We start from the raw sequence: 533,031 nt of genomic DNA, 5'->3' as shown, positions 1-533,031 counted from the left end.
AGTAGATGGAATCATCCTCCAGATGTTTGTTGGGAGTGAGATTAGTAACGGTATAGGTCTAAGAACAGTATCTAGAAATAAAACTTTTGTCCTTTTTTTTGGGCCAAATTGGGATGATTCCAGGCACTGGACATTTGGACAAGACTTGTGGGAACATAGGCTTAAATATATAACCCTAAGCTTAAGGTGCTTGCACTACCTGCAAGGTCACACAGTGAACACTGAGGAAGACCCAGAGCCTTCATCGGAAACAAGACCCCCGAAAGCATGAGAGACCCCCAACCACTGGTGAAGCATGCACAATGCAACATAGTGACATAAATTTTAGGAATAGAAACTAGGAGGTGCTTTCTAGAAGATTCTGTATTAATATGTATCAGTAAACAGTATTTAAGTGAGATTTTTAGCTTGACTGATTTGGTACAGTGTGAGAGGAATGGCCCTACCCGTACCCCCAGTTGCTGTGACCACCGGTCGGTTTTGCTTATGCTTTATTTGAACCAAACCTCAATTATACTAAATTTACTTACTGGTAAATTTTCTATTTACTTAATTTTATTTAACTAATATACCTTGATTATATTCATTTATATACAATTGCTGTTACTAATAAATTGCTGCTAAATTTAACATTGTTGTTTTGATTAATTGGACAAATCGAAAATATCAATTTATAGCATGATGGAACTTCCTCAATCTCCACGTGCTATGGGCTCACCCAGGATATGGCTGTTTCAGAGACTGTTCAGGACCTTCACCAGTGTGGGAGGTGCCCTGTGCAGGAGGGAGGCTGTGTTTGTGGCCACACTGGTAACAGGGACACTTGGAGAAGAGTGATCCTATTGTAGAGATGATGGATGGCCAAAGAAGATTCAGTCCTGGAACTGCAGGTAAGGCCTTCCTTTCTGTGCTCCTGTCAAAGGAGTTGGGGAAAGACAGGGCTGGGATGGATCCTTGTAGCTGTTTTGAGGTTGGATTCTTTCCAACCCCGGGATACTACCAGAGTCCAAATAGCTCAGAACTCTCGTGGCAGAGCCACAGCTACACGCTAGTGGAGAATGAAGGCTTGAAATCGTGCTGCAAAGATTCCGGAGATGTCTTTATTTCTTCGAAGGGTTTTGCTAACAACGGTCTGCTTACATAATATAACAAAGGGTTTTTATAGCTTTCTAGAGGATTGAACTTCTAAACAATAAAAACTACAAATTACAAACTAACCATTTACCTTAAAATTCTAAGTAAGAAAAAGACCGATTACCTTACAACTTTAAGAACCACAGAAATCCTAAAAGCTAACAGAAATTTTGATAAGGAGAAAGGGGCCCTGCTTCAAGGAATTTCTTTGTTTAAGGAACCAGATCCCAGGGGCCCAATTTGGGGGAAGTAACATCTTCTACAATTCCTCTTTCTGTATTTACAAAGAGAGCATCTTTAACAGTTTTCTTGAAACATTGAATCAAACATGAAAACATAGCTAGCACAATAAGAATAACAATAAAAATCCACACAATTCCCTTGACCAAGGAAGAAGCCAATCCCGTCAGTTTCCATTACCTAAAGAGGTTGTTGACCCAGTCTGAGGTGGTTTCAGTCTTCAAGTCTTTCACAAGGTTTTTCAGCTTCTGGATGTTTTCGTGGATGGATGTGGAGCTGGAAGAAAGGTTGAAGCAGCACATTCCTTCAAAGTCTTCACAGCCGTGTCCGTGAGAGAGCAGCAGGAAATCAATTGCTGCCCGATTTTGCAGGGTTGCATGTCTTGTGGTTTCTTCATCCTTTAAAAGGTCACTCAGAGCAGCAGATGTAGCGTTGGCCTGCTTACTAAGCCAGCACCCTAAATGATCTGTTTCACCAAGGGCCTTTGCTGCTACTACCCATGGATAGAACAGGGAGACAGCAATTCTTTTGGGTTTGTTCCAAATGTATACTCTGGGGTCACAATTTTCGTCAAATTCAGTGTAAGATCTTTTTTCACATTTTGATTTGCTTTCTTTTTTCTAATTATGTAACAAGGCAATGTTGGGGGAGAGGGTAGAAAGCTTGCCAAGGCTACAAGGTCCTCCCTGGAGACAAGAGGGGATTCTGGCCCAAACTCGATCACCACAGATGAGAAACATTCCCCCGGGCAGTTTCTTGGGATGAAGAGAGGACTCAGAAATTATGGGAGAAGTGTAATTACACCAATCTGGATAGTTGTATGCTTTATTGATGGGTGATATGTCTTTCCTGTATGTGTTTTTGTGCAAATGCAATTCATGTATGTTTTGCCTTGGGTGTTTAAAGTAAAATTTGACACAGTATGTTGCTTTGGAGGACCCCAGCAAATCTAATTCTTGAGGTTCCTCAAGGGCATTTGGCAAAATTTTTGTCCAATCATCCCAAGTGTCCACAGGGTTGGGCCTCTTACCTGTGGTGCGGAGGAGTCCTGAGTTTGGAACGGACCATTCATCTGCTGCAAATGGAATTCCCATTAAACATGTGGAAAGTGGGTTGTCAAGGCTGCCCAGGGATAAACACATGTTATCTTGCTTTAATGTCTTTGCTAAGGTCACCCACACATTGTAGTTGGGTTGTGGGCTTATCCAGCCAGAGGCATGTGGCATGTTGAAGGACATCCAGGCAGCACTGAAAACAACACTGACGGAGATAATTTTCATCTTTGAACAAGGATGAGGCTTCTGATAGGGAATACAAGCAAAATTTGTTATTTTGGAAAGACGAGGGATAGGGTTTTTGTCCTTTCCTCCCCCCCTCCCCACCACCCCCAACCCTTTTTAACACTAAAGTAAAAGGAATTGGGTATAGGGTTAAGGGTTTTAACAAAGGTAATAAAAAGAAACAGAAAAAGGGGTTTTCTTAGCAAAGGTTAATAACTTTTAAACTAAAACTCCTTTAAAAAAATTCAGTTAAGGCTTATCTGAGGCAGCTAAGTGCTGTTTGGTTTTTTGTTTAGTCTGCTGTCTAGTGACAGGACGATCTTTCCTTTGGTATGTGGGTGCTCTGCGATGCCTGCGTCTCCATGCAGAGCTGGTTTGGTTTTGCGGAGGTTTTGTGTTGGACTCAGGAGGATTTTTGCTGATAATTGGAAGGGTGGGTTTTGCAGTGCCCAGGAATGGTTTTATGTTTTCTCCTGGGTACCATCTCGGACCAGATGGCAGATACACGCAAGCGTATCCCCTTCCCCAGGTGATCAATTGAAAGGGCCCAGAAATTTGGTGTGTTTCTGGGTCTTTCACCAGCACTGGTGGTTTCTCAGTAAGCTTGGTTTGGGTGGAGTTTGAAAAGTGATGAAGAATTGGGGGATCAGGTTCTGATGCTGTACAATTCAGGAAATTGATGACATAGAGAGCTTTGCAGAGTCTTTCAACTGGAGATAAAATTTTTGTGGGTCTTTGTTGCTGGTTGAGAACTCTTTTGAGGGTTTGATGAGTTCTTTCTATGATGGATTGTCCTGTGGGGTTTGCATCAATGCCAGTGGTGTGTTCAATTCCCCATTCACTGAGAAACTTGTTTAAATCTCAAGATTTGTAAGCGGACCCATTGTTGGTTTTGATTTTTTGTAGAACTCCTAGAGTGGCAAAAGCCAGGAGAAAATGCTTGATAGCATGAGTGGCTTTTTCTCCTGCATGGGCTGATGCAAAAACTGCTCCAGAAAAAGTGTCAACTGTCTTGGACTTCCCAAAAGATGGGAAGTGGGTCATGTCAGTCTGCCACAGCTGGCAGCTGTTCAGGCCTCTGGGGTTGACTCCTTTACCCATAGAGAGTATTTGGTAAGTTTGACAGCTTGGGCACATTGCCACGATGACTTTTGCTTGGTCTTTTGAAAGTTTAAACATTCGCATGAGAGCAGGCACATTTTGATGAAAAAATGCATGTGACAGCTCTGCCTGAGCAAAGATGTCAGGAACATTTGCAGTTTCTATAGACATGGCTAGAGCATCTGCCCTTCTGTTTCCTTCTGTGATAAAACCTGGGAGATCAGTGTGTGACCTCACATGAACAATGTCGTAGAGCTGTTTTCTATGAGAAATTGAATGTGTCAATGTAGAAATTAATTGGTGTAACTTTGGGTTGGGAACATCTTTTAAAAAAGTGTGTTCTGCCCTCATAGCTATACCGGCTACATAAGCTGAGTCTGTGACCAGATTAAAGGGTTTATCTTTGAATTTTTCAAAGGCTCTAACAATGGCTGCTGGCTATTCAATTTGTGGAGGTCCCTCCACTATCTGAATATCTGATTCCAAATTTTGGGTTTTGAGGTTTTTCCAAGTCATGACTGACTTGTGAGAGGAGCCTGAGCCATCAGTGAAGACTATTAGAGCTTTGAGGGGAGACCAGCTTTGGACTAATTTTGGAACTAAATGAAAAACTGCATCTTTATTGAAAAGCTTGTGCTTTGGTAATTGAATTGAAATTTGACCAGTATAGCTATCTAGAGCAATTTGGAGGCTTTCATTGGTCTGGAGCAAATGCTCCAGATTTCCAGTGGTCAGTGGCAGGTATATGCATGTGAACTCACACCCTGCAAGGGAGCAGAGGCGAGTTCCGGCTTTCCCTTATGAGATGTGCCATAATTTCTTGAAATGTGGTGATTGTTTTTGTGGGTTGATTGCTTGTTAAGACCCATTCAAGGATCAACAAAGGGTCCAAGAGTTGAGAGTCCCATTGGAAAATCAGTCCATGAAAGTGAGGGGCCTTTACCAAAATGACAATCTGGAAAGGCAGGTCAGGTTCAAACCAATGAGCTTGGTGTGAGGAAAGGGCTTCTTGGACTTTGATGATGGCGTGTTGGGCTTCTGGTGTAATGGTGCATGGGGAGTCGAGGTCTTCTTTTCCACAGAGAAGGCTGAACAGCAGGGCGAGGTTTTTTGTTGTAATTCCCGGGAGGGGACGTGTCCAGTTGCTGGATCCGCAAAGGCTGTGTAAGTCTCTTAGGGTTTTTGGATTGTCTTTGATGGAAAGCTGCTGGGGTGCGATTGTTCTTTCCCGAATTTGCCGTCCAAGGTAGTTCCACGGGCTGGTGTACTGTACTTTGTCTTCACAGATTCCAAATCCTGCTTTTTCAACGGTTTCAATGGTGGCTTTCACTGCTTTGTCCAAGTAAGTCTTTTCTGAGGCACAAACTAAAATGTCGTCCATGTAGTGGTAGATGATTGCAACTAGGAATGAGCTCCGAACAGGGGAGAGAACATGAGCCACATACCATTGGCATATGGTGGGAGAGTTTTTGAGTCTTTGGGGAAGAAAAAGCCAGTGGTATCTTTTGAGGGGAGCCTCTCTGTTTAGAGAGGGGACGGAGAAAGTAAACCGTGGGGTGTCTTGGGGGTACAGTGGGATGCTGAAGAAGCAGTCTTTGATGTCAATGACTGCAAGTGTCCAGTTTCGAGGCAGCATTGATGGAGAAGGCAAACCAGGCTGAAGGGGTCCCATATCTTCAATGACGTGGTTGATTTTGCAAAGGTCTTGGAGAAGCCTCCAACTGTTTGTTCCAGGTTTTTGCAGGACGAAGACAGGAGTGTTCCAGGGGCTTGTGGTTTCAACAATGTGGCCTTTGGTGAGTTGCTCTCCCACCATGGACATGCAATGCACGCAGTTTGACTTTTGAAAAGGGCCACTGCTTGACCCAGACCGGGTTGTCACTTTTCCAGGTGAGCTGAGGGGTCGGTGGGAGAGCGCGCTCTTCAGTGGCCCAAATTAGGGAGCGGGGCGCCGCCTGGCTGTCAACTCGGCTGTGGCGGCTGTTTTGGGGAGAAGGGCGCAGGGGAGGGGGAAACAAAGGGCTGCGTTTGTGAGGTGGGGGAGGGCCTCGGGGAAGGGCAGTTTGCGATTGGGCTGAGGAGGGGAATGGGCTAAAGTCTACTCGCGAATTTCAGGAAAAGGGGAAACTGGAGCGGCAGGCTCTTATAATTTCTTGAAATAAAGGAATGAAACACGTGGCTTTAAAATCTTCTTGCGTTTGTATCGAATAATTGTGGGTGCCCACACTATGCCAAAAATCTCCCGATGCCACAGATTGAGAATTAGTATTAGGGAAATTAAGAAAAATCCATTTAACAAAGGATTTTAAGGTAGACTTAGAAAAAGATTTTTTATAAAACTTGAAATTGTTAGTAGACAAAAGTGTTAGTATTTAGGAGTAAAAGCCTTTTTCCGTGGGAGTTAGAGCAGATTTGGTGAACAAATTCCCCGTGGAAACTCCGTGGCAAACCAGCAGAAAAAATGAAAAAAAAAAAAAAACCAACAAAAACTAAAAATCACAATTCGACCCTATGATAGAGAAGCGCGCTAGAATCAGGCTAAGTGCTCACCAAATCTCAGCTGAAGGGTCAGACTGCTGCTGGCTGCTTGCTAGCGGTGTCCAGTCTTGGTCCGGTGTCCGAGGATGCTGGGCAGCCTTGGTTTTAGCAGCTCTTTATAGAAAAAGAACTGCCGAACCAGGCAATTTAGCACTCCGAAGGTGGAACAAAGAGATGCCGCTCACAGTCACCTGAGAGGGTCCAAGGAACAGTTCGGGATGCCAAATGTAGCTGTTTTGAGGTTGGATTCTTTCCAATCTCGGGATGCTACCAGAGTCCAAATAGCTCAGAACTCTCGTGGCAGAGCCACAGCTACACGCTAGTGGAGAAGAAAGGATTAAGACCATACTACAGAGATTCCGAAGATGGTTTATTTCTTCGAAGGGTTCTACTAACAAGAGTCCAATTACATCATATAACAAAGGGTTTTTATAGCTTTCTAGAGGATTGAACTTCTAAACAATACAAACTACAAATTACAATCTAACCAATTGCCTTAAAATTCTAAGTAAGAAAAAGACCAATTACCTTACAACTTTAAGGACCAATAGAAATCGTAAAAGATGACAGAAGTTTTGATAAGGAGAAAGGGGCCCTGATTTAAGGACTTTCTTTGTTTAAGGAACTAGGTCCCAAGGGACGTAACATCTTCTACAGCAACCAACACTGGGAATGTCTGTTATGTCTGACTGCCACACTTTTCAGCTCCCAAGGCCTTGGGGGTTAACACCAATACCCAGCGATGGCATGGCCTGGAGCTGGAAGCTGGGACAGGCTCGAGCCTGGCTCCGTGTTAGTTGGAACTGCGGATCAGACCTGGCACATTCTGATGGTATTGCTGGTGGCTCAGCTTTGCCTATTGGAAGACGTCTAGGAGGTGTGCCCTTTCAGCTGGGGCAGCAAAGGAGTCTGCTTTATGATTCCCTTCCGTGATTTCACCTGGCAAATTGGTTTGTGATCTTACATGCATCACATAGAATTGATGCTCTCGATGTGAAACTAAATAAATTAGTTTTGAGAGCAACCTGATGAGATGCTCGTTCTCAATGTCTCTGAGAACTGCCTGTTCCGCCCTGGACACTACCCCCACCAGGTAGGCTGAGTCAGTTACTAAATTGATTGTTTCCGAGAATTTCTCCAAGGCTCTCACGACTGTGGCCAGTTCGGCCACTTGGGGCAACCCCTCCATGGACTCAACATCAGCTTCCCAATGCTGAGTTTGGGGATTTCTCCAAGTCATCACCAACTTGTGGGATGACCCGGATGTGTCCGTGAACACTGCGAGAGATTTGAGCAGCCTATGGCTCCTCTTCTCACGAGGAATGAGCTGGAATTCGTCATTAAAAAATTTGTGTGATGGGTCATGGACTGGTATTTGTCCACTGTAGCTGTCCAGAGATAACTGGAAGTTGGCATTGCCCTGGAGCAGGTGCTTGAACATCTCTTTGGTCAACCTCTCAGGAGAGTTCTTTCCCTCTTCAGAAAGTTTGACTGGGAGGTGAATACATACAAAGTCACAGCCAACCAGCTCACACAGCCTTCTCCTGGCTTTCTGGATCAGCTGAGCCATCAGCTCTTGTGGCTTGGTGATAGTCTTGGATCGTTTATGGAAGACCCACTCTATGATTAAGAGGGAATCTTTCTGCCCTTTGATCCATTGGAATATCAAACCATGCAAGTGTGCATCTTTCTCAGGACAATGAATTTGATAGGTGGCTTAGGCTGATAATGATGAGCCTGCCTCTGGGTCAAAGCCTTCTGTGCTTTTTTGATTGTGGCTTTTGCATCTGGGCTCAGTTCCCTGGGAGAAACCAGCTCTCTCTTCCCCTTCAATAAATTGAGTGGGGGGGGGATCTAGGTCCTCATTGGTGAGGCCTAACCAGGGCCTGACCCAGTTCAAAGACCCACACAAAGAATGGAGATCTGCTAGGATTTTGGGATCACTATTGATTTCCAATTTCTGTGGAGTAACAGTCCGCACAGTGATCTCCAAGCCCAGGTATTTCCAAGGTGGCATCCTTTGGACTTTGTCTTCCTGAAGTTGAAATCCAGCAGAGGTTAAAACTAACTAATAGGCCAAGTGTGTGTTGGAGTATAGAGTCATTGGGGCGCACAGCAGCACATCATCCATGTAGTGGAGGCTGATGGCCTCCCTTTTTTGGGCGCACACTGGGGACAGCAATGAGGCCACATACCACTGGCAGATGGAAGGACTTCATGCCCGGCAGTAATACTTTCCAGTGGTAGCACTTCATTGGGGCTTTTTGACTGATTTTAGGAACTGAGAAGGCAAACCATGGGGCATCTTCTGATGTCATGAAGGAGCTGCCACTAATCCTTCCCTGGCTTCTTTATTGTAAAGACAGGGGAATTCCAAGGGCTTGTTTTCTCTTCTATGTGGCCGTTGGCCAATTGCTCCTCTACGAGCTCCTGAAAAGCCTTAAGCTTTTCCTTACTTAATGGCCACTGTCCTACCCAAATTGGAGTGTCATCCAGCCATGTTAACTTCGGGGTAGGGCGCTCTACAATGGCTGCCTCTAAAAATCCTGGATGGTCTTAGGGATAACTAATTTGACCCCCCACTGGGGCATGGTATCTCTCCCTCATGGGGGGCACTTGTAGTTGGTGAAAGACCAACACTGGCCAATTTTCCTTCTGGCCCTTCAATTTGTATGATGCTTTTTGAGATCTCTTCCAATTTGATCCCTCCTGCACCTTGGATTTTGCAGCCATGGGCTTCAAGTCCCAGTGTGACAGCCACATCCTCTCAGGTATGATTGTCACTTCTGCACCTGTGTCAAGCAACACTTCCACATGGAGATGGTCTGATCCATGGGTTAGTTTGCATGCCATAGAAGGTTTGTCCTTGCCAATCACTTCTGCCCAGTAGATGGCAGGTGCTTTTTCACCTACTGAGACCTCCGCTGGAATGGGAATGGCCTGGGCGGCGGAGGGCAGCACACCAGGAGAATGAGGTGAGTTATGTCTCCTTGATGGTCATGGGAGCCACCTCAATCTCCAGGGGTGTGTGTGTGGTGTCCCCAGTAAGAAAATACTGTCTAGTGACATTTATTGTCCCATTTATGTCGTTTATTATCATGTCCTGTGAGCTCGCATCATCCCTTTAAAGATACAACTGTCTCAGCCAACTCTCCTTTTACAAATTTCTTTTTTATTTTGGTACGAGAAAGGCTAATAGCTTCTATTTCCATTTCTTCTACCAGAATATATGACAGGAGCAGCTGAGGGTATGGCTCCCTCTTCCTGGTTCTGACCCCTGGGTTCCTGATCACCAGGGTCCCCCCGTGCCTCCCCGCCACTGTGAGAAGCGAAAGGTGGGCAAACTCCCTCCCCCCGCAGGAACTCGGAGGGGGGACACCCCCTCCAAGGAGGAACCAGGAGGGGGGACACCCCCCCGCCCCCACCTTCATGGGGATCGAAAGGGAGGCAGCTCCCCTGCTCTGCCTCCACCCCCATGGGAACCAGGAGACAGAGCACCCAGAGGGGAGCCACCTCCCCCCCACCCCCACAGGAATCCAGAAGGGGGACATCTCTCACCCCATGGGAACTGGGAAGGCGTTCATTCTCCCCCTCCCACAGGAATCGAAGAGGGGGACATCCCCTCCCCCGTTCTTACACCCGTTACAACCTGGAGGGGAGCCACCTTTCTCCCTGCCCCTGCAGCACTATGGACCCCCTGTCCCTGTCCCTGTGGCAACCCGGATGCAGGGCATAGGAAAGAGGAACCAGGGAGGGGTAGGAGCCGCCCAGGTGGCAGGGGCAACTGTGGGAACTCGAATCGCAACATATTTGGGGGGGGTTGCAGGATGATGTCCTGCAGGGCAAGAACATGGAGGAGAAAGAGGTGTATGAGGGGAGGAAAGGATTGAGAGATGGGAAAGGAGATTGTGGAAAGGGGAAGGGTAGGATGGAGGCCCCACCTCGTGGCCAACACCATTTTGGGTCCCCTTCACGTGACCAACGGCCCCGTGGAGTCAGCCACGTGGCTGATGCCATCTTGGATTTCAGCCATGCGGTCGGCACTTTGTAAATGGGGGGTTCATCTTTAAATCTAACAGAACGCCGAATTCGGGGTGAAACAGCTGGAATATCCGGGTGCAGGGAAGGTTCTCTGTCAGTCTGCGCACAACTGCCAGAGCCAGGGTACTGATTGGAGCAGGCGTGGCCAGGAGAACTATGGCTATGCCAGGTACCCTTCACTTTTCATTATGCCCTGCATGTTGCCTGCAGTCCAGGGGCAGAGGGGGTAGGAGAAAGGATAGGGGAGGTCAGGAAATGTATTTCAACTGTCCCTTCAATTCCATCTTAATGAAGACTTTGCAAATTAGCAGGAATAACAGGAAGAACTGAGATACTCTTTCATCTCCCTCTTCCATGTTAATAGATCTCTCATTTTGTCCCAAGAACAATCTACATTCTGCAGGCTAAACTGAGAGAACTGGAGAGACAGCCAGCAAACAAACTTCTTTAACCCTTTCTTGAAAGTCCTAACATTACGAGAACCTAGGGGTTCTCAAAGTCGGGAATCTATGCTCCTTTGTTGCATAGAAAGCCGAGAGCCCATCCTGATGTTAAAAGCAAACTATGCAAACCGATCTACCGTTCTTTGCAGTAAAAGCACAACTACATGCAGCCGTTTTTTCCCTTCCCCCAACCCCGGATTGGAAGGAGTGCCCATGAGTCAGTGAACTGCACTGCTTTTTAATGTGCAGCTGTTTGCTAGTGCTGGTGCTGCGTGACACCACCGCCACTCAGCCGCTCCTCTAGCACCCCGGCCCGCCCTGCTGGTCGCAGCGCTCAGTGCTGCCAGTCTATGTGCTGTTAGCCACATACGGCACGCCATTGCTCAGGGACCGCACTAGCCAGGGCTGCCACCGGTCAGGGTCATGGCCCACCCCTGCACCACTCGCTGTGTGCCACTGCTTCCTCGCATGAGCTGCCCTCAGCCGCTGTCCCCCAGCTTGGTGCTGTGAGACTGCGCGCAGCCCACCCCACTCCACGGCTCTCGCTGCGGCCGGTTGCTGCTGACGCCGCTGAAAGTGCACTGTGCACACACCTGTCCCCTCTGCAGGAGACTGCCTCCCCACTAACCGAGGGCTACTACGGGTTCCCTGTAAACTGTGAGGGGCACTCACCCCTGCAGGTCCTCTTCTGGGAACTCAGCTGTCTGAATGTTGCTGCAAAGAAACTCCTTGGTCAGAACCAACACTTCTTGGGCTCAGGTGGGTTGCCGGTGTGTCTTTGTAGGCGGTTGCTGCGCAAAAAGCAGCCCCTGCCACCGAAGGAGCTGAACTGTTCAAGAGGCTCATAATCCATGCATGGAATTCCAGACGTTCCGTGGGGTCTCGGAACTCCAGGAGGCCCTTCACCTTTGGATGCCAGCTCTGGGGTTTTCTCCCTTCTCTGGTCCCTCTGGCTAGCTCTGGACCAGAGGAGGATGAAGAGCCCAAGTGGACAAAGGCAAAAGATAAGGAGTTTCCCTTTTCAGGGGACGAGGTCCAGCAGGCTGGCATCCCACTGTGACCTTTTCCAGCTGTGCTCTACAGTGGACACAGGGGAGTAACAAGCCTGTCTCTATCCCAGGTTCTCGAGAAAAGGAGGATCTCTTGAGAAAAGGACAATGAAATCATGGGCTGAAAAAACTCTCCACAACTGAAATGTTGTCTCAGCAGATAGGAAACATCATCGAATTTGTGAAGTTGCAGCAGTAACTGTGTGATGGAAATACCCCTGTCCTGAGCAAAGCTGGGAGCTGAGCAGTGAGCTGGGAGCAGCGCTGGCTGTGCTGGGAGGGGTGGGGAGCCCTGACATGTCTTCACTTTGTGGGAGGGGACCATGTGTGTGAGGAAGTGAAATGAGTTTGTCCAGCATCCCCAGTGCATGGGGTGGCTCAGGGAACACAGGAAGGCTCAGGCCCATTGAAGCAAGTCCTGTATTGTTGTGTCCTCTTCTCTCTGAGAGTGTCCAGGAGCCTCTGAATGAAAAGAGATGGACTTCTCTAGGAAGAAGACACAGGAATGGAAGACAGATATCCAGAGATTCAATGTCCTTAGTCTCCTTGAGCAGAGGCGTTTGCTGTTTGTTCAGTAATAGAGAGAATGTCCTCTAGCTGTCCTGGCTTTGCTGAAGAAATTCTCAAATCTTAGACAATACAAAATATAACATCAGACCAATGAAATAACGTTCTATGCCGTGTACCTGTATCTCTTTTTCCCCAAATATCTAAGATGGGTAGGTATAGTCCTAGAAGCATGGAATGGTTTGGGTTGTATTGAACCTTTAAGGATCATGTTTTCAACCTCTATGTCTTGAGCCAGGACCCCTTTCACTATCCCAGGTTGCCCAATGCCCCATCTTGCCTGGCCTTGAACACTTCTAGGTACAGGCTAAGCACAGCTTCTCTGGGCAACCTGTACCAATGCCTCACAACCCTTACAGAAAAGAATTTCTTCCTAATACCTACTCTAAACCTGCCCTCTTCCAGTTTAAAGCCATTCTCCTCTGCCTTAGCACTACATGCCCATGTAAAAAGTCCCTCTCCAACCTTCTTGGAATCCTCCTGGGAGGCTGCTATAAGACCAACTTGGAATCTCCTCTTTCCAATGCTGAACAATCTCAGTTCTTTTAGCTTAAACTCCAACCTTCAGTCTCTATCCTCATTGCCTTCATATTTGTGGCTCTCCCTTTGCACTTGCTGCCATGGGAGAAACAATCCCCACTGGGCCTTCAGAGCCACCTGGAGGAAAAAGCCCTCTTCCTCACTCACAGGTGATCCCAGGCTCACCTGAGGCAGCAGCATTCCTGCAAAGACAAATCCTCAGTGGTGCCTGTAATGCCATGTCTGCCCAGGCCAGATCATGCTGCAGAAGAGGCTGAAGAGACAGGGCTCCTGTTTACATGACTTTCCATGCAGAACATCTCTGCCTATTTAATTGCCTTCATGTTCTGCTCTAGACCATTGGACACCATGGATCTTCCTTGATCCACTTCTTCTCGCTTCCTGCCTCCTGTGTCCTCACTTCTCTTTCCTCAGCAAACACCGAATGCCTAAGGCACCCTGACTCAACAGTGCCAGCTCCCCACAGGAAATGCAACTTGGTGTACAATTTCTATCTGTGCACCTCTGTCCTTCCTATGAAAGTGAATCCTCTCCCTGTGTCCCAGAGAGAGAGAGGAATTTGTACTGGAGCCAAGGTGCCCAGGAGATTTGGCTTCCTAATGCAGTGGGAGCAGTTGTATGAACAGCAGTGTGTGCTGGCTGCAGGTCCACATGCTCAGCTCGAGGCAGCAGTGTGACACAGCATGTAGGGACAGTGTGTAGATATCCAGGGACATAGTGAAGAAAGAGGATGTGTACATGCAAAAACCCACACAAATCAGCACAGGCAGAAAGCACTGACCCCAACTCAAACACCTGCCTGCTCCTGTTCCATTCCCTGGCTGTAGCAGGACGAATGTAACAACTGTGTGAATTGAGTAGCTGCAACTATTTGAGGGGACATTTGCTGGAAACCACAGCTGTTAAAGAAGAACATGACCACCAGCCTAACAGTAACCAGAGAATTAGGGAATGATTTCTGAGACACACAAGAAACAGCATGAACACAAAGTTTAGAAGAAGCAAGAACATTGTAAGAGAGAAGAGAGACAGATATGGGAAGGAAAGAAGGAAGTGGCCATGGAGCTTAGGGTGCTCTGCAACTTGTCCACCTCTGCTTGTAAGAAGCTCCCTGGCAGCTCAGTGCTCTGGGTGACCTTGCTCATGGCACTGAGGGGTGCAGCAGGCAAAGACCCACAGCTCTGCCGTGTGACAACGTGAGCCTGTGCTTTCACCTCTGCTCCACAGGCTGCTGGAAGACGTGTGGATACTCCTGAAACCTGCACGTCCGGCGGGAAGTGTGTGGAGCCAGGGGAAGCCCTGCTTCCACAAAGGGGATGTGTTCTTGAAGCTGCACTTCCTGGGGGGCTGGTGAGAGATTGGAGGTCATGTGAATGTGTTTTTATGTGAGGAGAGAGCTCGTGAATATTGGCTACATAAAGATGTTTAGAAATGGAGGGTCTGACTGTGCCTGCAGCCTATTGTGCAGAAAAGAACAGAATCAGAGGATGTCTTCTACAGAGAACTCAGGCTTGTCCTCACTTGTAAGCAGTTCTGGGCCCTGAACTTCTGGTGCTTCATCTGAAATGCCTGTGCTATTGCTATGAGCTCTCCTATTCCTGTGTCTTTGCACCCATGATTTCCTCTCCACAGGGAGAAACCGTATGACAGAACATGAGCAAAGGCTGTATTCCCCTCTCAGTACATACAGTGGACATTGGGGTCCTGTAGTGATACTTCATCCTTAAGGACATCCTCAGAAATATGAAGCTGAAGGAGCTTAATTCAGATCTCCTTGAGAACTGCCAGAAAAACCATATATGGCTGCAGATTTTGTAGTAGTAAGCAAGGCAAACTGTCTGATTTATCATGCAAAGGGAGTCTGGCATCATTCAGTGATTCTTTCTGGCATCCAGGTGGAAAAAGGGCATATTGCCCTGCCTCTGCCCAACTCTCCATCCTCTCTTCCAGTGGAATTCAATCAAAAAAATGTTAGCAAGTTATTTGTTGTGCTCTGGATTTCTGGGCTCAGGGTGCAAAGGGCACTGCCCAGACTGAGTCACAGATTGCCTTCCTGTGAATTTGGTTCTCTTCTGCAGGCTGTGCCTTTGCCCTTGTACGTATTTTCAGACACATGGACTCTCAGCAGGAAAGAGCAGGCAGCAGAGTGGGAAGGCTGTGGATGAGCTGTGAAAGTGCCTGGGGCTGTGCAAAGGAAGATTGTGTGAGCTGCAGTGATGCTCCCCTTCATTTGTTTTCCTTTGCCTCAATGAGTTTGTGTAGCAGTGAATATTGTGTGAAATGTCCTGAGAAGATAATGATGGAAGTTCCTCAATCTGCTCATGCTGTGGGATGCACGCAGGATATGGCTTTTTCAGTACATCAGATTAGAGTCTCTGAAGGCCCCTCACCATTGTGGGAGGTGCTCTGTGCAGGAGGGAGGCTGTGTTTGTGACAACTCTGGTAACAGTGACCCCTGGAGAAGAGTGATCCTCTTGTAGAGATGATGAATGGCCAAGGGAGAGTCAGTCCTGGAACTCCAGGTGAGCCCCAAACCTTCCTTCCTTTCTGTCCTCCTGTCAAAGTAGTTGGGCAAAGACAGGGCTGGGATGGATCCTGGGCATGGTGTGGTGGACAGCCTTCTCCCAGGAGATGGGGCTTAGGACAAGAGCAAGGCTACAAATGAGGGAACTGGGCAGTGCCCAGGCTGGCAGGATGACCTTTTTCCTGGAACCAGGAGGAGTGGAATTCTAGGCACACCATGCCCTGCTATTCCCTTCAGTGGGTTGTCTCTAAACAATGGGGATGAAGGGTGTTATCTTCCTGTGATTCCCCTGGTAAAGCTCTCTGCGTCACACAGAGCACAAGTACCAGCTTCCATCTCTGGTGTCTCACAGCACAACCCAGCCAGGGCTCTCCCAAGAGCTGCCAAGTGCCTTTTCCCCTGTGGAAACAATCCCTTCTCTGTGTGTCTGGCTGTGCACAGCCTGAGCTGGGCAGTCACTGCTTTGGGGGACTGGACCATTGCAGAAGGGGGCTCATAGTAGAGAGGCAAAATCCAGGTACTGAGAGAAAGAAGCTCTAAAGAGAGAGGAAGAGGAGGGAGATGCAGCAAGAGTGTTCAGTGACAGACAGAGATAATGGAAGGCAACAAAGAAGATGTGTTGAGGAGAAAGGAGGTTTGGACAAGAGAGAGAGGAGTGAGGTTTGGGCAGAATACAGGAAGGTCTTGTGATGAAGAGGGAAATAAAAAAGCAGCTTCAGGGCTGCCTCGGTGTTATTGTACTTTGTGACTCTGAGGCACTGCTAGTGACAGGCAGCAGGACCTGCTTCCAGCACCTGTGGGGCTCCACAGTCCTTGGAACAAAGGACCAGCAGGGTGTTGGGTTATCCTGTCCCCAACTATGGGCAGGGACATGCTCACTCTTGCTTTGTGTTTTTCAAGCACAGCAGAAGTGAGAAGCTTCTCCTCACTGAACATCTGGGTCTTCCTTATGTTTGCTCTCGCAATCAAAGCTGCCTTTGTGACCATCTGCCTTGGTGAGTTCCAGGGTCTCTTAATTTCCTCGGGATCAAGGGCTCAGGTGGCTGCCTGTGGTCAGGTAGAAAACTCATACCCTAGTCCCTCTGCCAGCAGAAAAATGGCATTCACCAAAGCACAGGTCAGAGATCTCTTTTCATGCAGCCTTGACCTCTGTGAGAAAATAGCTGTGGATTTAATACATCATTTGAACCTCTGGGCATAAAGCAGAATACTTGGACAAGCTGGCTATGTAAGAACTGCCTGTGGTGGCAGCTAGGCTGTCTGAGCAGTTTGCTCTCAGTCTCCCAATCTGCATGAGCTGAGAGCTTGGACAACACTTGTCTGATGAAAGGGTTTCCAGAGGACTGGGAGCCAACGATTTCCTATCCTGCTTCCTCTGGAAGGCCAAAGCAGTACCAGTGTCTCTGAGCAAACAGAGCTTTCATGGCTAACCGAGGAAGACTCTGACCCTATTGGATCCCCACAGGGATGAGCAGTGCCACAGTAGGTCAAATCCCTCATCTGAACTAAGCCAAACGTCATCACTCTTCTCATCCTTTATCTTTGTGTAGGCATAAGGTCATCTTTATTGGAAATGGGGGTGGTGTGTAAGGCATCGCCCTTGCCCATTTCCTCTGAGCCTTATTCCATTGCAGCAATGCACTCATCAGGCACTGAAGCCACTAGGATTGTTTTGCTCATCAGTAAATATATTTCTAAATTAAATGATTGCTAAAAATAGGCATCTGGATTGTTAAGCACACCCTGAGCAGCTCCTAATCCACACTCCTGACTGCCTGATTTCCTAGTAAGTCCTTGGTATTGTGGCTGTGGCCTTTCACCAACAGTGCATTATTCCCCACAAACTGGAGGCAGCAAGTCCTAGGGGTTTGTGCTCCCCCCTGGTTTCAGCAGCTCCAGCTGGATGGGATTACCTGCACCTGGACTGTGTGTTGCTGGTGGAACAGGCCCAGCTGATGGGAGATTTCTCCAAATACCTGTTGATGTGTAGTTTAGGAAGAGGCAGTGTGGCAGTGAGAGGCTGCTTTGTAGACTGGCAGCTGGGCTGTAGGAATGTGCATGGCAGAGTGGCTGTGGTTGGGTGGGATCCATCCTGCCCTGTGTGTGGTGTGTCCACAGTGGGATGTGATTCCAGGCATCCTTCTGCTGTCTGACTTGGAAGAGGGTCTCTTTCTGGCGGGGATGGCAGCTGTGCTACTGGTTTAAACCAGGAGAGGTGACATTTGGGAGAATGCTTGGTGGGGAAATGGTGGAAAGAAAGTCAAGAGGCCAGAGATGCTGTGTGAGGAGCTGGCAGGAAGGGGTAATCCTGCTGCCTTTCCTCTCCCTTTGCAGTTTTTCTCTTCTGGCACAGCAGTGACCAGCCCAGAGCCCTGCAGCAGCAGTTCTCGGAGTGGAAGTGCGACTCAGCAGAGCCACAAGGCACAGGTCAGTGCTTCCAATGTCCATTCTTCCCTGGGGCTATAGGCCTTAAGGAGGCTGTGCCAAGACAAGTCAAACCACATCATCTAAAGAACTTTCTTTAGGCAGCTGAGACTCCCTTACAAGTATTATCATGTGTCACGGTGTGACTTGGATTTTGCCAATTTTAATATATTTAATTTCTTTTGGAGATAGGATTTGGGGTGTAGAGACAAGGCAGGCTCAAAATTTAAAAAGGTACAAGAAGAAATTTATTGATGACAAAAAAAATAAAATTTAGAATAAGATTTGTAGATTATTCCCTCCTCCCTTCATTGCACATTCCTCAACAACAGCATACAGAAAACACTTCAGTCAATTATCCGCCCAAATAATAATTTCAGTTCACTTAGGAGAAAAAAGTCCCTTTTTTTAGTTATGGCTTAGGAGGTGTCTTCACCTTCACAATCTACATTCGCCCGGGAAAAATTGCAGATTATGACTCTCCTCCCATTTTTTCAGTCCTTCCAGAGCTTTGCTATGGGTTATGTTACACAATTGGGGTACCACTTCTAAAGGCAGGCTGCTGAAAAAACAAAATTCTCTTTATTTCCTTCTCTATCAAATGTCTCTGTTCATATTCCAGTCCCAGAACAGAGAGAGCTCCATTTCCCCGAGGCAAAAAGTCCTCTATTCAAGCATTCAAACCTCCCCAAGTATATTTCACAGTTTAAAGGAATTTTAGTTTAGTCACAATCCCCTTGGCCCACAAAAAAGGTTTTCAGCTACTTATCAGTTGCATCTTTTCAATCTCTTCCCACCAGGATCTTTATCTTCATTCCACTGACCTCTGTAGTCTCCATGCTTCATTTCTTCTCATTCAGGGCAGCTCAGGAGAGCAAGAATCTTATCCAGGCATTAAGAATTTAAAATTGTATCCAGATCATGGAGAAGCCACATGGGCAGCTGGAGCCGATCCAAGCCAGCAGGACGGGGTCATGTGCCCGGTGCCGAAGCCATGCGCCCGGTGCCAGGGGCCACCAAGCCAGTGCCAAGGCTTCCCAGAGCCATGCAGTCGGGGGGGCCAGGGGCTGGGACCATGAGGCCAGGCTGGGCCGGGCCAGGCTCCCACACCAAACTGGGCCAGGGTGCTGGGCTGGGCTCCCCCGTCGAGCCCAGAGCCGGGCTGGGGCCAGTGCCCCGGCCAGAGCCACCTCACCTCCCCGGGGGCCGGAAGCCGAAAGAGCAAGTTAACTTAATCCACAGTGATTTGTGAAAGCAAAATAACTTTTCATTGGTTTCCTGAGCTGTCCATCACCAAATCAGCTCTCTGATTGGTTCCAGCAGCTCGCAGGGGAAGACCTCAGATACGGGACAACCATTCCCCTCCATTCCCCGGCCTTGTGGTGCTTTCCCTGAAGCGAATCCATCCCTCCTTCGTTTCCTGTGCAACCAGGACACCATGGCTTTGGGCAGACAAAGCTCAATGGTAGTGCCAAAAACAATGGGAAGAAATGTCTGTACTGTGCCTGTTTTTCCTGCACTTTCTGTCAGGCAAAGGCTGTAAGGAGGGCAGGAGGGCTGTCCCGAGAAAAATGGGATCTTTTGCAATTATTATCTCTTGTTAGTAGCCTTCATCTCTCTGTCCTCTTCCTGCACAGACCGAGGCTGGATGTGCTGCCCAGAGGGCTGGAGAAGGTTTCAAAGAAGCTGCTATTTCCTGTCTCTTGATACAATGAACTGTGCTGAGAGTGAGCAGAACTGCACTGGGATGGGCTCCCAGCTGGTGGTGATCAACAGCAAGGCAGAGCAGGTGGGTGCACAGGGCTGAGAGAGGGAGCCAGCAGGCAGAGACACAGTGCTGGGACCTGGAGGGGACTCAGAGCCCCTCCTTGTCCTGCAGGGGAGGGGGAATGTCCTGTCTGCACCTCTGCAACACCAGTCCCCCTCTGCCAGCAGCCCCACCCCATAGGGACTCTTCATGGCATTCCGTGCTGTGTTTTGGCCTTTATGGACTAAGGAAGTTCCCTTTCCTCTCTCTGGTCCCTTAAGGTAACTCTGAATCAGAGATGGAAAAAAGAATCCTAATGGACAAAGGTAAAAAGCCAAAGGAGTCTCTTTCCCCCACAATTATGTCCAACAGTTTATTCTCCACCCATGTCCAGGCAGAGAGAGCAACACAAAGGATGGCAGGGATTTTTAAACCTAGGATGAGGGAAAGTGGGAAACCAAGTTGCTGCCAATGCGGTTGCGCCGGTGGGGAGAGGCTAAGGGAGGGCTAAACCAACTTCACAAAATTCCAGGGGGATTCAGTGCAAACCATTTTCTCTGTACAATATAGAACCATAACATTACAATATAACGTCTCCCCCTTTTTATGTTAATAAATTTAAAAGAAAGGCATTGCGTTTATTCTGATTCAGAATATGGACTTGCCCACCACTTACAATGTTTGGGCAAGTTTGACCGCTTTTTCTTTGTAGACTCTGTGTAGTTGACTTCTGTGGTAGTAGGAATGAGACCACTAGTGGCTTTGAAAATTAAGCAATGTAGAATTCTGAATGCCAACACTATGAAGAAAAGAACAACACAAAACAACAGAATTGTCTTGAGTATTGAAGTCCACAACCCCGTGAGACCCCAGCCTTTGAACAGTCCATTGAACCAATCCTCAGATTCTTGCTTCATTTGTCCAATCAAGCTTTTCATTTCCCTGAGGGCTGTGTGGATGTTGGGAGCTTTGGAGGTTAGATTAATGCAACAATGTTCTTCAAATTCCTGGCATTTGTGTCCATGCAGTAGCAGGAGGAAGTCTAGGGCTACACAATTTTGGAGTGTGGCCTGCCAGGTAATTTCCTCATCTTCTAGGAGGGAGCTTATGGTGGTGGATGTTAAGTTTGCCTGTTTAACCACCCAACACTCTAGATGGCACAATTCACCTACACCTTTGGCTGCTACAAACCATGGAAGGAATAGGGACACAGCAACTCTTTTTGACTTGGCCCAATGAAAAACTTCGGAATTACAGTTTGGGTCCAAATCATCAGCACTTCTCTTTTGAATTTTGTTGGCTGAATTGTTTTTATGAGTCCATTTGCCAAGTCAGGGTTGGTTGGGTGCCAACACAGACAACTGCTCGAAGGTACAGGACCCTCCTAATAGCTGAGAAGGGATCCCTGCCCATGCCTGATCTCCATAAATTAAGAACAGAGCCCTAGGGAGGCTTTTGGAACTTGAATGGTAGGGATTGTCTGCTGTAACATGGCTTAGAATATTACACCACCTTTTGGCAGTGAACTCCTCCTGATATTGCAGTATGTTGTGAAAGGCTTTAGTGCTAGATAATGGGCTGAAGGTAAAGTGAAAGCAATATGGTGCCAGAGAGGAATCCAATAGCTCTAATTCTTGGGGTTCCTGAAATGCTTTGGGCAAATTTGGCAGCCACTCCTCTATAGAGTTCTTAATAATTACAGCTCACCGATGACAATTTTGGCGTGGTCAGATGCTCTGTGACTCGGGACCTGGGTTGGGCATAGGTGTGTCAAAGTTGGCTGGATATTCTTCAGCCTGCAATGGAATCCTGTCCTGGTTTGGAGGACAGGTGTCTGCCAATAAAGGCTGAAGCTTCTCTTTGAAATAGAGAATTTAATTCTACTCCCTCCAAGTATTATAATTGATTGAATCAAGGACTCTAAGACAGAGATAAGGGGATAGGAGTAACAGTTCTTTTACTAATATATATATATATATGGATAACCTGAGAAATACTGTCCATGGTTGGATCCAACCCTTCAGTCTCGTGCCCACTTATAGGTGGCGTCTCTGCCCTGGTGACCTGAGGCATCGTGGGCCCATCGAGCCAGGAAATATTCTCCCTTGTGTTCCCAATCTAAGTCTATCTTTGACACCTCTATATGTGCAGCCTGATCTACCTGCTTGTCACGTCAGTTTTCTTCATTAGCCCGACTCTTGCGAACATGGGCATCCATATGACGAACTTTCACACGTTGCTTCTCTACTCAAGTGGCAATGTCTTTCCACTCATCAGCAGTCCAGACTGGTTTTCTTCTACATTGCCAGTCAGCCTTTTTCCACCTTTCCAGCCAACCCCACAGAGCATTGGCTACCATCCAGGAGTCAGTGTAAAGGTAGAACTTTGGCCATTACTCTCTCTCAGCAATGTCCAAGGTCAGCTGAACAGCTTTGAGTTCTGCAAGTTTACTTGATCCACTTTCTCCTTCAGTAGCTTGTGCAACCTGTTGTGTGGGGCTCCATATGGCTGCTTTCCATTTCTGGTTCATTCCCATGATACGACAGGAACCGTTGGTGAAAAGGGCATAGAATGTTTCATCTACTGGCAGTTGGTTGTACGGTGGAGCATCTTCAGCCTGGGTCACTTGCTTCTGCTCCTCTTCATTAACAAGACAAAAAACTTCACCTTCTGGCCTGTTCGTAATTATCTCCAAAATCCCAGAGCAATTCGGGTTGCCAATACGGGCGTGCTGCGTGATGAGGGCAATCCACTTCCTCCATGTGGTGTTGGTGGCATGGTGGGTACAGGGCACCTTTCCTTTGAAAATCCACCCCAGCACTAGCAGTTGGGGTGCCACGAGAAGTTGTGCTTCCATGCCAATTACCACTGAGGCACCTTGAACTCTTTCATAGGCAGCCAAGATTTCCTTCTCTGTGGGAGTATAATTGGCTTCAGACCCTTTGTAACTTCTGCTCCAGGGTCCCAGAGGTCTGCATCTGGTCTCACCAGGCACGTTCTGCCAAAGGCTCCAGGACAGACCATGGAGACAGGTTCCTTCCCCACATGTTCTGGTGGTACTAGGGTGTATTGTGAACCAGTATCAACTAACACTCTATGTTTCTGTGGCTCTCATGTGCCAGGCTTTACGACCTACACCGTCCTATACTCTCTGTCATCTTATGCCTCTCCCTGGCTAGATGCAGGGCCCCTTCTAGCCCTGATTGTTATTTTCTTCCTGAGCATATATAGTAGAGGTTATTTCAAGTGGGTCTGACAGATTATCTTCCCTTCTGTAATATCCTGCACCTTGCTTATGGGAGGTCGAGGCTATCTTCATTTTAGTAGAAATCCCTTGGTTAGTTCTTCCCTCCCTGAGTTGACGCACCCGTGCCGCCAGGAAAGAAGTGAGTTTCCCATCCCATTTTCTCATGTCTTCTCCATGGTCACACAGAAAGAACTACAGATCAGCTCATGGGGTGTATCCTCTCTCCCTAGCTGGAGGGTGTTGGGTGTAACTTTCGGGCCTGTGACTTGCACTGGTGCTGCACTGATCTTCCTCACCTCCTCCCTCACCTCTCTCATCTCTTCTTGGATGTCCTTGACTACAGCAGAGACATGAGCCTGAATTAGGCCATTCATTATACTCTCAAAATTTCTGAGTTTGTTGGCAACAGAACCCACTGTCTCTTGGTGGTTATCAGCATTAATCATTGCAATGAAGGTGGTATATTGGCCCCAGGTTTGCCAGATTCCACAGCATCTGCCCTGTGCATCTGACCTTGTCCAGAGTCATCAAAAGATCCTGGGTGTAACCCAGCTGGCTCCATTAGCATGATAACGGGAAAAAATCTTTAAACTGGAACAAAATAAACCCAACCCTCAACAAAACACTACCAGGCAGGTGGACATAGGGTCTCTTGCTGCTGCAGTGGACAGGCATATATTTTCTTGGTGGAGCGTCTGTGCCAGCGTCACCCAGATGTTTCGACGTGTCTGGGTGATGATCCACACAGTTGTCAGGCTGCTCAGTGTGAACAGGATGACAACTTGGATAGGGCTCATCATGAGCTTGAGTGGGAAGTAGGATCTTTGTCTACAAAGAAAAACATTTTTAAAACATATTAAAAGTTCAGTGAGACTGCCTAAAAGTAGACAGATCTTAGGAAGGTTTTATCTCCTCTTTCCAGTGGCATCTTGTTTTTGAAACAACAGCTACTTGCTTCTCATTCCCTTCTGCTGGAGCTGGATTTTTGGGGACAAAAGGTTTTACCCACTTTTGGGGTATCCATCAAGGGCCTGAGGGGGTGGATATGAATGCATAGCCAACCCCCAGGTAATGAGTTCATAAGGGCCCTTGGTCTTGCAAGCTTCTGGGTCATTAAATAGGACTGGTGGATTCTATGACAACTTAAACTAATGACTGCTGTTAAAGTGACATATCACCAGAAGACTCACATTCTCAAATGAACAATTTAGAAAATTAATTGTAAACATGGCTTTGCAGAGCTTTTGTTGTGGCGACATCAACCCTGTTGAACTGCTCTGTCTAGCCAGGACTTGCTTGAGCGTCTGATGGGCACATTCAATCACAGCTTGGCCTGTGAGGGGGTGGGGGAGGCCAGTTTTATGTTCCACTCCCCACTACTGGATACAATCTAGGAATTCCTTGCATGTATATGCTGGGCCATTATTGGTCTTGATTTCCCCAGGGATTCCCAGCACTGAAAAAGCTTACACTAGGTGGTTTTTGGCATGCACAGCCTTTTCTCCTGCATGGGTAGAGGCATAGACCGCACCTGAATATGTGTCAATGCTTGTGTGCATATGCAAATGTTCATATTTGAGATGACTAAAACTTAGAACGTATGTTATATCTGTCTGCCACGCTTCACAGCTCCCAAGGCCTGGAGGGTTGACTCCCATGCCGAGTGATGGCGTGGCCTGGAGCTGACAACTGGGACAGGTAGCCACAATGTGGCTCGAGCCTGACTCTGTGTTTGTTGTAACTGATGGATCAGACCTGGCACATTCTGATGGTATTGCTGGTGGCTCAGCTTCACCAGCTGGAAGATATCAGGGAGGCGTGCTTTCTCAGCTGGGGCAGCAAGGGAATCTGATTTACAATTCCCTTCTGCGATCTCACCTGGCAAATCAGTATGTGACCTTACGTGCATCACATAGAATGGAAGCTCTTGATGTGAAAATAAATAAATCAGTTTAGAGAGCAACCTGAAGAGATGTTCATTCTCAATGTCTTTGAGAACTGCCTGCCCCGCCCTGGACATTACTCCTGCCTTGTAGACTGAGTCGGTTACCAAATTAATTGGCTCCAAACACTTCTCCAAGGCTCTCACGTCTGTGGTCAGTTCGGCTACGTGGGGCAACCCCTCCAGAAATTCACCTTCAGCTTCCCAGTGCTGACTCTGGGGATTTCTCCAAGTCATCACCGACTTGTGGGACACCCCAGATGCATCCATGAACACTGTGAGAGCGTTGAGTGGCCGATGGCTCCTTTTCTCATGAGGAATGTGGTGGAATTCCTCATTAAACAATTTGTGTGATGGGGCATGTATGGATATTTGTTCACTGTAGCTGTCCAGAGATAACTGGAAGTTGGCATTGCCCTGAAGCAGGTGCTTGAACATCTCTTTGGTCAACCTCTCAGGAGAGTTCCTTCCCGCCTCAGGAAGTTTGCCTGGGAGGTGAATACACATAAAGTCACAACTAGCCAGCTCACGCAGCCTTATCCTGGCTTTCCAAACCAGCTGAGCCATCAGCTCTTGTGGCTTGGTGATAGTCTTGGATCGTTTGTGGAAGACCCAATCTATGATTAAGAGTGGATCTTTCTGCCCTTTGATCCATTGGAATATCAAACCATGCAAGTGTGGCAGTTTCCCCAGGACAATGAATTTGAAAGGTGGCTTAGGCTGATAATGATGAGCCTGCCTCTGGGCCTAAGCCTTCTGTGCTTTTTCGATTGTGGCCTTTGCCTCTGGGGTCAGTTCCTTAATTGTAACAAGCTCTCTCGCACCCTTCAATAAATTGAGGAAGGGGTTGAGTTCCTTTTCTTTATTGTAAAGACAGGGGAATTCCAAGGGCTTGTTGTCTCTTCTATGTGGCCTTTAGCCAATTGCTCCTCCACAAGCTCCTTGAGCACTTTAAGCTTTTCCTTACTTAGTGGCCACTGTCCTACCCAAATTGAGGTGTCATCCAGCCATGTTAATTTGTGGGTAGGGCGCTCTACAGTGGCTGTCTATAAAACTCCTGGGGCGCCTTAGGGATAACTAATTTGACCCCCCAGCTGGTTAAAAGCCTGTTCTGCAACACTACAGTTCTTAAAGAAACACTACAGATCTAAAACAAACTTGGTTGACACCCAAATTTGGTTCTCGGGGCTAGCACAGTCCCCTTCACTGCATAAATGTTCAAAAGCGATATCATTCCCATCAGCAGCTTTCTCTCCTTGGGAGCTTTGCTGAAGTGCCCATTGGAGTCCCTTCAGAGCTCATTTCCACATGCATTCCCACAGATCAAATTCTGAGGGGGTTAAGAGACACCAGAAAAGATCTTGGAGATGGGCTGGGACCAACTCATGTGAGGTCACAATAGCCCTAATCATCCCTTTAAAGATCTCACTGTCTTGGTCAAACTCCCTTTGGGTTTTACAGATTTCCTTTTTATTTTGGTATCAAAAAGGCTGATAACTTCTATTTCCATTTCTCCTACTGGAATATATGACAGTAGCAACTGAGGGTATGGCTTCCTGTTCCTAGTTCTGACCCCTGGGTTCCTTATTCCCAGGGTTCCCCCCTCTGCTGCCCTCCCCCCCACCATAGGAACTGGAAGGCGGGCCAGTCCCTCCCCACTTCCCTCCAACCCCCACTCTGGTGGGGCCCAGGAGGGTGGACACCTCTCCCCCTGCAGGAACCAGTAGGGTAGCCACTGCCCCACCTTTGGGAATTGGGAACGGGTTCACCCTCTCCCCCACCTAGGCACAGGAGCCAGGGGGGGTGGATATCCTCTCCCCTGTCCCCACACCAGCTGCAACTTGGAGGGGAGCAATCCCCCCCTCCATCTGTGCCCCTGCAGCATCTCAGAGGGGAGGCACTTCCCCTCCCTCCCAAGCAGGGTCTGAACGGTAGGTCACCCTCCCATCCACCCCCACACCTATGAGGGCCAGGGGGCAGGGCATCGCTCCTTCCACCTCCATCCCCATTGCAGCCCAGGGGCGGGGGGTGGGAAACAGTAACTGGAGAAGGGGCAGGGCTCCTCGCGTGGGAGGGGCAATCGTGGGACCAGGATTGCAACACATGGGGGCAGAATTCCAGGATGACATTATGCATGGAGGGAACATGGAGGAGGGAGGGGGAGGGGACTGTGAGGGGAGGAAAGGGTTGAGGAATGGGAAAGGATTTGGGGCGGGGATAAGTCAGTAAAAGGGATTGTGGGAAAAAGAAGGGTAGGACGGCGCCTTTCCTGTGAGGTTGGCGCCATCTTGAGTCCCAGCCACGAGGCGGACAGCCCCCTGGGGGTTAGCCATGTGGCTGGCATCATCTTGGATTTCAGCCATGCGGTCGACACTGGGTGGGTGTTGGAGGTCATCTTTAAAGCTAGCAGAATGCCAAATTTGGGGTAAAACAGCTAGTATATTGGGGTCCAGGGAAGATTGTCTGTTAGCCTGCGCACAGCTGTCAGAGCCAGGGTACTCGGGGGGGCATGCAAGCCCAGGGAGACTGTGGCTCTGCCGGGTACCCTGCGTTTCCCAGGATGTCCTGCATGCCCCCTCCAGTTAAGGGGCAGAGGGAGTAGGAGAAGGGGTAGGGGTGGCTGGGGGAATCTGATTCAGCTTCAGTTCCCTATGAACCAGTTCTTTGCAAATTAACAAGAACACAGGGAAGAAGTGAGACACAGCTTCATCTCCCTCTTCCATTTTTGAATGTCAATAGGTTTCCAGTTTTGTCCCAAGAAGGGCTAAAATTTCCATTGTTCAAGTTAAATTGGGGAAACTGTAGGGACAGCAAGCAAACAAAATGTTTTAACCGCTTCTTAGAAGTTTTAACATTTCCACCACCTAATATTCCCCAAATTTGGGAATATATGCTCCTTTGTTGCTAGAGAGGCGAGAGCCCATATTGATGTTAAAAGCCACATATGCAAACTGATTTACCTTTCTTTGCAGGGAGTGCAACTGCAGGCAGTTTCTCCCTCAACCCTGGGTTGAAAGGAAAGCCCCGCACTAGCCATGCTGTGCAACTCCCTGGTGCCCCGGGGCCGCACACTGCTGGTGCCAGTGCCACCACCGCCCACTGGTACCACAGCCACCACCTGCCCCAGAGCCGGTTGCCACTGCTTGCACGGAGTGCTGCTTGGCTGCTGCTCCGGGGCCACATGCTGTTGGGCTGTGTCACCATGACCACGATTCTGGGCCACGTGCTGCTGGCGACAGGTCTTGCAGCCACAGCCGTGATATGCCATGGTGCCGCCACCACATGAATTGACCACCATGCACAACCTCCCCCGCTACGTGTGGTCCACCGCCCGTCCCTGTCCCCCATGCGGGAACCTGTTCCCACACTAACCAAGGGCCACTATGGGTTCTCCACTAACTCTGAGGGCTACTTACCCCTTTCCTGGGGATCTCAGCACTGCAGACAAGAGAATCCTTGTCCAGGTCTGGTCCGCCTTGGGCTCAGGAGGGTTGTCAATCCTTGCAAGTCAGTTGGTGCTGCACAAAAGGCATATCCTTGCCACCAAGGTAGCTGTACAATCCAAAAGCCTTATAATTCCAGCTGTGGGGACTCTACCTCTCAGGAGGTCTGCGTGTTGGCGAGCCAGCTGAGGCAGTTCCCTTTCCTCTCTTAAGTCCCCTAACCAGAGATGGAAAGAGAATCCACATGGACAAAGGTAAAAAACACAAAAGAGGCTCTTTCAACCAGGATAATGTTCAGCACTTTATTATTGAACCATGTCCAGGGAGAGAGATGGGGACACAAAGATCGGTGGGGATTTTTAAACCTACGACAAGGGGAGAGGGGGAAACCGAGTTGCTGCCAATGGGATTGAGCTGGAGGGCGGGCCTATGGGAGGGCTAAACCAATTTCAAAAAACTCCAGGGGGATACAGTGCAAACCATTTTCTCAGTGCAATATAGAACCATAGCATTAAAATAAAACTATGGACATTGGACTCTTTCTCTCTGATTGCCAGGAATTCCTCTCCGAGCAGATAAAACAATCTCCACCAAGACAGAATTTCTACATTGGTCTGATTGAGGAGAAGGAGGGTGAGTGGCACTGGGTGGACAAGACTCCATATGATGTGACAGCAGCGTGAGTATCTCTCGATGAAGAGTGTTTGGGGTGACTTCTGGTAGTTAAAGAAATAGGACAGATGTGAGGGGGTCTGCTGGTGCATGAGAGGGGGTTGTCACCACACTTTCTTGTGAGAGATCAAAGATACAGCAGGACTGGGCTGTGCAGGAATACCAGGTTCCCATGGTCCATCTGTGCTGGAATTGGGAATTGGGAATGAATTAACTTACCATGACATGGAAGTCAATGCTGGAGGCATAGAAAAATTTTCAACTTGCTGGCAGCAAGAACACTTCAGAAGCCTGGTGACCAGCCCAGCCTGACCTACGTCCACTGCACGTGGATGCACAAAATGGTCTGTGCTGAAATGCAGGGAAAGAGATGGGGCACAGGGAGAGAGCACCAGGACTGTCCTTGCTGTGTCTTGCCCTGGAGGCTGACAGGGGCCTCTGCTGGCTGTGAGGTACATGGGATGAGTGGTGGTGATCAGTTTCCCCCAGCAGGATGGAGCAGGGCCCTGTTGTGCTGGAAGGCTGTAGGAAGGAGGCAGGTTTCCATGTGACACTGGTGCCAGTGGGATATGGAGTGGGAGCAAAGGCACTGGGAATTTCCATCCCTTCCCTTCAAGTCTTGCATCCCACTGTGGCCTTTTCCAGCAGTGCTTTACAGTGGACACAGGGGAGTAATAAGCCTGTCTCTGTCTCAGGTTCTGGCGAGAAGGAGAACCAAATAATAAAAATGGTGAAAACTGCACTGTAATTCATGTACCTACACAATCTCCCAACAACTGGAATGACATCAGTGCATACTCAGTGTATCATCGAATTTGTGAAGCTGCAGCAGTAATGGTGTGATGGAAATACCCCTGCTCATGAGCAAAGCTGGGAGCTGAGCAGTGAGCTGGGAACAGCACTGGCTGTGCTGGGAGGGGTGGGGAAGCCCTGACACATCTTCACTGTGTGGGAGGGGACCATGTGTGTATGGAAGTGAAATGAGCTTTTTCCATCATCCCCAGTGCATTGAGTGGCTCAGGGAACACAGGAAGGCTCAGGCTCATTGGAGTAGGTCCTGTGTTCTTGTGTCTTCTTCTCTCTGGGAGGGTCCAGAAGCCTCTGGCCGAAAAGAGATGGACTTCTCCAGGAGGAAGACACAAGAATGGAAGACAGATATCTAGAGATTCAATTTCCTTGTTCTCCTTCACCAGAGATGTTTGCTTTGAGTCACACAAAGAATGTCCTCTAGCTGTCCTAGTTTTGCTGAATAGATTCTGAAAATTTACACAAGACAAAATAAAATATTATACCAATGAAGAAAGACTCTGTTCTCTGTGCGTATCTCTTTTTCCTTTTCCATCTGTAAACTGTGGTGGTAGAATCCATAAATCATGGAATGCTTTGGGTTGGAAAGTTCTTTTAATGATAGTCTAGTTTCAAGATCCCTAGGTCATGAGAAAGGACTCCTTCCACTAGACCAGGTTACTCCTATTCCCATCCAGCCAGGCCTTGAACATTTCAGGGATGAGACATCCACAGCTCCTTTGGGCAGCTGTTTCCAGTGCCTCACTATCTCACAGAAATATATCTCTTCCTAATATTTAATCAAAACCTGCACTCTGTCAGTTTAAAGTCATACCCCCTTGTCCTATCACTACATTCTTGTGCAAGAAATTCCTCTCAACAAATCTACTTCCACTGCTGTAGTACTGATTCTTGTAGGGATTTGACTGCATTCCACAGGATATAGTCAATAACACAAGCAGATGTGAAGAAGTGTCACAGGTTGCTCTGAGAAAGCAGTCGTCAGCAGAGACTTGTGGTATCACGGAACTGAGGAATTGCAGTGCTGCAAATATCCTGCCTTCCCTCTCTTGTGTCCTGGTCCTCTCCACATTCACAGAGCAGATGTGTATCTCATGCAGAACTAACTCCTTCGCCAATTCCACTTTATTTCCTGTGGTGGGAACATGACCACCATGCTCCTGCCAATCTCTTTGGGCCTTAGATGCCTCTCTGACACACTGGCCAGAGCCTGCACCGACAGGGTCACATCCTGGGAGCAGGTGGCTTGATGTGTGGCTAGAGCAATTACTCTACAGCATTTTTTGACTGTCAGTCTGTGCTCTGAGGAGGCAAGGAGGAGACAGAGGTCTTTTGCACAGGATAAAAGAGGATTTTATATACTCTTAGGAATTTGGGAACAAAAGACAGAAAATGCAAGTGTGCAGCAGCTGAACTATGGGGGAGGTTCAAGGTACAATTCTGGGGAGGGGTAAAATGCAGGGTACACAAAAGCATTGTCCAATGAGTGAGGTAGAGGGGGAAGTTTGGTCATAGGGACTAATGAGACATGGAGTTTTAGGGTGTTTCCAAATGGGAATCCCACGTAGGGACTTGGCACAAGGTAGGATTGACAGGGAATTCAAGATAGATTGACAAGGTGGATGGGAGGGTATAGTTTGGACCAAACCATTAACCTGGGCAATAACAGAACACACCATTAACAAGAAACACATTGCAACATTCTTCCCTCTTCCATTGCCTTTTTTTCCCCTGTTCCAAACCTCATCTTTCCTCACAACTCCTACTTAACCTGTTTCTTTACACCTATTTCTTTCTCTTTGCCTCAGCCTCCTGCCATTCCCTGCTGCCTCTGCCAAAGCCCAGTGCTCTGGCTGTGAGCACAACTGCACCATTTCTTTTTGTCCCCCTAAGTCACATATCTAGACTCTGGAGTCCCCTGGAGACCTACTTCTGGACAAGTCTTCTCTTTTGGGAGTTTTATGGGGGTCAAGCTTGTCCCTGAAAAGCAGCATTTTAACCACTTCCCTCAGAGTTTATTTTCATGATGACTTTCTTCTCCACTGTGTGTTGTGGTTAGGGTTTGTGTTACCCCATCTTTCAGTTTCATAATCCAGGTAATGGTTGCTTCTGATATTGGTTGCTTCCAAAGCCCTCCCTATGTTGTTCCAAGTTGGTTTCTCCCTAAATTGTATCCGCCCCGATGTTAAATACTCCCCTTTCTCCTCCCCTTTGCTCTCATTCGAACTGGCTCTGTAAACCACTCCCCTCACTCCTCCCCTAAGGTTATCCCATTGGCTGGCTGTTTGTACCTGCACACCATTTTTGGCCTGTGTATAAGCAACCGCAGCACTCCTCTTTCGCTCCTGAATATCTTAAAGACTTTAAAGATAAAGATAAAGGTAAGGTAAAGGTAAAGGTAAAGGTAAAGGTAAAGGTAAAGGTAAAGGTAAAGATAGATAAAGATAAAGATAAAGATGATAAAGATAAAGATAAAGATAAAGATAGATAAAGATAAAGATAAAGATAAAGATAAAGATAAAGATAAAGATAAAGATAAAGATAAAGATAAGATAAAGATAAAGATAGATAAAGATAAAGATACCTTTTTGAATATCAGGCAGAGAGCATCCATCGACTCTTTTACTTTTTTCCTTGACACTGGTAAAGCTAATCCCACTGTAGAGCCACAGCTCCGAAGTTCAGCTCCTGCTGAATTTATCCTTGAGTTGTTCCACACACCTTGGCTTGGCTGCTGGTGTTCCAAAAGTGGTCACATCAACTGTGCATTTGCATGCATCTGCCTTCCAAAGATTGAATCTTCTCTGGTTTTGAGATAATTTCTCTAGTTCCCAGATCACTGTCATCCCAGCTTGTCTCCTGGCCTCTTGGCTTGTCCCTTCTCAAGTTTTCATGGCAGTTTCTGCTCTTTGACTTGTTGTTAACTTTTCCTCCCCATAAGGCTCTGACTTTGCATTAGTGGAATGAAATAGTCCATGCCTCCTTCTGAACACAGCCTGAAAAACAGGATAGGGAGCAAAAGAAACAAAGGTTATGGAGAGGTGTTCCACCTTGGTGATCTGATTGTGTCCTCTCACTTCATAGACAGCTCTCCATCTTAAGATGGAGTTAAGAATTCTTCCTGCACAGTAGCCCTAGGCTGAGACCTTCTTCCTCAAACGTGCAGGAGATGAACCCTCATGGAGCCAGTTCCTGCCTGGCCTACCAGGCTGTCCTTTCAAGAATGGGTAGCAGTGACAGCCCAACCTCCTGGCCCTGCGAGTGAGGGCTTCTCCATCCTGACCTAGAAACCAGGCTCTGCATTCACAGCTTCTCCCAACACCAGCCTGGGCTGCTGGTATGGCCCTGGCTGCAAAGGCCTGCCTTATCTGGGGTCTTCACCACCATTCCCATGCCTTTCTGTCTTTTTCCATGCAGGAATCCCCTTCAGGCCTCCCATCTGCAAAAACTCTTAGCACACAAGCAGGACAGGGAGCAGATTTCCTGTCTTCCCTCCTCCAGCCCAGAGCCATGCCAGCACAGGAGGGTCAGGCCTGCTGTGGTGAAGCCAGCTGAAGGTGCTCAGCCCCTGAAGGACAGAGCTGACCATCAGGTCCCTCTGCTGGGTGTCCAATCCTGGGGTCAGGCTGCAGTCAGCAGCAGCCCCTGCTGGGTCTGGACATGAAAGAAGGAAGGAAGGCAGGATTCCATGTAGGAATGGAGCAGGAGGAGAACAAGGGTGATTCATCCTGGGAGTTTGGGATGAATCAGGATCTGGAAGAATCTGTCTCCATGTCCCTCTGAGCTGTGAGACCCCATGTAGTGGAGCTCATCCTTCCCTGCAAGGATTGACAAGGCTGTGTTGGAGGCTAACACATCTCCACTTCTGGAGCCCTAGGGAGCTGACTAATGCAATAGATGGAGCCTGTATTGTAATCCTCCAGAAGGCAGGAACAATCTCCCACAGCAATGAGAGCAATTGGCTCCAAATATCTGAAGCTAAAGCATAAAATGCCTGGTGGAGGAGACCTCATCTTGAGGACAAGGGGGAGACAGCAGTTACACACAGAGGGTTTTTGAAATGGGTTTTGTGCTGGTTTTGCATGAAAAGTCACCTGAGAGGAGGAGCACAAAGCACAAAAACACACAGAGGCAGTTTATTATAACCCTCTGTGAACTGCAAGGACCAATCGGAAAGCTGATTTAATAACTGACAGCCTGGGTAACCAATTAAAAATTCTTTTCACTTTCATGAATCACACTGGTAAAGTTCATCTCCCTCTTTTAACTTCCGGTCTCTGAAGAAAAGGCCAGCCAGCCCGGCTCAGCCCAGCCTAGCCCCCCTTATCATGCGGCCTGGCCAGGCAGGGGTGGGGGAGCCACCAAGGCTTTCCCCCTATCAGTTTTTAGCTAAGGGCCCTGATGGCCAAGGGAAAGGGAAACCTTTGCTAAGATCCTAGTTTCCCCCCAGAGTGGCCACAGCTCAACCGGGGCCCTGCCGCCATCTTGCAAGCAGCGAGATGGGGGAGGGGAAGCCCCCCAGCTGCCCATGCAGCTTGGGGAAGTGCAGCTGGGCTCTGTTCCAGCCGAGTCTCCCTCCAATATTTGCTTGCTGGGCTCTGCAGTTTCATCCAGCCTCCTCCACACAGCCCGTGCAGCCCAAAAGCCCTGGCACGTTTTCTAGCATGGCCTGGCCCAGCTCCCTTCACCCTCTGTGTACAATTTTAACTCTTCTAATGCTTGGATAAGACTGCAGATAAAAAACTGAGATTTTGAAGAGCAAGTTATCCGTCTTTCCACTGGATTCCAGAGGAACACTGAACCTTTCTACATCATCGTTGGAACTTTGGAGGAAAACTGCACTTTTTTCTACAGGACCACTGCTTCAGCTGAACCACATCTACCACTGCAGGAAGACTGTAGCCACCATTTAATTAGACTGCTATCAACATCCTGACTGACAAGGTGTCAGGTTGTATTCTGACTCTGTCAGGATTGGGATTGTTCTTTGCAATACTGTATGTCTATTTTAATTTTCCTAGTAAAAAATTGTTATTCCTAATTCCCCTGTCTTTGCCTGAAAGCCCCTTAATTTCAAAATTATAATAATAATTTTGAAGAGGGGGGTTTACATTCTCCATTTTCCAAAAGAAGCTTCTGCCTTTATTGGCAGACACCTTCAAACCAAGATAGATTTTGGCGCCCAACGTGCGGCACGAGGGCATCGAGAGATAAAAGGAATAACAATTCCTGAATAAACTAATTTTTGTGTGTGCTGGATATAGAAACCTCACTGATTGGCATCATGTGGTCTAGCTTACCCTGGTTCGAGTGGCAGGTGATCGTGGCTATATTTCTTCCATTTGCAGGCCCTTATCTAAACATAGGCCCTATAACTAAGGCTACTGTGTCTGTTATCCAGTTTGCTTTATGGGTTAATAAGGTGAGGAATTAATTTAATTTCCTTTTGAAGGCAGGCACATGGATTCAAGGCTATCACACTTTAACTGTATGTTTTTGGGGTTACTTTAACAATGGCACCTACTGTGAAGAAATGACAACAGGGCAAATTTTCTCTCAACCCTTCACGCAGTTTTTTGAGTCCACCTCACCAGTTTTGGAAGGGTTCAGATCTCCTCTGAATGCTAATAATATCATACAGTGGCTAGTGTTGCTGATAGGCCTGTTCTGTTTAGCATTCAGAGACAAGGGAACATAAGCTTGGATAACAACTCTGATACCTACTCCAAGAAATAGAGGTGCTGCCCCAGAGCCTGATGCTGCCCCACAGCCCACTGCAGAAAGGAACCATCTGGAGTGGGTGGGGGTTCTAGTGAAGGAAATAGGCCAGATGTTAAAGGAGCACTTTTCCCCAACTGGTGAGAAACCCTTCCCCTACCCTAGAGAGGGAGAGTCTGATGGTGCTGCAGTGGAACAGTAGATGTTACACCTGTCCAGGTTCCAGCTGAACTGAACGGGCAGTCACAGCCAGCAGCAGTCACCCCTGTGGAAACTAGAAAATCCAAGATTAAAACAAAGCACCTAGATAATAAAGATCAGCAAAGAGACCATCGCAAGCAGCAGGGGAGCCAGAGGTTGAGATTGTCACTGAGTCCCTCTTGTACGAAAGTCTCCGTAACCTGCGTAAAGACATTGTATGACAGGGCTGTGAGGCTTTTACAACTTAGCTACTCTGGGTCTGGGACCTTATGGGAACAGGTGTACAACTGCATGGAACTGAGGCCAGGAATTTGGGATCCTTGGCCCAGGACTCAGGTGTGGATCAGGTATTTGTAAGGGAGCAAGGCCTCCTTTCCCTCTGGGACCGGCTTTTAATGAGTGTGAGAGAGAAGTTTGTCCACAGAGAGAAAATGCACGAGCGCCACAGTAGAATGCGCTGGAAGACCCTTGAGGAAGGGATCCAGCAGCAGAGAGAAGTGGCAGTATTGGAGGTAGTCTTTGGGAGGGATGAACAGCGTGACAATGACCCTGACAAGGTCAGATGCACAGGGCAGATGTTGTGGAATCTGGCAACCCTGGGGCCATCTCAATATACCACCTTCATTGCAATGATTAATGCTGATAACCACCAAGAGACAGTGGGTTCTGTTGCCAACAGATTCAGAAATTTTGAGAGTATAATGAATGGCCTAATTGAGGCTCATGTCTCTGCTGTAGTCAAGAGCCTCCAAGAAGAGATGAGAGAGGAGAGGGAGGAGGTGAGGAAGATCAGTGCAGCACCAGTGCAAGTCACAGGCCCCAAAGTTACACCCAACACCCTCCAGCTAGGGAGAGAGGATACACCCCACGAGCTGATCTGTAGTTCTTTCTGTGTGACAATGGACAAGACATGAGAAAACGGGATGGGAAACCCACTTCTGTCCTGGCAGCACGGGTGCGTCAACTCAGGGAGGGAAGAACTAACCAAGGGAGTTCTACTAAAGTGAAGGTAGCCTTGACCTCCCATAAGCAAGGTGCAGGATATTACAGAACGGAAGATAATCTGTCAGACCCACTTGAAAGAACCTCTACTATATATGCTCAGGAAGAAAATAATAACCAGGGCTACAAGGGGCCCTGCATCTAGCCAGGGAGAGGCATAAGATGACAGAGAGTATAGGACGGTGTAGGTCCTAAAGCCTGGCACATCACACCAAAGAAACATAGAGTGTTAGTTGATACTGATTCACAATACACCCTAGTACCACCAGAACATGTGGGGAAGGAACCTGTCTCCATTGTTGAGGTAACAGGGAGATCACAGGAATTGACTCGGCTGGAAGCTGAGGTTAGCCTGACAGGGGAGGAGTGGCAGAAACATCTTATTGTAACTGACCCAGGGACACCACGTATTCTAGGCATAGACTTCCTCAGGAACAACTACTACAAAGAGCCAAAGGGGTTCACGTGGGCTTTTGGAATAGAGAGCCTTAAGCTGTTGCATACCTTGCCTGGACTGTCAGAAAACCCATTTGAAGTGGAACTCCTGAGAGTGACAGAGCAACAAGTACCAATTGCCACCATGACAGTGCACTGCCAGCAGTATCAGATGAATAGAGATGCTGTGATCCCCATCCACAAGATGATCCGTGAGCTGGAGAGCCAAGGGGTGGTCAGCAAAACCCACTCACCCTTCAACAGCCCCATCTGGCCTGTGCACAAATCTGATGGAGAATGGAGATTGACTGTGGACTATCGTGCCTTGAATGAAGTGACTCCACCGCTGAGCACTGCCGTGCCAGACAGGCTGGAACTCCAGTATGAGCTGGAGTCTAAGGCAGCAAGGTGGTATTGCCACCACTGACATTGCCAATGCATTTTTCTCCATTCCTTTGCAGGAGAGTGCAGGCCTCAGTTTGCTTTCACCTGGAAGGGTGTGCAGTACACCTGGAACCGACTGCCCTAGGGGTGGAAACGCAGGCCCACCATCTGCCGTGGACTGATCCAGACCACACCGGAAAAGGGTGAGGATCCAGAACACCTGCAATACATTCATTACATCATTGTATGGGGGAACACGGCAGCAGAAGTATTTGAGAAAGGAGAGAAAATCATCCAGATTCTCCTGGAAGCTGGTTTCACCATCAAGAAGAGCAAAGTTAAGGGACCAGTTCATGAGATCCAGTTCCTGGGAGTGAAGCGGAAAGACAAATGGCATCAGATTCCCACTGAGATCATCAACATCACAGCAATGTCTCCACCAACAAGCAAGAAGGAAACACGAGCTTTCCTAGGTGCTATAGGCTTTTGGAGAATGCACATTCCTGAGTACAGCCAGATTGTGAGCCCTCTCTACCAGGTCACTCGCAAGAAGAACGATTTCCACTGGGGCCCTGAACAACAAGCAAGCCTTTGCCCAGATCAAGCAGGAGATCACTCATGTGGTAGCCCTTGGCCCAGTCAGGACAGGACCAGAGGTAAAGAATGTGCTCTACTCTGCAGCCGGGAGCCATGGTCTGTCCTGGAGCCTTTGGCAGAAGGTGCCTGGTGAGACTCAAGGCCAGCCATTGCGATTTTGGAGTGGAAGCTGCAGAGGCTCTGAAACCAGCTACACCCCAACAGAGAATGAAATTTAGCAGCCTATGAAGGAGTCCAAGCCACCTCGGAGGTGATTGGTATGGAAGCACAACTCCACCTGGCACCCCGACTGCCAGTGCTGGGATGGATGTTTAACGCAAAGCTTCCCTCTACCCACCACGCCAGCGACACCACATGGAGCCAAGTGGATTTCCCTCATCACACAGAGTGCCCTTATTGGAAATCCAAATCACCATTTTGGAGATAATTACAAACTGACTAGAAGGTGAAGATTTTGGTCTCTCTGATGAAGAGGAGCAGAAACAAGTGACCCAGGTTGAATTAGCTCCAGTGTACGACCGTGGGCAGACGAAGAACAATACGCCCTTTTCACTGATTCCTGCCGCATCGCGGGGATGAACCAGAAGTGGAAAGCAGCCATATGGAGCCTCACACGACAGGTTGCACAAGCCACCGAAAGGGAAGGTGGATCAATTCAACTTGCTGAACTCAAGCTTTTCAGCTGTCCTTGGACATTGCTGAGAGAGAGAAATGGCCAAAGTTCTACCTTTACACTGATTCATGGATGGTAGCCAATGCTCTGTGGGTTGGCCTGAAATTGGCAACGTAGAGGGAAACCAATCTGGGCTGCTGATGAGTAGAAAGACATTGCCACTCGAGTAGAAAAAGTCTGTTATGTAGATGCCCATGTCCGCAAGAGTCAGGCTAATGATGAGCAGCAAAATAATAAGCGGGTAGATAAGGCTGCAAAGACAGAAGTGTCAAAGATAGATTTAGATTGGCAATACAAGGGAGAATTGTTCCTGGCTCAATGGGCCCATGATGCCTCAGGTCACCAGGGCAGAGATGCTGCCTATAAGTGGGCACTAGACCTAGGGATAGATATAACCATGGACCGTATTTCTCAGGTTATCCAAGACTGTGAGACATGTGCTGCCATCAAGCAAGCCAAATGGGTGAAGCCCCTCTGGTATGGTGAAAGATGGTCCAAATATAAGTATGGAGAGGCCTGGCAGATTGACTACATCACACTGCCTCAGACCCGCCAAGGCAAGCGCTACGTACTGACCATGGTGGAAGCCACAACCGGATGGTTGGAGACCTACCCTGTGCCCCACACCACTGCTCAGAACACTATTTTGGGCCTTGAGAAACAAGTCCTTTGGAGGCATGGTACCCCTGAGAGAATTGAGTCAGACAATGGGACACATTTCAAGAATAGCCTCATCAACACCTGGGCTAGGGAACACAGCATTGAGTGGGCGTACTGTATCCCCTACCATGCACCAGATGTAGGCAAAGTGGAGAGGTACAATGGACTGCTAAAAACCACTTTGAAAGCATTAGGAGAGGGATCTTTCAAGAATTGGGAGTAGCATCTAGCAAAGGCCACCTGGTTAGTTAACACCTGAGATTCCACCAACTGATCAGGCCCTGTCCAATCTGAACCCCTGCATATAGTAGATGGAGACAAAGTCCCAGTGGTGCATGTCAGAGGTTTGTACCGGGCTGTCTTTGCTCAAGGACCAGTTTGTACATGGGAGATAATGCAGAAAGATGGAACAGCATGATGTGTACCTCAGGGAAATCTGATTATAGGGGGAGCACCATATGCAAATATCACTGCTGAATGTTACTGCTATTGACTGTACATACCTGTATATCATATATATGTGTGTTCATAAGATATGTGTGTGCAGAGTTAGAATATTTATATTAGTTTTAGTAGTGAGATGATGATGTGGGGATAAGGGGTGGAATGTCCTGGGGTGATTTTGTGATGTTGAATTTTATCCCCATTCGTCATTTTAGCCCAGAAATAGTTTTGTACATTTAAGTCTTGATTTGAGAGTGAAGGGATTAAGGAGAAGCAGTGGAATGTCTGAGGTGGTTGTTTTCAAAACACAGATACAGGAATTTCATCACTTTGTCTCCTGGACTGTGTCAGTATGGTGGACGATGGGAGAGAGCTCTCCTTTGCTTTTAGTTACTTTTTGACTATCTGAAGCAGAGAAGTTCCCTAGACAATTTTTTTTCCTTTATTCCTGGAATTATTTGAACCTGCTCTGGACTGGGAACCTAACAGGGAGCACTGGGAGCCTGCACCTGTGGCACAGCAGGGCCTGGCCTGGACATCAGCATTTTCCAGCACCAGAGGGACTGATAACAGACTGAGCCGAGCTATCACCCAAAGGAGAGAGACTTTCTGAATTTGTCACCTCTTCAGAGCAGCAAGAGGTTTTGTTGTTCGGTATTGTGCATTTTTTTATACTGGGCAGTGCTTTGCCTGTTGAATAAACGGGTTTTTTCAACCTCTTTCCGAGGAAATTTCTTCTGGAACCGGCTGGTGTAGGGGCCTCTTGGGTTTTCTTCCTGGGAGGAGGGGCCCTTTGGAGGTTTTCTCCCAAATTTGCCCTAAACCAGGACAGAAGTCCATCCCAAATATGCTTCATTTGCTTTGTCAAGGCCTAGCAACCTTCTCTCAGTTACTCCTGCCTGGCAAAGACTGGTTTTGCAATGAGCTTTGCTATTTTTTGTTGCTTATGAGGACACATGGTCAGTGATATGGTCAGCTGCCTGAGGAACAACCTCCAGAGAACAATCCAGCATTGTCCCCATGCCATATTCCCTCTCTGTCTTGGGCACATTCACTTTGTGTCCTGCAGTTGCTGCCCAGGTGACACTGAAGGTGCTGCACAATGGTCTAGAGAGCTCTCTAAATTGTTGCTCCCACATATTGGCTGAACAGATGTCTTGGAAAATGAGGACACAGGCTCCCACAGGGTAGTGAGCAATGCAGAAATACATCATGTAAGTGGGAGTCTTCCCAAGGGAGACTTGCAAATATCCAAATTGTCTAGTATTTGCCCTCCTGAAGCCCCTGGTAGTGATCCTGGCTTTTTCCCTGCTGCCTTCTCACGTGATCCTGAATCCCAATATCTCAGAATCACCGCAGACAAGCTGGCACCCAGTCTCCAAAAGTTCAACCTAATTGCGGAGAGTGAGAGCCAGCAGAGTCTATCCTCATCCTTGGGATCTCCATAACCTCGCTCAGGAACCTCCAGGAGGACCCTCCAGTGTCCTCCTGGATTTATTTCATCACTAATGATTAAAACAAAGTTCAGAAAGGGCAGCACAAGTTCCAGAGCCTGAAAGCTGCCTCTGTGAACTACTGTCACACACTGCTGGGACTCAGGGCTGTGGGGCTGATTGTCAGGTTTTTGTGAAACAGCAAAGCAATCAGGTACAACTTTCTCTGGCATTAATTCTCTCTGTCTGTACTGTACTGTACTGCTCCCAGCACTTCTCCTGTGCTTTCTGCCATTGGCTTTGATAGCATTTCTTCCAGGCTGCTTGACCTTATGTCATTGTTGCAGGTAAGTCTTTCCCTACAAATCATTTGGAATTCAAAAGTGGGAAGCAGGACTGCTCAGAGGATTCAGGCTGATGGAGAAACTGCCATCAACCAGTGAGGGAGAACATCCTCTAGCAAGTTTGTTTCTGAACACGAGGACACATGCTGTTCTTTGTACTTGGAACCATCTCCAGCCTTACCCATCCCACTTCATGTAGGTCTGATGGTTTAGACAGCAGCAAGTGATAAAGTAGGAGTGTGACTGCAACCAGCTGTGTGAATTGAATAGCTGCAACTATTTGAGGGAGCATTTGCTGGAAACCACAGCTGGTAAAGAAGAACAGGACCACCAGCCTAACAGTAACCAGGGCATTAGGGAAAGGCTTCTGAGGCACACAAGAACGAGAGCAGAGAGAAAAAAAAAGGAAGGAAGAGGAGAGGAGAGGAGAGGAGAGGAGAGGAGAGGAGAGGAGAGGAGAGGAGAGGAGAGGAGAGGAGAGGAGAGGAGAGGAGAGGAGAGGAGAGGAGAGGAGAGGAGAGGAGAGGAGAGGAGAGGAGAGGAGAGGAGAGGAGAGGAGAGGAGAGGAGAGGAGAGGAGAGGAGAGGAGAGGAGAGGAGAGGAGAGGAGAGGAGAGGAGAGGAGAGGAGAGGAGAGGAGAGGAGAGGAGAGGAGAGGAGAGGAGAGGAGAGGAGAGGAGAGGAGAGGAGAGGAAAATTGTCTAGAGGGGAGGAGAGAAGCCGAACCAGAAGCAATGGGATCACTCTGGCGGGGAGGCGCAAAGGGAGGACTCAACCAAATCCACAAACTTTGGGAGATACAGAAAAAACCATTCAGTGCAGTATAGAAACCCACAACTTCGTGCAACACAACATCTCCCCCTTTTTTGTTAAATAAAGTTAAAAGAAAAGCATCAAGCATATTCTGATTTAGGATATGGATTTGCCCACCACTTATGATTTGCGGTAAAGTTAGACTGCTTTTGGTTTGCCAATTCAATGTCGTTGACTTCTGAGGTAGTAGGTATTAGACTGTTAATGGCTTTGAAAATTAAGCAATGTAGAATTCTTAATGCCAGCACTATAAGAAGAATATAAAACAACAGAATTGCTTTAACTATCGAAGTCCACAACCCTGTGAGTCTTCAGCTTTTGAACAGTCCACTGAACCAATCCTTGGATTCCTGCTTCACTTGTCGGATCAAGCTTTTCATTTCTCAGAGGTCTGTGTGGATGTTGAGAGCTTTGGAGGTTAGGTTCATGCAACAATGTCCTTCAAATTCCTGGCACTCGTGTCCGTGCAGCAGCAGGAGGAAGTCTATGACTGCACAATTTTGGAGTGTGGCCTATCAGGTAATTTCCTCATCTTCTAGGAGGGAGCTGATGGCGGTAGATGTAAAGTTTGCCTATTTGACTACCCCGCACTCTAGGTGGCACAATTCACCTACAGCTTTGCCTGCTGTGACCCATGGAAGGAACAGGAACACAGCAACCCTTTTTGACTTGGCCCAATGAAAAACTTCGGAATTACAATTTGGGTCCAAATCGTCAGCACTTCTCTTTTGACTTTTGTTGTCTGAATTGGTTTTATGAGTCCATTAACCAATTAAGGGTTGATTGATTGCTAGCAGGACAACCGCCCAAAGGTACATGGCCCTCCTAATAGCAGAGAAGGGATTCCTGCCCACACAAGATCTCCACAAATTAAGAACAGAGCCCTAGGGAGGCTTTTGGAACTTGGATGGTAGGGATTGTCTGCTGCAACATGGCTTAGAATATTACACCACCTTTTGGCGGTGAACTCCTTTCAATATTGCAGTATGTTTTGAAAGGCTTTAGTGCTAGATAATGGGCTGAAGGTAAAGGGAATGCAGTATGGTGCCAGGGACGAATGCAGGAGCTCTAATTCTTGGGGTTCCTGAGCTGCTTTGGGCAAATTTGGCAGCCACTCCTTTTACAGGATTCTTAATCATTATAGCTTGGCGATGACAATTTTGGCGTGGTCAGATGCTGTGTGACTTGGGACCTGGGTTGGGCATAGGTGCGTCCAAGCTGGCTGGATATTCTCCAGCCTGCAATGGAATCTCTACCAGGCAGGTGGACATAGGGTCTCTTACTGCTGCAGTGGACAGGCATATATTTTCTTGTTGGAGCGTCTGTGCCAGGGTCACCCAGATGTTTTGGCGTGACTGAGGGACAATCCACACAGCTGTCAGACTGCTCAGCGTGAACAGGATGAAAACTTGGATGGAGCTCACTACAAGGTTGAGTGGGAGGTAGGTTTTAAAAAAAAAAAAACAAAAAAACAAATATTTTTAAATCATATTAAAATTCAGTGAATCTGCCGGAAGGTAGCCAGATCTTAGAAAGGTTTTCTCTCCTTTTTCCAGCGGCATCTTCTTTTTGAAGCAATAGCTACTTGCTTCTCATCACTTTCTGCTGGAGCTGGATTTTTGGGGACAAAAGGTTTTACCCACTTTTGGGGTATCCATCGCGGGCCTGATGGGGGTGCCTACGCATGCGTAGCCACGCCCCAGGTAACGAGTTCATATGCGTCCTTGGTCTCCCAAGTTTCTGGGTCCTTAACTGGGACTGCTGGACACTGGGACAACTTAAACTGATTACTGCTGTTAAAGTGACGTACCACCAGAGGATTCATGTTCTCAAATGAACAATTCAGAAAACTAATCATAAACATGTCTTTGCAGATCTTTTGTTGTGGTGACATCCATACTGTTGATCTGCTCTAGTCAGGACTTGCTTGAATGTCTGATGGGAATGCTTAATCACAGCTTGGACTGTGGAGGAGTGGAGGATGCCCGTTTTATGTTCCACTCCTCATTCTGGACAAACCCTAGGAATTCCTTGGATGCATATGCTGGGCAATTACCAGTCTTGATTTCCCTAGGAATCCCCAGAACGGAAAAAACGCACTGTCTTGTCTGGGGACTTTAACCTCATTTCAATGCCCTTTCTGGCTTTTGCCATGCTGGACTCCCTGTAGGGCTCCCCTCTGCAATAGCTCTTAGCACACAAGCAGGACAAGGAGCAGATTTCCTGTCTTCCCTCCTCCAGCCCAGAGCCATGCCAGCACAGGAGGGTCAGGCCTGCTGTGGTGAAGCCAGCTGAAGGTGCTCAGCCCCTGAAGAACTGAGCTGACCAGCAGGTCCCTCTGCTGGGTGTCCACTCCTGGGGTCAGCCTGGGGTGAACAGCAGCCCCTGCTGGGTCTGGACACGGCCCCCTCACCTTGGTTGTAGGAAGAAGGCAGGATTCTATGTAGGACTGATGCCATTGGTAACAGAGCAGGAGGAGAACAAGAGTGATTTGTAACATGGATTGTGCCATTTCCAAGAGAGAGACACTGCGCTCTGTAATCCATGTGACAAAAAGCCCTTTTTTTTTCTCAACTGGACCTTAAATACCTTTCTTAAGGTTCCTCGGCAAGCATTTGTGATTGGTTCAAAATTCAGGCTGCCCAGCTCTTTAACCAATACCTTGTGCAGCCCAGGCAGGAACTCATTGGGTCAAATTGGTTCTGGTTCCAAATCTCGTCCTTTCACTGTTCCCTAGAGACCTGTCTATCAGGCCAGGCTGCTTCTCCCATATATGGCGAATCAATTGCCCAGTAAAAGCCAGGTTTTACTGTGACAAATCCCTGTTCCTTTTTTATAATTTGAAGAAAAATTTCAAAATGCAAATACGCAGCTTGTTCTCTGTTATTTTACCTGCACATGCCCTTTTGCATGCAAGATGACATTGACAACATAAATTCAATTTGAATGGGTCTTTTACCTAGCTTAATAAATTTGGCTTTCTTAGATGGTGATGAGTTCCACGTACCTGAAGCTGCAGTGTTTATGTTCAGGAGTGGTTGGGTAAATTTGCTACCTTCTGGTTTCACATATCACAATTCAACTGTTTAACAATAGAATTATAACTTAACTCTATAACCATAAAACTTTAAACCTCTTCTTTTAAAAATATAGCTTAATAAAACATTCAGCTTTAGAACAGTGCAAAATTACAACTTAGCAAAACAATTTGTAAACAGGAAAATATTCTGTAAACAAAAAGCTCTGTTATTTCAATGTCCTATAACTCTGTGAGGTAGGTACAATTTCAGTTATTCATGTTACAGGCTCAATTGCTTACTAATTATTACGTTACAATTCAACATTAAACAAGAACTGTTCAGTTCAAAACCATTAACATTTTAGAAACAAGAAACCATTTAACTTAAAACCATTTCAAAGAAGAACATACATATTTCCTTTATTCCTTACTTGTTGGGAGAAATCTTGTCCGGACAGCGGGAGGTCTTAGCCAAGTATTCACGTAGTCCTCATGGAAATATGAGTGAATCTGTAACAACCAACATCTGACTCTATTGCATCAAAGCATACATATTTTATAGGGTTTGTTATAATGATCACATGAATCTAGCAAGCATACAATTGGTTATTATGCATTGTCCATATATTACTTGTTACTTATTGATTGGTTTCACGCGCTTTTATGGCATCATCCCCACTCCTTGGCTCAAGCAGTATAGCAGCCTAGTCTAGTCATGTCCTTTTTACCTATTTGATACTTTGCTATACTTTCCCTGTACGTCTATTTACTTATTTGCTACTTTAATGTACCTTCCCATTCGCTTACTGTTGCTATTTTATGGTTATTTCCCATATGTCTCATTCAGGGATAGCTCAATGTCACCCTTCTCCCAGCCATATACAGGGTTGTGCATTTTAGTCTCAATGAGGATATTATGTCCCTGTTTGGCCATAATTTCCTCTACACTTACTCCACTTTCTTTGTTTTATTTAAAAACAATTAACCATTTAACTTAAAACTGTTTCAATTAAGAACACATATATTTCCATCTCTCCTTTCTCCCCCTTTCTTTGTTTTTAGAAATTATGACAGGAACAAAATATGCACTTTTGAATTACCTTAATTTGGTGAGAATTATAATTGTTGATATGTTACAATCCAATTTTAGTGTTTAATACTGTTGAGCAGTTTTCCTTTAAATGATAACTTAGGAGAATCTTCTCCAGATAAGATTCTTCATGTTTAGCCCAATGGAAAAGATTTTAGCTTTGCAAAGCTAAATCAGCTCATTTTTAACTCAGAAATATCTGGATTTTATAATTGTCTCTCGTCAGTCAAATTTCAATCTGGCCACAGTTGAAAAAGACTGAGAAGGCTTTGATGGTAAACATTTCCCTTTTCTTAGTCAAAATCTCAACCTGGCCAGGGCTGAGACTTTAGACTAGGCAAAATTTTCTATAATATTAGAGTAAGCAAGATCTTCACATTTTTCAGGATGGCTGATTGAGTACGATGCTAGTGCAATGTATGTATATAAAGTCAACAAACATTCTATTGTGAACTTCCACATAAACTTAAAATTTGTAAACTTTATTTTCAACATTGATAAAACATTGTTAATGTCTCTATGAAGCTTTACTGTACCTGAGGTGAAAACATCCAGGCTGATTCCCTTGTCCATGTTTTGAGCTGGTCACACAGGCTTGTACCAGGGGTTGAGGAAGCACTTCTGCCTTCATGAATTCTTCCATTGCGCTCAGCTTCTGGTTTCCCTGATCCTTAAGGAGTTGACCATTAATATGATAATCAGATTTGCATACCTTGGTTTCATGCCTGGGTTTTCCACATCGATCACAGGGTAAATTGAGGTTACCCTGTCCTTGAGCCTTCTTCTGTGAGGCAGATTTCTTGGCACAGTTCCCCTTCATGTGGCCTTGCTGTACACAATAGAAGCAATGTACTCTCAGCCTTACTGCAGCTGCAAAAGAATTGGCTAACAAATCCATGTTACATGATGCAGTCCCAACCTTAGCACGCTGCATTAATCATTTTGTCTAAGGATGGATCTTCTTTGGGCAATGCATTCATAATTCTTTTACAGTCCTCATTTGCATTATCTCGTGCCAGTTGTAGCAATACATGATTCCGTGCATCATCATTAGCTATCTGTTTTTCCATGGCATCATGCAATCGCTCTATGAACTGCATGTATACTTCACTAGGACTTTGTATTATGTTTGTGTATCTATGGGTTGGTACAGACATGTTTGTGACCTTATTTAGGGCTCACATTCCTAATTCTTTTGTTTGGTGTAATATTGCCGAATTTAAACGTGCTTGGGTTTGTGGGTCTTCCATGGGACGCACTCCCATTAACTGTGGGACCCCTGCCCCAAATCACGGATCTTGCTGTGAGAGTCTCAAGCTTTTTAACTCTTGTTCCTCTGCATATGTTCTCCAGGCTGATTCCAACATCATATACTGCACTGGAACACAGATTAATTTTGCAATCTGTTTTATATCATAGGATGTCAGCTCATTAGCAGTCACGAATCTAAGCATATTTGTTACTGCAGGAGATCCTAACCCGTGTTCAGCAGCTAGCTGGCATATTCTGTGAGTATTTGCAAATTAAACGGTACGTGTTTATCCGGGGCAATTCCATTTCCTCTTGTTACTGGGAATGCCATTATTGTTTCCCCTCCTTTCTGCCAGTCCTCTTCTGTTGTCGAAGACATAGGCACAGTATTAGTTCAGTCCTCTCCAAATCACCCGATTCTAAAGCTTTTTGCTTTACCTTCATCCAGAAGACAGCTGGGTCCCAGGAGGAGATGACCTCTGATCGGAACATCGATGGGGCTGCAGCAGGGTGGCTTGTGTTCCCTTCCTGGGTGTCTTGCGTATTCATCTGTGCTGTGGCTTCCTGCGGCTGTTCCACTCTCAGCTTCTGATACAAAAAAGCTGTGGGTGCTGTGGTTGCAGCAGGATCGGGGCTGATGCCCGGAGCAGGAATGGGTTCAGAGCGTTGGTGTTGATATCTCTTGATTCTGATGTACTTATGGGTTTGCTACCTGTTGATACTAGTATGATGTCATCATGGCGCACCCTTTCTCAGCAGTTGGCAGGGGCTTCCATGGCGACTCGGGGCAGAGGCACGCCCTCTTGCCGGTGCAAAGACACATCCTCCAGAGGCTGGACTGGGGCTGGGACCCCTCCCCCAAGAGGCAAGACAGGGGCTGGGGTTACCACCCACCAAGGCTGAGTCAAAGGAGGGGGTACCACAACCAGAACATAGTCAGAGTTGGAACCATGCACCACGAGGGAAGCTGGGTTTCTTTTATCCCACAGTTGGCCATGCGTTCGCCACCATATTTTGGGCTTTCTTTACTCTTTTTTCTCCCCCTCCCCTCTCTCTGGGATGGCACAGGCCTCCACTGGCTCTTTATTTCCAGCTGCTGAGGGTTTACTGGTTTGTGGAGTTGCTCAAATGACGGCATGTTGTTTACCAGTTGCCGGGGTTGTCTCCAATGTTCTGCAGCCCTCTGGAGTCGTCTTGCATTGAAAAGGTATTTTTTTCTCCGTGCTGCTGCCATTAGGGGAACGGCTGTATTTTCTTTGTCTACCACCCTCCTTGTTACTCTGCACTTTGGATTTTGCCTGTTTTATCAATTTTAGAATGATCCTCCAAGGTTTTACCACCTTAACTGCCTCAGGATCATTTTTTAAGGCTCCATCTCGGATTTCTTCTCCAATTTTATTCAAATATTCCATATCTAATGCAGTTTCTCTAATTGGTTCTACCCTTTTTCTTTTTATCCATAATATTAAATCAAAAAGCTATTCCTCTTCATAATCTATCGCCCACTCTAACAGAAATTGAACTCATACCTCAATTATTGGGTGTCTTCCTGTGGAGAAGGTTCCTCCCATGTTTTTCCTGACTTGTGGTCGAAGTTTTCTTTTGTCTCTTGGACAAATCTGGCTCTGGGCCAGTTGTTTCCTGCCTCCTTTTCTGGGCGATTCTCCCCTAGCTCATGGCTAGGACTTCCACCCGACTATTTCCCTGGATGGATTTTGTCTCTGTCCTGGTTTGAAGGACAGGTGTCTGCCAATAAGGGCAGAAGCTTCTCTTTGAAATGGAGAATGTAAACTCCCTCCCTCCAAATTATTATAATTTAGAAATTAAGGGGCTCTCAGGCAAAGACAGAGGAATTAGGAATAACAGCTCTTTACTAGGAAAATTAAAATAAAAATACAGTAATATAAAGAACAATCCCAAAACACTGACAGAGTCAGAAGACAACCTGACACCCTGTCAGTCAGGGTGCTGGTATCAGTCCCATTAAATGGTGGCTACAGTCCTCCAGCAGTGGCAGATGTGGTTCAGCTGGAGCAGTGGTCCTGTAGAAAGGTGCAGTTTTCCTCTGAAGGTCCAGAGATGATGTGGAAAGGTCCGGCTTCTCCTCTGGAATCCAGTGGAAAGAAGGTAACTTGCTGTCCAAAATCTCAGTTTTCATCTAGGTAGGAAAGGTTTGGCTCCTCCCCCTGACTGGATCATCTCCCAATGGGATGATGTAATTTTATCAGTCATACAGTGGGACTTAATGGGCCACAGCAGATGATACAATCCTGGAGGGAGGATGGGTTGTGGAAAAGATAAAGATGATTGCCCCACCTTATCTTAAAGATGGCCCATTAGCAGATGGTATGCGCCACGGAGATAAGGATCACTGCCCCACCCGGCTTCAACAGTTGGTGGTAGAATACACATTTCTAGCCACATCCTATATTACAACCCAAGACAGTCTCCCCATGATTTCGCAGATTATGGCTAAATGTCGAAATCATGTCACGGCCACCAATTGTAATGTGGAAGGGGCCGGGGCCGGGTCCGAGACAGAGACACGGCTCTCTGTGATCCATGTGACGAAAAGCACTGCATTGTTCTCAACTGCACCTTAAATACCTTTCTTAATGTTCCTCGGCAAGCACTTGTAATTGGTTCAAAGTTCAGGCTGCCCAGCTCTCTGACCAACAGCTTGTGCAGCCCAGGCAGGAGCCTATTAGATCGAATCTCTGTGTGGTTCCGAATCTTATCCAATCGCTGTTCCCTGGTGGCCTGTCTATCAGGCCAGGCTGCTTCCCCCATATATGGCAAATCAATTGCCCAGTACAAGACAGCTTCTACTGTGACAGTGATTCATCCTGGGAGTTTGGGATGAATCAGGATCTGCAAGAGTCTGTCTCCATGTCCCTCTAAGCCCTGAGACCCTGTGTCCTGGAGCTCATCATGCCCTGGAAGAATCGACAGCATCCTGAATCCCAGCATGTCAGAATCAGTGCAGACAAAGTAGACCTCAGCCTTTACATTCCCAGCAGTTCAGCCTCATTGCAAACAGCGAGAGCCAGCGGAGCCCATTTCATCCTTGGGTCTTCCATACATGTCTCACAAAGGAACCTCCAGTGTCATCCTGGATTTTTTGTACTTTACAGCTGGAAAAAAAGCTCAGAAAGTGCAGCAGAAGTTGCAGAGCCTGAAAGCTGCCACTGTGAGCTGCCCTCACACACTGCTGGGGCTCAGGGCTGTGGGGCTGGTTTTCAGGCTGTGAGGGGGCAAAGTAACCAGGTACAGTGAGTACACCTTCCTCTGGCATTAATGTCCTCTTCCTGGATTGTCCCTGCTGCCAGCACTTATCTTGTGCTTTCTGCCATGGCTTTGATAGTATTTCTTCCAGGCTGTTTGCCCTTATGTCATTGTTGCAGGTAAGTCTTTCCCTCCAAATCATCTGGAATTCAAGAAAACTGGGCAGCAGGACATCTCAAGCAATTCTGATGAAGAAACTGACATCAACAAGTGAGAAAGAGAAAACATCCTCCACCGAGTTCAACTCTGAACACGAACACACTTCTTGTTTTTTTGTACTTGGAACACTCTGCAGTCATACCCATCCCACTTAAACTTGGTGACATGGCCTGGACAGCAGCAAGTGATAAAGTAGGAGTGTGAATGCAAACAACTGTGTGAATTGAATAGCTGCAACTATTTGAGGGGACATTTGCTGGAAACCACAGCTGTTAAAGAAGAACATGACCACCAGCCTAATAGTAACCAGAGCATTAGGGAAAGATTTCTGAGGCACATAAGAAACAGCGTGAACACAAAGTTTAGAAGAAGCAAGAACACGGTAAGAGAGAGGGGAGAGAGAAATGGGAAGGAAGGAAGGAAGTGGCCATTGAGCTCAGGATGCTCTGCAACTTGGCCACCTCTGTGTGTAAGAAGCTCCCTGGCAGCTCAGTGCTCTGGGTGACCTTGCTCATGGCACTGAGGGGTGCAGCAGGCACAGACCCACAGCTCTGCAGTGTGACAACGTGAGCCTGTGCTTTCACCTGTGCTCCACAGGCTGCTGGAAGAGGTGTAGATGCTCACGAAACCTACATGGGCAGCAGGAAGTGTGTGGGAGCAGGGGAAGCCCTGCTTCCACAAAGGGGATGTGTTCTTGCAGCAGCTCTTCCTGGGGGGCTGATGAGGGACTGGACGTCATGTGAATGTGTTTTTATGTGAGGAGAGAGCTTGTGAACATTGGCTACATAAAGATGTTTAGAAATGGGGGGTCTGACTGTGCCTGCAGCCTATTGTGCAGAAAAGAACAGAATCAGAGGATGTCTTCTACAGAGAGCTCAGGCTTATCCTCACTTGCCAGCAGTTCTGGGCCCTGAACTTCTGGTGCTTCACCTGAAATGCCTGTGCTATTGCTATGAGCTGTCCTATTCCTGTGTCTCTGCACCCATGACTTCCTCTCCATAGGAAGAAACTGTGTGATGGCACAGGAGCAGAGCCTGTGTTCCTCTCTCAGTCCATACAGAGGACATTGGGGTCCTGTAGGGATACCTCATCCTTAAGGACATCCTCAGCAATATGAAGCTGAAGGAGCTTAATTCAGATCTCCTTGAGAACTGCCAGAAATACCATATATGGCTGCAGATTTTGTAGTAGTAAGCAAGGCAAACTTTCTGATCTATCAAGCAAAGGGATTCTAGCACCATTCAGTTATTCTTTCTGGCATCCAGATGGAAAAAAACAGGGCATATTGAACTCCTCTACCCAACTCTCCATCCTTTCTTCCAGTGGAATTAAATTAAAAAAATGTTAGCAAGTTATTTGTTGTGCTCTGGATTTCTGGGCTCAGGGTGCAATGGGCACTGCCTAGATTGAGTCACAGATTGCTTTCCTGTGAATTTGGTTCTCTTCTGCAGGCTGTGCCTTTGCCCATGAATGTATTTTCACACACATGGACCCTCAGTAGGAAAGAGCAGACAGCAGAGTGGGAAGGCCATGAATGAGCTGTGAAAGTGCCTGAGGCTGTGCAAAGGGAGATTGTGTGAGCTGCAGTGATGCTCCCCTGCATTTGTTTTCCTTTGCCTCAATGAGTTTGTGTTGCAATGAGCATCTTGTGAAATGTCCTGGCAAGCTAATGATGGAAGTTCCTAAATCTGGTCATGCTGTGGGGTACACCCAGGATATGACTTTTTCAGCACATCAGATTAGAGTCTCTGAAGGCCCCTCACCATTGTGGGAAGTGCCCTGTGCAGGAGGGAGGCTGTGTTTGTGGCCACACTGGTAACAGGGACCCCTGGAGAAGAGAGATCCTTTTCTAGAGATGATGAATGGCCAAGGGAGAGTCAGTCCTGGAACTGTAGGTAAGCCCCAAACCTTCCTTCCTTTCGGTCCTCCTGTCAAAGCAGTTGGGAAAAGACAGGACTGGGATGGATCCTGGGCATGTATGGTGGCCAGCCTCCTCCCAGGAGATGGGGCTTAGGACAAGAGCAAGGCAACAGATGAGGGAACTGGGCAGTGCCCAGGCTGGCAGGATGACCTTTTTCCTAGAGCCAGGGGCAGTGGGAGTCCATGCAGACCATGCCCTGCTATTCCCTTCAGTGGGTTGTCGGTAAACAACGGGGATGAAGGGTGCTATCCTTCTGTGATTCTCCTGGAGAAGCTCTCTGCATCACACTGAGCACAAGTCCCTGCTCCCATCTCTGGTGTCTCACAGCACAACCCAGCCAGGGCTCTCCCAAGAGCTGCCAAGTGCCTTTTCTCCCCTGTGGGAAACAATCCCTTCTCTGTGTGTCTGGCTGTGCACACCCTGAGCTGGGCAGTCACTGCTTTGGGGGACTGGACCATTGCAGAAAGGGGCTCATGGTACAGAGACAAAATCCAGGTACTGAGAGAAAGAAGCTCTAAAGAGAGAGGAAGAGGAGGGAGATGCAGCAAGAGTGTTCAGTGTCAGACAGAGATAATGGAAGGCAACAAAGAAGATGTGTTGAGAAGAAAGGAGGTTTGGACAAGAGAGAGAGGAGTGAGGTTTGGCCAGAATACAGGCAGGTTTTGTGATGAAGAGGAAAATTAAAAAGCAGTTTCAGGGCTGCCTCTGTGTTATTGTACTCTGTGACTCTGAGGCACTGCTAGTGACAGGCAGCAGGACCTGCTTCCAGCACCTTCCACAGTTCTTGGAACAAGGGACCAGCAGGGTGTTGGGCTACAAAGCCACCTGGGTTATCCTGTCACCAAATATGGGCATGGACATGCTCACTCTTGCTTTGTGTTTTTCAAGCACAGCAGAAATTAGAAGCTTCTCCTCACTGAACATCTGGGTCTTCCTTATTTTTGCTCTCGCAATCAAAGCTGCCCTTGTGACCATCTGCCTTGGTGAGTTCCAGGGTCTCTTAATTTCCTCGGGATCAAGGGCTCAGGTGGCTGTCTGCCAGCAGAAAAATGGCATTCACCAAAGCACAGGTCAGAGAACCCTTCTCATGCAGCCTTGACCTCTGTGAGAAAATAGCTGTGGATTTAATACATCTTTTGAACCTCTGGGCATAAGGCAGAACTCCTGGATAAACTGGCTGTGTAAGAACTGCCTGTGGTGGCAGCAAGGCTGTCAGAACAGTTTTCTCTGAGTCTCTCAGTCTGCATGAGCTGAGAGCTTGGACAACACTTGTCTGATGGAAGGGTTTCCAGACATCCGTGAGCCAACGATTTCCTATTCTGCTTCCTAAGGAAGGCTGAGGCAGTACCAGTGTCTCTGAGCAAACAGAGCTTTCATGGCTAACTGTAGAAGACTCTGACCTATTTGGATCTCCACAGGGATGAGCAGTTGCTCAGCAGGTTAAATCCCTCAGCTGAGCTAAACCAAACGTCATCTCTGTTCTCATCCTTTATCTTTGTGTAGGGGTAATGTCACCTTTATTGGCAATGGGCGTGGTCTGCCAGACATCACCCTTGCCCCTTTCCTCTGAGCCTTCTTCCATTGTTCACCAGGAACTGAAGCCACTAGGATTTCACTGCTGATAACTAAAATATTTCTAAATTAGTTGATTGCTAAAAATAGGCATCTGGATTGTTAAGCACACCTGACCAGTTCCTAATACATACTCCCAAGTGACTGAGCTCCTAGTAAGTCCTTGGGACTGTGGCTTTGGCCTGTCACCAACAGTGCATTATTCCCCACAAACTAGATGTAGCAAGTCATAGGAGTTTGTGCTCCCCCCTGGTTTCTGCAGGTCCAGCTGGTTGGAATTATCTGCACCTGGACTGTGTGTTGCTGGTGGAACAGGCCCAGCTGATGGGAGATTTCTCCAAATGCCTTTTGATGTGTGTAGTTTAGGAAGAGACAAAGTGTGACAGTGAGAGGCTGCTTTGTACACTGGCAGCTGGGCTGTAGGAATGTGCATGGCAGAGTGGCTGCTTGAGTGGGATCAATCCTGCCCTGTGTGTGGTATGTCCTCTGTGGGATGTGCTTCCAGGGATCCTTCTGCTGTCTGACTTGGAACACGATCCCTTTCTGGCTGGGATGGCAGCTGTGCCATCAGGATCCTCTTTGGATCCGGAGAGGTGACAGCTGGGACAATGCTTGGTGGGGAAATGGTGGCAGGAGAGTCAAGGGGCCAGAGATGCTGTGTGAGGAGCTGGCAGGAAGGAGTAATCCTGCTGCCTTTCCTCTCCCTTTGCAGTGGTTCCCTTCTGGCATAGCAGTGACCAGCCCAGAGCCCTGCAGCAGCAGTTCTCGGAGTGGAAGTGCGACTCAGCAGAGCCACAAGGCACAGGTGAGTGCTCACAATGTCCCCTCTTCCTTGGGGCTAAAGGCCTCAAGGAGGCTGTGCTAGGAGAGCTCAAACGACATCACCTAAAGAAATTTCTTTAGACAGCTGAGACCCCCTTACAAGGATTACCATGGCTTTGGGTAGACAAAGATCACTGGTCCTTCCAAAAACAATGGGAAGAAATGTCTGTACTGTGCCTGCTTTTTCCTGCACTTTCTGTCAGGCAAAGGCTGTAAGGAGGGCAGGAGGACTGTCCCTGGAAAACTGAGATCTTTGCAATCACCACCTCTTGTTAGTAGCCTTCATCTCTCTCTCCTCTCTGCATAGACCGAGGCTGGATGTGCTGCCCAGAGGGCTGGAGAAGGTTTCAAAGAAGCTGCTATTTCCTGTCTCTTGATACAATGAACTGTGCTGAGAGTGAGCAGAACTGCACTGGGATGGGCTCCCAGCTGGTGGTGATCAACAGCAAGGCAGAGCAGGTGGGTGCACAGGGCTGAGAGAGGGAGCCAGCAGGCAGAGACACAGTGCTGGACCCTGGAGGGGACTCAGAGCCCCTCCTTGTCCTGCAGGGGAGGGGGAATGTTCTGTCTGCACCTCTGCAGCACCAGCTCCCTCTGCCACCAGCCCCACCCCATAGGGAGTCTTCATGGCATTCCATGCTTTGTTTTGGCCTTCATGGACTGAGGCAGTTCCCCTTCCTCTCTCTGGTCCCCTAAGATAGCTCCGGACCAGAGACGGAAAACAGAATCCGAATGGACAAAGGTAAAAAGCCAGAGGAGTCTCTTTCCCCCACAATTATGTCCAACAGTTTATTCTCCACCCATGTCCAGGCAGAGAGAGCAACACAAAGGATGGCGGGGATTTTTAAACCTAGAACAAGGGAAAGTGGGAAACCGAGTTGCTGCCAATGCGGTTGTGCCGGTGGGGAGGGGCTAAGGGAGGGCTAAACCAACTTTACAAAATTCCAGGGGGATTCAATGCAAACCATTTTCTCTGTACAATATAGAACCATAAGAATACAATATAACGTCTCCCCCTTTTTATTTTAATAAATTTAAAAGAAAGGCATTGCATTTATTCTGATTCAGAATATGGACTTGCCCACCACTTACAATGTTTGGGCAAGTTTGCTTTTACTTTGTAAACTCTGTGTAGTTGACTTCTGTGGTAGTAGGAATGAGACCATTAGTGGCTTTGAAAATTAAGCAACGTTGAATTATGAATGCCAACACGATGAGGAAAAGAGCAACACAAAACAACAGAATTGTCTTGAGTATTGAAGTCTACCATCCCGTACAGTCCACTGAACCAATCCTCAGATTCCTGCTTCACTTGTTCGATCAAATTTTTTGTTTCTCTAAGGGCTGTGTGAATGGTGGGAGTTTTGGAGGTTAGGTTCATGCAACAATGTCCTTCAAATTCTTGGCATTTGTGTCCATGCAGCAGCAGGAGGAAGGCTATGACTGCACAGTTTGGGAGTGTGACCTATCTGGTAATTACCTCATCTTGTAGGAGGAAGCTGATGGTGGTGGATGTAAAGTTTGCCTGTTTGACTACCCCGCACTCTAAGTGGCCCAATTCACCTGGAGCTTTGACTGCTGTGACCCATGGAAGGAACAGGGACACAGCAACTCTTTCTGACTTGGCCCAATGAAAAACTTCGGAATTACAGTTTGGGTCCAAATCGTTAGCACTTGTCATTTGAATTTTGTTGACTGAATTCTTTTTATGAGTCCATTTGCCAAGTCAGGTTTGGTTGGGTGCCAACAGGGACAGCCGTGCGAAGGTACAGGACCCTCCTAATAGCTGAGAAGGGATCCCTGCCCATGCCTGATCTCCATAAATTAAGAACAGAGCCCTAGGGAGGTTTTGGGAACTTGAATGGTAGGGATTGTCTGCTGCAACATGGCTTAGAATATTACACCACCTTTTGGCAGTGAACTCCTCCTGATATTGCAGTATGTTTTGAAAGGCTTTAGTGCTAGATAATGGGCTGAAGATAAACTGAACGCAGTTCTGGTGTTGGGGAAGAACCCAATAGCTCTAATTCTTGGGGTTCCTGAACTGCTTTGGGCAAATTAGGCAGCCACTCCTCTACAGGGTTCTTAATAATTACAGCTCACCGATGACAATTTTGGTGTGGTCAGATGCTCTGTGACTAAGGACTTGGGTTGGACATAGGTGTGTCAAAGCTGGCTGGATACTCTTCAGCCTTCAATAGAATCCTGTCCTGGTTTGAAGGACAGGTGTCTGCCAATAAAGGCAGAAGCTTCTCTTTGAAATAGAGAATTTAATTCCACTCCCTCCAAGTATTATAATTGTTTGAATCAAGGACTTTAAGACAGAGATAAGGGGATAGGAGTAACAGCTCTTTTACTAACATATATTTAACTGTACAAGCAGAAACAACAGCAGTTATTAAAATTACCAACAAAACAGAACAGTTAACTCAGTTCCAGTACTTTCTTTAGACGCAGGCACACTCTCTCTGCACTCGGTCCTGGTGGTGCAGACAGGCAAAGCCCGCACAGCTGCGGAGAGCAGGCGGGAGCGGGAGGGGCGAGGGCAGCAGTGGCTGTACTGTGTCTCAGGTGGGAGCAGGCTGGGAGCAGGCTTCTCGCTCACCATTTGTGTCCCAGTGATTTGTTGTGTCCTCAGAGATAGGAGGCTGGAGTGGGGCAGATGCAGGGCAGTTGATTGCAGAGGGTCTGGCTCTCCTGTGTTCTCTCCACGTGTGCTGTAGACAGGGGGTCCTCTTCTGTGGATGATGTTATTCTTCCTCCAAGCTCGCTGGAAACACGAGTAGACCCTCCCAGAAGCCTGCCCCCACCTACCCTTTTGTCCAGAGTCATCAAATGATCCTGGGTATAACCCAGCAGGCTCCATTAGCATGATAATGGGGAAAATTCTTTAAACTGGAACAAAATAAACCCAACCCCCAACAAATCACTACCAGGCAGGTGGACCCTCACAAGGGATGGAGATCTGCTAAGATTTTGCGATTGCTATCAATTTCAAATTTCTGTTGAACAACGGTCCACACAATGATCTCCAAGCCCAGGTATTTCCAAGGTTGCATCCTTTGGACTTTGTCCTCCTGCAGTTGCAATCCAGCAGAGGTTAAAACTTTAACCACTAGGTCAAGTGTGTGTTGGAGTATAGAGTCATCGGGGAGCACACCAGTACATCATCCATGTAGTGGAGGATGACGGCTTCCCTTTTTGGGGCGCGCACCAGCAACAGCAATGAGACTACGTAGCACAGGCAGATGGAAGGCCTTCATGCCCTGCAGTAATACTTTCCAGTGGTAGTGCTTCATTGGGTCTTCTCGACTGATAGTAGGAACCAAGAAGGCAAGCCATGGGGCATCTTCTGGGTGTAGGGGAATTTGGAAGAAACAGTCCTTGACGTCCAGGACAACCAATTGCCAATTTCAGGGGCGCATCTTTGGGGAAGGCATTCCAGGTTAGATTGACCCCATGTCCTCAATTACTTTGTTTATTTCCTAGAGGTTATGGAGGAGTTACCACTTTTCTTTCCCCGGGTTCTTTATTCCAAAGACAGGGGAATTCCAAGGGCTTGTTTTCTCTTCTGTGTGACCTTTGGCCAATTGCTCCTCCACGAGCTCCTTCAGCACTTTAAGCTTTTCCTTACTTAGTGGCCACTGTCCTATCCAAATTGAGGTGTCATCCAGCCATGTTAACTTGTGGTTAGGGCGCTTTACAGTGGCCGCCTCTAAAACTCCTGTGAGGTCTTAAGGATAACTAATTTGACCCCTCAGCTGGTTAAAAGCCTTTTCTGCAACACTACAAATCTTAAAGAAACACTACAGATCAAAAACAAACTTGGTTGACACCCAAATTTGGTTCTCGGGGCTAGCACAGTCCCCTTCACTGCATAAATGTTCAAAAGCGATATCATTCCCATCAGCAGCTTTCTCTCCTTGGGAGCTTTGCTGAAGCTCCCATTGGAGTCCCTTCAGAGCTCATTTCCACATGCATTCCCACAGATCAAATTCTGAGGAGGTTAAGAGACACCAGAAAAGATCTTGGAGATGGGCTGGGACCAACTCATGTGAGGTCACAATAGCCCTAATCATCCCTTTAAAGATCTCACTATCTTGGCCAAACTCCCTTTGGGTTTTACAGATTTCCTTTTTATTTTGATATCAAAAAGGCTGATAACTTCTATTTCCATTTCTCCTACCGGAATATATGACAGTAGCAACTGAGGGTATGACTTCCTGTTCCTAGTTTTGACCCCTGGGTTCCTTATTCCCAGGGTTCCCCCCTCTGACACCCCCCCACCATAGGAACTGGAAGGCGTGCCAGTCCCTCCGCACTTCCCTCCAACCCCCACTCTGGTGGGGCCCAGGAGGATGGACACCTCTCCCCCTGCAGGAACCAGAAGGGTAGCCACTGCCCCAGCCTTGGGAACTGGGAACGGATTCACCCTCCCCCCTCCACCTCCGCACGGCAGCCGGGGGGGCGAACACTCTCTCCCCTGTCCCCACACCAGCTGCAACTTGGAGGGGAGCAATCCCCCCCTCCATCTGTGCCCCTGCAGCATCTCAGAGGGGGAGGCACTTCCCCTCCCTCCCAAGCAGGGTCTGAACGGTAGGTCACCCTCCCATCCACCCCCACCCCTATGAGGGCCAGGGGGGCAGGGCATCGCTCCTTCCACCTCCATCCCCATTGCAGCCCAGGGGCGGGGGGTGGGAAACAGTAACTGGAGAAGGGGCAGGACTCCTCGGGTGGGAGGGGCAACCGTGGGACCAGGATTGCAACACATGGGGGCAGAATTCCAGGATGACATTATGCATGGAGGCAACATGGAGGAGGGAGGGGGAGGGGACTGTGAGGGGAGGAAAGGGTTGAGGAATGGGAAAGGATTTGGGGCGTGGATAAGTCAGTAAAAGGGATTGTGGGAAAAAGAAGGGTAGGACGGCGCCTTTCCTGTGAGGTTGGCGCCATCTTGAGTCCCAGCCACGAGGCGGACAGCCCCCTGGGGGTTAGCCATGTGGCTGGCATCATCTTGGATTTCAGCCATGCGGTCGACACTGAGTGGGTGGTGGAGGTCATCTTTAAAGCTAGCAGAATGCCAAATTTGGGGTAAAACAGCTAGTATATTGGGGTCCAGGGAAGATTGTCTGTTAGCCTGCGCACAGCTGTCAGAGCCAGGGTACTCGGGGGGGCATGCGAGCCCAGGGAGACTGTGGCTCTGCCGGGTGCTCTACGTTTCTCAGGATGTCCTGCATGCCCCCTCCAGTTAAGGGGCAGAGGGAGTAGGAGAAGGGGTAGGGGAGGCTGGGGGAATCTGATTCAGCTTCAGTTCCCTATGAACCAGTTCTTTGCAAATTAACAAGAACACAGGGAAGAAGTGAGACACAGCTTCATCTCCCTCTTCCATTTTTGAATGTCAATAGGTTTCCAGTTTTGTCCCAAGAAGGGCTAAAATTTCCATTCTTCAAGTTAAATTGGGGAAACTGTAGGGACAGCAAGCAAACAAAATGTTTTAACCGCTTCTTAGAAGTTTTAACATTTCCACCACCTAATATTCCCCAAATTTGGGAATATATGCTCCTTTGTTGCTAGAGAGGCGAGAGCCCATACTGATGTTAAAAGCCACATATGCAAACTGATTTACCTTTCTTTGCAGGGAGTGCAACTGCAGGCAGTTTCTCCCCCAACCCTGGGTTGAAAGGAAAGCCCCGCACTATCCATGCTGTGCCACTCCCCAGTGCCCCAGGGCCGCACACTGCTGGTGCCGGTGTCTCCACCGTCCTCTGGTACCACCGCCATTACCTGCCCCAGAGCCGCTTGCCACTGCTTGCACGGAGCGCTGCTTGGCTGCTGCTCCGGGGCCACATGCTGTTGGGCTGTGTCACCACGACTATGATTCTGGGGCCCCATGCTGCTGGCTACAGGCCATGCAGCCACGGCCATGATATGCCATGGTGCCACCGCCACGCGAATCTATGACCATGCGAAGCCTCCCCCGCTCTGAGGCGCCGCTATGTGTGGTCCACTGTCCGCGCCTGTCCCCCGTGTGGGAACCTGTTCCCCCGCTAACTGAGGGACACTATGGTGTCTCCGCTAAATCTGAGGGCTACTTAGCCCTCTCCTGGGGACCTCAGCACTGCAGGGTCATTGCAAAGAGAGTCCTTGTCCAGGTCTGGTCCACCTTAGGCTCAGGAGGGTTGTCAATCCTTGAGTGTCAGCCAGCGCTGCACAAAAAGCAGCTCCTTGCCACCAAGGCAACTACAATCCAAAAGGCCCTTCTGTGGGTTCTCTACCTCTCAGGAGGCCTACACGTTGGCGAGCCAGCTGAGGCTGTTCCCTTTCCTCGCTTGAGTACCCTAAGCTAGCTCGAGACCAGAAATGGAAAGAGAATCCACATGGACAAAGGAAAAAAATGAAAGGAGGCTCTTTCACCACAATAATGTCCAGAACTTTATTCTTGAACATTGTCCAGGGAGAGACAGACTAAAGGATGGTGAGGATTTTGAAACCTACGACGAGGGGAGGGGGGAAACCAAGTTGATTCGAATGGAGTTGCACCAGTGGGGAGGGGCTAAGGGAGGGATAAACAAACTTCACAATACTCCGGGGGGGATACCGTGCAAAGAATTTCCTCAGTGCAATATAGAACCATAACATTAAAATACAGCAATGGACATTGCACTCTCTCTCTGATTGCCAGGATTTCCTCTCCGAGCAGATAAAACAATCTCCACCAAGACAGAATTTCTACATTGGTCTGATTGAGGAGAAGGAGGGCGAGTGGCACTGGGTGGATAAGACTCCATATGATGTGACAGCTGCGTGAGTATCTCTTGATGAAGAGTATTTGGGGTGACTCCTGGTAGGGCAAGAAATTAGGACAGATGTGAAGGGGTCTGCTGGTGAATAAGAGGTGGTTGTCCCCATGCTTCTTTGTGAGAAATCAAAGATACAGCAGGACAGGCTGTGAAGGACACCAGGTTCCCATGGCCCATCTGTGCTGGATATTGGTTATGAATTGATTACCTATGACATGGAAGTCAGTGCTGGAGGCATAGGAAAAGCTTCAACTTGCTGACAGCAAGAACCCTTCAGAACGATGACCAGCCCAGCCTGACCTCCATTCACTGCACTTGGATGCACAAAATGGCCTGTGCTGAAATGCAGGGAAAGAGATGGGGCACAGGGAGAGAGCACCAGGACTGTCCTTGCTGTGTCTTGCCCTGGAGGCTGACAGGGGCCTCTGCTGGGTGTGAGGTGCATGGGATGAGTGGTGGTGACCAGTTCCCCCCAGCAGGATGGAGCAGGGCCCTGTTGTGCTGGAAGGCTGTAGGAAGGAGGCAGGTTTCCATGTGACACTGGTGCCAGTGGGATATGGAGTGGGAGCAAGGGCACTGCTTCTGCTCATAAATCCACTCTGGGAATTTCTGTCTCTTCCCTTCAAGCCTTGCATCCCGCTGTGGCCTTTTCCAACAGTGCTTCACAGTGAACACAGGAAAGTAACAAGCCTGTCTCTGTCTCAGGTTCTGGCGAGAAGGAGAACCAAATAATAAAAACAATGAAAATTGCACTGTAATTCATGTGCCTACACAACCTCCCAATAACTGGAATGATGTCAGAGCATATTTGGAGTATCATCGAATTTGTGAAGCTGCAGCAGTAATTGTGTGATGGAAATACCCCTGCCCTGAGCAAAGCTGGGAGCTGAGCAGTGAGCTGGGAATAGCGCTGGCTGTGCTGGGAGGGGTGGGGAGCCCTGACACATCTTCACTGTGTGTGGGAGGGGACCATGTGTGTGTGGAAGTGAAATGAGCTTTGTCCAGCATCCCCAGTGCATGAGGTGTCTCAGGGAACACAGGAAGGCTCAGGCTTCTCAAACAAGTCCTGTGTTCTTGTTTCCTCATCTCTCTGAGAGGATCCAGGAGCCTCTGTCTGAAAAGAGATGGACTTTCCAGGAGGAAGACACAGGAAAGGAAGACACATATCCAGAGATTCAATATCCTTGGTCTCCTTGATCTTGAGATGCTTTTTTTTTTTTTTTTTTGAGACACACACAAAATGTTTTCTAGTTCTCCTGATTTTGCTGAACAAATTCTGAAACCTTAGACCAGACAAAATACAATACCAGATCAATGAAAAAAGGCTCTGTGCTCTCTGTGAAAATCTCTCTTTCCTGTTCCATCTCTGTCTTGCCAGGGGTATGTTCTGAAAATCAAGAAATGGTTTGGTTTGGAAAGGACTTGTAAGGATAGTCTAGTTTCAAGACTGCTGAGTCAAGGGCAAAGACACCTTCCACTGGACCTAGTTACTCATATCCCCATCCAGCCAGGCCTTGAAAGTTTCAGGGTTGGGATATCCACATCTCCTATAGGCAGCTGATTCCAGCATCTCACCACCACACAGTCATATAATAAAAACCAGTCCTCTGTTATTTTAAAACCATTTCCCCTTGTCCTATCACTACATTCTTGTGCAAGAAGTCCCTCTCAGCAAGGCTATTTTCACTGCTATAGTATTGACATTTGTAGGGATTTGACTTAATTCCACAGGATTCAGCCAATTACACAAGCAGATGTGAAGAAGTGTCACAGGTAGCTGTGAGAAAGCAGCTGTCAGCAGAGACTGGTGGTGGTATCAGAGAACTGGAGATGCATGGTTCTGCAAAAGTCCACCCTTCTCTTTCCCTGTGCTCTAGTGCTCACCACATTCACAAAGCAGATGTGTATCTCATGCTGAACTAACCCCTTCACTAACTGCTCCTCTGATGCCACTTGAATGTTATGTGGTTGGAAGATGACCACGGTGCTCTTCCCAGCCTCTTTGGGCATGAGATACTTCTGCCCTCTTCCAGTGGCTTGGACAGCAGCAAGTGTTGAAGTAGGAGTGTGAATGCAAACAGCTGTGTGAATTGAGTAGCTGCAATTATTTGAGGGGGCATCTGCCCCAAACCACTGCTGTTAAAGAAGAGCATGACCACCAGCTGAACAGTAACCAGGGCATTAGAGAAAGGCTTCTGAGGCACACAGAAAACAGTGTAAAACAAAGTTTATATGAAGCAAGAACATTGCAAGAGAGGGGAGAGAGAAGTGGGAAGGAAGGAAATGGCCATTGATCTCAGGGTGCTCTGCAACTTGGCCACCTCTGTCTGTAAAAAGCTCCCTGGCAGCTCAGTGCTCTGGGTGACCTTGCTCATGGCACTGAGGGGTGCAGCAGGTACAGACCCACAGTTCTGCAGGGTGACAACATGATCCTGTGCTTTCACCTGTGCTTCACAGGCTGCTGGAAGAGGTGTGGATGCTCACAAACCCTACATGTCCAGTGGGAGCTGTGTGGGACCAGGGGAAGCCCTGCTTCCACAAAGGGGATGTGTTCTTGCAGCTGCACTTCCTGAGGGGTTGGTGGGAGACTGGAGGTTGCAAAAGCCATATGAATGTGTTTTTATATGGGGAGAGAGATTGTGAACATTAGTTACACAAAGATGTTTAGAAATGGGGGGTCTGACTGTGCCTGCAGCCTATTGTGCAGAAAAGAACAGAATCAGAGGATGTCTTCTACAGAGAGCTCAGGCTCGTCCTCACTTGTAAGCAATTCTGTGCCCTGATCTTCTGATCTTTCAGCTGAAATGCCTGTGCTATTGCTATAACCAGGGCATCATAGAAGTCTGTTCAGAGGACTAAGAGATCAAGTGGGATTCTTTAACCTTACGTATCCTTAGACACACTATCCAGCAGGAGATTCATTTAAGATGACCTGTAATGTGCTAAAACCATCAAATAAAAAAGCAGCGCCTTTTTTATGCCAGGCCAAGGAAAACTTCATGATCTGTCATGAAGAGAGACTCTGGCACCATCCAGTGACCTTTTCTGGCCTTCAGTCCCGAAAACACAGGGCATAGTGGAGACCTATGTTCAAAGCACCATCCTCTCTTTCAGTAGAATTTGAATGTTGTGCTCTGGATTTCTGGGCTCAGGTTGCACATGGGCACTGCCCGGACTGAGTCATAGATACAGTCTCCTGTCATTTTTGGTTCCCTTTTGCAGGCTGTGCTCAGTGGGTTTAGCCCTTTGATAGCAAATGCCAAATATTCCTGCCCATGTATGTATTTTCACACACATGGACCCTCAGCAGGAAAGGACAGGCAGCAGAGAAGGAAGGCCATGGATGAGCTGTGAAACTGCCTGAGGATGTGCAAAGGGAGGTTGTGTGAGCTGCAGTGATGCTCCCCTGCATTTGTTTTCATTTGCCTCAATGAGTTTGTGTTGCAGTGAATATTGTGTGAAATGTCCTGGCAAGCTAATGATGGAAGTTTTTCAATCTGCTCATGCTGTGGGATGCACCCAGGATATGGCTTTTTCAGTACATCAGATTAGAGCCTGTGCAGGCCCCTCACCAGTGTGGGAGGGAGGCTGTGTTTGTGGCCACTCTGGTAACAGGACCCTTGGAGAAGAGTGATCCTCTTGTAGAGATGATGAATGGCCAAGGGAGAGTCAATCCTGGAACTCCAGGTAAGCCCCAAACCTTCCTTCCTTTCTGTTCTCCTGCCAAAGGAGTTGGGGAAAGACAGGCTGGGATGGATCCTGGGCATGGTACGGTGGCTGCCCTCCTTCCAGGAGATGGGGCTTAGGACAAGAGCAAGGCAACAGATGAAGGAACTGGGCAGTGCCCAGGCTGCCAAGATGACCTCTTTCCTAGAGCCAGGGGCAGTGGAAGTCCATGCAGACCATGCCCTGCTATTCCCTTCAGTGGGTTGTCTGTAAACAATGGGGCTGAAAAGTGCTATCCTTTTGTGATTCCCCCTGGAAAAGTTCTCTGCATCACACTGAGCACAAGTCCCAGCTCCCATCTCTGGTGTCTCACAGCACAACCCAGCCAGGGCTCTCCCAAGAGCTGCCAAGTGCCTTTTCTCCCTGTGGAAACAATCCCTTCTGTGTGTCTGGTTGTGTAGAGCCTGAGCTGGGCAGTCACTTCTTTGGGGGTCTGTGCCATTGCAGAAAGGGGCTCATGGTACAGAGGCAAAATCCAGGTGGTGAGAGAAAGAAGCTCTAAAGAAAGAGGAAGAAGAGGGAGATCCAACAAGAGCATTCAGTGACAGGCATAATGGAAGTCAACAAGGAAGATGTGTTGAGGACAAAATGTTTGGACAGGAGAGAAGGGGAATGAGGTTTGTGCAGCATGCAGGCAGGTCTTGTGATAAAGAGGGAAATAAAAAAGCAGCCTCAGGGCAGCCCCTGTGTTACTGTACTCTGTGGCACTGAGGCACTGCTAGTGACAGGCAGCAGGACCTGCTTCCAGCACCTGTGAGGCTCCCCAGTCCTTGGAATCAGGGACCAGCAGGGTGTTGGGGTACAGAGCCACCTGGGTTATCCTGCTCCCAGCTCTGGGCAGGGACATGCTCACTCTTTCTTTGTATTTTTCAGCCCCAACAGAAGAGAGAAGCTGCTCCTGGCTGAACATCTGGGTCTTCCTGATGTTTGCTCTTCCAATCAAAGCTGCCTTTGTAACCATCTGCCTTGGTGGGTCCCAGGGTCTCTTAATTCCCTTCAGATGAAGGGCTCAGGTGGAAAACCCATATCATAAAGCCCTCTGCCAGAAGGCAAGTGGCCTACACCAAAGCACAGGTCAGAGATCCCTTCTCATGCAGCCACAAAGTTTATGAGAACATATCTGTAGCTTTTAATCCATCATTTGAACATCTGGGCATAAGACAGATCTCTTGGATAAGCTGGCTGTTTAAGACCTGCCTATAATGGCTGCAAGGCTTTCAGAGCAGTTTGCTCTGAGTCATTCAGTCTGCATGAGCTGAGAGCTTGGACAACTTATCTGATGGAAGGGTTTCCAGAGATCCGTGAGCCAATGATTTCCAATCCTGCTTCCTCAAGAAGACTAAAGCAGTACCAGTGTCTCTGAGTAAACAGAGTTTTCATGGCTAACTGAGGAAGACTCTGACCCTTTTGGATCCCACAGGGATGAGCAGTTCCAGAGCAGGTCAAATCCCTCATTTGAACTAATCCAAAAGTCATCTCTCTTAAGATCCTTTATCTCTGTGTAGGGATAAGCTGACCATTATTGGCAATAGAGGTAGTCTGTCAGGCATTGCCCTTGCCCATCTCCTCTGAGCCTTCTTCCATTGCAGCAATGGACTCATCAGGCACTGAAGCCACTAGGAATGTTCTACTCAAAAGTCAAAATATTTCTATAATAGATAATTGCTAAAAATAGACATCTAGACTGTAAGCACACCCTGATCAGTTTCTAATCCATATTTCTGAGTGTCTGAGCTCCTAGTAAGTTCTTGGTGCTGTCGCCTTTCACCAACAATGCATTATACCCCACAAATTGGAGGTAGCAAGTCCTAGGAGTTTGTGCTCCCCCCTGGTTTCTGCAGCTCCAGCTGGATGTGATGACCTGCACCTGGACTGTGTGCTGCTTGTGGAACAGGCCCAGCTGATGGGAGATTTCTCCAAATGCATGTTGATGTGTAGTTTTGGAAGAGACAAAGTGTGACAATGAGAGGCTGCTTTGTAGACTGGCAGCTGGGCTGTAGGAATGTGCATGGCAGAGTGGCTGTGGTTGGGTGGGATCAATCCTGCCCTGTGTGTGGCATGTCCTCAGTGGGATGTGCTTCCAGGCATCCTTCTGCTGTCTGACTTGGGTCTCTTTCTGACTGGGATGGCAGCTGTGCCACTCTTTGGGCCAGGAGAGGTGACATCTGGGACAATGCTTGGTGGGGAAATGGTGGAAGGAGAGTGAAGGGGCCAGAGATGCTGTGTGAGGAGCTGGCAGGAAGGGGTAATCCTGCTGCCTTTCCTCTCCCTTTGCAGTTTTTCTCTTCTGGCACAGCAGTGTCCAGCCCAGAGCCCTGCAGCAGCAGTTCTCGGAGTGGAAGTGCGACTCAGCAGAGCCACAAGGCACAGGTCAGTGCTCACAATGTCCCCTCTTCCTTGGGGCTAAAGGCCTGAAGGAGGCTGTGCTAGGACAAGTCAAACCACATCAACAAAAGAACTTTGTCGAGATCTGAGACCCCCTTGCAAGGATTACCATGGCTTTGGGTACACAAAGATCACTGGTGATACCCCAAAGCAATAAGAAGAAATGTCTGTACTATCCCTGTTTCTTCAAGTACTTGCTGTCAGGAAATGTCACTAAGGAGGGCAGGAGGACTGTCCCTGGAAAACTGAGATCTTTGCAATCCCCATCTCTTGTTAGTAGCCTTCATCTCTCTGTCCTCTCCCTGCACAGACCAAGGCTGGACGTGCTGCCCAGAGGGCTGGAGAAGGTTTCAAAGAAGCTGCTATTTCCTGTCCCTTAATAGGATGAACTGTGCTGAGAGTGAGCAGAACTGCACTGGGATGGGCTCCCAGCTGGTGGTGATCAACAGCAAGGCAGAGCAGGTGGGTGCACAGGGCTGAGAGAGGGAGCCAGCAGGCAGAGACACAGTGCTGGGCCCTGGAGGGGACTCAGAGCCCCTCCTTGTCCTGCAGGGGAGGAGGAATGTCCTGTCTGCACCTCTGCAGCACCAGCCCCACCAAACAGGGACTCCTGATGCCTCCCTCTGCTCAGTCCTGCACCTCATGGACATTGCACTCTCTCTCCAATTGCCAGGAAATTCCTCTCCAAGCAGATAAAACAATCTCCATATAGAGAGAATTTCTACATTTGAGCTCAAGAAGGGCCAGTGGCAGTGGGTGGACAAGACTCCATATAATGTGACAGCAGCATGAGTATCTCTGGGTGAAGAGTGTTTGGTGTGATTTCTGGTAGAGCAAGAAATTAGGACAGATGTCAGGGGATCTGCTGGTGCATGAGAGGGAGTTGTCCCCACACTTTCTTGTGAGAGATTAAAGATACAGCAGGACAGGGCTGTGTAGGACACCAGGTTCCCATGGCCCATATGTGCTGGATATTTGTTATGAATTAACTACCTATGACATGGAAGTCAGTGCTGGATGCATAGGAAAACTTCACCTTGCTGGCAGCAATAACCCTTCAGAACCCTGATGACCAGCCCAGCCTGACCTCCATTCACTGCACGTGGATGCACAAAATGGCCTGTGCTGAAATGCAGGGAAAGAGATGGGGCACAGGGAGAGAGCACCAGGACTGTCCTTGCTGTGTCTTGCCCTGGAGGCTGACAGGGGCCTCTGCTGGGTGTGAGGTGCATGGGATGAGTGGTGGTGATCAGTTCCCCCCAGCAGGATGGAGCAGGGCCCTGTTGTGCTGGAAGGCTGTAGGAAGGAGGCAGGTTTCCATGTGACACTGGTGCCAGTGGGATATGAAGTGGAAGCAAGGGCACTGGTTCTGCCCAAAAATCAGCACTGGGAATTTCTGTCTCTTCCCTTCAAGTCTGGCATCCCACTGTGGCCTTTTCCAGCAGTGCTTTGCAGTGGACGCATGGCAGTAACAAGCCTGTCTCTGTCCCAGGTTCTGGCAAGAAGGAGAACCAAGTGGTGCTGTTTGTGAGAACTGCACTGTAATCCACAGTTTTGAAAAAACTCTCAACAACTGGAATGATGTCGCATCAGTTTGGAACTATTATCGAATTTGTGAAGCTGCAGCAGTAACTGTATGATGGAAATATCCCTGTCCTGAGCAAAGCTGGGAGCTGAGCAGTGAGCTGGGAACAGCGCTGGCTGTGATGGGAGGGGTGGGGAGCCTTGACACATCTTCACTGTCTGTGGGAGGGGACCATGTGTGTGTGGAAGTGAAATGAGCTTTGTCCAGCATCCCCAGTGCATGTGCCTGATCAGGGAACACAGGAAGGCCTGGGCTCATTAATGCATGTCCTGTGTTCTTGTGTCCTCTTCTCTCTGAGAGGGTCCAGCAGCTTCTGGCTGAAAAGAGATGGAGTTCTCCAGGAGGAAGACACTGGAACGGAAGACAGATGTCCAGGGATTCAATGTCCTTGGTTTCCTTGAGCAGAGGTGTTTGCTTTGTTTTTAGTCATACACAGAATGCCCTCTAGCTGTCCTGGTTTTGCTGAACAAATTCTAAAAATTTAGACAAGACAAAATACACTATCACACCAATGAAAAAGGCTCTGTGCTCTCTGTGCATATCTCTGTTTTATTTTTCATCTCTATACTGCCGGTGTATAATCCACAAATCATGGAATGGGTTGGGTTGGAGGGGACTTGTAAGGATAGTCTTGTTTCAAGCCCCCTAGGTCTTGGGCAAGGACTCCTTCCACTAGATCACTCATATCACTCATAGTCCTGTCCAGCCACACCTTGAACATTTCAGGGATGGGACATACACAGCTTCTATGGGCAGCTGGTTCCAGTGTCTCACCACCTCACAGACATGTATTCCTTCCTAATATTTAATCAAAATCTTTCCTATGTCAATTTAAAGCCATTTCCCATTTTCCTATCACTACATTCTTGTGCAAAAAGTCCCTCCAGCAAGGCTATTTCCACTGCTGTAATACTGAAACTTGCAGGGATTTGACTTAATTCCACAGAATAGAGTCAATTCCACAAGCAGATATGAAGAAGTGTCACAGGTAGCTGTGAGAAAGCAGCTGTCAGCAGAGACTGGTGGTGGTATCAGGGAACTGGAGAAGTGCAGTGCTGCAAATGTCCTCCCTTCCCATTCCTGGTGTCCTGGTCCTCTCCACATTCACAGTTCAGATATGTATCTCATGCTGAATTAACTCCTTCTCTGCTGCCACTTGAGAGTCCTGTGGTGAGAACATGACCACTGTGCTCTTCCCAGCTTCTTTGGGCCTGAGATGGCTCTGCACTCTTCCAGTGGTCTGGACAGCAGCAAGTGTTGAAGTAGGAGTGTGAATGCAAACAGCTGTGTGAATTGAATAGCTGCAAGTGTTTGAGGGGGCATCTGCCCCAAACCACAGCTGTTAAAGAAGAACATGACCACCAGCTGAACAGTAACCAGGGCATTAGGGGAAGGCTTCTGAGGCACACAGGAAACAGTGTGAAAACAAAGTTTAGATGAAGTAATAAATTTAATTCTAAGAGAAAGAGGAAGGAAGGAAGGAAGGAAGGAAGGAAGGAAGGAAGGAAGGAAGGAAGGAAGGAAGGAAGGAAGGAAGGAAGGAAGGAAGGAAGGAAGGAAGGAAGGAAGGAAGGAAGGAAGGAAGGAAGGAAGGAAGGTAGGAAGGAAGGAAATGGTCATGGAGCTCAGGGGACTCTGCAGCTTGGCCACCTCTGTCTGTAAGAAGCCCCCTGGCAGCTCAGTGCTCTGGGTGACCTTGCTCATGGCACTGAGGGGTGCAGCAGGCACAGACCCACAGCTCTGCAGTGTGATAACGTGAGCCTGTGCTTTCACCTCTGCTCCACAGGCTGCTGGAAGACGTGTGGATACTCACGAACCCTACATGTGCAGCAGGAAGTGTGTGGGACCAGGGGAAGCCCTGCTTCCACAAAGGGGATGTTTTCTTGGAGCTCCACTTTACTGGGGGGGCTGGTGGGAGACTGAAGATTACATAAGTCGTGTGAATGTGTCTTTATGTGGGGAGAAAGAGATGGTGAACATTAGTTATACACAGATGTTTACAAATATAGGTTGTTACCATGCCTGCCACCTGTTGTGCAGAAAAGAACAGAATCAGAGGATGTTTTCTACAGAGACGTCAGGCTTGTCCTCACTTGTAAGCAGTTCTATGTCCTGATCTTCTGATGCTTCAGCTGAAATTCCTGTGCTATTGCTACGATCAGCGTGTCATATCAATCTATTCAGAGGACAAAGATATCCAGTTGGAATTTTTCATCGTCACGGGTATCCTTAGGCACAGTACCAGGCAGGAATTTCATCTGAGTTGCCTTGAGAATTGCTAGAACCACTAAATTAAAAAGCCATGTTTTTTTAGGCCAGGCCAAGGAAAAATTCATGACCAGTCATGCAGGGAGAATCTGGCACCATCCAGTGACCTTTTCTGACCTCCAACCCCACAATGCCAGGGCATATTGGAGACTTATGTCCAAAGCTCTATCCTCTCTTCCAGTGGAATTTGATCAAAACAGTGTTGGCAAGTTCTCTGTTGTGCTCTGGATTTCTGGGCTCAGGGTGCATATGGGCACTGCCCAGACTGAGTCACAGATATGCTTTCCTGTCATTTTTGGTTCCCTTTTGCAGGCTGTGCTCTGTGGGTTTAGCCCTTGGCTAGCAAATGCCAAATATACCTGCCCATGTATGTACTTTCACACACATGGACCCTCAGCAGGAAAGAGCAGGCAGCAGAGAAGGAAGGCCATGGATGAGCTGTGAAACCACCTGAGGCTGTGCAAAGGGAGATTGTGTGAGCTGCAGTGATGCTCCCCTGCATTTGTTTTCATTTGCCTCAATGAGTTTGTGTTGCAATGAGCATCTTGTGAAATGTCCTGGCCGGGAAATGATGAAAATTCCCCAATTTCCACGTGCTGTGGGATGCACCCAGAATATTGCTTTTTCAGTACATCAGATTAGAGCCTGTGCAGGCCCCTCACCAGTGTGGGAGGTGCCCTGTGCAGGAGGGAGGCTGTTTGTGGCCACACTGGTAACAGGGACCCTGGGAGAAGAGTGATCCTCTTGTAGAGATGATGAATGGCCAAGGGAGAGTCAATCCTGGAACTCCAGGTAAGCCCCAAACCTTCTTTCCTTTCTGTCCTCCTGTCAAAGCAGTTGGGGAAAGACAGGACTGGGATGGATCCTGGGCATGGTACAGTGGCTGCCCTCCTCCCAGGAGATGGGGCTTAGGACAAGAGCAAGGCAACAGATGAAGGAACTCGGCAGTGCCCAGGCTGCCAGGATGACCTTTTTTCCTAGAGCCAGGGGAGTGGAAGTCCATGCAGACAATGCCCTGCTATTCCCTTCAGTGGGTTGTCTCTAAACAATGGGGCTGAAGGGTGCTATCCTTCTGTGATTCCCCCTGGTAAAGCTCTCTGCATCACACTGAGCACAAGTCCCTGCTCCCATCCCTGGTGTCTCACAGTACAACCCAGCCAGGTTCTCCCAAGAGCTGCCAAGTGCCTTTTCTCCCTGTGGAAACAATCCCTTCTCTGTGTGTCTGGCTGTGCACAGCCAGAGCTGGGCAGTCACTCCTTTGGGGGTCTGTGCCATTGCAGAAAGGGGCTCATGGTACAGAGGCAAAATCCAGGTAGTGAGAGAAAGAAGCTCTAAAGAGAGAGGAAGAGGAGGGAGATCCAGAAGAGTGTTCATTGACAGACAGGGGTCATGGAAGGCAACAAGAAAGATGTGTTGAGGACAAAGAAGGTTTGGCGAGGACAAAGGGGGAGTGAGATTTGGGCAGAATGCAGGAAGGTCTTGTGATAAAGAGGGAAATAAAAAAGCAGCCTCAGGGCAGCCCCTGTGTTACTGTACTCTGTGGCTTTGAGGCACTGCTAGTGACAGGCAGCAGGACCTGCTTCCAGCACCTGTGAGAACCAGGTTCCCCAGTCCTTGGAACCAGGGACCAGCAGGGTGTTGGGGTACAGAGCCCCCTGGGTTATCCTGCCCCCAGCTCTGGGCAGAGACATGCTCACTCTTGCTTTGTGTTTTTCAGCCCCAGCAGAAGAGAGAAGCTGCTCCTGGCTGAACATCTGGGTCTTTCTCATTTTTGCTCTTGCAATCAAAACTGCCTTTGTGACCAGCTGCCTTGGTGGGTTCCAGGATCTCTCAATCCCCTTGGGAAGAAGGGCTCAGGTGACTGCCTTTGGTCCGGTGGAAAACCCATATCCTAATCCCTCTGCCAGCAGGCAAATGGCCTTCACCAAAACAGGCCTCTCCTCTGCTATTTGCTTGTCATATGACTTCTTTGTCCCTTTCCTTGCCCCATCTCAGATGATTTCTAATCCAGGTTTGTCGGCTGGGAAATGAGTCTCTCATCCAGCAGAGGTGAGAGAAGCTCTTCCGAGGGAAGGAGTGACTGGTAGTGGGACAAGTGGCCTGCTGCTCTCCTCTCCTGCTGTTCTCCCCTCCTTGCTCAATCCAGATTTCATAGCAGGTTAACACAATGTTGGGGCTTCAAAGCAGAAGGTGGAGGATAGCACAGGTTGCTCATTGATGAGGTGGAAAGGATAACAATAGCATTTTCCTTTGCTTTCCTCTCTTCTCAGTGGCTTTACTTGATGGAAGCCATGGCCAGTACAAGACTGTACTCCAGAACTCTACAGAGTGGTACTGTGTCCCCAGCAGTTCTGCAGAAAAAAGTGAGTGATGTTGAGATCCTCATAAGCAACACAAAGGACTTCACCAAAATTTAGACTGGTTTCCCCTAAGCCTTTGAGGTGGGGAATATCACTGTCAGTCACAAGTGGATTGTTTTAAGGAAGGAATCTGGGTAGTTGTGGGAAGAAGACACAGTATTGTACATTTTTACTTAGGACGCTATGAAAACATGCTCCAGGCTAGTAAAAGGGAGTGGGTCATTCCATACCTGCATTTTACCAACCTTTCTACTCTTCCCCTCATGCAACCCCTCTAATGCAAGGCTGGTCTACTGATCTTGATGAAAGTGCTTTTACACTGTCTGGTTCAATCCAGCTCCGCTCTCTGTGCTGGCTCACTGCCTGTTCACACAAGCATGATGGTCAGTGTGAGGGACAGAGGAAAGATGATGTTTAGCCTGGAATTGCTGGGGAGTTGTGCTGCAGTCACACATGAAGTGATGGTAATGTGGAGTGCTGGAATGCTGGTAGTTCAAGTTCCCAAACCCAGGTCAGAGATCCCTTCTCATGCAGCCTCATGTTTTGTGAGAATATAACTGCAGTTTTTAATCCATCATTTCAATCTCTGGGCATAAGGCAGATCTCTTGGATAACCTGGCTGTGTAAGAACTGCCTGTGGTGGCAGCAAGGTTGTCAGAGCAGTTTGCTCTCAGTCTCTCAGTCTGCATGAGCTGAGATCTTGGGCAACACTTACATGATGTAAAGGTTTTTAGAAAAGTGCAAGCCAGCTACATCCCATCTTGCTTCCTCAAGAAGCATAAAGCAGAAACCATGTCACTCACTAAAAGAGGTTTCACGGACATGGCAGGACAGACAAAGAATAGGAAGAGGAGCCTTCAGGCAGGAGTCTTGTGACAGGAGCCTGCCAGGCTTTTCTCCATTACTTGTGGAGAGCAGAAAAAAACATTTATCTCTATCCAGACTAAAGGGTTCAAACCCCAATCCTAACACTTGGGACCCTACACTGAACTCATAGTGATGAAGGACAGCACATCTTGTTCAAAAGCAGGACTTTTTCCCCCCACAGTGGATGGCTGGATGTGCTGCCCAAAGGGCTGGAGATTCTTTCAAGCAAGCTGCTATTACCTGTCCCCTGACACGATGTCATGGGCTGAGAGTGAGCAGAACTGCACTGGGATGGGCTCCCAGCTGGTGGTGATCAACAGCAAGGCAGAGCAGGTTGGTGCACAGGGCTGAGAGAGGGAGCCAGCAGGCAGAGACACAGTGCTGGGCCCTAGATGGGACTCAGAGCCCCTCCTTGTCCTGCAGGGGAGGGGGAATGTCCTGTCTGCACCTCTGCAGCACCAGCTCCCCCTCTGCCACCAGCCCCACCCCACAGGGACTCCTGATGCCTTCCTGTGCTCAGTCCTGCACCTCATGGACATTGTGCTTTTTTCCAGGAGTTCCTCTTCAACTTGACAAAAGAAAAGGTTACTAACATCTATGAAACAAAATACTACATAGGCTTAGCTGCTTATGAAAATGGGCAGTGGCAGTGGGTGGATCAGACTCCATATGAAAATACACCCATGTGAGTATCCTGGTGGAGTGAAATCAGCCCTGTAATTCATACCCTTAGTCCAAGTGACCAATACATTGTGTAAGGCAGGTATTTGTCAGAGGGGGATTTCTATCTTCAGCTGCTCTGCAAGTCAGAAAACATAAATAATTTTCTAGTCAAAACTATGGCTGCTGATTTCTGTTGCAGTGCCTTTCCTTTTCCACAACTGTTTGAGGTGACTCCACATACACTGTCATGCATGCCAGTGCATTTCCAATAGAGGAACTTTCTTTTACAGGTTCTGGAAGCCTGGGGAGCCCAATTTACTGTTTGCAGAAAAATGTGCTGCAATTCATGTCAAAGGAAACACAGACCCCAACACTTACAGTAACTGGAATAATGTCCTTTGCTTCACAAGTTGCTATCGAATTTGTGAGCAGGCAGTCAAACTTCTCTGAGGAAGGACATAAAATCCAAGCTTCAAAGTTCCCAGCCTGTGCCCCTGCATCCCTCTACAAGATGGAGATCGGTTCTGGATGAAACAGCTCAGGCTGATGTGAAGGACCTACTGTGAACCTTGCCACTCTCCTTCAGAAACAAGGGTCCTAATTCTCCATCACTTCCCTTGGCTCCTGGTCCAGCCAATATCTCAATGATGTGGAAAAGGCCATCACTCTTTCATGAAAGGATACTTGTCCTTCAAATCACTGGAGCAGAATTTGAAAGAAGAGCATTCAGTGGAGACACCTAGTCCCTCCTCTGAAGGGAAAAATTATTCATGGCTGTAGTGTTTCCTTCTCCTTCAGCACACTGCATGTTGATTTGTTTTTTTAAAAAAATCTAATAAATGTAATTCTGCTCTTTGCATGTGGATGTCTTCTGAGTGACCTGTCCCAGACTCCCATAATCCACTCTCCCAACACAGAGATTTTAACTTTTCAGTGTGTTTGGCATCTGTAGATGAGAATATTGCTGAGTGTGCTGGACTGGCCAGGAGCAGGAACAAAGTAATGTTCATCTGTAGAGCATGTGAGGAAAGTCCTGAACACTTTGGAGAATCATTTGTGAAGACAGAAACAGAGCAGGCTGTGTAGTGTTCAGTGCCAGCCACAGTTTGCCCAGGATGTAGCAGAAAAAAGATGGATTTTGGAGATTCTGCTGAGATGTGGAGGATGAGGCATGGCAATGAAGAGGAGAGAAATCAATTACATGTAACAAGAAGGATAAAAGCCAGAGCCCCTCAAGGAGAAATTTCTAATGTGAAAGAAATTTCACACCCCTATCAGAGGCATCACTGCAAATCAGACACACAGAAGTCTTGAGCAATGTTCCACTTCCCTAAAATTTCCCAAATTCCAATTTGTATGTTCCTCCCTTTCGTCAGTGATATCCATACTCTTTGAGGAGCTGGGAGTTTCCAATTGGGAATTAAAAATACAATCTGAAAACTCAGTTCTGGGTGATTTTTTTTCCATCAGAAATCTGAGTACAAATATTTGTAATTTCTGCCTGAAGAAGTGTATTTTCCAGGTTTCTGGTTTAGCCACTGGACTAAAAGTTTGGCTGTTGCAAAGTGTTTGCCTCTTAGTTTCTGAAGTTGCTGGGTACTTTCACAATGGGGAAAACTACATTTTATCCAACATGACCGCAAACCCAAACATTGCAAAGGACTTCTCTTTTTTATTTCCCCCAGTTCAGTTCTGGAACTTACAGCAACAGGGTTTTGAGGAAGAAAAAGAGGCAGATAAGGTGCACGGAGAGTTCTATAAGCAGTTTTAGGGGTGCTGCAGTTCTGGCTCCTGGGAGGTTGATGGTGCAGAGCAAAACTCATACCAAGAGATTGGCTTGCAACAAAATGCAAGCAACTTGCTAGAAACAGTCTCCCTGCCCCAAATTTGGAAAACAAAGCTTTTCTTGAGATGTCATGACAAAAGAGGGATCCTGGGAGATGATGCTGGGTTTGCCTACAGAATTGCTGAAGGGAGGTTCCTGATCCCTTCTTCAATATGGATTTGGCTGATGGAAGTGCCTGTCTCCAACAGATAAGATTCAGTTTTTACCTCTCAAGTCTGTCTTGACTCAGGAGGCAGCAGATGCAATAGCAAGAGACAGGTTAAGATAGACAGTGAGGTACAGCACTTTCAGAAAGCTTCAGAAGGACATTCCTGCATGTGGGAGTCCAGAGTATTCCTCTGGCTTCCCTGGAAGGTTTAAGACCCCCCTGGCAGGGTCCCCAAAGACCCTCGAATGAGACCCAGGTGTCTCAGGGGCTGGATTTAGCTCCTTGGAACAATTTACCAACATTGAGAGAAGAAATGCAAGCCACAAAAATAAATAGAGTGTAAATTAGACTGTTAGAATGTAGAATTAGCAGATTTCTAGAATGTTTGTGATAAGGGACACGTGGCCAAGATGGAGAATTGGGGGTGTGGATACCTGTTCCTCCTTCTTCTCCGTGTCATCCATGCTGGGTGACATGCTGGCACTTTTAGATTGGATGAGAACAGAGCTGGACCATGTAACAAGATTGTATTGTATTGGGGGTCATTTGTAAATACCTACTACGTAGTTTAGACTACAAAAGGTAAGTCCTGCCTCTGCCAGGCAGATTCTGCCTTGGACGTCTGGCGAGCAAACCGCTGTTCGCTGGACAAAGCATTCCTGAGATAAGGAAGAATAAACAACCATGAAAACCTCTAAGAACAGCCTCCTGCAGTCTCTCATTGATGGGCATTGGAAAGAGCTGAGTTCCAGACCACCTGCATGTCCACCTAAGGTGATCTCAGGTCTAAGGAGACACCTTGGGATGTGACATCTGGCGTCCCTGGGTGGGTGTCTGGACTTCTGAACCCAGGGGTTGGGTGGGAAGGAGAAAAAGTTTATCAGAATAGCATTCTTCATGATGACACCTGCTGTCCTTGTTTTCAGGTGGACACATCCCAGCTGCCTCTCAGAACAAGACCTGGATGCTCACCAGGAACATTAACTTTTGCTTTGGAAAGGAACTCTGGTCTGAGGAAAGGAGCCACAGTGACATTCACTTGTGAGAATACACACATCATTGAGTGCAGGTACTCTGACTGCTGCAGCAAAACTCTCTTTGGTTCAAACCTGAGCTAGCTTCTAGTTTTCCTTCAGAAAGCTCATGATGCCATCTTTGAGATGCTGTCTTCAGCTGGAAAAACGTAATTAGAGCCATGTTGGAAGGACATCCAGCATTGATTATTATGGTCAGACTTACTAATTACATCTGTACACTAAGCATGCTGCTCTCTATATGTTTAGCTCTGACAGCTCTCTTCCTTTATAGGATATGCCTGACTTTCTCTAATAAATGATGATCCTTGCCAAGCCAAGTGATGAAATAAAGTGAAATGTGTGTGTTTTTCATGGCAGACACTATTTTTTATAAGGGTTTACATTTTCCTCCAACAGTCAAGGGTGTCTATTCAGTTTTTAGACAAAGCAGAGAATTACACCTCTACTCCTGCTCTTTTTCTGTTTTATCCCACCTCAGATTCTTTCATGTCCCCTTACAACATTTATTTCTCCACTTCTTTATTTTCTTTGCACTCCTGCTATCTCTCATACTTTTCCCACCTTTACTCCTTTTTTTTTCCCCTTTTAAATTTTGTTTCCTTTTACCTTTACTTGCTAGACCACATATGAAGAGCATAGAATGCTGCTTGGGAGAAATAAAAGAAAGAAATGGCATTTAAAGAAGTTCTAGCACTGGACACACATCTGTTCTGTCTTTTAAAATTCAGCATTTCTGAAATGATTTCTCAAGCAGTCTTGTGTAAGATATTAGTACTAACCCAAGTACTGTTGCAAGATTGAACCTTGCAAGATTCTTGTTATCCAAGATATCCACAACCCCCACTTCAGTTGTCCAGTTCATTATCCATTGTTTATCTCTTGCTGTCTAAGACAAATCCTAGGGTTTTAGCCTTTATGTCTTTACCTGGTTGCAAGGAAATAAAGACATTTTTTTAAATTTTATATGGAATCACTTTACATACCTGAGAAAGCTTTTTCACATCCTGCTGCTTAATTATAAATCATTTATCTTGACAGGCTTTTGGACAATCTGCTGGTTTCCTGGAAATGCCTCAGCTAATCATGAGGTCTGGCACTTCAGCACCATCTCTTGCTCACAGCAAATTGCCTGCACTCTGATCCACATTCATATGAGCAGGAGGAGATGCAGAGAGCCTCTGACTCTGTCACTGCAGTCCCTTGTGGTGCATCAGTGGCCTTACAGCAAGGTAAGAATTCTGGAACATTCACTAGAAAAAGAAAACACAGCCATAAGGCAAGGAATTGCTTCACTCAGGATCTCAAAATGCACCATAAAATTGGCTTGTGCTATAGTCCATGTTTTAACATAGGGGAAATTCAGTGTAGCATTTAAGAACAGCACATGGATCTGGTTGTTTCAATTGGAGATCAAAACAGACCACTGTAAACACACTCCAATGTTGTGCTCCTGCCATGACGTTCAATCCTGCTAGGAGAGGCACCTGCTGTCTTAGACCCTCACGCAGACTGAGTTGCCACAATTTTACATGCACGAGGTGTCTGCAAATTTATTTGAGCTAAGTTCACTACCTGAACACTCTTTTGCTTCTGGCATGAGCTAAAGTAGCTGTTGCCAATTCTAAAACCAGAGCATGAAGGCAACCTCTTTCAGAACAATTAAACACAGGCCTTTCCTGTGCTGTCCATCAAAGTTTTCCTTTAAATGATCATCCTCATTTCTCATTGCTGTAGCCGTAATTCCACCTGAGTTCTTACATTTATTTCCAGCTTTATTATCTCCTAACATGTCTCTGTTTTTAAAGTGACATTTTCCTCCTGTTCCAACTCTTCTCATAATGAGAATAATTAACAACCTTTGCATACCTGAAATTGGAGTAAGTTTGGAACAGAGAACATTTTGGAGACAGGAAACAGAGAAAGCAAAAAATGAGAAGGGGTTGGTTGGTTTCATTGGTAATAAGAGAGCCAATGTTTCCTCTTCTGTGGTCAAAATTACTCCTGTTGGGAAAGGAAGTAGTGGGACCCACACAGAAAAAGGCAGATTTGAGAGGAAGCCAAGAACGAACTCTTCTGTCACATGTACAATGCAGAAGCACTTCTCAGATTCATTAGAACACCACAGCCTTCTGACACCATTTAAAACTACTGCAGAGCACTGGCTTTATGACAGACAATCACATTTTCATGAGTCAAAGCCTGCTTAGGAGATATATTGCTTCCTGGGATCATCTGACCAGATGGGGAAAGAACCAGCCTGCTGCTGGGAAGGGTTTGCCCAGAGTGGATATCCCCAGGCCTTGTGGAAAGGAGTCAAATTCCTCCTGACCAGTTATGAAAAGATTCATTTTTGAGTCATCATCATCATCTGGGAGCTCAGTCATATTTTGGTGTTCAGAAAATATCTCGGTGAAGAGATATTCTTCCTATCCAAAGGCCTCTTATGAATCACAAGTGACACAGTACAAAATACATGTATGGAAGTTTAGAATTATTCTACCTGCATCCTTAGCAAAATCTTGTATTAAATTCAGTTATTGATCTTTTCACAGGGCATTTTCCTTTTTTTTTTTTTTTTTTTTTTAAGTGTAGCTATCCCAAAAATTCTAAATGCCTACTGAAGGACCAAAGCAGCCCTATAACACCATCAGATTATTCAACAAATTCATATTTCTAATATTCACCCAAAACCAAAAATCAAGTACTTATATAAGTGCTCCTTATCCTGAAGGGCAGAGCTATGCTCACAGGCTTGATTCCTACTTTTTCTTTTCCAGCTGTTACAAGTGTTCAAAACAAGACTGATATAAAATATCAATCCACCTCTCCATGCTTATAAGTATGCATATTTATAATATCTCTTCATACTTACAATACATAAGACTCTCTTCTTGCAGCACAAAATGCAGGGTCCCTTCCTAGAGACTCTGCACAGTTGATATCTGTGCTGTCAATTAACCCTGGTTGCTACTGAATGAAGTATTGCACCACAACACTGAAAAACTGGCTTGAATGTAGTATTAGGGAAAAGAAAAAGAAAAAGAAAAAGAAAAAGAAAAAGAAAAAGAAAAAGAAAAAGAAAAAGAAAAAGAAAAAGAAAAAGAAAAAGAAAAAGAAAAAGAAAAAGAAAAAGAAAAAGAAAAAGAAAAAGAAAAAGAAAAGAAAAAGAAAAAGAAAAATTTTCAGTGATCAGAAGTCATCTTTGGTACTGCCCAAAGGCTGTGTGCATTTCAAACTGGTGCATTCCACAGACCAATGAGCCTTGCACTGTGCTGAGATGACAAATGACTCAAAACAAGAACATTTCCCGAGGCCTGATTCAAAAACTTTTCCCTGAAGCTGTGGTTCTCCTACTGAAGTCTGCTACTTGGGAGACAGATCAGGACTGATTCATGTTCATTTGTGGAATCCTGTGAGCTCCCACATGTGCACTGTGCTGGAGACTAAGGGTCAACAGATGAGATGATCTGGGGTAGAGATCGAATGGTTGCAGGAAGTGAGGAAAGAAGCTTCCCTGGATTAAAATAATAAATTTTTACACATGTTGCAAGCTTAATTTGCCTGCAGATCCATGATCTGATTTCCTCACTTGATTTCAGATGTGCTTCATCACAATGGGCCTGGCTGGCAGATACTGGAATATGTCTGACCTTGGTCATCATCACTGGACCCAACAGTGACCTGAGGACTGATATCCATGCTTGACCTCAGACCTTCCTCATCCCTAAAGACCTGCCTAGCAACCTGGACCCTGGATGTTGTGCCAGGTGTGCCCTGCTTGCCTCACTCAGGTGTTGTGGCTGGTCCCAGCTGTCCTGCTGGCTGTGTTACTGCAGCTGGCTCCTGGCCACTGACCCTTGGGGAGCAGCTGTCTCCACCATGCCCTGACAGTGTCTTTGTACCACGAAGCAAACAGTGAACTGGAATTTATTTTATTTTGTTGGGTTTTTTTGGGAAGGCAGATTCTTATCAGTTTGTTTTAGTGAACTAGCTCTTTACCACTGAGGATTATTATCACTTCAGCTTTGAGTAGAATTTGCTGCTGATGGTCACCATTACTTATTCACTGTATTTGTCATTGCTGTGGTTCCAATTTTGCTGTTTTACCTGTTGTTTGTAAAAAGCCTCTTTTCTCAGAAAAGGGAAACGTATTGTACTCCTTAACATCTTCCATGAGCTCCTCAGTATTGCTGACAATCATAACCAGCTTTAAAAGTAATGTTCCAGTAGCTCTTCATAGGATTTCAATATCTTTGGTTCTTTTTCCTTCAGGGGCAATTCAACAGGCTGAACTGGCTCCTTATAGCTCCAAAGGAGTGCAGGGGGGATACAGAGCCATTCACATTTTTGAAATGGTGCTATACTCCTCTTGCTTTAGCAGGTCTGAGAGAAGCAGGAAGAGTTTATATATTGAGTTCCACCAGCGTGGCCTCTGGTGGACAGCGGTGCTTGGATCTTCAGTGTCTGTGCAAAGGGCTGCTCATCTTATGAGAAAGAGCCACATAAATCAATGTGGAAATAACTAATATGTAATCTTGACACAATTGTTGCAGAGCCACTGACAGATTACAACTTCACTGTTGGATTCAGAGCTGTACGAGGCCAGATGTAATGAGTGATTAACAAAATCTTTTTGACAAAAAGACATGCTTGGAGGAGCAAATGCAGTATGGAAACACAACACCCACTTTTCATTGAATCATGGAATAGTTTGGATTGAAAGGGACCTTCAGTGTCACCTAGTTCAACTCCCCTGCATTGAGCAAGAACATCTTCATCAGATCAGGTTGCTCAGAGTCCCATCCAACCTGATCTTGAATGTTTCCAGGGATGGGGTATCAACCACCTCTGGCTCTGGGCTACCTGTGCCAGTGTTTGCACTTGGGCCAGCCTCTCTTGAATCAGTTCTATTTGACTGACAGCAGATACACCACATGAGTCAAGCTGCTAGAGCTATGAATTATTGAGTGGTCGCCTGGGCAGCTGACAAATTTATCAATTCAAGTGGTAGAAAACGCCTCTAGTGCTGCAGTCAAGTAAAGCTGAAAGAACCTGCCAATCCTACAGAGAAAAGTGCAATACTTGAACAAAGATTAATTGAAAATAATGCTGAGACTTGGCCTTTAGGAGCCTCCTCATCACACATAACAAACTTCAGTTCTAATGGCCTAGCGAATTGTCTTTAAACAGCAGATTTCTTAAATGACAGACAGCAAAATGCTGCTTACCAACAACTCTTCCCCCTACCACTGCCCTCTCTTCTGATGGAAGCAATCCTATGTGTGCTAACATCAGGGTCTTATTACACAGTAGGCTGTGTGTCTGTTGCATGCCTTAATTCAAGCTTCAAAATCTCCTTTGTCCTGCCTAAACCAGTTACCTGTGTTTCCCTTCTTCCTACTGCAATTAGCAAAATTCCCTCCCACAGCAACAAGATCGACATGACACAGTACACACGTCATTTGGTGGCCAGCTGCCCTTCACTGGGTTTTACAGTGTCAAATTCAGCAGCAGAGTATGTTACTTTTGCATGCAAGCTCTTGACATTCACAGAAGATTCTTACTTTCTCCAGCAGTCTTCTTGAATATGATGCTGATTTGAGCATCTGCGTGGTCTCGTGATAGCATCACTACCTTGCATGTTTCCCTTACAAATATCCATCCCAGATACAGACAAAATGTCCTAGTTATTATACTTGCCATGAGATATCTGGGCATCTGCCACCCATCCTTTCCGGCCTTGGAAAAGTTGCTGGGATGGCTGCTGGGCTGGCAATTGCATTCATCATCTTGATGCAGAAGGGAAGCAGACTCTCTGGGTTGCCCATGTGGTGTTCAGCAGCAGCTGGTACTCTCAGGATGACGTTCTAGTGGCCAGCTCAGCCTAGGGGGCCAGTACTGACAGATGGTTCAGCACCAGGCAGAGATGTCAGCTCCCCCTAATCCAGCATTCAGGTGAAAAAAGGCAGCCAATTTAAAAAGAACTTTCAATGTGGAGAAAGAGGAGAATCTCCTCAGGTAAACCCTTTTGCATCAGTGCCTCAGAAACAATAAATTAATCTGGATGTAACTGTGATTTACTGAATCACAGGGAGATCCTGGGATGCTGGCAAGGGCTCTGGTCATCTTTGGTGACCCCATGTCTCCTGCTGCTGCAAGTTGATGATATTCAGTTTTTAAGATCAAGCCACTTTAACAGTGTCTCAGACATGTTTAGACTGAGAACATGGAAAGAGATCAATTCCTAATTGAAGGTCTTATCAATATACTTTCTGGGCTAAGAAATGCAAAGCTAAATGTAAAGACTTCCCTGGGACATTACATATTTTGACATTTTCTACACGCATGACAAGAAAAAGAAATCCCCCAGAAAATCAGGAAAATATGGGTAAGCTATAAATGTAGAAATGCCTCTTTATTCCCCTGCTAAAATTAGGTTTTGGGACCACTTACCAAGCCTGAAGAATGGAGGCTGCATAGTCTCTTTGATTGTGATTGATATCTGGCCTAATGTGCTCTCCTTTGGCACTTTGATATGTATGAGGTCACACCACAGACTAGAGAATTCTGTGGTGGTATTTTTCAACTTTGAACAACTTTACCACCAAGGCCACTTCTATTTAGGTCATTTCTATTTAGGCCTTTTTTTACTGAGCATGGAGACACGAAAATAGGATCACATACAAAAACTGTGAATCTACAGTTATTTTTTTATTTTTTACTGATACATAAGGAATAGGCTGGGACTAGTGAGCTCTTAGGCTAAGAATTAATATGCTTTCCAGAAGCCATAATAGCTAAGCAATTATAAAAGAGCTGGGAGTAACATGAATTTTTGCTGGTCCTCTGTCTTGATGAACTGTTGTCTTCCTTCTCTCTGCTCCCTCAGGCTGTCAGGTCAATGCCTGTATTTTAACCTTTGGTGAGTCCACGAGTTAAACCATTACTGACTACAATCAAGTCACCTCCCTGTTTCCACTTTCTCATTTTCATTGGCATGTATCTTGCTGTCAGGCTATGGTTGAAGGACAGCTACAACTTATAATTGACTTGTTCACATAAAGATGGATGCTGAGTTACAAAGTCATAGAATGCAGGAAGAAATCAACAACATTTCAGTATCAACTATGCTTTATATAGCCTGTATATAAGCATGATAAGGCCACTTTCACAACGGGTATGGAAGTCCTGCATTATTAGAGGAATTAAAAATTAGGGATTTTAGGGTAACGAAAACAATTGTGAAAATCTCATACTGAGATTTTCTGAGATTATAACTTAAGAATATAACATTGTGGAGGCTCCTATTTACTCTAAAGATTTCTATTCCATGGTAATGTCCTTGAAACTGGTGCAGGGACTGCTCCACCCAGAAAATTTCCATTTCATCTGAGAAAGGTTCTGTACTAAATAACTCAGAATTACATTCTTCATGAGGTGAAGAACCTGGAACCAAGCTCATTGATTATTTAACACTTCAGAAGACAGCTTAGGGGTTGCTGATCTGCTAATCCCTGTTGAATTTCTGTTAGGGTTGGCCTCCACAGGCAGCAAGAAGCTGAAGAATCCAACAAAAATCCAAGCACATAGTAAGCTATCATGTAGCACACAGGGAGAAAAAATGAGCCATAGCTAGTATGAGAACCAAGACTTAGACATTTTTCCCTTATGGTCTATAGGATCTCATTGGATCCTGTTCCCAGCTGGGCAGAGAGGACAGTTTCACAGACAGCTCTTTCTTGATAGGCCATCCCCAGGCTGTAAAGAATGGAGCCAGATTCTTATTCACCTGCTGAGAAAACTTCTGTGCCCACAAGTTCATCTTAGAAGCGTTGTCTTTTGGGATGGTGGACATTTTCTGGTAGTCAGAGAAGAGCTGGGTGAAGGGGTCCCAACCAAACCCTTCCTGCAGCTGATCAAAAAGAATACAGTGTACAAACAATTCAGTTATCATTTCACTGGCATAATTCCTGTGTTACACACAACAGAATTTCCACTGGTCTCTGCAGTGTCTTTGAGAATGAATGTAAATTTAGATGTAAGCATACAGATTTCAGGCTTCCGAGCATAACTAACAGCACTAAAGTACAGAAAAATACATCCCCATTACACTGATCTCCCAAACAGAGAGAGATCAAAGACACATTGGAGTAGCCAAAAGTGTCAGCAACCTATTATATAAGCTGCTGCTTTGGAGACAGTGAAAACAGTATCAGAGAGGACACTGACAGAATAGCTAGAAAAAAAGAGCACAGGAGAACAAGGCATATTGAGAAAGTGGGAAGGAGAGATTATGAACAGGGCATGCTTTGCCTAAGAATAAGAACAAAAGGAATTCATACATAAAAACTGCTGCTGCAGAATTAGAGCTGTTTTTTCATGCCACATTTATTCCAGCAGTCCTTTCAGTAACCAGTCAGAAGATGAGACATCCCAGCCTACAAGCATGGGTAAGGCAGTGGCCAAACTGGTAAGGTATTGTGGGAAAATTTCTCCTCTTAAAACTGTTCCACTCTGTATAAATATTTTGTTATTCATTGCACCAAGAAACCCCAGAGGATGACTCTTCAGCTTGACGATTCAGATGCTTTCTAAGTTTCTAAGTTAATTTCTAAGTTTCTAAGATAGTTTCTAAGAGGATTAAGGGAAAGGGGGAAATCTCTCTTTCATGTTTCCTGAGAGAATGCACCTTAATCTAGGACAGGGTTTGTGTTTTAGAGTCTCAGCCATAGTAAGAGATCCAGTTCTGTGTGCAGGGGGATAGGCTGAGCCCATCCTCTTGCCACATGATGGACACTGGCTCCACTCAGTGCACAGGGTGATATGAACACCCTCCTCTCTATAAGTTTTTTAAAAGGCCATGTAGCACACCAGGAGACTGTTCAAAGCCTGGCCCTTCTAGACACTTTACATTGCCAAAGTCTTTTTGACAACTAGCCCACTGTCCCACAGGAAATCAGCTGTGGAGTAAAGAGTTGTGCCCGAGTTTGATCCTCCTTTTCCTTTGTTGTATAATGCAGCAGTTCCTGTTTCTCTTCCAGGGAGAAAGATTAGGACATTGCACTGAGCTATCTCCCTGAGTGGCTAAGCCCAAGTCTGGCAAAGGAACGTTTTCAGGAGACATCAACTTTAGGCATTCTGCCTGTTTACCTCCCAGGTGCTTTCTGGCCCTAAGATAAACCCTGACAGTAATCCAACACTCAGGAGGCTTCACAGCTGCAGTCACCAGGCTGCAGACATCCCTCTGACATAGGTTTCAGTGACTGCACTAAGAACACACACACACTTTTCCCTGTTACCTGCAGGTATGTCTCCAGAGCAGTCCACATGTTCCAGTCCTTTAGCTGAGCACCCTTCTTCAGATAGTCTTTCATCCTTTCCTCCCGGCACTGTGGCTTGAGTGCCTGATGGGCCTGATGCCTGGGAATGCCCAGCACCTCCTCATGAACATAGACAGACCAGAGGTTGCATGTGGCCTCTGTGGTGTGAGGGGGAAACTCCCATGCCTGCTGCTGTTGATTGTGTCCCAGCTCGTGGATGGGACCCCAAAGACCAGTGGTTTGCATGTGCTGCACGTCTAACATCTCCTTCACTGAATCCAGGTGGCCCATGATGGGGTAGCCAGAATGCATCCAGCCTGCAGGAGAGCCAGGTAACAGCACACATCAATAAGTGCTCACCTCAGTGCTTCTCAGAGGTAAATGATTAGTCTGTTTTTTTCATTTCTCTAGTGCCTTTCCTCCATCTCACAAATAACACTTTTTAATTACCATGAATGACAAATAGTTCCCAGTGTGACATATGGAAATACATGAAGTTTCACTCTAACAGATTGTCACCCTTACAACAGTCAAACAAGTAAGGGTAGGACTAAACCATCACTTAAGTGCAGTTTTGCCTGCTTTCCCTTTTTATTTGTAAAAGTACACTCATGGTTGGACTGAGGCTGAGGTTTTAGGATGAGGAGAAAAGCCTGACCATTGCCCAGAACACACCTGAACTCTCACAGTCTGGGCACAGTCAGCACCAACACAACCATGCAATAATATGATTCAGCACCATGGCACGCCTTGAGTGCTCCTGTGCAAAGTGTGGACACTGCAGGCCTGCACTCCAGTGGTCACTGGTGTGGATGAGACACATGGAAAACACAGTTTGTCACGTTTAAGGGCTACAAAGCCTGGCATACTTAAGCCTTTTCTTAACCTTGCAGGATAGTTATTCCATAAACAGCTTTCCAGCAGGTTGCTAGACAAGAAACATGCACTGCAAGGAATATTACTAATGCCTCCTTGGTGTCTTCTTCCCTAATTGGTCCTCCTTGAAGATTCCTAAAACTTCATGCAAGAGCAATGCCCCCAGATTCACACACCTGTTGTAGCAGGGGATAAGCAGCCCTTTACACAGAGGGAGCCTGGTGAGTGAACAGGATTGGCAATGTCCTTCCTGAAGAACTAGTGAACATGAACATGAAGGGCCTGGAATCAGTTTCTTCAGGAAGTAGTGAAGATCTTAAGCTTCCTCATTTTTTAATAAGAGGGATATATGCAATTAGCAATCACTAGCATCCAAAAAGTTCAGATCCAGAAATGTGAGTGAAACCATTTAGTCCACTCAAGCCAAAAGAAATTTGCTATGATATTTTTAACTGGCATTTGCTCAGCAGAACCTAACACTCCCAAGATGTGCCACAAATTCTTTCCATTGTAGCTTAGCAAAAGTTTAGGGCATCAGGGTTCATGCCAAGCCCTTGTTTCACTGTGGGATGATGAATTTAACCAGTTTATTTCTAAGAAGAACTGAGCACAGTTTTATTGCAAAGTTCCATGTTTACTATATAATTTGATTCTTGATTGAAGGCACTCAGTTCATAACTGGAAAAGCTGGAGTGGGGGAACATTAGTGGCAAAAATACACACTCCTGAGCTTTGACAGCAATACTGGATCTGCTTCCACACTGCCATCATCTCGGGCACACATCTTTTTGGGCTAAGCTTTGCCCACAATAACCTTTGTAGGGCCCATCTCCAGCAAGTAGGCATACAGAGGTTTAAAAGTTGTCACTGAACATAATGAGAACAGTCCTGTGGCTGAGCCAGAGAGAAAACAGAAACCAGGCCACTGCTTCCCAGCTGTACTGGCTCTGCAGTGCATTCAGGAAAGAGAATGAATAACTACATATGAGCTAAAGCCACTGCAGACAGCAGCTCTGCCCCTTAACATACCCCAACAGGAGAACAGCTGAGGAGACAACACCAGTTCTGAGAGCAGGGAGGCATCTGGAAAGATCAGGATGTTTTTCAAGCCCTGCCTTACCACATTTCCACACTGAAGGAGCAGCTCACAATTATGCAAGGGTCACAGTCATTTAACACCTCACATATGTTCCCAGTCTGGTTTTAGCAAAATAACCTTGAAGGAACAGACACTGCTGCTAGAGGCCACTTGCCTCAGCCCTGGAGAAGGCCATATGGCAATGTACCTACCACATGAGATCTGGACATCTGTTACAATCCTCTCTGGCCTTGGGAATTTTGCTGGTATGGCTGCCAGCTTGCTTATCGCCACCATGATCTCGTTCCACAGGGTCAGCAGCGGGCGGGGGTCCTCCATGTGGCGGATGCTGTCAGAAGGCACCGTCAGGATGAGATTCTCCACAGCCAGCTCTGCCCAAGGAGCAGGGTAGTGCCGGATACAGGCCTCCCACTGCCTCTCACAGGTCTCCCCTACAGCAGCAACGCAGAAAATCAGCTAAGCACAATTCTTTTGAGCATGCTCACAGAGGTCAGGCTCAAAGAAAGAGACCAGGTCATGAAAATTTCTTGGAAAACAGTATGTGGTAGTTGCATGACTGTGGGTGGTGGCTGTTAAATAGCCAGTCCTCAATCTGTCCTTGGGAAGCCTCCTCAGGCTCTTTAATAGATAGGAAAAGGACTGGCATATAACAGAGTGGCATAGCAAGAACAGATCCCTGTTTCCTATCAGAGAACAAGAAGCATCAAGTTTCTCCAGTGTCTCGTTTCTTTTTGTCCAACAGAGTTGCTGTTTCACATGACAATGCTGGTTCTGTTCAGTTTGACAGAGAGGAGGAGAGGGGAGGAGAGGGGAGGAGAGGAGAGGAGAGGAGAGGGGAGGGGAGGGGAGGGGAGGGGAGGGGAGGGGAGGGGAGGGGAGGGGAGGGGAGGGGAGGGGAGGGGAGGGGAGGGGAGGGGAGGGGAGGGGAGGGGAGGGGAGGGGAGGGGAGGGGAGGGGAGGGGAGGGGAGAGGAGGGGAGGGGAGAGGAGGGGAGGGGAGAGGAGAGGAGGGGAGGGGAGAGGAGAGGAGGGGAGAGGAACTGCGAGGAGAGGAGAGGAGAGGAGAGGAGAGGAGAGGAGAGGAGAGGAGAGGAGAGGAGAGGAGAGGAGAGGAGAGGAGAGGAGAGGAGAGGAGAGGAGAGGAGAGGAGAGGAGAGGAGAGGAGAGGAGAGGAGAGGAGAGGAGAGGAGAGGAGAGGAGAGGAGAGGAGAGGAGAGGAGAGGAGAGGAGAGAGGAGAGAAACTGCTGAAAACACGGGAAATTCAGCAGAGATGTCTTGTAGGATCTACTGATGGCCATATGAGGGCACAGTAAAGCAGGCAGAGCACACAGAGCATGCTTGGCCATGGCAGAGATCAGTCTGCCTCTCCCCTGCACAACAGTTTCCATAAGAAATAACAACTCCAGTCTCCAAGAAATGTTGGTGTGGACAAACCCTGTCCATTTTGTGAACGCTCTTTCACCTACTCCCAGCCATGTAGCAGGCTCAGAGTGACTAGGAGATTCATAGAAATGTACAATAGTTTCAATAGAAGGGATCTTAAAGGTCATCTGTTTCAACCCTCTTGCTATGAGCAGGGGGTACATCTTCAACTGGATCAGGTTGCTCAGAGCCTTGCCCAATTTGACCTTGAATGTTTCCAGGAATTAAGCATCCATCACCTCTTTGGGAAAGTTGTTTCAGTGTTCCACCATCCTCATTGTAAAAAACTTCTTCCTTATACATAGTCTGAATTGATCCTCTTTTAGTTTAAAACCATTGCCCTTGTCCTACTGCAACAGGTCCTGCTAAAGGATTTGTCCCCATCCTTCTTGGACTCGCCCCTGGTGAAGCTGTTCTGGCTGTTCCAAACCACCTCCCTGTCCTCCATGCACCTTAGCATAGCATCTAGGAGGGTTTATTCCATGATCTTCCCAGGCACAGAGCTGAGGCTGACAGGTTGGTGATTCCCGGGAGCCTCTCTTCCACCCTTCTTAAAAATTAGTAGAAAAATGGGAATCCCAGAGGACAACATAGTAAGGAAATTTAATCTGGGTATTCCTAAATCCAAGCATTTCTAAGACCTTCCTAAGCGCAGGACCATCTTTCCTTTCAGTCACTGGGAAAACATCTGTGAGCAGCCCTCAGGCAAAAAGCACCAAGGTAAACAAACCTACCAAGCTTGAAGAAAGGAGCTCGGACTGCCCCTTCCACCGTGATGGGCACGTTCCCCAGGACACTCTTTGCTGGTACTACGATGTAAATGAGGCCACCCCAGAGGCAGGAAATGGATTGTTTCTGGCAGGCAACATCACAGGTGCGTATTACCACTGGTGCCCGTTTCAGCTCCTTGGCTTTAGAGAGGTCATCCGTGTGACACCCAACCTGCACCTGGCAAGCAGAAGGGTGGGAACAGCTGGTCAAAGGTGAGCCAGTGTGACCTGGCAGACTGCCCTCAGCACCCACTGAGCTCTCCATGCAGCACTGTCACTGCAGAGCACGCACACAGAAGCAGCCTTCTGACTCTAGCCTACTTCAAGTTTTCAGCCTGTGGTGACTGGAGGCAGTAAATACAGTTAAAAATATAAAGTTCATGCTGTCCCTATCTCAGTCTTACAGATCTACTCCCAGTATTCCTGGCTCAACTGCATCCTTCACCAGCAGGTCATAGTACTGCAGTGACTTCTTCCACTGCACTGCACTTGCATTGATCATTCCTCCACCCTTCCCCAGCATCAGAGTCACTTCCTATATGATTTGGATATATGATTTGGAGAGGTGTGGTCATGACTGGCTTCTTCTATTGTGCCTCTTCCTTTGAGCTCTTATAATAAAACAGACAGCATGTGGCTGCAGAATCAGAAGAACCTGAGTTAATTCTGCATTTCAGCTGCAAGGAGGTCACTGCAAAAAATACCCAAGTAGGTAAACATTTGCTTCTGTTGTATTTTGCAGAGAACAGGATCCCAAGTAACAGTGCCTATCTCATCTGGATACATCTACATGAGCAGGAGTGACAGCACTGTCAAAGGAATTTATGAGAGATCTGGGGAGATGAAATCAAGTTTGGTTCATAGAAGGGCCCAAGTACTTATCCTGGACCTGAAAATCACCTTGATTGATGCACCATAACAGAACAAAAACCAACAGCCCTCAAGCAGCAGCCACACTTCATTACCCCACCAGCACACAGAATGGGAGGAACGCAAAAGAAACGAGGGAGGACACAAGGCGAAGAAATGATGACGAAGTGCCACAGGGTGGCAGCAGTAGGAAAGGGCGGGAACGGCAGAAAAAGCCATTAAAGAGAAAACCCTTCCCCGTGCTGTTTTTGAGCGCTCACCCGACAAACACACTGGTGTAAACCAACGCCAAGCAGAGAGAATTTACCTTCAGACCAGCACCGACCACCAGACAAGGGCACGTTATTACTGCTGTGTGCCCTTCGGGGAGGTAGAGCCCTGTGCTCCTCCAGGCTGTATTTCCTAAAACAGAAGAGAACACAGTCCTGAAGAGTCAAGCACTTCTTTGTTCAGACCATTACAGATCCTGGAGATTTCAAGTTGCAGCAGGAGAATAATCTTCCATCCTTTCCTTTCCCCTTGCTCTACAATCACAGAATAATTTACTCAACTTGTTAGAAATACAGTTTCAAAAAAATGAACAAAATCATCACAGCATTAGCAAGCAAGCCCATCCAGATTTGCACTTCTGGAAATGCCAAGCTTAAACGTGCTTTGTAATATCTTCTAAAAATGAAAAGGAAAAAAAAAAAAAAAAAAAAAGAAAAGAAAAGAAACCAAAACCCCAACACCTCCTACACTCAGATGCACTTATTCTAAAAACCTCCTAAGAGGTGCCAGCTATGGTAGGATTGCACAATTGAAGTTGTAATGATCCTAAAACATTTCCCAAATAACAGACTGACAGTGGTATTGAATTTTTCCTTAGTGACTGGTCCAGCATAAACTGGAGCCCAAAGGAATTGTCATTTCTAGCTGACCAAAGCGATGCAAAAGCCTCAAAAGACCATTTTGCTAGGTGTACCTGTAAGAAGGGTTACCAGTACAATTCAGCATGTTTCTAGACAGTCTTCCCATGGAAATGCAAGTCTCCTCAGCATAAATCTCTCTAAACACTTGCAATTTACAATATTTACAGTGCAAAAGTGATCCATCTCTACTGTAGTGATCAGGCAGATTCCACTCCCTAGTTCTGACATAAAGTTTACTTAGTCATATTTCAATTTAAAGTCCTAAAAAGAGCTGAACTGCCATTAAGCACCCAACTTACAACCTCTCCTGCCATTCAAGAAAGCAGAACCAGTTTTGGCAAGTGAAACCTAATCCAAGGGAAAATGCAAATTAGACTATATCAGTGTGTTACCAGTTCATCTCAGGTTTGCTGAATTTGCACCAAAGACACTTCTGAAACAGTGCTCAGGGTTTGCCAGCTTTTCTTTCTCATTTATGTGAAATGACACAAATTCTGAGTATTTCCTACTTTTGTCCTGGTGTTAAAACCAGTGAGAAGCTATTCTACAACCTTTCTCTCTGCACAGCCACTGCACTCAGACATTGCCATTCCAGAACAGCCTCCTTAATCTCATTAGAACAATTTGGAATCAATTCCTCCAAATCATATTCTAATACAAAAAAAAAAAAAAATCTGTAAAGGGGATAAAAGTTACTAGTGGAACTTAACTCAGAATTTAAATATATCACTTGTGAGCAGGAATCTCAGCAAGATGGTACAGACATAAGGCCTAAGCTTAGACAAATCATTCATGTGTAATGACTCGATACTTTGGCCTCAGTGATGCTGTCAGCCCAAGAAATTCCCAGCATACTTCCTCTTTTTTCACCCCCAAAACCAGATCTTCCCTCCAGTGTGCTGACACACCGAGCTGTGGAACTGTGCTATAACTCAGACCAAAATTATCTAGATTAAAAATAAACCTTTTGTTTCTAACTCCACCTCTTTGCAGGATGGCTCCACAGATGGCTCTATCAGCACAACTACAGGAACAGCAACCTGCAGTGCAGAGTCCAGGGTTTCTCAGAGAAGCTTTCTTGCCAAAACCATTGCACCATGTGAGTGCCCTGTGGTATCACTCGTTGGGGGATCTTCTCCTGCCAGTGCATGTGCACCAATAGGAAGGAAGCAGGACTTCCATGGGGTGTTTCAGGTGCTGAGATCAGGGCTGGCCACAAAAGGAGCCTGTCTGCCACTGCACTGAGCTCAGCCTCCTCTCAAGCCCATGGTGAAACTGCACATCAGTGCCCATGTTCAGGCATACACAGACACAGGCACACTGAGGGCAGGCACCCCACTGATCCCAACAACAGGATGCCTTCAGAGGCAGAGAGGTAACTCCTTACCTGGGTTTGTGCCATCGATTTCCACAGTGACAGGGAGGGAACAGACCCCAGCAGCAGGTTTCTGCACCAGGGCTGAGCTGTCTGTCATGGTGAAGGACAGCTCGGTGGCCATGCAGAGAAGCACTGCCTCTTTGGAGTTGCTCTTGACCGGGCAGTGCCTGCTGACCTGCGGGATCCCAGTCCTCTTGAGCACTTTGGCCAGGATGCGGTGGAGCGAGGCATATGCCGGGCAGTCGTGGGCTGGGATGTGCAGGAAGGCAGCGCAGTCCTGTGCCAGCGGCTGCAGCCAGCCCTTCAGGGGCTCTGTGGGCTCCTGATGCTCCTGCAGCTGGGTGCTGAAGAGCAGGAGAGCCCTGCGGAAGTGGTAGTGCTCCCCTGGCCCCACGGGCGCGTACTTGGCTGCCTGGCCGCTCTGCCCCAGGATGCTCAGCCCAAAGCGGTTCAGGATCCTGTTGCCAGGATATTTTGCCACAGCGGCTGTGCCACAGTGCTGGGAAGCCCAGTACCAGGCCTGGCCCCCCACCAGCAGGCCACCTCCCTCTGCCACGAAAGCGTGGATCCTCTCAGCATCCCTGTCACCGTAAGAAGTGCAGCAGTACACGCTGATGTCACCCGCCAGCTGTGACAGCTGCGACTTCACCTCTGCCTGAGACAGGAGGCTGCACAGCTTCTTCAGTCTGGGATCCACCGCCACCAGCCCCTTCCTCCCGGCATCCAGCCAGGACACAGCGTTGAGCAGGAATCTGGCCAGCTTTGGGGAGGACAGCTGGCTCTCATGGGTCGCCACCACCACGCGGCCGCGGCCGTAGCGTGCGGCGGCCAAGAGGCAGCACTGGGAGCGGTCCAGGCACAGCGGGAAGGACAGGGCTCCGTGCACCAGCAAGGTGGAGGGGATGCCCCCCGTCACCAAATCCAGCTCCGACACCCCGTGCAGGAGAAACTCAGCATCAAGGCTCAGGTTGGCGTGGTGCCTGCGGAGCCAAGAGAGGTCCAGGTTAGCCCCCAGCCCAGAATTCTTGGCACAAAATGACTGGTGCCATAGCTGAAACTTACGGAGTTCTTTTCTTGGTTTCACAGGATATTCTGAGTTGGAGGGATCACTGAGGCCAACTCTCAAGCGAGTGGTCCACACAGGGATCAAACCCACTCCTTGACACTATTAGCAGCACCATGCCCCAACCAACTGACTTATTCTCAGTGGCCATCCTTGCCCCTTCTTTTTCCTTCATGCCAGGACATCATGCTGTCAATTCTTCCATTAAAAAAAAAAAAATCCATCAATTCCTCATTTTTCTCCTTTAAAAGCCTCAGTTGTTACAGCCAAGCAAATCTGTAGGAATCGCAGCCCTCATTTAGAGAATGGAATGAACAGGTCAAAAGGAAGCTTCTAGACCTCCGTCCTTGAAGAGCCACTTGAAAATCTAAATACCTTGCAGAAACTCAAAATCAGACCCTTCACAGTTTTTTGAATTGCACATAATGTGGGAATTGGCATATCTCCTTTAAGACAAACTTTCTCTATTTTCCCCACCTTAGCCTTTATGAACTAGATGAGCCCAGAAGATTTCTGTGCCTTTTCCAAAGCTCTGCCACTGTTGAGAAATGAAGAAAGGAGTGCTGGGACAGATGGGCTACATGGACAGGCAGACACACAGCTAGTGAGTGACTGGAAGTTGAATTAAAGCCTTAACACATACACCTCACACTACCTCACACTGTTGGTCTCCACAATAAAAAGAGATCAGGCTGTGCAAGGCTCTCTTATCTCTGTTATTTCCATATAACTCCTATATGTCACTGTGGAGAAAGGCATGCTGAATTACTCTCATTTGCTTTGTGTACACCTTCCCCTGATTCTGCCAAACAGCTTTCCCCCAACACCTGTGAAGGACCTGTTGTTACATGGCCATTGCTGCCAACTCAGTGAGAGTAAATGATGCTGCCCTTCTTCATGCCCATAGGACAGGAATTAAATCTGCATCTCTTCTTTGGTTATTGATTTACTGAGATCCTTTGTCACATAGAGCATATGCCCAGGCATATGGCACAGCCCCTGTCTCAGACTGAAGCCTGATTCTCTGCACACAAATCTGGCAGGAAGACCCAGATGTACAGAGCTGTTGTGTTACACAGAAATTGGAGATCTGAATTTCTCTGTAGCTCTGGATTCAAACAAAATCCCCACAAAAACAACCTACACAAGGTGTAATACACCCTTACTTACCATTTGAAGTCTTGTGAATTGTGATGTAATTTTTTCTTCTGAATTCCCCTCCCCTCTCCCTCTTCCATTCCCTGTGCATGAAGCAATGGGAACATGCCTGTGCAGTGCAGGTGGTAATAAGAAGCAACCAGCAAATTTTAATTAAGCAACCTGATTTGTGTGCCCTAAGCACTGAATTAAACAGCAGAGCTTTCTATTACCTTCACTGGAAAACAACAAAAATTATCAAATTCCATTAATTGTTTGAAAATATTAGAAATTTAGGATTCTATATCCACAAGCAAAAGGCTGCAAAGGAAAGACATGCAGGGAGTTTGACCGTAATTGCTGTGGCTGTCACCACAGTGAAACGAAGTTGCCACACAGGGGAAGTGCAGCAGCACTAATGCTCCTTGGAGAACCTGCTGTTCCTTATGTAACTTAGCAGAAAGAGGCAGGAGAAAGAGCCTGGCATAGCCACTGGCAAGGGAAGGAAGACAGCAGGGCAGCATCGAGGACTCCAATATCTGGTCAGTTGTGCAATATGAGTCATAACAGCCCTGAGTTTTACACCTGATAATTCAGAACCCAAAGAGCCAGGCTGGAATCCCAAACAAACTGGGAACACTGAGATTTCTTGCCCACAGCCTGTGTCAGAAGCTGAGAAGGGAGGAGGCACCCAGCCTCAGCTCTGGCCAGCTCCAGGGGCTTACCTGCAGAAGTAATTCCTGCAAGGAACAGGGTAAACAGGTTTAGCAGCTGTCAGACAGAGCCTGGCCCAGAGGGCTGACCTGCTGCTTCATCTCCAGCCTGGTTTTCAGCTATGGGAAAATTGCCCTGAATGTAGAGATGTGTGGGAAGAGGGAGAGGAGCTCTTCATCCTGTCCCTGTTTTGCTGCATTTCACTCAGGTACACTTGATCAGGCAGGCTGCTCTAAGAGATGCCTCCTCTCATTTCCTTCTCTTAGAATGGATTCCCTGGGCCTGGTCCTGCTGCCCAGGAAGCAGTTGAAGACAACATTCTTTCCAATTGCAAAGAATGGGAAGATCCCCTTTAAATTGGAAGGCAACAACTCCATCCTGGTTATTAATGAACCAGCATTCACCATCATTCTCACCTCCCAAATCTTCTACAAACAACTCACCCACATGACCTGCTTGGTGTTTTAAAGAGAGAGCAATTCAAGTACTCACGGGACAACTAATGGGATCTTGGGAATCTTCTTGGCAACTTTGAAGACACCTTTTTCCACAGCATTTCCTGTGAAGTACACACCAGCCACGCTGGTCACCTGGTTGCCAGGGAATTCGAACAGCACCTTCTCCTTGCCATGTTGACTCGCCCAGTACCAGGCTTGGCCTCCAATAAGTAGCCCTCCACCTGCTTTGACAAAGTCCACGATGCCTTTGGCCTGGGAGCTGTCATAGGCTTCCATGCAGAACACCCCCATGGATGGGCTGGGCTCTGCCCCCACCTGCACTCGAGTGCCAGCCCCGAGCAGCACCTGGGACAGGGAATCCAACCGAGGATGAACCCCAACCAGGGCATCCGGGAAAGGCTTGAGCCACTCCATGGCATTTCTGAGGAACTGGGAGAACTTGGGGTCCTTCAGGATTCCTTCATGGGAAACAACCACCATCCGGCCCTTCCCATACTGTGAAACAGCAATCAGGACCTGCTTCTTGGCACTCAGGAGCACAGGGTAGGCATCCTCTCCAACAAGGAGCAGCTCACAGGGAACAAAACCTCCAGTGAAGTCCCATGGCCCAACGCCATCCACTAACAGCTCGTAGGTGGCACAGGGTTTCATCTCCAGGACACTCCTGTCTGGTGGAGAGAAGAACAACCTCCGTTACAGTAAAGTTCAGCAATAAGGAATAGCTGTAACAACCCCATGGAGCCTTTTTTCTGTTGTTGTTGTCCAGAAGGAACTCCAAACCAAGAGTCGTCAGATTTGTAGATATAATTTTTTTGGGGATTTAGTCTGTTGTTTTGTTTGTTTAGCTTTGTTATACACCATTTACACATTTAAATAGAAGTGACAAGTATACCATGATTATGGAGACAGAGTGTTTCAACAAATTCAGCTATGCACCATGAAGGAAAACAGGGAAACAAACATATTCACTTTCCCATTAACAATTTATTTGAAGAGGGAGAGTTCCAGAGGCTCCAGGATGTTTACTAGGAACTTGTATGGTAGAGGTGGTTTACACAGGAAGAGCCAGAAAATTAAAAGACTGTATCAACACAATGCACAATGTAATTCAAACATGCAGTTCACATTTTAGCTCCTAATTAGATACATACAGAGCTACATGCTGTTGCTGAAACATGGTATTCCAAAATTGTACTTTTCTACCTCCATTTAGGCACTACAAGCCCAGGCTTAGTATAAGGAGTCAGCAAATGGAGATGACCAGCTTCCCTGCAATAACTGTCAGTTTAAAGCACACAGTACACAGGAGAGCATGTATGGGCACAGGAGATTCATGCCCTAGTTCCCTGATCCAACCATTTTACAGTCTCAATAAAATATTTTCCCTTTCCCATAGCTTTGTTTTGTCTGTTTTCCCACCTGTAAAGTAAGTAGTAAGTACTGACCTTGATTGCCAAGCCCTTTGAGGTCTGTGAGCGACATGTGCCCTGTTAAGGCTCCCCTAGTTTGAAAGTTTGGCTCAGCTTTTCCCCGAAGCTCTCTTCTGCTGAGCTGGGGCAGCTGTGGCTGTGCAAACAGGAAGGCTTTGAGGTATGAGAGTCTGACCCAGTCCCACCCAGTTTGTGTCATTCAGGATTCAGAAGAGTGACTTTGAGTACAGCACCCACAGCAAGGGAAGGAGCTGCTCTGAAGGGGCGTGGACCTTTCCCTGGCAGCATCTCGTGCCAACACCAGGCTTCAAACACACTTCATAGCTGGCTACCCTAAAAGCAAACCCTTGTCATCCAAACACAGCAAAATGGCAAATCCTGGAGAAGCTGCATCCTTGGTCTGGATTTGTCACAAGCCCCAGGGTGCTTAGAAACAGCAACCTGATTTAGAATGACAGTATTGCTTATCCTCTCTGGTCATGCCTGGAAGCTCTGTTTTTCACCAAAACTATCATGGGACTCCACTACTGTTTTGCATATGATTCATGAGAGAAAGCTGCTGATTAACATAGGATAAAAGCTACGCTGCCCAGTAACCTAGTGCTTGATTGCTGGCTTAGTCTGAATCCCAGCTTTGTGTCCCTGGGCTTAAAGAAGGACTACATGTAAAGGCAAATACGAAATCTAAGTGCTTTAGGGTGTTTTACTACAAACAATGCAGCAAAGTAGTAACGCAGCCTTTGAAAATACTGATTTTTTTTTTTTTTTGGTGGTTTCTGTGGATTTGATACTAATGTACCTATACTGACACACTGACCATGTTGCAGGGGAAGGAAAATCAGGTGGATAGTTTCAGCAACTCATATTAAATGACAGAATCACAGAACTACTGAATGGTTTTAGTTGGAAGGGACTTTAAAGAACATATAGTTTCAAACCTTTTGCCATGGGCAAGGACACCTGCCAATAGACCAGGTGCTCAAAGCCCACTCAACCTGGCCTTAAACTCTCCCAGGGATGGGGCATCCACAGCTTCTCTAGGCAATCTGTGCCAGTGTCTCACCATCCTTTGCAGAGATTTTCTTCCTAACATCTAATCTAAACCTGCTCCCTTTCAAGCCATTTCTCTCTTGTCCTGTCACTACACGCCCTCACAAAAAGTCCCTCTCCAGCTCTCTTGTAGCCCCCTTTTATGTACTGGAAGAGGCTCTAAGATGCCCCTGGAACCTTCTCCAGGCTGAACAATCCCAACTCTCTCAGCCTGTCTCCACAGAGAGATGCTCCAGCCCTCTGATCATCTTGGTGGCCTCCTCTGGACTTGTTTCAAGAGGCCTGTGTTTTCCTAGGAACTAGGAACCCCAGAGCTGGATGCATCACCCCAGGTGAAGGGAGTCTCACAAGAGCAGAGGGGCAGAATCCCCACCCTTGCCCACCTGTTCATGCTGCTTTGAATGCAGCCCAGGGCCAATTGGTTTTCTAGGCTGTGAATGTATATTGCCAGGTCATGTCGAACTTCTGGTCAAACCAACACACTCAAGTCCTCCTTAGCAGGGCTGCTCTCAATTAATTCCCCGCCCAGACTGTATTTGTGCTTGGGATTGTTCCTCAGTTATTCTACATGGAGACAAACCACAGGACTAGGTTTGATATAAGATCAGCAAGCTTCTTAGCACCCACCATTCTTCTTATCACAGGATCTGAAAACTAACATCCTATGCTCTTGACTTAGGAACACACCTTGGCATTTATCCAGAAAAAGGTGTGGCTTTTTTGAAAAAGATTTTAAGTCTCTTGACTGAAAGCTATTGTGACCATGTAACAGAATTCCCAATTCCTATGTAATCACAATTTTTCCATTTCAGTTGTATTAAGCATTTCATCACATTAGACCCTGAGCAGACACAACTACAGATGATCTCCTCTTTCTAGAGAGAGAAGGGAGAAAACTCAGCAGGAACAGAGAACATACATGTCTAACAAGAATTGAAGGAAGCTGCAGAAGACTGAGCTGGTTATCTCTCACATCAATTACGAGGAAATAACCACTAGACCTGGGCCCACACAGAAGAAAGAGGAAGATCTTGGCTCCTAGCTGCCTCCCCTCTTAACATGGAAGTAAAAATTCTCCATGACAGTGTCTCAAGACAAAAGATTTTGAATTCCTCGTTCTCCCTCTCACCCCTTCCACCTTTCACCTCCAGAGCTCCTACTCCCTGCAGAGCTGAGAATACTGTGAGAGTAGGTATTGGAGCAAACATTTCTAAACCTTGCCAGATGACTAAATCTATCCTAGTCTTTCTTCTGTCTCTGGAAAAAAGAAAAAATGTCATGAGAAGGTAACTAGGTTTCATTAAATGCAGACTTAAGATTCCATCATCTGCTGTTCAAAAGCCATCACACACAAAAAAGATATGATGCAAAGGAAGGAAAACTCCTTGGTCCACTCAGGAAGAATATCTGTGAGACAGAGGACCTGGGTGAACTCTGAGGGTGAATATGGGAATAAATTTTGTGTGTTAAGTGGTCAGTCACTTTCAGGTGAGTCTTTAAGGTCCCTACAAAACATGGGAGGACCTCCATGAGTAAAGATTATGGGATTGTGCAGCATCTGTGAAGTATAGGGAAAGAGGCAAGACAGGCACTGAGATGTCTCACCTGTTAAGAACAGAGGCAGCCTAAGTGAATGAGACTCTTTGCTCTCCTTCAGATCTGCAATCTAGCTATTTGCACAGTAATCAAGAATCAAGAATGCTGCAAAGTCTGTAAGCAGTAAGGAACTGGTGAACTCTTGCTTCTTGCTATGTTTATCAACAAATTGAGCAAAGAGAGGAATATGATGTTTGGCATTTGCTGAAGAGACAAAAATAATTATTTTCACTCGGTTCATCAGCAACAAGGTTTTGAACTGAAAGAGGGTAGCTTTGGATTTCATAAATTTGGTGATAAGGAAGAAATTTTTTATGTTAATGGCAGTGGGACACTGTAATGGTCCTAACATCCAACCTGACCTTCCTCTGACACAGCCAGAGAAAAGGGATGGAGAAGTGGGAGGATGCCAAGCAAGAAAGCTTGCATGGGTAACACAAAATTAGGGAAAAAATACATTAAGAAAACCACTCCAGAGTTACATAATAAAAGTTTAAAAAAACAAAGTTAAATACTTCTAAGAGAAAAAGAGCCAAATAAAAAGTAGATTAGATTGCAAATTATTGAGAACTCTAAAATTAGATCAAGATAGAAATTATCAAAGGAAGCTACTGCAGGTATTTAGTTATTTTTATCAATGACAGTCCTAAGAGTTATTAGGAAACAGACTGAAAGTTGATAAAGCCTAAAAAACCCATGTTTTTTTAGCAAATGTGCAGCAGTATCAATCAGGCAATTACCATGTGTAATTACTGTTATTGGCATCATTTTCATGTGGCGCTTCACAGCAATAGATTATAAAACATTACAATTTCCAAGCCTAGTAAAATGTTGCAGTGGTTTAAGGAAAAAACAACATTAATTGCCCATGCTTTCTGTTGGTGTTACCATGCACACATTGGGGTACACTCATTGGCTAATGGGATGCAAAGAAATAGAAAATCTGAATGTCTAAACATATATTTGTCCAGTAATCTTAATTGCTTTCAAGGCAAGGAAAGAACAAAATGAAAGCAACTGATGAAACATGCACTTCCATAAACTGAGCACTGCTTCCTCCTTTAACACCATTGTTTTTTATAATACAGCAAGAAATAATTAAAGCTGTTTCTGATCTATTAAGTCACATTCTTTTCCAGCTTAGTGTGTGACACATCAACAGATAAGCATCTGGGATTTCCTTGGGATTTCCACAGTAACCCAACAATTCCTCAGAAGAAGTGTGTGCCAAGGAAGAAAAAACCCAGTTTACTTAACCCATTGTTACAATTGATCAAGTTTTAAAGCCTTATTTTAAATAACATGGGTGAAAAAATTATCACTGTTGTCCATGGTGTATGAGGTATCTTTTTGGTATTAGCTTCCCCAGTAAGGTCTTCACCACACTCAAGCCATGCTGAGCTGGATTTTGTGTTCCCTGGCAGCTGCATCAGGGCATCCCTGCAGATGTCTAGTTGGCTGTACACCTGCCAGCTGCTGACCAGTGCCAGTCAACACAAGGAGTGTGGCTTCTGCCTTTATTCCTTTCTTATACCCTGTGCTCAGTCCTTTCAAGCCAATCAAGCATGAACCCAGTGCTCTTGATGAGTGTGGTTTCAGTTGCTGTTCCAATCACAAATGAATAATCAAGGTCATTCCTTTTTTGGTTACTCTGTTTGCTGTTATCTCGAAATGTCATCTTTGAGCTTGTTCAGACATGCATTCCCCACTTCTTTTCCCAGTTCCCAGGAGTCTGTGTTGCCAGCATGATTAACACAGCTGGGCAAGTGAACTTCCAGGCCACAGCATGTCACAGCGGGGCTTTGGTCCACCCACACAGTGCAGTGACTCCAGCCATGGCACACCTGGGAAGCCAACCCTTTGACAGCATCCCAAAGGTCCTCCCTTCCTGATGGGCTTTAGGCCACCCAAGTCCTGCCTTCGCCTGTGTAGGACCTGTTGTTAAAGATATGTTTGAGCTGTGTTGCCCTATGCCATCTTTCATGTTTTAAATCCAAGCCTTATTATCTTTAGCAAGTCTTTACATAAACCTGTTCCTAAATCTAGACTGTTGCGGACCAGCTTTAGGTTGGCTTCATGTCCTGGGAGGCTGTTCCAGACTCTTGTTGGAATTTATTGTTTTTTCAGGACATTTTACTGCTCGGAATGTTCTCTGCTGTCTGAGGCAATCACCTCACTTGTATTCCACTCTGCCTGAAAGCTATTGCCAAAATTTTAATTTTCTCTTCAAGCATACCCGTCAAGTTCTGAAATCTTTCCTTTATGTGTGCAGTGTATCTTCTGAGAACAGGCCTGACACGAGGCACCTTTACAATGCTGTGGTACTATATGCAGGCCTTGGAAGAGGCTGAAAAAAGAGACTGTTCCAACCTGCCTTCCCTCCATCCATACTCTACTGAAAGCATTATGGCATTGACATCACCCAAGACACTGTTGCTTTGCTGCTGTCTCTGTCCCCTTTTCCATAAAGCCCTGCACACACAGCCCTTCAGGGAGGCCCTCAAACAGTATCTAAACAGTCTTTGAAAAGATTCGTTTAAATTACTTATGTAAGGGCTTGCACTGCTATGTTGAAAACTAGGGGATGGCTGGAAATATGAGCTGCATAACATCTGTAAATGATCTCCACTAAAAGATCTCCTTTCCTTTCCTTATCACTTTATTAAACTTGGTTCTAGCATGTTTGGCAGTTGTAGATAATTTGGCATCAATTACACATACTGCAATTTTTAAATGCTGGATTATGAAGCAGAAAACACGCAGCTGAAAAAGTCCCAAACAGAAACTTCACTGCCAAAGACAGAATGACCTGCAAAGATTTGTTTTAAACCAACATATAGTTGGTTTATTATTAGAAAATTTAGATGAAAAAAAGGTGTCAGATGAATTGAGAGCGTAGGAGAATTAGTGTGCTAATGCTGACTGGAGATGGTAAATTTAGAACCCAACAGACTCATTAGATGAAGAATTATCTCCTGTGTTTTTGCTGTGCCTCCCCCAACAACACCAGCTAGACCTGATAAACCTGAACCAGCTCAGATGCTTCTCTCCGTGTTCCTCAGTGTATCAAGGTCCAGAGTCTATACACAAAACCAGCTTTGTACTTCCTACAGATCTAATCTGCAATCAAATAACTCATCCATGTTAAATTGCAAATCGAGAGCAGCTAGAAGCTTCTAGACCAAATGCACGCAGAAACCACAACCCTTTCCTTCCCTGCCTTGTCTGTTCTTACTCAATTTGAAAGTAAACTAAAGTGTACATTTGCGTGGGGTTGAAAAGCATGTTCTTTCTCAGGGGAAACCCGTAGATTTTGCAGTTTATACCCAGCTGCCAGAGCAACTACAGGTTCCTTTAGTCTCTTCTGCCACTCCTTTGCTTTGTCACCAGCAGAGCCCACCTCAGGCTGCTAGAGTCGGTGTGCAGCAGGCACAGACGCAGCTTTTCGCTGACACAGAGCAGCTCCGGTCGGGTCAGATGCAGCCCGTACCCTCGCAGAGCAAGCGCCCACTCCAGGGATTTGCATAGGAAGCGCCGCGAGACGGCAATGCGGCTCGGAAAGGCAGCTCCGGGACACAGCGCGCCCGCCTGCGAGCCTCCTCTCGCCGTCAGTCACGGCTTTTGTTACTGAGGGCTCCAGCATCACCTGGGCAGCAAGCACCAAGCGCGGCGGGCGGCCCCGCACGCACCCCGCGCCCGGAGCGCGGCCCCGGCGCTGCCCGGGAGCCGCCGGCGCGGAGCGGAGCGGCGGGCGGAGCCGCGCCGAGCCAGCCCAGCACCCAGCACCCCCCGGGAATGCCGAGGGAGCGGGCGGGGAGGAAGGTTCAAGAATAGCCGGGAAAGGTGCCGCCCTAAGCGAGGAGTGGGCAAAGCTGCGTGGCGGGGGGCGGGCGTTCAAGGCTTGCAGAGGAAGGTTGGGTCCATGTAAAGCTTTTGCTTTTCGTATTTATGGCGAAGGTGATGGATATGGTTCTAGCCCGATTTTACATTATTGGATTTTGCAAATGATTTAGCCAAATGTACTGTACCATGCGTGAGGCACGTACAGATGCTGAGTAGCCCAGAATTAGAGTGGTCTGCTAATTCCTGCGTATTTGTACTAATGTTCTTCATATTAAGAGAAAGCACCTATTTCTATTTATGCATCCCCAAATACTCCAGCCGCAGGTTGATGCACAAATTGGTGCTACATTATCCGGATGGATACAGACAAGCAAGCTATAGAGCTTGCACTCTGTGCCCTAAGCATGTCTTTACCTTTCCTGCTCCTGGGTAACAAATGGTTTTCAAGCACACGGCTCCTAATGGAACACCAACCAAGGGATGCCCGAGCTTCCCGGGCTGCAAGCTCGCTGTCGGCACGCTGCTTCTGCGCCCACCTCTACTACCTTTTCCGGGACCACCCAGTACTGCGTGGTGGGCAAAAAGGAAATAAGCCATGCATCTGCACAGGGTGTCTAAAACTGAGGGGTCAGACAGTTCCTTTTATTACAAGCGCAGCTTACAGTAAAGCTTCCCCAGGGCAGGACGCAGCAGCTCCTCCTCGCTGGACCGGGTTCCCCTGCATCACCAGCGAGAGGTGCGCGCACCTGCCCTGCAAGCTCGGCGCCGCAAAAGCGCGCCCTCCCTCCTGTCATAAATAAGCTTCTCTTCTTCCTCCTCCTCTTCTTCTTCTCCTTTGCCCCCACCGACCCGGAGTGTAACGCGGCCAGGCGGCTGCCTTACCCTCGCCGTCCTCTCCGCCCCCGGGGACAACACACACTTTCACTCCGGCCCTTGGCACGGCCGGGCGCTTTGCGGCAGCTCGGCGGCCGCTCTAGAAACTTCTCGGTCCCTCCCTCTCCCCTCCCCTTCCTCCTCCTCACCGACCAGGGGCCGGCGCTGCGGCGAGAGCAGCAGGGAAGGAGGCGTGCGGCGCCCGCCCCCAGCGCGCTGCCCGGAGCCGGAGGCGCAGCCAGGTGCTGTTCCCGGGCGCTATCCCAGCCTCATCCCGGCGCTCGCCGCAGCACCGAGCCCGCGAGGCGGCCCTTCCCTGCGCAGAGGTGGCAGCAGCAGGCGACATGACGGCGGAGGAGATGAAAGCGGACGGGGCTCCCCTGGAAGGGGTGGACATCACTCCCAAGCAGGATGAGGGCGTCCTCAAGGTACCGGGCGGCTGTTCCCCCATCCTCACTCTCCGCGCTAGCTCGGAGGGGTCCCCGCGCCGCCGGGGAACGGGGGCGGAAAGATCGGGTGCATTCCTCTTGGCCTGCGAGCGGGTGCTCCCCGGGCGCTCTGGCCCCACCGGGCCCATTGTGTGCCCCGCGGGGAAGGGGACGAGGCGGTCCCCGGGCATGCAGGCAGGGCTGGCGCAGCGCGGGCTATTAAACAACAGCGGCGGAGGGCGGGAGCGCGCCCCGGCTGCGCAAGCGCTGCCCGGCCGCCCGCGGCGGCTCCCCGCTCCTCCCGGCGGCTCCCCGCTCCTGCTGGGGCGAGCCGCAGCCCGGGCTGCCCGCCGGGAGAGCTCAGGGTTGCGGGGGGGCTGCGCAGGGAACGGCGTTTCTCGCTGCGTTCGGGCTATCCCCCGCGGTTTAGCGAAGATGCGGGAGCCGGGGGGCGGGCCGCGCTCTCCGTCCGTCCGGCTCGCAGCGCGGGTTGTGGTGGTCTGGGTGAATTCCCGCCCCCCCCCCAGCACGTGTCGGGGGCTGGGAATTAAAGATGGAGCCCCGGCGGGGCACGTGTGGTGCTCCGTCGGTGCCCGGCCCCGCCGCGCCTCCCTCAGGCCGCGGGCCCCGGGCCGCAGGAGCGCGGTGCCGCGGCCGTAGCGGCCTGGCCGCCCCTCGGTGCCGCCGGGCCGGTCCCCGGCGCGGCCCGGGCCGAGCGGCTGCTCTCCTTTGTACTGGGGAGGCAGGCGGTAAGGGCAGCAGGATTTATACCGTGAGGGGGTGTTGCGCGAACTTCCTCTGACAGACGTTGCCTATTTCCATATCTCTAGAAACTTCCTTAGGCTGTGCTGTAAACTTCAGCGATTATTTAGAAGCGTTATTCAACCGCAGTAAAATTTCGGAGTTAGGGTGTTCAGAAGGAGAAAAGGGCACCACAGCAAGGGCAAAATTCTGGGTTTAATCTTTAGAGCCTTCTAAATTCTGGGTTCATTATGGAGGCGCTGTCTCCTGTTCAGGAGGGTATCAGGGAGCAGCATGAAGATGTTGGCTTCTACATTTCTGCTTGTCCACGTTTCCTGCTAGCATGCTTAGGGGAGAATTTTTGGGTTTTGCACATAGTATGGTATCAGGTCAGAGTTCTCTGCATGGCTGCTCAGATCCCTTGAGCGTGGTAGAAGGCAGTGAGGATCTGCCTGATTCATGCAGTACCTACTTCTTGATGATGGAGAAATAGCAGGTATTTTCTGGGTTTTTTTTTGTTGGTTTTTTTTTGTTTTGTTTTTTTTACTTAATTTTTTTGGAGGAGGGGAGTAGTAAACGCTAGCAAATGAAGTGAGGTTGTGAAAATCACAAAAATTGAGATTGTGACATGATAACTAAAATACCATAGAGGTCATGAAGTCCAGCCTGTGTGGATTTTATTTTTCTTGTAATTGCTGGAGTGCAAAATGCACCTTTTGAAATCAAGCATCTAGCTCTGAACTAGCCTACACCAATTTTGCACTGGTATTGCTGCAGTGATTCCAGGAGTGTATTTCTTTGCTCATTAGCTTTATGTCAGAATAGTATCCACAGTTTTTTACCTGATACTACTGAATATGCCTGTACAATTCCTAGAATAAGTAATTAAGTTTGGAAAGAAACAATTTGAAATGCCATGTGAACTGAAAAATCCTGTTTCTCCATTTGGAAAGCAATTGTAAACCTTACAGAAAATAAGATTGCCATATTCAGGAGTGAAACTTCAGTCTCTTCAAAATGGAATAAATGCAAAAGAATAAACTGTATAAATAATGCAAATGAGATACTTGTTATTCTAGAATACCTTGCTATGACATTGCAAGAATATGGCATTTGGTAAAGTTTAGTGAATTTCTATGAAGTGCAGTTAGTTTTGCAAAATTATATCAGACTGGCTGCTTTAAAGTACAAGTTTGCAATTGCTTCATATAGATCTATGCCAAAGCATGATATAGGTTAGGTTGCTTACCTGATGCATGTGTTTTTCTCATAACTTCTCTGCTTACCTGATGCATGTGTTTTTCTCGTAACTTCTCTGTTTCCTTATCTGTGTGAGAATGGTTGCTTGAACTTTTGCCTTCCTTGGGGAGACATCAGTAGATTAGTTTTGTAATGCTAATAACTGCTGTGGTGCTAGTGCAGGGTAAAGGGATGGTGTGCTGTGTGAGGTCGAGCATCCTTTCCTTAGAAAACAGCAGGCAGGATTTTTTCTGGGTTTTGCTTGTGGGATTTTGGGTGTTTTTGTTTTATGCTTTCAGTGAGGTGCTTTCAGCTTGTTAGTCTGACCAAAGCTGTTGATGGTAAAGCTTTGGTTTTGGATGGAGGGTCTTGGCATTTCAGTTGTATAGTCAGTCACAGGGATGGTGGGAGGCCAGGTGGGAGATTGACGGTGGGTTGCCAGAAACTGAAATTTGTGAAGCAGACTCCCAAAGGTCTGTGTCCTTCAGTGAAAAACATGATTGATATAGAAACATGACATTTAAAGAAGGGATGCCTTGTAACTGCCCTTGAATAGGTGTTTATCTTCTATAATAGAATGTTTTCCAAATCTATGTGATGCAAGCAAATAGGGGGGACCTCCATTGGTCCCCTTTTGCCTGGCTAAGATAATGCAGAACTTTGGCTTGGGGCTAGATGGTTTCAGTTTGTATTGGAAAAAATTCAAATCTGAACTTTAAGAATCTGTTATGGGCAAGGCCTCATACCCTTGCCTGTGAGATATGTCATTATTGTTCTCTAATTTTATATAAACTTCAAATGAACACCAGAGAGATTGTCCCCACTTTCTGAATAGTGTAGATTTATTTAATACTTGATTTGCTGGGCAGGCTGGGGAACCCCCTGAGAAGAAATCAAATCCTTGTAGCTGTGTATGAGATGAGGACGCTGGCCATCCATGTCAGAATTGTGGGGAGACAGAATTACTGTGATAAATAACTTTCAAGTGTTACTCTGTAGGATGGTAGAGCTAACCTGCTTGGGGTAAGACACCACTAACCTTCGTTAAACTGTTCGAATAATTTCAGATTACATGTTGAAATAGACTTTACATGGAAAGAATCACCTCGTTCTCTTGTTTAAGTGCTTTGCCTAGAACACTGAACTCAGGCGTGAATGATAGAGAGGTGATGAGGCAAATACTTGAATAAAGAAGGGAAAACCCTGCCTAATGCAGAGATCTGTAAGCTGGTGCCAACTGTTGCCTGTTAAATTCTTGTATCACAGCACAGCCATCTTGAGGTTCTGCATTTGCAGCACTGCTAATCTGCAGAAAGAACAGCCAGTCCATTTCCAGGTGACTGAGGGGAACCTGCAAATCCTTTGTCTACTAAAAATGATAACACATGGATCTAGGTATTTGTGATTCATGTCCAGTGGGCAGGCAGACTTGATTTCCATGATGTTAATGCTGATTGCTGTTTTCCTCAGGTTGTCAAGAGAGAAGGCAGTGGGACAGAGTCTCCGATGATAGGTGATAAGGTGACCGTCCATTACACAGGGTGGCTTCTCGATGGCACAAAATTTGACTCCAGTCTGGACAGAAAAGACAAATTCTCATTTGACTTGGGGAAAGGTAATGTTTTGTGTTTGGTGTTGATCAGTTTTGGTAATAACTGAGATCGGATTTTCTTATGGGACTCCTTTGCTTTTCAAAATTGCTACTCGTTTTCAGAGTTTATTCTCTTAGAATGGCCCTGTCAGAATGTCTTTGAGATTTTTCTGAATGAGAGAACTGTGTAGCCTCTTGAGAGGCCTGCTGAAAAATTCACAGGCCTCATACAAAGCACTCCAGGGGAGCAAATCTGTCCTGAAATATAGAGATAAAGGGTAGTTAAATAGCCAGAATATGCATTTTGTTGGTCGGGTTCTTTTGGAGGGCAGATGTCAGTTCAGGAGTGCTGAATTGTGACCAGATGCTGGGACAGGGTACACAGAGGCAGCTGGCAGCTGTCTCATGATCAAACATACATACTGTCTTTTCCACAAAGTTCTCGAGTTAACCCAAATATGAATCTTTGAGCAGTGCATTTCTTCATTATCAAAATCTTGTATTTTTTGAAAATCTAAGCATCATTGTTCCATCAAATCTTAGTCTTATATTCTTCCCTGGAAGTTCCTTACCTTTTCTTCTTAAAAAATATATACCTCATTTTTTAAAAAAGAGGTAAATTAATTGTACTGCAATTGATGTACTGCAGATGATATTAAGTGTACATATTAATACAAGACTAATAGAAAAAGGAGCAACAGTGAGGAGATCTTGAGTAAGAGAGGAGATTTTGTTACAGCTTTTCTTCCCCTTGGAAGGAATGCTACTACTTTCCTCCTCCTTTCTGTTACAAATTTGTAACTTTTAGTTACCACTGGTGCTGTTCTTTGCCAGCTGATAAAGTACAAACAGAAAAGGCTGTTGGTTTGGATTGTTTTCAAAACAGGAGCAGACAGTCTCTCACCCTAAGGCCTTCCTCTCGGAATACTTTATTGTTACTTCCTCACACTTGGGACTGTGCCAAGCACTTCAGCTGGTGTCTGTGTTCTCTTAGTCTATGAAAAGAGTTGTTGCACCTAGAAGGAAGAAATGTTTGGGCCAAATTTGGGTCCCTGGGAAACTTTAGAATTTGATTTGGCTTAAAACTTGATGAAGTGGCACCCAGTGGTATCTTCTCAAGGAAAACTGATGTACATAAGTGAGAGTGAGCACAAGTTCTTAAGTACTTCTGCTGCCTTAGCTTTTGTATACCAAAAGTGATGATGCTCAGTTTGCCCTGACCATGCTTTTCATGTGTGATTGACTTGTACAGGTGAGGTGATCAAAGCATGGGACATTGCTGTGGCTACTATGAAGATTGGTGAAATCTGTCGGATTACATGTAAACCAGAATATGCCTATGGCTCAGCTGGCAGCCCCCCAAAGATACCTCCCAATGCTACACTGATTTTTGAGGTAAGTGAGAGATGGTCACTAAAACTGTGCTTGAAAAAATGTGTGATGCAATATCCTTTCAAAACAGTATTGTTGCATTTTCTAAGCAAAATAATATGATCAGTTTTGAGTAGTGTGGACAGAATTTTAGTCTAACTGCCACTGTTCTGTAATGGCTCTGTAGTGCATTCCCTTCTCTGAGTTTTTAAAACACTTGAATGATCTTCAGTGTTCAGTTGTAATTTTGCGGTTACGGGGTGATTTGTAGCAGTAAAGTGAAGGCTGGGAGGGCAGATTATTCAGTGATAGACTGAAGTAGTTAAGAAAATTAAATCTTTAATCCACTTCATAACACTCAGAGTAATGATGTATTAAATGTTGTGAGGTTTTCAGCAACAGGAAGAGCAATTAATGCCCTCAGTAATACATTTTTTATACTTATTTGTGTTTTCTTTACACATTAACATTATCTCTTATTCACTATTTAAGGGAGAAAAGTAGTAATTGCCCCATGTAAACTGCTGGAATACAATATTTGAACAGCCCTACAATTATGAACTCTTTTCTGTAGAGCTGAATGTAGCCTTAAAGTACCATAAAACCAGTTTGGATTCAGGTTGCCGTTTCATTACTAAAGTCTCTCTGTGCATCCAGGCTACACTGATAAATCTTGCCACCATAGGTGAAGTCCTGTGCACTCAGTCCCTGTGACAGACTCAGCAGTCTTGAGTTTGGCAGCTGGGTAACCCATTTTGACAGCCCACATAGTCAGCTGCTCTCCTGGAGATGAGCTGCATGTCTTGGTGAGCATGGAGCCAGTTAACCTTAGTGTCTCTCAGCCTCATAAGGAGAGGAGAGATTTTATTTCCTACTGATCTTAAAAGTCATTTCCCCCCACATCTTCTCCCTCCTTCCCAAAGGGGGTGGAAATAGCAGCTGTCTCTTGTGTGTTATTTCAGAAGTGAGAATGGTTGCTCAGAATGCTGAGACTTGTGTTTGATTTTTCCATGTAGGATGACATTAAAGCTGTTTCTGGAGCATACCCTGACAGTCTCAACAGGATTTGGAGAGGATGTATGTGTCTTACTGTTGAAACAATTCAATTTGCCAACAATTGCTTCCAAACAAATTCTGCCTGAGAGAAGGCAGACTCTTTTTTTAAAGTGTGATTTTTAAAATTACTTTGCTCTAAAGGACTTAATCAATAAAATGGAATCCTACAGCTGGGGACATAAGGAAAGTTTTAAAACTGATGATTGCTTTGAGAAAGGTGAAAAAAGCTCATGGAGTAAAGACTGAAAGTCTGCTTAGATTCTATTGGAAACAAGAAGCATCTGTTAAGGATAAATTATGCATAGAATCATTTAGGTTGGAAAAAATCTTCAAGACCATCATCATAAATCTGATACTACCAAGTCTATCGCTAAACCATTAACCCAGTGCCACATCTACACCTAAATACCTCCAGGGAGGGTGACTCAACCACTTCCCTGGGCAGCCTGTTCTAATGCTAATATCCGTTCTAAACCTCCCCTGGCCCACCTTGAGGCCATTTCTTCTTGTTCTGTGGCTTGTTACTTGGAAGAAGGGACTGACCCCATCTGGCAACAGCCTCCTTTCAGGAAGTTGTAGAAAGTGAGAAGGTTATCCCCAAGACCACCTTTTTCTCCAGGCTGAACACCCCCAGCTCCTCATAGGACTTGTACTCCAGAACCTTCCCAGCTCTTTTGCCCTTCTCTGGACGTGCTCCAATCCCTCTATGTCCTTCCTGAACTGAAAGGCCCAAAACTGAACACAGCATTTGAGGTGTGGCCTCACCAGTGCTCAGTATGGGGCTACAATCCCTGCCCTGGTCCTGCTGGCCACACCATTGGTGATATAGGCCAGGTGCCATTGGCCTTCACATAATTTGATATTGAATTTGCTTTACATTTGGATTTTTTTTTCCTCCATGGACTTCTGAGTAATACAATTAAAGGTATATTCTATATAAAAGGATTTAAAAAGTATTGCTAGCAGGTAATGTTCCACTAAGGGATGACAGCTTACTCACTTTGAGTTTGTCAAAATTAATACCATTATTTCTGAAAGATAGTATCATGTAGAGCTGTTCATAAACAGCATTTTCTTACATAGATATCTGAAGTTACTCATGTCTTAGTTGTATTGGATCAAACCATACATGTTGGAGTGCAGTTAGCTTCTATGCTATCTATGCAAGTGATACCAGGTGTAATCAGGGCTGAGCTGATGATTGAAGTGCATGCTAAAAGCTTAAGGCCTTCTACCTTGGCAGCACTGTGGGGCATTTGGAAGGGCTTAGCACTGCTACAGAGGGAGCATGTGGACAGCAGCAAGCAGAGAGGCTTTCATTGTCCTTTAACAAAAGGTAATACCTAACAATGGGATAAATAAAAGCATGAACCACAAGGTGGGATTTGTTCCATCAGACTACTACTGATGCAGTCACCCAGGTTATTCATTTTCCAGTGGACTTTTCTTAATGCTGCCAGTCTGGCCCCTCCATTTTCTGGGTCTGCTTTTAGATAAAAGTAGTGTTTCATTCATGAGTCTTGATATCTCCTAATGCCTGCCCGAGCAGTTGTTCTGAAGGGAAGAGGGGAGAAAGAAAAGCACCAAAGCTGCCTGTGATGATTTTGTGCTTCCCTAGAATAGCCTGGGGCGCACTGGCTGGAACTTAGATCCAGAAAATTTTCCCAAGTTTTATTAAGTAAAGTAGTTTCCGGCTAGTATAACTCTCAAGCAGCTAAAGTCTCTTAAGTTTTCGCTTTTTTAGTTTTACCTAGGTTTACTTTTTATTACTTAATACAATATCATCAGGATTCTTTCTCAAGTGCCTATCTCCATACCAAACTTTTGTACGAGTTGCTTTACAAAATATCCGCTAAAACTTACATTAAGAGATCTTGTAGCTGTGTCATCACACCAGCATTTCTTTATGACATGAAATAATGCATGTCCTATGACTTGGAAGTTTTGTTGGTTTTTTGGTTTTTGTTTTGATCTGCTGATGGTTTTGTTTATTCTTCCTCTTGGTTGCTTTTGCTGAGCAAAATAGGTAGATTATTGCATAGAATAGTATTGTTCAGGCTGGGCAAAAAAAAAAAGGGTAGGTACCCACCTGTATGGTCATCAGTAGAATGTTCAGGACTGACTTTTTTCAGACTGACTGAAGAGAAAGACCAGAATATTATTTTAAACTAGGTATCAATTAAAATAAAAAGTGGAAGTACTGGTGGATATTCAGTTCCTTTTTCATTCCAGTTATCATAAGTCCAGTGTCAGGAACCTCCACAGCATTAGCTCTGAACTTTTTTTTTTTTTTAATGAGGTAGTCTAAACAATGCTGATTATAATGGTTTGCTTTTTTTGTGCTTAAGAATAGTTTTCACTATTGTTTTACTCAAACATAGGATATGGCTTTTTTTTTCTTCATATCAGCAATGACAAATATCTTTTGTAACTAGATTATTTTTCTATGTCATCGTGGTACTCCCAGTTGAAACTGTGATTTACATTTGCTTGGGAGGGCATGTGAAGATTCAGAGATTCAGACTGGATACCTCTCTCCTGCATTAGCACTAGCTCTTAAAAATCCTAAACAATTTGTTGCAGCAGCAAGTTTCAAAGATCTCTGGAGAACAAATCCTGTGAGTTACTAAATTGGTCTAATGAGAATAAATGCAAGGCTTTTCTTCCCTCCACAGATAGAACTTTTTGAGTTCAAGGGGGAGGACCTCACTGATGAAGAAGATGGTGGCATCATCCGAAGAATCCGTAAAAAAGGGGAGGGCTACTCCAGGCCCAATGAGGATGCACTTGTAGAGAGTAAGTGTGTTGTTACACAATTAGTGAATGGATTTGCTGTGTTGGATGGCAGAACCTTTTCACAATTTACAGCTTCATGTCCTGGGGGAGAGGAGGAAGTGGCTTCTCTTTCCTGTACCAAGTAACTTAACAACCTAGAGTAAGCTTTCCTTCTCCTGTTTCTAGCAGGGTTTACATTTTCCAGCAGCAGCTGTGTTTTCTGGTGATAGTGAATCTGTTGAAGTGCTTATCTGATCACAAAAGGTGATTGAGTCTCATAAAGTATTTCCATGTGCTGAGGAACAAGAGGGGAAGTCATTCTGGCACTTGTCATCAGAGTGGAAAAAAACAAACACAAATGAACAAGAAAGAAGAGGTTGTTAAATTGAACAGCAGAAATTCGGTTTGCTGCCAGTAGCTGCCATGCCATAGGTAGCTGCTAAAAGAGAAAATACTGTTTAGAAGGAGGCTTTGGCACTTTGTGTGTGCTGTCTGCCTGTATAAAACTCCCTGTGCACTCCCTGCCCACTGCATACACAGATACCTTCTGATTTCTCTCTCTGTTGTTCTGGTTTTTGTTAACAGTCCAGTTTGAAGGCCGACATGGAGATCGTGTTTTTGACAAGCGGGAATTGCGGTTTGAGATTGGAGAAGGCGAAAACTTCGACATTCCTCATGGTCTGGAGAAAGCAATTCAAAAAATGGAGAAATTGGAGGAATCTGTGTTCTATCTCAAACCCAGGTATGCTGTTTCTGTGTTTGATACTGGAAGGGCTTATACTGATCATCTGGCAAGAAAGAAATGTTTCATTATAGTGCCTTTCAGCTTTTTTTCAGTTCTATGGTAAAAACTTGGATTGGCCCCAAAAAGTGATATATGAGAAGTATCTTGCTAAGATTGCTTTGCCACTTCATAGTGAAGCAGTAGTAGTCCAGAAAAACATTTACATAAGTCTCTGTAGTGTTGACCTCTGAATATTTTTTAAAAATGTTGTCGCTCTCTAACTTATATTTTTGTGATCCATCTTCATGGCTTACTGTAAAACAGTGCATATGTAGACTTGGATATAGGCAGAATTAACTCTTTACAGTGAGAACACATCTGAAATAAGTGGAGTTGCACATACTGTTTTCATCAGACTTTAATTTATTTCAGCTTTTATTGATTTTTTTTTTTAACTGTAACTGAGTCTGATGGGAGCAGAAAAGGAAAGCAATCTAATCTAGAGAGTTTTCCTGCTAATATGCAGCTTCTTACTGGAGTAGCATTGCAGTACCTTTCTGTAAGCATTTTCTGTTTATCATCTGGTTAGTAGTGTGTTAAGTGTACAACTTAATCTTGGTATTGTCTTTGTTTTTCTAAGAATATAACTAAAATACAGGTACTCTGAAGGCGACACTCAGTTTTAGACCATGAATATTAAATATTATAGGTGTAACTTGAAAGTTGGTTGTTTTGGTTTGGCTTCTTTTTTTGATGAAGGGATTACTTGCTTTTCCTTAAAGTAAACTAATAAAATTATAGGAACTGCTAAAAGATAAATGAAGTCAACACTAGGTTTCTCCTACTTTCTTCTACCTTGTATGCTAATTTTAGAATTGTACCTAGAATTCTTCAAGCCTTTGTCTTGTAATAATAGTTTATGCACATCCCAAATTTGCATGAGTTTTCTGCATCTTCCTATGTAGCAGATATAGCTGGATGGATAGTTTTGAACTCTCTTCTTTATAATTTTTGTTTCTCCCTCCCCACCCTCATTTTATAGCTATGGTTTTGGAAGTGCTGGGAATGAGAAATTTAAGATCCCTCCAGATGCAGAGCTGCAGTATGAAGTGAAACTCAAAAGCTTTGAAAAGGTGAGAACAGGAGATGAAATCCCAAAGAGATCTGGGGGTAGGGGAAAAAGTGGGAGTGCAGCTTTAATGATGACAATGGAATCCTTGAATGGTGATGTGAAACAGGGAGGCCACTGTTGCTAGAGATGATGGTGCCATGCTGGGAGTTCTTGGCTGAAATGATCCTTATTCTTCTGTATCCCTGTCTGTTGCCATCTCTTGTGCTCTAGGCTGGTTTTCATTAGCAGTGCAAAGCTCTGCTTTGCCAAACTTATCTCAACCATACTTTTAGTGGGAAACAAAATAGCTACTTGGTTTCCATAGGAGTTGTATTGAAGTTGACTGGAACTGTTCCTATTTGGGTAGGCTAAGGAGTCCTGGGAAATGAACACTGATGAGAAATTGGAACAGAGCGGAATTGTGAAGGAGAGAGGCACTCAGTACTTCAAGGTAAGTTACAGTCCTCAAGTAATAATAGCATTTCTTAGTCCATATCATGAGTTGATAATGATGTTTACAGGTTGTGTCATTTCTGAGTGGTGTTCATGATATTCTGTGAGATTTTACAGGGAGAACTGGAGGGGAATGTGTCAAAAAACGAAACTCAGTTGGATTATCCAAAGAGCTAACTCTGCAGGGAGCTCTCTGTTAGAGCTGTGTGCTGTATCTGCAGATAACACTATGGGGAGCACTGTGGGTTGTGTAGTTCTGCTGTGGGACAGTGCTATGAATGAATAACATTCATTTGGGTAGAGATGTGTGGGGAAGCTGTTGAAGGCAATTTGACCAGCTAAAGGAAGAGTTTCCTGTCATCTTTGTATTGCATTTTGAGAACGCCCCATCTTCCCTTACTTTTGTATCAAAACTTGAATACAAAGGTAGATGTTCAAGGAAGCATCAATGCTGGCATATACCTCTAGCTCTAGCGGGGAACTATTTAAGTATTCCTAAAGATTTTCTGAGTCTGTGCAGGAATGCCTCTCAGAAGTAGTGTGTTTTTGATGATACAAGTTACTTTTTGATCAAATGGGGTTTTTAGACCTATTGCTCAAGGCAGGTGCAAGGGATGAGAGGAAGATAAAAGTTACTGTGATAAGCTGTGTGATTATTGAACTGCCTTGTTTACAGGAGGGGAAATACAAGCGGGCAGCATTACAGTATAAGAAGATTGTGTCATGGCTGGAGCACGAGTCAGGACTCTCTGAGGAGGAGGAATCAAAAGCCAAAAGCCTGAGGCTTGCTGCCCACCTTAACTTAGCCATGTGCCATCTCAAGCTAAAGGAATACTCCCAGGCTTTGGAGAACTGCAACAAGGTAGTAGGAGTTTATTTATTCTTAAGCTGCACAAGTAGTCTGACAGTTTATCTCTTGTTTTAAACATTTTAGGGACAACAGGCCATGTGGTGTTAGGTCTTTCTTACCAGCTAGCATTTGGGTAGTACAGAATTTTTAGTACACTAAAAATATCCAACAGATTATTTTCATAATTAGTGCCCTTTGAACATCTTTTACTAGCTTGCTGCTACACTGAGAATATTCAAGTATATAGAAATAAGAAACACTTGAGGTCATGTTGGCAGAGGTCTTTCAAAGAGCAGGATTAGTCCCTGACTAAATCTTAGACTTGCTTGTTCTCTTGTCAAACAGCCCTTCTGTATTCATTCCTCTCTGTACTTACTTCTACTGTATTCTACTCACTTTGTTAGTAAGCCCTGACAAGACTCCTAAGTCTACATCAGAAGGTACAGTTCCTAGCAGTTGCTGGTGTTCTGACTGCATATAATATTTATAAAAGAAAAATAATTACTGTTTGTGGTTTGGTTTTGGTTTTTTTAAATGCAGGCACTTGAATTGGATAGCAACAATGAAAAAGGCCTCTTCCGGCGTGGAGAAGCTCACTTGGCTGTCAATGACTTTGAGCTGGCCCGAGCAGATTTCCAGAAAGTGATACAACTGTATCCAAGTAACAAAGCTGCCAAAGTGCAACTGGTGACTTGTCAGCAAAAAATACGGGAGCAGCATGAGAAGGAGAAAAAGATGTATGCCAACATGTTCCAAAGGCTCGCAGACAAAGACTTAAAGGTAAGTAACACTACTCCGAAGATTACAGGAGGTGGTGTCATGTGTTAGACAAGGAGCAGTGGTTTAGGTACTCAGCTTGCATTACAGGTAATTATAGCAGGAGGACACTCCAGTAGTCTTCTTTGGGGAACATGTATGGAACTCAAAATGCCAACAGTCAAAATTACTAGGCCAACTTGTTTGAACAGGAAAACGAGCAGTACCAACCATTGCACAGAAAGCTTTTACCTATTTTGAGAGTGAATTTGCAACAAACACGGGTTAATCAGAAAGCAGGTGAAGTGGTGAGATGCAAACATGACAATGTTCAAGAACTGAAAACAGCACCTATTCCTCTAGAACCTGTTGCAAAGAGCAGGCTGTTCTGGTGCCCAGGATGCCCATCTTGTGAGAACTTGTGTCTGTCGTACAGAGGGTGCTGAGCACCATCTTGCTTCTCATAGAGACATTAGGGTGTGATTGATGGTCTCCATTACACATGTCAAATGATTATGAAGTGTCAGAAGATTCATTATTCTGCTGTATGGATAGTTTTCCTAATAAACTTTCACTAGAATTTTAGCAAAAAAATAGTTCAGTTAATCAAGGCAGTATGTAAATACAGGCTATAACAAGATTGTATCAAGCTAGAAAGAAATATTTCAGGTTACTGGTGCAAATCATATATCCTAAGAAAACATTCTGCTTCTTTTATTTAAATCTGATGGTCTAGAAGGAAAAGACAGACCTGTAACTTCTCAGATAAATCTGGGATTTATATTGGACTCAAATTTCCTCAATAACACTGAGGAGTACAGAAGCTTTTATCTTGTGGGGTTATTTTCACCTTTCCAGAATATGCATGGAGAATATGAAAAATTGTCAGATATTGGTACAGTAATTTGCTTTGGTTAACTGTGTCATTGAGTCTTTTCAGAGGCATGATGTCCTCAGATGAGGGTATCCTGACAGTTCAGCCATTTCAGATTGTCAGCTGACAATTTCCTTCATGAAATGCTTTACTCTGCCTCTTCTCTTTTTGGCTAAAGCAGCCCGATGTCAACAGTCCTTGTGTATTGGAGCTTAAAAGAAAGTATTCTGTCCTTCTAGATATAGTAATGTAAAGTCACACAGTATTTTAATTCTGGTAGGCTTTAATTTAAAATCTCAGAAAGATAAAGATACAGCAACTAAACTAGAATTATTTCACTGTTGGGCATCTTCACTTTTGAAATGGCAGGATTTCATTGCCAGCTGTCAGGCTCTGTTGTAAAGGTTCCTTTCAGCTAGCACAGCTGCTGGGAATCTGGCTTCCTCCACTAGGTGTGGGACACAGTGAGATCTATTGAGATGGGAAGAGTGGATTGCTGAAACAAGCTATACTCACTAAAAGTAAAAAAAGCCTTCAAGCTTTTTTCAGCTCCTAAGACAGATAATTGGTCGAGTAATATTCTTGGCAAAAGGCAGATTTGTAGTCTTTGCCCTGCAGACTGTTTGGGATATTGGAAGAACGTGGCACTCAGTCCCAATTTCTATCTGCTGTCTGGGATAGCAGATCTGCTTGGGATAGAATCTGTTTAAAGTTGGATTCCAACCAAATGTAAATTAAAGGTCACCGGACACAGGATTTGAGGTGTAGCCTCACCATTGCCAAGTACAGGAAGACAATCCCTGCCCTGATTCTGCTGGACGCACTGTTGCTGATACTGGCTTGGTGAATTCTTCCCAGATCTTGGGAATGTGCAGTGTGCTGGGCTTCTTTTCTCCGAGCCATCTGGCCTGCCTTAAACAGATGTGGTTTTATATGAAATGGGATTAATGGAACTATAAACTGTAAAGGATCCCTGGGCCAGTCTTGAGGTAGTTCTCTTGCAAGAAAAGCTTGTTTCCCTGTTACTGCATTTATATCTCCAGCAGTGCTGCTTTAGCTCCAACAGTGTCTATTAGTGGTGGTGTAGTAGAAGTTCAAAGTTCAGGAGAAGAGAGTTTGTTTACTAAAGGTCTTCTGATTGCTAAGAAGATAGTTTGGACTGCAGTTCTGATAGTCCTGACATAGTCTGTTAAATTCAACAGCCCCTCTTGCATCAGTAGTTCATTCATAGTTTGGAAAGTTCACATATGTGAAGTGTGAATTTTTGGAAGGACAGCATGTTGATCATCTTATCTTAAGCCCGGGATTGTTAGCCAACAGATTTTCTGTGGAGAGAAGACTTAGCTCTTGTGTGCTTTATGAAATGCTTCTAAGGATGAAAAATTGACCTTTGATGCATGAATGTTTTTTAAATGTGATTTAACGTTGCAGCCAAATTGGTGTAAGATTTTAAGGATTCTACCCCTTTTCCCCCCCTATTCCCCTCTCCCAGCATTGCATGCTTAAGACTTTGGTTGTTTTTGCCTGGTTCTCATCTAAGATCATCATGAAACAAATGGCTCAAGATGCTGGGCTGACGGGTGGAATAGAAATTTCATTGCACTAAGTTTTGAGATGAACAAGCCAAGGCATTTTTACCTCCCCTTACTGTGCTTGAAAATTATTGCAAGGTCAGGATGTGCTGGTTTTGTCATACTGTAAAAGCTGACTTGGAGCCCTACCTCATGACTCTGCCTTCCACACCTTTTTATGAGGAAGATGCACAAGGAGAGGGCTTTAGAGCAGCCACATTGTCAGATCATATTTTCTTCCAGTTAAGCTCTTGCACAGGACATTCAAATCACTGTTGTTGAGTTTGAAGTGTCTTTTCACAAAACTAGTTGTTCAAAGATACATCTTATGCCAAGTGTAATGTGCCTTGTACAAGTTGGGTCTGGGTAGGCCATGAAAATTAATGACATTGATGTTGAAGCAGGGCAAAAACAGTTCCTGAAGAGGCTTCGTAAATGAATTTCAGTTAAAAGATTCTAAGAAATTGTTGTGTGGCAAGTAGGTGCATGCCACATTAAGAATCTTAGCCACTTAATACCAGTATTATATTTTGGCCTCCTCTACACTGCTTCTGGATTCTTAGATGCATGAACATTTTTGGCTTCTCTTGGCTGAAGATCCTAACATCTTAATTCAGTCTGGCAGTGTAGACAAGCTTTCCAAGTAATAAGAATCAAACAATGTTTGTGCTAGCAGTTTTGTACAACATATTAATATATTTTCTTTGTCTCTCTATTTAGTCATCTGCTACTCTTCAGACAAGCCACACTGAAGATGCAGAAATGAAAGATGCGCAGAATGGAGTTGAAGATAAATCAGAAGTTGAAGCAGAAGCATAAAAAAATCCCTATTCCATTAGTTTTGTAAATGAATGAATTTCCAGTGAATTAGACCTTTATTTTTCTACCTGGTTGGATAGTGGCTTCAAGGGAGCAGAGGCTGAAGCCACCATGCCACAGTCAGTTACAGCTTTATGTGGCTGTTCAAGAAGCTGAGTGGCAGCTTAAATCTGGTTTAATCCTAGTGACTTTATTTATTCATTCAGCCTCTGTTAATGTTTGGGTTCTGTCTGGATTTACTCTGCTTGGTTTATTTGCATTTTCATAGAATCATAGAATGGCTTGCGTTGGAAGGGACCTCAGAGATCTAGTTCCAAATGCCCTGCTATGGACAGGGACACCCTTCACTAGATCAGGTTGCTCAGAGCTCCATCCAGCCTGGACTTCCAGGGAGCATCTACAGCTTCTCTGGGCAGCCTGTTCTAGTGCCTCACCACCCTCAGAGTAAAGAATTTGATCCTAATACCTAATCTTAATCTGCTCTCTTTCAGTTTGAAGCCATCCCCCTTTTGCTGTCACTATTTGCCCTTGTAAATAGTTTCTCTCCATGTTTCTTGAGGGCTCCCTTTAAGGTACTGGAACGCCACAGTTTGGTCACCCCAAAGCCTTCTTTTTTCCAGGCTGAACAATCCCAGTTCTTTCAGCCTTGTCTCATAAGGAGAGGTGCTTCATCCCTCTGATCATCTTGGTGGGCCTTCTCTGGTCTTGGTCCAAAAGGTCGATGTCCTTCCTGTGCTGGGGTCCCCAGAGGTGGATGCAGTGTTCCAGGTGGAGTCTCACCAGAGTAGAGGGGTCAAAATCCCCTCCCTCCCTTCCTTCCCTGCTGCCCATGCTGCTTTGGATGCAGCCCAGGTTACAATTGGCCTTCTGGGCTGTGAGTGCACATTGCCAGCTCATGTCCAGCCTCTCATCCAGAAGCACCCCCAAATCCTTGGCAGGGCTGCTCTGGATGTGTTCGTCCTCCAGCCTTTATTGATACCAGGGGTTGCCCCAACCCAGGTGCAGCACCTTGCACTTGGCCTTATTAAAGCCTCATGAATTTCACATGGGCTCACTTCTCAGGCTTGTTCAGGTGTGTCAAGGGGACTGCTCAGCGTGGCATCACCTGCAAATTTGCTAAGGGTGCACTCTACCCCTTCATTCATGTCAGTAATGAAGATGACAGTAATTCTGGTCCCAGTAGGGACCCCTGAGGGACACCACCTGTCACTGGTGTCCTTTGGGATGCTGAGCTGTTGACCATTAGCCTGTAGATATGACCATCCAACCAATTTCTTATCCATCCAACAGTCCACCCATTGAATCCATCTCTCTCCAGTTTAGAGATGTTGTGGGGAGCTACGTCTAAGGTAGAAAATTACAGAAATGGAGGTAAATTACACCTGTAGCCCTTCTCTTGTCCACTGGTGGAGTCACTCCATCATTGAAGGCCACTAGGCTGCTCAGATGGGACCTGCCCTTGGTGAAGCTGTGCTGGCTGTCTCCAGTCACCTCCCTGTCCTCCATGTGCCTTAGCATAGCATCTAGGAGGATCCCTGATCTTCCCAGGCACAGAGCTGGGGCTGGCAGGTCCGTAGTCCCTGTTTTGTCATCGCTGTTTGTTTCTATCTGGTTCCAGCTTAGTTTAATCCCAGGTTCTGCTTTCTAAATTTATTTCCTTAATTTGCTTCAAGTAATCAGCTTTTTCCAGGAGTCCTCACACGAGATTGGCCCTCCCAGTTCTTCTGCCTTGGGATTGCCCTCTTTCCCCCTGTTCAGTAAGGAGTCCCTTCCACTGAGTATTGTAACCTTTCTTGTATGCCTCCTCTTTGCAAATTGCTGAAGGTGAAGACTGTGAAGTCACAGCTTAAGTAATAAATAATAAAGCTCCAATTAAACTCAAGAAAACTTAACTTTTCGTGGGTTTTTATTGGAATTTGCCTAGAATTGAGGGAATTTACTGTCTTGATCATTCAGTGTTTTTGTGTCCACAAAGCCAGTGTCCTGATTATTTTTCTTTGTTGTTTGTTTGTTACCATAGAAAATTCCCACAATATTTGCTACAGTATTTACCCATATATTTGCAAAAGGGAGAAATTACTGGAAACTGCAAAAAGCAAGTCTATAACCTATGCATAGAGCTTGTTCTATGTTCATATTGCTACCTTCCTCTTCACATTGAAAAACTGGACCAGAGGACAAAAATACATGTATACCTGAAAGTGACTAGCTTTGAAGTGAAAGTTAAGTGATAATGGCTTACATATTGCAAATATTTCTAATGAACTGCAAACACCTGAATTATTCTAATGTCTGCTTACCCAGATCTCACAAGAAAGCTATTACTCGGTATTCTGCTTCTTTCTGCAGTTCGTGTGTCTTGTTTGGGGGTGGGTGTACTTTTGAATTTTGTGGGGGCTTTTGGTTGGGGTGGGCTTTTTTGTTTGTCTGAAGGCATGGAACATAGTACTCAACTGTTGTTTATCCTATCACGTGGTGTTAAATTCAGCATCTCCAGTCCTGTTCTGAGACAGGGGCAGAAGAGGCATTTTTTTTGCCTTCTCTGCAAAAGAAAGGTAGAAAAATCTGTTCCTCTCAGATTAAAATAAATGGGCTTTTTTATGGTGAGAAAGATGTCTTTGCATGGCATGCCATGGGCTGGAATTTGTGTGTATATTGCAGAGAGTATCCCTGTTTTAACATGTAATACACTGTGAATTTCTGGTCTCCTTTGCTGAAACAGAAGTACTGTGTAAGCACTTAACTCTAGGGGGCTGGGGGAGTGCAGGTTGCCTGTCCTGCAGCAGTGCCAGCCCTGCTTGGGCCCTGGAACTGTCACCAAAGCGGTGCAAGGGCTGCTTGGAGTGCTGCCCTGCCCCTGGGCCCCAGACACCAAATTCAGTGCCTGCTGCTGGCTTGGAGCTTGGTTAGAGGGCTGCAGCTGCAGTGCTCTGAACCTCATGGGGTGGATAGGACAGAGGCAGGAGAGGTGCTTGGGAGGTCACCTCGCTTGAGGAAATGCTGATTTCATTTGTCTAATAAAGCCTTAGGGTTGCCAGCTAATGGGGGGTGATTTTCATGAGCCCCGTGTATGTGAAAAACTTGTACCAAAGCACTACCCCCTCTTGTGGGAAACAAAACTGTGAATGTCAGCTGGGGTTAGAAGAAGGGATTTATGATTTGGAAAAACAGTTCAGGGGGACAGGAATGCCAAGCCAGAGTACTTACTCTTCAGCAAGTAAATACCTTGATTTGTTGCTAATTATTCCTAGAAATACAAGCCTCTGTGGTTGAAACTGTTTTGCTGCTGAAGTATAGGGCCATGTCCTAATGATTAATTTCTAATTGTTGAACAGCAGTTTTCAAAAATCTCCCACAGGCATGATAGTTGTACATGTTAATGAAAGCAAAAAAGTGATGATTTCTGTGGCACATCTAAAAAAATCTAGTCAATGGTGCATCTGTTGTTAAGTGTGAACAGTCTTGAAAGTACCACTGTGCCCTTGTTGTTACTACAAAACTATGAAATGTTTGAGAATGTAAATCTATTAAGGACACTAAACATGCCCTGTTCAGGCAGCGTGGTCCGTGCTGTCTGTAAAAGTGAGTCTGGCTGCCGGCAGAAGTTGGCATACTGGTGTTTGTAAGTGAGGTCATGCATGTAAACTTCAACTATAAACTTATGTATGTCCTTATAGAGAAAAAAAACAATGCTTAAAATAAACAGTAACAGTACTGACTTTGTAAACCACAGCCGTCTGTCTCTGCGTGTATAAATCCCTGAGGGCGCGCGGTGCTTCCCGCAGCTCCGGCCCGGCCCGGGGGCCCCGCCCCGCGCTCCCGCCATTCCCGGCGCGCATGCGCCGTGCGCCCCGCGGAGCTCCCTGCGCGCCGGCCGGGATGCGCTCCGTCAGCTACGTGCAGTGCGTGGCGCTGGACTTCGCCGGCAGCCTCTTCCCGCACGCCATCTGCCTGGGGGACGCCGACAACGACACGGTCCGAGCCCGGAGCCCGGGCTGGGGCGGGCGGGGCCGGGCCGGGGCTGAGGGGGAGCTCCGAGCGGCTGGGGCGGCCCCAGGGCCGGTGCAGCCAGGAGGAGCTGGCGGGCCTTCCACCTCTGGGGACACACACGGAGCTTGGCCCCGCCAAGCTGTGAGCGCTGAGGGACGCGGGGCTTTGGTCAGAACCGCCCGGGAGTTTCCCCGCAAAGGGAGTGTTTGGTGCGCTGCCCTCGTCATTAGGCGTGCCGGTCACCCGTGGTGTGGCCTGGGCGTACAGAGCCAGAGGGGAGCTTAACTTCTGCTCAGTCGACACTCTGTCACAGTGGTGGGGATGTGTGGTGCTTTGCTGGGCACAGCAGGTCACAAACAGGGTAGAGCCACGTCTCTTGGCCCGTATGATGGGTGCATGTGCATTGGGAGTGTTGCTGTCAGCCCCTGAAATGGTTGGATTTTATTTGTCTGTAACTAGGAAGAGGTTAGCTTAACCAGCTGCATGTCAACTGTTTCTTCTCAACAGTTTTTACAGCCTTATCCTGGAGAGTGTCATGGCTAGCAATGCAGTAGATGATTAAAGGGATTTCCCCATAAAAAGTTGTTCTTATGGTAAGGTGTGCGGGGAATTAAGGAATGCACACCATTTAAGTGCACAAAGGCATGATGCAGGAGATGGGATAATGGGAGTAGGCTCATCCTCATGGGTGGTGGGTGATTTTTAGAAATCTTCCTTAAAGAAATAATCACCATTCTGAAATCTCTTTACTCCTTCAGCAGTGAGACAGAGCATCCTGTGTAAAACAGTTGTAAGTGTTCTTGCACTCTCTTCCCTGGATGGTTATATTTTTTATCATTGCCATCATCTTCCTTAGGTGATTCAAGTCAATCTAGATTGAAGGAAGGAAGATGGAATAATGATGATTGTTTTAACATCCAAGCAGGATGTTAAAACAGTCACTGTCACAACTCTGAAACAATGAGTAGAGAAGCAATGGGTAATAGGATGTTGCTCTGAGGAGCTGTTCTCCATCTCTTTTATCTGCAAGAATAAAATTAGGGCTTTTATATTTTCCCAGACCTTCCATTTTAATTCAAGATTATCTCTTTAACTTGTTTTGCGCTTCTTCACACAGAGTGATTTTTAGATAAAAATTCTGAAATTTTTGCTATTGAAGGAATACTGTTTACAATGTAATTGTGGATTTCTTCCTACTAACCCAGTTTTCTTTACAGCTGAATGAACTTGTGGTGGGAGACACCAATGGAAAGCTCTATGTTTACAAGAATGATGATAGCAAGCCCTGGGCTGTACGATCTTGCCAAGGAATGGTCAGTTCTTGACAAAATTTCCAAATGGTTGGGTCTTTAGGTGTGTGTGCAGCCAGCTATCCTTGTCCTTTGCCTAGGAATATGTAGGCTGGAGAGGAGTGGCAGCCAAAACTGATTCTGATGTCTTTAATGTGATTATTCAAGACCCTTTTGCCTACATGCCTACAGCCTTCCATGGGCTGGAAGCAATGAGCAAATTAATGGACAAACACAGAAACTGGGCTTCTGTCCCACCTTCACCCTACTCTGTGCACTGTGGATTTTGCCCCAGGGCTCTGGCTGTTGTGTTTCTTTGTCCCTTGACTCTGCTTTTTTTGTCCTTTTAAAGGCTGTTAGGAGTTTAAGAGATTCATTATGGGAGAGGAGGGGGTAGGGCAGAGGTTTATCCCAGGGTGCAGGGTTGGGCTGCCTTTTCTCATGGATGGCCTTGTTTTCTTTTGCAGCTCACATGTGTCCGTGTGGGAGATGTGTGCAATAAAGGAAAGGTGAGAGGAGCCCAGCCCTTCCCAGCTGTGTCTGTAGGGCATGTGGGAGGTGTTCAGAAGGTTAGGGTTATGTCATGTGCTGAGTGTGGAGGAGGACAGATTGTAGGTGCTGTCTCTCCGGGATCTGCCTTTGCTCATAGAGTTTTAGAACTACTGTTTTTAAACTGTTCCTCTGTTTATATGAAACTAGCATTTTTCTGTGAGCCTTTTGTGGGTTTTAGAGAGCAAGGAAATCCATCCTGTCTTCAGAGAGCACTTTTGGTTTCCATGTGCCCTTGTGAGAGCACCACAAGGCTTTGATGCTTTGAGGGCAGCTCCTTTTACTCAGTGGCTTTTGCCTTTCTTGGGCCGATGTCTGCTGTGGTCCTTCTGGCACTTGGCTGTGTGCATTTAAGTTCATCTAAACAACACTAAGACATGGAATAGTCTGGACTCCCAAGCAAATTCCACTGGGTCTGCTATGACTTCTTTTGTTGGATTGCAGTTTCTGGAGGTTAAGCCAGGACCAATGAGTCCAAAGGTCCCAGTTCAGGCACGCTGCCTGAAATACTTTAGCTCTTTCCTCTAGTGAGGAGCAGAGCTGATGTGGGCACTGAGAAAGCCACACATTGTTTGAGGATTGCACATACCAGCTTGATGCTGTAGTCTGACAAAGATGAAACAAGAAGTTTTTAGACCCTGCCAGAAGTTTGTGTGCTGGCCAAAATCCTCCTGTTCCGTCTGTAGCCGTTATTGATCTTGATCAATCTACTCCTTTGCCCTGCTGTGGGACAGCTTCTGCACTTTCTAACAGAGGAAGAATCAAAAAGTTTTTCTCTTCTCTCACAGAATTTCGTGGTGGCAGTGAGTGCAGAAGGCTGGTTTCATCTTTTTGACCTGACTTCTCTGAACTCAAAACACCCAGATGCTTCAGGCCACCATGAGTTGGCAGGGGCAGAAGAGCAGAAGCCAGTGTTCAAGCAGCACATTCCTGCCAACACCAAGGTCATGCTCATCAATGACATTGGTGAGACACAGAGCTAATGTGGGAATGCAGAGTGAAGAAGTTTGTTTGTGAGGCAGTGGGGAGAGAAGGGTGGGGCTACAGAAGGAAATTACTGTCTTGCTGAAACAGACACTCCAACAAACCACTGCCAAGTCATGGAAGGCAAAAAAAAAAAGAACTTCAGGAATTTTTAGGGAGTGCAAGCTTTCATTACATGGTTGGGGTCCTCAGGGATGCTAACTATAGAAACCAGCAGAATGCTTTCTGCATGTTTGGGCTCCTGTCTTTCTCTCTTCCCTGCAGATGGAGATGGGAAGTGTGAGTTGGTTGTGGGTTACACTGACAGGGTGGTCCGTGCCTTCCGCTGGGAGGACTCGTCGGAGAATTCAGACCATGTCTCTGGGCAGTTGATCCTGTTGAAGAAATGGCTTCTAGAAGGTCAGGTAAGGAAAAAGGATGTTGAGAGCAGTATTTGTCATACAGTCTTCAAGTGGTGGCTTTTTCAAGAGAAGAAGCGCAGAATCTCAGTCTTACAAACAAAACAATTGTCATGTTGATGGCTTGAGAGAAGATTTGCCCAGTGATTTTTCTGTACAGCTGATGGTCTGAGAAGCAGTTGCTCTTGTCCGATGGGAGAGCATTAGTGGGAAGTACTAGTGTTATTTTAAAGTGCCTTTTGTTAGGGAACTAACCTTTTACTGAACTTGGACATTTTGCTTCCAGCTGAATTTGTTCAGCTGCTGCTCAGCTCTATCAGATTTGCCATATTCAAATTTAGGTGCAGGGAGCACCGTAAGCATTTTGCATTTCTTGACTCTGTCCATGTTTCTCCTTTGCCACTGTAGGTGGACAGCCTGTCTGTGAACCCAGGCCCTGATGGCTCACCAGAGCTGATGGTGTCACAGCCAGGCTGTGGCTATGCCATCCTGTTGTGCACCTGGGACACGGAGCAGCGGGACGCCGCTGCGGGAAGGGACGGAGCTGGCCCGAGCAGGTGAGGGTGTTTGTGCAGGGGTACATAAGTACATGCCACTTTACTGCTGCTTTCCTTGTATCCCACTCTCTTCTGAAATTGGGCAAGGAGAGTGGCAAAATCACCTCCCTGAGGGTTCCTCACTACTGGGAGCTAAGGTAGAGAAATGAGTGACCTAGATTTCCAGAGAAAGGTCATCAGATTACAGGGTAACAGCTGAGAGACTGAGCCAAACCAAATACATCTGAAGCCCAGGATAAAACTGGGCTCATTCACTTGTTTTCTGCAGGTGAGGCAATTAGAAGTTTTCCTAACGAGGCCCCTGGCTTATTACAGCCAGTGCTGTAAATCACAACCACAGCAACCAGGATGAGCTGTGAGGTGCTTGTTATTGTCTTGGTGCTGGGAGGACCCTGGTGGGGAATTTGAGTGCTTCTGTGATGTTCTGTGAGACTTCAAGGCAGACATGAAAAGGTACAACAGGAGGGACCTAAGCAAGTATCCTTGATTGGTTAGAGAGCTCAGTGGAATGGTACCCTGTTAGCCAGAAGCCAGGTCCAGGTGTGGTCTCTCACCAACCTGTTCAGTCTGGGCAGATACTTTGTGAGAGAAAAGCAGCTAGGCTTATGTAAAGTAATAATAAAAATTATCCTTTAATTCCTTCATTGGAGTACAGACCTTACTGATTTTTTTTTTTTTTGAGCGCCTTTTTTATTTTTTTTTTTTTGAGGCATCTAATTGTTCTGAGTTTGTGTTTTTAAAAATTGGTGCATTTCTTTAATACCTGGTGCGGCATGTGTTTTCTTCCTTTACCACTTAATGGTTCAGCCTGTTCACAAACTCTCTCACTGTCTGGACTTGTAAAGCTTTGGAATACACTGCTTCTTAAATGTTCTGTGACAGTCCCAGGTGTGCTTCCCTAACTTTTCCCTGTTGTCTTTCCCTTTTTCCTAGTGAGGCCCCTGTTCGAGATGTGATTCTACACCAAACATCTGGACGGATTCACAACAAGAATGTGTCCACTCATCTGATTGGTAGCATTGCCCGAGGTGAGAGATCAGCAGCTTGGGGTCTCCAGCCCAGCAGTTGCCTCTGGTGGTTTTTCAGTACATCAGTCCAGACTGAAATCAGATTTTCTGTGGTAGAAGAATAACTGAGAGGCAGCTGCAAGAACACAGCTTCTCTTAGCCAGCTCCCAAAGACAGACAGTTGGATATTGCATGTGAGCTTTTTATAGCCTTTGTCCTTCCCTAGGTAGCCCTTATCCTTCACACAGCACAAGAATTTTTCTGCAGCTTCTGCTGACCCACATTTAGTCAGTTTGAATGGCTGCCATGCCATGCTTCTACAGATGTCCTTGATCCTTTCTTCTGCAAGCCTGTAGCTTATGCCTCCATCTTATTCCCTAGATGCATCTCTTCCTTCCCACAGCCTCGTCTTTGTTCTTGCTTTTCAGCATTTGAATCTCAATTCCTGGCGGCTCTATGCTGCTCCTCCTTCTCCTGTGCAGCTCCAGCTCTCCAGAGCTGCTTCCATATTTCATCTATGTCACTGTCCTCTGTCTTCTTCCACTGGGTTGTGTTCAGGTCTTGTATCTAAAATCTGCACAGCTGCCAGCTTCTCACAGCCCTGACACACTGCTCTTGTGTCCAGACTTTCCTTGCTGCTGCTGCTTCCCTCCTGTAACTCCTTGTGCTCTGACCTGTGCCTGGTGCACCCGCTCAAGCCTCCTTTGGTACCTATGGAGAATAAGCTTTCACTCCCCCTTGGAGTATGTAGGCATAACAGAAGGCAGAAAACTCCACGTAGAGATCACTTTCTCTTGTATTTGCTCTGCCCAAGTATTGCCTCCTGCAGTGCTGTCTGAGAATGATTCAGCCTGTCCAATGTAATTAGAGTTTGTGAACAAGAGCAATCCGCTGAGCCCTGCCCTCTTCCCATTCCTTAGAGGACCTTTCCTGCCCAGTTCCTAAGCTTCTCATGTTTTCAGCATTTCTGTTGCTGCTGTGAGCAACATGATCAACAGAGCATGAAATCAATTATTTCACTGCATATGAAGCCTTGTATCTATTGAGAGATGTCTGTGAAAAATGAAGGCGCACAGAATAAGAGATGAAGAGCAGGCTGTAAAAAAGCCCATTAATGCTGCACTGTCAATAAAGAAACAGCTGAAGAGTACCATGCTGACCAGTTTCCGTGGGGGAGACAGCAGATCTCTTGGATCAGAACCTGTCTGGGTGCATGTCACTAGGGGCAGTTAAGCACCCAACTGTCTGACTTTGCTTTAGGCTGATCTGCAGAAATGGTGCGGGTTGCAGCCTGGGATTGTGCAGGATTGAAGCCGTCTGTGGGCACTGGAGGTAGGCTTGTGTTGTTAGCCTACTCTGGGCAAAAACTGCCTGCTTGGTTTTAGCTCCGCTGGCTTGCCCCTGACTGCCAGGTTTCCTGGGTTCCTCCTCAGGGAGCAGTGCCTCTCCTACGTTATCACTGAAAGAATTAAATGCAGCTTTAGTTGAATGCAATTCCAGTCCTCTCTCTGAGAGTGTCATATTTTTAAAACTTGACCTTGCATGTCTTTTCTTTTTTTAGTAGCTAGGTAGAGAGTTTACTGAAGGGCTGAAGCAGCCGGGTGTCAGGGGACTCTCCTCTTCAGATTTAATTAGTGACATTTGTCAGTGCTGTCCTGCACACAACTGGACAAGGAAAGGAGGCAACATGGATCAGCTTGGCTTGGATCTTTTTTATTGTTTTCAGGAGAGGGAGGGGACAATGTTTACAAAATGGCATCAACTCCCAATAATTTTCTTTTGCACTTACAGGCTCTGGTGAGAATAGTGGCTCAGGTCTCTTTGCCCTCTGTACCCTGGATGGTAAGTCCTGCCACTGTCCTGAAAGAAGACCTGTGGGCCAGCCAAGGCCTGTCACTAATTCGAAGCAGGGAACCAGGGGCTCAGTGCTTTTGATTTTTAAAAGAAAGGGAAGCTGGGCTTCAGAAACCCTTCAAGGGTCAGGCAAGGGAATTTGATTCAAAGACTCCCTCTTCTGATTCATATTTTATATGAAGGCAGGCACTGTGAGGATAGATGCTTGTTTAATGTTTTGCTTTCTCATGGCTAGTGCCCCCTGCCCAGTACAACCACAGTATATCTGGATTATAGGAGCATGGTAGTGGGGTCAAGTGTCCAGTATGAATTTAGCAGCCAAAACCATGCCTGTGTTATTAGCAGCTAACTCTTAGCAACCCTGAGTGTTGAAGGAGTAGAGCCGAGCATTAGCAAACCTTTTGCTCTCTTTTCCTGTTTTCAAGGCAGTTTTTTGATTTTTTTTTTTTTCTTTCTTTCTTCAGGAACACTGAAACTGATGGAGGGAGCAGACAAGCTACTCTGGTCTGTTCAGGTTGATCACCAGCTCTTTGCTCTGGAAAAACTGGATGTTACAGTGAGTATCTGAGTACGGTTGGGAGAGATGAAGACAAAAACACATGGCTTTGTGTATATGAACTTAGGAAGGGCAGAAGGAGTATGCCTCAGCTGGAAAAGACTGGAATTATCTCAGGATGGCACAGAGTGTTCTGACTGTAGCAGTACATTCTGCTCTCAGGTCAGTCTGCCCAGCTGCAAGAGGCTGAGCTGTGTCTGCCTGTTAGACTCAGCGTCAAATTTACCCATTTGTAAACTTTTGTTCCCCATCTGTTCTTCAATTGTAGTACAAAGCTGAATGGTTTTGCTCACTGCTGATACCCTGATTGTCTAAAAGCTCTTCCAGTACATAAGTATTGCCATATAGAAGAAAGATGAGCTCCAAGTTCAAAATATCTGGATGAGATGTCCGGAAGTGACATCTATACATTGGTGCTGTGTCTCTGAACCAGCAACAAAGATTCTTGGCTGTCCCTGGGAGTAGGTGATACCTGTATAATATTTAGTCCTCTGGTTCCTGCAGGGCAATGGGCACGAGGAGGTGATTGCCTGTGCTTGGGATGGTCAGACGTACATCATCGACCACAATCGGACTGTGGCCAGATTCCAAGCAGATGAGAATGTCAGTGCCTTCTGTGCAGGTGGGAAGCCTGACTGCAAAGGCAGCCTTCACAGCATTTTCCCCTCAAAGCTACTATTCCCATCTAGGAGATCCAGAATCCTTTGTCTTCCTGCAGTGGGTATTAATTTCCCTGTGTGCATATTGCAGAAGGCCCAGCTAGTCTTTCTCTGGTGGCATCTGGGAAAAGCAAGGGTGTGAGAGAAGGTGATGCTGAGGCTTGCATATGGTAGCTTGGGGTCTTTTTCTTTTTGGAGGTACTACAGTGGTCTCTGGTCCTCCACACTGCTTTTTTAATTTGCAGACTTCTCAGCCATTTTTAAGTGGAGATAAGGAGCCCATGAAAGCAGCCTGAGTTTTGTCTCTGTTCAGTCCCTTCTCTCAGACCCACAGGAAACAGCTTGCAAACCCCTAAGCTTCATGCAGTTCAGAGACAGCTTCTTGGATTGTCTCAAAGGGACTTTGTATGCCCAGGCCTGTATGTCTGCCCTATCAGGTGCTTGTTGTTTTCTGCTAACTGCTTTGGTACCTCATCATGAAATGCCAATTATTTGCTTTCTCTTTCATTTTGGAAGTAGTTAGATCTCTACACTTCCACTTTCTGCAGGCCTCTATGCATGCAAAGAAGGGAGCAACAGTCCCTGCCTTGTTTATGTCAGCTTCAGCCAGAAGATCTACATTTACTGGGATGTGCAACTGGAGAGAATGGAGTCCACCAACCTGTTGAAAATCCTGGACTGTGACCCAGAGTTTGGAAGTCTCCTGCAGGAGCTGGGTATAGGTGAGTGCAGAAAGAGCAGGGGATGTACAGAAAGAAGGAGAGAAAGGGCTGCTGGCAGAATATGTATAGTAACAACCAGTTTTCTCTCTTTTCCTTAGACAGAAGCGATGTTTCTGCTGTCAAAAACCTGATTCACAAAACACTCTATTTTCCTGAGAAATACCATCTCAGCAGCCCCTCGCAGGATCCTGCGGGAGCAGATTCTTCTGCCCACTGCAGTGGCATCCAGGATCCCTTTTAACAAGAAGGCTCACATCTTTAATGCCAGCACAAGCTCTTCTGCAGCTGGAATGGGGCATCTGATGAAGATGACTGTTCTTTCCCTATCTTCTCAAAACTTCCGAACAGGAAAGGGTCTACACACTGTTAAGGGATGTTCTTGGCTATAGGCTTGCCTGTATGTGGTGGGTTGGTTTGCCTTTAGCTGAGCAGCTGCAAGAAAAGAAAGGGCCAAGTATCCTGCACATAGGCTTTCTGTTGCCAGTTTCCATATTCCTCACTAAATAAGGTGCTCCACTAGTCACTGTGAAGGAGCAATAAGGTTACACATGGAGAGAACAGTTGAGCCAAGTCTTCATTTTGACCTATTCTTACAAGTACTTCAGTGAATACTTGTGAGTTCTTAGCAGGATCACAGTGCAGGAATTGGAGATGGAGGAACTGAGTTAGGGTGCAAGCAAGGGCCTTCTCTCCCATTTAGGTGTATTTAAAGTAGAGCCACACATTGTTTGTTTTTGCTGCTGCTCTTCTGTGGCAGTTTCTCACAAATCACCTGTTCTGAGTAGCTGGAGACATGCACAACTTGCACTAATACAGTGTGGAGAGATAGCAGCTCCAGCAAAACCAGTTCTAGTCAAGAGTCATTGCTTGTCTCCATCTTCTTGGGCGGGGTCATCCCAGAGAAGGCTGTGACTTAACAAAACAGCTGTGAAGTGGTCAGTAATACCAGTCTGACTTAACTGTGGGTCTGTGGTGCTATGAGAGCTTGGCCATCCCACAATAAACAGTGGAAATGCCACTCCTGCCTCTTGTTGTGGAGAGCGTCGTGCTTTGAGTCCTGCACAACGGAAGGAGGTGGGGCTGGAAGTGATGTTCCACTGGCTGGCATGAGGAGTCTGGTAAAGGGGAGCTCATTTGCAAAAGCCCAGGCACGAACCTTTCCATATGCTGTTGTCACTGTGCTTTTCCTTCTCTTAGCTTGTCTCTTGCCTAACTCAGCTTGTTAGGAAAGGGACAGCAGGTTTATCTGCTAGATGGCATCGATTATCCCCTCTCACTTGTGTGATGTTTTATTGGACATGTATGATGGATGGAGCTGTCCCTTTGCCCTTACAGCAGCCTGAGTCATAGCAAATACAATTCAGTGATCTGGAGGAAGTGGCAGTATTTAAAGATCCTGCAGGCAGTTGAAAACCTGCTGTGCTTTACTCTGCCAAATATCCAAGGGCAGTCCTAACTGGGAGACAATGCTTTGTATGGCGAAAAGGAGTATCCTGCCCTTGGGTCAAAGTGACTGTTGTTGAAGCAGCCCTGTGTGGTAGAAGGGCAGGATCTTTACGTAATAAGTCTTAGCTATTCTTTGCAGTTTCCCTCTGTAGATTTATATAAGCTTTTCAGAGGACAGTGCTGTCCTTTGCATTTGGTAGCAGTGGAAGTTAGAGCATGGAGCAGTGAAATGGTGTGACCTGCTCTGTACCTGCTATCTTGCTTCTCAGACCACTGTATCTTCTGATTCTCTAACTGCAGTAGATATATCTCTCCATTTTAATGGCCTTGCTGAGAAGCATTTTTAAATGTTCCTGTCATACTAAATGCTTGTGTAAAACTGGACTCTTCGGGCAGGACCTTTCAAGTAATAATAGGCCTTATTAGCAGTGGTGTTTAGAGCAGCAAGGCTTGAGTCTGTGAACTGTGGAGAACTGATACCTCAGGGACCGTCTACTCATGGGCTAAAGTGAGGAGTTTGTCTTGTCAGACCTAGACTGCAACCTCAACAAATTGTCAGCTCTTGTGACAGAGATGTGCAGCCACCCATCCCAACAGTAATCATCATCATTGCTTCTGGCAAATAGGGCCTGGCAGGGAAAGAGGATGGCCTACACTTGTAACAGAACAACTCAGTGCTCTCTGTCCATGCCCAATATAAACTTTTATTAGCAACACCAAATATAAACCTTTATTAGCAACACAAGCGCAAGGGGTGTACAAATGGGTGCGTATGGCTGGAACTGTTTTATCCTAAACAAATTGTACTGTACAGGTCGAATGATTTCCAAGAAAGGAAGTCAAACTGATCCACTGTTAGACTATTCATTGTTAAGAAAGAATGGGAAAGTTACTGAGGGAGAGATGACATTTTTCTAAGAACCATCTTTAAAAGAAAATGGGGCAAAAGTATTGTAAATGTTGGGCAGGGCCATTTGTGCACCCCAACCCTCTTTTGCTGGCCTGAGGATAACATTGCTGTGTGCTGTGCAAGCCCAGGCAATGCATACTATGAAAAGCAGAGGTGAGAAAATACAGACACTACAAAAACATCTGTTCCCCAAAACTTTTCAGCTCTTAAAAACCATTGGAGAGGAAAAATACTAACATTTGAGGGCTTCCCCTCACAGTTTTCTATTGCGTGCAGCACATAATAACTTGCAGATGCATTTTGCTCCTGTGCTCTTTGTGCACAAAGAGAAAATGAAGAGTGGCTACAGAAGAATTAACTGAACCTCTTTACCATTCCTTGGATAAAAAATGGCTTTTCTTATTTTTTCCTGCCTTGAACTCCTAGGTGCCAAATACTTTTTTTAGTCTGTTACTCAGGCTACTTCGACTGGCAACAATTTTTCTGTGAAGTGGGCATCTTCTCAGGAAAGGAGCCACTTAAGGCTCTCTCTCTGAAGTGATGGAGTTACACTGTACTTTCTTTGTAACTAATTGTCTGTTTGTCCTTGCCAGCCGACGCAAGCCACAGAGTTGGAATTAGAAGTGCTTCCTTCCCACACAGCAGAAACTGTTGTTTGCTGTATCCTACTCTAGCAGATTGGCATAATCTGCTGGTGCTGGGAAACTTTTCAGCAGGGCAGCATTTGCAGGACACCTTTGTATGTCCCAGTGCCAGCACACAGCAAGTGAGGAGTCTGACAGTATTCACAGGCACTGGGGGTATTTGCAGATAAATGATTCATGGCTTTGGTTCTGATGCTCAATTTACTAGCAAAAAAATAAAGGGAGAGGGTTGCCTTATTTTCCTGAGACGTCATAAACCTGCTCTCCATCCCTGCCCTCATTTTTATGATCTTTCTGCTATAATTGAGTTATTTCTATAACTCTTCAGGTGTATCCTGGCATATGCCAGTGGAGTCTCTTGAAAGGAGGATTGAATGCAGACATAGGTGTGTGTCTCAATGGTCTTCAATGCCATAGCTCACCTGCTGCTAGTGAAAGAAGGACCAGTCCTCTGGGAATATGGATGGCTGCAGCTCCCATTCTGTTCAAAACCAAGTGACCCCAAGCTGCTGGAAGTGGTTCTTGTTATGGCTTTGGCAGAGTGCATGTTCTCAGGAAGGACAGAAGTCCTTTTCCCCATCCCCAGGTGTATTGCACACTGTTCCAGAGATTTGCCATGGCAGGTATTTTCCTTCGGACTTTTCCACAGCTGCTGTACCCACTCTATCAGAAAGCAGCCCTGAAAAGCAACTCTGATAGGAACTGACCACCAAGGTGGTTCAAAGAGATTATCCCTAAAATAATAACATTAAATTTTTTATATTGAAGGGACAGGCCTCATCATGAGGAAGCTAGTGTTGGACACATGGACATGCTTATGTCCTACTCTGAGTTGGCAGTTTGTACTGAACTTCTGCTTTCTGTATGAAAGTGTTAACATTCTTTGATCTTCAATGAAAAAGACCTTTAGATACTTACTTTGTTCTCTTTATCCCCCAAAAGCAATAGAGATGACTGGAATTGGGAGTAGGAAAGTGTATCTGTAAAACAGGCTTTTCCAAGAGAAATTACAATTAAGACAGTCTTCAGGCTTGTCAGCCCACTCAAAAATTACTGTGCTCCCCAGTGTTGGAAGTCTTAAAAATTACCATGTTTGTAGATGGGGGTTGAGTTGGCTTCTTTGAGATATTTTAAGTTCTATTTTACAATCACATTTTAAAGCCAAGTCTTCTTTCTTTCACAATGGAGGCTATGCTTCGGATGTATTGGCATACAAATGCTTTGGAGAAAGAAAAATATATTTGGGCTAGAATTCAGAATACAGGTGTCTAGTACAGTAACAGTGTGTCATTGTATGCCAAGTAACTTGGGGAGATAAAAGCCCACCAGGACCTATGTTGGTGAGGAAAGCATTTCTGACCCTGTAGGGTTTGACAACTGTGATTTAGTGAATGGGTTGAAGTGAGGTGTCTGCCATAGCATTATGACCTGCAGTTCTCATTTAGTCATATAAGTGGTTTTTTTTCTGGAAGCTCTGCCTGCAGCAAAGCTTGATGAAGAGGTTCAAAGACAGCTGTTGTCAACAGATTCCTCAATGTCAGGACATAAGAGACTTCTACTGAGTGGATCTGTGTGTTCAAACTGACATGGACAGGAGGAAGGTGAGGAGCATGTCTTCTGCTCTGGAACTGATTTCAGAGCTGAGAAAAGAACTCACACTAATTTACTGCTTTCTTGGAAACATCTTCTCTGTGACTGAGAATTTATGCATGCAGTTGTTTACAACAAAGAGGAAAGGCTATCAAGATTGTGGCACAATGTGTGAGTATTAGCAGCTAGGGTTACAAGGCAAGTGTTAAAAGGATTCTCTAGAAACAAAAGAATTCCTTTTTGAAGGAAATTTTTTACTCACCAGCCTGAGGGATGAAAGGAGGATGCAAAGAAGGAGTCATTAAGCAGAGAAGAGAGGAACAGATAGGGCTGGGGATTTTCACCAGCTGTAGCACATTAGTTCACAGAGGAGCCCAGACTGCTTGTGGTTTAGGATATGAGGCATGTGAACCACAGAAGGGCTTCAGAAAGGCTGGGGGATGTTCTGAATGTGAGCAAAAGCAGTTATTCCAAGACAGATGTGTAGGAACAGCACATGGTGAATTCCAGCAGTAGCTAGTGTACTAGTATCTGCAGGGCTGCAAGCGACAGGCAGTAGTCAGAATTGTCAACTCAAAGTCATGGCAGTTTTCTATAGGATCCCATCCAACACCTTTTGCATGACTGGAAAGATTCCTGTTGGCTTCAGTCTGAAGGCTCCTATTCACCTACACCCTTGCCCTAGCTAGGGCTCAGCTGCAAAACTGACACCAGGCACTGCTCTCACAAGGAAGTGGCCAGGAGTTAGAGCTATTGGTGGCCCTCCCCTTCCCCTGCACTTGTGGGCACCAGCAAAGCCCAACAAAAGCCCTGTGTTGCTCCACATATGGGCCTTGCAAAGCCTGGCAGAAGCCCTGGAAAACTCTGGAGGGCAGCAGGACCCCTTGCAGGGGAAAGCAAAACTGAGCAAAAGCCCCAGCCCCACTCTGGAGGGAAGCAGGGCCCCTTGTGGGAATGATAAAAGCCATCAGGCAGGGTTAGGTGGTTGTGGTTAGCTGTAGGGTTAGGGACATACTTGGAGTTGGGATTAGGGGTTAGGTTTTGGTATGTGCTTTAGAGTTAAGGGTTAGGTTTAGGCCTTGGTGTTTAGGTTTAGGGGCTGGGGTTAGCTTAATGTTTAGAGTTTAGGGTTGGGGATTATGGTTAGGTTTTGAGATTAGTTAATGTTTTTATGATTAGGTTTCTGGTTTGAGTTTAAAGTCAGGTGGTAAGTGTTTGGGTTACAGTGTCAAATCTAGGGGGTTATGTTTAATGTTAAGTTTTGTAGTTAGGGGGTGGTGATTTGATTTAGGTGTTAGAATTAACATTTTTAGAGTGTTTTAGGGGTTAAATTTAGGATTAGGATGTAGTGCCCTACATCTTATATTTAGGGTTAGGGTTTATTGTTTGGGTTAGGGCTAAAGTCAGCTTTTGGGTTGTGTTTTAGAGGGGCTTTTTTTAATGAGTTGTAGAAATTTACAAGTAATAAGATTTGTAACGGACATGGTATTTGTATGTATAGATTATTTGCCCTTGTTCTACAGGCTGTTTTTAGAGGGCAATTAGAGTTGGAAACTGGGTGAGTTGATGCATATAGAGGCAGATGTTTTGTCTGTCACAAGCAAGATTTTGTCAGCAGAATTGAATTAGGTACCACATAGACTGCAGCTAGAATACAAGATGGTTTAGTACAAGCATGAGCTGTCTAGACCCCTGGGTTTGAGAAGCCAGTCAGGCATGCAAGTGATACAAATCCAGGAGAAGATACTGCTACTTTGGAAGACAGGCTCATGGAGCAGGCATGTTTTCCTGACTAAATGAGAGAACCATTGGTGTCACTCGAGAGATTCATGGAAAGCAGTTCATGCAGCCAGAAATAGAAGCATAAGTAGAAGAGTGATAAAGAAGTCAAGGAACATATCAGAAGCTGCAAGATATGATGACTAACAGTAAAAATCCTTGTAGGAGCAGGAGATGCCAGTCATGCCAACTATCTCTGTAAGTGAATCCCAAATCATATCAGCCAGACTTTACTCTTATGTCCTTAACATGTGTTAAACTACAGCGTACAGCTGCAGAGGAAAGAACTAACAAAAGGAAAAAATGCATACACACATTTTTTGAGAAACACAACAGTGGCAATGACCAGCTTGATAAAAAAGGAGGAGAGTCAGTGGTGTTTAATACAGGAAAATAAGCAAAATGGGGTTGTCGTTTTGGGGTACCCAAATACCTTTTTAAGGGTAGCTAGAGGTACATTTTGCAGTTTGGGTAGTGAATCAGTAGTCATGAGGCATGGAACAAGCCCTGATCTAGTGCATTTTTCCTAGACCTAGTTAAGAATAGATTATGTATTTTTAATACAACTATGCTTTAGGATGGAAATTTAAAAGAAAAAGAAATTAAATAAACCAAATTGTTAGGTGACTTAATAATCACCTTTAACGTTCCAGATGAGTTTGCAGTTCTCTAACCTGAGCTGATACTACAAGTTCTCATTTTGTGCAAGAGAAGCAAAGTTGATGGGCTGTGTGATGCCAGGACTCGAGGCTGATGATGTGTCTGTGTTTAATCACTGTAGTTCAAGTTGAAAGAAAGGAGCTGACAGAGCAGAAGACTCAGTGCTGTAATTCATCGTGGCATTTAAACTGAGTGGCAGGATCTCTGATGAAGCAGCAGAGGGAACAGAGGTGCAGCTCTAGCAGCTGGAGTGCAGAGAGGAGTGGCCTGACCAGAAGAACAGGGTGTGCAAGTCTGGTTACAGGGTGTAACACCAAGAGATGGTAAGCATTGCTATTCATATAATATAGCTTAGTGCCCAGGGATGCAATGGCAAAGCCCAAGCCCCTGTCAGTGCTTTAGGTGTCTGCACTCAACATTTCTGCAAAAGTTTCTTAGAACTGAGAACTCTAAAGCTTGTCTTTGCCACAAAGTTTTCCCAAGAAAATACTTCTGTTCTGCTCTGAGCCAGAAAAAAGCAGCAAAATCCAGCTTCCCAGAGTACAGGCAAAGGGAACAGAGCCCTTCCAACAAAGAAACAGGACTGGTGTACGCTGGCATTGAGGCAACAAGAAGGGAAACATTTGTGGTGGTCTTTGGAGGAAACACTGTTCTCTTACCAATAGAACAACTGGAGATTGTTCACAGAGACTCTCGTGTGAACAGAGTATATTGTAAAGTCATTAAACGGGTAGCATAAATTTATTACAGAACCAGAAATTGGAGTGATTAGGGCCAAATAGCAGAGCAAGAACAAAATGCCCACTCGGCACATCAGGACAAGCAAGAGGGTCCACTGAAAGGAGGGATAACTCAAGTTGAGGCACTCCCAGTGACAGCTTCCAGCACCCACTTGCCTTTTTCTCTCTCCCCATTGAATACCTCAGCCTAGAACTCAGCAAGGTTAGGGGCATGGGAGCCTCACCCTCATCTCACTCTCTTGGCAGCAAGTCTCCAGACATGGGGAATGCAGCCAGTCACTGACCAGGCTCTTCAGAGGCATGTAGAAAAGGTAGCTCCTGACTCAGTGCTTTAAATCTCAGGACTCCTTCGTCCAAGTCGATGCAACACTAAAGAAGGAGAGAGACAGTTACTTGCTGGACATTTCAGACAGTAAACCTTATGATATCTATGACTGGGGAGAGCCTGTAACACCTCTCTGAGTTTGTAGAGACCTTACAGATTTCCTTCCCTATCCCACATTCTGCCTCCTTGCTCCAGTTCTCTGTAATGGGATTAATCTCCAAACCCTACACAGGGCCATTTCCATCCCTTCTTCCTATTACCCTCTCTGAGTTGGTGTCCTCACATCACTCAGCCATTCAACCCATTGTTTTTCCTGTTTTATGAGCCTAGCATGTGGCCACAAATGTGCGACAGGCAGGAGCCAGCTTGCTGCAGCCATATCCTGAGCTACCCAGCAGCCAGGCTCAGCAGAGCACTGATCCTGAGCCAAGCTGACAAATGGAGAGGACTCTTTCCACTCATGGCCAGCGAGTGTTGGATACTGAATATGTTCATTCAGCTTCATTTGGCTTAAAGCAAGGGCAGAGCTTGTTCTAATCCACCTTCAAAGGGCAACACGGGTCTAACTCATGCCTTTTCTTGTCTCCTCTTCAGTTTCCTCTTGCTGCTTGCATCTTGTATGGTCAAGAATACAGAGAATGGGAGATGTGATAGTATCCTACTGAGTGCTTTCTTTCTTAAAACCTTTAAGAAGGACTGGAAAGGAATGAGTGACTCAGAGCATACTGCACCCAGTCAGGCAGCTGTGCAGCAAGCATTGCCCTGGGAGATCTGTACATTAGGTAATTCTAATGCTTGCAACGACCAGATCTAGGAGAGCTTCCTGAGAGGAGGCCTGCAATAATCAAGGAGCTGTTCCTTACCTTGAGAGACAACAGAGTCTGGAGGCCAATACAAAACTCCAGCATTTCATCATCTGAGAAGAGAGAAGAGACTGATCAGGCTTTTGATTATGTAATAGTGCCTCATTAAAGAAAGTGTGTCTCTCCTGTAAAGGGATATGAAATACAAGAACATCTGATTCATAAATTTTTATGGTTATAGTCTCCAATAGAAAGCAGATAAAAAATAACAAGGAAAAGGATGAGTTAAACACACCAGCATTAACAAGCAGATGGTAACAGTGACAATAATAAATCTCTCTCTTCTGTTGCTCACTGACGAGCCTTTAAAGGAGCTTTTTAGTCCTGAAGATGGTCAAAATGAACTTTGCAGCTGATAAGAGAAAGAAACCATTATTATCATGAAGTAAATTTGAGGCGGTTTGTGTGATTGTTTGAAACTTAATATGAGATATCAGAAGGGGCTTGTAAGAGCCTATTAAACTTACTATGGGCTGTGTAAGGGAAGAACAAAAGTCAGAAGGCAAGCAGCAGGTGAATCAGGGGAGAACAAGCATGGCAAAATGGAGAGGAGAGAAGTCACATGCAGGCAGGCTATTGGTTCGGTTGTCTGACCAAAGCCTGCACCTAATGGCTGTAATCTATCTGATCTTATTAAGTAGTTTTATTAAGGGGTTTTTTTTCTGTATAACTTGTCTGTCCTAGTTGTAACTGCTGCAAGTCTTCTGTTTTAGCAAACATTGAAGATGCCAGGATTTAAAGTGCTAAGGAGGAATTCCTGGAGTCTGCAGGAATCAGCAGCCGCTTGTAATGTCATTAACACTTCCCTTCTCCTGGAGGCCTGTTTGCCCTGTAACCAGTGGCTGTAATTTGTAATTTATTTATAATCACATAAGTGAGAGCACTGTGTGCACAGGGAGATGTAAGATGCAGGTGTAGCAATTCTCCTTCCAGATAGCCATTTCCATTTCCCAGCAAAATGGGTAGTAGGTAGTAGCTGTAGGGTAAATTCACCTGTGCTGGTGCTGATACAGATTCCCCATAAAGGGCAAGAACAAGCAGAGTGGAAACCAGGAAAGAAAAGCAAGCTGGGGTGTATAAGAAGAGGAAGCTCTTTCTAGATAACTTAGAAGAATGTGCATGAAAAGAGGGAGCAGGGGAGGCCTTGGAAGATGAACGGGTCACGTCGAAGTTGGGGACACATTACAGCAAGAAGATAAAGCTGGAAGACTAATAGGGAGAAAGAATGGGGGGAAAAAAAGACAATCACGTTGTTTTCAGCATATGCACAGCTTGATGTAAATGCAGAACATGCAGCCTTTGTGCTGTTTTCTGGGTCTGCCTCAGTGGCCTGACCTTGTCTCCTATGGCTCCTTCCTTCAAAGGGTCCTGCTTCAGGACACTGAAGGACACTCAGCACTCTGGGGCTTTCCAGGATGCTCCATGCAGCAGAGGAGCATACAGAGAAGCATCCTAGGAAATTAACTGTACCCTCTGTTTCTTTCTCTGATGACTTCCAGCCAGCCAGAGATACGAGTGCCCATTGCATAGGAGAACATAAGGCACTAGAGGATTAATCAAGCCATTTGCAGAATTTTACGAAAGGTCCATTTTAGAATCAAAATGAGAATTTTTCACATCTTTAGTTAAGGCTGAAAAACCATCTACTTTCTCCCCAGTTTCAGTGTCTTCTGTCTTCTCTATACCCTTCCTATGCCCTTTGTCTTTGGTTAGATTGAGGGTATTCACTGCGTATGGTGATGTTGGCCTGCAGTGGAGGCGGCCGCGTCACCAACCTTCCACCATGTTATGCTTTTGCAAAGGTCTTTTAAATGCCCTTGGCAGAGCAAGAGGGACACAGGAGAAACAAGGGAGAGGAGGGGCTGGCACTCTCACCTACAACCAGTGCTGAACACAGCACTGTCTCCTGGCCAAATTGCAATTCCATATGTTCTACTCGGCCAACAACGCTGGGGATGGGAGGAGAGAGGTCTCCACAGTCCATGGCAGACACTTCTTCCAGCCTGTGGGACACAAGAGGTGTTATTGCCTCAAGCAGAGGAAGTGGAGGACAACCAGGACTTCTCACTGATGGCAGTTGTTCTAGGTCTCACTGGGAACACGCCCACAAGAGGGAGAATCTTTCATACAGTATATCTGGAGGCAGATTCAAAAAGCAAAACTTCACCACCAGCCACCAGCTGGGCAGCTTTGCCTTGCAGTACATGCAGACAGAATTGCACAGCTCTGCCTTAGAGTCTGTGGTCTGCACACAACTTTGCCAGTGCTCTTATGCCTTTCCCTGTAGCCCACCCTCTCCATGCTCTCCTAAACAGCTGTGTGCATGTGCAAAACTGCCAGTAATTATCACTGGGGCTGGGAATCCAGGGTGCCTGGGTTCTTGCCATAGTTTTTCCTTGAGCCATTCCTCCTTTTACGCTATGCAAAGACTTACCCTAGCTGGTTGAAACATCTTTTGGAGATGAGGTTTGGTAGACACCCAGTGTTAACAGTCGCTTTCAATAGCTGACCTTGACACTAGAAAAAACAACAACAGATAATTAGTGTAGGCTCAAAATTGGCTAACAGCATTGGAGACTTGGACTTTCTGAGCAACATAGCCAAGATGAGGAGTTTTAGGCAGTAATCAGAAGGCAGGAGATTCATCCAAGACAATGGTGGTTTCTCCAGTGCTTTGCAAATCACTCTCAAACGCTTCTTTTTGAATTTGTCGTCCTTCATTTGTATTTGATTAATCAGACACTTATCTTAGTGACTTTGACTTAACAGTATTCCACTAAAGAGAGGCACAGTTAGAAAATTTGTTCATCAGACCCACATGGACTTCGTTAGCAGAGCAGTATGCAAAAATTTCTAAAGGAATGCAAGCATGTGCTAGTTTTTCTGGGTTTCATCTCTCCATTACTTCTGGTGTTGCAGGGAACAATGTCCCAGAGCTAGACATTTGTTCTCAGTAGAAAAGCTGCCAGAGAGAGAAGTCTGAAGGCAAAGCAGGAGCACCCAGGACAAACACACCTGAAAGGAGCTTGAATTTAAGGCAGTTCCTAAGATAACTGGGAAAGCTATGTGACTCCTGAATCTAAGACACAACCTAATCAAGAGATTGCTATTTTGTGTAGGGCTTACATTATGTTCCTGTATAACTCTTTAAGGGTGTAAGACATGCTATTACAATAGTCACAGCTGGTGTCATTTAGCAAAGGGGGAGAATGTGTCCTGCACCCAAATGACCTGTGCATGATTTTATTGGAATAGTTCCCAGTGCCTTGCTCATTTCATTTCTTTACCCCTTTGAACATGAAAGGGAAAAGGAGATGTGGTTGCCATCTATTTTCTGTCCCCTCTGCAGAGAGGTCTTTAATGGCAGTCTTGAGGTGATGAAGTAACAGCAGGTTACATTTATTTTAGGGGGCTGAAAACGTAGGGTCATCAAGGACATCAATAAGAATTAGGTTCAGAAAAAAAAAAAAAAAAAGGAGGAACAGGACTTAGTAAAGGACTGGAAAAGATGGAGTGACTATCATCTACAAAATACATCTTCACCTACAGTGACTAATCATATCTGTTCTTGATGGCCTAGTTCTTCAAGGGTCTGTCTTTCACCACTGCCCCAAAAAAAATCCACCAAAGAAAAACCCCACCCTCAAAATTTTCCTTTTGGGAGGCCCATTGTATTCCTGTTATCATCTGTGGTTTTCCTGTGATTCCTTCTCTTCCATCCACTATGTCACTCTGTGACATGAATCACTCAGAAGCAGCAACAGACTTGCCACTTCTTCTCTACTCTTGTGCTCAGTCCCAACAAGTTTAAATGCTTGATCACCTTAAGCAGATCAGCACAGCTATGAGGGACTTGTTGCAGCACAGCAGGGTCAAAGAAAATGTCTCAATTTCCTGATTTCTTATCTAAGCCTGTTTATGATTATTAATCATCACAGAGAGCTATATCCAGTATTTCCAAGATTTCATTTTCAAAAATGTGCTATCTGTGAGTAGTTATAAAGAGAAAGAAGAAAACAACTCCTGTGAGAAATACTGGAATGTTACAAACAGACAGTACCAACAGTGTCCCTTTCAGTCCAAACCTTTCTGTGATTCTGTGGCAAAATGTCTCCCTTCTGATTTTTAGAGCTCTGCAATGTCTGTGCTGCCTGGTCCTCCCTGACACATCAGCCCTGCCTGAAAAGGCTGTGGCCAGACAAAGCAGAGAGGCAAGATAAAGCACAGAGTGCAGGTGCATGCCAAATATTTGCCTCCACATCCTCTCTACTAAGAAACAAGACCTGGAGCATGAATAGCAATTACTAAGGAATCACTTGGGTATAGCAGACTTGAGATGCATGAGCTGCTGTTGTTAAATAAGCTTAAGCTGTATCACTAGGCAGATTATTGAGTTTTGTTTCAGGGCAGGCTGGGAAATCTGCATGTTAGAGACTTGATAGGATATAACAGGACAGTGATTATTCTGTAGAAAACAACGTTTAATCTCATTGAGTGTAAACAGCTCTTCACCACTAACCATTTCCCTAGAGAACTCACCAGGAGCCTAAGGAAAGTCCTTGGTCCAGCATACGACAAATACAATGCAGGCAGCTCATAAGTACTGCAGGGCTTCTTGGACTAGGAGGACTTTTCATCACTTTACCCACTCTCATCCCTACTCCAGAATTTTCAGTCTGTTACTACCAGTAATCTTTATTTTTTATCTAAATGTCCATTATGGGAATTTCCAAGAAAGAGGGGAAGGGAGATCAGTAAGGATCACTATGAAGAGCTGGGATTTCTGAAATGATGTCAGTTCTGAAGTCAAGAAGCTGCTTTAGCAAACAAAAGGCTGATCAATCCCAGGTTGCTTTGGCATAGAGGAAAATTGGCCTTCTACAGCAGTGAAATCTTTCAGCATCTATTTCCAAGTCAACAAGAGACAAGCCCCACCACAAGAAATAATAGCTTGATTTTATGTTGCAGATGCCAGTCGTGACTAGCTTTCCAAAGTGTTTTTCAAAAACTGTCACAAAAAGGGGCAATTCTGCTAAAGTACCATCTGGGCAACCCACTAAGCAAATAGGAGGGTGAGTGACTGCAGTATATTAATTATATTATATTATATTATATTATATTATATTATATTATATTATATTAGTCTGTCTTTGATCTCTGGGACTTAAAAGCCCTTAGACATAAGGCAACTAAAACCTGTTGGAGTGAAAACACTTACTGCCTGAATCTCCATTCAGGATCAGTATAATTGAAGTGTACATATATTTGGGTTTATTCCCTAGTCAAGTTCAGTTACAGGTCAGGTGATGCATTTGTTACCACTTTGAGATTTTCAGCACACTTGTGTGTGTAAATGACAGATTATCTTTTCTCAGGAGTCAGGGGGAAAAAGGACTTCTCTGGGGCTGTGCTCCATTTCTAATAAAAACTGCACTATAATCAAGCAGATATCCAAAAGGTATCAGCTCACCTCTCTGGTTCGAATGAGCTGGCAGCCTGAGTCCTATTTCCTGCCACAGCTCTGTTACTGACAGGAGAGCCTTTTTGAAGTTCAGAAACGTGAACATCAAAAGCAGCAAGACAAAAAGAAGGGGAGGAGAGCTTGCCTTCCTTCAGTGTAAGATCAAGTGTGACAAACAGTGACTGGCTCCTAAGAAGGGCAGAAAAAGAGAGAAACGCCTGTGCAGAATTCAGGGAGTGCAGCATTAGACCTAGTTCCTTGTTTGTGATGCTCATTAACCTTCCTCTGTGAGGGAAAATAAAATGTGGGTGACAGCTGGGGTTTAGTCCATTAGAAACACAAAAGGGAATGACTGGTGGACTGTAACACTGACTTAGTTACTGCTTCTGGGATACAATACTTGTACATGTCTGTCCTTGTTCAGTGTGCATGCCTGGCAAAAACCCCACCCTTTATCACCACATTTCCTCTTGCAGAACAATAAGGAGAGGCTATTAAAGACAAAGAAACACCTTTATTTGCTCAAAAGCAGGCTCCAAGTAATTAGAGAAATTACACTGAGATCCATTCATCCTACTAGTCTGTCCCCAAGTGTGATTATGTTAACCCAGCTATATTAAAGTCTAAAATGAAGGATAAGCATGCCTAACTGCAGCAGTAAAGGCTGCAAAACAAACCAGACAGTGGCTTTGCTTGGTACTGAGATAAGATCCTGATCTAAGCCTTTCAGAAATTTGCTACCAGGCTATGTTCCTATCATAATTTATTGTGCCAAATGAATTTTCAAACATATAATTAATGTTTTTATTGGAAGTGTAGCCTTTAGACTCAGACATGGGAGAATGTTCTTTAGGACAGGTAGCTGAACTAAAAGCAGCTTTAAAATGGGTTTTGTACAACAGGTCTGTGCATTGGTTAGTCTCATATCTGCATGTTACTGTGCAGTTCTAACCATCCAGCCCTCTTTCATGGGCCACAGCTTTTGGATGTGCTTTCTTTAACTGCAGGGGCCAGGGAGTAGTGCGCTGTGCTGCATAGGAGGATTTAAGAAGAAAAGGGAGCTAAAAATACTGTTTCCATCAAGAGACACAACTGTGCTAATTTGAAGCACAGTTAGCCACTTTCTGAGGAGGTCCTTACACCTAAGAGAATCAGACTAGACTGGAACTGAATAAATGTAAATCAGCTTGGGCAACCTGTCTTCAAGTGATAAGGAGACATTCCTTGCTTCTATGTGCAGCAATAAAATACCTCGTATCATGGGAAGGCTGACCTTCAAAGGAAGGAGATGTGATTTAGGCAATTTTTCTTCAAATATGGGCAACCTGAAGGCATGTAGCAGAAAGGCTTTCCTCTGGCTTTTGAAAAACCTGCATCCAGACTCTAGGAGAGGCCATGCATGAATTCTCTTCTCTTTGGCTGCATCTGGCTTTGCAGTTTATAACTCAGCATGGCCCTAGGGAGGGGGGCAGCTGGAACTCTGAGAATTTGCCATCACTGTGAAATCAGCAGCACTGTGTTGTTGCCTTACCTGGCAATGTATTAGCAGGGGTGAAGTCTCTTTTCTCCTGTCCTCTTCCTTTTCCATCTTTTCATCCTGGTCCTTTGCCAGCGGAGATTGAACCCATGCAGACTGACCCCTGGCCTCGCCCCGCAGCTTGTTCAGGTTGCCTTCCAAGAGGCGCCGCTGGACCACACTATGAGGCTGCTGTCTCCATCACAAAGAAAGAGAAATCCCAGCTAAGTATGGAGCTAAGGACAAGGGCATTTACTAGCTCAGGGATGCAGGTTGCAAATGCTTGACCCAACTGATTGCCTTAATGAAAGACATGCTTAACCGAAAAAACTTGCTTTAAATCACAATTTTTTTTTTCTGTAGCCGTGAATTTGGTGCTAAAGTTTGAGATGTCTGTGACAGGCAGGTCTCTGGGATGCAATTATTGGAGTAGAAGAATATGCCTGATGCATGCTCTCCCCACACATATCTGTCCCTTCAGCTAACCATGCACTGGAGAGTCTCATTCCTGTTCAGCGTAATGCAATGCACTGCCTGCTGGGTGTGTGCTGACATCCCACCAGGCACATTCACACCTTTCAGTGTGGGAGGGCACGAGGAATGCAGCATGTGTGTGATGTACATGTGGGCAAGAAAGCAGGACTGCAGATATTTTAGGTGAAGCAGGAAGCTCCCTGAGAAGGAAAGTTTTAATGTTCCTTGGAGTCCATCTCTTCTGCCTGCCATCAATAGCTCTAGATTTTGCCCAGTATTGATCTGTCCAGTCCCTGCACAGTTACTGAATCAACAATGGGCAACACCAATGAAACAGGTGCCTGTTGGAGGTAGCTTTGTCCATTCTCCATGTACTCAGCCCCATGGCCCTTCTGCAGGAGAGTAGCTGCTCTGAGCTGGCCATGGCATATCCAGTAGCGACTGCCTATTTGAAGAAAGGCAAACAATCTAAAGCAGTTAATGTGCTACATCTGAAACTGTTGCTTTTATCTTTCTAAAGAAAATGAAAAAATTAAGTTAGCTCCCAGGTGGTGCAGCAGTTTGCTGCAGGATCTTGTCAATGGGCAGGCCAAACACCTGAACTAGACCAGACCTGCCAATGAGCTGGGCTTCATTAACCCCACAGGTTACTTGGGTTTTGGACTAGCTTCATGCCTGACCTGAGAGTTGAGGCCAGACAGCTGTGCAAACTGCAATTTGAAGCACACTGACTTGTCAGATTTGCCCAGTGGTTGGTGCAGGATGGCTGTCACCGGCTTTTTGGTCATACTCAGCATTGCTTTTTGCAAGATGCCAAGTCTCTCATGCCTCTGTTTCCCTGCCACTCAAGAGGTGAGAGTCAGATTTTTCACATGCTGCATAAGAAACACTGCAGCCATTTAAAAAGTGGGGTAAAAATTTCCCTCTGTTCCTGTTTTTTTCCAGCCTACTGTGCCGGCCCACTGCACAGCTGGCTGTTGTGCTTAGCTCCCTAAATACTCTGAGCACAGTGCCAGTTTGGCTGCCAGCTAACATCTGGGCCATGGGAAAAGGGCAGGGAACAAACAGCAGGTCTCCAAATTCCCATCCTCCCTTCTACCTCTCACAATCTGGCATGCAAAGGACCTTTCCCTCTTCCTGTAACCTTTCCCACAGAACGAGCAAGCCCTCTGCAGCTGCCACCTCTGTCCCCTTCTTGTCACTCAGGCTGGGAAGAGGCCAAGTCCTGGTGGGGATTAGCTGAGCTTTGGGATTTTGGAGGCATCTGAGTCAAGAGCAGACTCCCAGGGCCCTGCCTATCTTCTGCCTCACCACTGATACGGAGAATTGGAGAAACTGTGGTAGCTCTTGGACTGGTCAGAAACAACTAGATTTAGAGGATGGTAAGAGAGGATATTGTGAGTGTTGTGGCCAGGAGCTGGAAAGGAAGCCCTCCCAGGCCACTTGGAGGGATCAAAGAAGATTCCCAGTGTAACTTAGGGAAGGTTCAGTTTCTTCAAAGTGAAACCTCCAGGCCTTGCTATGATTAGTGACATTGTATGAGCTGGGGATCTTGATTTTTGGGAGGTGAGAAGCCAGATCTTCAGACATTCTTGGTACTTCCAGATTATTTTAGCTCTTGTAGCTACTTATTTTTTATTTTGCCATTAAAAAAACAAACCAAAACTGATCACACTCTTTGTTGCAAAGCTGGAAACATGAGATCTCCACAGAAATACATAATTACTCATTATTGTAGGCATGACGGGCCCATCAAATCACAGGCACTGCTGGATACATCACATAAGCTGAGTGCACACCCAGAATACACAGAAAAGAATGACAAAAAGTAACAGCCTGTGACTGCAAAAGAAAGCAGGTATTTTATTTTAAATTACATGAGGCCTTGCTCTAATTTTAGGGCATGGAGCTGCCACAGCTGGGGTCTCTGGCAGACAATGGAGACCTGTTTTGGGGAGTTAATTAAACTTTCCTCCCAGCGCAAGTGTTATAGGAGTCAGGGGTGTTTTACTCTCTCTCTCCAAATCAAACTCTCCAGCACTTCCTGCTGCTGCTTCATTTTCATTACATTGCTTTTTTGTATTCCTGCCTCCACAAGGGAGCCAGATGAATTTAGGAAAAAGATGGGGTTTTCATAGTGCTAGAGAAATGCCTAGAGAAATAAGCCAAAAGCATGTTTTGGACTCTGATTTGCAGTGCCCAGAACATCGCAGCACTACCACAGTGTCCCATCAAGTTGCAGGAACTGCTGCAACTCTTGGAAATCTAAGACCTGGTTCTTCTTTTGCTCCAAGTTAAAGCAGAAACAAAGGTACCACATTGAACCCAGATATGGCACTATGTTTACGAACTTGGCACAGCAGCTGCACTTTATTTTGTGCCCTCTAACACCAGAGCAAAATGTCCATGTAAGAAAAAAACATGTCATGCTTTATTCACTGTTCCCTAGGTCCGTGGTGAAGATGTTTCAGCTATTCTGTTATGGATCAAACTTGAAGTTTGCAGTGGGTTGCAGTAACCAAATGCTGTTGGCATACAGCAAATTCTCCTGCCTGGAATGGTTAATTCCAGCAGGACAGCTGCTTGTGGCAAGTGATTTAGACAGGGCCTGTCTCGCTCAAGGAACCCCTTGGGGCTTCAGTGTGCCAGTTGTCACTTTGAGGCATAGTGACAGGAGTCAAACCCAAAGCAAAATTGATAAATGTGTTCCTGCCTGCCTTTGTGGCTGGGGTCAGCAAAGACACACTAGAAGACTCAGAAGTGGCTCTTCTCCATACCCTGCCCAGGGACAGGCCCAGGTCATACCCAGCTGTGCTCCTGAGGGAATGTTTGAGCTGCAATGCCACAGGCTGTCTGGGCTCCAGTGTGGCCAGAGCTCCTTCCCCCGGATGGAGAGTCCCTGCTCCTTGCTAAGCCAGCACTGATGTGACAGCGCATGCACTCCTGCCATGACTGTGTGCAGAGCTGGAGGGACAGTCCACACCAGTCCCTGCTGGCAGCCGAGGCAGCTGCCGGAGCTGCGGGTAGGGTGGCGGGAGCAGCAGGATGTGCCAGCACAGGAACGTGGCGCTGACCCCTTGTCTGCAAGCCGCTGCACCCCAAGGTTTCAGCAGGGAGGATTAGCTCCCATCCAGTGCCAGGGACCTGCCAGTCCCACACATGTGTGGCTCTGTGTTGCTGAGTGCCTTGGGAGCTGGGAAATGACTGGAGAAACACACGAGAGCATCTGTGGTGTTGCTGCGATTGTCTGAGGGAAGCACAGACTGCAGGGAGGGGCCAGGTCTTTTATAACACCCATTGCCACAGATGAGCGAGTGATTGTGCCCCCATCACAACCAGACATGAGCCCTCTTTTGGGAAAATGGATTAGACCTCCACATCCTTGAGCAGTTTAACTCTATAGTGGAGAGAAGTTGGACAGCAAAACTGTCAGAGCAAGAATATGTGTGCAGTTGTGCCAGTAACAGATCCTGTGGGAATCTGCTTCCAGCCTTGGGGAAGCCTTTCCAGACCACAGGCTGCCAAGGCTCCTGGAACAGACGTCCCTCCCTGATGCTCCCTGATCCACGTCACCACAGGGAGATGCCCACAAGCCTCACATCGGTGCCTCCTCCCCAAAGGAGTCATCCAGAGTGCCAGGCACTTCATCTGCCTGTGTGCCTGGTTTGCAGTCCTGCCCTTTACTTGCCCCTCTGTAAATCCAGAGAGTGCAGGGGAGAGAGAGAAATGCAAAAAAGGTGACAAGGACAAACATAAGTCTCTCAGAGTTTTGTGAATTGTATTTCCCTTCCTGCCGAGTCCAGGAAGCATTCTGCTTTTGAGCTGGATCATGCAGGAATACATGGGGGCTGTCAGAGATATCCCACATGGAAATATACATGTCACATGAACATATATAGGTACTGGCTTAATGGAAATTCGGATTCTGGAGAGCCCTTCCAGTCCATGTCTGCCTGAGCAATTTGATTCCTGCAGGGAAGCACAAGAAGATGGATGCAAGGAAATGAGTGTTTAATTCTTTCCCCTCATCCTGACCTGCTCCTAGATGATCCTGAAGGGAAGTTTCATTTTTGATGAACCTACGATCCTTTCACAAAGCCTGACAGCAGCTCCCACCTGGAATGAAGGCTATTAGGAGGACTCCCTCCCAAAGGGGATCCCAGTGGACTCACCAGATCCTTGGAGGTGCCAAGTCTTGTCAAGCCATCCAGGGGCAGCAGATCAGCAGAGTCCTTGTGCACAAACTGGGTGGCCTGTTTGAGACGCCTCTTTTGTTGCAGAATAGCTTTGTTCCTCAGCTCCATCTCACACTCCTGTCGCTCCAGGTCAGGAGTACCCTCGCTCTGCTTTTCCTCCTGGTCTCCTTGCCCCAGTGGCAGGGGGCAGCTCTTCCTTGTGCTCATGTTGAAGATTCAGACGGAGCAGGTCCTTCTTGGTATGCTGTGGTGTTCCCTGAACTCGTCTCCCGGTGTTTGCCCTCTGGAAGCTGACTCAGTCTCTTATCTCCTTTCCCCTTCCCCACGGCTCTCCTTTTCTTCCTTTCTCTGCCTTTCCTCCTGCTCCCTTAGTTATAACTCACCCATCTCTGAAGAGTCTCGGTGCCTATTTCTCCCTCTGTCCTCTCCACTCCTCTGTGTCTTCCCGCCTCTTCCTTTCCCTCACTTCTCCTGCCCTGACTGCAGCTTTGCCTCCTCCAGTCCGTGGGTCCCTGTCGTAATAGAAAAAGCCCCGCGTCAGAAACCGCTCTCCATAAATCACGGCGGAGCCGGCAGGATGCTCCGGCTGGAAAAATCCAGCAGCAGCAGCAGCAGCAGCAGGATGGCCCCGCTGCTGGGGGCTGGCCTTACCTCGGCGGGCGGCGCGCACGCAGCGCGCGTGTCCGTGTCCGTGTGTCCGTGTCCGTGTGTCCGTGTGTGTGCGCCCGCCTGTCCCCGGCTCTGCGGGGACACGCTGAACCTCTGCCAGCGGGCTTTGGCGCATCTCTGTGCCTCTGTAAATACTGGCAGCGACTCGGGTCAGCCTGGAAGGTGATGCAGTGCCTTGGTAAATGGGAGAGAGCATCCTCCTGAAGGCTCCTGGCAGGCATGCCCAGTCTCATTCCTGCAGAGTGCCATGCCTTTGCGATAGGCTGCGCTGAAGGATTTTTCTGTGTGGCTTGAATGAAATGCTGAAGGTCTGGTTTCTGCTTCCAGCCGAGGCAAATGTATTGTGCCCGACTCTGCCCTCATTTTCACCACACTCTACCGAGAGCAATCCCCTCCGATGTTGCAGAAGCCCGAAATCACTGGCTTGTTGATACCAGCGGACTTGGCTCTCTGTTTATACCAAAAGGGTGCTGACACTGCTGCAGTGTGGGATGTCTGGACCAGAGCAGACATCCCTTCTCTCAGGGGAGGCAAGACATGATAGAGCTCTCTTTTTCAGTGTTCTGTCTCCATATTGCTCTGCTTGAAACTATGAATTTTTACTTGAACTGATGCTGTTTTGTTTTGATCTCTTTTCTCTGGTTAATGCACTACCCTGCTTGAGCGCCAGTTCTGATATCATGTACAGAGGATGAACAAAAACTTTATTCACTTGTGAAGCTAAAAGCAGTATTACATTTCCAGGAAAGCCAGCAAAGGGTGAAACAGCTTTCATGTGCAACATAGAAGGAATAGCAACAACTGACTACAAAAGTTACAGCAAAAGGACACTTTCTGTCGCTCCTTTTGTTTCAGTTTCTATCTTAGTAGTATGTAACGTTCCAGTATTACTGATACCAATTATTTCTGTGTTCTAGATTGTGTATAAAAAAGTGAGTATGCAATATTAAGAAGCAAATCCAATACAAGGTACTATGGTTTCCACCAAATCACAGCACTAGATTTGTCAGGAATGGGAGTAGAAATACTTTCTAACTGCTTTGTTCTCCAAGGCCAAACTTCAATACCATAAAGCAGGCGGAGTCCCCAAAAGAGCTCAGAGGTGTTTTAAGCTGTCCTTATCTATCTGTGAGTCAAATTAAGAAGAGAATTTAAGCAATGGATATTTCCAGGGAATCTGTGTTTCCACAGTCTAGCTTTCTTGCCTGTGGGTTGCTCTGATTCCTGATTTACATACTCTTTTGACCTCCTGTGGCCCCACTGAGTATCCTTTGAGTCTCTCATCAAATCCTTTACCCATCCATGTAAACCAGTACTGAATCATGCACCTCTGCTCTCACACAGGGCCAGGGGGTGCTTCCCCTCCTGCTGACTGTGACTAGCTCAGCAGGCCAGCCACGACAAGGCAGATGATGGTAGCAAGGGCATTGCCAATTTTCTTAAGGCCTCAGAATGGACCCTAAGGCTGTAAAGTGCTACAGAACATCTAAGGACTGGATCATCTGCATTTCCTGCCTTGAAGCCTATGGGCAGAGTTACACAATTTTTGATAAATCACCTCCCACCCTGGATGCGTATGTGGGAATGAAGAGGAGGGAGCTCTCCTAGTTCCCAGTCCCAGCACCTCCTTGCATCTGGCCACGCTTTATTAGTTTATTTTGCATGGCTTTCTGGAAAAGCCTAATCAGAATTGGCTTGCCTTGCAGCTGGGCTGGAACCATTGCTTGAGCAGTTTTGCCTTTGGGTCTCACCAGTTAGTCCTGGTCCCTAATTCATCAAGTGTTTCTCTCTTTGTTCCTCAAAGGGGAGAAATCTTCAAATCTTGTTTAAATCTTTCTCCCCTCCTTCATCCCTTCTGCTTCTAAGTGCAGGTGACTTAACTCTTTATATCCTGTGATATGTTAGTTCCTAGATCTGGCAGAAAAACCCGGCATTTTTTAGGGGTGAAATCAGCTAAGGTACTATCTTCTCCCTTCAAAGGCATGCTAGGTTCTAGGTCACTGATTTTTTTCTAATCAGCTATTTTTCCATTATGTTTTTCTTAAACAGATCTGATTTACTAAGTAGGTTAGGTGATTTCTGATTTTGGGTTTGTTTTTTGGTTTTTTGGTTGGTTTTTTTTTTCAGAATGAACACTCCTAAAGGTTTTCTAATGAGAGATCAGACCACAGTGCAGTAAATTTAAGGGGATTTTACAGCAGTTATATATTTACCAGTCATCTTTTTTAGGCCCTGAAAAATAATATATGACTCACTAGTAACCTGTTCTAGAAAACTAAAGCTGATTTTTATGAAAATATTAATACATAATACCATACACACCAATAAACTATCTTCCTTTTCTGATGCAGTCACATAAAATAATTGTAGCCCATTATACCTCAGTATTCTGCACCCTTCATACAGAAATCTTTACAGGGTAACAGTGCTGTTTAGACAATAGAAGAAACACTCTGCTTCCACAGAATATAAAAGCCCTTCTCCCTGCTCCTGCTACCAGCTTGGCCTTCCAGCTCAAGCAGTCACAGGTCAATGAGAGCTCTGGGGCAAAAGGTTCCAGGTTGTAAGCACTTTAGCTGTGTTTGTGGGTGTTGGTCCCTGGACCTGATCACCTCCATGCCTGAGAAACCCTGAAGAAATCAGAAGTAGTGCCCATACTTCTAAGAAAAGTCACTGAAGAGCAGCATTTCCCATCAGCCAGTTTGCCCAGCCAAGAAGCAAGAGAGGATCAATATATTCCAGTCAGCTACTCCCCTGTTGGAAGGAATTCATTAGTAGTACCTGGAGTAGTTAAGGGGAGAAATGGACTCCTTTCCTGAAGGAAGCAACTGGCAGATTAAGGAATGAGAGACAAAGGTTTGACTTCCCTCTGCCAGGAGCATTAGGGAATATTCTAGCTGGCTTGGCTTTAAATTTTACAGACTGAGGTCCTTCTCAGAGATTTTCCCTCTATCTCATTTCTGGGAAACTTTACCTAGCCTAATAATTCCTCTTTAAAATATTCTCCTGCTACTTTTGCAACTTCTAATGGTTGCTTCTCTTTCTTAGAGATTTCTTTTCATGTTTGAATTTTTCTCTTTCAACAGTTTGGAAACTATTATTTTGTCCTCCTGAGATTTGACACAGTGCAGGTGGGAGGGTGGATTGTAGATGGAGAGCTTTACATTTCTGTTGTGACAAGTTGGATGCTTACAGAACTCAGCAATAGCCCCCACATAATGAAACTAGCACAGAGGTTGATTTTACAGTACACCAGTTTCCAGTGCACCGTCTCAGTAGTAGTGTAAGCTTCAAGTGGGTGCAAAAATGACCCTGGGTGTAGCAGCTATGTCAAAGCCAGGAGATTCCTTGTGGTGGATACTGCAGGATAACAATGAGGCAACTTTCTGCTCATTCTCCTTCACTCTCACAGCCTGCGCAGTCTGTGGATGCACAGATGGTGCAGAGGAGGAATGAGAGGACAAACCTTACTCAGGCAAACAGAGCATGCTTCTCTCTCCCTCTCTCTCTGAAAAAGATTCTTTGAAAAAGAAAAGGCTCCTCTGCTTTGAATTCCCTCCAGTTTGTCTATTTGTATAATAAAATACCTTTTTATTCTTGAAACAATAAGTAAAAGGTTGCAGTATTTTTATCTGTGAGTCTGTCTGGCAAGTTTCCTTGAGATAAATGTCACCTCAGATGTACATAATGTTTAGCTCGCCTGCTGGACAGCAAAGTGTGTCCTGCCAGCAAGGTCAGTCAGAAAGTAGAATAGTTAGGTAATTTAGGGTCAAGTCTCTGTAGTCTTCTGCCCTATGGGATAGATTTATGGTTGCACCATGGCAAACTTGGAACAGTGTTTCCAATATGAACTTCCCCTGCTGTATAAATATTTCTTGATCATTGTAAATATAATTATTAATATAATATCATTATAAATATAATTATTTGTGTCCTCTCTGTGTTGATTTTCTTGTTTGGGCTAAACTGCGTTAAAAAGGGTTAAAAAGAGTTTTCTGTTTGGTTGGAATAATTACCATTGCTGCAGAACAGTTGCTGATTGTGCAGCAGGCAATATAAAATTTCCCCTTCCATTACACAGCTACAAAAATCCCACTAGAAGACTTTGGCTTTGTTTTCAGGAGGGGAAGGAATCTCCAGTGGTGTGCATCTCCACTGATGCACATAGCAATGGCAACTGTATTACTCATGCTAGAGCTTCTCTGTGCTCAGCATGAGGTTTAAAGTAGAGAATAATTCCTGGTAGGAATATGCTTACCCATAAAAGTGTGCAAGAGCCTGAGATGAAGGCTAGTTATTCATTTAGGGTCGATAGCACAGTATTTGGAAATGTGTAGTCTCAAAGATGTGTCTTCTCTGTGTGTCTCTGAGTAGTTGTTTTGTTTCGCTGTCCCTCCACTTCCCACCTGTAGGGACAACAGTATTTCCATTATCCACTTAGCTTAAGGCTAAGAATGCACTTGACCACTAACACAGGCAATTTTCTCTAAGTCTCTACATAATGCCATGAAAACAGTAATGAAAACGTTACACCATTAAGGCTCCTTCCAGAGGATGTCCCTAAAGTTAAATACTTGAACAGTAAAAGCCAGCACAGTTAGATTTGCCTGGTAAAGCCTAATTTGGTATGCACATGTGTGGGCTTATTACTAAAACCACCTACAGAGTCTTGGCAAGGTGCTTTGAGTGGTTGTTTATGGGGTTCTATAACAACTTTTTTTTTTTTTTTTTTTTTTTTTTTTAATGTAAAAGAACAAGAGGAAAGAAAAAAAGACAATGACATACACTTTTTGCCTGTGCCCAGCTAACAGTAGAGTCAGAGCAGATCTCATCTTGCTCACAATGAAGCCTAGATACAGTCCTTGGAAGGTAAGAATCTCTCTGATGGCTGTTTTTGCCTCTAGTGTCATTTCCTCTGGGGACAGGTTTTACTTTTAGAGTCCCCCATCAGATGCTGTGGAAAACATCCCTATCAGCAGTTGCCAGGTGTACTGTGATGTTTCCTGTTTTATTTGTTTGTGAAGGGCTTCTTTTGCACCTTAAAGCAGTTGAGATCAGTCAAGTTCTTAATCAGTCAGCAATATAATTTACTGAAATTAACTTTACCAGTGGGGGAGTCATCCACTCTAAAGGGTGTTGCAGCCCACCTCCTGTTCTCTTGTTCAGGCAGACTTTTATTTAGAAATGCAGAAATTCAAACATCAGTGTTCAGAGAGTAAATCTTTAAAGTCATGCTCCTGTTGTGGATGGCTTTTCAGGGACAATACCTCAGAGTTGCTTAGTGAATTGGCACCTTTTTCCCAGTGTATTTTCTCCTCGCTGATATGTGCAAGGCACTAGGTCCATCCCTTGTAAAAGAGTCAAACCCAAGACCAGAAATAAGTATTTCCCATCTCTAATGTTTTTCTGTTGTACCTGATAATTTTGCCCCAGTCTTGAACCTCAGGACTATTGAATCTGTGGTCCTTATCCAACTTTTGACTCTTTTTTTATGCTCTCAAAAAACCTCAAGTTGTGCCAATGGAGGTTTGAAATTAATATCAGGAAAAATTTATTCACTGAAAGGCTTATCAAGCACTGGAAAAAGGTTTTCTGGGGAAGTGGTTGAGTCACCATCCCTGGAGATATTTGAAGTGTGTAGATTGTGACACTTAGGGACATGGTTTAGTTGTAGGCTTGGCTGTGTCAGGTTTGGCTTGATGATTTTCCAACCTAGATGATTCTATGATTCTTTGTCTTCTGAATCCTGTCTCCATTTGACTCTTTGAGACATCTTCATCTTACCAAGATCTTTCTTTGTGTCACCCACTCCCTATGGCCAGCAGAAGTCCCTTGGACACAAGAGAGCTCATGTTGCCATGCTCAGCTGCTGGAAGTCTCAAAGAACAAGTTCAGGAAGAAATCTCCCTACACTCCAGCAGGTCTGTGCCGGGGCACACTCTGTACTGAATAAATCTCTTCACAGATTTTAATTGCCAGCTGACTACACTAAAGTTGTGAAATAGATTTTTTAGAAGAATGTTTAAAACAGCCAAAACCAGGAAAATTTTCACTCAGCTCATAAAAAGGGAAACATCAAAGCCATGAAGGACACCCTGACAAAAACCCCTACAAAGCAGGGAGGCACTAGGTCTTTTCAAGAAAAGGTTTGCTACAAAGGGTTTTTTAATCTGAACAAAATATTCTTGTGCTTTCATCTATAGAAGCAATTGCACTGCTTGAAATGCATTCCCTGTGTTCTCCCCCGCTTCTCTCCCCAGCAGAAAAACTCTACCTGAGGCTGATACTCAGTATGGCTATTTTCTGCTCAGACAATTCAGGATTTTTTGATGGAATCACCAGCACTTGTAGTGCAGAAGCACCTCTGTGTACACAATGCATATACAGTGTCAGAGGGATGTGTTATCACCCCAAGGATTTGATGGATAACAATGCTGCTGTAACAATGTAATTTTATTTTTTATTTTAAATACTGGACTTCTTGGACTCCTTTGGTTTCCTAGCCTTTGGGCTGCATTTGTATGTGCACCAGCTGTTTGTTACATTCTTGATGGCTAGGCCTTGGCATGATTTAAATGGCAACTGAGATTATCTCATGGTCTCTGGCTTCAAGATTTTAATAAAAACAGCAAATAAATAAAACCTAAGAGTCAGCCATGGGAAACAGCAAAACAGCTCTTATCACTGTAGCATGCCAGTCCCATGGGTACGCATAGCAGAGTGCAGACTGTCAGGAGCTAATTAGCTGCAGTGTGGAGCTCTTTAGATCAGACTATTCTGTCATTGGCATCATTACTTGCAAATACTTGGAAAACCATATTGATGCTGAAGGCGTCTTCAGTCATCCTGCCAGTTCCAAGGGATGTGCTTTATGGTGTCAGCTCTGCTGCATTCCTGACCTTTCTTCCCCTCAGGGATGGATTGGATTGGATTGGATACTAAATATATCAAATTATCTGAAACTTTAAGGCTAACATGAGAGCAGGCAAAACTGCTTCAAACAGAAGCTTTCCTGAAGTGAAGCTTGAAGTGGAAAATACATTTTGGTAACTCAGGACAGATTAGACTAGCAGGCTCATATAAACACTCCTAAATCAAGTATTTCAGGGCTTTGCAATATACATGCATTATTGACAACAGAAATTTCAGTTGAGACATAGTTCCACAATCCAAAATAGCTTTGTGCATAGACAAACATGTAATCTCAGAATTCAGAAAAAAAACCAACCCAAAATACATAAGTAATCTAAAAACGTTACTTTATGAGAAAAGTATAAAGTTGAGATGGAATGGTCTGGCCTGTTGCATAATGATATTATCTAAAACTTTGTCTTTATGAAAATTTACAGAAAAATACATCAAATGTGAAAGAATACAGTGCACCAAGAAAAGATACTATACATTAGTAGTGAATGGTAGTGAAAAACATTATTCTATAGAAAATATCAATAATATTTTCTATATTGTTCAATTATTTCAACAATAAAAGATTCTTCTGAAGTCCAGTGAAGATGAGGAGGTTTTTTTTGTCCTGTTGGAAAATTGGTCCATCCATTAAACAGTCAGGGTTCTAATGAGACAGTTTCTTGTTTATAAGCACAGATGAGTACAAAAAACCTACCTTCTAGAATTACACAACTAAATAAACAGAGGCCCTATTGGCAGCAACCTCCTATACATCCATGAGAAGGTAATAGGGAACAACAGGAGGCATTGGAGCATAAATCCATGCCTGACTGTAGTTCAATAATAAATAATAATTTGTACCAGCTGTTTTCCTTGACTTTCTTAAATAACATTATTAGATGGTTCTGGTTTTAAACTTGGTGCACCAAAAAAAAAAAAAAAAAAAAGAAAGCAGATGTGGAGGATAAATAATTCTGATTGTATATTTGTATGCAAACAGTTCATCAGTGTGCTCTATATAATGACTTCCGACAGATTTTGAAATGTGGAAGAGAATCTGCTTTGCATAATCTTTTGCCTGTATTGCCTGTAAACTGTAACTGGTGTTTATTATATTTATTTTTCCATGAAATGTTGTAACTGAAACACAAGGGCAAATGTGTCATTTGACCTGCATCAGCAGTTCAGATTCATGGTCTTGACATTCTAAAATTCTGTTTCAAAGCAAGAAGCCAATCTGAGATGAATAGTGAAGCAGGACATTTTCTTCTTAATCTCAGGCAGCTAATATTTTGTTATGCCCTGAATATCTTTTTATACAGTTGTAGTTCACCTCTTCTAGAAAAAAGGGAATGGTGAGGGAAGCTATTTATTTCCAGGAACCAACTCACATTTTTCAAGCCTATGATTTTGATCTAAGCCTATCGTGCATTTTAAAGAGGAAGTCAGGTATTCTAATAAAAAAGAAATTTCCACCTTTGTTAAGAGCTAGACTACCCTCTGGGAGAAATGAAGGCCTGACATCCTCATAAAAAGATTTCTGTAGTGTAGAATAGGGTCTCTTTTCTTCCACATGAGGAAGTGATCAAGTTCTTCCTCTGCCAGCCAAGTTGCAGAGGTAAAAAAGTGGCAGTAATCCTTGCTTACCTCAAGGCAAGCATCCAGTCCTTTTCAGCTGACAAAAGAGCCCCACTCAACCAATGAAAGGGAATTACCTTCTCTTTTGGTCTTTCACAGCCAGGTATTGAGCAGAGTTGTCAGAGGAGCATCCACAGCACTTGCTAGCTCCCTGTAGATTTGCATGTCCCAGATCCCTTAAATTTTTGTCTTAAATTTAAGTTTGCTTTTACAGGCTAGAAGGTGTTAAACAGCTTTGTCTATTATCAGAACTCAAGGACAGTCCTGGGGTGCTCATTAGTCAGAGAAGCCCTGGGAGTGTTATGCAAAGGCTGTGAAGAATTGTGCCTTCCTGCTCATGAGAAGACACAAAGTATGGCTCTGCTCTTACTGCAGGAGGGTGGAGAGAGGCATCCACTGTCTGACAAGATCACAGCTCTACACTACACCCCTAATACTGAGCCTGCAGAGGGACAGGTGATAACTGCCTTTCCTTAAGGAAAGAATCCAGGCAGAGTATCAGGCAAACATAAATGGAGAGAAATAGTCATATTTTGTAATTAAGTCCTCACCAGCTGGTAAACTAGTTTGGCCTGGGACACTGGGACATCTCTTCCAGAAGAAAGAGGTAGAATTGCTTAATGGAATTTTTTCTGTTGTTCCCCCCACCTTTTTTAATATAACTGCCCTTGAGCAGTGCTTTCACTGGAATAGGTAACAAGAAGGGGAACAAAACTATTCAAAATAAAATGTGAGGTGGCCATCAAAGCACCTCAGCTGTCAGGAACAGCAGAAAAGCACCTGCCTGGAAGTGACATCAAGGACAAGGTATTTGCTAGAGACATGACCTGAGTTAGCTGGCTCCCAGGTACCAGTTGTGTGCACACATCCTCTCAGGAGCAAGAAGTGAGATGAAAGGGAGAGAGGTTGCTTGAGAAAGCCAAATAGTGGTAGCAGCTGTGTTAGAAGTACTAGTAGAAAGTGTGCAAAACCAGGCCCTTTCTGCAGCCTTGTAACCCCCCAAAAGACTGAAAAAAACCCATTAAACAAAAGTTTGGAAACATTTTATAAGGGCAAATAATCTCTAACAAGTACACAGGAAAACTGTAGTTCTGAAAACCACGCACATCTAAAACTGGTTTTATGGTTATAGGGGAAGGTAGAAATAGTTTCAAGCAATATTTGTTTTGCATTTAGAAGATGCTGATATAGTGTTGTGATGTTTGTATGCTTCTGACTTATATAATTAGGATTTACCCATAAGCAGCAGGAAACAGCTATAGGAAGCAGTGGGTTGAGTAACTAAATATAATGTGGTTTGGCCAACAAGGCCTGAAAAATGTCCTAATGGTCACTCACTCAGCGATCACAAGGCACACACACGAGATCAGAAGGGGTTGCTTGTGCTATGGGCCAGCCCTGGCAGGCTGCTAGCAGGGGTACACATGCAGATAACACTCAGCTCTGTTCCCACAGAAGCTTTATTGAGTATTTGGGTACAAGAGTCACCACTTCTCTGCAAGCAGAAGGATCAGATCTTTGCCATGGCAATTTCTTCTATGACATAAGTTCTAGAGAACTGGTTCTATTGCACAAAGAGATACATATCTTGTGTTTCCAGAGGTCAATTTTCAGTGGAAATACCAGCATTCCCTTTATAGGTTTTTTGATTTTTTTTACATTTTCAACTGCTGACTGTAAAGAGGGCAGCTTTAACCATTCAACAGAGGTCCATCTTACTCCAACAGTCTCTCTACCTAGTCCTCTAGGTACATAATAGACCCCTGGAATCAGAAGAGCTATTTGGCTTAAAGCAAGCTTTTCTCCAGCCTTCTTTCCAGCCTGGGAAAAGTAAGCCAAACCAAGATTTTATGCTGCAATCCAGATAATCTGTTTCAGTTTGACTTGGGTAACAAAGAGACCATTTTCAGGTCTTTGCCCCAGCAATCCTTAGAACAACATAGATCAATGTGATTTTGAAGTAAAAAAAAAAAATTAAAAAAAAAAATTGGGCTTTCAACTAGGGTAGAAGAATACAAGAGATGTGAACATACAGACAACACACTCTAGGTCAAACCCTTACCAGGCCAAATATTCCCATGACCCTACAATAATAAAATTATTATTATAATTAAGGGCTAATTTAAGGAATGTACAGTATTTACAGCCATTAAAACTAGACAGAAGATACTAAGTAATAGGGGAACAAAGTAAAGGGAGATTAGGACACAACTAGGAGGATGTTCCCAGGCTCTTTCCTATTGTACTGAGAAGCATGTTCGTTTCCTCTGATATCTTGAATAGCAAATGCTATTCAGGGCCTGCCTAGATATTCTCATGATAAGAAGCCTCTCTCCAGGGATATCTCTAGCACAGGGCTAGAGAAGTTCTATCAATCTTGTTCCACTCAAAGTGTACAGCATCTTATAAAGGAAGCCCATAGCAGCTGATGGTCCTGTCTCCCAGCTTAGCAGGAGTCAATAATGCTCTCTGTTCCTATGAATGTGGGAAATTAGTCAAAAGTAGTTGTCTTAGATTGCAGGAATGAATCTCAGAAGAGTGGAGTGCTTTCTGTAACATCAGAACAAGTCAAATTGAGTCCCTGGGCCAGTTCACTTCAGTTCAGGTATGAGCTGAGACCAACTAATGTCTGTTCCTAAATTTTCATCCTCAAGACCAGGAAAGCTGATATCTAGAAGGATTTTGCTGAGACTGTCATTCATGGTGTCCAGGATAAGGCCCTCCATGAGTGACCGGTTTTCAGTAAAGCCAGAGGCTGTCAGTTCCACAGAGGATTGCCTGGAAGTGTCACGAATAAACGCTGGAGAGCTCGTGAGGGGCACATGGACCATGTCACTGGATTCTGTATTGAGCAGTTCGCGAGGAGAATCAAAGAGAGGATTTTTAAGGGGTGTGCTGTTAAAACCCAGCAAGTCCTGGTTGTCCTGGAGGGGTGTGAATGGCAACTGAAGGGTTTTCACTGGACTGAAGTCCAGCTCATGACTTCCCTTGGCTAAGGAAGCAGACTTCCAGGGGTCAAGGACCTCTAGTGAAGGGGTAGTAGTGGCTGAGACTTTGCTGGGAGTGGAAGAAACGGGCAATTTGCTGAAGATGTCCTTGACTGGTGTTTTAAAGGCCCCCTCTTCTCCCCGTGAGCAGCTGAGCTGTGATAGGTTCTCAAGGGGCTGGTTTTCCTGGGGGAAGGGATGGTCAGCCCCTAACCGGAAAGGGTCAAAGCTGCTGCTTTCTGGCAAAACAAGGACAGGCTCTTCTGAGCAAGGCAGTGCTAGGCGTTGTTTCCTTCTGGATCTGCCCACTTCTCTCCTTTCCCTCCTCTTTATAACTAAAGAGTCAGAAACTGCCTTAGATGGGGACTTCAGTGTGGTGAACTGTTTCCTCTCCTTTGGGGATGAGTCTGGAAGGAACAAGCTTGGCTCTTCCTTGACTGTTACGGTTGAGGAAAATGGGGACAGCCAGTGATCCAGCTGAGAGCTTTCTTCCTCCTTTATACAGGCACCCTCAGGGAAAGAAGACAATTCCTCACCAGGCTGGGAGCTGTTCTCCTGTATGGAATGAGTTGGGGGAAATAAACCTTCATCACATTGACCCTCCTCCTTGACAGCAGCCGTGGATAAACAGGGTGACTCTTCTGCAGACAGTGACATCTACAATGAAACACGGGTCACATGCAGATCTAAGCAACCCAAAAATCCAAATAATAGTGGAAAGAAAAGAAAGACTGGCATTTAAGGTCAGCAGAAAGGGTAAGAGGAAGATATTCAGGAAGCAGTAATTATAACAGACTGAGATTGATCTCTGTGAAATTGATAGAAAGAAGACTAAGGATCACATGGGAAGGATTCTAACTAAGTGACTGAAAGTCACCCTTCAGAGCACTCCTGCTCTGAGGAACTTCTGGGAATACAGGCAGAAGGAGAGCTGAATATTTCTGAAAAAAATATAACTCCTTTGATTTTTTTTCTTACATAATTTAAATGGGAGTAACAAAATGAATGAGGACAGCTTTCCCAGAAACCAGGAAAAAGGAAGAGAAAAAAAAAGAGGTTATCAAAAGAAAAGCACAGGAGAAAGAATATAAAGCAGCAGGCATACAAAGGAAAATAGGATTATGGTTAGACAGGATGGAAGAAGCTAAAGCTTTACAATGCCTAAGCATACAAGAGCAGTCAGTGAGATGCCAAGAAAAAGATCTGTTTAATAGCTGTTTTTCTTGAGCCCAGAATAACTGTGAACTTCATAGAATTAGCAAACAGCAGATACGGAAATCCTCTGGGAAGAGACTACATGAAATATATTCTCTTCCAGAAGTTCCTTGTCGTTACTTGTCTATAGAGCTATCAAAATTATGAATGTTTTAGGATCAGAACAAAGTCATTCCTCCCATTCTTCTTTCTTCACATCCCAGCAGTAAAGAAAAATTGTCCTGACCAAACCATACAGTCCCTTCCTCTAGTGAATTATAGAAACATCCTTAGAGCAAATACACTAGCTGTTAGTGGCCAGCCTAGAGACAGTAAAGGATACCAAAAATTTTCACTGGTTAGTTCCTTGATAGGAGCTTGGAGTTTTAGAGCACCTAATAAAGATGCACAAAGGAACCATATGAAGAAAAGGTTCATTGAAGGCAAGAGATATAGAAAAAAAAGTAAACAAAAAATCCAAACAAACACACCCCTCCTTAAAAAAAAAATCCCCACACCCTCCCTTGCCCACTCCTTGCCCCCCCTTAAAATAAAAAGAAAAAAGGAAAAAAAAGGGAACCACACTAATTCCCTCAAAACTCCTCAGAAAACAAGAAACTAACCTTTGTAGCAATGCGCACACGTTTATTGCTCTGCAAAGTCTCTGAGCTGTTAAGGGATGCTCCCTGTGCCATGGACAGAGGAATCTTCATGGAAGGCTGCAAGACAAGAGGCTGACTCAAAGGAAACTGGATTGGAACCAGGTAGGAGTTGACACGAGGAAGCAAAGGCTTCATCTTTCGTCCTGGAAGGGAAAAGAAGGGACTCACTTTTGCCTGTTCTCCACTGAAACCCAGGCACCTTACAGAAAGTCATCCTAGACATCCCAAAAGAAACATTTGATCAGATCACTTGCCTTCTTTGCTAATTTTAAGGACACAAATACCAAGCCAGAAGGCCCATGAACAAGAAAATAACCTTTCATGCAGATCCTACCCCTCAAGTTGGGGCTCTCATTCCATTTGAATGCCCAATGCCCACTATCTCACCATCACATCCTCTCCGACACAATACTGTTTCCATTTCAAACCTGACAATAAGGAGCATAAAAGCTGGCAAATCAGGATAACATACTCCACTTGTATTCCTAAAGAAATCTGGGAGAGTTCCCCAGATTTATTGGACTGATTCTCTTTGGCCTAGACTGATGTGGACACTTACGTGAATTCTGGGGTTCAGTTTTGCTTCCCATGTTCTTCAGAGGATCTGGAAGACGACTCTTTTGTTGCTGCAGTCATTGTGAAATAAGTAAGAGGAGAAGAGAGATTAAAAGAAAATCCACATTTATTCTGCTGCCTCACTGAGAGCTGTGAAACCAAAGGTCTGTGCTGCACTAATGCAGATAGAGCAGCTGTTAGTACCCAGCACTCAGATTGGCTCTAGGTCTGTGCCACTTGCTGGTTTGCACCCATGCCATCCCAAAGCCAGCTGCCCACCAAAAGCTGTGTAGGAAAAGAGACAACATGACAGAGCTGCTCCAGCTGGAGACTCTACAGCAGAAGTGAGATTGTTTCAGTGCCTGAGGAACAATGAATAGGATGGCTTTACTGTATATTGGATACCTATACAAACCACAGACCAGATAGGTGTTCAAATGGCATAGCAGAGGCAACAATGGGATCAGAATTCTGAGCTGATGGAAAGAAGGCCAAGGTTGTAGCTGTGACAGAAAAGTGTTTGACTGGATGCTTGCAAATCCATCACTGTTAAAACTGCTAAATGCAACAGCGAACAGGTTCATTCTTCCAAGAGTCACAATGCAGTGGGTTCCAAAATGAAAAAGGAGCACAGACAGATCCTATTCTCTCTGTATCTGAGCCCCAGAACATATTTGAACTGTTGTCATGGAGATGATTTTACCAGAAGTCTGGGCTTGTTCTCTGAAGCCTACTGGTGTCCATTGCAGCCTACTTCAGCAGTAGACTTCCAAGTTGCTCAAAGCTGTCCAGCTTTACCAGCCAGAGAGAGACTGTACCATCTGAAGGCAGTCAACCTTTGGCTAGATCCCTCTCCCCTCAAAGGGTAGACATGGAGCTATATGAGTAGATGCAGCAGTGACTCAATCCCCCTCCCCAAGCCTGTTGTCCTTTCCTTCTGTGACTGGCAAGAAGAGAATGGAAGATCAAGCCCCAAGCCACACGGCAGTTCTTACTGATTCAGAGTACTCAGGCGATGTTGGTGACCCCGAATCCAGCGGCTGGTGGCAGAAGGCATTGAGCAGGGAAAAAAAATTAAGATAAGTTATCAACCAAAGAGGGAGACAAAATGGGACATTTTAAACTTGTACAATCTGAGCAAACAAAAGTTAATTCTACCCATCCACTGCAGAAAACACAAGCGTCTAAACACACCTATATCAGACTCCCAAGCTCTATTTCCTTGATGAAATCTTCCAAAAATACCTAGTTGGGCTTGGACAATTCCATTCTATGACTGACTTATCAAACAGCATAGGAACACCTGGTTGGCCTCCCTGGAAAGCTCCTTATTAGGAATTTGAATCAGGCCCATGGAAAGGCTGATGTTAAAGCAGCTTGACCTTACAGTTAAAATAAGGTGCATCAGGCTAGTGTGGCATTTAGAAACTGGATAGCCTATCCTATTTTCTCTTCACAAGGCAACTCACCTTAAATACCTGGTCCAATGTTAGGCAACGGTTTGCATCAGGGTGAATAGTCCAGAAGGAGATTTTACCGTTGGCAGACGTCTCACGGACAAACATATCATGAAGGGACAGGTTGTGCCGAATGGAGTTCTGGGGAGAAAGGAGAGAGGGGGAGGTTGAAAAGCAGCAGTTTTGTTATCAGCAAAGCAAGGCCTACCTCACACATGGCTGCCCTAGCAGAGGGATTGCATTCCAAAGTGTAGGCAACACTGAACTTTCATATTCACAGCCTACCCAGCCAACCCTGTCATCAGTCTCTTATTCTCTGTATTCCTGAGATCCCTATTCTCACTCCAGTAATCAAACATCCCATCACCTTGTTTAAGTAGGATGAGGCAAGGGATACAAGAAGTGGTACAGTAAACATTTAGAGTGAAAGTGTATTTGGGGTGGAATGTTTAAATGAGCTTCCATCTCGCTTTGCAGGTTGGGAAACAACTTTTCATTTTGATCCAGAAGGCATGTAACATCACCCACAGCAACTTGAGGGCCTGCTTGTTACCTTCCAACCTGGCTTAGCTACATGTTTAAAATAAGGGAAATGATCCTCAATCCAGGTATAGATGTCTTTCAGGGTCATGCGCTTCTTCTCTGTGCTGTTGATGGCAAACTGGATCATGGCCATGTAGGAGTAAGGAGGTCGTTCTGACACTGAGTCCTGCCATGAGGAGGACACAGCAGCAGCAGCAGCTTCCTCTTCAGTCTGAAAGACAGAAGGGGGGATACATGAATGTTCATGAAGCTGACAAGAAGGCATGGAACATCCCTGGATCCTCTGGGTTTTGTATTCATATCAATAAAGGTCAAACTCAGGTTACCTAGAGATAGTGATGCCTAATTCTTGCAAGTCTTCTGATCCACGTAGATTACTTCCACATCAAGTTTCAGCACATGCTCTTGTATTCTCCTACTTACCTTGACTCTTTCCTGCAGAGGCACCTGATTTTCTTTCTCTGTGTCTTCCTTCACTGAAGAGGGATTTAGCCCATCAGATCTCATCTTCCCCAGCCACTGGATGTTGGTGAGACTGTTGTCCAACACAGAGCTCATTGTCTCACCACTGCCTGTTGAGATAACAGGCCCACATAATAATCACAGAATCATTTAGGTTAAAACAGTCCTCTGAGACCATTGAGTCCAATCTTTCACCAAACACCACCTTATCAACGAGACCATGGCTGCAGCATCCAGTTGTTTCTTGAACACTTCTAGGGATGGTGACTCCAAACCTCCCTGGGCAGTCTGTTCCAATGCTTGACAACTCTTTTAGGGAAGAAATTCTTCATGATGTCCAATCTGAACTGTCCCTGGCACAGCTTGAGGCTCTGCCCTTTTGTCCTGTCATTTGTTGCCTAGGAGAAGGCAGCAACCCCCACTGCTCTACAGCCTCCTTTCAGGCAGTTGTAGGAAGTTAAGGTCCCTCTGAGCCTCCTTTTCTCCAGGCTGAACACCCCCAGCTCCCTCAGCTCTTCCTCATCAGACCTGTGCTCCAGACCTTTCAGCAGCTCCATTGTCCTTCTCTGGACTCACTCCAGCACCTCAATGTCTTTCCTGTCATAAGTGACCCAAAACTGAAAACAGAACTCAAGATGTGGCTTCATCAGTGCTGAGTACAGGCAGACAATCCCTGCCCTGGTCCTGCTGCCCACACTTGCTGATACAGGCCAGGATGACATTGGCCTTTCTTGGCCACCTGGACACAGCTGGCTCATGTTTAGCTGCTGTTGACCAGTACTCCCAGGCCCTTTTCCTCTGGGCAGCTTTCCAACCACTCTGCCCCCAGCCTGTGGTGCTGCCTGGGGTTGTTGCAATGCAACCTGGCCTTGCTGAATGGTACCTGGTCTTACTGAACTTCATGCAATTGGCCTTAGATCCAGCTGGTCCAGATCCCTCTACAGAGCCCTCCTGCCCTCCAGCAGATCCACACTCCCACCCAACTTAATGTCATCTGTGACCTTACTGAGGATCACCTCAATCCCTTCATCCAGATCATTGATAGATACAGTAAACAGGACTGGCCCCAACCCTGAGCCCTGGGGAATCATGCCAGTGACTGGCTGCCAGCTGGATGAAGCACTGTTCAGCACCACTCTCTGAGCCATCCAGCCAGTTTTAACCCAATGAAGAGTGAACCTGGCCAAGCCATGGGCTTCCAGCTTTCTCAGAAAAATTCTGTGGAAGACAGTGTCAAAGGCTTTACTGGAGCCCAGGTAGGCTACAGACACAGACTTCCCCTTGTCAAAACGCTGCTTTCTCATAAGTAACCTACTGCTCTTTCATATCAGCTGTCAAAAGGAAGGCACCAGTCATACTTCTAAAAGATGGTATTGCAACACTAATACTGTGAAAGGAATTAACCTTGAATTCCTGATTTCATGTGTTGTTACCCAATTTCTGAAAAGAACTGCAGCCTTAAAAACAAACACTCAAACCAGACTAGTGCTGTCAACCAAAACAGGAAATGTTGATCTAGTACTTCAAGAAATAGAAAGACTTAGCACAAAATTTAAGTCAGAAGCTCAGATGTCTTCCACCAAAAAAACATGTCCAATATAATCCTTCAGATTTCAATACATATGCAAAGCTATGTAAATTATTAGAATCAAATCCATAGGTATTTTGTTATTAACAAAATATTAATAATTACTGTATACCAAGATGCAGGTGCTGCACTCCTTGGCCCATTTCACATCACTTTGTCTGTCAGGACCAAAAAACCCAACTAAAAACCAGATAAAGGCTACATACTGTTGGTCTCCTGTTCCTGTCCAACCACAGGATCAGCTCCTGAATGCCAGAGGGCTGTACTGCCTGCAAGACCAGGTGTCTGTGGAACATTCTTCTCTCTTTCTTGACTATCTGCAGCCTTGATGGCTGCACTGGCTTTCTTCTCTGATGGGAGATGCTGTGATGGTGCTGGATCTGCTGAACGGGATGTGCCCCCACTGCTAATGAGGATGAACTTGTTGGGGCCATTGTTGCCACACTCTTTTCCTTTTGCTGTCAATGCCTCGATGATGCTCTGGATATCAGCGTTTGTAGGGATGGCCACCACCTGTGTGTTGGGCATTGTAGGATGGTCAATTATCTTTATTCCCGCTGGGAATTTCTGCAGGCCACAGTCCCTTTTGTCTCTGGATTGTCTGTTGTGTTGGTCTTCCTGCCTATGCTCCTGCTTAGGAGCCTTTTCATCCTGACCTCTCTTCTCCTCTCTTGCTGCAGTACTGGAGTCATCATTCTGTGGGAGGGTCAGTTTCCGTCTTTTGAGAATTAAGGGCCTGCGAGGGCTGGTCCTCATTATTGATCTATACTGTCACTCTCCATTGAAAGGGAGAGGAACAAATCCTGCAAAACAAAAGGTACAACATAAAGGGTGCAGCAAATCATCTCAAGACCTCCCACAGAACACACATTCTCAGCAGTTGCTACAAAGCTAGAAACACAAAAGGAAAATAAAATTGAAAGAATTTAATAATACTGACAAAGCTAGTGAAAAATCATACTGTACCTCCTTAACCCACACCTTGTGTAAGCAGGATGGAAGAGAGATTTGCAGAGGAGATAACTTACATTATAAAGTACATAATAATGAGTAAAGTGTGTATGTGCTTTACAGAAAGGCTTAGCTATAATGTGACTTGATCAGCATCAGCCAGCAAGCTGGAGGGAAGGTAGAATATAGAATTAGCAGTGCTGATTCTTATAGGCTATTGCTCTAAGCAGTAGATTACACAACCTGCATGAAAAGGGAATTTACAGGTGGTTTAAGGCCTGGGAAGCAGAGATTATCCTGAACGTTACAAAGGCACACAATAAATGCAGCAGAAGTAAGGTGCTTTAACGAGACCAAGTAAATTGCTGCTAATTTCTTTTGAAGATTTGTCAAGAACCAGATAAATTCATCATTGGATAGCATACAATTTAGATGTCAAACTTTTGGACAACAGGTGGTTTAGACTATAAAGCTGGAAGCAGAGGAAATAAAATCCAGAGATACTGACTGCTTCCAGAATAAGATGCTGTCAGAATACTGCTAATAATGCCATCAGAAATTCAGTGGAGCCTGTGCCTTTCTGCAAACTATACCAGAACCATATGCAAATTATACGTATTGTTCATCATTAGAGATGGCAAGAATAGAAACAAATACCAAAAAAAGAGGCCTTTTTCATTGCTAGATTTGGCGGGGTCAGCAAGTAAATGAGAAAGTTCTCAGTAAGAATCCCCTACGCTGATATAAAGCAAAGTCCAGCAGATAACAAGCTGAGCTGATGCTCTAAGTGCAGGGAGCAGACAGCCCTGCGATCATTCCACGCGGGTCCTGGCACCCGGCACGGCAAGCATGGCCCTTCGCGATCTGCTCCACCCCCTTCAGGGGAGATCCCGGTAAGACAGCGCCGCAAGCAGAACCCTGAGCCAGCCTCCCGCAGCCTGCCTTCCTTACAGGAGCGCGTCACTTCCCAAGGAGGCCTCGACCTGCAGTTCCCGTACAGGGCCGGGGCACTGCCGCGGACGGGCGGTCCGAGGGGCCAAGGAGAGCAGCGCCAACTCGCTCCCAGCTCCTCCTTCAGCCCCTCCAGCCCTGCGCTGCCGCCCTCGCCAGCAAGTTCACCTGCTCCCGCGGAGCCCTCCGCCCCGCGCCGGGCCTAGGCGCTGCCCTCTCCCGGCCGCCCGGTGGCCTTAGCGCGGCTCTCCAGGGGTGCTGACCCTTGCCTGGGGCCGGGAGGGCCGTGGCGGGCACAGGTCGCGACTCACCAGCTGCCGGGCCGGGGCAGGGCCGATGCAGGGCGGCAGCGGCGGCGGCCCCGGCGCTCCCGGTTTGAATTTGGCGCCCGGCGCAGTGCTGACCCGATCACGTGCCGGCCTGCGCCAGTGAGCGACGGAGGGGGCGGGGCCGGGCGGGACGAGCCAATGGGCGCTCAGGGGGCGGGGCCGCGGCGGGCCGGGCCAATCGGCGGCGGCCGCGGGGGATACGGATGCTCGGGCGGAGCGGAGCCCGGGGCAGAGGCCGCGCCGCTCCCGGATTGCCTTGTCCCGCCCGCCTGTCCCTGTTTCGGGACAGCCGCTCCCCCCGCGGCTGGGGCAGTGCCGGCAGCTTTCTTCAGTTATGCTGCTCGCGGCTGGGAGCTCTGCCGTGCTCCTGGGCCGCCAGCATTGCGCTGGCTCCTGGTGAAGGGCTGCGGAGTTTTACCGTTTAACGTGTGTGCTACGGCTGCACCGGGCTAGCGGGGCCCGCAGGACACCTGAGCACGCTGTCACTTAGGTAAGCTGTCAGACTGTTCCAGTCTCGTACATTGCTCATGAAGCGTTATCAAATTCTCTTGTCTGTGCTGATCTATGATAAGTCAGGTTGGGAGAATATGAGCCAAGTGTGCTCAGGTGGCCAAGAAGGCCAATGGCACCTCGTATCAGCAACAGTGTGATCAGCAGGATCAGGACAGGGATTGTCCCGTTGTGTTCAGCACTGGTGAGGCCACACCTTGAGTGTTGTGTCCAGTTCCAAGCCCCTCATTTCAGGAAGGACATTGAAGTGCTGGAGTGAGCCCAGAGAAAGGCAGCAGAGCTGGTCTGGAGCACAAGTCCTATGAGGAGTGGCTGAGGGAGCCGGGGGTGTTCAGCCTGGAGAAAAGGAGGGTCGGGGGAGACCTTACTGCCCTCTACAACTGCTTGAAAGGAGGGTATAGCCAGGTGGGGATTGGCCTTTTCTCTCAGGCACCTAGTGATGGAACAAGGGGATATTGTCTTAAGCTGCACCAGGGGAGATTTAGATTGGGCATTTGGAAGAATTTCTTCACAGGAAGGGTGATTAGATATTGGAATGGGCTACCCAGGGAGTACTGGAGTCACTGTCTCTGAAGGTATTTAAGGAAAGACTGGATGCAGTATTTAGTGCCATGGTCTAGCTGCCATGGTGGTGTTTGGACATAGATTGGATTTGATGATCTCAGAGGTCTTCCAACCTTATTGATTCTTTGAGTTGCTTTCCAACAGAAAAGTAAATACAATGTTACTTCAGTTCAGACTTATTCTTTAGGTAAAACAAACAAATCATGCAAGATCTGTAGAGTATAGGAGGGAGATGTCAATTCTGTTCTGTAAAAAAGAAAAGGACAAACTTAAAATCTCTTAAAATTAAAACATACATGTAGTTAGCAACTAGAAAGGGAAAGAGAACTGATTATCTTGGCCATATAATATCTTATTGGCATTACAAACCAGATTGAAATGAAAAAAAGAAAATAAGTTTTTTGATTGTTTTTTCCTTTTGATAGCTGTCTTGATATAGCTGGATCAGTAGGTCAATGGCTCCCATTCCTGCATTGCATTTCTAAATCTACCTGAAAATTGAAGAAAGGTTCAAGAGCTACTGTTGGGGAAAAAGTCTGCCTTGAGATATATACACTGTGCTGCTGCATAAATGTTATGCTTTTGTTAAAAACTACATCTGAGGTTTCCAAACAAGCCTGTCTTCAAATCCATTTATTTGCCTTCTAGAGATTCAAGAGCACTTTAGCATCTCCTCGGGGTGCTTCCTTCTTTCTTCAATTAGCTCCAACAAGCATCATGAGGTTTCTAAGTAGTTGTGCCACACCTTTTGATGCCTCCGAAGAAGAAGTGTACCCACAAGGCCAGGAAGGCAGAGCTGGTTTTTCTTGAGAGGCCACAGGCAGGACCCATCCATTGTTATGAAACTCCCCTGCGTTCGGCTGAGAATCCCAGACGTGTGCCTACAAAACCTGTGGACCGGAGCACCTCTGCTGTCTGGGTTGGTATAAATGATCTTTCCTCCCACATCAGTTTTCAAGTTTCTCCTGTATATCTTAACAGAAAGTTGTCTGTTCTGGATATGGAAAATTAGTAGCCCAGACCTGAATTCCCTCTATCAGTCTAAAGCATAAATAAGTGCTTGAGTTGCATCACATTCTAAGAATAAGCACACTAAGGTTTTGGTTTCTTGAAGATATAAACTGTGTGCAGTCTGTACTGACTAATGACTATTTGTCTTCTAGAAAAATAATTCCCATCAAGAAAATCACTGTTTTCCTTGGCAACCAAAAACCCTGCATGAAATAAACATTAGGGGAGATTTTTCTTATTGGCTTGCTGTTTGAAATAACTGCTGAACTCTAAATGTTACCTGTTAAAGTATTGGGTGCATTGTTTAAATCTGACACTGCTAAATTTAGAGAACGTAGGTTTTTACTTCAGAATTACTTGTTCTAAACTATCCTCTTTTCCATTTCTGTGTTTTGAATAGTTTCTTTCCATACCAATCTTCTGATGGGTTCATTTTCTTGGGACTGTTTGCCATGTCCTAAAGTACTCCTTATATTGTGTAATGTAAAGATTTATTTTTTTTAAGCAAACAGCTGCAGCAAAGACAGACCGTTCCTGTACAACAGTAGTCATCACCTAGGGGAGCTCTGTTTAAACATTACTGCTGCTTGACTCTGCTCTTCACAAAGCAAGCTCAGGAAGTGTGGTTTCAAACCTGCTTGAAACATTCCTTTGTTCCTGTTGACCTGCAGGTATTTTTGTGATGCCTTAACCTTGAAGTAGAATTTCTTCAATTTTTTCCTCTTTAATTTTTTTTTTTTTTTTGTATCTGCTTGAGGCACTTAGCTCTACAGTTTCTGAATCAGTAAGTAAAATAACTGCTGAGAATAAGCATTAATTTTGCTTAGAAGAGGTGGAAACATCCACTCTGGTAGCTCTTTGATTCCAAAAATACAATTATTCTAAAGTTTGTTTGAAGCTATCAGCACTGAAACTGCTATGTATTTCTCAGTTTGGAAAACTGGTAGGTTTGTAACTTCTGGAGACATCATCTGCAGAGTATCTATAAACTTGTTTCAATGGAAACTGGTTTTCTACTCCTTTATTTTTGGCATTATCTAAGTTTTTCATACCTTTTTTATTGCTAGGTTCCTACATAGGTAAAACCTACCCTACATGTTCTCTGAAGCTGGGAAGCCATATCCTTGAAATCAGAGGCTATGTGCTGGGATCACAATTATTACGGAATCACTTCTCTTTTCTTCCACAAAGACTTTGCATTCAAACAGTTCAGCTGTACATCAGACAATTGCCATCCTTAGTTAAATTGCACTCAGTGTTCTGAGGAAATGTATAGTAATTTCAGAATGCTGAAGGAGATCTGTAGTTGTAGCATAGCAAGAACTCGGTTTGGTGTGCTCTTGGGAAAAGCAAACTGGAATCTGAAACAGAGTCTGACTCTTTTGTTGATAAAGAACACTGTAATAAAAGGATTTCCAGGATTTGAGTCCAGAATCATTCAAAGAAATACAGACTGTTGCGCTTGGACCGTCTCTTCTATAGAAAGCTGATTGTAGAAGTGGATTTTGGGTGATCTGTTACTCCACAATGTTTTGAAACAAAGATGTTTTGGGGGAAGATTTTGAACACCATATTAACACAATCTAAGGGGACTGAGCTAACTGGGCATTCTTTAATCATTTTGTGTTGCTCTCCCAGTTCAGCATCTACTGCTTTGGGGAGGGTGAGGATCTATTTGAGTCATGCCAAGACACAGAAAGAAAAAGGATCCATTCTGAACTTTTTAAAATCTGCACAGGTTACAGGAGTAGACACCACTTAATTTCCTTTAAAGCTCAAATCTTAAGTTCTTTGTGAGTTGCCAGAGAACAGCTCACTTGGACCCCAGTGACTTTCCAGAGAAGAATGGCAGAATGTGATGTTGACATTGAGAGCTATTTCATGCATAGCAGCTTTGTTAGTGACTCATGTACTTTGCTGCACAAGAGAATACTCAGTGAACACAGAAAAAAGGTGGGGAAGTAGAATCGGGTAGGTATTAGTTGCCTGGAGAAAAGGATTGGTTTTTTTTATTTTATTATTATGTCTTTTCCTTCAGGTGTGCCCACAATTTGACACAACTAAGTCAGTGGTATTGAAAGCATGCCAGAAGAAGCGTCGTGGTCCTCACAAGCCCTATAATCAGAATGCCAACCACAGTTCATTTCATGCAGGAGGAGCTTGCAGATTTCCTCCTTTAACTTTTGAGAATCCAGAAGGACATGAGTTCCCTGCATTGGATGATCCAAATCACTCGAGAAAGAATGCACAATGCTCCCACAATCAGCCTAAGAAAGGGACAGCAGCAAACCCTGACTTCCAGGTGAAGAGTCCAGAGAACTGTGGAGAGCCTGCTCCCCCGCCTGTGGAGCAAGAAGTCCTTTGTCCACCAGATGCAGAGGCTACACAGGTTCCTTCTCCAAGGAATGTAGGATGCAGCGACACTCCACCACAAAGCAGTCGTGCCTGGCATCCAGAGAATGAGCTGGCATTTGGTATTGATCCCTGTGGGAGAGGGGAGGCGGCAGCAGTGCTGGTTACGGACACTCCCGAGCACGAGTATGGAGTAAAGGTCACCTGGAGAAGGCGGCCTCACATAATGAAGTACCTGCGGGAGCAAGGGAAGCTGAGCGCTGCGGACATCTTGGTGAAGGCAAACATGGAGCTCTGGAGGGGACAGGCCGACTCCTGACCGGGCGGGAGCTGCTGCGTGCAAGAACACGCCCGAACAGACGATGTCAGCTCGGGGGCTGAACAGGGGACGTGATTTCAGCCAGGCCCTCCTACTGCGCCTCTGCGCCTGGCAGAGCCTCCGAGGAACGCCGGGGCGGGCACTGGGGAGGGTCCTGGCGACAGGGGGGGTGTCTTTTGGGGCGGTGTTCCCGGGGGAAGTGCGTACGGAAAGGGCTTTGTGCCACACGCGGTTCCCGCCGGGGCCGTTCCCCGCTCCCGGCGGAGGCGGCGGGCGGCTCCCGCGGCGAGGGACCGGGGGCCTTGTGCTGCACTGCGCGTGCGCGGCAAGGCGGCCAATCGGCGGGCGGCGTGCTCGCGGCCCCGGCCAATGGCGGTGCGCCTCAGTGCCGCGCGCCGTTGCTAAGGGCAGCGGCGGGCGGGGGCCCATAGCAACGGCGGGGCCGCGATGGACGGAGCGGGGGAACCGGGCGGTCCCGCCGGCCGCAGGTGAGCGGGGCTTGGGGCGGCGGCGGCCGCGTCCCCGGGACCGAACAGGCCTGGGCAGGGGCTGCCTCGTGCGGCCGCAGCGGGGCCCGGGCGGGCGGAGCCCCACGGCAGCGGCCACGCGGATCGGCGCTGCCGCGGTAACACCCGCGTCCCGCAGGCGGGCGACAGCCGTACTGCTGTTTTATGTGCGGGTGTTTTTAAGTGCTTCATTCTTTAACGTTGGTGTGCATCGTCTGAATACTTGTGGATTAAACCGGTTTTGAGGTGCCTCAGTCCACTCTTGCTTTCTAGGCGCTACTGTGAAGCGTTTTCGCGGTGTTATTTAGCCCCTGTGTTCCTCCTAATGAAGCTCGCTGGGTATTTGCAAATATCACTCACGGTGTGCCTTTGCAAGACAAAAAAAGGAGGAATGACTGTAATGAACTCAACTGATGCAATAGGAAAAACAGCTGTGAACTATGGAGAAGCGGTTTTGGAAAGACTTTATGCTTGTGGCACTTAAGTAGCTCAGAATCGAAATTATTTGAAATTAAATGTGATTATACCGGCCAGCAGAGAAAACGAGTTTTGGCAGAATTGGCGTGATTGCAAAAAACCCAGGAAAATCTCTTTGTGCCTCCGTTTGGATAGGAAGAAGTAAAGCAAGTAAAGAGAGAAACCTAAATTTTGGGTAGTTAAATGAAGATGAAAGCAGTGTAGAAGATAAACAGTATTTTTTATTACATACATTGTTGCCTTTTGCAATTTAAGAAGGATGAAAAGCAACAGTAGAGTTAGAAAGGGCTCTGTAATTGCTTGGGTCCACCAAAAACTCTATTGAACATTAGATTACTTGTTTATACAGACTTGAAAGCCTCGGGTTGTCTAGCAGTTCTGGAAACAATTTTTAAGGAAATTATGTCCAGATACATGTAAATTTCCCTGCACAGTAGACCTTTAAGTTTGACAGAGTTAATGCTACGGGAAATAAAACAGTTCTAATGGCATCATTTCTTTCTGCTAAGAAACCAGTCTTATGTACTTTTATGGGTGCCCCACAGAAACAGGCTAAAGATAATGGCAGTTCTTGGGATAGCTCCCAAGAACTATCCCTCCCATCCCAGTTTATTAAAGAATTGCCAATTTCTTTAGCTTTCTTAGTCCCCATGGTTAAGATAAGAAAACTAGAATACGTGAACCTAAAGAAAAGTACATAGTTTTAAAATAGATCTGTAAAGCTTGTTATTTTCAGGGATCTGACTGAAGTTGGAGTGTTCATCAGCATTGTAATAAATGTCTATATTCTTAGGAAGGTTCTTTTCTTGAGACAAAAATAGTAATATTATGCAGATGTCACTAATCTGGCTACTAGAACTCTTGTTTGGTAAAATAATTGTTGGTTGTCCAAACAGTGGGTTTTATAGAAAAGGTAAATGTGATACATAATAACTGGCACTTCATGGCAATGAAGATACTACAGGTAAAGTTTAACAAAGTTGTACCTGAGAACTGCTTGTCAGCACTTTTTTTTTTTTTTTCTTTCTTTTTTTGCTGTCTTTTCCCCCAGGGGTGGAATGCCTTTACTATTGAGCAATGTGAAAAATATTCATAAAGATATTGAAAGTATTTTATTTCTGATGGACAGAGTCAAATATTGCTAGTCGAAAATTAATGCATATTGTTTTCTAAGTATGCTGTGGAATACATGATGATGGACAGACACCAGAGATCTTGGATTTAGGCCATCTACAGGCTGTCACTTGCAAATACTGTGTTGCATTAGACTTTCCCACTGGAGCTGGCTGCAACTGGAATTGCTCAATTGCGTTTTAAAGTTTGGCTTTCAGGTAGACATGACACAACTCTCTTAATGCTTTAGAAAGTGATAAGCTTGATATTGCTGCTTCAAGGTTTTGATAAGTGCTAGACCTTCTCTCTTCTTTGGGAAAGTCCATTTGGAGACTTACCATGAAGTTATTAGTGTAGAAACATTAAGGTAAAAGTAATTCTAAATCATTGTAAGCTTTTGAAATATTGTGAAGGAAATTTTGTTTCTTATGGTAGTATGTATTTTAGAACAATGAGACTTTGCCCTTTTGCACATTAATCACACAGTATACAGCAATACTTAAAGCTTCCCATATGCTGCATTCCAAATATGCTTCAGCTTCTGACTTGCAGATGACATGTAAGAGGAACATAATTTTCAAGGAGCAATAACCTTGTCTGAGTCTACAGAGACTGCAAAACTGGATGCCAGCTGCAGTGGTCCTGCCCTCATTTGGATGCTTCCTTGGGGTCCAGACATGCATCAGTTAGTGGCTTTCAGTTTGAAAACTCTGGAACAATGGGATACTTCCTCAGTGTCTCCCAAAGTTAATGAAGAAAATCAGCCTGTTGCCAATTAGCTCAATTTTCAAAATATTAAGACCCCACAGATTAAGAGAAGTTGAAGACTTCAAAAGTAGTACTATTGTTCAGCTAAAAACCCTTTCCATGTTTTAAAAACCTGAGTGTAGTTGAGATTGTCAGGACTCTCTGTGCCTGCAGGGCTTGAGTATTTTGTATAAATACGCTGTAATTATGATTTTGAGGAGAAAAAAAAAGACAGAATTCTTTGCTAATTGTTTTAGCTATACTTGTAAACCAGAGAGGACAGAGAAGTTTAAAATTCCTTTAAAAAGCCTCTCAGCATCTCTGTTAGTCCTTGAGTATTTTTATTTAGCCACTAGTGACCTTCTTAGAATTAACAAGCGATGTTTAAATTCCAGGACTTACAATTCTGCAAATCTTATCCTTAGATGAATGAGAATTGGCTTAATATCCTGTTTGCTTCACCCTATTCAGCTCTAAATATTATAATGAAAAAATCTGTCCAAAGTGACATAAACCTGTAAATATTTTGTAAGTGTGGTTGATATATACTCCTTGGAGTACAGATTCAACTGAAAATGAAACCTTTTGAAATTTGATGCAGCCTCTGTTAATGTGAATGAAGAAGTCACCTCACTTCCTGTGATGTAGGCAGCAGTGGCAAGAGGGAAAAGGCAACCAATAATGTGCAACTAAAATTTCCAAATACAATTTGAGATTCACTGGGTAACAGCAATTGCAAAGAGGTATTCTAAAGTTGAACCTTGTTTGAATTATCTTTTCAGTTTCTAGTTAGTTATTTTCCCATATCACCTAGAATTTAGGTTACTGGTGACCTATTTTCTATAGAGAGACATTACTTTTCTCTTCTGCTTTTTTTTTTTAAATCACTGTTGGTGTGGCATTTGTAGGAGAGACAAATGTGCTGACTTAACATAATTATGGCTTTGTATGTGTGAAAACTTTCTGCAACCCAACTTGCACTGGGATAGGTCCAGACTCTTGTTTTGTTGCTGAGGCACAGCTGAGTGATCTCCAAAATAAAACTGTTGTAATTGGGTCATGGGATGAATTCTCCTCTAAGTGGATTTGCTGATATGCCTGGAGATGTTGCCTTAGACTATTGCAAGAACATTTACGCCAACTCTTAGTGCTCTTTAAAACACACTCTGTGGGATGTTTGAGCCTTTAACTGCCTGTGTTCTTGCTATAGGAGTCTGGGTGATTCTACATTCCTTTCTGACTTTGCATTCTTATGTGATATCTGAGGCAAAAAAAGAACAAGGACTAAAATCTACCAGTGATATCTTGCTGAGTCACCTAGTTTGAGATTCAAATAACATTTTGCTGTTTGTGTCTCTTTAATGGCTTTCTCTTTTAGTTTTTGTAAAATAAAAAAAAAAGATCTGCACTGGGAATAAATGTTTGAATTTTTAGTTTGAAATACTATTAGACAAGTGCAATTTGTCATGTCAAGTGTGATGTTCTTGCTTTCAGGGAACTTTGAGTTTTGTTACCTGGTCTGGGTTAAGCATAGCATGTGCTATTTAACAGCTGCCTTTGTTGCTAAGAGAGAACAATGGCTGCTCTACATTTCACTGGCTCCCTGTTGTAATGAGGTACAACGTCCACAAAAGTGACAGGCAAGGTTTAATTATACACAAATAGAAGATCACAGGAGACAGAATTCCAGCCCCCTGGGGATCCTGCTTTCCTCTTTCCTTGGGCGAAGGTGTTTCTGTAACTGAAATGACCATGGTGACTTGAAGCATATAGTTGCAAGGACATTAAATAGAAAGGTGAAGTTCTGCTTGTGGAATAAATTTCTTTTCGTTAGCAGAAACCTAAATTTCATTATGTTCAACTGAATAAACCTGAAGCATAGTGCTCTTCAGTTGTAGTGGTGGTTAGGAGATGAATCATGGAGTCTCTGACTGAACTTTTGAAGGAATATGCCTGACTGGAGATTCCTTGCCTCCCTTTTCTTGAAAGAATTACAATAAAAACTCAGTTGAAACCCTCTGTTTGGCTATACACTTATAATATAAGTTTATATATAAGTGCATATTTTTATGATTGTGTTCCTCTGTGCCACTCTCCCAGTATTGATGATGGCTTTGATGGTTAATGGCTTATGTGGATTTCTGACTTCTCTTGGCTTTAATTCCAGAAAAAGAATACTCCTTTTGCTTTAGGTTTGCAGAAATGAATTTATTTGAGACTTCTGGCCAAGGAAAACAAGAATCTCCTTTCTGTTCTCCAGTGCAGTACAGCACAGAATGACACAGGCTTTTGTTTGCACTCTTCTTTTTAGTCCAAGTAAAAGTCATACTAGCTTCTGTCCAGAGAGAGCTGATTCTTTTTCCTTGCTCTGTTTCCTTGTTCCAAGTAAGAGGAGCTAATCTTTGGTACTTCATAAGTCACTTTTTGAATGGTATGTAAAACACTAAGCAATACATTAGTCAAAATAGTTTTGAGCTTTGGTTCTGTAACCTTTTCATTATCCTTTTATTTCTGTTGCATTTTCTTGCAACAGCCTGTATTTTTTAGTGTTCTCTAGTTTGTGCTCTCACACTTGGGATCTAAACTTTTGATATCTAGAACCCAACCAGACAGAATCACAGAGCCTGGAAGGGGCTTCTTGAGAGGATCTGGAGCAGCCCTGCTGCTTAAGCAGGATTGGCTGGAGCAGATTGCACAGAATGATGTCCAGTTGGGTTTTGCATATCTCCGAAGATGGAGACTACAATCTTGCTGAGCAAGCTGTTCCAGTATTTGACCATTTTCTCTGGAAATTCTTTTCTTGATGTCGGGTAGAATTTCATGTGATTTGGTTTGTGCCCATCACCTGTTGTCCTGTCAGTTGGCACTGCTAGCTTTATTTGCTTTACAGCCTTCCATCAGGTATTTGTACACGTGGATAAATTGCCTCCTGAGTCTTCACTTCTCCAGGCCCAGTTCTCTCAGCCTCACTTCATGTTAAAGATACTCTGGTCCCACAGCACCTTTGTAGCCCTTTGCTGGTTTTGCTCCAATAAGTTCTTCTCTTTCTTGCTCCCAGAAGCCCAGGGCTGGACGCAGCACCTTGTGTGTGGCTTCACCAGCAGAGGGGTGGTGTCACTCCCTCAACCTGCTGGCAGTGCTTTCCCTAATGCAGCCCAGGATGCTGTTGGCCACCTTTGCCCCGAGGCCGTGAATTGATGGCTTGTGATAAACTTGTCCACCAAAACAATATGGATCGATTTCTGAAAAACTAATCTCAACAAACAGCATATGCTTCATTTTTTTGTTTAATCATAATTCAGCTTTTCTCCTGTTTCTCCTGACCTTTCATTTCTCGATATTCTGTTACTTTACTAGCAGGTTCTTTTTACATTAATTCTTTCTTATTGGGGGTGTGTTTGTGTTGGTGTGTAATAGTGCAGAGAGTATCCCACTGCACTTGAGATACCTGCCTTCACTTTCAAAATGGTGTGATCTTTGAGTGGTCATTTTACTTTGCCTGCACAGTTTCATTTTACCTTACAAAATCACTGGAACAAGTACTGTAAAGAAAATAGAAGCTTGTGTCTCTTGTACTGATAAATCCTTTTTTCTGCAATGACTTGGCTGTGGTCAGTCAGTACTAAACTGCATCATTATTTACCTAGTTACATTTGACAAGTGAACAGTCACCCCAAAATATATGCAAGCACGGAAAATGTAGTGCTGCAGGGATAGGCTTGCATTAAATTCACTCCTTTCGTGGGTTTAGCCAACAAAAATAATTATTAACTTGTTAATGTTTTACAACAAATAATGTTTGTAGCATGTGCTGCTCAGATGACTTTTTGCTTGAATTTCTTTCTTCAGCACAGTATTCCTGTTGCTATGAGTTGTTGGGGCAGCTGTTTTTCAACAATAAGGTGAAACATATCCATATACATATAGATGCACACAAAAGAATATACATAATATGCATAAATTCTTCAGAGCTCCAGCCTTTTCAGGGTTGGTTATTTTTGTGTTGTTTTGTTTTTTGAGGAGAGTGGGTGGCAGAGAAGGGCAGATGTTGGGTGTTTTGATTTGGATAATTTTGACATGCTTCTGATCTGTGTGGCTTTCAAGAAAAACACCTGATATTTTCACATTAAAATTCAAGTTTTAAGCCTGCAGATAGGTATAAGCAGAAGTTATAAAGGACTAGCTTGCCATTTTGTTTCTTTAGGATCTTTTTTATGTTGTAAATTCATCTTTAAGTTGTAAATTGTTCAGATAGTTGGTCCAAATTATTGGCAGGAATATGTAGTGGATTCAGGTATATTTTGAAATGAAGTAGGACATGTAGATCTTGCTGCTTGTCTCTGGTTGCTTTCTCAAGCCACCCTAGTCTGGCAGTTGAGTTTATTCTTACTGGTTCATTTTATACTTATTTTCAAATATTCTGAGATAAATGTTATTTAAGCTGTGTTATGTGGGACATAATTTCTATACTAAAACTAACAAGACAGTCTTTTATTCACTCATTCAGGATTGCTTCCAAAACTAGGTGTTCACTCTTTCTATGTCATTATTCTCATAATATGTTCAGTAGGTGGAAAGCTTTCCACATTAATTTTGTGAACCCTTTCACAAAACAGTATACTATTAGCATTAGCATTTTTGGGGTGCAGAGGGATCAAAGGTCAAACTGATTTCACTGATTTCTGTAAAAAAGGCAGACACACTAAAACTTGCCCGTGTTGAAGTACCACCTGCTTAAAAATAATTTAATGAAATGTTGATGCAACTTCAGCCATGTCACTTAGAAATAGGTGTGGGATTTTATGGCTCTCTACCAGCAGATCCGTTTACTTTGGAAGACTTACTGCTAATTAATTATGAAGAAAAGAATATCCTGTGTTTCCAAAAAAACCCCACTCTTCTGCCTTGGGGAAGGCAGAAAATTTGGTAACCTTCAGTCCTATGGGTGGTATGCTACGCGTTTTCCCAAAAATGTGCAATTACAGCTGTGTCAGGACTGCACCCTTTTGTGGATTGGAAGGTGCATTACAGGTAAATTTTGTTCCTCAACCAGTTTCCAGAGACAGTATTGCAATTTTTTTAAAAATATATCTTTTGAAAGGTAAGAATCCTTCTTCAACTGATGTTTTTTCTACAACTTCTATTTTCTTTCAAAGCTGTAGTTCAGGTGAGAATAATCCCCTGGAAAGTTTATTGGAGGGTTAAGAGCAGAAACACTTCTACACCAACTGACTCAACATTTCTTACTGAAGTTGCTTTTGCTTCAACTTCCACAGCTAAAAATAAAATCTAGTGGATGAAGATGTGGGCCACAAGCCACCTTCTCATCCCCTGATGATTTTTAAGCTCTGGGAGTATTGCTCAGAGACCTAACTGCTGCTACCGTGTTAATAAACTGTCTTGAAAGAAAAAGGAAAGTATATGAGCTTTGTAAGACACCTGATAGCAGCAGTCCTCTGTAGACTGAGAAATGGAATATAAGATATTGGGAAAGTGGGAAGGTTTGTGGACCAAAGGTATTATTGTGCCTTGGAGCTCCTTTACAAGAAGTAGAACAATGGAAACAACTGAAAGTTTAAGGATCTTGATAATTAATATACAGGTTCATGTTCCCATTAATATCTAAATATTGTGTTTATTAAAAGGATTTCTATGTCAGACTGATACGAAAATATCAAGCTTGTTTGTAACAAGGCACAGTAAACTCAGGATCCAGTACACTTTAAAAAGATGTGGAAGTTTCTGCTGGACACTTTGCTTGAATCTCTCTGCCAGACTATGGACTATCTGAAACTTTAATACCTTCCCTAGAGCTGTGCACAAATAGGTAATAATTCCTCAGTTTTTCTCACCAAGAATTGAGTGCATATACAGTGCTGATATGTGCTATAAAGATACATAGAACAGTTCAAAGGCAAAACAAGCTGTCTTTCCTGCTCTTGGATCAGATTTTCATTTAAGGTTGGAGTGGGGTCTGCTTCTGTCAGCTAGTCTGACACTCCTAAAAGAGGCAGTCAAGCTTACTTTTTCTTTACCAAACCTTTAACTACTTGAATTGCAGGATAGATTTAGCTAACTTGGAAAACTTTTAAATCTGCAAGGCTTTGCTGCGTTGTTTGTTTAGGAGGAGAAACTGAGTACAGTATTTCTTTAGTGGAATATAAGGAATGTACATTTTGTTGAATGGTGTTGAAACACCATAATGGTGTTTTCCTTTGTTTAACATAATTTAAATCTGTCTTCCCAGTAAGTTTTCAGTCATGTAGAACATTTTGTCTCTACAGGCTGCTCGTTCCTGATGCTTTTCTTACTTTCTCTGTTACTGCTTCTCATTTACAACTGCAGCCAGTCAATTTCTTTCAAAACTAGTCCATGATAAAGACCTTTTTTCCTTTTTTAAATTTTTTTTCCCCTCCTTTTAGCTTCAACAGTCAGCATATAAAGGGGATTTAATTGAAATAACTTGAAAGAAGAATGCTTAGCTCTCCAATTTGGGTTAACCACACCTGAAATAGGAAGTAAACCATAGCCTTAGTCTACAACAGCAACTTTTAACATAATAATACTCAAGCTTGATTAAGACCTGTTGTTTTCTGTTGAAAATCCTCAGCTCCATGAGTTATCCTAATGGTTAATTAGTCACAGTGTTAAATTCAAAATATATTTGCAGTCTGGATTAGTTTAGCTTCAGTTATTTATGTCTGGATTTTTTTGTTCTCTCTCATCAATGTCGCGTGTAGCCTCAAATCCATGGAATACAGTGGAATGTATTGATTTTATCTTGAATAAACAGTAGGATCTTGCGAAGAGGTGCATTTTCCAGTCCTTGGTCAAATTGGTCAATTTGTTCAGCTTTCTGCTGTACTCTCTACAGTTCTTCAGTCCTTTCTCTTGTGTGGACCTTGAATGGAATGAACATTTTCAGGCTGGTGGATTGCTTTTATTTTCTACATTCTACTTTAATATCAGGGTTTTTTGTTGTTCTCAAAGTTGGATTACACTGTGAGTTTGTGTTTGGTTGATTCAATGGTAATTACTGCCAAGTGCTTAGAACATAAGTATTTTGGTTGTTTTATTTTTTCCTCCAAGTACAGCATACTCAGGAACATAGACAAGCTGCAATGAAAACAAGAGTGTTAGCTCTGCCTATTCACAGTTTGTAATTTCAGTGTTATTGAAAAATACGTCCATTCTGAAAGATCTGTCAATAGATGTAGTGTGTCTTTTTTACAGAAAGGGAAATAAACAACACAAAAAGGAAGCTTCAGTTGCATGTGTGAATATCTGAATAAATAATCTGTGAGTTATGTCTTCATTGTGGTTGTTTGCTGTTCTGAAAATGGTTAGGAAAAACCAAACACATTTGTAAGTTTGTTGCATATTCCCATTGCAGCACTTTAATTTCTGATTATGAAATGAAAAGCAGGCTGATTCTGATTTCAGTAGGAATTTGATATGCTACCAGTTAAAAATAAAACTTCTTGCCCCATGTTAATCTGTGTCAAATCTTTGTGTCTTGCCATCTTCTTCCATGTTTTATTAAATATTATTTAAGTTACTTTCCCACTCTTATTTTTATTCTGTATCCTGCACTATCATTATTTTTTCCTTGTAAATTCTGTTCTGGGTAATCTTTCCTTTCTCTGTGGCACGAGTCTCTTACCTGTCATGCAGCATCTGTAGGATTGCAGGTGGATTCTGGTACAGGTAGCAGTGGTGTCTGTGGGCAGGATCTTGTTATATAGGCTGCTGTGCTGCAGTGGTTGGGGAGAGGACATTAATACAGGTTTCTTGAAAATTTTCAGTTCTTATTTATCAAGGGTTAATAGGCAACTGGTTTGGTGTTTGGGATTTTTTTTTTCCTCCTGTTTTTAACTGTGATGTGGTAGCTATGGAAATTCTGCTTATTTTTCCTTTTCCTGATGGATATTTATTTAATTATTCTTATTGCCCATAAACCCTTCAAACAGAAAAGCAAAGCAAAGAGCACAGTGGTTTGTTGTGGGCATGTCCAAAGAGCACTGACCTGTGTTGTCAGTCCAGCTGAAGGAGGATTCCTGTCTGAAGCCCGCAGCTGGATTAGAACACCGCTTACATTCCTTAGTGGTGAGCTGTGGGAGTGACTCTGGCACAGTGTTTTCTGTTAAAGTTTGTAATAACATCAACACTGCTATGGGGGGGTAGAAAAAGGTTTGAAGTGTGGGAACCTCTTTTTTGACTGGTTATGATGTTATGCTTTCATAATGATGAGTTCTGGAAGAAAGGTTGCAGGAGCAGTAAATAAAATAGTGTGAAAGGGGTGTTCTAAAGCTAATATTTATAGTGCTGCATTGCTTATGATTTTAGTTTTTTATTTTACTGCTTGTGTGAATCCTTGCACTTTAAAATGGAAAGCACTGATGGTGGCTTTCATTTTGTTCTGCCTGCTACTAAGAAATTTTGGTCTGTGTTTAAAAGTAAATTGTAAGAGAGAACACTTTGTTATCTTTTCACTTTCTAACACGTCATAGAGCTTGATAATCTTTATGTTCAAGCATCAGTTAAGTGGCCAGAACTGAGGCACTATGTAGTCTGTGTTACGGTCCTGCTACATAATGTAACTTTTTTTCAGTCTGGATAGAAAATAATTTAACATACCAAGGAAATAATTTTCACTGAAGATTTCCACAAGGCATGTATGTGAGTCCTACTCTTTCAGCACTATGTCATCTTCCATTTAGAAGGGAAGCCTTGTTAACTTATTTCCTACAGTGGTAGTGTTTATTTCTTCTGATTTTCTAAAGAAGAGACTCACTGTTTGGGGATACATTTTCTGCTAGGAAAAACAACAAAACCACAAGTAGCAGCTTGTATCTACACAGGACACCTTTGTGTTCATCAGAACACGTCTGTAAGTCTGCTGTTGGTCACAGGTATGTAGATTGCTTTGTAACAAACTCTTGATTGCAGTTAACAAATGTCATCAATTTCTTAAGTCAGTAGGTGTATGAGAAGAAAAGGACTATTCCCTCTTCTTTTTGTGGTTTTGTCTTGTTTTTTGTTATGAATATTTTAAGTGGAACTTTCAGTTGTTTTTCAGACTTTGCTAAGGATGGTCTTTTCCATCACCTCTGCTATAAATAATAAGCATGTCACTTTTTATGCTGAAGTTTTGTGTGACAACTGTTGTATGTCGTGCTGCACTCAGTAGATGTGCTTCTGCTTGTTCCTTTCTTAAGTTGTGTCTGTTTTCAAGTGAAGATGATTGTACTACTGTATTTATTGCTTTGGGGATGCACAGAAGGTCTCCATTCCTATTCAAGAAAGTGATTTTTCCCGGCCCTCCATTCCTTTAGAATCCAAGACACTGTGTATTGGAGGTCCATGTGAGGAGTAACGTTAGTTTTTAGAAACAGGATGTTTTCAAATTCTTAGACCTGTTGTGTGATACTTTAAATGCATTAGGAAAAAAAAGTATAGAAATAAGGAAACTGTGGAGTAAAAAAGCAATGGCAGTCTTAACTTGCTTTAAAATACTACTAGTTGGACAATTAATTCTAGAGTATAAAAGTTGTTATATATAATGTGTGTATTGAACTTTTTTGTGCATATTTCAACATTCCAGAGCAGTGTCTATGTTTACTGGGGTAATTTGTCTTTAAGGACCTCTGATCTGTCATCTGCTTGACTGAAGTTGAATCAAATGTGGGCTTGCTAGGAGCTAAGGGGACTCTGAGGTTTCTCTTCTCTCCTTAGCTCTGTGTGCTGTAATCCAATTTCCATGGCATGTGCTTTGCAGAAACCCCAGCTCTGCTCTCTCTGTCTCTCTCCATCTCTGTTTTTCCTTGTTAGGGTTATATTCAGCACTGCCTGCCAGCTCGTGACTTCACATCATTGGACATTTATGGATACCTAGACCAGACGGAGAATTTCCTGTTTAAATTGAAATTGTGGCTTGCCCTGCTTTTCTGCATGTTATTAATAAAATATACAATGTTTATCTGTTTCCCAATTAAGTATCTTCTTCCTGATGCTTTCTCACTTCCAGAGAGGTCTTTGTCAAAGCTGTGTTGAAGGAAAGAGCACAACTGTGGTTGGCAGAACATGTGCTTAATAGTTAATTAGCATTTTCCCTTTGTGGGCTAAACTGCTCTAAATTGCATTTTATGGAATGATTCAGTATCATACGAAAGGAAATGGGAAATCTATATGGAACAAAACTTGGACCAAAAAATTAGAGTTCTTTTGAAAGTTATCTATTAAATACTGAAATAGGGATTTTTTTTTTTTAATTTTTTTTTTTACCTTTAGGAATTAATGTCAGATGTTGCAAACACAGATTCTCTCAGGTAGTAACAGTTCTGGAACGTCTAGCAGGGAGAGAAAATGATGTAGGTTTGACTCTGAGACAAAACTGAGCTAATTTGGAATCGGGTATCCTATGAAGGAGCAGGGACTTTACTGAATTGATGTGAACTGTGCTAAGCCTTCAGATGTAAACTGTCTCCTATCCCCACCTCAACAGAGGTTTGTAATCCATCCACCAGAAATGAAACCTTTGGTGATTTCAAAATCTTTTCATAATGGTTTAGGAACTAAATCAGAGTTCAGTCTTAATTTTGAAAGAATATGATGTTTTATTTTTAATACCTTGTGTTGTGGTCTCCATGTGAAATGGAAGTAATGTCTAACAGTCATTTTTAAGTCTTGATTATGAAGTTGTTGTCTGAGAATATCCTATGCTTTTGTAATGCAAACTCTTTAGTAGCAATAATTAATTAATTTGTTTCTTTTGCTTTTGCAGCATCTTTGAGGATGAAAGCATGAAACTGCGACAGCTGAAACTACAGAATCAGGTAAATTATAGTGCTGAAGCTGGTAAATGTGAGTATAGGAAATCAAACAGCCCTCTAGAGACTTGAGAAATGGGGGGTGAAGTGCTAAAAATGGTTGGTCTAATGGACTTTAAAGATTTGAATGGTTTTCATTAGTTCAAGTCAACCTTGCCATGGCTTGTATGCTTGGTGTGTTTGATAAATTTATTTTTCATATGCTTTCTTACTTCATTGAGATTGAGTTGCTAGATAGCAGGAATAAATCAAAATATGGGGAGACTGCAGGGAATTATCCCAAAGGAGGTAGTTCAATGATATATTCTCTTTAACATTGCTGTTGAGAAGGATTTCCAGCCTCTTCTGAACTTTTCTTGTTTCCTGTAGTGAAAAGATTTACATCCAAGCATGGGACAATGATTAGGCTATAGATCTCAGTTGTTTAAGTGCTGTTTGCTAGATGCTTCTATTACCATATTCTTCGAAGCAATGAAGTATCCATCTTTAACATTCTTTCTGTGAAACTTCAAATGCTTATAAATAGAAGATAGGAGATTCTTATGATTCTCTAGTTGGCCATTTAATATGAACCACAGATCACTGTCTTGCACTAAACTCATCTTGTTCAAATTAAAGTGTGCTTTTTAGGAAGGCGCTTTCTCAGCTGAGGATCTTTAAGTCCAGAAACAGCAGTCTTCAGGGAACTCTTGCAGTGGGTAATAATCCTCTTTATCAGAACCTGGTCATTATTTGTAGTCTGAGTTTGCTAGGCCTTGAATTCAGGCACTGAATTTATTACCGACTTTATCTGGGTCTATATAGGCATTTATTTAAAACATTTCAGAGTGAAGAGATAAAGTTTATCTTTAGTTATATTTGTGGAAGATACAGTAGTTCTTTATCTGTAGACTATCAAGTGACACTTGTTTAAAAAGAAACAAACAATTTATTTAAAAATGGAATTAATTCAAATAATCTATAAAAGAGCATTTAGTGTCAAATGCCATTTGGTAAGAAGTTCCAAAACTCATGGTAATAATCACTGTCTTCTAGTGCTAAGTACTGTGATCAGTGTTTGCTTAGTGTCATGGGAATGCATGGCTATTCCTTCAAAATAAAACTGCTGGGCTGGGTGGAATTCCCTTGGAGCAGCTGTCAGTTGCATCATGAAAAGGTCAGTTTAAATAATTTATTCCCTTTCACAGATTTGTTTCCATCTTTCTTGGATTTGGTTGAGATCACAATCATCTGCCAAGGAAAAAAGCTAGGAAATTTAATTAAACATATTTTAAACCCCTGCCCTTTGCAAATGAGGGTTATTGAGAAGCACTAACAGTCTCTAATTTAGGATTTTAGAATTAAGTTTGAATAGTAAAGTCTACTTTTACATGAATGGAAATCTGAAGAAACAAAAGTCAATAGGAGATCATTACCAAATATGATGGACTTGCTGCTGGTTATAGCTGATGCCTTGCTTGATTAATTTGCCATAAACAATTATAGGAATTGGAATTTTAAAAATGTAAAATGTTTTAATCCAGCGGGATCATATATAGAATCTCTGGTCATACAGAGAATCTGGAATAAGCCACAGAAGAGACATGCCTGTCCATTCATCCTTATGATGGGTTTGAAACCCTGTAATTGAAGTAAAAAATTAGTTATAATAGGGCATGACATCAAGTTCCATCTGCAGTCCAGCTCTGCCTGCCAGGATGCTTTTTTTCTCCTGGACTACTGCCTTTTCTTTGAGGCAAGAGCGTGTGGTTGCTCAGGCAGTGCTTATTTCCTCATTAGTAGATTTTTGAGTCTTCTGAGGCGTCTGCAGCTCTGAGTGCAATGCTGCCATCTCCCTGTGCAGGGGGACACAAAGCCTGGCATGTTTCTGAATGCACCTGGTGTGGTGCATTACTCTTGACATGGAGCTTTGCTGATGCCACCATCACTGCCATTGTCACTGCTGCCCCAGTGTAAGCTACAGGGCAGCTGGAAGAGGAGAGGATGACCCTCACTAGGATCCACCCTGCATGGCCTGCTAGGTTAGCACTGTACCATTTAATAAGCAGTACAGGATTGCATCTTCAAGGCTGGAGTGGTTGGAACTTCCCTGTATATCAACTTCCTGCCATCACAGCTGGAGAAAGAGAATACTAAACTGTTGTCTTAATAGTACACTAGGTATTCTCATGTGACTTCTTGAAAGCTCATTTGAACAGGAGTTGGTGTTTGTGATCCTCTAGTCATCCTATATTCTGATGTTATGTTTTTCTGAGGTTCTTCTGGAAGTATTTAATGCACATAGTACGCAAAATCCCAAACAAATAATGGTAATTACTATCTGTTATTTATTTAATGGGTTGTGCGTTCTGGTGTCTTGTTCGTGAACTATCTACATTTTATGTACTAGTAATGTATGAATTTTTACTGTAACAAAGAGCTGGAGGAAAAACCTAATTAGTAGACAAAATGAAACAAAATACCTGTTTCCTTTTTCTACTTCCTTAGGGGAATAGAGCTGAGAGTACATGGTACTGAAGGGCAGGCTGCTCTGCCACCGTATGGAGAGAAAATGAACTACTGTTTGCTCTCCTGACAGTGGGCTTGCACTTATTTTTTCCAACTCAGTGCATAAAGTAGTAAAGAGAAGTCTTTAAAAAAATTAAAGTTACTATCAAGTTTTGTCACTTTGATTGTCCTGTGGTTCTTGCAAGAAAGGAAGATCAGTCATATCTACCAGCAGTAAGCGGTGTTTCAATATAAGCTGATCCTATTGGTTTGGTGAGTCCTAGAAACCCTTTGATGTAACAGTGCATAAGAATAATAATCAAAATTTAGACTGGTGACCAGTGAAATGTTTAAAAAAGCTTATCTAATAGAATAATCCACTAAATAACTCTTGAAATTACTATGTCCCCCTGTTGATACCAAATTCCATTTTGCATTCTAACAGTAGCTGAATATTTTCTTATTTTCTTACTGACTTTAAGTTGTGTCTGTTTTGCTGGTGGTTTTGGGTTTTTTTTTTTCTTGCCTATTTGTCAGATAGAGAAGCCTTGATGACAATTTTTTGCAAATCCTTCTTCTGAGTATAATGTTTTGATTCTTGTTTTTCCTCTCTCCTTTGGAGAATTATAAACTATCATGACGTTTTTTACTTTTCCTCAGCTTTGATTTAGAAAAGGAAAAAACAACACAAACTGATGTAAATTCTTCTGAAAGGTCTGACTAGCTTCCTAGAAAACACATCTGTAATTAGCAATTTCTAAGAATTTTACTTTACTGCTTAGTTTTCTTTTCTTATTCTAGACCAAAGTGATAATTAATCTCTTTGGAAGTCTGTGTAATTTTGGCTCTCCAGGCTAATCCTTGCCAATAATTCTGCTGTAGCAAACACTACCTGTTATTGCAGTCCAGTCTTGATAGGGTAATTCAGACTTTAAATAAAAAAAATAATTTTGTTTCAAGGTGTTTGATTTTGTTTTGTTTGTTTGTTTCTTGAGGGTTTGTATGTTTGGTTTTGTTTGGATTTTGAATGGTTGGATTTTGGATTTTTTTTTTTTTTTTTTTTTTTTTTTAAAGATAAGTGAAAAAAACCAGGCAGAATAAAGAATCAGGGGCTGAGTTGTGTGGGGAATTCCTCAGAGAGAGGTTGCCTGAGGAACTAATCTCACTTGAGATAAAAAGACTAATAGGAGAGGAAAAAACGAACAAGAGGAAAGGAGTAACAGGAGGGGAAAGGGCTCAAAAAATGTCTGTCTCAAGTGGATTGAATTGTTGGTACTGATTAGTTGTTTATCTGGTGGCTGCATTGAGAGTGAAAATAATTTGATAGGGAAATGGTTTCTGTCATAAAAATCAATTTTCAGGGGTGTTTAGGTACCTAAGAGACAGCCACGGATAAACTGCGTCTACTGTAAGGAGTTTACACGTTGTTTGCATAACAGCACAGAATATTAGAATATGACTTTTCCTTCTTCATGCATAACCTTTGTTTTTAATGGCTAAGCATGTCTGTCTTTAAAATGGCACCATGTCCTTTTTTGACTTGATTTCAGTCTAGAAGTTGTTTCTCTTCTTGCTGAGTAGGAAATCTTAAGTATCAAATGTGTATATATCTTAGAGAATAATGTTTAATTTTTAGCAGTTGGACTTACCAGTCTTTCCTTTCAGTCCTGAATTATATGGAAAAATTTTGCAAGGTAGATCAAATTTCCTTTTAGTGGATCATTCCTATTTTAATTACTGTTATTTATTTACTTGTCTCCCCACTTTGTCTTATCTCTCAGCATTGGTTTCTGGGAACTATTTGCTCTAAGTTCTCTCTATAAGGTAATAGATTTGAGATAAAAACCTTTTCCTTTGCAAGTCTTGACTGTTTAATACTGGATTATGGATGACTGCTGAATTTGTCTATTTGTGTTAAGGATTGCTGTAGTTGAGGCTGGGTGACAGGATTTAACTGGTAGTCTCAAGACAGGTCAGAAAATAAGCATGTGTCCATGTCAACCTTTCATGGAGAATCAAAGTCAGTATCTCACCCCAAAACCATGGTGATATCGGTGTGCAGATTTTTCTAAGAGCTTGCAAGAATATTTCAGGTTTATTTGAGATTCTGATCAGGGACGTGTCATTGCCAGTGGCTGAGGCATGGATTCTGCCTCTCTAGATGTGGTTACTCATGTCTGTTTCCTGCTTTTCTTTATTCCACAGAGAGCACTTCTAGAGAAGAAGCAGAGGAAGAAACGTCTCGATCCATTGATGGTACAGCCAAATCCTGAGGCCAAGCAGCGCAGGTCTAAGCCCAAAGGGTGTGAGGAGCAGACTCCTTTGGTAGAAACTCCTACTCCTGTCCACAGTGATGTTGTTTTACATGGTAAATAATCCACCTAATTGCAATGGGGTTCCTTAGAATCCTGGTGCATGCATTATGTCACAGATGGGTGCTTACATTGCTGTGGTAGGGGTCAAGTGATAAGATTGTTTACATACTTTCCTATATACAAAAGTTGAATTGTTGTACAGTATGGTTGAGCAATACTAAACCATGAAGACAAACAAAAACCTCACCTTGATTTTTGTGACAGCTGTAAATCTTCATGTGCCCTTGAATATTCTCTCCCTTGGGTTAGGCTAGAAGAACTGTACAAATGGGCTTGCAACTTCTGTAAATGTAGGGACGTAGAAATCCAAAGTAAAAAAATCTTCTAAGCAGTAGTGACTGCTTGTATGGTGTTTCCTTATAGTGTCATGGCACGCTCCACCTCAAGATTGTATGTGACTGAATGATAAAGTGGAGAAAGCAAACAGAAAGTGCCAACACTGTTAGGCTCTTGGTGGCTTTTACTTCATCTGTTGTTTTCTGTGGACTTCATTGAGAAAACTGAAATGTGACAGGTTATAGTGGTCCACAAAGTCACAAGCATGAAGTGCTATCACGGCCAAGGCAATAACTTAGTGGCCTCAAAACATTGCAGTAAAATAGTGACCATTATTTTAGGACTGGAAAGAAATGCAGTAGTGAGAGCCTTAAGACTCCCATGTCACAAAGAGATAAAAAGAGCAGCAATGAAATCCTTACATTCTAGAGGAAGTGTCACAAAGTTGTTTATGAGAGCCAGGATCCTATCAGCCCATCAACAAAGTAATGGGAAACATTCTAAAGCTTTGAGATGTGTGCTATTGCAGGGTGTTCTAATATAAGCATTGTATTGATAGCAAATTAATATGCACAGTAGAATTTTAAACCTCCAAATAAGGGACGTTACCTGGTTTGAAGATCAGATAGTTGGAACTATGTTATCCCTTCTCTCTTGAATATTTTTCTTGTTCTCCAGATGCCTTTCAGGATCATAGGGTAGGAAGGAAAGTGGTGATGTTTATGGTAGCATTTATGTATTTAAAATCAGGTGTAAGAAAGCTTCTGTTAAAAGACACAAGTCAAGAAGAGAATTAAGAAATAAGATGGGTATAAATTTTAAGGTAGGAATTTTCAGTAAGACTGAAATGAAAACTTAACTGCTCATTCACTGCCTTTCATAGTTCTGAGGCCTCCTCAGTGCAAACAAATCCTGTTAAGAAGTGATAACAGCATGTTGGAAATAAATGCCTAGATAAAGCAGTAAAGTTTTATGAAGGAAAACAGTGGGGAAACAAGAAATCCAAAGCTGGAACTACACTTACATATTGTGTGCTACATATTAGGTGTTATGCCAGATCCTGACATCAAGATGCCTCCACCAATTGGGAAGTGTAGTGCACAGCTCTGTTGTATGGTTTAAACATGGAAATTTCATCCTAACAAAAAGATAGTGTTTTTTTCTGTCTATGGCTGTAGATGCTTTTATCAAATTGATTTATGTGTTCACTATAGAGTACTCACTGGCACAGGAGCAAAGAAACAACGTGAAGGAAAAGAAAATAAGGGAGATGTCTGTAAATAAATTGAAAACTATCAATGTGCATGACAAATACAACTTGTTTTAATTTCTTAAGCCCTTGTAAAAAGGTAGATAAAATCACTATAATTAAATAGGGAGAAACTGATAACTGATATGTTTGTAGTAATAGGCAGTCTGTACAGAGTCAGGTCCAAGCCTTCTGAAAAAAATTGAACAAGTATATTTCAATACTTTAAGGAGATGCTAGGGGAGGGGAAGATGAGCCACCATCCTGGGATGGCCATAAAAAAATTAGACTTTGGATTTCTGTTTCATTTTGGCCTGCAGGCATTGATGGACCAGCTGCTTTCCTGAAATCAGAAGTGCAGGATTTGGGGACCAAGCTCCAAACTCTGTCTGTTGGATCTGCCAAACCAGAAGACAGTGCAGATAAGGAAAATGATGGAGAGGCTGTGACAGACACAGCAAGCAAGCCAGATTTGCAAGAAATATTACAGAAACGAGGTAAGAGTTCATAATGGGTAAATGTCTTTTTTGGTGCTCTTCTACTTTTATAACTTTATTTCAGTTGCATTAAAAATGAGGAACCATGAAACAAATGTCTGTAGGATATCACTTCTAAAAGAGCTACTAGATTCTACAGCATGTGGAAATGCAGTCCTGCAGTTCCTTTTCCTGATATTATTTGTATCATACTAGTTACATTTTAAGGGTTTCTCAATGTGCTGTATAATTTCTGGTCTTTCCAAGGAAATTGCTGACAAAATGCTATACCACATTTTGCTAACTTTTGGGGTGTTTTTATTCCAGATATGTTATGTCTTGTTAAGATGCTTGAATACTTCCACAACAACAGGACCCTTCATTAAATGCCATGATTTAACTCTTTAGGAGACTAACAGGAAAGGTGTTTTTTTCTGAGTCAGAGGCTGTTACAGTCAGTGGTTTTAGAGTTATATATTCAATAATTATATCCCATTGAGTAATTTCCTAGTGGAGTGTCAAGATCTGTCTGCCAAGTATCTTAAGTCGCTGCCAGTACTACAGGAAACCTTTTTTGTTGCATGCAGCCTAAGTACTTTGCAGTAAAATAATGCTTTAGTGTTTAATTTAGTATACAGCTTGTTTTTATTTTACAGAGCTTATCTCCCAGAATGTTTCCAGTACACTGCATGTATTGAGGTACTATCACATTCAGAAGAATTCTCATCCAGTTGTCAGATGGCACAGCTGCTTACCTACAGATAGCAACATTACACAAGATTTAGAAAAGGAAAGAGGAGAGAATATCCAGTAACTTCAGGGGAAATTAGTGGAGGTAGACTATAAACAGTGAATTTTGAAATTGGCTGGAGTACCAGGGTCAACGCCTTTCCTCTTCCAAGTGTCCTTTGGGAAGTTTACTGACAGGTTGTTAAGACTGGATTTTTCTGTTTTATCTGAGACTTCCAGCAGTGCCCCTTCTCTGCAGTGCCATGAAAGAGCCATTGTTAAAATATGTTCTCAGAAAATAATGCAGTTAAGCAGGCTGTGTTCACTGTCTGTAATGCTTTAGATACATTTCCTTTCTACAGCCAGATTAAAGAAAAGAATCACAGAACAAAACCTTGGATACAGAGAATCAGTTTGATTGGAAAAGACCTTTGAGATCACTGGGTCCAACCTATGACCTAACCCCACCTTGTCACCTAGATGATGTCACTAAGTGCCACATCCAGTCTTTCCTTAAACACCTCTAGGGACAGTGACTCCACCACCTTCCTGGGTAGCCCATTTCAACTCCCAGTCATCCTTTCTGTGAAGAACTTTTATTGACCAATTGATGATGTAGTTCCAAGTGAAAGGACACACCAAATAGTGATGTGTACAGAACCTCTTTATAAATGTCTTTATGCAGTTATTTTAGTTATATACCCACAGTCATCTCTACATGACTGTGCTCAGGTTAAGATTAAATAAGTCCTGAAACTTCTCAGTCTGTGCTTCAGTTTCAGAAATCAAATCATTATTAGTATTTATGGACCTGAGTTTTTTGGTACTGATGTAAGAACAGGAGAGGCTCTTACTAAAAAATTGACATACACTGTTTCAGTGTGTGTAGGACTGAGGGAAAATGGTAAAGGATGTAAACTGTACAGAGCCAAATTTATGGGATAGGTGTCAGCATATTGATCTGGATTTCCTCTTATTGTTGTTCTTAAGACATGAAGGACATTTTGCATGAAAATATGCAAAATTAATTAAATGGCAATATAAACAAAGCAATATGTTATGTCATGGAATATCAAGTAAGTTCCACATTAATAAAGGCCTGACACCTGCTTAATCATCTGCACAGTGACTGCTGCAAAATATCAGAAGGAATTTGAATTACAAGCTCAGGAAGAGATAGAGCACATGAAGAAAATTAGGAGTTGAAACACAAATTAAGAATCAGCAATTGAAAAAACAGAAATTAAGAGTGTGAATAGGTATTCAAGAATCTTATATTAATTAGTGATTCCATGACCCTTCTTTCAGAGATTACATGTTTAATTGTGTATTCTGACAGGAATTTCAGGCAGTTTGAATTTTGATGAGGAGGACACTGAAGAGGAAGAAGCTAGTAAGAGACCAGTATCTCATTCTCCATGCCCTGAATCTGAGAGACCTAGTTCTGCATCCAGTGAGAAGTCTTTTGCAGTAAGTGTCAGAAATCCATTTCTGATAAGTAGTGGGCACATGCCTGATTTTAGTGCTAACCCCTGGAGTACTGGGTTAAAATACAGTAGCTGCAAGTACAGTAGCCAGCAATATTATTCCCTGAAAGCAAAGGAAGGTCAAGATTGCCAGGTTATCTGACTGAAGTGACACAGAGTTAAACATAAAGACTTAGCAATGATAAAAGGAACAATTGTGGGTGGAGGATCCCAGGGAGCCTAATCTGTGAATATGGGAACACAGTGAGTCAACACTATTACCCTTATAGGGGACAGACTGGGCCATTGTCTCTGCAAAATTCACCAAAATGACTCTGAGAAGCTCTGAAACACTATGCAAACATAGGAGGGATTTCTTCCTGAAGGTTTGTAGCATTTACTGCAGGGTGCAAAGGGAAACAGAATTTTGGAATGGAACAGAGAATGCTGGGATTGGGTAAATATCATATGGGATGTTTGGGAGAAGGAACTTACGAGGAAAAAGAAGGGTATATCAGGGTGGATCAGGAAGTAATAAGCATGGGAAGGCCATGATTAAAGGGGGTAAAAGGCATCAGATATATGTAAATAATGGCAAAACAGTATGATTGTCTCCCCAAGCCTTGTGCCTTGATTACTTCAGCATGTCCCACTCTCTTCTGAAACTCCACTTCTATTTCTCATGTGAATGTGTTGGTGTGTATGAGATACACACGTATGTTGACAAATTAGGTGCTGGACAAGCCAGTGAATTGGAAGAGACCAGCATCAGGAAGATACAGAGTCTGAGCTATCTCTGACCAGATAAAGACCATGAGGTTTGAGCATGGATGCAGGACACCCTTAAAGGCCCATGCTGTGGGAGACCCAGCTGAGTGTATTTGTGAGCTGACTGTGTGTATGTTGCCCTGCACTAGTAGGGGAGTAGTGCAAGATGTCTGGGCATCAGCTTCTTGGGAGACTGGGCTGTGGGCGCAAAGTGCTGGAGATAGAGGGTGGTGGATGCTGGAGGTGGGGAAGGGGTGAGACCCTCTAGTAAATTTCAAATCTATGTATGTGTGTCTGTGCTATTCACTCAGGTTTCCTACTGTCTGTAGCTGGGAATGGGAATAAACCTGCAACTTCATCTTGAAGGCCCAGTCAAAGAGGAATCTCTTGGGTGCTATAATTCACAGGATTCAGCAATCTCTAAGAAAAAATTACTTTAATGACCTGTACCAGATTTCCATTAGAATTCCAATTCTTTTGATTACTCTGTGCATCCTGACTATATACATTGTTCTAAGGCTCTTCCAACATTTAGTTGATATAGTTCCACAAGCACTTACTCCATTTCTGCTTCTGTTCTGAACCAACACAATCTCAGCACTCATTTCAGTCACAAAATCCCAGCCTGTCTTACTGCAGCATCCATCAGTCTTGCTTTATTATACTTTATTTTCCACAGCGCTTGAAGTTCTAAAAGCAAAGAGTTCTTTGCTTAGAATATTTATAGCATCTCATACTATCTCCCCCTTCTAGCAAATCACTCATGGAGACCTAGTCTTTCCTCAGAGTAAAACCTTCAGCTGCTTTCCTCTGAAGAAACACAGTTGGTATCTTGTTTAACCTTCCTTTCCCTAGTATCTTCTGGGGATATGATATCTTATGTTTCAACAAATCACTATTTTCTTGTGGAATACCAGAGTCTCTGGTCTGATATTAATTTGCTAATATGATGCCTCTTCCCATAGGAAACAGGTGCTTCCTGCAGTCCATCCCCTCAGGCAGATGCACAGCTGGGAGAAGTAGACAACTTGGAGGATTTTGCATTGCGCCCTGCACCCCGTGGAATTAGTGTCAAGTGTCGAATCACTAGAGATAAAAAGGGAATGGACCGGGGGCTCTTCCCTACCTACTACATGCATCTGGAAAGGGATGATAACAAAAAGGTATTGGAAACAGCACACATTATCTTGGCTATCCTACTCCTATCACAGAATATTTTTGGTGCAAGGGAGAGCTTTTGGTAAGAAAGCAGTAGCTGAGGAGAGCCATCACACAGATGAGAACAGCTTATATTTGGCTGAGATACTAAGGAGGGAATTAGCATGTAATTAGGATTGTAATGTTGTTTAAAAGCCATAATACAGTGAAAGATGAAATTGAGAAAGTATAAAAATGTTAAGTGTTAAATAAGAGCAGGAAGACTGAGTTGCTCCAGAAGAAAAGGAGAAAAGACTAGAAAGGACAATTGCACCGTTGCATTAAATCTAGACTGCCAAGTAAGCAGGGATAGGATTCCAGGCTGGGCACTTCGGAAGAGAACAAAATTGTGGAGACAGTAATATTAGTGCAGAACAAAAAAAGAAATGCATGTGGGAAATGGGGAGATAACAGTTTGGATAGCAATGCCTCTGCATTCTTACAAAGCACCAGTCTTGATCAAAGTTTTGTTTTTCCAGACATTCCTTCTTGCGGGGAGAAAAAGAAAGAAGAGCAAAACATCCAATTACCTCATATCAGTTGACCCAACTGATTTATCTCGGAAAGGGGAAAGTTTCATTGGAAAACTCAGGTGAGAACCACACATGAAAACTATAGACAGTTGAGACAGGATTTTAACTTTGAGTTGTGGTTATGACTGGCAATCTGCTTATAAATTCAAAGAGAATGAACTTGCATTGTTTTGCTCAATGAAATCTGTATTCACTTGGGTTGGCAGCCTTCTTTAGCATTACCATTCACTGAGGCAACTCAGGAAAGAAATTGTCTAGATGCTTTTCCAGGATAGATTACAGGATCACATGGGCATGTCATGGAAGCTCCTCGCTGAGCTGGCAGCAGGAAGATTCAGATGGCAGGAGATGTGTGTTTTTGCTGTGCTGTACAAATACTTTCAGCAGATGACAAAACTTTCTACTGATGCCTCTCTGCGTTTTTCCATAACCTGACATTAGGTCAAACCTCATGGGAACCAAATTTACAGTCTACGATCATGGTGTTAACCCAGTCAAGGCACAAAGTCTAGTGGAAAAGGCTCATACAAGACAGGAGCTCGCAGCTATTTGTTATGTAAGTACTGCCTCTCCCTTTTTGCCCCTTTCTTTGTGCTTGGTTACCAAGGAAACACAGCTTGCAAAATGGTGCTGCTGCCAGCCTCCTCCACTTTGGAACCAAGTGACCAGTTGCAACCAGATACAACAAGAAGCAGAGGCCTCACAGATAAATTCTTACAAGTTTAATGAAAAAAAAGAAGATAAATCAATGTCAGGAGTGGGAGAAACACCCAAGCTAACATCCTTATGACCTTCTTATCTGGCCTATTCAGTGTGTGGCCAGTCAGCACATACTTTACATGGAGCCAGCCACAGCATGAACTGCCTCTGGCCCAGCTGGTGTCTAGTAGACCTAGACCCTGAGAAGAAACTGGGAGTACCCTGTGAAGCAGAATTAGTTTTTCCAGAACCAAAGGCATTTTGAGGGATAGGAGGGTGTGCTGGTATTATTTCAGCACCAACTTTTTGGTGGTAAGGACATGGTTCTAGGGTAAATTGTGTTTCGCTAGCTCTGTCTTAGAGATGTTCTTCTGCTCTTGTGAATCACCTCAGTATAGGACTCAGAGTAAGGAGGCACTTGTGTACACTACAGAATTGCATGAGAGTTCTCATGTCATGTTGTTTCATATTCCAGTCCTAAAGTTTTGAGTAAAATTTGAGGTTCTCTGCAAAACAATTGCTGTCAAGTGGAAGGATTTTTATTTTTCTCACAGAAGCTTAAAGATGCATTAGCCTACCAGAGGAGCATCTTCATATTTTGCTTTTGCTCTTCATTTTACTGGCACTTAAGAAATGGGAAAAAAGTTATAATTCCAGTATTAGCCTGTTCACAGAAGTATCACTAGATATTTTCCTTATATATATTATTCTTCAGGTTCCTACCTAGTAGGACACAGCAAGGTTTTAGAATGAGCACAGACAGTTAATATAGTCAGCTTTTCAGAATTCTCAACTTTTATCTACAAGGAGTTTAAATATGAGTAAAATCAGTACCCTCATTCTTATACATGCCCCTAGATTTCTTGAAGTGAAGTAATAGAGGCTGCAGCTCCAAAGACCTTTGTCTGTGTCTGCAAAGTGGATTAATGTGTTAGCAGAAACTATCACTTCTGTCAATCAATTCAATACTTCTAAAAGATTCTGACTTTTAATTGGTCTTTGAGAATTTTAAAGATTATCACTGACATTGTTACAGAACACTTTAAATGGACCCTTGGATTTTGTCTGATACTGTTAAATGAATGGTTTGAGAATACCAGGACATTTTTTCTTTGCTTTTTGTGCTCAATCCACTTGGAGTAGTCTCCTTCAGTACTCTGGAAAAATCTGCTTAAGATTGAAGCTTGGATAGTTGCTGAATACTTCCCTTCCTGGGTCTGTTCTTAAACATTTATAAAACAGTATGATTTGAGAGAAAATTGTAGGTGTGTTCTTAAATACAAATAAAAGCACCTGAAGAAAAATGTCATTCATTGTTCAGAAACATTTTAGACTAACTGGTATTATACAGACAACACAGAGTCATTTTATCACAGTGCCTTTTATGATACTTAAGGCTTGTTCACTAGCAAGATTTCAACACATTACTGCCTGAGGTGAAAAAACTTTTGCCTGAAAATTGCACTTGTTTAGTTTTGTTTTAAATGTTTCAGTCGGCTAAGAAATGCTCTCCAAATTAGTTAATACCATGCATATCTCCTAACACTGTTCTCTGAATGAGAAAGGGAAAGAAAGCAGTTCTCTGTGATTAAAAACAGTTGCACTTAGATAACTGCTGCTACAGTTGTAGCCAGCAAAATTCTAATAACTAGTACAAATGGTGATAGAAGTTCAGTTTTGCTGTCTTTCCTTCTCTGAGGTGAAGTATGTCATTTACTGAAAATAACAGCTTTCCTTGCCTTTCAGGAAACAAATATCTTAGGATTTAAGGGCCCCAGAAAAATGTCTGTGATCATTCCGGGAATGAACATGAATCATAAGCGAATTCCAATCCGTCCACGAAATGTGAGTTATGAGGTTTGGTCATGTTTCAGATTGAAGGAAGAGGTTAAAACTTCCCTATAGAGGCCTGGGTGTTATTGACAATCAGGTTTTTAGGAACCAGGGATTTAGCAAGTGTCCTGGAGAGTAAATATAATGTCACCTAAAAGTGTGATTAATTTCTTCTTGCCTTCTACCTAATCTGTAGCTTTCTGAATAGTGTCTGTATCCTTACGGGTCCTTTGGTCAGCCTAAATATGATTTCCTTATCTCTACATTGTTGCTGTTGCACCTACAAGCTGCCCTCATGGTGGGACCCTGTTGTGCTGAGGGCTGGATGAACACAGGACACACTTGCTTCTTCCAGGAGCTTACATTCTTAGCCAGAAAAAGAGGATTCTTGAAGGAGAAGGAGGGATGAGGAGAAGGACAGAGTTTTGTTGTGTCTATTTAGTGAGGATTTCTCACAGATATGAGAAGCATTATAGCTAAAAGCTTACAGAACAGTATCTGAAAGTATGGTAAGGTGTGTGATGAAAATTGTTGGATTCCCTTAACATGAGTTTTATGTTTGGTGACAGAACACCAAAAGGCAGAAAGAAGAGGTACCAACTGAAATGCATGGTCAATGTTTTAAGCTAGAAAATGGTATTTGCAGCCATGTTGTGAGTAGATATGAGTATGACAAGAGTGTATTTCCTGGAGTCAGAGAAAAAAAATCTTCAGGAACGGAAATTGAGAGTGATGAGAGCCCAGAAAAGAGATTTATTTCCTGTGAATGGTCAAAAAAATTGTATTTGGAATGGTCATTTAGTCACTGTCTTTCTGTTGGTGTTGCCATCTCTCCCATTAGTACAGTAAAGGTTCCATGACCCTGCCTTTTTCTCCCCTAAATGTAAATGCACTTAATTGGTGCCAGTTCTCAGGGGTTTGTTTTGCATCTTTAAAAAGTAAATGGAGATAAAATTGAAAAGTAACTAAACCGAACAGGAAGTTTTATTTAGGTTATCTTCAAAAATCTGCTATGGTATCTTTGTACTATGATCAGTATCATACTATGTATGATACTGAAGCACATACTATACTGTATCAGCCAGACCTCCACAACAGGTTGCTTTCTGAGCATTTTTTCCTATTAGTGGCTTAAGCTTAGACTCTTTTTCTTCAGCGTTTTAGCATATATAGTTTGGATTTTATTTGTGGCAGAACTTTTAAAATTAAATCATATGTCATATTTCACTGCAACCTGAATCTCCTTGTAATTGTTTGTCAAATTTAATGCGCTGTTTTACTTCATCATTGTATCTATCTCTTGGTTTTATTTTTCTCTGGTTTTCTTACTGTGCATCACTCATTAGACCCAATAGGATTAACCTTACATTCTACTGCAGCCTTTGGACTTTCTACTGAAGCACCTCAGGGCCTGGCACTGTGCAGTTAATTGTAGATTATTTTCTTATATTTCAAAGTTTAGAATGTTAGAAATGGAAACTGGATGCAACAGGATCAGAGAAAGATTATGAGACTCAGAAGGGATTCATGCCAGCAGGATGACAATTGTCTGTGGACTCTGAATTGCTCCCTTTCCTGTACACACACTTCCTTCCCTAACACTCTTTTTACTGTATTGAGTGAAGAGGAGTGCTTGGACTGGGAATCTATGAAGTATCTTCCTGGTATTTGCAGAAAGTATTCAGTAGGACTGAGTTTAAGTGATGTCATTGTGTTTCATTAAACAGGGAATGAAGTGACAGAGTATGCACACAAGAGAGGTGGTACTCAGAGACAGAGCCTTTCCAAATCTGATAAATATATTTCTTTCCTTCTGAACAGGAGCATGAGGGTCTGCTGTCAAAATGGCAAAACAAAAATTTAGAGAACCTCATTGAGTTGCACAACAAAGCTCCAGTCTGGAATGATGATACTCAATCCTATGTTTTGAACTTCCATGGGAGGGTCACTCAGGCCTCAGTGAAGAACTTTCAGATTGTCCATGACAATGACCGTAAGTGTCTGGTGGAGAGTGTGTGGGACTTATTGAAAGAGGAAGAACCTAATTTATTTCATGAGAGTTGGGAGGAATAGGGCACCCTTCCTAGAGGAGGGAAATTGGGTAAAGGATTACTGGGGACTTCTAAGCTGTCAGGAAAATTACATAAGGCCTCCTTTTTTTCTGGGGTGGATGCAGACTCTGCTGTCCATAACTACAGCAAAAGAGAAGGAAAATGAAAGTTTCCTAAAGTGAAAGAAAAGGTTTAATGCAGCACATTCAGGCTAGCAAAAGAATGGTTTGAGCTTTGGTTCTGAGAAGAAAAATAATCTCTAGAATGACAGTCACTCCAGAGGACAGATCTCAAGGCCATTCTGGTAGGAAAGGATGGATACACCAACCACATATATTTGGGACTGGCAGATGGGGGTGGGGGGAGGGGGCACTTTGTGGTTGGGTTTTGTTTGTTTTGTTTTTGGGGTCTTTTGTTTATTTCTTTTTTTCTTTTGCTTCACTGTGAAATTGTTCATCTCTGAATGTCTTTTCTTCCTAGCTGACTACATCGTGATGCAGTTTGGTCGTGTAGCAGAAGATGTGTTCACTCTGGACTATAATTACCCTCTCTGTGCTCTTCAGGCCTTTGCTATTGGACTCTCCAGCTTTGATAGTAAATTGGTCTGTGAGTGAGGGACAACAGACATGAAACATAGAACTCACTCCCACCCCTACATCTTGTAAGAGTTCCAGGTATAGCTGTGAAGAGCATATTGGAAGGGAAATGGAGGACAGACTTCTACAGGCTTATTAGGAAACTGATTCCAGCCTTCAGAGCATTGTGGAGTTGACAGCAGACCACCTTGGGAACAGCCTCTGTATGGATTCTGGAAGAACAAGAAATCTAGGTGATGTTGCTGTTACTTGTGTTGATTCTGCTTTTAGAATCCTTGTTTACAGATGCTGCATGAGAATGGGCTAAGCCAAATTACTGGAACTCCTTGCAGCTAGAATTAGAAAAATAGTGGCTAAATGTTCATTTCCTTGAAGCTTCCACAAAGCCTGAGAGGTGATGCTACTCAAGAGCTCCTAATCAGATTAATTCAGAAAAAAGAACAGCTGGAATAAGACATTGGCTCTAATACAACACTTTTGCTCTGTGGAATGTTTGTCTGCTAAGATTGATACTCCATTTCCCTTGCAGTATTCTAATTTCTTCTATCCCTTGACAGTCTTTTCACCAAATGAAGAACAGTCAAATCTCAAACACTCCCTTTTCAGTGGGTGATATATTCATTGCTACTCCTGTTACTTCTAATCATGTGAAAAATGAGACTGAATAGATGATAGAATCTGGCTGAATTTGGCAGAAGATAGTATTGTAACAATATACAGTACTGCTTCTGAAAAGCAGTGTTCTGATTGGTTGAATCTAGGCTGTAAACTGATAATAAATATTTTTTAATTTCACCATTGTTCATGAAATTTGCTACATTTTTAGGTATAAGTTTGTGACCAATTTTATTTTTTTTTTAACGTGAGATTATCTCAAGGCATGATATATTAAAGTAGATTTTGTATAAATAATTTTAACCTGAAAATAAGGAGGAGTTACCTCAAAAAGAGATTACAGATATTTTCAAAGGCATCAGTGAGTTTAATGTAATTCTACTACACAGCTTTACAATGTGTCCTTCCAATGTTCCATTTTTATTACTGGATGTACAGTATGGAGACTGTCACAGCATGGAGCATTTGATTCATGTGGCCTTAACTCACCAGAGTGGATTGCAGCACGGTGTGGCCTGGAGGCCTCAGTGCACACATCTGTGTACGGAAACAGAGAACAGTTACTGTCTTGCCTGCTTCTTGCCTATTACACATATTCATGATGGTTTGGAGAACTGTCCCCCGACTGAGACAAGAATTAGGTGTTCTTCAGCTTTGGATATTGTCCTTGTCAGCAGACTAACTCTGTTTCAACCTGCAAAGAGCAGATATATTGCCTTTGGTCTCGGGAGTCTTTGCAGCGGTAGATATCACTTGCCTTTCAAATTAATAAAACTTTGTGAAGACGTTTTCTGATATTGCCAGAAAGAATAAAGGTCATAATCACAAAGCAAATGCTGTATTTAACTGTAAAATATGAATTGAGGATGAGAAGTCCAGCTATAGTATCTTTCAGATGATCATTTTTCAGTAGCAGCTGAGATGTTTTCTTGAGATGATCTTACCAGAAAAGCAGTCTGTGAAGAGAACTTGAATGCTGATGGATCTGCTTGGTGCCTTCCTACTCAGGCTGAGGATGATATCTGGCAGTGGTTTCCAACTGTGCTCTTCTGAAGATGAACTGATTCAGTGGTCTTTATCAGATACTGTTTTACATTAATTGTATTTATAACTTTTATATCTAAATGAAAATAAACTAATTTATATATTGAAAAGTCTTTAATTCTAAATTTATTTTCTTTAAGTTTTGCTGTCACTTGTGGGTGTACTTTGTTCCTTCTCTATGGCATTACCTCAGTTTCTTCCTACCTTCCTCTCTCTTTTCCTTTGTAATTCTCACGTTTTCTTTCTTTTCCCATACACTTAGAAATTTGGGAGTAAATGTAAGGGCAGTCTCTCTAATACTTTTACCCCTCCTCCCCACCCCCCATAGGTCTTACCTTATAGTTCATGGTTTCTACTTGATTATTTAAGCTAGTTCCATTTCTCTGCCCCATGTTTTTAATGTTTTTCCCAGCATGCAGCTAGGGCATTTGAGATGGTTCTTACTGCATTTTCCTACCTTCCATCTGAACCCATTCAACTGTTGAAGTTTTTTCTGAATCAGGTACTGAAGTCATACAAGGCTAGGAAGAACATCAAGTTGAAGTGGTTATGTTTTCCTGTTTCCACTGAGAGATGGATGAACCGCAATAAGAGGAGATATGATGGATCTGATAATCAGAAACTGGCACAGCTTTCAACATGCAAGCTCTATTCTTCAAGCACCTCTGTTTTTTCCAGTATTTTCATCTGAACCAAATTAGTCATAGAGGGGAGACAAAATTAAGTGGGAAACACTGCTGGGCATTTGTTATTAACACAGTTAATATTAGTTATTATTAGTTGCATACATGCAAATGTAACATGCTTGAAATCCCAAAGAGATCTTAAAGAAGCATGTTAAATGGAGGCATTCAATTGGACTCCTAGAGGCAGACCTAGCAGATGGAAACAGCTCCTATGCTGCTATAGGCTCTTGGGCTTGCAAACATAAAAGTGAATGATTTCTTGCTCTTTTAGGGCTGAGTCTCTCTCATTGAAGTTTGCTGCTGAATTTGGTCAGTAGGACAGGAGGTTTTGTTGCTGTTAGCATAATTATTGTATTTCACTTAGTGTTCTCCTCTATTTGCTGGGATTAACAGCTCTGTAAATCTCTCAGTTGACACTGAATTAGGTTTCCTGTTCCTGGTACAGAGGACAAGCAAGACCCTTCCTTGTGATTTATAAGGTGAGTTAAGAGTTTGTCTGTAGTCCTGTGAAATGGAGTTTTGGACAGATTCCTTCTTTCGCAGTGTCAGGAATCTCATCTTCGCCACAGGATCAAACTGTTGTACCTAACTGCAGTTTGGAACTAGTTCAGAACTAAGAAAGTCCCTTAAGTAATGTAGGGCCAAGAGATTTGGCCCAGTGTACAGTTATTGAAGAGTAGAAAAGCAACACTGATGTTACTATCAGGGAAAACAGCTGGCTCCCACTATGAGGTGGCAACAATTGAAAGCCCTGCCAGGAAAGAAGGCAGAGATGGAGATCCTGTACCAGTGTTAACTCTTGTATCTTTTGAACTATACACTCTATAGTTTCTGTTTTCTCATTGCATCCCTTAAGGTGTTCTATATCGAGTTATTGTTTCCTCATTGGAAGCTGGAGGTCACTTCTTTTGTTTCAAAATGGGAGAAAAATTCAGAAGCAAACTAACAACATGCTTTTAAGGTAAAGGCTAAGGTAACCATAACCTGCTCTGGTAATTTAACATTCAATTTAGAGAATACATAAATGGGTGAATACATTCCAGAGGCTGGAATTTTTGATCACTTAATTTGATTAAATTAAAATCTCCATACAAGGCGATCCATGCCACTGTCTGCAACAAAACAGTTGAAAATTTTAATGAAAACAAAGAATTTTTCTTTCAAGCTTAATTGAATGGAGCCCATTATTTATTATAGGGAAAGTAATACTAATTTACTATGGGGGGGAAAGGGTTTTATTTTTAAAATTGCATAAGAAAATTATTTCTGATAGAGTACAAATAGGATTGGGGAATTAATCTGGTAGTTTGCCTGACTGTCTCAGCTTTCTGTTCTAAGCAGAATCGTTTGGTTCTGCATTGGCTCCATTAAAAATCCCAAACAACTCACCAGTAAAAAACCTGTATTCTCCTGAGCGAGTTTCCATCTGCAACTGACTGAAGTCCTGCAAACAATTTGTGTGATGATTCACAGGAAGGAATAGGTTTCAATTCCTTCTCTTTGAGCTGTGTTGGTTTGGCAAGGAAATGGGAGCAAAACAATGTTAGTCACATAATTATGAGACCTGTTCTGGAATTCACACTGAATATATGTGATGAGAAGTGAACTACCTTTCATATACATGTTTGTTTTTTTTTAAAGCACATATATCTTAATAGAAACAGTGACTAAATTAATTAATGACAGGGCTTTATATAACAAAACAACAAAACACCCCCCCCAAATCGTTTCACAGAATTTTGTGACATCCTCTTATTTATATTGTATATACTCTTCATTCCTACAGTACTATCAGAAAACCTTATTTTAATTAAGTTGATAGTTTTTGCCATCTGGTTTCTGAGGCCTTAGGACAAACACATTTAGGACCTGTTTCCAGGTCCGTGCAATTTGAAAGAGTTAGGAACATTTTTAGCTTTGGGCTCTTATAAAAACCCTCAGTTTCTTGAATATACTGAAGTTCTAAAGAAAGTAAACCATGTTCTAACTCTTCACAGGTAGTTCTGTACACACGAGCCATCTGTGACAAAACCACCTGCTGGAGCCGCGGAAAAGTTTGGTTTGCTGGTGTAGCTGCATTCCCCGAGCTCCTAGGATGTAGTCATATTTACTAAACTTGCTGGTCTCCTACTGCTTTTGTTTGGGGATGTGGCTTTCCAACCCTACTGCGACTCCCCGTCTCATATCAGCATTTTCTAGCGCAGCACGCTGGCATTCCTAGATGACCAGGTACGAAAGGAGCAGCTCCGACATGAGACTGAGAAAAGCCACGGGGAGACACCGCTTATCGGGTGCGTGGGCGAGCACTGTGCTGCCCTCGGGAGAAGCCCGCTGCCGTGCCGGGCCGTGCTTGTTTCGCAGCGGCTCCGCGGCGCCGGGTGGAAATCACGGCCGGTGCTGGGTGGAAATCACGGCCGGTGTGGGTGGAAATCACGGCCGGTGCTGGGTGGAAATCACGGCCGGTGTGGGTGGAAATCACGGCCGGTGTGGGTGGAAATCACGGCCGGTGCTGGGTGGAAATCACGGCCGGTGCTGGGTGGAAATCACGGCCGGTGTGGGTGGAAATCACGGCCGGTGCTGGGTGGAAATCACGGCCGGTGCTGGGTGGAAATCACGGCCGGTGCCTGAGGCGCTCGGCAGCCGCCTGGCGCGCAGGGGGAGCCCGGGAGCCGCGTCCCTGCCCGGGCGGCGCGGGGGTGTCCCCTCACGGAGCCCCCTCACGGCAGCTTGGCCCACCGCCTCAGGGAAAGCACCAGGCAAGCGGCGGCGTTCCCGGGGACGCGAGGCCGACCCGTCCGGGCCGCGCACTCCCAAGTTCTGCCGCGCCGGGCGCCGTGCCTCCTCCCGATCCCTGGAGCCGGCCGCGTCCCGCCCGCTCCCAGCGCTGCCGAGCCGCCCCCTTCCCCCGCTCCCGGCCGCCCGCCCGGAGTTTCCTTCCCCCGCCCCCGCGGGTCCCTCTTCCGGCCATTGCCCGCGTTCCCTCCGCCCCGGTCACACACGGCCCCCGGCCGGGGAGCGCCCGGCCCCGCTGGGTTTTGTTCCCAACTCCGCCTCGGCGCTTCTCCCGCTGCCCCCCGCCCCCCGCCAGTCCCCTCCCAGCCCCGTCCCAGCCCCAGCCCCAGCCGGCAGTCCCTCCCTCCCTCGGCCGCCTTCATTTCATACCAACTCTCATTCCTCGCATTCCTCACTTCCTCCTTTCAAACTCCAGGGGAAATAAAAACCCTCCCTTTTCCTCCCAAACTCCTGCCCGGCCGCCCCCCCGCCCGCCGCCGCCCGGGCTCGCCGTCCCGCCGGCCGCGCCGCGCTGCTCAGGTGAGTGTGCGCTTTGTGCCTCCGCTCCCGCCGGCCCGGCTGCCCCCCCGCTCCATCCCGTCCCATTCCATCCCATCCCGTTCCATCCCCTCCCGGCCACCCGCCCGGCCCGCATTGTTCGCCTCTCCCCGCCGCCGCGGGACCGGCCAGGGGCAGCCCCGCGGGCCCACCCCGCAGCCGCTCCTCGCCAACTTTTTCCTTCGCGACTTGGCGGCGGCGACGATGCTGAGCGGGAGGCTGACCCGGCCGCTCCCCCCGTCCCAGCCCCCGCTCCCACCCCTGCGGGCTCGGAGGTGGGATCGGGCGGCAGCGAGGGGCAGGCGCGCACTAACAGCGCTCGGTGCTCTCTTGGCAGAAAGTCCTGGAGCTGAAGGAGGATTTGAAGCCGGTCCCCGCTGGCCCTGCGGAGCAGCAGCCGCTCTTGCCTCGCTCAGGTCGGGACGCGCTGTTCCACGATGGCTCGGGCGCGGGACGGGCTGGAAGGGAGGGTGCGGAGCCGCTCGTGTGCGACAGGCGAGGCACGGGCGTACAAAGGAAGCGATGGGAACATCCTCAATGGAGCCTCCGGCGGCTTCCCCCGCCGGGAAGGGGCTGCCGGCGCTGCCGCTTCGGGAACTCGGGCGCTGAAAACTGCAGCGCTAATGGGGAGGGGGAGAAAATAGAGATTTCGGTACGGTTCGTACAGATGCGCTTGGGGAGGGTGGAAAGGAGAGGCAATACTTAAAAGTAGTAAATTTTAATGTAAGTTATGGGGGGAAAACAGAACAAAAAAATCATAAGGAAGCCTAAATGTTAGAAGGTACGCAGGTTGTAGGGCATTTACCAAAAGATGAGGGAATGTGTTCCCAGTTCAGTTATTCTGAAGTTAGGGTTGAGTTTTGGTGGCATGCCACAGGAAAGGATTAAAGAAACCCCAAACAAACCAAGCACACACACAAAACAAACAAACAAAAAGCTTTCCGGAGTAATCTTTTATCTTAAGCAGATAATTCCGTTTAAACTATTTCTAGCATGGGATGCTAAAACTGGGATGTTTTTTTTTTTTTTTTTTTTTTTTTGCAGAGGAGGGAAGAAGTGTAACTCTACATGTTTTAAGGACTTCTGTTAAGTATTTTATAGTAAACGGTCACACATGTTAAAAAAAAAAAAAAAAACCGTAACAAAAACAAACGAAAACTCAGAACTAACCACAAGTAATTATCAACTTTGTTTTTGTTTAACCTGGAGTTACACTCATGTTACTTTCTAACCTTAAGAGTTGGGTTCTGCAACTCCTCTACACATAAACAACTCAGAATCCTTTTCAAGTGCAGGGGGCTGAGTAGGAGGAAAGGAGATTTAGGGATTGGATTTATTTTTCTCTTTTCCTGTTACTGGGGACAGGTCGGCTTTCCCAGGACGTGATTGCGGTGTCTGTGTGCAGAGTGAGCAGCGCGTTCGTTCACCTGTCTGTCCATCTGTCTGCGTAGATGTGAGAGGTTTTATTGTTCTCCCGCAGAAGGAAGTGGGCAGCAGGACAGGGCAGAGAGTAACGGGGAGGAGCGAGAGGAGCAGAGCGAGGGGGAAAGCAGCGAGGGCTGGGGCTGGGCTGATGCTGCTGTACAGTCACCTGTGCAATTAAAGCCTTTTGGTTTCGATAGCTCTTTCTCATGACAGACAAGAGCCTGGGATCCTCCTGTCGTGAATACAGAGGGACTCCTTTATTAGGGCTGCTGGATGCTGAGGGACTCTGTGGTTTTCTTTAGAACTTGGGTGGTAGAGTGAAGGACAGCCAGTCACCTTTTCAGGTTTTTTTTGCAGTGAGTGTAGTCACCTTTCCAGGCGTTCGTAAATCCCAGTGGGAATGGCTCCCTCAAACTTGAGCATGCAACTGTTTTATCGATCTCTAAACTGGGCTATCAGCTCATAGTTTGTGTCCTTTTGGAGGTGATCCTGGAAGCAAATAAATGTGCATGAGAATAGTTGCCAGGTATTTCTCCACTGTCTTGGATCCTGCCACTTCTTTTGAATTTTTAAATGAATACTACCGATGGTTTTGAAGTATTTTAGGCTGTTATTGTGATAAGCATTTCGATGTTGCTGTTTTAAAGAACATCTGTGGAAAAATGATATGAAAATATACTACCAAGCTTTAAAGAGAAAAAGGGCTCCATGGCACCCTGTCTTGTCTGTGGCTCACATAAAATCACAGTAGCTGTTGGTTTTCTTACTTATGGTATTAGTTTCACAGAATTCAAGTAGTGTAATTAGAGTTTTGAGAGGGTTGTTGAAAAGTGCTGTTTCCATGAGATGCAGATGTCATCTCTGTTTGCATGCTCATTCACAGCTCTCCTTCCTTGGTATTACGTGTCCTTTTCTGTATCTTTCAGCTCTTGTTTCCATCCCAGTGTAAGCCCAGGGGTGGGTCCACAAAGAGTTGAGAACCCGGAGCCTCAAAGTGCCCATTTCCTTACTTGTCACATCTCTGTGCTTTGTCACTGGCAGCGACACTGGCACTGCTCTTCACTGCCCGGGGCTGATCCAGAGGAAAAGTAACACTCGCTTTTAGCCAGTTGGTTTTCAGACACATCTGTTCGTTCTCCAGTCAAGTTAATCGTACGGTCACGTGCTGGTGCGTCTGGAGAAGGGGGTGCAATGACTAGGAGGTGAAGGGTGGGAGAAGAATGGGGACATTTTCTAAACAACATTGCCATTTTTCTCTAGCTTAAGTAGCTCCTCGGACCGTGTCTACAGTAGCTCATGTGAGATTTTCTGTTTTATCTGACCATGACTATATGTTAAGAATGTGAAAATTTAGCATTATCTTAAAAAAAAAATATATTATGCATTCCCTATAGCTCACGTTTGTCTTTTGTTCATTTGTTAGCTTTGGGGTTTGGTTTGATTCTTTCCTCCCACTCCTCCATGCCATGCAAAAGTTTACTTGGGCAAGTTTTTCATCACCCAATGTACATCTGAAAAGTTTTCTTACTCTACTCCAGTAGTTTTTGCCTTGGTGTGTATTTCCCTGAAATAATTGTTAATTATTTTTCTCTGCATTTGCATCTTCTAATTTCTTATAAGCTACTAATGAGAGTATAATAGTATTTTTCAATTTTTTAGGTCTAATTTTTGGAGGTTTTTTATACTCTTCATTTTCTTCAGTTTATCTGTGTTTCTTTGTCAGAATGAGATCCAATATTCCACGAGTTGGAGTGATTCATCTCTCTTCGTTGCATGAAGTGATATCTGAGCCCAGGCAGATTAAAGTCACATTGGTCATTTTGCAGAAGCATTTGCTTTACAGACAACTCTCTCATTTGTTCAGCATTCTCACTCTTGTCTTTAGCTCCTGCTTCTGGCAGGGCTTTTTACTTGATTTTATCTCTGGGTTTTCTTTGCATTACCATAGTCCTATTTGTCTCTCTTGCTTCTTTAGTTTTCTTGTAAAACCCTTTAAGTTGTTTCTACCACTAGTGTTGGTAAACTTCATTCTATCACCCACAAGTTTCATTAATATTACCTGGAGTCAGTCTCAGATCTTTAATTAAGATGTTAAAGACAACTCTACTAGCAAAGATCTCTGCCACAATCCAGTAGATACCCTCTGCATCTGATGGTTCTGTTTGTGTCTCATATATCATATATATCATTATGCAGAGTTTTGAAGCCATTTGTTAATTTTCTAATAATATGACCAGTGCTCTCCAAAGCCAATCTGAAGTAATTTTTAGCTGTGATTTCTGTAGAGAGTAACAAATGCTATTTTAAATCTGAACTTATTTCATTGTGTACTGTGTTCTTTTAATTCTCCACCTTCACAGCATTTCTATCCTCCTTTGAGGAGGAAACAAGTTTATTAGGATTTACAGTAACGGATGCTCCTCTCTCTCCAACTTCTGCCAGCAACCAGGCTAAATAAATGCCCAGCATGTTCCTTTGTAGAGCCTTGTAAAAAAGCCATGAGTTGGCATGCATGGAGCTCATTACAAGATCTGAGACCAGATTATTAGAAAGAGTTTTTTAAGGGTAGGAGGTGGTGTCTTGAGTTCTTGGGGTTTTTTGGGGATGGGGGGAGGGTTTGGTAGCTTTTTGGTTTTATTGTTCCTGCCCCTTGGGTCCTCCTTTTTCTGGAGATGATGCAGTCACTCCCCTTTGTTTTTAACACCATATGAATTAGACGTTTTCCTGCTAGGGAGGGGCAGGTTTTCCAGTTCCTGGTGCTACTGGCTGAGTCACTGGCTCTGTTTTTCTGTTCTCTTCTACATTTATAATTACCTTGTTCTTACCTTAGAATGTGATTGCCAGAGGGTAGGTGTTTTACACTCCTGTATTTCTGAGACATGAGTGCCAGTGGCTTTCAGAGCCTCGGTGCAAGCCTTCTTAACATCTGCTTTGCTATTGCCAAAGAGAAAATAAATCAGTATAGCCCTCAAAGCCTTCCTTCCAACAGTGTGGTAACCATTAATGACAGATGTCCAGGCAAAGTGTAATCTCTTTTAACCTGGACTGCTTGAACTAAGGAGGAAATGTCAAGCGAACATAGAGCAAGTGTATACTGAAATGGAAAGAGAGGATTTTTTAATGTATCTTAAGTTCATTTTACCTGATCATACATCTCCATAGCTCATTGAAATAAAGCTCATTTGTACCAGACTAGCAGGACTTAGGCAGATCTTTTGGTTTGAAAATCTTGTTAGCTTAGGGGGAAAAAAAAGGTGTACAAGAGAGGTTTGTGTAAGAATATTAAATCCAAGCACACTCACTGCTCTTTGAATTAACTTAAAAAAAATAAAATAATAAAAATTCTACTTATTCTCTGCCCCCCCTTATTTCTGAAGGATCTATGTGATCAGAAGAAATAACTGTGCAGGTGGAACGTGTAAATCTCTGCTTTTATCCGTTCAGTATGTCAATTGAAAAACAATAGAGTAGCAGCATCTTTTTCCACTGCTTTTGGTCACCGGTTTTATTTGTAAGAACATTCTTTAAAAACTGGAGCAGAGTGGTTGACTGTGTCCCTTTAAGAATCTAGTTTTGCTTGGCTAGCTGCCCTTGTTCTCCTGTAGATTAATCCAGCAGAAGGTATATAACCTGTTGACCTTCCTGGTGAGAAGGGTCTGGAAGGGCAAAGAGATAAATCAGAAGGCTCATGCTTTCCTGTAATATCTGGGGACAAGTTTGTTTTTCAGTTTGACATTTCTTTTTTTTTCTTTTTTTTTTTTTTTTTTTTTTTTAAACACTGATTCTTCTTTGAGGGTTGGGGTTGTAATTACAAATTATCATGATTTTCATTTGCTTTCTGTGAAATCGCTCTGGGTTTCAATAGGTTGGAGATGATGGCATGTTTATGCCACATTAAAGAGAGGACAGAGTTCTGAACTCAAAATTACATGGTTTTGAGTTGAGGGTGGCTTTACTGTGTCATGTATCAAATTGGTAGGAGCACTGGAATCTGGCACAAGTGTCTGGTGTGTGTTTGCCTGGAAATTTCACACTGTTTTACAGAAAGGTTGACTTTCCCCAGTGTCAGCCGTGAGAACTGAATGTGTAAGCAGTGAATGTTGACCTGCTCCTTGATCCAGATGGAGTGTGTACTCCAAAACTGAGGTGGGGTGGTGTCTGAGTACCCCAGGAGAGTGCACCTGGGTTGGTAGCCATGGGTAGGGTTCATCCATGTGATGCAGGTGTTTCATTGTGGCTGTTCTCTACTTAGGCATTGCATTATGAAAAGCATCAAACCCCTTTAAACTCATGCCTGACTACTGCTATAATCAAAGGACATGTGGAATTGGTTGATTGAAGAAGGAAAAGTCAAAAGAGCACTGAGCACTGGACCCATTTTATATACCTGTTCTATATGTTAGTGATTTGCATTTGTCTTGAGCCTTTAGGGCTTAGTCCTGACCAGACAGGTCATGCTCATAACACAGACCCCCTGCCAGCACCACAGAGGGGGCAAATTGGCTGCATTCATGAGTTGTGTGATCACTGTCTGTCTATTCTCTTGTAAGTATCTCAGCCCAGGTTCAGCTATTTCTTTTCTTGGAGACTATAGTTTTGGAGCTAAACATTTTCACTGCACTGGATGAGATTTGCAAGCATCTGTGTCTTGTCTGAGCTCATGTTCAGTTCTGCCATTAGTGTCATGGTAAGCTAAGTATGTCACAGTTGTGAAGCTTTGCTGGAACATCTATCTTTGAGTCCTAGACAAGAGACTGAAAGATGTCATGAGCAGGAGGCAGGATTAGGAAATAAGAATTTGATTTTGCTATCACAAAGTGGGTATTATGAATCTCAGCTTAGTGTTACTTGTCAGCAAACCCTTAAAAGATGCTCTGTTTCCAGACAGTGTCAAACATGAGCCCCTCTGAAGTTACCACTTTTAATTGCAAATCACTTTTAAAGTTAACCTTTTCTTGCCTTGAATTTCTTGTCTAGATTTTAACCTTATTCTGATTTTTCCATTGAGTGATTCACTTACATCTTCATGCTCTATTTTTTTCCATAGGTACAATAGGGGCTTTTGAGCCCATTGGTGAGATTTTCAGGACAACTGAGTTTCTGCAAGTTTAGGAGCTGTTGAAGGTTCCCTATCCTTTAATAATTAAGTGAATAATACTCTTTGGGAAAATGCTCAGCTTGATTTATTTCAGTTTGGTAATTCTGAAGTCATTTTAGTCAGTCAATATCTACACTTGTCTGTAAAGGGAGAGTTACCATTTTCCTGTGTTAGCTGACATTACCAATGCTTCTGTGATAGAAGAGGGGCGTGATTATTTGACTCCCTCCTGGTTCCTTGCTTTCTAACCAGCTCCAGGGAGAATGATTCCTGGTGACTGCTGCTGCTAGCATGAGGGTGACTAACCATTTTCACCCTGCCACAACCTTCATCTGCTTGGGAAGCTGTGAAATACATGCCACATGTCTTGGAAAGTCAGGGAGAATGGGAGCTCTGGGAACAGTTCCCACATGGGAGATAACAGTGACTCCCCAGGAATTCCACTGTTCCTTTGAGAGCTGGGGCCAGCCCAGTGCGTGGCTCAATCCCAGCACAACCTGGCAGTGTCAATCTCTGCTGCCCTTGCTGGCTCGTTTTTCTCTCCCAGCTGAGACATAAATCACCCAGTAGTCATTTTGTCAGTCCCAGGCTGGTGGCCTTGTGATGTGGCCCGTACGTGGCAGCTGGGCACGAGCTGCCCAGGGCTCAGGATCGATCCCCAAGCTGGCCACCCCTAGACTAGGGGGTCAGAGCTGGCCTTTGGGCTTTGTTGTTGGGTTGTGGGGTTTTTTGTTCCCGTCCTTAAGGCAGCAAGGCTCTGTGCTCTGTTTCCTTTATCTCGAATGTAACTGATTGGATGGTGTGCAAGGCCACACACAGCCTTATCTCATCACATCCTGTTTGACTGCATTATCCAGGGCTGCACTGATACAAGTTCTCCTCTCTCCTTGCTTTGATTTATATCACTCTGCTGGACACTACATCCTCTCTCTGTTTCAGCCAGAGCTAGCTACTGCAATAATTTAAGAGTTGTTTTGCTTTGCTCGGGAAGTCAGGTGCCTTCTGAACAGCAGCTGCTGCAGGCGGTTTCGGTGTAGCAAACAAACCAAGCTTGATTTTGTGTTAGGCAGTGTGACAAGCATTCAGCTGGAGCCCAGCCTCCTGTTGGATATGATCTGAGGCTAGTAGTGCTTGTTCCTTTGTAAACCAGCCTTTTTCAGTGTTGAGACAGAGACAAAAATCTCATCATGCAGCCTGTAGATGTGATGAGTGTATTACCTTGCCCAATACAGAGAGGCAAATCTCAATTCTTTCTTCCTTGCCTGGCACTTCTGGTAGTTAAGAGCTTTTACATCCTGTACAGCCAGTAGCACTTACCTTAACTGGTTTTATTCATGGCTTATGCAGCATTACTCTTGTCCTGGGTGGACAGGGCTATTCACAGGGAATAGCCAGCATTACTCAGGATTGCAGGAGGCCTGGGGCAAAAAGTGAGAGGACAGCCAGGCTCAGCCCCTGGCTAAGCTGTTGTGGAGTGTTTGAGCAAAGCCCTCTCAAGAGGCCTAGTGAACAGCCTCTCCTACCCATCTGCACTGTCTCCAGGCTGCTTTAATGATGGAAGTGCAGTTCCTAAGGAGCCTGAGGAGCTGGGTGCTCTCTGGTGCTGCAAAAGTGCTCTTACCTTCCTAGATACAGCTCATTGCCAGTTACAGGTCTTGCTTCAGTTGCATCTTTATTTTTTTCTGTAGAGACCCTATAAACATGTCCATGATTTTTGTCCTCTTTTTGTCAAATCTTATTTATCATTGAATACCTGCTTTCCCACCTTCTCCCCTTCTGGTGTGTTTTTCCTGCAGTCTTTTGAGTTGCACAGTCTGGGAGCTACTCATCTACTGATTGCACTAATTTTTCTCTTTCAGAGGAACTAAGCTATTCTTGTAGTGTCCCATAGAATTTCCCAGTCTTCTTCCTCTGGTAAGTTCGAATCCTATCTTCCATCTTGTACCTTGAGCAATAGGTTTCTTAGTATTCCAGACTTTTTAGGGAAACTTTGCTTCCCTAAATCCAAATCTCCTTGTATCACTGTATTGTGTAAATTCATTTGCTAGGTGTTCTAGATGGGATTAAGTGGCTGGTTGCTCCTGTTTCCAGATTTTCTTATTGTTTTATGTATATAATAAACTCTATAGCTTGAGCAGCAGGATATCATCTCTTGTGGCTGAACTGATTTTCTTTTAAATTCTCTGACTGCTGATCAGATATGAAAATGTTGTGGGTTCGAATCCTCTGTAGTAGCAGTAGTTGGCTCATGTTACCAAGGCAGTGAATACCGGAATTGCTTGGGTTTGTTTGCATTTCAATGACACCAAGGAGTACCTGTAAGGTGAAGCAATCCCTGCCAGCACAGCCTGCAGTTCCAGTGGATGAGGCCGAGGGTGAAGGGATGTTCTTGGTGAAGCACGGTGACTTTCCCATGGCGCAGCCAGCTCCGGAGCAGGAGTGGAGCCGGCTGCCAGACTCCACACGGCTGTGCTGGCAAGTGCCCCTGCCTGGGAGGGGTGAGTGAATGGGGACCTCTCTGCTGCTGTGCTGAGCTCCATTCCAGCAGGGAAAGGGGGTGGCCAGGGAATGGGGGGAGTCTCTCGGACAGAGCAGCTCTGAGAAAACTGAACAACTGGAGGCAGCTGGCTGCAATTTTTCAGATCCTCAGGAAAATATGATTTTGTGTTGAGCAGCTGCCACAGGCACTTAAGAGGGAGCTGTTACCAACAGTAATGACTGAGGGATTAATATTGGAAAGCAGATGTGTCAGACTATGGACTCTGTTTAAAGATGTGCTCCCTGTCAGTGAGACCTTGCTGAAGGGCTCTTGGCAGCTGTCTATTCCTGCAGGATCCCTGAATCTCAATGAGATACCATGTGTGAAAGAAAAGAGTTAGTGTTGAAATTATTAGAATTGGAACACTTAAACCAAAGCTGCTGGAGCTGAAAGATTTTTGTGTTTTCTCTGTGGTTTTGCTTTGTGAGCGACTCACTAAGAAATGACGATGGCAGAAAGAAAAACAGGGAGCAAGAGTAGGAAACAGTATTGGGACAGAGGGAGACATTAGGAAGGAGTGTAGAGATACGGTGGTGAGGAGGTGGATGTGCTCTGAGGGGCCTTGTGGCTTTGAACCAGGGAGAGAACCCATGGCTGGACCCTACAAAAAAAGATAATTAATCATCTCTCAGTAAAATAAGAGTGAGATCAGAATAAAGAAAACTGTACAATCACAGAAGTACAAAAGCCAAGGAGCAGGGCATAAGTTCAGGCTGAGGGAATCCCAGGAGAAAAAACACCAAGTCCTGTGACCTCTGGCAAAACTTGCTATTGTGAATATGGGACAACATCCTCTGACTAGTCTGTTCCTAAGAACTGTGCCTGTGAGGGAATTCAGGTGGGAAAGGAATTGTCTGAGCATGTCTGGGATGTCTGTTTAGTGTTTTCAGAATCAAATTCAGAAGAAAATCAGAAGAAAGCTTTGCAATTACAAACTCTTCCACAGGCAGAACTTAAAAAAAAATTAACAAGTACTAAACTATTTAGTAATATTAAAACATTTAGTAATAGAAATCACCATTTAATTTACCAGGCTGTATGCATGTAGCTAATATTGAATGAAAGACAGAAGCAAATGGAAAGTAGGTGCTAGCTGAAACAATTGTATTTTGTTAAAGAAGTTACTAGTGAATATTATTGCAACTTTTCTTATGAGTAAGAAAGTATTCAACATTCTCATGCTTCTGAAAAATCCTCTGTTTTTCACCTGATTGTTCATTCAGTGGGAAGCAATTCCACTGCCAGGTTTCCAATTTGCCATCCTAATAAAGTCACTTTCCACCCTTGACCACAGGGTTTAGCCCCCAGCTTCTTTTTAGTTTGCTTTGGTTAGTTTAATGAGAGGTCATCTTGGCCACCACTGAGTTCACATCAACAGTGCAGGAAACAGAAGGCTTGAAAGTGTTCAGCCAAAGCAGAGACCAACAGATCAGATAGCACTCAACCAGGACTCCCTGAATTGCTGTCTGTTGCTTCTGGCACAGACTATTGCCTGGGACTGCCCATGGAGCTTACTCGTTAAGCAACATTATTTAAGAAAACTTTGCAGGCCTTTTAAGCCTTGGGCATCTTAGTGAGCTAGAGGCATGGAGTTATAAGGATTTCCATGGCCATTTCAGTCTATGGAATTTCTTCAGAAATTAGCAAATAGAAGTAAAATTTTTGCTAGTGTGCTCTGCAGTCTGAGTAATTACAGAGGTTTTAGCTGGAGATGGCCAAACATCCTTGATTTTATCATTTGTATCGTTCCCCATTTTTCATCATCCATCTGGAATAGCTTTAGTACCAAGAAAGGAAAGCAGAATCAGGACCCAAGGTGTAGAGGAGTTGAGATTGACCACAATAGCACATTTTGGTTCTTGCTGACCTAGCTGTAGCTTGAGGTAAAACTAACATTGCTGGCAAGGCATGAAAAGTAAGAAGCATTAAAAAAAAAACATGTGTCTGGTCACTTCAAGAGTTATTCTTCAATTTCTTCTGTCACTGCTATTATGTTCCACATCTCCCTTAATTTACACCAACACAAGAGAAAGTTCACATGTTCTGTCTCTTACTTTGTGGACTTCTCTTAATGTGCAAATGACCTCTGCTCAAGTCGGTGCCACTTTTCTTTAAGGTTTGGAGAACAGAATCTGAAGAGTTGACACTGCACTGAATAGGGCGTGTTTTCTTCTCCAGTTATTCTGGAGTTTGGATTAGAATGGACCCAGACTTTCCTGTGTCACCAAAAGCACTTAGTGCAGATGCCAAGTCTTGTAAAATATGAAATTATCCAGCAGCAGCTCCCAGGGTGTGAGTGTGGTGGGGGGAGGAGAGTTATGCTTCAGATATATTTATTTAGTTTCAACTTGAGTGTGCCATGATGAAATCATCTGCTAGGTATTCCCCTGTGTCAGCATGGACTCTAAAGAGATGAAAATAACTGGATTCAAAGTGGATGCTTTTTATGGTCATGATGGTCCTTCATTCCCTAGGAGATGACTTTGTCTGTGTGCATTGCTTGGGGATTTGGCTTGACAGCAGAGCTGTACCTTCCACTGACTGTGGCTTTGGGAGTTCAGACAGTTGGAGATGTTTCCACTTGGTGTGAAGCCTGCTGGCTTGTGAGAGATTTGCAGCCTCCAGTGCAGGTGATATGATGAATACACTTGCAGCCCCACCTTGGGTTTCATTCTGAACCCTCCATTTTTCAGCCTGTCATCACAAGTTAAAATCAGTCTGGGCCTTGTGTTTGTGGATATTTTAATTATTTTAATGTGTGTTAACTATTGAGGGACTGCAGAGCCTCCAGGGACCCGAGGTGCTTGGGGAAATATGAAAGGAAGATTTGGAACAGATAACTTCTCCTTCCCTGTCAGTGTCTCCCTGTGGAAAGCTTAGTCCTCTACACTGATTCCCCAGCAGGACAATCTCTTAAATGAAATTTTTTATTAGCATCTGTCAGTGAAAGGGGGAATGCTTGGTGAGGGAATCCACTGTTACCCTTCATTTCAGGGTCTCTTAAAGTCACACAGTGTGTGTGGGGTGTCTGTCCCAGTGGTAAAAAGCCAAGAGTGAATTCCCCTTTCTGCCCCTCTCCCCTCCCATTTTATCATTTCTTTCCATGTTCATAAAAGCTTTGAAACTGTATGCAATGGATCAAAGGGGTTGGAATAATCTCATGTAGGTGCTGAAATGGATGGATGAGCAGTGGTAGGCCATTCCAGTGATTTGTGTGTTTCAAATACTCTCACAAGAAATTAGTCATATACTGGGTTTTCTAAATGTCTTTGTGAACCATTTGTTAAAATGCTGCACAGTACACTGTGTCTAATAATTTGTCTGATTTATATTGTCTGTATTGAAATTAGTCAAAGGCACAGCATTGTCTTACATGTTTCCTTAGCTTTTGGTGGGTTTTGGAGATGTAAAATATGTATCTGCTGCCGTCTAAAGTAACCAAGGAGCAGCGAAACCTTCTGACAGCCAGTGTTGTCAAATCTTCAGAATTTCAGGTTTGGAAATGTGTAAGTTTATAAAGGATTGCAGCTTTTATTAAAAAAAAAAAATCTGGTCCTTTTGGTCTTGGAGAAGATTTTAAAAATACAAAATCCAAAGACATAAGAAACTGAAGAAAGACTTGAAAAAAGTTTGTCAGAAAAGCTTCTGGAGCTATGGGCCCTGAATTTTTGAAGTTTTGAGGTTGAATGAATGGACTGCTTTCCCTCTATATCAACTAGGGCATGGCATAACTGCATGTATTAATTTTATAACTAGTTTTTGACAAATACCACTCCCAAATTTCTCTTCTGTTCCCCTTTACATTTTCACTGTGATATTTCTGAGCTAGAGAGTTGTCATGTCAGACCTCTCCTTACTCATGTTCAGTGCAGGTTTAGTGATTCTGTTGCTCTTGAGAAAAACGTCCTTATTCTGATTTTCTTGCTACCCAGCTCTATGTGGTGATAGAGAGGGAAGTTTTGAGCTCTGGCTGGATTCTCAAATGCTGGCTTGTGAACATTCTTCTAGCCCAGATAACAAAGCTATTAAAATGATAAACAAACAGCTTTGGGATTAAGGCAGGAGAATGATCTGTGTCTTTTGAAGCCATTTGTCTCCTGCCTGGTTGACTGGAAATGCCTGTGTGGTCTGAAGTCAATTTCTCAATGAGTGTTTCAGCAGCTCCACTCAAAGGATTCAGCCTCTCCTGTAGGCATTCATAAGTAGTCTATAATTTATTGTAGTTTTCAAGAGCTAGCAGCTGCCTGCTTAAATTCAATGAGAAACCAATTTCTCCTCCTGCCCAGTGGCAAATCCAATGGCCTGAGGCTAGTAAGTGATGAGGGAGCAGAGAGGCAGAGGAAACTGAAGCAATTTGCCCAAAGTTGCTCTGAGGATGAGCAGTAACAACTAAGCACCTTGGTTCTTGACCTGCAACCTGGTGCTGTCGTCCCTATACTCATGGTGCCTTCTGCTCCTGCCAGGATATGGTGCTGGGATCTGGAAGACACTGCATTAAACTATCTGGCTCCGGGAATGGCTTTTTAAAAGCACAGCTGATCCTTGAGAAGAAATGTCAGTGTTAGAAGTGACACCAGCTACTGACTGATCTAGTGAAACAGTACCTAACAAAATTTCAATCCCAGTGCTCAGTGATGACTGGATAATCCATCACTGCTTTATTTTGCATAGTCTTTCACACAGTCTGAATCCCTCTATGCGTGCTTCAGAAAGTTAAATAACAGTTTCATGGATAATGACAGTGCTGGAAGAAAAAAATAAATGAGATAAAGACACGAGAAGACTCCTGAGAAGAACTGAGAATGACAGAGTTAATGAACTGAAGAGAGATTGGAGCAGGCTTTTTAGCAGAAGGATTTGTAGAAAATATTTTCATCTCAACATAAATAAAAACCCAACATGTGGTTGAGTTATCGTTTAAGATAAACTTGAATTAAAACCCCTCCTAACTGAGATTTTTCTTTTAAACTTTCTTTGCTTTAGTATCTCCTGTTTGCTAGCAAGGAGGGTTTCTAACTGCCCGGTGGGATGTGCTTGCCATTGCAGGTTCTGAGTCTGCTCCTCCGCGTGGCACCTTGGAGTTTCTAGCTGGCACCATTACCTCCAACGAGTGGAGTTCTCCCACCTCCCCTGAGGGGAGCAACGACTCGGGGGGCAGCGAGGCCTTGGACAAACCCATCGACAATGACGCCGAGGGCGTGTGGAGCCCGGACATCGAGCAGAGCTTCCAGGAAGCGCTAGCCATCTACCCGCCATGCGGCCGCCGCAAGATTATCTTGTCAGACGAGGGCAAGATGTACGGTAAGGACAGACAGACTGCACGATGCTCCAGGCAGCCTGCCCTGTGCCCCAAGTGGTGCTCTGAGTGAATTCCCTTCTCTCGGGTGTTCCAGGCTGCTGCTGTTGGTTGCCTCGAGTTGTATTCAGGAGAATAAATAAAAGTGTGAAGGTTTTGTCATTCACAGGGCAGAAGGAGTTACAGGTACCTTTTTCAGGGGATTAGCCATAAGGTAGATTGCAGAGTTGAGCAAGCTACTGAGCTAACCTTTATATAAATCTAATGGCTTCATGGTATGAAAAAGCCTGCATTTTATGGTGTCTCTTGCTGCTGTCTTCACTGCTTTTCCTGGAGGTAAGAACAGTCTGCATTCTGGTGCTACAGGATGGAAGTTCAGCTCCTGAGCCCCCAAATGGCTCTGCTGCTCTGCAAACACCTACACTTTGTTAACCAGCTACACTTTTCAGATCTTAAAGGCAGAAAGTTCTGTGTACTCCTTTTCATTGTAGTTTGCCTTCTCATAGCCCTGGCACAAGTATCTTGCACCTGTGGGTTCTTCTCATCTAGCTAACTAGATACCCAGCCCTGAATACAGTGAGGCTCTGGCTTGCAGCTGCACCATAAGTCAAGTTTATACATGGCAGACATGCTTTTGCATTGGGTTTTTGACCTTTTCCACAGTTAAAATTTATTTTGGTTTTGTTAACAAAAGCTGGTCTGGCTTGGATTCTCTAGCTGAGTATTGCAAGAAGCCACCTGGTACTTCTGTGGCTAAAATGCAAAGCAAAGGCTGAGTACCCAGTATTAAGTTTTAAGCCCCAAGGTGGACAGTTTCTCGAAACACTAGCAAGGATCTTAGGGAAAACAGCCCTCTTTCTACCCAGTCAGTGCTTGCTTTTCCCTCTCCCCCATACATTGGAATCTGCATGTCTTTATGGGCCCCATCATAAGATGCTCCATGCATGCCCTGGAGCTTCCTGCAGAGCACTTCACAAGTCATTCTGCAGGTTTCTGTCCACCCATCAGGCCATTGTTCCCTGAGCAGGGGAATGGATTGCTCTGACTCTGGGGGCGTGGGTGGGGTCTTGTTTACATGGCTTTATCTACAGTGGATGGTTTTACTGGGTACACCATCATTGTACCTGGGACCAGCAATATAGGTTGGGTAAGGCTGATCACCCTGAGGCTAATCCAGGGCCAGTATTCTTAGGCAGACATCAGTTCCTGCTCTGTGCTAGTGCAGACGTTTTTGTGATTGTGCTATGGAACCAACCAGAGAACTGATCCAAGGTACAACTAACAGGGTCAGAAAGGAGAAAAGAAGTGAATTTCCATTTGGATACTGCCCAGCTGCTTGTTGCTGGTTATTTAGGGAAAGGATGGTGAGGTTGGGAATGAGCAGCCACGACTGAGGTTAAAGTAAGACCGCTTCTTTAGGGGACTGATGCTTGCTTAAAATGTTACTCAGACTAAAATATTACTTAAGAATCTACCCCATGGTTATTTAACACGAACTATGACATGCCTCTTGTTGTTCTATGTCTGCACTACTTTTCAGGATGGATGACTTTTAAAATTGCTACTGAAAAATTACAGTTGTGTTTTAAGACTGTATTAATTTACTGAACATTTTGCACGGCCCCTGAAGTATTTCAGCTTTGGATTGAATGTGTCAGAGCAGAGGATAAAAGAGAAGAAAAAGAAAATAAATGAGAACAAAAGTGAAGCACAAAGAGGTACAGAAACCAATGAGACTTAGCTGGGCCTGACTTAGCATGGATTGGTGTTAAGTGGAACACACCTAGTTGACAGGACTGGTGAACTGCAGAAGGTAAATAACCCTCTTGCAGGGTGAAGAGTTTAGGGTAGGCTCAGGGAGAAGAAATGAAGAGCTTTTCTGCAAGCCCTCCCCCACTACTCCAAATGGGAAAGTGTCCCTGCTTGCCTTCAGTGCACCTGTTCCTAGTGTGGATGGTTGGTTCAGTGTGCTCCTGACAGAACCCAGGCACTGATTTATGCTCTCCTTTGCTTGCTCGTCTCCAGGATCCAGGCCAAGGAAGTGGGGCCCTGTCTGGGATCTATAGAAAGATATGACCGGGCAGGGAGAATAAATATAGTCCCTGATTTCATCTTCAGTGCTCACAAGCCAGCTTGTGGAGCAGGGCAGGCTCAATGTGGAGGTGGCCCTGCCTCTGAAGGGATGGTTATTTATCCACCCTGTGACCGACTCACTCAGAGCTCTCTGAACCAAGGGGTGAGGTGTTACAGAGAGCTGTATGTGCCCCTTTCCCCTGACAAAACTGGGACCATTTTCCTGTTTCTCAGTGAGGAGTGGAGTGGCTCGTGTGGTACTAGTGTAATAGGAAAGATGTTCCAGGTCTCAGAATTCCATTCAAAGTGCAATTTATATGCTTCTCATCTTTTGTGAGGCAACCTGTTGTCAGTTCAAAGTTGGCAGCTTCTAGCTGAAGTGTACTGAGGCAATATGAAGAATTTGTGGTGTTTTGATTAAATGCATTTGAAATTGTACAGAAAAGTGTTTCAGCCTCTACACAGGCCTCGTGCTCATATTTCCATGCCTCTTCAAAGTCGGCTTGTTTACAGCTCTTTAGGCAACACTCAGCTGATTGCTGAGTGAGTGCATCTTCACACTGAAGTCAACCAAGCTCTTCTCTGTACATTGATAATCTGTGTCTCGATTCCTTTGCTGCCTTTCCTTTCATTATCTTTTTCCTTACTAGACTGTTCCATTTCTGCATGGAGGCAGCATCCTGACTGAGTAAGCTCATGCCACAGCCTGCTCTGGGTGCAAGCCCTCAGCGGCCTTTCCAGCAGGCTTTGCTGACCACCTGCTGAGGGAACAAGCAGCTGTCTTGTGTGATATGGAATGCTGTCCTTTCTCCTAATCATTGTGTTGACAGCATTGAGTCTGGGGCACTTTCTGCTCTAGTGACTTCTGGTACCACTAAGGTCTTTCAGAATAATTTTATGAGTGTTGCCTGCTAGAACACTGTGGGAGTACAAAATTACAAATCTGTAGTTTATGTTTTCCAGCACTGTTTTCCCTGGGAGCAATCATATCTGTAGCATTTGTTCTAAATAAACTGTCACAGAATTAGGTGTTGCATATCTCCTGGCATCTTCAGGATTGATGTAGAGAAAGGAGAAGGAAAAAGCTTAGTACCTTTTTGAGATTTTTATGGAGATGCTAAGTAGACCTGAGAGCAGAGAATTACTGAGAGCAGAGAAATAAGATATAGCAACTTGCAAAATGATACTTTTTTGATACTACAAGAGAGACAATAAGATCTTTGAAAAAAAAACTACCTTAGCAATGTTCCCTTCCAGTGCAGGAGCACCTGGCTTGGAGCACCTTTTTGCAAGAGGGGCTAGAATTGGTGGCAGTTTGTTAGATAGCTGTTCTGAAGGAGTCAGAAGTTTAGCAGCTGCTTTTTGAACAGCTCAGTCATTTCTGTGCTGAGCAGGGAGGGGCAGACAGCTGGGGGCAGTCATCCATCTCCCAGCCTGGTGCCATCTGTTTGTGAATTGCTGATAGGAAATACTTAAAGATGTCCAAAGCTTAGAGGCTGAATGATAGAAGAAGGACAGTCAACCTTATTACTAGTTAAAACTAGCAGGCAGTGGACCACAAAGTCTTGCTTTTACAACATGACTTAGATGGGATGAAAGGTCAGTCTGATGTGAAAAGCTACTAGGTCACAGGTGGTCCCTCCCACCCATTCTGAAATGATTAGGTAAATTTGCAAAATAATGCCTTTATCTCAAAGGGATAAGTTATCATTTCATGTTTTCCCCTACCTCAAATAGAACTGCAGAACTGTAGAACTGCAAGCAAATGCATAAATCCGAAGAAGTATAAAACATACACTGCCTGTCCCAGTTCATAAACACTTCTTCTTGAGGAGAGGGAGGAGCATGGTTGCTGTTTAAAATATGGAAACCTTCAAGGTCAAATGCTTTCCTCTTTATTGCAGTTTAGCATCTTACCTGATGTTGTCAGTCAAATCTATTGAAACATGCTGAGAACGTGCTCAGTTGACACTGAACTGAAGGTTCCAGGTAATTGCAAAATTTGTATTTCTGCTGTGATAACCCTCAGAGATACTTCTGAAGTTCCTATCCCTTCCATTATTATAACCCAGTGTACTCTAGAACAGCCCTTTATCCCATGATTTTGGGAATAAAATTAATGTCGTATTTTAAACACTAGAAGACAGACAAAACTTAGATTCGTGGACAATTGGTCAGGATGCAGACTTTGCCCTCCCCTCTGGTGGTAGGTGTAATGTTTTTGGAGTTGCTTAATAATGAGGTTTTGTTTCACTCAGTCATCTTTCAGCTATGCTTTTGTGTGGCTCTGGTTCTTTGTTGTCCACTAGACAAAGCCAGACTTCTGGAGACATTAGTAGTGGGTTGAACTTCTGCTGGAGTTTGTCATAGTTTTTCTTCTATCTTGCTTTGTAAGCCAAATTTATGGTTCTTTGTGTTAAGCTGTTTGTCAGTGTAACTGTTGTTTTCTTCATGCAAGGGTAAAAAGAAATATTTTTGTATTAATTCCAATAATTTCCTCAATATTGAGAAATTTGCCACTTTTGAAACACCACCCCACCAGGAAACTTCTTGCAATTAATAGTACTGGCTGTGGCATCTTTCCTTAACATCTTATTACTGTGCTTAGTACTGCACATAAATATAGTAGCAACTTTATTGTGTACTACAGGTTATCAAAATTATTGTGACTCTTTTTGTGGGGGCTTCATTCTGTTAGTTCAAAAAAGGGCACATATTTTTCCTGTCCCTTTTCATTTTTAGCAGCTTTGTAGTCCCATATTTATCTGCCAGGCTTAAAACCAAGTGAGCTGTGTAGTACCATGTTTTTCCCATTGTATGTCTGCAGCCATAGAGTTTTCATCGTGTGTGACTTCCTTCATTGGCACCATTGCATTGCCCTTATGGCTCTTCCTCTGACTTTTCCATTTTTAAATTTCAAATTTTTAGTAATTCTCCAAAATAGAGTTGATTTGTAGTGGTATATTGTCAGAAAGGCACTTGGTTTGACTTTTTTTTTTTTTTTTTTTTGTTAGCACATCCAATTTAATTGATTTCTAATTTAGTAGGCCAGCTTTATGTTTGTAGGTGTATCCACTCACCCTCCTTTTAACTGAGAGACTGTTTATATTTCATTTTTCAGCCTTTTGCCTTGTTGCATGTTATTGTTCTGTTTCTGCTCTTCTGGATAACTTTACACATTTCCAGTGGTTTTCTGAAAAGTTTAGTTTTAAAAAGCCTTAGTGTTCTTTTACGTTTTAAAAACCACTTCCTTCATTCACAATTGGGTTCAATACTATCAGTTGCTAATTTAATCTTACAAATAACAAATGTTCATTATTACTTAAAAATGAAGTCTGGGAACAAAAACCAGATATGGAAAACGAAATTTGATAGTGCCCAGTGACTTGGGTTTCTTCTCTCTTTAAAACAAGTGCATGTAAAGCTATCTTCTGGACAGGTTTCTGCAAACAGAAAGATCTCAAAAACATGGAGTGAGTTCTGAGAAGAGCAGGCATACCAGACTTAACATTGAGCTCTGGGAGTTGAAGGGACTGATTTAGGAGGAAAGATTAAAGTAGCTAAATATACATAGCTTGGCTAAGTGATGACTGAAAGGTGGAGGGTGGGGGGGACACATAATAACAGTCTAAAAATATTTGAAGGGTGTTAGCATTTAGAAGGGAGAGGGATTTTATGTGGAACATGTGAGCATGACTAGGATTAATGGGGGAGAAAGAGAGAATATAGGATGGATATCAGCAAAGGCTTCAGGACAACATGGTGCTCAGGGCTGAGGGATCTCTCCTCTCTAAAGAGCTACAAAGGACGTGCTGTGGTTGTGGACTTTTAGAATTGTATCAGACAAAATATAAGGACTGTATTTGTAAAACTAGTCCCAAAGAATGGTGTGTGTGCATGTGCACATGTGTATCTCTGTTTTACATGAATAAGAGGAGGATTCCAGATGGGAAGCTTACACAGGAGACAAGAGAACAGTGGGCATTAGGTAGCTTTACACTGTAAATGTCTGCATTTTTTTGTAAATTGTTAGTATTGTGATTCATACTACCTGTGGTTTTGTGACATGAGCCTGTTTATTTAACAGGAGCCCTTCCTTAGGTCTGAAACAAAAAGAGCAGACTTCTAGGTAAATTCCAGGAGTGCTTTCTCAGAGTTTGTCTTCTGTCAATTAGCCAGACATTGAGTAGAGAGGGATGACAGCATTTCTCAAGAAAGGGTGTGCATAGAGGTAGCTGATAACGTCAGTATGCAGACTGTGTGGAGACCTGGCCTAGGAAAAAAGGAACTCCCTTACTTCTCCAGTGCAAGTAAGAAAAACCTATAACATGAAATTTCTTTTAAATCTCTTTCAAAAGCATTCCTTACTCCTTAAGCAAAACCAGTGTGAGGCAACATAACCTTCCCATTTTCTAGTGCCCAACCTAAAGGGAAACTGCTTGTTCAGAAAAAGCCAGGATTACAGCTAAAAGAACAAGCAGTATTCTAATTCATGTAGGATCCAGATAATGAGCACAGGAGAACTAGGGCTGTCTATTGGTTTAAACAGTTGCTCATTAGCTAATCCATAACAAACCCTGTATTGTCTGTGTGTGGTGAAGATCTGGGCAGCAGAACTGGGAAGGCTGTGTGCAGTTTGTGCCCAGACAGATGGTCTTGTAAATCTGTTGGTCACTGGCAGAGCTGAGTGAAACCTCTGGGGCCTGGGTACACCTGCTGCTGAAGGGTGCACAGCCAGCAGCTGTTGCTCATTGCTGTCACCTTGAACTTGTGACCCATCTTCTGGGTATTTAGAATCACTCTTCTTCCCTCTTGGGCTTCATGTGTGCAGTAGTTGCAAATGCCTTTCCAGGAGCTTTGGTTGGAGTCTGTGGGCAGGAGTGTAACCAGTGCTTGGTGAGGTCACCCAGTAGCAGTGCCCAAGTTGTTTGAGAGCAGGTACTGCAGACACAAGCCTGTTTCTATGCATGGCAGTGTTGTAGGGAAACACCAGCACGTGTGGCATTCAGCTCAGTGTTGCTTTCAGCCCTGACTGGGGATTATGAGCATTCCTGCATATAAACACAGCATCATTGGCTATGGTTATAGAATCATAAAAAATGATGCTGGGAAACACCTTCAACAATCATCTCATCTGCTCCTGGGCCCAGAGGCAAAGCCAGCTGTACTTGAGGTGTTCATTTTTAGTCTGATCTTTAGTGGCTAAAGTTGTGGGAAAATGATTTTACAGATCTAGATATAGAAGCTTTCATATAAAAGGTAGCTGACACCTAGTTATGTGCAAATTTCCTTCTGGATCCATGTGCATTTTTAGGTATTTCTGTGGCTTAAATAGTTTTGTCACCCTCCTGTTCCCACTTTCGTGTCTGAATCATGGTTGCCCAGTTATCAGACTTACACTGTAAACTCAGTCAGGAAACAGGTACTTAAAGAATCTGGAACAGAATTGTGCCTGTATTAGAAGAGAGCAGGGTGGGAAGGAACAGGGAATATCACAAGCTCCTGTAAGGACTTTTCATGATCTTGGCAGAATTCAGCTGTTACCCAGACCAGTCCCTGGGTGTCTATGAAATTATTTAATCTGTGTTTCTGCTAGGTTTTTCTATTTCGTTGTTATTCTCTTTCACCTGTTACAGAGTATGACATCTTTAACACCTATTCTTGGTAATGTTGGGATGATGTGGAACTGTTGTGTTGAGACCAAGAGTGTATTTCCTTCAGAAATGATGAGATGACCTAAGAGTTCACAGCAGAAGAAAAGAGGGAGTTGCCATTCCCATTTCCTTGCTCCCTTGCTCTGCTTCCAGTTTTGTGCTCCTGTTCTTTAGGCAAACTTTGGTTTTTAGCAGACTCCATGTGAATACATGCTAGATTGCTAAACTGATAGCAAACTATGCTGGCAAAATGAGCTGGACAGATTTCTACCAGATTAGAGTTGAACTGACCCATGGAACAGTCCGGTGAGAGGAAAGGAAGGGGAAAGGCAACCACGTTTTTCAGGAGTGTCCAGGTATTTGTTTAGGCTGAGTCTATAACTTAATGACTTAAAGTGATCACAAGCAATGACTGCACAGTAAATCATGATGCCATGAACTGAAGTTGAGTGGTGGCAGTCATTCCACTTAAAAAAATCAGTATTCATTTGTTCATATAATACAGGAGCAGTCTGCGTTCTTTTGCTGTCCATGAGGCTGCTGTGTAGTTCTCAGTCGTTTGGCTGGGACTGGGTGTTGTCTCATGGTGTTGTCTTAGGTGCTCAGTGAAGCAGTCATGACCCTGACAGGACTGAGCCAGACCAGAGCAGCTGCCCTGAGAACTGCATGGTCTGTGCTGGTCATGCAGCAAGTGGCTGCACAGGTCTCACAGACCCCTTTATCTCTAATTTCTGTTGCCGCTGAAGCTTTGAGTGCCTGGTCAGCCTGCCAGCTGGGCACATGCACAAGATTACAACTTGGGGCAGAAATCTGCCAGAAACTCTAATGTTGGTGCTGGCAGGGGCAGCTGACCACAGCATCAGTAGAAAGGCTGAAGTTTTTGCTCACTCTTAAGACAAGGCCACTGAGAATAGCTTTCAGATGCCCCACAGATATAAGAAGATACTGAAATGAGCAGACGTTTATTGATCTAAGGAAGAATTTAGCAAATGCCCAAGTCTGTAATATAGAACCTGGACTGATGGTAACTGGAAAATGCTGCTGCAGTTAAACATTGGTTTCAGTGCTACCTTTAATAGTACAGTTTCTCTGAGCCTGGGCCTTGGTGAGTAAAGTCTTTATGGCTCAATAAGGTTGTTCTCAGGTGTCCCAAGAGACTGAAAGCTGTTAGTTTGACATGCCTTTCCATGTAGGATTGTTATTGGCTCTTTCAGGTGTTACTGATACACTCGGCATATGAAGGACTCGTTTTACTATGTGCAGCTGCATTGGTATCCCAGCCAAACTGAACCTAAACATTTTCTGTAGGATTCTTACCAGTCTTAACCCTGGGAAGTACCAGAACAAGTCCCAGCTCTGCTCCTTTTGCAGCCCTTAACGTGTACATGGAAGAGTACTTATTGGATGGATTAACTTACATTTCTGTGGCCTGAGGCGATAATGTGGGAAAACACAGCTGATGAGGACATTCAATTTATGCACTGAAAAGCACTATTAAAGACTGAGGTGTGGTGAAGAGCTGCATAGCCTGGAGCTTCCTATTAGCCTGATGGGGAAGGACTGCTGCCTGCATACTTTGTTGTACCTTAGAAAATGCTCATCTTTGCAAGGAATAACTCCATATGCCCTTGGGGCAGTAATTAGAAGGCAGTTTAACGCTGTTTAGCCTTGAGACAAATGATGCAAGCACAGGAAGTGCCTTGCCCATTTTCTTACCAGCCTGTTTGTGTGTGAGGGTTAGGTGGAGTACAGTTCCAGGCTACAGTTTCTCTGGTGGCAAAACTGGTTTAAGAAGTTCTGCACGATTATTCCTCCGTTTTCTTTGCTGTGCCATTGCCGTGGTTAATGTGACCACAAAATGAACTAGTTCACCAGCCAGTTAAAAATAGGCTGGTGGTGGGGGGGGAGCACAGAACAAAACCAACAACAAAATCCAAATGGGGACAGGGAGTTTTATTTTTTAATTATTGGTAATTAGAGTGGTGCATGTCAGTCTCTTCCTCCCCTATCCCTCCTCCCCTTTACCCATCAGTTTAGTTGGTACAGCTGCACACAGGAGTTGATGGAATATTGCAGGAGGAGGAATGACCAGTTAAGGAGTGGGGAACTTCTTCAGATTGTTCTAACTACACCATGGTGCCTGACTTTTCATTTATCTCCAGTACTTGTTTGGAACCAGTAAGAGGCTTCCCCAAATCTGCAGGGTCTGTAATTATTATCCCCCAGCCATATACCTTGTGTGAAGCACCTTAAACCAACCACCAAGAAAAAGCAGTTTCTAAATGGTGGTAACGCTGTGTTTCTGGCTGAATTTAGGCTGTGCAGTGGCAAAGGAGAGGAGTAAACACCTTTCCAGCAAAAGACAAGAGAGGGTTTCAGTGTTTAGACCAGTTAGTAAATGAGATGACTTGAGTTTTTTGAACATCAGACAAATGAATCACCTGACTGTCATGTGAGGGGCTTGACTGGTGCATTCTGCCCAGCAAATAAAGCTTTGAATTTGTCATTTCAGAAGAGGGAGGAACTCAGAGCTTGTGCAGTCAAATTAAGAAAACAGGTATTTTGGGGAAGAGCTGTTTCTGATGGTGTTAATCCCTTCAATGTTGTGTTTCCATTGTTGACTGTTTTGATATTTTTCAGAAGTACTGGCTTATCCTTCTTTGATTCTTTATCTCAAAATCCCCTTACTGTAGGGACTGCATGAGCTCAGAATCTTCATGTGGAAGGTTAATCCTGAGAAAATTCAAGCAGGGAATAAATGATCAGAGTGAGGAAATTTTCTTCTTGCAGCTGAATATAAAATTCATCGATGTGTGTAAGTCTGCTATGGAAACTCAAACCTGACTATTAAGCACTGAAGTTCTGCACTGGTGGGGTCAAAGATGTCTTCAAAGGACAGGTCAGTGCCATAAAATGCAAATGCCAAAAATAATCACAGTATGATAGTCATAGTGGTGTGTTAAGTTCCATTATTGTCTCCTGAGCAGAGGAACCAAACAAAATAATCTCACCAAGGCTTTGGTGAGAAAACATGGTTTGTGATGAAAAGAAGATCTTAATAAAGGTAGCATTAAAACTAGATTATATTAGTAGAAGTTGGATGTCTGTGCACCTTGATAACCATCAAAAAGACAAAAATGTGTTTTCTGACACATGTAACCCTATTTCTGGAACAGACGACATTTAGGATAGTAGGGAGGAGGAAGCAGTGAAATGAGAGTTGGGAAATAAGGCTGTGCAGGGAGCTATGGATGGGGCAGACCCCAGTGGCAGTTAGTCCCATATGGACATGCAACCACACACTGCTTTTGTCTAAAAAGTGTCTTTCTGGTAAGACTTGGTTGGCAGTTCGGTTTTTTTTTGTATGCATAGAGAAACACTGACATTTGGTGGACAGATGAGGTGTCCTTACCTTCCCTCTTTTGTCTAGATTTATTTGTCTGATGCATACAGTTCATTATGTTAATGCTGATCGTAACCAACAGCTAATTAAATAAGTTCAAGGAGATAGTCATGTCCCAGGAGATACCATTAAGTGACACAAAGAGATTGAAATAAGAGTTGAGATGGCTTTCTTGACCCCCTCCTTTGATAAACCTTTCAGCTGGATAGTTGCTTCTCTTATAGAACTGCTTATAGGTAGTTGTAAATTTTTGACCTGGGTACAGAAAGATACAGAATCTGCCAAGAAATAGACATTTCCCACTGAAAGGATTTTGCAGAAGTGACTGAATTTTTGATCTCACTTTCTTTGGCAACAGGTGTGTGAGGAGTATTAAGTCTTAAAGAGATACTGATTACAAGAGGCAGAAAAATTAGTATGCCTTTACTAACAGAAAGTCAGCATGAATCTTTGAGGTAGGACTGGAAAATGCATCCTGTGGTGATGGGAATTCTCTTCAATTTTCCCTCTTCCTTATAGGAAGACACTTCTCTGCAGTTATATTCGAAGGTGCACAGGTGTAGAATGGAGAACCCTTATTCACTTCTCTTAGCAATTCCTTCTGCATAACTAGTGAATGCAAAATTTTGCAATTTAGTGTAAGACTGACTGGTAGCTGAATTGCTTCCCTTGGAAATTTATCTGATAAAAATGAGAAGTAAAAACATAAAAGAGTATCCCTTGGCTGCTTTTTTTTTTTCATGCCATGCTTCCAAGGGGCAGGCTCCATGGAGGATAAAGGTGCTGTGCCACAGTTGGAATGTTGGCTGGAGCTCCGTGAAACCCGACGCGCGGTTTCGACAGAGGAGTCACAACTGTTGGCAGGTTCTGGTGACCATGGCAGACCTCAGCAGGAGTTATTCTAAGAACACAACATATGATCAGATTACTGAGGGGCACTTTACATGGCTCTAAAAAATGAACCATCTGACGGTTTATGACAGCTCTGCCTGTTCCAGCCAAATGAGCAGTGCTGGTCTTTGCTGACCCTGCAGCCAGGATTGTGGAACAAAGAAGGTGCCTTCCAGAGCCTGTGAGCCTACAGACTTCTAACCACATAGTACCTGCTTACATCTAACTACTGATAAGAAACACAAAAGACATTTAGGACTTGCTTCTCTTGCAGTTTTGATTCATGGTGATTTAATACTGCCTTGCTGCGGTTTACTGGGCTTGGCAATTTACATAGTTCTATATTTAGTAATCCCTGTGATGAATGTCTTTGTAGAGTGATCTGTTTGTTTGTTGTTGGTTTTTTTGTTTTTGTTTTTTGGTTTTTCTTTTCTTTTTTTTTGTGCTACCAGTATCTTTATTAGTTTAGTATAACCTGCCACTTTTCTATTTTAACCTGACTCTGAGGACACTCTTCTGGAATAGGAAGACTGTATGTGAGATATTGGTAAGTGGGGAGTGAATTCTCACAATTAAATGGTCTCTGTGTAGTTTCTTTCTACACAATTTCTGTACTGGCATCTAATATCTGCAATCTGTACAACAGTTTTCCCCCCTCACTAGTCTTTTTTGGTGAAGTAGGTGGCCTGAGAGAATTTTGCAATTTTTGCTGCTGCTGTTGTCAAAGACAAACAGTTAAATGCACACTTATGGAAATACCTCCCAGTTTCCCAGGCTTGACTACAGTGTATTGTCTCTCCTCCCTGCTTCCTACTCTGCTTCCCTTCTTTTGTTCTCTCTAACACTCAGTCCCTCTTAATTCCTTTGATGAGGTGCTGGGTGACGCAGGAGATTGGCACCACTGTGTAAAGGTCTCTTTCTGCCAGTTCCTGCTTTTTTTGTTTTGTTTTATTTCCCCTCTGATGCTCCTTGTTTCTAGCTGCTTCTCATCTCTACATGGGTTTTCAATGGGCTGCAGTCCTTTCAGGGTTGTCTCTGCTCTGGTGTGGGTGCTGCAGTTGCCTAAAAGTGTTCTGTCATGGAGCAACATTTTCCAAGATTACTTTTCCAGCCACACCCCCAGCAATGTCTCCTACCACGTCTCTTTTTCTCTATATTCATCCTTTTACATATCTTGTATTTCTCCATTGCATTCTCATGTGTCTCCTTGTGTCTTCTGTCCCTACTGGCTCTTGCCCTTTCCAAAATACATTTGAGTGAAGGTAGCTCGTGCTCCTCTCACTGGTTGAGGATTTGATGGCTTGATTGTTATTTTAATCCAGTTTGGTGGTGGCTAGAATTGGCTGTGACTAGCACAGAGCTGTTCATGGCACCCTCTCATGCCCATCACCCCTGCAGCCCCTTACTGCTAAAGCAGAATAGTGTTCTGTCAGACTGTTCAGCCTCTGTAATTTCTTTACTTAATTTGACACTCTGTATATATGAATTTTCTCCATAAAATTTATTGTATCTGGTTGAGAATCCATTGAAATTAGTTTTGCAAGGATGACCCATAATTGAGCCAGTGTTGGGAGAGTTCCCATGTGTTCAAATTTTCAGTATAGCCTGATATGTGCCCTTTAAAAGTTTGCCTGAAATTCTTCCACATCCACTTCTTCTCAAGGCTAGTTTTTCCTCTCTTTTCCTTTAACTCATTCCCCTTGCCTGTCAAAGGGTCCTCTCATTGAAACAAAAATTTCCCTTTCTTTATAGATAATAGAGTTTAAGTGCCTTGTTTTTCAGCACATTTCCCATTTCTGTTGTGTGTCAAACAGTCCTTCCGAAATTTTTTGTATGTCGGCATCTGTCTGAGAAGAATCACTTTAGTTGTTTGTTACCTTTCAGCTTGGATCCATGTCTAAACAGATGGAAGCTTTGAGAAGCCATAAATATTATTGTTGGCACTAGAGGAAGGCGGTGTGGGTATGTGTTGCTAGTAATTGGTCTCGGCTTTGTGAAAATGGTTTACACGGGTTGGAAGAGCAGCCAGGTGGAAGGTGGCAGAACAGCATCTGCTCCCACCAAACTCACTGTGCTAAAGCAGAAACTGTGGGAACTGAAGCGGTCTGTGCTTACATGGCAGGGCATTGTTTCTGACACAGACACGGTTCCTAATTTGTGTTTACAGGAGCTGGAGCTGGTTTCTCAGCTACAGACCTGTTTCTTCTCCCAGGGGAATAAGAGGAGCTGCTACAATGACACCATTAAGGGAAGATTAAGATCTGTACATGTAAAATGCTTTCCCATCCCTGTGTGTGCATTGGTTGTGTTTCATGAACAACTGCAGTCATGGACATTTGCATTGTTCTGTTTCAGAAACAGATGGAATTAAGGGCTTTGCCAGTCCTTCCCTAAAGGGTTGAGTGGTCAGTTTCAGCAGTCTTTCCTTGTATACACTTTATTTCAGAGTTGAGTGAAATAAGAGTTTGAAATAAAAACAAGTTACAGCTTTTTCATGGAATATTGAACTACTGGAATAATTAATACTGATAGTTTAATACTGATTTCACTGCTTGCCTTTTGATGTCTGTGATGTCCTAATACACAAGTCCTTTGCCCACAAACTTTCCACAGACAATACTGGGGTTTTATAATTTTGTTATAAATAAACTCCGCAAGAGCTGTGGCTTTGTTTCCCAGTTCATTCCTGCTTCATTTTGCAAACACTTGCAGCCATATCAAGATGTCTCACAGCCTTGCAGCTCCTACTCCCAACTTTTTATTGCAGTACTATCTTGATACTCCTGTGGTCACCACAAATGTATTTTTTTGAAAAGCCTGCTCTTTTTCTTTTGTGTTTTCTGCTTTGAACCAGCCTAGAGTTCAGATGTGTAACTGCTGCTCTTCTATTTCTGCTCCTAATTTCTCCACCTCCAGAAAGACAATAAAATCTGTGTGACTTAGATTTGATACATGGAAGCCAATGTAATAAAGCTGGATAGCCTGCCTGCAGGAGCCTGAAAGCACTTGTAATTCACTGTATCATATCACACTGATAAATTCTGTGTAGCTGTTTCCATGTGCTTCCCCGTTGTTGTTTATTTTTTTGGACTTAGTTACACAGAATGACAGGCTCCTTTTGGTTTGAAGGGATCTCTTCAGATTAGTCTGGCCCTGCTGCTCAAGCAGTGTCCAGTGGGTTGTGACTGTTCTCCAGGGATGGAAACTGCAGCCTCTCTGGGCAGCCTGTGCCAATGTTTCACCACCCTTAGAGTAAAAAAAGGTTGGGTGTTTCTTTTTTTTTTTTTTTTTCTCCCCCAATTGTTTTTAGACAGAATTTCATATGTGTTAATTTGTGTCGATTGTTAGTTGTTCTATCACCGGGCACTATTGAGAGGAGGGTGGCTATCTTTTTCCCTTCATTGCCTCAGATAATTTATTTTATTATTATTGATGAAAAACTGCTCCTGAGTCCTCCAGGCTGAACAGACCCAGTTCTCTCAGCTTCTTTTCATAGCACAGATGTTCTAGTCTCTTAATAATTTTTGCTGACTTCTTGCTGGACTTGCTCTGGTGTGTTCACATCTTTCTCATGCTGAGGCCGCCAGAGCTGGACTCCATACTCCACATGTTGCCTCAGCTGTGCTGAGTGGAGCTGAAGGATCACTTCCCTTGAACTTTTGGCAGCTGGGATTTGCCATAAGGAGGGTGCATTGCTGCCTCACTGTCAGCTCATTGTCAACTGGGACCCCATCCTTTCATTCAGCCAATTTTCATCAAGCCCCTTGTTCAATTATCTGGCCCAAACATTGTCAGTTTGCCTATGGGGATGTTATAGGAGACTGCTCCTAAAACTCAGACTTCTACCATGTGCTCTAATAATTTCTTTTCTAAGAAAGGAGTGTGACAGAATCAACCTGCTGCTGATTTCTGTAGCTACACAATGGAATTACCTATCGTTTTTTGCTGGGCTCATTGCTTTCTGAACTTGCATTTTCATTATTTCTCTGTTCCAGGCCGAAATGAGTTGATTGCCCGCTATATTAAGCTGAGAACAGGGAAAACACGCACAAGGAAACAGGTAAGTGTCCAGTTTTCCCTGTAAGGATTAGTTTCTTTGGACCTTTAGAGACTGAGGGCTAATGAGAGCAAATTTCTTGCTGCTCAGTTGTTAGTAGTTTCTGAGTTCGCTGGAAGGAGGTTGTGCTGAGCTGGTTAATAAGAATGGCAGGAAGAGTCAGCTCAGGCATTTTGCAGGAGATTTATAATGCTCATGTCTGCCAATCATATCATGACCCACAAATTTTTCCATTGTTAAATAGCATGATTTTATTTGCTTGGCCTACTTACTGATGAGTGTTTCAGGGAACAACAGTGGTTCTTTGCATGAAGATTCCTTGTTTAGCCCAAGCAGACAGGACAGCAGTGATGATTTTGAAAATACCTGGCTCACAAGACGAAAAAGGAGTCTTTGTAATTTGGGAATGAATATCCAGGCTATGGTGGAAAAAGCACTGAGCAGACTAGACCTGCCTTAGATGGCCCATCTTTGCTACCCCTCCACCCTATTTCATGGCACTGGAAAAAGAAAAGCATCTCATTATTAGCCCAAATCCATCCTACCCCCAAACCTAAATAACTGCCTAAAGTATGTTTAGTGCTACAAGAGGCTACCAAGTATTCCTCTGGAATGAACATGGAGTTTTCTTTCAATGCAGGTATCTAGCCACATCCAGGTCCTGGCAAGGCGGAAAGCTAGAGAGATCCAAGCCAAGCTCAAGGTATGGTGGATATCCCTTAGCATATCACACAAGCCCCTCCAAGTCAGCTATTCCCTCTTTGAGTAGCCTTAAAAAAGCCTGAGATTAGTCACTGAACTGTAGTAAGCTGGAGAGGAAAAGGTTCTTCCCAGGAAATGTTGTGCAAACATTCATTATTGTTGAAGCTCTGTGACGTCTGGAGCAATTCTATTTAAAGAATAAAGAAACAATAACTTTTTAAATTTCATGTGTCTTATTTCTACCTCTGGTTTATGCTGTTGTCATTCAAATCTGAACGACCCTTAGACTTAGGAGTGTGCAGAGAGTGTTTACCTGAGGAGAAAGGTTTTATGGTTCCAATGCTGACCAGTAAGCAGTTGCTGATGTTTTGGTGGCCTTACAGCTACTAGAGCACCAGCTCCACCTCTGCTAGAGGTAGTAATGTGGGGTTGTCCACTGAGAGGAAGCAAAAAAGCCAGCTGGCATCTTCTCAGGTAAAATGGTGCCAACTGAATAGACTTTACTCCTTGATTAATGCAGACCTGATTTGAAGAGGCCGGAGCTAATGAGAAAGAGAAAATGGTTGAATACTTGCTTGAGCAAAGCTGTGTTTTCCTTTCCATAGGAAAAGCTGCAAGATCACCCTAATGAACCTCTTGACATTTATTTCCACTCAGATTTGATGCGGGAAAATGGTTTATGTGCTCAGACTGAATTGCCAGAAATGTTGAGAAGGTCAAGTTTGTATATGACAATTGCAGAAGAGGGTGTCTGTCCCCTGTTAGAATGTGAGCTATCCAGAAAGGGCTTTCTGAGCAGGATGTGAGGTCTGAGCCTTGTTATGTTTCACTGAGACAGCCAGAGAAGGAAGGTGAATGCTGACCTTTCTGTTTGGTATGGCCATAAGTAATCTGGAAGGGAGAGAGTTTGCTTTCCTGATTTTCCATGCTTCAGGTGACAATAACTGACAGCCCAGTCCGTCCCTGGCTGCTGAGGGATGGCTGTTAGCATGTGCTTCCTCTTGGCTGCCTGGGCAGCTCCTCACTGGGCACCAGGGCAAGTGGACTGTCCTGTGTGTGAGCTGTTGGCACTCAGTGTTGCCCAGTGCTGACGTGCATGCAGCTCTGTTGCAAGCAGGGGCTGTGTCTAAGCCATGACAGCCCCCCCCACTCGACATCCCAGCCCCATTTTAGAAAGCTGTGCTGTGTCTTTTATTAGCCTGTTGTGTTTCCAGCTGCTCTGATAAAGAGAAGGAGGCACAAATTACAACTATCTAATTCAGTACACCCAGGTAGGGCTGCCTAAGCTTGAAACCTGTGGTGCTGTTAAGTGGTCAATTCAGGTGGAGGCCTGCTGGAGAGGCAGGTTAGAGCGAGCAGGAAACAACAACTGCCCGGGGTGTTAAAAGCCTTACTGCTGCTTCCATCTGTAACCTTGATTCTGTTCCTTGTGTGTCACAGCTCTGGGGTTGGGCATGATTGAAAAGCCAGTCAGCCGAGCCTGTTTCCACTTAGCTCACAGGAGCTGGCCGGTTTTGTTCTCAGGGAACGAAGGTGTCTTGGGGAGCCCCATGGAGCCATTGGCTGCTGTCCTTTTACACCACCCAGGCCATGCTGTGAGCTCTGCCCAGCTGCCTGCAGAGAACCCTTCCCCAGGACCAGGCTGTTCCTTTCCGCCTGCAGTGGCAAGTCGGGAGCACTGATTCAACTCATTTACTTCTTTGCTTTCGCTGGCCATTTCCATAGAGCAAGGAAATGAAATCACAGAAACTGCTGCCCCTCTTCCAAAATCCTGCTGACAGCTGTGTATTCTCCTATCACTGTTCATTTTCCAAAGCAAGTGCACATTTTTGTTTTTATATCCTAGCAATCAGAGCAGCTACATGATGAGTTTTCAGAGTAGTGACTGCAATGTTTCCATCTCCACACAAACTGGGGTGTCCTTTTAAAAAGTATCTGTAAAAGACAGAGCTGGGAAATAGGGAAAAACTTGAAGAAAACTCTGTTCCCAAAAGCCAGTAGTTTTCCACGCCCTGGGTGGCTAATAGATATCATCTGCACTAAGGAAGAAGGTGGGAAATCGTGGTAGTATTATCATCATCATAATCACCATCATCATTATTATGTGTTTTAAGAATAATAGAAGAAAATACAAACTTTGCAAATGTTTGGTAACAGTTTTTATCCCTCCTTTTTTTTTTCCTTTTTTTTTTCATCTTTTTTCTTTTTATACTGGAAAACACTTAACTGTTTTTAACAGAACTGTTAGCTGAAACAGAAAGGAGATGTCTTTTCTAAAAATGTGCTCTTCCAGCAGTCTGTCAAGCATTTAAATAAAAAAACACAGAGGGTAATAGGCAAAATACTTTCCTTCCCTAATTATTTTACATTTTCTTTTAACTTTTAATACCTCCACAAGTAAATGCATCTTCCCCATAAACTTATATATAAACTCAGGTAGACAAATACAGTTTTTCCAGTGAGAAAATAAGGGAAGGAAAAAAATCCTTTTCTGTAATGGCACATGGGAAATAGTCCTTAAATAAGAAAAAAACAGAAAATAATGATTTCCCATAAAAATGTAGGTAATCCTTCAGTTACTCCCTAAGGCATAATTTAAACTGGAATTCTGAAGAGGTTTCTCACAGCTTTGGAGAATATTAGGAACTTGCTCAGCGTTTAAAATGTTTCCCTTCCATTCACTTGAATGGTACTAACAAGAGTCACAAATGGTCTAAAAAAGAAGAGGTGTAAGTCTTGCCCATTTCTACTGATCATTCTGCTTGAACATGAACATTTATGATTGAGATTTTTTTGTTGTACCTCTTTCAGCAGTTCCTTCAAGCTATGAATTAATCTGTGTTTTCCATGGTAATTATAATGACACAGATAAATGTGGAATGTTTGAAGGATGAAGATTAATTGTAGGGGATGTAAGAGGAAAGGCAGTATGTGGGGAAGTGCTTCTGTTTGCCTATCTATTCCTTGAAAGAAGAAATGAAGAATGCTGTTTGTTTTATACATATCTCAGACCCACTAATTGTGGCACTGTCATTGCCTGTAAGAATGTATGTAAATCTACAGTCCAGTTAAAATACAAGAAGGAATCTCCCTGCACATGTGCCCTGGAGATGAGGAAGGTTTCAAGTTTCCCTGAAGATGGGGATAAAATGATGAACTACCTGAGACTAATGCAGTCTCAAATTGAGGTAGACGTTTTTGCAATGATAATGATGATCTCTTTTTGTGACCTTTTCCTCTGAGGGTTTTTTTTTTGTAATCAAGAATCTTTCCCATTGAATATTCTTACCAATTATTAAAACATAAGAGTCAATGAGAGGTGTACTTTCCACAACAAAACTTTTCAGCTGTGTGGTTGAAAACACTCAGACAGAAAGGATAAATGCTTAACATTCTTTAAAGCAGCATTTCAGAAAGCATGATTATTCACATCTGAAGCTGTAGTAAGAGTGACAGCATTACAGCTTTAAAGAGTTCTGAGGACAGTTATTGGTGAATTTGCTGCCTAGGATTTCAGAGATGCTTTCTCCCAACAGAGAAGCTGATGAGAATTCTGGTTATAGAGCATTAGAGCTGGCAACTTGGGTAATCATTTTAATAGTCCTGATTTTTTTTCTGTTTCTACTCTTGCTTATAGGATCAGGCAGCTAAAGATAAAGCCATGCAGAGTATGGCTACAATGTCATCTGCCCAGATTATCTCTGCAACTGCCTTCCATAGTAAAATGGCCTTGCCTGGTCTCCCACGACCAGCCTACCCTGCTGTTTCTGGGGTGAGTGGATCAGTGACTTGGTGGAGTTTTGAGAATACTCTAGTATTTAAAAGGATGTTGGGACCTGCTCAGAAAAATCCTGAGAACTGAGACAGAATGGGCCAAAAGGCATTATCTCTGTAGAATAAATGTGTCACGTGGCTACAACAGTTTTGTCCACTTCTTTCCTCACACTGATAGAGTGATAGAGTTTTACGACATAATTTTTTAATGATACAAGGGAGAGAACAACCAGTTCTTTTAGATTTTCATCTGTCTGAAATGTTTTTGAGTATCTGTATTGCTTTCTTAGTCCAGCATCTTTTTAGAATAAATCTGTTTGGGCCATCCTGACCCTTTCTCAAGTTTATGTTTCCCAATCTTATTCTCGGAACTTTGATCAGATGGCTCTTACATAAAATCCTTAATAGAAAAGGTCTGTCAGCATCCCTGTACCTATGAGTTGGGCCGAGTGAGCATTTGCTGAGCATTGATTTCTGCCAAAGTAACTCCAATGGAACTTTCCTGGAGAAAATGGTCCTTCCATGACAGCAAGTGTTATAAATGCTTTGGAGACTGAAGCAGAAGGTGCATGCATAATATTTAACGTTAAAGATCACTTTTGGGTCAGTTTCTAGTAGTGTATAGAATGAAAAAAAAAAAAAGACCAGTTAGCATCTCCACAAGAATAAAATTAGGAATGTAGAAAGAGGAGAGAACTCATTCACATCTTTAAAGGTCTGGGAGCTTACAGTTTGTTTCCTCAGAAAAGAGCAAGCCTTTTCATCTTTGTCCTAAGAGTTGTGACTTTTGCCTATGTGTTGTTCTCTTGCAGTTTTGGCAAGGACCATTGCCAGGCCAAGCTGGATCTTCCCAGGAGTAAGTATTCCTTCATGTGAGCATCCAAAGCAGGTGCTTCTGCTGCCTGATGAACACCATTAGCATTACAAGATCTATGGAATGCTAAGACCTTCATTTTTCTTACAGTAGTGTTAAAATGGAGCTGAGCTCTCCTGAAAGCTGTGTTTACTTGTGGATGTTGAATGTTTCTGAATTTGGGCCTAAAAGTCTAAGAGATATCCAGCCCAGACCTATATCCACTTGCATAGATATAAAACTACTTGTAGTTGAAAGGATAAATAAATGGGCACCAGTGTATTAAGAGGCTGATAGGGAACTCAGAAAAACAAGTCTGGAGGGAGGGCTTGCTGAACACCTGCAGAGAAGTCTTAATCTGTTCAGTCCTGGCCCCTTACTGCTTTCTGAGTCTTTGCCCATGACCCTCTCTTGCCCATACAGAAAGATAATTTCCAAAAGACATTTATGCCACTTTCTCCCTGAGGAGAAATTACTTGATCTTATCTGTGGAAACAGTTGATGAAGAATATTTTTTCATTTGGTTGGGTTTTTATTAACCACCTCTCTTTGTGTACTTCTGTAGCGTGAAACCTTTTGCTCAACAACCTTATGCTGTACAGCCTCCGCTTCCAATACCAGGTAGGTAAGGAAATGTAGTTCCTTCCTTTCAAATTGTGTTACAACTTCAAAAACTGCCAGCAGTCTAAAAAATCTTGAAAGTTAATTTAAACAAAACAAAACCAATTGAAATATTTCAGTGAGCCAAAACCAATTTTTATATGATTTCCTCTTATTACCTGTTGCTATCCATTTACTGGGAGGGCTGAAGCTTTTAAATTTTGTTTTATTTTACAAAACTTTTCTTCCTGTTTTATATTGGTTGTGTAGGGGATTTTTTCCTCCTGGCTCTGCAGAAAATAAAAGTTTACGTATCTCTACGGGTCTTCCACCATGTTTCATGCTCTAGAGCACTGTTCTCTGTCACAACGTGATTGCATTCATAATGTCTCATTAAGTGGAGTAAGAAATGTCTTTTCCTTCTCAGCTTCCCCATTTTGAGAGATTAATGATGACATCTCATTCTGATACTAAACAGTTTATTTCACTGCTCCTTTAGGGCTCTGTCTAAGTCCTCTTAAAGTTGCTGAACATGTTTTCTCTGGTGCCAAACACAGGTAGTTTGTCTTTAACATCATGACTCCTAGCAGTGCTGCCTTAGCAGAGGGTGACTGACAAGCCATTTAGAGCACAGGTAGACTGAGGACCTTGTGAGTGATATTTTTGCATGATGAATGAAGCCATAAGAAAAGTATGAGTCAGCTGTGTCAGTAGGTGCTCTAATGGAAAGCTATTGCCATTTTTTTCTAAACTATTGTTAAATTAATCCTGTGTGCTTAGGGTTTGAGTCTCCTACTGGCCTCTCACCTTCCCCATCAGCACCAGCTTGGCAAGGACGAAGGGTTGCTAGCTCCAAACTTTGGATGTTAGAATTCTCTGCATTCTTGGAACAACAACAAGACCAAGACACAGTAAGAAACACACCTTGCTTCCACTCGTCATTAATTTAGCATCTTCGGACAGCTCCTGTTCATCATGGATGTGTTCTACTACTCTATGTGTATGGAAATACTTGCTTATTTGCTCTTCAGAGAATAGAAAGGCATCCTTGGGAAACAGAAGATATCCTCCTCTTAGAGGATAAGTAGTAATAGAACCAGATCTGTAGATGGGTCATGGGCATTCATACACCAGAGCCCAAGGCTCTGAGGTCATAAGCCCCTGCCAGGCTATTCTGGCTGTCCTGTCCAGCCTCGTAAGTTAGACTCCAATACAGAACCCAAAATCAGAAGTTGTTATGATGACATAAAGCAATATGTTTTTCTGGTGTGCTGAGAACTTAAAATTGGTGGCAACTGGGATGAATTTGCATCAATGTGTTTCCATGGTGTCACCTATGAAATGGAAGTATTAAGATTTCTCTCTCTCACTAAACATTTTGATTCTCCATCTTGAGGTGTGCTCTGGTGATGGGCTGAGATAGAAAAGTTCAGAAAATATAGTATTATTTGTCTGGGATTTATTTTCTGTGGGATTTCAGGCTCTTCATAGGACAGGAGCATTGATGTTTGACTGAGTGACCTGTCACAGGTAACACTGTGTGTCTCAGGTTATTTCAGACTATATGGCAGCAGCTTGAGACAATGATTTAGGAGTGAATAGTGGAAGCAAAAACACAACAAAGTGTTTCAAAGAAGCATGAATATATTGATGGGAAGGAAAGAACAGCATGAACTGGTATTAGCAGAGATAGTTCTATTGATTTCTTCTGCTCTTTTAGAAAATGCTATCAAATCTTCCTTGACATCCAGTAGTCTTCTGTGAAGGACAATGGATGTTCAGTGTGTGCTGAATGGTACTGAGCAATTTTCTAATTCTATGTTTTCCTTCTTCTTGCAGTATAACAAACACCTGTTTGTGCACATTGGGCAGTCAAGCCCCAGCTACAATGACCCCTACCTCGAGGCAGTGGATATCCGGCAGATCTATGACAAGTTCCCCGAGAAGAAAGGAGGCCTGAAGGAGCTCTTTGAAAGGGGGCCAGCTAATGCCTTCTTCCTTGTCAAATTCTGGGTAAGAGAAGGGCCCTTTGTAGGGTACCCATTTGCTATGAAGTTTCTCACTTTAAAAGCTGTGACCTTGCTGGCTGTTAGAAAATTGCTGCCTCCCAACAAATTTTTCGCTGTGTAGGCAACTTAATACAGCCACAGCTGTCACTTTCCTTGACCCCACAAGATCTTTCCTTGACCCCACAAGGTACACTTTCTGGCCTGCAGCAAGATGTGTCTTTCACATTGTCCATTGTAGAGTCATTCTTGACTACTGTCTGCAGATTTGCTAATGGTGACTTGGACCCTCTAGAATTTTTATCTATGTGTAAGTAAAGAATTCAGAAGAAAATGTTCTCTGCACTCTTATGCATTCACTTCTCTCAGTGTTCTCTAACTCTTCAGTCAGAAACAGTACTTTTCCATCTCTTCTCCTGTCTCTGTAGCTGCATTTTGTATTATCCAAGTACTAATAATTTACAGATGCATACTTTCTGCTGGCAGAGCAAAAGATAAAAGAAACATATAATGAAATTGGATTATGCTGATAATATGTTACTGGAATGACTTCTGGTAAATTGGCAGAAATCAGACTGGCAAAAGCTTACTCACTCAATTTGGATTTTTGTGATTTTACTGAAAATTTGCAAAAACTGTGCCATTGTGCTTCAAGGTACAAACAAAATAGCTTTGGTGATCGATATTATCATAAGAATTACGAAATTAAAAATAATAGTAGCTCAGGGCAGTTGTACAGTAGATGGCTGAGGGAATGTGTAATGGGATTTGGAGCCTTTCACCTTGAGTTTACCACATTATTCAACCTCAGGTCAGAGTGAGATGATGAAAAATGAGCTTTTATCTCTCATTCCCTTCGTACAAAGTGGTGCTAGAAAGCCTCCTGACTTTGGTGCTTTCAGAAGAGTTAAGTGCCTTGAGATGCAACTTCCCAGCTGTCCCAAGCCTAGCCTTTCCAGCAATGAGTTGGAGAATGTTGGCTGGCAGTCTTCTTCTCAAGTGCCTGTGCCTAGAGCATTGGTTGCTGATGATTTTTGAGGATACATTATTTTATTATCTGTAGACTCTGTGCTATTGAGCTGGGCCCTTCATGGGATTAGCTCCTGCAAAGTACCACAAAGCCTGCCTGGGGTGCTGAAACAAAAGGTGAAAGATCAGCTCTGCTCTCGATGGGAGAGAAGACAGCACCTTGCTGTGAAGCTTATCCTTTGATAGGGCACCCTTTGAAAGGTGTTGATTGCCTTTTGTGCTTTGGAAGTCTCAAGAACCAAAAAGAAGAGCTTAGAGGGAGATGTTAGATGATGTTAGAGAGAATTAAACACTTGGAACTCCTTGACTTGATGAGAGAGAAATCGTGAAATTGTGATCTGGTGCAACTGTGATTTTATTTGTCAAAATTGACAGTGTGCTTTTCTGCTTTTGTGGTTCAGTTTGGGGATTGTGATAACTTGGTTTTTAATATCAGAAGTCTAAGTGTAGCCTATGCACCATGTCAGACCAACCTTTATCAGAGTTTTGAAAGATTTACATGGTGGCATGTCATCAAGTTGGGCTGTTTCTTTCCCACGTGAGGTGTCCAGTGTTCAGAGGGTATCAGCTCACTGGAATTTGGCTTGATTAAAGAGATGTGACATAGGACTTGAAACATCTTTACTCCAATGTGTGCACGATGTGATGGGGCTCTGCAATTCTATACTTACAAGGACAGAAATATTCCTGGGCTTGGTTTAATATTTTGACTGTCTGGTTCTTTTTTTGGTACCCTTGCATTGCTGAATCCTATCTGGAGTTAACATCAGGTTTTATTGGTTGCAACATTACAGCTTGTGAATAGACAATAGTCAAAGTTAGAAAAAGGTAAAGTTTGCAAGTCAAGTTAAATGAAAACTTCTAAGACTTTAAAGAAGCAAACAAAGAAACAAACACTTTTCACAGATAAGGCAATATGATTAAAAACAAAAAAGGAAGAAAATTGGATTTCAGCAGAAATTTTTATATCCCTCTGCATTTTCATACTTTTGTAGCAGTATGTGCTAGGGTGCTTTTTAATTTTGATGCCTGATAGCTCTGGACAAATATACAAATGTACTGTTGATGTTCAAAGATGTATAAAGCAATTACTACACTGTTGAATTTATAACATCATTTTAGGATAAAATGGTGAGTAGAACTAAATACTTGTAGGGATGTTTTGAGACATGAAGATATGATTGATTTTTCAGAGGTTCTGAGTTGAAGTTGTGGTTACAGGTGACAAAGACTTTTGAAAAACCGAGGAATGAGTAAGTTGGGGTTGTGTATCTGCAGTTTTAGACTTGAAGAATCTGAGGCATGAACCTGCCATTGCTGCAGTAACCACTGAATATACCAGATGATCTGTTGTGTACTAGAGGCCTAATTCTAGACACCAGGTTTGAGGTTTCTTGACCTCAATGTGGTAGTACTAAGGATCTAGTATGACTGAGAAAGAGATGTTCATGTTTGGTCAGAAGTGCTTTAAATTATCTATACAATAGCTAAGAGTTAACAGCTGATGAGTTTGAAACATAAGCAGTGTTTGTAATTCTTCCTTGATTTTGGCACTGGGAGTTTGGTACAATGGACTGATTTTTGGACTTGGGTTGGCAAGTCGTGTATGACATCTGTGTGACATTTCTCTGTGCTCCAAGTGCATTCTAGCACACGACAATGAATGTGAGACATCAGCCTCCCAACACATGGGCAGTGGCAGCCCTGCTCTTTTCCAGGCTAATATTATCTCTGCCACCTGTTCCTTGCTTCTCCCCGTGAACTCCTCCTATATGGATCGTTATTAATAGTTTGGGGAAGAGGCGTTCTCAGGGCTTTGCACGCTAGTAGAATGGAGCTCTTGCATCTTGGGGCTTTCAGAAGTTGTGACATTCTGCATGAAAGACAGAAGGAAAGTGACAAACCAGGAATTCAGGTAGTACTTTGCACAGAGCAGCCATCTGCAGAGACATGAATCAGGGCAATTTCTTAGGATCTCTGTCCTGCATGTGCAGAATGTATGTAGTAATTTCTTTTTGGTGATAGGCAGTCAAATCACTGAGTGTCTTCTTTCAGCTAAATGGAATACACTTTTGTGGGAAAGTGCTGAAAGGGTGGGCTGGAAACTGCTGTCCTGCACTTGGGTTCTCTCCTGTCACAAGCAAATCCAGTCAAAACAGCAGCAAGTGCAAATTGCTCTCAGCACCCTTCTTTGCCCACTGGATGCTTTCAATCGTGAAACTGCCTGGAGAGCAAGGAATGGCAATTTGGTATCCATGTCCGTTCTGTTCTTGGTACTCCTGAGGCAGCAAACAAGACAGCAGCTAGAAACAGGGAATTTTATGATTTTTGCATGCATTAGTTTAACCTGCCATGACCAGCACCACTTCCAGTTGCTGCCCTATATAAGGGGATTCTGCCAATGGCTCTTTTTCCACCAAAGTTGTCCCCCACAGTGTTCAGCAGTGTAGAGATAATTGGCAGAGAAAGGTAGATTGAAAGACTGAACTGCTGAGGAATTTTCAAAGAGTCTTATCGAGAGATAGAGGGGAGAGAGCAGCAGATTAACTTGTGGAGGGCTATTATGCTCTTCCCGGAACAAAACTCTTCTTTTCCATCTAGAAATCTTGTCTTCTAGGTAATTAAACATTCTGCTTACTTCTCTGGAAAGGAGGAAATCTCAGATGTTTCCCCCCAAGCAGGCAGATTCCCTCTTGCAAACAGTATGTGAGTATCTGAGATGTGCTGTATCACAGATATCTCAATGATTGTTGTTTCAGCATATTTGGAAGTCATCAGGCAAGCTATGGATAAGTGTGTCATCTGTGCTGAGCTTACACAGCAAGTTGAACACATCTCACACATCGGATTTCTGCTATGCCAGAGTGTGCACAGCTTTTTACATCTGGAACTTCTTGGACAGAAAGCAAGAATCCTGACTTTGCCAGATAAAGTAGCATGGTCCAGTTGGTGGCTCATAACTCAGATTTAGCTTGTAATATGCCTCGTTTATTTGATCTTCTACCTTTGCTGTAAGAGAGACTGAGAACAGCTGTTGAATGCTGGACACCACCCAACAGCCTGAATGCTGCTGCTGCCCCCGCAGTCCCACCCTGTTCTAGCAGTGGCAAGTGGGAGCCTGGGGGGCAGGCAGCTCAGCCCCTGCAGTGAGACTTTTCTAAATCGTGCCTGTGTCTCCTTTGGCTGCCTAGGTTGGGGTAAGAAATGTGTTTAAGACTCATCTCATTTGTTGTTGGACATACTAGAGCATTTTCCAGAGAGGAGTTGAGCACCTGGGTTCTAGTCACATCCAGTTACATATTAAAAAATTCTATGCATTCCCAGACTATAAAGTGAAGATTAGGTCTCCTGCTTGATGGAGTTCTGGGAAGATTAATTTCCTTTGATTCGTAGTCACTATTATTCCCTTTCATCTTTTCAGGGTGGAATGTACTTGACACAGTAAGTCAGACTTGTCTCTGCTCACCTTGGGTGCTCACTCTAGCACTGGATGTGCTTTGACACAGGTTTTCTTTAGAGAAGCAATGTAGTCCTGAGGATCTAGGTGTTGTGAAGAGCTCACAGGAATCTAGGCATAGGAATCTAGCCATAGTGTTTTTAGATGTTAAGCTAAATGTGGTAGCTCTTCTGGTTATTATGATCTTGTCCTCATGCAATCTTGAGAAGTTTGACTGCATCCTTTCATGAATTACCCCAGTGTCCAGTTCACATTTAGAAGTTAATTTGGCTGTGGCAGATTACAGTGTTCTTCCTCAATCTTCTGCCTTGTCTTCCTTCAGGAGGTAATCATCTCCACAGCAGAGAAAGCTAAGAGATTGGAGTTCCACTCCAATTGTATTCATGTACACCATTGCCATTTTCAGCTCACATATATAAACCAGGCTGCAAATAGTTAAAGGGCAGATATGTTAGTGCTAAATAATCTCTGGTACAGGGACAGTGCCTTGAGAAGATGGGAACCAGCAGCTGTAAATAAGTGAAAAATCTGTGACTGTAAGGCCAGCATTGTCTGGTGTGCTCCAGCTCCATTCTCCTGCAAACACGAAGTCCCCAGCAAACTGCTACTGTCATTCCCTGGAGTTAGTGCAATTCCACATATGTATGTTTATGAGACCTGCAAAGGTGACAGGAGGTGGGTACGTAGCTCTTGGTGGCTGATCACTCCATGTCTGACTGTCCTAGCCCATAATATGGGACAAGCTTTGGAATTAAAAGTGCAGTGTAAATGTGAGGAGCTCCAACATGATCCCACTGCTCCACTGCAACAGAGCTTCCAGGAATCTGATTGTACATATATCAGTGAATGGTGATGACTCCTTAATTAAAACAGTATTACCATAGTTTTACCATTAATGTTGATTAATTGGATGGTAATTGGCTGTGAAATTCTAGTCTGGCCTTCTAATAGGAGGCTTGTCAAACTGTGGATGCATATAGAGTGGCTTCTTAGGGCTAGTGAAGCTTTTCTCATGAGGTGGAACCAGCACCTTTCTGCTTTGCCTCATATTGAGTGCATTTATTTTTTAATTTTACCAGTGAGTCTTTTGGAGAATGTAACCTTAACTTTACTAGTGAGACCCTGAAAATGTTTGTCTGGTGCTGCAGTGAGAACCTCTGCTATGTTTATGTAGCAGTGGCCTGGCCAAGCCTCTGTAGCCTTGACCCTTTGTTCCTTTTGACTCAGTGGGGCAATTTCTTTAGAAGAGCAGAATTGAGTCCATACATCGTGTTTATAACTCCCAGGGGAAATAGCTAAAAAATATTGTGAAGGGCTCCTAGTCTAGTTCCTCTTTGGACAAGGAAATAAATTAATCTTTATTCAGACAGTTGGAGTGTGGGTGAAATAAGCAACACAGTTAGTAGTACTGCTGTTCTCTAATGCAGGTACTTTTTGTGGCTACAGTTATTTAATACCGAGGTCTTCAGCATGGCTGTAATAATTCACTAGAATAAGCTGTCCTGTCTTCTGCTATCCCTGTTGCCACCCATCCTCCCAACACACATTCTTTGTTTGAGCACACCCAAGTGTTTCTGAATCAGACCAGGGAACTGATCCCACTGAGAACTAACTGAGCAATTCCTCAGTGAGCCTTGTAATGCAGCTACAGAAATGTGTGTCAGTACAGCAGGAAAGGGGAAGCACAAACTGTTCTCTCTTGGGGTCAGGACAAGCCTGGCATCATCAAAGTACAACTCTGAGGTGCAGTTTCTCAGGAGACTCAAGCCAACTCGAGTATGTGTTGCTATGAAAATAGGCAATCTTTGTGCCCTCATCTTTTGTTGTGCCACAAAGGCAGCAGCAAACTTACGTGTCTACACAGGGGGAGAAAACTTGACTGTCACTCCTAGACTGACCTGAGCTTTTTGTGAAGTTGCTCCTTAAGACAACTAAACTAACTGAATCTACTATCTCATGGCAGAGAAGAGACAGGTATTTTGCATGGCAAAGAAAGAGGGGCATTCATTATTGTGGTGGTCTAGTTCTACCACATTGCTTGTCCTTAGTGCTGCTCTAGATCTCAAATACAAAAGTCTTCACTTACATTGGTTAAGAAAACACTGCTAGAATGGCATCTAATGCTGTCCTAGTCGCATTGTGTTCACTGTAGCAGGCAGACTCTTCAGTTTCCTCTTCCCTTGGCTCAGCTGGAAGAATAAAATGCTCTGGAGCAGCCTGTGGGAACTGATCTTGCACCTGGGCTTAGGGAGCACAGAGAAGCTCTGTACTTTCAGTTTTGAAGGGGAGGAAGCTGAACTAGGCATTCCCTCACACCCACAGTGTTTCTAGAGCTTAAGGGAACCGCCACTTATTTCAAAACTGTGGTTGGAATGACCCCTGGTGGAAGCTTCAGACAGCCAGGATTTTTAGGAGTTGTGTGCCAACAGAAGGCTTCAGTTGGCCAGCCTTAGGCACCCACATTTGAAAACTATCTGCTACTGGAGATGGGTTTGAACTCAGGTGAAACTGGGCTGGATCCATCAGTAACCTACATTCCTTCTGTTGTATCCTGTCTATTTACATTCTTTATAGCATAGTACCTGAGCCTGATGTGTGTGTGTGTGTGTACTCACACATTCCTGTTCCCTGCTGTATCTTTTCCCTTGCCTATGCTCCTAGGCTGGAAAAACTTTATTACTATTGCTTTACCATTATTTTCCTTCCTTGGTGAGTCAGCCCAGTCTAGCCCATCTCTTGCACTGCTCGGTCTCTGCAGTCTGCTCTCCACATGCTTTGTGAGTACCTCCAAGCTATGTCATATGTTTTTAATGTTAGGAGGATATTCCACCAGAGTTCCCCAATGTGTATGCAAATCCACACCATTTTCTGAAGTGCAAATAGGATTTTATTCAATACTTTTCAGATTTTTCCCACTTGCTCAATGCACAGTGGTCTGCTTAAGGAGCTGGGGATACTCCCAGTACTTTACTATCTTCGCTGTGCAAGTTAATGGTGAGAAAATGCTGCAACCATTATTGATAACCATCCAAATTATTTTTGTTTTTTTTTTTTTTGGCAGGCTGATTTGAATACCAATATTGAAGATGAATCCAGATCTTTCTATGGTGTTTCCAGCCAGTATGAGAGCCCAGAAAACATGGTCATTACATGTTCCACCAAAGTGTGTTCCTTTGGAAAGCAGGTGGTAGAGAAAGTAGAGGTAAGGAGCAGACACCTGGGTGCAAGGTTCCCTCTGGCTGCTGTTTTATCACTTCAAGTATTTGCATCCTGCCTTTGTATCTCAAGGCAAAATATATCTCATGCTTCTTGTCAGGGAGATTGATGCCGTAGATATAAGATCACTCAGCCTGCAAAATAGCCTTGTCATAAGATTTCAGTGAAGATCTGCTACTGTTTGCTACTTTTCCCTTAAATCTCAGTTTCTGAGGAAATGTAAATACATACGACTCTTAGCTCTGTCGATTCTCTGGGGTTTTTTGGGAAGCAAAGGAAAGCTAGGTAACATAGATGTGTTTTGTAGTCAAGAAATGTGAAAACACATAAGCAACACCTCACGCTCATCAGTGTTTTTAAACAGATCATTTATAGACTATAGTTATTAACTTGACTGTAATAATTTACAGACTATAGTCTTTTGGTTTTATTAGACCTAGAAATTATACACTTACAGCTTGAGCAACATGGGAGCTGCAAGTAACTGGATTATGCATGTAACTGGCATTGAAGAAATTCTTTTTGATGCCACATTCAGCTGCCAAGAGAGCTACTTTGACATGCCTCCTGCTGCCCTGTTTCTCAAGGAACCAGAAGCATCTATGTGCAGAACACAGCTGTTCTCATGTCAGGAGTCAGTTCAAGGTGCATCCTTCCTTACAAGCCATCTAGAGTCACATGATAGACATGCCTGAAGTTGGGTTAAGTATTTGCAGATGGGATAGAGAGGCTAAAAGAAGGTATCTTGGTGCACATGGAAGAAGACCAAGCTTCTTGGGTGAAGAAAGGTTACAGGCATTTAAGGGTCTGCTGTGAAATCATAAAATGTGGCCTCAGTTTCTCTTCAAAGGGAGATAAAATGTACAGGAGCTAAGGTGTGAATGTGAGCAAAAAATCCCTCTGTGTATCATTGGCCAGACCCTTTCCTACGTGGGGGGCAGAAATTCTATGTTCTCTCACACAGGTACCAGAAAGCTTTAGTCTTTTTTAGCTATCAAGCATCCTGAGCAAAATATTACTATCATTACTTCCTGTCTTGCTAAAACAGTAGTTACTAACTTTTTCAGTTTATTCACACCTAATATTTGTCCAGTAGAGATGCAGACTGTAGCATAGGTGTCAATTGGTCTGTTCCTCTGAGCTACCTTTCACAGTGCCTTGAGGGTTTGCTGCTCAGAAGCTGGAACACACCATTCTAAAGAAAACAAGAAATCAAGCCAAAGAAATTAGAGAAGTCAAGGGGACTGACCTGGGTGCAAAGTACTGTGTTCACTCTTCATAAAATTATTTAAAAGTGCTGCTGTTTCTGTTTTGAGTGTTTCTGTTCTGAGTCCCTTTTTGTGATGGTGTCACTGGTGTGCCAGCGCAGCCCCATGTTCCCCTTTGTGTTCTGCCTTGCAGACAGAGTATGCACGTTATGAAAATGGACACTATTCCTACCGCATCCACCGCTCCCCTCTCTGCGAATACATGATCAATTTCATCCATAAACTCAAGCACCTTCCCGAGAAGTACATGATGAACAGTGTGCTGGAGAACTTCACTATCTTACAGGTGGGAATCTCAGGTGTTTTCCTTTCAACTTGGCAGCATGTAAGCACCATGCAGGAGTTCACTGTTGAGAGTCAAAGCAGATTTCCTTTTATAGCTCAGCATCTAATTGAACTTAGTGTCTTTCATGTGTATTGCACTTCAAGACCATTTATGGAGCTCTAGAGATAGTAACTCATGCAGAGGAGTGGCAAAAGAATTTGAGAGACCTGGGTAAGAAAGAGATGAAACAAAAAATAAAGGGAGAGTTCATGAGGCAGAGAGACAAAGGAAAGGGAATGATTAAAAAGTCAGTGAAGGAAATGCTCATTCCACTATTTTACAAATATTGAGGTCCTTTCTGTGCCCTGGCCCTTTTTACAAGGTAAAAAAACCCACAAGGGCACTGTTAAGTGGCTATAAAATTCTTCTGTGGAAAGAGTTCTTCACTGACCAAAGAGGGGAAAGAAAGCAGTTTCTTCAGGACCATCTGGGACCTGTACAGAATATAGAGATGTGCAAAGGAAGGGGGATTTAGTGGGGAAGCTCTGTGACACCTTCTGAATCACTGCAACCTTTAGATAGGTCAGGATTACAAGGCTACAGCAATTAGACTTGTGTTATTGTTTTATTATACCAGGAGCCTTTCCAGGCTCAGCTGTAACCTAAATTTGGGAAGAGGGCAGACAGCTTAAAAGGTGGATTTTTCTAATGGACTGAATTCTGTGTTCATCTCTATAAGAGGCATCACAGAACTTTGCCCAGAGAACATGAGTCTGGGTAAGTAGAAGAGATGCTGGTGGTTGTATGAAAGACTAGAAATCAAAGTGGTTTTCATTCTATTCTCTGAATATCTTGAGTAACTGCAGGCAACTCATTTCACTGCTCTGTGGCTCAGACACATCAGCTATAAAACACAAGGTTAATGATATACGTCATGGGGCATTAAGAAGTTTACTCTTTCATGTTTGTATCTTAAACATCTGGAAGAAATAAGGAGTATAAATGCTGAGTTCTATTAGATGAGCAAAAGCATGAGAGGGGCTGAGACAGGGAGATGGAAGATCTGTGTGCTGTAGTCCATACTGGGGAACATTGTAGCTGCCTCTTCTGCATATTTCATTCTTCAGTCAGGCCAGCATTTCCTATAAATTTTAAGAAAAAAGCTGTCACATAGTTATACTTCCTCAGGGGCTTTGTGTTTTGAGAAATCTCATGTCCTTCCCTTATCTTCTGGCACTGAAGGCATGTCCCATGTGGGTGCTAGCACACACTACCTTGCAGTCCTGTGCAAGATGAAAATGCTGCTCCCTGAGCAGCAGCCTGAGCATTTTCCACTCCCCACCAGGGAGCTGAAAAATGCATAATGTGCTGGTAGTCCTCAGTCCCCACTACCACCTTTGAGGCAAGTCTAATTATATTTTTTTCTGGACCTTTTTATGAGCTTAGATACTCCTAATCTCAGAAACATAATTTGTATTGCTTTGCACATTTTTCTGGATCTAAAACTCCCAAGATTTCAGAGCTCATTTTTCAGTAAAGGGCTTGGTGCCTTAGCACACCTGCATGTGTATAACTCACCACATCTTACAGAAGAATGGACTTTAACTGCAAATCCAATCATGAAGTAAGAAAAGAAAACAGAATAGACCAAAATCAGACTCCTAAAATTAATAAGCAAGTTTGGAAACAGCTATTTTCTTCCTGTTTTCTCAAGAACAATTGGGCTTTGGTACAGTACAAGCCTCCAGCTGGAATGGTTTTCTTCTGCTGTTGAGTTTGTGTTATTGCTGATAAAAATCTGTCTCTTCCAGCAGGAGAGAACTTTAGCTATGGCACAAACCCAGGTGACAAGAATGTGCAAAGTTTTGCAGTGACAGAGAGAGGGAAGCTGAGCTAGGAGTTCTGAGAGCAATATTTCTCTTGTCTCTGCCATGTAGTGCATGCTGCAGAAACTAGGACAACACTGCTTCTTCACAATGCTGCTGATAGAGTCATGTTGTAGAGACAGTAAGGGTCTTGAGGGACCACAGAAAAAAAAAAGGGAAAAAATGAGCTTCTGTAAGAATGCATGAGTGTAGCAGTCCTTCTCCCAACATCTACAGTGGATGGAATGGGAGGTGTAATGGAGTCAAATCTATAAGTCTCCTGTAAAAGGAGTTATACTTTAACCTTCATGTTCTGTGTCTACCGCTGACAAGCAGGAGCAGATGAAGGAAAACAACAGTCTGTGTTTGTGATATATCAGTATATCTGTGAACAGGTGTGGATGTGCCACAGGAGGGGGCCTCCCTCTCTATGCCTAACAAACAGAGCAAAAAGAGCTTTTTTTTGTGAAACACTTTCCCTCTGCAACACCGGTGGTGGGAAGTAGAGAACCTGGTGGACCTGCTTCCGCTGATGTGATCACTGCTTGGTCACAGTGGTCTTTCCTCACAGTGGTCTCTGCTCACTTCCCTGTCTCTTCACTGCATTGTAGTTCTGAGGCTGCAAAAGTGCTTTGGTGTGTGGCCAAGCTGTGTATCGATCCTGCATTTCTCTGCTCTTTGTCTATTGTCTATTACTGACCTTCTGTTTTATGTTAAATGTGTTGGAATATGTAAGCAGAGAAATAGCAGTTTCCATTTCAACTTCTTCTCCTTTTCTGTTTAGGTTGTGACAAACAGGGACACACAGGAGACCTTGCTGTGCATAGCATATGTTTTTGAAGTATCAACTAGTGACCACGGTGCCCAACATCACATCTACCGGCTGGTGAAGGACTAGAGACTCTCTGCCCTGAGTTGTCCATGGAATGCATGTCTAAGAAAAAAGTCTGTGCTTGAACAACCCCTGTTCCCCCCCCATACCAAACTGAAAAATAAACTGCGGATATTGTGTATTTTCAGAAAAGTACCTCTGAGCTGGTTTGTGATTGATAGAGTGAAGTTTCCATCTCCAGGTTTGTGCAAATAGAAAAAAGACTTGGAGTCAAGGAAAAAGGCAAATGACTGCTTTAGGGTCTCACCACCATCAGCATCCTGTTAAAAGCATTTCCCACAGTGCACACTCAGAGTGTGATCACACACATAAAAGGAGCACATGCATCTGAGCATACAGGTGGGGCAGTGGCAATGGCAGCAGCTTCCAGAACTCTGATCACAAATGAACAGGTTGAAAATGTTCGTGCTACACCTGGTCTGAGTGTGTGCACTCATAAAAAGTCAACACATGCATAGGTGTGGTTACCATACATTTGTAGACATACATAGTCATGTGCCTGTGTATAGAGGTTGCACATGTATCCTGCACAGCTGCCTGTCCACATCAGCAGTTGTGCAGCCACAGGCTGATTCAGCCTTGCTCTGTTAGGGGCTTGTTTCTTTTTCCCTCTCTTCCATGCACGATAGTGAGAGGCCAATCTTTCTTCTGCGTTTTAAATGAAGTTATGCTTAGAAAATTGGGTATGTTAAATCATGTTGTCATGCCCAGCAGATTTCCTCTATGTATCAAGTCTGATGACTTGACAGACTAAAATAATTGCTGCTCTTGCTTCTGTTCTCCCTGCACAGCTACGAATGCTCAGTGAGCCAGTCTGTGCTCTTGTGCACCAGCAAAATAATTGTTTACAGAGGTCATATTATTCCACCTGTTAGCTACAGACAGTGAGCTGCACAAGTATTGCACAGGATGTCATTTGATGAGCAAACTGGAGGAAAAGAAAGAGAGAAGAGCAAAAACAGCTTAGCTTTCTGTGTTTCCAAGGCAATCAAACACTGCCTCTCTACTTTACTTGTAAACTGAGGTTGTCTATTCAGGAGTCACTGAGAGGCAATAATCTTGGTCCCCACAATGCAGCTCCTGTGGAGGAAAGATGCAGCCATTCATGTTGCTCTGAGGGAAGAGGTGGTTTGCATGATGCTCTGGCAGCTGTTGAACAGGAAATTTATTGGGTCGCCAGGCGGAGTCGCGTGGCCTGAACAATCAATTTAATGTGGAAGGGGGAATAATTTACTTGCTTCCTCATTAAGCAACTGCATGCCACTTGATCTGTTGTAACTGTAAAAGTGGATTTCCATTTGCATGTAGGAGGTCCCTGATAGGGATGAGTCTTCACCAGGCATACCCTGTGCTTTGAAACACGGGAAAGAAAGGAAAAGGGTAAGGGGGATAGCAAAGATGATGCCATGAAGTCTGAGCTGGAGAAGGATGGTTTGTTTCTTATTATGGGAAAAGTGCTCCACATATTTTTTCCTCCCAATCTTGCAGACCCTGCATTCTCAGAGGCTACTTTTAAGGACCTTGCAGTGCTACTGCTGTTAACCTTCTCTGTGCAGGAGCCAAAAGTGGATGGTCAAGAGCTGAATATTTGCTTGCATCTATTAAACAAAATCTACACCAAGTTCCTGCTCTGCATGCTCTCTCCAAGACAAAGAAATAACTTCAAGAGTGGACTTACAAACAGTAATGCAGACACACAGATGCCAACAACTTTCCTTAATATCTGCATGGCTGGTAACCAGAATCAGTCAAGCTTGGAGAAAGATGAGCCAAGTACTTTAAACACTAGGAAACAAAGCATCTTGAAATACCTGCTGTTCTGTGCTACACATGAAAAATCCATGCAAGCACAGGCTTCCCTCACCCATCCATGGGTTGTTATTGCTAGTCCCAGCCAGGTGACCAAGCCACCCAGGACTGAATTAACTACATCTCTGCAAACCAGGTAGCCCCTCCAGCTGGCCATGTAGGTATGAATGGCACCAACTGCCTACAGCCCGTTGCTGATGCATGAACCTGCCTGTTTCAGCCCTGTGCAATTTCCTTCCTGATCTCTGAACCATGTGTGGAACAGGCAAATCAAATAAAACCTCGCAAAAAATAAAAAAAAACCTCGCAGAAAATAGACTGACCCTTGGGAAAAGTATTTTTGGCCAATGCAGACAACAATGTTTTAAAATGAAGCCTGTACAGAGAAAGGGCAGAGAAAATCCCCAGCAATGGAAAATTCCTTATGATGTGTATTAGTACTCTTCTGCAAACATGGGCTTGGTGCCTTGCCTGCGTTCACTGCAGGGTTACACCACAGCAGCAAACCCTATGGAAGTCAGTCCCTGAAGAAGATGTGCCCAACAAGTCCACTTAGTCCATTATCTGATCATGAATAAAGCCACATTAAGCAAAGTTTTAAGATTTTATCAAGGCAGTAAACACAAACCAACAGGCTGAGGAACAGATGAAATCTTTGCACAGTTGATTTTGGGACACTTATGCAGGGGTATTTTTTCAACATAATAGCAGTGCAAGATTCTTCTCTGGCACTATTCCTTTCTGTGCTTGCTCTTGGAGTTCAGAGCTCCCTGGTGTCAGTAACTAGGGTCAGCAGGAGACACCTACCTGACTTTGAAACTCAGTGGAGAAAGGAAAAAAAATATGTGTATGGGAGAGCTCACTTTTTTGTAGGCCAAGAGATAAAGAAGATTTAGTAAAGCTAAGATGCAAAAGAAGCCCTGGAAATTTTGATTTGGACTAAAAGTCTTCTGTCCCCTTGCAGAATGGATCGATGCAAGAACTGAAAAGACTGTCTGTCCCCAAGGCTTCCTTTCTTGGAATTTCACCAGAAGAAACCACAGTGCATCAAACTAAGAGCCAGCTGCAATTTTGCTAAAAATAAAGCAAAGCAAACACAAAATAGCAGCATATGTAAAAAAAGAGATAGCCTAGTTTCAAATGGAAAGGCTAAATTGAACTCTAAAGAACCAACAACAAATAAGGATATCAGAGTGTCTTACAAGTTTAATTTCTGTTGGGGCAGAAATACCAGAATTATTAACTTAACCTGTAAGAACTTGCTGTAAAATCAAAGGATGAAACATTAAAAGCTGATTCCCCTGGTCACTTCACAGGCACAACACCGAGACCTTAGAAGGTAAAGTGACAAAACTGAGATCTAAATATCCATGTTTTCTTTATAACAAAGCACTTAAAAGGTTTCCATTTAACTGATTCTTTTTTTTTTTGTAATGTACATGCTTCAGTTTATCAGGCCTAATTTGTGCAGCTACATCTGCTTGTGGAATCATGTAAAACTGAATTACTGAAATGATTCCACTTAGTGATAGTCTTCTGAGATAAGACAGACTATGGGTCTGAGCAACACAGAACTAGGCAAGACAGGAACCCTCCCTTCATCTTAACTTCAAAGCTAAAAGGAACAAACACTTCAGGTAAGACAAGTTCATTTGAATTCATTCATGTATCTGTGGTGAGGGGGTGGGAACTTCTTAAAACTGACATTGCCAATAAAGAAAACATGTGGGTAGGCCTAGAGGCAAAGGTAGGGATTTAATTTAAATCTCTTTCTAGTTCATTATCTAGACCCAAGGATCATTTCCTTGAGTATTACAGACATGCTTTAGCCTTTGGTGCAATGATTTCCCAGTGACCTTTTTCTTCCTCATTACCCAGCTCATTTTTGTCTTGCTTCTTTGACATCTTGGACCAGATGAAGGTGTTGAAAATCTTGTGTGGTTACAGCAAAGAATAAGAACTAATTAAGACAGGTGAGAACACCCTCAAACTTGCTCTAGAGGTGTAGAAAGGGCAGGAAGAACACATGCTGAGCCTTAAAGAAGCTGCCAAGGGGTCATACCAATTTACCAATCCTGCAAGCAGAGTCTACATCAAAACCAAGAAGGAAGGCAGCAGACAACTTGCATGCTTGTAAGGAAACATCAAGATCAGGGCTACTCTCTACGAGGGAAGACTAGCCAGAAGCTTAGGTTGAACACAGCACTGTCTGTAACCTCACAGACTGTAGTGCAGTCCCAATCCCCTTGGACACCAGATCCGGATCTGCTATACTGGAAGTCATGTTTGCCTGCATTTAACATGCTGGTTCAGCAATAAGTCAAGACTCCATATCTGTGATTCATACAATTTTGGCCTCTTAAATGAGCCACAAAAGTGCTGGTGCTCATTCTGAGGAAAACTAATAGAGCATCTTTAGAGAAAAGCACGCCCCTCATCTCCTTCAGGTGCAAAATACAGCAATAATGATGGAAAGAACCTGAATATAAGCAAAATTAGAAAGTCTAGATGGATGATCTCTTTCTGTTAAAAAGAGAAGCAAAGACTTTGATTTTCAACCTCCTTAATTTCCCCACAGCACTCAGCCCTGATGCCATGTTATGATTTCATCTGAAATTGCGGCAAGTGCCACATCCATTTTTTTTTAGACATCTCCAGGGATGGTGACTCCATCACCTCCCTGGGCAGCCCGTTCCAATGCTGAACCATTCTTTCTGTAAAAAACATTTTTCTAATGCCTAGCTTAAACTTCCCCTGGTGCAGCTTAAGACTATGGCCTCTTGTCCTGTTGCTGGTTACCTGGGAGAAGATGCTGATGAGGTGCAACTCCTTCTGTTCCTCACTGTATGGACAACATCAGTGTGTCCCTGTGTTAGATTTGGTTGCATGTGGAAGATAGCTAGTTGAAGCTGAAACACAAGTCTAACAAGATTACTTTTCTAAACTTACTGGCATAATTGAGAAGAGACCTGCAGATAAATGCAGCTTTCTTGGTACAAAGTGTATCTACAGTATCAGCCACTCCAGTCCGCAGTTTAACAGCAAGCCTCAAGCTCTTCCTTTAATGATCAGGTTCATACAGAGCTCCCATATATGTTTTATTTGTTTCCTGTGCACATTTTACCTTTTTTCCGAGGCAGACACCAAATGATGACTTGATTTCACATACTGATTTTTTACTTTGACTTGAACTATAGAAATCTCATATACCTGGGTATAAAGCTGCTTTGTTTATGCAACAGGTAAATAACACAACATCATGCTGTTTCTTTTAGAGGGAACAACCAACGAATAATAACACCACCACCAAAAGTGTCAAATGTGTTCTCACGGTCTGCTGACTTCCTGTGCCACTTGTCTTTGAGGAAGTGGTTGTTTATTTCCAAAGTTATTTAAAGATTGGCATAAATTCTGGAATGAAGATCCTTCAGCCCTGAGGTACAAGGAGATTTGCTGCATTAGAGCTACAATATCCAGGAGATGGACCCTTCTTGGAGCCTGGAACCAAAGAACCAAAAGAAATTCTCTCTACAGATCTCTTTATCTCTTGGAGCAATGCAAGACATATTTTCTTCATTGCTTGCTTTAAGGTAAACACAGCAATGTTTGTGTACTTCTGCACATAAATAAATGACTAACAGTTGCTGCACATGCTTCTCTTCTGGGAGGGAGAGAAACAAACATGCAGCAAATGAGAGTCGCGCTGCTGGCAGCACTGCCACCAGGATGCTTCAAGTCTTTTGAACCAAGCAGTTTATGAAGATCCACTTAGGACACAATGGAAGGTATAAGATAATATATTTGATGTGGACATCCCCTTGAACTGAGAAGTGTGACAGCAGCAGCAGTACCAGAGAAGGAAATAAGAATACACAGGGGACCTAGGAATGTGAAACAGATCTTCCTTCTGCAAAAACATTTATGGTAAAGCCTTGAGTTTCTCTTCATTAACTGTAAAATACAGTTCCTCTCAGGAGGCCCATGTCCATAACTGCACTGCTTACTTCTGTAGGCATCTCTGCCCCAGTTCTAGGTTGTTTCCCCAGCACATAACACTTCACTTAGTGGTTCATGCGAGAACCTTCTCCAGCTCTGTTAAGACAACTCGAGAGAGCCTTCTGCTAGAGACAGTGTTTAAAGTTGACTTCATTAAGTTTTTGTTGCACTTCCACTGACACCCAGAGGAAGGCTGGTGGGGACTTTCTATATGATGTCAGAAGATCCCCCTTATGGCGCTTTCTTTGATAGCATCACAGATAAGAATAATTAAGACTGGTAAAGACCTCCAAGAGTCCTGCAATAAACCCAGGACTGCTGTGTCCGCTGCTAAAATAAGTCTCTAAGCACCATATTTACTCAATTTCTGAATACTTCCATGAATGGTGACTCCACCACTTCTTTGATCAACCTGTTTCAATGTTGGAACACCCTTCCAGTGAAGAAAGATTTTCTGATATCCAATCTAAACCTCACCAGGCACAGTTTGATGCTGTGTCCTCTCGTCCCATCACTTGTTACCCGGGAGAAGAGGCCGACCCACCCCTGTCTACAACTCCCGCTGCGACCGCAGAAAGCTCAGAGGAGCACTCAGACGCGCTTTCCCCCTGTGCCAGAAGCCGTAGCAGCACAGGCAGTCGTGGTGGCTTCGGACCGCCGAGCATCTCAGCCCGGGTTTGGCAGCAGCGGTCGGGGCTGCGCTCCGGGCCGCCTGCGGGCACGGCCCTGCCGCTGCCTCCCTGCGCCCGGAGGGGACTCGGTCCGGCCGCGGCTCCCTCGGGCACGGGCAGCTGAGCGGGAGGTTCGTGTCCCCCGCCCGGCGCATCCCGCCAGCTCCGGGGGTTGCTCCCGGCGCCCACTCCAGGGGCTGCCCGGAGGGTGCCGCGGGCGGCAGGGAGCGGGGCGGGCTGCGGGCACAGCTTTGCCCAAGGGGCTCCGGCGGGCGCGGAATGGAGCGGGCCGGCTGCGCTGCCTCCCTCCCTCCATCCCTCCCTTCCCTCCTCCGCGGGGCTGGAGCCTCCCCTGGGCAGCGCCCCCAGCTCCTCCCCGCTCGGTAACGCCGGGCGAGCCCCTCCTCCCGTTTCCGCTGGCTGGAGCTGGGGCCGTGTCCTGCCCTACCTCAGCCGCTCCCCCAGCGCTCGGCCCCATCAGGCCCGGCCCAGGGACGCGCGGGTGAGACCCGGCGCCGCGGGGGGCGAGGGGCGGCGGGGCCGTGCGGCGATTCCCGGCCCTGGGAGAGGGAAGGTGGCCGGAGCGGGGCGGCCCGGGGCGGCGGTGCGGGGGGCTGCCCGGCGCGGGGGGCGCGGGATGCCGGCCCGGCTCTGGAGATGCTGGGGAGCCGCGGGGTCCCGGCGGGATGGCGGTGCGGGAGGGGTGCGGGTGGCCCGTAGGGGTGAGGAGCGTTTGCTGGAAACAATAACCCTCCCACCCCCTCCGGTGCCTGTGTGATTTTTGCGGAAACAGGAAAGTTAGTTCAGAGGGATGAGACGAGCCCAGCGGCGTCTGCGTGCGCGGTGCTGCTCTCAGCCGGACAGCCCGCGGTGCCCATCCCTCACGGGACCGGGTGGCTTCGGCTGGGGATGGGTTTGTCCCCGCCGCCGAGGAGAGCAGCCCTGGGATAGCGCTGCTGGCAGGCGGGAGCTGCCTGTGCCGTGGCCTTGGCAGCCGTGAGGGGCCGGGGCCGTGAGGGGCCGGGGCCGTGAGGGGCCGGGGGCGTGAGGGGAGGCTGCGGCCCGGCCGGTGGCAGCGAGCCCGCCCTGGGCTGACAGCTCCGCTCCGCAGCCGCCCGCGGATGTGGAGCCGGCGGGTCCTGCCTTCCCCCTTCTTATGTAAAACTTGACTCCAGCGTGGCCTTTTCCTGTGCGAGCTTTTGGAAACTTTTCTTGCTGAATCTTGGGATATCCGCCTGTCACCGTGCTCCTGGTGGGAGGTGGGAGCTCTGTTAGGTCTGTCTCTAGGGAAGGCCTTCAGCTCCAGGGATTTCTGATGGGCACAGGGGAGGACCTGTGGATTGGGAATGCTGTGTTAAGGAAAAAAATTAGTCTAGTTGCGTAGTCGTACAAGGGTGAGCTGCATTTCTCTACTTAATCCTTTTATCAACTGTTTTGTTCTGTGCTTTTGCTCTGTGTAGTTCTGTGGTTTGAACCACAGAATGGGGGCACCTGATTTTCCTACCTGACTGCACTGATCTTACTTTAAGACTTGGGCATAAGTAACCTGGGATATGTCTGAGTAAAAGTTAAATATTCTCTAGAACAGCCATGAGAGTCAGATCACACAGTTTGTTTGGGCTCTTGGCCCATTCCTAGATGGGCTTAAACGTTGCCTGTGGAAGCCAAAATTTAACATGTTCCTGTAGCAAAGTTGTTAGTAACAGGTGCCACAAATTGTTTTAATGGTTTGTTTGTTAAGCTGGTAGTGGAGTCCTTTGTAGCCAGAGTGTATAATTGCAAAGGATAGCAGCCACTGAAGTGTGCATTCATATGAGTTGTGTTGCCATGGAATGTGGGGCCAAAGCACTCAATAACTTTTAGAATGTCAAAAGATAAATTATCAATGTTGAGAACACCAAGGAAAAAGATCAGTCCTTGCAGTTTTATGTCCTTTGCTCCCATTTTGCATTTTTCCTGAGCTCCAAGTATGAAAATTGATGGAGCTAATATAGCTTCTGCCTCCAGATCTCTCCCTTTCATATTTTTAAACCTGTGATGATCAAATTGCAAATCCCACAGAAAAAGCCTTTTCTATAATGGGGCTGTAAGCCTTGTGGCAAACTTGTTTTTGGATACCTGCACTTTCTTTGAACCTAATTCTCATTAATAAAGCTGCATAAGAAGACCCTGGGGTCAGAACAGAACAAATGCAATGTCGTTTGCATTATTCAGGCAAAGCTCTGAGGTTAGAATGGCCCTGTTCATCTCTGTTGAGCACGATAGAGGGTTAACTGTGAATGTCAGTGTTATCTTAGCTATTTTGGTTATTTTAGCAGAAAGTAGCTATTAGAGATGCATATCCCACAGTCTTTGCTTTCTGTGCTATTTTAAGTTATTTTCTTCCAAAGCATGCCAAACCTCAGCCTGTCCATGAGGGTATTTCCATCACAACTGTGTATTTTTAGTGTTTAACCCCTGTCTCCCCAAACAAACTAACTAAAAAACTGCAACAGAAAAGTGAAACACAGGAAGGGCACAGATTAAAATAGCAAACCAGCACTGAGGCGGCAGCACTGATTGGAGGAGTTACTTTCACATTTCTGTCACAAGTGAAACTAGCAACTTTGCACTAGAGAATCCAAGACTTTGTCACTGCTATATAAGTGACTACTTATTTTAGAAGTATGTTGATATTCCCGAGGTACTTGGGTTTTACAATTGAAAACCCATCTCAGTTTTCCCTTTTCATTTGTTTCAGGATTATGCTGTTTGCAAGTGACTGATGCCCCGTTAGTTTTCTTTGTTGAATGTCACTAGATTTATTGATGCACGACAAAAAGAGATGAGAATGCATTAAAGAAGCTGAGCATGAGCCAGTGTTGTGTCCTGGAAGTGAAGGCAGCTGACAATACTCAGGACTATTTTAATAAGATTGCAGCCAGTACCCAAGGAAGTGATTATCTCAGGTCAGGGTCTGCATCAGCGGGGTCCAGAACCAGGATTTACACACGTGGCTGGATGCAGGGCACAGCTACAGCACAAGTTGGGCAGGCACTGAAGGCCACAGGCAGAGCTAGAATGGGGTCCCTGGTGCCATGAGCAGAGAACAGGGGTGGATGGGAGGCTTAGAGAGCATTTAAAGCCCTTTCAGTACTCTCAGATCCTTGGTACAGCGTGAGGATCATATGCTGAGGGAACAAAGCATGTTCAGCCTGGAAAAAACTTTGATGGGACCTGTAGAGACCTTCAGGTGCTTTAGAGGAAGTTCTTAAGAAGACAGAGCTTCACTCTGGTATATGGTGACTGCATGAGTAACAGCAAAGGAAAATTGAAATGAGGTTCAAGATAGATGTAATTTCCAGCAATGAGGACAGTCAGATGCTGGAACCAGCTGCCCAGAGGGGTTGTGCAATGTCTGGCCTCACAAGTTTTCAAGGCCAAAGCAGATAAAGTCTTACTGGGACCTCATAGCTGGCCCTAGGCAAGGTTGGGCATGATGGAACCCCCACAGGCCTGCTCCAACCTGAATTCTCTAATCCTGAGATCAAGCAGCCAGTTGGTATGAGAAGGCAGGAGGTGTGTAAAACAATGGTAATACTTGTAAATATCCCAGATGAAGAAGTGAAGGAAGGTTTTAGGATATTGATGTGTTGCTAAGATGCTAAAAGAAATTAAATTAAAAACTTCCCTCATTATGCTCGCAGCTTATGCTGGGAAGGTGTGTTTGTGGGTAGGGGAATAGTTTGTAATTGTAAATTCACTTTCCCTTAGTGATTCTCAAAGCACAAAGTGCCTTTTTGGTGTAACATCACAACTCACTTCAAAATGTGTTCTGGAATAGATTAAACCATGTTCTTTCAAATTTAATGTAGAAAATGTGATGGCAATAAAGTATGGTGCTGAGTTTGGGGAAAGACAGTGTATGACCAGAGGGCTGTCTTCTTTGACTCTAGAAAATAGAATAAACAGGAATAGAATAAACAGGACCAGCAGATCATTACCCCATTTGTGCTGTGGTTGTTAACAGATCTTAGGATTGAGTCAATCCTGCTGAGGCCATCTTAGCAATACCCAGAGAATGTGAGTGGATCAGAAACAGATATTTGTCTTTTCCTCTCCCCAAGAAAGTAGGGATGTGCTCAGGAAGTGCTATCTCTTTGCTCAGTGCAATACATGTTAGAATTTAATTTTGAGGGGAAGTACTTGTTGGGAAGATACAAACTTTTGTATATTTTAGTCAGAGGTTAACAAGATACATTCTTGGAGACTACAGGTATCACTAGCGCACTCTGCACTTCATCTCTCCTGGTCTAAAACTGGCTTCCAGAGGCTGTTCTTGCTGCTCCTTGTAGCCTCCCTCAATGAAACATACATTGCTGAATGTCAGTGCTGTGTTTAGTGGGAAAAAAAAACATCAAATCTGTCCTCTGGGTCACTTTCTGTGGTTCAGTGACGTGTTTTCTGTGGTGTGTTTGTCATGAGGCTGGACTCTGTTCTCCAATGAAAGGTGCTGGATGCTTTCCTCTTTGGACAGGTGTTTCTGGGAAGGAGATGTCTCTGTGAGTTGTGTTAATACATCTGGACAGCACTGTGCTTAAATGTCTTTCAAGCCCTACCTTACCTTTCCCTCTGTTTTCTGATGATATTCCGGACAATTTCATTTATTGCTGTCAAAAAATAAACCTTGAGGGCTAGAGTTTGTAGAATGAGACATGATCCTTGGGCTAAGCCCAGCTGCTGCAAGGTGTTGATGTCTGCAAGCCTAGTAAAAAAGGAGGCATCTGACTGTGTTTCACATGGAAGAAGGAACAGATAGGAAATATGGGATCCTGAGTAAGTAATAAGCTGTGTTTTGATGCCTGTGAGATGTATTAGTCTGCCTGTTGAGTAGGGGTGAAAAAATTCTATTGTTGAAAAAGTTTTAAAATCAAGAGTCTAAGGTAGGCATGTTGTAGGGATTGCTCCAGGCAGATGGGGCAGACTAAATCTTAAGCATATGCTCCAATAAGCATTTAAGTGGAAAAAGGTATTAATTAAACTTAGCATTTCTTTACAGTGGTGTGAATATGATGTTGTAATATTATAACATTGAAGTAGTAACATACATTTAAAAGATTTGAAGTTTGCATTAATCTTTGTTTCAAAAGGTATAACAGGAAAACTTATTAAAGATTTTTTGAAAACTCTTTTCCCTTTTGCTGTCAGAGTTCTCCTTTCTAATGCAAACGCTGTCATGCTGTTCTAATGCCTGATATTTCTGAAGGTGGAAGTGACTAATAGCTGGGTGTTTATTTCCATGATCCCTGTTACAAGTGCAAAAGGGGAAACAAACTGCATTAACTAGTGAAAAGCTGATGATATTTTTGAGGCTGAGTTACTGTATGTCTGCCTCTAGAATCAGCTGGACTGTGTTAACTGGGGTTTAGTTTCTACTCTGATATTGCTCAAGTAGAGCTGCCCTCACCCTGGGCCATCCTCACAGATTTACAAGTGCCTGGATTTGTCTGTTTAAGCTCACAGTGAGGGTATGATGGAATATATCAACCTCATGCAGGCATGGGACCACAGGAGCTGCATTATCCATGTGTGGCATGTCTGGGCAGGAGGCATGGCCAGACATGAGTGGGTGGGAAGGCAGGAGCCTTGAGAAGGCACTCGGCTGAGGGAGAGGAAGTCTGCAGCCCTCCCCTGGGAGGAAGGGCTGAAAAGGAAGGATGAGGTGGTACACTGAACAGAGAGCTGAAATGTCACACCCTGTCAGCAGATTTGAAGGAAACTTAGCTCAAAATTTCGAGACTCTGTGCTAGGGTACAGGGGTCAGTACAAATCTTAGAGAACAGAGGGCTCTGTGAACTCTCCTGTATTTAATTTCTGTTCTTTAATTTCACTCTTAATTAAATTCGTTTGACCTGAAGGATTGAAGGAGGCAAAGCTTAAAGTTGGAGGAATCCTGGGTTTAGACCACTGGTGGGAAGACCCCAGGAGACTTGTCTTGTGCAGCTGGGTAGTCAGTGCTGTCTCCTCAAGTGCCTTATGGCAGTATACTGACAATCACATTTATGGTGATTGCATCTGTACTCCAAGCTCATGTTGAAAACAGGCAAGGAGGCTTTCTGTTTTCATTTGCACATTTCTAGAGGTTAAATAATTCAAGAGTGCTTTTGGAAGCGTACTTTGCTTTCTGTTTCTCTACTGCTGTTTTTTTACCCACAACTCTGCATACAGTTCAGTGTAAGGTGGTTCTGCCCAGTATGTTCATCTACCCTTATTTTAAACAGTTCCTTGATTTTGTAAATATATACTTATCCCAAAATCAGCTTTGCATTCCGTTTTATTTTACAACTGTAACCATATGTGAATGAAGATTGTTACCTGACTTTGTTTGAAGAAAGTGCAGCTGAAGTTGTGAAGGATTGGAAGCAATGTTCTGAGAATGTCTAGTGTGTTGTTTCTGCTGGAGGACAGTCTGCACAGTATTGTTTATATGTATTTATATACATGTGGATAAAATACCATTAGGGGAATGGGATAATGGTTCTGGCAGTAGAAGAGACCTGTACTAACATGCAGATGGGAGCATGTCTCCTTGTAAAATAAAAACCTAAATGGCTGGCCTAAAAGCCTGTAAAGGAAACCTTCCAAGTATAAATTAAGTGATTTTCTTTCATACATCAGAGCATTTGGATCTCTCCAGTGCTGCTGTGCTTTCTCACAAAGTTTTGCCAAGCAACAGTGGCTCTGAGTTGTAGAAGAGCTCTTGCTGATCTATTTCCCAGCAGTGGAGAAAGCAGCAGGTCTGGCAAGACTTTGCGTTCATAGCACCTGGGATACTGTGAACAGCAGCAGGGGCATCTATAGGGAGGATATAAATAGCTAATTTCTCACCTAATGCTGAGGTTATTGTGTACCATCAAAGATGAAGAGCAAGGGGGAAGAACTGCAACTCTGGAAAAATTCCCAGTATATTCCCCTCACACCTACTGGATGAAATGATGGAAGATCCTACACACTGAAACTTCTCCTGTTTCCTGTGGGGGAAGACTCAGGACAGGTGAATATGGTCAGAGATTAGGATATGAAGGCCGTGGTAAAAGTAATTGCTGGGACCAGTGATCTGTGGAGCGATTTGACTATCTGTGGAGGAAGAGACTGCATTGAGAACAGGAGCTTTTTGGATGTGTGCTCTATTCTAGTTATATAGAAAAAGGACCATGAGGTAGAGAAGGGGTTTCCTAGGGAGAACCAGGAGGAGGAAATGAGAACAGAGTCTTAAATTCCCACACAAATGTAAATTCATCTGGATGGTTTCCAGTTTTCCAAGTTCCATGTTGGTGCACCATTTTCCTGGTGAATGGCCACCACAAAGTACCTCCCAAGACTTATACAAGAAACTCTATCTTTTTCATTCTGTTTTTCTTAAAATAATTTCTTAATACATCTTTCTTAAAACAGTAAGTTTGCCCTGAAAAATCCACCTTCAGTTTCCTACTCTCCTGGGACTCCCAAGCAATCTCTATTGCATCTTGCTTTCTTTTATGAAAACAAAAAGTTTTGCTTGTGTTTCATCGTAGCTGGGTTTTCACAGCTATTTGGTCTTTGTCTTCAGTTATTCCTTCTTATTCTGTTCTTCATCAGTTCCTCTTTGAAGAGCAGAGGAAGTTCATTCTGTGGTAAGAACAGAACAGTTTTCCTATCTTTAGTCCATTTCTTCCTTGCTGTTTCTACATTAAACCAAACGAAGGAAACAAAGCTTGTCCAAGTCAATTAGATATGTCGCTGTTTTTTTCTGAACTACTTTTTAAAGAGCTCTTTGAAGAGAAATGTTGCTTCATTTAGGAATCTCTCTCTTTCTCCCTGCTATGGCAAGTACTATTTAGTTCCTCTGTTTTTAAAATTTGAAAGTAATTAATCAAAATTTTCTTAAGCCTCTTGTTTGTTTTGAAGATGCTAAGTCATCCCCCTCCATTACTTTCAAGAGATACTGAGAAGTGATGTTCATTGCCCCATTTCTTAAGCCTTTAGTAAAAGATCATTACCAGACTATTTCTGCTTGTATCACTGGACAGCCCAGTTTTTGTTTCAAAGATCTGTAAGCAGTGAGAGCTGTAGGTTTTAATTCTATTAATAAAATGCACTCATACTTCAGGTCAAAAACATCCCCATGGCAAGCTTGAAACTGTCAAGGAGAACCAAAGTAGGTACTTACCTGTGATGATGACATTGGTCCAAGGCATCCATTTACAAAAGCAAACAGACTTTGCTTGCCCTTGGGACATGGTTTGAAGAACTGAAAGACAAGTATGCTTTAGTCTGGAGGATGAGGTGTGGTGATGTACCTGATGTTTACCAGGAGATAAGGGCATAACAGTCACTGAGCTTTCTAGAAGAGAAAAGATCCGCATTTTCTTCTTCTATATTTTGTTGGCCCTCATGTTATAGGACTTCTGCTTTGGAAGGCAGACTTGGCTCCTTGCCTTATTCTGCTGTAAACTGTGGATTGAACTGGTTGTCTGGCTGCTGAGTACAGTTCCCAACTCTTGTAGAAAACATAGTGAAAGATTCAAGTTTCTGAAGGATGTGTGGAGTGGCTGTTCCTTGCATCATAGTTTTTGCAACAGTCTTGTACCTACCCAAGCCATGTAGTGGATCTGTGGGGGGCATGAACTGATCTCTTCAGTTGCATCTGCCCATGAGATTTCATCTCACCAGTTCTGGTCTGTCAGATGAGTCTTGTTTCTTTGAGTTTATTATTAATGTTTACCTTGGCCAACAACAAGACCTCTTCAACAGATTTCTTCCAAGCTTCCTTTCTTAGTTTTGCTGTGTAGAGCTTTTGTCAGCCAGTGGGTGCACCTCTGACATGGCTGGGACTATTACCTGTTTTACAGGATTACATGACTTGAAGTGCTTCTCTCAGACTATTTATGCCTTTGCTACATAACTGGTTACATCAGTGGTAAGGAAAGTTCATCTGTAAGTATAGCTGGCAGTGTATTGTGTATGACAGCAGTTTGACTAACCAGCCCACAACTACACATGCCACTAGTGGAACTGTGGGAATCTTGGCTAATTTAACTTTTGATTTTTTAAAAATATTTATTTATGTAGTTATTTATTAGTTATTGCTTAGCTATCCTTGACTTCAATATGAGTTCTTCAGTGGATGAAACTGTTGTCACCTGTGTCACTGGGGACCTAGTTAGGCTGGGTGGATGCCTGCAGGTGCTTGCCATAGTGTGTGACATCAGTGATGAGTTCATATAGTATTTTGTTCACTTTAAGGAAGGTTTGTAGAAGTGATGTGTGTGATCTCTTGAGGTGTCCATGTGCTGAAATAGGTGAGTAAACAGACTGTGTGAAATCAATAGCAATGTTTCATTGTCTTACTTGATGCAGTGAAGAAGGCAAAGGGAAAACATTAATTTAAAAATCAGCAACAGTGGAATGATGGAAGCATTTCCATTGTCCAATTTTGGTGAATAATCACAATAAAAAAAATAAAATTAGTCTGTACTTCTTTTTTTTGTTTGCAGCTGCACTACTAAAGCCCAGCAATAACACTGATGGGCTTTTAAACAGTGGAGATGGCACTGTACCATGTCTTTCCTCCATGTGGTTGAAGAAAATCCTAGTCTCACTTTGCTAACTTCTAATATTGAGGTGGTGCTGTTACAGGCTTGAAAACTCCAGTATGAATTGGAGAATATGGGGTGCTTTCTGTTGCATGGTTTTGTGTAGTTTTGACTTCAGCAGTTGTCCTAGAAGCAAAGGACTCTTTGTTGTACTAGAAGTAAAGGTGACACCAGTCAGAAAGCAAGGCCTACTGGAGGAGAGTTCGTCAGGAAGGGTCTTGCTTAATTTCTAGTTTGGCTGCTGAAAGCAGGCCATTAGGAGTCATGGTGACAATGGGGGACCTAAATGCCAAGTGATAGAAGCACTGGAATTTTCTGACTAGTATAGACACACAGCTTTTTCTTTTCCCTGTCATCTCTGTTTTCCCTTTAGTTTCTGTAAGTCTATTTTAATTATTTAAATTTGAGTCCAGATCAAATCAGTATATTATGCCCTGGAGACCAGTGTTAAGACTTATTCCTTTTGTTCAGAAGCAGGTAGAATTTGATATACCTTTTCCTGTTTGGTTTTTTAAATCTCCCAAAATCTCTCTTTTCTGTCCTCCTAAGCTAATTTTGTTTGTGGTGGGAAGTGAGTCCAAAAGACAAAAAAATTCATTTTGTCCTTCTTCTTTCCAGGTTTGGTCTGTGACTTTTTCCGTGGTGTACATCCAGTTACCTCAGTAAGTAAGATCTCTGTGAAGGATTCTTGGAGTCATTAAGCCTTATCTCTAATACTGCTCACATTGACATTAAGGGAAGACAAGTTTGTCCTACACTGAGCCCTTACAAAATCTTTTTGTAATCTGTTGTTTTCTTGCCACAAATGCTGAGAGAGTCCAGAGTAACGTGGTTGTTGTTGGGATTGTCTACAAGTGCTGCCATAAGTACTGAAGGAAATGTAACAGAGGAGGATAATAATCCTCTTCATTATATGCAATACTATTCCTCTTCCTCTGTTTTCTTACCTGTCTGTGACAGTTGTAGGGAAAGGAAACAGGGAAGAATGAAAACAAGGTTCCTACTGAGAGCAGTTTCGTTAACCCACATAAGTTTTTTCCTTTTGTGCAAGGGTTGTTCTATAAACAGGCTTAGAAAAATAGACTCATCTTGGAGGAACCCAGGGCTACCCCAGGTTTAGGTGTCTTAGTACAGCTGCAGGCCCATTGCTTTGTATTTTTACATTCATGGTGTTCTTCAGGAATTTGCCTAGGAGTGAGAGGAAGATGTGGCACTGCTTGCCTTTCATTAAGTTTCTGACACAACAGAAGAAGCAACTTGTGCTCCTTTAGGGAAAGCAAAGTGATCCACCTTTCTGCAGAATGCCATGTGTTCTGCCAAAGGCTGCAAGGAGTGCAGTTTGATAAATCCAAGCAGCAAGAGCAGCAGAGTGCTAATAGTCCACTCTTGTACTTGGCTTGCCAAGAACTGTTTCATACTTCTGTGCTGCTGTGTGAAACTTGTCATGACAGCTGCAGGCAAAGAATATCTACTGTTGTACATTTTGGGATGGGTGATGAGAGATTGTGGTCTGTGAAGGGAAAGAATCTCCTTGCAACTGGGAAAAGCTAAGAACATATTAGGTGAGGCTACAAAAAAAGGAATGCTGGAGCTTTCATTTACTCTTGTGTAAGTCATCATTAGAGGTGATGCTGCTGCAAAGATACATTGACTTAGGGATACTGTTTATTTAAGAGAGAACTGGGAAACATCCTGAGAGGGATTTCAATGTCAGTAGTTCTGTTGTCTAACTGCTGTGGAAAATTTCACTTTTAGGACTTGTGTATTTCCAAGAGAAAAATCAGTAATAGATTTACAACTAGGTTAAAATTTGTACATTTGATATTGGACATGGTTGTGGTTTAACCCCAGTCAACAGCCAAGCCCCACACAGCTGGTTGCTTACTCCCCTATCAATGAGATTGGAGAGAGAACTGGAAGATGAAAAACTGATGGGTAAAGCCACAAGGACAAACAAAGCAAGGAATTAAATCACTGCTTCCCGTGGGCAGGCAGGTGTTCTGCCATCTCCAGGAGAGCAGGGCCCATCACATGTAATGGTGACTTGGGAAGACAAAAGCCATCTCTGCAATCTTCCTCCCTCTCTCCTTCCTTCTCTTGATAAGCTGAGCTTGATGTTACATGATGTGAAAGATCCCTTTGGTCGGTTGGGGTCAGCTGTCCCAGCTGTGTCTCTTCCCAATTTCCCATACACTTCCAATTTCCTCGCCATGGCAATACAAGAAGCAGAAAAGGTCTTGGCTCTGTGTGAGCCCTGCTAACCCACACCAAAATCATCTCTATGTGATCAACCCTCTGTTCAGCACAAATCCAAAACACAGCCCCATACCAGCCACTGTGAAGAAAACTAACCCCAAAACCCCAAACCACCACAGATGTGAGTAGCTTCCTGCTATTTCTGTTGCAAGACAAATAATGAAAATTTGGGTGGGGGTGTTAGGCATTGGCACAAGTAACATCTGTATTTGTAGTAGATGAGACACAATGTTACAGTATGTAAGATAAAGAACCTATGAAATTTCATGCTGTGGAATTTAAGATTGTTATAAAGAGTCTTGACTTGGTCATAAAATGTTTCTCTGTAAGCTGCTGTATATTTACATCTTGCACTGATTTTTCTGATTACCTTTTGCATGTGTGCCACGCTCTGAATCACATGGAAAGGTGGTTTGTTGATTACTGCATCCTAGGAGAGCTGGGTGATGGAGTACATTGGGGAAAAGATAGCTGGGGAAGATTGAAATGGTTGTCATTTGTTCCAGGAGCTTTCTTTCTGTTCATTCTTGTGCCACTTGAAATGATTGCTGTGTTATGAGCTCTTTCATCTTGTTTCCACACCTTTAAAATTTGATACTGCAGAAATTAATGTAACATCATCTATAATGTTTAAGCTGCCTCATGTTGTGAAAGTGAGAATTCCCACAGCAACCTTAACTCTGGCCCCAGAAGAGAAAGCAAATTAAGTGAGTGTCTTAAGTTACACCATTGTGTTGCACTGGGCACCAGGATGTGCAGTTTTGCAAATATTTACATTTCAGATCTGGTCCAAGTCCATGGCAGTAACGAAATATCATGTGTTAATTATGCTAAATGATCATATTACACTGGTAAATGGGAATAGGCCTGATTCCCAGAATGCTGATCTGTGATTCACATCATCAAGGAGTACAAAAGAATCCACATGCCTTAGAGAGGGAAGATAAATAGGATATTTCAAACATTTTTCTTGCATGGTAATATGCATTTTTCCTGTTTTCCATTATGTTTCTGAAATCTGTTTCACAGCAAATTGAAAAATTAGTATCCCATCTCTAATGGAGGTTTTAGAAATTACCCCACTTTCTTTACCTTGCTTATCAGTGTTAGATACTGGATCTCAGATACTACTGGATCTCAGATACCCTTTTGTATTAATTCAAAGATTTTCTTTTCAAAGTGGTCCTTTAGTACAAAGAAGATAGGACTTGAACGTGCTGAGCAGAATGGGAGACGTGCTTTTTGCTTTCTATGAAATGTATTCATGCATATTAAAAAGCTTGCCAGACTTGAATTTCTAGAATCTGAACAACAAATTGTTGTTAAAATAAAGTGATTGAATGCCTTGCTGGTATGTGGTATTGAAGCTGAGTGAAATGCTGCTACTCATCACTCAAAATTAAATACAGTGTATTACAAAAGCTATTGTAGGAAACTGCTCAGAAGAGAACTCAGACCCAGACTGCGCAGTGAAGACAACCTTCAGCTGTATTTTAAAACATGCTCATCCTGTGGGCTTTTTAAATGTCTGGAAAGCACTGTTGTGTAATGAAATCAAAAAGGATATATGAGATGCTTTGTGATGGTTTGTTTTTGGCAGGCAGCCATCCTAGATAAGATGGACATTTTAACATATAGGATGTACTGAATAATGAGTTTGAAATGTTTAAGGTGCTGTTGTATGGGAACAAGTTGTCACTGTTCCCTACCCATGTGGTGGATGTGGGGTCTTTTAGGGTGACCCTGGATGCCTCATTGGGGCAGGGCTGTTCTTCGTTTGTGCAGTTTGTTTTGGACTGTGAGCAGGGTCATTGATCTCAAGTTCTTCATACTCTGCCCAGCAGTGAGGCACAGAGGGGAGGACCTGGGACCTACTGAACAAATGCAGGCTGTAAAATTTGATCCAAAATGAGATCAGGCAAGCAAGGCAAGAAAGAGAAGTATGAGAAGAGGTTTTGTTAACTTATATTGGCTGTCTTGCGGTCATAGAAATAACTTGATGACCCCGTTGTGCCAAAGGCACATATTTGTAAAATGTGTGAAATGTGCTCAGATATTCCACGGTTGGGCCAACACATTGTTCATGTCTGATTTGAATGACTGCTTGGCATCAGTCTCTGTTCTTTGTCATAAGAAGAGCTTGTCCAATTAAATGGATAATGCTAGACCGCATCTTCAGGAACATTGTTACAAGTTCTGCTAAGGTGGCATGAGGAAAAGAAAGTTGCTGTGGGCAGTGGCCTTGGGATTTTCAGTTGGCCAGGTCAGAGTAATTTTGTTTTCAGAATCTCTATTTTAAACTGGATTCTGAGGCCTTGAGGCAAAATTGTAAATGATCCTGTCCTATAAGTTACTAAGTAACATGATACAGCTAAACTTTAATGTGCCATAAAGTTAAATCTCCATGTATGAGAGCACCCCACTGGCAAAAGATAAATTAGTTACAGGGAAAGGAAAACTATTTGTCCCAGAGATACTGTTGAGTTAATCACTGGTTCTTCTCAGGTTGCTTGAACCTGGAATATTTGTCCCCATTATTAATTAACATGTTTTATTAATACTCCTACTCCCTTGGAATAACAGATTTGTGGCACTTTCCCATGGGTGTATTTTTCTTTAAGTTTTTTAATATGGTGAAAGATTTTAGCTTGAGTATTTAGTCACACATATAACCAAATCTCCTTATGAATGATAGAGTGAGGCTGTCTCTTACTTGTTAATCATGTGACTGCTCTTCCTTAGCTTGTTGTCCCTATTGCCTCTCACCAGGCTCCCACAGAGCTGTGACCCACAGCTGCCTTCCACAGAGCAGTAATTGGGCGTGGCAGCCCCTGAAAGAAGCATGGAGTCCATCTCTGGGCTGAGCTGGTTCATGGTACCTGTTTTGTTGCATGAAGCATATTGTCTGCTTCTCTGTGATGGAATAAAAAAAATAAAATTAAATAGTGTTATGTACATGTTCCTGTGGTAGCCTATTGGACAGCTGTGAACAAAACTAAATTTCTTAAAGCAGTAGTTTTCATTTTTACTATTATCAGACCTTAAGCATTTTCTGGAGAGTCTCTGTATGCTCAATCCAAATCCACTTTGATATCTGATTTATTGGCTGCTATATTTAAATTGTTGACCCAACTGTTCATTTCTGCTTGGTGTGTGTCATACTCATGCAGCTGAGTTTCTTCAGAGGGGCTGTGAATGATTAGGTGTACTTGTCTTAAGGAACCAAGAAACTGATCTTACTGGCTTACAAAAGCTTGGATTGTCAGTGGATTCTTTCTTGCTTTTTCTTTTTTTGTGTAAAATTATTGCTCTTGTAATCCCTGAACTGTTTATTTCAGCGTAGGAAAGAAATCTGTGGCTTCATGTGGGCATAGGTGGGAATTCCAGGAGCTGCATTACTTCCCTTGCTAGTAGCCCTGGAATCCACCCCATCATTTGCAAAGGGATACTGCTGTCACTCAGCAGAAGCATTTGTAGTATCATAGAGGTTAGAGATGCTGGTGAGGAAAAAACATTACACTTTTCAGCCAGCCCTCTGCAGAGCCAATATCAAATTTCTCCCTACTAATGTGTTTCTTGGCACTTTGGTTCAGTTGCTGTGTATTTTCCAGCAGCTGAGTGCCCCCTCAGGCAGGTAGGTTTCTCCCCAGCAGAGGCACAGAAGTGTATTCCTAATATACTTGATACTTCTTTTGCAGTGTATCATTATCGATTGTAGAAGTCATTGCCAAGGTTTTTTCCAAGCTCATTTTCCAAGCCAAGTTCAGTGTTTTTGAAAAAAAAAATAAAAAAATTTGGGAATCCATGTAGCTATCCACAATAGCTGTTAATCCTGTTTTTTCCCTCTTTGTCAAGCTAAGTAATCACTCTCCTGCTTTGTGTTCCTGCCATGGCAGTACTGGGAGCTCGTGCTCAGCCCTGTGCTGTTCCTGGCTGAACTGTGCTGCGCAGCTGCTTTAGCTTTGCCATCCTGCCAGTTCCTTCTCTGCCTGCCTCTGTATTGCCCTCAGGCTGACGTGGAGATTAATTGACCTAGTATTGTAGGAGGTTTCCTCTTTTAAAGTCCTCTCTGCAGCAATGTTTAAGAAGGAAAAAGGGGGAGTTTGGAAACAAATAGTTGGCTAGCGAGGATTTGGTGTGCGACATCTGAGGACAGCTAACACAAAGCAGCATTAATGAGAAAACTATGGCATAAACACAGTATTGCTATACAGAGCACAAGATGAGAGATGGAAAGCCTATTGTATTTCGTCAGTTTGCCCTGAGTAGTGGGTTTCAGAGGCTCATACACAGATCTCCTGAAGTTACTCATAAGGAATCTTCTTTTTCTAAAGGGTCTGCATCAAGCAAATCCCAGAACCTTACCTGATTCAATTATTTGATTGAATTGAGAGTTGATAAAACCTATTTGGGGCTTGATAAGGTATTCAGTAACAAAGCCAGGCAATAAAGTCAGATGGAAATTGAAAGACACAGATAGTCAAGAGCCTGTCACATGGACCAGGAGGAAGTGAAGCTGCAAACATTTTGAAGTGGCCTATTTGATGCTATGCAAGACAGGTAAAATTTGAACCCAGGTTTGCTAGCACTTGGCCCATCTTTGTGTGTTTATTTTTGCCTTCTGTTCCAGGGGAGCACATTAGGTCAGGCTTGACTGTACATTGCTAGCAGTGCTGAGTGTGACGGGAGATGCTGTGGGCATGGAGAGTGAGCCATGCGTGACTAAGAACAGGGATGGAATTCAGTGCCTGTGACTCTGAGCAGCACAGATAACACAAATTTGTGTGGAGCAGTTGCAATGCACAGATTTCCTTACAGAAAAATTACAAGAGAAATTATTTGAGTTTCGGAAGAAAGTAAGCTTAAAGCACAGTCAGGCTTTGCAAAGAACTCTGAAATGAACACTCAGAGTTCACAGGCACTGTAGATATTTTGGATTGTTCTCAGCCTAAACAAGCTGAAAGGTGATGGATTTATCACATAAAACTGCTGTAGGCAGTTGATACCAATTAGTCAGCAGAACTTGTATCATAATGAGTATCTTTTTGTCAAAATAATATTTGTAATCTTTTGAAAGCATTCATGCAATTTAAGGTGAAAACAGTAAATTAGGTAGTTTTGGATGCCATGGTTTGATTTTAAAATGTGTTTTCTCTTTTAAAAGCAAATTTTAAAAAATGTATTGTCTACAATTAATTTATATTATCTCCAGTGATTTATTCTTAGCCTAAATAGTGTTTATGTATCTAATTTATGTTTAGGTTTTGTATGTTTCTTTGACAGCATTGCCTGCTTGTTTCTTACATGCTTTGTGCATATCAAAAAGAATATAGAAACAGTCAGAAAGAAGTTAGTGAAGGCTGCATTTTGTTCACTGTGTCAGGAAGATCCACAAACACCAGAGGTTGATGTCTAAAAAAGAGACAGAAGAGTCCTTCAGCTTTATTTGAATAAAGGGAGAGAGTCCCCTCGAGACAGGTTTTCTGTCTCGAGGTTTCAGAGGGCGCAGCCTCCTTTGATCCTAAACTCCCAGCCTCATGCTGCCTCTTCCTGTCCCCACTGCTGAGGCACTGGGAAGGCACAGCCTTCCCGAGCTGCCTGCCACATATTCCCCCTTGAACCTGCTGTTTTACCCCAAAGCTCAGAAGTTCAGGCTGTGCAGACACTTCCTTGTCTGTTTCAGGAGCCAGGGTGTCAGGGCTCTGCAACCTGCCAAAGTCACTAGAGACACTGAGACCCGTTTCAAAGACATTAACACCCACGCTTTCACCCATCAAACTGTTTGTAAAGACATTAACTTTCCTCTCAACTGTTTTATTGTTAAAATTTTTAATGGTTGCTATGCAATTTCAACTTGCAGCCTTGTGAACAGTGCTGCTTGACATATTTGTATTTAAGCCTGTTTGTTTTTCTCTTGTGGCTTTGTTTTTGTCTTGGAGATTTTAAGTTCTGTTCACCTACTGGAAAGTAAAGATTTGCAAAGAGCTGATTTTTGTCTGGGAGCCTCACACAGGAAGTGTCAAGTGTGCTTTTTGTCCAGGCACACCTTGGTGCTGTTTGGGTCATTCCAGAGACATGCGACTCCAGGAGTGAACTGAAAATTAATAATTTGCAGTTTTGTGTAAGTAAATCAGCATGCTATTAAAGCTGGTATTCTTCCTTGTTAATTTTTATTATAAGCTTGGTACATAATTTAAAAAAAAATAGTAAAGATAATCTGGAAAGCCAGTGAGTATGTATAAGAGTACTAATTTTTAGCTTTTGCATTTACTGACATTTGTATATATCTGGCTTTCAACGCTGACAGCTGAAATAAAAATGTCTCGGGGACAACATTGACCTTTGTTAAGATTTTTTTCTTGTCACAATTGTTTAGTGCTGTAGTTTTCAGTCTGCTTGGGCTTTTTTCTTTCTTTTTCTTTTCTTTAATTATTTTTTTGGAGTAGAGGGTGACTGTTTGTTTAGTTTGGGTTTTGTTTTGGTTTTTTTTGTCATTTGTTTTTCCTTTAAAGCTGTTCACAGTGCACCTTTTATTTATTGGTGTGATACAGTACACGGTGGAGACTGAAGCTGGCAAGGAGCTGGTGTCATGGAATGTACTTTTTTTACTGTTTCCTGCTTTTGTACTTTCATGCAAGTGCTTCCTTTGATAGTTGCCCAGAACAATACATAGCCTAAACTCTAATTCTTTTATTTTAACAATTGCTACTTGTTCAGGAACAGTGCTTTACAGTTGGCTAGTACCAGTCATCCACAACTGGTGGATGAGGGTACAGTTGAGGGAATCCAGCCAAGCTCAGACAAATTCTTGTTTGTTATAGCATCCTGAGCTACCCAACTTGAAATATATTAAATTAGACTGATGGACCTTTGAATGAGAAGATGTTGCAGAATGTGGAAAGAAATAAAGTAGTTTGAGCATGGAAATTTTTTCTATTTTAAGAGAGGGTGTCTAGACTTTTTCAGAGAAAAAGTCTAATCTTCAGTGCTTGTATAGGTTAAAATACTGTAGTGACTTTGTTCATTTTTTTGTTCTCGACACACAGTTTAAATGAAGCTTCAGATCTGTTTGTGTTCCTTTGTTTCAAAATAACATCTGCTAATTCACCTTAGACTCTTCTATTTACATTATCATAATTCCATGAATATCTAAATGGAACAAATATATGAAATACTGGAAATTGAAAATATATAGTATTATTATGTGTGCCATCCTATCTTTTGATTTAGTAGTCTCCCAAGATTCTTAAAAGAAAGAAGAGGAGATTCACTGAAATGCAAAGACAAGAAAATTGTATAGTTCTTTTCATTTATCATATCCTTATTATAAATGTTAAAAGTCATCATCAGGGTTGATGGTGGGGTTATGAGTTTAGTGCATTTAAAACAGTTTGGGGTTATAGTTAGGTAGTGGATACCAAATATAATACACAAGAATTCCTGATTGATATGGGATATTAAAACTTGGTTTCAGCACTTAAGGCTATTTTCCACCTATTAAGTTCAATTATGGATTTTCAAGTATGAAACATTTTTCTTTTTACCGGTGATGGCTGGGAGGTTCTTGTCCTGTTTGAAGACATCACTTGGCATTTCAAGGAAGCACATGATATAATACTTTCTTCAGTGCAGCACCCCCAGACTGTGTGTTGTGGTGCATCTGCTCTGATCTGACCATGGTGCCCATGAACAGGAAATTTGTGGGCACCGGTGAACTTCTGGTACTGTAGGAGCACAGCTGTGTCACCATGTCATGGGAAGGTGGTCACATCTGATTGGAGGAATGCTTATTAGTCAGTAAAAGTGGAGGCATTTCCCTCCTGTTTAAGTACCTTCTGTCGTGAAGCCAGTGTGTATTTTATGGGAGAGTCAGGAAAGAAAGAGAAAAGAAACAGGCTGCAGGACCCCAGGGAATTTCTCTGCCCACAGCTGTGGGACAGTTAACAAAGATGATGGGAAATTGGGTTAGATGAGTTGTTTTGCAAAAGTGGATGGATGCCAGACTAGATGCTGTATTAACTCAGAGATTCCCAAAGGATGGCACATGTGCTAGTTGTGGTATCTGAGCATGCCCATGCAGCAGAATTGTATTACCGTGCTGAGAATGTGTGTACAGCAGCAGCACTGCCATAAAAGTATATAGCTGACCAAAGTGATTTTGAAACTTCTGTACTTGATGAGATCTGGTCAACTTTACAGATCTTGACATTCCTATCAAATATTTATAAACATCATTCTATGTTTTAAAACTGTATTTGTCTTTGTCTTCTTAGAGATCTAACTGGGCTTCAGAGATCCAGTGTGCTTACTGTGATGTAATGCTGTCTGCTGATATTGGTGTGAACAGCACTGAATTTTTTGACAGATTTCACAAAACTGATGAACAAAAGTAGCTGTGTAATGTGGGTGACTGTATCTGTATGTGTAACTGAGAGTCATGGGAGCAACTTGAAGCCAAGTATTACATCAGATTCTGCATTCCAGGCAGTGATTTGGTTTGGCCCTGCTGGATTATTGCTGCTCTCAGAGTTTGTGTCAGCAAGTTTACTCATGATTGACATGATTTTTTAGCCCAGATTAATGGTATTAAATGTAGGCCCCATCATTGACTACTGTGATCAGATACTTGGCACTACTCTAAAGTTGGCAGCCTTTGTGCCAGTGGTGGGTCTTGTGGAGCAGACATAAGGACAATGGCACTACAGATGTGATGTACAGGCAGGGGTCACCATCTGTGTCATAGAAACTTTCCAAGGGCTTGCTTCCAGCCTGATTAAAAGCCTGTAGGTCTATATGGCCATGTGCATCTTGGTACCCTTATCAACATATTTGTACTGAGAGAGGCATATGGAGGGAGTGGGGACACTCTTAAATTTTCTTGAAACAAATGCTGCTTAACTAAGCAGATAAGTTGTGAGTGGAGCAGCTCAAACATTCCTCAATGCTGCAAACATATGCCAGCGCACCTTGTACATTGTATGGTGCAGGAAGCCCTGGGACAGGCATGTGTCAGATATTAAAGCCATTTCAAATATCATTTTATAAAGCTTAATTTATAAATTCAGTAGCTTCAGAGTAGTGAGCACCCAGCAATAAACAAACAAACAAATATTGGAGCTTGTCATGTCGCTTTCAGATGGGGCATTGAATCTATGATACCCCGGACTCCTGTGTGCTTAGGTTTATAAGGTGATGTTACTTACAGACTCATTCAGGTTGGAAGGGACCTCCAGGGGTCATCTAACCCAGCTCCTACTCAAAGCAAGATCAATGCTGACATCAGACCAGGTTGATCAGATGTTGTCCATATGGTTCTTGAACATCTACATGGATGTAGATTCCACACTCTCTCAGATGCCTGTTCCAGTACTTCAGAGCAGTGATTTTTCTAATGGCCTGTGGCAACTTCAGTTGTCTCCTGTTCTCCTACTACATACTTTCATAAAAAGCCTGGCTCGTGTTCTTGGTAACCCTCTCTTGGGAATTGAAAGTCTGCTCTTTTTCCATACCTGTCATAAGTGAAGCAAGCCCATTTTTATCAGCCTTTCCTCACAGGCCCAGAGCTCTAATTCCCTGAGAAACTTGGTGACCTTTGGCAGGATTGCTCTGGTTTCACATGGAATAGTTTGGGTTGGAAGAGACCTTTTAAAGGCCACCTAATCCAGCCCCCTGCAATGAGCAAGGATATCTTCAACCAGACCAGAACTCCATTCAACCTGGCTTGAATATTTCCAGAGATGGGGCATCTATCACTTCTCTGGGCAACCTGTGCCAGTGTTTTATCACCCTCATTATAAAAAACTTCTTGTATCTAACCTAAGTTGGTTCTCCTTTAGTTTGAAACCTTCCCTCTTTGTCCTATCAGTGCATGCCCTTGTGAAATGTCCCTCTGCAGCTTTCAGGCCCCCTTTAGGTATTGGAGTGTGCTATAAGGTCTCCTTGGAGCCTTCTCCAGGCAGAACAACCCCAACTTTTAGTGCATCTTCATCAGAGACGTGCTCCAGCCCTCTGATCATCTTCATGTGCCTCCTCTGGCCTCACTCCAACAGTTCCACAGCCTTGATCAACACTTTCTTTTACTGGAGGCTCAGAACTGGTTTTAGTTCAGTGTTGAGTAAAGGAAAACAATCACTTCTATTATCTACTGTGTATTGTCTTGTGGATACAGTACAGTAAGCTTTTAGCCTTCATTGCAATTCTGAGTCCCATTTAGCCCAGTCTCCACTGGTACCCACAAATGCTTTTCAGCAGAGGTCCTTTCCTGGCAGCCTGTTTCTCTGGCCTATCTGGGTTCCTCAGAATGGGAGCTCTGCCCTGGAGCTTATTATCTGCATCTCTAGTTTGCTGTCATCTGCAAGCCTGATGAGAGTGGACTGTGCCACCTTCTCCAGGTCACTGATAAAGGTGTTAAACAGGACAAGCCTCCAGACAGACCCATGCAATACTCCTCATTGCTGGCCCCCAGCATAGATAATGGCACTTCAACCACTGTTCTTTCAGCCCAACCTTCCAAGCAGTTTTTTACCTGTCTAGGTGCCCACCAATCTGAACTGTTAAAAGGCTTGCTGAAGTAAATCACATCCACTGCTCTGCCATTGTCCACAAACCCAGTTGGTCAGGCATTATTTGTCACTGGCTAACTTGTGTTGACTGGTCCCATTCATCCACAGCATGTGCACATGCCCAGGAATATGTTCCAAGAATACCTGGTTCATGCTCCAGTTCATGCTGACCCTCTGGTTGATGTCTGGTTGATGGCAAGCTGACAATGAGCCAGCAGTACACAGCTTAATACTTAGCTTATCTATTGAAGCATTTCTCCTTCTTCTGTCAGTACCTAATATTTTTAGGTGTTTCACTTTTTGCCATATGAACTTTGTTTTGTTGTTGGTGCTCAAGATTTCATTGAATTTGCTGGTTAGGAACCCTCCAGAGAAGGTTTCCCTCTGAGCTTTCCTTTTTCTGCATGCTAATTAAACTCGAGTTAAAATTTATATGTGGAGCCTGAGGAAGAAAAGGAGAATTTTACAGCCATGCTTATATATAAACAGTTTGTTTTAAGTAGAGTGCATTATAAAAGCCAATATTTCTTTAATTTTAATATTTGCTTATCTTAAAACTTGTGTTATGGAAATAGATGATTGATTCTTTTCTCTTTTAAAATTCCAATAATTTCGTTTCTTTAGCATCAAGCAGAACTTTTCCTTAGGCTGAAATATAGGGCTGAAGCTGAGTAAAAGATCTCCCATAATTTCATGTAGGTAGTTGCTGTGGGTCAGAATTGTACATTACAGGAAAGGTCTCAATACCTTAATTTTAAAGATGAAATTGGCCCAGTGGTATTTTAAAATTTACTTCTTAGTTTTTAGTTTTACAGTGGTTAAAAAGAAAGCATAATAATTAATTTCTTAACTCAGGCATCTTTTCAGCCTCACACTTGGCTTACCTGTGCATTAATTTTAACACTAGAGGGCGGCTGAAACATTTCAGATCTTTCAGAAAACCAGCTTTGGGAGAACAGCTTTCATTCTTCGTTATCCAAAGAAAGGAGTTTTGTTAGCTGCCTATGATGTGGTGTTTATTTTAGCAGTTAATTTGCTTGAATTCTTTCAGTTTTTTTAAATCTTTAAACTCTTGCTTCTAACATTCTAGCTTTCTTTGTGCTACTATAGCTGCAATTAAACTGATCAGCAGTTGAAGAGGGTGAACAGTTTCACATTTTAGTTGCTGTGAACACATACTACTTGTGCTTCCTGTGTGATGGGTATTTTGAACACTTTGTTTCAGAAACAAAGAGAGAGATGCCAGAGATGGGAAAGTTAAAGATCTCCTCTTAAATTTTCTCAGGAAAGTAGAAGTTTGTCTTATAGCACAATTTATTTAATAATAAATTAAATACAATTTATTTAATAGTTTTTGTTGGTATGTAATTTTAAATTAGTTTCCAAAACACTTGAGTTGTTGATGTTTTCTTATTCTCTGCTTTGCTTTAAAGCCATCTTTTTTTTTTTTTGTAGCAGAGCTTCAAAATGGCTACTTCTGTCCCTTCAGATATTATTCTATCTTCTCAGCAATCAGTAAACTATCCAATATAAAGACTTTAGAAAGGAAAGGTCACACCAATTAAAAACTACTATTTTCACAGCTATGTGAAGATTGCCAAAGAAGTTCTTCACTTAACCTGAAATTGGAAACATAACTTATTTTTATTTAAAACATATGGTGAAATACATGGTGAAACATGTAAGTTGTTCTAAGGGTGTTTTGTCAGAGATGGGATATTTATCTGTTCTGGCTCTAAAGTAAGAATATATTCTGCCTTGTGAGTTGGTTGTTTTTGTATCTTTTTGGGTTTAATTTCCACTCTTCCTGTTTTGAATCCATTACACTTACCGCAGTGTTGAACAATACTTTTCAGCAGCTAAGTGATCAAATGTTTATTTGCACTAAAACTTTAAATGGTATCTGGAACAGTAATAAAATAGTATCATTAAGCTTTTGAGAAAGGAGCTCTGTCTCTTAAGAGTTTAATCTCTTACACTTAAGAGTGTTAGAGATTAAAGCTGATTTTTCTGACTTGGGATCAGATATTTTTTCTGTATTTATAGATTATGTAGTCTGAAAATTAACCTGTGCCTCTCTTATGGAAATTTTGCATCTTTGCAACTTTTCAAACACTGTAAGGAAATAGTGTTTTCTCTTTCAAGCTAAGCTTCTGAAACTGTGAAGTTACAAGGAAATCTTGTCTGTTTTTGTCAAAAGCTGTTTTTTCACTTCAGAGGTGGAGAGAAGAATTACAATACTAAAGCAGTAGGCTCAAGCAATAAGATTTAAAAAAATATATAATTTATTATTTGAAGAAAAAAATTATTTATTTCAGACAGTGGACTTTGTGGTTTGGCTTGTGATGCTGATTCTGATGCCAGATTATGGATTGCACTTCTCCAAGGTGTGAGGAGAAAAAGGCCTGAGCTGGGAACAAAACGGCTTTATCTCTTTTTGTTGTGATATCCTGAAAGTGCTGCAGGTTTTGTGACTTTGCTTGGATTCTGCCATGATTTCTTTCTTATGTTGCAGAGTGTATCTGTTATCTCTGACACTTCTTTGGCAATTTTAGACATAACACAAATATTCTCACCAGCCTGTACTGACTGATAGGGCAGATTTTGAAAATGATTGATGCTTGCTTAGTTTTTTCATACGGAGTTCTGCAAAGTGCAAGGCTGCTTGGCTTTTGGACAGTGCCAGACAACTGCTGTAGCAAAAGCTGGATTTGCATAGAAGAGATTAAAACCAATGCAGCAGTAAAACATTTTCCTTTCTGTTATTGGTTCTGGATTCATAAGAAGTAGCATTTTCATTTTGTCCCTATCTGCCAGTCCTGCAAATTGAGAGATTATAAGTAGGCTTCACTTATAAAAGAAAACTGAAGAGAAGTTACCGAGGGCTGTATTTCTCCCTATGAGGCTTAGTTGTGGAGTTGTGTGTGGTTATGCCCCAATCTTTCACTGTGCAATCTCAGTGTTTGGAGGTGTAGAGAAATTAAACCAGCTGTAAATTGTTTTGATGATTTACACTCAAGAGTAAATGTCTGCTCCCTCTCTCTGAACTGCATTGCCTTCGCGGGACAAAAAGGACCAATAAACCTTCCTTGGCTATTTTTATCAATATATTTAATAGATGAAACCGTGGCTGCGTGTTAGGAAATTGACCTGGTGGAAAGACACTGCTCTTCTGATGACATTTGAGAGCAGATTCTATTTGAGCTTGACTGCTTAATAGGCCATCCTTCTTTGGATGTGGTTCTCATAAAAGAAATTGCTTTGTAGTAGGCACTCTATATTTTAATATTAAGGTTTCATATTTAAAAGTCCTAGTAGATAACTAAGCTTTGCTTTGGTATTTTTTCCATTTCTGCTTTCCTATTTTAGATATGAGTGATTGGAAGACTAGCCTTTTTCAGTAGCTTGCTTCATTTTATGCCTGGTTATGCAATGTCCTGGCAGCAGTTATTTTATGCTCTCAGGAGAAAATTTCTTACAGAAGTTTAGATTTTGCTAGTCCATTACAGCTTCCTCCAGTGTGTGAGAATTTAAAGGGAACAGTCCTTTTACAAAAACATAAAGGTTTGATAAAATTATGCTTCCATTCATTACCACTTACCTCTCCTGCACCATCAGCTTTCATTTAGATCTTGTCTGAGCTGTGCTGATCAGCACACTGCAGACAGAGTGAAACAAATCAAGGTGGTGAAAAAATCACGTGGTAGGACATAAGTCTTGTTCTCTTCCCCCTCAAATCTCTTCTCTGTGCAGTGTGAGGAAGGTGTTGGATATCTTACTGTTATCTGCTGCAGTCTGTGTGGGTGGGATGAGGACAGTGGAGTGTTTTTTCCTCTTTTATGCAGTGTGGTGTTGCTCTGTATGAGGAAGTCACAGGAGAAAAAGAGAACTTTTCCTGCATAATCCCACTGCCTCTGGAAGATCAGTTGAGAAATACTCTCCCAGTGGAAGACCTGCAGCAGCTAGCAGGTATTGCTTATTACCTGTGCTTCTTTCAGTATAAAATTGGGCTGCTCTCTGCAAGAGCATCACTGCATTGGTTTGACTGGTGGTCTAAATTCTTTGGCTGGAACTTAAATTCTTCTTTTAAGTTTGTTAAGTCTGTGAGGCACTAATGTAATGGTCTCTTCCTCCCTGAGGGTGGAAAGATCCTGAGAACAAACACAGAAGCATTAGCAATAACAAAAGCCTCTTCTATCTTGCTCCAGTTTCTTTTTAGTTTTCTGATGAAGAAGCATCTGGTGCGGCCTTTAGCTGTCCCTTTATAGGCCATAAGTCCCGATACATTGCCAAGTGGCATAATATTATGTTTCAGTTTTATAGAGGATTTTGCAGGGCAGGGGGAACAGCGCACAAAAAGTTTATTTGTTGCACAGTAAGGTCATTCTTTAAGAATGAGGCAAAACTACAAGTGTTTTATTTTTGATCAGCTTTGACTTGTGATTAGTTACAGCTTCCCGCAACCAATGCTGTCATAGCAGTTTTTATTGTGGGTCATAAACAGTGATTGTAAACCGTATTAAAATAAAAACAACCAGCAAAAAAAAAACCCTAAGAAGGAATGTGTTTGCAAGAAGATTTATTTCTGTCATGAGTCATACAGTTCATGAACTTCCCACAGATGAGCTCATCATAATCATAAGGAAATCTTCAGTAGAAATGCTGGTATCTAAGTCACTCAGATATTACCTGCCTCTCAGTGACATAAGGTGCTGTGGATCAGCACATCTGCACTATGCAACTGTGTTCCTAAAGTAGTCCTATAGCTTCTTCCTTCTGTTTGAAGCTAAACCTGCTTGAAAAGTATTATTCAGTTGCTTAAAGTCTGACTTGCATGTCTTCTTAGTTGTAGGAGGTATCTTAGACTTCAAGAAATATCTGGGATAGGTTTTAGTTCAGTTTTTTTTAATAATGGAGGTTGTTTTCAGTGGTTCCTAAAAAGATAGTATTAGAAGCTTTGAGTGTAGAAACATTCAAAGATTTATCAAGAGGTAGGTTATTGCATTGTGGTAATAAATACAAATTGCATGTTTTTAGAGGAACAGAACAGGATTGGTAGTGGCACCTCTTTGTTTCTTTCTGGCTATGTAAATTATATATTGATTTGAAGGAGGTCACTATGTTCTTACATATAAACCAAGAAATGAATATGTGACAGGGATGGGCAGTGTGTGATTTATGTCCTAATGATTCCTTCTGTAATTTCATGAATTTCTAGTGAGAACATTGGTTCAAAATGGATTTGAACATTCTTAACTGGAAGTAACTAAAGCAAAATTGAAAAGACTTTGCAAAACACATTTCCAAGAAAAAGGAACTACAAATGATGGCTGTTCAAAGAGAAACTGCTAAGTGAAATCTTGTGCTCTCAGTTACTTTAGTGGTCAAGTGAGATGTCCAGAATATCTGCACAGTAATGGGATTTTTTAGAAAAGTTTGCTTGAGAGGTATTTTTTATTTTTTGAGGTTTTAGGGTCGTTTTTGTTGGTTGGTTGATTTTGTTATTAACAGCAATGTGTTTACTGAATATCTGTAAGAGCATATTTTATGGTATAGTTCCTTTATCTGAAAGGAAATGAAATGTGACTGTTTGTAAGTCAGTCACCCCTTATCTCCAACCCTTCCTTTTGCAACAGTTTGGGTAAGGTTGGGATGAATAAGAAAGCATGCAAAATGAATTTGAATTGTGCTGAACTCTCAGTGGACATGAACAAACCAAATCTAGAACCTGTCTTTGAGAATCTCCTCTTAGGTAGTTTAGTTTATCTCCAGTGCCAAATTGTTAGAGCAGCAGTTGTCAGCAGGGTTTGGTTTCTTGGATAATTCTCTCTCATGTAGTTTGGCTGTAATTATTAAAGTAAGAACCTTGAATTTTTAATCTTACAAGTACAGACCATTGAAACATGAGTCCAATCTGCTGAAGTAGCACCATGTCTCCTCATAAATGAGCCTCAGCATTCTGTGCCAGCTGCAGGGCCTGTGCAGCATCACTCCATGTAGGTCACAGCAGTCCAATTTTGAGGTGACAAGTTCATGCATCACTGTGGCAAGCTGTGATGGGGGCCAGCAATGACAGGCAGTGCAGTACAATGCGATGAAAATGAAAAATAATTCTGTTCACTGTAGCCTCTAGTTGACACATGTTCCAGACAAATTCTTACTTTGGTTTTGCTTAAGTGCCCAATATATTGTTCTAATAGCATTCTTACAGAACTGGTTGATCTGAAAATTACTTTGGAGCTGATGGCTTATAAGGAGTTCTAGCTAATGGTGTGGCAAGGATCTAAAATGGGGATAGTACATCTTTATGCTGTATTAATTATAACTGGACAGGGATGTAGGATTTCAGGAGTCTTGGAAGTAATGAGGAAGACAAAAGTTAAAAAAGGAATAGAATAGAATAGAATAGAATAGAATAGAATAGAATAGAATAGAATAGAATAGAATAGAATAGAATAGAATAGAATGGGAGTATTTCAGTTGTAAGGGACCTAAAACTATGACCTAGCCCGACTGTCTAACAGCTTGAGGGCTGACCAAAAGTTAAAACATGTTAATAAGGGCATTTCCCAAATGCTACTTAAACAGACAGGGATGGGGCATTGATCACTTATTCAGGAAGTCTTGGGGGTTCCAGTGCCTGACCCCCTATCAGTAAAGATGTGCTTGCCGTTGTCAAGTCTGAGCCTTCCCTTGTGCAGCTTTGAACCATTCTCGGTTTTGTTGCCCTCCTCTGGATGTGTTCCTCCTCCTTCCCATCCCACTTACATTGTGGTGCCCAGAAGTGCTGCCAGCACTCTGGTGAGGCTGCACCAGCGCTGAGCACAGCAGATGATCCCCCCTCTGCCCGGCTGTGCTGCCGTGTTTGAGGCCCCCCAGGACAAGGTTTGTGCTCTCTGGGCTGCCTAGGCACACCCTGCTGACTCACTGAGCTGCTGCCCACGAGCACCCCAGGGCCTTCCCTGAAGGGTGCTCTCCAGACTCCTCTCCCAGTTTGTATCTGTGCCTGCAGTTACTCATCCCAGGTGCAGGATCTGGCACTTGTTAAATTTCATGCCAGGGATGATTGCCCAATGCTCTATGCAGACTCCTCTTCAAGGCCTCTTGTCCCTGCAGAGAATCAACAGCACCTCCTGGGTTAGCATCAACAGCAGACTTGCTGATAGTGCACTCAGCTCCTGCATCCAGATCATCAATAAACACATTGCACAGAACTGTCCCTATAACTGAGCCCTGCAAAACACCACTGGTGACCAGTCACCAGTCACCAGCCAGATATAGCCCTCCCATTCACTGCACCCCTTTGAACTCTGCCCTTCAGCCAGTTCCTCACCCAGCACAGTGTGAACCTGCTCAGATCACAGCTGGGACAACTGGTCCAGGAAGATGCTGTGAGGGATGGTATTCAAAACCTTATCAAAATCCTGAAAGACGTAACACATCAAAGATTGGATTAACACCCTACAGTGTTCATGTAGAAGCTATTCAAACTGAACTGTGCTGAGATCTAGACAGTCTCTTGACAAGCTTCACATACTTCTTTTTCTTTCTATCTTTGTATACAGATCATAGATTTTCTTAGTCACTCAGCAGTGTGGCCCCTGGATAGGAATGGGAAAAAAAATGAGAGTGGAAAAAAAAGAAAGGACACAAAAGAAAAACTTAGCTTTTTATAAGTACAACAGACACAGTTTTGTGTGGGTTTTCCCCCCTTCCTTCCTGTAGTATTGACCACCTACTTAAAATTAAGATGTAGGACATGCCAGATTGATGGGCATTTAATCAAATCTATGTCATCTCTTATCAGTCTGTACGTCTGAGGCAATCAAAAAGAAATCAAAACAGCTAAATTACCACAATTTTAAAGTTCCTGTTTTTTAAAATTTATTTTAACCAGAAATTAGGCTAAATGAATGACTGACTCAACAAGCAGTAAATACTTAAGTGTTCAGACTGTCTCCAGGGTCATGGATAACTCAGCCATAGCTAGGAAAACTCAGAGTATTTGTAAAGTTTTAAGTCTGGTTCTGACATTTTCTTCTCTTGTTTACTTTTTTTAGTCCCATTCATTTATCCCTGCAGCACTCTATGACTGCTGCCTTTCTGTAAACATCCATAGGTCAGAGGTATTCAATTTGGCATAAGTAGCATGGCAGTTTGCCAGGAACTCATAGACTTCACCTAAATTGCACATTGGTGGGAATAATCTCATTCTCAGCTGCTGTTATCTTTTGTTTGTTTCTTGCTTAGACCTCCATCTGATTTTTTTACTGGGTCAAGACAAGTAGCAGTAATTGGTGGTATCTGTAATTCTAATAGTTTGCAGCTTCATAGCATATTTGGAAGCAGGTACAGAACAGAGATACTGGAACTAATAGAAGAAATTTCCACCCAGTTCCCACATTTTTTATAGTCCCTACTGGGAGAGAGTGTGTACTGGCTGTCAGAGCATAGTAGAGCATCCACAGCTTCAGCTGTAATTTGTTAACAGTCTGATTTCAGCTCATTAAGAAATCTAGTGCAGCTTCCAGCCACAATAATTCTAATGCCCTGGGACATACAGTCTCATCAGTGTGTTCCCTGACCGTCCTATGAGGCTGCATGTATTTGAGATATAGGTTGGAAGGGTTGGTCTGGAAATAGGTTTTGTCTGGACAGTTCAAACTCATTTTATATTACTCTTCAACTTATCATCTAGAGAATAGATTTTCTCACATAAAACATGTCTTTGCTTGGCAGGTGAAAATGGTTTTTTAATACTCTCTGCTACTTATTTTTTAAAGCATAAGTCATCCCTTCCTGATGTGATGGAACAACTTAAAATTAGTGTTTCTTTTTGTTTCTGCAGTGAGATCACTGGGGTTTATTTTCTGTTGGAGTTTGAGCTCACAGGGAGGGCTTTGAAACAATAATGTCTTGATTCTGGAGAATTTTACAAAACCTATCTGAACCTATGCCATGGCAGGAATGCATGAGCTGAGCCTTGAGGAGAAATCGTGGTGTTTCAGTGCAGTCATGAAAACTGACAGTATAGAAATTCCTCAAATCCCAAATAGTTACTCTCTATTCATAGATACATTTACTGAAAACTAAACTTATGTCTTAACAAAAAGGCATGTTGTTGGCAGCAGGATGATTTTGACTTTTGATGAGAAAAAGACTGATTATCTAAGTGGGATTTTACAAAATATTTTTTGTGCCCAATTATAGAGAATAAACAGCATACAAAGGAATAGCTGATTCAGTGTAGACAGTGTAGACACTTTTCCCTCTGCTTTCCAGTGATCTCTGCATTATTCACCTTGAGTGCATACCTTGCTTTGTCACACCTCTTTCCTCTCCCTGACTGCTGGGAATCTTTTTCTTAAACTGTGTACATACACAGAACTGTAGCACCCTGATTTGTATAGATTGTTTACCGCCCCAAAATCAGAAGGAGAGAATTCAGAAGTCTTGTGCTTCAAATCAGATAGATAGCTCACTGAGGATTCTTGTACCTAGCTAGGCAAGCCCTAAAAGCTTGAGAACCATTATAGAGAGGAGGTAAACTTCAAGATAAAGTGCAACAGCTTTGTGGAAGTCTTGACTTTCTGGCTGAAAATCTGGGGAAAGCAGATTAGGGAAAATTCTGTTATTTGCTTTCCATTTTTAGAGATTTAAGATGGACGTGTTTCCTGTTTTAAAGCCCTGCATTTAGTGACTGTGGCTGATATGCTCCTCAGGGCCTGCAGTAACACAGACATCTGCATGAGAAATGTTAAACCTGCAGCTACTGTGTTTTGTGAGCTTCCCAAATGATAAGAAGGTGCCTGCCTTTACTACTGGTATTTGGTTGATGTCTTGAGGTTTCCTGGAGAAAGCCCATAAATTGTGTCCTTTTATTTCCTACCTGTTGATCTATCAGGACCCTTTCTAATTGCATCATAACGCAGTATGCAAGAAAAGGGTTTATTTGTCAATATTCAGGGCTGTAGCAGCTTGTCTAAATAGGAAGGCTGTGAAAGCTTGCAGTCTTTTAGGTGTAACAGAAGAGTAAAGGAAATGCTCAGCAGATAAAAGCATCTCTGAGTCACAGAATACAGACTCTGTTGGATTTGAGAGCAAACACAAGAACCAGGACCAGTTTGTGGGAAGAAGACACCTCAGGAAAAATTAATTTAATCAGCCAGCAGGTAGTGTAGGAGTTGCTGCTTCACAGTATTAATGACATTAGTGTTATTAATATAAAACAGAGTTGCCCCAGAGCAAGCAGGTGGATTTGAAGGTGGACCAGTGAGCTGCAGCTGATACTTCTAAATTCTGCCAGATACACGGGAAAAGCAGAATGCCTGGGGACATGTTTAACCCTTTTAACTGAAAATTCCTTACTTCTGCTGGGAAGGTTTGATTTTCACCTGCTGGCCCTGCTGATGGCCAGCTGTCGTATCCAGTGCTGGTTTATTTTGCCAGTGGTTTTATTTAGAGTGGCTCTGCACTGACTGAACATCAGCTCTTTTAGTATCAAATTGAAAACCATTAACTAAACTTCTTAATACTGCCATGTCTAGGTCAGGGAAAAGGAGTGGCTGAGTGTTAGCAAGATTTTCTGTGGATTGCCCAGATCTAATTACAGATGTTACGTGTCACTAATAGTAGTTTCTTTGGATTTTCTTCACAATTAGGTTGCAGTCTTGCCATTCTTCACCATTTGCTTTCTTGAATGTTCAAAGGTCACATTTTTAAAGTTCACAGAGTAGATAAAATAACTTTAAAGCGATAAGTAACACTCAAGGTTGTGTAGATGATAAAAGAAGATGGGGAATGCTAATGGTTCAGCTGTGTAAGGCAGCCTGGGAGAAAATTCAAAGTGAGAACTTCTCAGGAAAGATGAGATTGTAAAAAAAGAAATTTCTTTGTGGTAGAAACCCTTGACATTTCCACATCATGGAAACATGAAAAACAGGAGGCTTGTGCAGACTTCAAATAAGTAATTTGTTGGAATGTCAGTAAGCTACTTCAGTGTAACTGTGTCAACCGAGTCAATTACATTCAGGAGCTGCTTTGCAAAAAGCAAACTCGGGAATAGGAGCCATTCAGGATCATGGAAAACAGGTTGGAACTGTAAGAGTTGGGGGGAAAAAAACCATAATGCTGAAAGTGTATTGTGGATATGCAGTAACAGCCATACAGGAGCTCAGTATTGCAGCTTATTTATTATACTGTAAGCCTTTTTATTTGTAGAGGCATATCAGTAAGTTTCCTGTTGGAGCTGCAGTTTAAATCAGTTCTTTAAGTGGAAAGATACACAGTGGCAAGCTGAATTTTGCTGATGTGATGATACAGTAAAATTTTGCAGTCTGTGCCAATTTCAGTGTGGAATTGAGGCAGACAGCATGTCTGCATTGGCAAAACTGATGTGTAGACAAATGAGCCCAAGTCTTCATTGGCCTATTGATGGCAGTACTTCCCTAAGTAGTGCTTTGTGGTCAGTGTGCTCTGCCCATGCAGTCACTAGTGCTCATTAGAACTCTAGCCTTGCTTTTAGCTTCTTGGATTTCTTTCTGTAAGCATTGTTGAAGGGCATTGCAGGCAAAGGCTGTGGCTTGGAAACTGTTGGTATGTGTGAGGCTGGATTTGTGCTGCAGAATACAGCTCTAAGTGGAGATCCTTGAAGCAGTAGTAGAGGCTGCACCTTCAGACTGTGTGACATGGTGTGGCTTGGTGCAGTCATTTGCTTTGACTTGTGTCAGGTACAGTCCAGCATTGCAATCCTGTGTCAAATGGAGAACGTCAGGAGATACCTTTACACCCTTGTGAGATTTTCATCATTGAAAAAAAAGCAAAAAACAAAAATAATTAAATTGTTGACACCAAGGTCTTCAACATACACATCATAAATGAATTTTCTTCTCAATTGTAACCCAAATTGAACTTGGGCTCTGTTGAGATGAAATAACTTAAGGAGTAGCTCCAGAAATGGAAAAAGTCTTTAGTTAGAATAGTCTCCAGCATTCAGCTGGGGAAATTGTTGAGCTTTTGATTGAAACTGTAGTGTTTCTCTTTCGTGTGTAAATCCTGCCTCTGGCCAAAGGGATCGTTTCCATAGTCACAATGTGTCTGGATCTCCACCATGCAGTGTACATGGACATTGCACTTTTCATCAGCTCAAAACTTCCCAATGTGTGTCTGAAACAAAGATGCTGCATCAGCTTCTTGCTTACTACAGTTGAGCAGGGAACTGCCAAAACATTCTTGAAAATAAAAACCAAAAGGCCAATGCAAATGTGGTGGTTGAGCAGCTAAGAATGAAAAAACCACCTAAACCTTTCTTTCCCCTTTGCTGCCTCATTTTCTTCTTTCTTTTTTCACTTTTTCCTATAAACTACCTGAGCTTTAATTCATAGATGCAGCAAGGACAGCAGCTTTGCTGGTATGTAGAACTGAAGTGTGTGATAAAAAAGGATATTTATTACCATTCCCTGTCTAGATGTGGGATCCCAAAGCGTTGGTAGCACTGAGTGACCTGAGTAGGTGCCTGTGAAGGAAGTCCCTGTTACAACAGAGAAGCCAAAAATCTCCTGCAGCCAATATGCCATGGTTTTTGACTTGACCTGTGAAATCACAAACCTTCATTTGAAGGTATAACTTCTAATTAAAAACAAATTTGCTATTTACCTTGCTACTCTTGTCTTCCTGGGGTTTTTTTGTAGTCTCGTTTTTAATTACCTGGGTTATTGCAGCTTCTCCCAAGACTTTTACTAATGTGTAGGTGCTAAACAACACCTCTTTGATTTGAAAGATGAGGCAGCAAGGAGTTCTGGTTCAGGGTTGTTTCTTTATAGTCAACATGCTGCACTGCATTTATATGTCTGCTATGGAATGTCATCACATACTCCATAACTCGGTGTTGCTTGCATCAGAGAGCTGCAGTGCAGGCTGGGATGTTTTATCTGTTGGCTACATCTCTGTAAGACTAGAGACTAATGCTCCATCTCCGATTGAGGTAGGAGGGCAGTGAGAGCAAGATGAAGTGCTGCAGCAGTCCTCATGCTTAATCCAGTTCCCAGAAATGACAAAAGGCAATATGCCATCTGATACATTTCATGCACAGTGGTCCCAACCACCAAGGCCTGGCTGCTTGCCAGTGAGGACCTGAGCAGGGCAGAGTTTCAGAATGTGCTTGGGGTGGTCATGAATGTCAAGTTTCTGATGCCTCTCTGAAATGAGATGTAGTAACAGCTGTGCATTCCTATCCTACTGCAGAACAGGAGTGGGATTCATGTTCTGATTCATACTCATTTGCTTGAGGGAGCTTCTGATTGCCTTCCAGATGGTGGTCAACTGAGTCTTGCTTAGGTGTCTTGAGAAGTGTCTGTTACATCAGGAAACTTCAGGGACTGGGAGTGAAGGAAGAGGGAAAGAAATCGTCAGCAGTCTTCAAAAAACATTTTACCAGGAGGAGTGTGTTGGCTGTCTAAGGCAGCAGTTAATACAAAAGGTTATATTCAGGGGTGGGGAAGTCTGTTCTAGTTTTTGAACTGCTTGGTGAGGGTGGTACAGTAGTTATATCAGCCTCTGCCTCAGTATTTCCATCTGCCAGATGGGGTGCTGCTTGTGAGACATATGCAACTCAACAAAATGAAGTGCCTCTCATGCAGCCAGTTACTTGGGATTGTATTTTTTATTATAACTTTGTGTAGCCTGTACGCAGAAAAAGGATGTTGGCATGAAAAATGGAGTAGAAGATAGTAATCTCAAGATTTTGTGTGTTTGCTTCACATAATACATCATCATCACTATTTGTTTAAAAGCTTTTGAATAAGTTTTTGTCTCTACAAGTCAGATGCTGTCATTCTTGTGAGAGTTACTCTATTTCCCCTACCTTTAAAACTTGTAACAACCTGCTGATTCAGAAATGAGTGTGTCCCTTGGCATTGTGTTCTTTCATGGCTCTATCCTTTCCCTTCCTCAGGTCCTCAATCTAATTACTGTCAGTGCAACAGCTGCTGCCTCTGTGAAATCTGTGTCTGTTCGTTCCAAAGAGTTCCCTCTCATTTCCAGGCTCAGCTGAGAGGTACCCTCTGCTTGTGCCTCCTGCTTTTGTCTCCTCCTAACAAATGACATAAAGCATTTTGGTGTACAATTTGCATTAATAGGACGAAAACAAAAATTGCCCCACAAAAACACAAACAAGCACTGAAAAAAACTGTGTTGTGTGAGACAGTAGCTCCTTTGGAGCCTTGTTTTGATAACAAGATTGGGAAAAAAATCCTACTGTGCATCTTCATGTCTCACTGAACTCTTTTTTCAGTGAGTTAAGATCAGCTCCCTTTCCCGCCAGCTCATTGTTTGATCAGGAGCGTGCAAGTGCCCAAGATTTAGGGCAACACAAAGAGATGTTGTGTCTGTTCATGTAGCATAAGTATATATATAGGACAAGGCAGCAGAGTCTGAAAATGTAATTAAATGTAATAAAAAAAAAAAGGAGTGGCGGTGAAAAACATGCATGCATTATTCTAATCCTGCTCCCTTCAGAACAAAGAACAAATGTGCTGCTGCTACTCTAGTTGCAGCCTGTTCTTCTTAGCCTATAAGCATGCATGAGAAGAATCAATTCAATAGAAAGTAAATGTAAGACCACAAAATAATTACTAGTAATGTGTTTAAGGATGGCCTCCTCTAAGCTTGCTTTTTTAGCTTTTTTTTTCTTTGTCTGCTCCAAAGCTCACATAAAAAGTATAATGTGAATATAAAGGATGGAGAAAAAAACCCAAGCCAGTCTCTTTTTTGCTTTTGAGCCATGTGAAGGATGCCTTTAAAGGTTCTGGGTTTTTTAAATATATATATATGTTGTTTACTTAGATTATTTGTTCTTCTGTGCTACAAATTTAGATGCACCAGCAGTATGGTGGAAGAAAGATTGGTGTTTATTTGAAATGAGGGAAACAGGAAATAAGGGATATGGGCCCAGTAAAGCTTTGTCCTTTTTCTCTGCCACTCATCCTTTTTGATTTTAAAGCTATTTTGCCTTTGTTTTATTTCCCATTAAAGTTCAGTCTTTCATGCTGATTTTTCACAGCCCTGGAGACCAGAATCACAATCTCCACTCCCTTCCCATCCCTCTAAGTTTACCAGTACAAACTAGATTAAAAAAACCCTGTAATTTCAGAATGTACAGCCAAACTGAAGTTGCCAACACTGGGTGTGTGTACTGGTTCATCTAAGGAATTGAGGTAATTTCACTGATGCTACTTGGTATTGAACACTTGATTGTATGGAAGTAGCCTTGGAGTTAACTCCTCCATCTTCTACCCATTCCTACTCTTCTGTCACTAGATGATGGTTTCCTCTGTTCATACTTAAGTAAGTTGTCAAACTGATATAGTAGGAACATGCTGGAATTTGTAGGTGGCATGACCATTTAAATTGTCTCCTTGTCAAGGTAAGAGCTGTTTTTTTGTTTCCATTGTCCTGAGGCAGAAAAGGAGAAAATTGCCATTTGCCTGGGATTTCTCAATGACCTGGACATACGAGTCCCCAGGGCTGCAGCCCCACTCCTGTTTCTGGTAGAGACCCCGTCACTCCCAGACAAGCACAGACAGCCACACCCCCACTCCTGCATCCTCTGCATTGTGGATCCTCCAGTTGTTAGCCTTGGATGTAGAGTCCATCCACTAGCATGTCCTCCAGGTGACTTCCAGATTTGAGTCTCTCCAAAAGGTGGCCAGGACTACCTTGATCTCTCTAAATCCAGTTTCACTAGTTGCCTGACTCCCATAGACACATGCATATCTGTCTGCCAACCACCTAGCTTAGCTACCTGTTTAGCCAGCAAGTATCTGCTGGCTGGCTGCTGGCTTTATAGTTCCTAGCAATTGCATACCCACTGCAGTTGCTAACACCACACATATGTGGACTTTAAGACCTGTAGTCCCACTCCAAAATCATCACCATCTGCAGAAAGATGAGTAAGTAGGCTTACTGACATTTGGATACCAGTCATTCCCAGTGGAAAAAATTATTTTTCCCCTCATTTATCTTCTTTTTTAATGACTCTTATTCAATAATTTTAAACTATTAGGTAGCTGCAAAGCCTCTTTGTGTAGGTTATGACAGTGATGGATGCTTGGCTTTCTGGTCATCTTTGCATTTATTTTTCTGTTAAGGTGTTTTCTGTAGTGCTTATCATCAGCGTATTTGTGTGCTTGTATAAAGAAGATTCATGATGTGATGAATGATCACCTGACAGGGTTGATGATAACAATTTTGATTAGTTTATTTATGAGCTACTACTTTTTTTGCTGTAACTGGTAAAATATAAGAGGGATGAAAAGGATGTGGGAAGTCCAAAAATACCTCTCTCTTAGGCTGTTTTTACCCAGCTGTTAGTTTAGCTCCAGTCCTTCGATTTCCCTCCACCTCTATTCACTTTCTTTCCCCCCCCCCTCCACCCTTCAATCTGCTGCAGCTGTTAGAATTTCATCATTGTCTCCAAATACCACGTTTCCCATTAGCAGCACAGCCCTTTCTGTGCTAAGGGGAATGTCATTTGTGTGCTTTGCATGTGTATTATTGTTAGATGGTCTGCAGCCAAAGCAGTACTTACACCTTTGATTGCAGCAAGGGTCAATTCCTTGGTAAGAGGCACACCTCGGTAAGATGCATAAATATTGAAGGATGAGGTTTGCAGACTTGCTGGCAGAAAGTGGTTAAGCCTTTTTGTTCTCATGGTGTGCTTTTCAGATGCTTTTGCACTATAGTTAGCCTTATCAGCATTTGATTTAACACTGGATGCCAGGATATTTATTCCTTTTGGCAGTTTTAGTGCCATGTCACTCACTGACTGTCACAATTGTATCATATATTAGATGGCTTATCCTAAAAAACGATTTCAGGTATGAAACCACTGCTCATTCTAATATATTTTATCTATATATCTGCTGGGGGGAAGGGGTCAGCTGATTTTTAGGTTCATGTGCATTTTGAATCAGTGGATTTTGTGAATTTCTTTCTGCTCACTATCTTAATTTCTGCCTGATAGCCATTTTGCATTTACTTTAGCTTCACAAAAAAACTCTGGTAGCGCTCTTGCTCTTTCCTTACAGTCCTCCATGATTAGTGTCTCTGATGGACTCCTGCAGGGCATCTTAATTTGGATTTGGGGGTCAGCTTGGAGTTGTACCTTACTCATAGCGTGGTTCTATCTTGCTCCCACAAAATGGCCTAAAATAGATGTTAATTACAGTGTTTCTTTGCTACCCTCTGTTTCTCTTTAAGAGAGGTCTTAACTCTCCTCAGGCTACAATGCCTGTAAATTTAACTTACTGGATCACTGGGAGGAGAAACTTATTACAGGGAACAGAATAGACCTTCAAGTCCAAATTAATTTGTACCTGCACATGTAGTCCACATGTATGTATCTATATGCCAAAATAAACCATGTGACCTTGGATGTATAGGTTGAAGTAATGGGCCATCTGTCCTCATGGATGCAAAGCTTCTATTTGCACACCTGAGCACTGAAAGCATCATGCCATTGTACATTGCCTTGTTTCTACATTGGATGCATATTGTGGATTCTGCTGTGCAAATACAACCTTATTTTGTACAGACTAAGACAGTTTAAAGCAAAGTACTTCTGACTGGACTTGTCATCTTCTATTCTTCCCTCTCAAAAAATGTCAAGGGCATTTGTACAACACTTTGACAATTCTAGATATTTTTCTTTTCTTCTGTCGTGTTTGTTTCATTAAATCCTTTGTAAAGAGGTAGTGGATGTAACTCCTTCTGCACTGTTAGTTCTCTGTATAATGCATGGGCTTAGAACACTTTCTAGTCCATTTGCCCCCAGCACATCCTGATGCATGGAGTTATTCCCCTTCAGGTGCAAGACTTTGCATTTTCTTTTGTCACTTTTCATGAGGTTCCTGTGAACCCATATCTCCAGCCTATGGATGGTGGCATAACCATCTGGCATAACAGCCAAGCTTCTTGGTTTTGTATCATCCGCAAATTTGCCAAGGGGAGACAGTGACAGTGGCAAATAAACTTCACAAAAGTCTTTGGTGGCTCAGAGTGAAAGCAGGATCTTGCAGGTGGCCTATGGAGAGAGAGTGCTTGCTGGATGCTACATTGTGTAAAGCTTAAAAAAGTTTTCCTCCACCTCAGGGCTATTTCTCTGCTGATGAGGACTGTATGTGACCTTTTTATATTTTAATTATTCAGGAAGGACATCCTCCACTAGTGAGTGCCTGCTAATAAAAAGTCTGAAATAAGTGCTTCAAATGACTACTTTTGATGTGTTCTTTAGATCCTGTAAGTCAAGGAGTTCCTAGTTGGAAATCCTTATGAGACTCTAGGAAGCCCTGAGGGCTGCAGGTGTTATCTTCCAGTACATAAGTAATGCTCAGCACATTTTGAGTTAAAGGAAATGTGATTTTTTTGTAAATAAATATAGATTCATGACTATCTTGGATGGACCTTTCTGTTTCTTACTTTTACTAGTCAGGAGGGACCTGCTCTCTTCAGCGACTTGTTGGCTTTGATATGCTCCGTGCAGGACAGAATGCCCAGCTCTCCTCCTCCTCCTGGTGTTGAATGCTGCTGCTTGAAAATCGCATCTGCTATGGCTAATGCTCACAGTAAGCAGTTCTGAAAGTGCATTTTTACCTTGTGTTTATTGACCTAGAGGTTCTAGGGAGATCACTTTAAACAACATGTTTAAACTCTTCAAGCCCTGGTCTGAAAACAGGTGTTGAAAACTGATTGCCAACTTGCTTTGGGGATGTGGACTTAATTGGTTCATTCTGCTAACAATGTTTTTAATAGACTTATCTCTTACAAGTCTCATCAAGTCCTCTCTGCTTTCTTCTGCCAAATAAATATTCCCTAATAATCCCCAAATCTCTTCCTTCATCTTCATTATTTATTTGCTTGTTTAATAAATAATTTTTTTTCTCCCAGAAGCCTAAACTGACTTACATGTGAACTGCTTCTTGGCTGAACCATGTAGCAGTTCCTCTGTGGCGTGCTGTATTTGTCAGTGTTCTCTGAAAAACTGCTGGTACTCCAGAAAATCAGGGCTACATAGTGATGTTCTGAGGCATGTGGAAGTGGCTTGGAAGAATAATAATGGAACAGGTCTTGCACATCTCTGCTATGCTAAAGCAGCAGGGAAGCAGTTAGTTCTGGGCTCCCTGTGTTGTACTGAGCTTCTCCTATCCTTAAATATTCTCAATGAATTCAGTAAATGCTTCAATTACATTAAAAAAACCCCAAAAGATGGGGATCTTCTTGGGTATTTGCAGGATTATGGGCTGCATCTCCTGTAGAACCCCACACTGCAAGTGCCTTCCTACTTGAGAGTAAGACACTAGCAACTAGTGCTAGTTTTCATTTAAACTGTTACCTAAGCATTCTGCATAATTGCATCATAAACAATCTGAATAAACATTTTGAGTGATGTTATTTTAAAATTCAGTTGATCTAAATTATTTTCCATGAGTGTATCTTTAGAATAGGCTAGACTATTTCAGTTGGAAATTTATTTCAGATAAACTTCTGTTCTGTCAGCATCCTAATAGGGGAATTGCACACATGATCTGCAGCATCTTTCCCAAGGACAGGAAAGGAAGGAAATGCAGATTTGCAGATTTTGTCCATGTCACTCACTTACAAATAGGTCCCTGCAGAATTATAAAGAGCTTCAGTGTCATTGACTTTTTATTTTTTTTTAGTTAATAATCACAGGCTTCGCATAGTATAAGGTCCCTCTATCTGGGTACCATTTTAGGAGAGCTCTATATTATATTACATGTTTCTAGCTGCTGGTTCAAATTTCTAAAGTAGGATTTTTCTGATTACAAGCTAAAGTTTGAATTTCCAGCCCCACTGAATCCCCCACCAAATCTGCTGACTCCGCTAGGCAGACTGATGTTTTAGTGGATTTGTTAATGTTCAAGCTACATTCTTACCATTCTTTTCTCACAGGAAAATATCTGTAAATAACTCTGTCTAAAATTTCTTACTCTGCTGGGTTTCCTGTCACTCTCAGGAACTTTAGTGCCTTCTTTATTTTGAGTGTTAGTATATCTCCAAGAATAACCAGCTGAGGGTATGATGATGGATCAGTGCCATTTGGGTAAAGAAGCATATGTTGAAATGTGCTATTCCTACCTTGTTTTAAAGGTACATAGTATCACTTTATCCCTGCATGTATTAAGGGAGATTTTTATTTCTATATTTTAATCTTAAAGCAGGATTATTTTAACACTAGTTTCTTCCTTTGTTTCCTGCATGAGTCATTGGTTCTATTAAGGTTTAGTGATTGAATCACACCCAAAAGACTTTCTCCCCTCGCCCCCAATTCTAATTTTTCAACCACAAAAGCCAGTATCAAAAATTACATTTGTTGTATCAGGAACAAGGAGTCCAGTTTAACTAGGAAAAAAAAAATGCAGAGCTGTTGCTGAGCATAAAAGCTAGTTGTAACCTTGAAATTGACTTTAAAGTTTTCTTTCCCTTCTAGACAATTGCACAAATTTATTTAATCTAATTTATAGTCTTTTGTCTCATCTCCTAAACCACTCTTTGTAGTTTCTTTTGATTCAAAATAGATGCACTAATGAACTCTATCAATAGAGCTACATTTAGGCCAACATTTTTGAACTTTTGCACTTGCAAAATAAAGACTTGAATACGTTTCACTTTTTTATATTAAAAGATTTTTTTAACAAGATTGTGGATAATTGACAGTTTTGCAAATTAAACTTAAGTGTGAATTTCAGAACTCTAAAGCAGTCAAATTTCAAAAGTTAGTCAGTATTCTCTGTTTGGACCACTGCCAATCCTTGTTTTACTTGGGAGGTGAGGTTTCTATGTTTTTCTGAAGAGTTCTTTTGACACTTTCTCTCAAAAAGCCCCAAATCATCTATTTGTTATCCAGTTTTCAAAAACTTGATAGAACATCTGAGAAGTGCTAGGTAGTTCATGTTCTGCAGGGTTATTATCTTAAATACCTGCTTTTTGTGACTTTTCAATCCTTTTAAGGATTGCTGTGGGAATCAGTCAGAAAACTGGTGAGGACCTTCTACAGCACAGTGCTGGGATGAGGACAAAATGGGTTTTACAGGGTTAAGCAATGCCTTGGCTTGAGAGAGTTGTGTTGCTCCAGGTTTTAGCTGCAGTGTGGCAGCGTTCTGGCTTGTATCAGGAGTGTGGTTGGAGCATGAGTGTAGGAAGCTGTGCATTATCTGTGCTCTGAGCATGTGAGGAGTCTCCTCTTTCCCCACAGCTGAGTGCCTGAGCTGGATGAAAGCTTTACCAAATTCCTCAGCTCTTGAGAGTGGAACTTTCTGCGTTGAAAGGGTGGGATACCTGTAGCTGATGGAAGCCCCAAGCCATGGTCTTCTTACAAACACCACCTTGGGAATTTCAGGATCTTTAGGTTTTCTGCTCTCAGTTGACAAGGCTGAAGGTTAGTCTGCTCTATGATGAGGGGAATGTGTTGCAATTGTACACTATCCTATAGCAGGGAGACAATTATGTGCAAGAACGACACAGTAATAAGGACTACAAGCACGAGATGTTCTAAGGTAAGATCTTTTTGCTCTGGTTGGCTGGCAGTTTGGACTTAATTAGAACTTATTTTATTATTCTGAAAATTTATATTGAATTTAAAGGCTTTGTGCTGGCTGATAGAAGTATATTAAATGTAGCAAATCTTCTGCTGGGTAGTCTCTAATACAAGGCATTTTCAAAAGCTGGCAGGCTTTGTACAGGCCAAATTATCATGCAAAATGTCTGAGAGCATATGATTTATGCCAAAGGTGCTGTAAGATTGCATAAATTTAAGACTTTTATTCTCAACTATTGCATTCATACACTAAAATAATTATAGGGTGCTGACGATGCAGCGCCATTTAAGAAAATGAATGACTTAATTTTACTTAAGTCTATTGTTAAAGATAAAACCATGCTACTGTATTAAAAAAAAAGAGAAGAAAAACCATGCACAAGATGATGAAGTGCTGTCAAGTCATAGATCATAACACTGCAGCTGGGAGTTGCTCTATGTAGAGGAATTGTATTGGTTTTACATCCTTTATTTTAAAGTATTCTTACATTATCAAACAGTTCATACAAATGTTAAAATTTGATGAGACTTCTCGTGGCTGTTAGCCTTTCATATTGACTGTTTAAGAGCCTGGCCAGCAGTTGGATCTGAACTGACTCACTGCTAAACCTGCTATAATTATTTATAATCATTGTCTGTGAGTGGTGGTGGAGATATTATTATTCACAAAGATTCTCAGAAGTGGAAAATTACTAGGTCTTGTGTGTACACAGAGTACCACAGTGGTACCACCTAATGGTTGGCACTTGGGTGTGAGCATCAAGCTGAACCCAAGACTGTTTGCTTGACTATGTCCTATTTGGAAACCAGCTTCCTGTGTGGGGGGGCATTGTTTGTGCTGTAGGAATCCTGACTGTCTTCTGGTTGACTGTAGGAGAGCTTGTCCATCCACTGAGGCATGGGTTTTGTGAGGCCTGCAGGGGAAGGAAGAACTTGGCAGGCTGTTGGTACAGAAACAGTCACTTCCCTTGTCCTCACCCTTACAAACAGGTTGGCTTTTCCAGCAAAGTACTTGGCTTTCCTTATGTGACAGACCAGATGAAAAATGTGAGTAAACTATGGAAAAGACTTAAGGAAAAAAAAGATTAAGAATTCCCCACCAAATTACATCTGCTGTTAAGAACAGGCTAAAGAGCTAACTGAACCAAAGAGCTTGGATAGGCAGTGACAGGACAAAGAAATGATGCTGAGAGATGGCCCATGTCAAGTCCAGATGTGACAAACTGAGAAGTAGCAGCCATCACTCAGCAGTGCTGTGGCTTGCCAGGCCCTAATCCTCATTAGTTACCTATTAGTAGCCTACAGCTGTGTGGCACCTTGATACAAGGCTGGGTTTGGTGTCCTGAGTGGAAGCAATGGAGCTGGAGATGAGGAAGTATAGGGCAGGGGGGATGCACAGATGTTTTGTTGTACCATTTCTTGACCCCCTGTATAACTCCCTTCCATAAGGACCCTGAGAGCAAATTCATTGTTAACAAGACAAGTCTACAGTGCATCACAAGTAGTTGCCCCTTCAGCTGCTTCTTAGTTGCCATCAATATTGAAATGGGAAATGGGAAAAGTTGCAGTGGGAGAGGAATAATAAATAGCTGATGCTATTTGCTAGCAGTTCTTTCCAGATCAGTGTGACACTGACAATTCAAGTCCCAGTTGTGCTAGAAAGTTTTGATAAGAGCTCAGATATTTAATATTTGAGGTGACCTTCCCAGTTTAAGTTGTGATATGTGTATCTTAACAATTTTTTTTTTTTTTTGTTTCACATCAATCTCCTGGTTTTATTTATCATATCTCCAATTCTGAGCATTCTATTTTTTTTTCTTTTAAGTAAACCTAAAGTATTTATCTGTAGCAGTATTTATCTGCCAGAACAGAGTGGTGTTGATATAAACTGATACACTGGTGCTCTGTTTTCCGAGCCCTCCAGAAGATTGCTGGTCAGCAATTCCTACTGTGAAATATACAGTCTTCAGGTGATGTAAGTGAGGTGTGTGGACTTAAAGGCTTTTGTGGAACTGTGCTGGATTTTCCCAAGATAAATTTAATTCCAACTCTGATAAAACAAGTGAAAGAATTGCAAAAAGCTTGGCAGTTGCAAGAATGACCTTTTGGTAGAGTGACCTCTAAAGAAGGAAGAATCAGCAACTTCACTTTCTTTTATCTCATCTGTGCTGCTTAAAGAAGGCTTGGAAGATTATTTCCATGTTTTTGCCACTTATAACAATAGAAGCTCAGATCTGGCTAAACATCAAAAGATGTTTTGAGTAATTGGAGAGTAGTGGCATCACAGCTTTCAAATTAATTTTGAAATAAATTATTACTTGAAGATCCATATCTTTTTTTTTTTAATGCAATTCAAGCACTTTCTGAATTCATTATGAATTTTTTAGTATGTAAGAACCACAAGTCCACAGCAGAATTGCCTATTTTCAGAGTACAGTGAAAAGCAAACTTCATCATTCTGCTGTATTAAACACATCCAAAAGTCCAAAACCTGTTGAGAAAAATGTTCTGCTTTTTTTTTTTTTTTTTTTTTTTTGGTAGTATGGTTTTAATTCCCAATTTTAAAATGGAACTTATCTGGATTAATTTTTTTTCTCCATCATTAATTTAGTTGTTATTCTCTGGGGGAAAAATAGATTTGGTCTTAGCTTTGGTGTTAGTTTGGCTGGGAGAATGGGAAATAGCAAAATGGTTTTACTGCTTCTCATCATGTAACAAATGGTCCATAGATTAAGAATTTCCTTGTGTTTTGCATTATGTTAAAGCCTCAAAAACTACTTATTAGCTGGTGTAATATTTAATTTAGGATTATGTAAAATTGGATGTCATTTGAAATCTGGAAATAAATTAAAACTGTAAAAATTTGTTGTATGGTTATATAAGGCTACATTAATTGTGCTGGAGGCTTAAAGAATAATGTTTCTAAAAACATGTTTTGCATTTAAAATTAGCATTAGGGCAAAGAATCTATTATATATTGAAGTTTATTTGTTAGTCACTGTGTTGAAGTATAAAAATGGAACTTATTACTGTGTTTCAAGGTCTGGGGTATTTTTAGTTGGGAAGAAACCAAGCTATTTTTTCTTTCTTTTTTTTTTTTTTTTCTTTGTTAGTCTACAACTTCATGTGAGGTTGTGTTGGGGTTTGGCCCCAACCATCAACTAAGTCCCACGCAGCAGCTTCCTCCCTGTGGGATGGTGAAGAGAACGGGAAGTGTAAATGACAGAAAACTCATGGGTTGAGATAAAGACAGTTTAATAAGGAAAGCAAAATCTGAGCACTCAAGCAAAGCAAAACAAGGAATCATTCACCACTTCCCATGGGCAGGCCATCACAGGTAACGGTAACCTGGGAAGACAAATGCCATCACTCTGAATATTCCTGTCTTCTTTCATGTTCCCTGAGCTCTACATACTAAGCAGGACATCATATGGTCTGGGAGATCCCTTAGGTCAGTTGGGGTCAGCTGTCCTGGCTGTGTCCCCTCCCAGCTTCTTGTGTACCCACAGCCTCCTTGCTGGTGGGGTGGGGTGAGGAGCAGAAAAAGCCTTAATGCTGTGCAAGCACCGCTTAGCAATTAAAACCAACAAAAAACTCTGTGTTATCAGCACTGTTTCCAGCTCAAATCCCATACCAGCCCCACACCAGCTACTGTGAAGAAAATTAACTGTACCCCAGCCAAAAGCAGCACAGGTGGTGATGAAACAGAACTAGTTGTTTAAGCTGCAGTGAGAACAGTAGCTTCTCAGATAATACTGCTGCTGTCAAAGGTGATATCACCAGTTCTGTTCTACATTTTGTTTAACAGCAAACCTTGAATACTTGAATATGTCTGTCTAATTAAAAATATTTTAATAGCATGGCAATTTTTAGATCTTGGAAGTTGTCATAACTTGGAATTTTTAATAATTTCATTTGAGGTGAAAATATGCCTTAAACTTGCAGATGTATCTGGTTATCTCATTTACTCCAAGCACTGAGAGACAAGGTAGTCATTGCTCATAACCAGCATGGGTTCACATGGGAAAAGTCCTGCTTAACCAACTTAACTTCCTTTTATGACAAGGTCACCCACCTAGTTGACCAAAGGAAACTTTTTTTTTTTGTAATTTTATCAAAGGTTTAGGTACTGTCTCTCACAGTGTTTCTGAATAAACTGTTCATCACACATCTAGACAAGTTCATAGGGCATGGAGTGAGCCAAGGGCTGCTGGGTGGGGCCCAAGGGGTTATAGTGAATGGGGTTACATCAGCCTGGTGGTCAGTCACCAGTAGAGTTCCCCATGACTCAGTTTTAGGGCCAGTGCTCTTTAATGTCTTCATAAATTATCTGGACACTGGAACCAAATGTACCTTAAGAAAGTTTGCTGATGAGGAGGAGCTGTGGGCACCTTCAAGGGCAGAGAATCCTTACAGAGAGAGATCTGGATAGCCTGGACAGCTGTGCAGTCAGCAACCATATGAAATTTAGCAAGGGAAAGTGCCACATTCTTCACATAGTATGGGACAATCCTGGTTGTCTTTTGGTCACTAGTGACAGGACACATGAAATGAAATGAAATGAAATGAAATGAAATGAAATGAAATGAAATGAAATGAAGCTACATCAGGGAAGTTCAGCTTGGACATTAGGTTCTTCACTGAGAAAGTGGTCAGTCACAGCAACAGGCTCCCCAAGGAAGTGGTCAGAGCATCAGACCTGTCAGAGTTAAGGAGCTTCTGGCCAAGGCTCTTAGTTGTAGGTCTAGTTTTAGGCAGTCTGTGAAGAGCAGGGTGTTACACTTGCTGATCCTTATAAGTCTCTTCCAACTTGAGAAATTCTGTGATTCTGTGAATCATTCCTTCACCTACTATGTGGAAAATGGCATGGCTCTTGTTCGAAATGCTGCAACCACCTGCCAAGTTGTTCACAGAATTTTAAAGAATTCATTTGCCTTTCATTACTGTGCACACCTTTGCTTTTTTCGGGTTTGATTTTAAAATGTGGCTGTCTGCATTCAGCCTTTTGCATTTGAAAGATGAACAAAGATTCAGGATAATGTTAATTCCTGCAAGGTCTGGTGTAAAAGTGCTAAAATATACTTTTTAGCTGCTCTGTGAGCCTTTTGGAGAGGCTGGTTTCCCATTAGGGTTTCAGTTTCAGAATGGAAAAGACACGTGTAGCAGGCAGTCTCTGCATTGCCATGCTGCAGCAGAATCCCATAACATGAAGTATCTGCCTGTAATTCAAAACTTCAAGAGGGATCCAGCTGAAGCAACAAAGGTCCCACTTTTGGCATTTGTGCAGCAGCTGCCTGGGCATTGTGCCATTCATCAGAGGCAATACACATTCCCTCTCAATCCTGCTGTGATTCCCTTCCTCCCTCCTGTTTCAAATGCTTTCATAGAGCTGAGCAGTATGAACTTTCATCAGAGGAGGTGAAAGTGGTGTTGCTCATTCTGAACATGCTGGAATTGTTTTCCCAAGTTCAAGTCCCACTCAAGGTTTATTCCTGTTTTTCTCCTCATATTTACTCCCTTTTAGCCCTACAGTTGACTTGCTCTTTGGTGTAATTACATGAAAAATGCTGAGAGCCTTTTCCAGGCAAAGAAAATTAATGTCCTTCTACACTGAGCTGTACTGCATTCCCAGTAATCCGGTTATGTTCGGTCCTTTGCAAATGAAGACCATAAAAGACAAGCAGCTTTGATCCATCTCAGTTTCAATTGCCATGATATCCCATCCTTGGAGTCAACGTGGGGTTCTTTCAGCAACAGTCAGAACTTAATTTTCATTGTTACATGATATAAATGATGGTTGGGAAGGTTTTGATTACATCATTTTGTAAGAAGCTGTAGCTAAAAACATAAATATCATTTATCTGTCTTCTGGAAAAAAAAATTGAAATAAACCCAAAACTTTGTCATCATGAAATAAACCTAAGGAACCTCTGCATAAGAGCAGCTGTGAAAGGGAATACTGGATGGGTGGTCTCTCCATCAGGGAATCTCTCTCTCAGTCTCTCCCTCCTCTCCTCACTGCTTGCTCATGCAAGCAGTCTGGTGAGCATTTAGATAAGGTCCTACAGGATAAACCAACTTTCTATTTTAATAAATTTTGTGGTATGATTGTTGTATTTAAAGCTTGCTTCAGCTGTATCTCATGTGATCTTGTTGGCCATGTACTGAAGTAAGAGACTGCTGTGATAAAATAGATGTGGAAGTAATGCTGAGTATGAGCAATGCTAAGTCATGGTGGTTGAAAGAGTTCTTTTGAGTCATCCCTTCCCAAGAGAAGGTTCCACACATAGAACCTTAAAGATAGTGCTCTGATAGTGCTCTTGTAAACCCTTCAAGTTGTAGAGCAATTCAGCTTGCCTTTTGACCTTCCCCTTAAACCCATCCTTCTGCAGTGTTCAAGGGAAAAAATTCCAGGAGGACAGATGACATATATGTAATAATCTATAACAGGTTTTCCATGTCCATATTGCTGTTTGCACCCAGCTGAGGTGGTAAGGTCTGAAAGCTGTTGCTGATAACTTTCTGGTGGGCTGTGAGAAATGAGCTCCCAACCAGGACTTAGAGACTAGAGACTCACTGTGGAGAAAAAGTGCAGTTTTGCTGCCTAGTACCTATTTGCAGTGTCAGCAGAGGTGCTGATGCAGAAAGAGACCCAGGAGACTGAATTCCTTTGGACTTACGTGGCTCAAAAATAACCATGTGTGTTTCAGAGAGGACTGTAATGGATTACAAATAGACTTTGTACAAACACTACAATTTTGTTTTCACGTAACAAGGTGTTAAAAGCAAATATAGTAATAAGAATAAACTATACTGAGTTTACATACTAAGTAGGAAAGAAAGAGTAATGCTGAGGCTGCCAATTTTAGCACTGACAAGAAGCTGAAAGCAAAGGTAGCTTATGGTAGCTGCTGTGACACCAGGGAAAAGACAACCTTGGCACAGGCTGCCTGAGAAAGGTGCAGAGCCTCCAGAACATGTATTGTGCAAAATACTTAGATGGAGAGCACAGCACTGGACAGTGAGTAGGTATTTTGCAATTATTGTGAGGTCTGGCAGATATGAAATGTTTCCCACAGAACTGTGAGAGGTATTCTTTTTTTTTCCCTCTGCTGGTCTCTTGGGAAGCAGTTACAGGCCATCTCTTCTGTTTCCCAGCTGTGGCTGTGGCATGAAGCATCTGGCAGAGCTGGAACTGGGATACAGCTTCCTGCTGAGCAGATGTTTGTATATGTTGATAGTGCTTTTGGAGGGATGGGTATACTAAATGAGTTGTTGAGCTTTGCTTGGCTGTGAGTCTGATTCTGTGAAAGCTAAGGGAACAATGGGATTAAGGTGCATGACTGGTTGATTGCTTATGTGGATTTAGTGTGAAGCCACTTTTCCAGTTCCCTAACATGCCATCCCATTGTCTTCAAGGGGAGTGTGCTGCACCATCCAGCCAAGAAGCACCTATTTTGCTTTGTCCTCATTATTCAGTTGCAATTAATGTGTGCTGTTCAAACAGTGCTGTGAAGACAGCTTACACTGACATTACTGGGATGATATAGGAGTGCTTCATAAAATTTTAGGACTTAATTTTTCAGAGGTTGAGGGAAAGTGAACGGTTGCCATTTTTCCCCTATAATGCATGGGAGTTGGACACAGTGAAGTTCAGAAAGCTTTTAATTTCTGGCTGCCCAGTTTTAGACTCTGTATTTTTATAGGACACTTTTTGTTAAATTACAGCCTGTATTTATGGTGCAGGTCCCACTGTAATTTTAAGTGCATGGCCGTTCTGCCTGCAGAGCAACCTTGGTCTGAAGAAGAACAACTAAGATCCCAGGAATGTGATTAGTAGGAACATGACTATGTGAGGAATTTTGCTATGCATTGCAAAAAATCTCTGTGGTAAATGCAAGGATCATGTTGGATTTCAGGAACAGGAGTTGAGTGGCTTTGACATTCAGAGCATTGTTCCTGGCCTTCTCCCTTGCAGGACCTGTATCCTCAAATGTTACATGATTAGGTCCTGCCATAAGGGAAGGAACCTCTAACTGCGAATTATTTCCTTAAATACTTCCCATTTTTCTTGGTGGTGTTCACCTGGACTTGTGTTCTTGCACACACATGACCAAGAGTATATGGAGAAAGTGCAAGTTATTCATTAATGTTCTAACATCTTATTCTTATCAGAGCTGAGCTCTCTGAGCTTCAGATGTGAAAGATCATATCAGATTATGAGAACAACAGGTCCTTACATGGGCAGCATGGTTCCCATTTTCTGCAAATGGAAATGGAAAGCTGCAATTCTGTTGTCAGTAGAGTGGGAGAGCTGGGAAGATATGTCAGTGTTCCTATGATGCATGAACAGCCTGAATGCTCGTAACTCATTCAAGGATGTGACCTTCAAAACAGTTTTGCACTTGACTATGCAAGGTTTCTTTTGCTTTGCTTTAGATTTGCAGGAGGGCTACATATAGGAATAGGTTTTTAAAAATGTGATCATCTCAAAATCTCTAATTCCTGTCAATGTGTATTGAGATAAGTTCTCTTTGTGAAAGAGCTGTAGAGTGCTGATTGCCTTTGCATACTGAAAGTAAGGCTGTTCAGCTCTGAGATCTCTTAAGAATCTGAGACTAAACCAGGAGCTTTAGTGCTATTTGCTCTTCTATCTTGAAGAATTAATGGTCATTTTTCACTGTAGCTATTTTTTAAAAATCAGTTTTCTCTGTGACCTTTTTTCCTGATATTTTATATGCTGTATCTTTCACTCTAAGGCCATGAGGTGCCTTCCAGACTGCCTTATAAAATTTCAGGACCTGCCTTAGTGTTTCCTTTCCTCTTTTAGACTAAAGTGCTTGTTCATTCTGTCCCCTTCCTCCCCACCCCCACTGCCCCGGTTTCCCACTGCTGTCTCAGGATGCAGTGCTCCTGGTGCTTTGATATGCTTGGGCTTACACTTTCTATTTGAGCTGAGCTCCCTGTCATGGGATAGTTACAGGCCGCATTCCTGTGCTGGAAATAGATACTTTTTGCATAACCTGCTTCCTTATACCCTTTAGCATCTAAGGCCTCTGGTGAAGCACTGTCTCCACTACCATAGATGGAGCAGCACAGGAATCATCAGAAGCTGAGAAAGGTGACGGGGAGAATGGAAAAGCTGTTAGGGTTCTAAGAGGTAGAAGTTCAGAGTGTCTGCTGGTTGTGAGATAACATCACTGTATTATTACTTTAATTTAAACTAAATAATAGAACCCATCTTTTTCTTATTAGATACAGATATAGAAAAACCCCAAATACCTTATGAGAGTGACTTAATGCACAAGCACTTACAGCCACTTTATTCTCCTCCATGCCCTTAATAGGAAATTATTCAGCAAGTTCTGCTTCTGATTTTGCCAAAAGATGTCTTCTCAAGGCCTGAGCAGCAAAATTGAAATATTGCTCAGAATGTGTTCTAATAATCATCAGTTGTCTGTTGAACTGTTGTTTTCTTCCTTATTAAAAAAAAAAAAAAAGGAACTTCAAGGAACTTCAAGGGTTAATTTTTTTGATTAAAGGTGGCTCTCAATTTCAGGATTCTATATATTAAGCAAGGACTGCCTTGTAAACACAAATTTCTGTAATTCTGAATTAATTTTTGCCGGTGGTTCTGTCAACAGCTACAGCTGACTTTGGGAAAATCGCTTTTCTCATATGGGTATCTGCTTCCAGTCTTTAAAATAGCACTTCCTTTGTCTCTTAGCATTCCAGCTCTTTGCTGCAGGGACAGCTTCAAGTGACAGGGTCCAGTTGTTGGATGAGACTCTCCTTGAATCATGACAAACCTAAATTCAGCTTCCTGCTCCTGCCAAAGTTTCCTGTGAGAGCTCTGGCAATTTACTTTACATCTCTTTGCTACCCATGAAATGGGAGGGATAATAGGCAGTGTCATGCTGCCCAAAAATATCCAGGAGGTGTATCTTCCAGAATGGACACATTTAGGTTGTGGTTGCACAGCTTTTGAAACTGACCCCAGATTGGGATTGCTGTGATCCAGCCCTTTTCCCCTGAGCATGCTTTCTTTCCTCTGTGCGCTAGTACCTTCTGGAGCTGCCCTAGTGTTTTTTATCACAGGATTTGTGATCAACTCAGTTTCTTGAAGGGTCTCTTTGAATAGGTACCCTGAGAAGGGTAGGATGCTACAGGGAGTGAGGAGACCAGAGGAACTTAACTTACAATGGCATTAAGTTGCTAAAATACTGCAACCTAGAAAGAGACTGCAGATGTAAGATGTTGAATAAATAGCTATGGACAGGACAGGACAGAGATACCTTATTCTCCACAGGATTGGTGTGTGGGCCCTATTTGCTTGAAAGCTGGTACAGAGTGGTATCTTAAAATAAGATTCTAGAGTTTTCTCCAGTCTACCCTGATTATGTTGAGAAATGCTCATCCTCCACCCACAATCTATACTTCTCCCAGTGTTTTTTTTCTTGAATGTATCTCTCTGTGCTAAGTCTCCTCTGGTTGCTCTGCTCTGCAGTTCACAGTGTTTGTTGCTGAAATTCAGACTGGTTCTTCCTTTGCCTTAGGCTTTGCTCTTGCAGGGCAAACCCAATTCTCTTTCATGTTGTTCTTAATACGTAGGAGGTCACTTCCCTCTCTCTCTTTTCCAATGTACTGCAGGAGGGTAGGTATAGATTAGATATAAAGACGATATTCTTTACTGTGAGGATGATGAGACACTGGTGCAGGTTGCCCAGGGGAGCCATGAATGTTCATCCCAGGAATTGTTCAAGGCCAGGTTGGATAGGTCTTTGAGGAACCTGGTCTGCTGCAAGGTATCCCTGCCCATGACAGGGGGGTGAAACTAGATAATCTTTAATGTCCCTTCCAACCCAAACCATTTTGTGATTATGTGAAGTGCAACCCCCATCACCAAACAAAAGAACCCAATGGAAAGGGAGGAATTGGAAATACTTGATTTGACTTGGTCTTTGAAATTTTGTAGCAAGTCCTTCTAAAAGCATGGGAAATTGTGTTGATAAGCCAGTGCCTCACTGAAGAGTACATAGTTCCAAAATATATCTCATAAGGAACAAATCACTGGAAAAATAACTCTGAGGTTGCACATTTATTTCTTTAGTGTCCCTGCAGGCAGCAGACAGCAAAATACTTCCATTCATATCTAACATTACTCATTTATATGTAATATATGTGTGTATATATATACACACACCATAACTTCAGTGTAGGACAGGATATGAATTTTTACGAGCAAGTTCTAAATTTTAAAGTCTGCGTTTAACAAAAGACTTAGATTGTTTTATCAAAAGTTGCAGGATGTTTATAATAACCTGTATACCCTGCCCCATTTCCCTTGATTGATTCTGTGGGAGAAATAAGTGCAGTGGTTAAGCACAGTGCAGCCTTGGATTCATTCATGCCAAATTTCAGAGGATACTGTTAGGTTATGTGATAAAAGGGTCATAAACATAAAGGCGCAGAAGGTGAGAGAACCCAACCAACCTGAAGTACTGCAGAGGGAACACCCTGACCTGCCTTCTCCCCAGACTGTCACAGGAGAGGGGTCAGCCTATGGTGTGGGTGTAAAGCCTGTCAACATGAGTCAACGTGAGGGGCTGGTCAGTTCATTTGCAATCATCTCTGGCATGAAATTTAACAATAACAAGTGCCAGATCCTGCACCTGGGATGAGTAACTGCAGGCACAGATACAAACTGGGAGAGGAGTCTGGAGAGCACCCTGCAGAGAAGGCCCTGGGGTGCTGGTGGGCAGCAGCTCAGTGAGTCAGCAGGGTGTGCCCAGGCAGCCCAGAGAGCACAAACCCTGTCCTGGGGGGCATCAAACACGGCAGCACAGCCGGGCAGAGGGGGGATCATCTGCTGTGCTCAGCGCTGGTGCAGCCTCACCAGAGTGCTGGCAGCACTTCTGGGCATCACCACTTCAGAGGGGTGGGAAAGTCTTTGAATGTGTGCAGAGGAGGGAAACAAAGCTGGTGGAGGGGCTGGAAGGTGTGTCCTGGGAGGAGTGGCTGAGGGCTCTGGGTTGGTCCAGTTTGGAGAAAAGAGAGGCTGTGAAGTGACTTCCATGTCTCTGCAGCTCCCCAAGGAGGGGGAATGGAGAGGGAAGTGCTGATCCCTTCTCCCTGGCATCCTGTGATAATGCAAGAGAAAATGTTTCAAAGCTGCATTAGGGGAGATTTAGACTTGACGTCAGGAAGCATTTCTTCCCCAAAAGAGTGGTCAGACACTGGAACAGGCTTCCTAGAGAGGGGGTTGATGTCCTAAGCCTCTCAGTGTTCACAGGGCATTTGGACCATGAGATTGATAACCTGCTTTAACTTTCAGTCAGCTCTGAAGAGGTCAGGCAGTTGGATTAGGTGATTGCCAAACGGCCCTTCTGACTGAAATGATTATATATTCTATTCTATTCTATTCTATTCTATTCTATTCTATTCTATTCTATTCTATTCTATTCTATTCTATTCTATTCTATTCTATTCTATTCTATTCTATTCTATTCTATTCTATTCTATTCTATTCTATTCCATTCCATTCCATTCCATTCCATTCCATTCCATTCCATTCCATTCCATTCCATTCCATTCCATTCCATTCCATTCCATTCCATTCCATTCCATTCCATTCACCTCACCTCACCTCACCTCACCTCACCTCACCTCACCTCACCTCACCTCACCTCACCTCACCTCACCTCACTCCTTTCTCTGGCCATGCCCTGTGTCTAATCACTGCAGTTCATCTTATATTCTTATTCTTTTTCTGACTGTGGGTGAGGTGCTGCCTTTTCTCTGTGGATGCATTGAGTCTAAGTTGCAGCAAGTAGAGCCATGGCCAGGGATCACAGGACAAACCACAGGAGGGGTTATGCAGGCCTCATGGATTATCACCTGTGTCAGCAAGAGTGGAGACCAGGGCCCTGATGCTGCACAGAGCAAGCATCTGAGGCCAGCAGTTGGAGGGATTCATGTTGTGTATGTGCACAAATAGTACAAATTTCACTCTGATGAGCTTTCTTCCTGATCAGCCATCAAGCAGCACAAGATCAAGCCTACTGTCTATATCTATGTGAAGTTGCACCTGATGGGGTCTAGAATGGTTTTCAGGAAAAATTTCTTCACTGAAAGGATTGTCAAGCATGGGAACATGTTGCCCAGGAAAGTGGTTGAGTCGCCATTCCTGAGAGTAACTAAAAGATGTGTAGATGTGGCACTTAGGGACATGGTTTAGTGGTGAACTTGGCAGTGACAGGTTAATGGTTGAACTTGATCTTCAGGGTCTTTTTCAACCTCAACAATTCTGTGATTCTGTGATATTCCATGTAAGTATGTGTGTGCATTTGGAATATGTGCATGCCTTGCTACTGGCTGGATGTTGAGATGTGAACCTGCATTGCCTTGCCTTAATGGGGCTATCAGATTTGGCAGCTCTTAGCAGGTTCTAGTTACTCTTTCTAGCTGAATAGCTCAAAATCTGAAATTTAAATATTGTTGATGGGAGGAGGGGTCAAAATTAGGTTGCTTTGGTGTGTATGGGTTTTTTCTTGCTGTTGGACATTTGAGAACAAAGAACTTCACAAATAATTTGGTATCTTTTACACAGATGATTAACACAATATTCTTAGAGGTTTTCCAGTGCTAGCAACTAGGACTAGGCTTGCACTTACATGTCTTAGGCTTCTTTTGGCACTTCTCATTGGCCTTTCTCCATCTCTGACATCTTGCTGTTGAATAAGAGCTTTGGTCTGTCCCCACTAAACTTTTCCAGGACACAGGATGCCTGAACTCTAGGATGGATGCCTGATAAATGATCCTAATAAAATAGCTTGGCTAATCTAATTATGAATGCAGGCTGCAGAGAAGTACACAGCTGGTTCTGCTGACCATGCAGAATGCCTTTACAAATGCTGAAAAGTGATAAAAGTGTATTTATTTGAAAATAGCTTCTGGTGGATTTTATGTCATCCACTTACATTGCGACTCACCTGGTGATCCTGAACTGTGAAACTGGAATGTAAAACAATGGATGATACACCATGTGAAGTTCAGCACAGAAACATTCCTTGCACAGTTTTTCCAAAATAAAAAATCAGTGTATCGCTGACAATGGAAGTGCACTTTTGTGTTGTGTAACTATGCTGAAATGTTTTTGAAGTATTTGCAGATGTCCCTTAGTGCCTGAGCCCTTTTCCTTTTCCAAGAACTTTGAAAGTACCGGAAGTGAAGAAAATCAAAACTATATTAGGTTATAATTTTTTTATGAGATAGTGACAGGGCTAGATACCATTTTCTTTGCTTCTTGGTCTCAAAGAACTCTCCTCTCAGCTGTCAGACTCTGTATTTCTGTTTCTGCTAGAGCCAGAACTGGCATTCTGTTCTAACCAGCTGGCCTCTTGCAAGAGAGGAACTTCTTTAACTTGTAATATGTGTAGTATATAGACCTTTGTTTCATAATAGCCCTCAGATGTTTGCAAAGAGACATTGTTTTGAGCTATCCTATTTTCTTACTGTTTGTTTTTCCAGCTTCTCTATTAAGCCACTAGATGAATGCAATAAATATCCTGAGAGTAAAATTATTCCATGTTACTCCTAAACTATAACAGAACTATTCTGTGTTCATAAGAACATCACTATTAAAGCAGAATGGAAAGCAGAGGCTGATAGATACATCTTAAGACAAATCTCTGAACTGAAATTGAAAAGCAAAAGATCTGTACAATGCATGTCCCTTTATGGTCTTCTGGCCAGCACTGCCCCTTTATTTATTATTTCTTTTTTGCCACTGGAGCCATTGGTCTGTGCTGTGTATCAGGACAGCATTAACCTGTTTTTTCTTGGTTTGTGAAAGAGCATAAAAAGCCAGTAAAAAACAGACCATCTTCACTCATTTGTCTTCTCTACCTTCTATGGTCCTTGTGATATGGCCAGTATTGAGAAATCTCTTTCCCAATCTAGTATGAACAGCAGCACAGAAAATGTTTAAAAGTTCAGCCAAGGTAAAGCTTGATCTTGCTGGGCTTTAAGGATACATATGAGAAGATCTTCCAGTTTTGTGTGTTTTTACCACTTCCTGGCTTAGTAAAATATGAACCTTCTGAACTGACTGAACTGCTACAGCTGCGTGCTGCTGTCTGCCCTGCCATTTTCTCCCTCTTGTCCTGCTTAACAATGGTTAAGGCAAGCATGACAATGCTGTTTGCACCTTACACTATTGTTTTTTGTCCTGTTGCAGGTATTTGCATTTCTAGGAAATTGCAGGTCTGAATTCCTATCTGTCTTCTCTTACCTGGCCTGTTTGTTGCAGCCCTTCTCTCTGTCACTTTGCTTGGCAGCTGTTTCCACCTTTGAGACTTGCAAGTCAGCTTTTCCTCACTGGATGCTGATGATCCTGTCTGCAACTGCCCTGCCTTTGCTTCTCTAACACTGGGGTACAAACACAAGGCTTTGGTCAAGAGTCTTCCTCTCCATGTGTTACCCACTTTATCAAGCTGCTTTTCACCCTGCTGAGTTGCTGCTTGGTTGATGGCAGAAAACTGGTTAAAAGCATACACAGGCTTGTAGAAATCAAGTGCAAATTCTGTAAATAATTTGGTTTATTAAACACCAGCTTTACTGAATGCATCAATTCAAAGGTTGGATTTTCAGTGCGGTTAGAAATCCTCTACATAGAGTGCAAGGACAGTCAATATTAAAAGTTACCACTATGCAAAAACCTGGAAAACTGAGATTGAGAAAATGCAGTCAAATGCCTTGCAGTAGCAATGGGGAAGAGATTTTCTCTGTTTCCTGATGCTCAGTGCTGATGAGGCCACACCAGACTGTACCCAGGGCTGGTCTTCCCAGTACCAGGTTGATGCTGACAAGCAAATGCAGTGAAGGGCCACAAGGAGATTCCAAAGGATCTGGAGCACATACTATTTACAAGATGTAGGTAGTTGGACTGATTTAGCCTGAAGAACAGGCTAATTTTCATAGCCTTACTTTGCTTAGAGAGTGTGGTAGAGAAGACAGGTTCTTCTCAGAATTCCTCAGGAAAGACAAGAGGCAGTGGTCACAGTGCCTCTGTAATGGAGGAAAAAAGTTTTTCCTGGGCGTGCTGCTGTGAGAAGAGGTTGCTCTAGGAAGCTGTGGAATCACCAACCTTGGAAGTTCTCCAAATTTTGCTGGGCAAGGTCTTAAGTAATATGGTACAGCTTTGAAGCTTGCTTTGCTTTGACCATAGGGTTGGACTAGGTGATCTCAAGGGGTCCCTTTTACCCTGCATTGTTCTGCAAGTCCATGCAGTATCCCTGAATGTTTTATTGTAGCAGAAGGCTGACTGCTAAAATTTCATTTAATATTAAAGAGTGACAAAGGGATCATGTAAAAAAAAAGGTTGATTTTTTGTTCTTTCTTACCCCTCAGTTTAAATAGTGTGTGTTTGGTGAGCCTTCTTGCTGTGCCACTATTGTGTGATGATTGTTTTTGTGAGAAGGTAGCTAAAATGAAATGTCAGTATGAGTGAGGACTGGAAACTATAATGTTGACCTTCAAAAGAAAGCCAAGGTTTTTCTTAGCAATTACTGTCCTGAAAGTATAACCACTGGTAAAATAATGGGCCTGATATTAAAAGAGGATGCAAACTCAGAGTCTGCAGGGTGACAGAATTGTAAGCAATAACAACATGAGTTCATAGCGAATAAATCTTGCCAGACAATGTAATTGCTTTTTCTGATAGAATTGCAAAATTAATGATTTTAGGGAACCAAGAGGGAAGTAGGTATATGTTTACTTTCTAACGTGAAGATTAATTGAAATTCACTTGGGTAGGAAGAAAAAGTTGGGTGAAAGATAAACAGGAGCTGATTATCAGCAGTAGTGCAATGGTTATGTAGGTTGGGAGTTAGACTGGAGTTGTGTAACATTTCTGTTAATGATATGACAGAGGGAGAGAGAAAATTCTCTTAATGAGCTTTGAAAACAAACTGGGAATTGTGAGCCTCAGAGCAGAAAAATAAGGGGACGATGGGTTTAGACACATAAAGAGAAAATAAAATGAGATTAAACTTGGAGAACTGTTAAATCAGGAGAATGTATGCTATCTGGAGCATATATCCTAAATCAAAGTGGGGAGAGAAGTATTTTAAAGAGAGGCCAAGTTGTGGTGCTGAAAATGGCATCTGTGGTCCTAGAACCCCTTTTGAGCAGGGCACTCAGCCTTGCTCCTGCCTCTGTGCAGGGCCACTTTAAAGCCTTTGTCCAGGTCATGGGGCTTGAAGGGCAGAGTACACTGTGTAGAAATTCACTTTCTGATGCTGCTGTGATGTGTGCTTGAGGCTACTCCACACACTGTTAGAGCTGAAGGTGTGACTGCCCAGCTCCAGTTCTGTCTGTTACTGTTTAAAATTCTGCCAAGTGTGGAGTGAATGAGTTCCGATTTTCTTTTGGATGGTCGAGCTCATTACAGAGCTCTCCCTTCCTCACCTTCCACCCTGGCCAGACTGCAGGATCTCCCCTCTGCCCCTGTGTGAGGCTGTCAGGGTGAAAGCAGTGTGCAGAACGTGAATCCAGCTCTGTGTGTGCCCATTCTTCCTTCATGCAAGCGCCAGGTCAGCCTCGCACGCTGCTCTGCCTTGCTGCTACTGATACTCCAGACACATGCTGCTGAGCATTGGCTTGGCTTTCCAGGGCTTGTACAGCACCCTGCCTGTTCCTTTCCCTCAGGTTTCACTGAAGACAGTCTGGATGCATAAATCTTACTTCCTTAGAAATCCAGAGTGAGAATAAGTTACATTATTTGGGGAAGAAAGAGTTGCCAGGATCTGTTACTGTTGCCATGTTGCAACTTCATTTATAGCTAAGAGGGAGATTTTTTTTTATTTTTATTTTTATTTTTTTTTAGTAGGTGTGGAGACAGAGAGGCCACCAGGATAAACTGGAATTGGCCACTGAATGACTTAAGGTTATCAGTGTCCGTATTTTTTTTGGAGCTTAAAGAGAAAATTCTTCTAATTTTCTGTATATTCATGCCCTTTAAATCTTGTAGTATGTGTCTACTTAGCTGTACAGACACACTGAAATAACGCTTCTAAAATTCTAAAGGACATCTGATCCTGTTGGGAGCAGTAGAATTGCTTATTACTTTTTAAACCCATAGGAATGATATCCTGGGTATTTCGGGCTGTAGCAGGTTTTTTTCCTTGGAGTTACAGCAGACAATGCTACTTTAACATAGAATATGGTCACTTGCTATGGGAAGAAATCCTGTTGTCAACCTGCATGGCTACCCAGATGAGCCTCAAAAAGAGAAACCATGTCAGGGTATAAAAATCCTTCAGATTCTCTTAAGAATGAAAGGAATGTACAACACTTTTGAAGTATGTGTCTAGGATTCTTTAATTTCATAATCAAAATTAATTGTGTTTTATAGTCGCATGAGTACTGAAAGTAGGGAGATTAAAAATATTTTTGCTCTTTCAGCAGTTCCATGTTCCATCAAAAGAGCTCTTTAGCATTATTAGCACCCAAGGATCAAAACCATATTTGTTTGCCTTCTTCATATATTATGCTGCTTGTGATATAGCACAGCAAAGGAAGCAAAACACTGCAAGGAAATGTTTCCATATGCTAATGTTTGCCACTAGAACTGTTCATTTCAAAAAGGTTAAAGACAATATGACTAATAATCCTTCAAAATCCCAAGGAAAATAATGCACCATGTATGCCTGATGCAGAATGAAACATCTAGGGGGGCTCAGCCCCATGGCAAGACTGTACACAACTATTAAAAGCTCTAACAATAAAGCAATTATTGGAGTATATGGCCAGATGTAGCAATATTTTTTCTTTTTTTTTTAGTTTGATGGATGCATCTCAAACTATACTGGCTTGTCAGGTCAGTGTCTTTAAATAGCTTTCCACTGTCATGACATAGTGGCAACACCAAAAGAAACTCCACCATCTCTATGCTGAAGGATCAAACTTTCTTCTCCCGTGTAAATAGTTTAATTTGGGATCTTTCAGAAATTTACTCTTGAAGAGATTAAACCAGCCCTTCATTTGTGCAGCCAGGACATCTCCAGGGGCAGATGGATTGCCTTTAAATAATTACTAATCCCTGCTTTTTGCGAATGAATTACATTCCTTTCCTTGGGGAAGGTCCTTCATTCTGACAAATGCACTCTTGTGTGGAATTCACACTCCAGTAGGAACACAAAAAAAGCAGGTCATGGTGATGGGAAAGACTGGAATTTGTTGTGTCATTTCTTCTGTTAAAGAAATTTCTGCTGTTAAAAGAAGACAATAGTTAACAGATTAGAAGGTTTAACTACCAAATTAAGTCACACAGATGAGACAGGCTTTATGATCTGTAGATACTCAATTGATAGGATGAGGATGTTCCCAATTTGTCAAATCTAGCTACTGAGAAGCAGCATCTCTTTTTTCTCCTCCTCACCAATGGGATAGCAATTTCAATTTGCCAGTCTTTCGGTGCATGCAACTGTAGTTAAAGTCACTGCTACTCCAAGAAGTTCAGTGCCAGTCTTTCACAGTCTAAGTTTCGGATCTTAGAACAAAATGTTAGAATCTCAGCAAAGTCTAGGATGAAAGGAGATGCTGGAGAGCATGTTCAGGTTATGCAGGCCCCTGTCAAGCTGATTCTTGAATATTTCCAGTAAGGGAGATTGTAACATCTCTCTAAGCAGTCTGTTCCAGTGTTTAATTGTTCTCCCACTGAATTCTTTTTTCACTTATATCCGGGTCAACTTCTCCCCTGAGCAACTTCTTTCTATTGCTTGACTTGCCGAAGTGAATAAACTTGTGAACAAAGTACCACCATCTTCTGTAACTGTTACTGAAAGGCATTTATTTGCCTTCTGGAAAGTGAGAGTCTTCAGTGAGAGTCTTTTACATGTGAGGCAGCACATCTGTCCTGACCTTAATGTCTGCCTAAAGCCCTAATATTAACATTTTATGAGGTGGAAGTTTTATTTCAAAACGCTGTATAGCATCTCTTGAGGGTATCTTAATTTGGAATTCTATCCCTAAGCACGTACCTTTTCTCTTCTATAAGAGAAGTCAATGCTTTAAGTTTTTCAGTATTGAGAAATGTGTGTCAAAAATGTGTATCTGTTTTTTCATTTTGAAGGATCCCTGGTTGCTTTAAGAATGTGATTTACAGATTATGTATAAGAGCTACTGGTGACCGGCCTGTGAAATCTGAGAGGGAGTGTGGTTCAAAGAACTTTGTAGCAGTGTACCATGTCAGGCTTTCAGTAGTCTGAGGGTTTTCTTTTCAGTGCTTGAGAATGCAGGACACTGTAGAAATCTGTTTTGTATTATTTGATTTTTGAGCATTTGTTCTTCATAGTAAAATAAAAATAACTGGATCCTTAATATGAAGGATGCTTAAAATGCATGAAGATAGTTCTGTGATAGACATTTTGAAGGCTCTGGTGCCTGGGAACAATTTGTTAGGGAAGAATTAATCATTCCCCACTCCCTGCTTCCTGCCTGCAGCTTGGTATTGATGTAGTCTTTTGGATTCAGATACCAATATTTGATAGAGAAAAACACAGCAGATGGAGTAGTGAGATACCTGTATAAATGGAGCTAAAGGTGTTACAGAGTAGTTATAGGCACTCTTTGGGAGGCACTGAACTTTGAAATTATCAAGACACATTCTTAGTCTTCTTTTTTTTCAGCATAATACCTAAGTCTGGCATCTAATTACAGGACAGGTGCAACACATCATTCTGTTTGGAAAAGTATTACCTGTAAAGAGAAACTGCACCTTGGAACTGATCAGTTCTGTTCCCTTTGTATGTTCAGAGATCCATAAGTCCTGCTTCTGTTGATTAATGCTTTGTTGCTTTTTGTTTCCTTTCAACCACATTTCCAGTGGAGTGAGAAGAAATATTTTCTTCTCTTTCTTTTTTTAAACTTACCATATAACAGTTTCCAAAACTTTGTTTTCAGTGTACAGGACAGAAAGCATTCAAATTGATTTAAAAGGGAAAAACACAGCGAACTGTGATGACTTAATTTAGCAATCCTTGAAATACAAGAAATATGGGATTTCAGAGTGCAGTTCATGCAGTCAGGTTTGGTTGAAATCTTGTGTATTTCAAGTACTGTGTTTCTTGTGGAAATGACAAACCTTCATGATTGTATCTGCCAAATTACTTTGCTTCAGCTTGTAGAAGGGAGTGACCCCATTACTGATAAACGTTTAGTATAACAGCTTCCATGCTATTGGAATAGAAACACTAAGTATTATACAAGACAGGCCTGTAATAAAACCATTGGCACAGAAGTGGGGGAGGAGAGAGTAAGATATGGTCAGTTTAGAAAAGTTGTGTTTCAGGTATGGGATGAGATGAGTTCATAAAACTTCTGAAAAGTGTCTGGGTGGCTTGAGAGAATTACTGTTACTTCTGAGCGAATGTTTGGCTGGAAAGGGGCAAGTGCAACATATGAAATGAGTATATGAGAAAAATAACAGAAGGAGAACCCATCAGCCAGATAAAATCCAGGAAAATTTCATTTTGGGGTCATTGATGTCTATACCTGCATGTAAGTGTTTTATAGACATGAGGATTGTAGAGTTAAAAGAGCAACAAAAACAAACAAAACATTACCAATGGATTATATTATGGCAGATTTAATATTAGCTTGCTCTCCTGAAGGGAAGAAGTCTGGAAAGCCTTTTCAGTAAATCAGTTTAGATTTAAAATTACTCTAGACTTGGACATTTAGGAGAGAAGAGAGAAAGATCATATACATATTCTTGCTATGGGCATCAAATTTGACTCCTGCAAGACATACTTGGATCTAAACTATCGCTGTCTACCCTTACATGATACTGCATTTTGCAAGCCTTTAGTTTCATTCATATTGTTTAAAACCCCATCTGGATACACACCATTTGCTAAGCATTTATGGCCATGTATTTTTGATAGATTCCCCTGAACCAGTCTGCAGAGCAGAGCATGAAACATCATGTTGGTTGCTTCTGAAATAAAATGCCAGCATCCCAATTAATTTGCAAATGGAAAATATCTGCCTGTAATGAATTTATGAAGTGCAGCTTCTAAAGGCCAATTGATATTTCATACAATAGCTACTGCATGCTTGTGACACACCTAAGTAGATCAGAGCAGATTGAATGAAACAAATAGTTTTCCCCTACAAAAGACATATTTTTTTTTTTTTTTTTTTTTTTTCCCCCTGCCTTTCAGATGCCTCTGTGAGGAATTTTTGGAACGTTCTTAATTTCTGACTGCTGATCAAGGGTATCTATCTTAGTTTTCTCATATCTGAGAGACACTGATGGTACAATTAAACTTTTTTCAAAATGAAGTGAATGTGGGCTTGGCTTTTGGGAAAGAGTCAAACATGCTTGCACCCATTCTTTACACCCCATATTAGGCTCTGAATGCTTGGTATTGCAGCTAGCATGCAGCATTCTCTCCAATGTAAATGAGTCCTCCATAATGCAGATAAGGTCATTAAAATTATGTTTTCCCATTATACTTCTGCCTTTACAAAAGCTTGTTAATGAAAATACAGTAAAAGTTAAGTAGTTCCTACTGTAAGTCAGGGAATTGAACTGCTGGATAGCTTTTTGTGACTTGACAGGCAGGGTCATGTCAAACTGCTTTTTTCCCCCCTTTTCCTTTCTCCTTAGTCATTTTAAATCTCTCACACCCTTGTAACAAGAGCTGACACCAATCGCAAAGCTCATGAACAGCAGCACCGTTACATAAACCTGCTGGATTATAGTAAGAGGGTTACCTTGTTTTCATTATTACACCCTTTCTTGTATCTCATGCAGAATAGATGAGAACCATTTAGCCTCGTTCTTGTGAGATGAGTAGGGTGGCTAAAATATCTGCCTCCTCTTGGGACTTAAATCTGACTCTGTTGTTGGCAAAGCAAAAAGCATTAATTGCATGACTGCTACGTTACAGGCACATCCTATTTTAAATGTTGAAGTTGACCACATCCTAGAGTGTTACCACACAATGTGCTAGAAACTTTATTGTGAAGATAAATAAGCTTTATTGCAAGGGCAGATACAGATGGTCAAATACAATTATTTTTATAAATTTAAAGAGCTTCAAGACAGGAAGGAGTCTGTGAATTTTGCTCAGGCTAGATGTTGTGGAAGTCTGTTGAAAGCCACAGAAATGAATCCAGCCCAAATCAGCAGGATGGAATGTGGTTGTTCTGCAGTGCTTTGATCAGAACTTGAGAAGTGCTGTTAATGGCAATGAAGGTATGTTCCAGTTACCTTGAATTACTCAAAAACTGTTTCTTATGAATTCAGAAACATCTGCCTTCAAAGATAAAAGGAGGTATGTGCTGGGAATTGTTAGGCAGTGTAGCTTGATGTCACAGTTGATAGACTGTGGTCAGGGAGTGCCAGCAGTAGACTGAGGACTGAATGGCTGTAGAGACTAGACCCCACCCTTGTTTCCAGACATTTCTGCCCAGAGTCACACTGGAGGCCCAGCAGAGACGAACCTGGTACTGTGACTTGAAGTCAGCCCTCTCTGATGCCTACTTCATCTGTGAGGCCACTGGCTCTGGGCAGTTACTTAATTCATTTTGTGGTGTGACTCCTCTCTGACAGCTGTGACTCTTTGACCTGAAGGTGGGACCTGGGGTTAGGTTTTGCTTAGAAATGCTGCTGGAAAGCAGCCTTTTGATAACTCACAGACATCTGGGGTGATGATGCTCCTGTAAGGCATTCAGTCTGCCACTTCCAGTGAGTCTGAGGTTGGAGGCTGGGGCTGGTGATGAGTAGCTGCCCATTGAAGACATCTGGGTCTCTGCCAGCCCTGACACAGTGGTTTTAAATGTCCCCATTCATGTAATGACACCTGTTTGTGTTTAAGTGCCAAAAAATGCATATTTTAGCAATGAAGGAATTCATTCAATTGTGAAAGGAATGTGCTTAGAAATGTTCCTTCACGGCATAACTGAGCAGGTTTCAGAGATGTGTGCTGCCTTTCAAAAAGGAATGCTTACATCATTCTCTTGGTTCTTTCTTCACATGGAGCCATTTGTATGATGTTTTTTTCAATTTGTTGGTTTTTAAGTTTAATAGTTCTGCTAATACATAGACACCAGCTGCCAGTTAATTCAAAACAGCAGACTGCTGGTGAAAGCCTCTTTGGAACAGATGTTAGAGAAAATCCGCCTGATTTTGTTCAAGAGACAGGTACACGTTGGACACAGTTAGAAAAGTTATTGTATTAATGAAATCCTGCTGCACCATCCAAGAGGCAGAAGTGATATCATCTCTCATGACAGTCAAAGACCTTTGGCTATTTGCTAGCTTTCTGTAATCTGTAGTCAATATAGGAGATGTAAAAACCTAAACTGTGGGAGTGGATGAGAAGCACTCAGATCATGTACTTTACCTCCGCAAAAAATAGGTGTTAAATAAGAACCCTTCTCACTTCCTCGCCCCTGCTTTCTTTTTTTGGTCTTTAATTTTTAAAGCATGGTTTTGGAGATCTGATTTGTGATGTTTCCTTACACAGTGGTGTCGGGGATGTGATGCTGCTGCCTTCCTGCCTCTGGCTGGCAGCTTTCTGATCCCTTGATCTTATTTTCTCTATATATGAAGTAAAAAACATTTGCCTGCATCTTTTTTTTTTTTTTTTTTTTTTGTGTACTGGATGTAGACAGCAGTTTGTACTTCACATTAATGGATGGCCAAGGGTTGGTTTGGCTTATGTCAACGTCTTTACAAGGAGTCCCTCTCTTGAGGGTGGTCTTCCTGGTGACTTTACAAGGAATCATTATTAGACTCATGTCACTATAGTGAGAAAAATCCCTATCCTCCTACAGGTAAGATAAAAATTTAAACTGCAAAGGTTTTCCTGTTAATCTCGGAAAAGTTCAACATTTTCAGAGCCAAATTTTGAATCTGAAATAGAAAAGCAGAATGGGAATAATGGAAAAATATCTGTTGAATCTGAGTAGCTTCACTTTTGTAAAGATAAGGTGTTGATAGAAACAGAGTTGATTAAATTTATTTTGAATCTGAACATTAACTCTTGTCCTTTAAAAAGAAGATCTTTTCATCAGCAGATTGGGAAAGATTATGGTAGAAACATAGCTCAATTAGAAAGAAGCCCTAAGATGGTTAACTGAAATTGTTAGGGAGTCAGAGAATTTTCAATAACAGGACATGCTGAAAAGTGCTTAGTTTAATGAAAGACAATAACATAGGATGTAATAGAGGATTACAGACTAATGAATTATGGGATGAGGATGAATATCCAGACAGAGGATAGAACTGGAAAGCTTAATAATGAAAGTGAATAAGAGGAAGATGCTGGGTTGTTTTAATATAATGCATATCTGTAGAACTCACTGCCCTAAAATACTGAGGCTAAGTTCTCAGCAGAATTTAAGGATTAGCTGTTGATGGAGATGAAAAAATGTATTCATTGTTACAGAAGATGAGACAAACACCCTGTAATTAAAAGGGGTACAGATTCTTAAGCTAAAAGTCATAAACAGACTGCTCCAAAGCATCTGTTAAGCTCTGCTGCCCAGTAGGATAGGCCTATCTGCTTGGGCACATGCTCTTCTCTTTGCCCTCATATTTCTATTTTCTGTCACCTACTAAGGTAAGGTAGTTTTGGGACTTCAGGAAAAAAACCAACAGCTTGTTGGTTTTCTTTTCAGAGCCAGCTGTTAATGTTTGTTTTTCTGTTTGGATATTTGACTGTGGTATGTGTTGACTTGCTCTTCATATGTACCAAGGACAAGAAGACTCTGATTTCCAGGATTCTTAGAAACAAACAATAAATAGACTCTCTGGATTTTAGTTCTTAAAGGTGAAACTTACAATGGTGAAGTGAATCTAGCATATTTCATTATGTTTGTGAAGTGAAAACCAAACCCCAAAAGATCCCTGTATGTAGTGCAAATGTTTTGATTTAAAAGCTTAAATGTTGGTAGCAGGATTTCCATTTTGTATTCTGTTCTGTTTTTCTGTCTCTTTGGAAATTCACACATTCTTTGTGTTCAGTCTGAGGGCCCCTGAAAGAAAACTGGTGTGAAGGTGTAACATAATCAAAATTTCTTAGTTTTGGAACTCATATTGCACTTTAATCTGCATGCCCCACATCTTCTGTGCATTAGCATATCACCTCATCATCTGCAATTGACCACACTGGGTTAAAGTTCCTGACATGATTTACAGCTAATTCCTCTGTACAATTTGGAGACAGAATCTCATTCTGTATCTGGTATTAAATCCTAAATGAGACATTTCAGCCACATGTGAATTGTTAGCACTAAATTATTTTTAGTGGAAATCCCAGGGAGCAAATGACAGAATATTTGGCACTGTGGAAAGTCTTACAACAGGATCGTGTTTTCTTGGAAATCCAGCCAGTGAAGACTCCATATTGGAAGGATAAACTCGTCACACTAGTATATGTTAGGATAAACTACTAACTATTAATTTAGGCCATTCAAAGAGATTTTACCTCTTTTTTTACCTCTGGGGAGGCAAGGAATGTTACTCATCAGAGGCAATCACGAGCTGCTGTGCTCTTGTTTTTGTTATAGAAACAGATCAATTTGTTTCCTTTCCAGGGCCAATGTCAAGAAGCATAATTTCTCTTGGTGAATTCAGGAGTAACGGAGATGGGTGTTGGGTTGAAGTGCCTAGACACTCAATTCCTGTATCTATAAGAAAAGATTCTTTACCCACTGATCTCCAACACAGTGCCTCCTCAGGGGTGCTCCTTCACACAGTTCCTGCCTCCTGGAGTGCTGTCCCACTCCTGTCTCTCTACAAGGCCTCCTTTTTCTTCAACCATTCCAATGCTAGGTGGAGTCCCAGAACATGGAGTTCAGCCTCCAAAAATCCATCTGATCATCTTGGTTTTCCTTTCAGCTTATGCTGTATGCATATTTACCTATCCCAGATTCTTTTATGTGGTCTCTGAAGCTGGCTTTCTTCTGCAGGAGGAATTGAGGATCAGGTGATGCTTTTGGATGCCTTTGTTTGTGCTAGAAGGTGAAGAGAGAAGGGCATGAGGTTGTCTCTCACAAAACATGGGGATTATTTGCTGGTCAGATCACAGGCACCAGCTGTGAGTAAGCCTGTTTCTTAATGAATCCAATCTCTCCCTCTGCTGTCTGTCCACTAAGCACCAAAGGAAATGGTGGTTTTCTGACCATAAGAGAAATGGCTGCTCCTCATGCTAGTAGGGAAACTAAGTGTGCATTCCACTCTTCTCTGAACACTTGGCAGTGATACTTTTTTACTATTTGTATGAAACAAGCTGTTGATATAGGCTCTGAATAATGTGTGAAGCTATGATCAGCGATTGGAGACTCCAAAACTGAAGTTACAGTAGTTCTGTCTGTTTCTAATGGAATACTTTTCTTAGTGGAAAATGAAAGTGTGTCAAAGGTTATATACGGCTTGGGATATTTGATTCAAAAAAACACAGGCAGATTTCAAAACTTGTCTACCACGCAAAGCTGTCCTTGAAATCGACCTTGTTTTTGTCCAATCCCATGATCAGCAGAATACTTTGGACTTATAACATCCAGGCTGGAGCTTGGAAGGTTCCAGGATGTGCATTACAACCGTCAGAGTGTCCAGGTTTTTGGTTATAAATTCTGCAGCCTTGGAAGACCTGAGAACTCCAGGCATTTTAACTTGCTGCAGTCTCTAAACTTTTTGGCATGGAACCAAGAGCATGGAAGACCTGAGAACCCCATGTGTTTCTCAGGTGATCCTAATTTCAGTACTGTTCTTTTGGACATCCTTTTCCCTTTAAGCTTACTCCAAAATCAGTGTTGGTTTGTTTTTATGTTTTTAATCTGAGCTTTCAGCTATATGCAACTGTATGCCAGGTGTAAGCTGTTTTTTTCAACCTCTTGTTCCTTTACTCCTCTCATGGACTTCCAAGATTCAGAACAGTGACTGGAAAGATGTAGTCACTGACTTTATACTCAGCAATCTCTGTTCTTTGCCTATCCCATGTACCCTGAGGAAGGCTTGTGAAATTTAGCTCCTGGTCAGTATAATTCAAAAGAAAAGACAGAATTTAAGAACTGTATCCTTTGAACACTTGGTAGCATATGCATTTGTACATCTCTCTGCAGGGCTCAGTATTGTTCTGAAGTCATGAGGTAGGGTTACTAAAACTTGTGATTCCAAAAATAATTTATTTGAGAATGGTGCAGTGGTTAGTGAACTAGCTGAGGATATGTGAGGCACAGATTTGGTTTGCTCCTCTGCCAGCAGTTTCCTATTCATCCCCAGCAAACATCTTGGTCCTTGAGTTCTCCATATTTAAAATAGTGACAGTAGCATTATCCTCCTTAATAGAAATTGCAAGATAAAATATATAATGAGATTTAAAATAGCTTGTGTACCATGGTGAGACTAGAGTTTTTATTTTTCCTTTTTTAAAAAACCCTGGAGTTTCATATTTCATTTTCAGCAATCATGGGAGGCACAACAAAAGCTTATGATATTTTTGCTCAGCCTTCAGTACTTTTTCCTGTTCTTGCCTGTAGTAATTCCTCTCCCTCTCACTGGGTCAGCAAGCTCACTGAAGGGGAATGTCAAGTAAAATAGATTTGAAACTTCCAAAAGGGGGAAAAGAAATTAATTTTTTCTATATTGCTGATATACCTTTGATATGTGTATTATGGATTTCAAAATATGTGTTTATAAACATGTTTTTAAACTTGCTGTTTAAATTTGCAGCTTTTGCTGTTTGGCAGCATGATTTCATGAGCCAGTTGTGCAAAAATAGCTGAGGAGGGTAGAATCAAACAGAGGGGTTCAGGAGCACTGTAGCTGGGTGTAACAGGCACTGAAGTTCTGGTGAGTTTTAAACTACAGGATGAGAAAAAAAGATTAATAATTTGTGAAATTCATTAAGAAATGAAGATGCTGGGATGTGTCATTTGGGGACTATGGTGGACTGTTCCCAGGAGGGAACCAAATAAATCAGTTTCAGTAGGAGAGCCAGCCTATGCTTTTTGACCATATTGCTATACCATTCCTTCCCATTTTTTGGCTACACCCATTGTCACATTGGTTTTCACATTTCTGCTATCTGAAAGTGGCCTAAATTTTTACCGTTAATATTTGGAAGAACCATTTAAATGCAATGGATTGATGCTTATTGCCTTGTCCCAGGCATATACATGTGGGACTGAAATTATTTTCTTGATGTGAAGGCATCACTCAGCAACAAAATTCTGTGATTCAGTAATCAAACATTAATGAAGTACAGAGTGAGCTTTTGAATGTTTTTCATGCCCTGATTGCTAAACAGAGGTAAGATCCGTAGTGAAGCAAAATGTGCTTGTCCCCATGCTGAGGTTACACTGTTAAGTGGGACCCTGAAAGGTGCTGTTGCCACACAGCAACACCTTCTGCTGAAGTCTCAGTCAGAGGCAATGGCTGGTCAAAACACAGCTGGACTGCTTAAAGCTTTCCCACCATTTATTTTTTCAGCAAATAAGCAGCCCCGTGTGGTTTATTAACTGAGCTACCTGAACACTGAGCTGGAGTTGCAGCAGCAGGAGCTGGCTTCTGATCTGCAAAGACACTCTGTGGCTGCAAATTCAAGTGGCTGAAGGTTACTGAGGCTTGTAAAGTCTCTCTGGTGGCCACAGTATAACCATAAGAGAGTCATATGTTTTCTTGCTAAACAGCAGGGGAGAGGCTGATCTGGAACCGCGTTTTCCCCACTGCTCCTTGCTCAGGTCTGGATTTTTAAGCTGTTGACTTTATGTGTGTCTTTGGTTGGACTCTTTGGAAATACCAGTCATGGAGATCTCGTAATGGAAGGTACATTAGAGGTAATGGTGTCATAAGAGTCATAAACCACTATTTTGTAGGATTTGGAGGTAAAAATAGACAAGAAAGGTTGGACGTATCGTTGTTTTGCTTTTTTTTTTTTTTTTTAACCACCAGAAAGTTTCCACTATTTACAAAGCATTAGAGCATTTGTGAATTTTTTTTTTTGCTTATTACAGAATATTCTTTAATTTTTTTAAACCTTGAGGAAGGTGGATTAATTATTTTTGTCAGGTACTTTCAATGGAAAGGCAAATATTTATTTTGCATTAATTTTCACAAGTGCACAGCCTTTTTTTTTTCTGCTAGTCTAAGTCAGTGTAAATTTTATGCCAAACCAAAGGGTGCAAAAACTAAAAAGCTAAAAATGCTTTAAAGTGCTAGTGTGTTCTCACAATTTTTTTGGCTGAGAGCTCATTTTTGTATGACAAGCGAAAACCACTGAAAATATCTAGCTGCAGCATTAGTTTGCAGTGCTACAACTTTACACTTCCAGTAAGTGAATTTCAAACAGAAGAGTTTTTTCAGTCTTCTAAATCCATACTCAGACATTTGTCTTGTGTTTCAGTGTGAGTTATTCTGCAGGCTCTGGTGTTTGAGGCAGGTACCTGGCCATGACCTGCAAGTTGCTTCCATGTTTTTTGCTGAGAATGTTGCTTCTTGGTAACTGCTTATGGTGAAGTTTGTATGTGCACTGTAGACATGTACAGAAATGCCCATTTTACTTTGGTAAATGTTAATTTCTCTCTTTTTACTTGGGTGTTTTGTGTGTAACTATTTCTGCTGTCACACAGTGCTGAGCAGTCGTCCTGCAGTCGCCTTTCTGATGGACATATTTGATGCAGGGAGCTTTGAAATTACTTTTGAAAAGCAAAGTGAACAAACATTGTTGATATGGGCTTGGAGCTGCCTGTTGTTAAAATCTTATTTTAGAGCAGAAGAGGTGAGAGAGAGAGATTACACATGGAAGTCTGTGTATTTCACGTACTTTGTTGGTGGAGGGATCTTTTAGCAGAAAATGCCTGTTAAGAAAGGTACAGCACTGCTTTAGGGTGTTGGTTATGACGTTGGTGCATAAAAATTACAGGATTTTTAGAGGCTTTTGACCAGAGATATGTAAGATTGAATAAATATTATATAGTCTTTTTTCAAAGATACCTGATATAACCATTAACAGTGCATTTTAATGTGCATGTGAAGGGGTCAGTTGAAAATTGCATGGAATTTTGCTTTTCCTGGTAGCTGTATTTCCTTCACAGTGGCCTTCTAATGTGATTTCTTTCTTTATAGAAAGAAAAGAATAATCTGTATTTTAAATCTGCTACAGCACTTTGCACCATTGGTGCACTGCTTTTGCGCTTATGACAAAATGACGAATTTGGAAGTACAGGGAGTAGTGACCTGAAGTGTGTCTCTTCCTCCCCTACAGGCTCTTGCATGCATATGTGCAGGCACACGTGCACAGTCGTGCTCTCCCCGTTGCACTCCTCTCTGGAAAAGAAATACGGCATTTGGGTCAGTGTTTCTAGTTCACAGACGACCTGTGATGTAAGATGGCTTATTGCTGTACACAACAGGAATCTCTGATGTACTTGTTAAATAGCATGCAAAAAGCTGCAGGCTCAGATCCCCTTACATTTCAGGAGTTTTAAGAACTGAATGATGACCCCGTAAGAGGCAGCAGCTCTGCTGTTCTGGTTCTGGTTAATTCTATCACAGGTGATGGTGTCGCACTGTGTGCATGTACACTGCCTCAGCAGTGTATGCTGGGTGCCAGCCTATTCCCATTGCTTGTCCCGTGGGACTTGTTTAAGCCAGAAAAAAACGTAAGTCACTGTTAATGAGCAGAGAGAGGTTAGCACCTGTCTATCGAATCCATACTTTCTCTGTTTTTTATTGCATCGAAGGAATATCGCTGCCTAACGCTTCTAGTGCACAAACAGCTAAACAGTACTTGACATTTAAAGAGATTTTCTGTTGTGCACTTGTATAGTCAAGAGTAATTCTAATCCTATTAAAGATATTATGTCATGGAGGCGTGTCCTGGAGGAGAAGGCTTCTGCTAACTGGCCCGATGGAAAGCAGAGGGGAGGGGCGAGCAGGAGGGCGGATTTATTACTCGATAGTTAGGTCAGGGATTTCTGTGGGAAATGCCCAGTGGTTGCAGTTGCTGATGATTTCACGGCAACAGCAGTGAAACACAGAGTGCGCTCCGGTAGCTGGTTACTGAATGAGACACTGCAAATGGGTGGAAAGAGAAAAGACAGCGCGTGAGAGAGAGTCAGAGAGACACAGAGAGGGAAGCTGAGAGCAAGGAAAGTGCTCCGGCTCGAGGAGAGTCTCCCAGGTGTACTGCAGAAGCTTTTTGGAAATGGATGCAAGGACCATCTGCTGCCTATAGATTAGAGGACTGTAGACTAGGAGTGCAGAGAAAGAGCTTATGGCTCTTTTTAATAAAAATCAAAGTTCTGCATAACTGATTCATCAAGACAAATCATGAGTGTGCTCTTGCATGGGATATTAATGTATAAATCCATGCTTCAGACAGACAGAGTACAGCCTATATTGCTATAAAAAATAAACCCAGCAACAATGCAGTGAATAAATTCTGCAGTGATTATCTGATTTATGTACGAAGAAAAGGAGAAGCGAAACACAGACAGCTCTTAGCGCACTGTGGCATTTGCAAGGCACTGCATTTAATGCTGAGAGATGCTATACATTAAATCTGACAACTGTGAAAAGAGAGATCATGGAGAAGTCAAGTAGTGAGGATTCTTCAATTCACCGGAGTCCATCTTTGGATAGCAAAGACTCAGATTTTGCTAAACCTTCTACCTCAGGGAGGCAATTTGGTCGAGGTTTTACTGCAGGAGCTTTCTATGGTACAACTGGATCACGCACACAGAGCCACACTGGGGTCGGAACCGGGACCGGCGCTGGGACTGGAACTGGCGTAAAAAGTGAAAAATACAGTGCACCCAAAGGCAGCAAATACGTGGTCTTTTACCTGGATCTATCCTTTGTTTTCCTTTTAGAATTTAAGAAGTGCAACATGGCAAGAGGCTGCCTGTGTTGTTTGAAATACATGATGTTCCTTTTCAATTTAATATTTTGGGTGAGTACTGCCTTTTCAGTTGCCTTCATCTGTTAGTGTATCCTGTACTGCTGCATTATGTGTATAGTGCATCTTTGAAGCAGTACAGTAAGTTCTCCCCTCCCCTCCCTCTCTCTCGTACCTGCTTGGAATATTTTCAGTGTTAAACTTGTGTCTGTTGGGAAATGCACATGCTTTCTATATCTTTATTGCTAACTGGTTACTGTAGTTTGGCTTCTAATTGCTCAGACTTCCTTCTCTAATGTTCCCTGAACTGGGTTATCTAAGAAAGGGCAGAATTGTTGCCCTTTAAGGAAGATCAGAATTATTGTAGCATTAAAATCCTGCAGTGGCTGGATTATTGCATTCTGTTGTAATACTTGTTTTGCAAAAAGCTGAAGGGTAATTTTTAAAGTATATTTTCATTGTTACCATAAACCTCATTTGCTTTGTGTAAACTTCATTTGGCAAACTGCTTTTTCATTTGAAGGAAGTTCTGTCCCATTTCTCCGATTAAAAACAGTAAATCATGTATGTTCTAATGTCTTAAGGTCTCAGCATAAATGTAAAATGCCTGGAATGGTGAATTAATCTGGATTCAATTTCAGCTGCAATTGTACACATTGGTGTGTGAAGTTGGAGACTTGCACTTGCTACTCAGGGATCAAAATTGATTTTCTTCCATCAGCCAAGAGGCGTGAGGAGTTGTAACAATGAATGTTTCAGCCAGCAAGTTAAAAGCATAATGGCTACTTTGAGCAAAGTATTGTCAGGTACAAGGGAGGGAGGAAAAGTTAATTCATCTGCCAGCTAAGTATCCTTCAGTACAGTTTTTGTAAGGAAATCACAGGCTAATTGAAATACTGAGTATTCATAAATATAACCCAATATGAAATGGTTTGCTTAGCTTGAAAGCAAAGGTCACTGCTTTCCTGGTGGTTAAAAAGCTTGGGCACGTGAACAAAACCATTCATGGTTGTGATCCAGAAACATACAGTAAGCTTCATAAATAAATGAAAACACCAACCCAGGATTTATTTTGGAAAAAGAGGCATTAGCAGTCTAGTTCAAATAGCTACCTCTGGTGTACAAATATCATTGTTCAAATTAGGAGCCTTACTAGCAGGTTCTCTGTTTATCTTGACCCACTTACTGAAATAACCTCTAAGAGCAAGAGTTAATGGGAGATTTGGTACAGTGTTGAACCGCTCACGCAACAGTGAGCTTTTATCAGTAATAGACTGAAATCCCACAATTACTGAACTTGTGGGCATCATACTGAAATAGAAAGATAGAACTGATCACTGAAGAACATCTGATCAAAGTTCACTTATGATTTTTTTTTTCTTCTTTTTCTGTACATATACCCTACTAGAAAGTTGCTGTAAGTATTTTTGGAATAAATAATTTAAAACACACCATATTTATATCAAACTGGCTATTTGACTCAATGCTTCATTACTTTGATGCCTTGAACTATTATTTTTTTTGTATCTGCATGTGGTGACTTGTTTTAAAAAAGCTTTTATCTGGTCTCATTACTCATGTCCTCTGTGATCTCTTATGTAGGTGTCTCTTACTCTTCACCTCCTTAGATGCAACATCTTTCTTTGATTTTTTTTCTTCTTCCCAGGCAGCAGCAATTTTCTTGACTCTGCATCAGACCTTCAGAGTCCATTTTTTCCATTCCTTGAACTTGCAAGAACATTTCAGACTTCATCTGTGTGCTCATCTCTGTCTGCTCAGCTCCCACTGGACTTTTATACAAACACATTGCTGCTTAGGTTAAAACTAGCCTACCATCTGGAACAGTTCTCTAGTGTCCTGTGCTTCTTCAGTTCTTACTCTTACCTCTTAATCCCCTTGACACTCTTCTTACCATGTCTTATTTTGTGAGGCTTATATCACTTTTCTTTCTGTTACTAAACTTTATTACCACATCTCTATCCAATATTCTAAAAATGCCTTCGTTTTAATGTAAATTATGTTATTCAGAATGAAAATAATGCTCTGGCCTGGTGAATCTGAGAGATTATTGAAAAATGCTAAATGCAAGATGTCAGGTACTTTTCAAGATATTTTACAACAGACATGTGATCCTTTAGCCTGGTTTGAATTTCCTAGAAGTCCCCCCCTTCTTCATTGTGGCTGTCTTATACTCAATTTTGCAAGCCAGAATGATGTTCCTGTGCATTCTTCCAGTTTTGCTGTACTCTTATGTTTTTTGACTTTGCTGTTTTATTGTTTGAGACATTCAAATGAGTAACATTATCCTTTGACACATGGAAATGCAGTTAGAACGAAGCATGCTATGCCACATGTGTTCTGTAACTTGCCACATCTGCCTTCGTACCTGAAACCTCCACTAGTTCCACCATGGCTGTCTGAGAGGTTGTGGATGTTTGCCTTTGTATGTGCTCCTTGCTGATGCTGTCCACTTGCAGCATCTTTCACATCTGCCCTGAACTCTTCTGCTAGCCCAGCACTGGACTCTGCACACAGCTCTGCCAGTGCCCTTTGCTCCTGCCCTGCCCTGCCGCACTCCCTGCTATTTCAGGCCTATTTTTCTTCTTAACCTGCTTTTTCCATTCCCAGATTTGCCTGTTCTCACTGCTTCCTTCTGAATTTCTGTTAAGAAACCCAAGTCCAAAAACATGAAGCTGTGGCCTGCTCTTGAGGAGTGACTATCATCTTTCGTAATGCAAGGTGATTTATTTTTAAAAAGAGAAGCTTCATTTTTAAACATGAAATTTCCTGAACTGTAGTTTAAAGCAGAATGAGGCTCCTGGTCTTCAGAGATGAGGAGACTACTTCCACACTGTTACCATATAAAATGGAGCTTGTGAGATGCTTCCTCTGAAAATGAACACAGCAGGTGCCTTTTGGCATCCCAGCATGCTGGGCAAAATTGTCTGGAATGATTCTTAATGTTGGCTCAAAGAAGGATCTTCTTCTGCAGGAAAAGAGAAACCTTTTTCCATTATTTCTTCTTGAGGCAGAGAAATGGGGCTTAATCTGTCCCTCATGGGCCAATGAGCTCTACTACTTTTTCAGCCTTGCTAAACTCATACAGATTTGACAATTAATTATATGTGAATATTATATATTACACACATTATTTTACATACAATATATTTCACTTATTTTAATGTGTATCCATAGATGCTTACACATAATTGTATGTTTTGAAGTGATGGAGAAGTGCAGTAGTCAGTGAATTCTCTGAGCACTTTGTACCCAACATGCTGTCGCTGTGTTAACTGCAACCAAAAGTTGTAGCAAAAATTCAGTGTCTGTGAATTCGATTCATGACAAGAAAATACAACTTTTGAAAATTACTAGAGTGTATCAGTTAACCTGGAAGGATCAGCTACGAGTTGTACAAAGCAAATTTGTCTAAGTGGGGCCTACCAGTAAGTTGGAACAGAAGGTGTTTCTCCACTGAATTACTGAAAGCTTCAGGTATTTCTCTGTGTCCCTCTGATTCTTAACAGTTGTTCATGGCCATCTGGCATTGCTTTCTTTCAGAGATTAGGAAAGTCTGAGCTGAGGGTTAAGGAAGCTTATAGTATTTAATTGTGTGGCTAGGATGATGATTTACACTGAATTCATCCTAAGTGCATAATACGTTTTGCAAAGGGACTGGATAGACAACTACAAATGTTAATTGATTTAGTTTGCCTTCAAGAATATTTATGTGCAAACATGTGGAGATTGCAAAGTAGCTGATATTGCTCTGCAGATGAAATAAAGTATTGATTTTTGCTTCTACAGATAGCAGCTAAATTGTCAAGGAAGATAATCACCAAATATAAACATCAGGGTATATGTCTTTCTATGGGAGATTTCACTTCATTGTTATTAGAGAAAAGGATTACAGTAATTATTTTCACAAAATGTATCAGAAAATATTACTGGTTCTAAAAAAGAAGTTCTATGAAACATGAATTAAAAAAAAAAAAAAAAAATCACTCATGAAATGAGAATTCATATGGTCTTAAAAGGAAAATTCTGAAATGACTGGCATAAGTTACCAAAAATTCATTAGGGAACTTTGCAAGCAGACAATGGTCATGGTTACATTTTGTCTTGTTCTATTAATTTAACTTAGGTTAATGAATCTGCATACAGAAGCATTGATAGTTTTTACTATTGCTTAATTTTAATATAAAATGCATTTTACTGTCACTATATAGCAAGATTATTAAGTCTGATCTTCTGTTTTCAAGAAGAGCTAAGGAAAAGCTAAGAATTTTCAAGAAAATCCTTAATGGGGTTTATTTGTTAAAAGTGTTTAATTTTAAACTACTAAAAAAATCTGATAAGAATAATACCTGTTTTTAATGTTATAATTAAAAGTGGAAATTATAAGTAGGAGTTATAATTTATCTAATTTAAGTGGAATCAAATATACAAATGCAGTGTTTTGATATTTACTTTCAAAGTAAATTTTACACTAGCATTTTTCATTTTACTGAAATGTAAGGTTAGATGAGAAAAACATGGGCTGGAAACTTGCTGGTCCAGCAGGAGCAGCAAAAAGTCAAATACAGCAAATTTTTCCCTATTACTCTCTAATTACAATAATGGATAAAGACTGTTGCTCCTGGAGAATATTTTTTTGCATTAATTATTTGTGCAATTTAATCCCATAGGAGGAGTAATTAATTTTTTTTTCTGTAGATTAAAACCAGTATTGTGCATTTATCAATGAACATAAAGACAGTAGTACAGCAGCCATGCAGGTCACTTTTATTAAAGTCTCAGATCATACTAAAAGAGAGAGAGCATGTCCATTCTCTATGTCTGGCTAGTGTCAAAGCTCTTGGTACTGTAAAGCAACTAACAACTTTAGAATGGTTTGCATAAGGTAATACATACTTATTTATGCCAAACTGGAATAAATAATAGAGTGCACTGTTTAGTTTGAAGGACAAAGCTTTAATGCTGAACTGAACCTGTTGGACAGACAGTTAAATCATGTGGAGAGACTTTGTCCCTACAAATAACTGAAAATTAATCTCTGAGGTTTAAAAGGGGTGGACAGTTTGTCCCTTAAATCGGAACAAAATTGCTAACAACAAACAGCTTTGGAAAGGACACACATTAAATTTCTCTCTTTTGTTGCCCTCCCGCTGGCTGCATTATCTGCTCTTCCCCTTTTTCTTACACAGGGGATAATGACAGGGAGAGACAGTGAATGACCCTGGGATGCTTGTCTCTTGACATAATAGTGATATTTACTTCTGTTGTATTTTCACTCTAATGACATAAGTGTGGTGACAGTTGCAGTACAATCTTGTGAAAATAAGACTATCCAAAAACAACCAACCAACCAAAAGCAAGCAGAAAAATCCCAAACAAACAACATCTCCCCCCAACCAAAAAAACCCTAAAAAACAAAACCACATCAAAAACCCAAGAGAAACCAGCAAGACAGTGAATTCTGGAAAAGCTAGTATTTTCAGTGACATTAGCAGGAGAATTAGTTTTTTTTCTGATAGGGATTTGAGAAGCTGTGGAAAGATCCCAGATATTAGTTTTTGTTTCCTCTCAAATGGTATAGCACTGTTGGTGTCCCTATGGAAACATACAGTGGGGGAGAACTATTAGATAAACGTTTAAGCATGACAGTGTTTTGGCTGGATGGAGAAGGAAAGGTAATATTGAGTTCAAACAGTGTGGTGTCCTAATGAATGTAAGGTAAATGAAGTCCATTTGTAACCAGCATGATGACATTACAGAATACTATTGAAACATTATTGGGGACCTGAGACTAGTTTTAATTTGAAATATTGAGGTTTGCTTGAGAGTTACACTGGTTAATCTGGGTGGTGAGGGCCTCATGCCTCATTTTAGGGTCTGAGTTGTTTGAACTTGATAGACAAGACATAAGATACAGCATTTTTTGCAGTGTCCCTCTCACTAACTACTCTTTGCTAACACTATATTTTGTTTAGGTTGTTTTGCGGGTTTTTTTTAGGTGTGGGGGATTTTAAAATTATTTTGGTTTTCCTTCAGCGTGGAAGCATTTTAATTCTAGCTGTAGGTAGGTGTGAGAGCCATTTGTGTCTGTTATTTTGGATAAACAACGAGTTGATTCATCACTCAGGCAGACTTGTTGTACACCACTGTTGTAATGTGGCCTGTTGGACAGTTTGTTAATTTGTACATGAGGAGGTTTATGGTCATTGAAGGTGAGAAGCGCAGTAAGAATTTCAAGTTGGAAAATAAATTACTCCCATCCAGTTCTCCCTGGACTCTTGTACTCCCAGAGTTAAATCTTTCTTTTAAACATATGACTCAGGTTCTGTTCCTCATATCCTTTGAGGACATGAGGCTGATATTATACAAATCAGCGCGTGACATGAAACGAATTTCTTCAGCCTTCTATGTCTCAACTCCCCTAACTTTAAAAACAAGAGTGTATCAAATTTCCATAAAGCAATGACTTACTGTCAATTTTGAATAAGGGTAATAACTGTGATATTTCCTGCTTAATTCTGCATTCCTAGAGCCATTTCAGTAAACCACTTGATAGGGTCTTGGTTAGCAGGGTCCCTTTTTGTCTGCTCCTGCTACCCCCCAGGTAAGTAGGTCTGCAAGAGGCCCATCCAAAGGGGTATAATCTTTCTCATGTGAGTAGAGGATGAGCTTGTAACTCCATTATCTGGCTGTCCAAGGAGGCATCTAATTTGTTTATTTAAACACTGCTGACACAGAATGAGACCTGGGTAGAAAAGATGGGAGGATGCATTCTGGGAAGTAATGTGTGGTTTATTAGGGTCTTGCTGCACACATAGCTGGGATGTTCCTAATGGGTACCCAAGCTGCAACAGATGTTATGGAATACTATAGGTCCTCTGTGTTTATAATATGTAAAGTTACCCAGCCTTTCAGCAACTTAGGAAAACAGTGAACAAAAAGAAGAATTCTGCTGTTTATGTTGGGCTTTGCTTTAAGTATCTTGCAGAAATAAATAAACTACACTTCCCAAACAAAGGGAAGAGACCTCACATGGCAGAAGGTATATTATTAGACAGTGAATGTTTGCTGAACCTATTGGAGACTTGTCACATAAAACTTTAGAATTTTAATACCACGTTATAGAAATTACTGGAGATACTAAACTGAAAGCCATTTAAGAACTTTCTGACACAAATTAGATTTAAATCAACTCAGATCTCCATTTAGCTCAGTCCCTTGCTGCTTAGGAGCAACTTAAATTGCTGAATTTATTCAGCAGACATAATTGAACTTCCAGTTGTTTGGAAATTTGACTGTAGTGATTGTTCTTTCCTGCTGCCTTTACTGAGCTGGGCCAAAGTTCACATGGCTGTCTAAACCTTCTTCATTCAACTACTGCATCCAGAATAGCAAGGATTATGAATATTTCTGGGACTTGCTGCCAGTCTGAATTTTAGGAGTCATCTAACAGCTCATCTTTGATACTGTCCCTCAAAGCTTGGCACCCTGGCCAGTCACTTTATCACTGCTCAGGTAACACAGCTGGGGCTAGGTTCTCAACAGGGCTACAGAACATCCAGTCAGTGTTTGTTGTTATCCTTAATCAAATCACAGACAAGTCCCTGCAGTCTTAGTGAGCAACCCAAACCCATCCTTAAGTGTTTGTTTATGCAATTAACATGTTGGGCCTCTTTTCTGTCACCCAGAACCTCTGTGCTGTCTGGGAACAGAGCTAATGGCTACCCCTTGGAAAGGGATGGAAGCTGAAGCACAGGAAGACTAGTTTGCCATTTCTTTTATTTCTTTCTTTGCTTCCTTCTGTTTGCTATGTCTTTGTTAAATATAGGAGATGAGAATTAACTAAATCAAAAGATTTAGTGATGTTTAAAAATATTGCTTGTTTTAGTAGGGAAAGAACTACCCATAGATTCTCTTAAATCTACTTGGTCCTCATTTAAAACTGCTTTTGCTAATTCTGTCTTCTGACTCCTGAAAAAAAAAACCCTTGTTACTATTTCTAATCAATGCAGCAGGGATAGTTTTGAAAATACATTAAACTAGTCTCTACATGTCTTTCTTCCCATATAACATTGGCAAGTCATGAAGCATCAGAGACTGAATTTGTATCTTTTATATTTCTTTTGTGGATTTCCCCATACTTCTGTTTTATGTGCATCCTGGTACAATTTGTACTCCTGTAGGTACAAAATTATAGATCTGCAGTAGAAAATGATCACATTATAGTTGATTCTTTAAAGTGTATGACATGTATTGAGAGTTGCTGCAAGGAATAAAAACCAGGAGAAACTGGTATGCTAATCATCTGTTACAGAATTACTAATTTCTAACACTCTATTGAGTTGTGACGGGTAAGTTTCAGTTTTTTTGTTTTTTACAAAAATAAGCAGGGCTTAATGTTTTTAATTTTTTTTGTGGTGAAGAAGACTGAGGCAAGACAATAATGGGCTATGGATGAAGACAAGATTATGACCAGATGACTTAGGGTTCATCAGCTTAACAAATTACCAGTCATTAGGAGAAATGCATTAGTTGCTTGTGTGCACATTTCTGCCATGTTGTGGATGTGCTGCAAAGCATGTTAATTTAAACCATGCAGTTTACTCTGCAAATAATGTGTGGAATGGTTAACAGTGGAAGCAGTTAACTGGGAGTAATTCCATCATATATAGTCGTGTCTCTATACCACAGCATACAATCACTGAGCCTAAAATGGTGCAAAAATCAAACAGAGGGAAAAGAACTTGCACTGTACTATTCAATCAAATTTCCTCAATTGCTGTCTTAGGGAATTGGAATTTACTAGAAGGGCTGCTTCTGAGTCAGAGGTTTCTTCTTTTAGCTTCTTTAATTGATGTATTAAGCGCACTTGGTTTTAAATGGTGCTGCTGAATACTTACATTTTGTTAGTAGCTGTGTCACTGATGAGAAGTGTGGATTCTTCACAAGACTCCTTTCTTCTTCTGTATTGTCTCCAAGAGTTTCCAACTAGTAATGCTCTTAATTAAGCAGGTAGGAGAGGTATCTATGAATAGATTGTAATTCAGAAATGCAAACATCTCTTTTTGTCTCATTTCATAGTAGTTTTAAACTGAATTGATGGTTAAGAATCTTATCCTTTACTTCTGTGCCCATCCCCCACTTCTTACCTTTCATCAAGCTATTGCTGTGTTCAAAAGTTTCCCTTTTTCTTTTGCAGTGTCCTCTGGATGCAGAGACACGGTTAAATTAGAAAAAAAATAAACTTCATGTTCTCAATTGCTCTTTCCTTAGAGTTTCAATCGCCCCCTGTTCTCCATTTTCACTACTTTAAGGAATTGATATTACATCTGTTGCCATAATCCCAGAGTGCCTTAGGACTACTTAATGTATTTATCCTCTTGACACCCTGTAAGTATGGGCCTATAAGTATAAGGCTTTTATCCTCCTGATACAGATGGAAAGCTGAGACACCAAAACAAAGAGAATGTCTGCATTTGAGCACAGGGCTGAGAGCCACTAGAGACCAGAACTAGCAAGTTGTCATGGTTTAACCCCAGCCAGCAACTCAGTACCACACAGCTGCTTGCTCATTTCCCCACCCCTCTACCCCAGTGGGATGGGGAGGAGACTCATGAGAAAGATAAGTGGGTTCAGGTAAAAGCAGTTTAATAATAGAACTAAAATATAGTAATAACAATAACTACATAATGATAATTGTAATTAAAAGGGAAATAACAAAGAGAGAGATATAAATTAAATCCCCAAACCCCCAGGTAATGTACAGTACATCCACTGACTGATGCCCAGCCCATCCCTGAGCAGCAATTGATGGCTCCTGGCTGACTCCCTTCAGTTTATGTACTGAGCATGACATTCTGTGGTATGGAAACATCCTTTTGGCCAGTACTGCCCACACTCCCTTCCAGCTTCTTCTGCACCTCCTTGCTGGCAGAGCATGAGACCCTGAAGAGTCCTCAACTCAAGGTAAGCACAGCTCAGCAACAAGTGAGAGGCACTGGCACAGATTGCCCAGGGAAGCTGTGGATTTCCCATCCCTGGAGATGTTCAAGGCCAGGTTGGATGGGGCTTTGAGCAGCCTGGTCTAGTGGAAGGTTCCCTGCCCATGGCAGTGTGATTTAAATTAGATGATCTTTAAGGTCCCTTCCAATCCAAGGCATTCTGTGATTCTGTGTTATCAATGTTATTCTTACACCAAATCCAAAACATGGCACTGTACTAGCTACTAGGAAGAAAACTAACTCTGTCCCAGCCAAAACCAGGACAGAAGTCCACATGCAGCAGACTTTAACACGGAGAGGCTTGTGTTGAGGTCTGCATGGCAGTGCCCACAGGCTCAGAAATCCTGCTGATCACTTCCCTCAAGCTTGGGTGTCTTCAGCAGTCCTCCTGCACTTTCATTGCCAGATTAGCTTGGGCAGAGACAGCTTAAATCTGTCTATATCCATGGTGTAGATGTGTCCTTCTAAGAGACTTGTACAAAGTTAAACTGAAACTGAATCTGGATCCCTGAAGTCCCTGGTAAGTGTCTTAAGCAGCTGACCATCTGTTACGTGCCATGTGCCTTGTGAGAGACTTCAGAGCCAAGCCACCTCAGAACTCCACACTGCATTGTCTGCAGGCACAAAACTCCTAACAGGTTTAGGACTGATTCAGTATCCTTTTATTTGGCTGTGTACTCCAGAGGTCTGTCATCATGCCACTGACATCCAGAAGTACCTAGAGGAGTGGAAGTTTTCTTATGACACAACATAAACCCTAAACCTCCTCACCATCTGCAAGATGTCACAGAGTAAACTTGGAGGTCTCTTCTTGAGATTGTCACCCAACAACATGATGACAGTTAAGGTGAAACTTGGCTGTGGGGTATCTCTCTTTATTGATTTCATTGTAATATATTTTTATGACTCCAAACCAGCAAATAAAGTATATTCCAAAACTAATAAATAACCCAACATAGGATTTAACACAGAAGGCAGAGTTGTTGCATGGCTGGCAGTAGGATTTCTCCCTACTTTCCATAGCGCCTCAAGCCATAGGTTAGTCTTTTACTGCTGAGCAGTGTTTGTGCTAACAGCTTTTTCAGCATGTGGAACATAGAGAGGACTCTCAGGTGGCATCCTTCTTTGCACTCTCGGCATCTGGGAGAAGGTTGGGATGTCTTTCAGTGCAACATTGGTCTTGGGTCTTACAGCATGCAGTCTAAAATGCAGATTGCTGGAGTTAGATTTGCTCCCACTTTATTTTTGTGTTTGTTTAGGCTCTTTTTATGTATTATCTGCTTTCTTAATAGAATATGCCTGTGGAGGTGGCTATGATGTACGATGTTGGTGTGATAGAGCTGTCTGTTACTTTGGCAGGTTGGAATCCCTTTTTCTTGGGAAATTTGAGCTTGTCTTTCTGCTTTTAGGTAGAAGTAGACCCTGATGCTGTTGCTGGATTTTGTTCTTGTTTTGTCTCTGAGTCTGTTCATCCATTTCCAGCTTAATTGTAATAAATAATTGTTGTGCTTCATGATTTAGTAGGTATTAGTGGTAAGGTTCACCTTATTAGCGGTAGGATTTGCATGTTTCTGTTTTGAGTATTTAAATTCATGATCCAAATAAACCGTAGTGGAGTTACAATTTAATACTACTATGTTTGACTTCTGGTGTATTGATTTACCTCCCATTCATGAGACTCAAATGCAAAATTGGATATGCTAGATCAGAACAAAAGTTTGTGTATCTTGCCTTTTAAAGTATATGGTAAAAAATGCTTAATAGAGATTAAAGGAATTGAATGAATGAATAAATGAATGAATGAATGAATGGAACTCCTTTCAGCCATTTATCCAAAATTATCTGGCAGAAAGTCTAGTTGTTTAATTAAATATTCTGTGAAAGAGAATTTTCTTTAAGTCTTGTGCTTGCTAATTTCAATAGATGCTGACAGTTATTCTGAAAAACAATGAACCATCCGCCATTTGTCTTGTCATTACTATTTTTAAAATATTTTTATTTTATTGCTGGAATGGAAAGAAAAATCAGAAAATATCTAATTTAAAATGAGTTTATGGCAAAAGTAGTATTTAGCAGTTCATATAGCATAGCATATGTTTATATCATGGAATCATAGAAAAAACTCTAAGTTGGTAGGAACCTCTAGAGAACATCTGGTCCAACCTTCTGTTGAAGGGAAATCCTTAGTTTGTGTTACCTAGGGCCCTGTCAAGCTCAGCACTGAGTATTTATAGCAAGAGAAATGCCACCATTTCTCTTGGTAATCCATTCTAATGTTTGTTTTCAATTAGTTCAGTTTGTTTTCAGTTTTTTCTTATAGCCATGCCAAAATTTTCCATGAAACAGTCTGTGCTCGTTATTTGTCTTGGTGGAACAATGCAGGTTGGTGTTTAATTGCTTGAGCTGGGATGACCAAGCCTGTATACAGTAGTCCAAGTGTGGTCTGACAAGTGCTGGATAGAGTGGAATAATCACATCTCTTAATCTGCTGGATACAGTCTTGCCAATGCTGCCTGAGGCTGTATTTAAATGCTTACACTAATATTTCTGCAGTTCTGTGATGTAGCTTTTGACATCAAGTTTAGAGCAGCAGCATGCACAGTGCTCCATATAGAATTCCATGAGATGGAGAAGCTCTGTTGTGAGGACAGAAAGATTTTCTTCCTCACTTCTGAGCGTTTGCACTCATACTACATCGCTGCAATTAGGCACTCATCCTTTTATAGTTTTCCCTCCAGAACTGCCTTCCCAGGCAGCCTCCCCTGAAGTACACTTCAGTTAAACCACTTCTTCTTCCAGCTATTCAGCAATTTTTGTAGCCTGTCCTGCAGCTCTGTCCCTGTAGGTCATGCTCAGTTTTAAACTCCATCCAGCTTGAAGGTGCAGTTGGCACAAGTGCTGACAAGAACAGAAACATTGATCTTATCACTCCTCCATCCAAGTGGCCGCAGTGTGTGATTGTGTTCTCTGGTACAATGTATTGATTTTATGTGTTGCTATGTGTGTTACACAGCTTCACAGTATTATCAGAACTGCTGACTGCTTTTTTTTTTTTGTTCCACGTTTCTGGTCTGTTTAGGGCTCCTGCAGCCAAGTTAGTGCTTGTATTCTCTGTTATGTTCATTCTCATTAGCAGAGTGTATATCTCAAACTAATGAGATTTTAGGAGTTCATGATCTTTACCAGCAGGGTAGAGAGTGGGGTAGGTTAATGATTGTGGGTTTTTGTTTTGTTTGGGTTTTTAAAAAAAACCAAAAAGCTTTTTCTTTTTGTGCATTCTCATGAGTGACATTTTAAAAAATGATACTTTATATTTTAGAGGGAGTTTATACAATATACTTTGAGGAAGTCTGGGCAAGCTAAACCTTGAAAGCAATAGGCTTGTATGAAAAATAGTCTGTAAAAATAGTGTTGTTTTTTAAAAAACGTTTTATTGAAGCGCAGACTACATGACAGCTCTGAGTATTTCCCAACAGTGTATCTGTTCTGACATCTGTCCTAGATTTAGACCTTTTCCAAGTTCATGAATGCATTTTCTTTAGAGGGCTGTATTAAAGCCCAGCAGTACTTCTTTCAGGATACTTCATCTTGCTTGTCCTCCCAGAACTAGGTGAGATCAAGCATGTTTCCACACAGTTCTGGAACGTCCGAGAATGCAGGTTTCTCACTTAAAAGCTTCTGCAGCTGTGTGTGAGCAGTAATAAATGGTTGACACAAGCCTCTGGGGACAGCTTTAAATGGGTGAACTGTTCCCTGTTCCAGCCGTCTCGGGGATTTTTTTCCCCACTGGTTGGATGCTGTGCTGTGAGCCTGACCCAATCCTTAGTGACAGCTTGTCTGGCTGATTAATGCAGACTCCAGAGAACAGCTCTTTGCTCTCTGATTGATTCATTTTACCAATAGAACTCACATTCCTGTAGTGTGAATAATAAACAAGTGATTTAATGAGTACTCCCCAACCTATTCCAATGACATATCCTGATTGAAGCAGCACATGCTTTTGGAAAGCTGAAATACTCCCTGTATGTTACATGCTGAAGATCCACTGAATTATATACTTCTCCCATAAATCCAAATTAGAAAGTTAAGGATTAATTTTCATTTGTACTGTGCCATTAGACACGTTACCAGAAATGTCACTGATGTTTAAATTGTTACTTACTTCTAATTTTTCTGGTTCTTAACCAGTGATATTTTTTTTGCTTTGTGTTTCCCACAATGAAATATGTTTCTCAGGAAACTATTAGTTCTTTGCAGCATTCCTCCTCCCCTTTTTTTTTTTTTTTTGGTCATCTCAGAAGGTGACATGCAAAAAATAGAATGAAATTTGTTCTTCCTCAAGGCTGTCCTTATTCCCTGCATCCCTGATGGGGTGTCCCACCTCATTCTATGATTCCGTGTATAACACTTTGTAGGCATTGGCTCTCCCAGTTCCTGTGTCTTGGGAAGCTCTCAGGAGCACAAACAAACAGGTAGCATTAGAGCACTTCAGGAGGATAGAGGAGTGGAGCCAGAGCAGTGGAAAGAATTAAAAATTTCTTGTTTAGGTCTGGATAGTTTCTGTTTCCTTATTATTCAAGAACTCTTACTACTGCAATTAGGGGAACCTGACTCTGGATCTACAAAGAGTTCTCTAACAAACATATTCAAGAGAGGTATGCATAAAATGAATGTGAAAGGAGGGAAACAATACTAATGTAATTTGCTTTCTTGTGGAAATATAAACATAGAAGTATTTTTGTCTTCTAAAACTTTGCTATGTGCTTCATAAGGAACTATGAGGGGGAAATGGGAGGATAAAATTATCCTTAATCTCTTCCTCTGTATTCCCACAGTCTCTTTCCTCCTTTCTTTCTTTTGCTAGGATCCACAGCACACAATTTGTTTCTGCCTGACTTTCAGCTGTACACCTACTGATCTTTTCTCCATGCCCAGCCTTGCTGGTACTGTCATACCTGCTCTTTTGTGGTTCAGAATTTGAGTAACTGAGTGAGGAAGCAAAGATCCTGATGAGGTTATGATCAGGTTTCTGAAGAATAACAGCTGCTGGCTTACTTGCTTTCTTTCCCAGCCTCCACCAGAGAAAGCTGAGAGGGTTCATTTGCACTTGCATGAGGCACTGCTTTTATAAATCTGATAGCACTGTGCCTGCATGCACACAGTTCTCTCATGTGACTTCACATTTTTGAGTGGATGATTGAGAGATGCTTTTCTGTTTTCTGTTGAAAGAAGCTCGGCACCTTCTAAAGAAACTTCCTTCTATCCTCAGCTTACTTCTAAAAGGTTCTAGGAGCTCTAATTACAATACTGCTTTAATGACAGTCTCTGGCCTAATTTTTTGCTTCATAGCAGCTTGGGGGAGAGAGGGATGCTTCTATCTTTATTGTTTCTGCCCTGTAGTGTCTCCTGCTTCTGTCTGTTCTTCTGAGACCGCAACCTGATGTGACATTCATTTCAGCAGTGGCTCTTTTTGCTGCAGCATCAGCCCAGATTTATGTCTGGCCATTGACGCAATATATTTTATGGGTAGTCAGCTCAAGGTTTTCTGTGTTACAGGATGTGTTGTGGGCAGGTTTAGCAAAGAAAATGTTCAAACCCAATAGCGTGAAAAGGAAAAACAGGCTTATTGAATTATGTCTGCCTAGGATTATATAGACTGTATAGATTTAAGATCTGTCCTAGGGCTGAGATAAACACCACCATGCTGAAACAAAAGGCAGTGTAAAGATTCAGGAGCATAAGATTGAAAGGAAAAATCTTGGGAGCACAAGAATTTGCCACAGAGATGTGAAAGTGTCATCACTGTGCTGGATGGACCCTAAATTATTTTTTCTCTGAAGGATTATTAATCTAGAAGTGATTAAGAAACCCTGATAGAGAGCATGACATTACATGAGATTGAGTTTGAGGTTGTTCTAATGGTAAGTCACAGCTCAGCTCCTTGAGATGAAGGAGAGGCAGCCTTTTGCCTGGCACTCCAGGAAGAAGGAGGAAGAAGAGGTTACAAAAACATTTGGTTCTCCAAGGTGAAACAGTGGACACTGGAGAAAGACTGAATACTCTTGGTCATGAACTGGAATTGGTTGTGAGTTCTTGACAATAGTCAAGCCCATTAAAAATGCCTTTTTAATAGAGTATTGTTTTCTGTAAAGTTTGCATTTTCTAACACTTCTGCATGCTCTTGGAAAATCAAGCCATGATGATCTACAGTCCTATCTGAAATACATTTTTAGAAAATTATGCTTGAGCCATCAGTTACAAAAATCCTCAGCAAAACGGGCAACCAAAAAACCCAACAATTTCAAGTGGAGTCCTGGACTTGACATCATCATCAAAAGTAAGATCTTTGAAAGGTTTCATCTCTGACTGGGCTTTGCTGCTGATGAAATCAGCACTTTGAGAGAAGAATATTGATGGCCAGTTTTCAAACTCTATAGTGCCTGGTACTTTGACTGGCCAGATGCTACTGCCTGAGGATTTGTTAAGCTTGCTTTCAACAGCTTGTGACAGAATTCTTTGTGTCAGGAAAACTCCATTGACTTTCCAGTTCCGTGGACAGGAGTCATCTTGCTTAATTATCTGTCTGTCTATCTATCTATCTATCTATCTCTCTCTCTCTCTCTCTCTCTCTCTCTCTTTACCTACCTACCTACCTACCTACCTACCTACCTACCTGTGCTTAAAGATGTGTGCTATGGAGGTGTGTGCTATGGATGCTGCACCTGAGAGATTCCCCAAAAGCTCCCTTTGGAGGTGATAGATTAAGGCTAAACTCGTTGTGAGGGAGGTGCTGCAAATCAGACAGGTAAACCTTATTAGAAGAGCTTCTACATTGCTACTTTGTAGATGGCTTTAGCAAAGTGTGATGGATCTCAGCTTGAATATTCAGTTTAGCATTGCTGTGCCCGAGTAGGGATGATGATGTTTCCCTTTGCATACTCACAGGGCACATGGATTTGTTTTGGCATTTTTTACTGTTTTTGTCTTTTTCTTTCTGTTGTTTCTTGTTTCTGTGAATAGAGTTGTCTGTCGTGCAGTGGGAGACTTAATTTAAAATGTCCTTGGCACTGAGCAAAAACTGTTACCTTGATACAGTTGTTGTTAAGTCACATGACTCCAAGTTATTGCTGTTTAAAGTATTAATTAGAAAGAGAGTTTTAACAGTTGTTTTCAAGGCCTAGTCACTCAAATACAGCAATGGAGATAGAAAATACATTTCAGCTGACAAATGGCATGAGCTTTTATTTAACAGTTCTTATTCAAAGGTACTGAGTTAGGAAGACCTGCTTAAATGAACCCATTCTTCTACCTTCAGAATAGTAGGGTTTTGTAAAAGAGATTCCTGCTCATTTTGGGCTGATACGCCCATGTGATCCCATGGCAAAAGCATAAAGAGCTCTGTTTATTCATGACTTTGTGGGGACTTTCCACAGTGAGTACAAGCCAACAGCACAGGAACACTGCCATAGCTACCACTGAACTGGAGCCTCGAGGCAATTTCTTTACAGAGCTTTCTTTTAATAGATTTGCTCACAAAAAGATGCCTGGTGATGCTGCCTTCCAAATAGGTTTGGCATACACTGGCAGAGCATGAAAGCATCTTATCTCTGCAGCTGATGAAAAACCTTGTAGTTTTTTGTTTTGCTAAGAAAAAACTGGGGGGGGGGGCAAAAGTGGGAAGAACCCAAGGACCTGCAGATACTGTGTTTACTTTTTAGCTATGTGAAATTCACTTTTTACTGCTGCCTTTCATGAGCATAACTCAATATATAAATCAAATCAAGACTCATGAGTGTTGCAGGCAGAATGGGAGCTTCAGACAAAATGTATTAAAGAAGCCTTCCTGTTGAGTAATGAGGTGCAGAAAGGATCCTCCTGCTTTCTAAACTTCTTCTCAGAGAGGAGTCTTAGGACAACTGGAATCAAAGAATCAATCTTGGCCTCAGCCTCTGCCAACAGTTTATCTCTAAAGGATTATATAGATGTAATTGAACCTTTATAGAACTTTGTCCTGCAGGATTAAGGATGGCAACCCAAATCTTTCTCACTCTGTCTAGATTATAAAATAAATTATTTATTTAAACTTATCATAATAACTATAATGATCAGACTAAAAGATCTTAATCAGGATAGGTAGCTATAACTACTAGTATAGTGTACTATTTTTGGAGCAATATTCAAGCAAATATATTAAATCTAGCAAAATCAATTATTAGGTAGAGATTGATATTACTCACCTGTTCTGATGACTGTGGGGAAATCTCTTTTGCTCAGCCTTGAGGAGTAACCTTGAGGAGCATCCCCAGTCAAAGGAGGAATTCCCACACACACACTTGGAGAAGGAGCATGTTAGAACACTCCACAGTTAAAAAGTGGGAATAGATTTTTATAGTATAAAGTGATTGACTGTCAGTCCTACGTCTCCAAGCCAGCTGTGCCAGTTCAGCATCTTTATTTAAGTTGTAAGTAGTACCACTTCTTGGGTCCTTTATCAAGTACTTTTTTCTTTCTCAGTATGTTTGACTTTGGGGTTGATGAGTCCATCTGGTTGCAGCGTTTTTCAGCACCAAAACCAGCATGGCATCTCTTTCTCCATTGACCACTGATAGCTTTGCAAATAAAAATGTTCAAGCTGGTTTTCCCCAACTCTAGGCAGAGAATCCTGCTACAATGAGAAGCCTAATACTTCCCTGTGCTCCTGACAGGGAAACTAACAAAAATCTAATGTGAAGATAGGGACAAGGGGTGTTAAGACACCTTTCTTCTTCAAATTTCAAAGCCTTTTATTGAGGATTACAAGGCACCTGAGTGTTTGACTGTCTTAGCAGGACCATGCAGGAGGATGTGTCAGGCCTGAGATCAGCCCTGTGTACTTCTCTTCTAGTCAGGCCCCCTGCTGCTCTAGATCATCTTTCTGCTTTTTTGCCCTTGTTTATTTTTTCATGTAGCTGTAATGACCTCTGAAGTGGCAAGCAGATGAGATGCCATTTTATTAGCTATACTGTATGTGGTCCAAGAGCTGTATGAAAGTGACACTTAATGAAGCCATTTGTATCTTGTAGGTGTCCCACTCTTCCCCACCCTATGAGACATGGATTAAATTTCTCAGCAGTGGAATGCCACAGGGTACATACCTCATCTTTAGGAGAGCTCTGGGGAAGGTGATTTCTATGAGTAATTCAAGAGAGTGAGGTGACCACAGCTTCTTACATCTGTGCTTAGTTGCTACATGAGGCTAACCTGGGAATGTAGTCAGATAGGGCTGAGCCATGAGTGGTATCTGCAGTCCCTATGTGACTCAAATGTTCTAAGTTGGCCACCTGTGATGCACGTAGTCACATCTATTGATTTTATTGACTGAGGTAACATGGAGAGCTTTTAGCTTTCTGTCTTTTAAGTGCTTCTCCAGCCCAGAAGCAGATCTGCATGTTTCACAGAAACAGTGGCTTTGTTAAGTCAATGAGACCCTGCACAATGGAGCAGAACTTGCCTGCCAAAATACTGCTACTAGTGAAAGTGTGACAGAAGAAAATAGCTCAGTTTGTCTCTGAAACCCAGGGCTGATACTTCAGGATTCAGAGTCAGCAGAAAAAACACCACATAAAACTGTGTTTGAAAACTGCAAACCAAACATGACTGATGCAGAAAAAATTGAGATGTAATTTAACACTGGACCTCCCTTCTGCTTTTTGACATTGACTTTTGGAAAAGAGCCATGCTCAATGCAAAACACTGAGGAGGATGAGTGGTTTAAATTTTTGATGCTCAGGACAGAAAATCCATTTGCTTGAAATGGAAAATAGAGCTCCCTGTAAGAGGGATTGTGTGTCATCACGGGCACATGAAATAATTTTTTCTTGATAATTATAACTTTCTATCTACTAGTCAGATCTGGCACTAGAAAATACCTGCTTTTTACCTGACTTGCAGTCAGGTTTTTGCTAGGCTCATGGGAAGTTTGAAGTAAGGGAAAAATTGGTAGAGGAGCTGCAGAGACTTAAAAAACCTATCTTAAACCCTAGAACATAATATGGACCTGCCAGCCAAGAAATTAGTCCTGGGAGGATGCTTTAACTTATATTATTCTGTCTGTCTCTGTGATTCTGCTATTCCTCCTGGGACACTGCAGGTAACCTAGCGTGGAGCACAGTGGGGCTCTGCCTGTGCTGTTATATGCAGAGGTACCATCTCAGGGACACCAGTCAGTAACTGAGGTTCTGCTTGATGAGATTCTGAATTAAAAAACAGTAAAAGCTGCTCTCAGCAGCTGAGTGTTTGTGATCTGAAGTGGGAAATGCTTCTCCATATATTTACCGATGGTGAGTGTTAGGGAATGATTTATGGAAGAACTAAGAATTGAACCTGTGTCTGCAGAGGTTTTATTAAAGGTCCTGTCTGCAAGGCTGTTCTTCCTCCCCTTAGGACCTCTAGATGATGATGGTCTTTCTCAGGTGGTACAGATTTCTCGAGTCAGTAATTCTGCAGACACTGACAGTAGTCCACAAGGTCTCCTTTCTCAATGACACTGAATCCAAAATGATCTGTAGAGTCAGTGGGAAGGTAATGACTCTTGAAAAATATATGTCTGTGTTGGCCCTCTGGCTTTTCCAGCTGGAGAGGAGAGGAATTGCAGGAAGGGGGAAGCAGTAAATCTATGTCTCTGTAGAAAACAGAGTTTGTGATTATTGTATTCTGTAATTACGGTAGAACAGTTGATTGTAAATGTTGATTTCACTTGAAATGAGAAAAGGACTTGAAAGGTGAAGGGAATGAATTACACTTAGTGCATCCTTCCAGAAGACAGCTGAACTGCACATGCTGATTACTAGGGTCTGTCTTGACCCTCAAACTTGGCATTCTCAACCTTGGTGAATGGTGTCTTTGACTGTCTTTTATGAAACTGTAATCCAACCCCTCCACTCAGCCCCAGTGTAGAAATTTACTGGATTTTTTATCCTCCTGGTTGCTGTTTATCATTAAACAAAACACATACTCATCAGAAAAAGTGAGCCAGAGCTGTCGTATTCTTGGAGGATTGCTAATGAGAATAGAGTTTTTAATTACAGTGGATCATTACCACATGTAAACTGACCATCTGTTAGAGGAGAGTACTTGTGAAGGAGAGGAAAAGGACATAGTGAGTACCTTTCAGTGAGGATGCTGCTCACTGATAAAATATTAATTGATGTTAGCCAGGAGGGCTTTGGAAGTTTCATCCTGTTGCTCTTACTGAGTTGTCCTTAGGACTCTGCTTTCTTCCCAATAATGGATACTGTCCAAGCTGGCCCACATCCTCATGCTGAAGCCTGGCACTTTGTTTAGTTCTTGTAGTTTGTTGCTTTAATAATCATTTTGTTAGAAGTTCTTAGGCCAGGGTGGAGGATTTACCCTTCTGCTTTTATGCTCCATGGGCATTTATGCAGTTGGTGTCATTGGAAGGAAGTCTTGGGAAGCCACAAATTCTCAAAGCAAGTGCATTGAGTTTTGTGCAGTGAATTTCACAGATGATGTAACATGAGACTGTCATGCACACATGTGGCCTCCAGAAGAGATGAAGACTGCAGAAGTGAAGAGTGTATGTTCAGCAAACATTTCATCTGGAAAGCAATCCAAAAAGGCAGATTTCCCATAATTGTAATAAAATATTTGTTAGCATTATCATTAGTGTTTATAAGAAATAAAATTAAATTATTGGATTATTTTAATGATGCTTGCAAATATCAACATGATTGTGTGTCTGTGTGAAGATTCCATGTGCAGTGGTGTACTTGTTATAAGATGTTGCTCTAGGAGAAGTTAGGCCTTTCTTTCTTGCACTGACAGTAATGCAGGAGTGATGGAAGGTAAAACTGTGCTTCATCTGTTGCACTTCCTCACTGAAGGCATTCCTCTGAGAGCACTGATTCTCCATGCCTGGCATGATGCTGCAGAGAAGCTCTTCTCTGCTTCACTAACTCTTGTTAGTGGCCCCATCCAGTTACCCTGTACCCTGAAAAGTCCATGACCATTCTCTATATTACCCTCCTCCACTTTTTCAAGCTATGCATAAGGGTAAATCATGCTAAGCTGATCTGTATCCTGGTTGATTTGTCTAGTTTTCAGTGCATTCTTCTGTTGAATTGGGAGCTAAGGTATTTTAAATTGATTATGTAAACTATTTTTGATCAGATTAATAATACAGTAGGAATTTGTCATATTGCTGTTTGCTGAATGTCTTTGGCCATGGTCTTTTCTAATGGAAAACGGAACTGTAGTACCAACACCTTTCTTGATCTGTTTAGAGCCCATACCTGTTGATACTTAAAAACATGGAAGGGATCTTCTATGCACCAAAGCAATAGTGTTGTGTTATGGGGGAAAACAGCTTTCTTTCATGACCCCTGATCTCAGTACTCACTGAAGCAAGAGATTTGATTGCCCATATCTTAGGATGCAGAGCAGCGCATCAGTAAAATTCACACAGTTTTCCTCTGTTTGTGCTCATCATCCTAACTGATGTAAAGGAAAAGCAAGGCTTTTTAATTTCCAGTTTGCATATTCTGTTCAGTCCTCTAATTGCTGAAAGTAACAGTAAATACTCAAGGGAGAAGGTCATTTATCAGGAAGAGGGGTTTTGGGACTACTGAAGAATTAGGTTATCTTTACATTATGAAACCACAGTGTCAGAATTAGGTCACTATTTCCTTTAAAGTCTCTGTGTAAGTGGCTGAAAAATCTACAGAAAATGTAAGATAGCTAAGGATGTGTTATTTGTGAGACAGGGAAGAGCACTTGGTGTTCTGGGTTGATACTGGTCCAATGCACTGCTGAACAATGCGCTGATGCTGCAGATCACTCAGGTGTATCAGTAAAAACACTTTTCTCAAATCTGTGTTAAAATGATGCCTCAAATAGTGTTTGGGGGCCATCTAGCAGACCATGGTTTTATTTCCTTTGAGTGAGAGGCAAAACAACCTTCCTGGCCTCCTTTCAGAAGTGCTGGAGTGCTAATCCTGGCCTCCTAGCCAAGACCAGCTCGGGTAATTATGTTTTGCCTTCTTAAATTCCACATGGTGTCCGAGTGGGCAGACTATTCTTCAATCCATGGCTCAAACATGGTGTCACAGTTAGGTATTTTCCCTGCTGTAACTTGTGCTGATAACGTGGATCTCACACAGTGCTGTGACTCTTGGTTTTGCCACTATTATTACTGTCCTCTTATTATTGTGCTGACGTCTGACCAAGTAACACAGCTAGAGAAAAAAAGCCTTAATGTAAGTGTCAGTAGAATGTCTGGAGACTCCTAAAGGTCTGGGCCTGGTTGTTCATGTTTTGTGAAGATGCAGAGTTAAAGGCAGGGTCTGTTTTGGGAGTTTACACACATGGAAGATGAGGCAGGTAAAGGGATAAAAATATGCAAGCAGAGTGATTGATGGGATGATATTTGCTGATGAAAGGAGTGGAATTCATTCTGGAGGTGGTGCATTAATTCACAAAGTATAGGAAGGGAAAAGAAATGTAGAAGAGGTGGGACCTCATGAGCTTCTAGGCCAAAGAGGATGGGGAAGCTGGTAGAGCAAAGCTGAGATTGGTAGATTGGCCAGGCTGGTGTTCAAGTGAGTGTCTGACTGAAACAATGGAAACAGACAAAACTCTCTGTGATCATCACTATCATTTTGCCTACTGTGGAACAAACTGGGATTCATAATCTTTGCTGGTCTCTGGGTCAGAGTTCCTGGTGCCCAGTGCTGCATGGCTTGGGATGAGCATGGAACAGTGTCTATGGTTACAGAAGAGGTAATAGTACTTTGTTCAAGAATTTAAGATGCTTTGGGGAACACATGTTGTCCCTCATCTTGACCTCTTCATTAATTGCCCACTGGACACTGTGTGAATCCCTGGGTGGAATGGTGCTTACACCGCTGGTGGTCAGTTCAGCTGCCCTGCTCTGCTAAAAGTGGTACAGAGCTTTTTAGGCAGCTTAGGTGGCACTTAGCTTTTTCTCTATCTGAAAGCAAAGAAAGAGGGTTGCTAGCTTTGGATTAGTGTTTAGAAGAATGTAATCTGATTGAAAAAGTCCCAAGAGAGCCCTAGACTGTTTATTAAACTATCTGGCTCTCGAATGGCTCTCTTCCAGCTAGTGTGGAGATCTCACTACTTGTTTGTGATATTGGGGAACACTTGCCATAAACACATCTGCTGTTTGTTTTAGTGTCCTAGGGTATAGTTACTTTTTTTACTATGTTAGTTTATGTAAACTGTCCCTGCAAAAGTGAATTTTTCATTCAGTTACTCCCTGCATAACTTGATGGTTGCTTGTCTTTGAGCAACAAAATATAAAAAGCAAAATGTTTTGTCATTTTGTGCAAATTACAGAAACTGGCTTGTACATGGCCCAGCAGTGAGGGAGGTGTAAGGTCTCTCCCCCACTGGCTTCTCATGGCCCCCATACCTAATGTGAGTACAAATGGCATTTGAAATAGCCTAGCCTCAGGAGCAGAGCAGTTCTTTAGTTATTGCTGTATTTGTTCTGAATTAGGAGAGCTCAGCACAATTTTCTTAGTGTTCCTTTTTTCTTGTCAAAACCCAGTCAGCTGACAAAATGCACAGGTCTACATTTGCTTTTTGACTGCTGACTGGAAGTAAGTTTTATGTTTTATTTAACTATGTTCTCACAGAGATGAACCATCCTAGCAGATGATGGGTTTATTTCCTTTGGATAAGAGGCAAACCAGCATATTTTCACTGCTTCAGCTACACAGGCTCTGATTTTTATTTTTTTTTAAATAATTCTTGTCCTCAGTTCTGAATCCTTAGTTACCCCATTACTAAGCAGCTGAACATGACTACCCAGGAGAACAGCTCTCCACTTTTTTGTGTTCTGGAAATGTTAGGTGTTAAACTTTTAGAAGAATGTCTTGTGTTGTAATGCTTACAATGCTCAGTGAGCAGAGGTTCAGGGAAGGGAAAAGGAGGAGGAGAGATGAGTCCTTATAAGCAAAGCAGTTTGGTTGGTTGGTGTTTGAACCTGCTCATAGTCTTCTGACTAAATTAAACAATGGAGAGTCTCTCAAAGTTATGAAAAAAATCAATTTCTATTAAACCCTTGAAATAATGAATTGTCATTTTGTGCTGTTTCTTTCAACAGCATTAGCGTTTTGGTGTTCTGCTGTCTCAGTCTGAAATAAGTTTTTTCTCTTTGTGTAGTACATAGTTTTTTCAGTGTATACTAGCACTGTATGGGTTGATCCATCTCTTGCTGTTACCTTCCTTGACTAGATTTAAACTTCATTTGAAACCAGTAAGGGGATGATTTTACCAGCAAACAATAAGACATCACTGTAGGAGTTAGAAATGGAAAAAATCCAATATTGCCAAATATTTTGATCCCAGAGTAATGTGATTATTAAACTACTAGCTGAAAAGAAAGCAAACCAAAAAGCTAGGCAGAGCATTAGCCCTGGCAGAAAAGCTTGAAAACAGGACTAAGAAATTGAAGAGCGGAACTGAAGACAGAAAAATAATCCAGAATATATTAGTTAATACCAAGTACCATTGTGGGTTTTTTGCTTGTGGGTTTTTTTGTTTCTTTGTTTGGGGTTTTTTTTCGTGTGTTTGGTTGGTTTTTACATTCTTAAATATGAGTTTTAGACACACCTGACTGTTAATTTTTACTGTAAACAAAGGTGTAAAGAGTAAAAGGTTAAGTGGCCATTTGGAAAGCAAGTAATTGGGCCATTTTAATAACATGTTGGAAGTGAAAGAGACTTATAGTAACAACTGGAAAATTTCTAAGAATAAGTCCTCCATTGACTGATTATGCTCAGCTCCTTGTATGCTCAGTGGGAGATGAATGATGACTCAGCACTCGGCTGTCTTCTGTTCCAATTGATCCATTTATCGAGAGAGCTGAAAGGGGCATTCAGAATCAAGGAGTTAATACAAAAAAGAGAATTAAGAACCCTAGGGGTCAATAACATTGTTCCTGCTTGTAATGGCAAAGAGCAAGTTTTAGCTGTGGAGGAGAGAGCAATTCAATGTACTTCAAAGCAGATTTTATCGGGTGACTGCAGCACTCTCTTGAAATGCTTCCTCATTTTTATTACTTGTTCTGTGAAATGAGATCCTGTTTCATGTGGAGGTTTGGGGGGCAAGAGTTCTGCTTCCTCATGAATTACAGCAGTGCTTTGCCCATCATGGGTGCCATATGCAAATAAGCAGTTATGCCAGTAAAGTAAAAATCATTCTTTCCTTTTCCCCACACAGCAAAATTTCTTAGAGAAGCCCGCAAGAATCTGGCTTTGATTTTTAAACAGACCATAACCTGTGCTGTGTTACTTTTGAAAGCTGTTTCACAAAAGGAGCAAATGCTTAGTCAGCACCTTTCATGCTGACTAGAAGAATGCCAGGGAATAGAGATGTACAGAGAATACCAGAGATGTATGGAGCGGATAATGTGTAGAGATAGATGTGTAGAGATTAGAGATGTATAAAATGGAGAATGCCAGGTGTAGTGCTTGTCTGCTGCACACGTTAGCAGCATCTTGAAATGAAAGTCTCTAAACAGAGATTAAATTTTAAATACATTTCTGAATATGTTCATATATATCATAAGCTTCTTCAACTGCTGTCTCCAATTGTGTGCACTTTTGACTATATCTGAATTAACAGGAAGATAAAATTTATTGCAAGCCAGAGCTGTTCACTGTATACTTTGCTAAATAAGATACGCCTGTTACTGCTCTCTCTGGAAGACTTTCTATTATTAGGAAAGAACTTCGTTGCCCATTATCTAAAGCATATAATTTTGGACAACTACTCTATATTTCTGAAATATTTTGAGATCAGCCAGTGCTCAGATTTAATCATGCAGCCAGAAGCTGGCTGATCTAGTCCTTGCCTGCAGAAGGGAGTAAGATAGTGTATTTGGGGTGCTGCTGAATCTGACATCTGGAAGTTAGGAGGTTCATAAACAGGTAAAGCCAAGCCCACTGTGTGCTAGAGAAGCAGGCTCTGAAATGCTGCTGCTGTTCTCTTGTCTTCTGCTCTATCTTCAGTGCTCTGATAAAGTCAGAAACCACTGCTTGTAGGGTTGCAACGTGTGACTGGTGATTCTGTAGCAAGGAGCGTTTCAAAGCTGGTAGTGAAGCAGATAAGGAGAGAACTTTTTCCCTAGGTGTTGTAGAAATGGATTCTTATGGAATTTGCTCTCATTCATACTCATATAGGCCTGCTGTGATGTATGCCCAGAGAAGGGGTTTCTAATCAGAGGGTTTGTAATAACCATTGTGTAACCCCTCGTGTACATGCTGTATGCACAAAGAGGAGTCAGTCAGGGAAGTTGGAAGCATCCCTCAGCCAGCATTTCAAAGAGCTAAAGTAAGGTGTTTAAACAACTTGAGAGGAGGATAAGCTTTTATACCATTTCAGAAAGAGCTGAAGTAAGGACTGACTTGAATCAGCCTTTCATCTGTCTCAAGTGCTGTGTGTTAAGAGTCTGGAAAACATTTGAATAAGACAGTGTTCGTGAGGGAATGGTCTGAGCTAATTTTTTTACCTCATTGAAATGGGAATTGTTTTCAGTTCCTCTGTGCTGAAGCTTTCATAATCAGTGAAAAGTTAACTGTCTGCTGTCCTTAGTGTAAGCAAGTATCCTTTTGTTGCAGAACAGAGGAATTTGGGTTCTATAAAGCAAGCTTTCAACACCTGTACATCTCATCCTGGTGGTGTTCCAGAGAGAACTGGTTGAGGCAGTCTTTGTCCTTGTTCATCCCCAAATGCTGCTGTTTAAAGTTAGAAAAGCTGCCAGTTGCTGTGAGCAACATGGGGACTGGGATGGGCCAACAGGTCCTTTCCTGTTATCTGGGAAGTTTTTCAATTTGTTTCAAACTGGTGACCTAGATAAGCTGAAAGATGGGATATCCCTTGACCAGCCTGTCATCCCTGGAGTCATCTGACTCCTTCTTATTCCTACATGCTAACATTTATAGTTCAGTTCTGAAGGACTGGATGATTACTTACTTTAATGCCAGCACACACTAAATGGATAAAGCAAAAAGCATTTATTAATTGACTTTCTTAAAACCCTCATTTAAACTTATACGAAACTTGTCTTCCCAAGTTATTACTGAATTTCTTGTATCCTGTTAATACATTTTTCTTTCAAAGGGAGATTAGTAGTGATATATGAGCAAGGTAGGGGAATGGTAGGAACTCAGGTATTCTGGAGTATTGTACAGCACATTGACAGTGGCCTGTAACAGCTGCATGGCTTAGTGAAGGAAGTTTGGAAGTATTTTTGTTTTTAATGCCTTGGTTGCCAGTGAGTTTGCAACTTTCCATTGAGCATTTTAGAAGCTAGTCAAAAGCTTCCTACCTGGAGCTAGTAATTTAGTTAGATTAAAGGAAATTGTAAAAAGAGACTAGCATTACAAAAAGGCTTACAACAATTCTTGATAGTGCTTGCTAATTCTGTGTTTGTGTGTGCACACGTGTGGGTGTGTGTTTATAGAACAAAATACAAAGATAGGGAGGAATTGCTCTGATGTTATGTAAATTTCCCAACTAACTTCTGCATTGGCTTCCCTGTGCCTCTTTCTGCCAGCTTTATTACTTCAGTAAGGTTTGTAGAACCCAATAAAACTCCACATTCTAGTGGTCATTATAGATGAAGATAAAGAAAACATCCCTTGCCCCATAAAGACTGTAGTAAGGAAATTTGATTAAATGGCAATGGATGATGCCTGGGCAAAAGGGAAATAAAGGGAAAGTAGCAGGCTCACTGGTGTGTGCTAAGTTCTTAGTGCTTTAAGTCTTGGTTGGTGACAGTCAAACTAACTGGGGGCAATTGGCTGCTATTTTTCAGAGAGCTTTTGAAAGAAGATTTCTTTGCAAAAATTTCTTTGCGATTTTAAGTGTTGAATTGATGTCATGCAGCATGTTTGACAGATAATGGTGTCAGTGAATACTTAGGTCAACTGCATGTTGAAAACATGATAAAGGAGTTTTCACAGTTGAGGAAAAGAGGTGGTGAGTTTTGTAGGGATGTGTTGCCTGCTAAAAGCATGGAATGATGTAGAGGCACCTTATATAATAAATATGCCACTACATAGCAGCTGAGCTGCAGTGGCATTGCCTCTCACTGACGCAATTCTTTACAAAAAATCATCGAATCCATCATGCAGTACCGAGGGGCAGAGCAACATCCTTGCTTTTATGTCGAGAGTTGTTTCATTTGTCTGTGTTGACACATCAATTACTTCTACATTTAGAGTTAGGATCTAATTAATTGGAAAATTAAGTGCCTTGCAGTCATTGCCTGGTTAGAGTGCAGCAACAACAGCTTCTTTCTCTGGTACTGACACTCAGAAGAAATGTGTTTCTTCCCCACTCCTCCCCCTGCCTTTTCTTCCTTTTTTTCTTTTTTTTTTTTTTTCCCCCAGAGGTTTGTCTGAGTGGCTGCATTTGCCCCCACCCACGGCTGTGTGTTAGCCGCACATTTGAGAGCACCAAAGGCACCTTTGAGATGTTCCAATGTCTATGGAGTGTCCAGGCAGATCCAGTGCAGTGCTGGGGTTCTCTTCAGTTGTGTACATCACAGACAAGAGAATTTTTGACACCTCTGTTATGGATAAGGAAAGATCAGGAAGCTAGCACACCTCTTGGAACCATAGTGTCATTTTGGGAGCTGGCAGATTTAAAAACAAGCCTTTCATTTTGTGCTGGACACATTTGCTCAGGTGTAATGACAAAGTGTCAGAACTTAATTTTAATTGGAATCTTTTTTCTGACTTCATTGCTTGTTTCTTAAGTGTTGCTATTGTATGCATCACAAGTTTAACCTTGAAATATCTCTAGTCTTCTGAGCAAGAAACTTCTATATATAATGAATTTCTCTAATTTCATTGCCCTGACTGTGGAGGCTTCATCTGTGCTGTTATGAAGTGTTTTGTTACATTACACAGAGATATTGATCTAATCAAATCTTATATCAAGTAATTATCACTTGCTCATTCAACATTCTGCTCTTCTGGCATTCTTTTATGGCACAGTGTTTAGAGATTCTGACACCATTTCCACTGTAAGGCTGTATGTGAAAGGCTTGTAATGTCAAACAAATGGTTTTCCTGTGACTGCACTTCTTAATCTTGCAGAAGGAAGAACCTGCAAGTCATCTTCAGCTCTGAGTGTATGGACTAACAGTGAGGGACACAGCAGCAAAGCTACTGTCATTCAGCAATTCTCTTGCGTGTGGATGATATAAACATATAAAGCCATGTGCGTGCCAAAGCCCACAGATTAATATATAGATATCTAATGACAGATCTCTATACTTGTTCTCTATTAATTTGCCCATGTTTGGCTCAAGCAGTGACTTTAACAGTTTGATTTATAGTGCTGATGTTTTGCTTACAAATTGGAGACGTTACTGCGCTAAGTCTGCGTTTAAAATCAATGCAGAGTAATTGCAGCGTTCTCATAGTTTAAAGACATTAACAAGAGAAATGTGTTATAGCAGCAATACTTGGCACAAACACAAGCTATTACAGCTAAAATCCATGTCCATTTCCAAGCTAATTTGAACAAAATTTTACAGTATAGCTCTTAGTTGGTTCCTGTGGAAAAAGGGATGAAAAACATCACGCTGAGCTATCTTGATTAACAATACTGCAACAGCATTCTGCTTATGACCCATATGCTGTTTATCTGTCCTCCAGATGCAGTTCTTCAGATGTCTGTCTCCAAGGATCTGCTGCCTCTTTGTTTTAAGGAATAAAATATTTGGTCATGTTGAGAATCCTTAGGATGTAATGTTTTGTATTCTGTGTTAACTTTAACATTTGGTCCCATCTTCCTTGAATTTGCCATTTTAGCAACTGTACTGTGGAGAAATATGATCAGTTGTATTTGGTATATTTACATCAACATATTCCCAAGCTCTCCCTACAACTGGCACATTGCCTGCTAGCAAAGTAAGTTGCTCAGTCTAGTGGAGAGTTTTTGACTAAAGGGTTTTTGGTTTTTTTTTTGCCTAGTTTGCTTGTGGTACAAGCCATGGGAATGTGCAGTCATGAAATTTTCTCCAAAGGTGTTTGTGGGTTTTCTTTTGGTAGACTAATAAACAGTGGTAACTGCAAACCCACAGAAGTAGTGGAAGGCCTCTGGAGTGGCTGCTGAGGGTCTGGAGATTGCTTCTGAGTTGTACTGTTGCATTTTACCTGGCAAGGCTTAAAGATGACTGAGACCCTATGAGTATTTAGACTCTTGATAGGAAAGTAGCAAGTGGAATTTCACATGTAATGTCCTCCTGAATATCAATTAAAGGTATAAGAAATGTGCACAAGAGTTGTCATGAGAGCACTGAACTAGTCAGTTTAGACTTCAGCTGAAGTCATAGTATGGCCTGATGTTCTCTGATGCACGACAAAGAAATAGTGACAGCTGTCACAAAGCATTTAATTTCAGGTTCAACCTGATTCTAAAATCAATTTGCCCAGTTATGTTTCTGCATACCTCCACTTTACAAAATGTAAAAGATGGAAGTTTATAGTTGCAAGAGGTGATTGCTCAGTTTGGCTGTACAGATGTGCAGGTGTGTATGTGTGTTATGACTTCAGTGTTAGATTCAAGTTTTGCTGCTGCACAGAACTCAAATTATTTTGTTACAAAGGAATTTTCTTTCTAGATGAATAGGAAGTTAATAAAATGAGTGTCAAACATAAACTTAGAGCTAAATGAATATGTAAGTATTTTGCAATTTTTTTTCAATGAGAGAATTTATTTCTCTCTTTGGTCTCATTCAGTTGAAGGGAAAGCACTTTGATTACTACTCTTAGTACTGCTGAATGCCAAGAACTGTAAAAATGCCAGTAATGTTTTGCATTAGCACTTGAAGAAAAAATAAAAGGTTTCTGTCTCGATCTTAGAAAAAAATTGTTATTGTTATTGTACCCTTCATTATATCCTTGCTAGTTTTCTTGCAGCACTATTTCTTGGTTCTGATGTGTTCTCTGGGGCTGAAAATGTGCTTGGAAGTTCAGGTGATGGCATCTTCATACACACATTAATAACATTTTACTATCACTTTACACTTCCATAGTGCCTTTTGTCATGGTACTGTGACATGTTTACTGCAAAAATATTTGGAATGAATGCTTCCCCTGCCAGAGAATTACAAGCACTGTACAAGTAAGAAAGATGGGAAGCATAATTGAAATTATGTGGCCAGGGTCAAGTTGCTGGCCATGGAATATCAGCACCAGAGCTGGGTACAAGTGTTGACACTTAGTGGTAGACTTGAGAATTAAAGCCAGACACTTGAGAGTGGAAGTATTGACTTGAAGCTAGCCTAGTTTAAGTCTTATTATCCTGCTGAAGTTCTACATCTAATATATTTTACACTTGGGAAAACTGAAGGGCTTTAATAAAGAAATGCAATGAGCCTGTCATTGTGGAAGAGAAAGATAAAGGATATAAACAAGTTCATGGGAGTGTGTAGTGTGTGCAGGCAGCCACCTTTGTGCAGGAAGGGACTGTAACACTCAATATCTACATCAACAGTATGGCATCATTCTGTTTCACAGCCTTTTAAGGCTTGCTGGAGAGTACTAATAAAATGGTAGTAGTGATCCCCTAGTGCATCAAAAGGATGTGTGGAGTACTATAAAAATTAAAGGAACATCCCTTAATTAAAGGGTGCACATAGGGGAAAGAAAGCACTTTTATCTTTTTTTGTCAATTCATGTACGTGAGAAAGGAGGCAAATAAAGGGATGCAAAGACAGGGTCTCTTCCTGGTGCCATCACTCTTGCAGTAAATTCGTGAACATTTAAAAAAACCTGAAATGTTTACTGCTCTTGAATGTTTCTCCATAGCTGATGATGGAAAGGAAGGAATGGGTCCAGGGTGCTCAATTCTCCAGAGGGATGAAGTAAGTTGTTCATCTGTTGGAGAGACAGAGGCTGAAGGTGACATTTAATTGATAAATAAGGGTGAAAACTCTCATCCTAACCACATAGAAAAGTGTCAGAGGATGAGAAGAAAAAGATCTTTATGTTAGGCATCTGTTCTAGATGCTTACCAGAGGGGTAGATGAGGGTGAAGAGTTGCTAGAGGAGGTAGATGGTTGGAATAAGTGATGTGGAGACTCTTGGGGTGCTTAAATCATCCAGAGACTTTTTGTGGGAAAACACGTACTGAAGCAAATTTATAGAATTTTAATGAAAAACAGCTTCTTACCATACCAGATTGTGGAATCTTACGTCACACCATGGTGGGCTGAGCTGGTCTGGCCATCTCTGTTGGAGTTGGGCATGGCTCAACTGGGTCATCCCAAAGAGAGGCTGTTTGCTGCAGGATTTGCTGCTGAGAATCAGCAGACACTGCTTTGTGTTCCCATTCAGAAATAGTTAAATATGCTGTACTTCAGTAAGGCCCTCATGGGAAGATTGCTGGGATGATGTGTTGGTTTTCCTTACAGCTGCCATATTTTCAAGCTGAATTATTTTTGTCACCTCTGTAAGACAAAGTCCTTTTTTGACCTATCTGGTTTTAACCCGGGGGGTTTATGTATGTCCTTTTATGCCTTGTCTGGCACAGGAAAGACCCAGGGAAGTACCAGGTTCTAATCTCAGTGGTCCCATTATTTTCACGTGCTGTCTCAACGACAGATGTTGGAATTGTGGTGCTGATTTATGAGCTATTAGGAAGGGTTGGCTGGGTGGCTTTAATGACTGGTTACAGTACTGCCAAGGGTGTGAGAGGATCACACACTGGCTGTGCTGTGGTGCAGCTCTTGCATAAGCTGATTTCTCTTTGGTGTGAAATAGAGGTGTCCTGATGATTTTTGGCATTATGAATTAGAATTCATTTAAAGATGTTCTTTCTGGTGGGGAAGGAGGGAGACTAAATGCTCCTGCTTGAATCTGTGTCTTCCCTAGGACAGCCTGAGCTCTGTCATCCCCAACCTGTGCTGCTTCAAACTCATTAAGTGTGCCTCTGATCATTAATGAGCTGCTTCAAGGGGAGCAGTGCACCTGAGAAGTGCTGCTCACAGCTAGCTGTCATGTGCTCACAGATTACTGTATTGCATTCTTATTTCTTCATCATCCAAGTTGTATGGACATCTGTGCTGTTTCTACAGCCCTTCTTAGGACAGATTTGGTATGGACAGGGTGAGCCCACTTTTTTCTCAGACTTGATGGTGGGGTTAAGAACTCAGGACAGAAAAAATCCATTGGACTTATTCAGGCAGGCAACGTATGATGTGTTACAGTGCAGAAAGACTCTTTCAGCATTCATTCGTAGACCTGCCCTCCATGTGTAAGCCATAAAACACTCTGGCAAATTGGATCAAACTAAATGTCTTTTGTACCAAGCATGAAAAATATAAAAAATTACTCTCATACTCTCCAAGAAATGCTAGGCATCTGGGTCTGTCCAGAAGTATGGACGTTGTTATTCAGAAATGACCATGTGCTCCTTGTGAGTGGACGGCATTACAGAGTAAGCAAATTACCCCCACAGGTCCTAGAATTCCTGCTTTGAGGAAGATCCTTTCTGAGCTTAAATCTGTGCTTCTGTCTGCTTTGCTTTTATAGTCAATTCACACCTCTAAGCTTCCCAGTAGTTTTGCAGTCTGAGGAGCACCAAAAAAAACTCGTCGAAGTCTGTGTTTTTCCCAAAGAGATGCCCATCAAAGCCAAGCTATGAATACTCTTGTTTACCAGTGTCATTTCTATGGTTATCAGGCTGTTTGTGGTGGGGGAATTTCTAATACAAGCATTGGGTTTTTTCCTAGTGGTCCAGGATGAAAATCAGGAAAGATTAGCATTATGTACTGTGAAGGTCAGAAGCTAAAAGCAAGTAATGCTTTGTAGAAAAACATACTCCTTATTCTGCCTTGTTAGATTTTAATTCCTCTCATCCCTATGTTTCTTCGAATCATCTGCATAGATTTTGCTAGGAAGCAGCTAGATTTGACATACACCCAGCCTGGATTTAAAGCTGATGAAAAGTGATCATTCGGGGCAAGGACTCTTAACAAACTCCTGAATTGTAGACTGATGTCGTCTTTGCTCCTAAATGCTATAAACTCAGTATGAGCTGCTGCAGAATTATGATGAAAATAGCCTCTGTTACTCATCTCTCACAGCTACCACTAGCAGCAGTAGGCATTGGTAGGATAATTCTCATATAAGCATTTTGCCATGAGTGTTGGGAATAAATGCACACTAAGGTATCTGCAATTGCATGACACAGAAAATCTCAGTGTTCTTAATGTTCTGTGTTTATTTCAGTCGGAGAGAATTATTTTGTCTCCAGCTTGAGACACAAAAAGTCATGTTACTGTTTCTGTTTTACTTTTGCTCAGCCAAAACACCATGAGAGGAAGGACAAGCATGAGAGTATGATTTTGGGAGACTTCTGGTCTGATTATTGTTGTTCTATAGACTTTCAATGGTTGTTTCAGACTTTCAGACTGACCTTCAGCAGTGCACTCTATTCCTTTGTATATCTGTCCTTCATCTCTCACCTGGAGATAATTTTGCTTCTTTTGCAAGGGTATTTCCTGGGAAGATTCATGGCTACCTGTGAAAAGCCTTAGTAACACAGTGAGGGGGCCATATAAGTATCTAGATTGATAAATAAATGCAAATTGCTCTACCTACAGATGAGGTTACCTGGGTACTCACAACAGATGTCTCATTGTAACATCTTTTTAAAGTCTCAGCATGCACTCATGTCAGTGGTAAGTGAACTGTAAGGTCCTTTTCTAGTATTTTTCTAAGTATCGAGTATTTTAATTTCTGTGATGGTAGGAACTTATGTGATGGTAGGAAGTGAAAGCAAAGTGGTTGGACAACACTCAAAAATTCCTTACAGGGATTATTACTGTACATTCAAACTGCATATTTACCCCTAGGAATGGGAAGGCAGCAAAAGAAGAACTTTGTTTTTTGGGCAGTAATAGAGTTGCAGAATGGAGAATTCAATTCACTTGAATTCCAACTGCTTTGAATATGTATAAGGTCAAAATGGCCCACACTTGTCTGAGGTTCATAGACTATTCCTAACATTATTTAAAAATGGGCAAAGTAGAACCTGTCCACAATTTGTCCTGAAAGCCTCTGAAAGTGAAGCTCTTGCATAACTCTAATGCTCCATCAAGCAGAACCAGTGAACTGAATTCTGTCCCAGTAGCTGCAGAAGTTTGCTAGGTGACCCAGTGCTCATTTTCAGGGTATTTTTTGTGCCCATTGCCAACTTCTTAGAAACAACAGAAGAATAAATACTGCTGAACAGAAATTCAGAGAGTCATGGGTAATGGTAAAGCTGTGGCATGCCTCAGATCCTGCCACTGTTATTTCTAATTAAACAGATAGTTTTAGTGAATCACTTAATCACCTGATAAGTGGCCTGTTTCTGTTTCTCCTGCAAAGGTACTGTGATTGGAAACTGATTGTGCAACACTGATTGTAAAAGATGTACTGAGTGTTTAATACCTAACTTGTTTTCATTGTCTTGTGCCAAGGAAGAAGAAAATTGGACTGTTCTAAAGTTGAGGTTATAAGTTAATTGAGTGTGTTTAGCTTTCATCATTAGAAACAGCTTTGTGTCATTTTGTGGATTACTACCCAAGTGCACAACTGAAGCAGAGAAACCAGAGATCCTTTGGTAGAGAAAGCCCACTGAACTATTGGCAAAAGAAGCAGTTATACCTCCTTATATTTGTCATCTCAAAATTTATTTTTATGAGTATTTTCTTACTTCCGGGGAAGAGAAAGTCTTCTTTTACATTTAGATTAATTTGGTTTCCTCTGGGAATGAAAGTACCACAACTTTGCACAAAATCTACTTTTTACTGTTAGTTTTCCAGGTATTCCTCCTTTTGACAGCTTCTTTTTTGTGTGGTGTAGGAAGTGAGATGGACTTATTGATGAATCTCAGGTAAAGGAATCTCCAGCTGCTTCATAATCCAGGATGTAATAGCAACAATACCCAGACTTTTCCTTGTTCAAGACTCATATAAAATGCTGTTTCTCTTCTATATGAAGAAAACATCTAAAGTTTAATATTAAAAGTTGAAAGAAATTATACCAGATTATAAATCTAGAGCCCTTGTTAACGTTGAAGATCATTGTAAATACAACAACAAAACATTCTTGTAGAAGAAGAACTACTGCTGTGAGGGAAGCTTGAGTTTCATGTATAATGAAAGCACACTGCAAAGAGCTGTTAGTTACATAGCTGAGACTTCTAAATGCAACCTTAATTATGCAAGCTCTTATCAGTTATATATAGAAGACAGTCCATGGATAGAGCAATCTTGTATGTCTTGTGACAGCAATGACTATATTAAATTGCATACTCTGGTGGCACTCTGCCAAATGGGACTGTAAAATTGAAAGAATAAGATTATTTTAAAGTGATAAATCTGTCTTACACCCATTGCTACTTTATCTCTCTAAGGATGGAACTGGATACAATAGTACTGAAGGTTATAGGAAACAGGATTTGCATCCCAGATCAGCAGTAGCAATATTGCTCTTATGCTACAAATTATGACATACTCTTTTTATGTTTTACATGCTTGTTAATGACATTGTTGCAGCCTGCTCAGGACTCTCAGTGAGGATACCTGTTTCCTGGGAAAATTTTGGAAAACATCCTCTTTAGAGAAAATGCTTCCCATTAACTGGTTGTATATTCTCAATATTGATGCAGTTTTCCCCCCTTCTGGCTGTGTGAACCATATCCATGAAAATACATTTACTGCTTTGCTGTTCCATCTGCTTTTGCTTCTAGAACATCATCTGATACATCTGTCCTTTCCCCAGGACATCACATTTTTTAGAATCTGTGACGTTTGGGAGGCTTTGAATAGTGTCTCAAATGTAGAGATTAAAAATAATATTAAATTACTTGCTAAGTGTGCAACTTCTGCTGTGAAATGAGTTGCCTCCCTTTCCCCAAATAAACTGAAAATTCAAACATGATCTTCACAGTTGATGTGCAATCTCTTTATCTAGTGTCCAGTTTTATTTCAGCTTTCAGGGTTGGATGCCACCTAGAGAACCATTCCACTTGGCCTGCCAGCTTCCCATCACTAATAATGTGCAGGGAGAACACAGAACAGAATGCAAAGCATGGCAGTCAATAATGATTGCTTTTCCTTTCAAAGATGCAATCCTCATTTTGTGCCCTGTGTTAGTTCAGAGGAGGGAGAGGAAAGTAAGGAGGGATTTTATTGGTTAATAGAGTTAACATGTCTAGAGATATGTCAGTGGCACTTTTGATGAGTATGGGAGGAAGGGGAGTTTGATTTGCCATGGAAAATTATAATCTTTTTGAGAGGAATGTGCATCTTTCTGTGTAAATAATGGCATGCTGTTGACGCAGGGATTTTGTTTTAGTGTGTAATTATCAACTGAAACATCGCCCCAGCAAAAATTTTGAACAGACAATAAAAAGTGACAAACAGTAAACACACTTAAAATTGGCAGGTTGCACAGGGACATTAAAAAACCCCCTGAAAGCAAGATAAGAATTGTGTGAAAACATTCTCTGTGAATGCAGGTGTTCTGAATGGAATGTGGCTTCATTCCTTCCTGCTATACTTCAGACAGCTCTGAAGGAAAGATTGAAAGAGCAGTAAATCAATAAAAGGATTCCTGTTTTTTAATTAAAGTTTTTATTATTAAAAAAAGTTTTTAAAAAAAAACAACTTGAGAGAAGTCCAAGTAGGAAACTAATCAGAAACTTTTTTATTTACTCTGTTTGAAAGATGCCATCAGGCCTCTCTGATGTTCCTGGTTACTTCCATCTGTCACCAGTGGCTTGTAAGACCCATCTGTTCCTCAGGTGTGGCTTTTGCCAGTGCTGACACCATCTCCATGCTTACAATTCCATCATTTACTCTTCATTTCTTCTATCTTGCTTCTATCCTGTTCTGCACTGCAGAGGAGGAGAAAGTAATTTATTTTTAGAAAATGCAACCCTATTAAAATGAAAATATTTTTTTGGTGATGGAGGAGAGAAAGGATCTTGGTCAAAAGCAAGTGAATTTACTCACCTTGTTTAAGGTGTGTTAATTTATGGGGTTCAGAAATATTGTCTGTGTTTCAACTTATGATTAAACTAGGTACCATCTGAAAGTGATTATTGATGTCAGTCTGTTACTTTCTGTTCGGTCTGTTTCATCTCCAACATTTTGCTGCTTTTTGTTACAGACCTGTAAATGCCACATCTGAATAATCAGCTTTCTCAACACAGATTCACAAATAAAGTAAACCTCTATTGCTTGCTTCTGCAGCAATATTCTTCCTAAGATACAGTGATTATAATGACATACAAATATTCCTTGGGTAGTTTAGTAACTACCTTTTTATTAAATAGCCTTTCAGAGAGCTGCAGCAAGCACCTGTGCATTTCAAGACCTGCTTGTTACTTCTGCACATAAAATCAGATTCAGTATTTCTGTTCATCAGACCTGAGCATGATTAGTATTTTTGTGTGTCATGTACTCTGAGGTATAGGTACATCTTTAGCAAAATGTAATCCTTTTATCTGGGCATTGATCTCCTCTGAGTTTCTGGTTTTTCTTTGGTGTATAGACTGTAGATTATGGGTTTTTTTATTCCTCTGAATCACAAGAAAACTTTCATTGATTGTATAATCAATGTAAAGCAGTCACTTGTAAAATAATGAGCATGCCCATATCAGTTAAATTCAAGCTAATGGGCTGACAATAAATGGCTTAAATTGTAGTGCTTCTGATTTGGATAAGAACAGCATGGCATTATTTGTGCTCAGCCAGACTTGTGTTATTCAATATGCAGGTAATCTTACATATTGTACCTGAAATGATCTATTTGGAATGGCAAATTTATTTCACAGCTTTCATACCATACATTATCTCTAACTTACATATTTAGTATGTAGCCTGGCTTTACTGTTCAGAAGGATCATCTGGGAAAAGGAAGTTTTAATCCTATTCTGGAGAAAGTTGTAAAATGTGCAGTTAAAGTCCATGTTATGAAACAGAAAGTAACACTATAAAGATGTATGAGTCTTAGGCCTGAACTGAATTGTTTTGGAGTAGGAGTCCTCTAAGTGCTCTTCTGTATTTGGAGACTTGTCATGTTTAGGTAATTGCACACTTCAGATGCACTTGGGAAGCACAGAGCTGTGTGGATCTGAGGCAAAGTGCACAGTGGCTGGAGCAGGGACAGCAGGGCTGATGGCAGCCATTTGGAGGTGCACTGCATCTCCCCTACACCTCTTTCAAACTTACTGTTTTTTCTGCTTGTCAGGGATAACTTCAGAATGAGAAATGGGGCACAACTGGTTGGTGTGAATGGGGAAAAAGCAGGCATAGGACTCCAGCCCGTGTTCCAGTTGGAATGGACCTATAGCAACCTGTTCCAACTGCCTGACCATTTCAGGACTGACCTGAAGTTAAAGCAGGTTGTTGAGGGCATTGCCCAAATTGCCTCTTAAACACTGACAGGCTTGAGGCATTGGCCACCTTCTGCAGAAAGGCTGTTCCAGTGTCTGACCACCCTCTCAGTAAAATCAAGCTTCTTAATGTCCATTCTGAGCCTCCCAAGAGGCAACTTTGGACAATTCCCACACATTCTATCACTGTAAATATCCCTTGTCACTGTTGAGTAGGAAGCACCAAGAGTTTTTTAGTTACCATGCAGTTTATTCTACAGTGATTCAACATATGGGATAGGCTTGTACCCAGAAATCCTTTCTGGATAAAGAATTCTGCATTTCAAACTGTTGTGAGAGCAGTCTGCATTGTAAGTGAGACAAAGTAAAATACTGTCTCTTTTTTGCAAGAAGCAGGCATTCACTTAACAGTTGGCTTTGCAGTCATGTTGTCCTGAGTTAATACCTGGTCTGGCCCCCAGCATTCTGGAAATTCAACTGTCTGTAGAGTTACTGAGGATTTTTTATGACCTTCCTGTGAAGTTCACCAATATGAGTTACGTAAGAAAACACTTGACTTCTGAGAGTGGGACTTTGCATTTTGCCTGAGGAGTCTTTATTTGCAGAGGTGGTCCCACAGAACCCAAAGGCTTCACTGTCCTAATTAAGGATGCACAGGATAAGATCCCTTCTTTTGTGCTCAGATACATCATACATGATGTTTCTTTGATCAGATAAATTTTCTGGAATTTATTAATGAACATCTTTCAAAGATAAAGAAGTTTAGAGCTTTCTTGTCAAATGCACGTTTTCTAACTACTCTACTTTTCAGCTGGGGATAATTTTGCACAGTAAGGGATATGCTCATATTCAACTAGATATGATTGGCCATTGCCAGAGGCAGTTGAATTTGCTGGCTGAATAATTATCTGGTAGCTTAAACAAATCCTGCTTATAATGGAAGCAGAGTAGTATGAGAAATGCATCCTTACTCCAGCATATGAAAGTCCAGTGCACATTGCATTTTCAGTGGTTATTTATTTATTTTATTTAAATGCAATATTTAGGAAATAACAAAGAACAGGTGAGTGTCAGAGATGGCACTTAGAACCACAGAGTATTCTGGGTTGGAAGGGACCCACAAGGATCATCAAGTCCAACTCCTGGCCCTACACAGGACATCCCAAGAGTCACACCATGTGCCTGAGAGCATGGTTCAAACACTTCCTGAACTCTTGTCAGGTTTGGTGCTCTGAACACTGCCCTGGGGAGCTGTTCCAGTGCCCAACCACCCTGTGGGTGAAGAACCTCGCCTGACACAACTTCAGGTCATTTCCTCAGGTCCTATCACAGGTCACCACAGAGAAGGGATCAGTGCCTGCCCTTCCTCTTCCCCTCATGAGGAAATTGCAGACTGCAATGAGGTCTGTTCTCAAACAGATGAGGTGTGTTCTCCAGGCTGAGCAAGCCAAGTGACCTCAACCATTCCTCATATGGCTTCACTTCCAGACCCTTATCCATCTGAGTATGGCTTTCCTTCGGACATTTTATATCTTTCATATACATACACCCAAAACTGCGCCACCACAAAGTAGAGCACTTGATGAATTTCTTTTCATCTCCCTTCTTACCTTGTGATTGTACTTAACTTACATAGGATGTGGTCACATGAGATGTATGACAAATTGATTTTTTAATAACCTGATGAGCATGTTTCTGTTGTCTGGTATAATGAGTTATTACCTCTAATGACTAAATGAATGTTAGTACTCAAGTTGAATCAATGTTAGAACTTACTTTATCTTGAAATCTAATTTGCTGACATTAGAACAGAAGTCAAATATATGAGAAATAACATCATTAATTCTCACAAATATACCTTCCTGTAATAAGATTAAATCTTGTAGAGGTCTGTAACTCTTGCTGGGTGTGATGGACCCAGATGCAGTTTATTCTGAGTGATCTTCCTCCTAGATACATAACTGAATGCACTAGTGCTGTATGTCCTGCAAAAGTGTGTTTCTGTCTGCTCTATAAATACTATTTTATGGTAGCTTTTTGAGATGATAGACTAAAGCTCTTCAGAAGGTAGATTTTGAAATCGTTCAGTTATCTTTGTTCTGATTTATATTTTTCTTCTGCATTCTTTTTGATTGTCAGAAACCAGTAGTATGGTTGTCCGTAGTTCTTTTACTGCTTGCCTTGAAAGTGGATTCCAACCAGCTGTTTGTAGTTCACACAGCCAGCTGTTGCAGTCTGGCTGAAAGGTATAACTGTTGCCATCTGTGACAGCTATGAATTTTGAGAAAATCTCTTTAATTGTGTTTATGAACTGTAAATGTGTTCTATGCATGTTGGAATTTGAAAACTGAGAAAATAATTAGCTATTAAAATTACAGGTTCCATAAGAACCTCTTACTTCTTTTCAATAGCTCTCTCTAGGTTGTATTGGGCAGGGTTTTTTTCTTTTTTCTTTTTTCTTTCTTTTTTCTTTTTTTTTTTTTTTTTTTGCAGCTTTTGGTGCCATAGCATGCTAATAGAAAAGAGTGAAGGAGAGATACATATAAAATGTATTAGTATCATAAAAGATCATAAAAGTCTTTTTATATTTTGTATTTGTGGCAGATATTTTTAAGTGATTTGTGGCAGTATGCAGCAGCTTTCCAGGTGTTTTGCCCCTTTCCTGCTACCAACATGGGAAGTTCTCATTTAACATCATCTGCATGTAAAAGACTGTTCTTAGAGATAAGGTTTCAGACTATTTCTTTGTGGGTGAAGAGAAAATAATCCCTCTGTGGTATGTCACACTTCAGAATTAAATAGTTCTCATGATTCAGTGTGCGTGTAGAACTCTGCTTCAGCTCTGTTAGTCTGAGGTGGTTTAATTTCAACCTTGCTAAACACTGACAGTATTTATGTTCTGGTTATTCTACCAGTGCAGCTGTTGCCACACGTTTTCCTAACTCCAGTGAATAAAAGCAGCTAAGGAACACTCACCGTAACTATGGGAAGAGCACGGATGTGTTCAGTAACTCCAGAAGGAACTCCAGCTCTGTGATGAGGGACACAAGGGAACCTTTCTGTCCAGGGGAGTTGTCAACTCCCTAGTGGCAATTGGCTTTCCTTTCCTTGACCTGGCACTTGGGATCTCCTCTGCCCTGTCTGAGAATTGTTAACAACACATGTACCTGTGTACTTGCTAGTTATATCAGTAATAAGACAGGCAGTTTCAGTCTCTCTTATGCAAAGCAGTCACATAATGTGTATTGAGGTGACAGAGCAGTGTGGCACCATGCTTGTAGTGAGGTATTCAGAAAGGGAAATGGAAAAAGTTGAGTGCTGCAGAGCAGTAAAAAACATAAAAAGGTAGTAGGAATACTGCAGTAGCAAGTTTGGGTGGATTAAAAGAAAAGAGGAGGGATAGTAAGAGGAGAAAGAAGAGGAAGGGGTTGGGAAGAGGATTAGAATATGGAAGGAGATGTGAAGAGGTCAACACGATCCTTTTCCTGTTGTTTTCTTGAGGTCACTCCTTCAGGAAATAATTCGGACAGGCTGGCACTCCTTGAGGTTACATTTTCTTACTGGAAATATCAAATACATCTCTTTTTTCCACCCTCATATAGCTTAATAAGAAAGAAACCCCTGCCATGGACTATAGGTGCACACAGCATCCTCAGTACTTGGTCATTACTTTGATGGTTTAAATGGAGCGACTTTTCATTGCAACCTGTAGTTGGCTTTTGACCTGAAAAGCTGGGAAGGGATGAATGATTGCTGGGCTGTGACTCATGTTAGCTTCACAGTTCGGGTGTCTCACAGCTCTGCTGCAAGCCCCCAGACTCCTTCACAATTTTGTCAGTTGGCTCAGGTACTTGTAAAAGCCATGTGTTTTTAGTGATCTGTTTCTATGTACCCATATCTGTGTGCTGTCTGTAGTTGACTGATTTGTTCACAGCTTGGGATGCTTCCTGGCATGAAGGGGCCAGACTTGGTTGTTCTTTCCTTGTGTCAAGCCCACTACAGCCTGAAAGAGCTTAGCCTATTCCCATTGCTTCCTTTAGTTGCTCTCTCTCTCTCTCTTTCCTTTTTCAGCTTGTAACTCTCTGCACATGTTGTTTCCTTTTACAGTCAGTGGTGTTCACTGGTAGGATTTGATACAAAAGATGTGGTATTTTGGTATAATTGCTGAACTCTACTTGCTGTGCCAGTGCTGTTGATGTATATCTAGAGGATATCTAGAGACAGCACTTCTGCCTTAGTCCAGGATGCACACAGAGAAATGCAGTGTAAGACAGTATACCTAGAATGACTTCTCTTTGAAAGGGCACATAAATTTATTGCTTAGCACATCATTAGCACCTCCTTATTCAAGATGAAAAATGATGAGGTAGAAAATCAAATGTAGAAGTCCTTATGTTTTTATAGGAACACAAGGTCATTTATGTGAAAGAAAGGGCTTTGTGCCCAGAGAGTCTGTGTTCATATGTCTAGTATGACTTTGGGTGTAGAATTATGATGGCAATTATGTGCATAAGTTCTGGTTTATGGACAAACTGTATTCTGTGTTGCAAGCAAACTCCAAATGTGAGCACTCCAAGGGGGGAGAGCAGCAGTTGTCTGGCTCTACATTTTCTTCTTGACTAGACTCTGCTGTAATTCCAGTTCCCTACAGAAATGATTCTCCGCTTCTTGCTGATAACGCACATGTGTAACCTAAGGGCTGGGTGTGTACTAAACATCTGAAATGAGCATAAATAATTTACAGGAATTTAACTGGGAAAGCTCTCTTTATTAAAGCATGTCCCTTTGACTCTCTTAATGGAAGAAAAAGAGTCTGCAAGGGACTTGTCTCTTATCATTGCTGCTCATTGGGAATAATTGATATGTAATTTAAACCCTATAGTAAAGAGTTTCTGAAGCTTCTCTCTGAAAGGCACCTGTTTGCTGGTGTGCAAAGAAAGAAATTGGACTGAGTTTTTACAAAGTGGATGATAATGATGTGACCTCTAGAGCTGCTGAAAAGGTCAAACTACAGCCATTGCTGTATGTACCTGCACTGCTTGGGGGTGAAGAAACAGAGTCCCAGCAAAACATGGGGTATGGTGTCTGTCTGATTATAACTCTGGAAAGACAGAAAACGTAGGTGAAGGAGCCCTTCAGCAGTGTTTTCTGCTGTCACTGTTAAGTGGGGCAGCTGAGCAAGTGACCTTGTTCCAATAGTGAAGACAGAGGAGAAGCTGAAATGTCAGAGTCAGCTGGTAGCTTCTCACATATGACAGTGCAGCCACAAGTTGAGAGAATCATCAGCACCAACCTCAAGACCATCAGAAATGGGCTTTGAGAAATGAAAGATAATCCTGGGCAAAGCTGACATGAGTGGCTTGTACAGGCTGCTGACAGAAAGGCTGCAAGATGCTTTTTTATTTTGTTCTGCTCCCCTCCTTTAGTGAACAATGTACCATGCTGAGATAAGGGTGAGACATCCATGGGATGAGGAGATAAGGGACAGTCTGGTACAGAGTCCTCTGCCATTGTGTCTTTCTCCCTCATTCTCCTCCCTGGTGACCAGAGCAGGCAGTGGAATTAGTTAAAAGCTTGGTTGCTTGCTTGGGAAAATGTTTTGGGTGAACACTTGAATTTTGGCTAAAAGTTAACTGTGTACTGTAAAGAACAGGATATCTAAGGATATGAGCAAAAGACCACACACTCCCAATCCTTCTAACATTTCAGAGTTTTTCACATCCTGGATTCTTAGCTTAGGATTTGTTTGGTTGGATCTTTTTGTCTGTCAAAAAATACCACTGAGGAAAAACACATGTCTCAGAATGTGCTTAACATTCAAATTCAGTTATTAACCACTGATACTCAATTTCCCCTCCCCCCCTCAACATTTTGCAGAATAACAGAATTCTTTCACTCTCAGGTCACCAAGGTCATCATGGCTCAGAAGTTTTCTACCACTTATTGTCTACCACTTATTTGATAGAAATTGCTATTATTTCCTTTTTTCTTCACCTCCATAGGACAAAATAAAGCTTAAATTTAACTTCTCTGCTGCAGACCGATCAAACTGGATTCCTAATTCTGTTTCTATTGACTAATGGGTAAATGATGTTTTTCTTTCTCTTTTTTAGTAATCCTTCCATGTTCTGAATAGACCTCTCAACTGTGCATTTATAATCTCTCCTTTCTAAATTTGTTGTGTTATTGTAGCCCCATATTCACTGGCATTATTCAACATGGAGTTAATTTAAAGAAAGAAAGACTTGCTTAAGGAAAAATAAATAAAAATATGAATTTCTAAATACAGGTCTTTTGCCACATTCCATTAAGAAAGGCAAAACATGAAGACTAGAAAGAGAATAATACATAAATTAGTTATGAAAGGTTAGGGCAAAAGCAATATACAGAGACTCATTCAATAAATAAATGTAAGCTTAGTTGCACTGCTGAATTGATTTTCACATCTATGGATTTTTAAGTAAAATATTTACTAAGATTTCCAGGCATGAATGCCTAGGGAGGCACTTCGGCTCCAGGATTTGGGTAGCTGAGCTATCAGCCTGCAGCCACACCTTATGTTGGCTAGTGAACCAGCTGTCAGAACAAGAAACCCTCTACCTTCTGCTTGCTAAAGAGGAAAAGAAAAACAAAAAATTTGTCACGCATTTCTCTTAAATTTTAAAAAATATTCTAGCCTGATACATTGATTTATGTTTGAATAAATGAATAAACTCTGTACATGTGTCATCAGCAGAGATTGCTGTGCCACACTGCCATTTTCCATTTTGGGAAGATTATCATCTTGGCATTCAAATTCAGTATTCAATTTAGTCCCAGTGTGGCCAATAAGATCTGTCTGTGTGGAACATCTGCCAAGCCAGTTAACCCTTCTTCTGGTTTTGTGCATTAAAAAGGCATAATCACTGTGAATCACTTCCCATTTGTCTTTATTGTAGTTCACTTTAATTCATTTCTGTCCTCTCCTTCAATCTGTCACTTTTATTACTAGATTGAATGTTAAGCCTAAGCTCCTTGGCAATATCCCAATTTTAAAGGTACGTTTTTATGAGGTGGGTGTAATTTTTAAAATAAATGACAAGAAAAGCCAAAAGCTCTTTTTTCTTTAAAAAAAAAAAATCTGATTTTTTTTTAATCTCTATGACTTGTGACAGTTTAGAATTGAGAAATAAATTTGTTTTAATCCTTTTAAAAGCTTGTAGCTCAGATAGAATCATTAAACAGTAACATACGGTATGTTAGCACAGAGTAGTATTTTTGAGTATGGCATTTTGAAATATGTATTGCTAGAGGATTATTTCTCAATTTGTTCAGCTTAACCTCTCCATAATTTCCATGAACATAATTTATGCATATCTAGTTTGAATTATTAATGAATCTGAGCCCAGCCTTTCCTTATTGGAGTAAAGGACCAAGAAGGACTGAGAGAATGCTTGTTCAGCATACAGTTCCCTGGCACAGGACAGGTTTCGTTTTGCTGGTATTTCACCTCTGAGTGCAGTGCAGAGGAGAGAGAGAGAGAGACTCAGCTTCCAGGGTTCATTGCTGTGGGTTTATGTCACCCCCTGAATATAGAACAGAATTCTGCCAAGCGACACAGTAATTCCTGTGTGAAAATAGATGCTGTGCTGTGCTTTCAGGCTAGCAGCTGCCTGCTTTGATATATGGGCTCCAGCAGGGAGGCAGTCACATGACCTTGACATAAAACTGTCCAATTCCTTGAAAAAGTTCTCTGTATTTCACTGGATGTCAGCAAATGAAGCCAAGCAGCTTTACTTCATGAAAAGAGCAGAGAACAGTCTGTGATACCATTTTGATGTGGCTTAGCCTCATAATTGTTTGGGGCTTTTTTTAAGCTGCTGGACTTTCAAAACTGCTAAAGATCACTTTTCTATGCTCAAAGCAAGTGTGTTGTCTTTCACTGAGTCTTTTGGAGTGGTGGATTGCAGAGGTTATTTGCACCGCAGTTGTAACTGCTCATGGTTGACCCAGAATGTGTCACAGAGAGGTGATGTGCTGGTCTTTGTGCTGTGCTGTCTCATGCTCAAGCTTCATCTGTACTGGGGACAGGATGGGTGAAAGACTCTCACTTCCCAGACTTCTGGCATTGAAGAGAAAGCTTGGCTCTGCTTTTCTTTCATTCAAAGAGGTACAAGAAGTATGAGGAGCCAGAGAAGACTGCTTAGAAGACTAAGTTTGTCACAGAAATAAGCTGAATAATGAAATGACACAAGCTGAATAAATAACATTGTAACAAAATGCAAAAAAATGAAACTTGTCCTGAAAAATGTTGAGAATCAATATACAAGTCACTTGAAACCCAAAAGTTGCCAAATGCTGAAAATTCTCGTGATTGTAAAATTGACTACTATAGGATGATGATAACAACAAAGATTCAAAGATATTTTGGGTTTCTCTCTGAAAAGACTACCCACTAGTAAAATATCAGAGCCATAAAAAAATCTCACTTGCTTTGATTTAATCTGACCTTTGTCTCTAGGGCATCAGCTGACATTCTTAAATTGACTTTCATGGATGTGTTTTGCTTATTGGGCTTCCTTTGAATATGTCTGGTTTTCACGTATTGTCAAAGGCGAGCTCCTGGCGTGGTGGGCACTTAACATTCAGTTTGGTACAGCAGTTCTTCTGTAAGAGAATCCTAGAAATTATGGTGCTGAACTTGGAATAAGAAGTATGATTGGCAGTTTACCCCATGCTTTGACACTGCCATATGGCCTCACTTCCATGGCCTGGTAGCTTCTGATCCAACTTGGATTTGCCCATCATCTGTGGGGTGGTTTCAGACTACTTCAGTCACTCTTGGCTGAGTCCTGCGCTGCTGGCAGTAATAAGGGAAAGCCTCTTGTTTTCTTGGGCACCAGTAATTGCTGTTAGGGGCAAACTAGAGCAAAGGTGTTTCCATGAACCTTCTTAGGAGCAGTGTGGTGCAGCTCCTGTGACACAGAGTTCCCTAACACAGGAAGATGCCATGTCTGACCAAGGTACTGTCAGCCTGCAGCACTGCTGTTCTGTAACCAGGGAGAAGGGAAGGTGACATTCCTAGCAGAATTCTCATGCTGGCTATGAAACAATGCTCTCACTGTATCACGCACTTGCCTCGTGATGTCCTCTTGAATTTGTAAAAATGGTCCTGTGTGTATATTTTAAAATAACACTAATTAAGAGGAATCTTAATGGAACAAGGGAGAATAAATATCCTCTGAATACCTTTGTGAGAAAGCATGGCCCAGAGGTTTAACTGCTGAAGTTTAGTGGAAAAGAATACTGAACAAAGTGTAGTCATTTTTAGGGTCTCTCTTGCTCTTTTCCCTATTGAAATGCGAACACTGCAGGCTTAACGATCTTTTTTTTATCTTGCTCTTCTTTTTTTTTTTTTTTTTTTTTTTTTTTTAATATAATACAGTAATGGGTTGCTCCATAAGAGGAGGTGAGTGAGGAGCTTTAATTTAGTGACAGGATTAGTGTAAACTAGATGTTTGAAAGACAGAAGTAAGGATGTACTAGCAAGGTGTCAAGTGAGCTGTACATGCAGATACTGAAACCGTGGTGAACTCATATGGGATTGCAAGAATTCTTCACAGAAGAGCCAGCAATTGATCGTGTCATAAAAGGAAAAATTATATTAAAGTGATGAGGAAAGTATATCCTAGTATTCTTGTACTGGAGCCTTTGTAGTTTTGTAGGCTCTTCAAAAGCTGGCGTGCATCACTTCCATCGTGTAACTTACTTTTAATCAGTTAGTGTAAAAATGGAATATTGTGAAAGTAGCTTTAGCTGCAAGAATTCAGGGAGACTGGCAATGTTGATAAAAATTATTTTTGCTCAAGTCTTCCATTCTTTATTATATAGGCAGAGGGTGAAAAATCGAGATTACTTTTCCTTCTTAAAACCAAGTGTCATGACATAACTTTTGACAAGACATTAACTTTTGACAAACTAAGACTGATGTTGCTTGCTATTGTTGATTGCCTTTGAAGATGCTGAAATCTTCTACCTTTCTCTTTGGCTGAGGAGAAAATGTGGAGCTGTTAGAAAATGGAACTTTCCTCAGCACATTTGCAATGAATTAGTTAAGCAGATGTTAACAAAAGGAGTTAATGGTTAGACATTGAAATGTTCTTAGTCCTATGGTTAAGAATTTCACTGACCTTTAAAATGGCAATCTCCTGTCATCCGTGTGAATCTACTGAAATGGAAAGTGTAATCTCAGTTTTTAATTATGTGCACACACATTGCTTGTGCATGTATGAAACAGATGCAGGGATAGATTAATTTTTTGTTGTTTTTGCTTCTTGACAAAGCATATGGATTACTAATTATGTATGTATAAGCCTGTGTGGACAGAGGGGTGAAAGAGGAGGCAGAAAAAGGACACCAGCTGGTTGGGTTTCCTTGACCTGTGTGTGGACTACCCTGTTGTAATAATGTTTCAGTTTTAACCTGCAGACATTTCTGCAGTGTCTTAAATTTTATGGAAAAGATTGCAGGCATACACTTCATCCATCGTAAGGGCATTTCATCCAGTAATGCAAAATTAAGACCAGTAATAAGCGAACTGGGTGGTTTGTTGGTCCTCTACTAGGCCTTGGAGACTTAAAAATATCCACATACTACTCAGAGGTGTACAGGTATTTTTTTCTTTTAATGCAATCTGATTATGCACACGCAAGTTGTTCGTTATCAATATATGTCTTGGCTAGATGCTGTTTTCTGAGCATTTTTATAAGGACAGACATCTGGCTGAGGGTATAGTAGTAAAGGACAATATATGTCTAGCTAATGATGTGCAATTCAAGAAAAGAATATTTTGGTGAAGAAATACCATCATTACACTTTCTTTTTCACTTGAGACGCAGGAAAAGGGGAACTGCTCATCTGAAATACAAAGCACTGTGCAGCAGGTCATAGTTTTAAATCTAACCCAGGTTGTTAGCAGCAAATCTGTTGCCATCTAATTGATATCTTCCTCTGTATATAAAGACTTGGTTAGGAGTCAGACCAATTCCCAATGAAAAGCAGGATATGGACAATTTTACTTTCATTGTATGGAACACTAAGCAAGTTTGGACCTAGTGGCTGTGTGGATGACAGATCAACTTGAAGAACTTTGATGCTGATTAGAAATTGATTCTGTTTCTTTGTTAATACTGGAACATAAGGTAAACCTATGCAGGGACTAGTAGATTTCAGATGGTTGGGGTTTGGTTTTTGACAATCAAGTAGCAATGACTGTCCCGATTAAATATTTTCCTAGTGATTACTATCATCATACTTTGATTTTCATTGGTGTAGAATCATTGAGCTCCAGGTAGGTCCTTACTGTACAAATACAGGAAATTAGCAAGACTGATTTTTTCATCAGCAGATCAAAAAGTGTTTTCAAAAAAAGCTAAATGCTCTGAGATCAATTTTATTAATGGAGAAACCCAATTGCAGACAATGAAATCACTCCTTGCAGGCCCTTCAGCAGATCAGCATCACACTGAGGAGAGAATCTAGGTCTTGGAGGTCACACTGTTCTCTTGTTCCTGCATCCACTAACACATGCCTGATTCACCAAGGAGCTGATTGCCTTCAGTTTGTTTTGATTTCATACAAAGTTCTGAATGCCCATAGCAGCCAGTATTTTGACATGGAAGGCTGTGTTCCCTTTAAAAGCTATTGTGGGTTTTTTTTTCTGCAAATGATTGAATATTGAAAGTGTTCATACCAGAGATGGATGGGATTTATGTGCATGTGCTGTAATTCCTGTTGTAAGGGGTAGAAAGGCATTGTGTGAAGCGATGAAGATTCCTGATCCCTTGTCCAGAAGCGAGGTGATAGTTCTCATCAAATCTATACTGTGAAATTGAATATTTTCATAGATACAGTACTAGCATAGTGCATAACTTGAGATTTATAGGTGCTAATAACATGAGAAGCTCAGCTGGTATAATCTCTCTGTCTTCTTGTTGTACATTTAAGTCATTCACTAAGTGAGAAAAAATTTAATGTAATTTGTCTGAAAGCGATCTCTAATGCTCGTAAGGGAACAAGAGACTTGCTCTTTCTGGTTTCCCTTCATTGATTGATTCTTCATGTAGATGTCAGGTTGTTACTAGAAATTCATTTGGGACTGGAAAAAAATTTGGGGGGATTTTGTGAATAGCTGTGTAGAACATCTTCATTCTCCTATCTTGCTGGCAGAAAAAAAAAAAATTTAAAAATGTGTTTTTAAGATGTTTCTGGGGCACCTCTTTGCCCATAGAAAGAGCCATAGATTTGGGCATGGTCACCCATGGTCAAAGACCTTCTGCTTCTGTCTTGGCTGCTTGTACAGTCCACAGGGAAGATCTAAAATTAGGAAACTGCAAATAAGGTCCTCTCAAATCTTGTACCAATCTTAGCACCTCTAGGCAGGGGCTAGCATTTAGGGCCAGAAAATCCAAACTATTGATGTGTGTATCTATTTTAATTTGATTCCCTGAATATTCTAAACAGCTTCATGGGGAATGGAAGGGTATCAGCTGCCTTGAGAAGGAGAAGTTACACAAGTGAAAATGATGGGCTGGGGTGAAGATATAAACTAAAATATAGGCTAAGCAGTTTAGAGAATTGTCCTTGTGTGTAGCAGAATACATTTCTACATTACTTACAGTAGCTTTTAATGCTGTTAGAGGGCCTAAAGGGATCAGATATTAGATTCTGTTCTTCCAGTTACACTTTCTAAGTGGAACAGTTGGTGTCCTTCTCTGTCAGTTGCATAGTGTAAAGTTCATTCATTCTGCATTCTTGCTGCAAAGCTCCAAACTGTAGGAAACGTGTGGTCACTTTCTATTATATTTAACCAGGGTATAGCCACCTGACAATGTATTTAACACATCTGAGCTAATACTTGGCAATGCTTCATACTTCAAAAGTGCTTGAAATTCTCAGAGTGCAGCTAAGCTCCCATATCATGGCAAACCCAGGCTGTGTAGGTCAGCAATTCTGTACTAGTTTTCCTGTCTCTGTATTTGAAACATCTGGGTTTAGCTGTTTCTGCTTTTTTCTTGCTGTTAATTATTGCACTAAAAAGGTAATGTGTGATTTTCCCCTTTTGATAGGTGTCAGAAACATGCTAAGTAGAGATTAGGTCAAGATCTTGGAGCACATTATTGCATTTCTATCTTGGGTATTCTTGCCAAAAATCTGCAAAGGAGCAAGGTCATTCCACTCTCTAAAACCTGAAGAAAATAGATAACTACATTTTATAAACCTAGGTGCATAAAAGTGATTTTCTTTTCTTTCTTTATGGCTCCCCAAAAATGTTTTCCTAAAAGTGGTGTGCAGGAGTTAATCTATTTCTTGAAAAACAGCTGTTCAACTAATGGTGGGAGCCAACTGTGTGTTTCACCAGTGGGGCAGTGGGGCATGGCTTGGATCCTGCTGCCAATGGTAGGGTGGGATCCTTGTCCCTCTTACCATTTCTTCTTCTACTCTGAATTTTGTGTTATCTATCATTATTGTGAAACATTTATAATGAAGAGCATAGGGTAGCCAGTTCCATCCCTCCTTTCTGTGATTCTGTCAAGTCAGCAGAAGCTCTAACATTGATTTCCCTGTAGCCAGAGTTTTATCTTTTCTATTTAAGAAAACCGTTTATCCTTAGACTCTTTTTACCATTTAATTTTCTCATTACAGTCACATCTAAATGTTTTACCTGTAGTTTGTTGCTGTTCAGGAAACAATGTGCCAGTTTATTTTTCTTTATGAGGAAATTAGGATACATATGAATGAAATGTTTTGAAGTCTTGGTCATGTGTGTAGCTTATTTTCTAGGCCTAGACAATTCAGATACATATGACAGATTTTCACACACATGCATGTATATGTATGACAATGAGATCAAAAAGACTAATTCAGAAATAAGTTTAGAAAAGTGGATTTGAATGTACTTCCTTCCTAGAATTAACTTCTGCCAGCTTTCCCTTGCACAAAGCACATCTGATCTCTGGTGTCAGACAAGCCTTAATTTAATCTGAAAGTTGAACCTAACACTGTTTGGAAAGTGATTTTAAAACTGTATTAAGTAAGCATACTTTTTCTAACAAAAGTGTTCCTTAAGACTTTTTGCCAACAGAAAATCAGTGAAATTACTGCAGTCATGTTAAATGGAAGCCATTGCTAATTTTATTAAAAAAATATTTAAGCTTCTTGAAACATTTTAAACATGGGTGTTGGACTAGATAATCTTAAAAGGTCCCTTCCAACACAACCCATCCTGTGATTTTGTGATTTCACCTTCTTACAAAGACTGTTAGAAAATTAGCTAAGAAACCATCCTCCCCTAGAAACTTTTTTGGAATCCATGAAGGAATAGCTTTTGAAAATTTTTGCTGCAGCATAGAACCACGTACTGCTTGTCACCAAGAAAGGATTCATTTAGCCAGAAATTAATCCTGAGCTACCTCCTTAGAAATGTACTTGGACAGGTCTAATTCTTGTGAAGCACAAAGCAAGTGATGCATAAACAAAGAATCTCAGCACATTTAATTTATGTTTGCTAACCCTGCTTCATTTCTGACCTCTGTGTTGCTTCAATGTTTTATGTTCAATTTGAAGCCATTTTCAGTTTTTACCATTTTGCAGAGGTTACAGAAAAGTTGGAGAGCTGTCTCTGGTGGTTCAGTTTAACCTTGGCTCTACCCCCTCTGGCATGTGCATGGTTTAGCATGTGCACAAAAAATTTCTGCATGGGCAGAGAATGAACAGATAAATCTTTACAGTGGCTTTGGAAAACAGCATAGAAAATGTTTCATTCAGAGGGGCAAGGCAGAAGAAACATTATTACCGTACAAAAATGTTCCTTTTTGTTCAGCAAGTTGTAATTTTTAAGGATTTTTCAACTGCAGGCAAGCTATGCTGGTCAATAAAGTTGAATGAAAGACCTCCAAGTTCATGTTGGTTGGTGCCACTAAGTTCACTTACAAAGCCCTCTTAGCCCATGTCTGGCCAGTTTAGCTTTACAGCTGCCTACTTTGAGCCCCATGTACCCAGTTCCAGAGGCAACTTGCCTAGACTGTGCTATCCTTGTACAACCAGTGCACTGAAAAGTGTCTTGGACTTTCTTCTGCATAGAGTGAGTGGAGGGAAACGAGGAATAAATAGAAGGTGCCAGTACTTGACAGAATGGTCAGCCACATATGTGCCTATCCACATCTGTACTTCAGTTTTGTACAGCTTTGAGGGAATGGATTAAATGTTTGAGGCAGTCAATATGCTTATAGAATGATGAGGAAGATACTTTGCTGTTCAAAGATCACCTAGTTCGACAGGTCAAAGAAGGCAATACATCTAGCTCAGGTTGTGCAGTGGCTCTCTGAGGTCATATGACATGTCAGGAGGCAAATGACGAGCTGAGGGCGAGAGTGCCGCGTGCCTGACGTAATTGCTATATCGCCTCTGCCATGACATTTGGGTTGCATTTCTTCACAGCAATTACGCTGCTCTTTCTGTGTTGCTTAAAATTGGGCAGGGCAAGAAGGGCAGCATGACTAAGAAAGACCTCAGGCCTGAGTGCATGGCAAGTGCAACATGAGTCAGCAGTGCCCTGGCAGCAGCCAGGAGGGCCAACCCTGTCCTGGGGTGCATCAGGCACAGCATCACCAGCCAGGCAGGAGAGGGGATTGTCCTGCTCTGCTCTGAGCTGGGACAGCCTCACCTCGGGTGCTGGGGGCTGTTGTAGATGCCTTTATATAAGAAAGACTTTAGACTATTTTAGGGTGTGTCCAGAGGAGGACAGCCGAGATGGTGAAAGGTCTCACGGGCAAGACTTAGGAGAAGCAGCTGATGTCAATTGGTTTGTTCACCTTGGAGTAGAGAAGGCTGAGGAGTGACCTCATCATAGTCTACAGCTTCTTGTGGGAGGCAGCAGAAGGAAAAATATATCAGGAAAAAAAAAAAAAAAAATTTTTTTTTTTATCTGTAGCTTTGAAAACCAGCAGGCTGTACTAACAGATCTTTTTTTTGTTTTTCCACAAGAGACCACACAATCTTGTCATTTTTCACTTTTTGTATCAGCAAGGAAAGGACCTGCAGCATGGGGAATGCTGTTCTTATTTGTGACTGTTAAATTTTCATTTGAGTAATGAAGACAGTCTGCCAAAGTGGTCATTAAGATGCTGTCTTAAGATGTGTTCAAGGCCTTGCTTAGTAACCATTTTTTCCCTTGAAATTTTAAAGCAGGGACTTCTATATTATACTCAAATCATTAATACCAATTAAGTATTAATGCTTACCCCTGCCTTCCCACCTCAAGAGCTGTGTGGGTCTGGTTTAGGACTATTTTGTGTTGTATAAAAATGCTGCAGCATTGTCAGGATTAAATATTGTCTGCCTCCACTTTTTCTCCATCCAACTGGAATCTGAGTTCTTTTTTTTTTTTTAGGTTTGGTTTCTGAAATATTCCCAGACTAAGACAAAACAGAGAATTGCTTTGGCTGAGACTAAATAGCTGCTTCTTTGCAACTGGGGAGGAGGTTTAACAGCAGCATAGTTCGTTCGTTCGTTCGTTCATTCATTCATTCATTCATTCATTCATTCATTCATTCCATCAGATTACTCATTTCCACCTTTCTAAACTGAAACTGTGGTCAGTAGTTCTAGAACTGAAGTCACACATTTGCAAGAACCCAAGCAATAAGAACTCTGTTTAGAAGTGTACTGCTGCTTTTTTTCAACCTTTTTCAAAACTACAACAGCAGGTGAATGTGATTACAAAACAGAAAATGAAAAATTATAACACAGCAAAGCCATTATCAGAGACTGGTTCTTGTCAGTCCCATTCCAAAAGAGAAGTCTTGATGATAAAGTTTAATCATGATAACAAAATATGCAATTCCTATGGCTAGGGCTTAAAACTAACTTTCCCAGGCAAATCCTTTGAACATAGGAAGTCAAGATTCCTCAACTTGGAGTGGTGTGAAGCGACATAATTAGCCATCACTGCGTTGTCCTAATTCATGTTCTGTCAGTTCAGCCCCTGAAAGAGTGCTGTCCATTCAACAGAGGCACTTCCTAGACATGAACAGTTTAACAGCTTCCATATGATCAATTATTCATGCCTTCAATGTATCCATAGGGAAATTTCAGACCTGAGGGTCTGTTGGAGAAACTCTGTAAGGCAAGTACTCCTTTAGCACTCCTGTCCATTCCCTTAGCCAGGATTGTCACTTTGGGGTATTGCAGAATTTCCAGTTGTCCACCTCTGACATAAAAAAACCCAATAGGTAAGAAGTCATTGACATCATGGTGCATTATTTCCACATTTTGTTCTGGTACTTTCTGCTATGTGGAGGTCTAAAGCCAGCTTAGCTTTTTATTCAGGGGTGCATGTAAACCTCATCTGTGTGGGGTAGCTCTGGAGCCTTGTTCACAACATACAATGGATGGATGGTCATCTCTTGCTGTTTTGGTCAATGGCAATGTTATGGCAAACAACTGGAATTCTCTGCCTCCTGCCACTTATTTCTTCTCCTCACTGTTTCTTCTTCTGCTCTGTAAAATCTAAGGTAGGCTCTTATTTGTGGAATGTAGGCAGTTTCTCTTTTTGAAGATACAAGAGCAGTAATAACTGGCTTATGAGTGGCAGAAGTTGTTGTATCCTCTGCCCTCCTGTTATGCCAGATGCTGCTCCAATTTTCTGTTTTCTGTTGCTTCCTATTACAACTTGAATTTTTAACATTATGGTGACAGAGCTAAAGCTACCATGCAGTGCTGGGAATGACCCATGAAATACATGGAACAAGAGAGCTTGTGAACTCACAGACAATGTCATATACTTGAATATAATTGTAAACAAAAAAAGAAACCCATTGATAAAACAGGGTAAATTTTCAGAGCAAGAGGAAAATGAGTACCCCATGGTGACAGTCAATATTTTGCTGCATTTTCAAAACAGGCTCCATCTGTAGCTTTGGAAAGTGAGAACAATACTGCATATTTTCCATATAGTTACAGAAATGATAGTGACAATGATGGTGACAATGATGGTTTGTGGCATTCTTTTTACCTTTACATTTATCATTCATCTAAATATGCATGCTTATGGTCTGCTCAAAAGCAAACTAAACTTACCAGTGACTTTTTGATTACTTCAGGGCTCTGTGAGGATTGCATTAATCCAATGTATTAATTTGCCTGTTTCAGTAAGTTGCTGTCAGAATTAGTCAAGTTTATGAAGTTGTGGAGCTGCTCACAAAGTTTGAAATATAATTGGATGTGCTGGGTCTTGTCAGTGTGGGACAGCAAACACCCACCATGGTTATGTATTATCCAAAGGATCTCAATGCAAATGGCTGGCTAGGAAATATGCTGCCTGAGAAGGAATCAAATCTGTGCTGCTTCTCACCTGTTTTTTTGACTGCCTAAGAGGGAATTAGCATGGAAGTGAAGGGAGATCATCAGATTCAAGAAGAAATTCCCCCAGAAATTTCTGTGTGAAGAAGTGTAGAACAAACAGGTTCCAGGAGTTAAACAACCAGGTTCTAGGAATCAGCTGAGAGTTTGAATGTGTGAAACAGGGAAGTCAAAGCAATAGATTTACATGGCTGCTGTGTGTGAGTGGCTGTTGGGATTTGGGACAGAGAATATGAGAGTATTTTGTTTGAATTACTAATGTTGCAGACACTTATACATCTATCTAATACATCTATCCAATATTTTTTGTGTTGGCTTGAAGTGAGAAGGATCATGGTTTTTGCACAAAATTGAGGCTTAAGGCAGTTAGGATTAGAGACATGATGGCTTCTGTCAGCTCTTCTGTTTCCTGAAACAAGAGCTGGCTTTTCAATGAGTTAGTTTTGCACTCTGCAAATCTGAGCTCAGTTAATATATGCCTGCAGGCATACAGGGGCTTTTGAGATGCTTCTGCAGATTCCAGTTTAAAAAGAAAAAAAAAAACAAAACAACCCTTGAATGGAAAATGTCCAAAATGAAGATATTTCAGCTTGCGAGCAAATTTTATGCAAATTAGTCAGTAGGCATGAATGACTGTCTTGCACTGTTGGTGGTCTTGGCAAGCCAGGAATAATGTTGGGAATGGCTGTTGTCCCATGTCTGACGACACGGGCAGAACATACCCCCTTCTGGTTGCTGCACTGTCTTTGGCCCATATATAGTAGCTCTTGCAATCAGATGGGAGCTTGGCTGATGTTTTTAGGAGGCCTGGGACAGGGCAGCTCCATCTCTTACCGTATGAGCAGCTCAGCAGACATGCATGAGCTGCCTAATGACACACTGCTGCAAAGGCTCAGTTACGGTGCTTGTTTGGCAAGGAAGATATAATTAATAATGTCATTGCATAAAAGTCAGCTGTTCAGTACTCATGCTAGCTGCCAAATGTTACACGATGCAGATTCAGAAATATTTTATCCATCTGCCAGTGCTTTCAAATCATTCTGGCAAGGTTTGTATTTCTATTTTAAACTGTGTAAAGGGAAATTGCTCTCATTCTCTCAGTGCTAAGGATGGTGCAAGCCTTACCCTACCTACTTTTAGAGAAATAGACCAGGGGAAGAAAAGTATTAGAGGTCATCACAGAGATATCATTTAGTGTCTAAAATGTACTGGACATATGCCAGAGTGATTCTGATAGCATTTTTTGGAGGGGGAAAGAAGCGGTGCATCTCAGGATCAAATAATGTGTGCATTCAGGAAACATTCCACAATAAATTGTGAAGTAAATTTATCACTTCATATTGATAAATTGTAGGAATTTTTGTTTTACACCTTCCATTAATGTTGTGAAACAAGTAAGTGTCATTTTCTATTAAGTACTGCTACTTCACTATGCTAGGCATGGAAATTTTATTTACGCAACTTTGATTATTTTTCTTTATTTGAAAAAACCCCACAGAGTCTTTCATCTATGTGTCCTCTTTTTCTTCTCACACATCCTGAGTGATTGCAACCTACAGTGTTCTCTTGGTTAATAATGGCATAATGGAACAATCAGTTGGACTTTCTGTTTGTGACCATACCTGTAATCCCAGATTCTAAACTGCTCCTTATGGCCACAGCCAGTCCTTTAATGTCAGACATGTAAGTTAAGCAAGCGAGATCCCTTAACTAGTAAAATTATACATAAAACAATCATTAAAGATCTATTTTTTTGGGCAAAAGATTGTTTATTTCATTACTTTTGTTCTCACTAGATGGTACAAGCTTTGCTGTCCCTTACATAACCTCACCTCAGCAGTCCCTGTTACTAGGGACAGGCTTGTGAGGTAGGACTGCAAAATCATCACAGTTATGCCTGTGACAAAAATATCTGAGCAAACTGAAACAGTGCTGTTCTGGCAGTGAGAGAGGAGCCTAACAGACCAGAGTGTCTAAAGAACCAGCATGGACTAATGTCTTTACTGTTACTCCCAGGTTGCTGCTTTTTATGGAAATATTTCTTGTTTGTTATAGCAGGGTGAATTTGCATGTGGTACTCATTTCATGCTGCTATTTTGACCATGGCATGAAGAGATGTTATTCCATTGCTACTGCAATGTGAATCCTTATAGCATCTGCTCTGTTATCTTTGTGCCCTTCCAGCACAACCCTACTGGAGATGGGCTTTTATTTAAAATAGAGAGGAAAATGGAAATAGTTTTTATTTTTGAAAGTGTAAAGAACTTGAATAAGTGCAACATAAAGAGTTACTAGAATTCCTTCATGCTTTGCCAAGAGAGTCCTCTCTTGGATATTTGCTGCTTGTTAATTAGCACTCTAAGGTAGAGGAGAAAAAAAAAGATACCCTTTAATTCAATTCTGTTTAACTTCTTTTGAAAAACTAACCCTATTCTAAATCTTTGCAACACATTTCATGACTCTAATTTCTGAAAATACTAATACTAATACTAATTTCTGAAAAAGTTAAATAAAAACATACAAGGAGTGGATACTTGCTGTCAATTTCTACAAAGAAGGCAAGGGAAAAAACTGGTGGAAGACTTAGCAGCTGGAAGCAAAGCTGACAGAAAGACCAAACCAGTTTTTGAAAGCCTAAACCAGGAGTAGCTTTCATTTCATATTATTCCTTTGGTTCTTCTCAACACCTATTTCATTTAGTATTGAAAAATTGGCAACTGAAAAAGCAGGCAGACTTACCTTCTATTTTTGAGCATTTAGAGAATGAAGTATTAGCATATGAGCACAACAGTCTCTACATTTTTACAGAGTTTGGTCATGAGAAATATTCAGTTCTTTAACTAGAGGTAACACTGCCACTGTTATATAAATCCATTAAAAATCAAAACTGTGATGGTTTCTTCTTATTCATACAGCATGCTAAACATATAGTGTATAGTTTTGAAATGTTCTGGTGTGCTTTTGATTAAGTGCCAATTTCTACCAAAATCCAGTTACCAACAAAAGATGACATAGTGTATAGAAACAGATTCTCTTCTGGCCTGACAAAAAGAGGCATTAATTATCTATACAAAGAAGCTGAATAAAGCATACAAAAGAAATGCAGGTTAAAATGCATTACTTACTCAAAGTTTCTTTCAGTTTAAATGATGATGGAAGCTGATGTTTTAAATGTCTGTGACATAAATCAATCTGCATTTACCCTGACCCACTAGAGAAGCATTTTTGAGACCAGAGGTCACTTCCAAAGGTTCCTGATAGAAGTAGCAATATGTTCCTTTTCTCCATCTGAGGAGAGTGATGAGATCTTTCTCCAGCTGTCACTGCTGCAGTGCATGGCTGTTCATAGTCTTATGGTTAGAATACACAAAGCTGGATTTTGTGTCTGGAGTGCAGATCTGTGAGCCTATTAAACATATATTGTCCTGTGCTCTTGTTTTCATTTGATTCTCAATTTTCAGGCTTTTTCACTGTTGAGCACACTGATCCTCGTTCACCTCTCTCCTGGAGCAGATGGACAGACAAGAGTTGTGCCTGTTGCAGGCAGCTGAATTGCCTTGGAAGTGCAAGGTAGATGTGAAGCCAGGGTGATACTAAGTCATACAAGAGCATGCTCATCCATAGGAGATGATAGTTGCTTCTACAGGGATCACTTTTTTTTTCCTTAAATGCTGTAAATGCAAACAAGAAATGTAAATAACAGGTGGTTTGAGAAAAAATGCTCTGACTCTACATAGGAGTAGAGGGCTAGTCACAGTCTAGGACCATTTTCTTTCTTTTTTTTTTTTTTTTTTAATTGCCTTCCATTTTGTAGCTAAGAAGTGTGTTCAAGTGTAATCAAATTTCTATAGAAAAGCATCAGCTCATTAGGCACAGGGCTCAAGCCTCAGGTGTGCACTGGGAACAGCAAAGCAATCACTGCACAGGGTTCTGTATTCCTGTAGTGTGTCTGAGGTCAGAGGATAATTGCAGAAATATGTCAGCACATATGAAGACAGATTGGGAGTTAGATTGGTATTTCCTGACTTTAGGAAATTTCCTGACTTTAGGGTCTTGCTGGATGGATTTCACAATGGCAACAATAAAAGAAGGCCACTTTAGCCTCGCTGATGAATGTGGTAAAAGACATGGAAGCATATAGGAAGATAGGTGAGCAAGGACTGTGGTTTTGGGTATTCCAATTAAAGCAAAAGCTGTTTCATCTTGTGGAATGGGAAGTATTTTTTGAAAGCTTTTTGGGTAGAGACTGGAAAGGTCAAAATCCCATAGCTGTCTCTCTGTTGGGAGATTATTTTAGTCAATGTGTTAATGTAACCCATGTTTGCGTTGAAATCTATAGCACTGCCTGCAGTTTAGGATTACCTATATTTGCCAGTCAGATACCTTGTGTGAGGCAAGTCAGAGATATCATATGAGAAAATTATGCCAGATTGATTTTATCATGACAAGCATCACAGTGCAGGCAGATTACACTGCACAGATTCACAGTCAGCAACTGGAGCTTTATTATGAATTCTACAGACCTGGTAGATGAAACTCAAGATTCTCATGTGATAATAGGATATCTTGACTCTGTAAGAAGGTAACTAGTCCCAGCAAATTTGTTCAATGACACATCCCTCTGATATAGGTAAAACTGCTTTCTTCCATTTGTTTAAATGCTGCCACTCTTACAGATTCAGAGATTTTGTTTATGTGTTGCTTATGCTTTCACATGTGGCTCCTGGCAACTTTCCTTCTTTCCTTCTTCTACCTTCCTATGCTTGCCAGATTGTGAACACTTCAGGGGCTGCATAAACTATTAAAGTAGTAGCATGTGAGTGACAGACCTATCTCAGGGTGCCCTTGCAGGAAGAACAAGTTGCTTAGGGCCTTTTTGGTAGCTCTTACCAAAAGCTTTGTTTAGCTTTGTTTAGCTCGAAATATAGCATCTCATGGTTTTTGGCTATAAGGAGGCCCAGTTTAATTTCAGGTGAGTTCCTTCTGCTTTAACCAAAATATAAACATGATATGGAGATGGTTTTCATGGGATGACAGGAAACTCTTTAAGTTCAGCAAGGGAAGATGCAATGTAGGGTGGAACAACCCCATGCACCACTGTGTGCTGAGGCCACCTGGCTGGAAAGCAGCTTACCAGAAAAGGACCTGGGAATTCTGGTGGATACCAGGTTCAACAGGAGCCAACAATGTGTCCTTGCTGCAAAGAAGGCCAACAGTATCTTGGGCTGAATTAGGAGTGTTGCAAGCAGGTAAAGGAAAGGTGACCCTTCTCCTTTATTCAGTACTGGTGAGGCCACACCTGGAGTTCTGGGCTTCCCAGTACCAGAGACATGGACATAAAGGAGTGAGTCAAAGGGCCACGAAGATGATGAAGTATCTCTCCTGTGAGGGAAGGCTGACTGTGCCAGGACTGTTTAGCCTGGAGAAGAGAGGGATCTAAGGGTGTAAAGAAAAACAGTGTTGACCTCTGACAATACAAGAAGCAATGGGCAAAAACTGAGCATCAGAAAACACTTATTTTACTGTGAGGGTGAACAAGTTGCCTGAAGAAGTTGTGGATTCTCTATCATTGAAGGTATTCAATAGCCACCGAGACATGGTCCTGAGCAACTGATTCTAGGTGGCCCTGTTTGAGCAGCAGGGTTGGTCCAGATGACCTTCAGGGGTCCCTTCCAACCTCAACTGGTCTGTGATTCTGTGATTCATCTTTGTGCCATTTTAAGTATGTTGTCTGCACATAATCGAGGATAATTCTCAGGTCTAAATATAGTAAATGAGCAGTCTCAGCACAACTCAAGGTCCCTACAGATGGGCTGTAATGCATAAAGACTGATGACTTGGCAAACCCATGTGGGAAAGGACATTCCAGGTATACCAGGCTTGAAAGGAAGACCAAAGACAAAATTGTGAGAAGTTGAAGATCAACAGATCTCTGACTTTGGAAGTTGCCATTTCTGGGCAGCCAAATTGGTGCTATGCAAGTCAATCACTAAAAGCATAGAAGGTTATCTGCCATAAGACATCAAGTATTCAAACTGATGTTGACAGCTCCATCATCTGTTGTCATGCAGAGCTGTATAAACAAACACATTTCCACATAGTGGGTGTTATGAATTGTCACCTTGCAGAGAATCCACTAGTCCTGTTACATGGACACTGAGGTATCGTGTGGCAGCCAGTAAAGACAAGTAAGCATACTTCCTTCACAGTAGTAAACTCAGCTGTTTTTGTAAAAGACTAGCTGTTTTTGGAGACTGTGTACAATCATGCATTCCCACTGGCTTCATAAAGAAGAAACATTATTCTGAGAAAAAATACTCATCAGAGGGAAAATAGTGGTAGTGGGTTCAGGCTTAGAATGAGTTTAGGCTTAGAATGAATTTCTCAAGAAAAATGCAGAACTTCATTTGGATGAAGAGCCTTCTTTGTGCTTTGAACTCACACAGATATTCAAAGATGGATTTTGGAGCTTGTAGTTATATTTTGCTCTACTTTATACTTTTTAGACTTTTTATGGCTCCACAGGCCTCTGCTATATACATGGCTTGCATGTATCAGTCCTTATAAAGCCAGCAAAATCATCATTAGTATGAAAGAATTAGCTGGCTAGAATGGCTTTCAATGGCTAGGGTTGAACATTAGTTTAGCCAAGGAAACCATGGGCCAAAATACAGAAACATGAAATGCAGTATCAAGAAAATCCAGGGAGTGAAAGACCACTACTCAGAAATTATTCTTAGTGAGGAGTGGTCCTTTGATTCCCAGGCTCATGAAGGTAACTGGCAAACCAAAAATAGGTATGGCTTACCTCTCAAGGGATTCTGTGCTAGAAGTTTGTAGACACTACAAAAGTACTGTACAAATAGAAAAAAAATCACAAAAATGTGCAATATGTGGGGTAATAAGATGGAAATGCTGTTTGCATTTCATACCCTGTGAATTCTCTCTTTATTCCCAAGCTTTCCCTGATTTATTCTGGTGCTTCAATTGTTTGCTTTTCCTCATAAGGATGTTTTAATTAGAGAAAGAAGATACCTCTGTAGGGTATAGAAGTGTTATTTTCTAATCTTCCAGATGGGGAATCTTGTATTTCAGGAGTAACAGAAGGCTTTTGACTCACTTTAGTCACAGTACTTACATGCAATAATGTCTTTGTTCTCATTAATGGCTAATTTATATATAGTATCCAGATTGATGGGAAAAATGAAAACATAGTTGTGAGACTCCAAATGCAATTTATACATTTTTACACAAAGTCTCATCTCATTAGAACTGAACTATGTTTTATTTCTATCTGCATGAGTTGTTTATTTGTAAAGGTAGAATACAGGTACTTTCAGTGCTCCAAATCATCATGCATTCTGAAGTGGGGTAAGTTCCAATTCTAGTTCCACCTGATCAATGTTTGGCAATACAGCTTTGCAGTTTTATGCCACAAGTTTAAAGACAACAAAACTTGTATGTGTGAATGACCTGTGTCTCTGCTTGTGGGCTGTGTAGGATGCTGTTTACCCACATGATGCATATCCAAAATGAGCACCACTTCTAGCTGGCATGAGTCTTTTTCTGAAAGTTTGCATATTTATATAGGCAGCCCAGGATGATGAGACTTTAAAGTGCTTTAGAAAAGGCATAAAATTATAGGACAAAGAAATTCTAACTGATTTGCCTACAGTAGGGACTTGAATTGAGATCTCCTGTGTAAGCTGCTGAAGCTTTCCATGCAGTGGAGTGAGGCTTCTTATGGAAGTTTGTTTATACCTTTGGGTTTAGTCCTTGAGTCAGCTCCCACTCAAAGGCAATACTACCCTAAATGTAGAAGTTAATCTTCAGGGAAATTAAGCTTTTGCTGAGGAATAACCTGAAAACACATGCATTTCTCTTCACCATGGATAAAATTTTTGTAACCAGGTATTTTCATTTAAAATTTTTGTAACCAGATAGTTTCATTTGAGTTTTTATTAGTGTTTGAAAATATGAAGACATATTTGCCATCAGCAGGTGTGAATCTAGACAATCCCATAGCTACAGAATATATGCATAGCTTGCCAGCTAAGGCAGTTGACTTCAGTGAAAACTGAAGTAATGTAACATTACAGTTGTGCTTGTAGATGTAAAGAGTAGCTATATATAGTCTTGTGTTACGTTCTTACCAGTTAATTTATTTTTTTCTTAACAAAGTTGGATGACAAGAAGGGCAATAAATCCTTTGTTTGGAATAAATATATTTAAAATAGGGGGGGGTCATTGTCTGTGACTGTATTGTGTTTGTTTTCTTCTTAGTGGTTAACCATTAAGTATTTCTGACACCAGAATAAGTGTGTCTCGTAGCTTGGTCTTAGAAACAGACAAGTCAGAGATTACTGGAGAACATGGCCTGGGCTTACTAAAAAAACAGCCTAGTCTGTACCTAATTTTTTTTTTTCTTCTTCCTAAATTACTTACAGGTGACCTACAGAGATGGAAGGAAAAAGTGCTTAGGGGCAGTTAACTTGTGAATAAAGAATTAGAGATAGGGAAATGGGAGGTATTTTTAGGCCATATTTGAAGGATTTAATTCTTTCCATCTGTTAAGTTTTTTAGTCAAACATGTGTCCAAACCACAAACAAATATCACCTGGGATAAGAAAAAATCAAACCTAGTGCATTTATTTCTAGAGATGACCTTTAGGGATAACTTTCACTGTATGTCATGACTAGCTCAAAGTGGTTGTCTATTTTGGATATCTGCATAATGCAATGGATGAAATTCCATTAACAGTCTTACGTTTTTTTCAGTAGAATGTAATTTACATTTTAATGAATTCTGCAGGGACAGAAATAAAACTGAAGATGTGATTGGGTAGGGGATACAGATCCTTAGAGGAAGCCTGCACAATGAACTCCAGCTTTGCTAGATGCCAGAGAATCCACTAATGAGCAAACTGTTCTACGTGCCCTCTAAGAGGGCAAGCCCTGATGGAGGTTAGTTCACAATGGATCAGAAAACTGATATTCCAATCATGAGTCACAAATCTGAGGGAATCCACATTTCATTACATCTTCTGTGGCCAAATCATTTGCTTTTTATAGGCCACAGTCAAGTGAGTATGAGTTGTTGAGGACCTATTTCCCTCCTGTAAACTAAAACGGATAAATCAGTCTGAGGAACTGCTGGAGTTTACTTCTGCACATGGAAAGAATCATACATAGAAAATGTTATATTGATTTGGTGTTGGTACTAAATACTTGAGCCCTTAAGAGTAAGCTCACTGCATCATACCCAGATGAAGCTTGTGGGCATGGATTTTTGTTCCTTACAGAATCTGAATACTGCTTTTCTCTTTCTGTGTGCATATGATGCAGTTAAAGATTTTCTCAGTGATGCTGCTGTTAGTATCTGTGTGTTGTTAGCAGTACTTGAGTAAAATGTGACCATGAAACTGGGATTTTAGCTTTTGTTTCTGCTGTTTGGTACATTTATTTTTGCTTTCTCACATTTGAAAGCAGCAGAGCAGAGATAAGAGCCTGAAGATGTTCTACATGGTGTTGTGGCTAAAGTTTTTTTAATCTTATCCTGAAACATTTTGTAATGAAGGATGCCTTTTGTTATCTTCATTGATTGTTGAAAGGGTATTTTAAACTGCAGTCAGCTATGATTCTAGGTAAAAGCACAAAGTAAAACAAAATAATTTTGAGTACAAAGCTGTAGTCAAGTGAGTATGAGTTATTGAGGATATATTTCCCTCAACATAGTTAACACATAATTAAATAATAGTTAATTTCCTTGCTGCTGTTTCTGGTAGCAAGAAAGAATTCAGTACACTTGGTAACTCTTGTCAACACAAAAGTTTGGGGAAATTGTTATATGCTACTGCCACTGATCTGGCAATCACCTGCTCTGTTAATTGCTGAATTTTATTTGACATGCAAAATAAAATGAATTTACTCCTCTCAGTTTGGTTGGTGTAAAAACTCTGTACCTGTTCTGATCTGTGGAAGTGGATACAAACAGATCTGTCGGATCTATCCATCCCATGAATAGTGGGATGGGACTGTCTTCTGTAGTTCCAGTTCCTCCCAGCTGTGGCCACCACAGTCTTGCCAGCATGTTCGCATTGAGTGCTGCCAGGAAATCAGTGTTGGCTCACTCTCGTTTAATCTTCCTTACTTCTGGTAGTATTTCTGTGAACCTTATCCAGCCCCAAAAATGAGAACATATGGTCTGTAGAGAACCTACAGAAGTAAAATGATTTTATGTGTTACAGTGGAAATCAAGATCTGTAACTTTACAGATTGTAAGGCAAGTTAATATTATTTAAGATACTTTTTAGATATTTTTGAAAATGTAAATTTCTGCTAGGATACAGCATTTTCCTGTACATTTATATTGATTGCTTTTGGTTTTGGGGAGACAAAAATGCAAAGTACAACTTCCAGTGAGAAGCCATTTTCTCTGCTTCACATCAGGTTCAGTTAGATTGTTAAAGGCACCAAAAATACAGAATGTCTGCCACCTGAAATATTACATCCACTGGTCATGTTAGCAGACTGAACATGTGGTAGGGAAAAGACAACATAAAGTACAGATAAGCTGCCACTCCTTGCACTCTTCCCTAGGCATCAGGGACATCAGGTGTCCTTGTCATACATACTGCTTGCAGAACCCCCTCTTGGTAGTGTATAAAGTTATTTTGCTAGTTGTGAATCCTTAGGGCCTTGGATTTTTCTTTGCTAACCCAATTCCTCCTCAGTCTGGCTTCTTCCTCAGTGGAAAAAAGAGATACAGCTTATCTTGCACTTCACATATGGCCTTGTTTGTCCTCCTTGTTTGTTCTAGTTGCTTTCACTCACTTTTTCTAGGATGTTTACGTTTACCTCCCTCTAATTCTTTTGAAATCACTACATCACAAACTGTGCTGTCTGTTTTATTAGCAGTGCCTGTCAGAAGACTAAATACATAAACATCATGAATACTCATTTGTTTGGTACAGTGATTGCCAGGACTGTTTACAGTGATATTTACAGATGGTTGCTAGACATAATTTTGTCCCAGCCTAATTTTCCAGCATTTCAGATACCAAGGTGACATCACAGTTCCTCTCTGACAACAGTGGCTTCTTTCCTAACTCTTCTGACACAAAGATTGTTTCATCCTGGTATATGAAAAAAAATAAAATAATAGTGATGAAACAGCTCCATGTCTTTCTCACCCTGATGGTAGCTGGACCATGGAGGTTAATCAACACAGAGCAGGATCAGACCTGACCTCAGTACTCCTTTTACTAAACCATTCTGGCATCTGTTTCTCTTCAGGTTCCTTCTTCTTGTAGTGAGTTTGGCATGAACATATTGTTAAAATATTCTACATATGAATTGGAACATTTCCCTTTTTTTCCTTGCTTCCACAATAAGTATTCCTTAGTCCTCTTTCAGACAAGTCAGTGAAAGCTTTTAAAATGTGTTTTCTTGGAAGTGATGCACGACTCAAAGATGGTTTGCAACATGCCACTGTATTTAAGTGGTCTAATGGCACTGTCCCTTGTTTGTTTTGGGATGGCAAAGGCATTTTAAATCTGTAGCTGGCTGAATTTTCTTACTGAATACTCATGTTTCTTCTTGAGCCAGTGTGATTGCCTGTTCTCCATTTCCCTAAGACAGCTCTCTGGATGGGAGGGAAAAGTGAGATTCAGTTAACTGACGAGTCATCTGCTTACTGTGATGCTTCTAACTCTTCTCACTGTAGCACATGGCTGCTCTCCTACCCCTTTTTATTTGTCTGATCTGGGCCCTTTATAATGTCAACCCTTGTTAGTTTCTCTGAAGAGAATTAGGCTCAGCCTTGTAGTATTTCCAGAAACTTGCAGGTGAAAAGTTTCACTTGCTTGAGGATCTTTACATCTTGGACAGTAATGAGAGAGATGATTCAGGCAATGGATGGATAACACATAAAGTATTTTTAATTGAAGACCTCTTGACAAAGTATTTAACAATAAGTAGATGTTCCCAGTCCACTGGGTTATTTTCCAGGTAGTAGCTTCAAAATTGAACCTATTAATAGAAAGAAATAGGATAACTTTAAGTATTACCAAAGAAATAGTAAATCTGCACTGAATTAGTTTGAATACAACTTTGCTCTGGTTGATCTAATAGACTTATTGATTTTGTTTTTCCTAATGAGTGCTGAGCAAAAACGTTCTTCCTTTATTATCATTGCTAGTTCCCTATTTATTTATTATTGCTATTTATTATCATTTCTATTACAAAATTGCACTGCACTTTCAGGAAGAGCAGCCAGCACAGAGGGCAAAGAACTTCTTTGCCTGCCTTCACTTCTGTTGTCTGTTTTATTTGAATACTGCAATGCTTTTTCTACTCAAGAAGGTTACCAAGGTTATTAGGAACTGGAAGCCATGCTACAATCTGATGTGAAATACGTAAAATTTGAAGTCAGTTTTACTCCTTAGTGAGTTGTCAGTGGTGCCACATGTTGTGAATTAAAAGAGGAGGTGAATCCCCCAGAGTTTTGTGCTGTTTTAACATGCAAATTGACCAAGAGTAAAATGCTTATAGTCCAACAAGTATCAGGCTTACTTCACACATACAGTGAACTGGTTTACAAATAATTTCTGAAGATAGTTTCTTCACACTGATTCCTTGCATCTTTTCTCAGAAGTGCCTCCAACAGCTGAAAGAGAAGGATACAAGTGCAACTGCAGAATATAGTGTAAGCCCTTTTTGAGCAGATGGAGAACAAAGTGTTTGAGATGCACAGTGTTCTTGGTTGTGGCCTGTAGTACATCTTCAAGAGAGTATCTTAAGTCACGGTAACTTCTTTGGGGCTGGGGAAGTTCTCAGTTCTTTTACACAAATTTGGATGAGGATTGCTGACTGTTGCCTCACCCCAAGTCCTTCAAACATCTGATTTCTTTTTTTGTGTGTGTTTTTTTTTTTTCCTGCTGCTTTTATTTGGTATTAAGAGATATAGTAGAATTAAGCAGCTGTGGTTAAAATAAACAAAGCGGATAAAGCTGCTTCAGGAGAATTGGCTCAGGAAAAAGAAGGCAGATTAACAACATGTGACCAGCAGAGGTGCCTAGATTCCATAGAGTTATGCCAGTGGGTGCTAAGCATTGCACATGTATATTTGATGGATGGACCAGAATCTGACTGTGCTCCTTGCTGGCCAGAAAGTGTCCATGAATAAGTAGTAGGGGCTTCCATCTCAGAAGAAAGTACTGCAGGTGCATGCTTCTGCATTTGTGCAAATATAGAACAAATGAGTTTAGTATATAGTTTTAAACAGCCACACAGTTCTGTTTTAAGAAGGCTTTAATGTCATTGCTCAAAAACTAGAGCATTGAGGGAACTCAACTGATCATGATTACATTTGTTTTCCTCTCTACTCTCAACGGAATAAAATATGATTTCCTGTCTTCTCTGATACATTTCCCTTTGTGGGCTGGAATTTGGACTGTTTGTTACTCTGAAAACTATTGGTGAAACTGTCTCTTCCTGTTGACACCTATGAAAGTTGTTGAAAAGTTTCCTTCTAGCTTTCAAAACCTTGAGTGCTGGTGAATCAAGCGGTTTTGGAAGGAGGTTTTAATAACGAGGCAAACCAAATTTATTAGCCAAATCATGGTTGCTAACATGTAGAAGTCTTGTACTTTGTTATGCTTATTGAGGGATTAGTCATTGCAGTTAAATATTCTTCAAATTTTTCTATGAACTGGGAGAGCAAAATTCAGCTCTCTTTCTGTTCTGCAGGTCTAATGGGATGAAATAGCAGCACACACAACCTCAGATCTGAAAGTTTCTGTGGAGCAATGAATTCAGGAGATCTCTCTTTCCAGCTTGTTTTCAGATTGGATTTTAATTTCAAGTGAAATTAACTGTATGGAAATGAACAGGAAAATAAAATAAAATAAAATAAAATAAAATAAAATAAAATAAAATAAAATAAAATAAAATAAAATAAAATAAAATAAAATAAAATAAAATAAAATAAAATAAAATAAAATAAATAAAATAAAATTTTTAAATCATTGCAAATTTCCATTTTGTAATTAATTCCATTACATAGGGAAAAGCCCTAAACTTACATGTCCTGACAAGCTGCTTCAAAAAGTGGTGCATTAAGAGACAGCATTGTAATTTGCTGTCTGTTTTAAGTTTGAAGTCTATAGATAGGGTCATTTGCAGGAATTAAAGAGAGACTGTGTTTCATCCCCAAACTTTGCATTTCAGAAAGATATCTTTTCAGTTATATGTGTTTAGGAAATAGGGCTTAATGCTCAGAAGTGCTTTGTTAGGCTGATGGATTCTCATTCATTATGATGAATTGCTTAGAGAATTTTTCAGCTCTTATCCCCATGCTTACTAATGAGAAAATGGTTTAATGTGAAGCTTATGTATAATGCTTTGTTACTATATTTTAAATGAACTATTATTGTCAGTCTGTTATTAAGGACAGCATAACTGTGCATTCTAATATATGCATAAGGTTAGTGTTTCTGTAGGAACCACAAGTCCTTTATGGGCTTTATGAATTATTTATTTAGCCTTTAAAAATTATACAGCCTTTATGAACCTTATGTTAAATATCCTTCCAATCAGGTCTCCTCTGTGGAGTGACCACACAATTCCTTCTTCTATATTAATTATTCTTTGAGTTTTATATATTTTGTCTTCAACTTTTTGAACTCTCTTTTGTCTTTGATGTTTTCCCATCCAGCAAATGAGTGGTTAGGGCCCTGCCAGTCCTCCTGATTTCAGGAGTTTTGGTATTTGATGTATAATCTTTAGTTTTTTTCTCTAATTCTAGTTTTGAAGTTCAGCCTCCATTCTCCTTGCTGCCCTCTGAATTTAACTATCACTTAACTGTGTTGTACACATTTTAATCCTTCTTCACACATCACCTCTGAATCATCTTCAAATGTTCAGTCTTTTTTGCCTACTGCACATTGGATGTTGAGACATATACAAAAAGATGATAATACTGACATTGGCACAACTAAATCTGACCTTTCACAGCTGCAGGCAGAGACAATTTTGTTATTTTTTGCTTTGTTGCCTTTGTGCATGCCACTCAAAGTAGCTGTGAAGTTTTGGGAGAAGAACTACTGCAGTCCAAAGTAATGTCTCATTTGTTTTGACAAAAACAAAAATTTGTTTTGCTTTTTTTGCATCAGCTTTTCCCAAATAATTTTGCAGGAATTCTGTGTTTGGGAATATCATTCTACAGGTTATGTTCCTTTAAATTAATCCTTTATTTCCTTTCTAATGCTAGATTTCTCCAAACTTAGTTTTAAATACTGGCGATTTATCACCTAGAAATTTCATGAATGAGGTGTTTATCCCCAAATTATTAATGACAATCATTAGAAAACCAGGACTGTGCTTGTCTTGGACACAAGCTGTGAATAATTGAGCGGGTTTATTCTTTACCTGTTCAGGCAGACACTGGGTACTGGAGGGGGAAAAAAAGGGTGGGTATGTGTGCATGGTGGAGAATGCACCTGGAATATGGCTATTAATTGATATCTGAGAGCTTATCTCCTAACAGAATAAAGTACATGTTGAGATTGTAGCATCTGCTGTCCCTTACTTGGGCAGAGTCAGCTGAAACAGAGAGACTGTAGAGTAGAGACTGTACAGAGAGACAGTCAGGTTTGGAATATCTCCACTGAGGAAGCTCCTCAGCCTCTCTGGAAACATTACTTCAGTGTTTGGTCCTCCTCACAGGTCTTGCATCGAATTTTGTATCATAATTTGTGGTCATCTTGTCCTGCCACTGGGCACTCCTAAGAGGAGAGCAGCTCCCTGTTCTTCAGTGCCTTTTATCAGGTGTTTATATAGATCAGTAAGAACTCCCTGAGCCTCCTCTTCTTGAGGACAGTCACAGCCCTCTCAGCCTTTTAAGAGGCTCTTTTCCCTTACTGCTACTCACCAATGTCTGTCTTGTATTGCAGAGCCCAGAACTGGATGCAGCATTCCAGTTGTGCTGGATTCACTGGTGTTGAGTAGGGAGAAAGGACAGCATTCAAAACTGCCAGACACATTCTTCCTAGTGCAGCCCTGGGTGCTGTAGGGCTTCTTTGCTTTGAGGTTGCATTGCTGGCTTCTGATCAGCTTGTTGTCCACCAGGACTCCAGGCCCTCTGCTGGAGAGCTGCTTCCCAGCCCTTCAGCCCAGGGTGTGTCCTGGTGTACAAGGTCATTCCTCCCTAGGTGCAGTACTCTGCATTCCACTTTGTTGAATTACCTATGATGTCCTCTCTGCCTGATTCTTCATCCAGTGAGGTGTGACAAACTGGGGACAACAAAACAGCCTTTTAATGTTGTTTATGTTTACACTTGAATTATTTATTCCATTAGCTCTTACTATGGAATGTTTTGTCCATTTTATAACTGTTTTCAGCCAATCACAGAGCAGTGGCACTTGTTAAATGTAAATAAAATGGCAACTTCCTGCCATAAAATGTACAGGCATTGGAGACACACACAAGTGTGCTGATTTCCCAGCATGACAAGAGAGCTCTCCCCTAGGGCTTCCACAGGAAAGAGATTTCATGTGTTCATTTGAAATGACATGGTTTTGTATTTTTCACAAATTAGGAAGAACATGGTAGCTGAGGAAATTATAAAATCATAGAAATGTTGCTTGACAGGAATCTCTACAAGTCCTACCAAGTGGTGCTGCTGCTAGTGCTATCTCAGGTCAACCATGACTGGCTGTAGCAAAGCATTGAAAACCTCTGTGACTGGAGATTTTGACACTTTCTTGATAACTTCTTCCAGTGCTGTACTGATTTCTCAGTGAAAGTTTCTCCTAAATTGCAACCTGGAGTACCTGAGCTGCCCTTCAACTAAATAAAGAGAAGTTTAAGCTGTCCTTGACAAAGCAAGCAAACCTAGATCTTGTAACTTCCTTTTACAGAACATGTCCTTTATTTAAGACTCCAGAGTGACCACAGAAGAGCATCCAAGCCAGAACTTAAGGTTCCTGGCTGCATATTTGCACATTTCAAAAACACACACTGATTAAAGTGTCAGAATTTAATACTCCTCAGGATAGCTCTCCCTCTGCTTGCCCCACAGAAGATCACAGTCTCTGATGACTCACTTGAGTTTGTCAGGACCATCCCAGAAGTACTTTTTGGGGAAATGACACTAGGAAGATGATAAATACTTTCTCTGGCTGATGGATTAAGGAAACTCAGCATTTACACAAGTTCCAGTTCTGTACCTTCTGTTACACACAGGCTGTCAGTAGAGCTGTTACAGAATTAGACTCAAAGAAGACATCAAAATTATTCCCTTGTCTTCCATCAGTGCCCAGTTCATAGGAATGTTGTAGAGGAGTTTAAATTTTACCACATTGTTATGGCAATAGCACTAAGTAGGTTTTATTTGAGCATGCTCACCTACTTCCATACTCTATTCTCATTTTATAGTCTATGGCTGAAGAACTTGTCAGGTTTTGGTGTCCTTGCTGTATTTTAGATCATGTTTAGAAGATGATCTTGCTTTGCAAGAGACCTCTGAGATTGTCAGCTGTTAAGTCCCAGTTTTGATTAATCCTGTGGATTATCTAAGACAGTGAAGGAAAATTTATCTAATCTTACCTGAAAATCTCCTTTAAGCACCAGCCCTTTCCAGAGACGGATTAACCACCCAAATCCAGAGTTGGCAATTGGCATCCAAAAACTTAATTTGCAGAAAGCCTATTTCTGTTCTGGAATGTGTTTTGAAGAGGTGGAAACCATGTAGTTATCATCCCTGCCTCCTTCCAGAACAGTTATTCTGATCTGTAATACATTAAGATGCCATAAATTAAGAAGAGGGGAAAATACTCAACCCCCTCCTCCCCCCCCCCCCCCCCCCCACCAAACCATATAAAAACCCCCAAACCCCAGGATCAGAGTGAGAAGACTTTGCTGCTTCATAAGGGCCATTGCCTTCCTTATCTCACCTGCAGACTGACTGGTCTGAGAGTCAGTTAGAGAAATGGTGGAAAATTTCTCTGTCTTGAAAAGCAGACCTGAGATAGGTCTCCTTTATCTTGTGGAACTTACTAAACCGAAGGATAATATTACTGGCAGCTTTTCCAAAGTGTTGTGGACTCTAAGAAAGGGGAGGGTTTAAGAGCCCCCTGGCCACTGAAAAACCTTTCTGTGCTAGACTTTGGTGGTGTATTCTCCTTGTCTTCGTGGCTTCTTCATGCTTTTGGTATAGGTCATTCTGTTGACTTCCTATTTCAACAGAAGTCTGTCAAAACCTAATTCAGAGTGTCTTTTTGTCACTGCAGTTGTCCTGAAATCAGTTCCCAGCGCTGACACTTTTTTTTTGCAGTCATGCTGTCAAGTATTTTCTTGTAACAAAACTCCTGTGTTTTTTGCCATTTTGTGGGGCCATATTTAAGTTGTACTGTGTATTTTTCATTGTATCATTTTTGCTTCAGGCAACATCTCCCATTTTAACACAGCACAGAGGAAGGTGGGGAGCTTTCTGTTTTCTGTAAGTGGGCCACAGATGGCTCAGGGCATGTTATTCGAGGTGGAGTACAAACTGAGACACTTCTTTTTGTCCCTCGTGGTTGTCTCTCATTATTTGGTTCTATTCCAAGTGTGCTAAAAGCTCTCCTGGTGTTTGAACAGCACTAGAAAGTCTGATGTCAAGAACAAACTCTTTCTCTCACACACACCTCTTTGTGCAGCTTTTCCATCACGCATTCTTTGCATGGGATGGAATAACTGCAAAAGTCAACAAGAATATGGCCTCATCCCTTTTTCTCTTGGTACTGCCTTCCTTATCAGATTCCTTTTTCTGATGCTATTCAATGACTTCAAGGGCAAGTCTATCAATATTTTTCAATTAATAAACGTTACCAGATGGAATTTCCTACCCTTTCTTTACCGAGGTTGTTGCCGCTTGGTAGTTTTGCTGGATTCTGCACACATTATCTTACTCTGAGAAGCATGAAATGTCATTATTTGTGTAAATGCTAAGAAACCACAAATGCTGTTCCCAATATCAAAAATTATCTAGCCCTTACTGACAATTGTGGGCACAATGCTTGATTCTTGTAATCACCTTTGGCATAATTCACCCATTTACTTCTCAGTTGTGTGAAGCAAAAGGTACTACAAATGCTTGCTAATATTCCCTTTGTTCCTATTATTGGAAAGGAGTGAAACACAGGCTATTGGGTTTTCTGACTGACCTCTAAAGTTGTGAACATTTCATTCACATCCTGTCTAATAATTCCTCCCAGGCTAGATAATCCTGTGCAGAATCTCCTTCTGTACAGTATGTCAGTCTTGGCATACCTCTGACCATCTGTGTTGTCCTTTCCTGGGTCTTGTAAACTCTTCCTGTATCTTTTTATGATTAAGGTAGCTAAACCTGGGTATGGCGCTCTGTTGTGAAAGTTTGTATTGTTGTATTAGTTCACATAATGCTCAAAAACGCAGAATAAAATAAATTAGCTCCTTTCCTATTCTGGTGATAGCACTTGTCAGGGAAAGGCTTGTTTTGTGGATTCGTTCTCTCTAAGTTTATCTGGAGTTCTAATTTCCCTTGAAGCATTTGAGAGTTAATATTTCCTAGAATGCTTTATGCTTTCTGGACACAGTGATGAAGACAAATAGATGTTGATGTGGTGAAGAGAATTCAAAGTGTGGGAGAACCTGAGAGGAACATTGGTATTCCTTTTGCTTTTAAGCTCAAAATATGTGTACCATAGCTTGGATAAATTGCCCTATAAGTAAAAGTGACTGACTTTATGATAGTGTTCTGCAGTGACATAAACACCAGGGGAAGGAGCGATTTGATGGTTGCCTAGAGGATGATGATTTCTAATCATGAGAGGGAAACGAGCCAACATTTTTTGAGAAGAAAAATCCAGTGAAATTTATTACTCTGTTGAACCATTTCTCTGGGGAAGGAATGTCAGTGCCATCACTCTCACACAATTAAATACCAAGCAGCATATATTATTTAATTATATGGTGAAAAAGGAATTAATAAGATGACTTGATATATTCTTGCTGCTTTCACACTCCAGGATTCAGTTGTTCCTAAAAGAAAGAGGTGGATCCTGTGAGAATAAGTAGTTGTCAGAGCATTTTTGTAGTGTTAATGTTGTATAAAAAATGAGACTAGTATAGAATAAAATGTCAGTGAAAGGTATTTTATTGCTAGAATCCTAGCCAGCTTTGATTGGTATGGTTGTATGCAATTAAGTCCCATGTCAGTGGAATTATTTGGGACTTTTTAAAGAAGCACGAGTGAAAAAAGCATTTGTCATGGGACAATATGTTTAAAGCATAAATATTAGCATCAGCAGTACTGCTATGCAGTAGAATGGAAGAGAGAAAAACAGAAGAAAGCACAAAAATCCAACTGTGGAGAAAAGAAATATGAAATTTGTCTTAAACTTTTAGTGCTATTTGGTATGGGATGCCACCTTGTGGAAGTTTTTAGGTTGTCATGTCTTCTGTCAAATCTCTGACTTCTTACTCTCTTCAGGTACTAAAGAATCCCAATTGCATGGATCAGCCTTTAACAGCCACTCCATCACCTGATGTTTTATATAATCTGAACTTTCAGTGTAATTTAGGGGTGAAGAAATCTTACTTTGGGAGATAGAAAGTACGTGAAAAGAAGTTTCCTTATCTTTGGAGTGAGCTGTTTGGAGAGTGTGACCGGTGCAGATGCTGTGGTATGATTGTGGTACTGCTCTTGCATGTTGTCAGAAAGCTCTGAATGGAGCTGTAATCACACTGTGCACTTTTGGTGTATTAGTTCCATCACTACTACAGCTGGAAAGAAGTCACTCCATTACTGTCTTCAGCAAGACTTTAGAATTGCAGGAAGAAATACCAAATGTGGGTACGCCTGTAGCCTCAGTCAGCTGACATTCCACTTCCTTTTGCATTGTAAAGGACTCTTCTCCTGTTGTGCTTCTATGTCTGGCACTCTTCTCCATAGTGGTCTGCCTTGGGACAGCACAGGTGTGTTGCAAATCCACCAGACTTTTTTTGCAAACATTTCACATCAAGTGTCAATACTTCTTCCCTGCTCAAGGCATTGTGGAAAGGGGAAGGTGCAGGTGAATGGACTTCTGCCAAAAAGCAAAGTGTTCTGCTCCTGAGTTTACCAAAATACTAATGTGGCTACCACAAGTAAGTTAAGAAATTATATGTATGGAAGTGTATGTAAAGGGTCTCCTGAACTGAGACCCTGCTAAACGGACAGAAGTCATCTGTCTTTTCCTGCTTTCCAGCTTTGATTCTCCTTCTGCTCTTGGTTGCTCTTGGTATTTTTTTTTTGTTTGTTTGTTTTTGGGTTTTTTTTGGTTTTTTGTTTTGTTTTGTTTTGTTTATTTTTTGTTTTCATGTCCATCCAGGGAGCAGGTGGCCATTTCCTGATTTCCGATAACTTGAAGGTGACTCTACCTTCCCTCATTTAAGCAATTAGGCACTTCTGACTTTTTCTAAGTAAACATAAACATGAACCTACTGGAGTAGTTTCCTAGCCACCTTTCACTTCTAGATAAAATTTCTTTCAAGGATTGTGCTGCAAGATTTATTCAAATGGTAAAGAGATGCTGGTTAGGGCTTCTTTCTTCTATCTCTTTTGCTGTGATCTCATAATTGGTATTGGATTCTGAGGTGTGATTCTTTATGGACTGAGCTTTGTATTAATGATATGTACTGCTTTTGTCCTTTACTTGTCCTTCCTCTGTAAGCCTTTTTCCCTGATCCACCATCTTGATTATATGCAATGATCTATTGCTTTTGGCCTAATGATTCCAGAATTCATTGCACACTTTCAAAACACTTGAGCTAGGGCTGTGATTTCTGAACTTAATAGAGCATGAAAGTGCAAAGAACACATTTGTGAGTGACCTTTAAAGTGTGAATTCAGGATCTGATGGAAAAGTTACACTGAACAATTTTGGTCTTTGGTAGAAACTTTAGGAAACATTTACAGTCTCATCCATGGAGTGTCATGAAGTCATTGATTTAAGTGCCATCAGCTAATGGCAATGGCAGCCCTGGCAGCTTAGAAATGCCATTTAATACCTTAAATGAATGTTGTGTGGTGAGAGCTGTTCCTGACCTCCTGAACCATTAAGCTCTCAGCCCCAGCAACTGCCTGCAGTTCTCATCTAACGGTGGAAACAGCTGAACAACAGGGTGGATTCCCAAGTGAGCTTGAGGCACCAAAACTGCAGCAATTCAAGGACAGAGTAGATGAAATTTAAAGCAGGAGCCATAGGATGGCTGATTCCATGAGCTGCAGACAGTTTAAACCTGTGGCCATGGGTCCTACAGCAGAATATGATCAGGAGGCTTCTGTTTTGCTTCCCCCCACAGCTCTTTACTACTCCAGGTTTACGCTGACCTTGCTGACATACCATGAAAGACAATGAGAAATCAATTCAAGATTATTAAGTGGAGAGGACAAATTTAAGGGCAGAGATGAAAGTCCTCTCCTGCCACATCCATGTGTGTTTTGTACCAGTCTTTTCATAGGGATAGCAGGTTTGACTTTGTTCTGCTACACACACTCCTGTTGCAGCTGTATGCAGCTCTGTTATAGGACACAGATGTTGTGACATTTATCCATACCTGGTGATGCAAAGCTCCCCAGCCCACTCTGTGGAGTTACTGTGTGTTGAGTTTTGGAAGCAGAGGTGCATCCCAGTCTCCTTACAAGAATCCTGAATGTTTCCTCTGAGTTACCCAATGCATGTGTTACTCTGCTTCCCTTGGGAATTCCTGTGAGCATCTTGCATAAGGCTTGACCTTTCTGAGGATAATGTACCTAGAAATCTAATTTTGGCAACATTTTGTAAACACCAGCTATCAACAGTAATGCTATGAGAACTCATACTAAAACCCAACCTGGCTGCTGTGACTGGGAATTTTATGACAAATATTTACTGAAATGATGCTTTTGATTCTAAATGTCTTCAGGACTTCCTTGTCTCCCCTAGGATGAGGCAATATAGGGCGGAATACTCTGAGACATTGCAGATGACTGCACAAATAAGTGCAATGGAGCATTCTTTCAAATAATTTTTTTTTTCATAGAGAAAACTTGCATTGGATTGCTGTTGGGAGATCCGTGGGTAGCCCTGGTTTCATGTGCTGTCTCTCAGAAGAGAATTCTGCCATCCAGTGGCTTTTAAATAGAATTATAAGTACACGTGACATGACCAAGTCTAAGTAAGAACATTTAATTTCACTTTGTTTCAGCATCAAGCCAGTGAGAGCATTACTGCAGAACACTTACCTGAGAACTTGCCTTCAAAATTCTTTCTTTTCAGAGTGTCAGAGGAAGGAGATAGTGACATTTATGTTAACAGTTAAACCTTTCTTTTGTTTGTCTCTTTGCAGTTATGTGGCTGTGGTCTGCTGGGCGTGGGCATCTGGCTGTCAGTGTCCCAAGGGAACTTTGCCACATTTTCTCCCAGCTTTCCATCGCTTTCAGCTGCCAACCTAGTCATTACCATTGGCACAGTGATCATGGTGACTGGCTTCCTGGGCTGCCTAGGTGCTATCAAGGAAAACAAGTGCCTCCTGTTGAGCGTAAGACATTAATACTCCTTTTCACTAAGAACAGTGGCTGTTGCCTTATTATTATTGTATTTGAATGACCAGTGTAAAATAGTCTTGTGGTTCACTGTGACATTGCCCTTGGCTTTCAGTCTTCTGTAAGCTTGCAGTATGACATCCCACAGTTTTGGTCACAGTGATATCACACTAATAATGGTGTGCTAATACACTAATAATGTATTAGTAATGTAATAATGTGCTAATACACACTAATAATGCTAATGGTGTATTAACAAATGTGTCCTTGTTACTATGTGTCCTAATGTATTAGGTAGCAAAGTAAATTGCTGTCAGTTACCTCTGCATGGTTAAGCATGAGCTGGAAAGCCCTTCTGGAAATGTCTGTTGGAAGGGTCGGCTGAAAAAAATCTTAGGCTGCTCAAAGCCTCTCATGGCTATTTTCTATATTGCCCTTAGCTAAGGCCTTTGTTAGAGGATGGTGGAAACCACCTCAGCCAAAGTTAAGAAGGCAAGGTCTCTGCCAGGCCTTATCAATAAAAAATAAATAGTAAATAGTCTGACCCTTGAAATTCTCTGACCAGCACTGAAGCACAGAGTTTGGGAACCCCTCTCAGAAAACGTGGTGTGGATCTTCTTGCATTGACCCAGGAGGCTTATCATTAGCTTCCCTGACTAATGATGGGAGGTTATATGGGGGAATATATAATACCCCCCCCTATAAATATCTTGCTCCAAAGAAAAAAAAAAAATGCTGGGGAGAGGAGAACCCCCTGCAAGGAGAGAGGTATTTTGGCAGAAGGTGGTAGGAGGGTTTTCAGGACAGACAGGTTCCAATTCAGTCACAGCTTACAAATCCAGATGCTGTGACATTAAGGAGCATATTTTACTTGTGCAAAACTCTCTTATATGGCATTGGGAAACAGCTGGGCAGAATTCCTTAAACCACCTCAGAGAATTAAACTGGAGGAAAAATGTGCACCTAGTTTTTTGCTATCTGATTGCTTGGTTTTGTGTGTTGTACAGCTAGCAAAGCAGAGATTAGTATTGCAGTCCATGATCATGATTCATCCACACTAACTGCAATACCAGCTTAATTTTTTAGATAAGATTTTATATTCTTATGAGGTTCTGTAAAAGTCATTTTATACTATCATGACTGTCATGAGTTTCCAATTGAAGAGCTAGCTGTGCTTCATACTCCTTCTTCCCCAGTGTCTGGGGGTCAAGTGCCATGCCTGTCTGGAGTCCACTAGGGCATAAAGGCATGAAAAAAACACCTACTGGGCATGAAAAGAGAAACTACTAGAACTCACACTTGGGATGCCTCTGCAGAGAGAGAGAGATTTCAGATACAGAGCTGGGAATAGAAGTGCTGAGTAATATGATGACTATTCCACAGTCACATGTGGTTCAAGCCCATCTGCTGGGGAATCATTTCTGAGGCACGTCACATTGATCTTTGTGCTAAGGGATTTAGCATCTGTCCTGTAGTCTGTGTGAAGGAAAGAGACTCCCAGAACTGTGTGCTGTGACAGCAGTCAAAAGGAGCACGACAAAAGCATGGCTGAAACCTGCAAACTGGTAGTAAGCCTATTGTCTCCATAGTTGCTAGCAGCTCCAGGTTTACTCTCTAGTTGGCAAGTGTGTATACACCGTCTCTTTTTTCTTTATTCTAGTTTTTCATCGTTTTGCTGATAATTCTCCTGGCAGAGCTGATATTAGTCATTTTATTCTTTGTTTATATGGACAAGGTAAGCAAATATGCCGTATAGATCAATTATGTCTACTAGAATGTAAACCAGATTTAGTTTTTTGTTTGATGAAGGTATGTGGGTTCTCCTGGATCTTCACTTTGGTGAAGGTTTAACCCTGAGATTTTGGTTTTCTCTTATAAGCTGCTTCTGAAGGGGGAGGAGGAAGTGATGAGGAGAACAAGCAGGAGACAAGTCCCTGAAATGAAACCATGGTCCAGAACCTCCCTTTTCATCTTGTCCTGAAATCTTAGATAGCCTTCAACATGTTTGATGTCTGCAAGAAGATGATCATCTTGTAGTCCTGAGTTGTGGAAGGTCCTGCTTAAAACCTTATAGCTTCTTAAAGCCAGCCCTTTGAACAGGGCTAGAGGAGAGAGGCATGAAATACTCCCAGGTTATTCCAAGTGCCACCAGTTGCCTCACTTGACTAGGCAGTCCCAGAGAGTTTGGCATGAGTGCAGAATGGATCCGAGGCAGTTTCTCATAAAGCCCATCTGTAGGAATTTGCTATCTCATGGCAACTAAGTGAAGTAGGCACAACTGCTGGCCCATCAGATATTTAACACTGGAAAAATGACTGTGGAACTGGAGACCTCTGCAAAACACAGGGCAGAACCTTTCAGTATGAGTATGTCCAGACTTATTTTCAAACAGCTCCTCCCAGACCTTTATCTCTTCTCAGGTTGTCATTATGATGCCTGCTACTTTCAGGGAGCTGAGGTGAACTGCTGATTTTGACTGGGCTGTAAAAGAGGGATGAAATAGATCTTATATCACTGACCTTTATGCCAGGACCATAATCCTTTCTCTTCTACCAGCTCACTACTGTCAGAGGCAAGGTACATTCCTACCTGCATCCAGGAGTCTGGGCTCAGACTGAAATGAATACAAGAAATGGGACATCTCAGATCTCTTGTTAAGCATTCCAACTTTGTCTTCTAAACAAAGAAGAGCACATTGGAAAGTCATAAATCCTACAAGCTTGCTCCCACAAAGAGAAAAATAATAATGTCTTTTTTCAGCTGATTTTGTACTGGCTACTATAGCCTGCCTGAACCCATGCAATGATAACGCTGCTAAGGTTGGGAAGCAGGACTCTGTTTTTGGGATGTCAGCAAATAAAAACAGGCCACAGGTTACAGGCAGGAGAGGCTGCTGAGGGGTATTGCCAACAGCTGTCTCTGGCAAGGTTACAGCAAGCTCAGCAGATTTATGCTGTTCATGTTCTGTTTGAATCAGATGATGACTGTATGATGGACTTTTAGCAGAGGTCTCCTATCTCAAGAGAATTAATCTACTATTTTGCAATCTGAGGGAGAGACTAGGCCTTGGCAGCTGCTTAAAGGTCCCAATGATTTGAGGGAGTCCTGAAGCTTTTTACCCATGTTAAGTTTGTGGTGAGAGAAGGTAAAAGATGGACATTCTGTATGTGTATCTGTACCATTTTGTCCTTTCCTCTAAACAGCAGTTCATTGACTTCCTCTGTCTTCTGCATGGTGCAGGTCAGTGAGAGTGCAAAGAAGGATTTGAAGGAAGGTATGAAGCTATACAATTCAGAAAATAATATTGGACTGAAAAATGCATGGAATATCATTCAAGCAGAGGTAACATCTTTTTATCAATAGTAAAAAAGTAACAATTTGGTCATCAAGGCTGTTGCAGTCTGTGACATCTGTGCCTAGTCTAAACGTTGGCTAATGCAGGTTCTGATTTCTGATTTTGCACTCTTGAACATCCAGGGAATACTGTGAAACCCAGGAGTACTGTGAAACCCAGGACCAAAGTGTACTATGTAAGGTGAAAGATGCTCACCTGTCTGGCATTCTCTGTGGCTATCACAGGCATAGAGATGATCTGTAAGAGCAGAGAGGCAGTAAAACCTGCATAGGTGGCACTGCAGCTTTGGCAGAATTTTGCTTTTAGCAGTTGTGGGCTTATTACCTTATGTTTTGGTGTTTGGGCTCATGTCTCTGTGTCAAGAAGATTTGGGTGTGGAGCCATTTATTTTCTTTGGTTTTGTTTTTTCTTTGTGTTTTTAAGTATTTGCTTTAAGTGATCAGCAACCACAGAACACCTTAAAAGTACAAAAGTGTTGTGGTGGCCTTTTTTAAATACAGAGTGGTTTACTGGAAGGAAAAGTTTGTGGTTATGCATGATTTACAAATTGTGCTAGTTAATGTATTAATCCTTTACTTCTGCACAGATGAAATGCTGTGGTGTGAATGATTATACGGATTGGTACCCAGTGCTGGGAGAAAACATTGTTCCAGACCGATGTTGTAAGGAAAACTCCCAAGACTGTGGACGGAACTCTACTGAATCACTGTGGAAAAGGGTAAGGCTCACTTTGCCCAGGTTAGGTCTTAGGCAGGGGTGGGAAGGAACAAAATAGAGGGAATGCACTTAGAAAGAAAATGTAATTTTTCATCTTTACCATTTCAGGGATGTTATGAGGAAGTTATGAGGTGGTTTGATGACAATAAGCATGTCCTTGGTTCGATTGGGATGTGCATCCTCATAATGCAGGTAATACTGGTCTGATGTTCTTCAACATGGCTTTGATTTGCTGTCAGCATTCTTGACTCTGCTGTGTGAAAAGTGATGCTCAACTGCTTTGAGTAGGAATATTATTTCCAAAATGTCAGATTTGTTTAATGAGTTCATTTCAGGCTGTGCACTCAGAAAGGAAGCAGGCCAGTTGTCAGTCCTGCAAAGAAGACATGCTATGCTGAGACTTTGCTTGCCCGTGTTTTGACATCAGGGTGCCTCTCTGGAGTGCCCATATTAAGCCATCTGTTACACTGGAACTGCTTGATTTTTAATTTTGGAAGCAATTTCTAGAAATTACCAAAATTAGTCAAATCATGGCCATTGAACTGAGGAGGTCGATGTTTTTTAAAAAACAAGTGCAGAAGTATCATAATAATCTGTTAAGGTTTTGAGGTTCTTGTTCCAGGGAAGTGATGATAACACCAAGCTTGCCAGAGTTCAAGCATTTGGACAATGTTCTCAGGCACATGGTGTGATTTTTGTTATTGTGTGCAAGGCCAGGAGTTGGAATCAGTGATCCTTGTGGGTCCCTTCCAACTCAGGATATTCTATGATTCTATCACTCCCATACTTTTGGCGGAGAATATCTGCATCTGGTCTTTTCAGTCACAGTTACCTCTTGTTTAGTTACCTGACTAAACAAGACAGTTACCTGACTAAATAAGCACAAGTTGTTGGGTCAAAGGGAAGAGTGACTCATATGTATTGATTCTGAAAAATTGTTGCATGTATGACAAAGAACCCTGAGAGCTTTTTGGCCTCCATCTGTGCTCTGACAGATACGACCCTGGACATCACTATGTGCCTGAAAACATACATTCAGGTTTACTGCTCAGTGTAGAAGCTTGAGAAATGTGGTTAGTGTAGAATGACTGTTCAAACTACGGCTGGCCATGAACACAGGTCAGCACTGCAGTTTTCGCAACCTTCATGTACTAAATCCCTTATTGTTTGTTTTCCTTCAGATTCTTGGCATGGCCTTTTCCATGACACTATTCCAGCAGATTCACAGGACTGGCAAAAAATATGATGCCTAAAAGCCTCTGAAACATTATCACATCAACCTTTCTGTCTCATCATAAAGCGAACACGAAGAATGACTGCAAGGAGCATCACGCCTAGCCCTGCTGAGGAAATCCGTCCCATTGACAGATCCACTTCCTTGTTAGTTGTCCAGTTATTATCACAACTTATTTGACTCTTTTCTTTTTTCTGTTTCACATTTGCCATTTATTTGCCAAAGAGGGGGGAAACTCCCCAAACAAATGGATTTTCTACACGAAATCATAGATCTGCTCTAAGAATGTTTCTTAACTTAAGAAAATGTTTTGCTCTACTAATCCATGCTATACGTGCAAAAATTATGTGTGTTTGACTTCAAGGGAGAATTCTTCAAAGTCTTCCATTAGGTTTTCAACCCTTATGTCCAATTTACTGGAAGACTCAGAAAGGCCACTCTAACTGAGAGTCCTAGAAATTGGAGCTGCTTTGCTTTGCAGCTTCTTGTACCTTACGGTGTATACTTTTTTATTATGATGATGATTATTATTATGATGAATATAGCTTAGAATTTAGTTGCCTGACTTATAACTTCTTACTGTTTTTGATTTTACACATTTATTGTACATTAATTTGGGAACTGCTGTGCGATCTCCAGAGGACATGTTCTGCAACGTTGACAGTAGGTGCAGGCAAAGACATAACTTTTCTCAAGTCTGTGGGGAGGCAGCACCTACCTTTATCAGGGCCTTGATGCCCTTACTGTAACAAAGGTATTTCCTTTAAAATCAGAGACTCTTTCCTCAGATGGAATGCAAAGCCTTCCCATCAGACCAGATGATGAGCTTCCTACTTCTGCGAGGCAAAGTTCCAATGCCTTTACTCACCCAAAGCGGTGCCTGGCTGCTTCATGTTATGCTACTTTGAAAGCTAAAAGTGCTGGCTAAGCAAGTTACTGCTGGCACAAAGGAGAGAGATTGCAGTCTGACCTACTGGCAGCAGACTTCACTGACTGTGTTGTCTGCTTCAAAAAGTTTGCCCAAGGCATGGCAAGCTGCTGGATGTGAAGGAAGGGAATGGCAATTTGATGGCACCATTATCATGCCATGGCCTTTGTTGTAGGGATTTCCTCAGGCAAAAGACAGCTGTCTCCCTGAGATAGAAAAGACAGTTTGATTATGAGTTGACCAGATGATGCAGAAAAGGGGCAATTTCCAGAACAGCACTTAAGAGATGGTCTGTATTGGCACACCTTCAGTACGGAATTGTTTTTCATTGACAGATCACCAAGTTCATCCACTGGGGTAGTTTACTCAATGCATATTTTTACCAACATTCCTATTAGAAAACTTGAATGTGTATTTCTCCACTTTGAATGCTTCTTCATTGCACGGGGCCCCCACTTACCCATTGTTAAAAGTTTTTGCTGTTTTGGAAGGAAGAAGGAAAGACTCAGACAATGGAGGATGCTCTGATTATTACTATTACATTATTGGGCTGAGTTTCAGAAACTGAAGAGGACGGAGATTTTGTGCCTTTCAGAGCCATGCCATCTCAAACTACTCCTCCAGTAAACAAGATTCTATTATGTCCAGTCTGAACATGCATACCTCAAGCTCTAAAAAGATGTAATTTTCATTGTATCACTCAGCCTATCTTTTCCTTGTGGGCTGAAATAGCTGTTGAACCACTTTATATCTGGGAGGTCTTAGTCCCCTATTTATCTTCCTAATAAGCCCTGCATGCATCTGTACATCTGGCAGCAATAGTGTTTTGTGTGACCTACGTGTCACTTTTTTGAGTTCCTATGAAATCAGTGTGACAGGAAGGAGTGTGAATGTGTGGGAGATAGAGATGAATTTGGGTGTTGCAGTGAAGAAGAAGATTACTATTCTTAGAGCACAGCCCTTGCCCATATGAGCACAATGCCCAAGTTTACAGGGCTCTGGTTTCACACTAAAGTAGACAAGGCCATATGGGTTCAGCTATTTCACTTGGATAACCTTTGAAGGAGTCAGGGAAGAAGCAGAGGGAAAGCACAGAAACTGAATCCAGTTTTACTTCAATTTCTAACAAAAATTGGGACCAGGAGCATCTGAGCCTCGCTGGAGATGGCTGTTCCCTGTTGAAGAAGGGGCTCTGGTGCCCAGTGTATCTGCTGCTACATGTAAGACTGTATCCAAAGTTGCTAAGATGTGTTCCCATTTTTGCAAGAAAAGACAGGATGGTTTTCGTCTGATGGCTCCACTGCATTCTCCCTTTGGGCAGAGGTGCTTAGCTTTCTCTAGATTTTCTGGTGCTCAAAAAGAGCCAGGTGCAGGGCTGAGTAGGAGAATCATCTCTGTCCTTTTGGGTCGCACAGTGGTACCTGCCGCATCTTAAATTTTAATCTGCAGTCAGTTTTTGTACAAAAATGGTAAAATATATTAGTGAAAGTAATAAGGAAATAAAAGATGTTTATGAGTAACTCAGAGATGAAATGTGTAGTTGCAAACTCAGCTACTTTGCCTTCCATCCAAACTTATTTTTCTAGAATGCTTCATTCCATTTCATGATCTAGAAGCACAGATCCTGAAATCTTTTTTTAATGACTACTTTAGGCATTTTAAGCACAGTATTAAGTGAGATAGTTACATGAGCTTCATGTATTCATCTCTATGAAGCCACCTACAGGAGAGGAGTCAAAAGCAGGACTGATTTGTGTCTCTAGCTGACTCTCTGATGTGGGAGGTGATGACAGACATCCTCAAAGAAGGAGAAAGGTAATACCACTTTCCAGGCAGCAAAAAACAGCTCTGGAAAGTGTGAGGTTGCAGCAGTCAGTTTGTCAGAGAAGACACTAATTGTCCTGTAATCTGGTCAAAGGGAGCTTTGGCTCATGTATGTATGCACTTTTTTCGCTTATGCTGGTGGGTGGCTGCCTGTGTGTTTTCCCCAAATGTCACTGATTATTTAACTATAAGTTTTTAGCATGTTTTTAAATAAAAACTGATACTGAGTAAATGTATCTTTAATATACACAAATATTGATTTGTATAAATGCATACATTCTGTATCTCTAATTCATGAAAGCACAGTTCAGGTCTGTGAAAGTGCTGTTTCTCTGAGTGTTCCTGCAGACTGTAGCACACCTGCTGTCTTACTTCCTTCATGCTCGGGAGCTGCCATAGAATTCATGCAGAGACAAAACAGGAGAACTGCCTGAAGAAGTTCTGTTTGAAAGCTGATGAAGTATGAATTAGCAGTGAATTCCGCTCACTCCTGGTCATACCAAGTCCGTTGGTTACAGGAGGCCCAGGTGGAAGGTGCTCAAAAATAGTGCCCGCAGCTAAGTAGCAGCATGTGAAATGCTAAAAGACAATGACATAAATTTCTCCAAGATGACAGAAGATGCCTTGGATATGTCATGCTTTGAGTTCCTGGACTATGGCTACGTTAGGCCAACTCTCCTATCCTGTGTCCACCTGCTCCATTTCTATGCATGAAATATAAATTCACACACAGGGAGGGTGCAAGCACAGAAGGCCGCCAGATTTATCCTCGTGGTCCTTCCTGGGTGGCATATCGGTCAGGCATAGAAAAGGCAAGGAGGAAAATGATGTTTTCCCAGCAGATGGGGTTTGGGAGCAGCATGGAATAGGCCACACATAATTCTGATGTAACTTCTTTCCATAAGATGAGCAGCTTCATCCTGTAGCTGGCATGGGGAAACCTGGAGATGTTTGCCTCTGGGCTAGCCATCTGTTGTGCAGTAGAGAGTAGACACTAAGAAACAACATGCCATTCCCACCGGGTGATGTTTGCACCAGTGTTTCTTCTATGCAATACTTTCGCCTTTATATAAAAGATTTTTACTAGGATGATATAAAAATAAAGGATTTTTAAAAAGGTGTCTCTTTCAGCTCATTTATCTCCTAACTCCACCACCAGAACTAGAAAGGGCCAAAAAATACTTCCAAAAGGTAAGACATTTATTCCAGCTCCACTGCAGTTGAAATCGAAAGCTCTTGAAGTTGTTTCATTTGTGAAAAGATTCCCCACCTTCCCCAGTCCTCTCTCAGCCTTCAAAACAATATTAAACCAGAAAAAGTTGTGATAAATCCCCAAATAATGGAAAAATGGCTTTGAGAGCCTAATACAGGAAAGAGATTGCAAGGGTCCCAGAGAACACAGAATAGCTGAAGTGAGGACAAAATAGTGGAGAGCTTGAAAGACATCCAGAGGAGACTGAGAAGTCTCAGACAAAATGTGAACATTGATTAACACTCAGCTAGAGAATGATTACACAACAGCTCTCCAAATGCTAGGGAAGTAGAAGATAGGCTGAAAGATTACTAGATGAAACAGGAGCCAAGCAGAAGTGAACAAAGCAATGAAAGTACGAAAGAGATTCTGAGTGCATAAACTAGCCTCAGGGAAGGGAAGAAAGTCTGTAAGTGCTCAAGAAAACAAAATGCAGCCATGTCAGAGGCTAAGAAAGAAAGAGATAAGGCAAAGGACCCCACAGAGAATACAGAAGAGGATCAGTGATAACAAGAAAGTGTCAGAGCTATTAAAGGAGCTCCAGACTACTCAGTAGTACCAAGGGTGGCCTCAAAAGAAGATTAAAAAAAAAGGGAGGGGGATGGAAAGATTGAAGTGCCCCAAAGAGTAGCATCAAAGAAGGGAAAATGAACCAAAAATCTGTAAAAGACTCAGAGAACAAAAAGTAGCCTCAAACAGGTAAAGGAACTAGTAGAAAGCCTGAAAGTACCATGATGAACACACAAGAGACTTTGACAATAACAAGAAAGTGTCAGATTCTGAAAGTTCTCTAGGAGTGTATGCCTGCAGCTGCTAAGAGGAAAGAGGCTAAAAGAGCAACAGAAAATAGACTTGGACAAGGGAAGAAACAAGCATGAAGGCTGAAAAAGTCCCAGGAGAAAGAAGAGAAGCCGCTGAAATGCCATGAGTCTTGAAAGAAGATGAAAACAGCCCCAGAAAATCCAGTCAAACTTCAGAAAAAGAGGCTGAGGGGTGAGTGGGATATGAAACAAGCAAGACTGAAAGTGCTCCAAAGTCTTCTCAGTGATAGGAAGAAACTGAAAGACAGCCAAAGCAGCTTTGGAGAGGCTAGGGAAGAAGTGGAGAGGTTGGGAGAGTCCCAGAGAACAGAGTAGCCTTGCAGATACTGAGAGATTAGAAGAAAGCCTTAAAGAACCTCAGAGAAGAAAGTAGCATAAAGTCTACAAATGCAAAGGATAACAAAGATTAGACTCAGAAAGATGAAAAAGGTAGGCAAGAAAGAGACCCAGAGATCAAACAGTAGCCTTGGAGAGGTGAAAAAATATAGCAGAAAGACTGAAAGAACCTTGAGAGAGCAGAGAGTAGCTTCACAGAGACCAAGAAAGGAACAGATGTTAAGAGTCCAAGAAGGGCCCACAGTACCACTGGAGGGCCACAAAAGGAGGAGAACCCCACAGCATGCAGAATATCCTTAGGGCAACCTAACCCAGTTAGGCTGGAAAGCCCATTGGAAAACATGCCCTTGTCCTTGTTCCTCAAAGCAGGGGTCCATTGCCATGAAAGCCAAAGCTCTGTCTGCAACACTGGCTGTGCAGTCTGGTCTTAGCCCACAGGCTGGGGGCTCTCCTGCCCGAGCCTTGCATTTCCACTGGCAGGACAAGGAGAGCAGCACCTGGGCTCCAGTGCCCTGTAGCCACTCTTGGTTTGCCTAAGGTCTCCCTTGACTGGCACCCACACAGAGGAGCAGGCCAAAGTCCAGACATGCCTTGGTGCTCCCTGTAAAAGCCCCAAGTCCTCCTTCCCTGCAATCAGGAGGCCATGCAAGGTGCAAACAAGTGGATGGGTGCCTCTGTACCCTGTAGAAGGAATCTCCAAGCAGTGTCCCAGCACGGCTCAGGCGTGGTGCAGATGCAGCTGGTTGTGGTGCATCCCTTGGCAATTCACAACATGCCGAGGTAAACAGTGGGGCAGTGAGTACATGGATTATGGCTCAGGTGCATGTGTGTATGCACATTTGAATATGGGAATATGCTGTAGCTGTGTGGAAACCTAACTGTGTGTATACCAGAGAGACTCTGGAGATTTTCTTTTCTCACTTTGTGGCAGGTTGACCCTCACCCATAGCTAAGCACCACACAATATCTCACTCACCCTTCCCTGAAAACCATAGCAGGATGGGGAGAGCAAAAGTGAGAAAACTCACAGGGTGAGATAAATATAGTTTATTAACTGAAGGAAAGAGGAAGGGGGGAAAAAAGTAATGCAAAAGCAGACTGATGCCCGTCAATCACTGAGCAATGGCTGCCTTCCCAAAATCTCTCTTCAATTTCTGTTACTGTGTATGATATTGTAGAGCATACAATATCATATGGGTCACTTTAGGTCAGCTGTCCTGTTTGTGCACCCTCCAAATTCTCAAATACTCCTGAGAGGGCCTGAGTGGGAGTAAGAGAAAGCTTTGATGCTGTGCAAGCAGTGCTCAGCAGTAGCCAGAACACAGGTATGTTACCAGGGCTTGCTTTAGTCACAAATCCTAAATGCAACCATACAGTCTACTTATAAAGAAAATTAACTCTATGCAGCCAGACCCCAATACACTCTTAAACATCACTTAAGTGCTGGAGGGTGGAGACATCATAAGGATCCAGAGACATGTGGAATGTAATTTTGCCTCTTCTTATGAATGCCTGTTCTCTCCAGACTTCCAACCACAGTCTCCCAACCCCACAGTTTGCAGTATGGCATTGTCTCTGATCATCCCAATCTTGCTCACCGCATTCCCCACACACAGAACAAACTACGGATACTTGCTTGTGCTGCCTGATGTAACTGGGCTCAAAAGTATTCTGCAAATGCTCCTCTCTCCTCAGAGATAGGCAGCAAAAATAGAAATGGGCAGCAAAGATGGACAAACCATTCCCTACATAAGTGTGATTCACTAGGAGGTGACCTGGACAGGGATGCCATATCCAGTCATTGAACAAAGTTGCAAATAACCCTTGCATCCTTTTGTAGGTTGCAATGAGTGGCGGGAGAGGAATGGATCAGGCTATAGATAAATCTTTTTTCTCTGTACACAGAACTAATGTGTATATTCAAATCTCAGGCTGATGGAGTCTATTGCAGGCATGTACATAGAAACAAACACTATGCATACTCCACACAGGAAGGTGTTAGGGGTTAGGCTTTTTCTTTCTTATTCTTTCTTTCTCTCAGGTAATTTTCGCTGCATTTGTTGCTTGAAAGAGGATGAATGGATGTTACTTATGAGACAAAAGATCTAGCTGGACATCTTGGAATTCCATTGAAATGTCCTGGGGGAGGAGGGGAGAAGGAGTGCAGTTGCAGAAGAAGGATTGCTAGTAGCTGGGTAGTGAGGGTTTTCTTGGGAAATGCAGAGATACCGTGAGAGGTCAGGGGGCTGACTGAGACATGGTTGGGGGTCAGGGGCTCACTCAGCCCCTTCAGCTCTCAGCGACTGGAGGGCAGAGAGGTCACACGTGGTGTGGGGAGTGGGCACCTGTGTCTCCCCAGACGGGGCTGCACTGTGGTTTGCTACAGACCAGCTCACCACCTGGAGTGTCAGTGAGAGCAGCTGCTCCCTGTAAGTTTTGCAAGGGGAGCCGGGTCCCCTCTTCCCCCTGGCTTGAGCCGCCATTGCCGCGAGGAGAGGCGGCCGAGCCGGCGCACAGCGCCCCCCGCAGGCGCGGGGGAATCACGGCACCGCCCCGCCCGGCCGGGAGCCAGCAGCGCCCCTGCCGGCCGTGACCGGGACTGCACCCAGGCGAGAGTCCTGACCCCCGAGAGAAGGCTGCGACTGCATTCCTGGTTCTGCTTGCTGCTGTCATTGTGGTTATTTGCCTTATTATATATATTCTATTAAAGAACTGTTACTCCTTTTCCCTTAGTTCTGCCTGAAAGCCCTGTTATTTCAAAGTTTTCATAATTTGGAGGAAAGGTGGTCATATTTTCCATCCCAGGAACCTTGCTGCCTTCCTGGGCAGACACCTGTCTCTTAAACCAGGACGAGTGAAGTTCAGTCATTAGAGCAACACAGAGGGAGCAGCACTGCAGGGTCAATGAGAATCAGCCCCATGCAGCTGTTCATGTGTCATACCTGAGAAATTGTGCTGGTGCTGGCAGACTCACTGGTTTTGAGGTTTTCTCATTCTCTGACTGTTTGACTCAGGTAAACAGTCATTATGCAATGTTGCAGTTAGCTATGTTGTGCCAGCCTAGAAAAGGTAGGAAGCAAAAATTAGTCAGGTATTAAAGTGATCTTCCTCGTGGGTCTTCTACGTTCATCTCTAGAGAGAAACAAATAAACTAAAAGCTCTCTGCTTCCTGCAGTTGCTACAAGTGCATCTGTTTGTATTTAAATTCTCTTAATGTCAGCTGAAGATCTGGAAACTTCCTGGACTCCTCTTCCCTGCAGAAAAAAACTCCAAAAAACCAACAACAACAGCAACAAAAAAATCCCAAACCCCAGAAAAACAATCCAGGGATGGTGGAGCTCAGTCTACCCATTCGAGGAGACAGAAAGGCAACTGGAAATTTTGAGCAACCAAGAAATGGTGAAGCATTGCAAATGAGAGTGAGACAACCAGGAGGAAAAAGAACATCTAGGAATGTGAAAGTAAAGTGAAAGGAGACAAGGAAGTCTCTTGGAAGTGGGTTTTATTCTCCATTAATAAGGGGTAAGACATGTACTGCTTGGGACAATGGCTTTCAGTCAGTATCAACAAGAAAAACAACAGCAAAAGGCATCAAAGAACTGAGATGTTCCCAGACCTTTTCCATCTCCCACAGAGTACAGGCATAGTACAGAGAATAGGCATAGCTGGGAAAAGCATAGCAGGAACAGGGCTAGAAAAGGATCTTCTAGGAAACAGAAGGATGCAGGAGATTCAGGTTAAGAAAAATCACCTGACACACCTTAACAGCTCCTTGAACAACAAAGCAAGAGAATGTAGACTTGCAAGGAAAAACGTAAAATAATATTCTTCTATAATTTCCTCCACATCTCAAGACCAATGCCATATTTGAGGTGGACAGCCATGGCCTCCAGATGTGATGCTCTGTAATAAGCACAGTATTTCCTCAGTCTCTTCTCTTGCCTCTGGGCAACTGCATTTGTGTGTACAAGTTTGTGGATACCACAGGCATCACATGCATCCTACAATTTCCTTTATGCTGCAATACAAATGCCCGTCATAAAATCGTGAAGTTTTCTGAAAAGTTGCAAAACAGTGTCAATATTTTCTTTTCATGGCACAGTCATTGTACTGTTATGGGGGGTCTTGGGAGGCATGGAGTATTTGTATTTTATTCCTTCTTTGCTTGTTTTGTTTGGTTTTTGCTTACTTTCAGTTAATGATGGCAGAATTACATGTCATTGTCATTTACATTATCATTCAGTTGCACATATGTAACATTACACTGATTATTAAAAATTAATCTACTATGAAATGTCAAATACTGAAGAATCACCCACTTTTCCCTCTTGGAGACTGTATAATGGCAGTTTATGTTCCTTGGCTTTTCTTAGTTGATACACTCAAGGGCAGAGAACAGCTCATCAGAGGGACACAGACAAGCTGGAGGAGTGGGCTCAGAGGCACCATTTGAAACTGAAAATGGACAAAGGCAAAATTCTGCACCTGGGAAGAGATAACCCCTGGCAATAATATGGGTTAGGAAACAGTGAGCTGCTGTTTTGAAAAGGTGATGTGGTCCTGGTAGATGGAAAGCTGGATGTGATCCCACAGTGTGCCCTGGAGGCAGTGGGGGACTACTGCACCCTTGGCTATAAAATAGCAGGCCCATATTCAGGATCTCAAAAGAAAGGAATACTAGGATTTTTTAACTCCATCTAAAATACTGCATCCAGCTTAAGGCTTATCAGTATATGAAAGGCTGACAAAATTGATCAACTGAAACAATTTCAGCAGCAGGGCACCAAGAGTCAGGAGGCTGGAGCACTTGTCCTGTGAGGAGAAACTGTTGGACCTGGACTTGGTTAGCCTGGAGAAGGATTGGGTGGAAACAACTAACTGCAATCTTCCAATAGAAGATTCCTTCTGCAGAGGTTAAGAGGACCAGGCCAGGCTCCTCACAGTAGTGCATGGTGGTAGGAGAAGAGGCAGAAGGCTTAATCTGTAATGAGAGGATATAGGGAAAATTTTTTCATACTGATGACAGTCAAGTATCAAGCACTGGAAGAGGTTGGCTAGAGAGGTTTTGTTGTCTGTTGGTTGTAGGTTTCAAGACCTGACTGGATATAGTCCTGAACAAAATTATCTGATCTCATAGCCGATCCTGATTCAAGCAGGAGGTTGTGTTAGATCATATGATTGTAAAATGATTTGGGTTGGAAGAGATTCTAAAGATGATCTAGTTCCAAACCCCTGCCATAGACAGGGACACATTCCACTGGACCAGATTGCCCAGAGCCCCACCCAACCTGTCCTTGAACACTTCCAGGGATAAAAGGTCACAATGAGGTCTCCCTGGAACCACCTCTTCTCCAGGCTAACAGCCCCAACTCTCTTAGCTTGTCTATGGAAAAGGGGTGCTCCAGCCCTTTGAACACCTTTGTGGCCCTCCTCAAAGACAACCAAGGTGCATTCCAACTTGAATCCTCTTTTAATCCCCTGTCTGATACAATTAAAGAAGCCGTATCCTAGGGTAATTAACTGTAATTTCCCTCTGCTTCAGGTAGCTTTTACCAGCTTGGAGACACTCTGCCTGTTATTTTCCTACTCAGGGAAAGGCGCTGCCTGGAAGACTGAGGGAACTCACCTCACAGGGTTACACTGAAAGGAGAGTCAATGTGCACAAGTTGCAACACAAGAAATTCTGGAATGGACAGAAGGACAAAAGCTTCTTGCCCTTGAAAACAGTTCAGCAGACATTCCTGGAGAAGAGAAAAAAAAAAGTTTGAATGAGGAATTGAGCAACCTGATGTAGATTTTAAGTTAGGCCTACTTTGGTAAGGAGACTGGATTAAAGAACTTCATTAGCCCTTTCAAACCTAAATTCTTCCATGATCCTACAACTTATGTACCAAGCAGCACCAGGGAGTTCCCTCTTTCACTTCCTGTCCTGGTTTGAAGGACAGGTGTCTGCCAATAAAGGCAGAAGCTTCTCTTTGAAATGAAGAATGTAAACCCCCTTCCTCCCAATTATTATTATTATTTTGAAATTAAGGGGCTCTCAAGCAAAGATATGGGAATTAGGAATAACAGTTCTTTACTAGGAAAATTAAAATAGAAATACAGTATTACAAAGAACAATCCCAACCCTGACAGAGTCAGAATACAACCTGACACCCTGTCAGTCAGGGTGTTGGTAGCAGTCAGATTAAATGGTGGCTACAGTCCTCCTGCAGTGGCAGATGTGGTTCAGCTGAAGCAGTGTTCCTGTAGAAGGGTGCAGTTTTTCTCTGAAGGTCCAGGGATGATGTGGAAAAAGGGCCCAGTTTTCCTCTGGAATCCAGTGGAAAGAAGGTAACTTGCTGTCCAAAATCTCAGTTTTTATCTAGGAAGGAAAGGCTTGGCTCCTCCCCCTGGCTGGAGCATCTCCCAATGGGATGATGTAATTTTATCAGTCATACAGTGGGACTCAATGGCCCAGCAGCAGATGATATCTTCCTGGAGGGAGGATGGGTTGTGGAAAAGATAAAGATGATTGCCCCACCTGGTTTTAAAGATGGACCATTAGCAGATGGTATGTGCCATGGAGATAAGGAATCACTGCCCCACCCAGCTTCAACAGATGGGGATAGAATACACATTTCTGGCCACATCCTATATTGCAACCCAAGACAGTTCCATTTGACAATTCCCTGTGAGAATGGGTTTGTAATTCATGTGGCCAAATCTCTCCATTTTCTGCCTTTTTGCTGCTTGAAGTAGAGGCTAATGAGAATCAATTAAAGCAATTACGTCTTCTCCAGATAGGCCGTTAGTCTGCACACAGTGCATCACATACCCACAGAAATCTTTGGACTTGAAAGGTTTTATGTTGTTATACATAACAAAAATCTCAACTCTATCCCACCCTTCAAGGCAGAGCAGCAGAAACCTCTTTAAAACTTTTGGCTGCTAGAAAGGTGTGCATTGTGCTACTGTAACTACAAATACACAAATTCTGTGAAAAACCTGACTCTTATTTTAAAAATACACAACAGACAGCAATAGCAATAGAAATAAATGATTCAAAGAGGACCACATTAGACTTAAAGCTTTATCAGCATCTTTTCAATTAAAAAAGAGATGTTCAACAGGCATTCAGCAGCTAAGGAAGAAGGAAGGAATCCTTCCTTACTTCTAGCCTCTGTATAGATCCATAAAGCAGGGCAGGATATGTCCCAACAAACTTCATGTGCTTTCTAACAATGTCAATACAAATAACATACTTTAAAAAGATGGCTTTACTTCCAGAAAGCTCCTTTATTCCAGAAGCATTACGTTCATCCCAGTGAAATACTTCCAATGATTTATCATAGGCTGCTTGACTTTTTAATTCAAATAGATAACCTTTTCTAACTCTGTATTCAGAGGCAAGGTCAGCACAGCCAGAATCTGGATAAACATCCTGTTTGACTCCCTCAGAATTGGAGAAGTTAATAATTTCCTCCCCAGCTGCGTTGTTCTCGGCATGCTGCTCAGTGAAAATTCTTCACTGCAGGATGTGCTGCAATGACTTCGCATGTATGAGGACTTCCTTTCGGAAAGCCGCTGGCTGACGGCAGAGTGCTGTAGCTGACATCACTGCCAGCTTCTCCGCCCAGCAGCTCTCCTCCTAGACTGTGCACCAAAGCGCCGGGGTGAGCCCCGCTCAGCGCTGTGGCTCCTCTTACCAGCTGGTCCTAGAGCAGCTGCTGCTGCTTCCAGACCTGCTTGTGGCATAAAGATACTCACGGGCCCTGAGAGGCTTTTATTGCTGCCCTCTGCTGTGTAACCTACGCAGTGCACTGTGTCACGGCCCCGGTACCACAAGGGACTGGTACCGGTACCGGTACTGGAACTAGGACCGGGACTGTTACCGGTTCTGTTACTGGCACTGGAACTGGAACTGCGACTGGCACTGATCCTGGGATTGGAACTGAGCCTGGTACTCATACAGCGACAGGGACAGGTACCTGAACAGCTATTGGTACCAGAACTGGAACTGGGATTGATACTGGTACTAGTACTGGTGCTTGGACCGGGACTGCAACTGGGCCTGGTACCTTTAGTACAGGTACTCGGACTGGTTTTGTAACTGGGACTGGGCCTGGTAAAGCTACTGGGTCTAGGACAGGCACTAAACTGGTATTGTTACTGGCACTGGGCCTGGTACTTGTACTGGTACAGGTACTTGGATTGGTTTGGGAACTGGGACTGGTGTTGGAACAACGACTGGTGCTCATATCAGAACTGGTGCTGGTACCGACACAGGCAGTGGTATGATACTGGAACTAGGGCTGGTACTGGTATTGGTACTGGAACAGGTGTTTGGACTGGTTTTGGCACTGGGACTGGAGCTGGAAGCGGTGCTGGGGGTGGTTCTGTGCCGGTGCTGGTACCGGTGCTGGTACTGGCGCTGGTACGGGCGGTACACGGACCGGGCCATGTCCAGGCACGGCCTGGGCCCGACCCGGCCCCTCACCGCGCCCCGCCCCGCCCCGCCCTCATTTGCATGCCCGTCCCCGACGGGCCAATGGGGCACGGCCGCCGCGGCGCTGGCCCCGCCCCCCGCAGCCGCCGGTAACGGAAGCGCCGGGAGCGGAGCGGGCCCCGCGCGCCCGGCCCGCGCGCCGCGGGCGGCCTGCGGGAGCGCGCCCGGTGCGCGCGGCCGCTGCGGTGAGTGCGGGCGGAACGGAACGGAACGGAACGGAACGGAACGGAACTGAACGGAACGGAACTGAACGGCCGCCGCCGGCCCGAGCCCCGCGCCGCGCCCCAGCCCCGCGCGCCCCGCAGGCCGCCGCCCGCCGCGCCCTGCCCCGCCCGCCGCGCCGCGCCGCGCAGCGCGCTGCCAGGTTGGGCACGGAGGTGGGAGGGGTCGGCCACGGCGTGTGTGGGAGCGGCCTGCGCGCCCGGTGGAGGGGTAGTGGCTCCGTGCTCGGCTCGGCCGGCGGGCCGTGCCCTTGAGCGCCAGTGGCTTCAGCCCTGCAGGGTGCGGTTACGGGTGTGATTGCGACGGTGGCTCCCGGCAGCACGGAGCGGGTGGGTGGCGGCGCAGGTGGCAAGGGCATTGTCATGCCACCGTGTCCCCTACTGGTGCTGATGCCGGCCCTCCTGCCTAGCCCTGCGGGCTCACCTCAGCCAAGGCTCCCCGTCAGGTGTCGTGTTCCCTAAGGAAGAGCCAGAGATCCCTTTGGCAGCGCCCTTGTTCCCAGCAGGGCACTGTACCAAGTCGGTGTTAGTAGGCAGGAGAGCCTTTGGCAGGAGAGCACCATGTGCCAAGTGAAGCAGGCAGCACAGGAATCCGGACAGAGCAGTCCATTGGGATGCTGCTGTGTTTGTTACCATCCGGGTGGTGAGACCCTGGCACAGGGTGCCCAGAGAAGCTGTGGATGCCCCATCCCTGGCAGTGTTCAAGGCCAGATTGGATGGGACCTGGAGCAACCTGGTCTAGTGGAAGGTGTCCCTTGCCCGTGGCAGGAGGATTGAAACCAGATGGTCTTAAAGTTCTCTTCCAACTCAAAGCATTCTGTGAGTCTACACACTGCAAAGTATGTCTATCAGTTGAACGTAAAGTACTTCTGGGAAAGAGAGGGAGTGCATTGCCGGTAGTAGTAAAGCCAGTCAGTCACAACACACAAGTGCTGTTCTTGTTTAGGAGGATGTTTTTCCTAAGAAATTTGTTTAATTTGAGCTGTTCTGGTAGCTCCTGGACCACTGGAAAAGAAACAGTGCTAATAATGGGAGTTGACACCCCTCTCAGAATGCTACCTGATGCTTATAACTGGTGTGCATACGATTTTGAATTAACCAGTGATTCCTTCAAACATTTTGAATTTGTGTCACCTTTGAGAACAGTTCTCTTGTTTTTATGGCTTTACATATTCATACCTTTCCTCCATTCTTCTAAAATATCCTGAAATCTACCTGCTTACACAAAACTTTGTGACGAGGGTAATATATGGGGATTGAATGTAAGATTTTTGAAAGCCATGGAAATAATTATCTCCTTAGTAAATGGTTTATTCTGGAGGCTGGGATGCCTCTGGAGGACTCTCAAGTGTGTTGGCGGGCACAGATAATCATGCCTTCTTTGCTTGTGAAGGCATGTCCTCTGGTTCAAAAGGCATTATTGATTTAATTGATCAGAGTCAAGGCCCTGAACTAATGCTGGGAGGGAGCTGAGGTCTGACCGTTTTAATGGGAACATGAAGAAATAAACATTACCAAGAAAAGCCTGAGTTGCTTTCCTCAGCTTTAGAGAAGTGCAGACTACCTCTGCCTGCTCTCAGTAAGATAGAACATAGTCAAATCCAAGAGGAAAAATCAAATTGTAGGTGAAAGATTTTCATCAGAAGGTGTTGGTCAGTTGTGCTTTTAACACCAAGTGAATGTAGGCTCTGTGGCTGCTTTGCTGTAGGTAATAGAAGAGATGTTGATGGATGCCTTCTGAAGCAGAGAATGGTTTTCTTTTTCAAAATACCTTTTCTGTGCAGCTGGTGAACCTTTTGTGTAGTGCTGCTTGAACTTGAGGCAGCAGTCCATACATGTAGGCTTCCATTTTCACTGAAGTTGGTTGCCCTCAGATTCTGCAATTTGGTGATGTTTTGCAGATCCACTTAAAATTCCCCTGATCTCTAAGCATCTAGATTTTTGTAACCCTTTGGAGCTTTTGATTATTAGAGTATAGCCTCTAACTGTTATCACAAAGAGGTTTCTCAGATTTTTTTTTTTCTCAAACAGAAAAGACAGAAATACAGCCAGCTTGAGAAAAATGGGGGGTGAAGGACAGTGCTAGAAGTGCCTCCTGCTCTGAACTGCTGCCCCAGTAGCACTGATCAGAACAGGGATGCCTACTTTTTCTCCAGTATTTGTCTTCTTCAGGTTTTTATTTTTCCTGGGTTGAAGTGACCAGGAAACAAGTGAACCTTCCAGGATACTTACTGCATGTTGTTTGACTTGTGCTGGAGGATGTTGTTTCACTTCTTGGAAGAAAAAGTGAACTTGAGGACGTTTGGGAAGAGTGCCAAAGTGTTTTGCTTAAACAGTTAGAGTGGATGAATTGCTGACTTTTTCTGGGAGTGGGGCAATTTTTTTTTCTCTGAAGGATTGCCTGAAACTTACTTAGAATTTTTGCTTGGGGAAGTTGTTGCAGGAAGTTGGCACATCAGGGAATATATGCAAATAGAGGTGAGCGCTTTCAGAGTTTTCAGAATTTTATTGAACAAAGAATGAGCTGAATTCTGGCAGGGACTGTTTTTCTAAAGGTATTCTGGCATAGCTCTTGATAGGCTTAAACTTGTCTAGCTGCTTTTTGAACTTCCATAAATTTGCAGCATCTACACCATACCATGAAAAGAAATTCCATAGGTTTCCATCTGGTTCATGAAGTTTTTCTTTCACTTTGAATTTGACATGTGCAACCTTTGATAGGTGTCTCCCCTGTATGTCAGAAAAAAATGTGATTCTTTGTTACCTATTTGGTTTTGTCAAGATTTTGTAGACCTGTGCTATATGCTTTCCTCAGTTCTTTTTCTTCCATCCTTCAGAACCCCAACTGTGGTAGTCATTGCTTGTGTGGGAGCCACTCTTGTTTTTGGTGTAAACTTTCTCTGTAAATACAAGGTCAGAGTACTAGGAATTTTATTGTGTTATTTTTAAGTGGGTGCATTGGGGGAAAATTCTTCTTTGTGCAATGGGAAGGAATAACCTACTGTGGTCTTGCACAGTTAAATAATTGTATTCTTTGTCTTAATTTCAATTTCTTTTTTTCTTACAACTTTTGATTTCCAGTCAGATTTGTTCACAGCTGGTGAGCACCTAATAGATGTTTCCATCAAGCTGTTGGATGTAACCCCAACGCTTCATTCTTGAGAAGTAGGAATGAAGAACCTGTTGTATATTTCTGAGTGGCCTTGATGCAATAACCATCAATATGAAATTTATCACTTCTCTTTGATCACATAAAGTCTATAGTTCTTTACTGTCATGCTCTACAGACAATTAAGAGAATTTTGAAATCTATTAACTAAGTTAAAGGATAGTACTGCATAAGTAGCAAAGTGAGAATTTTTCTCTGGAAAAGAAAGAACAGATCTTTCCTCAGCCTGATAGGATTTTTTTTTGGGTAGTTATTGCAAATGCATTTTATTTTGGTTTTTTTATAAATTTCTCTAATATTTTTTTGTGTGTATGTGTGTGAATGTTTCAGGAAATGCTTCAAGGACCATCAGAAGATGTGTTTGCAAAGATGGAAAATTCAGTTGAAGACATGGATACCTCCGATACCCAGTGGGGCTGGTTTTATTTGGCTGAGTGTGGTAAATGGCATATGTTTCAGGTAAATACCTATGAAGTTATATTGGCTCTGATGGATTCCATACGTCAAATTAACTATGGCTGAATTTGTATTAATGTGCTTTTTCTTTTATTTTGAAGACTGACTCAAACAGTCACTGCTCTATTAGCAGTGAAGATATTGAAAGGAGTTTCCGAACAGACCCTCATGGATCACTTTCCTTTACCACTGCAAAGTTTAACTACACTCTGGACTTTTCAGGTATGGGGCTTTACAAAGAGTAAATGTAAACAATAGGAGGTCTCAGATACACCAGCACATTTGTTCATTCAGCAGGTTATTGTCCTCATATCTGCTGCGAAAGCATGATTAAAAATGTCTTCTTTACTGGAAAGTACATAGGAGTTTTAGAAACAGCTGCTCTGTTACATTTTTTTGTATAGTTTATTAATGAAGTAGCATGTTTTGTTTGATAGCACTCTATTGTGTTCCTACTGCTTGCTTCAGCTGCAGGTGGCATGTAGGATACATCTCTTGAACCTTTTTTCTTTAATGTGCAGCTGCCTGTAAGCTTGGAAAACCTCTTCCATTCAGTCTGTATAAGAAACATTGCTAGGAAGGAGGCTTCCTGCAAAATACTGGCATCAAAGTGATTTAATAATTCAACAGGTAGTTGAAGCCAGTTCTGTCCTCAGAATAACAAGGAGATAGGCACAAGGATTTACCAGTAGATTGCAAATCTTGTTTATGCTGTTCTTGTAAATTACAGAGTATCACAGGTTTGTAATGTATCTAAATAATTATAAATATAATCTATTTTTTTTTCAAAGTTGTGTTCTAGTAGCTTTTTTTACTTTTTCTATTTATAGATGGTTTATTTTCTGATTAAATTACAAAACAGTTATATGCCTAAATATAGGAAATTAAGGAAATAAGTACATATTCCAATAAATGTATTCAAATTTCAAATATTTCAAATATTTCAAATACAGAAAGTGGGGACTGAGTAAATCAACAATATACTGACAGTAAAGTGGTATCTAACAATACAAGGAATTTTATGCTTACTTGTGTTGAAATGTCTTTTTATAAAAAAATGTGTTTTGCATCCAGAATAAAAACACTACAAGGAAATGTCAAAGAACAATTTTTATGGTACTGTCTTTAGGTCATGATGTCATATACTAAGGATTGTATATTTTTTGTCATCCCATTCAAGTCAGTGGAAGTTTTGCTTGTGATTTAGTGGGGCTGAGTATGGATATTTTAAAAATAGATGGATATTTTAAAAATAAATGTTTTGTGTGTGTAATATTTGGACATCTTGCTAACTCACATAAATGACAATGCATTTAGAAACATTTTTTGAAAATGCTGATTTGTTACTTGTTGAAATAGAAATTCCTGTCAAGTAGGTTAGAGTGTAGTAACGTTCTTTGAAAAAATGACACTTAAATGTTTCATATGCTGTAGATGAATTCCCAAAAATTTCATCCTAATTCTTGTTTTATGCTCAGTGATGAAGCAAATCAACCTAACTACCCTCAAACAACGTCCAATAAAGCGAGCTCCCTTTGCAATCAATTCATTCAGGTAAGGAAATAAGAGGAACACTCCTTATTTTTCTTTTATTCCTGATTCTTCTAAGTAAAATAAAACAAAAGTGCTTTATCTTTATTGTTTATATTTATTTGCTTTTGATGTCACTTGGTCTGAATACCTGTTGAATCAGAGTTGCTGCAGGGAAGCAGCACCAAAAAATGGAATCTATAAATTATTTAGTAGTATTATAGTAACAGCAAAGAAAGATTGAGTTATATTTCATGCTTGTATTTTACTCATTTACTCTAAAATGACTTAGAGTTAAAAAAATTGTGTTGTAACAATTCTGAGTCTAATTGCTTTAGATTGTCAGTTTCTTACCACTTGATCAGTCATTAGATGTAAAGCTGAGCTCATTAAACAATAAACTGAGCTATGCAGTGTTAGTACCACAGGTGAAATTGAGTACATGGGATATGTGGGGATTTTTCCCCAAATAGTTTCTGAGAAAAAATTTAGTTCTGAATTGTAGTGGGGTTATACATTAAAAAAAAAAATTTGTCATTTGTCATAAGAAATGTAGTAGCCATTTGTTTACATTGACTTCCAAGAAAACCTGTGTTTTTGAAGTGTCAATGTTTTTTCAGTAGGTATTTGCTAAATAGTGCATAAAATGATGTGGCAATTTACTTTTTTTTTGGAATAATTACATTCTGTACCCTTATTTCCATGTGGTGACATTCTTTACTTTCAGGAGATTCTTTCTTTTAGTCCCAGTTTAAAGGCTTAAGAGCTTCTGTGTATGTAGTACATGTGCTTAAACCATTCTTTTTTAGTAGTTCTCTATAAACTTCATGGGGGTTTGCTTTTTTTGCATACTGTGTTGTTTGGAGCAGGAGTTTGACAGGAAGAAAATGCCTCATGTCTTTGAAGTGATGTGCTTTTACCTTTTTTGTTTGAAGTTTCATCTGTGAAAATGAGGCTATCCCTATGCCTTCACACTGGGAGAATGTAAATACTGAGGAGCCATACCAGGTAAGAGTTGGCATGCAACTTGGCCAAAAACATGTGCCAATGAAATAATGCATCGAATTGAAATCGCACTAACCTCTTTTTTTCCAGCTTATTCCATTGCAAAAGAAAACAAATGAATATAATGAAGTTTCTAGTCTCTTTGGAAAAACAATGGATAGCCACCGAATTAAAAGAATTAAGAGAATACAAAATCTAGACTTGTGGGAGTTTTTTTGCAGGTGAGATTATTTCTAAAACCAACAGTTTTAGGATTGTTAATGGAGAAAAGTTTTAAATCACGCAGCAGAAATATGTTTAACTGTTTTTATTATTAATGAAAATTTTTGTTACTTTTTAACTTTTAAAAATTTTCTTACTTGTCATTTCTCTTTATTCAAAATTTAATTTTCAAGACTGTGTAGCTTCTACAGGTGCAGAAATGTAATACTTGTAGAAATGCATTAGATAATGCTGTAGCACAGATAATGTATTTAAGATGTTCAGAATATCTGTGTGGTAGATGCCCATGGTCCTTACAGTGAAGTAAGGAATACAAAAATTAGCTTTTTGTAAAATGATTCCTTGAGAGGATTGTATTATTTTTATTTTTACTGAACAAAGCAAATAAATATTTCAGTCTTCTTGAATTTCTCAATTTTATGAAGCATAGGAGAGAACTAAGTGTCTAATTAACACGTATTCATGCAATTTATTTTATGTTTAATGTGTTACAAAATCTTGTTGTAAGTTCTTGGCTTTTCCCTCTTTATATTGTGCTGGCCTGGAAGCAGTAGGAAGTGTCCAGTTTGGTGTCCACTTATTTTTTGGTGTTAGTCTTAAGCAATTGTACTTGACAAGTGTTATTTTGTATATCTTGTAGGAAGGGGTACATATCAGAAGATTTAAAGATGTTTTGCATAATAAAACAATCTAGACTAAGTTAAAAAGTGAGGAAATAAGTAACCAGATGCATACTAGAATCTTTCATAAGTTAGATGATTTTTTATGGATATGTCATTTATTGTTAATTTAATGCTATATCATTAACATTGAGGAAGTGAAATTCCTGACGTATATTAATGGTTAAGAGTTACCCTACTTTTGGTTACGTTTCCTTTTTTTCTTGGTGAAGTAAGGAAGGGCATCAGCAGAAATGCTGCCTTGGACTTCCAGAGGTCAAACTTTGGGTTGTTCAGGAGATTGTTTGTTGACTGAGTCCCTTGTGAGGCAGTTCTGAAGGGCAAAGGAGTCCAGGGGGCCTGGACTCTTCAAGAGGGAAATCCTAAAGGCTCTGGAGCAGGCTGTCCCCATGTACTGAAAGACAAGTAATTAAGGAATAAGGTCATCCTGGCTGAACAGAGAACTTTGGCTGGAATTCAGACCAAAAAGTGAGTTTATGACCTTGGGAAAGAAGGGGCAGGCAATCAGGAGGAGTAAAAGATGTTGAGGTGTTTTGCAGGGAGAAAATTAGAAGGACCAAAGCCCAACTAGAACGTAATTTGGCCACTGCTGCAAAAGACAATAAAAATATTATTTTAAATAAACCATTAACAAAAGGAAGGCTATAGAGAATCTCCATCCTTTACTGATGTGGGGGAAACATAGTGACAAATAATGAGGAAAAGACTGAGGCAAAAAAGGCATTAATAGTGAGACCAGTTGTTATCTGTGCACCCAGACCTTGAGCTGGTAGGCAGAAGCAGGGAGCAAAATGCAGCCCTCATAATTCAAGAGCAAATGGAACCTGCTACCCCACACAAGTCTATGGGGATGGATAGAATCCACTGGAGGGTACCAAGGAAGCTGGGGAGATGCTCACTGAGCCACTTTCAGCCATTTACCAGCAGTCCTGGCTCACTGGGGAGGTCCCAGTTTGCTGGGGGTGAGCAAATGTGATGCCCATGCACAAGGAGGATTGGAAGGAGGATCCAGAGAACAATAGACCTGTCAGGCTGAGCTCAGTGCCCGGAAAGGTCAAAGAACAGCTCATTCTGAGTGCCATCACACAGCATGTGCAGGGCAACCAGGGGTCAGGCCCAGCCAGGGTGGATTTAGGAAAAGCAGATCCTGCTTGATGACCAACCTCACCCCCTTCTATGACAGGGTGACCCACTATGTGGATGAGGGAAAGGCTGCAGTTATTTTTTACCTTCAGTAACTTCAGTAGAGCCTTCGACACTGTTTTCCCACAGCATTATCCTGGAGAATCTGGCTGCTCATGGCTTGGACAGGTGCACTGTTTGCTGGGTAAAAACCTATCTGGATAGGCCCAGGGAGAGGTGGGGAATGGAGTTACATCCAGCTGGTCACTGGTGGGGTCCCCCAGGGCTCAGTGTTGGGGCATGTCCTGTTTTATATCTTTATCCGGGGTCTGGACAAGGGGATCAAGGGCACCCTCACTCAGTTTGCAAATGACACCAAGCTGGGTGGGAGTGTTGATCTGCTGGAGGGCAGGAGGGCTCTGCAGAGGGATCTGGACAGGCTGGATCCATGGGCTATAGCGTGAGGTTTACTAAGGTAAAATGTTGGGTCCTGTGTCCACAAGACAGTGCTATAGGCTTGCACACACTGGTGAAGAAATTATTGCCTGGTAGTGTATTACAAAGAAATAGGTATTCCAGCACTTCAGATTCACATCTTTTGGTGTTTCAGGTAGGAAAGTTGAAAAGAGGATGATGCTTAGTCTAGCGTCTCAGTTTGGAGTTGTTGAGGAGTACAAGAAGTAAAAAAAAGGTGTTGGTCAGTGAGATTGCTGACCAGTTTTAGAAAAAGCTTATGTGCTTACGTAGGTACAGAGAGCATGTCTCTGGGTATTTTGTTTTGCTGTAGGATTTGCCTTTTATTGAGTGAATTGGCTGAATGAGTATTTTCACAGTGGTGGATGAACTTAATTTTGTTGAACTGGATTATCTTGTCGCTGCTTGTGGAAGGTGCTAGATGATGCTTTTTAGAAGAGTTGGACTCTTTGATTTCTGTTCTGAATTACTGAAGTGTCCTATTGTGACATTTCTGTGTTCTGCACAGCCAGCTTGCCAGTGTGCCCAGTATATTCTACTGCTTAGGAGAAACAATTGCGACTTTAACTTCTATGGTTTTGAAAAAGTGTTTTGTTTAATTGATAAGATAAGGGATTACATTTGATCATTGCTTGAATGAGTATTTGCCTCACTGTAGTGGTCAGAACACATTTGCCTCTTAGAGTAGTTCCCATATTAATGGCAATTCTAAATTGGCTTTATGAAATGAACTGGTCAGAGAAAGTAAAGGATTGTTACAATCTTTTGATGATTGATTATTCACTTCTTCTATAAATTTGTTCCATTCCCCTGTTTCAAGAGAAGTTACTCGAGGTTACATTTATATATTGTCAGAGATCAACAACCAGCAACAGAGACCTGCTGATGGAAGAAATTTCAGATGTTCAGCATAACTAGCCCTTAGATCAGTTTTTCTGGTTTGCCTCGGTAATAGTGCTTGATAATCTCACAACTTTGTTATCCCTTCCACCATAACATTAAAGTAGGTAAAGGAAACAAAATGTGCAAAATTACCTTTCTTTTAAAGATGTATCTGCAGAAAATGACCACACTGAAACTAATAACACATGAACAATGTTGATAAAATTGGTGTAGGAAGACCTTTTTTCCAAATCTTAGACTATGTCACAAAGTCCTACAGTATTCAGAAATGTGTGATTTCTAAATAACTACCTTAAGAATTCTGACCTGTTTAAACGCTAGAATCATCTAGGTACTTGTAAAGTAGAATGTGTTCGGTCTGAACCCTCAGCAGTGTTTTTTTCACAGTAGTAATTAAGTTAGTTTATATAACTATTTATTTATTATGTGCTTATTTATGTATTTATTTTGTGTTTTCTGTAGGAAAAAAGCTCAACTGAAGAAGAAAAGAGGTGTCCCAACAATTAATGAGCAGATGCTGTTTCATGGCACAAGTAATGAATTTGTAGAAGCAATATGTATTCATAATTTTGACTGGAGAATAAATGGGATGCATGCTGCTGTGTATGGAAAAGGTAAGTATAGCTGTCACATACAACAGCAGTAATGTTAACAGCTCAACATTAAGTGTTCCCTGTAGTGTGTACTTGGGTAAACATGCCTGATGTTTACCCAAGAGCTGTTTAATGCAGCTCTGCTTTTATGGCAAGTGTAATTAAGGATGTAGTAAGGAATGTAATTGTCACAACTGGCTGGGTAGGGCCAGGGAGCATGGGGAAGGGATGCCCAGCAAAGCAGTATTGATCACAAGACAATCTGCTAAAATGTTCACGCTAAAAATATTTGGTCATATTGTCATAATGTAGCAATTAATAACAACAACAAGAAAAAAAAGATTGCTAATGAACATAAAAGACCTGACATTTTTCATCATCTTGATAGCTATGCTCTGGTTTCCAAGCTGTCATGGTAAGAACATAATCAGATTTTCTATGTTTTTTACTTACAAGGGACCTATTTTGCAAGAGATGCATCATATTCCAGCCATTTCTGCAAAGAGAGCATGAAGCATGGAGATACTTTCCAGATTCATGGTGTGAACCTGCAGCCTCATCTGCATAGACCAGATAAAGTCATGTTTCTTGCTCGTGTATTAACTGGTGACTATATCGGCGGCGATTCAAAATACATGAGGCCTCCTTCAAAAGATGGGAGCTTTGTGAACTTGTATGACAGCTGTGTGGATAACACCTGGAACCCAAAGATCTTTGTCATCTTTGATGCCAACCAAATCTACCCTGAGTACTTAATAGAATTTTGTTAAGTTTGAATTGAGTATTGTTTGTGGTTTTTTGATACTTTTGTTCCTTTTGTAAAGACAACAACATAGAAACATGATGCATGAAAGAGAGGTGAAAGAAAAGTTGGCATACATTTATGGAGGAGGGAAGCTATTAAATATTTATCAGAGACTGGTGAACTGTTTTTAAAAATCTGTAAACTTTACTAATGCATTTTTCAAATGTAGAGACTATTACAAATCTGAAGTTGCTTAGTGAGCCTTAAATACATTGAGCATTGGTAAGTTTTCAAGGGCAAGACTTATGTTTTGTTTTTCTAAAGTATATTAAAAGTGATAGAAATATGCCTCTAATATAGTATGCATATGATGAAACTAATCTTTTATAAAGATTGTCTATAAAACATAAAGTAAAAACAACAGCAAAACCCTAGGGGACATGGCTACGTGTGTGTGTGTCTGTGTTCTGTAGTACATGTTACTTTATTTGGAGATCTCTTAGTTTGGATTCTAAACCTAAAAAAAAAAAAAAAAGAAGAATCTACAGCTTCTTCATCAGTTTCCTCCAGATAAAGTTTAACAAAGCTGTCAAGTTTAACTTTATGTACATTTTACTGTAAGCTTCAGTTATATAGTGGGAAAATAACAAAGCCCTTGCAGTAGGATTTGGCCATAGGTTTTGCTGGAAATGAGGCCCATAAACTTGTGGTTGTTAATTGTTCTGTAGCTGTTGGGCTCACTGTTGGGATATTAACAGTGCCATACATCTTTCTCAGGTCTTATCCTATGGAATTTTTGCCATCTCATTAGAGTATTCATGTGCTGCTGTGATTCCTGTCTGGTCAGAGTTCAAGACACATTCAGTGCTCATATATTTGGTGTTACTGAAGACACTTAACTGGAAACAATACAGTTAAAAAGATTTCAAAAGATGCCGTCCTTTAGTTTTTAAACACTATAATAGAAAGCTTTCACTTACAGTTGTGTAGATGGGGTTTTCATAACTGGTATGGTTGTAAAGTTGAAGAGTGCTTTTCACATGTAGAAGGAGCAAGGGATAATATTTGGGTAAAGAACAAATCTGAGTACCTAAACACATGAAGAGGCTGAGGAAAGGGCTGTTAGAGTGAAATGTTAGAGGGTCATGTGAAATGATTTGCTGTGGAATTGCTAGTGTCCTTTGTTAAGGGACCTAAGTAGCAGTAATGGACAAAGTCAAAGTTGAAACCTTTCCAGGGCTTTTCTTTGGCTATGGCCAGTAACAAGTCCCTGTAGAACTGGTAAATAATTGTGGCAGATGTGGAATTATTTGTGTTGGTTTGTCATAGAATTGTTAATGGACTTTTTGGATCGAAGGCTGTGTTTAAAATGTATTGCACTTAAAGGCACTGCAGCTCCTGGCATGTCCAGGTCTGCTCAAAGTCATGCGAAAGCAGTGGAACTGGAAGCAGAAGATGGCAACATATCTGGCATCGTAACTGAGGACACAAATATCTCTTCCTTCTCCTGAGTGCTGTTACCATTGTCTGTCACTGGATCTTGCACAAGTTGTGTATCTGTTTCTGTTTGTAATTTCATGTCGATTTTCTTGTCCCTAAACCATTTAGGGCTAAAATGCATTTTCCTTTATTTTAGGAAGTATGATTTCTGATCCCAGTTGGGACCTCTAGGTTCGACTCTTGTAGGTATGATTTGTGTTTGATTCACTACTACACTAGTTCTGCAAAAGGCACTTTGTTCCCCACATTGTATAAAATAATAGCAAATCACACAGGGAATTTGTGTATTACTGAATCCTTTTTATTATTACACAGTATTCTACAGAGCATACATTTTATGAAACTAACAAATACATGTGCTGTTGTTCCTTTGATTTCGTCTTTTATTTCTTCTGAAACTGATGTTTTTTGTTAAGAAAACAGAAGTTTCTTTTGTAGCACCTCATGGACACAAAGTACCACAACCTTTACTGATCTCAAAAGACTTTCCTGATTGTGTGGTGGTGTCTAGTTTGCTGCTTAATTTAAATTGAATGGCACAATCTTAATCTTACTGCACAATTGAAATTTTACCTCTTCTTTCAATGTTCAATGTGTTCTGCTTTTTGTGTTGATGAATTTTGTTATTGAAGATGTCTGTAAAATAACTGTCCTTTCTCTGACAAGGGGAAAGTGATTATTATTGCAAGCAAAGTCCAGAACTGTACAAGTAGCCAATACAGGAAATAGTTGGACTTAATAAAAGGAGCAGTGAGAAAGAAAGGGAGGAAAATAATTTCTTGGCCTTTAGAGTGTTAAAGAAAAGGGATCTTGGTATGATTCTGGGGAAGAAAACCTGCTATTTTCTGTTACTGTTTCATGTAGTGAAACTTTGTTCTCCCTTTTGGTGTTACACCTCTGCAAGAGAGCATGTTATTCTCTTAGGCGTCTTGATCTGAGGTAGAACTTTCTTACTAAATTATTCTTGTGGCAGAGTGTTTTCACATGAGCACAGCACTTCAGGATGACATAGAAAAATAACACCAGCTCATACTGGCCTCCTGGACCAGCTTTGTTTTTTACAATTGGTGTGTACTCAGCTATTGCTGAATGGATCTCATTTCATCCAGATCAGTTTGGGTGAGTGTCTGTCTGCATTCCAGTTCATTTACAGGGTCAGTTTGCACAAACTCATGTTTTTTAGTTAGAACCCAAAGAGAGAAAAAAAGGATACAGCTCTGTTTTTTAATAGATGTCCCAGTACACTCTCATCCAGCCTAGATGTGAGATATATAACATGCTGGCTGGAGTTGGTGACTTAAAGTCAAGAGTACATTGGATGCCAGTTCAGCTGGCAGCTTGAGGACAACTCTCACCCTTTTTTAACCTTTGTCAGCACCGATCATTGCGGGAAGGCTCAAGTGTATCTGTGCAGTCTACATAGTGGAAATTTCTTTCAGGAAGTTGAGCACATGTCAGTCTTAAAATTCTTGTGACCTAAATGTCCATCAGTGTTGTAACTATTTTTAGGCACTGTCCAAAACAGCAGACTCACTAAACAGCACAGGCCTATGCCCATATAGCCATCTACTCTTCACAAGTCACAAAGAATACTAGGGGGACTGGCAGATGGAATACATTGTCCCATTTTAAAGCCAACTGGCCTCTCTTACACCCCTCTCTCTTAAGTCCCTTTGTTCTCCTTGGCTCTGCCTTCCCCTGTTCATCCCCCTCCCTATGGGTGTGTATAGCTCCATTGATTCATGCATCCCTCGCAGTCTGATCCCCCGATACCATTTCCAAAGTCCAGGATGAAATAAGCTTTCACACACTCTTACATGCTCTTATCAGTTAATTTGACTGACCAGGTTTGGTTCTCATCCCTGCCTCCCTTATCATGTCAGCCAAGTTTATCCCTATACATTCTTGTTCTTGGCTTCCTCCTTTTCTTATAGTCCCTGCTGTGTCAGAAAAGGAAGTAGAGGTGTAGTCACTCTCCTTCCACGTACTCATACAGATAATTGTGCCACATAACACAGTTATCCAGCAATTTTAGTTCCACGTTTGTCCTAAGTTGGGGATTTAGTTGGGAGAGGTCACATTTCATTCCTATGGTAATGAATAGACGAGAGACAGCCAAGGTGAACAACGCCAAGACTGGAAAGTTGCATATTTGAATGGATTTTTTTAATTGGAAAGATATTTTAATTGTACATTTTTTAAATGTACAGACATAGGAGAGTATTTGGTGTATCTCACAATAAGAAAAAAAAATACAGTGTACCGAGAGTGTAAGTGTGGGGAAGGGACCTGTTCAGACAGTAATCAGTTTCATGGAATACCATAAAATTAATTTCTCTTCCTTGTGTGCTTTGAGCTGTTAAGAGTTTGATACTGCTATCATGTTAAGCATTGCAAACCAGCTGGTTCTGACTGTTTGCACACGTATTTGCAGACATTTGAAGATTAATTTACTGCTACTACTTTTAGAGTCTTCTGCAAAAGAGAAGACTCCACTGCTCAAAACAAGTCTGAAGTTATGCTCTTCTCAGCTATTGACTTTAGAGATGTCATTCATTGCTGTATTTGTATTTTGTCTATCGCCTTTGGACATCTTTGAGGTGTTTTCGTTTCAATATTTTCCTTTCTAGAAAAACATGTTTGCAATTAGAGAAGGAATAAAAAAGAAGAAAAAGAAAGGATAAATGTATCAGCATTTGGAAGCTGCTGGGTCCCTGTCTGGTGCCAATCAGGAAGGCAGGCAGTGGAAATGACATTATGTTTCCAATCTGAAGCCAAGATCAGTTACATCCATTTCCTGTTTGTCTTCTAGCCAATAAATGCCAAGTTTAATTTAAAGGGAATGAAATCGTACTGACACCAAAAGGAACAGCCTCAAATGTTTCTTATCTTTGCTCAGCTTCTTCACTGATACAGTTTTCTTCCCTTGGACTCATAAAGCAATGTAATAAATAAACCAATACTGGCAGTAAGTGCCTGACTTGTGTCCAGGTTTCAGGAACAGTGTAAAGCTTTGGCCTGCTCACCACCCTTTTCCTGTTCCCATGCTTTTCTTGCATTCATGTTGCCATAAAATGAAACAGATTAAGTATCTGGAGCATTGTTAAAAACTAATTTGGAGTGGGAATATGCTAATGCAGTTTATTGTATTAAGTGATGTATTTGGTTACAGACTTGGAGGCGACCAAGTAGCTCGTACATTTTTCCCAGTCAGTATCTACCTTTGAGCTGGTGGAAGTTGTCCAAGAAAGTAATACCAACTGAGAACAGTTGGTGCAAATAAGGCTTTCAAAGGATGATTGGATACTGGATACACTGTGTTATTGTCTATATTAACTAGGGGGATTACTTCTAGAAAACTTATTTCTATTAAGAGACTGGCTGACACAAATACTATAGTCACAGATTTTGTTTTAACACATCTGTTGAAAATACTGTAGCCTGACAAAGCTCTATGAGCTAATAACTGGATGTTTATAAGAATGACTTTAATAGCAGCTTCAGTCTGGTATTTTTTAATTGTTTTGATTTTCATTTTTAGTATAAGAAATATGATCCAAAACAATGGGGTAAGGCAAGGAGATGAGATGGAAAAGCTGGAGACAGAGGGGAATTAATGAGAGGAAAATGGTTACATAAGTGAAAGGGTTGTATAAGTGTGGATGTACACTGGGGCTAGGGGTGATGCAAGAAGGGGAGAGAACATAAAAATATTACTGCTTTAAATCTGGCCTTTAAAATTTTTAAACTCAGTTATCATGATGATCTTCCTGGATGTCTAACAGTGTTTATATATTCCCAGTGGGATGGAGTATAGGATGGAGAGTTAGGGGACTTGTAGCTATATTTTCATGTCTTTTGACATGATGAGAGCAGGCTTACAGAAGTGGTGCACAAATGATATAGAGCTGTCAGAAGTGAGAGATGTAGCTGCAGCACCTCTTCTGAGCACTGCAGCAAAGAGCATGGGGATAGCAAAGTGTTGCTGTCTGCTGTAAACGTAACTGGTTGGCTTCTGGCTTCTCATGGGGCCACCATGCTTCCTGAAATATCCCCACTCCAGTGACATTGCATACATCTTGTCTTTGCATCTGTTCCATGGCAAGTGTGTGATATCACATTAACTGCATTTAACTGATCACTGTAGTGTGACAAAAGGAGCAAAAATGTTATGGTTTGCATTAACAAATTGGAGAAAACTACTATTGCTCTAAATTGTCTGCTTCATGGAATAATTGATTTCTGGAAAGAAACTGTCTTCTGTTGTGTATTACATTAGGTATTGCAATAGCTCTCCAGTTTTTTGGCCTTTAGCTGCTATGATGGTAAATATGCCTGATTTTCAAATTTCAGAATATAAGCCTGTGCTGTCTCTTTGTAAAAAGCAGGTTTCTATCAAGCATGCTCATAAAGGTGGTGAGTTTCTGAAAGTTTTTCTTTGATGCACAAAAATTCTTCGTTGAGCAGAATTTAAGTCTATCTATGAGAATTGCATTGAATAAGACAATATAATTCACTTGATATAGATATTCTTTTAAACTGAAAATCCCTGGTTGAAGGTATGTGTCTAACAGAGCCTTGAGCTATCAGAGCACTTCAGGGCTAGAATCTATGTAATGCTTCATCACAGATGGACAGCTTGTGGACAAAAATACAGTTTACCATCTCAGCATAAACGTGGGGGGAATTGGTAAGGCGGTATATAAGTAATGCTGGATTTGACCCAGGATACCTTTAAAAATCTTGATCTTCCCTTAGGAGAGAAGATCAAGAATTTTAGTGACAGTGTTTTAAAGACTGATTTATGGTTCAGCAAACTGTGGAATATTGAGTAAAATTAGAACTGTATCATGGCACAGACTGAGAGAGAAGTCCTTCCACTGTACTACTGGCTCCACATCCTCACAGGGAAACATTCTAAAATGGTGTTTTTCTTTAAAAATTAAATGCTAATTATTTTCAGTTTGAGAAATATGAAGAGCATGGCTATAAAATGTGATAGGAAAAAAAATCAAGATGAAGAAGTGGTTTTAATGTTCCCCTGGGAATGATGTGGTTTTTAATATTTCAGAAATGGGTTTGCTTAGCCCTGAGGGAAAGGGATTGGAAGAGCATGATAGACATGAGCATGCACGAAGACTCTATGCTCGGTATTAGGGGAAGAAATAGGTCACTGTGTATTAAATAGCTCATTTGGTTTCCTTTAAAGCAACAAGAGATAGCAACTGCTGAGCTGCAGTTAGGAAGCTGCCCTGTTTTCTGAGGGACAGGGTAAATAAGCAGTGTAGATGTCCTTGCTTTGGTATACACAAGTACACCTGTTAATTCATGCTTTCTTGTGGAGGTGATGGTGCCTCACAGGAAAAAATGCCCATTTATACAACAGCTCTAATTATTCATGTGCCAATGCTGAGCTGCACATGGCCTAAGGAAAACATTTTTAATGTGGGTTATATGGAAGTAAATAGTTTTCTTGTTATTTTTTGGTAGTTTATTATATATTATGCCTGAGAATGTTCCATCCCAACACCCAGAAAGTCAAGCAAAAGTGTCAAGATGCCTTAATGGATGAACAAGGAGCTCCTGGCTGAACTCCAACATCCAAAGGAAGCACACAAGTAGTGGCAGCACTGAAAGGTGGCTGAGGGGGAAAACAGCAATGCTGTCCTGAGCTTGCATGGACAGGCTGAGGAAAGCCAAGGCAGCCAGGAGAGACAAGAACAATGATGAATTATTCAGCAAGGAATTAAGGGATATCTCTAGTCATCTGTGCTTGTCCTTATGGGAGATTTTAACTTCCCAGGCATGAACTGGTTAGTATCATACTGCAGACACAAATAGTGCCAGGAAATTGCTGAAGCACATGGAGGATAACTTCTTGATGGAGGGACTAAGGGACCTAGGACAGGTGCCCTCCCAGCTTTGCTGATCTCAGGGGTGAACAGGGATCATATAGAATTTAGGAAAAAAGAAACTGTACAGACACTGGAAGCAAGAACAGGCAACACGGAGGACTAGAGAGATCCTGTTTGGCACTGCAGGGAGAAAATTCATGCAGTCAAAGCTTGACTAGTGTTCAAGCTGGCCAGCACTGTGAAGGAGAAAAAAGGGTTTTAAAAATATATTAATGGCAAACAGAGAATCAGAGAGAACACAGGTTCTGATTGACAGGGTCAGTCACCTCACAAATAGGGATACAATGTATTTAATGTATTTAATGCCTTCTTTGCCTCTGTCTTTAACACCAGTGATGGACTCTGGGGTCCCAGGAGACCTGTGTTGGAAGACCCGGACTGAGGGGATCATGAACTCCCAGCTGCCCCTGAACTGATTGAAGAGTAGTTGTTCAAGCTGGATGCACATAAATCTATGGAGCCTGACAGGATTCATCTCAGTATACTGATGGGCCAGGCCAAAGTTATCACAGGACCTCCCTGCATTATTTTTCTTCAGTCGTCCTGGGAGTCTGGAGAGGTCCCAGTCAGCTAGAAGCTGTCAGTGTTTTAAGAAGGGTGAAAGGAAGACCCTTATAATGATAGACCTGCCAGTCTTACTTATCAGTGCCTGGTAAAATTGGGGAGGCTTTTTTGAGAGGCAGTTTGGTCATCAATTACAGTGAACACAGGTTCACAAGGGGAAAGTCTGGCTTAACCAACTTAATTTCATTTCATTATAAGGTCACACACCTAATTGACCATGGAAAGACAGTAAGTGTGGAGTTTTGGAATTTTACCAAGCTTTTGATACTACTCTGAATCAACAACCCAGCACAAGATAGACAAATCCATAATATGTTTGGTAAATGGGGTTACATCAGGCTGGCAGCCAGTCACCACTGGCATTCCCAAGGGCCCAATTTTACAGCCAGTGCCCTTCAGTGTTTTCATAAATGATCTGGACACAGGAATGAAGTGTACAATAAGTGAGTTTGTCAATAATACTAAATTAGGAAGAGCTGTGGATTCCTTCAAGGGTTAAGAGGTCCTGCAGAGAGACCTGGAGAGCTGAGCCATCACCAACTGTAGGAAATTTAACTAGACCAAGTGCTGGATTCTCCTTGTGTGACACAGTAATCCTGGTTATTCATACAAACTGGTAGATGAAAGACTGGAGAACAGCACTGTGGAAAGGGACCTGGGGGGCTGTGGCAAGTTGAATCTGAGTCAGCAGTGCCCTGGCAGCAGCCAGGATGGCCAACCCTGTCTTGGGGTGCATCAGGCACAGCATCTCCAGCCAGGCAAGAGAGGGGATTGTCCTGCTCTGAGCTGGGGCAGCCTCACCTCAAGTGCCGTGGGCTGGTTTGGGTGCCACAATAAATAAAGGATATAAAGGTATTGGAGTGTGTCCAGAGGAGGGTGACAAAAGTGGTGACAGGTCTCAAGGGCAAGACTTAGGAGGAAGTGGCTGAGGTTGCCTTGGTTTGTTTAGCTTAGAGAAGAGAAGGCTGGAGGGTGACCTCATCACAGCTTCCTGAAGGCAAGCAGTGGAGGGGAGGGGCTGATCTCCTCCCTCTGGTGACCAGCAACAGGACACAAGGAAATGCAGCGAAGCTGCACCACGTAAGTTCAGATTAGACATTAGGCAAAGGCTCTTCACTGAAAAGGTGGTCAATCACTTGAACAGGCTCCCCAAGGAAAATGCTGGTGGTACTGAACCTGTCAGAGTTCAAGGAGCATCTGGTTGATGCTCCAAGAGCATATCCTGTGACTCTAAGTCTATAGAACCTGATGAGATACATCCCCGAGGGAGGGAGCTGGCCAGTGTGATGGCAAGTTCCCTTGGAGTTAGAGGGGTGTCTCTGGCAGGATTGAGGAAGATGATCCTTCCCTTCTTCTGAGCACTCAACCACATCTGGAATGTTGTAGGCAGTCCTGGGATTCCCAGTATGAGGCATGGATGTATTGGAATAAATCCAGAAAACAGTTCTTAAAATGATTTAAGAATTGAAACATTTGAGAAGATACTGAGAAACTGTTTACCCTCAAGGAAAGAAGGTCTGGGAGGGAGTTTTATCAATGCATATAAATACTTGGTTGGAGGGATATAAAGAAGACAAAGCTAGTCTCTTCTGAATACGGCATGAGGCAATGGACACAAATCGAAATACAAAAACTCCACCTAAATATAAAAAACCCAACGTTTTTACTGTGTGCAATGCCAAGCACTAGATTGCCCATGGAGGTTGTGGAATCTTCAGAACTATTCAAATTCCAGTTGGATGAGGCCGTGGACAACCTGACTTTGCTGTGAGCAAGGGGTTGGTTGGAATAGATAACAGCCAGATTAATTCTATACTTAAACCTTGATTTTTAGAAAAGTCTTGCATTTACTTTTTTTAGTGTAGCCCAGTCAAACTCATACTGCACTGCAGGTGACATGAGCATGAAGTCTAACATGTATCTCCTTTATCAAGCAAGATGACTAGAGCTGACTAAGCTGGAATACCTCCAGTTTTCTACCTGTCCCTTAATGCAATTTCCATTTTGCTGTAAATTCTTTGTAAAGTTTACTGTAAAACTGCAAATTTCTTGCAGTGTGTTTATGACTCCAGTTCTGTAACTTTTCCTCTGATCCTTGAGCATAAAGAAGGAAAACACGATTTTGAATGTTAGTATGAAATTCCCTCAGGGTGGTGCAATTTCATAGGCAATTAAAAGCTGCATTAGAGTAGAAAGACAAAATAGGCCTGCTACTGACAGCCTAAATGCAGAAGAAAATGACCCCTTGCATCCCAGCAGTATGATGGCTTTGCAGATTGGAATAAACACACATCACCCTAAATAAACTGTGAAATATAGCCTGTTTTATTTAAAGGGTGGTGGTTTTATTTTTATATTGCACTTGGCATTTCCTGATTTAAGAGCTGCAAGCTGTCTTCTGCCTACCACATGTTTCTGTTTGTAGTTCTGGCATTTGTATAACACAGTGGTAGAAACTGTCATCCAGTTTCTAACTCACTGTACATTAAACATAGCAGTCTTAGAAAGATCCTAGCTCCAGACAATATGTTTTGCACACCAGTATTTTTCAAAATCTCCTGCTTTTAGTCCTTGAAGAAAATCAAGTGAGTTTATGTCTAGATTTCATAGAGGACAATTTTAAACCTATATAAAAGGATTTAATTCTTTCAAGTGTTCCATTTAGCACTGTAATTTGTGTTGGAGTGCAATCTGTGTTAAGAAGTAGATTCATGCCTATGCACATTTATTCTTGGGCTAGTTTTTCTCTTTGCAGTTAAGCGTCACAGTCTCTGACATCACAGTATATGAGTTTACTGCTCTTCAATCCACTTGCTTCAGGAGAGTGATATGGTATTGACTTTGATTCTGGCTGTTCATGAAGAACAAATTGTGGCTGCTCAAGTCCATTAGGGTCTTTGTCTCCACCATCACCAGCGAGGGAATGGATTGCATATGAAGGTATATGATCAGAAACTGCTGAAAGAAATCACAGCAGTACATGAGTGTAACACAATCCATAAATTTTTGCTATGAGAGAATAAAACCAGAGAACATTGGACCATTTCTAGCTGGCTCTCTAAGGCTATACTCCAAAGCACTCACATATATATATAAGAACAGCATTAGCTGTCCAGACAAGACCTAGAAAATTGACCAGCTCTTCTACTATTGCTTAGTAGGCTCCACAGTGTTCTTACAGAAACTGGAAAGTCTAAACTGCTTCAAACTGAATAGTAAGGAAGAAAATGGAATGACTGGTTGTAACAAGATACCTAAGCAGTCTTCAATTTCAAGATATATTCCCTGGAATCTTAATACATGAAAGTTACCACTAAGTCTGCAAATGCTATTTCAGTGAGCTTTTCTGCTCGTGCATGTCACAAATTCTTTCAGTTCTGAAACTTTCTATATGCTGTCTTCAGTTTCTTCAAAAGCTTTTGAATTATGTCTAGTACCTTGTGGCTGATAGTGTGACTTCTTTTCTCTGGAAGAGTCTAGTAAGATTGTTCACATCTTTAAAAGAAAGGCGATTCTGTCTTTTACTCACTATTTTACTCACTTAGCAAAAAGGTTAAATAGAAAATTAGGCTGAGTCAAATCAGCATGTGCAGAGTATTATAGCTATTCAGCATGCTGATGATTTCATGATAAGTACCTGTGTGCCTGTTTTCACCCACTGTACATATAATGCAGCTGCTGTGGTAAGCAAATTTCAAATATTTACCTTTTTTACAGAGCATGGATGTGAGCAGTAACTGTCAAGTAGCTCTTTACTGTATGGTAAATCCACACTCAAGCTTACCTTGTTCTTGAGCCTACAGTCAATCACTGTAATGAATGAAGTTAGTATTTCCCTTTGCAGAAGCCATTCCTAGTCAAAACCACATAATCAACTCGATGTACAATAACTATTTTAAATGATTACCTGTAGTGCTTTGTAAGTAGTTTTATCAGGCTTATGTATGTGACTGTACTTGGCAGACTACCTGCTCATCTTTCTCACATCACCCCTTGTAGCTGCAAGGTTTGCTGTTTACCAGAGCTCTGGGATTGTAGCTTACTTTAGGGTGATAAGCCTGCAGGGTTTCAGGCTGTTCAGGAAAGTTGGATTGGGAAGGCAAGTGGAAGGGCTTGTACATTGTGAAAAGGAGCACCTTGGGTGTAAGAAGCTTTACCTTAGGACATTTGTTGAGCCATGGAGAGCCTGGATAAGGGCACGAGAACAGACCAGTGCAGTTGATGTCACAGACGTATCTGCAACCAAATCATCTGATCAAGAAGAGGGAGATGAAGCCTTCTTTGGGCACCGTGCCCTAAAATCTCTTCTGCAGCTGGGAGACCTTACAGTGATGAGAATTATGTTGAAGTTTTCTCTCTTCTTTTGGGACTACATGGAAAACCTGATCCCACAAGCAAGTATTTTTCAAAATGCACTTTTGGTTAAGTGAAATCTTTGAATCAAATATGAACCAATTCTGCCTCCCTTCTGCAAAAAGGACTTGGAGAGTTTGAGATGACAAGGTGGGGAGACCCTAGTAGGTCCATTTGGACTGGTCACCACCTTGCTGTGGATGAGCGTTCCTGTGCCTTTCCAAACCATCCTGCCTTGAGCCGTTTAGGTTTCCCGTACCTTACCCTGGAAAACCATCACGCACGCAGCCCTGGCTGCAAGAGGGACCAAGCAAGGCTCACCCTCCTCGCCTTCCCCTGGCTCTCTGATCGCCGGGGGCGAGTGGCTCCCGCCCAAGGCGAGGTGAGACCGGGCGGGGCGGCCGGGCTCGGCCGCAGGTATGAGGGAGGGAGGGAGAGGGGCCGGGCCGGCCGTCCCGCCCCTGGGGCACAGCCCGCCTCGCCCGATTATGTCACCCGTGCTCAAAACAAAGTTAGGAAAGTGGTTTCAGCCTTTCGGCACTCTCGCTTCCAGCCCGGGGAGCTGCGGCCGGGCCAGCCTGAGGCGGGGGCGGCGCAGGTGAGTGGGGGCAGCACCGAGGGCCGGAGGAGCCGGGGCCGGGACGGCGGGGTCCGTGCCCGGCCGGGCCGATCTCCCGGCGGGGAGGAGCCCCGCAGAGAGCCGCGGTGGCCGAGCGAGCCCCGCGGTGTGGCAAGCGGCGCTTCCTGCGCAGGGCCCGGCACCGAGCGCGCTCGGCCCTGAGGGCAGCGCGGCCCGGCCCGCAGGGCGGCACGGGCGGGGCGGGGGGCAGGCCGCCCTGGGCCCTCGCTCAGCTGCTGCCGGGCTGCGAGGCGGCGGGCGGGGGTCTGGGTGGGGCAGCCCCCGCAGCGAGGGAGAGCCCCGCCGTGGGGCCGGGGCTGGCGTGGGAGCCGGGCTGCGCCGTGTGACTCCTCCCCCCGCGGGATGTTTCCCAAAGGCGCTGCCCCGAAGTGCCGGCGGAGCCGCCGCTCCCGCCGTGCCTCGTGGGGCTTCGAGCCGAGGCGGACGGGCGCTGTCCGGGAGCAATCCCCGGGCGGCCCGGCCGCTCAGAGCTGCCCCGCCGGCTTTCGCTTCCCTGCAGGCTCAGAACACAACGGGGTTTGGGGCTGGCCACTGCCTTCAGGCCCGCCAAACACTTGGTGAAGAAGGCAGAGCTGTTCCTGGTGGTTGCATAAATGATTCTGTGTCCCCCTGCAATAGTTTGGTGTCACTCTTACACGGCTGTAGCGCTTATGTGATCTCTGATTTAGTTTTCTGTCTTTCTTGACACTTAGGCTTATGATGACTTAAATGACAATTATTACAGAAACGTACTGCTACCGGGATAATAGATTTCTTAATGCACACCAGTAGAACAGATTATGACTGCCTGTAGTGTCACAATCGGGAAAATGGCGAAATCCCTCGGAACATTTTGGCTAATTAAATGTGCTCTTCTATTTTCTTAGTTGCAACTTTGTGGTTTTCAACAGTAGTTTTCAGCTTAGTTTCGCTTTTCTTTTCAGAATACGTGAATTATTCTGATGCATGGGTAAAAATTGGTTTTCTGTGGGTTGTTCTAAGAACTCTGGTCCCCGTATTTGAGCTTCAGTAATTGTACAGATCAAAAGGGAACCATTACATCCAAAAGTACAAGGGTGGGAATTAAACGTTGGTTCTCTAAAATAGATTCTCAACTTTCATGAAATCAAGAAAATCGAGAGTCTGAAGTCAAAAAGGCAGATACGTTTCTGTGAATGGTTTGAGTAGTAAATGAGATTTAGGGCAGCAATAGTTTACAGTCTCATGGTCTGCCTGCTCTCAGAGACTTAAGTTCACTGCTGCTGAAATGAACAGGGTATGTTTGGTTCCTTGTGAACTACATCTGCCGCCACCACCACCCTTTCCTCTTATCTTGTGGTGAACTAGAAGATAGATAATGGTTAAACAAATAGCAGAAATAAATGCACTAAAGAGCATCACTCTACAAGCTTTGTTTGTGGTTTCTTCAGACCACAGGATGAATGTGCTGCTTCTAACAGGTCTCTCTTTTCCTCACATTTCTGTTCATTGACAAATAATATCCTATCATGATTTTTTAGGTTGCTAAATGGTAGATAAATGGAGGAATAAAGAGTATAGTGATCTGTCCTGATTCCCTCTCTCCCATTTGCTAATTTGCAGTCTAAATATTTATGAACATACAGTCCCAACATGTAAGTTGGGAGTAACACATCTGTAGGGTTTTTTTATTTCTAATGTTGAAAAATGCAGATTTAGTCAGTTCAAGTTAAACCTGATGTAAAAACATAATTGATTCCACTGTTCATGGCCTAATCCATGCAAAAACACCAGGATGTCTGTGTCTGCTTGAAACAGAGTTTAAAGATTTTGAACCCATCTTATTCCTTAGTCTCACAGAGATAACTTTCTGAGTAATTGGCTCACTGAGAACGTGGAAGTTGTATCTCTATTCAAAAGCAGTAGTGAATTAAAATCCAATTAAGAATCTGTAATGATGCATTTTTAATTGTTTGCATTATGAGACTTTTTTTGTACGACTGAACAGGATGAAGTACACCAAGCCTCCTAATCAAACATAGATAAGTGGATTTGTTTTTATGTGTTTCCAAGGCCTTGGAAGTGAGCTGTGCAGAGCAGATAGCATGAAGGTTATCTTGTTCTGTATATAGGAAAATATGACTCTTTTAGTATCATATTTTACCATTACTTTTTGCAGTAGAAAAACAGTGGACTAGCAAATTAAATACTTCTGTGGCTCACTGACATGCTCTTGCCCCATAAAACCTTTCCCACTGACTCAAGTGAAGGTATTTTCCAAAGGCAAGTTTGTAGTTTTAGAAATTCTGAACGTTTTGAAGACAATAATTCATTCCAACCTGGCTTCAAACCAAGTGCCAAATAACTAAGGAAACACTTGGAATATGTCTCTCTGTCTTCTAGTGGAATCTGCCTTAACTTGGGTTCTCTAAGGTCCATGGCAGTGTAGAAATTTCTACGAACTTTTTTCCATGAAAAATGAATTCTTATTTCAAGAAATATTTAGTTTGCCTCTCAAAAATCCTTTAACTTAGGTTAAAGATGTAACATTACTTGAAAAACTAGAAGTAGAGAGTGTATTTTAGACTTCAAGCCAAATTGTTGATGGTTTTCAGGCAGATAAAAGGTTTTGATTTTTTTTTTCAGAAGCTACATTTTTAGCAAGGACTTTTGGAGGAGGCAGAATATTTAAAGGATTTTTTTTTTTGTGAAAATGGTGTACTTTTAAGATGTTCTCGTCAACCTGATTTCACCAGCTGAATGTAGCTCCATTTAGCAGTGACTCATTAGGAAAACCTGAAAGATAAGACAATTAAAAGGGGTATATACTATTTAACTTAAACTTTTTGCACATCTTTCCTTCAGGGGGAGGGGGTTTCTAGTGCAAATAATTTGTCTGCAAATGGAACAGCTCATGTGAATTGGCAATATCTCCTGCCAGAACGTCGTGTTACACCACTTACTAATATAATGATGTTATCAATATAGTTAATCACATTTAATTTCAGTACTTGGAACAATGCAGCACAATAAATTGTGCTTAGAGGCATTTTCCAACATAATTCTGTGATTCTTTGCAGTCAGATGACTCAGATCAATTTTGACTTCACTACATTTGGATATATATTTCAATACATATGTGTTGCACATGTTGCAAGATGCTCATTCTTAACAATAGTTTTTACATCCCTTGGTACACTTGTACCACCATCCTGCTCAGGTATTGTGTAGGTCAACAGTTTCTGAAGATACAATGTTCTTGCAACCAGCAGGCAGGCAAGGAACAAGAGGCAGGGAGAAGAGTTCTTCTTGGAATCAATTTTCTTGAATAAGGCAGAAAGGGCAGAAGGAGGGAGAGGAGACAACCAGTCCTTAAGCCTGTAGAGACTACAGGCAGGGTGCTCTTGGTTCTGAGGATCTTGTGATTATTCTGCAACAGTGGTTTCCATGATGATTGCTGCCCCTAAATTCAGTGTCCCTCTATAAGGAGTTTGCATTTCCAGGCAGCTCTTAGCTTTTGATTTCTTCAGTTCATTAAAAAGGAAGCATCCAAAGCAATGAAGCAGGAGGAAAATATATATTTCTGCTAAAATAATGACCTAGAATAGCTTTACTTCTCAAGGATCCTAGCAGCACTTAGCAGGCCCATTTTAACTTCTTCCTGCCTTTTTAGTATGGACCCCTAAGAACTGCTTAGGTTTAGGAAATAAATATCCTGTTAGTTGTTTTTCATTAGTGAAGAGCAGGATGGGGAATAAATGAATATGTCTGCTTACTTTGGGCATCTGAATTTTCATACATGGATAGTTTTATTTATTACTTCTGTAGAGACCAGCAAGAAGCCAGGTAGAGATCTTTTGTCTTCCTCTTGGCAAGCTGGCCTTTAGGAAAAGAAAATTTTCTTACAAGTCCAGTAAAAACTTGTTGCTTGGATGCAAAAGATAAAAATAAAAGTTTGTGAAGACATGTTCACTAGTCAGAGTTGGAATTCTGCATCATAGTGCACAGAATAGACATAGTTTGTTTTTTTTCCCCAACATTTGTGTTTGTGGATTCATCTGGGGACAAATGCCAAGTGGGGAATAAGTGGTCTCTGTCCAAAGTCCCTGGCTATCTGTTTTGGAATCCTTAATGCTTAATCACTTCAAGCATATTTTCTGGTTTTCTCCTGTTTCACAGATAATATTGTTGAGACACTACTTCAGATATATAATCTGGATTTTTTCCTTATTCTTTAGCTTTAAGGTTTGTTTGTGGTGTTTGTTTTTTTTTTTTTTTTTTTTTTTTTTTCCCTTAACCAGTAATCTTCTGAAAAGGAGAATTCATTTATATGACTTTGATGTATGTATAACCCACAATATCTTCTCCCAGATCTTTTTCTTCCTTTACTTCTGCTGAGCTCCCTTGCTTTGAAATAAATTGTAAGTAATTTATGGAAACATAAAACCTTATTGTGGTATAAATGAAGCTTTGAGCCTGCAGATAGCAAAGTAAGTGATTCTGATGGTTCCCCTAATCTTTAAAAGCTAATCAGGTCTGGCTGGAATGTTTCTCTTAAGATTCTCAAGTTTCTCTTAAGAATATAACAGTCTGTTAAGACTGATTCTAAAACAGAATTTGGTTCTCCCACACAAATCTACTTACACTAAAGGAATTTCTACACAACTTAGTTTTTCCTTTTACAGGCCAGTGGATGTAGGATTCCTCTGCTGTCTCTGCCTTCGCTACTCCCCTGAAATTATTTTCATGGCACATTTCTTTCAGACTATCTTCTTGTGGTCCCTCATAGGAACTCCAGCCTGCCTCAGATCTCTCCCTCTGGAGGGAACCTCCCCACGCTTACTCCATGGTGCACAATCTCCTTCAATGGAGAGTCACGAGAGATCGTGTACATCGTGAGAGAAGTGAATTCAGGCTGTGTGGAAGAGGCTTTGAAGATACACTTCATCACATAGATTTTCTGACTTGCATGTTTTTACTTGAAAAGCCAAAACTGGAGGAATGAATGTCCTCTTTGTGTCTAGGTCTCCATATGATTAGGCCAAGCTTTATAATGCTTCCATGAGAGGTTAAAGGTTGATTGTCTTAGTCATAGTCCAGAAAAAACAGGTATCTTCTTGAGCACACAACTTTGTATCTCTGCTAGTTGTTTTAAGTGTGGGAGCTGAATTTTTATATTGGATGGCCATAAAATCTTTTTTTAAATGGCTAGAAGTAGCGTTGAAGTCCACTGATCTAGTCCTCTTTCTTGAGAGTGATCTCCTCAGCCATTATTTGCAGATTTTTGTTTGGTCTGTTCTTCCATGAGGGCAGAACTGTGCTGCCCTTGCAGCCAGGGATTCAGTGCTCTACCTTCTTTATCCTTGGGTGGGTTTTCACATCTAGCTTGTCTGACACGTTTGCTTCTTGTGGATTGTATTACGTGCATAGGGAGCATTTGTCTCCAGCCCTGTACTTAGAAAACTTCTATGTACTTGAGCTTGGTTATTGTGCTCTTTTTGGTTTTAGCAGTCCCATTCCTCTTTCATTCTCTGTAGGTCCTGCTTTTTTTGATTCTTACTTGATGGACCACTTGACCTTAACTAAATTAAATAAACTATAACTTTCCAGTTAGAATTGAAAGGATTCTACAACAGAGTTCACTGTCTAACTGAGTGAATACTTGTTCAAAAGCAGGACAGAGTAATCGGGACCAGGATGACTTCCTTGTGGTGATACATTTTAGCTTTAGGAGCTTTTCAGCACAAAGCTGAAAGGTAACTAACTCTGACACTAAGTTATTTCTGAAGAGGTCTCTGTTCATGTGTCAGGAATGCTACACTGCAGCTGTGGATTATTTTAACAGATATAATTTGGTTGTAGGAAATAAATATTTCTTGTAGAAAAAGCATGCATTCTATTTTTTTATTTTGTAGTGTTTGTTAGACATAAGTGCTCTCTCTCATAACAGTGTTTTGGGCAAATCCAAGGTGACCTTGATATTAAGTAAGCTTACTATATTTTTAAGCTGATGATATGTTTTGAAGTGTGCTGCAGAAAATTTGTACCTGTAGACACATGCTAAGAAAAATATTTCACTAAAACCTAACCACTGAAGAGATATGAGGGCAGGCAAAACAGCCCTCTAGGTTTTTAACTATCACAGCTGAGGAGAATCGGGTTGTCACACATCATGGCTTGTGAAATCTGTGGCTCAACATTGCTCTGTACTAATAGAGTTTGGTGATTTGCAGCAGGCTGACTGGAAATGATGAAAATGCCTTTTGGAATAGTAACAGTGACCTGCCTTTTGCAGACCTGTCCAAAATTTACCTCATGATTAGGGACAGAAAACCTCATAAATCACACATCCTTGTTTAGTGTCTGGAGCCATGCTTGTTTCATCAGGTCATGATATGATATGATATGATATGATATGATATGATATGATATGATATGATATGATATGATACCCTATTTTGCACAGTGAACTGTGTTTGTAGGCAAAAGAATGGAAGTCAAAGGCCTTAATAGAATTGATTTTGTAAGCCATTCATTTTCTAAAGGAGATGGATGAGTGACTGCAACTACCTATGTTACTGGAAACTGGCCTTGAGGTAATTTCTGAGTGCTGATTCAGTAATGTGGGACAAATTGCAGTTTTAATCTTTCATGTTATTATCAGCATTTGCAAAGTATCAGGACACTGTAGGAATTATGATGAACTCCATCAGCTTTAGAAGCTGCCATAAGAATTAAGAGGTTTTGCAGATGCTCTAATTTAATTTTCTGCTGTATTGAAGACACTTGCTGTGTAGCAAGTTTTTATGATGTGTGTAAAAGGTGGGGCAACTTATTAGAAGGTGAGGCTCTCATGATGCATGTAATTTCATTTTGTGGTATGGAAGTATTTAGAAAGCATGGTAATGTTTGCTGGATTGTACTGTTTGTTAACTGCAAACAACTTTATCAAAGTGTATATTGTGGCTTTTTGTTCCACCATTTTTCATCTGCTTTTGTATTTCTGTTCTTTCACTTGCAATGGGCTGTCTATTCCTTTCATAACTTTTCTTCTTTCCTAAGGAAGTCTAATGGACGGTGCAGAGGCACTAGCAGCATTTATTATCTTGATTAACTTGGCCTGCTCCTGAAGTTGTGGCCTTCTGAGAAATTGTTGAAAAAAATATTTAAAAAATCTAATACGTTAGTGCCATTGCAAAGTTGGAACTCTTGGCCTGGTTTGTTACCTCATACTCTGGTGTCAGCCAGGAGTGAGCTGTATTGAAGTAATGGAGGTTCAGGTGTATAAAAGCAGTGTGAAAGGAGAATATTATCCAGACTATGACACCAGAATAGTTTGACTGTGGCTTTCCATCTGATCCACTTATGGGTGGCTATATACAGTAGAGCAAAGATTCATCTGGCTCATAAACTGTTTTTAAGTCTGTTGTTGGAAACGTCATGGGAGGGATTAAGAAGCAGGACAATTATGGAGCAATCTTTTCCTTTGTGTATCTTCCCAGCTACTGAATGTCGGTCAGACTTTCTGAGCCAGAAATTTTCCTCTTAAGAGAAAGAGATTACAGCTGTTCAGGCAGCTGTAGTAGGCAAAAGTCCCATGGTATGTGTGACCAGAATTCCCCACGACAGCATTTTCTAGCCTTGTTAATTATCCAGGGGTGCTGGCATGGGTGCTCTGACAGGATTTGGTGCCTCTTGGGGTATGGAGCGTGGCTTGCCCCAGCAGAGAGGTCTTGGTTTTGTCAGGCACTCCTGACAGCTGTACATTAAAATTCAAGCAAGACCTATTCTGAGGAAGGAGTTTCCAAGGTGGAAATTCTGGATACTAGGTGTAGACATCCCTTGGCCTCTCTCAGAATGTTTTTTCTTCTACTGCTTGTAACACTGCTTAGGAAGATTCTGACAGGTTCTTTGGCCTTGTAGCCAGAGTTATTTCAGCTCTGGAAAGTATTTGAACAACAATCCTGGGATGATTGAAGTGATAAAAGAGAGGAGGGAGGGAGAGGAAAATTACCAATGTTTGCAGATTTATGTCACATGGTTTCAGAGGGGGTAGGTGATTTGCTCACCGAAATCTTAGCTTGGTTTGAAGTCAATGGCCTATTTGCAGAAAATTATACTTACATGCAGTGTGGGAAGTCCAGCTGCCTGGACCATGGCTACCAGAGAAATCACTTTGTCGTGGGAAGCTGTGTGAGTTCTGGGAAGTTCTTAGTGGGTGCTGTATTCCAGGAGTGCCAGGTTTGAACTTAAGCATGGAGTAAAACAGGCTGGGTTGCTCTGTCTATGTCATCAGAGCCTTTTCACCTTAAGAGGCTGCACAGACAAGCCTAAGGTCTTGTTTCCTCATGTTATACCTTCACATCTGTGCAGTGCTGAAGTCTTTGCTCTGAAAACAACGCAAGTTCCATATCTAAAAAAATTTCATTGGCCTCTCTGGAGTTGCTCCAGGCTGTGCCAGTCATACTGGATCAGAATCAGGCTGTATTATCTTATATTAGTCAAATGCCTTACAAAATTCTTTGTTCTGTAAAAAAATTTCCTACAAATTTATGTTTATTTTAGGTAGACCTACTTAGATAAGAACTACAGATTCAAGACAAAGACATGAAGACAAATTGTAGTGACTTCAATTTACTCTTGCCTTTACCTATATTTCTTGTGTTTTCTTGTTCATGTTGGTTGATTGTCTTTATTTCTTGTCAAACTGGCTGATTTTGCTTTAAGATTCCATTTCAGAGCTAGTTTTGTCTTCTCCTTCCCTCAGACTCCCCCTTCCTTGCTCATCATCCCATTTGCAATGTCTTTACTGCAGCCCATCAAGGGTAAGCATTTTCAAAAAGCTTTTTCTTCTTCTAAGCTTTGGTGCCTAATTAAAGAGATGGTTGCTAAGAGATTGTGGAAAGCATCATTAAGAGGGTCTGATTTGCTTTTTTCCTTACTTTTTTCCATCCACAGGTTTCAGATCAGAATTTTTGGGTAAATGGGATTGCAGCATCCTAGGATATTCCTGAGTTGAGATTGTAACCATGGACAGAAGAAAAGGAGACTGCACCAGTCCTGTGCAACCAGGAGATGCAGAGAGGAGCAGGACTGGAGAGCAAGACCCAGAACTAACTGTGTTGGGAAAAGCACAAGAGTTCTTTCAGATTTGTGATCTGGAAGGCAAAGGCTTTGTCACTCGTCAAGACATGCAGGTAAAACAAAATTGGTTATGTGAAATACACAATGAGAAAGCTCCTAAAAGCTCTTAACGAGTTCAGGCTAACTAATTTAGAGTTAAAAATGTCAACACCCTCCTCATGATTTTAAAGAGATATGTGGGATTTAAAATAATATCTTTTAAGTCTTATATAATGCTTGCATTTTTTCTTACAAAAGCAACAAAAAAGTGGAAAATCAAAGTAAATTAAGTTTTAAAAAATGCCCCAGGAATTCAATTCCATTCTTGTTGAAGACATGGAAACACCGTTAAATTAATTACTTTGTGGTTTGCCAGTGTCAGGAGTGCATCCAGTCTGCCAATTTGATCCTTTTTTTCAGCAAAGTTGTGTAAATAAAGTCTTTCCCTGTGGCTTCACTGTCAGACAAGGATGAACTCTCAGCTGGATCATATATATGCATGTAGGAAGTATAGAGGAACAATATTTTTAGCATTGTTCAGTGTTGGCAACAATCTTAGGAAATTGTGCTTAATTTGTTTGAGGGCCCAAAATCAGATTTGCTGGATATGCTGACGAGAAAAAACAACTATATATAATAAAAGCTTTTGAAAATGTGATTGTGGCACATTACAGAAGTGATAAGATGATTTGAACCAGCATGTGGCAGAAAACAGGAATGTACTCATGCTTGACATGCAAAACATCATTTGTGTTAATCCATTTCTACTTCAGTACTTATGGATGAAACAGAATTGGGAAGCAGGAGCAAAACAAATTCATCATGACCTACTACTAAAGAAAGCATCTAATAGAAAATTTAGAAACTTTCCCTGTCCTCAGAAACAAAGTTGTCTGTCTCTATGAAAACAGAGTTGAGACGACTTTAACTACCTACTTTGGAAAAGCAAAAACCTCCTAAGTGAACTGCTCAGTTTGCTAGCTCTCAAGAGCTTTCTTTGCAGCTGTGTGTTGCTGAGTTTTCTGATGACCTCTGTTAATTATGGAAAGTTGAAAAAAGAGGGGAATGCAGATGCTTGCTCTGCTGTAGGCTTTGCCAATTATCTCACTAAAGCAACCGAATGCAAAAAACCAAATATATTGTCAGTGGTAATTTTTGGTAAATACAAAGCCACAGAGAGTTTAATGGATTACAATTTTGCAGTCTTTCCAAAACTGAATGGCATATATTTTTACCTAATAGAAACCCCCTATATTTATATGTTTGCATACGTGTATGAAATGTTTTAATACCTGTTTTTGCAAGGAATGTAAAATTATTTGTTTCTGTTTGATTCTAGGTTTATGCTTAGAGTGCTGCTAAATGTATACTTCAGGTTCTAAAACAGATGTTATAAAAATGCAGCAGAAACAGGGTTACAAAGAACAAATGAAGTTCTATTTCATTCTTCTATTTCGTCATGAGTGTTTGTTTACTATATCTAAAAACTTCATCTATGGATGTAAGTGCATGCAAGTTCTTTAATACAGAAATAAAGGACTCAGGACATTTGAGATGGTTTCTTTACCCTTGATTTCATTTCCTGCATTTTTCATAATGTTTGCTCCATATAAGAAAAACATAAACCAATAACATACATTTTTTTTTTTCCTTAAAAAGTACTAAGTGTTGATCACTCTTGCATTGTACTGTTTGGTAGGTCTGTACTGCTTATCATTCCTGAAGCTTTGCTTCAAATATAGGATGCTAATGCTAAGCTTTTTAATCCTTAGTCATGGGACACAAGGCATGATTTCAACAGAGTGCTAAGTATCTGAAATTCGATTAATCTTGATGGAACAAATCTTGCAGTGTTTTCTTTTGTGTCTATAACAGTAACTAGACTAAAGATTTACTCCTCCTTGATTGTATGTTGTTATTTATTGTGAGAGGATGTTAATAGCTGGTTTTTAAAAAAAAGTTAATTTCTCTTCTAAATACCAAATGTACCCAACTTTCAAACCAACAAAAGGTTTTCTGAAATGGCGAGAAAGAAAATTATACCTTAGACTTGAAACCACAGTTTCATCTCTTGGTCCTCGAGGTTATAATGAATAATGAGAATTAGTGCTGTAAAATGTTTTGTTCCAATTTGCATGGGAGGATTGGGTTCAGATCTTGCTCTTAGCTATTTGACTTCTGTCCCTTTATTTAGTTGAGTAAAAGCTTGGAATTTTGAGAGAATTAAGCACAGAAACCACAGAGCACATTTGGTGGCAGTGCAGATATCTTTTTTGAAGCTACAGTAGTATCTCTGAATATGTTTTATTTTGTTTTATTTTATTTTAAAAATATGAGGAGACTCATACTGAAAGGTCCTGTGTATTTTTGCAGTCAGCTTGAAATGAGCAATAAACAAAATAAACAAAAAATAAAATTTTTAAATAAACAAAAAAACAACTATGAGACCAATAACATTTTGCTTTCCTAGCCACAAACCACCTTAATTTTTTTATTAAGAAAAAACCCCAAGAGGCTGGGAAAACACTGACTTAGTCTTTGTAAATGTGTCCCAGTTCATAGAAGTCTGTAATATATCTAGAGGGAATTTCATGGAGCAAAATGTTGGTACATTCCTCAGAATCTCCTATTTTCATACCTTTTTTTGTTTTTCCAAGAAAATACAAATAATTGTGGTATTTTCTACTGCAAATTTAGTGTAATTCTCATCAGAATTTGGATGCTGCATTGGGGCACTGCAGCTGTGATTGGAGAAGCCCTTAATTGTCAGTCAGGTTTGCAGCAAGACCCACAGGCCATTGCACTGGAATAGCAGCTGGGTTTGTGTTCTTGGCGTGGTCAAATGGGTGCTCCTTCAGCAGGTCCCAAAGATTTGGTGGTAAGAGCAGTTTCTGTTTTTCTGAACACAAAAAGAGTAATTTGTTTGAAGCATCTTCTGCCTCATTGGTATAAGAATTTTCCACAGGGAAGCTGGTTTTATAAAGTTTCCCTTTAGATCTTACAGACTGAAATCCAAACTTTGGGAAGATGGGTGTATTTAAGTAAGGAACTGAAGACAGGTGTATCACTGATTCACTGATGAAATAAGTAATTTAAACTGAGTATACACCAAGTTTTCCTACGTTTGTTTTTTAAAATTTGTTTTTCTTTTTTTTTTTTTGTTTTTATTTGTTTAGTTTTGTTTTTTGTTTTGTTTTTTGTTTGTTTTTTCTTTGGAAGCATACAGCAGTACACATTCTGCTCAGAAATCCCTTTGTGACTATTCCAGATGGTTCTGTGCTTTAGGAGCTCTGTTGCTTTCACTTCTCAGGACCACCTTGGAATTCCTTTCACCACTCTTCCATTTAACCCATACAGTTCATGAGGCATACCCTAAACCATTTGTAGCAACCAGGGAACTCCTGGTTAATGCACTCAGCCAGTTCTTACCTTGCCTTTATGGCTTAGCATATTGGATAGTGGTTCCTGCTCTCTTGGATTGCAGGAGAAACATCTTCTGGCCCTAAATCCCTCCCCAACAGTGGAAAGGATCAGTACTTTTAATCTAATTTTTAAATCGCTTTTTATCAACCTACCAGCTTGCAGTTTTAATGTGCTGTATATAAAACAGAAGTTCAGGAGGGGATTAAAATGTTAATTAATAAAGAAGAGGACTGAACCAATGTGCATTTATGTTGCTTCTCAAACTGAGGAAAGGTTTTAACTTTCCTAGTGCTGTCTCTCAGTGGAAATGCTGGTTATTTGGATTGTTTTACAGAATTCTTTTCTTTTATGCCTGTTTTTAGATTATCAGGCAAAAATACATGATATTTGTGGAGCTGATTTTATGAAGCTGTGTCCTTTTTGGTGTGGTCATGCTGCATTTCAGAAGTAAACAGTTGTGAACTCCATTTAACTCATTGTGGGAGAAACAGGTTTGGTCCTTAGACCATGCAGCTTTCTTGGCTTTGTTTTATTTACTTATTTATGTACACTTTTTGAATCAGCTTAAACTGGGATAGTGTATCCTCTATAATGTAGTTGTCTAGAGAGTCTCTTGCTTGACTTCGTGACGTGGAAGGAACTAGCTGTACAGTTCTGCTGCCAAGTTTGTCCAGTAGCCTGATAACCAAGGCATTTCACCAAGATAATCAAGCCATTTCACCAGGATGCTGAGCTCCACCTCAAGTTCTTCCTCTTCCTTGTGTGATTGGAATTTGTGGCACCAGGCAGTTGTTCTCCTTGCGTTGTCATAATAGATTCATAAATTCAAATAAAGAAGTCATTACATCAAATGTCCCTCAGTTGATCTGGTTTTGCTCTGTAATTAGATTTTCACTCAGGGAATCAAAGGGTCTATCCTGCTGTACTATGGATGTTTTGTAGAACCCAGTCTTCCTCTTAGCCTGTAGTAATGGGTAAAGTTACTGCATGTTTTGTCATTACAGAGACTTCATCCTGAGTTACCTCTTAGCCTGGAAGAACTTGAAAAAGTTTTTGTTACATTGGATGCTGATGGCAATGGCTCACTTACCCCAAAGGAATTCATCACAGGATTCAGTGAGTTTTGGAAAGCATGTCTCCTCTTTTGAGCTTTATTCATGTTCTGTACTCTCCACATCAATCAAAAAGAATTTTTTCTTAACAGTACACTTAATAATGCACACAGGGAGCCACACTATTCCCTAAATGTAGCAGATATATGTAGCAGAGGAAGAAGTGGTCAAATTATGTGTATAAATAGACAAAGGGCTCTAGGGTCTTTCTCTCTTGTAAAATGACAAGCCATGACACAATATGAGAAAATGATGTAATCATCTGAATCACACATGTTTTAAGCTGTTGAGTAAATCTATGTGCAATTGTTGAAGGTTTCCCTTGGGCACGAGGAGGGGGAAGTCTTGTGTGTTATTTCATATCAGGTAATAAGACATGAAAGATAATTTTAATTATCTCTAATCTTAATGTAAGACAATGCTAGGAATGTGTTTACTCCACTGTCCTTAGAGCTATGAGAATGTTTTCTACAATGAATTAATTCTTCAAGTGATGTTAATTTATTTCAAAACAAAACAAGATGAGGCAATTATTGCTACTGTAAGATAAGTTCTTTGTAACTGCCTGTTTTGCAACAGCACTCTTTCTGTCATGTTCTCTGTGTTTGTCACAGGGTGATTTTCTCCCCAGCTGTGACATTCCAGATGAGATGATGATGTTGAACTGTGCTTGGTTGTTTACACAGAATCAATTTTGTAGTTAATTTTAGCTCAACTGGCTAAGGTTTAAGCATTTTCAGAAAACTGAATCTCATCTATGCTTGCATTGTAACAGTAAATCTCAATTTAGTTACCATCTACAGGTCCCTCATTTTTGTTTGAAAATCATCCATAGTTTGTGACACTAATTCTCTCATGTCCTACCTCTGCCACTGTAGAGGTAGATCATATATCTTCACAGAGTATGCTCTAATCTGAAAATCGACATTATTAAAAAATGAAATCATATATGCTTTGCTTCTCATAAGTTAAATTAAGATTACTTTCATAAGTGGTCCCTGCATAACTAAAACTCTTTATTAAGGGAGGTTGTAAGGTGCCTGCTATCTCATGCAGCTCCAAATCCTGGGGATTCCTCCTGCTCAGGTGCTGGATCCCAGTCCAGAGGCCCAGGTGATGTGGCCACTGCTTTCCTGTTTGCAGGTTCAGCTGGTAGTAAAGTTAAAGGTGCCCCAAAGACACCCACGCAGGCACACAAGGGACATGGACCACACCACGTAAAAGATAAGGACAGACAGCGCAAAGCATGGTGCATTTTAACCTTCTACACAGCACTGACTGGTATTTTCCAGGTCAGGTAGTCCTACATTTGGCTGGGTGATGATGTTGGCATTCCTGGTAGAAGCAGAAGCTGTAGTAGATAAAACTGTGCTTGAGAAGGCAGAGTGGTGTCTGGGTAAAGCTTATGCTGCACCAGTTACTATGGGAGAGTCCTGTTTCTATTTCTAAATGGTGGCAAATCTGAAATTTACTGTAACTTCTCTTTGTGACATACTCCTTTCTGTTGCCAACATACTCCATTGGGTGCTTTGAGAAAAAAATGCAAGATGGACTTAGTAAAAACATAAAGCCATACTAATATTTCTGTTTCCTTGGTTCTATAGCAATTTATGTGCTGGAACTTAGAATATAACAAAAAATCCTCTGCATAAAATCCCAATATTCCACTCCCTCGCACCCCTCCCTCCCCAGAAAAAAAAATAAAAATTGACCTGTGGATGTTCAAATAAAATAGATGTCACATTTAGAATTTGATGGAATGTATCTGGTCTATGGCAACTGAGCACAAATGTATTGATTATTCATGTGGCAATTTCACTTCTGCATCCTCACCATACAACTACTGTTAATAAAATGTAGCTTTCTGTGTGCAATTTATATAGGAATTGAATGTGTGCCTTTGGTCATGCACTAATAAGAATGCAAAATTTTGTTTAATGTACATTTTATCAGTACTGATATTTTAGATTCCTAATCTGTTTAAACCTATCAAGAAAGAAAACCACAACTTTTATGATGAGTTGTTATATTTATGTCCTTTTATGTTTTTTACATGGATATATGAATTTTTTATTATGTTTGTGAATTTGAGGTGGATGATTTACTGAAGGTTAGACATTAAACTGGGCACAAAGCCAGCCATAGAACTCAGGGATCCTCTTGGCATGCCCCATCCTTTTGTTGTTTATTTACCATAAATTTTGTGCTTTACTATATTTAGTATGACATTTTTTCTTAAAGTAATTTCTGAAAATGCTAATGTGTGTAATTTCTAATTCTTAGGCCAATTTCTTTTGGAGCAGATTGCTTTGAAGAATGACGTGGTGCAACCATCAGAAGGTGAAACAGCCTGCCCAGTTAGATATGAAGAGACCATGAGTGGTGATGAGGATGAAGAATTCCAGTTCTCAAATCTGATGGATCGGCTTGGAGCTACAAAAGTTTTGGATGAGTGAGTTCTCACAGCAATAGTAATCAGTTGTATAACCTTTTATGATTCACCCCTGGGCTTGATTTTAATGGAATCCAAGATGAATGGCGAGAACAAAAGCTGCTGTAAACCCCAGAGATTCTTAAAAAACCTGATTTTCTTGTTGTCAGGATAAAATGCCATTTGACCAAAATTTTCAAGAACAAAACTGTTGTACTTCAGGCACATGAAATGTGTTTTCCTGCCATGTGAAAGCTGTACCACTTAATGTGCCATGGGATCTGAACATAGATAATTACAAGCATGTAATCCACAGATGTCACTGATTTTCAATCAATGCATGATGACTGCTATTTTTGGCAAGGGCTTTGGTTTAAAGTGCACCATAAGCAGGGACGTTTTCTCCACTTTTTCTGTTTTTTCTTCTCCTCTTCATGTGTAATTGTGTGTTGTTATTAGTTTGGTAATGCAACTTCCTCCAAGGCCAGGATGGTTCACTCTGAAATATGGAGCATAAAACCTGCTCAAAGAGCTTTTTGTGTGCTGGCCACACATTCATTGGTCAATCACAATGAATACTGTAGAACTAAAGAAAAGCACTGGGCAAGAATGGGAGAGAATCTGGACAAGTGGTACAAATATTTAAGAAATACATCGGTGATTCTCACTATGGAATAAAAGTGCTCATCAGTCCTTCTCTTCCCCTGACTGCTTGTTCCAGGAAACAGTTCATTGTCAGTCATCCTGAAAAGCTTTCATTATGAATAGATATTTATCACCCACTTTTTCTATCCTTATCCTCATTTTGTCCTTTAAGTACAGCACTCTGCTGACTGGGTTCAGGCTTGCCATGCTCATGGAAAAGAGAGTCAGGAAGAAACAAAGTGGTTCAGGAGAATATTGGCTAAGTATTAGAAACCCATTATCATTTACAATAGAGCTGTCAGTGTCTGCTGAACAGATTTGAAAAAACAACATTATCTTGGTATATCTTTAAATCAGAATTTCAAGACATTTTGTTCTGCTTTTTGTAGCAGACTCACTGTGGAATAAAAATGTATCGAAAATGAAAGAATGCAGCCCAAATTCAATTTGCTAACATATCTACATTACTTAGGAGTCTGAATCGCATTCATTTCTTATGAGGAAGGGATTTTGATTAGCTTTTCCACTGCCCCCTCCCCTCTAGATTTTTTCTTTACTTCTAGTAGAAGTGATGACGGGGCATACTGTATCTCACCTATCTCCTTTCTTACCCATTCCTGTTTAGGTGGAGTGTCTGGCAAGGCACCCACTAAACAAGCAGTTCCTGTGCTATTCTGCAATCAGGAATGGCCAGATGTTACAATGCATTTTTTTAATAAATTCAGTCTCCATCATTTCCTACCCCCTCATCCTTTTCAATTCTGGCACTGTTTAAGTTGTTTTTAATAAGTTTTGTCTTCTGACTAGTGATACCCTGAAGCCTCCATCTAGTAAGGGTGCTAAGGACATTTACTGCAGCCTGGAAATGTTCTGTCTTAATGAATCCTTTATGATCTTTTCTTTCAGTGAGACTGATGTGAAGCAACTTTGGTTGCAGCTAAGAAAAGAAGAACCTCATTTACTTTCCAATTTTGAAGAGTTCCTAGTCAGAATTTTTTCCCAGCTCCAAGAAGCAGATAATGAGAAGAACGAGTTGGAATGTGCTCTAAAAAAGTTAGTACTTCTCTTTGTTAGACTGCTTGTGTAGTTTTAAAACGATTTTGCCTGCTCTTTGAAGTTCTGAAATAAACAAGGTATTTCAGTGGAGAACTGAGGACAAGACCTCATATAATGTAGTATTTCCCATAATGTAAAATTTTATCAGGTATTAAAACTACTGGTAAAACTATTCATATGGCAGAACTGAATTAAATTAAATAATTAAATTAAATTTTCAGGTTAAGATTTTATTGACTGAAATTCTTTTACAGATATCTGTTATTGCATTGAAGTTTTAAGACAATATTGAGTGATTCCAATCTAGTTAATCAGTTTGATTCCAGAGAAAAGTCGTATTTAACTGTAAATCTGGTAAATTGTCTGTGTGCTTTGCAAGCATTGCATGCAGAAAAGCTATAAACCTGGATTAACTGGCCAGAGACATAAGAGGTTTAAGATGTTAGTGCAGCACAAAGCACTGATACTAGTGAAAATGTAAGCTAACAAACATATATAAAGCAAATCTATGAAACATAGTAAATAATATATATGTTTTATATATAAAACATATAAAATGTAAACAAACGCATATAAAAATATGTATAAGAACTAAAAATTAATAGATCATTCTTTTTATGTAGTTATCTAGAGGGAGAAAAGTTATGATGCTAAATCTTAACAAAATGCAAAATTATGGACAGTGTATTTTTATTTTAAAGTGTCACTTCTGAATTTCAGATTCTTACAGACTGACCAATAAAGGCAAATATTCTGTTAAAAATGTACTTCATTTGTTCTGCACTCTCCTGACTATTCTGAGAATGTGACAAGGCTTATGAAGAAGGAAAAAACCTAAAAATGTATTATCATTAAAGGCAATTAGTTTATATAAGTAGTAGCATTTTCAGCTAAGTCTCTGTGTGTGGTTTTAGCCTTCAAACAGCTGGAAACAGTGTACAGAGAGTTTTGCTGTGTTTTGGAGTAGAGATTGTTAACTACTCTGTATGGTGAGAGGTTTGTTCTGTGGGTTTTTTAGTTTTCTTTTTCTTTTTTTTTTTTTTTTTTTTTTTTTTTGTGAGTGTTCTTTTGGGAACTGAATGAATAAATGTGTCTGTTTAATAGCTCTGATCAATGCAGAGGTGTACATAGAGTACATTAGCATTATCTTTTCCGGTTGATGTGAAATCTCTACTTTGAAGGTGCATTGAATTTTAATGCCTTTGTAGTAACAACATGTTTTAGCAAATTTCTTCTTTTTGTTGCTCCTGATAACACCACTGATTTCAGTACATTGATTGTTGTTTTGTTTGTGGTCGACTTCTGGAAGGAATCAGATTAGTAATGTTGTCTTTGGTAGTAACAGTGGGGATGAATAACCCCCAGTTTCTTCTAAACTATGTACAAGTAACAGCAAAGCTCAAGACAGAACCATATAGGGGACGAGAATAATTTTTTTTAATATCCACGTATTTACCAGCACTAAGATACATGTATCTGCAGAGACTGGCCAGGATTTAATGTGGGGTCACAGAAGAGAAGGCATGCTGGGTTTTGAGGTCTTATAATGTCTACTGGGTTGTTCTTGGTTGGTGACAATGATGCTCTTTGCAAATTGAATATGAATTTGATCTTTCTCATCTTTCCTTCTTGAGTCTTTCCCTCCTGACTCACCTCTGAGTCATTAGGCAATAAGGCAACTCTCAGCCTTTTGTCTCCTTTCCTGGGTGTAGGCTGTGCTTTTGTCTTGAAATGTTCCTCTTTCTTCTATCCTGGATGCCCTGAGACGCTTCATGTGCATGTGCTGGGATCTTTGTGCCATAAAAATCTTTATGCTTTTCACCCTTGATGTTCTTCTCTACCATTTTTTTTTTTGTCTTTTCTTCTGGACCTTTCACACACACATATTTTCATTCTGGAACCTCAGTCCCGTGGTCTAAGAGATCCAGGAGTTTCCTTCTGTTCTGATCCAATAGATCAGTAGATTGCTGCTGTTCCTGTTTGTAGGTCCAGGCAGCAGTGAAGCTGGACATGTATGTTCTCAATACACGAACATGCAAATACGGCACACATGGGGGACTGGGCAGGTTAATACGGATGTAACTGGAGACAGAGAGTAAAAAAAAAAATTTAAATCTAAACCAAATGTGATTTTGTGGGTACAATATTTATTTGCCGGGGTAGATTAGTTCTCCTTGATTTTTGGTATTAATATTTCATTTTAAGTGCTAGTTTAAAATTGGACAACTTCTTAAACATAGGAGTAAATGTGTTTTTTAAATAATAGAGTGATGTATTGAGCACCCAAAAAAAGCATAGATGAACAAAAACATGCTTATGTGATAGGCAATTGCAATTCCAGAGAAAGCCCATGGAGGCATTAAATCTTCCCAGAATCAGCCAAAAGGGGCCAGTAAACTGCTGGGCACTACCAGGGAGGGTGCTGAGCACATGGCAAAGCATGTTTCTGCAACTACAAGGGCTCTTAGTGCACCCGTGTCCTGAATGTACTGTGGGAAGTTCTGGTCTCTGCAACACAGGAAGAATGTAGTGGGATGAGGAAAATTGCAGGGAATGGCAACTCAGCGGTTAAAGGAATAGAACAGCTATTCTGAGAGAGCTATTTTTAAAAGGTCGTATCTCTTGAATGAGGAGGCAAAGGCTGGAGTGGAATATGACAGACCTTGTTATTCTTCAAATCCCTGGCAGTAGAACCAAGGAGCTTTTAATAAGACTGATAGGAAGTAAGCCTAAAAGAGATGAGAAAAATCTTTTTCTTCTAATAGCAGATAAAATCTTCAACTGCCATTAGCTCTGTCTGCTGCTGTGCTTTGCATTTGAAGGACAAACCTAATAAAAATGTAAACTGTGTTTCAAACAAGAGTCCCACACAGGCAAATAAACAAAAGGGTAAAGGGGTAGGAAAGGATGAACTTCTCACTGGACTTAGCATGGGATAGCGTCAGAATCCATCTTTGTGGAAGAAAATGAAAATCAGCATCTCAGGAGATTAGTTCACACTGTGCACAAATCACTGTGTTTTTTTGAGGAGAAAGACCCATTATGACAAACTGCACAACAGCAGTTGTGAAATCAAAGCAATTCACATTGCAGATACATGAATGGGCAGAAATTGAACCCCTGTAAGTGTGTTGATCCTGAATTTATCATCTGAACTTAGTGAACTCACATTACATCTGTTTTCGTTTCCATCTGTTTGTCCCCCAGTGTTACTGAAAAGAGAGACTACATTATCAAATATCGCTGAAATTATAAAACCATGTGTTAAGTAAAACTTGAAGGGGTAATCTAGAGGAATAGAAAAACATGGCACATTTTTCACATAACAATCATATATCCTTATGGATTCAGTCTTTTTCTCCTGAATATATGTGGGGAATATTTGCCAGCTAATGTATTGGATTGTTTTTTCTTCTGCTTGTTTTTGATTACAAGGCAATATTATTTTCCCCTTCTGTTTGATTCAATCAGAGATAAGAATGGAAATCCATTAATGAAATGCTTGGAGAGTATTAAGCCTGCAGAGATGGCATGTACTTATGTGCCAGACCAACTGAAAAGATTCCTACATCCAGGAGTGCCTTCAGGATGTAGTCTTCATGGTGCTACCATATCCTCTGCTTCCAGACATAAGAGGAAAGAAGCACCTAAATCAGGAAGCTAAAACACAGGGCTGAAGTTATTCTCCCAGATATAATACAGAAGCCCAGAAAATCCTTGTGATTCCCATGGAAACACTGACTGCTGTGCAATGTGTTCTGCCTCTGCAGAGTTACAGGGCTTTTCAATAGTCAGTCTAGCGCTGGTCAAAGTGACATTATACTGCATAAATACAGTAGGTGTATGATCTTAGTATCTCTGCCATGCCTTCCTAAGTAGTTGTTATTTCTCTATGAATTTGTGTAATTCAATTCCATTGATGAGTGCTAATTTAAGGAATTAGCATTTTCTTAGTTTCAGGAAAATAATTTGAGGTCAGAACATGACCCATCTTTACAGTATAAGGAGAATAAGGCAGCAAAAAGGGCTCCTGGATTTTCTGGCACTCTCTATTTGAAAGGTTGCAGTCACATGGCAGAGGCCCTTTTGGGGGCCTGGTTTTCTCACCTAGACACAGTTTGCAAAAGTCTAAGTGACAGCCATTGTTTTCCTCCAATTCTTGTGGCTTGACAGTTGTTTATTGCTTCTGTAAATCCTGGGAAACTGTCTCACTTTTTTTTTTTACCTGTGACCAAAAAAGCAAGGTGGCAGTGTCAGGTGCTCTGCTGTTGAAATGGGGAAAGACAGACTTGTTTTTGGTTTTGCTCACTCTTCTTGGATTAGGTAAAGTTTTTGAAGTTTCTTTAAAATTGACTTTGTCTAAAATGAGAAGAGAACCAGGCCTTCAATAAGCAAAACCATAGAATACGTGCAGCATTAGTTAAAAAAAAAAAAAAAGAGTAGATGCAGAATAACTGTTGGTTTTTTTTCTGCTGTGTGTTCCTTGTGTTGCTCTTGCTGATGTGAATGCCCTTGAAGGTTCTGTATTTTATTTGTAACAGCATTATGCAGATTACTCAAGGAACAGCTATGGCAAGAAGAATATAGGGTAATATACAGTACTGTCAGGTAAAAATCCTAATAGTCTCTATAAAAATTTTTCTAGGATGTCCCCTGAGTTCAATACAAAGAGATTTTTGTTTTTCAGTGTCTGGATTAATGAGCATGGAATAGAATAGTAGCAGAACTAAGCAGATATCTTGTTCCCTGTCAACAGTTAAAGTTTTTCTGTCTGAGCTAAAGTATTTACTCCATGTAATCCTTCATGGATCAAACTGCAGTGATATCAATTGCAATATTTTACTGGAAAAAAAGTGAGCTCTGTGGGTTCTTTTTTTTTTTTTTTTTTCCCCTATGGTCACATACACTTTTGCAAAGCATATTTATTTCTGTTCCTTGTCTGAGTTTTACAAATTTGTTTCAGCAAAGCAGTTAGACAAGCAGTAAGGCTGCTTTCAAGAAGGTCTTTCAAGAATTCCATTCTAGCTAATGCATCTTAGAAGTATCTCATTCAGCATCCTGAATGGGTGGGCAACAGTGTACAAGAGTAAAAAAAAAGGGAGTTGCTGTGAAAATAGTTTGAACTGTCAATTTAGGCTCTGGTATCTTAGTATTGTCATTAGGAAACTCTTCCTTATACCTAAGATCTAGGAGTCATTAGAATTGCATAATGAACAGCTGCTTTATGTGGAAACATCAGCTTTATACTGGCTTTAAAACTATTGAAGCTTTACTTCCACAAGAAAATAAAAAAAATTAATCTGTCAGCTTTGCTGCACAAAAATTTCTATTTCTTTGACACCAGAACATTCTTTGGAGTCTTGTGTTAAGGCAGCGATGTGGAGCTTAGCTGGTAATGTGGGTCACGACTTGAAGCAGTGCTACAAAGACCCACTCAATGTATTTTTCTCTCTTATTAGGAAAATTGCTGCTTATGATGAAGAAATTCAACATCTCTATGAGGAAATGGAACAGCAAATCAAAAAGGAGAAAGAGCAGTTTCTCTTGAAAGTGAGTGTCTCTGTTACAGTGACCATGGATTCTGCTCTCCCTTTCAGTGGTTTTAAACTTGTTCTGGGTGTGAAATTAAAGCCCATAAAATGTGTTTCACAACAGAGGAAGAAAAATATCTTTTACCTCACAGCTGCTTTTGTGCTGCATCTTCAAACTTTCAGTCTCTGCAGTTTCAAGCTAAGAGACTTGTTGGATGAAGGAGCTGTGATGTCCTGTGCTCAGTGGCTGGCATACAGCACAGCTGGCATTCTTTTGAAAGTCAGTTAAACTACAAACTTTGTATTATTGGTGCTACTCCAGGAAAACTGTATTGCTGCTACAATCAGGAAAAACAGTCTGTGAGGGTGCTCAGAGCAGCACCAATCCTATTGACTTCTGCAGTCTCTGCTTTTTGGGAGGGGATAACAACAAGAGATTAATCAAGTGATGACAGTAATTTGTGGAATAACCGCGGGTTATTTGCAAAATAAACATGGGACAGAATCTTTTGTCAGTGCCTTGGTGCTTCCAGAATACCTAAAGGTGAATTCCCTTTTCTTGGAAAGTCATCTTTAAATCTCCTCTACCGTGTCTGTAGTCTTTTCTTTGGATTTTTCTGTCTTGCTTTTTCTTGTGAAACAAGGAAACTAACAGGAACTTCCAGCATGGTCCAGGAAAGAGTCATCTTAGAGTCATGTACGTGGAAAGGTGACACCTTACTTTAACTAGATCAGGATGCTCCAGGTTGCTCCAGTAACTTGGCCCCTTAATTTTTGAGTATTAAAATATTGGAGGTTGAACTGGTGCTCTGGGTGGCCTGGGACAGGCAGTCATGAGCTACCAGCTCATCCTTTTCTGTTGTCTTGGCATCAGTCATACAAATGAAACAAATACAGGGTTTCAGCAGTATGTGATAGAAATGTTGCCAAATCATGGTTATTGCCTCCATTCTCAATCAAGTCTATATAAATATAACTAGACAACATAATCAAATATATCTAAAGCTTCCTTTTGTGATGCAAATATATCAAGTGTTTTTTCTTTCCTGCCAACCAAAACAAAAGAAAAAGATAAAAAGAAAAAAAAAGTGCCTTTATCATCTAAGGAATCATTATTTTCACTTGCCTTACAGGGTAGTGAACCTGACTCAAATTTTCAAGTTTTTTCCACTCCAAGCTGAGAGCAGTTTTTAGTGGTGCATGAGATAAAACCTTTAATTAAAGTTTGTATGTCAGCAGAAGAATAAAAAGTATTTGCAACTTTGCCTGACAGCACTTTGTGGAAAAAATAGTTTATGTGCTCTTAATAGTCCCAACTAAAGTAGTACTGAAAACCCCCAAACAACAAAGACTTTTCCATAAGCAATGATTGTTGGATCTCCTAATTAGTTGTTTATTTGAGGTTAAGCCATTTCTTTCAGGCTTTTTCATGAAAGCTTCCCACTCAAGCTATTTACAGTTTAGTCAGCAGTCACACTAAGGGCTGCCAGACACTCATGAAGTATTGTTTCTTTGCATGACTAATTTGAGATCTGGGGAGATCTGACTGTTAAATTCTTCCTCTAATGCAAAGTCTTACAAAGACTTTACAGCCTGGAGAGATGCATTGATGCCATATAAAGGGGAAATTATTGTGGCTTGAATGAAGAGCAGCTCTTGAAGAATAGGTTCAAAGAAATTGTTAAGATGCAAATAAGTACAAAGTGTAGCTATTTACAATACTTAATACCCTGCTGACTGAATGTTGCACAAAAGGGGCAGTTAGTCTATTTTTTCACTTGCATATATATTCTTCCCCAGAAAGAGCCAGTTATCATGCATTTGATTACCCCATTACATGTACTGCTTAAGGGAAAACACTTGTAACAACCCTGCTGTCTTGAGGGAATTTTTATTTTTATTTAGAGGCATTTTCTTGGGGACCTTAGAGAGTTGAAGCCTGATTTTGGAGAAACAGGACAGATTCTCAACTGATACCAGCTGCTGGAACCTGATTTTACTGAGGAGAGGGCTGACAATTTTTCTCAGCTGAGGAGTGTTAGAAGGAGTAGTCCTAAATGTGGCTGGGAGTTCCCAGTGACTTCAGAATACATAGACAGTGGACAGGTTAATATAATTGCTAAGTGAAAGGCAGAGCCTGAAGCCCCAGTGGCTTGTTTATAGAGTGGAACATCTGTGAAAAATTGTTGTTAGTGACAGATTTGAAGCGTGGCAGTTGTTGTTTCTTTCACATCAGCCTGAGTTACTGTGGCTGGAAATGAGAGGATACATTCTGGTTGCCTTGATTTAGACTGGCTGGGCTCCTCAGCCTCCTGCCTGAGGTATCTGTCCCCACTTTCTAGACTCGATATATCCTCGTGGGCAATCAGCACATTCTGTAGCAACCATAGTCATGGAAGCTGCTGGACTACAGCAGTTTAGAGATTGATGATTGATACCACCCCTAAACTGAGTACTACCTGTGCCTTGTTATATTAACTGGAAAGCTTTATCCCTGATTCGTTATTTCTCCTCCCGTGATGCAATTGTGCTGTTCTGTTAATCCATTTCTTCTTGGAATTTTACAGGACACAGAGAGGTTTCAGTCCCAAAGTCAGGAGCTGGAGTGCAAGCTGCTGTCAAAAGAACAAGAACTGGAACAGTTGGTTCAAAAACAGAAAAGGGTACTAACTTATATCCTTTGGAGTTTAAAAATAGATAGCTCTTATTTGCTCATATGATTTTCTTTAGATACTATTTTCGGTCCCGAAACCGCAAGGTGGTGTGATGTGATTCTGCCAAATTGTGACCCTCTGTTGTTCTTGTGTCATGTGCTTAGGAAAATTTTATCCTCTATTTCTAAAGTAATTTTCCTTTTATGTGGTAAAATGAAAAAAAAATGCTTTTCATATTCTCCCCAGGTAGTAGGTTAATTTTTATGAAAATGTAGCAAAATTCCACTGCCTTCAGTGTTCTAGGAACTGGATTAACAGTTAAGCAGAGAGCTTAAGAGCAGAGAACAATGATTTGGCTCTTCTAGTGCACACCTCTGCTCAAAGCCTGTACCAGCCACTCATTTACTTGTTTTCTACTGATTCAGCACTATGAACTTGAAATGTTCCCTCCTGAACAACTTGCTCCTGATATAGCCCTGTGATAACAGTTTTATAGCAGTGCATGTTTCCCTTGCATTGGTAACAGCTTGTCAAGTTCCCATATTAAAACCTGATGTGTTTTACTTCTAAAATGCATTGCCTGCTCGGGGGAGCAGAGAACTTGCTGTAAAGTGGCTCCAAGGTCATTGCAGGAAAGACTAGCAATAGGGAAAGGAGGTAGCACTGGAATTTAAAGGACTGAAATGGAATGCTGTAAATGCTATTCCCTCTGTAGAATATGTGGACAAAAAGAAGAATATTTTTCACAATAAGAAGCATCTGCAGTGGCAACAAACTTCCTGGGGAAGTGGTGGATTCCCCAACACTGGAAAGTAAAGATTTAGCTGGATGGGATGCTGGGTTATCTCGGCTAAACTGTGTTTTTGCCGAAAAAGTTTGGAACAAATGAACCTTGAGTTCCCCCTTCCAACCTGGTGCACTGTGATTTTGTGAAGTTTAGTTGATAAAGATACAGGACTGAACTAAAAGTCTATCCCATAGTTGACATCAACTGCCTGATGTTAATTACCCTTGTCCAGTACCATTGTGAATCAGAATGTATGTGGTTTTATGCAGGCACTTTACCACATTGCAGCACTATAGAGGAATAATTTATACTTTGAAGATGTCTTTGAGAGCACACATATCAAGTACTTTTAGTTTAGTCTGAAACTAACTGCAGAAGTATAAGAAATTACTTATTCTAATTTTGTAATTATTATATTTAGTATTTTTCTTTGTTTGTTTTTGCTTTAAGCTCTGTTTAAAATTTGGTTGTCAACAGTGATTCTGTAAAAAACTCTTCTTGTGTTTTTTTCAAGTATATGTTTTCTAAATTTGCTATAAACCCACAGAAGTTATTCAAAGGGTTTCACTCAATTTTAAGCCTGGTATAATCGATCAATATAGGCAACAATACCAGGAAGTCTTATCTTATGATTGTTGTCTACATTGCCATTGTCTACTATTGCCTATCTTGGAGAACATAAAACAATGTCTGAGCTATTTTTATTAGTATTATTTTTTATATGACTTTATATTTTCCATTTCTATTCACTACATTGCTTATTATTAATAGTATTTACCATGAGGTTTTTTTATTTGTAATTTTTAGCATTACCATTTCCCCTCTCCATTATGAATTTGCATGAATCACAACAAGTGTGCTTTTGAAAGACAGGATCTTTCTTCATACATAGATTAAACTATCCCATTTTGGTTTTATGGAAAGGAATCTGTGCTGGATGAATGGAATTCACTATTTCTAATGATGAGATGAGTGACATAATTTCATTCAGATGATTGATAGCAGCTGAAACTTTTGTCATTCAACCAGCTGGTTTGCTCATTGTTAATCTGATATGCAGTATTGGATGTTTTTTTTCTGGTATACCAACCTAGCCTATTTATTTGAATGCTTTACACAGTGTAGTTAGAGGCAGTGTTTTTTACATATATTTTTCTGATTTCTATGATCTTCTCTGAAAGTGACTCTTGTCTTTACTCAGATCTGTTTTTACAGTACTATGCCCCCACTTATCTTCTGGTATTGCTTTTCATTCACTGAGATACCCATGTGTGGTGTCTAATGTTTGCCTTATCCAGGGATCTCTTTCACTTTTGCCTCCTCCTCTGGCATGGAAATATGCTCTCTTCTTGCAGACAGTAAAGGTTTCTTGATTTAATTATGCTTCTATGCTTGGTTGTATGAGAGAATCACTTGGGAGCAACACAAATGCTTTTATCCAAACTTCATTAATAAGTATTTTTTATTTTAAAATTTAAAATACAATGTAATTATTCCTGTGTTGGAAAGAATTAACAAAAATGTGAAAGGGAGCTTTCAAACCAGATGAGCTCAGTGTTGTTTCCTCTGGCATAGCCAGAGGGATTCTCCCTTATGAGGGTTGTCTGGCTGGCATTGTTCCTTAAGGGATGTGAGTTGGAACATCTCAGGAGGAGGTAGAGAATATCCAGCATAACCTCTAGGGCACAGATTTTTGTGTGAGGGGAAGAAAGAAGGCGTGGATCAGTGCAGGGGAGTTACTGGATTTCTCATATAAAATGCTGGGTTCTGTGCTGATGATAGCTGCTGAAGAGCATGATCTTGGAATTGGGAATGAGATGCATAAAAACATGGATCAGTAGCATTCAAATGCTTATAACTGTCTTATGGCACTGTATAAGTGTTTCATCTTTCACATGATACTGAAATAAATAGGGAGAAAAAATATAAAAACTACAGAAAGGATGCTGAGCTAAGAACAAGGGATTACATAGAGAGTGCTCCATGTGTGTGTCTTTCGGGGACACCAATAAATGTCTTCAGCAACAGCTCATTTGCATTGGATAATCCCAGTTTTATTCAACTTTAACTTGGTTTTCCTCTCATCTTTGTAAAAAAAAGAGAATATGCACCATCAAATACCATGTCTGTGTTTGACCTGTGGAAATGGGTTACTTCTCTCTGCTACTTAGATTTTCTTAAATGTGTCTATGGGCCATGAGTTTTTCCCCCATCAGTTTCCATCTACCAAATGAACATAGGAGCCCATTTGCAGCTCCAATAAGCAGCTACAATCTATAGGGTCAATGCCATTCTATTATACCAGCCGAGCATTTCCCTAATGAGTTGTTTCTCTGCATTGGGAGGTGTTTAGATGAATGCTTTAAAGGTAGTGTTTGGCATTTCTCAAAGGATTGTATGGGTACAGTGGAAAAAGGGAGCTTTCTATTGCTGTGAAACAATCCTTTCTCCTGTTTTTGTGTTCTGGAGTTTAGACATTGTTATTATGTTTCTGACAAGAGTGGGCACCAGGATTTATAGCAAGTATTTCTAACATCAGCATAGATGATTCTGGGAGTTGATGTTGGCTACCATTGCATTTCCAGAACAGTCTCTGTGTAAGTTTTCAGACAGCCATACTATTCTCTAAGTGGGGTTTCTGTCTGTAGTTTGTTGCTCCTAATATTTTTGGAAGTTCATCTTTGTGTGCTCACTTTTTGCTTCTCCCAAAGCCACTTCTCTGGATGAGTCTAGTCTTAAATACCTGAAGCAGCTGGTCTTTTACTCAGAATGGATGACTTCATTCTGTTGAGGAGTGGAAGCAATATTCAGGAACTGGCATAATCTATCCATGTAAACCAACCTTGTTCAGCAGGAATCTGATGCCCAGCCAGTGTTCCATGTGAAATGTGAGCCTGCTGAGGCTACAGTTCAGCAAATACATTAAGCTGCTTCTGCTAAGTGCTCCCACTTGTTCCTGACTCCTCACAGTCCAGGCTAGAAAGCATTTTCTGCTTTTATTTTTAACCTGGGCCTTGTTCAAAACCAAAACTACAACAGCAGTGTTCTAGGGTGGAAACTGGCTGGAAGAGCTGGGTTAGGACAGATTTTGTTGGGTGAGCTCTGCTTGTTGGGATGGGCAAGATGAGAGTTCTAATACTGTTATGTCTCAGATCCAGAAGATTGCAATGGTATCATTGTAATGATCCCAGTATGTTTTACATCCCTTAAAATGAATACCCCCCCAACACCCCCCTCCCCCCAAAAAAAAGTCAAAATAAAACTTTTATATTTTAGGGTCAGCAATGCCTTCTCTAATACAAAGTTTTGCTCTGTTGTCTAAATTTGCTCAGTTAGCCAGGGAGAAGCAGGTAGAACTTCTTTACTTACCAGAAAACACTGTCATCTGCTGTTACTTGTTTTACAGGGAAGTTGTATCTTTCTGTTGATGCACATTGGAGAGGAAATATAAAAATGAATAAAAAAGCTCTAATTCACACCTCTTGGCAGATCTGTCTGAGGTGGCAGAAAGGTCACTGCTTGTTCATATTGCTGGGAATGGGAAGGTTTATCAGCTATCAGATTTAAATCTAACAGTTTCTTAGGTAGAACTCTGAATTGGTCTGTGTAGGCCTGGTCCTTGTGGAAAATCGTCTGAAATAGCTGTTGTGAATATCAGCTTAATATCAGCTGCTAATCTGCTCTGTAGCAGCTTTTTATGGTTTGTACTGGTTTTTGAACTGGATAAAATTCAGTCATAGAATGGAATGGCTTTGTTTTTGTGTAACATAATGATGTCTGTACAAAGAGCAGTGGAAGAGCACCATATATGTTTTGTTCATTTTTTTGGCTTTGATAGAAACAGCTCCCTGCTCAGCTAACATCTGAGGCCCAAACTGAAAGCCTCAGGACCAAGATACTTAAGTCAGTTGTCATGCTTTCTGTTCTCTTTTCTTCTCCCACCCAGTTAGAGCTTCAGTGCACACAGCTTCTCAGTGGCAAAGAAGAAACCAAAGTGGAGAACACCAAGCTGAAGCTGACTAACCAGGAACTGCTGAGAGACCTGGAGAGAACATCCCATGAACTAAGCCTGGCTCAACAGCAGCTACAGGTGCTGCAGGAGGAGGCATCAAGGCTCCATGAGGAGAAGGAAATGTAGGTGTCCAGCTGCAGCAGTCCTGGTGCACTTGCTTGGGGTGCCAGAGAGCCTCCTCAGTGTACCCAGTGCTGATTTAAGCTTAAGAAACCACCTGCAAAGCCAAGTGCAGTTCTAGTTGTTCTTCCACAAGTAATTCAACATGTTTTCTGTCGCTTATCTGGCTTCTATGGAATTTTTCGCTACATGTTCAAAATGTCAGTGTTCTCCCCACTGCCACTGGTTGAGGGTATTGGGAATTAAAAATCCATGTAAGGCCTTAATTTTGAAATACCAATGGAATTCCTTATGGAAATGCCTTACAGTTGTGGTACATAATCCTCCCCAAAGCTGAGTCTATCTGAAACTTGCTTCTGATAATGCACTCTGACTGTGATATACCTAGGATCTTCTTTTTTTTTCCTTCATCAAAAGTAAGCCTAGTAGGGCCAGCAAGATAAAACTTAGCTTATCCTAATTCCCACAAGGCCTTATTGCAATTCAGAACCATAATTTTGGGGTTTCCAGTTCAAATGAAGATTTCAGATTCTGACTCTAATTTATAAAACAAAACAACAACAAAAAAGCCACGAAAAACTATTTACAGTTCATATTCTGAGGGATAAAAATGACCTATGATAGACAGCTACCTGTATTGCTCTACCTTCTGCACAAAGCAGACTCACTACCCTGAAGCTGTAATTGTCAGAAATGTTCACTGAAGTCTATTTCAAAGAAAATGCTTGGGGGTCTGCAGAAGCCTCTCATTGCCAATGGAGAGCACATGAATGACAGATGGGCCTAGCCATTGCAGCAATGAACTATATAATTCAGAGCTGTTGCTGTTTGACACATTTCAGGATAGAGGAGAACATTAGTTCAAATATTCCATTCTTTTTCTCTTAAGCTTTGTGCCAAGCTCTACTTAGTTATTCCTTCTTTAATTTTTCTTGAGGGTATAAATAATGAACTTCATTGATAAATTAGTGTTAAAAAATGGCTACCATGATTAGGATTTTTAGGCTTGCACATTTGGTGTGTGTTTTAGAAGTAGATAGTAGAAATTCTCCTCTTCAAGGTGGTTTGTTTCCTCTTTGAGGCCTCTCTTTTCAGATCCAGAGCAAAGACTATGGAATGATCTGATTTAAAAGCTACAAAGGAAATCTGCCCAGTGGTCAGACTGCTGAATAATACTACTGCACTTACAAAGCACTTTGGATTCAGTAGTGGTTTGTGGAATTAGAGCTCAGCCCTTCTCAACTGCACCTGCAGGGTTGCTTTAAACATCTGTATCAGTCTGGTAAGACCTGAGCTGTTGAAGCAGGTGTAATGTTCATACAGTGCACAGGAACAACCAGAGGCTTCACTGAAAGGTAAAAAAACCCGTTTAAAGGCAGACACCAAATTGTATTAAATCAAAGTAATTGGTGTTAAAATGGCTGCAGAAGTGTCAGGAATTGCAGGGATTGTAGACGTGTGAGCCTGACATATGGTTCCTGCAGCAGGATAAGCTCTAATTTTGGATAAAATGTCACTTGTTTTCTAGTGGCCATGAGTGAGAAGTATTTCAGCAGTGTATCTTTTCTGAATACTCCAAGTGCCAGTATCAACATATATTAAGCTCTCTGGATGAGGAAATTAAAAAGCAGTATTTTTTAAAATAATAACCTCTACTCCTTCCTCTGCTAACTCCTACTGCATTGCTACTGTGGGCCTTGTACTGAGTAAACTTCTTTAAAATATTAACCATTCATGCATAATAGAATCTACAGTTTTGAAGAAGCTGAGGTCTCAAATGTAGATACCTCTAGGGGGAAGCGTTTTAGCAGTGTTCTTACCATGGTTAGAACAATTTTTTTTGTTTTGCTTTGTTTGCAGGGAGGTGTACCGGGTAACAGAAACCTTACAGAGAGAGAAGTCAGGACTTTTGAAACAGCTGGATTTTTTAAGGTAATGTAGATCTTCCATTCAAAAAGTTCTTACATAATTCTAAAGAGATCCATTAAAGGATGAAATTATGTTGGGTATGCAGTTAGTGTAGGTGTTAAGGTACTGACAGAGGGGTGCCACAGGGGCAACCTCAGTGCCAGAGAGAAGCCAGGGCTTCCCTGTGACAATGGACAGGGCACAGAGCACAGTGGAGCCCCACAGCCCTGGTGTGCTTCTGGGAAAGCCTCAGTAAGAAAGGGTGGAAAACAGCACAGCAGCTGGGAGAGAAGAGAGAAAAAAATGTGTGAGAAAGCCCCTCAGACACCAAGGTCAGCGAAGAAGGAGGGGTAGAAGGTGCTCCAGGCACTGCTGGGGCAGAGTCCCTTGTAGCCTGTGCAGAGTGCACACAAGAGCAGCTCCTGGCAGGAGCGGGGTTCCTGGAGAGGAGCCCATGCAGGGGCAGGTTTCTGGCAGGAATTGTGGTCCATGGGGGACCCATGCTGGAGCAGTCCATTCCTGAAGGATTATTCCCCATGGAAAGGATCTATGCTGGAGTTTGTGAAGGACTGTAACCTGTGTGAGGGAACTCACACTGGAGCAAGGAAACAGTGTAAGGAGGAAGGAGCTGCAGAGAGAAGCTGTTATGGACTGACCACCAACCCCACTATTCCCCATCCCCTTGTGCCACTCAGGATTGCTAAGGAGATAGAAGAGCTGGGGGTGTAGCAGTGAAGTTGAGCCTGAGAAGAAAGGGGATTGTGGAGAAGGTGATTTTAGTTTTGTCTCTATTTCTCATCATCCTACAACTGAGTCTGTTTTGTCTGTAATGGGCAGCTGGTAAGTAATCTTCTCGTCTTTATCTTGGCCCCAAGCTTTTCCATCTTATTCTCTCTTCCCTTGTGTTGAGGAAGGAGAGTGAGAGAGTGGCTGGGTGTACATCTGGCAGCCAGTCAAGGTTAACTGCCACAAGAATGACACAAAAGAAGTAAAAATGGTTACAAAAGACTTTTGTATGCTCTGTTCTTGCATAGAGTAGAGGGCAGCACATCTGGCAAATATGCTTTGTTTTGGCAATTCAGTAATCTCCTTTCCAAAAGTCAAATGTAAAACAGAACAGCACTGAACAGTTCTAAGCTTATTCTGAGGTAGAAGCCTGGCTGCAGAGCTCTGTTGCTTCTCAAGTGCTGGGAGTTGAGCCAAAATGAAGATTATTTCCCCAAAATATTTGTAAAATGGTACCAAAGTGTACTTGGCTACCATTCCTTTATTGATAGACTTCAAAGTTTGGAGCTGTATTCAGACAACTGTAGCTCTCCTTTGTGCAGCAATGGGCAGCAATGCTGGTTTTTGTTAGCTCAGTGGTCAGTCAGTGTGGGCTGTAGGTTGCACTTGCCTCTACACCTTCGTTGGCTGCATTTCCTTCAGGCCTCATTTTAAAGGTGCCTACAAGTTTTACAGGCTTGAGGAAAGGCTCTTATTTTGCAGTGTGTTGCCTGCTGCAAGTTTTGGGGCATAGATAAAAACATCTGGCAACAGAGATTTTTTCCTTTCACCCTGGCTGCTCAGTCTCTCTTGTGGCCAGGCCAGCAACAGATGGAGACAATAGGTGATGTACTAAGCAGGTGTGCTGTCAGATCTGATCAGAGCTTGCTGATTGCCTGGAGTGTCTGTTTCTTGACACTTTCTTTGTTTCTGCACAAAGCATGGGAGATGAATGTTTTCCTAGGGTGATTTTTCCATGGCAGCCACAGCTGCAGCCTTCAGAGGGGCATACCTGGCCTTCACAGCTGTCAGCAGATCAGCAAGAGATGGTGTGTGTGTCACCCTCTCCACTCTAAGAGGCCATGTTTACTGTGAAAATCATTAAACATTCTAATTTACAGTATGTGAAGGCATATTGGCCACAGCTGATTTCTATGTGTTAAGGCATTTGTTTAGATAAAATACAGAAATAGATCCCATCTGGCTTTAATCAGCATAGCCCTGCTGGAGAATCAATAGCCCAGACAAGGAACTGGCTGAAGTGAGAATATAAATAAAGGATGATGAAAGGTTTGCACTGCCAACTGTCCAGTGTGTCTGTTAGTGACGATTAGAAAAATCAGCAGTTCTAAATACTTGGCTTCAGTGTTTCTTTTGTTTGTGTTCTCTTTGCAGAGAGAGGAACAAACACCTCAAGGATGAACGTGACATATTTTTGCAGGTAACCAACTATCATTTTCAAACCCAGTGTTGAGCAGACACATACGAGAACAGCTTCAAAAGAAGGGGAACAGAAGGCTGTGCAGGAGATGGACTTCCACTCAAATCTTGCCCTGTTCTTAATTTGTATTATCTTTTTTTTTTCTCACTTGAAAATAAGATTTTTTTTCTTTAATTTCCTGAACAATTTTGAGAGCTACATGTTTAGAACAATAAAGTGGAAGCTGTCTGAAGGGAGATGATGTATTTTAGAAGAAATTAAGGATGAAATCAGGAGAAGATGAAATAACCTAAAAATTGAACAATCAAATTGTGTTAATTTACTCAGTCAAGAGTTGGTAAATATCCTGAAACTTTTATATATCAGTAGAATACCTGAGTCAGTACCTGAATACTCTTCAGACTGGGTAATAGCAGATCCTACTAACTTTTTAAGCAGCAGCAAAGAATGGACCCCAAGGATGTTCTAGAAATACCCTGGTGTAAGGACACTAAGGCCACTTAGTTTGTATTTGCTTGTGTTCTTAAATCCTACAAGAAGCTGCTCGTGTAAAAAAAATATCCATTTACTTTTTTTTCCCATAACATTGTGCTGTTTTATTTACAAAGCAGATGCATTTTGCGGGATCTGGAGTTCCCTGTTCTGATTTTTATCAATTGGAATTCTGAAGCATTTATACCTCTAGGATTTTCTTCTACTCTTTTTTTCTTTCATTTGCATTGCATTAGTTGCATATTCAGAATGAGGGTAGTTAACCATAATGAACACCAGAAGTAAATCAGTAAGAAGTATTCTGTATTTCTGCAGAAATGCAAAACAACTGTTCCAAAAACCAGCTGGAAGCAAAGATCAGGGTCTATCATTGGGAAATACATAGAGGGCAAGATGCTGCCTAACAGGTAGGAACTTTATTTCATGTGTTCCCTGCTTGAATATGAGACTTATAGAAAGAAGATGTGGAATGCTTCCTTTCTGATACTTTTGAACTTTTCAAGAGTGTATTTCTAAAGTGTCTGTCACTGTAAGATTACTGTGCTCATTAATAAATTTGAAAATGAAGAGCGAAATTTTAACATAAAACAAGTGTGCTGTCTGCAAGGGCAAGAGATTTCCCCCACTGTGGATAGGTGTATGCTGGGAGACACCAAACCTTGTCCATGACCCTGTGTTAATGGGGTACAATGTTGAATCTCCACTAGGACTTTTTTTATCTATATTAAGCAAACCCATATCCCTCCTATCTACTAAAGAGAGAATTCGGCTGCACATAGAAAGGATCTCGCTTGGGGGCTCTTTGATTCCTCCACAATGGGAGTGGAAGGTGGGAAAGGAGAAAATCACAATAGAGAAGCTTACTTTAGCTCTTCTATGAGGTTAGAATTTATGTTAATTGAATGTTTTCCATTCTGGTTCAGGTTTCTCCTGTAAGTTATTAACTTTCCCCATTATGTTTATAATTATCGATATATATACACATGGTATGATGAGCTGACTTCTCAGCAGACACTGGAATGACTCTCCTCTGCCTGCTGTGATTAGTCAAAAACATGGGAGATTAAATTCAGTTATTCAGATTAAATTCAGAATAAAATAGCAGATCCATTGTATTTTTGTTATGTACTTTCTTTTTTCTCTGTCTAGCCATTCATTTGAAGAAGATGATATTTTCAGTAACTCAAAGAGAAGGAATTCTGCTGGACTGAATGGAGTTCTCTCTGAAGAGCCTGATGCTGGAGTCCCTGGAGGAATACCTAAAACATCACATCTTCAAAGAATAATATCAATTGAAGAAGATCATCTACCCCAGCTTCTTGACAGGCTGGTTGATAAGCAGCTGAGCAGATGGACTGGAGAAGACGAAAATGCTTTTGAGGTGGAAATGAATAACAAAGACAGAGAGCAATCAATGGAACACTACTCATCATCATCATCATCTTCTAGAGAGCAGCCTGTAGGGAAGGAAACACTGTCAAATGTAAGAGGACAAAGGAGACCTCACCTTGAGTAGAGTGTGAAGTTCTGAGCCCTATGATTTGAGGAGAATGTGAAGGTCCTTGAATGCATCCAGAGGAGGGCCACAAAGCTGGTGGAGGGCTGGAAAATGTGTCCTGGGAGGAGCAGCTGGGGGCTCTGGGTTTGTACAGTTTGGGAAAACAGGCTGAGGGACAACTCCCTTGCTCTCCACAGCTTCCTGAGGAGGTGAAGGGGAGAGGGAGGTGCTGATCCCTTTTCCCAGGATCCAGCAATAGGATGTGTGGGAATAGTTCAAAGCTGCCTCAGGGGAGGTGCAGACTTGACATTAGGAAGCATTTCTTTAATGAGAGGGTGGCCAGACACAGGAACAGGCTTCCTAGGGAGGTGGTCCATGCCACAAGTCTGTTAGTGTTTAAGAGGCTTTTTGATAATGCCTGTCATAAAATGCTTTAACTTTTGGTCAGCCCTGAAGTGGTCAGGCAGTTGGACTAGGTCACTGTATGTCCCATCCAACTGGAATTCTTTTTTATTCTATTCTGAAGCACCTTGGATGCCGTGAAGGCGTGTCAAAGGTTAATGTGCTGTTCCTAGAATCTAAAATTATTTAGTTTCCTGTATTTAGGTTGAAGCATGACAAATTAAGCCATTACATGAAGTGAGGGATGAAAATGTACTGCAGACATGGGCTGAAGGTGCAAAGAAGGGAAACTCAGCCTAAAGGAGTGGTAACTGCAGACAATGTGCACACAGATTTACATTTGAAGGACTGTTTAGGGAAAGTGAAGTTAAACCTTGTTATAGATGGTACAAGAAAATCCAGTGGAAGCTAGAAATTTTCTTAAAAAAGAAACAAGTTTTCTTTGTTGTTTTTTGTTTTTGTTTTTTTGTTTTGTTTTGGTTTTTTTGTCTAGTTTTTTTTTCCCCCTGCAAGGTACTATTTCTCATATTCTGATACTTTTGAGTCAGCTTTGGTAACTGTTACATTATCTGAGAAATAATGAGAGGAATATCATTACTTTTTAATTATTTTTGAAAATACTTTTATTTAGCAAATTGAAATCCTATATTTTTTCAGCTCTAGCTTTTATATGCACATTAGCAATGAATTCACCATCAGTAATAATCCTTAAAACAATATGCTGGAAGGTACATTTCTTTGGAGTCTTAAGTTCTTTTTGTACTGCTATTTCTTCAGAGTTAGCTGTGCTTGTTTTCTAATTTTAGAATCATTGTTAAGGATTACTCATTTTTAGATTCTTGAAGCACATATTAAAAAGATTAAAGTATAGGAAAAATTGGTTTGCTTGGTCATAATTATATGGTTCTTTTAGAAGAAGCAAGCACATCTTAAAAATTATGATAGAATTATGCCATGGTTACATAATAATTTCTAAGTGGTACCTTTTAATAAAACATTGAGGGTATAGAAAAAAGCTTCATATTTTGAAATATTTTAATTCAGTGCATGCTTTTTGCTTGATGTATGACTTATTTTGTATCACTTTTTCAAAGCATGGCATCACTGGACTTCAGGATGACAAAAGTCAGTTAGCTCATCCTATCTTGCTAAGACCAGCCTGTCCTGCCAGCCCTGTTCCAGTCCCTTGAAAGCTCATCCTTTCAGCTGGGTAGGAACTAGATCCTGTTGGTTATTGCAACTTGTCTGCAATGGCTTTTTGTATGACATGGAATGTATGCATTCCATGATGTAATTGCTTTCTTCAAGGAACTCAGACTCCCAGCTGCTGGCATTAAGCCTTCCCAATAACCATGTATTCGTGGCAGTTCAGCTGCTAATCCTCTATGACCTACTGCATAGGTGAGTAGAACCAATGTTGGCAGCAGTGCATGAGGCCAAGCTACTGCTGTTTTGTCTGGGAGCTGACTATCAGGTGGAACATTTTTCTGAGTGGTTGCAAAGATGAAGTTAACATTACCAAAAATGTCACTGGGAAAGCACCTGAAGGAACCCTAATGGAAATTAAAGCAAGATTTTCTGTGCATGAGATTTACTTCCTCTTCCCTCTAATCTTTCAGTATGGAATATTAATTACTATGTTTATACCTGTAATCTCCCACATTTGTGTTAAATTGTACAAAAGCTAGGTGTGTTACTTTACCTGTCTACTGTCTATATAAAGAATGTGTATGACCACCAGGGACAGAGTGTTTCAGGTCATGTAGCCCATATATTTAGCTATGGTTCTCAGATGCATTGTGATAATACTGTCAAGCTGATGACTGTATGTTAGCTTGTTTTATTTCCCAGAGCACACAGACTAATAAGCTGGGAATGGTTTTCAGCAGGACTGAGAATGTGCTTTGTAGAAACGCATGTGTGCTGCTAGTAGCCTATAGTTGCTGTGGGGTTTAGAATTTTAATAGAAAATGAAAATAAAAAACCCCTCTGTAATTGTGGCAGGCTGTGAGCCCAGCTCATGAAAGAGACATGCATTTTTTGTCCACAATATTTACAGCAGTGAATGATTTTTTTCGCACAAAGGAAGACAGCGGCTCAAGCCTTTGTTGTTTGGGGTTTTTTTCCCCATCAAGAGCAGCTCTCTATTTCTTCATCTTTCGCTAAGACTTCTGTGTATTTGTAGAAAACACTTCCAAGTGTAGACTTCAATGTCTCATTCAAAGGACTGTCAGGCAGTGAATTCAGTTCTGACGTCTTCGTGAAGGCAGCAGTCTCATGGATCCTGCACATCAAATGACTGGCAAATGACTCCCTCCTTTCCTTCCTCTCCCTCCTTTCCCTCTTCTCTTTCCTCCCAATCTACACCTTAACAAGCTAATGTCAGGACCATCAATGATCTTGCTCCCTTTCTGCAGCATTGAAAGCAAACTTTCTATCTCACTCTTCCTTCACTGTTACACAAAATAGGAGAGACCAGCAAGGGCACCCCCAGCAAACCAGCTGGTGCTACAGACTGCTTCCCCAAGCAGCTCCTGATCTACATACAAGAGGATGATGACCTACTTGATAGAAGATATAAATATTTTCTCCAGCATCCACTTAGCTTAGCCTGCAGTAAACAGGACCCGGATAAGCAGAACAAATTGTTGTTCCTTCTGCTTAAAAAGCCAAATGACAGAAACATAGCTGAATGTTTACAGCCTGATTAACAGATCTAATTCTCTGTCTGTGCCTTTCCTCCATGCTTCTGCCTGTAATGTTAAACAGATGTAAAAATGCAGTAATTGGATTGTAGTTCTTGGCTCTATGGTAGTAGCAGAGAGAAGAATCTGGTGGCATAAGCCAAAAAATTATGACTTTGCTTCTGTTATATAGATGAAGATGCACTGCTTCCTCTGTGTCACTGAGCAGAGCTGTGGGAAGCTTTATAAATTTTGATTTGTGGCCATGAACATAGACTGTTTTATTTTGTCAGTTTCATGTAAAGGTTCATATTCAGTACACTTCCAGAGCTCAGTGCAAATCACTGCACTTCAGATGATCTGGAATGATGCATGGCAAACATCTGAAATGCTGGGTTATTTTAAGAAACAGAATATTGCTTCATGAGTAATGAAGAATATGATAGGATAAAATCTATTCTTTTCCCCATATCAGCCTGGAGAGGCAACAGGATTTATAGAACAGTTAGAGGCTAATTTTTGCTCTTACTTGAAGGAGGAGAGAATAAACTCTGTCCCAGAGCGCTTATTCAAGATCATTTTTGTGGGCAATTCAAGTGTTGGAAAGACTTCATTCTTAAGAAGATTTTGTGAAGATCGTTTTTTCCCAGGCACAGCTGCTACTGTAGGTAAGTTTAACAATATAACTATTATTATTTTTGTTCTGACAGTACTTAACAGTCTCTACTGAGATCAGGCCCTGTATTATAAAACAGAAACATACAGATGTTGTAAAAGTAGGACATGCAAAGTGAGTTCTTCTAAACTGGAAAGCACATAATTGATGGAGAGGTTTCAGCATAGATTCTGTATTGAAATCCTGGCCAGCACTGAGACAAATCAGAAAAATTCTACTGATTTCTGTGAAGCTAGAATTTCCTTACAGATCTCACAGTTCTGAAACAGATACCCTGTCCTCTGAACTGCACTGTACTAACAATTCCACCTTCATATCTCATTGCTATCCCTCTAATTTGTTTTAGAAAGAAAGTAGAATATCTGAATCACCTATTTGAAGATTTAATCTTATACTAATCACCAAGAAAATATGTCAGACCAGTGTTCCCAAAGCCAGTTTTCAAAGCCTACATGATTCTTGTCTTGCCTGTAGCTGTAGACCCAGCTTTCTAAAGTCAGACACAAAATCAAGGTACAAAACCTCAAGTATAGGTTTTGCAATTTTTTGGTTATTGCAATGCAGCTGGGTTAAATGACCAGATTCTTTCTGCTTAGCCTATATTCAGGCCTTACTTATTCTGCAGCATATATGAAATAAAACTTACCCACTTCAAGGTGAGTTTAGTAAGGTCCTAGTTTTTACTGACTGTATCTTCATTAACTGGAATGGGAGCTTTTACACCTATCTGCTGCTGTCTGTTCATATATCATATAGATCTAAAGGCTGTGTCCTGTCCATGTTGCCCTGTAGTTGGCTGATACACTTCTCTACACTCTGAGGTCTTACACAGTGTTTGCAGTTTTCCAGAGGAAATGAGCCTGAACTTTTTCATCTTCTGGCTGGTCATCCAGGGCTTTTGCCAAGGAAATGGCAAGAAAGCTTTTGCCATAGCTTAGATTTAGTGTTCAGATCAATGAGTTTCACAGGTGTGGGCTATGGCTGGCAAGGTACAGACAATGGAAAAGTCAAGTGAACAGTATGGAGAGGAGTGTTCTCAATGATTTTCTACAGAATAGTTCAAATTTCTTTCCTTGAGAAAGAAGCAATGGAGATATCCTCCATCCAAATTTTTTAGTTGCCTATTGTCAGAATGCAGGCATAGATACTTCTCCATTACTGTCACTGGTAAAAATCCCATTGTTGTGGAAAATGGCCCCAAAGATAGTGTTATTGGTCTACCTAGATCCCTTCTAGCTTGAATTATTCATTGATTCTGTGATTTTATGAAACAGTTCAACATGATACAAAAAATTGCAGGTTGTCATTAGGAGGAGGTAGCGACTAATACTTAAGACTCTAATTATTGTCATAAATATCCAGAAAATACTTACATTGTCACAGAGGAATTAATCTAAAAGTTTAAACAAATGGATTTTTATCTCTACTAACCTAAGTGAAGTGATCTCATCTTCTACATTATAAATATGGGAAGAGGTTCTCCATGTATTCAGTCCATCTATCTTCAGCATTTATCGTAGTTTCCACTGTTGCCTGTGCCATGCCTTGTGTTTTTTTCCACTAACTGAAGCAAGGTCCCATGTGGTTAGCTCAGACTAATCTAACACATTTCACACAATTGATGTTATACAGAGAATTCCAGGATAAATGGCTTAGACTGCTGTGGGCTGTCAGATGGACCATTGACTCATGCTCTGTGATTTGGAAAGTGACTTATCTTGCATATTTTGCAAAACTGAAGTACTCTATTATCATTCATTATTTTATTGCTGGAGGGCTACAAGCAAATAAAAGCTCTTGTCGCCTGACAGCTGGAGACTCTGGACATAATTTTCAATGCAGTGCCTATCTTTTTACTTTTCTGGAATTGTTGTGATTTGCTGGATCCAGTTTTCAAGGATCAAACAGCTTGTAAAGAGACAGCTTACCTTGCATTTCTGTTGCAGGTGTGGATTACAACGTGAGAACTGTCACGGTAGATCACACCCAGGTAGCGCTGCAGCTCTGGGACACAGCTGGTCAGGAACGGTGAGGAAGGTTCTCTTGTGGCTTAGCCCTGGGAGTCAGCCCAGCTCTGGAGCTGCTCCCACACTGCCCCATCTGCTGGGATGGAGGAGGGAATTGGAGGGATGAAAGTGGCAAAACTCCTTGTTTGAAATAAAGGCAGTATGATGAAATTTAACTCAATGCCAGTCAACACCCGTATGCATTTGAAGGTCTCACTTCCTTGAATTACCTGTTTGAAGATTTTTAAGTGTGGACCCAATCCTGCTTCTTGGGAGAGGAATAAATATAGGAGCATTCCTAATAGAGCCAGTGGATTCACAGCTTAGCTAATCCCCTTGAAGCACTAATGTGCTGATTTGCTGCTATGTCCACTGAAAAACTGCCAGTCTGTAAAAAAGATTCTTAATTAAGCTCTGAAAAATGTAGTACCATGCTATTTCTTTGGGAGGAAGACTGCTTTAAAAATGCACCTATAATTATTTCTATAGCAGAAAATGCCTTAATGGATTTAAAAATAGGTGTTTATTTTTTTACTAAAGCAGTGCCAACCACTATAGTAGACCTTTAGATTTTTATAAGGTTTCAGTGGTAATTTCCTTCCCCATCTCCTCACCTATTGTGTAATTTTCTATTACTGAAAGCAAGGATGATAATGACAATCTACATTTTCTACATGAAGCTTGGGAAAAAGGTCTTGAAGAACCTAGCTTTAGAAGACCACTTAGTAAGGGGAAATTTCTGCTCCAAGGTTAAAATGAAAGAGGTGAGAGAAGGTGAGATATGCAGCTAATTATCCAGCCTAACCCAGAATTAGTTAAAGAAGGCAGGGGGAGCTTTTCCAGACACTTTCTTTTAAAAAATGATTTTGTGTTTTTAATTTTTTTTCCCAAATAATTTATTTGCCTTTGCATGGAGGAATTATTATAAATTATAACTTGTCAGATTGTTGCTTCTGTTGAAGAGGGCTGTAACCAGATTCTTTCTTGTAGGTACCGAAGCATTACCAAACAGTTTTTCAGAAAAGCTGATGGTGTCATTGTGATGTACGACATAACAGCAAAAGACACATTCACAGCTGTCAAGCAGTGGCTGATAAGCATTGAGGTAACTTGACATAGCTTTAAATCTAAACCCTGGTGTCATTCTCTACCTTCTTCTGAACAAGGGCTGTTAGCAGGGTAAAACAGAGAGCACCATGTTTCTTGTATTGTCAAAGTAATGTTTTTGTTTGTGAGTTTGGTCTGCACTGTTGCCAGTGAAGTTGTTTTTCATCTCTATTTCTATGAAAAAAATCATAGTTCCAGGGTTTTAAGGACTTTGAATGAGTGGTGGGAAAATCCCAGCATGGAGTCCTCTGATTTCTCATGAAGGGAGCTGAGCTGATGACTCCCACAGGATCACTGCTGGCACTAGAGAAGTGTTTTGGATCAGTGATTGTGATCTGGTGATCACCGATGATCACTAGCAGTTTGATAATGAGGGGTGTAGTTCATGGAAAACAGACTATATAGTGAACATAAGCCATAAACTTAGAACTATGTTCTACATTAGTGCTGTGAAACTGCCTCATGAAGGACCGTTCAGTTCCCTGGGGATCATCCTTTCAACCACTTGGAAAAAAAAATTGCAGTCCATGCTACTGAGTGACATCAGTTAATTAAAAATTAAAACATGTTAAGAGCATAAGCAATGGAATTGCTTGTGGCCAGAACAAAGAGTAAAAATAAAACTGAGGCAGCTGCCACAAAGGGCTGACTTGTAGCAAGAATGAAGTGTGACTTCCTGTTTGCACACTGAAATAGTGAGGGATAAATCAATATGCAAAAATCATTTAGTGTGATTTTATTTGGCATATGCTCTAGTATAACACATTGTTTTCCAGAGCAGACAAGAGGTGGCTTTGGGAGTTCAGATCAGGACTCAGTAATTTAAATGCCTCCAAACAGTCATAGTAATCCAGATATGAGGAGTACTATTAGCATGCATTTGGAGGAACAGGCCCATGTTAATTATATGATCTTAATAAATCAGTGGCGTGTTTTAATTCGGTATGGTAAAAGCTAGAGGAACATTGCTGATATTGATTGAGAAAAATAGAATATTGTGGTGAAAACTTTTTCCCAAGCTGTAATAGTTCATTTTTCTTTACTAACTAATTTTTGTTTGCTGCAAACTGTTGCTAAGTTGGACATACTGCCAAGTCCATTTATTGCTGTAGCATTCAGCCCACCTAATGAAAGCACTCACTGTGATAATTATAATCCTTTTCAGAATGAATTTTGATTTCTGTGTATTCTATGTACTTTTTGGGGACCCATTCTGTGTATTTCTTCACTATTTCATGAAATTCATTTGGCATAATAGTATACCCAGGTGTTGTGATCATTTTTCCTGGCCATGGAATTAGAAAAGCAGTGGCTGTAAACACACAATATCTGAGCCTGTGTAGCATGGTGGTTTTCTCTCTCCCACTTTAATATAGAGTCTAATGAGCTTCTGTGCTGTTATTTAAAAAAAATCCCTAGTCAGTGTAATCTTAGCATTATGTCTTTCTCATGTCTTTTATCCAACTTCAATTCCTGACATATTTGTAAGCAAAGTGGCACATACCTGGTTTGTGTGAAGTCTTAAATGTCTTGTTATAAGGTGATATTTGTTAGCTTTTATCCTCTTCCTCTGTGATCTTTTGAATTCAGCACTTCAGTTGGTATTTGCTATTTATTCTTGCAGGAGGCAACTGGGGAGAATGTGCCTGTTCTTTTGCTGGGAAACAAAACCGATAACGAAAAGGAGCGCGAGGTCCCAATGGGAATGGGAGACCATCTTGCAAAGGTGCTGTACTTAGGGAACTCCTTACAAGGCTTGAAGCTGAAGGTTTTAAAATGGAGTCTCAGTGTGTCTAAATTCACAGAAACACAGATTAATGTTGTCAGACAGGTATCTTTAAGGATACACTCTTCAATTCAGCCTTCAGTGATGTAAGTGCTGATAATTATAGTACTTACAACACTGCCTAGATAAAGAGAACACTCTAAAACCAAACCAATCAAATAAAAAACCCTAAATCAAACCAAAAAGTGAGTGGAGAAGGAAAATATTTAAGAATTCAGTCTCATTGTGTCTCTTTCTCTCTTATTTCTTTTTCTCTATTTTTTTCCATGCTGCTTCTTTTCTATCTCTTTTTTCCTCCCTTTTCTCTGTGAAAGGATTCTTAAAACAGAGATAATTTGGGGACCTTTTCTCCCTCCTACCTCCTGTAAAACTACAGAAGACCATCTGTTACTCCTGTGGTAGGAGTAGAAAACATGTTTACTTTTAGTAACTTTCCATCAAGGAGATAAAATAAGTAGAGTTAACAGTCTACAGCTACCAGAGCACTGGTGATCCATGGGCATAATTTAAGCATTCAAGGGACTGCAAATACCAGATACTTGTTTATATTCTTGTGTACCATGCCCATCAATTTTTCCTTTGAATCTCTCTATACAGTGCTTATAGCTTGAACATGAATGCCTGCAGAATATTCATTTATTTAGAAATAAGTCATCAAAATATTGCTGAATTATTCACTGAATTGCTAGAAATATACGTAAATTAATCAGTGTGCTGGTTTTCACATATTTACCTGTTCTGCCTTTGAAAATAGATTTACTGCCAGTAATAAAAATGGTATTTTCAAAATTTGAAGTGCAGCTGAATTGTCTTCCAGGAAAGGTTGCTGCTAGGCACCTCTCTGTAACTGAAAGAATTAGGGCCAGATCTCTTTTTATCTCATTCCGATTATTCACATAGCCTCTTGAAATTATACTTCCCTATTCAGGTATGTGTCCATTACTTGTTTTTTCAGAAAGGATTATCAGCCTTTAACTTTATCCCCCAAAGTTTCTCCCTTTATGAAATCAGCTTTATTTTCTCGTGTGTGTGGAAATGCAGATAACTTTGAGACTCTGGAAGCTAGGAGGACTCCAGGGTGTAACACTGAATCCTTCTGTGAAAAAACAAGTGACACATAAATGCTAAATGGACAGAGAGTAGGTGTCTTGCATGTCATCTTGCTCTAAAAAAAACATACTAGTAAAACAAAGATGAATCATTCTAGTATGTAGAGCTCACAGCCCACCAGGCTATTAATTCTAACATGTCATGCAAGAAAATAAAATGTTTTGCATAAGTAAAACAAAAAGTTGTCAAATAAGATGGTTATAATCAAATGAATGGATCTGAATGACTCATTTGAATGTTTGAATGTGCTGCCTAAGGTAGTTAAAAGAAGGAATGATTAATGGCAATGGATTAGTTGAAAAGCAGCATAGATATAATTAAATTATAATAATTTGCTTGCTGAGCTAATTATAACCATGAATTTTAATGAAATATTAATTCTTGCTAAATGGCCGTGTAATTCATATGAAACCACATATCCCTGTCTCTGTTACCATATGCAGTATGCACTGTATTTTGTGAATAATCCCATGAACTGCTCCTTAAAGATCCCAAATACACAGGGCTAGATGCTGAGCTGATACTACTTTGTATAGCCACATTTGGTGAAAACATGCTCTTCTTGTGCAGACCAAGAATCAGTTTAGCCTGTTGGCCCTGAAGTACACCAGTTTTAAGGGCTGTTTCAATGTCTTATGGGATGGAATTGGTTTTACCCAGCTTTTTCTGTAGCCAGAAAGGCACATGTACTTTCAGGGGACATTTCAGCCCAGCTGTATTAACCCTTGCTTTGCTTCAGTCCCACATCCTACAACCACTGTACTGTGCTACAGCTTTGGTCAGAAACCCAAGGGCTTCCACTGTAATACACTTGTCACATAACTTCTCTGCAAGGTGGGCAACACAATTAATTTTTAAAAGGAATGATGGCAGCCTGAAGGGAGTTATCTTTTAAGAAGACTGGTAGTTCCAGTGTGTTTGCTATACCCCATGAAAGGGAGAATGGAATGAGCTCAGGGATTGAAGTCCATTTGACTTCTTTTAGCAGAGAATCCAAAATGAAAACTCCATATAACAAATTTCTCTTTAGCTTAGCTTGATCCAGTGATCAAGAGTTCATATGAACACAACAAGAGAGAGTATTGAGATCATGTTGTGTGCATTCAGGTTCAGCCAATGTTCTGTTTGAGTGGAAAAATGTAAGCACTGCCAATTATTTAAATAAAATTCCTTATGATAAAGGTGCTTCTCAGGCATGCTTATATTTGCATGATTTTGTTTTGGCCCTGCACATACTTCCTGAGTGATCTTAAATGGGTCAATAAATCCTTCTCTATTGCTGTTCCTCAACTATAAGATAATAATACCTTGTCTAGCCTTGGCTTTTCAGAGTGCATGAGTTTTATGGAATGAGGACTATTTCTGTGTATTCATACAGTGTCTGTCTCCTTTGTCAACCTGTCAGTGTCTTTCTTACACAAATACTGCTAATGAGGGAGCTATTCTCAGACTGATGCTACTTTACAGGACAGAAAATTGCCCAGCTCTCTCTGATAATAATTAATTTTCCTCCTTATTCTTTAGATGTCTGCTGATTTGTAGGTAGGTTTTTAAAATGAAGTAATTGCCAGTGGTCTCCAAGGTTAAATAGCTAATTTCTGGATGGAGAAGGATGGCATTTCATTGCTTAATAATTATATGTGTCCTGCCTGCTCCTAGTTTGTGCTCCTTGTGTATTCTATCGTTTCTCTTTGAATCAAGGCAATGGCATGTTGTATTTTCAGACTATCTCCCCTTTCAGACAAGAATCTTTTTGCTAGACTGAGAGAATTAAGCACTCATTATCAATTGAGTTTAAATTGTTATCTTTCCATCCAAGCAATTTATTGAAAAATCCATTCAGATTCATGCCAGCTCACTGAGAGCACTCCTCTAGTGACACTCTGTTGTATGTGGGGAAGATGCTGGAGTGGTATTACTCTCAGCTTGATTTACATAAAATACCTATGAACTGACCACAGCAGGTTTTCTATTGGAGTTCTGATCAGCTGAACAGAAAAAGAGAGTATAATTTTTCTTTCAAGCTTCTGTTTGCGTAACCAGCAAGAAATTTGACCTGGTCAAATTTTATCTGAAAACTTTTCTAAGAAAAGTAAAAGAATCATAGGGTTGCATCATTATAATGTTACACATCTTTTAAAAAATTGATAAAATGTGTGTGTCTATTCAACACTAACATTGCCTGATTTCTTCCTTCTCTGCTTTTTTGTGCTTATCTGGTCATCAAGAAATTATTGCATGTTGTTCAATCCTGTTTTTCATTAGAACAAACAATATAACCATGGACAACATATTCAAACCTGACACTGGATAACTCTGAAGCCCTTTTTTAGAGCTGCTAAAATAAAATACTGTATTTATGAAATTATTTTCCCCACTTTTGTCTCTGAAATTTCATGAAGATGACAAAATTTTCCAAAACTCGTGGAATTCTGGAAGTATGGTATATAGGAAAAAAAAAATCAAACCAAACTCAAATACCTGGTCATCTTGATGAAAAATTTTGAAAACTGAATTATAAGTGTCTTCTGAAGACTAAGTAAATAAATATAAGTGCAGTAACCACAGTTAATAATGAACAAAGGAAAATATGCAGACGTGATTGTAATTTTTTAAGGTACTGACTTACCTGAATTTTAAGCTACTGCTATAAATAGCAATAAGACACAGAGAAAAGTGGAAAGTGAATAGAAATTTGGAATTTGAATGGGTAAAAGGACATGTAGTAATACCACAGAGGCAATGTTGGTGACCTTCATTGCAGTAGATTGTGAAAGTAGACAGATGTCTATTTTGGAGGATAATCTGTCATTCCCTTTCAAACTTCACTACCATCAGAAATTGCAGGTCAGGCTCTTGTGCAGATGATCTCTTGCATTTGCATTTATAAGAATTCAGCTGAAGGGCTGAGAATCTTTCCCAAGACCTGATCATTCACCCACTGTTCCTAATTACAAAGCTCCCAGAGGAGTACAAAACTGAAACATGCAGGCTGACTGCAAAAGAAGGTGCAGAAAAATTTCACAAGTACAAAAAGATGAAAGAAGATTTACTGGAATTCTTTTCACCTGCTCTGTCCAGCACTCAGTGATGTGGGAATTGCCTGATCATCACAAGCTAAGTTCACAAGACTTAGTACCTTACAATATCTGTTTTCATTTAACCTCTTAATATCAAAAGCCACTCTACAGAACAAATATCTGCTAAGAGAAGCATATAGTTGTTATTTGTGAGGCATACTTGGAGGCTTTTTTACTCTTTACTGTTAGCTCTAGAATTAAAATCTTAAGATGATCTATTTCTCCTCCTTTATTTTCGTATTTCAGTATATCTGTGTTGCTCTTTTTACAGCTGGAATGAGACATTGTGCAAAAGTAATTGAAATGGTCTTTCTCTTTGATTGTAGGATTACAATTTAATTTTCTATGAATGCAGTGCATATTCTGGGTACAATGTGGAAAAGTCTGTGCTTCACTTAGCTAGGTAAGAAGAAAACACAAACTCAGTTTTTATGTGCCTGACTGCCCTGTAACTGATGACATTGGGAATTCTCTTTGTTTAATTAGTTTTATGGTAAATGATATGATATGATTATATTATATTAGTTTTATATTTATTAGTTTTAGGTACTCAAGGTAGTGAAATATTCATTGCTTTTAAACTCCTCTGTAGCCTGACCCTGTTGCTTTGACTGAGCAGTTGCTCAGTCACATAAAGAGTTACGCTGGAGAAACTCTTTATAGATCCAGAAATATCTGGATTTTTGTTAGGAAAACTGAGGGCCTTGGCTGTTGTGATAATTCTTGCAAGAATTTCCTGAAGGTTTGGAGAGAAATTCTTGAAAATAGATGCTGCTGACTCCTTGCAGCAGGACATTGGATATGCTTCCTTCTTCCCTCTGCTCATTACAGCTCAAATTCTTCTGCCTACCTGGGGCTGGGAGAGAGGAAGAAGTGGATTTTTGAAGTTATGTAAAGGCTAGAGGTAAAGATACAGGAAAATATGGCCCCTCTGAACTACTTACAGAGGTGGAGACACTGGTAATGAGTTGGCAAATCTCTAATATTTTTGTGGAAATCAGTGAAATTTTGTGAAAGTATTGTTAATTGATAAATGTCTAGGCAGCCAGATTTTTTTTTAGTTTTGTTCCAGCCTTAAAATAAGTCATGAAAGTCTGTTTCAAGTCTCTGTAATATGAAATAAATATTAACAATCAGCACTAACTAGTAGATTTTTCTAACTAAATGAGCAAAGCTTGTTGTGTGATGCGTCCACCATAATTATACTTTTTTTTTTGTTTGTTAATTCACAAAATTTTATCTTCTGTTAAATCTCTGGACAATTTTATACTCTTGGGAAAATGGTTTTTTGTTCTATCTCTTGTGGGTTTTATTGACTTTTTTTCTCACAAGTATTCTTTCTTTGCCCTAGGATTTTAAAAGAACATGAAGATAAAGTGAAAGAGAAAACCATCGAACTTCAATCTGATACGAGCAAAAAGTCATGCTGTATGAGGCAATAAAATATTGAGGCATGTTTAGACAAGTCATACATTTATACAACACTACCTGGCACTATCAGACTTGCTTTCACCTTCCAAATATTTCTTCTGCTGTGTTCTGAGTGTAGGTGTAAGTGAAAGTTAAAATCTTTTTATGATCTGATCTTGCTTTTATAGATACTGCCTTTAGTTAATTGACAGTGTATTTGGGGCAGTAATAGTCTTTTATTCTGTTTGATGCCTAACACCACTGAATCCTGCTTTGTCATCAGGCTTAGAGAAGCTGCCACATTATTAATAAGAAGAAATAATTGTATGGGAAGAAAACTATTTGGAATATGAAGTAAATTCTTACCAGTGTGAATGACCCAACTTCTGAATACTGTTGATTTAATTTCTGTTCAGACCTTTAGATCCTGATTTTGTGCTAAACTCTCTTCACAGTTTTTTAAAAATTGTCATAGGTGTAGTTGTTTGTAGTTCAAAACATGTTAAGGCTCACTGAACAGCTCTTTGTCTTCAAAAGTCTATCACAGAAGGTGTCAAAGAAAATTTTGGAGGTAGAATTTTCAGAAACAGCAGATCTTATTTTGAGGAAGATTTTGAAAACTTACCAGCATTTAATGAGCGAAAAATCTCATAAAAATCCAGTGAGATATTGCTCTTTTAGCAATGCTAAGAACAAATTCCTCCTCATGTAGCTAAACACGACTGATTTTTCAAAAGCAACTGCCACACAACATTCCTCCAGGGCCTGATAGCACTGAGACACAGTTTGCCCGTGGGGATGCATTTCAGAAAATCATGGCCCACCCTGGATCATAAGAAATGCAAATGTCAATTATCTTTTGAAGATTTTGTGGAATATAAATGGAAATAAGAAACTTGAGTGTGTGTCACCCAGCCATTACATGATCAGCAATTATTCCTGGTGGGATATGTCTTCACTGCATCCAGTTATTTGTGGTAAGCATTCAAGAACAAGTATTCACAATGGTGAGCTTGTTGGGAAAGTGGAACCCATGGCATAATTTATTTCATTAAAATATCACACAAGATGGTAGATTTCATTATATAAAACTGTTGCAGACATTATGTTCTAAATCTATTTTCTAAATGTTTTTAAAAAGTTATTTTTCATTTAACTGATGAATCAAGATGAAACTGAAGATGAATGTTAAACACTAGCTCAATAGGGAACTCTATTTTTGGATAAAAATTTTGTCAGTAATTAATTGTGCTCTTGGGATTTCAGTCTGATCAAAGATGTTTACCTAGTTCCAAGAACAGTATAAAAGGGGTTTATAGACTTTCCCCCGCCGCAATTTCTATATCCCTAGCAACACTCAAATGCCCTTTCCTATGAGTTGGGTTTCCTTCCCTATCAGGTAGAATAACCAGGGGTTTATTTCTATCAGGAATTATGAATGAACTAAGCAGCCCAGGATAAGCTGATTTTTAAGAGTTTTTCTCTGATTGATTCCTGAGAATCTGCTTGTCCAAATGAAAAGATCTTCCCTTGCCTTCAGTGAGGTGCCGAAGAAGCTCTAAAACACTAAAGGAGCAAAATGAGTATCCATTACTGAAAATCAATAGGCTTTCTGTTCACTTCCCAGGGTTGCTTCTTGGAGTCCATTACTGGCTGTGGAGACTTGAGTCACCTTATCGACTGTGGCATGTTATCCATCGTGGAAATCTTAGAACGGAACCATCTGTGTTCAATCCTGTCTGGAGCTGAACTAATGCAAACCATTAATTTAAACATCAACAAAACCAACACTTTATCCCAATTTCAACTAGGAAAGAAGTGTCATCAGTTTAAATAGGGGCTCTTCCAATTGACTTTGAGTGATCTGTTCCCCCACCAATATTGGAACCAGCAATATTTCCTCCAGCCTCTCTCAGCCTCAAGAAAACAGTTTGAACCCTTAATTTCAGCTTTCCTGCCCATGATTCTAGCCCTATATATGGCCAAATTCAGATCCTTAACTTCTTTTTCCCTCAAGTTCATCTTGATTTTGAAGGACAGTGACAGGTGAAGTGGATTTTCTTTCTGTGACTCCCATGGGATCATTTTTATTTGGGTGTCTTTTAGCATGCACTGAGACTCTGCCAGCAGGATGTACACAGTTTGAGAACAGACAATGCTAAGAAGCAGCTGAATCCTGGAATGAGGGGGATTTTTTCTTCTACAGACAAATCTGGTGCAGCCTAGGACCTAGGCAATGTCTTCCATCTCAGATTGATAGCTGTGGCCATTCCAGCCAAATCCCAAGCTGAGTACACATTGCAAAGGTGCAGATACACACACAGCACCAATGTCATCAGCCACACAGACAACATAGAGATTGATGTCTTCACTGCTTGTCACCCACGTATACACAAGCAGCGCTCCTATAAATATTAGCACAGATAACCTAATCCTTCTCTTCCTTTCCAGCAGATCAAGACTGAAGTTTGCTGATGAAAACGTGCGTGTAGACAACTCCTCTGTCTTGCAGTGCTCTCTTTCTCCCACTGTGCCCTGCACCTCTCCCCAGGATCAAGCAGAAAAAAAGGTTTAATGAAAAGACCGGATGTCCTGCAGCTATGGGGCACAAGGCTCATTCAGATAAATTCTGACCAGCAGCTTCCCTGCATACAAGTGATCCCTTTTATTCTACCTTCTCTTGGTTTTTTTTCCATGCTTATTCTTCTTCCATCTACCCTGACCCCTTCCCTTCTCTGTCCTTCATTTCCCAAAGAACTTGACCCTTTGAAAGTTGCCTTTTCCCTATTAATCAGGTTTTCTACATTTTTACCTACATACTTATTTTTTTCTACCATTTCCTAAGTCACCTTGAGTTTACATGTTGTTATTGATATAGTTGCTGCGGTGCTGCTGGCCTTCCAAGTTTCCACTCCCAAAAGAGTTCCAACTATTCCCCTCCAATTTTTTGTGAAGGTACTGTGTAACTCCCCCTTATCCACCTGGGAAGTCCAAGCATTGCTCACAGTGCTGTCTGTAACAACTTTCAGCTTCTCGCTCTGTTATTTGCAGTGTTCACAGTTGCTTGAGTCATGTCCAGGGTTTCTCATGGTCTATTTAGTTATCTAAACTTCAGGCCAGGGCTTACTCACCTGAACACACCTGAACAAACAGAAGTTACTGCTGGATTCAGGCTCACTGAAGGCAGGTATATAACATGCTACAAGG

General features: G+C 42.2%; 15 protein-coding genes across 35 annotated transcripts; 12 read left to right on the top strand and 3 right to left on the bottom strand.

The window, feature by feature from the left end:
• Positions 1-9,024: 9,024 nt before the first annotated feature.
• On the top strand, positions 9,025-29,001 carry LOC130248640 (C-type lectin domain family 6 member A-like). Its single transcript, XM_056482535.1, has 7 exons — positions 9,025-9,064; positions 10,416-10,503; positions 14,161-14,283; positions 16,358-16,452; positions 17,792-17,884; positions 19,519-19,670; positions 28,818-29,001. Exons 1-7 carry the CDS (start codon positions 9,025-9,027, stop codon positions 28,941-28,943), a joined length of 717 nt encoding a protein of 238 aa, XP_056338510.1. The 3' UTR covers positions 28,944-29,001.
• A 24,011-nt stretch (positions 29,002-53,012) lies between these two features.
• Positions 53,013-64,175, top strand: LOC130250601 (C-type lectin domain family 4 member E-like). Its single transcript, XM_056486430.1, has 6 exons — positions 53,013-53,141; positions 54,061-54,150; positions 55,452-55,544; positions 55,869-56,020; positions 62,244-62,365; positions 63,067-64,175. The coding sequence occupies exons 1-6, from the start codon at positions 53,102-53,104 to the stop codon at positions 63,212-63,214; spliced, it is 645 nt and encodes a 214-aa protein (XP_056342405.1). The 5' UTR covers positions 53,013-53,101; the 3' UTR covers positions 63,215-64,175.
• A 571-nt stretch (positions 64,176-64,746) lies between these two features.
• LOC130250604 (C-type lectin domain family 6 member A-like) lies at positions 64,747-70,571 on the top strand. Its single transcript, XM_056486442.1, has 5 exons — positions 64,747-66,048; positions 66,961-67,056; positions 68,365-68,457; positions 68,783-68,934; positions 69,965-70,571. Exons 1-5 carry the CDS (start codon positions 65,865-65,867, stop codon positions 70,001-70,003), a joined length of 564 nt encoding a protein of 187 aa, XP_056342417.1. The 5' UTR covers positions 64,747-65,864; the 3' UTR covers positions 70,004-70,571.
• Positions 70,572-72,660: 2,089 nt separating this feature from the next.
• On the bottom strand, positions 72,661-108,139 carry TCAF2 (TRPM8 channel associated factor 2). 2 transcript variants are annotated; one of them, XM_056486358.1, is made up of 10 exons: positions 108,066-108,139; positions 100,710-100,830; positions 99,299-99,932; positions 95,902-96,872; positions 93,911-94,005; positions 92,698-92,911; positions 90,733-90,972; positions 88,546-88,883; positions 80,230-80,496; positions 72,661-74,676 (listed from the first exon to the last, which is right to left on the bottom strand). In XM_056486358.1, the coding sequence occupies exons 2-9, from the start codon at positions 100,744-100,746 to the stop codon at positions 80,494-80,496; spliced, it is 2,532 nt and encodes an 843-aa protein (XP_056342333.1). In that variant the 5' UTR covers positions 100,747-100,830; positions 108,066-108,139; the 3' UTR covers positions 72,661-74,676; positions 80,230-80,493. The 2 variants fall into 2 exon arrangements, with proteins under 2 accessions (XP_056342333.1, XP_056342326.1); XM_056486351.1 differs by lacking the exons at positions 72,661-74,676; positions 80,230-80,496 and adding an exon at positions 85,937-87,158.
• On the top strand, positions 73,052-77,073 carry LOC130250592 (C-type lectin domain family 4 member E-like). The gene is made up of 6 exons (XM_056486416.1): positions 73,052-73,117; positions 74,043-74,138; positions 74,596-74,688; positions 75,734-75,885; positions 76,107-76,237; positions 76,506-77,073. Exons 1-6 carry the CDS (start codon positions 73,078-73,080, stop codon positions 76,663-76,665), a joined length of 672 nt encoding a protein of 223 aa, XP_056342391.1. The 5' UTR covers positions 73,052-73,077; the 3' UTR covers positions 76,666-77,073.
• Positions 107,174-128,147, top strand: FKBP4 (FKBP prolyl isomerase 4). The gene is made up of 10 exons (XM_056486372.1): positions 107,174-108,484; positions 111,935-112,079; positions 113,308-113,450; positions 117,158-117,278; positions 117,843-117,999; positions 119,024-119,114; positions 119,460-119,543; positions 120,222-120,407; positions 120,936-121,175; positions 124,317-128,147. The coding sequence occupies exons 1-10, from the start codon at positions 108,401-108,403 to the stop codon at positions 124,413-124,415; spliced, it is 1,350 nt and encodes a 449-aa protein (XP_056342347.1). The 5' UTR covers positions 107,174-108,400; the 3' UTR covers positions 124,416-128,147.
• A 98-nt stretch (positions 128,148-128,245) lies between these two features.
• On the top strand, positions 128,246-140,226 carry ITFG2 (integrin alpha FG-GAP repeat containing 2). Its single transcript, XM_056486326.1, has 12 exons — positions 128,246-128,390; positions 129,623-129,718; positions 130,162-130,203; positions 131,032-131,209; positions 131,492-131,631; positions 132,034-132,182; positions 133,116-133,210; positions 134,981-135,031; positions 135,508-135,599; positions 136,104-136,221; positions 136,807-136,980; positions 137,079-140,226. Exons 1-12 carry the CDS (start codon positions 128,253-128,255, stop codon positions 137,219-137,221), a joined length of 1,416 nt encoding a protein of 471 aa, XP_056342301.1. The 5' UTR covers positions 128,246-128,252; the 3' UTR covers positions 137,222-140,226.
• Positions 140,227-141,445: 1,219 nt separating this feature from the next.
• On the bottom strand, positions 141,446-158,244 carry NRIP2 (nuclear receptor interacting protein 2). Its single transcript, XM_056486338.1, has 6 exons — positions 157,561-158,244; positions 152,930-153,106; positions 148,372-148,454; positions 147,813-147,940; positions 145,938-145,990; positions 141,446-145,118 (listed from the first exon to the last, which is right to left on the bottom strand). Exons 1-6 carry the CDS (start codon positions 157,789-157,791, stop codon positions 145,026-145,028), a joined length of 765 nt encoding a protein of 254 aa, XP_056342313.1. The 5' UTR covers positions 157,792-158,244; the 3' UTR covers positions 141,446-145,025.
• A 9,997-nt stretch (positions 158,245-168,241) lies between these two features.
• Positions 168,242-178,561, bottom strand: FOXM1 (forkhead box M1). 5 transcript variants are annotated; one of them, XM_056500536.1, is made up of 9 exons: positions 178,459-178,561; positions 176,452-177,048; positions 174,619-174,767; positions 174,206-174,406; positions 173,665-173,793; positions 173,191-173,235; positions 172,200-172,266; positions 171,602-171,783; positions 168,242-170,441 (listed from the first exon to the last, which is right to left on the bottom strand). In XM_056500536.1, exons 2-9 carry the CDS (start codon positions 176,999-177,001, stop codon positions 169,389-169,391), a joined length of 2,376 nt encoding a protein of 791 aa, XP_056356511.1. In that variant the 5' UTR covers positions 177,002-177,048; positions 178,459-178,561; the 3' UTR covers positions 168,242-169,388. The 5 variants fall into 5 exon arrangements, with proteins under 5 accessions (XP_056356511.1, XP_056356535.1, XP_056356529.1 ...); XM_056500560.1 differs by having other exon boundaries at positions 168,242-170,339; positions 178,459-178,544; XM_056500554.1 differs by having other exon boundaries at positions 173,674-173,793; positions 178,459-178,544.
• Positions 178,562-178,686: 125 nt separating this feature from the next.
• RHNO1 (RAD9-HUS1-RAD1 interacting nuclear orphan 1) lies at positions 178,687-183,349 on the top strand. The gene is made up of 3 exons (XM_056497701.1): positions 178,687-178,966; positions 180,199-180,469; positions 182,600-183,349. Exons 2-3 carry the CDS (start codon positions 180,302-180,304, stop codon positions 183,230-183,232), a joined length of 801 nt encoding a protein of 266 aa, XP_056353676.1. The 5' UTR covers positions 178,687-178,966; positions 180,199-180,301; the 3' UTR covers positions 183,233-183,349.
• Positions 183,350-183,433: 84 nt separating this feature from the next.
• Positions 183,434-215,411, top strand: TULP3 (TUB like protein 3). 2 transcript variants are annotated; one of them, XM_056497681.1, is made up of 11 exons: positions 183,434-183,720; positions 196,859-196,910; positions 201,597-201,759; positions 203,612-203,788; positions 205,836-205,966; positions 207,696-207,893; positions 208,407-208,519; positions 208,902-209,016; positions 210,906-211,004; positions 212,814-212,985; positions 213,524-215,411. In XM_056497681.1, exons 1-11 carry the CDS (start codon positions 183,680-183,682, stop codon positions 213,655-213,657), a joined length of 1,395 nt encoding a protein of 464 aa, XP_056353656.1. In that variant the 5' UTR covers positions 183,434-183,679; the 3' UTR covers positions 213,658-215,411. The 2 variants fall into 2 exon arrangements, with proteins under 2 accessions (XP_056353656.1, XP_056353665.1); XM_056497690.1 differs by having other exon boundaries at positions 183,446-184,255.
• Positions 215,412-219,648: 4,237 nt separating this feature from the next.
• TEAD4 (TEA domain transcription factor 4) lies at positions 219,649-269,812 on the top strand. Its single transcript, XM_056498482.1, has 13 exons — positions 219,649-219,730; positions 227,697-227,751; positions 233,423-233,677; positions 249,689-249,753; positions 250,391-250,453; positions 254,090-254,224; positions 255,039-255,082; positions 255,645-255,700; positions 256,460-256,590; positions 257,519-257,692; positions 265,233-265,373; positions 266,789-266,941; positions 269,570-269,812. The coding sequence occupies exons 3-13, from the start codon at positions 233,671-233,673 to the stop codon at positions 269,681-269,683; spliced, it is 1,083 nt and encodes a 360-aa protein (XP_056354457.1). The 5' UTR covers positions 219,649-219,730; positions 227,697-227,751; positions 233,423-233,670; the 3' UTR covers positions 269,684-269,812.
• Positions 269,813-276,550: 6,738 nt separating this feature from the next.
• On the top strand, positions 276,551-444,737 carry TSPAN9 (tetraspanin 9). 6 transcript variants are annotated; one of them, XM_056487212.1, is made up of 10 exons: positions 276,551-276,655; positions 286,386-286,429; positions 317,069-317,205; positions 353,091-353,170; positions 435,365-435,556; positions 437,221-437,295; positions 438,801-438,902; positions 439,502-439,633; positions 439,741-439,824; positions 440,814-444,737. In XM_056487212.1, exons 3-10 carry the CDS (start codon positions 317,130-317,132, stop codon positions 440,883-440,885), a joined length of 813 nt encoding a protein of 270 aa, XP_056343187.1. In that variant the 5' UTR covers positions 276,551-276,655; positions 286,386-286,429; positions 317,069-317,129; the 3' UTR covers positions 440,886-444,737. The 6 variants fall into 6 exon arrangements, with proteins under 6 accessions (XP_056343187.1, XP_056343225.1, XP_056343235.1 ...); XM_056487250.1 differs by lacking the exon at positions 317,069-317,205 and adding an exon at positions 302,431-302,554 and having other exon boundaries at positions 276,555-276,655; XM_056487260.1 differs by lacking the exons at positions 317,069-317,205; positions 353,091-353,170 and having other exon boundaries at positions 276,555-276,655.
• A 6,478-nt stretch (positions 444,738-451,215) lies between these two features.
• Positions 451,216-466,069, top strand: PARP11 (poly(ADP-ribose) polymerase family member 11). Of its 8 annotated transcripts, none has more exons than XM_056491207.1 (9): positions 451,216-451,473; positions 451,619-451,843; positions 458,236-458,364; positions 458,463-458,583; positions 459,840-459,915; positions 460,827-460,899; positions 460,987-461,117; positions 464,760-464,911; positions 465,347-466,069. In XM_056491207.1, exons 3-9 carry the CDS (start codon positions 458,239-458,241, stop codon positions 465,658-465,660), a joined length of 993 nt encoding a protein of 330 aa, XP_056347182.1. In that variant the 5' UTR covers positions 451,216-451,473; positions 451,619-451,843; positions 458,236-458,238; the 3' UTR covers positions 465,661-466,069. The 8 variants fall into 8 exon arrangements, with proteins under 8 accessions (XP_056347182.1, XP_056347172.1, XP_056347155.1 ...); XM_056491197.1 differs by having other exon boundaries at positions 451,570-451,843; XM_056491180.1 differs by lacking the exons at positions 451,216-451,473; positions 451,619-451,843 and adding an exon at positions 453,631-454,098.
• Positions 466,070-478,398: 12,329 nt separating this feature from the next.
• On the top strand, positions 478,399-529,883 carry CRACR2A (calcium release activated channel regulator 2A). Of its 3 annotated transcripts, XM_056495592.1 has the most exons (18): positions 478,399-478,565; positions 487,524-487,762; positions 492,116-492,227; positions 494,507-494,675; positions 496,206-496,352; positions 501,815-501,905; positions 504,454-504,549; positions 509,274-509,461; positions 511,320-511,391; positions 513,528-513,573; positions 514,381-514,472; positions 515,215-515,548; positions 519,185-519,317; positions 521,272-521,353; positions 522,322-522,436; positions 524,063-524,164; positions 528,741-528,817; positions 529,766-529,883. In XM_056495592.1, exons 2-18 carry the CDS (start codon positions 487,595-487,597, stop codon positions 529,854-529,856), a joined length of 2,115 nt encoding a protein of 704 aa, XP_056351567.1. In that variant the 5' UTR covers positions 478,399-478,565; positions 487,524-487,594; the 3' UTR covers positions 529,857-529,883. The 3 variants fall into 3 exon arrangements, with proteins under 3 accessions (XP_056351567.1, XP_056351576.1, XP_056351585.1); XM_056495601.1 differs by lacking the exon at positions 528,741-528,817 and having other exon boundaries at positions 478,444-478,565; XM_056495610.1 differs by lacking the exons at positions 478,399-478,565; positions 487,524-487,762 and having other exon boundaries at positions 492,161-492,227; positions 494,527-494,675.
• The last annotated feature ends 3,148 nt before the right edge of the window (positions 529,884-533,031 follow it).

This window comes from Oenanthe melanoleuca, chromosome 1 (genome assembly GCF_029582105.1).
Source record: "Oenanthe melanoleuca isolate GR-GAL-2019-014 chromosome 1, OMel1.0, whole genome shotgun sequence".
In the NCBI taxonomy this organism is placed as follows: domain Eukaryota; kingdom Metazoa; phylum Chordata; class Aves; order Passeriformes; family Muscicapidae; genus Oenanthe; species Oenanthe melanoleuca.
Note: the sequence above shows the minus strand (reverse complement) of the source record. Positions and strands in the feature narration are given on the sequence as shown.

What these genes read in the sequence shown, in the direction of transcription:
- LOC130250601 (XM_056486430.1), top strand. Translation starts at nt 53,102, where the DNA reads ATGATGAATGGCCAAGGGAGAGTCAGTCCTGGAACTGTAG. An exon ending in AGTCAGTCCTGGAACTGTAG is followed by an intron (nt 53,142 to 54,060) that starts GTAAGCCCCAAA and finishes TTTCAAGCACAG; the next exon opens with CAGAAATTAGAAGCTTCTCC. An exon ending in AGCAGAGCCACAAGGCACAG is followed by an intron (nt 55,545 to 55,868) that starts GTGAGTGCTCAC and finishes CTCTCTGCATAG; the next exon opens with ACCGAGGCTGGATGTGCTGC.
- LOC130250592 (XM_056486416.1), top strand. Translation starts at nt 73,078, where the DNA reads ATGATGAATGGCCAAGGGAGAGTCAATCCTGGAACTCCAG. An exon ending in CAGCAGTTCTGCAGAAAAAA is followed by an intron (nt 74,689 to 75,733) that starts GTGAGTGATGTT and finishes TTCCCCCCACAG; the next exon opens with TGGATGGCTGGATGTGCTGC. An exon ending in CCATATGAAAATACACCCAT is followed by an intron (nt 76,238 to 76,505) that starts GTGAGTATCCTG and finishes TTTCTTTTACAG; the next exon opens with GTTCTGGAAGCCTGGGGAGC.
- ITFG2 (XM_056486326.1), top strand. Translation starts at nt 128,253, where the DNA reads ATGCGCCGTGCGCCCCGCGGAGCTCCCTGCGCGCCGGCCGGGATGCGC. An exon ending in TACGATCTTGCCAAGGAATG is followed by an intron (nt 129,719 to 130,161) that starts GTCAGTTCTTGA and finishes TTTCTTTTGCAG; the next exon opens with CTCACATGTGTCCGTGTGGG. An exon ending in TGCCCTCTGTACCCTGGATG is followed by an intron (nt 135,032 to 135,507) that starts GTAAGTCCTGCC and finishes TTCTTTCTTCAG; the next exon opens with GAACACTGAAACTGATGGAG.
- TULP3 (XM_056497681.1), top strand. Translation starts at nt 183,680, where the DNA reads ATGGACGGAGCGGGGGAACCGGGCGGTCCCGCCGGCCGCAG. An exon ending in AGCTGAAACTACAGAATCAG is followed by an intron (nt 196,911 to 201,596) that starts GTAAATTATAGT and finishes TTTATTCCACAG; the next exon opens with AGAGCACTTCTAGAGAAGAA. An exon ending in AGCTCGCAGCTATTTGTTAT is followed by an intron (nt 209,017 to 210,905) that starts GTAAGTACTGCC and finishes CTTGCCTTTCAG; the next exon opens with GAAACAAATATCTTAGGATT.
- NRIP2 (XM_056486338.1), bottom strand. Translation starts at nt 157,791, where the DNA reads ATGAGCACAAGGAAGAGCTGCCCCCTGCCACTGGGGCAAGGAGACCAG. An exon ending in GTGTTCAGCACTGGTTGTAG is followed by an intron (nt 145,991 to 147,812) that starts GTGAGAGTGCCA and finishes CTCTCTTCTCAG; the next exon opens with ATGATGAAATGCTGGAGTTT. An exon ending in AGACTCTGTTGTCTCTCAAG is followed by an intron (nt 145,119 to 145,937) that starts GTAAGGAACAGC and finishes CTCCTTCTTTAG; the next exon opens with TGTTGCATCGACTTGGACGA.
- TCAF2 (XM_056486351.1), bottom strand. Translation starts at nt 100,746, where the DNA reads ATGTCGCTCACAGACCTCAAAGGGCTTGGCAATCAAG. An exon ending in CAAAGGGCTTGGCAATCAAG is followed by an intron (nt 99,933 to 100,709) that starts GTCAGTACTTAC and finishes TCTCTCCACCAG; the next exon opens with ACAGGAGTGTCCTGGAGATG. An exon ending in CTCTGGAGACATACCTGCAG is followed by an intron (nt 87,159 to 88,545) that starts GTAACAGGGAAA and finishes CTTTTTGATCAG; the next exon opens with CTGCAGGAAGGGTTTGGTTG.
- TEAD4 (XM_056498482.1), top strand. An exon ending in CCTACCCTGCTGTTTCTGGG is followed by an intron (nt 254,225 to 255,038) that starts GTGAGTGGATCA and finishes GTTCTCTTGCAG; the next exon opens with TTTTGGCAAGGACCATTGCC. An exon ending in AGAACTTCACTATCTTACAG is followed by an intron (nt 266,942 to 269,569) that starts GTGGGAATCTCA and finishes TTTTCTGTTTAG; the next exon opens with GTTGTGACAAACAGGGACAC.
- LOC130248640 (XM_056482535.1), top strand. Translation starts at nt 9,025, where the DNA reads ATGGGCTTCAAGTCCCAGTGTGACAGCCACATCCTCTCAG. An exon ending in CTGCACTTCCTGGGGGGCTG is followed by an intron (nt 14,284 to 16,357) that starts GTGAGAGATTGG and finishes GTGTTTTTCAAG; the next exon opens with CACAGCAGAAGTGAGAAGCT. An exon ending in CTTTGTGACCATCTGCCTTG is followed by an intron (nt 16,453 to 17,791) that starts GTGAGTTCCAGG and finishes CTCCCTTTGCAG; the next exon opens with TTTTTCTCTTCTGGCACAGC.
- FKBP4 (XM_056486372.1), top strand. Translation starts at nt 108,401, where the DNA reads ATGACGGCGGAGGAGATGAAAGCGGACGGGGCTCCCCTGGAAGGGGTG. An exon ending in AACTCAAAAGCTTTGAAAAG is followed by an intron (nt 119,115 to 119,459) that starts GTGAGAACAGGA and finishes CTATTTGGGTAG; the next exon opens with GCTAAGGAGTCCTGGGAAAT. An exon ending in CTTTGGAGAACTGCAACAAG is followed by an intron (nt 120,408 to 120,935) that starts GTAGTAGGAGTT and finishes TTTTAAATGCAG; the next exon opens with GCACTTGAATTGGATAGCAA.
- LOC130250604 (XM_056486442.1), top strand. Translation starts at nt 65,865, where the DNA reads ATGCTGTGGGATGCACCCAGGATATGGCTTTTTCAGTACATCAGATTA. An exon ending in CTTTGTAACCATCTGCCTTG is followed by an intron (nt 67,057 to 68,364) that starts GTGGGTCCCAGG and finishes CTCCCTTTGCAG; the next exon opens with TTTTTCTCTTCTGGCACAGC. An exon ending in AGCAGAGCCACAAGGCACAG is followed by an intron (nt 68,458 to 68,782) that starts GTCAGTGCTCAC and finishes CTCCCTGCACAG; the next exon opens with ACCAAGGCTGGACGTGCTGC.
- FOXM1 (XM_056500536.1), bottom strand. Translation starts at nt 177,001, where the DNA reads ATGAGGACCAGCCCTCGCAGGCCCTTAATTCTCAAAAGACGGAAACTG. An exon ending in ACAGGAACAGGAGACCAACA is followed by an intron (nt 174,768 to 176,451) that starts GTATGTAGCCTT and finishes TTATCTCAACAG; the next exon opens with GCAGTGGTGAGACAATGAGC. An exon ending in CATTGGACCAGGTATTTAAG is followed by an intron (nt 173,236 to 173,664) that starts GTGAGTTGCCTT and finishes TTCTGCCACCAG; the next exon opens with CCGCTGGATTCGGGGTCACC.
- PARP11 (XM_056491207.1), top strand. Translation starts at nt 458,239, where the DNA reads ATGCTTCAAGGACCATCAGAAGATGTGTTTGCAAAGATGGAAAATTCA. An exon ending in ATACTGAGGAGCCATACCAG is followed by an intron (nt 460,900 to 460,986) that starts GTAAGAGTTGGC and finishes CTTTTTTTCCAG; the next exon opens with CTTATTCCATTGCAAAAGAA. An exon ending in TTGTGGGAGTTTTTTTGCAG is followed by an intron (nt 461,118 to 464,759) that starts GTGAGATTATTT and finishes TGTTTTCTGTAG; the next exon opens with GAAAAAAGCTCAACTGAAGA.
- CRACR2A (XM_056495592.1), top strand. Translation starts at nt 487,595, where the DNA reads ATGGACAGAAGAAAAGGAGACTGCACCAGTCCTGTGCAACCAGGAGAT. An exon ending in TCACTCGTCAAGACATGCAG is followed by an intron (nt 487,763 to 492,115) that starts GTAAAACAAAAT and finishes TTGTCATTACAG; the next exon opens with AGACTTCATCCTGAGTTACC. An exon ending in CTCCATGAGGAGAAGGAAAT is followed by an intron (nt 509,462 to 511,319) that starts GTAGGTGTCCAG and finishes CTTTGTTTGCAG; the next exon opens with GGAGGTGTACCGGGTAACAG.
- RHNO1 (XM_056497701.1), top strand. Translation starts at nt 180,302, where the DNA reads ATGCCTCCGAAGAAGAAGTGTACCCACAAGGCCAGGAAGGCAGAGCTG. An exon ending in GGAGCACCTCTGCTGTCTGG is followed by an intron (nt 180,470 to 182,599) that starts GTTGGTATAAAT and finishes CTTTTCCTTCAG; the next exon opens with GTGTGCCCACAATTTGACAC.
- TSPAN9 (XM_056487212.1), top strand. Translation starts at nt 317,130, where the DNA reads ATGCCCAGCTCTCCTCCTCCTCCTGGTGTTGAATGCTGCTGCTTGAAA. An exon ending in TGCTATGGCTAATGCTCACA is followed by an intron (nt 317,206 to 353,090) that starts GTAAGCAGTTCT and finishes TTTTCCTTTTAG; the next exon opens with AATTTAAGAAGTGCAACATG. An exon ending in GGAATATCATTCAAGCAGAG is followed by an intron (nt 438,903 to 439,501) that starts GTAACATCTTTT and finishes ACTTCTGCACAG; the next exon opens with ATGAAATGCTGTGGTGTGAA.